A 576,716-nucleotide genomic window follows, 5' to 3' on the forward strand; every position below is an offset into this window, starting at 1 on the left:
CACAGATCCCAGCCCCCGAGCGACCCTCCGCGCCGCGGGGCGATCCCCGGCCGGGCGCTGCCGGACCCCGCCGAGGGGGGCGGGACGTTATTTCCAGCCTGACTCACCCCCGCTCCGCCCCCCGCCCCACTCCGCCGGGGGCGGGACAGAGCGAGGCCGCACCCCCGCCCAGCGCGCCCGGCCCCCCCTCACCCCCCCGCCCGCCCGGCACGGACCGCAATGATTTAGAAGTTCAGGAATCCCACGTGACGTCACGGAGGGTGATGTAATGCTTCTCTAAATAGAACGTATTGTAACCGTCCCTCAGTCCAACGTGGTTCCTCCGGCCGCGCTGCCGGTCCCGTCCCCGCCGCGCCGCGCCGGGCGGTAAGTTCCTAAAAATACGGGGCTGCCCCGGGAAGGCGCCCGGCGCGCAGCGCACCCCGCGCCCCGCCGCACGGTTCTGCACGGCACGGCACGGCTCGGCTCGGAGCGGGGCAGCAGCGCCCGGGTGAGCGGCTGGGGAAGGGGCAGCCTGTGGGCGCAGGGGCTCTTCCCTCCGCCACCGCATCTGCTCCGGAGGCGGGAGCGCCAGTCCCTGCCGCGCCGCTGCCGGGCTCAGAGATCCTGCCGTCCCCGCGGTGCCCTGCCGAGGCGGTGAAGGGAGAGGGGGCGTGAGCGACCCTCGCGTCCCTTGGAGGATCAGGCAGGGTAGGGCGGCGGGGTCCCGGGGCGCAGGGCCGCCGAGCTGCGGGGCAGCCGGGCTCCCCGCCCGCATCTCAGGGAGTTTGGGAAATCTCTGCGCGCCGCTTCCCGGGATGGGATGGGATGGGATGTGATGGGATGGGATGGGATGTGATGGGATGGGATGGGATGGGATGGGGCGGCTGTCGCGGGGCGCAGGCAGCACCCCGCTACGCTCTACCCCGAGCGGGGCAAGCAGGCGGGCAGCTGCCGGCAGAGGGGTCGCCGTCTCCCCGCACCCCACGGCCGGCTGGACGGCTCCTCGCCTCTGCCTGCCCCAGCGGCACCCGGCAGTGACAGCTCGGCGGCGCGCTGCCTCGTCGCCCCATCTCTCCGCCGCCCCTAAACTTCTGCACAAGTTTGGCGGCGGCGCCTGGGCGCCCCACCGAACCGGGTCCCGCCGGCGGTGGCCGCGGAGCGGTGCGCTGCCGCCTTCCCCCGTGAGACACCCCGGGTGCCGGGCTGCTCCCGGCCCTTACGTCATGCTGCGGGCCGGTGCGGGGCTGATGCTCCGCTTGTGATGCCATCGGGTCCGGGGTGTGGGGGGCAGTGTTGGCAAGCAGGTCCCCGCTCTGCAGTCCCGCTCTCCCTTTTCAGCCCAGCTGCTCCGCTCATCGGCCCCCTCCCCAGCTCCGCGCACCCCGCCACTGTCCTCTCTTACAGGGGTCTCTCCCCAGCGAAGTTTTCAGGACGCTAAGAGCTTCAGGAGTGTAAGGGGAATACTTGCTAAACTCTGCCTCTTCTATTATTTATGTCCAAGCATGGTGAGTGATCCTTCATCTCCAGGACTTAATCTAAGCTTTACAATCGGAAAGAGAGAGGTCTTTCACAGATCGGGGTAGGAATAAAGGAAAATTAAATGTCCACATGTTTAAGTGGTTTTTGGTTTTTTTTTTTTTTTTTTTTTTTTTAATCCAGAACGATATTAGGAGTATTTTAAGCAGCAAGATTAGCAGATTTCCATATATTATCAGTAAGAAACAGTGCTTCGCTAGATAAAATTAAAGCTCGAATGGAAGCATAATAATTACTGTAAAGCATCTTATAATAATTACTGCAAAGCATCTTGCTTGGGCTTTCCTTGAGACCGTGCAGTTTTTGGAGAGATACTCACTCGCTGGCTTGCACCAGACTTTCCTCGTCTGGCCATTTGGACAAGCAGCAGTGCGTCAAGTAACAGTGGCTGAGGAAAACTTTCTTGTAAGAAACTGTCATGCAGAAATAATCCAGAAACCGGACTGAAAGAAAATTGAGAGGTGGTAGGTGAGAGCCGAATGCAAAAATGTAGCGTAATTTGTGGGGATTTTGCTGAAGGCGGTGCACTTTCATAAGGGTATGGTTTATATTCAATAGAAAAGTGTACAGTGTTGAAAGTCCCCGCTCGGTATTTTGTAACTTTCATGTGGTGAATGAGGTTGTTGGTCTCAAAAGCTGGAAATTCTTTATAAAAAATTGCTAAAATCCTTATTTGTGACTCCTTAATCCTAAAGGGAGCTGTACAGGTCGCAAAGCACTAGGGAAAAGTGTGATTAATGATCAGTGATTAGTGATAAGTGATTAGTGGTTTTATTCAAACTGTTACCTCTGACCAGAAGCACACATCAGAGGATTAACAGGCTCTTTAGATAAATGCTCATTAGTGGAAGGGGGAAAGCAAAGATAATAGGCATGCACACAGGGACAACTTTCTAGGAAAATCATTCCTGTCTCTGGCATAATAAGCTCTATTAGCAGAAAGGCTCTTTAATTTAAAAGTTGCTTTTATCTTGTAAATCAAAGGTAGATGTAGAAGTTCGCTGAGCTATTATAGCCTAAATTTTCCCATATCCACGAGATGTGGATTATCTCAGTAGTGATATTTTATTTTATTTTATTATTTATTTATTTATTTATTTATTTTAAACCAGCCTCACAATTGAATCTTTAAGACACGGCACATTCCCAAGTGCTCAAGCCCTGCATCCCGAGGCATCGGCTCCCAGCAGGCAGAGCTGCCTGCTGGCAGCTGGACTAGATGGCGCAGTCTTGCTCCTTGTGAGCGTTCGGTCCTTGGGTGATGATGAACTTAGCAAGTAGCAGCTTGCTAGGTGTCCTTCAACACTTACAACAAAGTTGATTCTGTGCTGGGTTGGAGGCTAGACGGTGCTACGAGTTCGTAGTCACATTTTCCACGTCAGTTAATCTCGCGAGTTAAAGGCTACTGGAAAAATTAGCCTCATTTACTGAAAGAAACGGTGAGTGAGAGAAAGACGGAGAGAACGAGAGAAAGACAAATATCTTCAACCTGAGACGTAACTCTTCATTGAACTGTTCTGTACTGCTTTAATAAAGTACAGTTCTGACGGCCTTAATTACCGAAGCTTAAAAGCTCTTGGGAGTTTTCCCCTCAGCTATCGCTGGCAAAGTCAGGTGTTTTTTGGTGGTGTTTTGTGTGTGTCCTTTTTGGGTTTTTTTTTGGGTTTTTTTAAGTCACTAAAAATAAAGAATCATTGGTGTGGTGGTTGAACAAAACAACTTGATCCTGAATGTACTCTACAGAAAATGGTAAGGAGTCTGGTTTTGTGACAACTAGCCAGGGATTTCTGATTACTCCCTATCACGCGCAGATTGCGAAGAACTGGTACCTACTGCTGCCCACACACTTAAGGATTTTTCTGCTGTGCCGTTAGCTTATATGGGATTTATGTTTGTTTGCATCTGTGAAGATAATAAAAGTTTCAAAACTTTAAAGGAAAAACTTGAGTGAAGCAGGAAATAGAAATAATGAGTTTATGGCATGAGAAAGCAACTGCTGCAGTCTCCTATTGTTACATCTTTAATTGGAGACTGTTAGGAGTCGTCAGATTAATGCTTAAAATCAAAAAGTTTTGTAATAGCATATGAAAAAGGCAATAAGGTTTTTCTGGCACTCTTGAATATTGGATGGCATTCTTCCAGAAGTTAAAATTGAAGTATTTAAAAAACTTTACACTTCTAGAACAATCAGAACCCTTTCCCCCTCACCAAAATATCCATTAATAGTTCAGCTTCAATTTATCAAACTCTACCTCTGCTAATTTAAACCCAGGAATGTGAAGGGAAGCAAACCATGTATATAGATTAAAAGAAAAGATAGAAGTGAGACTGTACATGTCATTTTATTTACAGCACCATGTATCAAAAAGACTTTCACAGATAAAGTGTAATATTTGCTTTTTAATTTGATATTCACTTCCTCACTTTGAGAATCTAAAATACACCGCAATGGCTTACATTTATCCTGTGCGCTGCAGAGGAGTCTTCTGTAAAAGGTTGTTTCAGTGAGAGCCAGAGTTCACTCTGTAGTTGATAAGACAGAGGCAATCTGACAGTGCCTTCCAAAGGCAGCTTTTATGTACTAAACCTTCTAGCTTTGTGTGGGCAGAATCTCTGTGAGCTCAGTGAGTCTTGCAGAATGGTTTGAAACTTGGTTATTAACTTGTCTGCTTGTGGTCCTATTTAAAAATCTGTCTCTGTGCCCCTGATCAAGGCATGAGGATCTTAAATATTAGAAGAGTTCTTGCAAGGTTGTTGCTTTTGAAACAATTTATTTAATCAAAGACTTTTCCTCTAATCTTTGTCATCTGGTGTCTCTGATTCCTGCTGTTAGTTAACTTTCTGGATTTTCTATAAACCTGTTGCTTTGCGGACTTATACCCATGTTTATGTATTATTAACTGTCTTTCAGGCTTAATTTTAATTCCAGGGACCATCTTTACCATAAACCCTTTGTTATGAGAAAATTATTTCTGGACAAGATTTTGCAATAAAGGCAGAGCAAAACTGTTTCTACTTAAAGCTTTCTTTTTTTTTTTTTTTTTTTTTTTTTTAATTATTAAGGACCGTATGATTTATTATTGGAACAAAATGGTCATTTTTCTCAAGGCCTGCAAATACTGATTTTCATATAACTCGTTACAGGAAAACTCTACTCAGTAGATGCAGTTGCTGAAAACACGGATACATGTATAAAGCAACAGGTCCTTCAGTTCTGCTTCATAGGTCCAGGCGATTCTTTTGCTTTGATTTGGTTTTGGTTATCGCATACTAAACAAATTAATAGGAAGACACACATAATTAAGGTGACATATTTGGCTTAATCTTTCCTCTATAAACTTTCCTTGCACCTAATATGTATGAGTCCTAGTGGAAATATTTAAAATGCTTTGAGACTCTGCCAGTCACAATTACTAGTAGCTGGGCCGATCAAACAGCTCGGTAGGTCATTGCCATTTTGCAATATCTCAAAACAATTTCTGTTGATTTGTCCTCTCCCTCTCTCCATGCTGCATCCTATTTATCCCCTGAAAAAAAGCCTGATTTCTAGGTAAATTATATATTCTGCTCTGTAAATTACAATGCTCTAGGGCTTTTAGGGCTCTAGCCCTAAAATAGTACTTTTAGGACTTCTGCATTTTTCTGCCTTGAGAGATTATTGATGTTGATTGCAATTTAAAGCAACAGTTTCAAATAGGAACTATGAAAACACATTTCCCTCTTACCAAAACTTATATTACTAAGCTAATTTACAATTTTTCAGGTGTAGTTTTCTCTGACACAGGCAAAACAATGATCTCAGACAGTATCTTATCATGCTGTATTTGAACATAAGCCATATTACGGCAGTAAGTACAGAAATTAGTCTTCGTAGACTTGACAGTGAAAAAAAAATGGTGTTATGGAAATATTTGGTTGTTTTTTGTTTACATATAATCAAAGAAATGATCTAAATTAGCTCAGGTGTACATAACAAATACCACATACATAAAATAATTATTTTGGTGATGCGGTGAAAATACTTGTTGAAGCAGATAAGCTGTTATGTCTTGTTACATCCAAGGAGCTGTTCTGTTGGTTTGTGCACTGATCATTTGCTCCTATTAAAGCTCAGGTTGAAGGGGCAACCCCCACACTTTAAAATAATAGCAGGTCTACTATTTTTCAGTAAGGTGTTATTTTACTCTGTAATTAAAAATACTGAGAAACAGCATTTTTTTCCCATCACATGGGAAATGCAGCTGTTATTTGCCCTTAGAGAGTTTAGAAAGGGTTGGTTGCATTGGTTTGTAGTTTCTAGATGGCGATATCAAATGCTATTTTACAAACACAAAGAGATTTTCCAAGGATTTTGCTGAAGGCTGTAGGATTTTCAAAGTAAAACATCGAAAGCTTATGACAATTTCCTTAGCTTAAGAGATGTTTTGCTTTTGGTTCTTGTTTCCGTCTCATGCTTTTTTCGAGAATTTGTTCAAGACGTCAGTCCTGCACACAACTTCAAAATAAATGTCTCAAAACATTGTCATCAGCGGTGTTTGTCTAGGTGTGCAGTTTTAATAATCTCGTTCTTTGAGACAGCTCATGTTGCTGCTGTGACACTATTCCACGTGCGGGGATTTGAAGGTGCAGGGGGTGCAGCCCCACTTGGCCAGAGAGCTCCACTCAGCAGGTGATGAAAACAGCAACGTCTTTAGAAGAAGCTAGGAGGAATGAGATTTGCCTTTAATTGGGGGAAAATACTACAAATCCTCTATTACCTTTGCCAGTATCAGGAGGTGATTCTGCTTTTCTTTGACTTGGACTGTTTTCATTACTCGTACCGGGGTACCGAGACCGCCGTTAGCTCAGGATCTCGGCATGGTTCAATCTCACCCTCGGCTCTCTGCCCCACATAAACTCTACATAGTTTCTATCGCCTTTTTGTCCTTTGCAGTATTTTCTCAAATGGCTTTCTTTGCTCTCATCTCAGTTTCTTTCCTTCCTAAGGGCCACCACACAGTGAACATTTCAATACGGTTCAAGTGCTTGGTCCCAGTCTCACTGTACTTGTGTATTTTGAAATTTTTGGTCCAGGCATGTACTGAGCTTAAACTGGTCATCCTCAAGCACAGTGCCTAAAATTAATACAAGGGTTATCAGAGAAATTTAAATTTAATTAGGCTGATCTTCTTTTCATTTAGAGGAAGAAGTTGTATTTTTACCTATTTCCTTTCTGGGCTCATGCCTTCAGTTGCTCTTTCATTGCATGCAAGACAGTGTTGTTCATAGCCAGCTTTTTTCTGAGCTGTTTGCAACTACTCAGAAATTAATTTGCCTCATGTGGGAAATTAACCCGGACCAGTGATTCCTGGATTTAACATCTGAGTTCTTTTCTTCTGGCCAAATGTAAGTAATGCTGGTTAATATGTAATGCTCAACACAGGGGGCTCTGTAGCACAATAACTGGGATATGAGGTTGGGTGTAGGATGTGTTGTGTGGAGCGGCTACAACAGTAAGCACTAAGTAGAGATGTTACCATATTGTACTCTCTCTCTATTTTTAATTTCACCCCCCCACTCCTTTATTGTGCTTTAAATCTTTCCATGCTGGAGTCCTGAGTTAGCATGGTAATTATCTGTAGAATTACCTGTATTCTGTCTAAGTAAGCAATGAGGAGCTCCAAGATATGGATGATGATACTATTAATACTAGGTCACTCGGTTGCGCATTGATGCTGCAAACCACCTGCCAGTAATTTGGTTCTGTGTGAACTAGTTTACCGTTATTCCCAATCCAAATATACCTCTCACTTAACTTTTTAAAAAAACTTATATTCAACAGGAATAGTCGCTTGCTAGGTGAGGAGCTTCAAACTGTGCATAGTAAATTATAATTCCACGGATACTACTCGGAATTAGTTTTAGCTGGTTGGTTAAATCTATGCCTGCTTTTGGTTCGGGTCAGGTCAGTGAATGAGTTTGTCACTAAATATTTTTAGGAGACCAGCAGGAACTCCAAAGGTGACTGCAGTGTGTGATGGCAAAGAGTAGAATTGTGCTTGTCCAGAAACGAGGACTGTCTGTATTCGAAATCTGAGGAAGCCAATACCTCACTTATAGGAAACTTAATTTCTCAGAATAGTAGTAAAATGCAACCTGAAGAAACTAAAAGCTGAGCAATAGAGTAGGAAAAATATAATAAATTGCTTTGTTCAGGATTATCTTTTACTACCTACTGCTTAACTTCATTACTGAGTGAACATTTTAGGAATAAGATTTCTTAGTTAAGGGTTTGTGAGGATTTCAATTACCACATCGACTTCCTTTTTGGTGACTTAAAAAAAAAAACGAAACCAAAATGAAACCAAAACAAAACCAAAGCACAACTCCTTTTGCTAGTGGTGGGCAAGTAGAGGGTGGACATTTGCAGGTGGTTTTTTTTTGAGATTGAAAAGATTGGGATCAACATCTGCAGAGGTTTCCATAATTTCCCAGAGTGTGCACAATATGAGGGAAGACATTCTGTAGTTAAAACCAAGTTCCTTCTTTCTCTTCTTACTCTGGAGTGTATCTGTGTTGCACTGAAAGATTGTCTTACACCTGTTATTAAATAAGGTCAGTGTAAGTTTCTTTTACTGGTTGTGCAATGGAAAAGTATTTTTAAAAGACAGTGGGGGAAAAATTAATTATGTCAAAACTAAACTGCTTTCTGCAATTACTGTATTGCTCTTTCGTTCTTTATCGCTAATAAGGCAGCACATGGATTCAAGCATGACAATAGGTTAAATTCAAGTAATTGCTGGTTTATCACAAAAAGTGAGAGAAAGCAGTAATTTAACTATTTTGATGTGAATCTTTAAAAGACAAGTTTTTCTATATAACTTTCTATGAAAGCAGAAAGGATCAAAAGAGCCATGGGTTTTACGACTGGGTAAGGAGAATTACATTCTTGTGGATTTAAAAAATATCATAGTAGAGCCTAATTCTCCACTCACCCTGATACAAATCTGGAGCAACTCTATTGAAATCTGTAGAGTTACCGACTGCAGTAACACTCATTGAGAAGAAAATTAGATTCACGGGGTCTATTCTGAATGTAGCCTACCAGTTGTGCGCTGTGCAAATCCCATTATTAAAGTAATAGCCTGACATGTCACGTTAAGGACGGCTGTTTCCCCAAGATGAACACGTTTGTAGCTCTCCTCATCTTGTGACTACTTTTTCAGGGGGCAGGGGGATATTGAGAATACTTATTTTGTGCTCAATTAATATTCCTTCCGTGCACTCTCCTTCCTCTCACGCGCTTTATGTGTGGGTGCGCAGTCTGCACTCTCCATCATCTATCTGTCTGTGTCTCTTTGGCTGTGACAGTCACCGCTCTGGCCTCGGGCTTGCGTGACGGAGACGAAAAGCCCACCAAGATTTTCAGTTAAACAAGGCAGGATATAATTCTGCTCCTAAATATGATGTGCATTTTTACGCTTAACAATGCTGTTGTGAATTGGGAATAATGCCTTAGATTTCAGTCATGTTTTATTTGTGGGGGTTTTTTGTTTGTTTGTTTGTTTGTTTGTTTGTTTTAAAAAGAGATGGAAGGAGAAAGAAGCAAGAAGGCAGTGTAACCCTGCAGTTTTAATAAACTGAAGTATTTGCAGTGGAAAGCAAGGCCCAGGCCACTCGAGCATCTTGCACAGTTTCCAGGCTGACCTGCAAGTGAGAGCAGACAAAGTCTTTCAGAAATTGTGAAAAATCTCGTCACTGCCTGAACTACTCTGATTTTTTTAAGCAGCAATTATAATGGAATTTTGAATAGCAAAAACATCATAAAGAGTGATAAATAGACAGTGTCCGGTGTACAACCCCCGCCTCCCCCAGCCCTAATCATCTGCACTTGCTTCCAATTTTCTTCACTTGACCCAGGATATGTGGGGTCAGCTCTGTAGCTTTTGAAATTGGTATGAATCCATTGACTTCTCTAAAACTGTGTGGAGTGAGGGTATGGCTCACAGTTTTTTATTAATGGCACACAATGGGCAACTTCTTCATATAATCTTTTGTGGAAGGATGTAACAAAAAGTTTTAGGCCTGGTAACCACTCTGGTGTGGAAAGGTTCTCCACACCCTTAACAATCCAGAGGTTAATTTATTAAAAAAAAAAGAAAAAAGAAACAAACCCACAACTATTATTTCATTGCCAAACATTTTAAAAAAGCACTATTTATGTAGGCCCTATATAAGCACACATTGTCTTATGTTCCTTCTGCTGGCCTTCTATTTGACTAAACCATTATTCTCAGAGTGCTGCTGTGCTGAGATCATCAGTGATGATGGTGTGAAAACAAACAAGTTTTAGCATGAGAAGTCACTATATAATTTGACAGGGGGGTTGTCAGCATCAAAACATCCACATTAATTTAATCTCTGCTAAAAGCAAATTAAAAATCAGGCAGCTGGTGGGGAAAAACACGTTTCTGGGAGGAGGGAAAGGGGATTGGATCTAATTCTGCAAGGTGCTGTGTCAACTAAAAGGAGGACCTGTTTCAGTCCCCATTGGAGTCAAGGGGTGTTGAGGACACTCAGGAGCTAGTGGTATTGTGTCCTTTTTCTCTGAAGTTTAGTTAAACTGCTGAGATGAAACTTAATTCCTCATAAATTTAAACTCCTAGTAAGTTCTTGGGTGAAAAGCCAAGATCGAGATAGCCTCCATCGCTTCAATAGAGAGCTAAAAAAGTATGTGCTCTAATTCTGTAGCCTTCAAGGAGCCCTTCAACATAATGAGCAAAAACAAGAGCTGATATTCTGCACATACCTCAACGGTACAAAAATTCTTCTTCAGAGAAAAATGTTTCTGGCCTGTGTTACATTACATAAAATATACAGCTTCCTATTTTATTCTATTGAAAGTGATCTTTAATGCTATCAAGAATGTTTTTATATTGCCCAGTGTTAAATTAAAAAGCTTTGGGACTAATGGATGTAGGTACATAGAGTCAAATAGGCACTGTGAAAAATAAGCTATGAAATGATGTGCCTGCCGCCTGCCCTCCCTTTTTTTGTTGCTCGCTGAAAAATTACCATGGGTTCTTTTTAACACAGTTAAAGTCAATGAATCCCAGGTGAGCTAATCAACCTAAAAATACCTTAAAATGTAGGGGTTCCAGCTAGTTTATTTTACTGCTGTACTGTGACCTGACACTTGTACCTTTTACTGGATTAACTAAATTGAGTGGAGCTTGCGGGCTAAACAAGGAAACTTTTTGAAAACATTGTTCCCTCTATAGCAGTTCAGATGCTACATCTTGTATTTTCTCTCTTGCGTGATGTCTGATTCTATACAATTTTTCTTGCCAAAAAGCTGGCATTCCAAAATATTAGGACAGCCTATTTCTAGGCTGTCAGTCTTCCAGTTTTAATTTCGGAGTTTTCAGTCAGTGCACTGTCAGCCAAATGCTTTTCAGCAGACTGAAAGTTTTCAGGGACAGAATAAGCATAGGAAAAATATTTTCAGCATTGTAATTAATGCTAAATTAATTTATAATGAGGACAATAAGAGCTGTGATGCTGACTGTCTTATCAAGCTAGACATGGAAATAGATTTTTTTTTTTTTTTAAATTTGAATTTGCTATGTTGGTTTCAGGTAGATCAAATGTCCTGAGGATGCCTTGCAGCAAGGTGTTGGTTTGGCATGCTGCGTAAGATGAGGTCCTTGCTGTACCATTATTTTGAGGAAACATCCTTTAAACAGAGGAAGACATGGTGCTGGGAGGGCTGCTGGGCCCCATGGCCACGTTGCGTGGTGTGTGAGCACACACTGCACGGTGGGTGCTGATGTGTCTGTGGAAGCCACCTTATGCTTTTCTCCACTAATAAAATTGACAGCCACCAGGCTTCAAGTGCCTTCAGAAAGCCTGAGAAAGATTTCAAGCAAATCTCTTCCTTGGCTCCAGTGCTTGGAAAATAACTGATCTATGACAGGAAAATGCCCATGTGTGCATTTACAGAGGTTTTAGTGCTGTGTAGTACCTGAAATGTGCAGGTATTATGTGGATAATGCATTTTGTAAAATACTGAGTGTTTGTAGTTCTGACACTGCAGAGTTTTAAGGGAAAAAACCAAAACTGTATTCAGGAAAATTGGTTTGTATGTAGATACTCTTATGTACATAGTAAACGATACACGACAATAAACAGTGTAGCTTACCGCTGGGGGAGAAAAAAAGCAAAAAAAAGTGCTGAGTGCTATGGAAATAACATATCTTTGTTAAAGGCTGGTTGTGAGAGAGTGAAATGCAAACACAAAAACCAGTACTTTTTTAGCCTTTTGTAATTCTGTGGATAACATTTTGCTCATATACCCAGTGCCTCCCTAATAGCCATCTTCAAAATATATGCTAAAAAAGTGTCATCCTTTTGGTGCCCACATTAAAATGCTGGTTATTTCTCCGTGCAATGGCCAGCTTGGCTTAGAGCTGTTTGTGGCCTCAAGTATGGTGGATGTGGGGTGGCCTCTACAGCGACAAGGTCCTGATAAAGCCTCTTCTCTCTTGCCAAGCCCCATATTTAGCACAGAGGGGATTTCCTTGCCGTTGTGCAGAGAAGACAGTTGGGCCACGGGGTTTCTCTGCAGCCCCATCTGATCCTGAGTTAAATCATGTAGCAGTTGCCAGGGGTAAGGTGGGCATCCTGCGAGCAGCAGCTTTGGAGGGGAGTTCATCTGTCCTGTGCAGATAGGCTGGTGACATTTTTGGAGGAAAAAAAATATTCACCGAAGGCTTTCGCACAAAGAAATTCACTGGAAAATACAGCGGCCTGAAAGTGTTCACAGTTACAGATCAAATTTTGTGACTAGCTTCAGCCAAAATGAAAGGGGAGGAAAATATGTGAAAAAGTCAAAATACTCATTTTCAACATTTTTTCAAACTGAGATACATCTCCTTTGAAAATTGACTTATATTAAGGCAGACACAAGGCACTAACTCTTTCAGAGTTGGATTTTTTGTTTGTTTTTTAGTGCTGAATAAAGCCTTTCAGGTTGATGCAAACGCTTTAATGTTTATCTATCTTTATCTGTCTATTCTCAGTAGTTCAGGGGGCTTGGGTCTCTTTACCTTTCTTGGCTGCACAATATAACGTTGTGCATGTAAGAGAGGGGCAAGCTCCTGGAAAGCTGTGTTGGTTGAGAACTTCGAATGACTGGATAGAGGCCTTTTGTTGGCCAGATCTCCTGAATATTTTCTAAGACTTATTCGAATCTGGTTTGATGTGACTAGGAGAGAGAAGATGACTGCCTTCCCTGGAGGGCAGTGCAAAATCGGCTTCATCAACTGATGTGATCTGAAAAAAAATGGCTCAAAGAAACCAAGTCTTTGTATGGCAACTTTGCTTAGAATAAATTTGATGGAAGATGTCATAAGAATGTGGTCAGAAATACCTTGGATTTTTTTTTTTTTTTTCAGTTAAAGAATTGCATAATTGTTGAATTCAGAAATTAGAGCAAATGGAGAAATAGTCCTTGGTTATGCTACTGGCTTATGCTTTTAGGGTCTTTTAAAATTTATTTCTTCTTTAGGGGAAATGTGGATGTCTTAAATGGAAACCTATTATTAGAAATTGTCTGGTGAAAGTTCTGATAAAAGGTTAGATTAATTAGAATATTCAAGGATGGATTAAAAGGGAGTTGAAGGAACAATTAATGTCTTATAGGTATAGATTTCAGATTTTTTGTTTGCCTTTGAGCAAATGAGTTTCTCAGTTTTTAACGTGAGACTTACTGGGTTTTGGGGAGGAAGAAATTCTTGCTTATTCTAGTTAAGTGTGGAATTGCATTTCTTGCAGCTTTTCTTAAATCATGTGGAGTATTTAATCTCCATGTGATGGCTCTTTAACTTGTCTTTTCAAGTGTGTTTTTTGGTGGCTTGATGGTATGTAGAACATTTCCTTCCTGTACTTCAGCATTTCTAACCAAAATCTGAGTATGTTTGAAACCTTAGCTTATTCACACTTCCTAATCATAATCCCCTTGGTTTCCCTGTCAGCACCTTTTTGTGGTATTTCTCTGGACACCTCTATCTAATATCTCCAGAGGTTATTCTACAGAGTAACCTTTGACAAGATCTATTACTTACTACTTACTGCTTTTAACAAGGTGAAAGGAGGTCAGGCTCTGTAAAAGGCAGGCTTTATTAGAAGACTGCTGTGGAGTCTCTTGGTGGCTTGTCCATCTCTTCTGGCAGCACCGTCTGTGAATCGGTTCAGATGCCTCCTCTACACCGCAAAGAAAATTACATTTATGACTGGATATGATCATAGGTCCTTGGGAAGTGGTTGCCACGTGTGTTATGGAGCTCCAGGTTGTTTCTCAGTCAAGGTCATAGCCAACTGATGCACCAGCTGGAATCTGTGAGATTTTTGCTGTCAGATTCAAGTGTAACAGAATTTCAGGCTGTCAGGTTTTGTGTGATCCATTTAATCGAGCTTCATGACCAATGCTAATGACTTTTTCTGCTTCAGAAATTGAATTGGTAATTTGGTTACCCCTCCTGTCAGACTTCAGGATCTTCTAGATTAGAGTCGGTGTTGCCTGTTTCTTTAACCAAATCAAGATGCAAAAGCTACCTCTTTCTGATTGGAAAAAACAGATTGCAAAATCTTACTTTGTCAAAAGAGTAACTACAAGGTCCTTTTGGCTAACATCCAAAATCTTAGAAATGAGACAAAACATATTTTCTCCCAAATTAATTAAAAAGCTGAGAAATTGTGCAGGAGACAGATCCCAGAGGTATCTAAAATGCAATTAAAAAAAAAAGATGTCTAGTAACTTTATCTGTATGCATCCTCTAAAAATGAATGAAAAATCTTTCTATGGAGCTTTGAGATTTCTCAGTCTGGAATTTTGTCAATGAAGAGAAATTATTTTTTAGTCTGTTTCTATCAGTTACTTACTAATACTGCTCCTTTGTGATTTCTGTACAGGTAGAACCTACAAAAACTGCTGGTATACCTTTCAGATGCAAATAAATACAGGGGAAAAAACCCACTATGTGAGGCTTAACAGTATATCATAAGGACTTTTCCTCTCATCCCTAAGCGTTGAAAAACAGGCTAACTTGTTGCTAACATAGCTTTCACTTTCTGTCCAGAGTCTATCTATTAGCCACATGCAACGAGTGACTGAAATGCTCTCTCTTGGGATATATTTTTAATTTGATTTACCTAATGGGAACAGATTGCCACATGACTACCGTGAATGTATGGCATGGGCAGATGGGGCTAATCCCTTCACAGAGATTAAGCATGATAACTGCGTGTGGAGAATATCTAAAGGTATATAGGGAGACCAGGGTGTGAATGTGAAATATATATTATTATACCTCTTTTGCTCCAAACAAGAAAATGAATAGAAGTAATGCTTTTCTTTCAGTATGATCACATAGACATTAAAATATATATTGCTAAGGCAAAACAACTTTCTGCAAGATGAAAAAGAGATTTCTTTGGTGTGTGATGATTCCCAATGTTCTGTCTGTTTCCTGTGTCTGCAACCTCCCAAAAATTAATTCACTAAGAATTTACAAGTCTTGACATATTCCTTTATGTCCAACTCACTCTTTATTTTTCAGCACGCAGATAACTCATTTTCTGATTTTTATTGGGTGTTTTAAATTTTATTTTCAGTTTTATTTTTTAACCACATCTCCACCTTTGTTTCAAACTCTTTGTAGCTGGATATTTAGTAGTTTACCAAGTGAATTGGCCTTCAGCTTAAGTTAAAATTAAAAGCTGTATGCTGTGGGCAAAGTAAAGGCTCTGTCCTTTCTCAGATGACCAAGTGTTCGCAAAATGTTTCTTTGAGACTGAACCCTAGAGAACAAGACCAGAAGGGTGTAAGGCAACCAGATGCACCAACATGGCAGAGCAGGAGAGGGATAAACAAAACCTTACAAATAGAGAGGTGGAAGAGCTGGGAGTCAGTTTTCTGGTCTGTTTTTGAAGTGAGAAAGATGAAGACTATCTAGTGGTAGCTTCAGAAGTGGGAGGTGGGGTAGAGCCAGGGTCAGGCTAGCCAAAAGCAGGGTGAAATCTGCTTCTTTCTCAAAGCCTTGGGGTTCTGTGGAAGCTCTGAAAAAAGCCACAGAGTCAGCCTCCGTAGGTGGAATCCGTCCCTGCTAGATACTGTTGATCTTTTACAGTAAAACTAAGTCTTGATACAAGTTCAGTACAACAATTCTAGTATTAGGATTTGTGCATTTAAAATTCCAGCAAAGTAAGGTACTACCAGAATAGAAAGGAATTACTTTCCTCTCTCTACTCTGTTTTGACTATGATATGATAACTCACAGTTGATGAATAACATCTGATCCACATTCTGTCAGAGAAGCTTGCATGTGTGCTTCTTTGTTTGTTTTACTTTTCCCCCAAACCAGCCACAAAAGCCCTGCTGCTCATTGGTGTAAAACCTTGCATTGACTTACAGGGGAATTCCGCCGACAATCACCAAAAAAAAAAGACGCAGAGCCTGTAGTAGGGGAGAAAAAAAGGTGATGCTGTCCCTTCTTGCATCTGCTTTCATGCTTCCTTTCACTCAAGATTTTCATATATTAGAAGTGTTAGAAACAGTGTATGTCCCATTCTTGCGGCACAAATGCTTTACAGTCTGCCTCGGACAAGACAGAAGACTCTCCACGGTGCACAAACTTTAAACCAAACCCCTGCTTGGCAGTTGTCGTAGTGAAGTTCTAGGTGGCACTCAGCTTTGTGTCCAGCCTCCAGTCTGATGGCTGGAAAGTCTCTCCACTGAGCTACCAAATCCCTTATGAAGTGTAGAAGACTGTGAAGCTGTAAATACAGAAAGAATGGGTGCTTGGAGTGTTAGGTAAAGGTCAAACAAGTTTAGAGGACTTAAAAAAACAAACCAAAACAACAAAACAGAAAAAAAAGAAAAAAAGGAACCAATGAAACCTTGTGGGTATGGTGATGATGAATTCCCTTGATTGTTAACTTTTGTTTGTGCATAGCCTGGTTGGGAGAACTCAGTTCAATTTAAATGCATTTTAGATTTTCTATAAAGTACCTGTGTGATGGTCAACTTCATGCGGATGAAACTACAGCTACAAACCTGTTAGCAGTTGAGAAACTCACAGCTCACCACCTCCCCTCCTCACCTACCTATGATGAGACCAAAACAAACAAAAAAAGCAGCTACAGGGCTTTGTGTCCAGTGTAAGTTTTGCTTCAAACTTGGAAATGAGAGGCCTGCTTGGCCTAACCAGGAGCTTGCTTGTCACCCTGGGTATGTTTTTTTTCAAGTGGTGGTTGACCACGTGCTCCCTTTGCATCCCTGGGAGCAGAAAACTAGGACCTGCTGGGAGCTGGGGCTCTTGGTTTTGAGTTTGGTCTGTGTGAGCTCTTGCCATGCATCTGTCCTCCCTTCATGGGTATCTGCTGGACAGGAGGAAGACAAGTCCCCTGACCTGCATTTTCCTTCAATATTTTCGGAAAGTGGTCTGCCGGGGCTCCCTGCCTGAACACAAGTTGTAGCATATATCAGGGAATTCCCCAAAACCTAGCTATGTGTTAATGTGGTGTGCAACAGTGTTTCGAATGGGAAGCACCAGTGTAGCAGAGCAGAACGGGTGTAAGCAGGTTTCTGGACATAGTCAGTGGTGGTAAGAGTTGTGGTAGGTAGGTGAATGCTCCTCGCCCATGAGCTGGACTCAGTTTGGAAGAAGGGATTTTGATTTCTGGCAAGCCATGCTGACAAGAAGGGAAACTGTGCTCCCAGAGCAGTGTCTTCTGGTGGCCTCCTGTGATGAGCCTCTTAAGGCTGCTGAAAAAAAAAAAACAATTGAGGAAACCGCCCCAGGTGAATTGGAAGAGGAATGCAAGTGTGGAAATGTGATATTTCCCAATCGTTAATGTTCTCAGCCCCTCCCACAACTCCAGGATAAAGTTCATTTTCCATAAGATAAGGTATGTTTTCTTATCATTAACAGAAGACTCCAAAACAATGTTGGCTTTCATTTCAAAGCAAAGGGGAAATGCTAGTTCAGAAGAATCTGTAAGTCAGTGGAGGTACTTTGTGTCAAAAGACAAGTTCTTTTCTGTCTATAAACACTGTTACACTATTTGCAATATAATACTGTTGTTTATACTTTGACTTTTTGTGTATTAGAACAAATTTACTTTCAAGATTATTAAATGCTCTTAATTTTTTAATGTTCTTTTTTACCCGGTTGTGTAGTGATTATGATTTCTTATGAGCCAAATGATCCAGGTTAGGTGTTTTTCCTGTGCCAGCTGGATAAAAAATCTTGTGGTAAATTGGTATGGTATTAAATCAGATTGCTGCTGTTTCTGCTGTTGTGCTGGGACTCTGCTCTAAGATGCTTGTAATTTCTGCATTTCCAAAGGCTTGGAAAAGTAGTCTCATGAAAAACTAAACATAGTGGGTAATGAAGGCTAAAATTGTTTGTACTAATCACATCAATTGGAAAATGATCTTCACTCAGCAACTCTTTTACCAGCAAATTAAGACAGCAAGTGAGTTATGCTGGTGTTAGGGATTGGTTTTACTTTCCAGCAACTTGTAGTGGGTTCTTGCTCTGTATTCTGCCTCCAGAATCTTATCTTCCTCTGTGTGAGAGCCTTCCTTCTCAGTTCTGTGGTTTGTGTAAAAAAAGTTAGTATGTATATGCTGTAATGTGTTGCAATCTGCCCAGTAAAAGTCCAGGTTTGTCGTCTTTGCTGTCTCAGACTTTTTAAAGCAATGGATGCAGGCCGTGCCCATCTGCCCACGGACGCAAAGATGCTCAGCCACGGTTCGCTTAGCCCGACTCAGCATTGAACGTTTGCTACAATTGCCGGTCCATGGTGAGCTCAGCCTTTCTCCCGTGTTCGGGCTGTCGGGCTGGGCCGTCTCTCTGCATCCACTCACCACCAGAGGCTGCTGGCGACACGGCCCGGCTGGAAGTGCAGCTCTTCAGCATTAAAACCACTGTGTACGTTAACATTTTTGTGATTGTACACTACTCTTAAAGAAAAAGCACAGCATCATAGGTGTCAGTGATTATTTTGTATAGACAAATGACAGCTCTGTTGTGGTTTTTTTGTTTGTTTTGGTGTGTGTGTGTGGTATTTTTTTCCTCCCCCCGCCCGGGGTGCATGGGCTTTAATCAGCAAGACTCGGATCTGTAGATCTGGGGATTGTTCTCTCAGCATAGTAGTAAATCATTGCTAAATCTTAAGGAGATGCTCCACAAATTCTGCTGACTATCAGTGTAAGAGCTTCACATCCAACAACATTGATTTATTTAAGTATAGGTCTTGTGCTTTTTGAGACCATACCATCTGCTTAAATTGTTTACTGAATGGAAGAAGTCAGTGTTTCACTGGTGAATTATATTATTATTAATAATAAATGTTATTACTTTGAAACTGATTCTTGCATTCTTTGAATGAATAGTTTTAGTTAATATCACGTTACTAATTTACTGAATAGCTACTCACTCTAATGCAACAATAATAACTGGTAATTACTCGCTGCAAGTTACTTCAGTCTGCTTGCAGGGTTCAGCTTTGGAGGAGAGGAATGGAGAAATACATGGGATAGAGAGGAGGTCATATTCTTCAGCGGTGTGAAGTCATGTTATTAATTCATGTCAACACATTGTAGTTTGTAAATTCACCACCCACTTGCTAGGTGCTGGAAGCCTTTCTCCGAAGGAGCTGCGGTGGGGGACAGTCCATAAAGAAGGCTTGCTGGAGTCAGCCCACAACTGCAGTTCTGCTGTTTGCATAATTGCTGTTCTGAAGTGTGTAACATCTACAGTTTAGTCTAATTACAATCCTAACAGCTGGCCCATGTTGAAAATGATTAGAAATTTTTTCTGGTGAGACAAGGGGAGTTTAATTTTTTTGGTGAAGTAGTTCCGCATGTCTTAATGCTATGCCCAGTCTGAACATGAAATACATATCTGACACACCAGCAGACTATGTATATATGTGTATGTACTTTTGCTAATGTTGTTTACCTAGTGTACATGGAAATTTGTTAACTCTGAATGTGAGAATTCAAAGTGCAGCCAGGCACATGATTGAAAATTGAAAGTACTTTTTTGGGTGTACACTGCTCTCCCTATGGTCAGCTGGAGCCACCAGTGCACTGTCGGTGAAAGGTATTTGCTTTGGACCTATGTACTGCTGCAGGCCAGATTTCTGTTGATGAAAAGCTTTATGCAATTATAGTGAGTGGTTTTATTGGTGAATATTTAGTTGCTCTGCATAGTTTTCTTTTCACAGCATGTACTACCGTATACACCAGTAACATAAGCATTGCAGAGTGATATCTCCCAGTTTAGTGCAGGACCCCTAAATTAACCAATATAAGAAACTTTATGTTCTAGCAGTGGACAAGAAAAGATATGATTAGTCACTTTACTATAGGAAATAGATTTGTTCCCATACAAAGTATTTAAACAAATGTTTGCCAACAAGTACAGTATGTAAATAAGCATGTAGAGTACAGTACATGCAGGAAAGTAACGACTGCAGTATTTCTCATTTTTCCAGGTGCTAGTAGGTCTGTGATGGTATCTGTGAGAAAAAAACTTCTGTTTTATAGCTCCCCCATTCTATACAAAACACACTACTGGGAAACAGAAAAGAGATTCCTGCTGTGAAGGGGCAGTGGGCACTACAGAGCATGTGGGTATTTCATGTACGGTATTCTGGGCATTACCATGAGTGGACACCATGTTACTAAGAGAAGCTACTCTCCATGAGATAACTATCGACATGAGTACTGCAGCTTTGACTGTCGTTAAATCCAGGTGCACGTAAACTGTGTTCATGAGTTGTAGTCACCTGGGTGATCTCACAAGTGGGCACCAGTGGGTTTGGGTTGTTTATTTTTTTTTGTTTAACTGGGTGATGCTGGGTTGTTGCTCAGTTCTGATTGATGACCAAGTGCCTATTCGTGGCTTAGGAGTGAACTGCTGGGATTGTTGTAGTTGTCTTAGCCAGCAGATCCTTCTCAATTTGACATACTCTTTTTTTAGTTTTAAATGTGTCTGCTGGGCATTACTAACACAAGTCTGTGGGTGGTTAGCTTTGTTCCTGGGCTTCCCTCTTCATGTTTTTGCTTTGGCTGCGCCTCATGCTTGTAGTGCCTTAGAGCTGGCATCTCCCAGCCGCCTTTGCCTGTTGTCACTATCTGGGCTTTGACTTCCAGGCTCCCCACTGCTCCCATCCCCCTGTGCATTGCTGGGTATTAACTGAATAGAAGCATCACATCGCTGATGCATGTCAAATCTGGAACGATGGTCAAACACTCTACCCACTTGTGTCTGGGTGTTTCTTGAAGGTTTTGGATTTCTTAGGATTTAGCTTTGAGTCCCCGTGTCTGAAGCAGGAAGTCATATTGCTTTTCCATTTCAGCTTACTGGTTTTCAGCCTCCTACTTCATTTGTGTTTAGGAATAAGGGAAATCAGTTCTTACAGTCCCGAAATGCCTCTTCCTTGACATCTTCTTCTACAGTGAGAGCAACATTAAGACATGAGTTTCTTCTCACATCTGGTCCAATTTACAGTAGGCAAGGATGGTGTCCTTGGTGTTTATATTTGGTAGCCAGTAGATGTGGCAATGTGCCAGACCTACTTTTATCACCATAAACAAAGATGCCCTGGATATATCTTGATAGTATTGCCTCAGCTGGTTTTTTTTTTGGCCTCCTTGCTGTGCCTTTTTTTCTTTGCTTTTTTTGAGCTAGTTTACCTCCTCTGATTTTTCCCCCCTCTGTTTTGCTAAGGCCGCTTATCTAGTCTTTACTAGTTTCTACAGGTAGAATGCCTTTTTGCAGGGTTGCTGGATTCAACAATTCTCCTAAAGCATGAAAAACTCTTCATTTTGGCTTGTTTTTGCTTGGCTCTAACTTATTTTCTAGGTGTTCTTGTCTTTGAAACTCAAGCTGCGTGTTCAGTCAGGACACTGCGTGACCCACAGTGACTGTTCATCCTCAGGGTATAAGATGAAGGAGTTGTGGTGTTGTATTGCATTCAAATCAGTGTCTCGCTCTGCCCCGTTGCCCAGCGGTGGGTGGTGCTCCTGTGAGTCATCTACTATAAATGCCAAATGATAGCATCTTTCACTTCACGATGTTCCTATTGGCAGCGTCGTGCATCACCAGCACTTGGTCACATTTCTCCCGTCTAATATTGCTGCTCATCACAACTGCAGTGATCGTGTTGCAGCCAGCTCCACAACCCAGCTGGAACCTAGCTAGTTGTTTGATCCGGTGGCACAGTTGCAGATATAGCTGACAGTTTTCTTGCACAGTATTTGTACGTAGGCAGTCTTTGCTGAAGTTACATTCCAGATATTCTCCTCCTATAGGAAATGTTTCTGTCCTCAATCACTGCTTGCACAACTACATGACCTACTCACTTACCTCCCTCCCTGGGATTACTGCAGCACTAGTATATAAAGTAGTTCTTTTTCCCACAGTTGGCCATAGTCTACACATTTTTTTTTCTTTCAGTCTTTCCTGATGCTTTCCAGATCCTGTGGACAGCCTCAGGATGCCAGCAATCTCAGTTAGTCTGTCTTTGTTTTGCCCTCTAAATTCTTTAAATGTACCTCTATGTACTTAATCTTCACTAGAACTTATCATTGTTTTGATCCTTTCCCTGTGTAATTCAGCTGCCTGTGTTGTTTGCAGATATTTACCTTGGGTTAAATTTGTTTCCTTCCATTGATCGTTCTACAAATGCTCTTGCCCTAAATAATGATTTTTGTCTCTCTAAACTTGAAGCGGATGGCCGCATTCTTAATTATCTAATGCAAGCATCCGTTCGTTCTTAATGTCTCATGGTATCAGTTGAATTTTTTTTTGCAGTATAATTTTATTTGAGGTCACTGAACTCACTGTATGCAATTTATCACTTTTCCCAATATTTCTAGCATTTTAAAGATAATTTTCTCATTTACTATTTGTCCGTTTCTTCCCTATACTCTTCACTAGTATGCTGGGGGAATGATGGAAGAGTAAAGTAGTAAGGCTCTTAGAAATTTATACAAGTTCAGGTCTTGCTCCTATGACTGCCTTTTGTCTGAAAATCTAACTTTTCTGTTAGTTTGGATCCCTCCATGCTGCCAGTACTTTGTTTCTAAAAGCTATGTGTGTCTTTGTTTTTAACTCTTTCCCTTGCAGTCTCTCCTACTTGCCTGGTTGCTGCCTTGCTTTTAATGTGCTGCGTGCTGGTTATTAGCGCTAGACGATTCGGTTTCATGAGTAAAACTTTTTAAAAATAGAAAATAGCCTGCTACTCTTGTCAAGGAAAAATGCTGCATAATACCTTTTTAATTTTCTAAAGCTGTGGGCAGTTTTAGTAAAGACAAAGGCAATCAACTGCTTGTCATCTCCTGGCCTACTGATGTGCAGGGAAGCCCTGCATACCCAGCACACCCTGAACGGGCTGGTGCATGGTCCCTGTTGTGATTTAAGGCAGGGCAATCCAGGTCTACACGACCCACGGGGAACAACACTGATGCAGACCTGGCTGCTTCAGAGCCACTCAGGTGTCTTTGGACTATGTTTGCTAGTGCTCTAAGTCCTACCAAGGTAAATGTGATATGGTGCAAACCAGTCTGCATTGGTTTTGTGATAATAGCTCAAGCAGAAGGGTGGTGTTTAAACCATCAGCCTGAACTCACAGCCCTGCCAGAGCCTCATGGGCTTTGTGTAGCACCAGGTCCAGTGTTTCTCCATCTGTAGCACAGTTAATCCACTGAATCTGGTTAAGCCACCCATGGGTAATTGAGAGTTGAGAGTGCTTGTGTGTCCTGAAATTCAAGCATGCAATTGAGTGCTTTGATGAATTGGGTACTGATGATTACTCAAGGTGCAAACCAGTGAGGAATTGGAACCAGGATTCCTGGAACTTCAGTGGGAATGTGAAGAAAACAAAGCAAGTGACAGTCTTTAAAGCTGATTTACAGAAGCAGGTGTGCTAATCCTGCAACCCACTTACTCATGGAGTTAGCTTGGGAAGACCAAAAAGAATACTCCTGTCTGTTTCGCAAACCTCTCTCTCCTTAAATTTTTAACATTGAACCCTGTATCATTTTCATGTGTTCTGAATGCAAGACTTCATGGCCAATCATCTCTTGTTTTCATTTGTTCTCATTCTGATGCCATCTCTCAGCTGAAGTCCCTTTGCTCATGAGCCCTGTCAGTAGAACAGAGATAATAACACCTCCATACCTTCTGATGTTGAAAGTTGATGTATGCTAAGCTCTTTGCAACTGACAAGTGCCTACTATTATTACAGCATTATTCTACTGTGGATCTCCTAAAAGTTTTTAACTTTTACAAATTCTTTCCACATTTGCATTTCTCCTGAATTTGCCAAATCTTCAGATTCATTCCAAATTCAGAGCCAATAACATTATCGCTGTTAGTCAGAACTTGCTTGGAAAGGGGGTTTCTTCCATATTGGCCCACACTCCATCATGGCATCGAACACTTGGAAGGTCTTGGCCCCTTTTCCCCTTTTCCGAGCACCATTTCAGATTCATTCATGCCAAAGGAGGAAAAGTAATTGTCTAAAAACAAGTGATCATAGTATCTTTTTTTAAAAGTCATTATGTTAATTTTCCTCGAGGGACTTCTCTTTGGATTGTTCTGTAACTTAATTAAAAAAATAAATAAACAGTAATCTTGGTTCCAAAGCACTTGGAGTTGGTACTTCACTTATAATGAATTGTATTTCCGGGGAGAAACCAGGCCAGGAGTCGTTTTCAAACTTCTAAATCTGTTTTATGTGGTGTATAAGAGATTGCTGTCATCACCCAGATGCAGGAAATACCAGTGCTGGGCTTAAGGGGGACAAACTGAACTCGACAATGGTCTGAAAAGAAAAATAAACAATCAACCAACCATTTTTATAGCTTGTTTTTTCTCTTACTTTAACAGTAACATTCACCTTCATTTACCACAGTTCTGTGAAACATCTGTATCAAGCCTTAAACTTGCATGACCTTAGTTTAGGTTCAAGGTTCAATATATTCCATGTGCATAGATGATTTTATAAATCCACGAGAGCTCTGACTCTATGCAAACCTTTTTCCCTGTCCCAGATTTGGCCTCCTTCACGCTAAATAAATCCAAGGACAACTTTCTCTCTCTGTCTTTCTTTCTCTGAAGATTGCTGCAGGGGTGCCCTTGAGGCTTGCAGGGTGTTACAGAGCTTAGGAATAAAGAAGGGAAGTTGCCTCAGAGGATGAAGTCAACCTACTGAAACAGCTGCCCCGGACGGAGTCTTTTATAACTTGAAGAATCAAATTTAAAGGCTTCATTTTGCTAAATCTTCCAAAACAAATGGTTCAGCATTTGTATAATTTTAAAATCTGTGCTTCTTATCTCATTTGTAAAATTGGGACAGATCTCTAAATGGCTCTGAGCAAGCCTCGGAGCTGAACAATTTCTCTGCTCCAGCTGCCTAGCTATATTTCTTCTCAGGGCTCCTGTGGGTTACTTTAAAACTACGTAACAGATAGATGCATGTATAGAGTTCAAAATTTGGGTCCTACAAAACCTGGTGGCAGACTGGAAACAGAAACCGTTGCAATTATTTTTCAGCTTCCCAACACAAGTTATATCGATAACATTATGATTTAAATACATTTAAAAGTAACTTCTGTATGCAGTAGCATATAAACTCAATATCTAAAGTGATGTCTTTTACAGTTATTATCTGAACACAGATGGAGTTTGGGAAAAGAAGGATGGGAAAACACACCCTTTCTCAGTAAATTAGGCAGTTTCTGTGCTCGACTGTCCCCTTAGCATGAGATACCCCACACAGCTCAGGGTCCCGCATCGCGGCTGATTTCGCCCTAAGGAAGGTCTGCACGTACTCAACTGGAGATTCTTATGTGATCAGGCAGGTCACCGTGCACAGGGAGAAGAACTCCTTTTCCCTGGGACGGTGCAAGATATTTCCTTTTGCTAATTCCAGCTGGTCCAGAGAGCGGGAGATGCCACGTGAATGGAAGTGCTGAGATTGGAGCCAGATTTCAGCTCTGGTGGCAGCAAAACACGATCTGGTTGCAAAAAAAGCCCAAACAGTGATGTATCTTGGAAACTTTCTTAACCTGTTGCTTTCTCTCTACTTTCTGCCTTAAGAATATGAATAGCAACAGTGTCATACTTTTTTTTCAGGGTGTTGCCATCCATAGGTTTAAAGGCACTGTACAGACAGGCAGCCAGCATTATTCTGGTTCAGACAGCTGTGGTAACTTCAGGTGTGGAGGAATGGGTGTTTCTGACCACATACAGGCACCTACGTAGTGTTTGAGATAATCCTCCAGGCTTCTTTCAGAGTCAGTAGACAGAAACTGTCAATTTTAGCTCATGATTCCTGATATGGATGTCTGTGTCAAGTGGATAGTCTTCGTGTGCCTATTGTCTTTCCACTGATTATAGAGGAAGTCCAGGATGATAGACTGAGATGGAGATGCTGAGGATGCTTAAAGTCAAGTTGATTATATGTGTGTCATAAAAACAGAAGCCTCTCAGATTAGCATGGGTGGGCAGATTTCTGTCTGTAAGGGATCAGCAGCAGAGTTTTGTGTGTGGATTAGTCAGCCCCACTGAAAGACACAGCTGATTAGCTCAAGAGCAACATTGTGCTGATATTACTTCAGTGATGTGAGCTGGTTATCTTTGCCCAGCTCTGCATCCTGCATGGAAACCAGCACATTGTCTCATAATCAGCTTGGGTATTTTGTGTGGCACAGCAGGATTGTACCATTAGCCCAGGCAGTTAGAAGTTAGTTTGTGATTTTACATACCTATAACCATGTTGTTAAACTGAAGGCTTTGCTATCCAGAGGGCAGGAGTTCTGTTGAAGAAGCACGTAAGGCACTGGCATTTGTTGTTCTTATCCTCGAGTGGAGAATGCCTCCTTGCAGGCTTGCAGGAGACAATTCTCCTTCTGTAATTATTTTGATGTCATGAGATGCAGGTCTTATTTATCAACACACTGCTGGGGAAACCCTCCCTTTCATCCCCCCACAATCAGTTCCATTTTTGCCTTGAAGTAAGTAAACTTTTAAAACAACTAGGGTTTATGGAAGGGGGTTCATGAAGCTGTGATAAAGCACTTCAGGCTGTAACTTACACTTGTTTCTGAGGCTTCACTTTTATTGCTTTAGAAAATTCTCATATGATCTCATTTTAGAATTGGGTACTTCAAAGGTTGTTCAGTCCATGTTCCTTCGAGGCTGCTTATGCAGTCCTATAACTTTTTTCCCATGTTCTGTTCTCCTTTTTTTTTTTTTTTTTTTTTAATTTTCTTTCATCCTTCTAAACTGGAAAACACCAAAGGGATTTTCACACACCAAAAAGAGTAGTCTTGCAACATTCTAGCCATGCTTCTTTAAAATAGTCGTAAAATCACAGTCCATGGTGGATATGCATTTTCACGTTCATGCTCTATCAGCAAGTGCCTGAACTAGTTGTGTTATTGGAGATCTGCAGGCAGAACTGTTCTGGTAAAGCTCTCCAAAAGGGACTTGATTTAAATAGGAGAGAATTGTTTTACCAGCTATGATTTATCACACAATTAAAACCTTCCATCAAAAAGCACAGCTCTACAGGATTTATGAAAAGCGATGGAGACAAGACGGGATCTTTGCCAGCATATGTGTAGTCTGATTTGCTTTCTTCCTCCTCCCCGTCCCCCAAATATAGAGACATATCCAGTAGTGAAATGGGCTTGACCTCTCTAACAGATCTTGAAACTGGGATCTTCACCACTATGAGGTTTCACTGTTTGAGTTGCAGGGCTGTGTTCTCTGGAAGTTGTGATGGGTTTACCAACGTTGCCCCGTCAACTCCTGTAAAATGGATTTCGTAGTCAGTTGTGTCGTGCATAAACAGATCTGATCTGGAATGAAAAAACTCCCTAGAGACTCCATTGAGGCTGAAACCCAAATATTTCCACAATTCTGCCCCAAACTCTGTCACAGGAACACCCTCCTCAAAATGTTTTTTTCACTGTGGTTTCAGTTTCTTTTCCCTTTTCTTTTGCAGTAGGAAAATAGGAGAAGAGGAATGAGGTTGTCAGCGAAGGCCATTGAGAAAAGAAGATAGAGAGAACTTGCTTGAAAAAATGATGTACATTCCTAAAGTTTCTTGTTAGTGTGAAGGACCACAATGGCTGAAATTCTTTTTCTTTTCCTTTGCTCTGATACTTACCTACCAAAATGCTTCAGTTGATTCCTTGGACACCTAAGGTTGGAATCTGTAAAGAAAAATGCAGAGTCTACTTAAAGAGCTAAGCACTGGTGCTAGAAACAAGACAAACTGCAAATGCTTCTCACAAACAATTAATTGAAATGAGATACATTCTCAATGTATTTATCTCTGCTCTACTATGTTTGTTACAGCCTAGGTAATGCTCAGTAATTTTTTTCTGGGTTACCTTCAAATAGAGATGTAGCCTGTATCTCACCATATGTTTTTTGTTATTCGTGAAGTGTCACCAGGAGAAATCCTTGTATTTTACATAGATCAGTTAGTTAGCCCAGATGTTCTCTCATGAGTAGGGATATTTCGCTGCTTCTTTTGTTACCACTGCCCACATGAAGGACCCAACTTCTTAGGTCTACAGCCCAGCCAAGATGATACCAGAGGTGTCAGTGTAGTAATAAAGTGTCTCAAAGAAGAACCTCATTTTTTTTAAACACCCTAACAATGAAGAGTTCATAAGAAGTGTACTACAGCCACATGCATACTATGAAATAATACAAAAATGCATAAAATAAAGTGTCACAATAGTCCCATTTGTTCTTTGTGCTCTCCAAACATTTTCATTTAGAACCAATTTATAATTGTTGATAACTGTCTTGGAAGAAAATCAGGTGGTATTAATATTCAAAAAACTATTTGTGGCATTGATAAATGCAAAAGCACTAGTCAGTATCCCAAAGCGTTCATATAAATAGCTTTCTCTGTGAAGAAAACCTAGCCTTACCTATAAAAATATTGGATGATCTGTCATGCAGAATTATGACAGCTAGGGTATATAGACCTAATGGCCTTCATATTGCTAACATATACTTGGAAAGAAGTATCCTGCAGTAATACGGCTTTCTGGGAAGAACTCCCTACCCTCCTCAGGTCCCTGATTGGAGGCAGACGGTGCGTCGAGAGCATCTGTCAAGCACTTAGGATGAAAGTGTCTTTCAAAAAGTGCTCTGCAGCTCCAGACAATGAAGCCCGCATTTGAAATCTCCTTATCAGATGCAGTCACTCATGTTACTAACCTGTAAACTCTGCATGAATTCTGCCACCTCAATTATGCCTTTATTATCTATACTATTAGGGAATGTTAATGCTTACATTCTGATTACTTTCAAAATAAGGGCATTTTTTCACTGTTCTGGTAAAAATCTCCGTGATCTTCTGTTCCTGCAAGGGGAAGTACAATGGAATTATGTATTCATATGCTTGCTAGACCACCAAAACAGCCTATATATGAAATCTTCTTTTTAGAAACTGAGGCAATTATATGTTGAGATAGCTTTTTAGTTTTTTTAAGATTCTATTTTAACTTCTCATACCAAGAATTCGTTATTCATAACTCTCCGCACCCTAGTTAAAAATCAGATAAATTATGTTAATTAAAAATGCAAAAAGCCAGATCAGTCTATCCAGTCAAATCCCAAAATAATGATCTTGTAGTTAATCAGTACACTGTAACTATAAATACTTATATATATATTTATTTCCTGGCTTTGCCACCAACTTTGCATGACTTGGGATAAATTGTGTAAGCTTTTTCAAATGAATGTATAGATATAATATACTTAAAGATCCTTGCTGTTTATTATGATTTTGGGCATCTTTAAGCTCTGTTGAAAAAACAAAACAAAACAAAACAGTCTTTGAATGTAGTGTTCTTTAGCCTATTGTCTATAATTTTGGCACAGTATTACATCTTCATGTCAGAGAGATTACTGAGAGAAGAATGAACAAAATAATGTGTATGTGTCTGACCTTTCCTTATTTGCTTACTTTCTAAGATAAATATTCCCTAAAGGAATATGATTTGAAGAGGGTGTGTGCAGCATGAGTTGAAAATGAAGCCTTTTAAAGTATTTCTGATTGGACACCTAAAAACTGGAGGTGCTTGATATCACCACTTGCTCTTGAAAATCTCAGCCAAGAGTTTTTCATTTTTCCCAGAAGAGCTATGGCCAGAAAGGCTGAGGCTTGAAAGCTGTGTATTTACATAAGCACAAGTTACAAATCTGTGGTTTTTAGAGATGTTTGAATTTCACCGCTTTACACTCGCAGCATGTTAAAAGTTGCTGTAAGTTGTTCGCAGATTGTGAATGTACAGTCTACGGAGAATTACTCCATACTTTGCCTCCTTTTTTTTAGGAAAAGTAATATTTTTTTCATATGTGTTGGTTTTTAATATTCTTGTTTGTCGTTATGAATTGGTCACTGCCAGAAATTTGTGGCCAGTCACTGGCTGGGAATTGTTTCATTTTGATGTACTGCTTCCTTAACAGAGGCAACAATTCATCAGCCAGAAAGGCTGATTTTTTTAAATGTGATACAGTGGTCTTCTGGGAAGAGTTCTGGAGACTTTTGTGTTGCTGAGAGGTACTTGCAGCCCTTTTGGAGACAAAGAAATGTCCCTTTGCACACTCCCACCTGCCCCACAGATGTGCACACATGTGCACGCACGCTCCCTCCTGCCCTACAGAGCTCTCCTCAGCGCCTGCCCAGCAGATCTCCCTGTGTCTATCTGCTCCTGGGAGGCTTTCACATAGTTTGCATGTGCCTTTGCCTAATGATGGGTGCTGTTTTATTTGATTCTGGAAAGCAGACTCATCTCCCTGCTCATCCACTGGTAGCAGTTTGCTTAGTGGCAGCTGTACTAGTTGAGAGCAGAGTGACAACCTGCCTCAGATGTACCCTGCTTCTGCATCCCAAGTCTCTAATTCATTGAGGTAGTGCTTGAGATCAGTTTAGATGGAAGTACACAAGCTGTACCTGTCTATGTTGGCTGCAGAGCCCCGGGTCCAGCCCTACACTGCTTTGGCCTGGGAGTGCTCCCAAGGGACCAGCAGCTGAGCAGCCTCCCAACAAGTGCCTCGGGCTGTTTAACCCTCCAGCAGAGCCCACCAGGAAAGCTAGATGTCAGGCACTGGAGGGGCTGGGACCGCAAAGGGCTCCTGGGGGCTTCAGGGCAGGACCCAGCCAGGGAGCAGGGCAGCCACAGCCCCAACCCTGGGCATTGGCAACTCCCTGCCTGTCCTGTGGCTCCTCTCTGATGCTGAGATTTGAGATGAGTTGCTGTTCTGGGGTATGGAGTGAGAGGCAGACTTTTGTTTGTCTGTCGTGTGCATCAGACCTATTTGCAGGGTCTTATTAGCACTGGGGGCTGGAGAGGTGGCTCAGGCCCTCAGGAATATCTCTGGAGCACTCCCGCTTGCACTTGGGTTGCGGGTAAGATGGGGATCACCACTTTTGTGCTCAAAGCAGGCATATATTTGCACGAAAGTCTTTGAAGACCCATGTTGGATTCTCATCAAAGTTAGTCCCTCTCTTGGGTCCAGCCCTTTAATGGTCAAGGAACTTGATCCAAGGGTTGCAGATACATCCAGAGCAGAGGGGGTATTGGACCCAAGCTGGGGGGTCAGCGGGAGGCAGCACAATTTTTTTGTTTGTTTGTTTTGGATGCCTGCCAAGCAGTCTGTGGGATGTCCCGTGCTCTTTCCAAGTCAGATACCTGAACTGTCAGGGCAGATGGCCCTCAGCCTTCGCTCTGGCGCTAGCTGGAAGGAGGTCTTCAGTGGTGTGGGGGACTCTGTGCTGCTGGCCTGTGTCCTGGGGGGAGAGGAGGGGTCCATGGCCTGAGCCTGACTGCCCTGAGCATTTCTTGCCTCTCCTGGCTCCAGGCCGTGGTAGTGGCTCCTGATTTCTGAGCCCTGAGGAGGGCACTGCCTGCAGTGGGGTTGATGATACTTGCACTGGACATGTCCTGTGATAACTGATGTTGCTTCACGTACTCCAGGAGACTGAGGGTCAAATACCTTCCAGCTGCCAAAGGCTTTCATTAACTTTTGTGAATTGTTCTTCTGGTCCATAGTTTTAACCATTTTGATAAGATGAAAGACTCTAGTCTGACAAAAAAACTCCAGAAGGAACTGGTTGTAATGTGGAAATGGGCCACCAAAATACAGAAACTCATGTTTTAATGTCTGTAGCATCTCTGAGTGTATATATATATATATATATATATTTTTTTTTTTTTTTCTTTGGAGTTACTAGTTCAAGGAAATTCTTGCTTACTGCTTTACTTGCCTACTGCCCTTTTGAAGTCCAGTTGTGTTGTACTAGTTCCAATGCAACTGGGAAGGATGATTTGGAAACATCTTTTTAACCTGGTTCCAAAATGCAAAACTTCCTATTTCAGTGAATATGTTTTAACAGTATGATGAATATATCTTTATATTCCTAAAAACACACGGATAAGCCTAAATCCAAATGAAACTTACTCAAAATAGTTTGTTATGCTGCTGTTACTAAAACTCATTATATGACAGTGAGAAACTAAGTGTCTGAAGAGAAGGTGTCTGTATTGGAGACTGCTGGTAGATATATATACACAAAGTTTAAAGTGCTACAAATCAGCCTGCCCTTGATTTGTCAGGGCTGAAAAAAACCATTTTTAGTTGTTAATGTCTAAGACTGCCTAGTGCTGAGTATTGCCCGAGGGGCTGTATGGGCTGCCAGTGTTCTCAGCAGAGATTTGTTACCCCAGCGGATTTTATCTTACACCAAGAACAGCGAATGTTGGAGGTTTGATTCAGGATTTTTTTGGTCATTTTGAAGAGAGAGAAGTTCCCAATGAAAAAAAAAATCTCTAAAAAACTGTAATTAAAAATTGGTGAAATTTAATAATTAATGGTTTGTAGCTGATTTATTAATAACCTAATTTTTCTATGTAATGAAATTCTTTAACTGTCTCGTGTGTTAACTATAGAGCCAAAGAAAAGTAAAAAGTGAGCTTAGCCTTATTTTAAAATTATTTTAAATATACAGAATTGCAGAGTTTTATCCGTAAAGTGTATAAAGTTGGTTTGCAGACTTCTGGTTTAGGAGTTATTTTATATAAAAAACCAGAAGGAGAATTTGGTCTGGCAGAATTTTCAAAGCTTGTGTTGAAGCCCCTAATTGCTTCTGCTATGAAAGTCAACTAAGCAGCCTTGTGTTGTTGTTTCCCCTAGGATATCTTTTATGCTTTCTTTTTTTTCTTCTGTCCCTTTGGAAATCCAAGTGTTTATTTGCATGCAAGGTAGGTGAATTCTTTTATCTATTTGTGTATCATAAACCAACACAATTAGCATACTGCAGTTACAGTACACTTAAAAAACCAGATCAACCCTTCGAAATCTTCAGTCAATATTATTCCTGGAGGGAAAACTTTTAATTAAATTGTATGCAAACTACAACAACAGGCAAAGTTGTTTGTCATTTAGTAATAACTGTTGGGGGTGGGGTGAATAGTGAAAAAAGTAAGTGTAGCAGAGAGCTTTGCATGCCATTAACCCAAGTATAGAAATGAGGTCAGCCTTTAAAGGGATGGACAACACGCTTATCTGCCAACATTGGAAAGTCCCAAAAGCTTAGCTTCTTTGCCAGATGTTACTGAGAGTTCATCATTGACATCCTCTGCCTCACGGGCTTCATCTTTTACCACAGTTGCAGTTGCCTTTTCTGCCCTTCGCAGGCTTCCTGGAGATCTCCTCCAGTGCATAACACTCGAATTTTTCCTTGAAGTAGGGCGTGGTAGTTGGTTTGTTTGTTTGTTTGGTTGGTTGGTTGCTTTTTTGTTTGTTTGTTTGTTTGTTTTTTATTTGGGTTGGTTTTGTTTTGTTTCGCAGCAGTAGGCATGATGAACCATCTTAACTTGTGGAAATGATCTGAACACTCTTTGTTTTGCTTTCATACACCCATGATAATGCTCTTGGCACAGGAACCACGGATATGAAGCACAGCGACTACTCCAGCTCTGCGAACATGGCTGTGTTTGTGAAGGGGTTTGTAGAAGACAGAAGACCCACCTCACTTAATGCTATTAATCTTGGGGAGAGTGAAAATTAGGGCAGACTGTCTGGCAGACTGAGCAACTTCTGTTCTTTTTCATCCCTTTGCTTGGAAAATAGCTGTAGGTACAATTTCAAGCAGACTGTTTTTATGTTATTAGCAAGTTGGTGGGGCATCAAATATTGCACTGTAGTGCTGCTAAGCATGTAACCCACTAAAAATTAGTAGTGAGAGAGGGTGGTTGCTGTCGAATTCATGTTAATAATGACTACAAGGGCCTGGAATGGCGTTCTCTGCATGTATCTTCTCCTTTAAATATTTCAAGAGTTTGGTGGTGAATATTGATTTCAGCTGATGGTGGTTTTAACTTCTGTTTGTGCATTCTATGCCCCAAGGGACTGTGTCCCAAACAGGGAGAAGCCAAGACTTGCTCGTAAAGAACAGAGCAAATATGTTTTTTCTTGAAGATACTAGCTGCTAGTTGTTGTCTCTTGAAGCAAGATTACTGTCACTTGTGTTACTGCAGTTGCTTTGCAGCTCCCTCGTCTCTGGTTGAGCAGAACAATTTGGGAAATTGACAGTGACGTAAGCAAGGGCAGATATTACCACCAAGTACGTGCATCCGATCAAAGTCTGACTGTTGAAGCTTTTGAGATAGTGGAGAGTCCTTTTGTAGCAGATGATGTAAAGCATCTGTTTGAATCCTGCTTTAACATTGTCTTCCACTTCCATTGAATATCCCTACACCCTCAAGTATAACTTAGCATTCTAACGTGAGCACTGAAGTTGAATACCTGATGGTACAGAGCAAGAATATTTCTCCATGTTGAGATAAACATGAAGTTCTGATGCTGTTTGTCTCCCCATGGACGTTTGACATTCCCCCTAACATATAACAGGTTAGGTCCATAGACCCAGATACTGATTTTACTTCAATAGGTCTGGGTTAGCAGGTGAATTTCCAACACTGAAAAGCTAGCAGCAAAACTGCAAGTAGGGAAAATGGATATGTGATACAGGTGTTGTTTCTGTCTGCTGCTGTCTGAAATGTTAATTGTCAAATAGTGCCTTTTCCTTGCGTTGCTTGGCTTTGTGGCTATATTGGTACAACCTGTGCTGCTGCATGTTCTGTTAAGGAAACTTCTGTGCTGTCAGCGAGGTTACAGCCTGGTCTCTTGTGTCATTTCAGATTTGTAACTTGGGAGAGCAGGTATTAGAGTTGTTCTGTAAATGCCATCAATGGGGGACAGTTGCAGAGCTACAAGCTTGGGATGCTTCCAGGTCATGCTGGCCCCGCTTGGCCAATAGCAGAGTGCAAAATAACCACATTATTCCTTGAAGTGTTTTTCCAGAGTTGAAGTAATAGCCATCTTTCCCTACAAAGATCTGATTTCTCCTATAGAATGTGCTGAGATAACTTTCATGAACTGTTTTCAGAAGTGGTATGTTGTGGGTTTTTTGTTTGTTTGTTTTTTTTTAATTCACTTTCTACCTCTGTTCTTGTATTTCCTCTTTTTTTTGTCTGCTTTTGTCTGTGCTTAATAACCCCATGGTTGCTCCTGTAAACCAGCAAATCCTTTTGCTCTATACCAAGTAAATCCGTGGTGGCTTTCCTATACTGAAATGGGGAGCCCAAGGAATGTAGAGTAATAACTTAAACTTGTGCATTTTTACTGGTATTCAGATACAGCTTATCCAGCGTAGAGGACAAATTGTGCCTTCTACCAAATACTCTTATCTTGCATGGATGGCACAGAGTGTTGGGCTTTCACACTGCAGTTATGTGGGAAGGCAGTAGGTCATCTGCTTTCTATTTTGAGTTTCTTTTCCAGAGGTATCCTTTTACTTCTTTCCTGGTCCTCAGTGGTTTTCAGTCCTCACCTCCATTTTCTTTCTCTTTTCCATTTCCACCCGTGTCTCGTTGCCCTAGCCCATTTAGGGTTCTTCTGCCCCTTATTTTCCCCCTCTTTAATTCCTGAGTATTTCAAACTTCATTCTTGTTCCCTTTTGAGATTTCCGATCTTTGGCCCTTCTTTTTTTTAGTTATCCCTGGTTTTACTCTTTCTTTCTTTAGAAGAAAGCAGCTCTGTGTAAGCAGAAGAAAGGCAGGAGACAGCTATTTGGTTTTCCTTGATAATAGAAACTGGTTTTTAGTGGCCAAGTGCTGAGTGGGGGAGCAAAAAACTCTTCTCCCTCAGCTGATTTGGAGGCAAATGGGTGTACCTGGAAGAGAGAGATGAGACAAAACCTTAGAACTCCTGGATTTTGTTCAGACAGGCACTAAGCGAACCGAGTGGCCATTTAGAACAAATTGGAGTGTTTGGCAGCATGAAACATGCAACATTTGGTACTCCATTTGCAAATAATCCTGAAGCAAGCCAGTGGCCAGCAGCTTCACAGGTAGCCAGGGGCTAGCTACTAGTGAGGCAGAGTGCCCCCTACCCCCTGTGCCACACAGGGGGTGCGTGCTATGGAGCGGCTGTGCTGCCAACCCCAGCAAAAGGACCAAAGGCTGCTTGCTGTAGAGGCAATTCACACATCAACCACTGTTTGAGAGCACTCGGCTCTGGCTCAAGATTTATGGGGCTCTCTTCTTTTAAAACAAATGAATAAAGGCCCAAGCTGAGTGTTTTTCCACATATAAATGTCATAAATGCAATCACAAAAACTTCACTGGAGTACGAGCGAGGGCTCGAGCCCCAGCTCAAATGTGCATCACATTAAAGTCCTTCTTGGGGACTCCAGACACAAATTGCTTTCCAGCATCCAGGACCATTTGGAAATGCTTTAATCCTGAAACGAGGGGCTTTCTAATAGAAATGCTGACAGACCCTTCGTTGTAGCAGCTGAAGCAGGCAGGGCTGTGATAATGAGCCCTGTATGGGTGCATGTGGAAAGCACAACGCTAGTTTCAGAAAATAAGCGCTTCCACTCAGCAGCCCAGGCCAACAAAAAAAACCATGCACCATTTCAGCACAACGGTACTTAAAATTGGCTTTGCTCATGCAAGGACATATCAGGAACAACCGTAGGCATTAACCCTGCATGTACTACACTTCCAAAACCAACAAGTCTTAATAGTATTTGTAATAACACTAATTATCTGTAAATAGTGCTGTACTGCATAGCCATGACTAGCAGTTTAAAGCGCTGCATATATGGATGGGGTTTCTTTAATATTCACAAGTGCACCATAACCATGTCTCCTCTCACTTTTTATACATTGTGGCCATGACCCTAAAAAATAGGTGATGCTTCATTTATTGCTCATGTCTCTGCATACTGCTGCTAACACTAGCGACTGTGTATTTTGTACTTGTATTTGGAAATCTCAGTGACCTTGGTCACACCAGCCTGAAGAAACCTGTCTTGCAAGCATGTGCCCAGGTGATTAATTTCAACAAACAGGTTGCATATAAGAGTGTAATTACTCACTTGTGCAAATGGCAGGATGGGTGCACTGACCTGTATTAGACACATTGTAGTATACACCTCCCCATCGATTCTTTTTCACTGTTAATCAGGGGACTGAAAACCTTGCAACATTTAGACAGCTTGAGGTTGAAGGCTGAAATGTCACTTTTAAAAGAGGGTTAAAAAGGTCACACAGCTGCAAATAATAATAGCCCAATGAAAATCAGATTCTTACTGCAGCCCACTTCAAGAATAACATTGAAACAGGAAACAAGCCTGCTTGATGTTTTTACCAGTAAGGCAATAAGATTACTGCTGACTTTAAAAATGGGGAGAGTGAGACAAAAAGGAGCATGTTTTCTGGGTGTTAGATGTTAGAACTATTTTTCTGATTCAAAAAGGGTGATTATGGGGCTCTGCAAAATCTCCTTGAGGAGCCCGGGAGTGCAGGGTATTTTGCTCTGCATGCTGCTGAGAGGGAATGTAGTTTGTTGCTCTGTTCTGAGGCTGGGTTTATTTCTTTTGTTTGCTTTTTATTTCTTAGTAACGTTCTTGCATTGCTCGCTGTGGTCTTCAGATTTATTAATTATAAAAAAAATGTTTAGAGATATCTTATGCAGAAATCAAGGAATACAAGAATATCTTGGCTTGCTGCAGAACTTAGTTGGTTTTCTTTCATGAGACATGGCTTGGAGGAGTCTTTCTATGTTTCTTCTGTATTTTTGTTTATTTATTTTCCTAATTACAGTACCTTCACTTCTCCTAAGCAGAGTGATATTTCAGGAGAATGGCAGGCTACAACAGTGTTGCAGATTTCCTCACTTTTATATTCTGCCAATAAGGCTCTTTACATGGTCACAATAGGGCAATAAATGCTGACAGATGTTGTTAACACATCTATTAAAATTCAGCCCCCTTTTCTGTTCCATAATGCACTCATGCCTATTGTTAATAATATCAGAACCAATGCTGACATATAAATATTAGTGCTTGCTCATATTTGTAATCCTTGTTTGTGTTGCCATAAATTAAGGTATTGATAACAGAAGTAAAAAATTCAGGCCTGAGCAATTTTTAAACTTTTCAGTCACTATAGATTTGCCTGATATTCTTCATGCTTGCTACTCATATGTAGTACTATGAAAGGTGCACGAGTGTAACTTGAATTTTTAAGATCCCAAAGGTTAATAAGCACCTTAATTTAGATGGAAAGGTTGCTGTGATTTATTTTTATTAGGTGAAGTTGCTGTTGGTCATGTTATTTCCTTCATGTCTGCTCAACCACCTGCACACACAGTGGAAAAAGGAGACTTGGGTTGTGTGGCCAGTGACGAATGTGAGCTGTGCAAAGTGAACTGTGTGCCAGAGGCTGCATACAACCAAAGGATGGGAGATGAGTCCCTGCATCTTGACAAGGATGCCGTGCAAACTGCTGTGCACAACTGAAACACCCCTGTTGCTGAGGGCTCCCAGGCTGTTGTAAACCTGGGGTGAGATCCTGCACTGCTTGTGTATCTGCAGCTCTCGCGGAGTTCAGCAGGAATGGGGGGCACGGGAGGTTCACGCTCACAGGTTTTCAGCTACTTGTTTCTGGTCAACGTTCAGGTGTAAAGCTTGAATTACTGATGTGAGGTAGCCAAGCACAGGATACCCTCTCAGAAACTGTAGGCAGTAGGCAACCTTTTTCACTCATTTAATATTGCAAGAAAGTCAATAGTACTTCAGTCTCAGCTGTGGTGATAGCATCGCTTGTAAATACGAATTCTGCATGGTGCAATTTGGCTTGAGGGCATTGTACCATCTGGTAACATTGTATGGGTCAAGCTATGCTAGACAATATCCTGGAGGGCACACATGGATTATTACTTTCTTTTTTTTTTTAAGTTTAGTGTCTGTGAATAGTCTGCAAAGAGTGATTCTCATGGGAACTAGCAGTTGCTTGTACCTTTGTGGTAAATGACTAGATGTTGAATCTGACACCTTTTCAAAGTACTGAGAACAAAACCCGAGTCCGTGTTTTCCTGGAGTTGATCCCTACGCTCAGGATTCTGGTCCTGATTGAGTATGTTATTTTGGTGCTTAGTCCGTGCTTATCTATCTAGATAACCTTGAGAATCATTTAATTGTTGTCGGAGCATGCACTGATGGATTTAGGGACTATAGCTCAAGCTCAGGGTGGGGAGGGAATTCTTAGACTTGCAATATTCAATAAGAAAACAAACTCCAAATAATTCCTGGTAATGTTTCAAAATTCATTTGCACACTTGGGACCAGAATTGTTACTCTCTTGTTTTCTTTAACTGAGTCTCATCCATTGTTCTGCTATTGAAAATGCAGTTGTCACTCTCCCCTGAGGAGGGGGGAAACGGGTAACGGGTAACAGAAACTTTTGGCAGTGCTTGAGTTGCAGGAGTAATTAAGATATCAGATAAAGCCTTTCATTAGCCACAGGTAGCTTTTTTTTTTTTTTCTCTGTCTATGAAAAGGTCTTTAGGAAAGACAACATCCTGGGACCACATCCCATAAATAGAGGTGGATTTAAAAATCAAACTTAGCTGGAGGTTCTGTTTTTGTTTTTGCAAGGGTTTGTTTGTTTTGTCCGTTATCCCTCTGCTGTGTGTTTCTTTCAGACAGGATAGCGTAATTCAGAGCATTTTTATTGCTTCAACCCTGAAGAGCCTGTCTATGCACCGTCTGGAAATGAAATAACTGAAATTAGAAGTAATTTAACACCTTTAGGTATTTTAGTATAAGCCTTTATGCGAACGTACTCTTTCATTTCTGATTATGAGTATCTTATTTCAGCTTAACATAGGTGTAAGTTAAGTCAAAACAGGATATGAATAATCTTAAAGGAGTAAATTAGGTACAATTTTAGTTATTTCAGTTCTACCCTAGTGTAGAGAGATAGGTTAGTCCTGAGTTAGGGTCTTTCTTGACATCTGATTGTATTTTGTATTTGGTGCAATAAATCACTTATCTCAGGCCAGATGTTGGTAGAGATGTCCGCATCAAGAAAAACATTTGGTGCTAATTATCACCTTTAGGGGATAGTGTCCTTGTGAAGGTTAAAAGGCCAATAAAAAGAGAAATTCTTAACTTCTGGGTGCTGTTTCTGGGAGTCAGAGGAGTCAGGTAAAGGGTGCTCTGCTGCTTCTTTTATTCTTTTTAGGTCACAAATATGAAAATACCCTGTCAGGCTAATGATGTCTGCAAGAATGAATTTTGATTACAAAGAAAAAAATATAATCTAAAGGCTTTTTTTTTGAGTGAGAGAGCTTATGGCACTGAAAATAATTGCCCTAAGTACAGGTCCTGTTGATGTTCAGGTTGTGCATTTATTGTTTGCAGGGGATGGTAGCAATTCTTCTGAAAATAAAGCTTTTCTAACAAATGTGAGTGTGGTAAAGATATTTCTGATAATAGGAAGCAAGTAATTTAAAAAATGACAACAGGGTTAATTTCAGTACTTGTCCTTCTGTAGGTTTTTGTAGACTTGAAATCAAGTCCTGCTTCTCCACCAAGATATTTCTCTTTGTTTTATGAAAAAATTACACAAACACAACTCGGGTATGTGTCTAAGGCTGATTTTTAAGGGATTTGAGTAATAATGTAAGCAGAAGTCATATATTGCTCTTTAAAGCAGGTCAGCTCCTATATGCCAGCTTGTAATGCCAATTGTACAAACAGCCTCAAAACATTTCCAATAGAAGTATCTTATTTATTTTACATCCTAAAATGTTACTTAAATATTATATTTTTTCTCTTTTTTTTTTTTTTTTTTTTTTGCTGGTCAGGGGTGCTGCTGTAATATTGACCTAAATTCAGCTGCATTGCTGCGTTCTGAGGGTGAATGTTTCCTCCTTTGGATTTATTTGAGGCTTGGGAGCTCTCTCTCAGGCTTTAGCTCAAAGTTACAGGACTGGAACTACTGTTGGGGAGCTGCAGCTTTAGGCAAAACTTCACTTCTCAAGATTCTGAGAGTCTAGTTGACCTTTTAAGGGATGGGGATGCATGATTGTCTTGTGTGTAAAGAGAGCATGTATGTAATGTATTTAAGTTATTAATATTGAATGGTATGGATGAAGAACTTCAAAAAGTGGGTTCTTTCTCAGAAGTAACCTAGACGTCTGGTTTTAATGTTGTTCAGCAGGAACTGAAGAAGGAGAGGTAAAAACTCTTAATTAGAGATATTTCTGAGCAGACACGGTCTTATCTAATAACAACACTGAACATATGCTTTTTTTCTGAGGCAGATTTCTGCTGTGAAAGCTTAATGGTTATTTTTTTTTTCTTTCTTCAAAGTAAATATGTGCTCAGGAAGGAGCAATAAGAACTTAGACTGTAGGGAGCCTGCCGAATATTAGCAAATTTAGTACTCTGAGGATGTAAACTTTGTTCTGGGAGTTTGAAATAAAAGCAGAAACCATGACGATTGTATATTGCATGTATGTATGAAGTTTAGAACGTATATATTCATAGGTTCCCTTTCTTTCCCCCTCTCCCTTTTAACATGTAGATTTATGAGGAATCAAAGATGAACTTGGAGCAGGAGAGGCCTTTTGTCTGCAGTGCCCCAGGCTGCTCACAGGTGAGTGGAGTCAGCGGTGATATTAATTGAGTCCTCAGCACTAGCTCTGGCTTGTATAATGCCTCCTGATATATTAACACGTCTAATAATATTGTGTGTTGTCTTTTTATTTTTTTTAAGTCCTTCACCTCCCCCTCATTTCTCTCCTTACCCTACAATGTACTATTACAAAATATTTAAAGCAACTATAACAGCTAGTTAAAAGTGAGTTGGTGGAAGTGCTTCTCAGGCTGCTTCTGTTCCTACCTTTGACCCTAAACCTAATGTTTCAAGCCAGATATGGCAAATTCCTTTAATGGCTAGCAAGAATACACACTAGGCAGGACACACCTGTCTTTCTTCTGCTTGTAAGTATGACGAAATACATTAAGTGTCCTAGTGGATGTGGTGACCCTCCAGATTTTTTTGTTAATACTTAAATACAGTGCTATCTTACTAGCTTTTGAAAAAAACAAGACACACAAAAATATTTGAGACATCTTCCTACTAAATATTCTCTTCTGAAAATGCATCTATAGATAAATTCTGCCCCAGGATGTACATTTGAGATTCCTGTTAACTGGTGGTCTGCCTTGTGCCTCTGAAGGTATAATCTGACCTGCAGCATTAGATGTTTAATGATCTTAAAACAACTGAAGTGACAAGGATTTTACCCGCTGAGATTTTGAATTGGCATTTACAGGTTTCTTCTGCAAAGTCACTGATTTTGCAGTGGTGAGCGAAGTCCCACATGTGGCACTTCTGACCCTAGTTTGGCTTAATGACAAGAATCTGCAAGTAAAATCTTCAGGCAAGGGCATCTTTTGTGCTTTTGCCACAGGCTTCCTGTAGGAATCTCTTTAAAGTGATTTATATTACCCATTTCCCAGGGTTCTCCTCTCTTAATGAGGGTAATATTTTCCTGCTTTAACTGTATGTTGTGAGTTTGCAGCTGGCTAATATTTTTACAACCCTTTAGGTTTCTCTGGTGGAACGATGGGTGACTATTACCGGAGTGTAGATGTTGATTTTGCCGAGATCTGAAATAGGGAAAGAGAGCAGCCTGAGGTCCAGTTAACAACTGGCTGAGCAGCTTTGCTGTTCCGCTAAGTGAGAACCTTACTACCTTTTGGATTGTGCCTCTGATTGAGGATTTGTCACTTCAGATGTCCATGTGCAGAATTAAGCTTTCATCAGTGTGTCACAGAAGTAGGATAAAAGTATCTGAGTTTTACAGTCAAGTTTTATTTACCTTTTTGTTTAATCTTAAAACTGACTTCCACTCAGATTGGTGGACTTGAGTCTTTTCATGTCAGCTATTAATTAGTTTCCTCAGTGGAGGAGAAGCTGAGTCAAACAAGCTCGTTTAGGTGTTCAGAGAGCAGGTTTGGTTGTATGCTGTCACCATTTGAGAAGAATGTACATGTGACTTCTTCTTAAAAAAAAAACATTTAATTTCTCATTTCAAGATGTGACCTTTGTTTATTGTAAATGAGGACTTGACAGAAGAATATAGTGTAGTGCTGCTACCCAGCTAAGCTGTCTGGGGACTTGCTTCTCCATCAGCTGGTGTGGATGTGTATTGAGGGCTGAGGGAGTTGACCTGCTTTAGGAAGAAAGTAGACTTACAGAAAAGACAAAGAAGTCTGGACTGGAGGAATAGTTTCTCCTCAGCCCATGCCCTCTTTAAGCTGGCAGATTTCACCCTGAAGACAGAGTGTGGCATCTCTGAAGGAAAATCAATTTCCTTGAGAACAAAACGTGGTGTGGTGTTGTTTTGTGTTCTTTTTGTTTTGTTTTTCCTCCCCCTCACAATTTCATTGGGCAAGGTCTTTCACATATTCCCTTTGTTCTTAACATAAATTTCTAGTGCTGCATTTCTTCCAGATGAGTAAGCAACGAACCAGGATTTCAGTGAGGAAAAGGTCTTTGGGATTGTTTTTTTCCCCAGATAATTCTTTTCCATTATTTATGCTGCTTTGTCTATGGGTTTAGAGAGATTCTCCGAAAGTGTAACATACTGCAACTATTTACACTATAACCACAAGCAAAGTCACTTAGCCAAGAATATACAGTGTTCAAAGCTTTAAGTCACTTTAACTCTGTTGTTGCCAGTTTTTTACAGTCTCCTATGTATCTATTACTTTAAAAAGCTTTGCTTTTTTTTTTTTTTTCTTTTCCCTCAAGCCCTAGTGATACAACTTTTTGCCTTTGCTAGTCCTGAAATAACCCTGTTGAAACTGTTACAGTAGGTTGTGTCAAGGGTCTGTGTATATACCTTCTGGTGAAGTAAACCTAACAGAACCAGTGTGGTCTTAGAGCTCAAGTGTGCAAGTGCTCCAACATTTATTCAAGCTTGTCTCCTCTTTGTCTTGTTCTAAAGAAGCTATTTGTTGTAGAAGTCTACTATCAGACTGTAAAACAAACTTAGCACACTGATTAGTTTCTTACAAAGCGCATCTCTCCACCTTCTCTGCTTGACAAAAGACAATAATTTAATTTGGTAAAATAAAGAGTCATAAATAGTTGTTATTTACTGAGCACCATTGCATTGTCACTTTGAATCAAGTAAAAATGTCAGAGGTTTCCAAAACTAAAGATGCATTTTGCCTGAATGCTTTTGGGTAGGGAAAAGCTGGCTTATTTGATTTTTCTTTTTAATTGCTGTTCAGCAGATATGGGTTGCAGAAAGACACAAAGCAGAAAAATCCAGGAAAGTGATTTAAGATACACTGCATTATTTTGTGTTTGCCGTGGGCTAAGAGCATACATGACAGCAGTTATCACGGATCCTCAGGCACGTGGTGACTTGTGAGGCTGTGGTAGCTGGAGCTGGTGTCTGAGACCCTTAGAATTCAAAACTTGTTGTGAAACTTTTTCAAGCAAATATGTTACACCTTGTGGTTTGCAAAGCCAGAGAGAACTGCAGCGAATACATTTCTAAGTAGAGCACAGCTGTTTGTTACTCATATTTACTTGAATTTTCAAATATTTTGTTTCCTGTGCCATTTGGACACATTTCTAGCTGGATACATTTCTGTCTCTCTCTCATTTTTGAAATTCTGTCTAATGCCAAAAGTTTATTAGAGATTTAAATTTTTTTCTCTCTTTTTTTTTTTTTTTTTTTTTTTTTGTTCCCTCTTCCTCTCTCTCTTTTTGTGTTTGCCTGACAGCGTTTTCCAACAGAGGATCATCTGATGATTCACAGGCACAAACATGAAATGACTTTGAAGTTTCCTTCAATAAAAACAGATAATATGTTATCAGGTAAGAAGACATGAATTCAAGAGTCAAGATAACTATTCAGATGATGATGAAAGCATGACTCCTACTGGAAAGCTACTGGCAAAATACCTCCAAGATTGGTTTTTAAAAGCCCCAGCTGCAATCAAATTACAAGTAGCTATGGAATAAACTAGAATGCATATCTTTGGACAAAAAGCTGCCATACTTATGCCTTCCCATGGGTTTGGCATGAGAGGGGGAAGAAAATTGTTGAACCTTGTCCATGCCGGCAGCTCTGTTGCTGGCTCTCGTGTCAACATGCCAGTGAAATATAGGCACTTAAGCATGTGTCACCTGGGAGCCCAGCGGTGAGCGTGTTAATGAAGTGCATTTGCCCGTTCCTCTAAGACTCGCTATTTTAAGTTTGACAGACTCACTTCAGCAGCTGTATGAGGCCACATTGTATGAGCCACCTTTAAGGTGGCTCAAGATCTGCCCACTATAAATAACCATAACCAGAAAGATAAGCCAGTGGGTAATATATTCACTACTTTTTCCCCTAAAGATAACCATATCTCTCTGTACTTCCCCTGTCGTACACATAGGTTATTTAGTATTATGTACAGTTACATCCTTTAGTTTCTTACGTAATTTTTACATGCTCTTGTCTAAGTAACCGTGCATTGGTGGCTTGCTGGCATTCAGAAAGTGCTGGGTAAGGTCAAGCTAGCTATAATCTTACCCCTTCTCTCCTATTCTCTTTCCTGTTGTGTATTTCTTGGGCTATAGAAATGGATTATTAAGACAAATATCACTAGGGTTTTTCAGGCTTCAAAGTAATTGTGGGGAAAAAACTATGATGCAAATGTGTGTGTGTATGTTAGCCAGTGTCTGATATTTATATTTTGAAATGGGTGTTTTCAAGTTAAATTATGCAATTTTAGGTGCAAATATGACCTCCAGCAGACTAACTCTTTAATGGATAAACCATTTCCATTTTTTATGAAAATCATAATTGGGCAGCAATTGCTTGCAAATATTTGATTTAGGCTTTTTTGGGGGGGACTTTAGGCACCAGTGAGAAATCATACAGACCTCGTTGTAAATAGAATTTATTTTCCTTTTACACTTGAAAGTGCCATAGCGGACTAAGCTTAGAAAGGAACAGTACACAGCACATTGAAGAGTAGGTCTTGTAAAGTGCCCACATGCCAGCTATGGCCACAGAATCCTGTGTTTGCAAGCACAAATGAGAAAATGCTGCTCTTGCACTTGGCCATGTCCTCTGATAGGGAAACTGCTGGAAGACATCTGTGCTGTGGGCACAGTCATCCTCTGAAAGTGCTGGCTTTTGTTAGGACTTTCTCTTTGGCAAGACTTTTCCTCGAGGGCAGTTTCTAAGGAGTATATTCTGTCATCAGGAGTCCCCTGAGTAGCTCTTTTTATGTTTGGTAACTTCTACGATTTAGCTGTCCTGCTCCTTTCAATGGTTTGCTTCCCCAGGCAGAAAGCTTTGACTGGCTTCCACCACTGCCACCAGTAGTGGGGCCCCTAGACCTGCAGTTAGCCAGTTAAGTGTGTAGAAATGCAGAATTTCATGGCCAGAAAGGCTCCCAGATTGCTTCTGAGGGATTTATTCCTTGTGGTTTGTGTATAACGATCCTCTGTAGTAATGAAAGAGTAAAAAGCTGCATGTGTTCTGAAGTACTGTGGCAAATGTGTCTGACTGTACTGGCCCAGCAACCTGGTGCTGCTGTGTATTGATTTTTCTTTTTGTGTTCATTTTGGTGGATTTGTTTGGCATTTTGCAATCCTTAGTTTGGAAGCATCATAGATCATCTACTCTCTGCAGGGAGACATTGAAAAATAGTTGTTTCATTACCCACTTAAACCCTGGGGTAATCTAAATACCTTTAAGTTTAAGATGTTTTATTCTTAGATTTCATAATGAAAAATTAATGATATATGGGGAAAAGAGACAGACTTTTCTTTTAGACATTTGTCTTCATGTCTTCCTTCTTGGATTTTTGCATTTTTGCTATTTTTGGCCTTTTTTGTTTTTAAATTTTTATTGTTTCTGTTGTCAGTTGGTTCAAAGAATTGCAGTAGCAATTGCCTTGCAATAAGCCAGGTGCAGTGTTAGTGTGTGGTGGGTTTTTTTGCCTCTTTTTGTTAATCTGCCTAGAAGTCAGACTTTATCCTTTTTTTCCTGTATGTTGTAAACTATCATCTTTTAATGTATTGTATTTGATCCGTTCATTATTAGTGATTACTCATGCAAAATAATGGGCTGTATGCTTTCAGGTACCTGTTAGAATTATCTACTCTGTTTCCAGAGACAGCTAATTCCCAGTCCAGGGTCAGTATAGTATCAGTAATATTTAACACACACTAAGCATGTCTTATATTAACTGTTATTGGAGGTAGGTGCTAGAACTGAAGCGCTGTTGGTCTCGTACCAATATAACATCTTAGAAACTAAGGAAAAAAAATGACTTGGGAAGTAGGAACTTGTTTCTTTTGTGAAGTAGGCTGAGGTCTGAAATATCAATTTGTAAGTGAAAGGTAAAGTTACGTTATATGTTCTTATGTAGGTGAGTTCAGTCTTTAATAAACAAGGTTCTGTGACCTGACTGAAACTGTTGGTGCTATGCTAGTTTATCAGGTATGTCAGCCAGAAGCTTCCTTCTTATCAACTAGTTCCACTATATTTTCTTCCATTTTTTTCATACTGGATGAAGAAGAACAAGTTTTATTAAATCTGGTGGTTCTTGAACTAATTCAGCAACTCCAGATACATACATACACTAAATAGCTTTCTGTTCTCTGACTGTATGAATGAAAGTCTGCTAGAGGCATTTAATTAAAATATAAGTGATTCTTTGGTTGGATAATTTGACATTGCAATATTTTTTTCTGTCTTTTAAAATTAATATTATTCGTTCCTTTTTTTGTGTGTGTATGTATTTCATTTTTGTTTTTTAAGAAGTCTTGTTATGAGCATGGGTAGAAAGTCATCAAAGGTTTCCATTTCCATCTTTCTTAGATGAGAAAGAGCTACTTGAGATAAAACACAATATCTTGTGGAAGTTTTGCATGCTAGTCATCATTGCAGGAAACTTTGTAGTTAGGCTGACTGAAATAGAGGTAATCTCTCTGCTGTTGTGCTAACTGAACATTGCACTGTTTTGAGACTCTACTTTGTTGTGTGTCAAAGCTTTTTTAACACTGAAATGTTAATGTCTATGGGACAGATTGTTCCCTCCATCTAAGTACTAAAAGCCAAGTGGAACTGAAGTTTGGGAGCTGGGGACATTGAAATTCCTGTGGAATAAAATTTGGGAAGAGGAGCGATGCCTTGCAATCGTTGGAGGGGGTGGAAGTCCTTCTAAAAGTGCTGCTGGCAGATGCAGGAGAGGCCAGGATTATCTATATAGAAATCTTGTTTCTTTTTGATTCTCTTTATTGATATCCAATAGTCTAGATTTTTGGGGCTAAAGCTCACTGTGGAGATAGAAAAGGTTTTCTCTACACAAAAAAGTGTATGTGCTAAAGGTAGTGCAAATCTATTATTTTTTCTCAGGTAATGCCTGTGTCAACGAGGTAACTTCTGTCATCCTTGGTTGGGTTACATTTCTTTGCCTTGTTGTTTACACAAGAAGGTTTATCTAGGCTTGAATTTTGTGGAGTGCAAAATGATTTAATACAACAACAAAAAAAAATTGTTTGATTTCTGTGCACCTTTGTGTCCCTTGCTTTATCAAAAAATGAAATGAAAAGCCTTCTAAAATTCAACTGGTCAGGATCTGAGTGACCAAAAGATGTTAAAGATGTGTTGTACCCAATATGTGTACCCCCACAGAAAGTCAAACGAGTGCTTTAAACAGTGCTTCTTTAAGCAGTAAAGTTCTTGGGAGCCTTCAGCTGTGAGCCCCAGGGTGAGCGCAGTTCTACCAGGTATGACAATGTGCACCTCTGCTTCCTCTACTCTTCCATCACCTGCATGGGGTATTGTGATCCTGAGCTTCTTGGTGCGCTTGGGAATCAACCTGCCAAATTGATGAAGGAAACTTCTCAAATTTCTCAGGACATTCCTCTTTCCTTCTGGCTGCTTGATGGGCAGCCCTTCAAATTTCAGTTCTAGCCCAATTCCTCTGACTTTGTTATCATTGTGTGAAAGTATAACAAGGGTAAGTATACAACTTCAACAGAGCCCACAGCTGAACAAGCCAAATGCCTATTATTACTGCACATCAGACTAAACTTTTTTTTTTTTTTTTTTTTTTTAAGAAGGACAAAGAATCAAGTTACACACTTTGGAGTTGTGCTGTTAGATATCTTTTACTGAATATATATATATATATATATATATATCTTTTTCCCAAAATGAAAGCTTACTTCACATAACTGTCCTTTGGTTCTCCATTTTTTTCTTAACTGATATCAATCTTTAAAGTTTTCATTCACGCTTTGAGGGATGAAACTCTAGGATCCAAGGTAGTTTTACAAAACACATTCAAATAAAGTCTTTATATAGCATGCCAATGTTGCATTTCCTGGGCTGCTGTTTTGAAAGCAATATATTGAGCCCTGAACGCAGTGGGTGCAGTCAATGTACAGTGTGACTACTATACTATGTAAAGTCTCAACATTTTAAAGTCTGAATCTCTATCAGTTCTGCTTTCATACAAACATGAAGGTTTCATGGACTTGTGGTTTCTGTGAATGTTGAAGGATACAGTATTATAAGGTAGAAAGACAGCTCTTATTTTATATCTGGCTTAACTGGCTTACAGCAGGTCTGTGGATGAAGTTTAGGCGGGGTGGTTGGTGGTATTCCCGCCCTGACTGGGAGAAGAGGGGGTCTGTCTGTTTTAACCACCTTGTTACCCATGAAGTTGCTGCTGACATAATGTAAGCCTGTTGTAGTAATGCCTGATTTCTGGATCAGCTGTGTGTCTTGGTGAAAAATAACAAGGTCTTATCTATGTTAGTGTACTCTCTTCTGCCTTACCGGCCCAAATTAAAGGCTCAAGCAACTCTGAAAAAAAAAACAACAGGATTTTTGATTTTTAATGAAAGTAGTGCCATCAACTTCTTTATGAAACCCTAGTTTTTAATCTTGATGACGAAATTGATACCTTGTTTATTTGATATGGATATACCACTTCTGAAAATAAAATATTTCCTGTATTTGCCTTGCATTCAAATACTAACATGCTCTTCATGTTCAGGAAGGCTTGGCTTTGTTTTTCTGCAAAGCAATCATGTTGCTCACTAAAGTAATTTTTAATCCTTTTTGGAGATAAAATCTCTTTCTCCTGCTTTTTAGTGCACTTCGTTTCCAGTAAAAATTCCAGTCCAAGGGTCAAAGACAACCTGGGTGTAAATCTACTGAGTTCAGTGAGGTTACCCTACAGATTAGTTTGGTATTACTTATGTAAGATACAGATCTGTTAAGTGCTGAGTGTCCTCAGTTCCCATCAATGTCAGCACCTTGTTGACTTGGTTGCTTGTGCTGAGTTCTTGAAAGATCATTGGAAAGTCTTATGTTTCTGACTCTGATAATACAGTAGTTAGCTGTGAAAGCTAATGGGTAAATCTGTGTGCGTTCCCAAACACTTGAGTTTTGTTTCCTCTAAGCTCACAAGTAAGATGCTCAAGCCAAAAGAAATAAAACAGAATTTTAACATTAAAGATTTGCTTTTTATGTTTCATCAATATGTTCCATCAGAAATATAAATGCAAATGAGTGTGTCTGCCCTTGGATTACCTGAGAAGGGAAAACCTGTAGGACCACACTTGCTACAGGTGGAAACTGGCTTCAGCTGGCTTTCTAATGGAGAAGGCTGATCCTCCCCCTTAGTTTCTCAGGGAAAACTGCATTTCCTTTGGCATGCTTTGCTTTTGTGCTGCCTTTTATTTAGGGGTCACAGTGTGTTTTTATGCTGATCGTGTAAAATTCATTGAGTCTGGTAACTGCTCCCTGTAAGGGGCAAAATATCAGAACTTGACCCAGCTTAGTTACATGTGAGAAACCAAATTTTTCTTCCAGAGCTCACTGAGCGAGTCTACAGCTAAACTGAGGGAGTGTGGTCTGGATGACCAAGTAGTGAGGTAGACTGCAAACTGGCTGAAGCGAAGAAGCCAGAGAGTCGTGGTCAATGGGACGGAGTCTAGTTGGAGGCCTGTATCCAGTGGAGTGCCTCAGGGATCAGCACTGGGGCCTGTATTATTCAATGTATTCATCAACGATTTGGACGAGGGATTAGAGTGTACTATCAGCAAGTTTACTGATGACACCAAGCTGGGAGGAGTGGCTGACACGCCAGAAGGCTGTGCTGCCATCCAGCGAGACCTGGACAGGCTGGAGAGTTGGGCGGGGAAAAATTTAATGAAATATAACAAGGGAAAGTGTAGAGTATTGCATCTGGGTAGGAACAATGCCAGGTTCCAGTATAAGTTGGGGAATGACCTATTAGAGAGCAGCGTAGGGGAAAGGGACCTGGGGGTCCTGGTGGACAGCAGGATGGCCATGAGCCAGCACTGTGCCCTTGTGGCCAGGAAAGCCAATGGCATCCTGGGGTGTATTAGAAGGGGGGTGGTTAGTAGGTTGAGAGAGGTTCTCCTTCCCCTCTATTCTGCTCTGGTGAGACCACATCTGAAATATTGTGTCCAGTTCTCGTCCCCTCAGTTCAAGAAGGACAGGGAACTGCTGGAGAGATTCCAGCGCAGGGCAACAAAGATGATTAAGGGAGTGGAGCATCTCCCGTATGAGGAAAGGCTGAGGGAGCTGGGGCTCTTTAGCTTGGAGAAGAGGAGACTGAGGGGTGACCTTATGAATGTTTACAAATATATAAAGGGTGAGTGTCATGAGGATGGAGCCAGGCTCTCCTCGGTGACAACCAATGGTAAGATAAGGGGTAATGGGCTCAAATTGGAACATGAGAGGTTCCACTTTAACTTGAGAAGAAACTTCTTCTCAGTGAGGGTGATAGAACACTGGAATAGGCTGCCCAGGGGGGTTGTGGAGTCTCCTTCTCTGGAGACATTCAAAACCCACATGGACACAGTCCTGTGTAACCTCATCTAGGTGTTCCTGCTCCGGCAGGGGGGTTGGACTGGATGATCTTTTGAGGTCCCTTCCAATCCCTAACATTCTGTGATTCTGTGAAGTGGGAAGCTTTTTTTCTGAGATCAGAATTAGCCCAATATGGGTAACTGGGATTAGTTTGACAGAGTTTTCATCCCTTAAACAATGAATTTCAAACAATAGGGTGATTGTCAATGACTATGCAGAAGATTATTTTTGAAGAGAGTGAGTCCAGTCTCTCCATATAATTAAGTACAAAACATCTTGAGCTGTAATAGGGGCTTGGGAAGAAGAAACTGATGTGCAATAGAGTTTTTTGTTTTTTAATGTGTGTAAATCTGATGGGACCATTTGGACTCTCCCCTGCTTTTACTAATATGGTTCTGTATTTTAATTTTGAGGGTGAGATGGGGAAGCTGAGGTGATATAGTCAAGAACTCACTTTGGAATGAATGGAGGTGCCCCAGAGCCGACCTTTGCGGAGTTCTCGGTTCCCAAGTTTGGGCTTGATTTTTCACTTCCTGAAGAAAGACCAGCCAAGGTCATCACTGAAGCTGCAGTCCTCAGGGCAATTTAGCTCACATGTCTTGCAGGTTTTTTGAAAGGCAGCTGAAAACCTTGTACCTTCTTGAGTCCCACTTGCCTGTGACATTAAATAGCATTCTATCCTCCTCTGATTTATTTCTGAGAAGGCAAACACTTCATAGAGAGGAAGGCATGCATTAAAAAAAAAAAAAAAAAAAAAAAAAAAAAAAAGTTTTGGCTCAAAATCTCCTGGCTTATCTGTATTTAGGTGTATTTTAGGTATAGAACACATAAGAACACTTCTTTGTGGTCAAAATTTAACATGTGATAGCTTTTCTAAATGTTGTTTCACTCGTTTTTCAAATATTTTGTTAGAAGAATAACTTCTCACTGTGGCTAACTTCATGTGTTTTGCAAATTATGTGTATGTTTGAGGTGGTTTTCAAGCACCCGAAGGCACTAACTAGTGCATATCTGCAGCACTTATCTGCATGCTGCGGTGTAAATGTGCATTACCATTTGCATTGTTTTGCCATGCACCTCTTATTGGATGTTTATAGGCAGTTATAATGAGAATATGCACAGGTTAAGGATGTGCACTTGTGTTACGTGCCCTGTGAAAATCTGGCTGGTTGTCTTTCTGATTGAATGATGACTGCTGCCTGTTTTTGGACACTGTTAGCAAGAACTGCCTGCCTGTAGCACATAGTGTTGAAATTCAGCGCTGTGAGGTTTGTTTTTAGTGACGGTGTGGTAGGGGTGGGAAGGCATGGAAAGGGTAGCTAGAACCTCTGTTTTCCTGGAAGACTAATTAGCTGTCTCCCTCTCCTTTTAATATTAAATACCGGTGGTTATTTCTTGTCATATTCTCAGATCAGACTCCTACTCCAACACGCTTTCTGAAGAACTGTGAGGAAGTGGGCCTCTTCAACGACATTGACTGCTCCCTCGAGCACGAGTTTAGGAAGGCACAAGAAGAAGAGAACAACAAAAGGGTGAGTGTGAGCACACCAAACACTTCCATCCCATTTTGTTCCTTAAAATATTAAAAGATAGTCTGTGAAAGCAGACAGTACCTGGTAGTAACCTTTTGGTTAGAAACTAGGTGGCACTGTAAGTTGTGACATGCTCTTTGAAGTATTGAAACAGTTGACCAAGAAACCTCACCCACAACAACCCAGAAAAAGTCAAACAAAACCAACAACAAAAAGACTCCACCACAAAACAACAAAAAAACAGCATTAATTTTCCAAAAGTGTGTAACTTTGTTTGCCAGGGTTTGATTCCAAGCCTCTGCTTTTAAGTAAACTATAACACAAACCACACACCTCTTTAGGGAGAGGCTTGGGAAAAGTATATCATCTTTGAAGTAAGGATTGCAAAGTTGCTCAAATACATTACAGGGGAATATGGATTATAAGGAGACATTTACTTTACATACACACACACACAGAGGTTTTGTTCTTTTCTCTGCAACACAATGGTGTATATTTGCCATCATTACCAGCTTTATCATGTTTCTGCATTTCTCATAAAGTATTCATAATGAAAGGGGAAACTTTAACTTGTAATACCTAGTAGATAATACATCCCATTTCCAATTAGTGTTCTTTTAGTCTCAGTATTTGTAAGTTAATGTTGAATTATACAGGCCACTTTGTATGGTGCTAAGCGTACTCCTGTACCCAAAGATTGTTAGTGTTTTGAGGGATCCTAAAGTGCTATTAATATTTTCAAGGAATTGTAAAAGAGCTTAATGCACTACGGAGGCCAGCAAGAGGTAATGTGTGAAATTTTAACTTTTCAAATAAGCATCCAAAGTTCTGATTTCTTTTGAGAACTAAAACACCTGAGTAATGTGGGGCTTCCTACAGGAGCGTATTGCTCCCTACTGTGCTCCAACAACCTGCCCAGTGCCTATCCATCACAATGTTCCCTTTTGTGCCTCTGTTTTCCCCTCTCCCATTTCTCCAGCTCTTGGAAATTCTTAGGTAATGCATCCCTTGCCGTAGGAATTCCCCAATTATTGAACACTGTGTTATTTAGCTTAGTTCTCACGGTAGTCTCTATTTGTCTTATTTGAACATTAACCAGGACCATAGAGTAAAAGTAGGAAAAGGCGATCATGCAGCAGCCACAGTGCTAAAGCCAGAGGATACCTCTCCTTAGCTAGCCTCAACATTATTTTGCCTTTCAGAGTGTCTGTGTCTCCAATTGCAAGTGCTTCCCCAATAGGTACCATTTCTTATAGCTGCTGTGTAGTGTCATTTGCTTTGCCTGTCTGTAATCACTCTCCAACTCAGAATTCATACATGTGAGGCATAAGTGTGCTGCTGGGTCTGGTGAAATCTGGATATAGCAGCACTTGGAGATCTTGAGTTCTGCAAAGTAAAGGGCCAAGGAGGTTTTTCCAAAAGGAGAGATAAAGCTGATTGCTGAGGGAGACAATGGGAGACAAGGCTTCTAGAAAGAAGATGAGAAGGGAGTCTACAAGTGGATTGGTTTTGGCTTATAGGGAAGGGAGTCAAGGGATGGCTTATTTGTGGCTCATACAGAAAGAGCCTGAGACAGCTAGAGGAGGAGAGAGGCTGCAGTGTGGTATGCTGAGCAAGGAAAAAGAGTGTCCAAATGTGAGAGAGTCCAAGTTTTGGTCAAGGATTGGGAAAATAGCCCAGACTGACCCTCAAAGCTCTGTGTGCAGGACAAAGGCTAGGAAACAGCTATGTAACGAGATGAATGTGTCTAATTTTAGACTTCATTTGTTAATACTATGTTTCTTGTCTGCTGCAGAGGGGAGACTAGGCCAAAATCAAGGAGAACATTTCTGCACATTCCTACTTCTCTGTGAATTAGAGGATTCTGAAGCAGTTCTTTCTGCACGGTGTTTCTTTTGCAGGAGAAGGAGATGAGGAGATATCTGCTGATGCGGAGTGCTGTGCAGTTAGCCACAGATTGACACGCTTAATGTTGCAGAGTCCGTTTCAGCTCACAAAGGATAGCTGCACAATCTGATTAAAACATAGACAAGGGCATCAGGTTACCTGATAATACCAGTTGTTAAACAGCCTCTGGAAGTCTTATTCTGCCCTTTTTCTACCAACCCCTGCAGCTGCCATTGGTGATCTCCAGGGAGCAGTGGTGGGGGGGTGAGGGGGAGGAGGAAATCAGTAAAGAAATAAAGGGGGGAGAAAAATGAAAAGCAAAAGTCCCACTGGCTAGCTAACCTGTAACATTTGCTCTGTGTTTCCAATTAGTCTGCTGTATGATCGTTCTTACATTACCGACTGACTGTCAGATAGGAATCTGAAGTGGGCCCCAGCAGGGCTTTACACAAATGCAGGAGACAAAGGCCATGACAGAAAGGGACTCCTCTGGCTGGAGCTATCACCAAATAAATGCTTCTAACAGCCTCTCCCTGGAATATGAGTGCAATGTAGTGTTGTCCTAATGGACCTACCAACACTTGGAGACTAATACTAGCAGCATGGAAATCTTACTCATGGCTCAGAAAAGCCTTCCAAAATATTTTTTGGTTGTGTTAGTTTCTCTGTACTCTGGAAGAAATAGTTGTGTTTATTTTGGTATATCACTGTGGCTTAGCACACAGCTTGACACTGAAATCTTGTAAGAGAAAAACACTTTTTTTTCTTTTTTGTCCTTGAAAGTCATCATTTGAAATCTCAAAGAATAAAGTCCAATTAGCTGCATTCTTTCATTTTTTTTCCCCTCTTTCTCTTCCGAGTGGGAGCCCATGGATAATCCATGAGAATTGTTTGTGATTAAGCTGGTTACGTGGGCTGGTGACATTCCGTATTAGCTATGAAATGCTGAGTGTACAGTTCTAGGGATACCATGTGTACCTTTTTTGTAAAGGCAGTATTGAGGGGAAAACACTTGCATTAATATCCCAGCTGGTTATTCATGAACAAATCACTTAGCATCTTTCTGCCATAGTTGCTCATGCGTAAAGTGGAAGTGGTGTCTCTGCCTCCTATACTTGATACGTCTTATGACTGTAACCTCATCTGTCAAGGACCATCTCTTAATAATGGATTAATCTTTGCTTGGGGACTGAGTGGACTCAAGTAATAAAAATGATGATGACCTCTAGGATGTGAAATGAAATTAGAAAAGTAAAGTTTTAAATGGAAGTGACGTCAGTTTGTTTTGGCTCCTCTGTTGCTTATACCATGAAATATTAGTTGGAAGTCTTTGCTTGAGAAAGGCCTAGTCCCTAAATGTAAATGCAAAGGATGCTATAGATCAGCAAGTGATAAGCAAATCAGAAAAAGGCTTTTTGCGTCTTCTTGATGGCACTCTTCCTGACACAAGCATGCTACCTGACAAATTTGCCATCAAAATTAGTACAAGTAAATGCATATCTATACTGTATTTCTGCTCACAGAAGTGTAAATATTAAAGGCCTTAGGAGCTTGAGGTAGGCAGTGATTTACAGTTCTGCCCCAACAGAATTTGTAGCCCAAGTCAACAGGGCAGGTAGTGCTGGCAGATCAGATGACCATGCTAGTCTACTATCTGCAGGTTTTAGGTTTGCACTGGTCAGAGCATCAGCTATCCAAAATATTTGTAATGGGTTATACGTGCAAACATGTGACCTTTGCTGCTGCTGGATAGGCCCTGTTGTTGCATCTTGTTGAGTATTAAGGTTGGGTGTCAGTGAAAAATGTCAAAGGTGGGATAAGTTGGAATCTGTTTCTGAACAACTAATTGGACTTGCTTCATTAAAAGGCATCTTGCCTGACCTCTCTGCATGAAATGAGAAAGAGTGAAAATATGCTTAGTCTAGCATGTAGAGTACTACATTGAGTAGTATTTAGAAATAGTGAGTTGACTATTTTCAACATGAGGGAATTTTTAAAATCACGTTCTCCCTATACTAGAGTTTAGATGTGTCAGTTCCTAAGGCTTATCCTGCCATTTTGAAATCTTCTAACCAGTGCTCAAGTGCAAGATAATATGTGAACTATGCAAATGAGGCAGGGAAATGGCTTGGTTTTAATGTGTGTTGTTTAGTGTCAGTTCAGGAAGCTCATAGCCAGCAAGTTCTCTACATGACTTAATATTCCTGTTCTAAGTATGCGATCCCACTGCAGGCGCATCACTGCTAGAAAAGCATCAGCAACTTGAAGTAGGCTGAAGTGAAGGGAAACAAGGAACAACAACCAAAAAACAAAAATGTAAACCAAGTGCAGGGCATTTGGTGGTTGAATAGGCTCAGTCTACAGAATGACTAAGAAGTATGACTATCCAGTTCATTTGTGTTAAGCAAGGGACAGTCTGATGCGTATTTGAAATATATAAATTTGCTTTGTACCTTCTATGCTCTCCTTCTACCTTGTATGTATCAGGGTAGATTGATGTCTACCAGCATAAGAAGGTAGATAAAATGGCATGTGTCAAATTTATACCACCTCACCATCTCCTGTCACTCAGTGACTCTCAGACCTCCAGAAGAAAATTATTGCAAATATTTGCTGAATGTCATAGCTCTGCTCTGTAGCCTGTGAGTGTGAGGAGGATAATCTAATTCAAGGGAAGCTGGAAATTATAGAATTTTTCTGTTGAGCAGGTGTAATTTGGTGGAAATATTCACTTCACTTAAACAAGGTGTAGAAATTTAATGCAATGTGTATCTGACCTGCAGATTTTCCTCTCTTGTGGAAAGCTTGCAGACAGAAGAAAGCATGATGGGTTTTGCTTGACTTAAGTATTTTTCTTTCTTAAGGAAACCTCTTACATTGCAACAAGGAGATAAAAAATAAATACCAAATTAATAGCCTTAAATTTGGCTAAATAAGAATGTCCAATAAGCATTGCTTGTATTGTAGAGACTTGGTGGGGTTTGCTGCTGCTTTTTTTTTTCAGAGACTTATTTTAAGTGAAGGACAAAACCAACTGAAAAAGGGTCCAATCCTGTTTGCTGATGTGGATGGTGGGAGAAGCAGGCCCCGGGAAACATGCTGCTCATCTGCAGCAAATGCCGTTTTGAAGTCCTCTTACTTTCTCAGTAGGAGAAGCTGCAGGAGCCATGTTAATTTGATATAAGAAAGTATTTCATATCTTATTTCAGTCTGGTCCATCATTCCATCCAAGCAGAAAGTTTACTCCTACATTTAATCATTGACAGAACAGTAGCTGAAATTAACAGCAGAGTAAATGGCACACCTTAGACAGGAAAGGGTGATATTAAAATAATATGGCACCCATGTATGACAAGAAAAAAATACCCGTATGTTAATATAGCATATACTATAGGTATTTGGGTTTTGGAGGCCTATATTGATGCATATAGTAATGTTGGAAATACACTGTGTTGGTGAAAGAAGTGAAAAGAGATGAAGGGTTCATTACAGTGGTTGGCTTGGCTGATGGACTACAAAATCAACACTGGCCATTTATGGAAAAACAAATGCTCTCACTCACCTGACTCTTTCCCCTTCACATGATTTTTATGTGCAGCACAGAACTGTGGTTCAATAATAGGCACTTTTTTTTTGTCTAGTTTTCTGGTAAGGCAAGACAGGAGATCTGCAGATTCATTTCCTTTTTAGTGTAGTCTTGTGGGAGGTGGTATCAATGCTGCAGTGTGCTGGTGGAGAACAGTATGACTTCAGTATGACTCCTGAATGTGTGTGCCCTACCTCTACAGCATCATTGATCTTCCCTTGTGAATATTCTGAAACCGCAGTGGGGTTGTAGAGAAGAAACAGAATAGTGTGCTGGTAGACATTTCAGAGGCAAGTGCTCTGAAACAGCTGAATTTCCCCTTCAATTAATACAAACAAACTCATAAGCCTGTTCATGGAGAGCTTTTGATTGTCATTGACTGACAGTCTGTACAGTGAAGAAAGTGAAGACCTATGTTTAAATGCTTACTATTTTAATTATTTTTCTTAAATTATGCAGTCATAAATACACATACCTGCATTTGTCTAAACATGGTGTCGGAATGGTAATTCTTGTTTTCAAGCCAAAGGTCCCTCTGAATTCTTACTGTCTGAGGTGGAGTATCCTATATGGTGTGTATGTTATAGCAGATGGAAAATAGGACAAGGAATGATTTATGTTAATGTAGTGCTTAAAGGCCAGGGTACTGTTGTTGTAGGTATTGTATAATAATAACTTCAAGCTGTTACTTTTTCAATCAGTTAAGCTGGTGTCAAGGCGATAGCTCAAAACTCTTAAGTTCAAAGTCCAAAAAATCACCCCATATTCAAAGATTTTGGTATAATAGTTCCTACACTCTAAATATGACATTTGTATGCGTGAAGATGTGAGCATCTGCACAGCATAGCATTTCTTCTGCGTACTGTAAAGATACATTTAACTCTCTATCAGACTTTTTCCAATGCATTATTTTGCTTTTTCATACGCAGTAATTGTATCAGGTTATTAATTTGCTTTATGCAATCACTGTTGGTTTATAAAACTCTCTGTTTCTTAATTATTAACTTTTGCAGCATTCTTATGGAGAAGGGAGGCGCTTTGTCTCTTGTTTTCCAAGGAAAAACAGATTCCAGAAGATGTCATTTTCCAAAGCTCTGTTATAGTGAGACACCAAGATATTGAAGGAATCACAGATGTGGAGTGAGAGTTGCAGGGGAGCTGGGTCCTCTCCACTGTTCTGCCAAGCAAGTGGCTTTCTGTCTCTTTTGGTTCCTAAGTATCTTTATTTAGCATTGTGGCCCCAGAAGATTGGTAGACATCTTCAAAGGCATTTTGTTGCCTTGCTCTCACTGAAATAAAGCAGGAGTGAATCAGTGAGCTACCATAAAGGATCTGGGCCCAAGTGATGTGCTAAAAATTGCACAGGAAGTCTGTGGCAGGCCCTCGGATTGATTCCATATCTCCTCAGGCTCAGCACAGGGCATCCCACAAACCATGTGTGTTAAAGATTTATCAGCTGTTGTTCAGTGTTGCTAAAGACAGGAAGAATGCTCTCCTCCTCTCTCCAGATGGGTAGGCTTGCTGAATTTTAACTGCTTTTCTTGACTTGTAGTGCTTTCGTGGCAGATAAGGGGCAGTATGTCATATTTTAGATGGCAATTCTGCAGCTGACACTTTAGTCCCCTTACTTTGGTGAGTCCTGTTTTGAGTGTATAGCTGTGTCTGGGCACTTAACTACTACACTGAACTGTGTTACCAAAGGGACACTTTGTAGAAAATGGTGTGGAAAAGAACATAACAACAGAGTTCATAACATGACCCTGCAAAAATATTCTGAGGAATGGGCTTCAACTTAGGCTCATTGGTGCCTTTACAACATCTGCTGGCAAGCAGGTCTGTCTTATCTTCTTCTGTAGCAATGGACTGTGTTTGAATGGTTTTAGGGATTTAGATTCTCACAGTCTGAGAGAAGACCTGAATGTTTTTCCAGCAGTAAGTGCCTATATCATGTGGAAAGGCAATTCTTGAGGGCATACGTTTTTGATTGAGCTAAACCTCCCTAACCATAATCCTTCCATGTTCTTCTGAATTCCAGCTGATGAATCACCCTGCAGAGCTCAGTCAGGACAGTTCACTTTCCTTCTGCTTCTTATTGTCTCTGTTCCCAAAGAAGTTGAGTCACCCTCTTGTAATGTTTGGGTTTTTGTTGTGTTTTGTATATTTTGGCTATCCCCAAAAAAAGGAGGCCTGCCTGATTTCATTCTGACATTTCTTCCACAACAACATCGCATAGTTGTGCGTTTTGCGTTGCTCTTCCTATGAATGTTTTTAATGGCCCAGCTTTCTTGTTACCAGTTCAGATTTCAGCAGCATGGGCCGTATTGCACATGATGAAGGGATAAACCTTTCCTGTAGTGGCATTTTTATAAGTCTATCTCTTAGGTAAAGCCCCTAAATCTTGGCAGTCTCTTTAGAGCATACGCTCTGCTATTAAACACAAGCTCTTTGCTCCCCAGAGTGGACTGCAACCTATATGGTTGGGTAGGTAATAAGATACTGCTGATACATTTCAGAGCAAGGTGCACTTTTACTTTATTTATGAAGATAGACATGCTGGTTGAGGGCTTAATCACAGCTGATAAATCATTTTAAGAAAGCCTATTAGAACCATATGCTGATTCTTTGTATTATAATAATGTGGTGTGTCTGTTTCTAGTCTAATAAGGCAGGGTCTCTTCCCCCTCTTCCTTTCCCCTGCCTGGTGTGTGAACTATTTATCTATTTAAGTGATATCTCTTGCTTGGAGGCACTTCCCTCTTTAAGAGGTATCATTAATAAAGCAAGGTGAACAGAGGAGGCAAGTGAAGCCGCATGTTTTCGGTCACCTTCATCAAGATGGAATTGCAGAGCAAAGGTCCAGAAGCAGGGCCGAGGAAACCTGTGGGTTAAAGACTGGAGAACCACGACATGGCCTTCCCACAGCATAAGGTTGTCATTTTGGCCCAGGTGGTTATAATCCCAGAGCCCGAGAGCTGCAAGGGGTGGGTACGCTGACATTTCGGTTACCTCACCTTTCCCTCATTCAGAGAGGGCTGCTGTGGGAACAGGTTCCATGGCCATCTAATGAGATCCACATTGGTGAAGCCATTCCGTGCCAAGTCCTATTTATCATTAATTGGTGGGTCTACTTGCAGATCTTTCCTATTATTTGCTGATTATACCCCTACAGATTTTTTTTATCTTGCCAAAATTCAAATGCTAATAATTTCTTGATTTATTGTTTGTTTATAATTCCGTCTACTGCTTAAATGGATGTAGTTAGAAGATTTCAAAACAGCAACAGCTCTTATGCTGACTGGGTTTCTTTCACGTTTTGCACATGCAGTCATCTATTTATAAACCTCTGTAGGGACTCCTAAACCTTTACAGTTGGGTTCCTCCCACCACTTCAGCCTTTTTTCTCCCTTGCTCCCCCACTGCAAGTCTTGTGTTTTTGGCATAAAGACAATGATGGTGATTGTTATGTGGAGAAAATGTCCACAAGCTATGAACTGTGGGTAAGGATTTTTAATTTGTACCTCTAACAAAATAAATTGGAAACTGGAGACATCCAAGAGAGTAGAGGTATTTTCACCATAAGGTAGGAGATGTGATCTGAATTACTGGATTTCTTTAGTCTTACAAAACATGAAACTGAAAAACTTAAATCTCACTTTGTGCCAGTTGGGTGCACTTTGTAGTATGACCTGTTTCCAGTACTGTATGAAATTACTGTGTTTCTAAAAGCCCCCAAACTTGACTGTTAAATCTGAAGTACTTCGGTGTAACAAAAGGAATAGTGGAGAAAAGAAAGAAATCAGAACAACTGAGCACGTGCCATAGCAGTTAATGGATGCTGAAGTTGCATGTGTAGCCTTATACATCTCTGGGGTGGTTCAACTGACTTTAATGGAATTTAAAATTTTAGCCTATTGCAACTAGGCAAAGATCTGAAGGGAGAAAAGCCTTTGCACAGAGACTAGAAAGCAAAACAACTCTAGCCTTGAAATGATGTGAAATATCTGGATATTTGTTGATGTCCTGATAACATGTAAAAATAGGGCCTTTTAAAAACCATACTGGGGAGTAAAAAAAAAAAAAAAAGTACATTTGATTTTTTTTCTTATTCTAGTGTCTTTCTCACATGCTTTTCTACAGAAGCTGTCAAGCCCACTTTTATCAAATAAATACCAGCTTTCTTTTTCCCTTGAAATGCGGATAAACTGTGTGTGGCTCAGACTGGATCCTGTGAAGGACCGGACATGGGTTCACCATCTGAACGTACATGTCAAAGTGCAGCTCTGAGAGCCAGTCTGGGGCTGGGTGGGGAGAATGAACTCAGTGTTACAAACTGTCTCTTTTGAATTTCTACAACCTATTAGTCACAGCAAGCTGCCCTTATTGATTTTGGTAAGAGAGGTCACTTTTAATCCTCTAAAGTGGAGAGAGCCGCATGCACTCTCCATAGCATGACATTAAAATTGACACAGCTCTGCATCAGTTCTATGAAAATGCCCTAAACCTAGATGGATTATTGCCTTGCCTTTCAGCGGATACAAGCTGCTAACCAGAGTATGCTAGCATAGATTAGGTGTAAAAGCTTCAAAATACTTGATAAGGAAAGCACAGCCTAAAAAACCCTGAAAAATATGTGAGCACTCTAAAAAAGCTGCCCCTGCAGAAAGAGGCCATTAGTCTTAAGAAACTTTTTGATTTTTAAAAAAGGAGAAAATAAACTCAGCACAGAGGAGTTGAGATTATCATATAAAAGAACAAACAAAAACTGACCTTTCTCTACGATTATGAGGAAAGCTTTATTCTGGCTGACAGCCCTTACTAGTTTTGTTTATGTTCTTTAGAGAACTAAATCTTTGAATACAATTAGAATAGTCTAACTTGAATCTTAAGTGTGCTTCAAAATAAACAGCAGAGGTGAACTCTCAGCAGTTTTCTTTTCATCTTTGTTATCCCTGCCCTGACCCGTTTTTCCTGCCTAATGATCATTTGTGGCATACTATTATTAAGAGAAATCTTCTTGATGGAAAAACGTGTTTAATGGGGATAGGAAAGTTGTTGTGAGCCTGGAGAAGTTGTGGTTTTTGGTTTTGTTTTTTTCTTCTTTGGAATTTCAGAAAATGGCTAAAATGACTACTGTTCCTTCTGATTTTGTGCTAGATTTTCTAGATTTTATTTGGAAATTTGTTTTTGTATCACTGATAATTTTTTCCTCCTTTTCATTAATTGTAGCTCATTCTAGTATTTATTACAGGTTAGAAATACCCTTCCTAAATAAAAGACATGTGCAAAAGGAACTGTAGTAAAAAAACATCAAGGTACAACACTAAACACCAAACTGCGTAGCCTGTGCGTGTAATTTGTGCGATGATGGAGGTGTTTGACTTCCATGCCATGGAACCTTTCAATAAGCTGAAAGTACCCTACAATTTTTTGAGTAGGTTTCAGCTTCTTCTCAACAGCTATTAAGCGTATGCGTGTGTCTGTGTGGACAGTGTGGTTTCCCCTCCTACATGAAAAGATACTTGCTCTTCTTCCTTCCTCACCTGAGGTGCAGGATGGTGTTTTCTCCCTCTTTGTGGACTTATCAAGACACAGGGAAATGCAAAGGAGGCACAGAAAAGTGAGATGGCTTTTGGCTTCATCACTATCACTGAGAAATGGCACCTGGCAGAAAAGGTAGAAGCTGCTCCATCTGCAGGTTGTCTGGTCTTCTGTCTGGCAGCTTATTTTTACTCCAGTCCTACCTTTTCTTTTCCTATCAAAGGAGAAAAAAAAATGAGGTGTATTGCCAGTCTTTCCTCCTTTGTGTTGGAAGAGTCCTCCCTGATGTCCTAAAGCTATGTGGGACAGGGGGTAGAGAAAGGAGGAAGATGGGAAAATAAGGGTTGATTAAGGGGAGAAGGGAATGAAAGGAAGAAAAGTACCCTTTATTTTTACTTATATAAAGGACTTATTCCTATCCCAGGTCAGACTTGGTGAGGAAAAATGGAAAGGAAAATTCATATAGAAGAAGAGGAAAAGCAGTATTACTCAGACAGAAAGAAAGCTGAGGGGGGCTACCATGAGGCTGTAGAAGTGAAAGAAAGGAAGAAAGGAAGAAAGAAAAAGTGAAGAGCACTCACATGAGGCCAACACGAAAAAGACAGTTCTTTGCTTTCTGAGAAGTGGGATATTAAAACATTCCTGTGATATACCTGTTAGCAGAATTAGATAAGTTGAGATAGAGGAGTGTGAAAAGTATAACTTCCTTTTCTCCCCAACACCCCTATTCCCCAACCCCAGGAAACTGAGTCACTTTCTGTACTTAATCTTGAGTTGAGATGTTGAAGGAAGCAGCTGTACAAGAGAAGAGATGGAATCATGGAATCATTTTGGTTGGAAGAGACCCTCAAGACCATCGAATCCAACCAAAACCTAACTCTGGAATTAAACCATGTCCCTAACAACCTGATCTATCCGTCTTTTAAACACGACCAGTTTTGGTGACTCAACCACTTTCCTGGGCAGCCTGCTTCAGTGCTTCACAACTCTTCCCATGAAGAAATTTTTCCTAATATCCAATCTAAACCTTCCCTGGCACAACTTGAGGCCATTTCCTCTCATCATATCCGTTGCTACTTGGGAGAAGAGACCAACACCCTCCATGCTACAGCCTCCTTTCAGGTAGTTGTAGACAGCAATAAGGTCTCCTCTGAGGCTCTTTTTCTCCTGGCTGAACAGCTCCATTTCCCTCAGCTGCTCCTCATCTGACTTGGGCTCCAGACCCTTCACCAACTTAATTGCCCATCTCTGAACTCACTGTAGCACATCAGTGTCTTTCTTGTAGTGAGGGGCCCAAAACTGATTCAAGGTGAAGCCTCATCAATGCTAAATACAGGACAATCACTTCCCTAGTCCTGCTGACTACACTATTGCTGATACAAGCCAGGATACTGTTGGCCTTTTTGGCCACCTGGGCACACTGCTGGCTCATATCCAGGTGGCTGTTGACCAAAATCTCTAGGTCCTTCTCCACCAGGCAGCTTTCCAGCCACTCTTCCCGGAGCCTGTAGAGCTGCCGGGGGTTGTCGTGAGCCAAGTGCAGGACCCAACACTTGGCCTTGTTGAACCTCATACAATTGGCCTCATCCCATCAACCCAGCCAGTCCAGATCCCTCTGAATGGCCTTCCTATCCTCCAGCAGATCAACACTCCCACCCAACTTGGTGTCATCTGCAAACTTATTAAGGGTACACTCGATCCCCTCATCCAGGTCATTGATAAAGATATTAAACAGAACTGGCCCCAACACTGAGCCCTTGGGAAGGAGCACTCATGATCAGCTGCCAACTGGATTTGCCCCTGTTCACCACAACTATTTGGGCCCTGCCCTCCAGCCAGTTCTTTATCCATCACAGAGTACATGTATCCAGGCCATGAGCTGCCAGCTTCTTCAGGAGAATGCTGTGAGAAACAGTGTCAAAGGCTTTACTGTAGTCTAGGTACACACCATCCACAGCCTTTCTCACATCCACTAAGTTGGTCACCTTGTCATAGAAGGAGATCCCGCTGGTCAAGCTGGACCTGCCTTTCATAAGCTCGTGCTGACTGGGCCTGATCACTTGGTTGTCTTGTACGGGCTGCGTGATGGCACTCAGGATGGTCTGTTTGGTGACCTTCCCTGGCACTGAGATGGAGGTACTCAGTTGATGTTGGGTTTTCCCAATACTTTTCCCCTGAAAGAAAAGAAGGGAGATCCAGCCTAGATGCTATTGTTTTTGATTTCACTGATCTTTATAAAATATTCTTTCTTTCATCATGCTCCTGTCTTATGTCTGAGATCTATGTGTATATCCCTTGGGGTTTATACATCTATGTAAGGCCTGTTTCTCTAATGAGAAGTTGTTACCATAGTTCCCTCCAATTTATGCTATTTTTCTGTTCCTATGCAGTAAACTCATGCAAGTATAAATGTCGATGTATATGTTTCAGGAAAGCTATTAAGTGTATTACACCTCTGGACATAAGTTCTTATTTTGTGGATTATTGTTTGGCTGGAATATTTTTCAGGTACAATTCTCTTATCCCAATTTCTTTGCTTCATCCATCTCAGCCAGTTAAATGCGTATATAACTGATTTTCTGAAATGGGGCCAAAGTCCATGTACTTCAATCGCTCTTAAACATGTGGTTAACTTCAAGCATGTGTGTAGGGGTTTGCTGAATAGAGATAGTTTGCTGAATCAGGACTTCTCAACACTAGGATTATAAATTGCAAACAATCCTCTATTTTAATGTATTTTAAATACTGCCTCCTGTGGACCATAGGTAACTATTGTTACTTGAATCCTGCAGGTGAAGAAAGTGGTAGCTGGTTGAACAGTAATTGAAGGGTAAAAAAAAAAATCTTTCTGATGCCCTGCTGTGACAACTATTTTTCTACTTCCTCCCAATAAATAACTTAATTATGTTATATGAGCAAGAATAATGATTGGAATTTCATGTTATGATTAAAACCTTTTTTTTTTTTCTGTAGGAATAAAAAAGATCTGCTACTTAGAGAAAAACTTCAAAAAATTACTTGTTTTTCTTTTATTTTTTAAAATGAGATTTCAGTATTTACTAACAAAATGTGGTACTAAGATGATAGTATATGTATGCCATTATTGACCAAATAAACATGTGGCACCTATCCAGTTTTCTGGATACATAAATGTGTTGCTTCTTGAGAAAATACTTTTAAAGAACAATAAAAGTGTTTATTTATCTATATGTACAAAACCTAAAACCCCCCTCACCTCAAAACAGACAAACAAACGCTAAGCCTCCCCCCACCAAAAAATAAAAAAAAAAATGAAAAAGAAAAAAGCCACAGCAAAAAGCCAGTTGCCTTTCTCATTCACTTGCATCCTTCCTTGTGCAGGGATAAATGGGACAGGACTGTCTGCCCTGTGTTGTTTTGATTTTCTCCATCCTGGATCCCAGGTAGGGTGGGATGGAAAGCAGGTTCCATAAAGCAAATGCATCTGTTGGAAGGTGCAGGCATGGGGAAAGAGTCAGTGAGGGAAATGTTCCTTTCAAAATACTTCTTCATATGCTGCTAGTGACAGAATGCTCAAATTGCCATCTTGCTGGCAGTTGGGGAAGGAAAAAAACATATTTTATTGTTGTAGTTGATACACTTGATACAGTGTTTTAAAGCAAAGTGCTCTTCCTTTCTTTTTATGCCAGGTAGTAAGATTTGAAAGTATAATTGGGCTTTCCCCTTCTTTTCTTACTACTTTTCAATATTTGTTTCCTCACATTCCATCCTCAAAACAGCTAATGTGTGTTCCCTTCTTCTTCAATAGCATTATCTTGACAACAGAGCAGTGAAAAGAGCTGAGACTGCGGGACTTCTAACAATACCAGAGGGCCCCAGGAATAGGAATGCCCTGAAAAAAATGTGCTCCCATCCAGCTGCCCTTCATATTGTTGTCTCCCTATCCAATTTACTAGAGAATTTCCCACTGGCTCTTGGCTTGTTCCCAAATGAGAATGTAATCTTTTAAAGATTACACTGCATAATGGAGGGACAAGGAGCTCTTTATTAACTGGCATGAGGAGTCACTTGCTATTAGGCAGGGGAGAGGGATGGGCTGTGGTCGTGTTTTGTGAGCTTTGCTTTCTGTCCCTTCTCGTCTCCTCAGCCATCGGACAGCAGGTTGGGAGTGGGAAACCACTACAGCTGCACTGTAGCAGAAGAAATAATTGAATGTAGGTTATGATTATGGCAATTACTTTTATAACGTGAGGGATTATACCATAACTGTTACATTGCCAACAAGATTAAATTACTAACCTAATACCACAGCATGTTTTCCAAGAAAATAAAAAAATCTCTGCTTTTTCTGGAGTTGATGTTTTCAAAGGGTATTAATACAGTGTGAAAGAGCTGAGCAACTAAGGAACCTCACGTGCTGTCTGTACAAATACTGGCTGGATCAGATCTGTGTCACTTTGACTTCCATGAGCTGTGCCAGCTAAACACCCTCACCCCTTTTGGGATGTAAAGCAATGTGGTGCTCTGGTAATTTTAAATGCTCCTTCTCTCTCCTGTCAAGCAGATAAGCTTCTGCCAGTAATAGTTAATAAAGAGATAACCAGAAGCTATACTTGCAATGAGGAAATTTAAAATCTTCACAAAGGGAGAAGATGATTTGCTCATGCAAATCCACTGAACTGATTGGAAAGCTTCATCCTCAAAATACTTTCATGCTGTGCTCTCCTTTTACTACACATTTTGAAAATGTTTAATACAGAGGATATATGTATGTAAAATTAGATAATCTTAGGTCACTTCTAGAATGAGGCCATTCTTACTGAAGTTTTGTGGAGTCTGCAGTGTAATTTTTTTTTTTTCTGTATGCAGAGCAAGGTAATATTTGCGACTTTATCACATATATAGTACAGAAATAGTCTTGTATAGGCTGTTCATGATAGGAGTATAAGCTAAGTTAATTACATAGTTTCCTTTTGTTCATCAGCTAGAAAATGAGTAGAAAATTAAATTTTGGAGACTTCAGAAATATATCAAGTGTTGATCATTACCAGCAAATTAACTGGCTTCATGGAAGAGCCAATGTTCTGATTCTAAAGATAAATGTAGGTGAACAATATAACTCTATAAATGTTTTTAATTAATTTTTAATATGCTATGTGCTGAATGATATCTTAAGCAGATGATTTCATTTTGTTGTATGGACATTTAAGTTTTCTTACACTGCTGTGCCATATGAAAATACCTTTTATCACACAAAGCTGTTTGATACATTCGGGAAGACCAAACACATATTTGTAAATCAAGCTTTTATTCCTCCTTTTATTTTCTAGGGAAGAACTGGAGTTATGGATAACAAATTGAAGTCAAATAAGAATACTGTTGTTTTTGGCAGGACATGAAACCAGGGAATGGCAGGCTGTACCATATTTTATTATTTTCTTTTTTTTTTTTTTTTTTGTCCTTTCTACTTTCCTTTCCCTATACAGAAAAAGAAGCAAATCTGATTTCATTGTGCTCTTATGCTGAATCTTTGCAGATCTGACCAGTGTCACATATGAACTTTTTGCCTCCATGACACATACTCTTTGCTTTTTGACCTTGCTATTCATCTGAGCTTGAAAGAGCCACCTCAGGTAAAAGGTGTACTCAGTTACCTTCTGGAATTGAGAGTACTGGGTTCTGTTAAGAATTTAGTATTGAAGGTTGGTTTCATAGCTTCCTCGTGGTGTCTAACCAGGCTGATAAGGTTATACATCTATTTGCTAATTGCAAAGAGTCTTTTTGTCAGGTGAGGCTATCTTTCCATTCCCTCCCTTGGCTTTTATCACTTTCAGACACAGTCTCTATGTTCCAAGTGAAACACCCAGTATTAATCTCCTCCGGGGTCTGTTTAGGTTTGTCCTTGGTGCATTAGATCCTCACTGGTAGGAACAGTTGCACAAGGATGAACTTGATTTTTTATGTCTCCTAAGCCATGGCATGTTATTAAGTCTATGGTTGCTGCTTGCTTTTAGAAAGAAGGTCAGGATGGGTTTACTGCACACCTGCCAGCATGCTGCAAAAAATGCCAGATCCTCATGGCAACATATGTGCCCACCAGGCAAGCGTTACCTGTCACAGACCGTACACAGGGAATCATAAACTATGGAAAAGGGCTGATCAGACACCTGAGGGCCATACCTCGATCTGTCACAGAAGTTTCACCAGTTCTTGCTGTTCATTAGCTTTCCTGACCTCTATGTACCATGTGCTTGAGAACCTTCTTAAAAGTCAGACTGTTGCTTGGGGCATTAACTGCAGGCTGTAGTGCAATGTGGGCTGCTGGAAACTCTAAAGTCAGTGAAATGGATTTGTGCGCACTTCTGTGTGTGCCCTCTCGCTGTTAATAGGTAATAAAACAATAACATTTCAATGTGACAGGTTTTGGTTTTTTTTTAGTGTGACCCTGTATTTAACTGCCATAAAGACATAGGTGTAAAAATTTTGAAGTTATATGAGAAGTATTGTAATACCACCCAGAGACACCGGTATGTTCAGAAGCTCTTGCAATAAAGTTTGTGTGGTTTTATTGATTATGTTGATCCTAGATCATAAACTGGATTGAGTATTTTTTTTTCTGTCTTTCTTTTCTACAAACAGCCCAGTGGAATTATTTTTAGAGCCAATGGGAAATGTCTGTAAGACCTTCTTGTAAGCCACATTTTTGGATTTTTCCTGTTTTCCTGCTGACCTGTAACTTTGCTAACTGTCTTGTTAACACTTTGAAAACTTTCTGCATTTTTAGGTCAGTTTCTATGTCAGTTAGTGTTGAAATCAGTTTCAAAACCACAAATGGAACTTATATTTACTAAAGTATTAGCTTTCAGTTTAGCCTGGCCCTAGACCAAACACACCTGAATTAAAGTAGCCTAACAAGGTAGCTTCTTTTTATCTCCTCTGACATGTGACTAGCTATGCAAATACTCTTAGCTTGCCCTAAATATTATAGAGGGAGACAAGCATGCAAAGGTCATTACTGTGGTTTACTTGATGGACAGTAATTTATTATAAACTGCAGTGACTCAATTGTTTTTGATTTCTGCTTATCATATCTCAACTGAAAGATGTTAGGGAATCTTCTGATCTTTCAAACAGTTCTTAGAGCCACAGGTTTTTTTTTTTTCATCATACAACATGAACTGTCAACTGCTTGCACGAAGCCTGCTATGTGCTACATGTCTGTGGAAGACCAAAGTTTTGTTCCCATGTAGTGCACATAACTCCTAAATCATGAGACTTATTTTGCAATGAATCTTTTCAGCTGGATGATTTTTTGTTGCTTTAAAACAATACATATTTTTGTAATACCTGAGTATAACATAGAAAACGTAACGCCGTTCATTTAGACAATTTTTGTTGCTTGATACAGTGTCATGGCACTAGTGTCTAGCAAGGGAATACATTCCTGTGGTGTTTTCAAAAGCATATGAGAAACCATATGTTTTCATAGGAAAACAGCTGTTGCCAAGCATATGCTTGCTTAGATAGAGTGATGGTTATTAAAAGGGTAAGGTAGGACCAAGGCTTGCCTTCTAAGTTGAATAAAGCTGGCAGTAACTTTCACTTTGAATGTGCAGTGGTGCTGTGTGTAGATATTGCCATGTAGAGTTGTAACTGGAAGGAGAGTGGGAGATTAACGTCCGTAGTCTGGAGCTTGGAAGAGACAATATAAATCTCTGTCCTGCTTTGAGCTGTGAATGCCTCTGTAGGAGTTATAGTAACAGACAAATTAGCATAATGTAATTGGCTGGCAAGGTCAGCCCCTCTCCAGGAGCATTAGCAATGTTTACTGTAAGAAGAGACAGACTAAGTATTGTAGGGTAGTACGTTGTCTGTTCTTTTTGAAGGAAGAATAATCATTTTGGACTCCCTACATCACAGACTCTTTATCTTACTAAAATTCAGACTATCATATTTCTGCCTTAAAGCAAATAATCTAAAAGAACAACAAAGAATATTCTCTACTATCACATGAATCTTTATTAATTTTTTTTTTTATTTTGCTTTGAACCTCCTGGAGTTTACATCTCTTTTTTTTCTTTCTCTGTTGAATAGCTTTTCTCTGAATGATAAACTTACATATGCTTCCCTGCCAATACCTGATAAAACTTGTTGAGTGGATTAAAATTCCGGGTCTTACTACATGGGACACAATGAGTGAATCCAGACAAACTTATCAACTTTCTTGTTTGGATCTTTTGAAAGTGTGAAACTCTGGGCAAAATTCTGGGCCAGCTCTTGCAATCCAGAGTCGCTGGATTCAGCTTTGCAAACCCCTTCACAGCTGTCTGCCAGAAACGTGAGATGGTGCCCCATCTTTTGAAGGAGACCTTGCGCTGATTTACAAATGACACTGGCTTTTTAGGCTTTGATCTCAAATCTGACAATTTATGCCAAGTATTTTAAATGAGTTCAAGCATTCAGTTATGAGATATTTGGGAAATGGCTTTCACAATATCACATGGTAGTCACAATGCCTTTTCCCACATACTAATCACCAGGAATGCTGAAGGTTATTCTATTTAGCATCTATCATCTTCAGCTGAAGTCTTCAAAATACTGTCTGTGACCAGAAGTTGCCACTGTAAGTTTCCCAGAGAATTGTCAAACAGGCTAAACCATGCACAGAATCACCTCCAGAGTGCTGTCTTACTGGAAAACATATTTCCTTGTATTTAGACAGTGTGATCAAATGGATTTCCAAAGCACAGTCCTTTCCGTGGTATTCTGATGATGAATTAAAACCAGACAGAAATTGCTGGACTCCACAGCAGGTGTTTTTTGAGTCTCATGTAGCAATAACTTCCAACCTAACTGTAAGTTAAATGGGTTTAAAATGAGCAGTGTTGTTACTGTGTTCAAAGGTAATGTGCTCTTCTTATTGCAGATACCCTATTAGCCTGCCGCTTTGCAGAACAGGGTTGTGGTGCTACTCGTGCCAGGCCAGCATTCCTGGCCCTCTCCTCTGTCCCCCAACTTTCAAGTATCAAGCGGCTTTGGTTGTAAACATCCCACTGACATCCACTTTGTAGACAAAAGCTGCTGTGCGGAGAAAGGCCCTCAGTGAGAGTAACAACTAGGTTGCTCCTCAAGGATGCATTCCTGCCCTGTTTCTTTCATGGCTCAGCTGAAACTTCTGCTTTTCACTGCCTGAATTATGTTTGGCCTCCCTGTATGAAGTTGTCTATCTGGCTGGATCACCCCACTACAGGAAGACCAATTGTTTATTACTTATGGAAATGCACATTGTGGCTCCTCAGGTGGAGTAAGGTCTTGCCATGGCATTTCAGAAGTGTGTGGTACTCTGAAGGAACAGTATGTAATTTCCCCAGGATGGCTCCACACCACATTTAATTAGTGTAACTGGAAGCGTGTGCATCTGGATGATTGTCTGGTAACATTATCAAATATAGTGCAGCTTGTTTGTTGTTCTCTCCATTTACTCTACTCAGGAAAGAAGCTGAGCCAAACCTGTTCTGCTTTTACAGTTGTGAATTCACCCCTTCTACTACCACTGCAATATAACTGCAGTAAGATTTTTAGCCCGACTTCTAAAATGGCTTGTGATTTTTAGTGCCCAGATTTGGATGTACAGTCAGGAATGCTTTAATTGTGTCCAATTTTCTAGAGATTATGATCTCCCCTTCTCTGAAGAACAGACCCTGCAATTCTCTCTGGACTTGAACACATGCTCATTCTTTGCTTTTACTAATTTACATGTCCTTCTATGTTCTCCTGTTTCTAGTCACCAAAGAACTGTTCTTTTGTCCTGCTGTTCTTCTAGTGGTGTTCATCATGTGACTCTTTTCTGTATTAGTTAAAGCATCTTGGTTGTGATCTCTTGTAATTTCTGTGAAGCTGAAAGTCAAATGCATACTACTCTTAAGTCCTGTGGAGTTGTCCTCTTACTAAAAAAAACCCTTCTGCTCTGTCACTGTTACATTATATCGCCTTCCTAGGTATACTGTGTTGTTTCTAAAAGGTCACTTGTCACTTCCAAGCACTTTGCATTTGTTGAAAGCACTTGTCCTGTTTTAGGTGTAAAGCAGAAGAATATGAAGTCATGTGCACAAAGTAGTGCAGTAAATCTGTTACAGAGTGAGGAGAAGGACAGCTATGCAGTTCCCAGTGTACCTGACCTGCAGAACACCTTCGGAGTCCAAGGAGTTATATTTCTGATCTTCTCTGCTTTCCTAGTCCTGGGAAGCTCTATGTCCCAACTCCGCACCAGCTTACTTACTTGGTTTATTTCCTCTTAACAGTAGCTCTTCTTTCAGCAATCACCAGCAAGCTGGGCTTTAAGACCAAAGTCACATGCCTTCATCAATGGATGGTCAACTCTTTTTTGCAGGAGGGCCACTATTGGTTTCTCTTCCATGCACATTTGTTCTAGTCTTGTTAGTATTTTACCCTGCCTCTCTGCCACTGCAGAAGGTAACTGCTGAAACCAAGGCAGAGATGGACAAAGGCAGATTATTTCTCCTTAACCAGACTGCAGAATGTCAGAAACATCTTGGAGGATTCAGAGAACACTTTACTGTAATAGCTGTTTGTCTGTAGCCCTTGCTGTACTCCCTGGAAGTGAACTTTTCTTATCTAGAGATATATTTAACTTTTTTGCATTCTATGTGGACAGGCTGATTGCCTTTCTAAACCCTAATATTTTAAACTTTTATGGCTACAGAGATTATTTATTTTGTCTGAGTGCTTCCAAATGATGAACATGATTCTCTAAGTTATTTTAGTCCAAGATCTAGACTAAACTAGATCTCCTCTCGCAAAACATCAATGTAAAATTGACAGAAAAAATCATGGATGTTGCAAAACTGCATGCTTGCCTTTGTCATTACTTCCCAGGAGGTCTGGTGAATTTACTTGATCCCAGCTTGACCATTTAGTGATCCTTGTATGATTTTCAGTGATCAAAACTATTTTCCTACCAGTTTTCTTGTCAACCCACTCCATCAGTTAGACCTCTGATCCCTTGCATGTAGCAAATGGTCTGTCTGGGTCCTTTTTGAGACCACCCTTGCCCTTGGCTCTTGGACCTTTCCCAGCAGTTTGTTTCAATCCTCATGTAGTACTAGCCAACCTTGGCCCTACATCTTTGCCACAGTGGGTTGGGGTTAAAAGAATATTTAGGAGATGCATTTTATTTCCAGGGTAGCAGCATTTCCACTTGACTTCTCAGCAGAAAAGTTAAGCCTGCTGGTTTTCTGCTTGAAACTGCCTGAATGGAAAATGACTGGATGTTTTGTTGTTACCATCCTTGCTCCCCTTTACCAACTGCTCTGTCTAAAAAATGTTCTGGTCATTGAATGCAGTCAAGCAGCCATTGCTGTAACTCATGCATGATGCCAATAACTTATGCCAGTGAAATCAATGATGAGAATTTCAAAGAAGCTTTAAATAAAATATAACACATTTAAATGCCAAAGTGCTGTCTCTGTGAATTTGCTATTAACAGATTATAAATGGTTTGCATAATGTTGAAAAGCCTAGTGCCTTCAGTTAGCAGTATCAAAGGCTTGTTTAAAGCAATTCCTGGAGGATTGCTGCCCTCCCCACCCCCCCCCAGCTTTCTTTTTCATGATGGATAAAAACAAAACTTCTTACAATATAGAAAGGAAAGCCAGGTTTTCAACTACTCTCTGACTGGCCTCCAGATCTGGCAGCTGCTTTTGGATGTCTAATTGCTTGTCCTGCAAAAGTTGACATGCACCTACTTTGAGAAGGTTATCTGAGTACCCACTTTGTATGTGTATTCTGTCTGATTTACAGAAATGAAACGATAGTGCTGGAAAAAACTCAGAGTAGAGCTTATGAAATGGTTTTTCATTTAATTTTTTTAAAGATTCCTGATTTTCTGAATTCATATGTAAGTATCAGGTGCAGAGAAACAGTGCAAAAAATAGTAGATAAGACACTGGACTTAGAAAAAAGACCACTTCCATTGAGTCCTGATTTTTGGCTACACAAATCACTTTCTTTCTTTCTTTCTTCCATCCTCTTTCCTTGCTTTGTCTCTGGACTCTAAGGCTTTTGGGCAAGTGTAGTCCATCAATGTGTCTATACAGATTTGAGCACAATAAGGCCTTGATTTCCACTGAGACCTCTGGGAATTACACCTAGTAAGTATACTGGCAAATCTCTTTTCTTCCTTTTCAAGTTTCTTACTAGCGCTTCTCCATTTGAAATTCATGGCAAGCTCCCTTGTTTACAGCAATCTAATGGGACCATAATTGGGTCCCCAAGATAACATTATAGATGTAAGCCAGTTTTTCCTTAGACAAAGTTCTATGGAGAATGTACTTTCTTATAAACATACATTTTATAAAAGGGTTTGTTGTTTTGTGTTTATTGGTGTTCCATCTGCTCTAGAGAATACATTTGAGAAAAACTAGCTCCAGCATGGCATATAATGTTTCATTAGCAGGCATAACCTTGTTTATTTGCTTTTTAAAATTGTATTTAGAAAAGGAAATCAGTTTGCACCATTGACATGCTGCCAGGTTCCTGTTTATAAATGTCACAATAGGCAACTTGGAAGAAATGAAATAGTCAGTTTATGGCTTTTGCATGAAGTATGACAGAACTGGGTAGAGCCGGGCAGCCAGTTGTGTTTCCCCTGTTTTGCAGCCTCCCAATTAGTGGGATGTAGTGTGGTGTTTGCAGTGCAAAACACCCTGGGTGACCCGAGCTGGGCTGTGCACACATAGTGTTACTGACTTTTATTTGAACAGAAGCAGCTCTTTGTGCTATGTTGCTTAAATGGCTATCTTGGGCAAGTAATTGTGTATGAAACAAGCATGCCTGAGGAAAATGGGAGATATCTGTAGGAAACTTCAAGACATAAGCATGCATTCTGATGTCATCTTTTCCCATAGAGAAGCTATTTCCTTTCAAACTCTGGTGAGACCAGTCTTCCAAAATTTCCTTCTCCTTTAAAATATATTCATTGCATTTCCTTTATATCACTTTTTTTCCTTTCCTCTAGTAAATGGTTTATCGTGGGTACATCTGGTATGCACCATGTGTTACTTACTGTGTATGTAAAGAAGGCTTCTTATGTCAAAAGTATAGTCTGAACAGACGTGCTGAAAAGGGCACGAGGAGGGTAGTGGGGGAAGAGGGGAGGGAATTGTGGAAGACAAGGGTCATCTTTCAGTATTCATTTCTACTGGTAATTAGAGGGCACCACTGAATGTCTGTAATTAGATCATGTCACAAAAATTAAGATAAAAGACCAAAAATTCTGAACCTCCTGCATTTTGTTCTGAATATCAGAGGAGTCAGAGCATTTTGTTAAACCAGCAGCCAAAGTGGAGGACAGGCAGAGAGGCTTAATGTGCTCCTGGAAGAAGTTCATGTGCCTTTACTCCAGAAGGTACAAGGAAGAGACCAGAGGAGCTGAATGTGCTGCTGGTACCCAAGGGGCAGAGACCAAGTGGAAAGGCACATCTGAGGGTGGCCCCCAGCATAAGATCTGTTGTGGAGATTTTGTGCAGGGCTGTCACCCTTCAGGCAATGTCCTTAAGAGGATTAGTAGTGCTTACATGGGCCCTTTGGACTTTGAGTCATGGTGGTGACTGCTGCAACCTTGAGATGGCTTATACCTGGCTTAGCACTTCACAGGCCTGTCCTCTGTCTTGGGCTGTGCTTCATAGCAGCACCATCTAGTTTGCTGGAGATTAAGAGACTTGAGGTTTTGTTTGCAGTGTATCTGAAAGTCTTTCTGATAACATAATAACAGTTATTGAAAGAAAACAAGATAAAAAGCAGGATAAAAAGGAAAAAAAAGAGTTTGCAAAGTGGTGAGGTGTTTTTTTGTTGTTGTTGGTTGGTTGGTTGGTTGGTTTTAGGGGTTTGTTTATGTTTGGTTTGTTTTTTTGTGTGTGCACCTCTTTAGTAGCAGCCAACACGTCTACATTTAAGAATAATAACTTAGAACAAAAAGGAAGTTAACCTGCATTTTCCAGCATAGATATTTAGGATAAAATTTTGCAAAGCTCCTGCCAGCCCAAATACACAAATCTGATCTATTAATTAACAGTAATAGTCCACTAAGGCTCCAAAAGACTGAAGACATTTTTGAAAAAGGACTTGGGCTACTTAAATCCATAGATGCCTTTAGAAATATTATCTTTATTGTGAAGAAATTCTAGTCACGGTGCTCTGAAGCAGTATTTGAGTGGTGGTTAAACTCTGGTCTGTGAACTGCTGGTGGTCGCAAAGCTGTGGTAAGTCATCTGCAGCTGGTCTGTGGAACCATCTTGCCTTAATTACATGATTTATGATAAGAGCATAGAGTGCTCTGTGAGAAATTCAGAGGGTTGACAGAGGTCTGTGATCCAAAAAATTGGAAACCAGTGGCCGAGACTGATAAGTACAGATTCAAAGCTCTATGATTTTGTTTAGAGCAACGTTTCCCTTCTTCTCCCATCTGCCTATCATTACTTGTCATTTTTTGAGTAAGGAGTTTCATTTTTCTTTACATTTTTACCCCTAAGGAGATCAGGTTGATAACATTTGACTGAGTGGTGGTGGTGCCTGGGGTTCAAGAAGTCAGATAGAGTCATACTGCTCCTGGCCCTGGAGTCTCCAGCATCGTGTGGACAGCTGGATGTGTCCATTTCAGGGGGAGATGCTGGACAGGACCTGGAGGCTGGGAAGGGTCCTTCTGCATTCTGGGATATATCAGGCCTGCTGAGGTTTTTATGTGCCATTTTTATCAGGTAGCTGTTAAGTGAGCATTTGCCTTTCTGAAATGTTTTGAGGCATAGATCTTTTGGCATCAGTTCTATGTTTTCATGTGTCAGCCTCGTTCAGTGACTTCATACCTCTCGCTAAGTAAGGGAGTTAAATGGATTTTAGCAGTCTGCAACAAGATCTTCTAAGTGCTTTGTGCCTGTGCTTCATGTTACTACACAGCATTTTCCAGCAGTTTTTTTGGGCTCTTTTTCTTGCCTTAGTGCATCTTCTTGTTCAAGCTATACAGATGTTACAGTTTAAAAGAAAAGTATTTAATTTCAGTCTCCACCAAGTTTATGCTCTCGCATCTCTTATATAATGGACTTTTTTTTTCTTTTTTCCTTTTTCTCCTTTTATTTACCTTTCTTTTTTTCTTTTTTTTTTTCTTTTTTCCTTTTCCTTTTTCCTTTTTCCTTTTTCCTTTTTTTCTTTTTTCCTTTTTTCTTTTTTCTTTTTTTATTTTTTAATTTTTCTTTCTTTTTTCTTTTTTCTGTTTTCTCTTTCTCTTTCCTCTTTCCTGTTCTCTTTTATCTTTTCCTTTTCCTTTCTTATATCTCCTTTTCCTTTTCCCATTCCTAATTCCCTTTTCCTTTCCAATTTTCCTTTTTCCTTTATTTTTTCTGATTTAAATCTTTGTAAGAGACACTTTTGCCTGTGATCCTTCAATTGCATTAGTATTCTGATTCATTTTTTATCAGTTTTCTTCCCTAGTTCCTCTGCTATATTGCTGGCATTGTGTGGGCAGCAGCTTAGTTCTGTGCTTACGGCAGTTTAGATGCTGCACAGTAGTAAGAGATGAAAGAGTTGGGATGGGCAGGTGTGAGGGTGTTTTTGTTACACATTGATCTGAATAATGAGAAAATAAATGTGATGGTGCTGTTTCTCAGGGGGTTTACTAACTTCGGATTTGAGATGATCTTACTCTTTTGTCGGGAGAGGCTTAGTAATTTTGATGGAGATTGTATATGATTAAAATAATTTTGAAGCCTTTATTATTTGCCACATTTAGTCTATATTTTTAATTACAACAGTGTCTTCCAAGTTTTTAAGTTGTGGTTTTGAGGTTTTTTGGCTTGTGTGGGCAGCACGTGCAATGAAGGAGTGTGTCACTGGTGGCTTCCAATCATGCGTGTGTTATATTAATTCATATTGTTGAGTTATGATCTCCATAATGAGGCAAGATGCTATGGTACACATCTTAAAAAGTGCAAAGGTAGCTGCCATTTAAATGTGTACTTTGGTTGCCCTGAGCACTGTGTGTTTGTAGAGCCTTCTAGAAGACTAGGTTAAAAATACCTGTTTTCTTTCCCCATAAACTGTAAAATGCCTTAAAGTGGGACAAATTAGAATATTTATCCTTGTTAAAACTAATTCAATTTCTCCTAGCTGAAATTAATCAAGAGGCCAGGCTGTAGAAATTCTAAAATATTGCTGTGTATTTGATTTCTATTTATTTTTTAAGTTGATGCTTTTTCTCTTGAGGTATTTGGAAAATATTTAAAGCTGCTGCTTGTGAAAACACAGGTAAATGATTTTTTTCAGAAAATGGGATGTTTGGATGGATTGGATTTTTATCTCCTCTTTTCATGTCAACTACCTTCTGACTTTAGAATTTATATAATACTCTGCAAAATATATTTACCTACAATTGGTTATAGGTGACAGCTCTGTTGATCTAAAAACTCACTCAGAACAGTCCTGAATGAATCTTCAGTTTATATAAAACTTAGATTTGCAGTTTTCATTTAACCTCACAGCTCAAAAAGGGTAGTAGGAAAATATAAGCTGGCTTTGGTTCAGAAACTAGCTCTGATAGCTTAAAACCACAAACAAATTTGGTCTGAAACTCAGAATATAATAATGGATTGTAAAGGACGGGTCCACCTTCTTCATGCTTTGCCTTCAGTAGGTGGGGATGTGTGATACAGGTGGTGCCGTGTGACATGGATGGGTGTTTCTTTGGAAGAACCATGGTTTAGTGGAAATGGTGACTGCCTGGAGCCATGGGGTGTATTTCGCCCGTGTCTGCAGAGCCGTCACTGCTCTGCTGTGCTTGCCAACAGGGTGTGTGTTCTTGTGGAGTGATGTGTAATCCTCTCCACCAGAATATGGAAGCATGACTTCAAGAAGTTTTTAGCTTTTAGAAAAAAAAGAAGCGTGTTGCCTATCTGAAATTAAATGGTTGCATGTGGGAGAAAAATGCTCAAATGTTTTCTTGAAAGTCTGAAGCTAAAAAGGGGAATACAGTGTAACTGGGGAGAAGTCAAGCTGATGATGATCTATTCCCTTTCCTCTTGCAGCTGGAAAGGTTGAGAACGAGCACGTTGATTTAAAAGCAGTTTGTGGATATGGCTTGTTTTTTCTTTTATTTATTTGAATGTTAAATACTGCTGCAGAGTGCAGTATGAACACAGGGGTGAGGGGAGCATTTCTATAAAAGTTCTTCAGTGTTTTTTGCTTCAGTGGGAACGACTGGGAACTTTGGTGAAGATGAAACTTAGTCCCAGAGGAAATAAATTTCTCTTAATTTATTGGATCTTAATTAAGATCGATTAAATTAATCTTAAGGACAGGGGATGTATTTCATGTCTCTAAAACTCCTGGCATGTGCGTGTCCTGTTCCCCGTGTAAGCATTTTGGCTCAGTTTACTAAAATGAATAATAAGATTATATGCCCTCTTCTAATGCTGAAGGACAGTTATGAAGATCTCTCAGAAAACTCTGTGTGTGTGTCATACTCTCTCCGAGTATGGACAGGTTTGGGGAGTGTTAGAAGCAGAGGGAGAGCTCTGTCCCTGTCATGTCTCCTGTCAACTCCTTTCCTGAGATGCTGTGCTAGGAGGTCCCAGCACACATAGCAATTAATCTTAACCATTGGCTTAAGAGCTGAAGAGGAATGGAAAGAAGAGTCAAAATGAGATGTTCTTCATGGATCCCTGGTGAGAGAGCAAGCAGAATTCCTTAGAAGCAGAGCTGGAAGCAGCCTGGCCAAGTAACCATTCAACTATGAAGCGGAGGTCCTGCTTTCTGCCAATGTTGCTGAATTTGTCCTGTTTCCATAAAGGCCCAAAGTTGATTCTGAAGGAGCTCATTAATATCCTGCCCAGTTCCATTCAGAATCAGGGGCAGAGCTCAACACAGCAAGGCCATTTTGGGAATTATGAAGACTGTCTGCATCACACATGCAATGAGTCTAGTCTTGATTTGCTGGTGTTATAGAGTAATTCTGTATGTCATGATGCATATGACTAGATCAGATAGGCTTAGTGTCAGATATATTTTCCTGCCATCTTTCAAAGCATAGGCATTGTCATTTAAGTATGAACTTGCTTGAACTTCTCTGTAAATTCACAAGCATCTCACTGATGTAAATTATCCTGAGATTGCCAAATCCTTTTCTTATGAATGTGAGAGTCATGCTGAGTTTGACATTTTCTTGGGAAATCTTAGGCTTTCTCTTGGCAGTGTAGTATAAAGCTATAGTTCCTGCTCAACAACAGCTCTTGCATTACTGAGGAGAATGGACATCTGGATGCATTGACAGGTTTTAATTCTGGTTTTGCTTTCCACGCATCACATATTCAGCCTGCTTTCTGGAAAGATACAGTTTACTGGAAAGGGTTAAAATTTCGTAACAGCATTACAATTTTATGAATGTAAGCTAGCAATTATTATGTCTTATGTACAAACAAAATTTTTCATACCCATCGTAACTCATACCATTTGTACCATAGGGAGGTCTTGAATTATAGGAGAATCAATCACAGAATGTTAGGGATTGGAAGGGACCTTGAAAGATCATTTAGTCCAATCCCCCCACCAGAGCAGAAATGAAAGAGAAGGAAATGGCAATACTAAATCTAGAAGCAGAGGAATCTGATATTGAATCTTAAATTCTGCCCTGCTGTGTTACAACAAAATCCAGTCAAAATGTGGGCAAGTGCTCTGGGGTACCACTTGTCTAAATCTCACGACGAATTTACATTCTGTCCCTTCTCAGGCCTCATGGACTCATGACATTATCCACGTTTCCTTTGAAGATCATCCCATGTAGCAGATCAGTGTTCTGTAGCTCTTGGAAATCTGTATACCTCTCTTGTAATTTAATGTTTTCTCTCATAAACATAGAACTGAAAGCAAAGAGGCAAACCAGAAATATTTGGAAGGATTCAGAAACTGTGGAGGCAGTGTAAAGGAGAAATTAAATGAGGGTGGATTTTGAAAGAAGTCAGCATCACGTATTGAGAGGTTGTAATTGAAACACGTGCATTCAATGTAAAGAGGAAGTTTTAGGAAGTGATAGTTCTGAAAGACTTTCTTGCAGATCAACAGAATATGTGACCTTCTTCTGCAAAATCTGATAATATTTAAAAAATTCATTGTGGTTTAGAATCCTGAACTAGATTTGGCTATATATATGTATATATATATTTTTGGTTTGTTTTGTTTTTAGCAGAGCAGGTTTTCATCAGAGAATGCTAATCCATACAATAAGTGAACTTTTTATAGGAATGTGGTAGGTGAGGGAGAACTTCTTTTGGAAAATATTCCATATATCTATGATTATTATCTCTTTTTGCTTGATGATCATGACATACTACTGGACTATGAAAAATTACCATTCAATTCCTTGATCTGGCTTCCTCTTGCAGTCCATGATACTAAGTGAATATTGGCTGTTCTGCTGCTTGATCTGATTCATACTGTGTAAATTATTTAGTGCAACAGGAACTCAGAGCTGGATCTTCTTCAGAGTCGGTGAGTTGTCCAACCATGTGTCTGCAGGAAGAATCTCTGCCTCTTTATATGTTTATGAAGACTGGAACAACTCCTATAATAAAAACAAACAAACAAACAAAGCAACAAACCAAAAAGCAAAAATCAGAGAGATCCTTATGCCCACAGCAGCCTGGGAAATCACCTGAAATATATAAGAATAGGGAGATAGGGGGAATGACAGCTGAGGCCTTTAATGTTGGTTCCTAATTGTTGGTTCCTTTTCCATGAGGAATGACATCTAAATAGTTAATTCTCATTTTGATTCAGAACACAATCTTTCTTTTATTAATAATTCTGGGATTCAAGATGTTGTCAGCCTCTCTCATCTTCCGCATTTCAGCAGAGCTCTGAGTTCCCTTTCTCACCAGCTATATCTATCATTGTCTTGCATTGTTTTATGTGTTTCCTAGACAAATTGGCTGAGAAATTGGAATTCTGAATGAAATTCAGCTTTAAATCCCAAGTATTGCAGTGGTCAAGAAGATGCTTTGCATGAGTCTTGGTGTCACAGTGTATGTGTAAAGGTAGTTTTTTTCTCCCTTTTCCTCAGCCTACCATGAAGTAACGAGGGAAAGTGTTTTCCTCTTACTGCTAACAATCCACATGTTGCTGCCTGATAGGAAAAATAATGCTCTCAAGGTTACCATATTTTTCATATGTATACACTGTGGGTTATCTCTGGCTTGAGAGTTTTGTTTGTTTTTGAATGTGAGCCAAATCAAACCCTGCGGTTTAGCAGCAATGTCTATTGTGTGTGTAGGGATAATAGGAGAGAAGTTTTATTCCAAGCTTCCTTCCTCAGTACCCTGTTCACTTGTGGCTTTCTTACTCTGTGGATACGAGTTATCTGTGAACTACTGGTTTGTTTTTTTTTTAAGAACTTTTTAAGTGCTCCACCTTACCTGAAGCTGAGGTTGTATATGTGCAAATACATTGCTATTATTCTAAGCCTCTGGGATATTATTGCTCTACAAAATATATGGAGGCTAATAGAAAAGGCTGTTTTGTGACAGACCATGTGCTGTTTGTTACTTTGGGACTATAAAACTTGATTTGCTTGTCAGTCTAAGCAGACCTAGTACACAATAAACAAGCCATGCAGTAAGTCAAGGTGCCATGCATTCACCACATAGGTCATTTCCAAACAAAATACACATCATGTTCAGTTAGGAGAATATGTGTTTAAGTATAACCATTGTAAATCCTGAGTCAGAATTACAGAAGAGTGATTAGTCAAGTTGTGGCTATTTTTCCATTTACATTGCCCTGTAAAAGTAAATAGTTATTTTTCATTTATTTATTGTTGTTGGTTACAACAAGATCTATGGACTTGGGATTTACCAAGCCGGTAAATTTTCTTATTGTTGATAGTTTCAGATTTCTAATTGTATTCCTGTAGAACAGAAAACCAATATAAGACATTTATGTCTTCTTCATTTTTCTCCACCATCCCACATTTCCCTTATTTTCACAGAATATATCCATGCATAACACAGTTGGAGGAGCAATGGCAGGACCTGGATCTCACCAGCTGACAAATACAAGGATGCCAAACCATGACACCAGCGTTGTGATTCAACAAGCCATGCCGTCTCCACAGTCCAGTTCGGTCATCACGCAAGCACCTTCCACAAATCGACAGATTGGGTAAATCCATTTCCGTTTTCTCATTTCTCCAGTTTTCTGGCTCCAGCAGCTGCGTGTAGGACCAGATGTTGTCCTCATGGTTCTTAAGGTTCGGCTGTATGCGGGACCAGATGTTGTCCTTGTGGTTCTTGAGGTTATGGAGCTCACACTTGATCCTGCCATCATGCAGCAATGACCACCGCAACATGTGTTGCAGTCTGTGGGAAGATGGCCAGGATAATACATTTATCCAGATCTGGCACTTCAGTTCAAAAGAGGCAAAGTGCTGTACTTTCAGGGAAGTCCTGCTTGCTTCTTCCAGTTTTTTTGTTTTATCTGCTTACACTCAAAGTTCACATTGTTTCTATAACTGCACTGGGAAGAAAGAGTATTTCTGAAGCTGATCCTTTCACTTCCTTCAACAGGAATTTTGGGTGCTCAGTGGAATTAGGCTGTTTCCTTCGTACTCTGTTTAATTGAGGAATGCTAAAAGACAAAATAGAAAGACCATCAAGATAAATGGAGCTTGGCACAGCCACATCTCTGAGTAGTTGCTCAATTTGTGATGATGGATCGATATTTATTCCCATAGATTGAGAATACGGACGCTTATTGTATTGGCTTGAATGCCAATTCTGTGCTCATGTTTGGAGAACTGCATGTACAAAAACACACGTGTCTTGTACACTCAGTTACTTTCAGCAAATGTGAGGTCCTTGTAAGTCACAATATCCTGTTTTTAATTATACAGAAAGTGCCCAGATGGTTTGAGGATACATTTTTTTTAGTCACACAACTCTGACAATTTGGGGGGTTCTATGCATGAAAACATACTGATAAAAAGATAAATCAGTGGACTGAGAATGAAGCAGCAGTCTACATTTGTTATCTGTCATTTGTAATTTGGTCATATCCATTATATGATAAATGCAAAAGCAGTCTCTGTCCCCAGTCATTGTCTAAATAATTAATAAGCAACTTGCAGTCTTGTCAGAGTAAAACCTAAAAGTGAAATCCTGGTATTGAAAACTGAAAATCCAGTTGTTTTTGAGTTTTCTTTCCATACTCCTGCTGGCTGGGGCGTCCCAGGTGCCATGGTGGCAGGGATGGCCCATGGCACTGACCCGCCTGTAAGAGTTACCCAGCCACACACAGGACATAGATTCCATCCACTGCCCCTGTTCTGTGCTCCTGACAAAGCTTCTCTACTTTCCTTTTTACTACTATTGCAGGATTTGGTTCTTAATATAGAAATCTGATAGTATGGGTAAGGTAAAACATATTTTATAGAGGTGCCTTTGTATATGTTACGTATTGACAAACACGGTGGTCACTGAGATTTCATGTGCAATACCATTTGCTTGTGAATCCAAGAAAGTTGTCTTTTATATGTCCCATTCTATTCAAAGATGGGGCTGGGAGAGCAGGAGGGAGGAAGAAACAGTTTATTTTTCAGTTTTAGGAAGGAAAATAGTTAATGCCATTATTTGGGTTAAGAATGATTGAGGTCCTGTTCAAATTGTGACTTAATAGGTAGAGTGGTTATTGTGATCCTAATTAAAAACAAACAAAAAATCCTAACAAACAATTTTAATACTCACTGGTGAAGTGTTTTATATGGCACTGTACTTGGCTCCCAAAAAATTGGGTCTATATAATGAGAAAAAAACCTGCATGTCGTTTTGCAAGACCCTGTCAGTCAGGTTTTAGGTTTGTGTTGGTTCAGGGCCACAGTGATTAGAATCTCCAGAGTTGAAGGGGCTGAGGATAAAAAGGCCTATTTCCTAGTCAGTGGTGAGCATCTCGTTTGGGAAACTTTGTCATGACATATCCTAATTCTCCCCTGACTGAATCGCAAAAATGTTTCCTGAGTCCGAGTCTAAAACTGTTCTATTGGGAGGCAATTGTCAGCTTTTAGTCTCTGTGTGAGCTGGTGTGTGAATGAGACTTATGGTGTCACCTCCAGCATATTCTGTTCCCCATTCTTTCCTCTTCCTAGGAGGTTTTGTTTTTTGTTCATGGTGTGTCCTAGGAGATAATTGCTGCATTTTGGACTTCGTCTACTTGCCAAAGTGTTGAGCCTTCTTGTTTGTCTTCTCTTCCTTCAGTCTTTTCCCTATGGTGTCTGTTTTATTTATTCAAAGAACATATCTTGTCATTTCCATTTATCTTCATCTTATCCTTCTAAAAGTGCTAAGAATTATATCCAAGACTCATTCACAAGGAATACAGACTGGACAATAGTTTTGGTATTAGGCAACTGAAGAAAAATCCAGATGGATTCAGAAAATGTTTGAGTTCTGCGAAGTTTGGTCATTTTGGTTTGGCCTTATAAAGTTGAGATGATTCAGCTTTTTAACAAGTCCACGTTCTGAGGAGCTCAAATAAGTGGTTTTGAGTTGGGTTCCCCCTTTTTTTAAAAACATCTGAAGCTGCCCCAAAGGGTAGATGAGTCCTTACTATGGAGAGCTGTGCCAGGGAATATGCCTTTTAATGAGCAATAAAACCAGCAGAGAGCAACTGGCTAAAACCCTATTGAGCTAGTTCTCTAAGAGCAGAATCAAGTCCTAAAGGTTATATAGAACCATCTTGTAGCAATATTCTGATTTTTATCACAACCACAAATATTTTAGTGTCAGGCTATGGCCAAGCCACCTGCAAATGTTTGTGATGGCCTTACTCCAATGAAAACAGGGAACAGCAATGAAAGTCTTCATTTAGACCCTGCTCACAGGCTGTGCTCCAGTAACAGAGAATGGGACCCACCTGTGCCCTCACACAGCTTGTTTCATGGTGGGGAGTGGGGGGTGAATTCACAGCAGCTATCGTACCCGAGGGATGTAATTTTTCCCTACTTTCTTCTCTTTTACTTCCCTTTCCCTCCATCCCTTCCCTCCCTCTCTGATGCTCTCTTTTTTCCTATCCCCTCCTCTGGCTCTGGGGGCTTAAATATAAAACACGTTATTAACACAAGGCATGGGAAAACATGACAGAATGAGCGTTGTTGGGCAAGCCTTACTGGCACAGTGTATATACGCACATTGTTTCAGGTATTAAGCTTCAGCAACTACTGAACAGGCATCCAGCCAGATTAATCAAGAAAAGGGAAGAGCATGAAGGTTAATAGCTTAAAAAATGAGACGGGGTGCAGTCCCACTTTCCTCTCACCATGTACCTGCTTGCGAACAAACAGCAACAAAATCATTACAGCAAATGGGCAGGTTGGTGTAAAGGTCCCAGATGGTATTTATGTGGCGAGGCAGTCTCTAACCTCCTTGCCATCCTTCCTCCTTTCCCCTGCGAGCCTGTAGCATGTGAGAGGAATGCTGTAACTAGTAACTACTTGTGCTGATGAAAAATCAGTTGAGGAACACTTAGCAGTGAAGGGTGTCTTTGACTGATTAATAGCACACCGTTTGGAGATAAGATACATGGAGGAAAAGCCGTAAGGCGTATGGAGGAAGGGGAGAAAAAAATGATAGAAGACATACATTTGTCAAAGGCATAGAAAGGCAGATAAGCTGAATCAGCTCAAGATACGGGACTCTGAACTAGGCTGTACAATAGCAGTGTTTGTCCCTTTTTTTTTTTAAATAAGTCCATTATTTCAGAGACTGAGTATTCAGCAATGTATGTGAAAACTATCAGACAAATTGGTGACAACACAGAACACTGGTTGTTTTATCTGGGCATGTCTTATAGTGTTGTCTTCAGGCCAGGAAAGGTGTTTGCAGCCTAATGGGTCAGCGTTACTGGAGAAAGTAACATGCTGCTGTTTTTCAAGCTAATAGCAGACACAACTAGTAATTACTCCAGCTTGAAGATCACTAGTTCAGCTCTGTAGCTGAAAGGGAACACAGGAGGACCCAGGGTTGTCACAGATCCAGCAAGCTGTTAACACTGTATGAGATGGAGAGAGAGACGTGAATTCAGATTCAGTGAACTCACCAAACTGGACATAGAGCATTAACCATGTGATATAGATAATCTGTTTTCAAAGTGTTGTAGAGCATTTTAATCAAGATAAGATGGACTTCTGGCACAGCATCAAAAGGGCAAAATTGCAACCACATTTGATGAAATGCAAGCAGGTAAGAGAAAGCAACAAGAGGGATTTGGAAGACGCCTCTGATGACTTTATGTACCGAAGAATCATGGTACCAGTGGGAGGACAGCCTTTCAGTCCACACATGCAGCATTCATTTTAACACCTTATGCATTTTCTTCTTGTTCCTTTCTCTTTCCTCTTGTGATTCCACACAACTCACTCTCTGTTTCTAGTTTATCAACTTTTCCTGGGGTTGAATGGCTTCCAAAGAGAGGGTAATGGAAAATGGAGGGGTCATGAAAATGACATGTAATGGGATTAATAGAGATTCGGTGACACAGTGAAGAACAGACTCATTGTGACTGGCCTTGGGGATTTGGAAAATGAAAGAAACTTCTCAGTTGTAGTCTTAAGCTGAAGGACCTGAGGTGGCAGAAGGACAGGGCTCCTCCCTGCCAAGCACAGGAATTTTACCATAGCAGCAAGCTACCTGAGACTGCAATTGTGGGTTGAGTTCTCAGAGTATCCTGCTATCATCCTTTATAGCTTGAGGAAACAGAAAAGACTCCTGTAAAAGATGTTCTTGGGTAGAAATTCTTCTATAATGCAGGTAGCTCTGGAAGGCACTCAAAATAGGCTAGTAACTTAGAAGGGTCTTTGTACGTACCAGAGAAAGTATCTCTTTAATCCCCTAGTAAGATGGAGGAGCGTGTGGCATCAAAGAGGCCATGGAATGATGTGCTTTTATGAAATTCAAAGACCAGTTCCCTTTCCAGAAAATCTGGGATAAAAGCCTCTGTTCCAGCTCACACATTTGAACTGAAGCACCACGACATATTGTGAGATAAGAAGAAATGTGCAGTGAGAGATGAAGGATCAAATGATCTCTTGGTTATTTGATGAGGTCCATTCCGTAGCCTTGGTTGTGCAGGATGTAAGAACATCAGTTAGATCACTGGAAGAGGAGGAAAAGGGAGAGGTGGGAAGAAAGAGCATCTGACAGTGTTGTTCTGTCCACTTTTTTTTTCTGTCTTTGTACTCAAAATTGACCTTTATTCCCTGTTTAATTCTCCTGCTTCTTCTATTTATCCCAAGACGTTTTCTGTAGTCCCTTCTACTACACTGACCTCAGCCAACCTTAACATGGAATCCCATCAAGCCACATGTGCACAGAAGCCACAAATCTCTGGGAAACACAGGTGAATTACTTAGGAAATTATTACAAGTGAGCCATTCACAGAAATGAGCTGTCTCATAGCTCATGGCTAGTAGACAGGGTGATGTGGGAGAAAACAGAATCTGACAGATGCATCCTTTCAAGCCATTTCATCCCTTTTAGCTACCCACTGCCCAGGTCCACACGTTGTCCTGCAGACCAAACTGCAAGTGATGTTTGGAAGCTGTGTCTGCTCCCCAGCCTCCCCTGTTGTTGTTTGCAATGACATGTTCAGTAGCTGCTGACTCAATCTCTCCTGACACAGCTGAGTCAGCAAGAAAAAGAACAAATTGCACCAGTCTGTGTGTCAGACACAGCACAAAGGGGTAATTGTTCACAACATCTCGTTTCTATCCCCAGCCACAGACTCCTGTGCCTTCTCAAAAACTCTGTCTTGCTATAAGGTCTAGGAAAGGGTTGGAAAGTACTGACATATATCAAGATGACTTTCAGGGGACTGAAAGGAAGATCATTAGCCAGGTAATGAATAGCCTGTCAACCAGGAATGGAGATGGTTTACTCTGTTTCTTATCTGACTTAAAGTCAACGGTTAATCCTGAAAGTTATGTGCTTGTTATACATGTTGGTTTAATTTATTAATGGATGCAGTATCTTATGCCTCATACTTTTTTCTTGACAAAAGTCCCAAGCTTATTGAAAATGTTGTTTGTTCACTGCAACAACACACAAAAAAAAAAAGCATCAGGGATATTGTGTAACTTGCTGGACTCTGACTTTGCTTAAGATTGTTGTCTTTTGTTATGAAGAGAAATCAGCCCTTTCCCTCTCCTGATGGTTGTTTCAGATAGGTAGCAAAACCATACTCAAGCCAATTCTTAGATAAGTGGTTTCTAAGAAAAGGATCATGATGTTTCCATTCTGGGAAGCTCATCCCACCCAAGAACTGTAGGAAAGCAAGGTCAGAGTAGCGTACTGCACCCATAACCATATCCGAACAGAAACAGTGAGCTTTCATAGCCGTAGGTTGGCTCTCACATCAGAGTAAGTCATAAATAGAATTTAAGTATGATATACAGAACCTGAAGAATACAGCATTGATTGCTTAATTTTATTGGTTGGTATCTCTTGTATGCCTCTCGTTTATATATGATACACAATGTATAAATCTTCTTTAAAGGTGTCATCAAAATTTATCATCAGAGCTTCTGATTTATATGACTCTCTGAACTAAAACAGATGTAAAATCATTTTTGGATGGAAGAGAAACTCAGAGTTGCAGTGGGTTTGATTCAACAGATCAGGTTTTCCTAGACCAGAAATGATCATTAGAGCTCTGCACAGCTGAATCACGTAGCTCTGCTCTTCATCACAGGTTTGCACTTAACACGCCCTGATGCATGATTCCAGTATGTGTTTTATCCAAGTGTCAGCCTGTTTGACAGGTAACTAAGCCGCAGTAAAACACTAACTCAAACAATATAGACTTTGTTTGGTGTAAGGCTTTTTAAAATTTTGTTTTTTTTCTTTTTATTTAAGAGAGTAATTTGCAGGTTCCAGGGAAAAAGCAAGCTTAGGGATGCTGCCTTACACTATCAGAGAAGGGCTTAAATATTTGCTGAGGGTGGCACAATGGCTGTAACAAGTAAAAAGTGAAGAACTTCATGTGCAAAGAACTTCAATAAAAATTAAGTTGCTTACTAAGAAATCATGTTTGTATCTATTTCGATAAGGCAATTGGCATTGACGTGGTGAAAAGAAACCACTTGATTTTACATGGTTTGTCTTGCCAGTGTATTTTTTGAACCCTTTCGAAGGGATGTAAAAATGTACTATAAGTTAGTAAACTACTACAAGTTATTATTATTTTTTTTTTCTTTAAGCTGGTACCTGGCTGAAAACCAATGACAGTAGCTCAGAGAAAAAAGCCTAGGAGAAGACACAGACTATGCATAAATTGTGTGGATTGTATTTTGCCACCTGTAAAAGTAGGCCTCCCTATTAATTGATGTGTTGAGTTTTAGAAATCAGTGGTACATTATGGTTCCATGTAAGGCATCTATATGGTTTTGTTTATGCTTATGGACAGGCCAAATACTCATTTAAAAAAACCCAAACCACACAAACAAAAAACCCCAAACCAAACAAAATCCCAATGTAATTTCAATCAAAAGCACAGATAAATCTGACAGCATCCCTAAAATGATTTCTTTTAAACAAATGAAATTATGCTTGATTTAGAGTGAAAAAATAAACAAATCTGTCATTTTGGAGATCTTCTACCAAAATTCCACACGGTAAATAATAATTTTAAATTCTCTTAACAATGTTTAGTAACAAATTGCAAGGATCTGGTGACTAGACAGAACCTGAAGGTATATTGAGTTTATTTTGAGGAGTGGAGGAAGAATGTTTCTTGGAAGAAGGAACAAATTAGAGAGTGTGTTTTAGAAACATTTGCTGCTATGAGCATCTGTATTCTGCCAACAGAGACCTTCATTCTGAGCTCACATAAATGAAGTGGAATTTTGCCAGTAAAAGAAGGGGTTGTGTTACTTCAGTTGTAGGATCCAGGTCCTAATTGGTTTATGAAATGAAGGGGGCAATCTTTGAGCTATTACCAGCTTCCTCTGCTGCAAGTGAAGTGAATCACAGCTGTTCTGACAGGGGCCATAAAAACTTGGTGAGGTAATAAAATGTTTTCAGTGGACAATTCTCCAAATGAGTGAAATCCAAACCCCTAGCTTATTTGACAGTCTTTAGAGAACTGTTTGTATGTCCTGGGGAATTCTGATTTACATTATATTACTTTTATCTAGTTCTTTAACCAGCGCATCCAGGCTGACCAGTGCTGTAAATGCAAGGGCTCAAAGTAACATTCTTACTTCTTTTTAACTCTACAAATACAGTGTGTGTACGTATCAAACATTTGACATAAGAAAAAAGCGGTGCCTGTTGTTCATTTTCTACCATTTCTTGCTTGTGTCTTAATACTTTCCTGTCCCCTTCATCTCTTGCTCTTTTGTTTTGTGAGATTTAAAAAAATGGCATGGTTAGCATCAAGTAGTCCTAGACAGAAATTCCTCCGGTGCTTCCAATCCCAGGATTTCTTCAACGAAAATAGTAGCTTTTGGCCTTTGTATGTTATCTTCAAACAACTTAAAACTTTCTAGACATGGTTAGAAGTCAGATATGTTAATCCTGTCTTCCTAGCAGAGCAGTTGTTCTGAATCATTTGTTCAGTTCATGGTGTTTTTGAGAGTGTTATGTACATCTAATAGTCCCCAAAGATCCCTAGCATGGGTTCAAGTACAACCTGACATTTTTGATACTGTATATGTTGAGGAAATCACAATTTTCTGTGAAGACTGTTCAGTGTTTGTTTAGCATTCTATTCTTCTTGTCTGTGTTCCTGGCATTAAGCATTTTTGTTTAGTGCCTTGATGTCTTTAAATATATCTTTTTCACACAGAATCACAGAATGTTAGGGATTGGAAGGGACCTCGAAAGATCATCTAGTCCAATTCCCCTGCCAGAGCAGGAACACCTAGATGAGGTTGCACAGCATTGTGTCCAGGTGGGTTTTGAATGTCTCCAGATGAGGAGACTCCACAACCTCCCTGGGCAGCTCGTTCAAGTGTTCTGTCACCCTCACCATGAAGAAGTTTCTTCTCAACTTCTTCATCTTCTTTTCTCCCTTCAGAGAATTGTCTGTGATTTCCCAATCAAAGCCAGGATGATCCCATCTTTGAAAGTAAGATGACTTAAAAAGGACACAAAAAGAGAACATAATGAAAAGTGTCTTAAAGAGTAATGTATTGGGTTTCCAGGTTGTTTAAATCTCAGCTGACTGGGGCATGAACATCAAACTGCTTTGAGCATCCATTTTCACACCTGTAGCTGGGCATTTATACAACATATCATCAAACTTTCCCCTTTGTATTAGTCCTTTAATAGTGGATGTTGCTTGTCATATCTTGGATAGGCTGCTGCTTCTGGTGTCGAGAGAGTGACCATGGCCATGAACTTCAGGTGAAAGGTGCTGTCTGGGCAGCCTCTGATCTTAAAGGGGTGCAACTAGGAAGCAAATGCTAGCTTATAAGAAAAGGAAGGCTATAGCTGTACATATAGCCTTCCTTCTCCTGACAACTGGCTTATCACACTGCATGTCCCTGGCCTATAACATGCAGTAGGCTTGTCCCATCTATGGCATAGGAAGCTTCTCAAGAGATGCACAGAGCTGAAAGGTAATGCTCTCCTGGAGCATCTGGGCAGAGTTGCGTGCAGGAAGCTTCCCTGACATACTCATGGGTAAAGCAAGTATTGCTTTGGCAAGTATTTGCTTGGCAAGTATTTTTGTACTGTTACTGGAAACTGCCTCTGGAGAGGTGAACTGCTGACTTAATGTGCCGAAGGAATCTCTCTTTGGACGTGCTGGACTTCATGAATGCATTATTGCTGTGAGTTGTTGATGTAACTTTTTGGGGCAAGACATGAAAGTATGCAAAAGGCAGCAATAGATTTTAGATATTCCATCAAACAAGAAGGTCTGTCAAACTCAACAGGCAACTGTTAATAGATGGGTTATCCTGGCTGAAATACTGCTACATTTGAAGAAATGAACTGGAACTGGTAAACAAAAGAGGCCAAATTTGCACTAATTTCCTATTTTTCTTTCAATTTGTGCCTGTTTTGAGTGTTTTCATTTGTTTTGAAGTTACACTAAGCCCATACTGAAGATACATGGTCAATGTATTATAAAATCAAAGCTGGTTAATATGTACACCAAATGGAAGAGCTGTGTGGAAAACTTTCTCTCCTTACAATTAATTTCTTTTTTAGCCTATTTTAATTTCTTCTTTCTCTGCAGTCCCTTTCAGGCCTGCATTGGAAACAGATTTAGAGTGTCCTTAAATTGTTTCTTATCTGTGGGGAAATAAAATAGGAAGCAGAATAATATTTCTACTGTGAAGTAGCAAAGAAAGCTGGAAGAAAGCAACTAGTGAGTTCCCTTTATGCCATACTAAATGGATGTGGAGAAATATATGGATTCTGGGCTCCACAACAGGGGAGAAAATCCATACTTGCTTCCAAATTTTCCCCTGGCCTCTATATAGTTCTATTGTTCCAATAAAAAAATTGTGACTCAAAGGATTTATTCAAAATCTATATAAAACATAATAGGCAATGTTCATTCCAGAAGTCATCAAGTGAAACTATATTTCTCTGTGGGGAAAGTTGGGGTCCCTTCCAGTCTGGTCTTTTTCTGTACACAGCCTAGTAGCATGGAGCTTTTTGTTGCATGTTAGTGCAACATCAAGGGTTGTGGGGCCCTAACTCCTATAAAGCAAATGCTAGAAAGAATATTGGACACAAGCAGAACCCATAAATGCAGAGGGAAGCAAAACCCCATATATACATAAAAACAGGGTTTGAGAACAAAAGCAAAAAGCACATTTCAAACCTCAAAGGAAAAAAAAAAAACACAACAGTTTTTGTTTTGGAGGGAATGTCTTTGGAAATGTTCAGTATTCCTTATGACCAAGTTGGGAAGCTGTAGGATGTGTCCTTGAAGATGGTGTAAGTAACTTAAAGCCAAAAAAACCTATTCCATGGTGACAATAAAAAGCCACCACTGAGGGATACATTTCATTCTTACTCCTCCTGCTTGCCTATTGTATGATCAGGAAAATAGAGACAGCCCTGCCATGTTTACAGGCCATGCCTTGTTATTTGTATGATGGACAGAGAACTAAAAACTGTATTGCCAGCACTACTTATTGGAAAAACCTGGAACTAATTAAGGGACCTCATTTGTTAGTGCTCATATGTTCACCGGTGGAAATTACTTGGAAGAACGGTTCTACCAGTAAAGAACAGTGCTCTGTAACAGAACTGTATATAAATGACAAAGGCAACAACAGCTTTAGGGGTACAGGATGAAAAATATTAACCTAAAAGATATTTACTACATTGGCTTTGAAAGTCTTTTTTTTTTGTCTTCCAGTGGAGAAAAGAGAATGTAATTTGCCTGAACTAGGTGATGATTTGTAATGTTTCTACTTGTTAATAATTTACTTACTTGAATGAAAATTACGAATTGCAATAGAAGTTTTAGTTGAGTAATTTTTAAGATTGGGTTATGGTATTTTGTTGTTCGGTCTGCTGAGCATTCCTTTCTACAATATCTTCTTCCAAGAGCTACTGAGCACCATTAATCTTTTTCACAGAATCACAGAATGTTAGGAACTGGAAGGGACCTCGAAAGATCATCTAGTCCAGTCCCCCTGTTGGAGCAGGAACACCTAGATGAGGCTACACAGGAATGTGTCCAGGCAGGTTTTGAATGTCTCCAGAGAGGGAGACTCCACAACCCCCCTGGGCAGCCTGTTCCAATGTTCTGTTACCCTCACTGAGAAGAAGTTTCTTCTCATATTTAAGTGGAACCTCTTGTGTTCCAGTTTGCACCCATTACCCCTTGTCTTACCATTTGTTGTCACAGAGAAGAGCCTGGCTCCATCCTCATGACACTCACCCTTTACATAGTTATAAACATTAATGAGGTCACCCCTCAGTCTTCTCTTCTCCAAGCTAAAGAGACTCAGCTCCCTCAGCCTTTCCTCATAAGGGAGATGCTCCACTCCCTTAATCATCTTTGTTGCCCTGCACTGGACTCTCTCCAGCAGTTCCCTGTCCTTCTTGAACTGAGGGGCCAAGAACTGGACACAATATTCCAGGTGTGGTCTCACCAGGGCGGAGTAGAGGGGAAGGAGAACTTCTCTTGACCTACTAACCTACCCCCTTCTAATACACCCCAGGATGCCATTGGCCCTCTTGGCCACAGGGGCACAGTGCTGGCTCTTTCATGGTATTTTTTTCAACATCGATGATGTGCATTCCAAAACCAAGAAAACAAGCCACCCGGGCAAAGGGACTTTTAGTATTGCAGCACGCTGCTCCCTCTCTCCCTACATTTCTGAATTCCCTATCTGGCCCCGCAAGCTGATACAGGTCTCTGCTTTCAAGTCAGGTAACAGGATATGAGGTGGGTATACCTGTTATATAGTGCTGCATTTGTTGCTGCTGAGATGGGATGTGCTTTTCTGGATGTGAAGCAGCAGTACTGTTGTTTCACCCCAGTAAGGCGTATGGCCCAACATGGTGCAACAGAAAGGGGAGCTCATGAGTCAATGATGAGTCATTGTCATTAAGGCAACAGAGTGTATTGTTCAAAGGAAAAAAAAATACAATTCAAAATCAGTTGAAGATAACCTTTGAAGATTTCAGGCTTTGTTGTAATTTCTGTTTGCAGTTACTTCTGTATTATGCAGTGTGTGTTGGCTGCATTCCCTGTTTTGACATTTGCTGTGACAGTGTAAGGGATACATACGTACACATTCTCCTGTAGGTTTTTTTAGGCTACGCGATCACTTATAGTTGCACCTAGATGCTCTCTTTCTCCCTAGTTCTCTAGTTTTGCAGAGCAGCAAGGAGACATGGTCTTTTACTACAAGTTGTGACGTTTCCATTCCCAGTTCAGTGGTGGCTCCAGGGTTCAAACTTTCTGCCTAAAAATGAACTAGGCTAAGGGGCCATTAACGTCAAGAATAAAGTCATGTACTGTAACTGAGCATAATCAGTTTGGATCACATTTGCAGATTCTTTATATTAGCTTTATCAGGTCGGGCCATCAGAGAGCAGATAGACAGGTAAGACTGAAAGACCTCTGAACCCAATTAAAGTTGTACCACAAAGAAATCAAATTCATGTGGTTTACATTTCAGAAAGTTACATTTGGTGGGCTGTACTTACTTTTATTCTGTAACCTAATGCAGACCATGTGAACATTTGAAACGTTTTTAACAGTTAAACCAGCTCAAATAACACAGAACCAGAGCAGCAATAAAGAGTGAATTAAGACTGATTGCAACTACAGCCAATTTTTTTCCTCTTAAAGAAACATAAATGAGGGATATATTTTAAAACTACCACATATATAGTAATTTTGTCTTCAGCTTTTAGCACTACAATAGCCATTCTCTTATCTTTTAAAATAAATGTTTAGTTTAAAAAGCAATCCTAAATCCCCAGGCTTCTGCTTGCTGTGTTTCAGGGTGAGTTTGGATGTGCTGTGGAACCACTGATATTCCCATTGATGCACATAGTTTGGGGATTGGTCATACAGCTCTGAGATAATCCTGAGGAGCTGACATTTAAAATACTTGTCACAATAAGAGCACCAGTACGTGAGGATAAAAAAATAGGTGTTTTATTTGCAATCCTCTTTTTTAAAACAAATAAATGCGTGTGCAGCTTTTTCTTCACAAACACTCCTTGTTTGCTCTTGTTAGGTAGGCCTTATGTGTGGAGCAAATAGAAGTTCAATTGGTGCAGACTGGTATGTGTTCAGTCTCTCTATTTGCTAAACAAAGAGATTGAATGAAAGTTCTGAAGCCCCCAGAAGATGTCTGGAGGTGGGCAGTGCTGAATGTGTCTATGTCCTGCATCTAACTTCAGGGAAGTGATGCAGTTTACATTCAGAGGGAACAAAATGACCGGCTTAGCTAGCACCAGGATGATTCAGTGGATCAGTATCCTCATTTTTGCGCTGTGACAACCATTTTCCAGGACTTTGGGAGGTCTTTCAAGCCTTGGGAAAAGAGATCAGGCCCACAGCTCTTGTCTGTACAACATTGAAGGAAGAACTTCATAGGCCCCCAACCCATTTCTTGTATCTGCAAGACACGTAAATGTAAACCTTGTGCCATTTTGCTTTATGGCACAGAGCCACCTGGCCATGAGCAACCGAGCCCAGCTTCATGGCTCCAGAGAACAATGCTGGTCTGAGTTGGATAGATCTTGTTTCCCCCAACAGCTGTCCTGATGTGTCCATATGTATGGCAGCTTTCCTCACGGCTCCTCCTGTAGAACTGACCACTCTGCTGTCTTTGTCCCTGCCCCCCCTTTTCCCATAAGCTTTTTGGGCTGATGTGGCAAAGAGCGTGTTCAGGCACAGGGCTGTCAATTTGGCGTGACTGAAACCTAGGGTGGTGTATCACAGAGACTACTTTGTGACTGCTCTTCTTTCCACGGGCCACAGACAGCAATTTAGAAGCTCTCCTCCTCTCCCTGGGGTGAACAGCTTGAAGATCTGCTTTCATGCTTGTTTTCCAGAAGCAGACAATTAGAGAGGAAAGATATGTGTTGATTTATTATTTTCTTTTCTTTTAACTCAGTTGAAAATGTAGCAAAACACTTGTTTTCTGTAAAAGGTTGTCCCTTATATCACCATTTGCAAGCATTGGCTGATGTACTACTCATGAAATGCGAGCTGTTCCTAAGTGTTAATGCAAGGAGCTGGGGCTGCCATTGCTTACTGGTGACCAACAACAGAACCTGAGGGAATGGCAGGAAGATGTGCCAGGGTAGGTTTAGGTTGGACATTAGGAAAAGGCTCTTCACCCAGAGGGTGGTGGAGCACTGGAACAGGCTTCCCAGGGAGGCAGTCACAGCCCCAAGCCTGTCAATATTCAAGAAGCTAGACAATGCCCTCAGACATACGGTGTGAATCTTGAGGTTGTCCTATGCAGGGATAGGAGTTGGACTCGATGATACTTGTGGGTCCCTTCTAACTCAGGACAATCTATGATTTTATGAATTCCAAGAAGTGGTGTGACTGGAAGAAAATCTGCATCTACACCAATACATATAGACTGTTCTACTGTGTGGGAACCAGAACTGGTGGAGTGGAAGGGGATACATTCTCTGTTCTCTCTCACTTTTGTTGTATACTAGGCTTGGCAGGGTGGTTCAGGGTGGGAAGGATAAAATGGGATAAATGGCTGGTTCTTCTGATACTTCCCTCTATCACTCAGAGATAAAGAAAAGCAAAGGACTTTGCCAGGTTCTTTGTAGAACAGACATGGTAAGTGTGGAAAACACTCAGATTCCGATTATAAGAACAACAACAAATCCAGCAAATCAAATCAAATAAATGTTTGATGATGGACAGAAAGCAACATCAGAAATTGTTAAAGTGCTAGCTTGGACCTAGGAGAGCTCACTTTGGTTTCTTGTTCACCACTGATTTCTTTACGATCTTTGGCAAATTTCTCAGCCTCTAAGCCTCAGTTCACCAACTGTAAAATAAGGAAAGAAATAGTTCTTCACTTTACAGGAATGTTAAAAGGAATTGAGGTATTATAGGAGCAGAAAGTAAGTTCCTCTGATACAACATCAACATTTGATGTAACTAAACATCAGAAAATTTTCTGTATATGTACTTCTTTGCCACAGAAATAAGGAATTATAATATTACGTAATCATGTCTAAAATAAATTTGTTAATGTCCAGTTGAATCAGACATTCACAAATTCTGCAAACACAGATTTTTCTTTTGAAAAAAATGTATTATGCTTTAGTTATTTTTTCTTTTCTTATTCTGGTTAATTTATTATAGTAGCCCCCCAAGACTCTAAAACAGACTATTTTTTTTGCAAAATACTAAAAAAATGAGTTTTATATCAAGAGAAGGCTACAGTCCTCTCCCTTGTCTTCAATCTCTCTATTGCCTGCTCTCTTCTCTACCTTTTCAGAAGGTATCCATAATTCATCATATTTTGTGTGTGTGTGTTTTCCTTGTTTTCCCTAGACTGGACTACACAAACTCAGTGCAGACAGACTCTGAGGAAGCTTTCCTTTTCCATCTTAATTAACGAAAGTCATGAAGTACTGCCAGCGTGTATACTGCCTGCATAGCAGAAGTAAAATGAAAGCAATACACTTCCATAACCCTCCTCCTTCCCTGGGGAGAGTCAGACATGCAAGAGATAAAAGTGATGCTATGACAGCAAATATTACAGGCATATCCATGCAGACTATTTAAATCAGACAAAGGGTTTTAGAAAGGAAGAGAATCAAGTTTCCCCATACATCCACAAGAACTCTTTTTGCTCCCACTCAGTGGAAAGAGCCTGCTGAACTCCATGAGAGTTCATGGCCTTCAATGGCCTCAAAAGGCAGCTGGAAAGGTGATTAGAGACTATAGATAGGAAAGTGCTGCATGTGCTCTCATAACAGCAAATGAGCTTCTCATTAGGGTATGAGAATACAAAGCTAAAGGTGTAGGGAGGAAATCCATTATGCCATACCCTGAAAATATCCAGCTTCTATGAGCACGGACACACCAAACACAAACACTAGACTGTCCAGCAGCTTTTCAAAGTAAAAACCTTTCTAAAATAACTTCCACCTGGTGCACTTTCAAGGCTCTTAAAACAGATTGCTCCAAGAACACTTCATGTCTTCTTTATTTATTTTTTTTTTTTCAACAAGCTATTAACAACAGATGAAGAATAACACCCTCCAAACAAACAATTAATGCAGCCCGGGGCTTAACCAGAAAATCATTATTTCCAAAAAGTCCTATTGACAGAACTGCTGCAGCAACCTTTCAAAGCTGCACCCACATCCGACGACAACAACAATAAAACATTGTGCTATTTTTCTTACCTCATAAAGTTGTCATCTCAGCATAGCTAAACATCTTAGTTGCCACCCAGCCCATAAACATCCTTATGTGGGAGAGGTTATCAAACAGGTCATTGAGAAGCAGCTCTCAAATTATCTAGAGTATTATCTAGAGCCCTCAGATTTCCTGGAGCCCTTTCAATCTGGTTTAATACATGGTTATGTTAAAAAGACACAGCTATTTCTTGGCCATTGCTAGTCTTCCTGATTTATTAGTTTCTGCTAATGGATAAAGACTAAGTGCTCAATCTAATCTGACCTTTCAGACATGCTGGCTGTCAAAATGTCTTTGCAGGTCACCCTGTCTATTTTACTCATGTCCCTCTAGGAAAGTGTAGCAGTCTAGGAAGGAGAGTACATTCCCTTTGGGTTACCAGCTTTATTTCTGTGCCCTTCACAACTTCTAGTATTAAATGTGGAATACCATGCTGCTGCTTCTGGGAACAGGACCAAGCACTTCACTGTCCTAATCCCCTTCTAGCAGACACCCTTTCAAAGATGCCCTTAGTGAGACAGATAACAGCCTCTATGACATTTACATCAGTTTGGGAACTTTCTCTAGCCTGCTGGCTGCCAGTACCTCCCTTCTCTGCTTTCTTCAGGACTACTAAAACAAGGAGACTGCACTGTCCTCTTCTGCAGATTCACTTTTAGAGGCTCTATAATCAAGTTTTGGTGACATTAAAACTAAGATTACATAAAATACAGATGCCTTGATGTATTAAAAAATGAAGTGGTGAGGGACACTATCTATAAAGATCAGCTTTCCCCATTTAAAAGGAGTGTATTCCCAGATTCTGGGTCCCCTTAAAGGCTTTTCTCTCTGCACAGCCAAGCGCCTGCACCTCATCAGCAAACAATGGAAAAGAATCACGTAGCAGGATCCTGCCCAGTTCACATTTATTTAACCCTTTGTCACCACTATATTCTGTTCACCAGGCATCCTCTTTCTGCCTAAAACAGATGCTGAGATTGCTGGTGCCAGAGAGTTAATCTTATTAATACTTTCTGTGTTTATTGTCAGAGGGACTTGGTTGCACTCTCCTCTCTAGGCCAGCAGGTCAATGGTTCATGTTCCCCACTGAGGCTTGGAGTGAATTTCGGTGCTGACTGTGCACGTTGGCCTGGGAGAAGGGGAATATGCTGCACTGGTACAGACCTTGAATTTCCAGTAACACATTAAAGTGACATATCTCCTATCTTTTTCAAAAACACTCCAGGTAGAAACTACTGAACCACTTGCACATTAGGGTATTTGGGGGCTTTTTTTGTACCACAGGATATAGACATGGTTCCCTGTGGAGCCTTTTCTCCATCCCCCAGGGATGCTAAACACCCATATCTGCCTGTCTGTGAGTGGTGCACATTGTATGACACCACAGATTACAGAGTGATGTGATGTTGCTGTCCAGCACCTTGCTTTGTTAAGCACACTTTTTTTCTCTAAAATTGGGAGAGAAAGCAATGCAAAAAAAAAAAAAAGAAACTGAAGGACAAAAAGAGAAAGGTTCAGGTGACCTGACTGCTTTGTTTGGGCTGTGTGAGCTCATCACCTCTGTAGTAAGACAAATGTATTGAGTATAAAAGCCAAATGTTGGCAGCTGCACTTCACTCCTACACAGTGGAAGGATGTGAGTTTGTATAGCCCACACCAAGCACCAGCTCTGGAGAAGAGAGGGCAGCGAGGATAACTCACCATGCTGTCACCCAGCAGTGAAGTCTCCTCTTCCCTTATGTCCCTGAGGAGGGATGGTGGAAAGGTGAAGTTTTAAGTGTCAGGGAGGTGAGCCCATGCACTTAAAGTACAGGGGACTGACACACTCACTTCAGACTAGCGGTAAGTGAACAGCTTTATGTCAGGAGCAAGAAAGAATGATAAGTCCAAACTGCTTTTCCCAGGATGGAGTGATAATTAAGCTAAAAAAAAAAAAGGGGGGGGGGTGCTGTGGAGAGAAAAGAAAGGAAAGAAAGGAAAGGAAAGGAAAGGAAAGGAAAGGAAAGGAAAGGAAAGGAAAGGAAAGGAAAGGAAAGGAAAGGAAAGGAAAGGAAAGGAAAGGAAAGGAAAGGAAAGGAAAGGAAAAAAGCTGAGCAGGATGTTTTCTTTGGGCTTTCCCTGGAACTGTCCCTTTGTCTACACTAAGTGGAAACTTCAGGAGTTCATCTCAGCCTTTCAGCCACCACTCCTCTGTGCTGGGAGAGAGCAGCAGAGAGGGTAAGAATGGAAAAGTGCTCGTGCTCAAGTGTTTCCAAATGTTTCACAGCCACATGCATTTATCGGTTCTCACCCTCCACCCTCTCACCACTCCCTCCACATAAAATCAGACACTGAGCTCAGGCATCCAGGCAAGAAGGAAGCCTCCTGTTCCTTTTGTAGAAACCTGTGTGTCCCGTTGCAATGTTTCCAATGCACTAGGACTCAGCTAGGACAACTTGCCAGAAAGCAATGTCAGAGAGGTGCTGAAAGAAATGCAGTTCAAAGATTTCCTGGAGAGCCAGGTCATTCAGCGTGGGAAGCAGGCAATAGTCCTTTCTGGCATCATGGACACAGGGACCTTCAGCTAGGCTGAAATGAAGGATTAGCAAAACTATTCTCCCACCGTACCCCCTGCCTTCGCTACAAAAACAGCAGTTACTTTCCACTCCACTTTGTGTGCAAAACAAGGCTGAAATACGATACTTAAATTATTCCCAAGGATGCATCTGCTGAAAAGGAAGGCACGAGCCAGATCCTCCCTCGTGCTTATTCTTTGTCACAGTCTTGAATTTTGGATCATTATAAAAAGGGAGAGAACACATTAATTCCTAACACTGCTAGAGTTTCAATGAGCACTGCTATCAATCATTTAGGTTCTCACTCTTATTATATTTGGAGAAGTAAAATTGCCAATAGTGCAACAAAATCAGCCAAAAATCGGCCCACAGAAAAACAAAACAAAACAAAACAAAAAACCAAAATAACAATAGGATTGAATGTGCTCCATTGTCTATTTCTGTACGGTACAGAAATAGTAAACCAGCATGAGTGGATGAGAAGAGCTCGTGCTTAGAAGGAGCCATGGCACAAGGGATGCGGAGCTTAGAAATACAGCCTGCAATACTGCAGTAGCACTTTGCTGATGGCTGGTTGTGTGGCCTGGTCGTGTCAATGCTCTGGGCCTCAATCCGGCCTCTCTGCTGCTGTTCTGTCTGCTTTATATAGAATCTGCAAAGACTTGGTTCTTTATAGATCAATGCAAGCATAAAACAGACTTTAGAAAATTTCTCTCATTGTTATTTTGAGAAGGAAAATAAGTGCCACAAACTGCTCTATGAAGCATGTATTTTCTTATTTCAAAGTAAGCCTATTGCTGTTCCTAATATTACCAATACAGAGATCAATATTAGAATAACTATTAAATTTTAATTTGCAAGATCTCAAAAAAAAAAAAAAAAAAAGAGAATGTAGGGGCTCTGAAAGACACTACAGCTGAGTGCCCAAACCATTGGCACTCTTACTCACAACATTCTCCACTACTCATTTCCTTGCACATCTTGCAATTTGGGGTTCATTTAGTTAAGTCCCAGCTTTCGCATTTTTTTGTTTTTTTCCCATTTTCAAGATATTTCAAATCCTTGCAACTGGAGAGAAATCTTGAAAACATGACCCAACAATTTTCTAAGAAGAGCAAAATATGTTTGCTTGTTTTTAATCTTTTTGTCTCTAATCAAGGGTAAGGCACAAACATTAATAAAGTTGATAATAAACAAGGTGTTCCTTTTGTTTGACATCTGTTTTTTCACCCTGTGAGGGTATGTTGAGACATGCTTTCAAGTCATACTTCGAAGGTTTTCTCTGGGTCCATGAGGGCTAGTAATGTACGTTTTCTTTTAAATGGAGCATTAAATTCTTCTAGAACTGGTATTTTAAGAAAAAAAAAAAAAAGAAAGACATGGTGAGGTTCATGGTAATAATACTAATATTCAAACTGAAGAGACATTAAAGGAAGGTCAGAAGAGTTCTCTCATCTCTTGGTGGTACTCAGTTACCTGTTTTCTCCACATCTGTCTCAATACTGTGGTTACTTTCTAGCTCTACTTGTGTGTAACTTTTCACATCTTTTAAGCAAGTGGCAGAACCAAATGAACTATTACAGGTGAATGACAGAGGAAAATATATTGGATGGCTTGACCTAACTCTGGGATTTCACAATGCCACTCTATAGTTCCGGCATGGACCTTCAGGTGAATTTTCTGGGTTCATTTTCTTGGTGGTGGCAGCCATCTCCACTAAGTGGAGCCTGTGTCTGGGAGAAGGCTGCTTCCTGGATGTGTCTGCTTTCACCTGCAATTATTTACACATGAAGAAAATAACAGAGGTTTTTGCTTGTGTTACAAATACTGATGCCTCTTAACTCCTGATATTTGTATGTAGTGCAGGATGTGTACATATTTTCTTCGCATTTAACAGTGGTAAATTACAGTTGTGGAGAGGGAGAAGTGTAAATGATATTAGCTACTGTCAGGGTCTTTGGCACGCTCCTGGAAGCCTTTCTGCTGCCCTCATCAGCGTGAAAGGTAGCTCACATTGAAACTGGGTGCTTGCTTTTTGTTGTTGCTGTTGCCTACCCCAGTTAAGGAGCTTTCCACCCACAGGAGATGACAGAATGGAAAAGATGGTAACCCTGCTTTTTTTTCAAAGAAAAAGAAAAAAACACACACAAAAAGCTGGTAAATAATCCTTGCCCTGATGCAGGGATGGCTGGTGTGCTGCAGTCGAGTGCAGCCCGGCCCTTTGGGCAGGGAGGGACACGGTCTGGCTGACACGCTGGCACTGGTAACCTGCTGAGGGACCCATGTCCAACCTCCCTTGGCTGGAGGGGAATTGACTGGGAGAGTCATCAGGTCTTTGGGGATGGGTGGGAAGGAGGGGAGGAGGGAGGAACAGCCTGCTAGAGGATGCGTGGTAAAAGGCTTCCACCTCCCAGCTTTGGAAAAGCCTTGAAAAGCAAAGTCCCATGTGTGTGGTGTTCATATAGTAATGCAATAAGAAAGTAAAAGTTTGGCTGCCAAATGAATTAATATATATATATTTTTAAATGAACCTATGTGTTAGTCAAACTTGCGTGGAGACTTTAAAGGGTAACTAATGTAGAAATTATTTGGAAGTTAACTTCTTCAGCTGGTTCTTAGTCCCAGCAAAGCTCTTGGCAAAACTTTTATTAGTTCCAGTGTAGCTAAGACTTCTCTGTTACATACTACAGCCTTTTTTGTTGAGCAAGTTGCCACAACCGAATTCACCAAGACTATCTGTTTTTGTGAGACCTGAGCGCAGGCACGAGCATTTCAAAAGGCAGTGCACCTAGAAAGAGCATTTTGTGCTGAATAAATGAATTTTAATTTGGCAGCTTGGTTTAGAAGAGTTACCACAATAATTTTTTTCAAACCAGTCTCATTCCGGTCTTTTTTTCAGAATGTGCTCTGTGAAACACAAAACAGCACAGGACACAGGATTTTCTGGGCTATATCACTGGTCAAGAGAACTGTTTATCAGTTCTGACACAGGGGCATAGATATTTTCTTGTATTTCTTCATCTTGTCCTAGGCAGATTTCCCTGAACCCCCTCTGCTTTTCTTCTCCATTCATGACTGCCCTTCCTCTTTAGCTGGAATCGGGATGTGGATTTCTTCCCAGTGCCTTTAACATGCTTTCTTTCCTTTGTTTTGTTCTTGTTGCTTCTCAAAAGGTTGATAAGTTTGAAGGATAGAAGTGGCAAAAATGGGAGAATTAAACCACGTTATCCTGAGCATAATGAAGATAAATTATGGGGTTAATTTTTGAGAAATGGAAGATGCGTTCAAGAAAATTTATTAAATGGTGACTTTGATAAATGCTGACAGGTTTGGGAACAAAAATAGAAATATATTTTAAAGAATCAAAGTTCATCTAAAGAATTACTTCTGAACTGTGACTGAGTTTGCCATAGCTGACTTCTTCCTCTCAAATTGTGCTTCAGACCTACCCTTTCGCTTCCTCAAACTCAAATCAAGGACTGCTTGATGAGTGGTGCCTATTGTGGCTTTGGGACCTATGTCTGAAGATTGAGATGAAGCCAGTACAGCACTTTATTCTCCCCTGTTCACCACCAATGCTCATTTAACACCATTTCTCTAACCTTAACTGTGCCCATTTTTTTTGCCTTGAAATCTCTAACTGGACACTTTATTTTTTTTTTTCTCTGTGTGTGTGTTGCTTCTCAAAAACTTAGTGAAGGTTTTGAAAGAATTTTGTCATGGGCTGAAACTTGTCAGAAAAAGGGAAGCAAGTGTAAAATGATGTAAGATTTAAGTCAAAACTGTTTTTGAGGCTGTAGCACATTTATGTTTCACAGGGGCTTTTTCTCTCTAGACTTTCCCAGAGGTAGGTCCACGTCCAGGTCCAATGTAGCTGAAATTGGCTGTTTTCAGTTTCAGGACATCCTGCCAGGATACTGTAAATACTTTGGGATGTGCAAACTTCACACGTTCTGCTGACTTTGCAGCATTGCTTACCTGCTTGCAGTGAAGCCCAAATTGAAATAACTTACTGCCTCAGAGCTATATCCTACTGTTTTGCAAGAACCTGAGATGTACAAACTTACTTGTGAGTAGTCTCACTGCCTGAGGTCTTTCAAAACACTGATCTGAAGGATATTCTTGAAACATTTGACAATACTTTAAAGAAGTTTTTTATTAAAATTAATTGATTATATTTCTAAATAACTTCTGAAAATGAATTTACTTATGCCTACTGAGCCATAACCCTAATTCTGCATTTACCTAATTTGATGTTTATGTAGTCACACCTTCTTCCACATGAACAAACTTAATGCAGTGGAAATCACCGTGGTTAGAGAACTGAATTTAAATGTCAGCTGCGTAACTACCATCCTTAAGCAGGGTATCCACAGTAAAGGTGGAAACAAAATCTTCTGCCTCCCTTTGCAAGGAAACTCCCTCTGATGTGTCAGTGGGATTGGTACTTCAGCGTCCATGATGACAGCCAGCTGCTGCAGAACACATTGCCTTGTGCCAGTGATGCTTTCCTCCCTCTCTGCTGTCCTTGCTTTTGTGATAGCAAAGGCAGGCTATCACCATGCAACATGCCTTATCGCACCCTATCAGTGCCAGCTCCATAGTGCTCTTTGACCTTTTCCAGTCCTGATGTTTCTGAGCTGACAGCAGCTTAGGTCTAGCTTGTGCCAAGCTGTTTTTTTTTTTGTTCTGTGATGACGGACAAAACATGATGTAGCTCAGCCTAGCTCTCTGCTTCTCTGATCTGCACAGTGAATGACACTGAACTTGTCAGAGGTCTAAGAGTGTTGAATTGATTTGTAAAGAATGGGAACAGTTATTAATAGCAATTAAATACTTTCTTCCCTGAAGTTCTGTCACCTTTTTTTTTTTTTCCTCTGCTTAAAATCAGAGACTCTTAAGCAAGTAAAACTGCAGGTTTCTGCAACATCTTTTTGGTAAAAGAAAAATCCAGTAACTTAATTTAACTATCTTTAATGGCTTATTTGTTGTATGTGATATTCCACTTAATGGTATCTGTTGAATTTATTGAAACAGAACCTGTGCTAAAATGAGACTTTTCTCCACTTGCTCTACCATCTGTCAGGAGCCAGACTGTGAAGCACCAGTAGTGGTTTAGTCTTCTGCAGGCAGCTGTTCCTGCTGCAGTGTACCCTCCCATACATACTGGCCCCAGCCTACAGCCACTGTGTGCCCCAGGCTGGTGTTGGGGAGTTAAAACTCGTGGGGTGGGTGCTGGGGTGGGTGCTGGGCAGGGAAGAGCAGACTGGCGAGGGGACGCCACTACCAGTTGCAGAAGAGCTCCGTCATACAGCAGGAATCTCTACCCTGGGTGACGGACAGTGCTGATTAGAAAAAGGCTAAATGTCAACATTGTTCTGAACTGGTAATTGGAAATTTTCCAAGAGTATTTTAGACACGAGACTTTGGAGGTTTTCTCCTCCCAGGCTGCTTTCCCTCCTCCTCCTCCTTCCCCCACTAACTGCTGTAACTCATTCTGTCAAGTACTGAGTGCTGTCCCTTCAGACCTTCAGATAAATCCTTTACAGCAACAATTTTAAAAGCTGCCGTAGTGTCTCTTTCTGCCTGTCTGTCTTTCCGTCTTGCCTTCCTCCTTACTAATTTATATGGTGGTGAGGGGAAGGTGGCCATGCGTGGAAGGTGGGGGTGGCACAGAGCAGAGGGGTGAAAGCCGTGTTTTGACACATGTGGCTTTCCATTTTTGCAGAGGTCGTTAACACTCTGCTTAGTGACCGCAAGTTGATTACAAACACCGCTTTGCCAAAACGCTTGGAGAGGAGACCTGTGTTTCTGTTCCCCTTGTCTGATTAGTTTTAAAATATATTATTACCAGCAAGATTTAAAGAAAAATTTATTGCTTGCAAAGAGGGACCCAAATCCCCAGGGCAGAATAAATAAAATAAAAACATGAGAAGTGCATTTATAGTCCTCCTGAAAATAAGAGTGCAGTCTTAAAAAGGTTTCCTTAAAATGAAAAATGGATGACTGAGTCGCCAACTGCTACTAATCTAAAAGTTAGTGCTTTTGATAGTGATGGCTGTGCTGCTAACTCTTCGTTAGCAAGGGTATTTAGTTGTAGGATAAGAGGGCTTTATAGAACATTTGCTCCCCTGTGGTTTAGAAATTAGCCTGTATATGGAATAAGTGAGCAAAGATGGATCGTATTTTCCATTGCCTTAGTTATTCCTGTGCATGTGTGTATGTGCTGGTGTGCTTTTGCATGTGTGTGTGCAGGCACTAATAGCTTTGCGGTGATGATGGAGATGATCAAGATGATACAGAATGGAAATATTGTGTGATTTTCTGGAGTCAGCCTTTAAAGACTCTCTTTAAATGGGAAAGGCAACGAATTCTGGAAAGCAGGTTTGCCAGCAGGCTGCTATTGAGATCCTCGCGAAACATACATTACTGTGATGTGTTTGAATCTGGAAATAATTTTTCCCACAAGGGAGAAAACACCTTGTCATAAAATATGCTGCATTTTACTTGTTTATTCAGTGTTATGTCTTTCTAATAAATTGTGGACTTAGCTTTGTTTGCATTTATGTTAGTGGAACATTTTTGCTTGAGTTCAACCTAGTAAAATCGACTGTATCTAGCTCTGATGCCCAGTGTGAGATTTGTCTTACAAAGCTCATACTGACATTTCTGAGAGCCAGAAGCTTCAGCTGATCCTCAGGTGATCAGCAGCCTTGCAAGTCCCAGCAGCAAACCTGTAAAAACTCTTTCTCTAATACTAGTTGCTGCTTTTTCAGTCTGTATCATACTTTGCCTGAGGACTATATCCACTCTCCAGGGGTCTCAGGGCAGCAGGAGCAGAGACACTGAATTATGATTACACCAGAGTTTTCTTGCAAGTCTTGTAGAGGAGCGATGCACACTGCTCAGGGCAAGAGCTGGGAGAACCACATGGGCAGGACTTTACAGTTCAGCTGCCAGTTCGTTTTTTTAGGAGTGGCTGGCAATGGGGTAATGAAGTGTTCAAAGTGATGAGAGTCTTACTTGTGGTGTAGAAAATACGACTCTTTTCTTCTAACTATGCTCTGCTGAAGGGAGTATTGTTTTCTTTTCTTCTCTGGGAGAAGATCCAGGAGAAATCCCTATTTTCCATGTTATTTGTTGAGCTGTCCTCTCTTCAGGTGAAGCCAAGTTCTTAATTGTGCTGCTATACACTTAAATCCCCTCACCATCTTTTTGTCAATGGGTTCCACAGGGTAGAACCAATGAATGGCTTGTGCCCCAGGGCCGCTTCTTAATACCGCTAATAATAATCCTTTGTGTAAAGTCCATATTTTTAAAATCGAAAGTGCTGACAGCAATTAAGCAAACCTCTCACTGGGAACTGCAGTGGCATAAAGGCTTGGGACCAACAGAAGGACTCTTGGAGAGACTGTACATACAGTATCATGCCGGCACCATTTGCTGATTTCAGTTATTTCGTCTCAGAGTTACGCTGGACATCCTTGGCAGAGTGACAGCACAAGCCTTGTTTGTTGAAACCCTTCCCAGCTCTGCGGCCACAAGAACACCCCAAGTATTTTAAGTTAGCTACGTAGGTCCTATTCTTAACTTTTCATCTCATCAGATACTTTTCTTATTAGAACTTGAGAGCCTTCCCTCTAAGGTAATGATGAGGTACATTAAACCTCCGTGATCAAGTCCTAGCTTGTGCGTTTCTCGTGTGTTATGACTGTGATCTGTGCAATAGCTGTGCTCCAGCCTCGCTGGGCCATGTGACATAATGGTGTTTTTAATTTCCTCCTTCGAGTCCCATCGCCTGTTTGCATGTAGGAAATTACTTTGTTTTTCATGTTAATTGATTGCACGACCTGTTTCAGCAATTCACCATCTCAAAGGTATGTCTGAGATCTACAAATGACTCACTGACATAAATGCAGACGAGCTAAAGCCACTTGTGTTACAGAAGGGCTGAAAGCCAAGGCAGAGTATCTTGATATCCCAAATAGCCTTTTAGCCCGTAGGACCGTGAGCCCATGGCCCACTTTGGTAATGACTGCATTGAAGTCTCGTGGCAAGTGGTAGGTTGTGAGAGGCGGCCTGCAGGAATAGTCGTGTTAAATTCATGGTCTCTAGCTCACTTGATCAATTGCAAGCTGGTAGACATTTATTTAAAATTTATACCACATGAATGTCTGAGGTAATAGGTGAATACTGTAAAGGGTTTATTTAAAAAAAAAAAATTGACCAGTAGGGTCTTTGGAGATCAAATATTTCATTTTCAAGGGTGCCCTGAGTATTCAAAGAGGAGGAGGGAGAAGTAAAGAGGGATTTAGGTAATGTGAAATACCACAGAAAGCAAGATTTTCCAAGGAAAACACCAGGAAGCTTGGTATGAGCATTTAATGTATGCTGCAGTTTTTAAAAGGAAACATTAATGGTGAAACATGCCCTCGAAGGACAAGCCAGCAATAAATTTTGTGTCACAAAATTACCTGTCAGTGAGATTATGTTTAAATAACATAGAATTGTTCCTGCTTCTTGAGGGGTTGGGAGAAACTTCACGGGAGAGTGTTCAAAGTATTCAGAATTATATGCACAAATCCCATTAACAATAATGGGATTTGTGTGTTCAACCCTGCTCAAATGGCATTGAAAAATGCAGCTGTTGGTTGTTCTTCCCCAAAGCACAGACATAGCAAGGGAGCAATGAAATCCAAAATATTTTCTCTCAAGATTTTTTTTTATTACCTTCCCAACACCGAGTGTCTCACTAGCTGCCTGTGTGCACTGCATCATGATTAAAGCCTACAGGCAATTCTCCTTTTCCCTTGGTCAGGGGTGGGGTGGGAAATCACAGCAACAACAAAAAATCCCACCAAACACATTTGACACGTTAGTGTTCCCATTATCTGTGACAACGGGGAAAATTATTACATAAAAATTGAGCAGGACAGTGAGCATTTTGAATGAGTGGACTCAAGTAAAAGGGTGTCAGTGTGTTGTGTTTTTTTTTTTTTTCTAATGTCCTTGCATAAAAATTCAAGGTCTGTGTTTTGATGAATTGTAGATGGGACTGAGTCTTTGTAAAGGAGAACAGTACCGGGCAGAGAATGCTCTAAAGGTGGAAGGCAGAGGAAGAAAGGGGGAAAACATACAATTAAGACTTAAATATGACTGAACATGTTGCCATGGGATTTGATCTTATCCTATTTACAAGAGAAAACTTATGACTCATTGGTGCTACATGATCGAGCCATTACTCATTTATGGAATAAAAAAAATGGATACCTTTTATGGGATTTTTATAAATAATGGTTACTTCCCCATATTTGTGAATACTGAGCAAAGACATGCTGCAGTCATAAAGCTCACTGCATGCTCAGCTTCTGTGATGACTTTTTGAGAAGTATTTGGTGTTAACTGATTGTTTCTCTCTTCAGAGTTTTGTTTTCCACAGTGTTCTGCTCATTGCCCGTGCTGAGTTGTAACCCTTATTTCACAAAAACACAGAGGGAAAGGAGGGTAGGCTTAGCCAAAATCCAGATAGACAGCACCTAAAGACCCTGTAGTGCAGTTCAAGATGGACATGTAAAAGGTATGTTTTTCGACTGTCTTCTTCCCATCTGAGGCTGGGAGGACTCTGCAGGATTTCAGCACTGCTGGTTGCCAGTGCTCTGCTGTGGCGGCCATGATCTGCTCAGAATGTACTATTCCCTAAGTGAAGACCTTTCAGCTCTGCCTGAGGAGCTTTAAAGACGTTATCCTGGCCCTGCACCCCTTCAGGCCACTCTTGACTTGTGGGTTATCACCCTGTGGCTATCTGGTCCCGCTTTGGTGCTGTTTTCTTCTGCTGCTCAGTGTTAGATACAGTTAATGTGCTTTTTTAATTACTACCACTGCCCTCACTCACAGGGTTACTAAAGGGTAAAAATATAATCTGGTTTTGAACTCTGGCTTTTTGCCCTGGGAGGGATCCTTGCTTTTATCATGGTGTATGTAAAGTGTCAACCTTTTGTAATGCTGACCTTCCTATACGGGTTTGAAGAAGTGCATGTAACCACTAATAGGAAAAAGTTATCTGCATATCAAATTAGAATCTGTTTAAGAGCTTGGATAATGTAGACAGTCTCAGGAAAAAACTAATCTTTTAAAAAGTTTTGTTGTATGACATCTGGGTAGACATATTAAAAAGATGGATTTTTTTGAGTGGAGCGATTGTATTTTTTAATTTTATTGCTTGACGCACAGCCCATGCAGTAACATTTCTTCTTGGGTGGGTTGTAACTTTATGATGGCCCACAACTGGCTTCTGTCTGAGTTAAAGATCAAGAGTGTTCAGCATCCTAGAGGTCAAGCCCAATCCTAACCATTCTGTGGTTCTGTGATCTGAAGTTATGCATGTTTTCCTGGGGGACTGTGTGTGAAGAGGAGAAGATGTGGGAGCAGTGAATGCTACATTCAAATCTTGGATTACAGTCTACCTATAATATCTTTCCAGTTGTAGTTGCATATCCATTTTCTTCATATCCATGAAAATATCTTTGAAAATCAGACAGACATTTTACAAAGAATTAATGGATGTGAATTCTTGAAGCAGCTGGCCATAGTGTGGAGATAAGTTTCCAAGGCTTTGCTTTATCCTCTGAAGAGAAGAAACAATTGGAAGAGATGTATATAATCTGTATGCTCATACAACAAAGACGTCCCATGGATATAGCCATGAGAAAATCCTTGATCACATTAATTCCCACCACCTGCCTAGTTGTACAGAGATCCACGGAGTGTATTTTTGGGTAAATTGACACTGGGTTCCAGAAGAAAGCAGCCTTTACTTTGTTGTTAATTCTGTTTCTGTGCCAAACTGTGTGTTTGGGAGATTATAGCTTTTAATGTACTGGTCAATAAAACCTAGTATTTGACTTGGTATGATTCTAGCTGGCCCATGACATCTTAAGTGTCACAATAAGCGTTCACACGTTTTACTGGTTGCTCCAACTCCTACAAATGGTCAAGGAGAGTTACATGCTACCCTTGACACAGTGAAATTATTCCAGCTAAAAATGAGAATAAGGAGTTTATATTTTCCTCTGTTTTCTGTATATATACCTGAATCATTTAATTGCAAACTGTAGAGAATCCTTTGAAGTAAATGGAAATTACTACTTATGTGAAACAATGTACAAAATACAATACACTTTTGAAGAAAAAGAGGGAGAATACTTGCAGTCTGTCTTGAATAGAAGACATACAAAACATTCACACAGACTTTGCTGTGATTTTACTCTCAGAAGCCTGTCAACATCGCATTTTCTTACATGGCATGTATCTATTATCTCTGTGACTTTTGCCATGCTAGGCCAGAAAATGGCCACTGCTCAACCGGACTGTGTCACACTTAACGCTTGTAGCGCTTACACAGTATACTGTCCTTACACACGTCGGTGCTGCTGGTCATTCCCTCTCAGAGGTGTCATCCTGTTCTGTCACCCTGATGGGTTTAATCCGTTTATCTTCTGTGCACCAGAGAGGTGCATGTTGCCTTTCTGAACACAGGAGTCTGGGGGAGCTACAGAGTCTGGGTCAGCAGGTGGGTGGCAGGAACATGTGGGATAGTTTTTAGGAAGCAATTTGGGAATCAGTTGCAGTGATTATATCAGGACAGAAAACACTGAGGGAGGCCCTTGTTTGTTGTTGTCAGAACATCATTATATTCATCTTGCATGTAGATCAGAGGTGCTAAGAAATTATTCCTTAGCAAATGCTTTTTTGCTCCAGTATTCTTTTGTTGGCACAACCCAGCAAAGAGTCTTTTTGTAAGGAAAAGAAGCATTAAAACTTCACTCGTGCTTTGACTTGAGGTCACGGAGAGAATTCTGGATGGCCACGTTGTTCCTGTAAGCAAAGCCAACAAACTATTATCTAAACCTTTCTTCTGCTTTGGTGTCATACAAGGAAATTAGCCAAACTACTTGACTTATCTGGCCTGTATTGGGTGTCATATATGAACAAAATCTTAATGCCAGCTACCCAATTCACATCTTGTATCTGCTCTCAACAACTTAGATCAGGAAAGCTGGTTTTGTTTTGTTTTGTTTTGTTTTGAATGATTCTGCTCCGTGCAAGTTAACTAATATTAATTGCTTTCTGGATGGCTGTTGGACATCACAGCTGTAACAACAAAAAGTAAGATTTTTCTTTTTAAGATCATACTTCAAAAGTTAAATTAAAAATTCTCTTGCAAAAATAAGTCTGTAATAAGTAGACTATGCATCAATAAATGTACAAAGGAAGGACAATCTGCACCTGATATAATAAATGTATTTCTCACAAAACCTCTGTTCAAAGATCATACCATTTAATCATGATTGGTGACTTCTCTACAGAATTTTAGAATTCATATATGGGATGGAATTTCAGCTATATTAGTGTCCCATTTGCACCATTTTGGCTTCATAAAAGATACTTAAATATATATGAAAATCTGGGCTATAGAACTTCCCGTGTTCTGAGAAGAATTCTTTGTTAAATGTTATATGTTGGCACAGTTTTCGGTTCCCTTTCTGTAGAACTTAGGAGTTTTAATAATTGTTAGTGTAAATATGGTAGGCACCTGTTGCTTTAATTCACAATGAAACGTTCAACACTTCCTGTTGTATAATTACACTTAAATTTATGCTTAATTTATGCTTACAACAGTACAGAAAGATGTTAAATTATCCTTCAAACACCTGGCAGCATATTAAACCAAAATCCTACTGGCCTGTCTAACAGAGGTGATTCTTCTGGCAAACTTATTTTGGGTTGTACATACTTAACATGCAGTAAAATCACTGCCTGATTGAGAACCGCACTTGAGAGGAAGGTATCTGACCTTGCACCAAGTTGGTGTTTTAAGCTAGCTTTTGCTTTATCTCTCTCTTTTGATCCTTCTTTGTGGTTTTCTAAATACTTGTATATAGCTCCTCAACTACAGACACTAATATTTCAGTTTTGGTCTTTGAAAAACACTCTGGATTTAAACTTACAGGTCATATATATGAACAACTGACTATGTTGCATAAAGCTTCCAATACCCTTATTTATTGAGAATTTACATTTTTATTGTAAGTGAACACATTAAGTTATATTAAAGATAGTAATATGTCAATTACTGTGCCACAGCCTGCTGTGAACAAACCACAAATATTTGTGTTACGTGATTTGAAAAAGATCTTTGTGGAGTTAACGCGGTGTTTTGGATTTTGAAAGTACACATGATTCTGCAAACTGAAACAGAATGGTCTAGCACCTTTTAATCAAGAGTTGCAGAGCAGTCACATGCAATAATCACTCTTTCCTAGTAATTATCAGGTGTACTATGTTGTGTCCTATAACAGTAATGAATACCATACGATGGTAAACAAAGATACAGTTTTGTTGTGTTGTAGAAACAAAATATGCCTTGATAACAGAAATTACTACTCAAGTGTCGTGAGATTTGCGTTCCACTTATTAAACTAGCAGAACTGAACAACTATTGCCTCTTAATACTGACAGTGCCTGGGTAAGCGGTAAAAATGGAAATGCCTGATATTTGCTGCTTGTACTGGAACAATTGCTACAGAGAAGGTGTAAAAGGGTGTGAGGTTCTGCAAGCATGAACCAGGTTATACACCTTCTGCCAACCTCTTTGTGTGTTTGAAATCCTGCTTACACACATTACTGCTTATTTTGAACAGGTACTATTTAAGACAGGAGAGGCAAATCTTTCAAAGTCTAACAGCTAAGAAATGAAGTAAAGGATAACGAGGAGCCATAGTCTGGTGTCAAAATTGGAGACTGACACTCCTGCATCTCACATGGTTTCTGCCTCATACATGCACCTCTGTGCTTGTTATATCCCAGCTCCTGCCGCAGCATCACTTTCATTTATCCCTGCATCTTCAGCTCTAACTGAATTTGAAGAACTTTAAATTTATTAGTCAATATTCATATTTCTATTTTTTTTTCTACTATGGCTGCATTTTCACTACAGAAGAGCAAGATATTGCTCTGAAGGTGTTGGTTTTCCTCTCCTCACTTACAGATTTCTCTGTCCTTTCTCCCTCTCCTCTGTGTCCCCAAATTATTACGCTGAGTAAATTTGTCTCTTCTGTCTAAAGAGATAGCCTTTAATTCAGGATAAGGTTTACTTCATAGCCTAAAAATGGCTCTTACTCCTTGATCTGACTCACTGCATTACAGTACAGTCACTTATAGATCAATTTATTTTTAGAAGCTCAAAGAAACAGATTATATGGGAAGCATTTGTTTCTGATCAAAAGATGGCTCCAAACTGAAATATGCTGCTGGAGGGAATCTTCTTTCAACTTGACCCTTAATATAGGGACACTCTGACAGCTGTTCCATGCCTTTTGAATGTCTGTTGCACTCTTCTGCAATTTTTTTGTGATCAGTTCAAACAAAAGATGGACAAATGTAGGCAATCACTTGTCCTGGGAGACAAATGAGTTTTCCTGCTTTTCTTCCTATACACGAGGTAATTTCATTGAGGGTAGAAGGTTTTTCTCCTGTCTGCTCTCTGTATTTTTTTTTTCTAAGAGGAGAGATAGTTGTGTGGGGAAAGAATTTGGATCAAAACCCACATTGTCATTGAATTGTCACTCAGTGTTCAACAGTTTTGAAGATATTTTTGTTTTATTTTTCCATTCAAAAGTGGAGGAGTTGGGAGCACTGTGGCGCACTCAGTGCTCACAGAGTCCTACCTGTCAAAAGTGGTAAATTAATACTTCTTTGCACATTACCTGACATTTCTTGTTTTTTGGAGGTAGAGTAAATACTGCAGAGAGTTTGCATTAATGTATCATCACTACTAACTGGCATTTTAACTCTGTACTCTTAATATTATTATCTTTTGCATTTTTAAATAAGCTAGTAATGCGAAAATGCTAGCATGTATGGTAAAGTAACAGGATCGTATAACTGTTCAAAATGGAGTGAAGCGCTGGACCTACATAATGCAGAGCTCCAACATTCAGCCAGACCCCATTAAGATGCTGATACACGATCAGAGATTTCTGTCCTCTGGATCCCAAACAGCCAATGAAACTACCATGTTGTGCAATAGATCCACAGGGGAGAAAAGATGTGTACATATCTATTAAAAAAAACCCAACCAAATCCTAATGCTGAGTACAGCTATGTGGCATTTTATTTTAGGTGAGGGTGTTGTGCTGTTGCAGAGTGTGAGGTTGCTCTAACAGTATTTAGCATTACTGTACTTTAGGAAGGGCATCTGTTGTGCTTGCTGCAGGTGGTGATGTTATCCTGGGCTGTAGTAATAACAATGAAAGTTACTACAAAAGTAAAATGTAAGGATAGCTTCTTGTATCCTAGTGGCATATCTAATTATTATTCTCACAAGTTAATATTAGATTTTAAAAGTTATTATTGATATGCTAAGAGGATAACAGCAAGACAATCTAATTTTACCCCTTCTTGTGGGACTTTTTGCTTCAGCCTTGACCAGTAAACACTTTTTTTAATCAGAGAGACACTAAAGAATCAGCAGCCTGAGCTTGCTGTAACTGATGAATAATTTTTTTTTAAAGGAACAAAAAAGGATGACAGTTTGGCTTTTCTTTTTTGAAAAACAAAACAGAAAGGGAAGGAAAAGAAGGAAACAAAACCAGCTATGCCTTTTCTTCATGAACAGAAGTGCAGAGATGCATTTGACTGATAAATACAATTTTTGAAAGCAATTATTTTCCTTAGAAAAGAAAGGGAACAAACCACCTGAAAGTTCACTTTCAGAATTTCCTTTAAGTGTGCACAGGAGAGCACATACGGATTTGCATTCTTGTATACTAGATTTTTGCAGCCGCTCTGTCTCTCACAGAAACTATAGTCTTCTAGTTGTCCTGGTATTAAGTGCCTGAATATTTGGACTGAGGACCATGTTGGGGGCTGCCACATGCTGACAAGCCGTTGATGAGGTCAGAACAAGGCACTTGGGCATCACGCAACACGTGCTCCACAGATAACCCAGGAGGAATTTTGGCTGAGTTAGGGTTGCCCTTAGGCTATCCCTATAGCTTACTCCCTATGCTCTTTTCAGCTAATTGTAAGAGATAATGTTCTCTCCAGGCTTTTAGTATTTTTATGTATCCCCACAAGAGAATCTAATTAATGCCTATTATAGCATTGCTTCTCTGACAAGTCATTTGAATGAGGCTATCAATCTGCTGTCCAGCTGTTACTGATAGAAGCCAAATTTGAATTGACAGGAAAGTCTGAGAGGAGCTGTTTATTCCTTTACCAGTTTCTGATGCATCACTTTAAAAGTGTGTGTGACGATACATAGGGTTCCCAAATCTATATTTAGGTACTTGATTTCCAAAGGAGGTGAGTACCTGCAGCTTGCATTGAGTTGTGTTGAAATTGCAGAGGATGCTTCTGCAGATCAGGCCCACTAGAATTCTTGAAAGGGGATTTCAGATGTTTGCTCCCTGGGCAACTACATCCAGGGATCCTTCTTGATCACCATTGTATCACATGTGAGCTTACCACAACCATCTCCTTCCCTCCACACAATTAAAAACGGGAAGTGAGATCCCTCAACAAGCAATTCATCTTCCCCTTCAGATGACTAAAGCTTCATTGATGCAACAGTTGCCACTCATAGAGTAGTGTGGCCACCTTCCTTCCTGCCCACACTTCATTGAAGCCTCCTGTCACATACTGCAGTAATTTTTGAGTTGTAAGGAAAATGACACAGGTTTAGGGAGATGGAGGCTATAAGTCAGCAACTGTAGTCAGCTTAACTCTAAGCAAGGGTAATGGAAAGGAGATTCACTAGGATGTGAGAAACAGCTGGACAATGGAAACCATTTTGAAGTTTGAAACAAATTAATGTATTTACAAGGTTGCCTATATTCTGGGCTGTAGGCAGTGGGAGATGGGTATGGAGGAGATGGAAAGAAGCTCATGAGTTCTTTAAAGATTTGTTCTTTGCTAGACTCTGGCATTTTTCAATGGTCAAAATTCAGTTACCACCACTGTGCTAGTGCTTCGAGCATATGGCCTTTATCCTTATCTTTTGCAGTGATCCATTTAATAATATTTGTGATCCTTCTCTGCCTGTGATGTACTTCTAGAGTATTGCTAATAAGCTTTGGGACTTGCTGAGGAAGAAAACCCTTTAACATCTTCAAATTATGGGCAGCTTTTGAGGTGGTGGTTGTAGTTGAGTCTTGTTGCTCTGACTGTGACCTAAAGCCTGTTGAAGTGAATGGGAGTCTTTCCTCTGACTTCAACAAACTTTAGATCTGTATCCTTCCCTATAAGTTGAGTTAAGTCTAAAACACTGAGTGTTTGGAAGAAGACAGGAGCGCAGCTTACATTTCCTGGCTCTGGAGTTTCCTTTATGTTGTCCTCAGGTCAAAACTTGTCTTCAAATTCTGTCTCTGTAATGCTTATTCCCACAAAAGGAGATAAAGGTCTTTGTTCCTCTAGAAGTCCCTAGATGACTAGATTGAACAAACAGAGCAGTAATGTTCTTACTGTTTTCCATCACCTACTAAAGTGCAGAACCTTCTCCCTCCCCCAGAGTTTCCATTTCCTCTGTTTCCTGTCTTTGCAGATTGGGTAACAAATGCTGAATATTTCCTGAAGTTGACTAATGACAGGACATCGATGTCTGCAGCTGAGTAGTCTGGCTAGTGCTGGGTTGAATTCTTGACTGAAAGGAGGTGCTACAGCTTGTGTTTATGGAGCAACCCCCCTCCCTGTATGCTTCTGTCTTTTTAATACCTTTAGGATATTGTAGCTGCCTAGTTTAAGCACCCTGTGGCAAGTATGCTTCAAATAACTTCTAGTTTATTGCAGCATTATTATTACTGTAACAAAAATAAGATTATCATAGACCAAACTGAGATACAGTACTGTGATTATATGTCATTTTTCACATGTTCTGCCCAACCATTAACGATTGGAGAAATCCATTATTTCAAATTGATAGCTTTTCAAAGCAAAAGGAAAAGGAAGTAAGATCTTCCACAGGTGGAAATTAGTTTGGGCTTGGTTTACACAAAGTTGGGTTATGCACCTCAAAATTAAGAACGGTTAGAATGGAATTTCTTATGACTACTTCTGAGGCATGTTTTTGCTTGCTATGGCCATACGTTCTTTTTCAAATTGAATAATATCTTTGCTTTTAAATAATGTAAATTTCTATATGTTGAATATTGCAAAATGAGGAAAAATGGGAAGTTCAATTAAAAACAAAACACACACCACTAAATACACAATTATTTTTTTCCTTTTCTTTATCTCTGTTATTATTTTTTCCTGCACTGTGTTCTGATTCTCCAGTGTGAAGACTTTCAAATGAAAGTTAACAGATGCTATTGCACATAATCTGACTGCTCTTGAGGGGAGCTTGTTCCCACCAGACGTTTTACAACATCTGTTTGAAGCTGACTTTGTGCTCCTTCTGTTCCATCTCAAATTGGAAGCCCCGATGAGAAGAGATGAGAAGGTACATGTACCGAGGCAGGGCTTTGATCCGCGATGCCACACACTGACTGACATTTCCACTTACATTGAAACATGCTGCTCTCAGATACATGGTAATAAACAGGACTGTTCAGCTGGCTAACAGAGATGCTGTTGAGACAGCAGCGGAAAAAAAATAACCTTTCTTCATAGACTTTTTTTTTTTTAATCTAAAACTCAGAAATACACTACATTGTTTATATAGTCTGTTTAATCTTTCATATTTTATTCACCTACAGCATGAAAAGTCATGATTTTATTGATATGCTAGCACTATTTTCCTGTGGGGCTTACTGGAGTTCCTAGGCAGAGCTTCAGGATTTTTCCCTATACCAAAGTTTATCACTTCAAATTTATGCTGTTATAATGTGAAAATATAAAATTTTCTTCATTAGAGCAAGGCAAACCTTTCTGTTCATACTGAGCTTTGTCATCTCAACAATTCTCTTTCTGTTCTTAGTTAAAAAATCTTCCCTTTGAAATAATACCATTCAGTACTGTCTCTTTAAAAAAATAGGGACACAAAGATACGCATTTTTCAGAGGGGAGAGGATATTGCAAACTTGTTTTCACAAATGTTCAATACATCTGAAAATATAACATTTCAGAAACAAAGAAAGTATTTAATTGCAGTGACATAATACGAACAGATCTAAAGTTAACTCATAACTTTATCTCCTAATACTGATGAACAGAGTTCTCTCTCTTTTTTAACATGTTATCTTTTGAATGCTGATCTGGGAGAATAAAGACATTTTATACAACATTTAAGAAGCTTTTATAAGGTGTAACTTATTTTCCTTCTTTGAAAACTGTATGTTTTATTATGTTAACCTATTAGGCTGTATGCTGTAGAAAAATAGTGAAAATGTTAATTTATTTTGGGCATTTTAAGTAAAGGTGCTGAAGGTACAGAAAAGTTTATATACTTTGAATATCTATAGGAATTTTACCCCTAGACTTCTCCTTACACAGTGATCATGTCACCTCTCATTCTGTTCTGGCTCCTCAAGGCCTCATAAGCTGATGAATCTCTGTTCCTCTGAGATACGAGTTTAGGAATAAATTGGGACATCTTTCAAAGTAGTAGTGTTGACCAAGTAATAATTTTGTTAAGATTTCTGTAATCCTTAATGATACTATCTATATCTATACTGAGAATATAGCTCCCTTTCTGATTTGGTTTGTAATGCTCGAGATAAGATGGCTGTGCTCTGCATAACAAGTAATTGGGTGGAGGAAAGAACAAGAGTGTTTTCTTGTCAGAATCCAAGGCCAAGCTTCTGAGAGACTCAATTAAGTGTCATAACCAGATCAAATATCTTATTTTTTTTAAATGCTCTGAAAGGGAAACGACCAGAGATTTTTCCTTCCTTACTGAACTTGAAATATCTCATTGGGATATAATTTGGAGTTTTCAGTAAACATAAAAAAAATATTCATTTACTACAATGGTATATTCTAGTCCTTCTTTTCTAAGATCAGTCATCTTCTTCACTTATTATCTGCTTCATTATGTTGTGTTTGTGGATGCTGGAAATAGGGCATAGTCAATGAAACAGCAACTCTACCGTGCCTGCAAGAGTCACAATACTTTGCAGACTCAGAATTTCAATTTCTTCTATTTGAAACACCTCCTTTAAATTGTGTCCCCAAAGGTTTGAAAATGTCCTCAAGTCTTCCCAGCTGCTTATATACCATATTGCATGCATCACATAACCGTGACTGAGTATTTACTTAAAGACCATCACTCGATCTCACTATGATGAACACTGAGGGACACAGGACATCCAGTGAACTCTTACTTTGTTTGTCCACAAACTCTCTTACTTTGTTTGGCACAGTGGTATCTCACAAGCTCAGTTGTGCCAAATCAGTGAGCCAGGCAGGGGAGGTTGCTCCCACATGTGAGAACCTGGTACAAGAGTTTCTAGGATTTTTGGCTGTTTGCATTCACTTTCTGTCTCTTGGGAGAAAGTCTGAAGTTGGGATTTGAAAGCACCTTAGTGGAAGTGTCTGACACGGTTATAGTGAATTTCCCCATCTTCTTCCAGACCTTTTGTGAATTACTGTATTATGGGAGAGAGAAAGTGTGGTATTATCTTCTCTTTGAGACTCAGTGTCCAAATCTGTAGCTCCTTCACTTCCTAGATGGTTGACTCCAAGAAAGACTGGAGGTTTAGGCAGTCTGGTCACATCACATCAGATTCATGGTGGTAGGTCTAGCATCAGTGACATGGATGAATGACTTCAATAAAGAAGTACAGTAGAATAGCATCTTCCACAAACCTATTTGTACCATATGTTATACCCCCAAATGCTGTTTTAGTAGAACACCCAACCTTGGGGGCTTCTGTTTGTTATTAGTAACATTTGCTTTCAGTTCTGCACCATTTTTTTTTGCTGGGGGAGGGGGAGGAAACACAGAATATCTGAAAACAATAACTCTCGTTCATTGACACAAACCGGCTGTCAGTTCCTTGTGGGACCCGGGCTGATAAAAACCAGGGAAAAACTATTTTATTTGCAATGTAAGGAATTTTAGCCTGTGGAGATTTTTAGTTCAACAGCAGTAAAGGTAGGGACAGCAACTGGCGAGGCTGTTAAAGGTTACATTCTCTCCCACCCTCTCTTTTTCCCAGTCCCTTGAGTCACAATTAAAACTCCAGAAAGTGAGAAGCTGTTACTAATGCTAACATACAGTTTGGCACAACAGAATCATGCATTTACTGACTTGTGTTTTTTATTTAATTTCATTTTTTATAGGTCAAGCTGAAATTTTACTTTACTATTTGGTTTACAAAGGGCTTTTCTGAATCTGAAACTTCTAATTTGATTTGAGAGTTTCCCAGGTATAACAATTATGGAAACAAACACCTTCTTCAGCAGCCTGACAATAATAATCTCCTAATGGAACAACTGGGCACTTTAATCAGATGTGAATTTAGTGCTCTCAGCTTGAAAATGCAGAAGATGGCCTATTGTGCTTTGTACTGCTTAGGATTTCTCACAAGAGAATAGCTGGACACAGACGTGAGCTAATTACCCTTCATATCTCATTAAGAGCTCTCCAGATTTGAAGGAGCAGTTACATAATAATCACATTTATATACCATCTTTCCCAGGAATGAAACACTATACCAGATTACCTAGAAGACCCCTACTCAGAAAAGGTTTCAGTGAATATGGTGGATAAAAATGGAGAAGTTTAGGATTTTGTAATACTGCCATCAGCCATGTCCTTAATGCTTAAAAATGTTTTGTGACTCATTTGTAAGAAGGACCCTTTGTCAACACAGGGCTCCTTTGAGTTGGGGAGGTTCATTTACCAGCCTTTATATCCAGTTGTGTCTTAAGTAACTACTCACAGGAAAGACATTCTTCATCAAAAGGTGATTATTTTTTAAGACAAATTGAGGTGGAAGGGTATTGCTCAGACCTGTAACTCTAGTCTATGAGCTTATACGTCCCCTGTACCAATACCAGCGAGGCAATTTAAACTGGACGGAGACATCCTTGGAAAATTTCTCAGTGAAGGAGAAAGAATTATTGGCACCTGTTGGATCACCATTGCCATTTCTTAAAATACATAGCCCCTTTTAAGGTCATCTGTTATACTACTGGCCACCTCTGACCTTGCAGTCTAACGTGATTTCAGCCCAAGATAATATGAACTGGTAGATGAAAAAAAGTCTCCCTCCTGCTGCAGATACATTCCAGTGCTTAACAGCCGTTTGTGTTGTCTTTTTCCCCTCACCTTTCTTGTCTATGGGGTAAGCTGCATTTGGCCTCAGAAAACTTGAAAACCTTGGACCTAAGTTCTCCTGAGGGTGTACTGTTCACAATGGATCTCAATTTTTCTTGCATATCGAGATCACAGTATGCAAGTTTAGATCAGTCATTCCATGTTTCCTGGTTTGATGCTGCTGTGTAGGACATGGCTTACTGCAAGGTAAGGGTTTTCTTGGACTTACTGCAAGACTTCTCACCTGCCCAAGCACCCAGACATGTAGACAGAAAAGAACAACATCTCTTGAACTGCAGCTATAATCCTTGGACAGTACTTCTTCAGCTGCCATCCTCACCATATTTCTTAATGTTGCTGTCTCTCCAGTACAACACCAGAACTGTGAATTATGCAGAAAGCTTGCCTTGTTTTCTTTCAAAGGATAGCATATGAGGGCTAAGCCTTCTCCATAAATTGCAAGTAACCAAAGACTATTAGATCAAGCAGCTTACAGAGAACAAGATGTTGCAAATTGTGAAATCTAAGAGTACTTCCCCTCTAGTTTTCTAGATAACATACCAAAGTGTATCTGTTGCCATATTTAATAAGGTAGAACTGAAATTTTGCATTCAATTATAAGATAGAAGCATAAATATAAGTGCTTTTTATTAGCTTAGCCACTAAGATTGGAAAAGAGAATAGAATTACTTGAGATTTACCTGTGCTGTTGCTTCTTGGAAAACTATTTTCTTGTCCTCATTTTCTACAAATATCCATTCATCCATTTTTAATAAGAGTGAAACGCAGACCAGGATATGAACTTCCAGATGAATTTTTGCTATCCTGGGGAATGTTTATTTTCATCTGGAAACAAAGTGAACTTTACTATCACAGAATATTTTAAATTCAAACAAAATATCTCAAATGGTGTACTGACATGGTGCACTTTTTTATAAACCTCAGAAGAAGTCAGAAAGTACACATACTGAGTAAACAGATTATTTACTTTTAAAGTAATTTTAGCTTCTGCTGCTGCTCCCAGTTTGATCTCTGGCTTCTTGATTATTGAATCCTGAGGTTAGGGTCAGAGAGCCAGATGTTCTTTCTCTTGCTTTAGGTCAGGGGTTGGGAGTACTCCTTTCATGTCTCCATGGTTTGTGACCTATAGGCACGACCATAACATGAGTAATAATAAATACACTGATGTGCGCCTGGTGGAACTCCTCTGAAGCCCATGGGGTTATGTTAGTATAAGGTAAAAATTAGGCTGATAATTTGCCCTAGAGGCATCCTACACTTTTATATACCTGTAAATACTATTTACAATTAGTATCTGAGTAGTAGTCACAGCTATGGTGCAGCTATGGTCCTATGGTGCAGCTGCATGAGCTTTTTCTAATAATTGTCATCTTTTTCCTTGTCAAAATGGTATTTAAATATATGCCATCATGGAGGATTGTTACTGCATCTCTGATATTGCTGAGCACCTTCTTATTTTGTAACGCAGCAGCATTATACAAGGCAGTCTCTAATACCATTTGCAGTTGTACATCCCAAGCTCCCAGGACTGTTCATCTACGTGCCATAAGGGGAGATGGTGCTTGGATTGACATTCTAACACCTTTCTTGCCCATACAGTGAAGCTCCAGCATTGCCAGCTGACACTTTCTTTTCACACTGGAATTTAGTAGTTATAACTCAGTCTGTTTGCACATCTCAGCTTCTATTTTTAAGCACCACTAATCCACAGCTAAGGACTGGCCTCCATCTGGCCTTACAAGGGTGCATGGTGGCAAGGGAGGTGTAAGGTGCCTTCCCAGACCTTGTGAGGTTCTCCTGAGAGCCAGGCACAATTGGTGCCTTAAAAAGAGGCCAAGCAAGATGTTCTTGTCTCGTCTCCCCCTTAAACTCAGACACAGCAGTGGCTGGAGTAGCTGTGCCCCCCCTGTCCCCTGTGCACCAGAAGGAGAATGTTCCCCCTCTGAAGGACACTCTTCAAACAGCAATGTGAATCTAGCACTCCCTTGTACCACGAGAACTGTCTGAAGTTTACAGCTGGAATTCGAGGTGGCCAGATAAGTGGTTTTTTTTAAAACTGTGAAGGCCCTCACATTGTGTGCTTTTCCTCAGATTAACAGTTGTCAGTTCGTTCAAGGAAATTAGGGCCGTAGTCTGTGCAGACCTAGTCTTGCATTCGTTACGTTTCCCTAAACAACAGGAAAGTAGAGATAATGGAGTGGACGTTATGGTGGAAGCTGAGCAAGCAGCCTGTGTGCTGCTGAAATGGGTAAGGAGTCTTCTCCTGGTCAGAAGGATATTGTTTCTGCTGGAAAACTCTTGGGAAGGAGTCAGGGCACCAAGATGGGGGCACTTAAACAAACAAAGAATTGTTCTCTTGATAGGACCCTAGTCTTGTTTTTCTCTTATGTGGTTTTGCAATCCATTTCCTCCACCGGCTCAGCAACAGTCCTGCCACAGACTCCTCTGACTGCCCAGCTGCTGTTGCATCAAATAGATTATGGAGACTGGAGGGCTGCTTTTATAGTCTTGAAATAGCTGCCTCATTGAAGAAAGGCAGGGTCAAGCCTGCTCTCTTGTTGCTCCTGGGAATGTTGAAGACTCTACAGATAGGGAATTATGTTACACTTTCCAAAGAAAAGATGGCTAATAAGTGCTATTGCTTCCTGGTGAAGGCTCTTCTTTGTTAAGTAGCCAGCAGAAACTGCTAAAGCTTGAAGAAGACGTGGTTTCAGTATGCTTTTACAATAAAGGTAGCTCAGAATTATGTGGTCTTTTGGAGTTTTTATTTACCTTCCATTTACTTGGTCTCTTTTAGTCAGGCATTGGAATCTGTTTCCTGTTATGTGTTAAGCGGGCCATCTAGGTCTGGAACAGTGTTATTTTAGCAGAGCAAGGCCTTTGGCTAATAGCATTTGGGAGAAGGATGCTGGTTTGGAGGACACACATAACGAAGATCTAATCAGTAGTGATATCAAAGGATGTCAGCCACGCTGGTCTTGTAGGAGGTATAGCGACTACCAGACACCACACTTATTGTGCTGAAGAGGGACAACTGCTATGCCTCTAGGTTTTAAAGTGTCTTTTGTGATAAAGCACATTCAATTAACTTTTTCTTTCAAGTTAGGATTTGCAACTAAATATTTCTTCATCTCCCTGTCTATTTGTATATTTTAGGGCCCACTTTCCATCTTGTGCCTGGATCCCCAATATCTGTTAAAGCCACCTGGGGAAGTCTGCCACAATGCAAACTCATCTGCCACGCATTATGTGCAAAGCCTGAGAAACAGGGGCAGTACGTTCTGTGCAAGTTAAATAAGTTTATTTTGCAATAAATATCTTTTCACATGTGCCAAACAGAGACTCCCATTTCTCCGTTACTCACCTGCACTGATACTTAGTGGGATGGCAAAGGTTGTGGTTCTTGTTGTGCACTTGTGTTGATATTGTTTTGCTTTATGCACTAACTTCAGTTATGATATTTCCTTGAGTAATGTTAAGCTTGTATGGCATTGTTCAAGTTTGGACCTGAATGAAACATGTTTGTTGGTATCTGCATCAAATCACATTCAGCGGTGAGTAGCACACAGTGTTCTGAAAGCACCAAGTTTTGAAACTATTTTTTCACTTTTACCAGTAGAAAGGAGAAGAGGAAATAATTGGCACTCTGTGTATGAAGAAGCTATTAACAATTTTTGTTGTTTATTATTTTATTATTAGAGAAACAAAATATACTATAAATTTTGTTTCGCATGAAATTATATAGGCAGTAAAAGTTTGTGAACAAAGACACACATTTTACACTAATTCCACAGCACTTCTATTTCATTTTATGATATTTTTTATTTCACTTTTGAGAGTACTTCTACTGCATTCAGGGAACAGTAGGAAAACCTCCCACTGGCTAATTTAACCTGTAAAAATTGTCTTTCTGTAAGTGGAAAAAAAAAAAAATAGCCTGCTGACTATTTTATATATCTCATTTATATATCTCATTTCTGTTTCCAAGATTATTCATTCATATCCTGTTGAACTTTGATTTTGTTTTGGTTTTGCTATTAATTTTGTAATAGATTTCTGCTACTACTCTAAACTAGGAAAATAAGAGCAAAATTATTTATGTGCTTAGAAAATCAATCACAATTTTTCAAAAAAGATGAGCTATTCCTCCAGATGTGGAATCTATTAAAAAAAAGTAAGGAAAAAGGCCAGCTTTTTACTAGTCAAATGAAATAAGACAAAACCAGGCTGGAAGGGCTGGGATCCTATAAACCAAAGCATTCTAAAATAAAGGCATGTAAGCGTTTAACCCTATTTTTATATAGTCGGTCTCAATGTTTACATAGTTAGCCTTTATTTACATGCCTGCTTATCTAGGTAAAACATCTTTATATGCCTTAATTCCCCTTTTAGCAGTTGTCTTTATACTCCCACCTGACACATTTTTGATCTTCTGTTATAATTCTGTTTGATGCTTATCTGAAAGCATTTCTTCTCACTTAGAAAGCCTAATAGGAAGGTGACTGCAATCTTTTCTTTTACTTCACAATTATTTTATTCAAATGTTCAGGTTACCTCTTCAGAGCAGACTTTTCTTGTAGCTGTTTTCTTCATTCAGTCACTGCAGATGATGCTAATCAGATAATCACAGCTATGGAACAGCGGAGTGAAGGGATATCCTGTTTGAAACCAGAAGAGAATAAGGATTTGAGTTCTGCATTTAGCTGACATGTTTACTCATCCCTTTTCTATGACTATACTTTAGTCTGTGATTCCTTTTTATTTATCATAAGAAAAAAAAACCAACTTCCTTATTCTGTTCCTCCCTTCACATTATTTATGACCTGAAGAAAACATGCTTATTCAGAAAGTTATGTGAGTTAGACACCAAATGCTGTTCAGTATCCAAAAAATAAGCAATGGAAACAAAAACATTTTTATTTAAGATGGAATGTATTTGACAGGATATTTTACTGAATTAAAGAAAAATTCTTATTGTTGGGTTGAATTAAAATTAAAAAAAAGTTTGCAACTGCATGCAGAAGAAATGTATGGGAAAATGCACAAGTAATTTGCACATGCAATTAACCCTGCCTATGGGCCCTGTCTGTGCTGGCATTGAAATGGGGATTTAGGGACCCTGCATGATTAGTGCATGTGCAACAGGTGGAGGTTTGACCCAATCAATTACACATGTGATATCAATACAAGTTGGGCTCTGCATTGAACTCCTTACAGAAGTAGGAGATTCGTATTTCTGACAAAGGTATATTTTAGGGTGAATTATGGCATGATTCCAGCCTAGGTTTTATTCTTTGCCTTTACTATGTGTCAGACTTGTTCCTTTTGCACTCCAGGACAGCCGTGTAGCTGGCCTTGCTACTTTGCCTGTTCTTTCTTTCAACCTCGCAGGTAAAAATTGATGGGTTTTTGATGGCTGAGCATTTAGCCTGTGGCACGAGGCTGAAAGGAATGGAATTTCTCCTTCTTTGCAACACTCTGCCCTGGGTTTGGGTCAAAGTAAGCTTAGCTTAATAGCAAAGGAGCCTTGCAGAAAAGCACTCTGCTGTTTTGGTGTTCAGACACCACAGAGCAGTGGGAGGTTTCATGTGTAAATTTTGGGTATCCACACCATCTGATGTGCAGAACTTAAATTGCTCCCCACCCCTCACCTTCAGTCCTTCCAATTATTTAGTATTATATAGCGCAAGCCTTGTGTGACTACTCTGTGGCACAGCAGATGATAGGCCAGTCAACATCAACAGTTTAAAATCTGGGATTAAGGGAAATATTGCACCTAATTTATCTACAGAATGATTCTGTGAGGAAAAAAAAAGTTATCTGTTATCTGATGTGGTACTTAACATTGAGAATAAAGTGCTAATCGTTAATCTTATGAAAAATGATGGTAGAAGAGCATAATTGCCACTCTAGGTGACGTGGACTTCAAATGTGATTTTGCAGAGCCCTGCCAAAGAGCTCCTAATACCAATACAAGGATTTGACTTGTAGTCAATTGACATTCAGCCAGTTTTGACTCAGAGGGTAGAGTGCTACTGACTGAATTGTTAACACTGAGTGGCTGGGTTTTCCTAGGAGGCCACTAAGCCAAAAATGTGATCTTGCATAGCAATGCAGTACCTAATAAAACATGATGTAATAATAATTTCATATGCTGAGATTTCCTTGAGGCTGATAATTGTTAGGACTTAGTTGGCCATCAGATCTGGGCTAATTAACTAGACGTCCTAGGCTGTGAGTTGTAATGACTACAAGATTTGCTTTTCCACTGTTTGCATCTGTTGTCCAACTATGACTGTTATCTGTGGGCTGGGAACATCCATTTGGTTGTTCATGTTGCTTTCAACAGGCTGGCTGAGCTCCCGTGCTGCATGAAGGTCGAGCAAGTAGTCCATACTAACTTTGTTACTGACATGACTGTGTCGCTTACAGGGTCTGACCTACACAGCATCAAACTGACTTGGCGTACTCTGTGAGCTATAGTCAGTGCATTAGATGCTTAATCCAAGAGTATGGTGAGGACTGCTTGGATCAATCCCAAAGGAATCCAAGTCTGGCATCAGTGTAGTTTTTCCTTCAAATGTTTACTTTTAAAACCAAGTTCTTTGCCATGTCTAAACTATTTCTTTACTGTTGTTTTGTGATGTAGCTTTTCAGCTATCAACACGCATGAAGCTCTTGTTTTTGTTTTGTGTACTGACTTATATTCAATGTATCTGTCTTTATAAGGATTTCCCATCATTGCAGTGCAACCTGTTTGGCAGCTTAGGCTTTTTTCCGTACCCTGCAGAATAAATGACTAGTACGAAGGACCAGTGGAACACTGATCTTCAAATACAGCTTGCCAGATTAATACATAAATTATCTGAAATAGAGCCTCAATTCATACCTCCTACTATTTTACCCTTAGCATCCAGAGGTCTGGTTTGGACTGTGCATCTGTGTCATGTTAAGGTGATGGTGGGATAGTTCCCTGCCATTTGAGGCTCTGAATTTTTGCTTGAATAATGAATTTTGCTACATTCTAGCTGGCCAGTCTCTTGTGTAATATAGTGGAACCAATCAGCCATCTTAAACTGGCTGGTTAAATATACACTGGCATAGCTATTAGCACAGTCATACGCTCATTCACTGAAATATTCTGGGAGATGTTTTTATTGCTTTATTATGTTTGTAAATCTCTTTGTGCACCCTAAACACTGAGCAGAACGGCCAACTGTTAGTTATAATTTCTGGGCCATTTACTGAGCAGGCATAATATCCTGGCTTATGACTCTCTTGTGCTTTTAAATCAGCTACTGCTGACATTGTTCACCCTGCCACCTATCACCTCTTTAATGAATAGGTACAAAATAAGGTACGTGGACAGGACCGTATCATGTGCTGCTTGAGCACTGCCCATAGTTACTGCTAATACACCATGATGCCAGTTTTCTGGCTCACCACCACCTCTGTAGGCAGTTGTCCAACCATATGTTTCCTTGTGTTGAGATATATTGATTATCTTTGTACTAGGAGTCCAGATGTAAGCCAAATTTCAAAGACTGCATCAGAACATTTTGCAGCCACAGATAACAGTGGCTGCCAATATCTGTACATAATGCTTTTGGAAATACTTCTCAAATGTGCCCCCTTGTCAAGCCTGGCCCCTGATTGCTTTTTCCACTGCACCTTTTGCATGTACATGCATGTGTATCTTTTCGTATATCTTTTCTTTTTTACCCACTCTATATCTTCTTTATAATAGATTGTTCAGATCTCACAGCTGTGCTGGAGGGCTCTGGCATGCACCAAAAAGAGCACGTCTGCACTGATTCACACAGAAATGTAGAAGACGGTATCAGATAGACAGCTAGATGAGATCTAACACATTGGCCCACAAGCAGCCTATAGTGCTCCCACGAGGACTTAGGCTGGGTTTCTCAGGCTCCAAGCTGATTAAAACAAGAGGTAATGTTAAGGCCATATCAAGTCTCAATTCTGAGGTTAGGGGAAGAAGCTGACAGCTGTCTTGCAACTGGAAGTAAAAGGGGCACAGATAGCAGACACAAGTATGGGAAAATCAGCTTTAGGGAAAGATAGTTAAATTAAATTCTAGTATGCCCGTGTTTTTCTTCAGGGTATGCATATATTCACAAAATAGTCATTATATTTCTGAGTAGACTTAGAAGGTCAAAATTAGGCAGTAGAGTGCTGTGTTTACTGTCTCTTAAAACAGGACAGTTGCAGTAAGCAAATTTTAAGTATAAATGATACTAATGTACTGAACACCAGGAGCACTTACTGTTGTAGAAGACATAAGATATAGACAGCCCCTGTCCTAAAGACCCTTTGACATAACAAGAGTCTGACACAAACCAGACAGAACTTATTGGGAATAACTAGAACACATATATACTTATGTGTGACAGTGCTTATGTACTTTGTCATTGTGATTAGGATTGTCACAGGAGATCCTTTTGTAAAAAAGTAATTGGCATGGTTTGTTCTTGGGCATCATGTAAAAGTACCTCTTCTTTCTGAGGGGTATGGGTAAAAAGAGGCAATGTGTTAGCGAGTGGAAAGGAGGTACTGGTTTGATGAATTACGGAGATGCTCATTGAGAGGATAGGTTTGGATATCGGTGCTATTGCCCATATCATAAAACTGGAGATAACTGTCACTGTAGGAATGCAGGTGTAACATCAAAATAAAATCTAGTTCTCATTCATCCCTTAAGTTTGCAAAATTCATATTTGAGATTTGTTGAGGTCTTTTTGCCTTAAAAACATGCAAGTAATAGAAAACTCAAATCTGAAAATTTATTGAGTGTGACACAGGGGTTTTGTAAGTGCATTTCTTCCCTACAACTCTTCTCCTAAAATGTCATTGTTACATTGCAAAGTGCCTGATAGCAATTATCAAAGCTCTGGGCAGGATTTTAAAGCTAGTACTGAGGCCTGTTGAAAATTTATGCTCAGTTTAGCTCACATTAAGGACTGTAAGGTGAGAATTTGTAATGCTGAATCTAAGGAATGTATGAAGTTCAGAAGACTCTCAGAAAGCATTTTAATTCTATGATGCCTAGGATGAGAACCTACCAAAGCCTATTTCTCAAACTTCACAGTTATATACTTTATAAAAGTCTCTACGAGTGACTTTAGCCAACAGGACTTACACAGAAAGTAAAGCATCTCTGAATTTGATCCCTTGTTTTTTTGTTTCTTAAAAAGTTGTGCTTAACATATTCCCTCATGATGGACTATATGACAGAGCTCCTCCAAAAAGTGCAATAAATTAAATGTAGTTATAAATAGACAACTTGCCAAAGACTTACTCGTTTTCTGAAAGTATACTTTCCTAACTGATTTGCCAGTGTCCTTTAAATTTTCTGCTCTGAAGACTGTTTTTATAGGTAAATTCAAGATTATGTGGCTTCAGTGAGATCATTGTACAGTTTGCAGTTAAGGACGGGATGAAGCCACTTGGGCTGTATTCCTGGGCTTAACTCATCACCCATATAGTCCAGTTTTAATTGCCAGAAAATTAAGAAATCCATTGCATACCATATCATCTCCTTAATTATCTTACCTGGTCCTTTAGCTGACTACATAATGGAAAAGAGGAAGAATATTGGCTGTCACCTCTTTCCACTAACCTCTTGCTCTTTGGCTACTTATTCTTTATAAAATGAAATGCCTTGAGTTGCTGAAAATTAACACAACAGCTTGAATGTCTTTTGTACAAGAAGAGTAGTTGCTCTGTCAGGTTATAGGGACTTAGAAAGGTCCATAAAGTACTTCCTTCTCCATTCTACAGTTAACTAAAATCATAGCAAACCCTAGAATTTAAATACTTGGGCAAGTTTCATGTCAGGTTTTTTAAAAATAAATGTATTTTACATAAAAAATCCATAATCAAACCATTGAATCTAAAAATTAGTAGTAGCAATCTACATACTCCTGATGCAATTAATTGTTGATATTAAAAGAAAAAAAATATTTTGTCTGATCTGACTGCAAATTTCTACTGTACTTTCCATGTACTTCTATTACATACTTCAGGTTCCAAAACACTTTTCAAACTGCAGCTGAGCTTTCTATGCTTAATTTAAGATCCCTTTGAAATTGAAATATGAGCAATTTTGTGCTGCAAACCCTGTAATAAGATCACTATTAGCATCACGAATGCTCCAAAGTAGCATACATGACAGGTAACAGTTTACTGCTCTAATAACTATTAGAAAGTTTAGAAGAACTTATGCCAGAGGGTGTAGTTTCCTGAGCTGGATCAGAACTATGGTATCAAACAAGCTGTCTCAGCGGAGTGGTGTAACCATGGGGGCCATTTCTAAGAAAAAAATAACCATCTTTTTTAGGAGTAAAATAAAGCCAAAAATTTCAGTGGGGAATATCCAGCTTCTCAATCAACACCCAATAGAACAGCAGTTTTCTTCTGGGCTGGGGACATAAATCAGGATGTTTTCATGGAAAGCCAACTTTTTCTGTGAAAACGAAAAACTATGAAAGTTCTAGTTTTTCAAAGGTCTCTCTCTCTCTCAAAATTTTGTAAAATATTTTTAACCATCCCTTCCTCACTCTGTTATTAATATTGACATGGGTTCTTTGGAGATCAGAGATAGATGCTGTGGTGTCTAGTAGGCAATGAGGCTGACAAGCTTTTTTTCTAGCTTAGTATCTTTCCTGATAACTTAGTATCTTTTCTGATACTGTGCTCAGAAAGCACAACAAATGTTTTTGCCTAGTCTATGCATGTATGAGGCTGATTGATGTGGCTGGGATTTCTCTCAGCAGCAGATGTGAGGAATGGAAAACACTGCTGATGAGAATTGTTGCCCGTAGGGATGGGATATACATATTCTGGGGATAAAGGAGTGGCTAATTTGCTTCCTTAAAAGGGAAAATGTATCCTAAAGTGATTTTTACAAGCTGTCATTCTGAAAGGAGTCATGCCTCATTTAGGAAATAGATCTTTAAAAGCAAGGAACGTGGGGGAAAGAATACAACTATACAACTTGGACTTCACAGAGTATTAAAGAAGTTGAAGCAGGGCTGGGAAACTGAACGTTGCTTTGAAGTGCTTGGGAGTTATTGTCATTGGTGGAACTTTTCTGGAGGCTGAAATAAATCCTTCTCCTATGAAAATGTGGGGTGCTGCAAATGTGGTGTTATTTACTTAGCAAATCTTTGAGAATAAGGAAGACCTTTCTCTTTTCCAAATTGCACATTGATGTGGTGTAAGTTTGGGAGAAAGTAATTACAGTCATATTATGCTCTGGGTGTAACTTCACTGCAGAGTGCAATGGGAAAGGGCGGTACATATTTCTTGAAAACCCGGCAAGTACAAGAACATTGGAGTTTTAAACAAACAAACAAACTTGTTTTAACTGAAACATCATATATTGAAGTGTGGAAGCATGGTCATTGTTTTGTCAGTATACAGTTGGTTTTGTACATCTGTGTTAGCCTTTTCATACATGTGCAAACAATTCCAGCATGCTGCCCCATTTGCTTTTGAAGAAGGAGCAGGCAGTGGTGTTCCCATATGTGGACTCCATCACTGCCTGCACAAGTCACTGTCCACAAAGCCACAGGAGCACCAGGGGCATGCATGCTTCCCTGACTGCCTTGGTGTCTTTAAAAACAGGTCTGCAGAAGATTTAGTCTGACTTTCTACAAGCCAGTTCCCAAAGTACATGTTCTAGTATTCTTCCTGCTTGTTTTGAGGATTTTTCTCCCTGCCACTAGCAGGTAAAAGCTATTCTGCAGGACAAATTGCATATATGTTGGGAGGGAGGAAATTAGTTCAAGGGCTCATAAGCAACAGAATATTACTGCAGTGAGTTTGAGTTTAAAACAAGAAGCAAGAATTCACCTTGCACTTTTCCAGTGATTTTGTCTATATTAATAGCCAACTAACCGATTTATATTTCTGCTGACATTTTATGCTGACTAGACTCTATTTTTCTCTAGCATGGCAGCACAGGTCATATTTTTCTGTTGTCATTTTTGAATTGCTACCCATTTTATGTTACAAGCTTTCCAAAACACATTGTAAGATAAGCCTTTTATATTAAAACCAAAGCAAGAATCCTACATGCCTATACTTGCATATAAAATACAGTGAGAAAAGGAAAGTTATGAGCAAATGATAGTTGCCCCTGAAACAACAGGCAAAGCAGCCAGCTGTGAAGGAAACTACCACGATGTACTAAAGCAGAAAATGGGGAAATGCGGTTCTTTGTTCAGATCCGTTTCTTATTAACACTTGTAATGTTATGCTTCTGCATGCCATCCCCTGAGGACCACTTGGTCAGCCTTAAATGAATAACAGTGGAATATGTAAAAAACTGCTAGATGCATAAAACTTCTGTGCACCCCTAGTCTGCTGCGTGGATGTGTTCCTTTTAAAGGAAACCTGAGCTATTTATGGCATGGAAGTTTGAGTTAAAATGCTGTTGTGTTGCCAGGGGCCAACCACTAGCAGAGATTTTAAAAGGTGAGAGCAGAGTAAGATTAGGGCAATTTGAGCGTGATACTTAAGGTTCCTCTGGTTATTAGTGAAGGATAAAACTTTCTAGTGTCAAAGGAGGGGAAAAACACTTTGTAATGCCACATGGCTGGGCTGACAGCAGCGAGATGGGCTTCTGCGAGGGGCCGCAAATCCGATGCTCTGTCGAAGTAATCTGTTTCTTTGCTCTGTATGTCACTGAAGCAGATGATGGTCAGGTGTATGATGGACGTTCATGGGGAAGGTTGCTGTGAAGCACTCTTTCATGCTGCTTTGAAGCTGAGGTGGAAGATTTAAAATAACAGTCCATATGTCAGATCTTACATCCTTTGCCTGATTTGGGAATAGCTGTTGAAAGCAGAGCAGCAAACATTTATGAAAAGGTGTTCAGTTGAGGGAGTGTAGGCATGGGCACAAAAAGAAGATAATGTAGATAAATGGAGGAAGAGCTGTTTTATTAACTACTTTAGGTGCAGAACTTCCCCTTGGTATGAAGAGGTCATCATTTCAGGTATTTAAGCATCTAGCATATGTTAGAAAATTAACACTGCATAATAATTCTAAAAGAAGCTGAATGTAACAACTAAACTATCATTGACACAAGAGCTGCCATTTATATTCTGGAAAAGTACCTGAGTTTGTTGACTGATACATGGGTTGCAGCACTGAGAGGTTGTTTGTCTGGCTGTGGACTGTTTCCTAAGCCCATTTGGGCTCTATAGGAGTGACCTGCTCAGGACATCACCAATGCTGCTAGATCCAGAGCTGTGGTTTTCCCTGAAAAGCTCTCTGATCAGCACAAGAGGATATAATACCCATGGTCTGGATACAAATTGTTATTAAAAGGAGAGGGTTGTTCTGTGTTAGACAGATGTATGGCTTACTTAAAAGAACAATGGCCTTGCTCCTAGAGAAAAAATAAATCTATAATATATTCAAATAATAAAAACTCATTTCGTAGTTCAGTCCTATCCTAAAAAGGGAGGGAGCTGGGAGAAGAAGCTAGCTATTAAAAATAAATCAACAAGCCCTTTAAAGTGTAACAAAATTGGGATCTCAGTGTCTATAAGGGCAAAAGAAGCGCACTTTGTGTCTCAGCTTGTTAGCCACCTTATTTATATCCCTCCCAAAAGCACAGCTTCAATATGGTTGTAATTAAGCAGAACTACTCCCTTAAAACTCTCTTACCACAAGACATTCTCTCAATGTCTCCCTGTGCAATATTTCTGAACACTCATCATGTCCAATTTCTCCACCCTGAGGTCTGACTAGCTGAGACTGATGAAGTCTGAACACAGACTTCGAGGGATTTCTAATGGGATAATCAGGAGGTGGGTGTTGAGCTTCAGAACATAAGTCATTTTCAGGCTTCAGTGTTTGCTTTAAATCCTAAAGGGCACCTTAGGATTCCTAAAAGATTAACGAACAGGGCCTCCCAAATCTGTGCTAATGCTCTTTTTTTGAGAAAATTGACAGTACAGTCAAGAACGTGTCAGGTAAGGGAGATAAATACAATGGAAGAGCAAACAGTGGGAGAAAAGAGAACTTCTGTGATAACATATTCTCCCTGGATGTCATAGACCATGTGCAAATAATGAGCACACTGAAAGAAAGGCAGAACCTGGTTAAGTATTGTGTCAGGAGAGCCTGTGATCTCAGGCTATTAAATACTCCAGCGCTCTTTCAGAGCATCATAATTCAAAAGGAAGGTGACAGTGTGGTAACCGTGAGCTGCCGCCTCGCGTCGGGCTGGAAGGGAGGGAGGGGGCCAAGATCAGAGCAGGCTTTGGGATGAAAGGAGGTTATCTCATTTTCATAAGGAAGATAGCTCAAATACCTGCTTTGACCTCTTGTGTCAGAGCATGAATTTCAATGAAGGGATAAATGGTGACATCTCACCCGTTAGCCACTTTTTCAGGGTTGAGTTGTGTTATATTAAATCGTGCTTGGAAATCTCTGGTTAATACATTTAGAGAAACAGCTCTCAAGAACATCTACCTCCCTTCCTTCCTCCTTAAAGCAGTAATGAATCCAAATTGCTAATAAAATATAAGAGCTCAAAGATGTTGTACACAGACCATGTTTCTGGGCTGGGTATTTTTTTAATGTCAGTTTTCCCACAGCTGTTAAAATGTTACAGTCATTAAGGTATCAAAACTGTCTAGCCAAGAAGAGAGACCTTTCTTTCTTTAGGCTCTTGAATTGTTTGAATATTTTGTTTAGAAGGGCTCTATTCTTTGTTTCTGTAGAGAAAGTAAAGCTTGTAATCTGTCTGTACTGTAAATCTCAGTTAAGAGCCATTCATTGAAGAATAAACTCTGCCATCTCCTGTGAGGCTATTTTTCTAACAAATCTGATTATGTGCCTGCAAACTAACAAAGGCAATTAGCAGATACATGTCCTATCTACATTTTGAAAGTGTTTTCCTAAGTCATAGGGAAAGTGCATTTTAAGGTTTATAAGAAATTTAATTTACTGACATTCATGATTTTTTTTTCTGCTTTGACACAGGTTGCCAAGCAAAACCTGAGGGGCTTTATTGTAGTTCTGAATTAGTAAATGAATTGTTGAAGGGATCAGGAGTATTTCAGTGTATTTGTATCTACTGCAGGAAATGAAGTCCTTTTCTCATGAGCATGGGGAGCAAAGGACCAAGGATGGCTTCCCCTCTGTAGCCACTAACCCCTGTACTCAGCATCCTGACCCAAAAGCACACTTTTTCTCAGGGCCACATGCCAGTACTGCTCAGGCTGTGTTAAACCTTTCTTCTTATTATGTTTATATGCTTCCTGTTAATCTCTCTCTGACGTGGAAATGATCTACCCACATGGCCTTCCCCAAAAAATAACTCGGCAAAGATCTCTTCTGAATCACTGAGTAGCTCTGTACTTTTTTGCCTATATTCAAAAAATAAAACCATAATAGGGAAAGGGAAGGAAGTTTCAGGGGTGTATTAGCTGGACTTTAGCAATATATTCTCTGGGACTCTGTTCATCGTTAGATTTATAATGCAGGGTGCAAGAGGCCCTATCAGCTAAAAGTGGAATCAGTTAATACCAGCACTGTAACTTTTGCTCCAGAGGGGAGACCCAAACTACCCTGAACTCAGCAGCTCACCAGGTACCCAACTGATGAAGAAGCCTCCAGGAAAAGTTGGTGTTTTTGTGGAGGTCATACTTATGCTTCAGGGAGTGTCTTTCTTTTCCCCTTTGCCCCTATTTTGCCTCTTCTTTAAATAAAAAGTGATCTGACAGTTCTCCAAGCATTAGTAGATTCTTCATCATTCATGGCATTGCTTGTTGACTCAGATGTGAAACTCAGCTCTTCTCTAGGACTTTTCAAGGAAAGAACAGTGTATAGCTCTGATTTTGTCTATATAAAAGAAGAGCAAGATCATAAGATTAATTTTGCTTAAAATTTTTAAGAATGTGTAATTTTCGCTGTCATCCCCCTAAAGTCATGGCACAGTTTTTTAAGGCTGTCAAATGTGATGAGATTTAAGCTTTTTATTTTTTTTTGGTGGGGTGGAATTATTATTACTTTAAACTTAATGTAAATAGGAAGAAATCTGTAATGCCGAAGCTATAAATCTTTTGCTTTCATAAAAATTATGGAATCATTGAGCTATGTGGCTGGAGGGGACTTCAAGTGTTCATCCAATCCTGTGCCCAAAGTAGGATTAAGTAACATCTACATCATTTCTGACAGAAATATCTCTAATGTGTTTTTGACAACCTCCAGAAATGCAGAGCACACATCCTATTGCTGTGCTTAGCTGTATTTGCTTTGAGACAAGTTTGCTTTCAGTCTAACCTGAACCCTTCTACTCAATATAGATAGGAATAAAGGTTATTTCTTCTTTCTGTCTTCAGCAGCCTCTTGTGTATTTGAAAATATATTATGTCCGATCCCTGTCTTGTCTTTTGTAGCTCAATCAACCTGCTCAGTCTGTCCTTAGTCCTCTTTTCTAGACTTCAAAAGTTTCTCAAGCTGTCCAGAGAGCTCTCTCTGGCTGGCCCACCTTTAGCTAGGAACAGTGCCTAGGAGTGGATGTGATACTTCAAAAGAGACCTTCTGATGCTGAGATGGAAGAAAGGATTTGCACACCTGTGTTTAAAAATGTGGGTAGGAGATAACAAATTCACTTTGTACTTGTGAGGACCAAAAAGCTCAGCAACACTTACAGGTGGTTCCCATTTGAAACAAAATCTTTGCAACTGGAAAAGCTAGAAATAAATTCTTTGAACTTCCCTGAACTAAAGGATCTCTGCAGAGAGGGGACTGCTCAGCAGCAATGACTTCTTTGTTTTTAATTGCAGAATCCATAGCATTGCTAATAAATCATGACAGTGTGACAAATGACCAGTCTCGGCTGAGGTCTCCTGCCTGAAATCCCATTTGGTTAATTGTGTTGCACCTACCAGTTTCCCTTGGAGGGGTTGGTTCAGTCCTGGCTCCAGGGGAAGCGTGCCACCTACTGAATCACCAGCTCTGCTTCCTGAAGCACCCTGGGATTTCCTTGGAGGGCTCCCAAATGCATTTGGCCAAGACCAGCCCTGTTTAGCTCATGAGAGCAGACCAGATCACAGCCTGAGGCTGTTATGGCTGCTGGCCATATTACTCATTGGGGATGTTTAGTCATGTATCTCTATGAAGGGAGACCATATTGCATTAAATGTCCCAAGTTAGTCCTGCATATATTGTTTGTAAATTGCTTTGTGACCCTTTCTGAGTGGAAAGAACTGCATATATATAAAATATAAAGACTTAAGTGAGTGTATATAACATGTATGGATACTCTCAGGTAATTTTTGTAATAAACTTCCATGTTATAGCTATATGATTGAAGATGTAGTAGAACAGACTGGGAAGGCAGCCTTTTTTAAGTTCTGCACTTTCAGTACTGAATTATTCTGATTTCACTGTTGAAAATCTGTTCTTGATACTTAAAGGTTAGTAGATATTCACCAACATGGTTGTTTATATCTAACGTTAGTGAGGACTAGGATCAACATTATTCAGCTAACATTAACTGCAGTGTATTTCCACTTGTCTGCAATAAGTCCTGACTGCTATTTTATTATTAATACATCTACAAAAGGTAGATAGATTTGCACAGAACACCTCATTTTCTCATTCTACGGAAGACCCCCAATAGGTGGCTTACAGCAGTATGGTGTAAGTCTCCCAATATTAGGAGGGGCTGTAAACTGAAGAAAGTTATTATTGTTATACTGCATAAGGTATTTACTCTTTCATTTTTGTAGGTGATAAGATCTAGCCAAAAGAGACACTGTAGCTGAGTATCCTCACTATAGGCTGGACTACTATAGTTGGTCTGGTTTCAAAAGTATGAATAAATCCTAGAACACCACAAACTGGCATACTTTATACCTCTGTACAAATTACTAAACCTGACCTTAATCCTTTTATTTTTTTTTTTCTTCTTCTTCTTTTTTTTCTAGTTTATGTGGTTCTTGTTCTATATGAACGGTCTCTGATCCTGGCATTAATACCCCTTATGACTTCCCTGTCTGAAGTCTTTGCCTCTTTGTACCCCTGCTTTGAGTGTATACAGCAGGAATTGAAAATAAAAAAAGCATTAAAGAACTGCTGTCACCTTGTGGTAAATGTTTGAAAAAACATTTTTAGCAACAGTTTACACTGTAAAACATGCGAATTCTGAATTTTCTCAGTCGTTGAGACTATTCTGATGAGAAAAACGGTCCTTATTATTTTATTCTGTTTATATCCCTTCTTTGACCCTTCAGTTCACTTTCTACCTGCAGCCTACAGTGTTACCTGGCACATGCTAAACCCACATTTTTTAAAGCAGTTTGTAAAGGTACAGTGGGCCTGGCTGTTTCCAAACAATGAGACAATTTTGCTTGCAAGGCTACTGAGAGGCAAGACTGCAGAGCAAGAGCAGATTCTTTTGCAGGAAAGAAAGCTTAGCTCAATGAAAATACGTTTAGGTGGAAAAAAGAATTCTGATGGTTCCTTGTGCTGGTTTTGCCACTTATTAGCTCAAGGCAGATAGGCAGTATGAAGGACATGAGTTGGGTGGGATTTGAAAAAAAGAGCAGTGGTTTAGTGAACTAAGTTGGGAGTTCTTCCTCAGGAAAAAGAAGAATGAGGCTTCAAGATGCTGGTATTTTTAATTGCAGGGGAAGAGATGGGGTGGAAGGGAGCAGAAGGGCTAGGGAGGCCACAGATGTAGCCTGGAGTAGGCTGAGTAAGTGAGAACAGGAAGAATAAAATTGGTATCGTAGACTAGGAGAGCCAACAGATTAGATCAAATGTATGTGTGAAGAAGACAAAACAGAAAGCTCTTATATGAAAACATTTCTTGTGAATGAGCTGAGCAGAGTTCCAGACGGTATATCAGTCTGTCTCTCATCTGTGCTTCTTTCTAAACTCACTAGCACTCTGCACTTTACAGACCTTTTTCTTAGTCCCTATAAATTTTTTATGGAAACCAGGTTAGCTGAAATGAAAAATAGAGTTGTATTTCTTAGGTGCATGATTTAAAACTCAGTGAGAAAAGTCGTAGAAAACATAATTGGGCTAAACATAACAGAACTTTGAAGCGCTTCAACAAAAATCCCCTAATTTTTATCAATGCTCTCTAAAGCATTTTTTTAGTGGACTGTTCTCATGGCAAAGTTCAAATTTCAGTTCCCAGGGTTTCTGACTGAACAACTCTTTACACTTTTCACTGTCCGCATAAAAGACAGACAAAATCATTTAAGGAAATGTTTTTTAAAATATTCATTATCTGGCAAAGACCAGGCCTGCAGTATTTCAGCCTAAAAAGGGAAAGTTTTGGAAGGTTTTAAAAGTATCTAAAAAAGGGAGATAGAATGAAAATGAAGATGCAACTGTAAACATAAGTTCTAATGTCATTCATCCTGCAATTTTCTTTTAAGTCAGCCTTATCTTTTTACATAGTCACATTTATTATATATGTATAATGCGTTCTATATGATAATATCTGTTATCTAGGTGTGTGTTTGTGAGATATATGTTCCTACATATGCATATTACAAGCACAGCAGCAAGGCAGGTGAAATCACACCAGTCACATCCTGAAATTAATTCTCATTTTGCTTTGTGTTTACCTGGTCAGCTCTCATTTTACTAAATCCCTGAAGCTGCTTTTGGGCACCTCCAGATTCCATTTCTTTTAACAGTACTTGCAGTTATTTAATACCTTTTTTTTGAGCACCCTGGAAATGGTGACCACCTAAGGAATCAGATGAAACTGCATAGAGATTTCATGATTTGGCCTCCAAAATATAAAGAAACAAGAATTGTATGAGCCATCCTGGGTAAGAGTTAGATGATGACTGTTATGAATGCCCATACTTATGTCTCCTTAGGCTGGATACACAGAATAGCCAACATGGACATCCAAAGCAAAATTAAACCACAGCAAACTGAAAACATATTAACAGACCAATAAAAATAATAACATTCATGATAATCAAGCAACCCGACTGTAGCTTGTGCTCTGAACCTTGCCAAATTTGAGGCTGCTGGCAGGCCACCAAGAATAGCAAATAGAACAGACAAGGGCCCCTCATCTGAGAAAGCCTTGCTGCAGTCCCCGGAGAGCTTTGCCCTACGAACCGACGGCAAGAGCATCCCTGCCGCTCTGAACAGACAGCGTGGCATTGCAGCACGAGGTTGCTGTGGAGGGGGATTAAGCTAAATGTAAGCGTTTTGTGTGAATTGATATTAAATTAAGGGACTCGGTTGTTATTTAGTAAAAACAGTTCCCTAGGTTACCTTGGAATCTTTATAACTGTGTTGGTATGATGTAATCAGCTGGTTTAACATTTAGAGCTGGTAAAACATGTGCGTATGAATTTTTTTTAAAAAATGATGTGCCTAATCACTTTCATTTCGCACTCACTTAGCTCAATATTAATAGTTTGCATTGGCTGAGGATTTACAAACAGGCTTAGGAGTGTAATGGTCTAGATTTCTACATCTCATGGCCTGAAAGTTAGAGGGAGCGAGGAGTTTTGTCAGACTCCTAGATCTTTCCTCCCACACATGCTGGCCACCAGATAAATCATGTGTATGAGTTTATAGTGGAGTCGGTGCTGGATGTTAAGCAACACCCAGAAGTGAAGTTCTTGAAATAATTTCCTGTGAAAGCAACAGTAGACAGATTTGTAATCATAGATCACAGCATTAATCAAGTAAACAAACCATCCATTTTTTGCTGTGGCATTCCTGAAATCCCTTTTAGGAACACTGAAAATTCTACATAATGATACTGCCTAGTAATGAGTGTAAGAGGAGCAGAATAGCACGCAGCGACATGGGGGGCTTCTCGAGTCTGTGGGGCACAGACACAAAAATCCTCTGACAAAAGTGCTGAGAGGCAGCAGACATCTGAATTGTCACTTAAATATTTCAGTAGTATTAATCCTACTTATCTCCATCGTAATTAAAACATTTATTATCTTCAAAACTTTCCAAAAGGTTGCTTATCCCACATTGTCAGCTAAGAGAAATTTCAGGCAGGGCTGGGAGTGAATTGGTAAATAAGGGTAAACTTTGTCCTGCACTGTTATTCGCACTGACAAATTCCCACTTGGTAAAAGCTGCTGACAGCTGCAGGCTGCTCAGCAGCTACAGCTAATGTGGGGGAATCTGCTCTAGGAAATAGGGCAGGTAGGTTTCATTCAGCATGCTTAAAAATGGGGCTTGCTGGAGGGGAAAGAACTGGGTGGTGTTGGTAAGTGTCAGGTTGGAGGAGGCTGCTCATGGAGCTACACAATGTTCAGTGCAGTCTTGATTTTGTTTAGCATTTTCATTAATGACGGTAATGCAAGTATAACAAGTACTGCTGGTGACGCGGGATTTGGAGACATTGGCAATACAGAGAAGGACCTGGATATCATACCAAAAAAAAAAGAATAAACCAGCCTAAAAATCCTGGATGAGCTTTGAGTATTGAGGTAATGGCAATGGAATGAAATTCAATATTAAAAAATGCAAGGCTGTGCCTGGGGGGACTAATAAAAATTTCTAGAAGAAGCACAAGAAGCTGGGAGCTCATCATCCAGAAATGGCTATGTAGGAGGAGGGCTCATGGATAGGGCTAAGCTGTTGTGGAATGGCAACAAGTTTCTGTGGTGGGCTGCTCATTTTCTAGGCACCAGCACTTTTAAAGAATGATGCATCTGGAAGATGGCTTTCCAGAGGCATTGGGAGGTATTAGGCTGGCATGGTGGCCTGATCTGGAGCTGACTTTCAATACTGATGAAAACATGCTAGGGAAGGTGGAGCAAAGTGGGTTACCAAGGGTCTTGAAACTGAAAGAAAGTAACTTCAGGAGGAAAGACTGAACTGATTAAGGGATTACATTGGCATGTTCAACACAAAGGGTTGGGAAAAGATCTTTGCAGCAGGAGTCTGGCCAGATATGAAAGAGGTAAAATTGCATTGGTAAAAGCCAGAGAAAATGATGTTGCAACTATTGACGTCCAGGGTGGTGAGACATATGTTCCAGTTATGAAGCAATTACAAGAATATATAAGCCCTGAAGTGGTTTCAAGCTGAATTCAGCTTGGCATCTCCATGCAGAATAATTAACACACAAAAGCTTGAACATGAAAGACAATGACAGTAGAAAATTTCTAAATCCTAAGAAATTAAATTCAAGCTACTTGGAAGGAGGAAAAAAAAAGGAAAGTTTTGGGGAGACAGGAGAAAAACAGTAAAGGCTTGGGTATTGCAGATTAAAACCTGGAGGGACATATCCCAGTTAAGTGGGGAAACTGGTTTTGGTGCTGCTTCTTTTACATCAAAACTATTCAGCAATATTCACAGAAGTGTCCTCTTATGTTAGAGGGAATCTTGGGCTGTAAGTGAACTCTGCAGGTTCTCAGATGAGTTAGTCACTGTTGTTTTAATCTGTTTATCCTGTTTCCATAATAATTTTTTTCTCCATCTAAACAACTTAAAAGTCGAGTTTGTTGGGGTTTTTAAAATTGAGCTGACTGTGGTTCATTTTTCAACAGAAAAATAATCTTCTGTCCTTATGTGAAAAGTCACCAGGGATGCCAACATGCCAGTGCAATTTTTCCAACACAGAATTTGCAGAAACGTCTCATTGATGTGGGCTGCAATCACTAAGGACAAGCATCACCATTTGGTCTTGTACAGTGGCAGGAACAGACTAGTGTTAGAAGAAATCCAAGTAGACAACTGCTCCATGTGTAAATCTAGTAGACATGGTTTGTGTGAATATGTACTTACTGGGTATTTCAGTGCACATGCATGTTTTGTAGCTAGATTTTTTTTTTTTTTTATTCTGAAGGGGTTTTTTTTGGCTTTTAGGCAAGAGTAGAAAAGCTGTATGTTTTCCTTCATAGAAACTGATGTTAAAAGTAAAGCAGCATCCTGCCCCACTGAATGTGGAAGTGAAGTTAGAAATAATTTCTCTTTCATTTATCATTACAATTAAACTGGTGGTGTAACTCTGATGTCAGTAAAATGCAGATGTTTTCCTTTCAGAGTCCTGAAATGATTTGTGTAAGTGTCTGTGAGAGATCTGTTAGGTTTTAATATGTTTAGATGTAATAGATAGCCACACGTTTCCAGAAGAAAAGCATTGGAGGACTAAACATAGTATGTACATCCTAAAAACATAAGTGGGTACAGATGGACCTCACCTGATTTCAGAAAGGTTTTCTCAGATAATGAATCTGTGACTGGAGAAGTTACTATGAAGGAAAATGAACTAGGATTTCCTGTTTAACTCCCATTACCAATTAAAAACAAAAAACAAAACCAAAAACCCCAAGACAATAGGTTTTCCCTTTTAAAATAAGGTGTCTAATCATTTAACAACTTTATGTTATCAACTAGAGAGTTTTAATTCTTATGGCTGAGTTGTTATGCTGGAAACTTTACATAACGTTATGTTTCAAGGGAAGTCACTGCAAACAGAGAATTGCAGGCTGGCCCTTGTGGCCACAATCTCAGTCTCTGTGCAGCAGACTTCTTTGTTTTTTAAGAAACATTGAAAATTTCTAGTATGTACTAAAAGAGGCTGGAGTTTAGGTGTCGAGACACTGGATGTAAATGACATTCAGATCTTTGGACAGAGCCAAGTTCAAAATGGTACCACTTCAATCATGAATTCTCATTGTGTGTATAGTGATTGAATGGTGTAAATGTGCTTGAGTATGAGACAGGACCATCAGAATAATTTGGCTACCTATAATTCATGGAACTTCAGACCTTAAGTCAGTTTGTCCAGTAAGGGTCCAGCAAACATTTCCTAGTGGTCAGTTCTAGCTGTTTATCTTCATAGAGGAAATATTGTACTACCAGCTGGATTACTAGAAAAAGAGGACGTATCTTTACAAGGTATCTTGTGTATGTTTTTATCAGATAACACTGCAAATCTATAATCTGTAACAATGGTGACCTGAGTCCCAGCACTCTCCTTTTCCAGTTGGAACTGAGTTCCAGATCTTTGCCTGTTTCATTTTTTTAAAAGTTTCATAGAATATTAATTATTGTTCTCATGCTGAAAAACAAAGATGAGGGCTAACAAAAATGCATGAAGAAGACACTTAATGGAAAGACAAAAATTTGGTTTAGACCTAATCTGTACTATTATTCAGTGTTTACCATACTGTGCTTCATAGCACATATTTAATTAGAGCATATGAGTTTGTTCTTTTAATCCAGATTTTGCAATTTGAGCCTACCTTTCTGTCTATTAGAAGTACAGAGGGGAAATAACATCAAAACTATATCCTTTTCCTCTTATAAGATTTCAGCTGTGACTGTATGTAATGCGAGTTTGAAACTGGGTCCAAGACAAAGCCTGTAGAGTTTCACACTAAAAATTAAGACATCTGAGATCTGGGATCAAAATATTTAGGGTACATGGATGGCAAGGCACCTTCAAGCAACTCTAAAAATAGCAGTGCCTCCATTTATCAACCACCATATTCTAATTATCCATTAGAGTAATGAGAATCACAGTGGGGGAAGGGAACCCCCTGTTCATTATGTATGAATATTAAAGATTACACAGCATTTTAAAAATAATTGCAGTAGTTTACTTCTGTCCTTAGTCAACATCTCCCCTCTGCACTCCTGCACTGTTTTCTGGCTGGCTGCCATATCCCACATCAAGGGTGATTGCACTGCATGCCTTTTTATGGCTGGCCTTCAAGGTGCTTTGGGATCTTTCAGGGTGAAAGGTTCTAGCAAAATGTAAAGCATTATTTATTATTTTGCATAAATTACTGCATTATTCGTCTTAGGTATTTGTGGTTTACAGCTGTAATAAAATAGCTGGCTGCTCGGAGTGGATGACTCAGTGATATGTAATTGGATACAGAGCTCTTCACTTCCAGGTCAGCCGCTCATCACTGGCCCGCAGCTATTTGGCAAGTGTATAATAAGTAGGCAATTCCATTTCCCAGTGGTTGTGTGTCCCCAGCAAAAAAATCCCAAACCAAACCAACTAAACAAACAAAAACCAAAAGAACAAAACCAAAACCATTATGCCAACGGGCATTAACCTGCTTAGGACTGTCACTGGGGAAAGGCTTCTTATCTCGAGATTGTTCTAAAAGATTTGGGTTAAGGTGTATTGCAAAAATGCCGTGGGGAGGTCTCTCAGCCATCATGCCCATTGCACATCTCCATGGATTGTCACAGAGCACCTGTGTCCAGAGCTGTTGGACTCAAACCCTTGCTAGTTCTTCTTGCTGAAATATTTTCAGTAGTGTGTTTCTAACTTAGCAGTATGTTTGGGCAACTGAGTGAGAAAGGAAGAACTTTGTTCCAGGATTCTTTTAGACTTAGTCGAATCCAGTTTCTTACAGTGTTTATGCACAAGAAATCTGGGGCAGTTCTCACAAAGGTTATTTCCAGATATTCTATTTCATAAGAATTTGGAGAGCTGATAGAAAAGCCTGCTCTACCTCTGGTACAGCTCAATGCTGAGCACTCTGATCTGAGTCTACTTAAAGAAGAATGGCTTTTTCTGAAGCACTCAAGTGACCTGGGAATATGTGTCCCACTATATCAGTAACAATTTGAAAAAAAACAGTCTTAACCCTGCCTTACTTAAGTTCTGCTGAAACTGGTGGACCTATACATTCTTGTATCCTTGCTAGTGACAGCTAGCCTGCTCAGACCTCACAGTCTCCATGTGTAGGCACTTCTGCAGACAGTCCCTCTGTCCACTACATAAACATGGGACACCCAAGTTGAACTGAACACTGAGTAACACCACATGGGTTTGCAGTGGTCTGTAACTGAAAAGGTTCACTGGAAGCAATTTGCAAAGAAATCCTTAGGAAACCACCTGGATGGTTATTTTAAATTAAAAAAGGAAGAGATGCCACTTTAAAAAAATAATTTTTAATACTAGGTTTAAGGTTCCATACATGTGATAGTCATTAGAGCTTATTTAACCTTGAAATTGTCTGGCCTCTTTAATTCCACAGGGACTGTAAGGCTCTTGGGTTAGAAATGAAAAATAATGTCAGAATAAAATGAGACTTTCCTGAGTGTAGGACCATTATTACAGAATATTTTCTTAATCAAGCCTCTTTGAGAGCCAAGCAACGGAGAAAAAAATAATCAGGCTATACTGCTTTCGTCCACAGATAGGGTCTTAGCTGATGCTTTGGGCCAGTGATAAAATAGGCACAAGTCAGTCCCAAAGGCTGGATGTGATACACTCACCTAAAATGCATGTAGAACTGATGATTTGTCCATCCACAATCTCAACTGTAGTACACCCAGTTCCCTGTTACAATACGCTTTTGAGATAATCCCAGTGTGATAATCCATTTGGGCTCTTGAAATTCAGAGCTTTCTGCTTGTTCAGACTGGAAACTTTCAGCAGGAGCAGTGATTTTTGTTGAGTTTCTGTTACACCAAACATCTGTGGTGTGCCCCACCACCCTTTCCCCAAGGATGAAACATGCTGCAGGGAGGGTGTTGCAAGCATTCCTGAACTAGACAGCTAAGCTGGAGTCATAACTGTGCTGGCCAGGACGCTGCTTTGAAGAAGGCTCCCATCAGAATTAAAACATCTCACAACTCTCATCACAACAGCCCTATTCTTGAGCACGGCCGAGCATGGAAATTTAAGGATGGGGGCGGAGTGGGGGAGAAAGAAAAAACAGACAAGTAAACAGATAAAGAAGGAGCTCTTGCATGCAAGTGGAATTTCCTCTGAGCACAGGACACTCTTTATCATTAACTGGTCTGTCACAGGAAGGAAAATGGGAAAACAGTGTTTCCTGTTAGGGGGAAGAAAAAATCAATAGGCCTTGGAAATACCTGACTGGAAAGAACCTTTTGTGTTCCCATCAGCAAGCACAACTAAGTTTTTAACTCCTTTCGAGCAGGAGTTCAGTTCTAAAGCAGTTTGCTTCTTAAATTGGGACTTCAGTGTAAGCACATAATTAAAAAATGGTCAGCAATTCAGGCTGCTTAGTTCTTTCTTGTTCATTTAAGAAAATGCTTTAACTTCTGGTAATATCTTGTATTAGACAAAGGCTATTTTCAAGGCAGTTTAATTGTTCTGACTTGTGTCTATGCAGGTAATAATAATTGAAAGGGCCATTTGCCATACAAATGCAGTCACTCCTGTAATATTTTGATGAAGATGCTCACAGATGGACAATGGGTCTGCTCTTGTTTCTAGTGAACAAAGTTTTCTCTTGGAGAGAGCGCAGCTGCCAGGCAAGTGCTTGAAGCCTCAGGAGGACAGTGAACTGCACTGCAGCTCCTGCATCATCTTTTTGGTTGCATTTTGCTCCAAATAGAGCAGGGTGGTGGAAGTATGGGTCTTTCAGAAGGGTGAGAAGAGGCTGGTTCACTGACAAAGGCTGCAGGAATGGGTGTGTATGCACAAGCAGCCTCAGGTAACTTGGGTTCCTCAGGGTAATAGTTTCTCTCTTTGGTGACAGCTTCCTTCCTTCCCTCTGTGCCTCGGTTGTAGCCACATTCCCCCTCAGTTTAAAGCTGTTCAGACACAGGGATCTGTCCTGAGCCCATGACAAAGTTGATAGTGATGGCAGTGGCATAACTGGATAAGCATAAACTATGTAATCCAGCAGTGTAAATGTAAGAGGACCAAATGAAAAGGAGGAGGGAAGGAAAATGACCTCTTAGACATGCACAGAAAAAGGTTTGGAAGTCACATTTTTTAAAAATAGGGAGGGAGGAGTGGGCTGAGCTTAAAATGAAACTATCAGCAAGGCTGGAATTAAAAGAAAGCTTTCGGAATGATCTAACTTTTATTTTATTACATTACAGAAGACAAAAAATCAATAGCTGGTAATTCAGACATAAATGAGTTATACAGGCCATTGACACAATGGACCAAACTTTATAACAACCACATCTGATGCTGTCAAGCCACAGGCTTCAGTGGCGCCAGCAATAATTATGTCCGATCACCTCTAATTCAGAGCTGCCTTGCTTGATAAAGGTGTCACTCTGAGTGGCTGCAGCATCAATATCAATTGAGGATGTCATCCAGCAGGTCAGCCTGCTGCAGAGAACTGTATTTTTTTTAATTGAATGGGGTAAACATTTGTTTTTTCTCCTCATTCTGTCTGTAAAAAATCATGTATACCTCAAACAAAAATTGTTTGAATTTATGGCTGAAACTACTCGAATTCAAGACTGATCCATGACTGAAGCTAATGGTGTTGAGCCATAGAAATATATTCTAAAGATAATTTATAACCATAAGAGCATCCTCAGGAGGAGACTTTGGCACTTTACAATAATCTCTGTTGCATCTGTGCTTTGATCAAGTAATGAATCCTCCCCGCCGCAAAAAAAAACACCTCTTTCTCTAAAATGCTGCTAGGCAATACAAATTGCTTTTCCATAAACTCACAACATTATAAGGAAGTAAATAAAACACATTGGCTTTGATGTTTTCCTATTGTTTTCTGAATTTTGAAGGCTATATGTATCCATTGTCTGTCAGAAAACTGAATATCACACTGCAACACAGAGTGACTTTGTAAAATGTGCAGAAGTTCCTGGTTTATAAAGAAAGAAGTCACTTTTAAATACCTTTGCAGTGTTTCAGATGCTTACGTCTCTGCAGTTTGACATTGAAACTATTAGTCTTTGGATTGCTGAGGAATGATAGGTCTGCTTAAACATTTTCTATTATTATTATTATTATTATTTCTACTACTTAGGCTTTGTATTCTTTTGTGGAGCAACTGTTTTGTACTGTGTTGACTACAACTAATTGTGAATGATGAACAGTGAAAAAAACCTCTGTGGGGGAGGACACGGGAGGTATTTCAGCCACAGTAACTGTAGCATAGATCAGGAGGACTTCGAAAATGCAATCCAGTGAAGCAGAGCGCTTCACACCACAATAGCTTATGCTTGTACACATTAAAAGCTTCTTCTATTTTGAAAAATTATTATTAGTTCCACATAGAAAGTTTATCTAGCCTCAAAAAAATAATGAATATCAGACTTGGAAGATAAACACCAGGAGGGAACTGTTTTAAATGCAGGGTTAGCAATAGCAGCAGCACTACAGTGAGTTAGTTCATAAGCTTGCAGTGCTCTACGGCTCGGGACTTTTCTGGTGCTTTTTAAATAGCAGAGAAAAAAAGTGTCTTGCACCTGTATGTTTGCAGGCACACCAAGAAACAGCCCTGTAGTTATCCTACAAAAACAGAGGGCTCGGTTCAAGCCCTGCGCAGCAAAGGCAGAGAAATCCTAGTCAAACACATACGCTGTAAAAAGCAGCGTATTTGTTCTCCCCAGACCCGCACAAACAGGCTGCATCCGCTTCACGGCTTCTCCGCTGCCCTCCTGGTCTCCAGCTCCATCTCCTCCTTTCCCAACTGCTGGATCTTCTGGACGCTGGGACCACGCGGGCATTCGGGAATGAGCGTGTTTGTGTGCAATATCTTCTGATCAGCCCCCCCGTCAATCATGTCAGCCCCGTCCACGGGTTTTCCTGTGCTGGGGCAGGCAGCTGCACAGGCCATTCAGAGGCGGCACTGTTTCTTTCTCTGTTTACTCGTTTCCAATGGCAATTGCACCACGGAGTCTCAGTAAGTCTGGAACTTGGCCTGGGGCTGTTTTGGTTACATTGAAGTTTTTGCTTCAGCTCTGCCAGATTTAAATGGTGACTTCACCAGCACTGAGCTAAAAAGGAGAAAAGGGGAGGAGGGAGGTAGTGTAGCGAGGAGCGGAGCGAGGGAGGGAGAGGGCCAGGGCATTACATCATCACTTGGACAGGAATCAAATGGGAAGGATATGACTCACTCGGGCTAGTTAAGCTTTGGCTCAAGTTCTACATACACTCATTCCAGGGCTCTCATGTTCTGCACCTCAGCAGGGAATTCAGGCTCAGTGATGTCCATGAGGTTTGTTTTTAATTTTCTTTTCCTTTTCTGATTTCTATATACTTTTTTACCCCCGTTGCCTTCCTCCTCCTCTCCTCCTCCCCTCCCTAGTCCCCCTTTCCCACTCTCTTTTCCACTTCAACAGAGTTTGTTTTCTGGTGCGTGTAAACTCAACTCTCAGCAGCAGAAGCTGTTTTTTTGACCAAACCAAACCCAAACAAGGAGCACAGCAAACTTGAGAGAAGTTTGGTACTTTGTTGTGCTGTTGTTTTTTTGCTGTTTGTTTGTTTTGTTTTTCCCCATCATTGTGTTGCTACTAATCGGAGGAGACACGGAGAGAGTTAAAATGCAGGAACCAATCGCTTGGACGGTGATGTAATGCTGGAACTGCAGGGTTGTTAAGTAATGTGAGAGGAAGGGGGTCAGGGTTGCAAAGCATTTACCTGCTGTCAAGGGTCTTTAAGTTTATTATCAATTGCAGTGACTGTAACTGGCTTCAGACTGCAGTCTCTAATTATTCACAGACTCCCCTTTTTTTATCTTTTATTATTAAAAGAAAAAATTATATTACGGTATTTAAAAAAATGTGATATTATCACAGCTGTAAATTATTTTCCACCAGGGTTTTTTGATATTTTTAAACGGCTTGAAACTTGGTGTCTCTTTCATGAAAAGCCTGGAGAGAGCAAAAAGAAAAGAGAAAGGCAAAGGAAAAAAAGGGTGGTTCTTAGAGTATAACTGGAGAATTTGAAACTGTAGGAAGAGAGCGATTCAGCCTCTGCCTGGCAGAGTGAGAAAAAGCTCCCACTGTTGGAAATCTGCTGTAGAAAATAAAACATTTAAGAGAGGCAGTTTACAGAGCTCATCCCGAGGAGCCTCAGCATTTCATTCCTAACACTTGTCAGCAGCGTTCTGATCCTTAGCTAACCCCGGGCTCATCGCTTATTTGATGGGCTGCTCTTTTGCTGTTGCTGGGACCGCTGAGGTCCCCATACTGCACGGCAGGTCCTGTCCCTGTCATGGCTCTGCTCTCCAGAACTACCTGAGAGTTGCGGCATCTGCCCACGTGGGTTTCCTCTGCGGGACAGCACTGTACTTGTCTTATTAAACCTGTCTGTCCCTCTACTGACCTTTAAGCCTTTTTTTCCATGTAACTAACAGCCTCTAGGTCTAGGGGGGAGGGAGTAAAGGTACCTCTTCCCCAAGTTCACCGAGAGTACATTACCCTTAGGGTAGGCCATGCAGAGTTTAACACCGACTAAACTCCTGCTCGGGCACTGCTTGTGTTTAAATGTGGGATGAATGCGAAATACCAGGTGTGCATTGGTGTCCTCAGGATACCCGTTCTGCTTGGAGGAGCTCTGCATCAGGTTTCTGTGTCAAGAGCTGTCTGGTCCTAAGATGCTGCTCTTGGAAGTGCCTCCTTCAGGGAATTTCTCTCTTGGAGGAAAGCACTGTATTCACGTCCACTGGATCAGCAGTGGATCAGAGATTTGCTTGGCTTTCTAATGATAGCCTTAAACATACTCCTGAGGGTTTGGTGATTATTATTATTTTATTTTTTTTTACAATCTGTATTGGGGCTTGATTGAGCAAAATACAAAATTGTGTTGTTCTGTGGTGGTGGCAAAACCTCCCCATCTCCATCTGAACAAGGCAAGAGCCCCTGACCAGCTCCTGCCTTCCTTTCCCTCTGGTAGCCCTCTGCAAATGCATCTTGTGTCTACCTGTTATGTCCCTGCACTTTACTCACAGGTTTTCCTAAATGCCCTGATTTACAAGCTCCTCAGTCAACTGCTGAAGCACAAACAATTGCTCATGTGCCAAACTTTTATCATTTGAGAGTCTATCGTAAGGCCGCACCCGGCTCCGGCCAACGTCGCAGTGCAGCTATACCATATGGGTTAGATTGTGCAGTGCTCTGTTGAGGATGTGTGGGTTGCAGAGGGAGCTGTGCTGCTGCAGGAGTTCCCGTAGGATTTCTGACTCATATTTTCTCCTAGAAATGTTGGGAAGTGCCGCTTCACAGACCATCAGAGTAAAGCAGAGTAGATTCTTCCCTTTGCCTGCCCACTTCGGGTGCTGGGGTGGACTTGTCTTCACTCTTTCCCTTCCTGCCTTTTCTGGCTAGAGACTTTGTGTGCGAAAAGTCCATCAGTGTTGTTCTAGGATAGTGTTAGCTATGTTGTCAAGATACTGGACAGAGGATGACAGACTTTGTCACATTCCCTCTTTGCCTACACAGAAATGCATTCTTGCACTTTCTCTTATAAAATCACATATAAAATATGCTATGCAGCAAGGTCTGGAAGTCTTTGGGCATCAGGTTTCCCCTGGGGACTGGAGTCTCCCTTGTCTGGTACAAGCTCTCAGCATGTCCCCTGGCTGGGAGGGCAGCAAAGGAGCGCATCTTGGTGCTTCAGTCAGTTTGGACTGACTGATGACCCTGCCTTGTTCTCATGACTTTCATGAAGAAACTTCATCTTCTCCACCCTGCTGATTCGTGCTTGACAAAGTTAGGTAGAGGGTGTAAAGATGTAAATACTTCTTCACTTCCCGAAGTGCATTACAACTCTAAGCTACAATTTATTTCTGCTACTTAACTGATTTCAGCACAGCACCACAGAAAAAACAGTTTTAAACGCTTCTTTCGAAAAGTTGTAGTTGTAAATTCCATATGCATACATATGTATGTGTGTGTATGCATATCTCCTGTTGAAGCAACAAAATATATAATTAATGAGATATAACTGTCCTGATGAAAGGCAGACATTTCCAGTTGTAGCTGACAGGTGCTTTTCAAATGCACATTCATCTTGGACAACAAAAAAATGAAAGTAGCTTCCCATTTTAAATTATTCCAGTGCTAGCTGTCCATCATGCACTACCTTGGATTCAATGTGCAGGTTATGGCTGTGGACTTACAGCTCCATGGTCAGAGGTCAACAACTCTGACAGTCAGCCCCAACATGTTTGAAGCCAGACCTTCTGGCAAGAGGATTTTCTTATTGAAGGATGATATCTTCAGGGACTTCATTTTTAAACAGCAGCCAAGAGAAACTAACAGCACTCTGAAAATGAGCATCAGAAGGTATATTCAGAAGCACATGTAACCTGTCAAACAAACCAGACGCCAAACACAGCAGAGCTAGGAAGCGATGTTTGCGCTGGAGAGCCAACTGTCCGCAGCCGGCCTGTGAAGAGAGGCAATCCGCTTAGAGCAGAGCCCGGCTGGAAGAGTCCCGGTAAATCTTCCCCACCAAGATCCCAAGTAACATTTCCACCTTCATCATTGAGTGTCTGCATTGGCAGGATACCTGCTCCGTGATTTTAAGCCATAATTTGGTGCTCCTTAGTTGGTCTCTGCATGCACAAAAGAATTACTGGCTCTGCAGGTTGCAGTACAAAAGCAAGACGTAAAATATCATGGAGCTTGTTTTTATTTCACTGAATTTGATCCCTCTGTCCCTGTATTCCTCAATTTTCCTGTCTCTGTTGTAAGACTATTTCCCTGAAACATTTTTTGAAGACTTGGCTGATATTTGTGAAGCCCAATGAAGTTTTCAGAGTTGGCGTGGTGAGTGCTTCAATCAGAGTAGGCCAGATGTTGGGCAGAGGTGATTGCAACGCTGGCCTCATGTTGTGTTTTGGACATGGAGATCATGAAGACCAAGTTGTTTCTGGCACTTGGTTGAGGTGCTGGGGCAGGACTGGGCCTCCTCTGCACTTGCCCATCTCTCTCTCTTCACCTTCCCACCATTCTTTTGTTCATCCTGCACATGCCCGGGCCATGTTCAGCCCAAAATGTTGAGATCAGCTTTGCCGAAAATTACACTTCAGATCAAAATATGAGTTAGGTTCCTCCAGTGTGAAATGAATGCTGGGTCTTTCTCTGCAGCTATAGATAAACCAGATATGAAGGTAATTACATCTCATTCCTATCTGACTCTCTTATTTGCCATAATCTCTTTTAATCCCTTTGATACTCATCATAATAATGTTAATCTTAATGAGCTCATTTGGTATTAATGCGGATGTGATTTGTAAGTTCAGAGCAGGCTTGCCATCCTTGTTTAGTGTTCATTAATATCCACTTAACTGTGTTTATGCTCTCTTTCTCCTGCAAATGGACTTGCATGTCTCTGTCTTCCACCTAGCTGATGTGACAATTCCTGTAGTGGAACTCTTCTTTACACACTCATGGTTGTATTTCCTTTCTCTTCCTCTTTCTACTTATATGATCCCACAGAAAAGAGCTGAAGGACACACTGCATCTATCTGCTAGTGACTTTCTGTACCCCAACATTTACTCATTTCTTCCACTTTTGACATCAATATTGAAGGAACCTTTATCCTCTTGCTCCTCATTCATGTGGCATTCCTTCTTAGATTGCCTCATAGAGATTACCATACTATAGCCCTCGTTTTATTGTCTCAGAGGGTGAACGAGTAGGAGACACAACCCCTAATCTTGGCAAAGAGACAAACTATTTGTTGCTTACTACCATACTCTCCCCAAGCGCTCTGTTTATGGGTGGGGTACCTTGCCCAGACAGTTTCCGACGTGACCAGCCAATTCTAGTGAGGGAGGACTACGTTTGGATGTTGAACCTGATCCAATGCTTATTGCAGTGAATGGGAGTGCTGCTTTGACAGGCTCTGGTTGAAGTCTGTAAAACTATCCTCTTTCCATTCCTTTGAGCACCCACGTATTTTTCAACATCTCTGAATTCAGGATGTGCCCTCCTGAAAAACTACTTGTTCAGCCACAGTGATTGCAGAGGCTGATGAGCCTTGGATCCTTATTAACGGGCCATTTCCTCTCTACGTGGGTGCTTGTGTTTGTTTTTAAACGTGGCATGGAATTTCTGTGTTGTGGTGCTTGCCATCTTCCCTCCCCGCTTCCTCCAAACACATTTTTAAGGCCTCGATTGTCAAATAATATGAATTATTTTTCAGCCCCAGTGACACACATTTTGCTTTTTAGGGCTTTTGGATCCTGACAGAGCCAGGAAAGTATCATTTACTGAGCAGAACACTGTTTATTCCATCCCCACTTCCATTCTTTATTTTATGTCCTGATGTTTCCTTGTAGCATCAGCTTCTTATGTTAAAATGAATAACTGTACTGAGAACATCTAACTTAAAATTTACTAAAGGATTTCTGCACGTTATAATAAAATCCGATATTGTCTCAGTAAACTCACTAGTCGAGAGTGAGAGTTGCAATCTCTCAGATCAGCACAACCTGTATTTGTGTGGTGATCTTTATTTTAACAAAATGTCCTTCATTCAGGAGCATCACAGGATGTTTTCCAAATTGCAGCCATTAGTCAAACATATTAAGTCAAACACATTAAAGCTCTTTATTAGTATGAATACAAGATGTATTCGTATAAATAATAAGGTAAAGGGTTTTACTGCAGATATCTACAGCTTCTCTGCTGCTCCTTGACCATAAAGAATATGGGCCAATGTGGTTCAAATAGGCACTGTTTCCTAGAGATCAATAAATCTGTGTCCATTAGCAGCAGCAAAACAATAATAAAATTTCATTACATTCTCTCTAAATGTCAGCTAGTTATCACGAGCCCTGTCAAAAATAATACCAGCAGAATGTTTTGCCACACTGGAAAAGCCCATGAACACCAGTAATTTTATATGTCAGTTTTAACATGAGGTAGTTTTTTCCAAACTGAGTCTTAAAAAACAGAAGAGAAAAAAATATTACTTTACTGGACCAGGTCCTCTCTTGACCTCAGTTTGAGGGCATGGGGTATCACATTATAAAAGTTCCAATGTTGTGTTCTTTGTTGTCATTTGTTTTCTGGATTGAAGTGAACTTTTCTTTCACCGCAGCCAAGGGTGTGAGCCGTACTTCTCTTGCAGCGTCACTCACAGGACTTCAGAAATTCTCATTGCTCTGAACACTTTTTAGTTTTGTTTTGTAAATTCACCTAGGAAAAAAAAAAAAAAAAAACACAAAAACCAAAAAACCAACCAACCAACCAAACCACTAAACAAAGGCTGAGTTTACAGATTTCCTGAACCAACAGATACCTTACCATTGGAATCCAGTGTTGACAAATATCTCCTGTGGCCATTTGCACGAAGCAAGGATGTGGTGCACAAAGTGCAGTTTAGTACAGAATTCCTTGTATGCATGGATCTGTATATGTATACAGTCAGCCTACACTCTCAAATATATTTGAGGCTGCAAGGCAAATGTGACTTCTGTTGTTCCTAAGGAATGCTATCAGAAAGAATTTATCACATAAGATTCCAACTTGTATGACTTAAGGCGCTGTTGTAGGTATATACATTTGATATATACATTGATTCTTTCGTTTTGAAACTGAAACCATATTAGCACCCCTCAGCTCTACCTCCCGTTTCAAGGTTTTTCAGAATGTAAAACCAAATCTTGGGCAAAAGTTTGAACAACAGCTAAATGGGGACGTTGTTGTGCATCAATAAGTGTTTTGTTCAATTTTTCACTTGCTAATCTTGTGCAGTATAGAACTTTTTCCATTCAGAGCAAAACGTGATGCAGCTCTTGCAATTCAGTGGATATTGTAAGATGTCGAATGAGAAAACAAAATGTAGCTAATTTCCTTCTAGTAGTTAATTTAGCCTTTTATTTTACCTTACAGTATTTTGACAAGATTTTGTGAAAGAGCTGCAGCATACACCAGGAAAAGTACAGAACCTTACCAGCAACATTTATAAAAATATAATGAGAAAATAGATGAATATTACAGAAAAAAACAAAAAACAAAAAACAAACAAACAAACAAAAAAACAACAAAAAACCAACTAAGTATAGAGTTAGCTGGAAAATCACAGATTTGTGAAGATCTATTTAGAAAAGTGAAATGCATTTAATTGAAAAGTTTCCAACAAGGTTCAATAATTGTTAAAATTTGGGCTTTTGACAAATACCAGTTGTTTCAGGGGAAATTGGGAATTGTTTCAAGAGAAAATGCTTTCAATTCCAAATTGGTAGTTGTTTTTGCTAAGAATTTTTTGTTGTTCTTATTTAAAAATGTGTTGAAAGAGAATAAGTTTCTCACTTGCCATACGCTGAAAGATTAGTAAGCTTTGTACATTTTCTTTTCTGTTTGATGGCCAGTGTCTCTTCTAAATTTTTCTGTTACTTCTGATTTGTTTCTGTGGGTAAATGCCCAGAAAGCGTGAAGAGTAGCAAATGATAAACCAAACAACAATACTCTGGCAATCACATGTGTTACATTCCAGAGTTTTATACTTCAGTCTCACCTGGTGTGCGAGACAAGTTCTTGGCTGATAGATAGCACAGCCAGCAGCAACGCTATCTAATGTCTCCTTTTTTGTTTTTCCTTAAAAGATAGTTCTTTATCTCAGGGAGACTTGTTTTAAAGAAGCAGTGCTCCAAGAAGAGGGCTTTTTGGAGTGTAGGTTGGATTGGGCTGAATGTAGGAAGAGTATGAGTCTGCAGCTTCCCCATGCAGCATTGAGCACAGGGGCGCTGGATTTCGGCAGCACATCTGCGTTGGTATGTGTCTCCTGTGCATAGTAACTATCAAACAGGACAAACATTAGGTATAATAATTAAATGATTGGCTCAGGGTCAGATATTTGGGCTCACCCAAACAACCCCCAAAAGACTTAAAAAGATCTCTGTTGTGGGGAGAATAAAAAAATCTCTGCACCCAGCCAAAACCTTGGGCGTTTTAAGGTAAAATCTGTTTGGATTGTTGAATAGCTCTGAGCAAATGGGCACCCAAAAAACTGTGTATATGTTCCTGGGTGAGCCTGTGAAGACTTATGGCACTGTAGCAGAGGAAGGTGGGTAAGTTGCACAGAGCACTGATACTATGACAGACATCATCCCTAGACTGAAGGGAGCGAGCATCAGGAGAATTGGAGAGCAGAGGAACTCCATTTGTTTAGCTTGGGGAAAAGACAGTTAATAGGTAATCTAACTGCAGCCTTCAGCTACTTACAGGGTAGTTAGAGAGGAGACGGGGTCTGCCCCATTTTGCAGCATGAAGACAAAAGACAACAGTCACAAGTTTCAGCAAGAGAAGTTCCCGTGGGACCTAACGAAAGAAAGTTTCTTGCAGGAGGAGCATGGCAAGGCACAGCAGCGGGCTGCAGAGAGGAGGTGTGGTCACAGTTGCTGGAGATTTTCACACGTTTTGTCTAGAAAAGGCCTCCAGCAGCCTGCTCTGATACAGCACTTAGCTCTGCTTGGTGCAGGAGGTTGGACAAGGTGACCTTCAGAGGTGCCTTCCGACTGAAATCGTTCTCTGGTCCTGCACTGGGCAATGATGGCAGCACTGGCTTTCTGTACAGGGTGGGGAAGCAGGAAGAATTTTGATGAGGAAAAAGCAATAAAAAAAGCAAATGGTGAGATAAGAATATAATGTCATCTAAAGCATGTCCTGTGCCTGCTTATGCCCACCTTGTTTTGAGAAGTAAAGAACGTACATGTCATGTTAAGAGGTGTAACTGTGGACTCTGAATTGCTGCTACTGAGGAGAGAATTAATTGTTCTTCAAGATACTTTCTATCTTTCCCACCAGGCTGTAAGTGATGATCACCTAAGTTTTAGGAGATGTTTGATAAATACATGAAGAACCACTGATAACCAGCCATTTTTGGCTGAAATATTAGCCAAAATGAAGCCTAATATATTTTCCAGTTATAGATAGCTAAATGAATTCTTGTTCCCTGCTCGAATAAGCATCTGAATTTTCTGCTTATAGTCAAGAACTACAACAGAACTATAAAATGCTATGAGAAAAGCATCTCTCAGGTATTTCCAAACCAGTCAGCTGTTTAAAGTACCACTCTTTTTTTTTTTTTCCCTGTTTACAAAAATAGGGGAATTAAATCATAACAAACCAAACTTCTGGATCTTTGTGGTAAATTTCAGCATATTTTGCAAAACTGGGAGACAAGCGTTGTCCATCACCATGTGAGGGATCCATTTGCTAGTATCCCTGTAAGTTAAAAGGTATGTTTTACAGGAACTTAGCTAGCAAAAGCTGTTCCCACTGTAAAAGTAATGGCACATTAATGCCTTTTTGCAATGAACTCCCTATATACCTTATCTTCTGCTTGTATTTGTCCATTAACTAATGACTATCCAATATGCTGTCACTAATATCACATATAAAATCATGCCTTGCCCTTCTGCATGCTCAGTTATTTTATTATTACCAAATTAATAATTTATTATGGAATATAACATAAAACCTGAGGAACAGTCACTGAACATGACTTTTCACTGACAAAAGCCTGTGCAATGACACTGACTCAATCTTACATTCAGCTTGAGCTAAAAGGCTTAGAGAAAAATACTGTTCATATTTATGAAGTTTCCAGAAGTGCAGTCCTAGAGCACACAGCCCGGCTCTCACTATGCCGCTGGCACGTTCTTTATTGCAATGCATTCACCTTGTTTGCATCCTCTTTTCTTGTAATCAAGACAAGCTTTGTCCTTTTAAAGTGCTGCGCCTGACGCTTTGGTAAATGTCAAAGATGATTTTGCACCACTGTCGGACAGAGAGCAAATCACTAAATCTCGACGCGTAGTAAAACTTCCTGGCTGGAAGAGCTAATCCCCTCGGAAAACAAAACAAAAAGTCCAATACTTTCCTGCAGAATATATTATTTTTCCCTTTGCCCTGAAAACAGCATTCCTACCTGATTAATTTATGAATGAACCTAACCAATCTTTAAGTAAGATAGCTTTGAAAATATCGGTGTTAGTTCTGTTTTTCATTAATACGTTGATAGTGATATTCAGCTTTTTAACTAGCTGTTAAAATCGATTAGAAAAAATCTGGGAGAGAAGACATAAAAGAGAGGAGTGAGTTGGAATGTTAGGTTGTTTTTAACAGAAGAGGAAATGAAGAAAAACTGACAGATTTAAGGTTTCTTTTGTGTCATTGGTGTGCTTGTGGCAGGTGAGCTGTAACAGTAACTAGTTCTACGTGAAAAACAAACTTGTTGATTTAGTGACTGACATTAACAATAATAATTGAGGTTAATTCAATAGGACTTAATTTCTTAATTATGCTTTGAAAAAAAAAGGAGAAAAAAATTTTCACATTTACAAGAAAATTAACTGTTTAAAGTGAGCTGGGTAAATTTCCAAATTAATATGTCATTTCAAACTGAAACGTTTAGAAATGTTAAAAAGCTATGCTTTTCCAAATATCCGTTCTTCTTCACTTGTAAGGTTTATTCAATGTAATTTATTAGTGAATTTAATAATTCTGGTCAACCTGAAAGTGCTACTTTTGGTAAATTTCTTATTTGACTGGGGGGAAAAAAGTCCAGCTCTAACTTTTGAGTTTGGCTGCACTTTTCTGTGTAAATCACATGTTATAATGCAAGTGAATTCACTGTGATAGACTATGTTTAACTCACACATAATCTAGATAATTGAAGTCTCTATCCTCATATAACTTTGGAGTTTGAATTGATACTGGGAGCCTCCAGAAAAAGCTTTTTGGCATTTCTAACGCAAGCACAGGATCATTCACGCTGCAAAAGGTAAAGGGATTGGTGCAGAAAAAGCTTTTGCAACTTAATTTTTTCCAGTGTATCTTTGTCCTCACTCGGTGTGGGTTTGCAGGGCCAGCAATTCACCGTGCTATAATTTCATCATCTCTGCCATCAGTAGAACTAGCTACGCGTTACAGTGGCTGAAGAAATCTTGCAAGGTTTGTAAAACTCAAGAATATTAAAGGAGGGCATGTAAATTCATGTAGCTAGATGCTTGCAGGATTGGAGACTAGATGTCCATAGAAGATGATTGAAAAAACTGGTTTTCCTGCCAGCGACAGGTTAAAAATAACTCTCCTCTTTAAGCTGCCTGTAATACCGTTCCCAATCATGCAAGACCTCTGGGAAAGAGCATTTTTGCTTCAGTGGGAATCTTGTGCATGGTGACCTAAAGAGTTAAATCTTCTGTTCGGTGCCTGTATTCCCTGGAGTTTCAGTGACTTATCATTTTGTCTGTCTGGGTTTTTTAATAATTTGAAATACCAAAGGGAGCTATAGGGGGTTTCATTTGCACATAGTCCTGAGAACTAGTGGTCAGTATGGCAGGTATGACTGGAGGCCCAAAATGTTCCTTGTGTTTGAAAATCATGTTTCTGTTCAGATGAGAAAATTCTCAGTTGTTTTTTCTTCTATTTTGTTCAAGGAAGAGTCAGAAGTTAATGAGGAAGCCCATAAAACTCCATTTTAAAGTTGCATTCTTTAAGTCATAAAATGAAGGTACTTTGGGTGAGACAAAAAGTATTAAATATTAAACGCAACATTCAGGATTTTTTTTTTTTAAAGTTTTTTTAAGTTTCCTCAGAAAATAAAACAAGTAAAAAATATGTAATCCTAAGTCTAAGAGAAAATCTGCCAAAACCTGCCAAATTTGCAGGGGGGGGTTGTGTTTCATGAATAGCAAGGTTCTGGCTGTAATACATTTTCAGCTGGTGTAATTTTTATTCAACAATGTGAGGTTCTCATTTAGTTAGTTCACTTTGTGTTGATCCTTGGTACATTGCTTAAAAAGAAGTCTGAGCAGTTGAACCATATGTTTATATCATAGCTCCTAATGTCAAAATTTTAATTGATTTTCCCATATTCGGGGTTAGGAGCGGGCTGTATCATGTTCCACGACGTCATAAAAACAAAAAATCTAAAATATGTTTCAAATAAAATGAGGGGGGAGAAGAAAAAAATGCTTAACTTAGAAAAGATGTGGGATTCATTAACAAAGGAAAATACTGGCCACGGACCAACGGCAAGCCAAATGTTTTGCCAGCAGTTTGCAGTTCACAGTCATCATTGCATGTCACTCTGCCTCCTGCACCAGCCCCTCCAACCATATATGCCTTCCTTTTAAAGAGAAACGTGTCTGGTTTGAGTTGAATAAATTAATTTGAGTTTACTTAGTTTAAAAACAAAAATATAGTGAGCCCAATTTTATTTCATTATGCCCGTGGGTAAAGCAGTCCAAGGTAATTACAACCACAGTGCTGGTTGCTCTATCTTAATTAAAGAGGGTTCTTTTTGCACATAGGTTTTTGCACAACATAATAAAATAGTTTGTGGTCTGGCTAGCCTCAGTGTCACAAGAGTGTACTCACTTGAGAAATTGTCCAGCTTTTCTAAAAGCTGAGGCCCTTCCGTGTGAGAGGAAGCGTGGAGTTGCTCAGCGGAGCACAGGTAGTTTATAGTCCTTCCTGCGTGGTGTAAGGGCACCATCGTAAATCACGCAGCAAACAACCTTTCATACAATCTTGTACACCAAGTGGCATGCTTGTCAGCAGCAATGAATGTGGGCTTCAGTGAGTCTTTAAGCAATAATGCGCTCTAGAAATGTGCAACACTGGTTACACACCTGTGACTGAACCTCTTATTTTTCTGAACTTTCCTAGAAATGTTTTAGGTTGTTTAGGATTTATTTTTTTTGGGTCACTTTTGCAAATAAATATGATTTATTGCTAAGCAAATCCTTTTAAAGAAAAGGCATCAAAGACATTTAAATAATGTACTTGGGATGATGATTAAACAAACCCCAAACTCAAATCCCAACAAGCATGGCTGAGGTGGCCTGTTATTAGAAAAGTCAAAAGAGGCATGTTTGCTAGCTGAATAAATCAAGTAGTGTTGTAAAAACACTGTCTCAGGGATGATTAAGGGTAAGTGATTTTCATTACTACATTAAGTTCTCCTTTCTGTTGTGGTGCTTTTTATAACACATCAAGCTTAGCTATTTACTTATGCTGCTTTAAAAAGCCCCAGCACCTCGATTACTTAAATCATGACCCAGTGCATTGATTCAGAAAGACAGCAACACAAGCTGGCTTTACTTAATGCTCAGGAACCTGATTGACAGGGGCCCTTTATTTCAGTGCTCTATCTCATGCAGTTGGTAATACTGACTGAACTCAGTTTTGAAAATACCAGTCTGGTATTTTCACCAGCCTGGGTGGCTCAAGTCAGTAAAATTTCACTGCCTTCCAACAAGTTCCACTCCCGATCCGGCGCAAGTACTTGCCTTCAAGTTGCACAACTTTCCCTTCTCTTACATTTGTATTCCTAGATAATTAGGGCCACTGATTGTCCTTGACCCAAATCATAGTTGTGCTGCCTTACTCATTTGCAAGGGCAAGGTTCACAAAGATTTCTGACCCTTGAAAGAAGGGTCTCAGGGTTGGAATAAGGAACATCCAAAGGGTCCTAGATGCTCTACTCAGTGACCAGTAGTGGATTTTGTTTCTCTCTGTTGGCAATCGAGATTCTCCTGTGGAAGCGCAAGCAAATTTACCTGCAACTGCTTGGACTAAGCTCACCTGATCTTGTATTTATGGAGGAAAAAGTGCCAAGAGGCTGTGCATTGTACCCCAAGCCAGGACTCCAGCAGGGCAGCCCTCAGCTGTATTTGGGCTGCTCTGAAGCACCTCTAGCTGTGGCTGCCTGTGGGACAAGGGTTGCTGGAAACTATGCTGCTTGATGAAGCTGAAGTCTGTTCCAGCCTCCCTAGGCACAGCCCAGGTCCTTGGCAGTACTGGCTGCATAGGGCTGTGAGTATGACTATAGACGTCTGGGCTTCCTAGAGGTCTTCATGCCTAAAATCAGGCATGTGTAAATAGGGAGATTTAGCCTAGAGATGGACCAGAGAGACTCCACCCCCACACACTTAAGTGCAGAACATGAAAATACTAATTTACTTCCCACTCTGTTATGATACTGAAGCAACAACATCCAAATATGCCTCTAGGATGCAGCTGCCAAAGAAGCGTTTCACAATGAACACGGAGGGGCATCCCTGTGGCAGCCTCAGCTAAGGTGCTAATGATTTCATAACCAGTTCTTGTATTATGCAAGCTATAAAACCTGCTGAGACAGTTCTGCACAGGGGTGCCGGCTGCCGGGGCAGGAGCCAGGGCGTGATGGTGGATCAATTATGGTTTTCCATGTGGAACAGATCTGCACTGTGTGTTTTACATACATGGCTTTGAAACTACAAGAAAACAGCCACTTTCTGTTTCCATTTGCGTTAGGGCCTTCTCATGAATATATTTGAAATAGACATTTATTGTGACCATAACCCTACCACAAATTAAAATCAGATCCCAAGTCCCCTGTGAAAAGAACCTCATTATAATGTATGGAGATGTCAGAATTGATACTAAATGACACTTAACTTCAAACCCTAAATACTACGCTTATCCATGGTTTAGGATTAAATCTACAATGGAAATAAGACCAGGAGCTAAGCAAGTTTTACAGGGGTGGGGGATGTCCCAATAGATGTATAGCCACAAGCTAAAGAACAAACAGCTGGTTGTATATGTCTGCCAAATGCTATGTGCCTTGCATATTCACTGCTTCAATTTCTTCTCTTAAGCCACAGATTACCTTTGTTACATATCCTACATAGACCAGGTCAGATTAATAAGAGGTGTAAAGTTGATTCAGACATTTTGTTGCTAGAGAGAAAGAAAGGCAGGTTTCCATGTTGGTCTAAAAGGTACACATTTGAACCATTGTTCCTAAACACTCAGTTTTTCATCAAATTCTGTGCATAAGCCATTTTAATGACTTGTTTTCTGGTCGGCTAACACCAGGGCTAAATCCAGGCTCCAAAAGACAGAGAGACTGGAAAAAAACCAAGCATGCTGACCTGCAATCTGACTTTGCCACTATTCTTTGCAGTCTTCATATTTGACTTTCCTATCTGAAAAAAAAAAAAAAAAAAGAAACAGAACAACAACAGAAAACATGGAGCAGAGCGAGTAAGTGCCGACCTCTGGAACTCAGCCATACTCACTGCTGTGCAAATTCCTGCTGCTCTCTGAGCTGAGATCATACTGTTGGAGATGGCAAGTGTGTAGAGCACAGATCTGTATCTTTCTTCCATTGCTAAATATTAACAGTAAAAAATAAATGCAGGTGATGCAACAGGCTTTGACTGGGCCTATTTATGTGACTGTTGAGATATTTTAACCAGATCAGTCAAGTGTCTGGCTCCCTGTGGGCCAAATCAAATAGATCTGATGTTATTGTAAACTGAGTGGAGCCGCCACTTCATTGTTTAGGCAGAGTTAACATTTTTTTATACGTTCACTTGCCCTATATCAGCGTGTCGCAGGGTATGTGTGTGACAAACACTCTGATTATTTTATAGGGGACATCTAGAAAAGACCATGTCTTTTCCTTTCCATTCACCGTCTTCTTTCTCATCCCCTTCCTAAGCTGACAGCCCTTTTCCTCCGCCCTCCTAATAGCTCCAAGCAAACAGCTTAAAAAAAAAAAAAAAAGAAGAAAGAAAAAAACCCCATCAGCTAATGTTTCTTGCATGTCAGCATGCTCTGACTTTGTCAGGCCAGCAGGAGAAACAAATTACATTGTCAGAGGCCTTCCACTGACAACTCCAGGGTACCAGTTCCCACAGTTTAAATCTGGAAATGCTTAATTCAAATGCTGCAGTTGATTCCAATGGCTATAGTGGCACCTCAGTGAAAAGCTGTGCTTTGGAGTTTGGTGTCACAGCATTGGGAAGTCGGTGCGAATTGAAACGACACTTGTGTTCCTGGAAGGGCTGTTTTCAGAGCTGCATGTCTACAGGAGACTTGGGCCGTGTCTAGACGGGTGGCATTACTTCAACCATGCAAATGCAGCTAGAAAGGTCCTTCTAGCCCGGTTAGCCTGGTCTTTTCAAACTATTTTATGCAAAGATGGTTCCTCCTTGCCGAACTGTAATGCTGAAAACTGTGAGGTGCAAAACTTAAGGTTATCCAGTACCCTCAGAGTTTCAAAACTCACCAGATTCAGTCTTTGACTCTGCTGCTCATACTGCTGCTATATTACTACCCCTGACATGGCAGTTTTATAGCTAAAGCACAGTTTCAGTGAGGTTCTCAAAGGGACAGTGGAGCAAAAAAGAAACAGTGCAAACAGTATGCATGAACACTTACAGTTCGTGTTTAAAGACATATTAAATAAATAAGCAGAAAAAAAATAAGTGTGTTAATTCATACTACAGACTCTTTGAAGTTGACAGGATGACCTGAATTTTTGCATGACTGCCTAATTACCTTTAAGCCCTTTACTCTAAATTGGTGCAGTGGATGTTGTCTTAAACTTCAGCAAAAAGTTCTGGTTTGGGAGAATGTTTCCTCTTTAAGACACCATGTCTCTCAAGGCAAAAAAACAACAACAAACAAAACCCACCACCACCACCACCCAACCAACCAACCAACCAAAAAAACACAATGAAAAAACAGCTGTAAAACAGTAAAGGGGAAACATAAATAGAAATGTAAGGTAAAGATGCAAAATAAAGCTATTTTATTAGTGTAACGTAGTGTATCATTAACACTCACAAGTCAGTATTTCAGGGTATAATTTAGGAAGATATCTTCATAGGTGTTATGCATTCTTATTGGCCTGATTTTGTTCTAAATTACTGTATTAGCGGCACCCCTGTGGACTTCAATGGCAAGAGCATCATGTGCTAAAGGACACCTGCTACAGTAGGATCAACCTCTCCTTGTCTTTCTCAACTGTACTGTACATGCTGTACAAGGCAAATAATGATAAATGCAAAGAATAGTGGAAAGCTGGACTGCAGATCAGCATATTGGCTTCAGTGATGGTATCAAGAAGAGAAGCAAGGGTAGAATTTGGCCAGTGCTTTCAGGAGAAATGCTGAGTATTATGGTGATCCTCCTGCTTCACTTCATAAGCTAATCACCACCAGGGGTCAGGAGAAATTACTGGGTAGTAGTCCACAGATGTCAAGCTGTAGGGTGGGGATTTTTGTTTTCTTTTGAAGCATAAGACTGATCACCGTCAACGCTTGTTTTACAATTACATGTAATGTATGTTATATACTGTATGTTTATGGAGTGTGTGTGCATATGATATGTGCATATGAGTGAGATTCCCATTGGTTTAAATCCATTGTCTTTGTCAAAGCTGCATGCTGTCTGCCATTGTGAACTAGCTCTATTGCTGTTGACATGTTCATGCTTTTCTTATTGTTTTCTCAAATTACGGTGTTAACTGAGTTACACCTTGTGAGCTGTCTTTATTTTTCAGGTTTGTATTTCCTCAGTGATGCTTTGCTCATAAACAAGCACATTTTGAAGCTCACCAGGTAGACTAATGTGCAAAGCTCTTTATGAGAAAAGTTTTGAATATGCTTCTGATTCCTTCATTCCAAAAAACAATGCAAAAGAGAACAGCAAATTCCCAGAAAAAAAAAATTCCTAGAGATATTTGCCTATTCATATTCTATCCTGTTTCTACTCCCTCCTACTTAAAACATTTTAAGTAAGTATCCTTTCTGCTTTAAGCTGGAGAGTCTTAAAGTTGTGCTTGGTATTTGACATTACCGATCACTTACACTTGCTGCTTTTTATTATAAGTACTGGCTGGATTGTATGCATATTTTTAAAACTGAGATTTAAGATTTACATGTTATCTGTAACTTGATCTATAACTTGAAAGGCTACTGTAGCCACAATAGAATGAAAATAACCCTGAACTGTTGAAAATTCAACTCGGAGCACCCAAAGTGGTAATGACTGCAATAGTAGTTTTGTCGATATTTATAAATCAATGCAAACCAGAAACTGGATGTTTTAATTTACTACAGTTTCAATGTAACTGATACCCTCAAGTATAGAGCTTTAAGCTTTGTGAAGTGCAATGTTATTGCAGGGCATGCATCCAATTTTTAAAACATTATATAGATTGGAGACAGATGAGCTTTTCAGAATTATTTTAGGCCTATTTTGATTGAATGCCTGAGATGCATTTTCCAGTGGAAATTAATTGCATTGATGTGAAAACAAATGAACTCCAACCTCAAAATTAGCTGCAGGTTCATGCTTGAATCAGTACTTAAAAGGGGGGGAGTGGGCACAGATAGCGACTGGAAATTACGATGACAGTATACACTTCGTTGCAAGATTAAAACAGTATTTTTTCAATGCCTGCCCTTTTTTGCTGTCTCTCTTAGCATGCATACATGCATAGGGAATGAAATTTTCTTGTGCATCTATGGTTTCACATGAGTGGACATGACTTTTACTAGCTGTCACTTCTTGCCCTTGCATGCTGCTGTAAACCTTTGCTGGCTTATGTCAGCATCTAAGTGTCAGTGAAATCTGCAGCAGATGCTACCTGTACAACTTCTGTCGTTGCACAGGGCATTTCTGGAGCACGTTGTTCAGTAATAGATGCTGTTCTGGGGTACTTTGTTAGGAAATAGCAGCTACTGTGGTTTCTACTCTCCAGTGAAATTTGCTGTAGCTGTGTAAAAATGCTGTAGATGAGTTTGGGATTCCTGTTTGCCCGACTGATGCTCTCAGTCGGTGGTGACTCCTCTTGACATATAGGCAGAGAAGGCAACATGAGCTCTTTAAGTAACAAGAGCAGTCAGCACTGCTCAGAACTGATCTCTGCTGAAGTACAGCTGCAGCAGTTCTCCACGACTTCATTCTTTTTGCCTCAAAATTCACCTCTTTCCCATGGTTCTCATAATCTGTACTAATACTGCTGTCAGTTGGGATTTTTAGCATGTTTAAGAGATGAAGCAGTGCAAAGGTTCCTTCTGGGAAATGGCATATATTCATTTTGATATTTATGAAAGTTTCAAGGAAATCAGTGAAGTGAGCTGGGGGTGGGAAGAGGGTCACTGAAGACATATAGCTATTTGGCAGCTCTAAGATATTTTTACACCTGGAGGTGACTTGCTAAACAGATAATTGGGAGCACACCCTAATGTATGTGCTCCTTTCCCTCCTCCCCCACTGCCACCCACTGCAACAATGAGCAGCTTTGAGAAACGGAGCATGTTTAGGGCTGTGACCATGGTGGGCCATGCACAAGTGCTGATTTCTCTCTGAGCTGTGCAGAGAGCATGTGCTGATGGCAGAAGTGCTAGGGAAGCAACGAACATTAAAAACACAGAGTACGTCTATTGTGTTCTTGTTAAAGGATGGGATTAAGAGCTGGATTTTGGTCTGCCACTGATCTGCTATCTCATCTGAGACTTTTCCAAGCTTCTAATTTTCTATTTTACTCGTTTGGTCTTTTGTTTAAGAAATCATGTTTGCATTTCCTTAAATATTTTTTTTTAGATTTCTACAGCATATGTTACTTTTACAGTATTTTTGATGTTGAGGGCAGAATTTAGATCTCAGTAATAAAAAGTCAGTAAATAAATCATCTCACGTGTGTATACCTACTTGTTTTCCTCACTAGTGACTGTGGGCAAACTCTACTTTCCATAGTTCATGCAGCACTGTTGTGTCTTCTCAGCTTTAGACAGTCTAAATCTTCCAGTGGCAGATGCTGGAGTGTTTTTCTCTCACCAGGACTGTTTTCACTAGTCAGTCTTTTTCTGGCAAAATTGTGACCAAATTGATGCTATAGGTCCAACCATAGCATTATGGTTACGTGTTCTGTGAGTGGTATTGTCACGTGGTCTTGGGACCCAGCAACATTTGGAGCCACTGCCTTTGGCTTTGTACAAACTGTAGACTGATTAATATGAATGAGAAACTGATGGACAAAGTTTCATTCAGTTTCATGGATATGGAGCTGAAATGCAAAGATTCTGATTCATCCCATTTTTTGATTGAAAAATTGCTGGAAGCGCCTTTTCGGGGTGTATTTCTGTTGACTACCCACAGCAACCCTGTTTCTGTGGGTACTTCAGTTAGGTACCTGAAGTGAATTGACCATGATCAGAAACCAGCCTGGGATTTAAGGTCTGCCACTGGGATAGCCACCCGGTGTTTTAATTCAGGATGCTTTTTTCAACCTCCTTGGGCACAACAACCTTCCTGCTCTAACTTTTACAACACTGGGGATGGGGGCAGATGAGGGGACATTGAGGAAGGGAAATTCAAGAGATGTTAAGCCTCTGAAAGCATAAGGTCTCCATAGCAGTCCTGTCTGGCTGTAGGCATATGAAAAGAGTGGCAAATACATCTTTCTTAGACATGCAGGCAGGCAAACATCTTTGAAACACAGGGGCATGAAACTGCTGCCGTGGCATCCATCATCCTTTGGAGGACAGTGAAAACATGTGCTGTCATCTTTGACATTTTAATTGAAAAGAAAGCTTACACAGATTTCAACCTTAAGCAGTGTGTTTATACAAGTGTATACAGAGAAATAATCTGTCAGTTCAGAGCAGGCTCACTGCTATAGGAGTTGGTTTAGTAACTGAACAATCCAACATTAGCTCACACACCTTGCCTTGTTCCATGCCTCAATAATTTTTAGTAGAAATACTTTGCCTAGAGGCATGCAGTTATTAAAAAAGAGGCTCAGCTTGCTTAAAGTCTGGAATTATTAGCTCATGGTAACAAGCCTGCACTGGAGAAACTGTTGGTTCTTTGTTTTCATGACTTTGCTGTAATTCACCGTCTTATTTTCAGAGACAAACTTTGGCTTTGTTTGGGAAGTTAAAAAAAATGTACAAAAAAAAGGAAAAATAAATCACTTCAAAAAGAGTTTTTCATTTTTATTACAAAGTAGGGTTTACAAAGCTCTTTTATCTTAATATTTCTATTAAATTTCACTGATCCAAATAATAAAGGTGAATAGAAAATGAATTTAAATTGAGTTTTACCATATTTCCATTATAGGGAACTGTTGGTAGTCAGCACTCATCCAGGGCTCTCCAGATACCCTCTCAGCCCTTTAAGAGTAAAAGGGGCTTTTTCTCCATCCTATTTACACCTACTGTTCTTTTCAGATGCAAAGTCGTGAAAGTAAAATAAAAGCCATTTGCAGTGCTGCAATGTGCAAATGAGGGCTCCAGCACTTTTAGGTAGCACAAACCTGTCAGAAGAGTTACTTGGTGTTCAGTTGTCCTGTTTGTCTGGATGCTGGGGTTAGGTTTCTTTCTGACTGTTTAACCTGTTGAGATTTTTCCTCAATGAGCCTTAAAATTTCAAGTTTTCTTGCAATCGCTTGCCAGGCTAGAGCCTTAAGCCTGGCCCTTAGATAGAATGGACATGTTAGAAAGTGTTTGTGTAAGCTTTATTGCGGTTATTATTCCTGGTTTTAAGTCAGCTGCCATTTGGCATGTTTACTGCCACCTTTTTTCTTCAACTAAAACTGTTAAACCTTTATTTGTGGTCATGCAAAATAACTTATTTTACTGAAGAATTAAGCTTTTGGTCCTGCTTGAACTGGGAGATCCATGATGACAGTCAAATCAGTTTGATATCGTTGCTTGCTTTTGTAATCAAATAATGATTATGTTTCAGGTTTTTATCCCATATTTTTTTAATTACAAGAATATGTTTTTATATGAGCTGGTTCTTTATAATCCCTTGAACCTGCCTTTCTCAGTGTTTCCTTGTTTTGTTTTAACTATGCCGTTATCCTCCACGTATCATTTGTGAGTTCCAGCTGTGTGCATAACACTGTGCAGAACATAAACTTCTCTGAGGAGGTTGTAGTCTAAGAAACCATTTGAGCTTTTCCTATTTTTCTTGTAATGGGTCAGGCAGTAAGACCCAGTGAAATATTTAGAGGGAAGGGAAGATTGAAACCAGCAGTTTCTAAGACCTGTAAGAGCCAAAAGGCAAATGTTAATGGGTTCTGTGAGGCTTCCAAGGACCTGCTGGTCTTTGTACTTATGCTGAATTTACAGAGGTTCCTTAAACATGTGTTCAGGAAATATAGGTGGCATTAGCACAATTGGAGTTTCTAAAAGCAAGATTTATCATTGACTAAATGGCCCACTAAATACATTACAGTGGCAGGGCTGCTGGTTTGTGGGGTGTTTTTTCCTACAAGCTTAGGTGAAAAGTACAGAATTCTGAACAAATTTTGGAGGCATTTTTCCACAGGTTTCTAGTATTTTACTGTACACATATCCATTCCCCGTCCTTTCTTTTTGATTTATACCTTCCTTCCAGTTAGATGTTCTGTCCCTGCAAATTAAAGCGAGTAAGAATGCATTTCTTTGCTATGTTCCTGGTGAACAGCTTCTGACGTGACATCAAGTGAATTGCAAAGTAACATCTCTTTTGCCCATATCCTTTCATATCTGCCTGCTGCATCTTGCTCCTTTTGTGATGCTTGTTGCTGAATTCCTCCCACCTCTGTGCCAATGTATAGCTTGTTATCTTAATTGTGCCAGCTCTCTTCAAACACTTATATTGGCTTTTCCTTCACTTCTGAATCAAGCTTCTTGTCTTTAAGACTTTTCACAGCTTAGCCTTATCTTATCTCAGTCCTCCAGTTTCCCATTACAGTGTCAAGCATCACTTTCACTTTGCCAGTGTCTTTACCATCAGCTAGTTTCTCTTTCCCAGCCTGTAATCTCTTCTTGTCCAACACTAGGAAGAAACCTTAAAGTAACACATATATGAAAACATATGCTTGTTCTGCTTAAGAATCTCTACAGAAAGCAGAGTTTTGTCTGGATGCTTCCCAAATCCTCTAAGTTGAGCCACAGTTTTCCCTCTCTAGAGTATTGCCCTTCCTGTGTCTCAGTCTTAGTTACTCCCTTCCTCCTTAAAACTTTCTTGGTCCTCTCATTTCTGAGCATATGATTTAAATAAAAAACATAAAAAGAAATGAAAAAACAACCAGAGGGGTGCCGCTAAACTGTCTCTGATTCTTTAACATATTTATTTGCTTCTGTGTACTATCTCCATCTACTTTTCGTCTGTTTTGTGTCTCTAGATTGTAAACACACTGTGTAAGAATTGTCTCTTATCTATGTTTGTACAGTGCCAGGCTCAATGGGGTCCTGGTCCCAACGGGAACCTTTGGGCACCACCACAGTATAAATGTCTGCTACTGATAATAATAATCTACCCACATCATGCAGATATCCGAATAGTTTGAGAAATACAAACAAGGATCTTTACTAGTTTGGCAGAGAGTCATTAATTTTAGATGCCAGTTTTCTTTTCCCGTGAATATGGTTTGGCTCTCTGAAAAACCTGGTGACACAAACCTCCCACTTCTTGGAAAGCTTGGCTCTTTGGTGTTGCTGTAATTAAAACATCATTAAACATGGGATACGGCAGGTCAGGTGAGGTCCCTGCAACTATGCGAGGAATTCCAAGTCCTTCTCTGATGCTTTATTGTTGCTTTCCTTTGTGTTTGTTTTTTTCTTTCCTCCTCTGAATGACAAATGAATACATTGAGACTGGACAGAACTGCCCTACTTTTGAAGGGGAGGGAGCACCTTGAATAATGGGCCACAAATGAGGAAAGCTGTATTTGGATTGATAGGCTTAAATAATGTCATTGTGGATCAAACAACAGAAGACCAGCAGTAAGTGAGGCAACCCCTCCAGTCAGTACACTTTTCTTGGCTAAAACATCCCCTCCACACCTTTGCCCTCTTGACTGAATTTTTCAAATATTGAAGGCCAAAGGCAGCACTTGGATCAGGTATTCTGGCCTCAGAAGCTGCTGTGGAAACAGTTTGCAGCTGTTCTGTAAAACCACATGCTCCAGTGAATTTTTTGGCAATGAAAAGTTTAACTGTGATGATACCTGGTTGTCCATGAGACATTCAGAGGGTAGACTGTAGCCAACTGCTCATTCTCAACATGGTAGTCTACTTAGATGCTTCAGCCTGAAAGCCACCCAAACCACATGTATGTACTGATGTACCTGGAAAAGGTCTAGGCTGCTGGTATGCAGTGGTCAGTCCTGATTACATTATTCATAATGGTACCATTGCTTCCTTATTTACCCATGTCTTCCTGTTGCTTCTGCTCACTCTCCCTCATTTTGTCCTTGGTCTATCTGCTTTTTGGGGCAGGACCTCACCCACAGTTTTAAATTAAAGCTTCTAGGCACTGTTGTAATAAATAAATATGAATGTACATACATATATATAAAGAAGATGAAAGTCTGGGCAAGTCGATGTTGCGCAAATAGAGCATGATGCAGGAATCCCTGAGCCAGGGGTGACCCAACATGGCAAATTGCCACAGCACAACCAGCCACCTGTGGGCTGCTCCTGGGTGAGCTGTCTGGGTCTGGAGGCCATAGAAAGTCAAGAGATGAGTTCCTTTGCTCCAGTGCAACTCCATGTACTTACAGTTTTACTTTTTTCCATACTACATCTAACTAAAGTAGAATGAACTGGGTTGTAGTGTGAGGTATTCACGCTGACCTTGCATAAGTACTACATGCAGGGGAGTAAGGAGCAGGAGAGAGGTCATGGGAAGACCCACTGACCCAGAGTGCTTTACCATAATAGAAAGCATACTGCAGTGGTACTTTAAATAGCATTAGTTCTCCTGCATGTAGCCCTGAGTGGTCTAGGTCAGTATGAACCTAATCTCATGAGACCTCAGCAGAAAACTGTCATCTGCAGAAACTGTACTTGAAGACTACAAGTTAAGGGAAGCCTAGTCTTTTAATAGACAAAAGTAGTGTTTAGTCATCAGACAATCTAGAAAACTGGGTCAAATAGGTGTTGCATCATAGCAGACAGAATATTTGGTATTAATCAAGAAGGCACATAGTGAAGTATATATCATAGTTATTTGATTACATTGGTGGAGTTATCTTTAATCGTTGGGTAGAGTCATGTGATGGAACATGATCGAGTCACCATGGCTTAGCAGGGTACCGCCCATCTGTTTAAATGTTAGTAAGGATGACTCACGGTGTTAGCATGATGGTGCAGAGGGAGGGGAGCCAACGTGGTCAGTTACAGCAGCTTTGCTAACATGTGGTATTTTACTAAGCCACTGTAATGCTATCCATCCAGGCCACGTACACCCAATGAGACAGAGTACAAAAGCTGACTGGGACCCCATTGCGTCCAACAGCAGGCTTCTTCTGGAACATGATGAAAATGCTTAAAATTGGGAAAAAACCCATGGATGGCCAGATTTTCGGTGAGGTTGAGCACTTGACAGTTCACTATCTTATCTGTCCTCTATTTGTGGGCTTTTTGCCCAACAGCCCTGTTTATTTAGCAACACAGGTGCCAAGGAATTAAAATCCCTCAGTCAGCAATATTGACTGACAGGCTACAGCCAGCACTTCCTCAGCAAAGAGAGGAGAGCAGAGTCAACGTGTCCAACATTAAAAATAACAATTATAAACTCTCACTGACTTTCTTTGCTGCAGGATAGAAAGTAACAACAAAAGAGATCATGTTGTCCTTGGAAGGAGAAGAAATATCTTAGACAAATGGAATATCTCAGCCTGTGCAGTTCTGTGCCATATACATTCCCTGAGCTCTGTGCGAGTTAAATGTGCACAAGCACATACTAATCGATGACCTGTATTCAGTGTGGAAGCCATAGAAGTATCCATGAGTACTGGCCAATGTCAGGCTTCCCCGATGGGGAATGGTATCTGGTATGTATTATGTAGCACTTTTATTGGTGGCAGGAGCCGGGCAGACTTTTCGACAAACAGGGTCAACCTTGAAGCACAAGGTTTCTCTCACTGCTCTGCACCTCTTTGCAAAAACATACTTGGGCACAGACTAGCAGGAGTGTAGCAAGAAAAAGTACCTGAAGTATTGAGGATTTTTTTCGCTCTAGTTAAGCATATGCAGACCCGCAAAGCAGCATTAAAGGTGAAACTGGGGACAGCAAGGAAGCTTCTTTGCCATTTTAATAAATACCAATAATTCCCTGTTGCCCACGTCCCATATTCCCAAACTCATTAAAGCAATTTTGGAAATTTTTTTGGCTCTGGAACATATAAGCAAAACTCAAACTGTGCAGTCCCTTGGGAATCACTTGCGCAAATTGCATAGGTCAGGCCAAAATAAGTTTCTGTCAAATAGCCTAACACCTAAGCTTATTATGAAACTGCTGAATTGTACAAAGGGTCTATATGTGGGACAGTCTCAGAATGACGCAGTGGGGTGGGGGCTGTTGTCATGGTACTTGTTTTACTTTGGTCCCACTGAAAACTTGAGTGATATTTCTATCGAACGCATTGCTCCTGTTAGCCAGCACAGTTCCTGTAGGCTGTGTCTGAGCTGGTGGATCCAGAGGGCTCCAGAGCTCCAGCAGGTGGTTGGGTGCACACCTCAGTCTTGTCCCAGAACAGGCATGAGATCACACCAGGGCTTTCTCCTTTCCTTCCCTTCCCACTTGTCTCAGCCCACACTCCTGGGAGGGGACTGAGCCAGGGTGTGTCCCCAAGAAGGGCTGCAGAACTCTATGTTCTGCTCCTCAGCAGCCCCACCATGGGGGTCTCAGCCCTTCTGTCTGATGGCTCTCACGTGGACTTTAAGGCAGGAGATAGAGAAGACCTGTTTGAGCTTCTCTGCAGGGCTGTAGTCATGGTGAGGATGGGCAGGCAGGAAGTGAGGTCTGCTCGTGGGGTCAGCGCAGCCTCTGGAAACCAAACTGAGATAATTCTCCTCCTCACATTCAGCCTGGCATCTCCTCACTTTTTTCAAAGGATCACTGAATCTGCTTTTCATGCTATTTTGACCCTGTCCTAATAATTTGTCAGTTCTCTTGTGTGAATGAGTGCTGGTACATGGAGAAGTGTGTTTTGAGCAGAGAGTAGGATGGGTCAGGGGCTGTGTACTTTAAATACATTTTCTGCGTTCATTTTTCCTGCACTACAGCTATTCCACTCACACCACCTCCACAGTTCCCCAAGATTAGCTTTCTGCTGAGCTGACTGTAGAGTGTAGAGTACCTTATCCCAGAAGCTGATTCATGTTCCCTAACAGCACTTCTTGCATCCTCTCACAGGGTTATACAGCGTATTTGTGAGGCATTGTCTTGAGTTTCTTTGGGGGATATGTAAATATAGAGTACATCATATTACTCCATCTGCAGAATACCAAAGAGGCATGGGAAAAGCTTCTTGTTTGTATCTCAGATACATTTGTTGTTGTGGTTTGGTTTTTTTCTCCTCTTTTTTCTTTTTTTTCAATCCCTTCTGAATAAGAACTGTATGTGTCTGGGAGGATTTTTAAAAGATTCTTCAAAACACAGGCTTTTTCTCTGTGTGAAGAACCAAGACAAAGGGATGGGTTCAGTCATGTGCAGCTGCTGAAGAGAGGGCAGCTGAGGGCAGAGGGGTGGGAGGAGCGGGAGTGTTTGGGTACAAGGGAGTGGGCAGGGCAAGGGCTTTGAGGTGGCATTTGTTGGGACAGAAGTGTTTCAGGGGGGAATGGGCTTGAAGAGAGAAGGATTGAAGGACTGAAAGTCCAAGAATGGGAAATACAATGGAGTTTTAGGAAAGAGGGGATTAGGTGGTTTGAGCTGTGGGCAGAAGAGGATGAAACTTGTAGGTCAGAAGAAGTTCATTTGCTGTGAGACTGGCACCTCTGCTTCGGGAGCCCGGATGTGATGTCCTCCATACGGGATGTCTGTGAATCCTGTTGCTCACAGCTGTTGGCCTCTTTGCCTGTTATTAGATAAATGAAAGTGACAGCTACAGTTTATGTATTCATGATTGCCAGTATCACTTACAACTGGAGGGGCAAGAAGTAAAGCCCCATCATTTGGTGTGACACGGTTCAGACCAAGCAGGAGAAGAGACTGGCTTCGCTTCGCAGCTCTGAGGTTATGGCTGTGGTTCCCTGACCAGCCCAGGGTGATTTTGAGGCTTACAATGGCTAGCTGTGGACCTGTCACAGAAGCAAAGAATGCTTTTGCCAAGGCTGAAAATTAACCCTGGTGTTTAGAGGCTCCAAACATCTTTAGACTCTTTCCATGCTCCCCTCTGCAAAGGCTCTTCAGCCTTCTGGACTATGCTCCCTCCACTCGGGTCCTTCTTGTACCTTTAGGGGTATCTCTCCTGGCTAATAAACAGTGTAAAGTGTGTGCTATACTGCAGAGCATCCTGCTCTGTGAGAATTTAACTAACTTGTACTGGCAATGTTTGTTGAGGCACTGTATGTGAAAGCTTTCTTAATTTCATGCTTTTTGAAAAGATACCAAGTTATATTTACCCCAAACTTCAAGCAATTCATGCCTTCTTCAAAACTAAAAATGAACAAACAAACCAAAACTAAACTAAAAAGAAAGGGTGATGAATTCAACTAATTCCCAAGACCACATTCTTAAAGGCTATTTTCAAAGAGTAGTCTCAGCTTTGTTTAATCCATTATTTTTATGATTCTTCTCCTCTGTGAGTGGGCCTGCTTTCTCACATGTAGTCTTTTCCCTGTGCTGTACTTAGAAAAATCCTTCTAAATCTTTTGAATTGCTTTTGCCAGAATAACTCACTGTGCCTTTTTATAGTCCATACTTTTTGCCTTTACAATCTGCTTAATCTGAATGTAATTTTGCTTTTTTTTTTTTTTTTTTTCATTTTCTTTCCTCTGGTGACATGCTAACTGGTAAAATCAAGAATGTCATTTTTGAACAAAGGCTAGGGAGAATTTCACAGGAGAGTATATCAAGAATGAGATTAAATACTCATTTTAGAGTAGTTTATTTACAGGTGATAAAATTTCAAAATTAATTTAAGAGTGTTTAATTTTCTGTCATAATCTTCAAAACTATCATCCAGATATCTTTGTTTCTGAGGGTTAAATTTACAGCAATGCACTGACATGGCATGCCAGGACATTTTCCTGCTTTGTCTGTAGAAATCTTTTGCTGGCCACTGTAAGATGCAGAGGTGCATAGACAGACCAGTTGTTACGTTTGCATTCATGTTCTGTCAGATGAACTATACTAGCGCTCTAACCAATAAATACCAGAGAGAAAGTGACTAATCTGTTTCTTGAAAACTTTCTGTTCTACTGATTTATGCAGAAGAGGACAAGTGCTGGATTGGCTTATCTGCGGCTGCTTGTCTGGAGTTGCATGTGCCTATGAATGACTGGCACAGTAAGGCTTATTTTGCTCTCCGTAGCCCATGACAGCTTTTTTTCCTTTTCTCCTAGGCCTGTCCCAGGTTCTCTGTCGTCACTACTGCACCTACACAACCGACAAAGACAGCCCATGCCTGCCTCTATGCCTGGCACCCTGCCCAACCCTACCATGCCTGGATCTTCTGCTGTACTCATGCCTGTAAGTTTTTTGGTTTGTTTTTCTGTGGGGGAGGAAGATTGGTTTTTTGCTTGATTCAATCTTTGCAGAGCTGAGAGCCTGCTGGATTTTCTAAAAAATCAAAGTGTTAAGGAAAAAATCAAAGGGTTAAGGAAGCCGGACCTTTTTCTCTGCTTCATCTCACACAAGAGATGCAGTTAATGGCATGTTAATTAGTGTGAGAGTGATTAGAAACAGTCTACATGAGACTTTAATTTCTCACACTTGGTCATGTAGGTGAGATCAGTATGTCTGTGCTGGAACAAAAAGATTTTTCTGAAGTCAGACAAAACTGGAAAAGCCCTGTGCATAAGTTATGCCGGTGAACTCTAACTAATGTTCTCGTTTGTGAGAGATAACCAGCAAACAAGAAAGAAATGTGACTTTTCTGTCCTGGTGACTTGCACTTAATTAGAATTTGGTCATGACTGCTGCTCGTTTTCCACTCATTTCTGCAGAGATGAGAATATTTTCCATTTTCCAGGAGACAAAGGGGTGCTTTGCAATTGTACCTTCAAATTCTTAATGATTTTAACAACCCTTTCAATATGAGACATTTGGGCAGATTAGGGATGGAGGTGAATAAGGATGGCATGGGGAAGAGCGAGTTGGGAAAGGAGAAGTTTCTCTTTCATTCCACAACTTTCATTTTGGAAGACAACCTGGGAGCATGGGAGGGAAGAAAGCTCTGCTTGTTCTGGCTCTGCTGGAGCAATGAGGACATTCCACAGGGCTTGAGCAGTCAATAACAATGACTAACCTATTACTAACTCATCAATAATGCTGTCCTCGAATATCAACCAGGAAGTTCAACCTAAAAAATATAAGACATGTCACTGTGGGCAGGTTTTTTTTTCTAGCGTGATTCCTAAAGAGCCTGAAATGGAGCAAACATCCTGCTTCAGTGTAAGGTCAGGGGCTTTGGTTTGCTGCTGGGGAGTCCATTGGGTCTTGCAGAGGATCAGGTGTGCTCTGGCTGAGAGCCTTGGGGACATGAGCATGGAAGTGAGACAGACCCTGTCAGTTCTGTCTGCCCAGGCCACAGCTCCTGCCCCACAGCCCTCCTGAAAGGGCTGCAGAGGAGATGGCAGCCGCAGCTGCTCCTGCCCCTTGGAGAGGGTGAGGGGCCCTGGCGGAGGCACCTTCTCCCCACCAGCAGGCAGTAGGGTATTGTCCTCTCCTCCAGGCCCAGCACCTCTTCTTGCTGGGATCATGGAAGGTGGGAGTCACTGCCTCACTGCAGGGCACAAAAAATTGCTCCCCTGCTTGGAAGAGCTCAGGAGGACTGTCCTGAAGAAAGGCAGGATGATCAGCTCTGGGTGAAAGCAGAACCATAACCCTTCTTATAGCCCCTGCCAAGGACTAGCACCGTAACAGCACTTGCCCCTTTTTGGGGAAGACACTCCAGGAAATTATTTTGTCCAGGCCTTTCTGCCAATAGGTGTTACTTGAAAATTATAGTCTTCCCTCCCAGCCTAGTGAGATTAGCTTGCAGAAAGTGGCCAGAATAGCCAGGAGGTGTTCTGCTTTGTTTTTTTTGCTATCTCAGCAGTACATGAAAGCTTCCCTTACAAGACATACGGAAAACTCTTCCTAAGTGAGCAGTCCAAGCGGAGGAAAAAGAACCAACTCATTTTCCATATACTCAAGATTGTAGATTTTTATTTATGTTTTTAACAAGCTAAGTTGGGCTGCACTGACAGGGGAAGCCACAACTTTATACAGTGATGCTTTTAAAACCACTTAACTCCGAGTGTTGTTATACTGCAAGGGAGAAAATCATTACAAAAAAAGCACAAACCTGGGTGGCTGCTACATTTGTTTAGTAAAGAAGTCTTTTATTTCTAATTGGCTGTGAGTTTTCAGGGCTGATTCTGATGAAACACACGCCTGCGTGCATACACACATGCAGTTCACAGCACAGATTGTTATTTTTCCAGTCATGACTTGAAGAAATAAAGCTGAGTCCATTTAAATAGAAACTGAGCATAAATTCTTGCAAAAGTCTCCAGATGTTTTGAAACCTTTTTTCTTTCTTCTTTTTCTTTTAAAAGATGGAGCGACAAATGTCAATGAACTCCAACATCATGGGGATGCAGGGGCCGAACCTCAATAATCCGTGTGCTTCACCTCAAGTCCCCCCAATGCATTCGGAAGCCAAAATGGTAAAAAGAAGAAACATTAAAACAACAAATTCCTTTTCTTATGTTGCTCTTGCATACTGGTTACCCAGACAGTGGGGGATGTAGCCAGACACTGCTTACTTCATTCTTAGTCATATGTTATACTCTTTTTTAATATGCTGCAGTAAATTGCCTTTGTGTCAGTTCAGTCTATGAACTTTCAAGATGTTCCTGGTCCTAGCTGAACTCTCGGTGAGAGGTAACTGAAGTGTAGGGTTGGCTATCTGTTCCGTGCTGTGTTAAATAGGGTTTTTGGTGCAGGCTGGCAGAATTTAAGTTAATGGTCTGGCTGGTTCTCTGATGGCGTCTGTGTTCCACAACCTGACTTAAAGAAAATTGTGTGTTTATAAAGAGTGAAGTAAAAAGTGTCAGATATGGAGGGAATGTACATGGTATTTGTTTTTTCCGGATAGGTGCATGGTGTGTCAGGGTAATGACAATATTAGGAAAACAGACCGAATGATGTATATAAAACTCTTCTGCTATCAAAAAGAAAAGTCAGAATTTGGACAAAAATTATTTACTTATACACATCAAATATCATAGTGGTTTAAAATGTTGTTGTATGTCTCACAAGGTAAAGCCTTGTCAGGCGTATGTACTAGTACAGGATTGATGTAAGTAAACTAAACTTCAAGTGGGCATTTTTAAGTTTTTTTCAGCTTTATATGCATTCTCATAGATGGATTCAGCTCTAAGACCCTGGAACTGAGTTAATCAATGGAGAAACACTTAGATTTTTTCAGTTTCAGAACTGCCATTTGCTGGATGGTGGAAATACAAGGACAGAGGTTTGCAGTTTAACTATGTAGAGTTTTTATCCTCTCAAGATATCTCATCATAGTGGAAAACAGGAGTAACTCCATTGAACTTGTTTCAGTGGCATTTCGCCAACATAAAATTGTCATAAGTGAGAGAATGAAATCAAGCCGACAAAGATTAAGCAACCACATGTTTTTATATATTTCTATTTTGCATGACCGGTACAGCTTTTAAAGTTGTTGTCATCTATCCTGAGGCAAAGAAAAATATCTTCTTGTCTATAGGTATGGTGCATGCAAGAGACTCTTGGTTAAGAGCAACGACATATACGAGCTTATTCTATCGCTGTTTTCTTAGATTGGATAGGTCATGCCTTTGCCTCCGTGTTGGTCTGGGTTAGGCTGTTAACCCAACCCCTGTTAACACCCCGTCTAAAACCACACTCCGTAAACATGCAGCCAGTTGGCCAGAAGGACAGTGATGGCCAAAAACACTGGCTGCCCCAGCCAAGGAAAACCTGTGGTCAAGAGTTTTCTCCCTGCTGTACCACACAGTGACCGTGACATGCCAAATGGCAACAGCATCTGCAGCAGAGCTTGTTAAAAACTTTTTGGAATAGGCAAGTGTTTTTTTAACTCAAGCATAGCTGAGCCAAGCTAAATACTCCTTGGCTGAATAAATCTAAAACTGGCATCTGTTTTGGGGACTAAAGGTTCTGTAGTTTACTCTCCCCTCCCACCCCCTGCCTTTTTTTTTTTTTACTGGAAGCATGAGACTATTCAAGAAAATATTAAATTATTGGTGCATATGGTGAGAATTCTGTGCTTTAATAGCTGAAACTCTACATTAATACAAATTACTTTTTAATCTGGATAAGCAGGTTTTGTCCCTAAACCTAAACGTATGAAGGCATGGTTCTTTCAGACAGAAATTGCTATCATTTTCAAAACACAGTATAGTGAACAAGCAGCCCCTTTGCTTCTCAGGGGCTTTCTAACACTCTTCCAGAGTTGGAAAAAATCCATATGCATTAACTCTCAAGAGTAAGAGGCAGAATTTAGAGCTTCAGGACCTTTCTTCTTTTTTAAATGCAGGGGGTTTTAAAATATATCCTATATTCTAGTTTTTTACTGCATTTCTATTGGAGCATACGAGTAAAATAAAAAGCATCTTTCTTTAGCCACTGCTTTGAAAAATACAAATCTATACAAATACAAACAATACTCTGGATGAATACAAAGTGGAAAAAATGTGGGAAATATTCAGGGTAAAATTATTTCTTACATGTTAAGGTCATGAATTTTTAAATCCGAGTCATCTATACTACAGGCCTGTTTGTTCTTATTATTAACTATTTCACTTTGCTTTGTGTGTAAAGCACGAGACTTTGCATCTGGCAACTTTTTTTAAAAAATGGAAAATGAGGGTGCTTAGTACCTTACTGTGTTGTGTCCTACATTAGGGAAGAATTTCAGATTTCCTCAGATTCTGCTAATGCTATTAATGCTGGTGCATCCAGTGCTGCATATGTTCTCTTTGGCTGGCCCCACTTTCCAAAGCATATACACATTGAACAGTCATCTAAGCTGCTTGCCACTAATGGCTGCAGTATCTGGAGAAGTCTGGGGGACTTTGGGCCTGATTTGTCAGCCATCAAAATCTGTGGCAGATAGATAAGCATTTTTTTGTGCCTACACAAGAAAATGTGGGACAGGTTCCTCTACATGTGAGACCCAGATGTGAGACCAAATCCTTCTGGCCTCAAGCACATGAAAGTACATACCTGAGCAATGCAAGCATGACTTGGTACTGTCACAGTTTAGCCCCAACCAGCAACTAAGCACCACGCAGCCGCTCACTCATTCCTGACCCCCAGTGGGATGGGAGAGAGAATCAGAAGAGTAAAAGTAAGAAAACTTGTGGGTAGAGATAAAGACAGTTTGATAGGTAAAGCAAAAGCTGCACATGCAAGCAAAGCAGAGCAAGGAATTCATTCACCACTTCCCATGAGGCAGGTGTCCCACCACCTCCAGGACAGCCAGGCTCCATCACACATGACGGTCACTTGGGAAGACAAACACCATCACTCCAAACATTCCCCCCTTCCTCCTTCTCCCCCCAGCTTTATATGCTGAGCATGACACCATATGGTATGGAATATCCTGCTGGTCAGTTGTGGTCAGCTGTCCAGCTGTGTCTTCTCCCAACTTCTGCACCTGGCATGGTGTAAGAAGCTGAAAAGTCCTTGACTACTTAGCAACAACTAAAACATCGGTGTATTAGCAACATTATTCTCATTCTAAATTCAAACTCCAGCACTATACCAGCTACTAGGAAGAAAATTAACTCTATCCCAGCCAAAACAAGGACAGGTATGCAGCAGTCGTAACACTATTTGGGGATTCGAGTGATTTAATTTGCTTCTGTAAAATAAATATGAATAAGTAGTATAAGTTTGGATGCTGTGTGATGCCCTTTTTTTTTAGAGAAAGCAGATACATTGCAAAAGACTTATACCCTCAGTTGGTCCCTAATCAGTTTGCAGTACCAAATGGAAGTCAGTCTAATAAATACATACACATATGAGCACATACGTAGCCACATATGGAATGTGTGTTGCATTAATGTTTCTATAATATGAAATTTATTAATCTATTCATATTTTAATCAGCTTGTGTTACCTGGCATTTACAGAAACCCATAAGTGCCACCCAAGATGCTTGTTTCCTGGTTTAATTTTTTCAGGAGAATGTTACTTCAAATATTAAAGTATTGTAGATGACATCCCAGAACTGATTTAATTTATCACAACAATTTCAGTTTCCCTCACAGTGTGCCTCTCAATTAGGTTATCACCTAATGCTTTAAAACTGTCCTAGTAAATGAATGAGTGAACATCTAAATCAATACCGCTTTCGTCTTAGATTCAGAGCTGAGTGGATAAAACCTTTATGCTGGCCACCAAAAACACACATTGATTTTGTATTAAAATATATTGCATTGGAAAGTGGAAGAAACATGTAGCTGTAAGTGCGCACGTTAAAAATATGCAGAATAGCATATGTAGCATATTAACATGTGGTTCAGTAGGCAGAGAATATTATGAACCCAGAATTGCTGGTGGTGCCTTTGCCTTAATATACTGCTTACGTATAGTTTGGTTTGCAGTTTCAGAGCATTCAAGGTTTTATAACTCAGAAGTGCAATATCGTGTGGATTACCAGAGTGAAAGATAAATAGTGTGCACTGAACTGCTGGAAGGCTGTATGAGGGCAAGTCTTTCCGGTGAAGCCGATGCCGCTCTATCTGAATTTTGCAAGGCATTGATCTTTACCTGTAGAGATTTATGAGCTCTAAAGGGAGGTATAAAAAGCAGACCAGCAATGAAAATAATCTGACTTAAAAATACGGTTTTCAATTTGACCTAGTAATTTTTAATTTTACCTTCTCCTTTTGCCCCTTGCTAAATACATAGTTTTATAAAATGTAAATAAAATATAATATGTGTGGCTTGGCTGTGCCTGTCTTCCTGACAGAGTCTGTATGGTTCTTTTTAACAAAAGAAGTGGTTTCCATATCAGAAGTGTATAGGGTTGCGTGCTGTTGTTTTTACCTTGTATGCATTACTATGTTGAACAGTAATAGCAAGAAAATGAATTTGAAAGGGTCTGTCAGGTGTAAGAGTGAAAGCATACCAGAAAAGAAAAACAATGGACCAGTAATGAGCATGTTCCTATTTATAATGGTAAAATATCCATATTAACTGAGCCTCATAATTTACTGAAGAGTGTTGGATAACTTTGGCAGAGGAGGAGGAAAGAAGCAAAAGAAATTGTGGTTAGCCAGTTGTCATCAGCACTAATTTTTATTCTATTTAATGAGAGTTAAGGGTCCAGATCCTACTGGTGGCTTTGAAAACCCCTGTCCAAGTGTTCCTCGGCTCTCCATCCCAGCAGAAAGGCAGGGACTGTTTCCTATGGCTGTCAGACAGGCACTGCTCACTTTCTCCAGAAACACGGCGCCACAGCCAAGCAGGAAAGGCTTGGCCACAAAGATGGCCAGCTTCCCTGGGATGCAGATTGGGGTCTGTGTTTGGATGGAGTTTCCTGCTGCTTCTTGTTTTACAAATAACATGCATTTCCATGCCCGTGAGCTGTGGGTGGTGCAACTGTTGCAAAGGGAGATGTTACTGGAGTAAAGCTCTTATCCCTGGCCCTGGTTTGGCCTTTGCCCCAGCTGTTGTAGCAGTCATTGGATGCAGAAGCAAAAGCATGGCTCTAACAGCAGTGGCATCCTGGGGCAGCTGGTGGCCCTGGGAAGGACGTCCCCCTGGGTACCAGCTCTGGGCCCAGGCCTGTGAGGTGTCCATGCTGATCTGAGGCTGAAGGCTGGCACAGGCAGCCCAGGCAGGATCAGAGCCACTGAAGCTCTGGGTTTAGCTGCTTAATACTTAATGACTGAAGATATTTTGTTAAATACAATAAGTGGTTTGAAGTCCGTGTTTCCTATCAAGCTGACTGGGAAAGGAGTCACTTTAATAGAGCAACACGGATTGCTTCAGGGCCTGAAGGCTTTTTCTTTGCACAGATTCTGGGCTGCTGAGCAGAAAGAAAAATGTCGCATCTCTGCAGAGCTTTCAACAGCAATTGCTCATTTTGTCCTTCACCATAAAGCAATGAAAGCAACATCAGAAAAAAAATGTTCCAAGTGAAGGCTTCCAACTTAAAATAAAAAAACAAAAAACAAAAAAACAAATAGTTGTGACAAAATTTCCTGTATTGGTAACTGAGAAATGTTTTCAAGGAAGGGACTGTTAAATAGTTAAAAAACACGGTGCTTCTCCAACTGTTGACAAAACTCACTGTTCTGAAATTGTATCTTCTGTTACATTTGCTCTTATGTTTTGAAGTCCCCAAAGCCAGCCTTTCAGTGTGCTCCTGCTCTACACTTTCAAATCCTCCCCGGGCAGAAGCTTTGCCTGCAGACATTATGCCTTGCTGTGGATTAAGGTATTAACGTGATGGGGGAAGCTAGTAATATTTTCTTTTGTTTACTGAAACAGGACCTTGTATCCGTCAGGCCTAAATGCTGGATTATGAACTAGACTGGGTAGGAACTAATTCTTCTTAAGCTGCCAGTGGCTCAATAAGTGCAATAGTGAGGTGGTTCAGTTCCTCATAGCTGCTGCAAATACGCGTTGAATATTTGATCTGGCTTCTCCCGAGTCCATACAAATTGCGTTGCTTGCTGCAGACTCAAGTTGTAACAATTCCTTGCATATTTCTTCCTTAGTGTCACTTTGTCCTGCGGTGATCTTATCAGCACTGTTTCCCTAGAAGAACTCAGATTTTTATTATTTTGTTTGCCTTGATGCAGCTGGGTGTTAAAATGACCTCGCTTTCTCCCCCACCCACCAGCCCTCAGCCTTTCTCTTTCCCTCTGTTTCTCCACCACCCTCTCTTTCCTCAGAGGATTTACTGTCTTTGTAGATTTGTTTCTCTTTCTCCTTTTCCCTCCAGTGTCCACCCTGATTTTGTAACCATAGCAATAATTGAAATACAATCCTAATATTTGCTTGCTGAAGCTATCATCTAGCCCAACATATGAACTGCTGGCTTTTGTGTGTGGTCAGGTTTTGAAACTTAAGTCAGATGCATCTGTATACGTGAGGATGATTTGTTTGGTGCTGAGCTATCCCTTCCAGAAAGGGTTTTGTTTGTGTGAAGTTGTGTGTCAGTGGGAGCTGGTACAAGTAAAGCCAAGCCCTCATGCTAGTGAAGCCAGGGAAAAAGGAAATTATAAAAAATAAAAACAAGGCTGTGTTACAGGGAAGTTCTGCTTCACATAGATACGTTTCAGTCTTTTGCTTGGAATTTGTACAGCTTTCACTTTCCCAAATTTCCAAGATGAATAATGGAAGTTGTTTTGCACTTCAGGCTGCTGCACATTAAGCCCAGTGTTTGCTTGGGATGTTCAAGAGCATCTCACGACAAGCAATGGGCTTTGGGGCGGAGGGAATGGTGTTATATGCTTTACCAGCTCTGTATTTTAACCACCGAAGACACAAGTGCTGGAAGCAAAATTATCATGGCAATAAATCTCTTCTTTATGGACAGGCTTAAAAAGCATTTTCTAAAACCTATACAGTAGCTAATGAAGCAGTTTATTAATTATGATAGCGTTCCTGTGAGATAAGTAATTTTAGACTGTTGAACTGAGAGAGAAAAGTGAAGTGACTCACTGGAGGCCACACAATTTGTCAGTGGAAGAGCTGAAACAAGCACAGAAGAATTTCTGGCTGCCACTTCCAGAAAACACAACTTCTGTCTGAGTAAGATTTATGTGTATATATTTTTTTCAAGTAATATTAATTATTAACATTGTTAATATCAATATAATTGTTGAAACACAGTGTTTTTTCAGGACTAGTGAAAGAAGGGGGAGACTTTGAACTCTTCAAGCTTACAGGGGGTGCAGACTCAAAATTAGGATTCAAATCCAAATGAAGGTGATGGTTTGTGTTTGGATTTAATGCCCCCTGAAATTTCCTGAACTTTACTAATGAGATTTTGGCTCAGAATGACAAAAATTAACTGATCTTCTGAGACTTCTGTCATCCGAGATGATGGAAGCCTTGTGAGATCAGCTTCCCTGCCATCGTGGCTTTCACTGAAATCTCAGGAGAGCACTTACTTTCACATATAATGTCAACCATATCCAAACCAGGACTAACAAATACCCCTGTAGAGCTCCTTCTAAGATCACAGGCATATTTGAAATACTGCTACAAGCTGTGTTCAGTCTGAGGAAATGCTCACAGCATTTGTTGTTTCTTCTGTCAGATACGGCTGGTGACACTTTTCAGTGGTGGGAGGGTTATATACTGTCTTCCAGATGTTCGTTAGTGCAACTTCTCTTATTTATGTTCAGAGATTTATCAAGGAGGTAATTTAAGAACTGGGACAGGCTGGGTCTCCCACCCTGGAAACACTTACGCAGCAAACTTTGCTCCACTTGCGGTTTTTACTAGCAAGTCGCTGGCCAGTAATGTGTAGCTGAGATTTTGGTGTATGAAATGCTATGAATAATCTTCCCAAATGTGCTCCGTAGTCAGACTGGATGCGATGCAGTGTAGTTTGTTCTGTCCTCTGCACTCTGTATCCTCCTTATAGTACAATGACTGTGTAGCCCACCACACCGGACCCCCCAGGGGACCAGAGCAGGTTTTACTCACAGCTTGTTGCTCATGTGCTTGAGCACTGAATTCAATTTCTCTGGCAATGTAGGCACCTCCTAGTTACCCCGCTTTAGATAGTTTACTCCATTTCAGATTACTTACATTACAAAGAAGACAGCAAAATACTTGATATAACTGGAATCATTTCCCAGTAGCATTGTAGAGGCAGGGGGAACATGGACTTTGACCAGCTAAAAATTAACTTTAAGGATCTGACTAAAAGATCGCCAATCTTTAAGGAACAGAATTTAATTTACGCAAAACCTTCCTCTTCTCATCATCAGTGTGCTATTTTTTTTCTCCCATTTTGTATACTAAAGTCACACTGAAAACAAGTTATTACCATATTGAAAAATGTTCTAAAAATCTTATTTTAAGACTGTATCAGATTCTTTATTTAGTGACAATATCAGTGTGGAAGCACTTTAATTTAGGATTGTTACCTTCATTATCTTACAGATTCATTCATGAAAGCTTGGTCTTAAAATCATGTTGCAAAATAAAGCTTTCGTAAAATAGAAAAACAGCAGCCAGGATTCCTGTAGCTTTGTTTTTTAGTCTACTGGAAATTATTTAAAATTAAATAGCCACCTTTTCACTGCAGCTCAGTTGTCTCTCTTCTCCATCTCAGTTTTCCAGAATAGGTGTTCAGGAAGGAAACAAGCCCCATAAGCGGCTTAAGATAGAATTTCAAACTCCTGTAGCTTAAAAAAGTCAGAGGCAACATTTTTAGTAGAGTCAAAGATTACTTTTAAAATTTAGCCCTAATCCTCAGCTGCTGTAAACCTGTATAAATTAATTTACTTCAAAGGAACTGTGTGGCGTTTGCATCAGCTGAGGATCTAGTTTATACGTCTGAATCTCAAAATTTTCCTTTGGGCAAGCTCTGGCCCTTCCACAGTTTGATACTGCCAGGTAAGAATTTTGTTGGTTTTGGCTTTGGGGTTTAGTGTTATTCTTTTCTTTAGAATACAGTACATATTTGCTGCTTCTTTTTGCAGACTGGTGTTTTGCTGACTCTTCATCTTACATGAACTTTGTCCGACTTAATTTTTCAACTCTGCTTCCTATAGGTGTTCACTAGGTAATATTTAAAGATAAATTGTTTTCTCTAAGTCCTGATTAATATCAGGAGATTTTTATAATTGATTCATCATACTGAGCAATCGGCGGGAGTTTTTGACTCTTCTGTGTCAGTCAGTGACAGATATTGGTACCTGTCCCTAGTGATTCATAATGAAAAGTTGCCAGATATGTCTTTGAAACTGATGGATGATTCATATTGTTATATTTAGGCCACATTATTCTGGAATGTTTAAATTAGACAAAAAGCCACCTCTGAGTATACATGTGCAAACATAGAGTACATTTTTAGTTTCCCGTCTAGATATATATATATATAAAGTCCAGGGCTGTTTTCAAGTTGCAAGAAATATTGTTATATTTTTATTATGGTATTTCAGTTCACACTCCTACTAATATGAAAAGTTCAGTAATGGCATATCCTCAATACTGCCCTCAAATGCCAAGGTTACACATGAAGTCCAATGGGATCTAGCAAATGTTTAAACTTTTATTAAAGCCTAAAGCCCAAAATAGACTTTACTAGACGTGTACAAATTATTTTAAATTATGTAAATATTTTTCATATGTCTGGCTTCTGACAGAACACCACTATACACCAAAGTATGACATTTGCCTTACTGTGCCAAATTTTTGCCTTTTTTTTTTTTTTCTTCCCAAAATACCTAGCATCATTACTGGATTTGACTAGAGGCTGCTTTATGTGCTGCTTGTGGTTCACGAGAAATATATGTAAAGAGGAGGGATTGTGTTCCCTGACTGTTAACAGAGGCTCTTTAGCATGAGGTGAAGCGTGAACTGCCAACATCACAGGCAGGAGATACCCAGGATAAGGGTGGGTGAAGTCCTGCTCTGCATTCCATCTGACAGACATGTGCAGCTGCTGTGAAGGCTGGTGGTGGTGTGCAGTGTGTGTGTGTGAGAGAGAGAAAAATATGTATTTGGGGTTTTGCAACAGATATTGCTCTAACTTCATCTTCTAGGAATCCTCTTAAATTAAAAAAATCCTGCCAAAACATTAATATCTGGATGTGTACAGAATCTGAGTACTTCATTTGAACGAGAGGCACCAGTAGGTGACAGTAACAGTGAACAAGCTGAAAGACTCCAGCTTTGTTTGTCAAATATTTGCAGGTGTGTGTGTTTGTGCACATGTGCATGTGTGTAATTTTTTTTCTTTCCTGTGGTTTTGGCATTTTTTTTTCCTCCTTCATTCCATGCACTTTTATTGTGCAAGCATAATCTTATCTATGCGTATTTGGCTAACTTTGTCCATTTGTTTTTTTGCACATTACCTTATCTTTTGTTAAGAAAACACTTTTCCTGAAATACTTTCGAATGTTGAAGAACAATAAATAACTGAAAATCCATGTGTATTATCCAAAAACCACTGACTAACATTTAGGGTGACTACCATTTGCATGAATAATGAGAGATTTGTTCTGCTACATCAATTTACAGAGAGTTGTCAGTCTTCTAAATGATGTTAGTGGTAGATTAGTTAGACTGGAAACTTGATGCAAGCAGTGTTTGAATTAGTTGGATAAAGAATTCCCAGAGGTAATCTAGAGTTTGTGCTAAAACTGGTATATAACTGTATCACTGCTGAAAATTAAAATAGGTACGAATTGCCCTTGCTGAAATTTGTGGTTTCTGGGATTGTCCAACGATACCCAAATCTTTTACTTCAGAAAACAAGGTAGCTTGATCCCACTTCAAATAGTTTAGAAAGTAAAACTTCGCTTTCTACTATACCTAAAACTCAAAATGAGTTTATGCTAGTCTTAGTGAAACTGGTATATAGGAAACTAGTTTAACACTGCCCACAAAAATACAGATAACATAGCTGTAACTTGTAGTCCCCATGCAGCATGTGCTCTCCTCCTAGGCTAGACCCAGGGCTCTTGATCACCGCAACCTGGACAATGATCAGCTAGATGAACTAGCTCTAGAGTTCCTCAGTTTACTATTTCCCTTCTTTGGCTTGTCACCTTCACAGTGAAAACAACATAGGCCATGAATATGAATTTTACTGGAACATGCAAGATATTTCTGCAGAGATTTTTAAGGTCTCAAGCAGAAGTGAAGCTCTGATGAGTTGGATATGTGAAGGGGTTGATAAGATTAAGTCCTGGATATCTTTAATCAGAGATGCTGCAGGTCATGCTGAGGGCTACACTTCTCAAAGCACCTTTCTTTCAGAAACACACTGCCAGCTTCCTGGCTGTGACGGGACAGGAGAAATCATGATGCGCACATGGTTGGGAAATGGCATTTTCCTGAAGTTGTGAACTACCTGCAGGTTGATCTCCGTCCTTTTTTCTCTCAGTGCGATGTTAGCACCAGGAGTGACAGACCGATGTCCACACAAGGGTAATGGTGACAGCATGTGCTCCAGGAGCCTCTCTGCAGGAGTGTTGACAAGGAGAGGAGCCCAACAGGCTCCATCCAGGCTCCAGGTGCTCCCAATGTCAATACTGGGCAGCAACATCCAGTGAGGAGAGAGGGTCTGTGGTCCTGGTGCTCCTGAAGTGAAGGAGCATTCATAATTTCTCTGTGGGGTGTAGAGCAGTACCCCTTCCACACAGTGTTTGTAAAACACTGTGAGAGCCCAGTTCCCACCAGCAGGTACCTCCTGCCCCTTCCCCAGCCTTGGAAGCTGGCACTGCATCTGTGTCTGTGCAGCAGCATCTCTCCTCCTCACTTACACACCCAGTAGGTAATGTTAGCATGGTATCAGGGAATACTAGACCTGTCCACCTGAATCTCCATGTAGCATTTGATGTATTTCCCATAATAAATTATGTACTTCAAGGAGCAATAACAATAACTGAGATTCTTGAGACGAGAAGGGTCACGTTACCAGGAGTACCAAAAAGGCTGATTAAAATTAAATCGTAGCAGACAACAGTTGTGTTACAAAGGAGGGCTCGATTACAGCCAAGTCACTTTCTTTGCTAACCTCTGACTTATTTATTTCTCCTGCATGCTGCAGTCTGCATCTCTTTCTGGTTGTAATGAGCATTAATTGATTAGCTGGATCTATTAAGAGCTTGAGCACTCATAAGTACTATCCCAGTGGGTACACAACTAAATAGTTTATGAGGTAATTAGTATTTTAATGCCTTTTCTAATGAGCCTTTTCAGTAATGAAATCTCATGAGAACATTATTGTTCATGTATATTTCTTCAGACACAACAGAAGGTAAGCTAATGCTATTAAGAGATTTTAAAGCTAGTTTATAAAATGGGTTTTAGTAACTTATTTTTGAATACTTACCTTGGATCATTTCATTAAAAAAAAAAACAACCAATCTTAATTTTTCCCATTGCTCTGTCTCTTGCACTCCTCTCTCCTGACAGAATTCTTACACTATACTGCAATTTCAAATAATTGGGATAATTTCTGAGGCTGCTACCCGATCTCGTAAGCTCAGCTGTAAGTAAATAATACCATACTGTCTGATCGTGTTGTTTCAGATGTGTTCTCATGCTGGAAAAAAAAATAACTCTGTGCCTGGCTGCACTGTGCCTTGGATTTATGACTGTGTCAAGTTTTGAGAGAATGACCAACCTCTACAAAGCTTTTCAATGTTAAGCTGAGTTCTTTTTCTGGAGGCTCGAAGGCAGCACAGAGCTTGCAACAATACAGACAGTCTTACTTCCCCTCCTTCTTCAGGACTTGATGATCTTCAGGGTCTCTTCCAAACAAAATGATTCTATGATTCTGTGATTCAGGTCCATTGGATGTACCTCGTTTTACCAAGGTTTAACCCATAGTGAGAAGGACAAGCCCTGTGCCTTGCATTTTATTTCTCTGGTACCTAAAAGAAGATGGCTTCAGATAGCTTTGCTGGGAGGGTTTCTTTTGGTGTGTGAATGGCTCACTTTATCATTGGCCATGGGGACAACACTTGCTTTTTGTTCTCTGGAGGTCACAAGGTATCAGCAGCTTTTTATGTTCTCATCTCTTGGGGCTCACTTCTTCCAGCTGGGAAGTGCAGTCTTGTCCTGAGTGGGACTACAGCTGCAATTTGACAGCAGATAGTGATGCCGTGAAACAGCTCAGGCCGAAGACTGAAGTGTGTATGTTTTTGAAACCTGTTTCATAAATTAGTTTTACATAGTCTAGGTGATGTATGCCTTAAAATATTTTGGAAACTTCATTTTAAGGTAGGGATGTACAACTCCTATTTAACATTAGAAGCTGTAGCAGTCAAACTGTAAGAAATTCCCCTATACAGATCCCATTATGTAATGTAAGATGTAATGAGTTTTATTCATCCTTAGGGTGTCTTTAATGGTGTCAGTGCAGTTTTGCGAAGGATGGATTTGGCCTAGGGACACCACTGCTATAAAACCTTATTGTCTTCCACTGGTATTTCTCTCTCTGTCTCCAAAGCTTTACTGAGACATGTCACTGTGATATATTAATAGGCTCATACTTTTTGACGACTCTAAGTTATTAGTAGTATGTGTATTGTTTTCTTCAAATGAATATGAAAAGCCACATTTTCAGTTAGAGTAACTGTAAAAGCCCCCTCCAAAACATATAGAAACAGTGTCCTTTGACTTGATGTATTTGACCTTGCCTGCAATACCATGCCTTAGCAATGCTTCGGAGATGAAGAACGCCCAATGCTGACTGCTGCTTTCCATGTTGCCTGCCATCTCCACACCCATTTGCAACATGAGACCTAACAGCACAGGAGAGTCTGATGCCTCCTGTGTCATCCCCTAACAGCACTCACAGAGTTTCCAGTGTTCACTCACACGGCACTGTGGACCCCTCTCTTTAATAGTCAGACATGCTCTTAGGATGGAAGCTGAGAAGTCTAATCTGTTCACTCAGCTGAGATGTGGTAGCTTCTTATGTCTGTGTTCATGGTCTGTTTAAAATGCAAAATAAATCAGATGTGCCGGGATTGCCTTCAGAGGTGAGCCAACCACCCTGGCTGCTCTGAGACCCTCTGCAGGGTCAGCAACCCAACAGGCTGAGCCCATGCCAGTGCCCAGAGAAGAAAGTCCAAGTAAGAAGGTGCACATCAGGTTACCAGCCCAAGAGTAGAGGAAAAATATCCTCAGAGAAATATTTTGGTTTCCATTCTGGAAATTTCATAGAGCGTGTTTCTGCTCTGTATTCAGAAGCTTCCTTAGGGGAGAACTGATCCCTAAGCTGTCTGAGGGTAGGAGCTCTGAACTGTCTGTCTTTAGTGGCCTTTGCTGAAGCCATCTCTGAACACTAATGGAGCAGAGTCAGAATTAAACTGGGGTGGTGGGGAGACCAGTTGCCAAACGTTGCTTTTGATTTTGGTAATATTTCTTTTAGACTTGAAGTGGGCTGGAGTTGTTTTGCTTACTTTTTTGGAGACTCTCTGTTTTTGTTTGTACTTCCTGAGTCACCACCTGTCTTTGCCAAGACTTACTACATCCAACAAAAGGTATATTATTGATGCACTGTGCCATGCACAACGCATTTCCATGAACTTTACTGGACTTGTGGTCCTCCCAAATTTGTTTTGCTCCCTGTCTCTGCCCCCCAGCAGTCCATGGTCCATGCACTTCTCTGACAGCATGTAAACACTGAGCAGGCTTTGACACCTCATGAGCTTAAAAGCTCAGCTTTCTCGATTTCTGATGCATTTAGATCAGTCCTCTCACCTTTCATTGTATAATAACATGTGTATGTACATATATATATATATATATAGTCTTTGGTGATTGCTAGAAGAACAGTAGAGAAGTAGGCACTGAAGAAATGTCTCGCCTCTGTTAGAAATACTTGGAAAGAGCAAAAGGCACTTAAAGGATAAGTTTGCCACTTTCTATTTCTTTCTGCTCCTTCTGTGCGCCATGAGGTCATGATTAATGGCTTTGGTGACATTTGGAGGGCAGAAATGATCTGTATGTTCAATTCACGAAGACCTCTGAATCGGTGGGGCCCAGGGGAACTGGCAGCTTTGGGTCTGGAAGGACCTGTGATGTCATTTCATGTGGCCCCGGGGGATACGGCTATTACTTCTTTAGGCATTATTCTTGGATAGCACTAAGGTGTGTGGGTTTTTTTGGCCTCCCAAACACATTAATTCTTCCCTGAGCAATGGAAAGATTCCTCACCCTTGGGGGAGGCTGTTTAGGGTGGGGGGAGTCTTAATGTGCAGGGGCAGGGTGCTGCTGGGGGTACATGTGCAGTAGGACAACCAGAGAGGACTCTAGACTTCACAGATACACTTCTAGTGATGCAAAAAGAGTTCAAAGGAATGGGAACCTGTAAATGAGGTTTACTTGAAATAAAGCTACTCTAAGATAGAGAAACATACACAGTAGACAAAGAGGATATTTTGACATTTATTCATGGCTTTCCTGGAGTGTCTTGGACTGTATAAACTCACTGCTATTATGTTAGTGAAACATTAGATTCCCTGAGGCCATAACTCTGAATGGAATTTAACTTCTTTTGCTTTGAAGAAAGAAGAGAAAAAGTAGATTTATTACACTAGTTCAACTCCTGTCAATTCTGCACATAAAGGAATTATGAACAAACACATAATTTAAGAAGTTATGGACAAACTCATAATTTCCTGACAATTCCCTTCCAAATGATGTACCTTTTGAGATTATATGTTTTCTATATATTACAGAAGGAGGAATGGAGTTGAATGCCTTCTTTTTCTTCAGTCCTTCTGTTTCAGTAAAAGAAGATGCTATGCAACACATGTTGGGTAGTCTGTCTGGTGTTGTTGATGAGCTCTGCAAGAGATATGCTATCTCTGTTTTGCTTTTAAGCTAAATTAATAAATTCAAAATGCGTGAATAGTTTAAGTGTCATATTCTCAAGGTATCTTATTTTCTTGCAATCTACTAAACTTTAATTCAGAATAATTGTGTGTTGTGTTTACAGCTGAATTTAGATAATGTTTACTTATGTTTACATATTGTGCCTGGCTGATAAATGGCAGATATAGAGTAAAATTAAAACATAGAGAAACCAGACAATAAACATCCCAGTTCACAGTCAGACTATGAGTCTTTGTGCTTCTTCATGGTGTGATTTCAGCATCTAATTGAGCAGATGCTCAAGTCGTTTGGGGAATCAAGCCTTAAATTGCTTGATTAAATTACTTTTCCCTATCAGCATTTCAGTGTTAAAAGATAAATTTACAACAAGGAACAAACATTTAAGGTGAAAAGTATGACATAAATTAAACCACCTCAAAAAGCCAGGAAAAAAGTGTTAGTTAATAACGAAAGTGCAAATTGGAAATGTAGGAATGTACTGTATGTCTTACTGCAGGGTTGTCTGTTTCAAAAAAGATAGAGCAAAGGGTATGCCTGAATTTCATCAGTTTTCAATTGTTTTCTGGGAATGTGCTACTATTTCACATTTCAGTGTTATTCTCATTACTAAGTTGAAACATTTTCTTTCCCCCCCGCATCAGTCCCATTCTGATAAAAAAATTGTCCCAGTGCATTTTTGGGGGTAGGGAACATCTAATGGCATATAATTTGAACTAAGTAAGATGACTATCTGAGTTTATGGATAAGTATTATAAAAATCAGGGTAGGTCTTACGTGGTATGCTTCTTTACAAATACCACGGCTTCAATTCACTAGCAATTTTGCTTCTGAGCAAAGAAAAGAAAGATTTCTGGATTCGTAGATGAAGCTGAAACCATGGGGTTCGCAGTATGAGGGCCACCCTGAGTACAATGTCCGCATTAATCTTTGCTCCTTGCACAGGAGGCTGGAGCTGCCTGCCAGAGCTAATGAATGGATTCTGACTCCACCACATTAGGCTATTACCACATACAAAGGCTGGTTACAAATTATAATTTGTCTGATGGCTTCAGGTATACACATTAGAGAAACATTTGCTTAAAAGTTATAATTAGCCAGCGATAGAGGTAAATTTTACAGATTGCTTTGGAGCACTGAGGCAAATGTGACTTTCTGTGGGAAAAGGCCTGTTGCCTCTCTAGCAATTCATAAAAAGCAAAGAAAAAGTGCTTTAGTTACATCCCTTCTAAAGGTGAGACCAAACCACAACATTTCTCTAAAACCCAAATAACCTCAGTCTTTACTGCAAACACAGTAGTGCTTTAGGAGCACTACTTTTCCTCAATTAAACAAACAAAAAAAAATTTTATTGAGAGAGGTTCCTGGCTTGGATTAGGATCATGTGTGCCTAGATAGAGTGTTTCACTGAGTGGATTCTTTTCAGCTTAAACCTTAACAGTTAAATTAGAAAAAACCTCACAACTGGCGCAGAGGAGACCAGCAAATCACCAGGCAGCCTGGGCTGCTGAGATGCTTTCATTCTTTAGCTGTGAACTCATACCTTGGGCTTTTGTATTCTCGGGGAGAAGAACCCATAGTTCAGAGAACTGCTAGAAACAGGATGGTTAAATGAAGCCCAACAGTAAGCAATTCGTGTTACTGAAGCATGTCATTGAAACTTGGCACAAGTGCTTGCTCTGAGCTTGTGCTGAGGAATGGTTTTAAGTACTTGTCATCCCATAGATACCGCTGCAAATGTTCTGTACTGTCTCCCCTTTCCTGCACTGTCTGGGATAGTGAGTACAAGAATAAGGCTATGCATTTTCATTTGTTTGACTTTGAGTTTTCTGTGCTTCGGTTTCAGTAGCGTGGCTATCAGATGAATGATACTGTACTGTATCCATGCCATGGGAGATGCAAAACAGCCCATTACTTCATTGTGTGGTTGGTTTGCTTGTTTGTTTTAAAAGTTTGCATGTACTAGTGAATGTGAGGGGATGATAGCATCTAATAATTGTAGTGCTGGCAGGAGCGATGCAAGCTCACCCACACAGCCTGCCAAGGTACCTCTAGTCTGGCTTGCAACACCTTTTTTTTTTCCCCCAGTGATTGTCCTGCTGCTGTAGCACAGAACCAGAGACCAACTTTAAAGTGCTCACAACTGGTATATGCAGTGAGACCACCAAATTAATTTTCCTTTTTGATATGATTAGTTTTTGACTGCTATGTGGGCATCTCTTGTGCCAAGGTACTTAACATGGGCGTTCCTGCTGTGGAAGTCCTTGTTTCCACTTTTGTGCTGCTGTAACCAAAGGGATATTATTCCCTTCCCAAGCTGATTGTTTTGTGAAATATTTTGAGAGGGATCTTCCAAGAGCAGAAAGTACAAATAGATTAACAAATGCTGGTAATGCCTGCATTGCAGAAAGATGGGGCTGATTGCTTTATATTTGCAGACTTGTGTCAATAGCACAGAGAAACATAAGAATATCCTAAAAAGCTGGCAAGTGTTTCACTGCACATAGTTTGCTTCAGTAACTGTCATTCTACAGTTCCAAGCGTTAACTAAAGGTGTCATGATGAGGGCTTTATCCAGCGCCTGTATCCTCTTGGCATGGACTCAGGCATGGTAAGGACTTCACTGGGGCAGCCAGCTACCATGACTTCTGTCATCTGGAGCAACAGACTATGGTTGGTCATTAAAGAATCAATTTTTTAAGGATGTCTTTACTAATGCTAATTAAAATGCCTGCAATGACTAAATTATCTCCTTAGTTAAGATAATCCTCTGGATTATTTTCTGTTTACTGGGTTGCTAGGTGTACCTAATACATCAATATGTGTAGAAGTGTTCAATGAGATTGCCAGATTTTTTGAAAGAGAAATAGTTTTACATGCTTCAGAAGTAGACTCCAATTGGCTAAGGAATTGGCCAAGGACTAAAAATGTGACATCATTCTTGGCAAGTGATAAAGATATATTTTTGTTAACATATACTATATAAAAAGTGCACTATACGAGTTCTAAGCAAAAATCTGTGTCTAAGAATAATGAAATGTCTTTTAGTTGAAATTTTTTTAAAGGAAATACAATTTAGCGACCAGTCCTGTATATAAGTCTGCTTAATGTGATATATTTGTTTTTCTATATCCTTTTTAAATTTAAATACAGTTAATACACATAACGTATTATTATTTTAAAATCAATATCCTTATTTACCTGATAAATATAATTATTGCCTATTAATTCTTACATCAAATCCATGTTTGTGTAATAGACATACTGTAATTGTCTTCGTGAGTCAAATCACATACTTCAACTTCCAGCAATTATATTTTAACTTAATTCCAATGACTGATTAAAACCATGTGTATTCAGGTTTAGATAGATGTGCTTACTATGGGATTGTTAAACCTGCAGAAAATATGGTTTTAATAATCCATTAGTATTTAATTAGCATGCAATAACTGTCTTATTAAATCTAAATTAAAACCTTATTTGAGGCATGTAATTGAAAGTGCCACTGGGTAAAATCTAATCTCTCATGGATAAATTTACATAGAGTAACAACACCAAATTTTTCTTTTCTGCAGCTTTCAGGGTCTTCCCAAACCTTTGCTTAATCATCACAGTGGAATCTTGCAACAATCAGTTTTCTGCAAGTGCAGCATTTGAAATGGTTTTTGGGTCAGAGTTGTCATCTTTTGAGAGTTCATCTTGATTTGAAAGATGATTCTCTGGATGGAAGATGAGGAATTCGTAAACCTTTACCAGATGCCAAAATGTGTGTAGACACCCAGTGACTGTTTCCCACTAGCCAGTGAAGAAGGAGAGCTGGTTTGCAGTGCACACCACATGGTTAGGTGTCCCTCAGCACCTCGGCATATCCTGACAAACATGAAAGGAAGAAGAGTTTTTTGTGACTCTGTCTCTTCATAACAGAAGAGTTATTATCATGTGTTGCTACGTACAAGCGGTCATACAACACAGCTGGTGGGAGTAAATTGCAGGGGCTATTTAAAGCAGTTGTAACACTTTTCACTACTCTGGAATAAGAGTGATCCAGAATCCACCCAGAAATGTGAATTCATAAATGCTACTGGTGAATTTGCTTCTGCAAGACAGCTGAAGGAGTGTGTGTGAATTATCATACCAAATTGCTTGTAAAATTCTAAACATCATTGGTTTGAGATTAATAGCTACATGGATCCCTGTAAAGATGTGTTTAATTAACTGTCTAGCAAATTTATAGGAAAAATCTACTCTCAGATCTGCTTTGCAGAGTCCGAGTCTGCTGTTCCCCTTTCTCATCATAACCCCATCCCTCCTTGACAGTAAGTGGGAAAACTGTAAATGTAGGAACAGCAAGACATAAGAGCTGCAACTTACTAGGTGAATCACAGGAGATAATTTTCCCAGGATACTTTGTATTTTTGCTTACCCCTTGTCAGCATCAGTCTGAGTTGGGTGCTAGTCTCCATGGACATTGAGGTCCCATTTGGGAGCTGACCATTATCTTGGTCATATCATTACTGTTATTTTGATATGGGCAATATCTTCATGAACCTGAGGTGGTTCGTCAGATTGGGATTTGGCTGCAAAGGATGGAGGAGATTCCAGATGTTGATGGGGCTGTCTGGGGATGCAAGACTGTGGTTAGGAGGGGAGTGAAAGATTACCAGAGATGGAGAGCAGGGAGGAGCGGCAAAATATTTTGCGGATTCCCTAGCCAGTGTTGGCCAGCAACGCTTAAATTATTGACAGATCTCAGTTCCCAAGTTGTGGTGGACAGTCTGACTACAAGGGGGATCAGTTCTGTCCCTTCCCAAACTGCTCACGGGACAGAAATTCAACTTACTCCTCTATTTTTATTAGCAAGCTGGGGAGGATGAAAGTAAAAGACCATCGAGGAAGGGTGTGAAACAAAGAAACTTTCAAAGGGAAAGGAAGAAACTTGAAAGCAATCTCAGATACAGGTGGAAATGTGACCTTTGAAGGAGAATGAGAATTTGCAAAGTGCAACAAGGTGAGGTGAACACAGAAAGGCATCAGGGCTCACTTGAAGAGAGCCAAAGAAAATTATGTATCCATGATGGGAACAAACCCTGGGACTACCCAAGTCAAATTAAATTGTTCCTTTTACTCGTAATATGTTTATGATTAGGCCACACATGAATAGCTTTCATGGTGAATGCACTGTGTATGTAAATTGTGATGTGTTTATTTGAACTTAGACTCTTAAGTGTTACTGGACACCCATGCAAACTGAAGTGCTCTTACCCTACAGCAGTGAAAGGTGTCACAATTTCTGTAAATTGTCCTATTTTGCTGCAATTTTCTCCCATCAGCTGTGTTGTGTGACTGTTTATACAGAGCAATATGTGACAGAAACTCTCTTATTTGAGAGATACAGTAAAAACCATGGTCAGCAGAATTCTGTAAGACCACCTAAGCCCTGTAGTAGTAACCACCCACGTACATGAGATATAGGCAACATAAATTACAATACCCCATAGAGTTGTTCAGAATCAACACTGAGAATCAACACTGAGAGGCTGACATGGCAGGGAGGGAACTATGGCTGAGAAACTGCCGAGCAGAGGAAATCGGGTGCAAAATTATTTAATTACTCATCTCCATTTGAAATTGGTGGTTTGACAGGTCTAGCTATGGCAACTATCCAGTGTTTATTTACATACCAATTTGAGACACATGTCCAAATCAGGAGCCAGTGTGCCTAACAGAGTTAATAGAGCACTTAGGTTAAGAGCTAATTACAGTCTAACATTAGGTTCTCTGAATGGCTCTCTGGTGGCACCGTGAGACTGGGGGCAGCCAAGGCTCCCCAGCCAGGTACCTGATGCAAGTGGTGTGAGAAAGCACCCATCCTTCAAGCTTCAGAAAGTTCAACAGTGGAATATTCAGTGTTTGTCACTATGCTTATGTGTGATTAAACACTCTGCGAGTCACACAGAGGGACATGGTAACTACTTAGTGAAATAGCTTGTGTGTTACTAGCAGGTTAGGGTTAGGTCTTCAGCAAGGAATAAATCTAGTATCCATGGAGCTATGTTGACTTCAGTTACACCATTTTACACTTGCTAAGAATCAGGGTTGGATTTTCTAACCAATCTTTTATCTTCTCCTGGTGCAAGTTTGCGTATGCCCTCCGTCTCTCACTAATATTTTTAAGCAAAAGAAGATGCTATGGGATCACTGAGGACAAAGATACTACCACGGTTATCACAGAAATTACCATGTGTGGTTCATTATTGTGATTATAAATGCTGGCATGTAAAATCAGGATTACTGAAAAAAATACAAAGTCTCTCCCAGATTGCAAAAAAAGTAGAAATATTCCGCTTTCATTTCTAATCAAACAGGCTAAATATTCATGTTTATGTGCCTAAATGAAACTTTTGTATGCAGTCTTCCACCCCATCTGCATGAATAGTAGCATTGTAACAGGATGAGGTCACTGCAGAAGGGAAAGTGAGGTAAGAACACAGCTGAATCTACAGCCTCTCTTCTACATGGTGCACCAGCTTGTGCTTAAAGGAATACAGCGCTTTTGCCCGAGCCAGATCCGCCACGGGCACTGCCTGCAGAGCTGAATGCCTCTCGCAGGGCTCTAGATGCATTCCTGGCTCTGCTGCATGGTCTGATGCACAGTGTATGGTTTCCTCTGCTTTTACAGACCGCTCTTCAGAGACCTCTTTACACATCTAATATAAGTGAAAATCCATATGGTTTATTTTAAAGTCTTCATTTAGAGAAAAATAAACAGTTATCAGGCCTCATTCTGCTCTGACTTATGTGGCGTAAATCCTGAGCAGTCCCTTTGTAATACTCGCTGGTGTTCAGGATTTATGCCAGCATCGGGGGAGCAGTGTTTGGCCCATCAAAGGGTTTTTCTCCCCTCATTCTTTTCAGAAGAAATGACTCAACTTTATAAAGACTGATGGCTTCCTATGAGTGTCACCTTTGTACTTAGTGGGAACTCTTGCAAATATTCAGTATGGCATATCCCAGGGTGCATGTCTGAGTGCCAGGCAGTGGAAGGGCGACATAGCAGAGCAGCGTTCGAAGGAGCGCGAGATTGGCTAAATTCGTATGTCAGTTCATATTTTACCTATTCCTTGTATTAACTTCAAAGGCCATATAAACAGGTTGCCAAGGGTATACTGGCAAATTGCCTCTCTTCACCCACCATCATAATTAGAGCTCTGAGAACTTGGAAAAACCTGCCCAGTGAGCAAGCCCTTCTCGCCCTTTTTCCACAAGACTCTCCAAGCTCACAAACCTGGGTAGACTTGGAGCAGCTGCTATTTCAAACAAAACTGTCCATCCCAGCCTTACCACCCAGTGCAGGAGCCAAAGGGGTTCTGTTTTCATCCCATGCTGCCACTTGCAGATTCAGCTTCCAGTGCAGCTCCATGAGTTCCCAACAAATTTGTCCAAAGTAGAAATACCATCTTGCTCATTATCTCTTTTGTCGCTTTGCATGACAGTGAACACACCACTCTTCTTGACTCGGACTTATAGGAGCAGCCTGTTTCCCTCTCACCTGTCAAACTCGTCCCCTTGGACAGCCACCGACAACCTTGAGGTCAGACCAATATGCCATCTGCTGTGTCCAAGAGCAGGACATTCAGTATTGTGTTCCTACTGCAGAAGGCTTCAGATCAAGCAAACACCAGGATTTATTCATTCCTTTTGACTCCTTTTTTTTTCTTTTTTCTTTTTTTTAGATTTTTCCTCACATCACAGGCAGGGGGTTGAGCCATAAGTGTTATCAAAGCAAAATCATAAAAGTTTTAAGAAGACTTTGTGTCTCACTCAGTACCCTCATCTTTGCCCAGCACAGGAAAACCAGGTAGGAGCTGGTCAAGCAGACAGAGGAGTATGAAGAGCCTTTTCCCTGGGGAAATTTGCCATTTTGGTTACCTAAGCCAAGACCTTGTTCAGCCTGGGGTGCAAGGCAGGACAGCACATGTGTCCCCTGTAGCAACAGGAGCTCAGAGGTTCTTTCTATCTCTGCTCCACTCATCCCCCAAACACCAAAACCATTTCTGCTTTTCCTGCCCTCACAATGTCCAACTTAAGCATTGGAGCCCTCTCTTATGTAAGCCTTCTCTTACATGTAGTTTCAGATCCACATGGAGTCAGAAAATCCAACTGTGAGGCAGCTGCAAATGGCTGGCTGTGAGCTGCTCGGCTTAACCACTGCTAAAAAGCTACTGCTGGCCTGCCCTGGTCTGACTGGACTAACATTTGGGCTTCTTCTCATTCTCTCAGCCTCAGCTGAGAGTTTGGCATTGTGGCAGCATGAGGAGAAAAAAAGGGAGAGACAGGAGCCCAGGTGATAGTGAGTAAATGAGAGAGCGATGGAGGGGTGAAGAATAACATAGATATGGGGGAATAAAGGAATCAGAAACAGGAAAAAACAAAACAAAACAAAACACCACAATTGTATAAAGACCTTGCAAAAGGAAAAGGATGTCCAGAGAGATGTGGGCAAAAAAAAAGTATCCAGATAGCACATCGAATAGTGACATTCAGTCTCTGGGAGCTGGACATGCCACACAAGTTGCTTTTATTGGGAGAACACAATAAATGCAACACAAAAGAGTAAATGCTTGTGCTTCTTTCCAGTTCTGTCTTTTGGTGTAAATTGCATCTGACTCTGTTCTAGGAAAGGAAAGGTTATGGGGCAGAAGCAAGAGGAAACTCCTAGGACTGACGGAAGGAGCAGGCACTCTGCTTCCCCTCCCTCTCCTTCCTCCTCCTGCCCTTGGCCACCTGTCAGCATCCCCTTGCCTCCCCCATTATCGTCACTCCCGCCAAAACCCTGCTTTGTCTTAATGTGCATTTTAAAGCCTGGTCTTTTTATGCTTTAATTATATTTTCTGGTGGCCGTTGCTTCATTCCCAAATGTCTCTGTCCTCTTTTTGTCTGACTTTGGAAAGGCTGGGAGTCAGAAAGCGAAGGGGGAGGAATTGGGGCTCTTGCAGCCTGTGCATAAATGGGCCTTTTGCTTCCAGGTCAGTAGTTCAAATCCAGCCCACAGAAGTCGAGCTGGAAAGTGATAGCTGCCTTGGAGCCTGCGTGTAAAGCAATAGTTGGTGGTCTCATGTTGGTTCAGAGCAGACAGGTGTCCGAATCACTGCCGGCCCTAATTGGCATCTTTGCTGGCAGCTCAGAAGCGGGGCCAAAGACTGTGTGGGCATCGAGCCCGCGATACCCTCGCCTGGGTGGTCTGCCTAAGCTGGCATTAAAGCAAGCTGGCAAGGTAGCCAGAGGAGGGCTCAGACTGCTGTTGTCTATGTTGTACTCGCTCTGTAAATAAACAGGGAAATTCAGCTTTGAGTGCTGTTCCTGCAGCTTTCATTTCACTTTTAAGAAGGTTCTTTTTTTCTTCTTTGTGCTCCTGTTCTTTTGTTTTTTTTTTTTTTTAATTCCCCTTGAAATAATTAAACTTTGAGGAAACTAATGGATTAGGAGCATAAAACTAAATACAAAGAGGCAGTTCAGGGAGAAGCCCCATTTTTTTGGGAGGGGAGGCTGTTGAAGACGGATAAACTGATATTACTGGTAACAAGCACCATCTAGAGCAATTGAAATTATTTTTGTCTACCAAACAATCCCAGCCAAGCTACCTGCCTGTCCTCAGTGGAATCACCCTTGTGCTAGTACAGGATCAGTGACTGTAATTTGGAGCAGGATTATGTCTTGGTCCATGATGTTCCTGCACCATTTATCTGTTTCCACCTGCATGATAGCAGCTTCCAAAAAAAAAAAAAAAGTTCTGTAGGATTTTTGCATACATCTCTGGAAGCCTCAGGGAGTCTTATTTTAAATATATGTACTCCTATCCTTCAGCCTCCCCCTTTTTATTTGCTTTTGTATTTATGCAGACATCTCAAGACCCTGGAAGTTGGGTGCATGAGACTGTGTTACGCTCGTCTGTAATGAGAGCAGGCATGTGGGTGCAGAGTTGTGTGATGGCATCCTCCAAACACACTGATCCTGTGCTGGGAGAGGGTACTACTAGGCTGTTGCTGAGGAATACGATGTCTTCTAGTGGTGCCTGTTTGCTGCATAACCTCCCTGTCCCTCTCCTGCTCTGATGCCCTGCATGGTCAGCAGGTCAGGTTGCTGCTGTAAGTGAGAATTCAGTGGTGCCCGGATGAAATTCCCTGAGCCCTGGTGCCCCCAGACAGTGGAGCAGGAGGTGAAGCTGAAAGATTTGAGGCACAGAGGAATTGGAGATGCTCACAGAGCAGAGCAGGGTCCTGGCCCAAATGTACAGACCTCCCTTATCTAGCCCACCTCTAGGTGATGAGGGCAAGCTGTATATGGATCCAAGTGAACCCCTCATCCCCAGCTCGTTGTGGGGGTGTCTGGAGAACTATCATGTTGTTCCATCCATGTTTCCTGCAGCTTTGCCTGTTGCAGCTTCGAGCCCTGCTAGGGAGGGACACGGTTGAGCAGCCTGTGGTCTGGGAAGAGCCGTGTACGAGTTTTACAGAAATGGGGAGCACTCAGAAAAGTCACACGTGATACATTCAGCATCTTCAGCCACTCTTGCAAATCAGACGTGCATATATATTCCCAAGGCAAGTGTAAATTGTCACTGTTCAGTTGACTTCAGTGTGCTTTCATCGACTCACTCCAGGTGTGGTTCTGCCCCATAATCTTTAAAATAGTACAAACAAACTCAAAAAATGTTCCGTGCCTTTGCTCTGCTGTTGTGAAGCTGTTAATCCAAATTCTGCCTGGGCCTCATTGGGTCCAGCTGCTGCTGTTGGATTATTTAACTCTTACAGTGGTGCTGTATTTGCAGGATACTGTAAAACTTGCTTTTTGCCTTAGTCCAGTTGTTGCTAATTGTACGTTTTCATCTACAAGTGCCAAGTGCCTGCTTAAAAAAAGTAAAAACATAACCCCTCAACCATATGCTAAATTCCTAGCTGTGTAGTAAAGATTGATTACATGTGTTTATGTGTAATTTTAAAATGGTTCTTTCAGGAAGTGTATGGTCTCTTAGAGGCAAGTTTAAAAACCTTCAATTTTACATAAGTTTATTTATATTAGGGAACAGGGCCTGGAGAACCCATGATATATAGGGTTCAACCTGAGAATTCTCAGAACTATTTTATGTATTTTTATTCTATCAATATGCTCTTTCACAGCTACTAATTAGTTTTGTTAGTTGACTTACAGAAAAGTGTATATAAAATGAGAAGTAATTCCACAGCACTAATAGTATTAATGAAAAGCACGAAATCTGGAGGCAATTGTAAAAACACTAGTTCAACCAAAAAGTAATTCTCATTTGAATTAGCATGATTAATTACATAGCTTTTCCTTGTCACAGTACACTGAAATCGAAACAGCCAGAATGTTTTAAAGCTTTTAGTGTATAATTCTAGTATATGTTAGGAAAAAATGTATATAGACACTGTATACATATGCATAAAATAAAGCTATAAATAAACAAGAAACACAGTGGACATTAATTCTACTTTTAGCTTTAAAAAAACCAAAACAAAACAAGAACAAACACTTTAAAGACTTTCATTTAATTACATAGGAAAGCAAATTGGTGTTACTGGCTCCTATGTCGTGCAGGGGGGTGTTCAAATACCGTGGCTTTTGCACTTCGTGCCTAATTGGTTTACATGCCATGTGCGTTCGTGCGGCTTGAGCTATTTAGCCTGGAGGGGTGAAAGAGGAATCACCCTGTTTGTTTCTTTTGCATTCTAACGATAGTATTTGCTTACTAAATACTTTGACCATAAACCCCGTGCTGTTTGCTGTTGCTGAAGGTGAGCTGAAGTTGTGCTTGCGGGTGCATACAGGGGATGGAAGCGGGTGTCATCTCTCCTTGCCGGGGCATGTGTAGCCCCAGTGTGCAAACTGTTCTGCTCTCAAATACCTCGCGTCCTTGCAGGGCTCCTGACATGCCCAGGTTCCCGTAGGCCTGCGGTATGCCATGGGTGTTTATTATGTGGAAAAAAAGGAAATCCTGCCAATCCACATCACTAATGCAAGTTTGTCAAATGACATCAGCAGCAGAGGAGAACTTAGTTCCTAACCACATGCAAATAGGTCCCAGACTGTTGGTTGTGCCATGATGTCAGCTCTGATTCCTCATCCATTATTTGATGGGCTTCAATGCGTAAATGGCAGATATGTTTCCCCTCCCTTTTCCTCTCCTCCCACGCAAAACTTCTGGGTTTGTTTTGATTTTATTTGCAGAAAATGTGTTTTGAACAACAAACATACCTCCTCAGGAGAAGTTTATTTCAAGGGTGATTTCCTACACAAGCTTTCCTAGTTATTGTTTTCCTTTTGCATTATGGTGAGCCATTAATTATTAAAACAGTTCAGATATTTTCTCAAGGGATCCAACTAAGTATGGGTAATAGTTCTAACATTCTTTGTCATGAATTGGCATTAACTTTGTTAATAAAAGCTACTGTATCCTTTTGGCCACATAAAACATTGGAGCATGTAAGACAGCAGGTACGCTAAGGCACAGAAGCAAAGCAGGTCATGTCGTGCAGGCTAACGTCAGGTTAGATTTTATAGGACGTATGTCTGCTTAAAATGGCACAGGCCTCTAGACTGTGCAATTTGGGGTACTGGGACATGTAACTCATCACTGCTGGGTCTAACAGTCAAAGATAGGTGAGCTATTAATGGTGTGTCTCTTATTGCCCAGCATTAACCTGGACTAAACTCCTCCTGTAACCTCTAATCACTTCTAGGGCATAATTCATCCCTGAGACTTGGGATGGTTTGCCATGTGCAGAAATAATCTAGATATGTATTTTAGATTACTGATCCTAATTTTAGATTAATTCTAGCTTCTATGAGCAGAACACCTAACTGGTGTTCACTGCCATTTAAAAACTATTTAATTCTGGTTTCCTTTTTAAAAGTTTCTTTCCCAGAGGCTCAAGGAGGGCCTTGGCACCTTCTGAGCATGGGCTTCATCCCTCTGCCTGTCACTGCATTAATTGTTCTTTCAGTAAAGAGATAGAGATTCATACTTGGGAGTTGTTCATGACTTTGGGATTCAGCCCATGTCAGGCTTTTTCAGAGGAGAGTTAGACAAGGAAACGGGGAAACTTATGCAGATGTCACCAGCAGTTTAATTTGGTTTTCAAGCAGAGGTCTCTGGGTCTCTTAATTTCACACAGTTCTGTATCCATCAGTTCAAACTGTTCCCTTATAAGGCATTATGCAAATAATATTTCCAACACAAAGGAGCTTAAGTCTATTTGCAAAGCTACTAAATAAATATACAATACTAGCACAGAAATCAAATTGTGGGGCCGATGTCTTTCTAATGATGCTTAATGGAGGTATTGCAGGCAAGTGAAAGATCCCCCCGAATCACACAGATGTAATTAATTAATGTCTACATTGCCAATAAAGGAAAGTATTTTGACAACGGTTATTTGGAACAATTATGAATTGTTCTTTCTTACAGCCCCAAAAGGCAAAAGCAGGAATGTAACTACAATACATTGCCCTTTTTTCCCCTATTTTTTTTTTTTTTTTTGATCAAATCATAGAGCTCACATATTGAGTAACTGGGAGGGAAGCCAAAAACATTCCCTTTACAAGTGACTTTAAACTATGCATGAGGTGTGTTTTTTCCTTTTGTTTCATAGAAACATCTCTGTTGTTGGCGAAATGTTTAAGTTGGTCTATAATGCTGCGTTGCCAAGGTTTCAAGACCAGGCCTAGATGCTCCATAAAACGATTTCCTCTTAAGCAAGAGTTCTGCCTTATTAAAAACAGAGACTGTGGTCGTCCCTTGCCTTCCCTGATCACTAACTCTCCCTTTGGGGGAATGCACAGATGGCGGGATGTTCGGCAGACCTGCATCTCGCTGGAGCTCCGGGACATCTCTGAGGTTCATGCTGGGCGCTGGTTCGAGGGCAGTGATGGGGCGGTGCGGAGGTGGAGATGGGCGTTCCTGTCCCTGGGATCCCACTAGTGTTTTGGAGATACTTAGAGAGGTCTTGAAGCAGCGGGCGTCTCCTGTGTCTGCTGTTGTGCGGTCATGATGGAGACTGTGCCAAGGGCAGTGTGCTTTTGGGGAGGGAACTGCTAAAAGGGCCGGCAGGGGACAAATCTGTTGCAGCCCTTCCCTTCAAATCTGCTCAGGCAGGAGTGTTCGTACACAAGGCTTCCCCTGGGGGAGAAGTTTCGAGGGGGACTCAAATGAGGGAGACAAAAGTCTGCAAGTAATGGGGCGTCAGCGGAGCGGGACTTGGCTTCTGGCTCCAGTTAGCAGGTCCCTGAAATCATATTCTGAGAACTGACTGCAAGCCCTGGCTGGAGCGTGGCTGGCTCCTCACCGCCTGACAGACAGCAGTGCCCTGACTCACAGCCAGCCCAGGGGCAGTTGGCACCCGCCTTGCTGCCTCTGCACTGCTCGGTGGAGGCGCAGGTTTGGGAAATCCTGGTAAAGCTGCTCAGGTTGAGCTATCCCTCAGCAGAGCAGTCAGTGCTCTACAGCCTAAGTCCCTACCAGGTGTTTGACCTCTGCTTTCCTTTGCAATCCTGAATTTCCCTTGGAACTGAGAGGAGAGCCCTGGTATCTGTTTACATATCAAACCCCCCTTTCTTTTCCCCAAACTTCTTTGCAAAATGATAAGTAATTGCCAGAGCTAAATAAACCTCTGCAGGTGATTGGTTTAACTAATTCAACCTAAACAATCTGTGTGATTAAATGAAGAGGGCTTTGTTTATATAACAGCCAGAACAGTAAATGGGGGGTTTGAGTGTTGTTTTTGCAAACTTTGTGTGGTATAGATACAGATTGCTGGAGGCTAATCCAGGAGAATGCAATTAACACAGGAAAGGAATTCAATTTAAGAATTACTCTTGTGTCTGTTTCAAAACTATCTGGAAGAGCTTGTTGGGCACTTTCATTGGAAGCAACCTTCTCATGGTTATTTATTCTGATTGTGACAGATGATTGACTCAGTGGCACATGGGTTATAGGCTGAAGTTGCTGAGTGCATTTGTGAGACAGCTTCATCTTGTATTTTAGCTTCTCAGGTATACAGAAGTTGATTACATCCCCACTTGCATTGCAGAGACAAAATTTGGTCTCACTCTGATTTTACGTGCTTGCAGCCTTGCTGCAATTCTTCTGGATTTGTTCTACCATTCAACCAAATTCAGATTGTGAATATGATTGTGATATGAACTGAAATGAAAATACCACTGCTTGCTTTATTTTCAGGGGGAGGAGGGGAGAGGCTGATGCATATCAGGCTCTGTCCAGACTGAAACCAAATTATGTTATTCCTCTTTAATGTATGTGAAAGAAATAAAACAAAACAAAACAAAACATGTATGTTACTATCTTCTTATAAAAAATATACATTTCCCTTTACTTTCAATTTTTCAGCTTCAGGAGAAATTTTGGTACTGACAAGAGCAGAAAAAATGAATCAGGCTAGATGACAATGCAGAAGGACTGTACAAACTTGTGTGCTTGTGAACACAGGCAGATTATAACTGACCAAAGTAGTTGCCAGCTCCTCCTCCTTCATCCTCTCTGCTTTAGAGCTGGGCACACCTTGTCACTTGCTTCATTTGAAGTGCAGATGCCCCAAGCATGATGGGATGAAGGAAATGTCAGAAACAGGTGGAATTAATCACTCTCTGGAAATGCCTGTCCCTTGCATAGGCTGTAAAGGGTGCTTAGATGATGGGGTTAGACAAATTTTCTCATCGAGGAAATCACATAAGATAATTATACTTTTATGGGACTGCAGCTGAATAAAGTGGGCCAAACTGGCACATTTTACACCTGTGCAACCTGACTATTAGAATGGAAGATGTCTGTGCAGGAGATGATTCCTGACTAAGTCCGTTTTAGGGGTATGGTGTGATTGCACATTAATTTTCATTGAAGTTCTAGGTGTTCATCTGTCTCTGAGTTTAGAGAGGGTGAATGCTGTATGCTTATATTAATTTTTTTACCTGCTTTTCTGTTTGTCTATATATGCACATACATGCGGTACAGTATACCTCCTTAAGAGTCACTTTCTCTGTTGAGAGTCTTAGCAGTAATTCTGCTATTACTTCTCAGCACCTCAGAAAGGCTGTGTTAAAGAGGATTGGTAGATACATGCTTAGACTAATTTGTTTCGTGTGTTATTTAACTTATTCCATTCCCATGAAGGCTGGAAGCAAAATTCGAGCTGATGTCAATGGGAACAAAGTCAAGTTTATTATGTGGAGTTCAGACCCAGATGCCACTTCCTGCTAATATGACAGGAAGTTCAAAGCAGTAGATTATAAAGTCTTTACCTACCACATTACTCGCTATTTTCTCTGATGCTTTTGTCATTTCATAAAAAAAAATCTTTCATACTTTACCTAGAGTAATTGGAGACTGGAGATCTATAACGCTCCTGCTATTTCCACATTTCAGTTGTCACCTAGGAATTTATATCTATACTTAGGATAATGAGATTTAGTGGGGTCATTTACAGTCAGTGAGAATTATATAAATCACCACTACCCACTTTTGTATCATGCGGCTTTTACCTTTTCTTTCATAGATAAATATTTTATATTGTATGTTACCATTCATATTCTCTTTATAAAATTCAGCATATACTATTCATTTAGACAATGGCAACAACATGAGATAATGTCAGGTTTTGGCTATTTCAGTGTTACTCATTGGAGTGCTGTTTGGAGTTGTTAAATCAAAAAGAGCTGAAAGCACAGGTTGCCTTTCAGTGCTCTATTCATTGTTTTCAGATGTTAAAAGGCCTCTTGCTATAATACAAGCAATGGTTATAAGCACTTGCTATCACTAGAGACAGTTAAAGCAGTTGCATTGTTAAAATTATATTTTAAGAATCAAAACAATATAAGTTGCGATATGTGTGGTCATTCCCTGAATGTCTTTGTTTAATATCCGTTGCAATGTACTTGATTATGTTCTTCCATTTTAATTTCTTTTTTTTTTTCCTTCAAATGTAAGCGATGGAAATCTCTTCTACTCTTTTATAATATACATAAATGAATTCAGAAAGTCCCTTTTAAGCTGTTTACCATCTGTTTGCTTGGGCTGAGAAAGGAGCATCACCCTTGACTCTGTGTGTTTTGTCATTTGTTGGTGATCAGGTGTGGTTTGAGCCGGGTTCTTGCTCTTACTTTGCCACCTAGTTTGCGGTAAGAAATAAAGAGAGAGAATTGGACAAAAAGACGTGCACTGACAGACATTCAAGGGATCCAAAACTCCTGCTTGCATTGTATTTTGACAATAGTCTTATTAAATGTGAATCATTCCTTGTATTATTCTTATTACTCATTCACCTCATATAACAGGCTTGGTCCAAGCACTGCTCGAGTCTTTCCACTGACTTTACTGGGAGTGGGATCAGGTCCACCATGCCAGATTAACTGGGTACTTTCATGACCAGTTGTAAAGCCGTTGTTCCACACAGCCTAGAGCGAAAATACTGAAAACTCATCCCTTAATATTAGCTAGGTTCTTTTTACCCTCTTTAGCTTGACTTTTTGGACCAATGGAGATAGATTAATATTACTAATAACAGAGAAATGTATCCTCATAATGATCTAATTGTGTAAGTATTATAAAATACAAAAATACTCTAATGACATTCAGAAGGGAAATGGGTACTTTGTGTCTTTAGCATGTCCTGTTTTGACCTCTGTAGCCAAAAATCAAAAAGACTCTGGGTGAACTCTCTCTGACTTTGAAAAGAGCTATACTGGAACAAGTCTATTGAGATTGTGTATTTGGAAATACTGAAAAACAGTTGCTGTTAAGTTGAAATGGTGCAAGTTTCTACACAATAAAGATATCACATCCAAGAATTAAACCATATAAATGAAAATTGCTGTACACTTGAGCAATATCTCTCTGAGACATCTCTGCATGTAGTATCCTTCCCTGAATATCTGTTTTTCTTTTTTACAAAATAGGGCCAATGAATTGTGGCCATTAAATGCTAAATTTACTAGCTGGTGTTTGCTGAATCTGGCCCTTATTAAATGTCCAGACAAGCTTGTTGTAGTTTATTTTGTAGGACGTCTGGTTAGAACATTAAATACATCAAGGAAAAATAAACTTGAAAGTAAAATGGTTCAACTCTTGCCCTACTGGGAATTTTATTCCTTGATTGGATGGAAGCAGAAACAGGTCACTGTTTCCAAATGAATTAGCCCAAATTTAAAAATTGGATCAAATAATTTTTGCAAGGGTAAACGCTAGAATTATTTTTTTGTGGTTCAGGTTCATATAGAGTTGTTAGATTAACATATTACCTCTAATTTTAATCTTAGTTGCTATGAAAGGGAAGATTTCGCTATAACCAACAAAATTTGCCAATAAAAAGATTTTTTAAATAACCTTGCAGTATCACTCAGTAAAAGTTCTGCTTCTATTCATTTTCTTATGTTATGATCAATGCTTTTCACCCAGCTGGCACTCTAGCTGTAGTTCTTTTTAAAAGCTGAAGTGAAAATTGTAGCCCCTAAAAGACAGTATTGCACATGAGAGTGTGCTGGCCCACGACAGACTGTGCATGGACCACTGTGGGGCAAAAAAACCCAAAAAAGCTGTTTCTTTTTTTTCCCCCTCTTTTTCTCATAGTTTGGTGTCCTCAGCAAATTTTTAACTTATCATCAGTCAGCAGTGCTAGCAAGGAGCTTCTTTATTTCTTAAGCAGTCTAGCAGAAATTTCCACATTAATTTTAATTACTCACAGATTTTTAACAATCTGAGATCACTGAAAGTCAGTATTTTCCCCTGTTACTACACAGCAGTAGTGATAACATCATTATAATTCCCAGGCTTAGCATTTTTCCATGTTAGAATGAAGAGGACTGGGTTGTCTTAGGTGCCCTGGCATATTAAATAAGTAGTTTATTGATAACACGTCTGTAATACAAGCCTGTAGTAAAATTTTTTGAGAACTCATCAGGAATAGGAGTCACTATAAACTTCATATGTACTAGCATGCTCAGCAAGCTGTGATGTTTTCAATAATGAGGCTCTGGTACATTGTGTGCTAAGATTTGCTATATCCCAAAGCAAAAGCTGTCAGAGCATTCATGGGGAGGGGTTGCCCGCTCTGTCACCCCCTCCCCTTCCCAGTTTGGAGTCTGATCCTCAGGACATGTTTGGTTTTGGTTGTTTTGAAGTGGCAGGTTTTGTTAACTTACTGCTCCATCCGGTCCTAATAAACATCAGCTGTCAGCCACCATCCTGCCAGGCTGTTCCCATCTTCCCCTTGCTAATCTTCATGATTTTTTTTTAATGCTTTGCTTACAGTTGCAAACACTTTCACATGATGTTGAGCAAATTGGGTGAAATGTAGCTGTTTCCTGGTTTTGATTAGGCAAAAACAAAATTGAAGACTCCTTTCCATCAAGAAGTGGGCTTCTGAGTCACGCTCTGCTGAAAACGAAGTGTTTCTTACTTTGATGGAAATGAAAATGTATGTGGTGGTAACAGTACTGAGCTCTTCTGTACACGCATCTCCTGCGCACCACCAGGACCAAAGTAGCATCCTCAGTTGGTTACAGTCTAGCTCTCTTGGTAGAGCTCAAATCTCCTGCTGCCCCAGCTGAGGAGCTGCTGGAGAAGGCAGGGCGGGTATGCAAATTTATAGTCATTTAATTATTATGTATCAGTATTGTCATAGTGCCTGAAGAGCCCAATATATTGTTCAGAGAACCTGTGGGTGGATGCTGAAGTAATAGGAAATTACAGTGACTGTGGGTGGTAGAACAGAAACCCAGAGGTGCAAATCCCATAAAATGAGAGGTGTTCATACTGGCAGGATGAACCGGGAACACAAACTTTTACTGAAGCGTGCCCCAAATGTTTCTGTAGGGCAGTGATTCTTCACATTTTTAACCTGGAAGGGCAACTCACTGTTACGAACAAACCCCATAGATGATGTTGCATCCTGCTGTTGTTTATCTGTTGGGCAGGTAAGGCAGTGGTGGCAGTGGTGTGATAAATAAGATATGCAGCATTTATTATGAACTAAGTATTATTTTGTGAAATTACGTTTTTGCTTCTCTAATTACAAACGTGTTATTTAGACACTAACATGAATCAGGAACTGACTCCCAGCTAGAGCTCTACCTATAGAGACCGACCTCCCAGCTGCACAGGAACATATATATGTTTCCAGGCATTTCAAGGACCACCTTCTGATGTCTTGTAGACCACCAGTTGAGTAGCACTGCTCCAGGATATACTGGTTCTCATTCTACAGGCACCTGGTGTTGACTTTTTACATTTAGGTAAAATGCAGTCTTCATTGCTCAGATGGATGTTGCATTTTATATGGGTCCAAATGACTATACAAGGTGCAAAGAGAGTTAGATGTGTTGTATCTCGTGCCAAAGCCTTTAACAAACTTGAATGACTTTTTAATACTAAAACCCTTTGAGGTGAAATATTGTAGCTTCTTAGAGAGATAATCAAATCCACTCAGTATCTTAAAACAGGAAAGGGGAACATGAGTTTTGAATTTGCAGGCATAATTTTGAGGAGGTAAAATACAAATCAGGTTAGATTTTCACCTGGATATGTCTTTTCATGTGACTCCTCTAGGTAAATTCTTATGGTTCTTCCATAAATATAAGTGACCCAGGCTTCAGTTTGAAATAAGAAATGAAAAAGTGCTTTCTGCGATTGAATTCCGACCCCTCACCCACCACTCAATGCTAGGTGACTGGTTTTTGCTAAAAAAGAAAGCAGCATGCCAGCTGGATATCTTCCTGCGATAGCTAGGTTTTCCTTGGAGGTTTCCCATCTCTATACTAACTAGGCTTGACTATGCTTGGCTTATGAGCTTTTGCAAATGTCCTTGCCAAGGTGGGATGACTGTAGGCAAAATGAGTGCAGCAGGGAGACAGAGGCAAACAAGTAGGAGTGATCAAAGTCTAGAGATTTGCTGGCAGACGTGTCTCCTTCCTACGCTCTGCAGCCAGTGGGTCCAGTGCTTTCCCCTTCTCCTACGTATGAATCAACACATCCCAGTGAGTGGTGCCAAGGCAGGGGGTGGGCAGGAGACAGCCTTAGCACTGTACAACAGCTGTTGTTTTGCCAATATACTCAATAGCAGATTCAGAACAAAACTCGCCTTTTGGACCACAAATCTCATTACAGTTCACCAATGGCACTGGAAAAGAGAGAACTTAAAAGGTTTGCTGCCTTCTTTTTCTTTTGAATGCTGTTACAGTAGAAGACGCTATGTAGATGTTATGAAAGGCTAGCTTTAAGGTTTGGTGAAGTTGTCTGCCGCCAGTCCTAGTGAGACACTAGAGGTGGTAAAAAAGTGAATTTGCCAGCAAGAAACATTTATTACTGCATGGCAGAAAGTGCTTCCTGTTGAAATGACAGATTGGCAGAAATGTCGAACCTAATTCCCTTTAGTTTCTTCACCGGGGTTTTATAGGAAGGTAACAAACAGTGGGAGCTGATAAATGGTAGGGTAGCATTGCTGCTGTCTCAGAGTTTCTCAGTTCTAGTTCTCTGGTCCTAAGTTCATTTGCATGTACATTTATTTTTAAGGGTTTTCTTTTGTGGCAAAGACCTTAAAAAACAAAGTTAACCCAAAAATATATAAGGAAGCCTGTAGCTGGCACTGCATGTGATGTTACAGTGCCAGCTGCCAATTTGCTGGGCGGTTAGTGTTTGATTTATATTTTCGCATATGTGTTTGAGTGGGTGGGTCACAGTTTTTGGTGTCTTATTTTCCTTATTTTGCAACTTTAGTTAATCATTTCACTCAGTGCAGTCACTGTGTCCAACGGCAGTGTCCTTCCCTTGATGGTCGGCATGTTCATAACTCTTCAAATGCTGAGCTCCTCCCCAGCACTAGACCCCCTCCTTCTTCCCCCCACCCCGTTCCTGTAATGTCTTTTCCTTGCTAGGCTGGAGGAGGAGGAGATCCTGTGCCAACTCTTTGAGCTCTCACTCAGCTGCTGCCTTCACAACAACTATAAACGTTACCAAGCGCCCCCGTTGTTTTCACGCTCCATCCGTATACTCTATACTCGCTTGGAAGTGAACCTTACGGAAATTTCGGGCTTGTGAAGAACCTCGCAGTTATTTCCACTTGGACTGCCATGGCAGCAATAACACACTGTGCTTGCAGCCTGCTGTTCACTAGTGACCTTGAACTTCTTTGCAGCAGCTACAGAATGAGTGAGATGCTGAGATGGCAGGAGCCCTGCCCAGGGACCCGCAAAGAGCTGAAGGAAGGTAAACAGGAGGGTTTTACAGGCATGGTAGTCACAGGAGGTACAATGAAAAAGGCACACACATGTGTGCACAAAGGTACAATCTTGAGCTCAGTCAACAAAAGCATGAAGGGAAAGACGGAGAGATGCAGTACAACTACTGTCAGACACAGATGCAGCAATCTCTGTAATCTCCATGCATGATCACTGACAATATGAATCACCCATTCTCCTTCAATGTCTTAAATGCAGCAATCTTCATTTGCAACCTAATATAGTATCTCATTGTCCTTCCAACACTAATGCAATAGCACATCAGAGCAATGTGCAAGGTGACCTTCAAAATGCGTACAAACTCTGTGCCACACCATAAGTACGAAAAGTGGAATTTCTGGGATGCTTGCTGGCACTTTAGGCTAAGTTTAGGCTTGCATGGGATGTCAGTATTAAGAGAACCATAACCTAGCTGAAAAAGTTGGTTTTGATGGGAATGATGCACACAGATGCATACTTAATTCTGTTCATTTTGCTGCACCTCTTGAATATGGTCTATACAATTCAGCGTGGATGTACATAGACATAGCTTCTGTGAAATAAGCACAATCATGCTCAAATTCAGTGGACTACGTAAAGCCTATTACCCAGATTGCTCATGTTATCTAGTTCATTCCTGTTTCTTGGTCCAGGATACTGCTTTAGCACAGTATTTTGAGGAAGAAATTGAAATAGGGGAAGATAAAAGGTGTTCTGTGGTTTCTTTTTAATTGGAGACTGGAGGCAAAGTGCCTCCAGATAATTTCTCAAAGAAAAGTCATTGTCTTCTCCCACTCTTGTCATTAATCTCTAAAATTATTGCACAATTTCTGTTTAATGTGTTAAGATTTCTTCATATGTTAAGACAATGTGGAAAGACAAATTTGAACAGGAGGGAGCATGTTTCTTTGAATGCATAATTTTTAGATCTTTGTCTGAAGTCTTCATCCATCTTGCCAGTCCTTTTGCAGTTTAAAACTTAATCAAACTCAGTACGATTAAAAATATGTATTTTATAATGGAAATTCATCAAAAGAATTGGAAATTGGTACAAATATTGAGAGTGATGGTCATTCAGATTTTGCTGAAGCGTATATGGCTTATGCTGTAGCTATGTTCACCAACACTGAAATCAGGGTTTCCCAATATATGGCTCACAAGATCTTTGCAATTCCCTGATTTTTTTATGTGTTACAGAGGAGTCGATACATTCACAGTAGCAAAAATGGCAATATACTGTAGCACAACACCTGCTTAAATGTAATACCAAACCTAAATGTATCACAGTGCATGTATGTTTTGCTACATTGCACAATAGCCATCCTATTGTTTCCACAAGCAAAATTAGGGTACCCTTGGTCTAAACATTATCTGATTCTATGATTTTGTTTTTAGTTGCATTAGTGTAGCCCTTTTTCACCAAGAAGAGTCAACAAACCTAAGTTTGAAGTATGATGTGGATCTGTGGAGTCCTCATACCAGCTATTTGCTTGATTGTATTAATGAAGCTTAAAAGGAAGAATAGAAATGAAAGTGAGGTATGAAAAGCCTACAAACCCATCAAGTGAATCTGGAAAATTACTCAAGCCACTCTTTGATATTTTCCAGGGATTTATTTTGTATTTACCCTGACTTCAGATTATTTCCTTTAGATGGTTGATGTCTATAACGGAGTTTCCTTCTTTACTAGCGAAGGCTTTGGTCCACTCTGTATGTGCTTCATGCATTACAGTCACCAGGCAGAGCTGCTGATCCTGGTTTCTGGCCATGTTTTGACCTTCATGTTAGCATAGTATAGCTCAGTCGAGTAGTCTCAGTGAGGGACTCCCAAATTTCCAGTAAGATGGTCACCAGCAAGCTGTTATTTTCCATTCTGGTGTCACAGCCCAAGCAGACTTCTGTTTTTTTGCCAGCACATCACTTTGAAGTTTAGTAAGACTGTGCAAGTATCTGTGTTGACGATCTGCTGTTGAACACCACAACAGAAACACCAGCTATTTGAACGTGACGGTGGCATTATTTGCAAAAGCAGTTACTGTGGATTTTTTTTTTCCCCAGATCACTCTCTCATTCCCCAGGTTGTTCTATATCCAGCTCAGAAGGACATATTTATAAGACTTGTTATTCTGACTCACTTAGCCGAACAGTATTACACAACTATTTTTCTGTCAATCATAGGATAATATTGCCAAAACCTCCCTGTATCTTTTCTTGTGCATTTTCTGGTTTTGATGGATATTCTACTACTCAGCAAGGTGGGAAGTATTGAACAGGTATGAAAACACGGCCCCTGCTGCTGCAGGAGTTTACTCAAGCAACACTCTATAATTTAGGTGCTTGGTAATTGGTAATCAACTCCGGGCATTGCAACAGTTTGAGTTGTTTTTGTTAATAGAGATGAAATTATGGGTGTAACTAGCTGGCAGTCTTCAAACAGACTTTTGCAAGCTGTTTACTCAGCTGTCTCAGAGCAACAACTGCATACGTGAAGTGAATTCTTCCAATATCTCTGCTGTGGTGTATTTAATTTATCCCATTTTGCCACAGCGTGAGAGAAACAAATCTTGAAGAAAGGATTCATGTCAGATGCTACACTGTGGATAGGCTGTGACATTAGCTGCGTAGTTTGGCATCATAGGTGAAGATTTTGTTACTTCAAAGTTTATTATTGCTTATTTTCCTGTAATTTAAACCTCCAGAATCAAAAGGAAGAAAAGAAAATAAAAATATGTCTAGTATATGGACAAATGTGCATTTAATTTTTAAATCAACACGGCTAATACGAATAACCTCTGGAAGCAGCTTCTGCAATTTGTCTAGATCTAGCTTAAGTTTGTATACGTCTAGTTTAAGGGATATATTTTGGTCCACCCAAGCCAATACCAGTTTACAAAACAGTTTTTAAAACATCATAATTATTTCTTTTGTAGGCAAATCCTATCAGATACATGTTGCTCTTAATAACATGACTTCTTACTCAAAATTATAGCGATTTTAAGGTCAAAAAGACACATTAATCTCTCTCTTAGTGATTTTCAGTCAAAACAGTAAAATGGAAAAAATAGCTTCTTGGAAGTATGGACTTTGAAGACTAGTTAAATTATTCTGAACCGTCCTTAAAAAAAAACAAAGATGTTAAACAAGTGAGTGAGGTCGTCTCTCAATCTTGCTAAAATATTTGAGAATGCTACTGTAATGGGGAAAAGATGCCAATAAAATTAAGAGGAAGGAATTAGGGAAAATTTTGAACAACATGCAGTTTTGGCTGTCACTGAATCTTGTTACATTTTGCACTCCATCTCAAAATATAATGCGAGATAAAGTACTAATGCAGTTCTTAAAGCAACAACAACAGAAAAGGGCTTGAGATAGGAAATAATATTACAGTCTGATTCAGAGCTATGCAGGGCAAAACCGGCTGTAATATTTAAATACGGAGTGAGCATAAAGCCTGTTTGCTGTCCTGGGAAGCTCTTTGTTAAAATCGCGTATATGACTTGATGGATGTTGTGATCTGAGCTGTTTCTGGGGCAGGGAGGGAGGAGGCAGAAGGGAGAAGGTGAAGCAGTTATAGGGAGTGAGCCCAATCGATCACTCCTATCAGCTGCACAGAAAATTAACTACTTTACAATTCACTGGTGTATATAATATGTCATATTCCTCAGCTCTAGAATAAAATGGTGTAGCACTGCTGCAGTTAGGGTTGAGAGTAGCTTACTGTCTTTGGCTCATGATCAAGTTCATTTGAGCATGTGGAGCTGTTGCTGAATTTAAAAAAAAATAGTTCAGAAAAGCTTTAGTGGTCTGATTTCCATGTTGTTTTTTAAAAGTTGGTAATGTCTAGACTGTTTTCTTACATTGCAAAACACACTGAGTGTCCCTTTTGCTGCAAAACGTTCCTTGTGATTCATAGGTCCTGGACACTCTCTTTAAGAACCGAAGCACTCGAGCTATAGATTTTCACTGTCATAAAGGTGATAAAATGTATTAACCTAAACAAAAATGTCTCTGGCCAGCTTCTGAGAACTCAAACACAACCAGATGTGTTGCTAGTGGGCAGCACTGGTGTGGACTTGGATGGACAGGGACAGTTTCTCAGCTGGCAGGTTTCAGCCCAGCTCCTCTGTAGTCCCCAGGCAGCCACCCTGCAGCTGGGAGGCTGCCTGCCTGTCCCTCTGCCTGCCTGTCTGTCAAAACAAAACCAAAACCAAACCAAACCAAACAAAAAATCCCAGCAAAAAACCCCAAGCAAACAAATAAATAAGCAGCAGCAATAGATGCAGCTCCTTGCTTAGTTTTACTTTTCTTTGATAACGATTTATGACCTGCTTTTTGACCACTAGACAGTTGTTTATAAACCAGGGAGAGATGAGAGACAAACAAAATGATAAGGAAAAAAAATCAAATAGTCAGACACTCAAATTCAGAAGAACTCTCACCTGCCGGGTGTTGACAGAGTTGCTTCAGATTTTCTCTTTGAGGATGTGTAGCTTGATGTACTGGCCAGCGAAGGAGTAAATTTATTAGCTGCTGGGAGAGCAGGGGCACCTCATTTAGAAGAGATAAGCTGGCAATCAGATGGAAAGGTTTTGAGAGAGTTTTTCTGTCCTGAAAAAAGAAGCTCCTTATCAAGACCATTTTAGTCAGAGCTCTGGGGAAGCACAGCTGCTGACCCAAGAAGGAAAGGATAGCAAAGAGAAATTCGTTCTTGAATGGTAGAGCAAAGTACATCTCTACTTACATCCCCATGGTCCGATCTACATCCCTGTGTACATGATCTACTTATATGAGTAATTTGTTTACATCTGTGATGCTTTATATGAGAAGAATTATGCATTCACTGATTTGTTAGATTAATTGTATCTTAGGTTTTTCTTTGCATGACATTAACTGCCCAGAGCAACCACATAGTTAAAGCTAAAATATATATAGATTTTCCATTGTCTGTTCATAAACATAAGTGGAGTTGTTGCTTCTAATAACACACAAGAAGGCAGATCTTTATTGTGTCCTGGAGACTCGCAATACCATCGGGAAGAAAGTGTTAAAGGGAGCAGGACTGTTCCCTATTAGTAAGCAAGTCAGCTCTTGGACTGTATTTCTGGCTCTGCCACTAAGGATTTCTATGATATTGGGACAATTTCAGAGTTGTAGTTCACTGATCTGATAACTGGCTATCCCACCACATTTAGTGATATTGGGTTCAACTTTAAAGCAACATGAGGTGCGGCAGCTTGGACCCATGCAAAGCGGCTGGGCAACTTCTGCAGTTGGGTCCGATGTATACAAAATGCTTTGGGATTCCTGGAAAGTGTGAAGGCTTGGTGTTCGCTCACAGCAGATTGTGTCACCGATTGATTTCCAGGCCAGTTTCCTCATAGAGCTGAATTAACCAACCAAGCACTCAGAATATAAAGTATTTTGAGTAACATGAATTTGTGCCTGCTATTGGGGAAAGCTGATAAACCTTCCAGCAGAGCCAGACTCTGTGACTGCCGGAAGGTTCCTTTCTGCCTGCTCCTGACTGAAGATTACCACCACCACCTTCCTCATCTTAAGTTTGGTCTTTGCTAGATGGCTGTTTACTTTTCTTTGGTAACTACCTGATGTTTGAGTGAACAATATGATTACATGTGAACTTATTGAAAACACAGGTTGCTGCCGTACTAAATAAAACTAATGCAGACCCAGAATTATCCAGGGCAGCTTTGCATTTAATTTATAGTAGTTTAATTTCACAATATGCTGCTACACTCACCAGATTTTCTGCAACATGACAGTAAATACTTGTTTCTCTTATTTTTCTGCTGTTGGCAATGCAATACCTGTAAAGTTACTGTTTCTTCTTTGTGGTCATTGCTTATATTTATGATGGCAAAGAGTAAAACATATTCAAACAGCCATGGTTACAATATTTATAGATTCAGAATGCATATTAAATTAGAAGCAAAGGAGAAACAGAATTACATTTGTTTTGTAACACTGTACAGTTAAGGCCAGAACCATTCCTGCCAACGCATCTGCAAATGTTTTTAGCTCGTAGCTGAGAATCAGAGCAACATTGCTAAACATGGGTGGATGGTGTAGTACGGCCCAAGTGTCACCCACTGAATGAAGAACCCCACAGAGAATCTGGCTAGAGTAATTAATGAATCCATTTGGAAAAGTCAGTGCCCTTCAATTAGCCTGAATGTAGTGAAGCAGATGGGATCCCATCCTCCAGGGAGAAAATTGAAAAAGATCCTAAGAAATACTGCATTGGACTGATTTATCTGGGTAATTATAAGCCTCATTTGCACAAAACTGTTCAATATGGCTGCAGTGAGAAAATTAAGAATTTATAAAATGTTGATATGTGGCCTAAACTTTTGGTGGTAGTGGAATCATCTGTCAAGCAGGATCTGGATTCAGAATATTAAACTAATCATCAGCCAGGAGAGACTGAAAGGCAAACTTGGCCATGGAGCTGGGGGGGTGGAGGCAATGTGTTTCTAGCGAATCTTTTGTTAAAGGCTCCTGTGAGCTCACCTGCAGTGGAAACATTCGCTGCCATCCTAATTTGGTATGGTGTCCTGCTTTGAAACATCCTGCAAGATTTCAGAAGGTGAAAGAATGCCTCTAAGAAACTTAGAAAAGAAAAAAAAATATGCAAATTTTCTTTAAGCATCCGGTGGTGTAGGAACAGAATGAGAAGAAAGATCATAGCAGCATTTGAGAGCATGTGCGACCTAGTCTTATCCCAAGGAGACCTCTCTATCCTTGTCAACAGCCTCATTTTTAAGTCAAAGGATCGCAGGACTTATGTGTATGAATGGGAAGCTGCATGGTGTGTTTTAAGGACTAAACTGGAAGCCACTACATCTGTATTTTAACTGTGTCTATATGTGACAGAAAAGGAAGCTGGATGCTTTACAGAAGCAGCAAAAGAAAAACAAACACTGTTTTCGGCAGGATTGACATTACATAGAAATTATTGCAGGGAAGTTATGGTCTGCACTTTCTGGAGCTGAGAGGGTTTTTTGGCTATAGGGAAATTGTGCTCCATCGTCATGGATTTTTTACATACCTTGTGTGGTTAGAAACACCTTGGCTTGGTTGTCTCCAAGCAGCATTTTGCACAATGTTTTCTGAATTCAGAACTTCAGCAGAAGCCTTAGACATTTTGATGAATGGGAAAGAAACCTGGAAATCCTAGATAGGCAGCCCTGTAAAGAAAAGAAGTGAGCCATGGCTGGAGCCAGGCAAACTGAGGACGAGTCAGGGGAAAGTTGTGACAATAACTGGCACTGGCTAAAACCAAAGCAGCCTTAACCTTGCCTGCAGTTAGAGAGCAGGGAGGCCTTGCTGCAGCCTCACCACTGTTCCAGCCTCCAAAATGTTTTCCTAGTTCAGGACACTTCCGTGCCATTCTAAAGACGGCCTTTTTGTTGCCCCTCTGTTTTCTACCTCCCTCACAAATGTCCCTTTTTCAAAGATGGCGAATGTTGATGGGTACCTGGACAGAAGCCTTCTTGCCCTCTCCTACCCCCTCTGAAGCACAGTGCTGCATTGCTGTGTTGGTCTGAACACTATCCCCATTGAACTCGTAATTCAGAGTGTATTCATCCATCCTAATGAATTAAAAGATCAGTTCTGGGCAGAATATCAGACATAACAAATACTTTTAGGGCACTGAACTGGTGGCAGCAAAGCTGTGCAGCTCTGGCTGTAAGCCTACCTTGCACATTCATTGATGTGCATCATGTATGCTATTAAATTTTGTTGGGTTTTTTTTATCTTTTCATCCCTCAGGAGACCTGAGATAGTGCAGTGACGAGGGCACTGCCTGGAGAAGCCAGGCTGGGATGTTCCCATTTCTGGTCATCCTCTCAGCCTGACAGCAGGCAGTCTGAGACTGGCAGAGTTTGGCCTGTGACTGCACCTTCTCAACCTCCACTGATAAATAAGCAGGCTAATTGAATTAATAAACAGATAGCTCTTTTCCCTGCCAGCTGGAGCACCATCAAAATGTGTGATAAATTATCTGCCAATGCTTTAACCGCAGGGAAAAAATGAAAAAATTAGCTGCCTCAACCTTTCCTCTCCAGCTTTTCCCCCCCCCTTTCTTCTCCCCCCATCTACCCAAGCCCCCAATTTGGTTTGCCTCCACCCTCCTCTCCCCTTTTCTTTTTGGCAGATCTCCAAAGTAGCCGTGAGAGAGTAACTCATTTGGCAAGGCTGCTAATGGGTTATTAAGGCTGCAGGCGATGGTAGGATGCTGGCATTCCCTGGGAAAGTGTGATGGAGGCTGCGGGAGTGTGGGGCACTTGTTTGGGGTGAGACTGCCCATGCCCCAGCTGCCAGGGTACAGCAGTCTCTTAATTGCCCTTAAGTTGTGAGCTCCTGTGGCCAAGACAGAAGCCACACATGAGGGGCAACAAGTGATGCGACAGAACAGGAGGAAACAAGGCGTGATGAAGCCTTACACCGTCTTGCTGGTGTGACAGCTGAAAGGGACAACTTTATCACAGTCCTAGTCCTGAATGTCACAGAGGCTGGTAGTACACAAGGCTTTTTAGTTTGAAATGAGAATAAAACAATGAGACAGAGGACTCAGCAATTTCCGTAATACAGTCAGGATGCCCCTGCCATAACCTCTCAAAGTGCTGTTCCCTTTTGGAAATAACACATATCTATGTAGAGTGCCTCAACAGCCTCAAGTAACAGGAGACAAGAAAGATTTTGCTGTTTCACACTGTAGGTAAGCGGCAAATAGCTGAAGTTTCTATTGCATTGCCTGGATTTCCAACATAATTGTGTGTTTGTGTTTCTTTGCTGGGTTCCCTCACACCTCTCCTCTATAAGCTGGAAAGTCTTCCTGGTCCCTCTCTTTCTAAAGCAACAAGAAATGGGAGGTGCTGTGGAGTCATTGACAAGTCTGGGATGGGAATGAGATCACAGCATTGTGATCTTGTTCAGAACACGACATTTTTTTCTGGTGCATGTGTCAAATGAATCAGACAATGGTGGTGTCAGGAAGATGGATAATGCTGTCAGCAAGGCTGAGAGAAGAGACAGGAAGATGTGTTAAGCACCAAAACAAGATGGTATTTATGCCTTTCTCCCACACTCAGTAGAAGTGCACAAGAAATATTAACAAGAAGGAAGGTAGGGTAATAGCAGGAGTAGCTGGATCCCTGATGTTCTTTTCAGAAGACACTGTGGGAACGTGTCTGGGTGTAGCATCACCCGTCCCTCTGAGGGATGCTTACCCAACACACGACCTGTTCTGCCTCCCTCAGGGTGCAGGGTGCTGTGGGGACCCTCTGCCTGCCTGTCCCCAGGCAGAGCATCTCTGCCAAGAATTTGCCCTTATGTGGTTATTTCTTCCTTCTTTGCCTTGGGCAGGAGAGACAGGGAAGAGTCCACAATCAAGTGAGGCAGGGTACTCTGTACCTGTCACTCAATACTGGAAAGGAAATCCTGCTTGTGTGACAACCACTGCAACTGTGGGTCTATCCAGGCCTCCTGACCTGTGCAGGTTTGTTTGCATCCTGTGGTACATGCTGTAGGAAAGCCAAATCCAGCTGTCCAGAAGCGGCAGGATGAGTCAATGACTTACCAAGCAGGAAACATCCTTCCCTTCCCTGGAGATGGTTGTTTTTTGATTTGCTGTGACACATTTCTCTAAAAAGCAGTATTGCCAAAGAGTAAGGATACAATCTAGAAGAGAGTAAGCAGATGAAATATTGCATTTTAGTAAGCCATTGCTTGTCAGCCCATCCATGGGATGTGTGGGGATGCTCTCCTAGCCCCTTCAAACACAAAGTAAAGCCTATTAGTATAAATTACAGTCATGCTTTCTTCTTTCCACTGGAAAAAAAATATTTTGAGGTTTGATTTTTCTAATGTCTTGTTTCACACTGTAGCTATCCTAAAGTGTATTAAAAAACCTTGTGGAACTGATAGAGTAGCTAACTGGTATCTCGTAGATGGGTTGAGCTTTTACTGCTCCTAGAGCCTCAAGTGGCTTTGAAATTCAACACGCCTGACCCAAGATACTGCTGTTTAAAAGCGGTTGATACACACGGGGTAGTGGAAAACAAGGCAGCAACTTGAGCTGTGTGGGAATGGAGGGGATGGCGCTGCAGGTGAAGAACAAAGGGGACACGGTGGAGGGCAGCAGCTCGAGGATTGTAGTCAGTGGAAGAATATGGGGAAAGGCTGGAGGGCATAAGAGACCTTGCATGAGGGTGTAAAAGGACAGTACATATCAACACTGATATGTTGAGTGCTGAATATTTGTTATATCCATGCGGACAACACTCAACATAGGTTACATTTATTTTGTAACAGGGGTATCTGATGCAAAATGAACCTGTTCACACTCCTTATGGTTAGTACCTATGTACTACATGCCATACATGAGTGCATCCATTTAAAAGGTTAATAGTCACTAGGTTTTAACGGGCAGATAATTGAAAGTTGTCTGCCAAAATAGATTTTTTTTTAATTTTTGAGGGTCAAATGGTGGAATTCAGCTTTAAAAAAAAAAAAAAAAAAAGTTGAAATAGCCTGTAAGAACATTATCATTTTTATATGTTCCTGTATTGTACTTAAAACTGTAGTTACTTCTTCAGAAAAAAAAACAATCCATGAATACTTTAAAAATGTTTCAGGAATCACTTAATTTTAGAAATGAAGGAGAAAAATAACTTTATGTGAAAGTGCATGGTAATGAGACAATGTCTAATTACCTGCACTGAATTCTCCAGTCGGACCAATAGGCTAATGAACATCAATACTCTCACAAAGAGCCCTGGGATCCCTAATGGCTGTAAGTGGTCAGGACTTTGGTTTTATGTTTCAGAGTCTGGTTGGTATAGTCTTGAAACAAAATCTACAGATCAGACCGTATCCTCTACACAGTCAGTGTGTGTGTGTGTGTGTGTGTATGTGTATACACCCTTAAGCACTGCACATCTGGGATGAAATTGAAGTGCTTTTAAGTGCACATGTATCTCATTTCTGGCTTGCTAGTAGCCCTTTAAATGTGCTGGGTTTAATCCAGGAAAAACGAGTATTAAAAATCACACCAGTAAAGGAAAAAACCCAAAACACTAAAATTTTATATACTTGGATGGCATTTTTCTTTGAATAAGAATGACTTAATCATAATGAACCTTAGCGAGAGGTGGGCAATGAAAGTTCAGAAATCTTCCGACAGAGAAAGACTTTGAACCTGCCTTTCTCATGTTCTTGGTGTGTATATTCTGCTCATGAGAGGGAAAAAGAAAGCAACAAGCTTGCATCCTCAGCAAGAAATTGAGATCACTCTATAAGGGGTCTTGAGGCTCCAGAGCAGTCTTCTGCAGAGATAGATTTTTGTGGTGCTAATTTTGTCTGATCTTTGATTCTAGATTAAAATATTAAAACCCACAGTGTTCTTTCCAGAGTGCTCTGATCTGAGGATTTGCTCCATATCTGGCTTGCATAGGAAATTCCCCAAATTTCCTCTGAAATTGATTCCCACTTTGCCTATTAAATACATTCATAAATGCTCATTGCGGGCTCAGGCTAGATATATATATATATATATACCAATGCAACTGTTGAACAAGTACTTGCCACTTGCATTGTACTAGATGGTGGGGGCATTTGTCATGGCATTTGCTTGTGGGAGTGAGGAAGAGCTGAGCTCCGGCCCCTTTGCCAGAGTGTTTTATGTCCAATGTGAAGAACGCCTGTGGTTTCTTCGTGTAGGAATAAGTTCTAATACAGGAGTTAGAGAACAGATGTGTCATACAGACAGTACAGACTCAGGTCCCCATGAGTCCAAGTTTTCCCACTTCCTTGCAGGGTGCTGTTAACATTGAGTGATTTTATTGACGCCTCCATTTTTTGTGTTTTCCGAAGTGATAACCTAGCATGCATGGGAATATCCCATAGATGAATCTGACAGAGTAATTAAGCAAAAACTGTCTATTTAGAGAATTAGGACGGCAATTAGATATGTGCCTGCCTACTGACAGCAAGCACAGGCACTTAATTCCCCAAATGTCAAACATTTTGCTGTCAGAAACCTGCCCCTCCAGGGGTAGGTAGCAGCTAAGTAGCAAGTTTGCTTTTGGACTCTGGCACACAGAGGGGAAATTAGACAGAAGTTGCTTGTATTTTTTGGATCCTTCCATTGGTATTGTATGTTGAAATTATATAACACCATTTGCCAGTAATAAATCACTTTGCTGTCTGTTGTGTGATTACATAATTAAATATCCCTTGTCATGGATACACATGCAGGGATTGACTTAGACTTGATGGGAATTAGGGATCTGATTTTTTTAACTTTACATTTCCTGACTCCTGTGCAAATCAAATCCAGTTATTTAACACTGCATAGAGAAATGATTCATGCAAGAAATAGTATACATTGAGAAGTACAAACTATAATTTTACTGTATTTTCTGCCTTGATTATAATTGACTTGTTCATTAAAAATATGTGTAGAATAGGAATGGAGAACTTAATATTTTTCTATTTCTAATCCTCAAGAAGGTGGTGCATTGACAAGGACAATGACACTTGTCTCCTTCACAAGGTGCTTGAAATAAACAGACGGAAATTACAGGGTGGCGATGAGATGTAAACTCCATCGTGTTTTCTGTTGTCCCTGGATCTGTGGCCTTTCTCAATGAAATGCTGTCACCAGAAGACGGCAATTCTGGCCGAGTACCCTTGGGCCACCCTGGCTGCGACCTGCATTGTGTTACCTAAAGCTGGCAGTCTTCCGGCGAGGTGTCACTCAGACTGATGTCACCGCCAAGCGTGGCTGTGCTGCTTGGAGCTCCTGCGTGCCCCGAGTTCAGGGACACTGGAGCAGCTTTTGCAGCTGACCCGTCCTTGAGCAGCATGGTGTCTATTAGTTTTATTGCTGCTTTGATTGTTTGCAGTTGATTCTCGCTGCTTTCTGCTGAAGTTTAATTCAGTTTGCGTTTGGAAGGACAAGGGAGCAAATTTGTTGTTTTTATTAGAGGCTAAGCAGAGCTGAAGGCTGGATGGCGATCCATTGTTTGTGTTGTTACAAAATCCGTCTAAGTAGGGAAGAAAGCACAAAGGAAGGGAAAAGTATAATTCAGATTTGCCAAACAGCCTGAGAATAATTAGAAGATTAGCAGTTTGGCGCTGTTTATTGGCGAGCTGTGAATTAAATACATCCCCCTTTTCTCTTTACATTAGTGTAATGTGTCACTTCAGTTCTGGATTTCATGTCCTTCACACACGTCTCACTCCTCCTTCAGTCCATACACAGAACTGTATTTTACTGCACAAGAAACGTAGAGACAAGTATTTAATGTGGCATCAGAGGCTTTCTAATTGCCAGTCTCTGAAATGTGCTCGTAAGTATCTGCTGTTCGCTTACTGGGTGGAGATGAATCGCCTCCAATTTGCTTTTATGAATGTGAGTGGAACATTTGCGAAGAGTGGTTTCTGTTATTTACACTGTAAAATGCTTGTAAGCAGTCAACTATAAAAGACCAGAATAACATTTATGCTTAAGTTCTCTCATCGCACTTGTAGCTGGAGGAAAGGATAAAAATTCAGTGTGACGCTCTGAAATACGCTGGCTGAAGTTCTGTTCTCAGCTTTAGTTGCCATCAGATTAACTCCGTGTATTCACCGTGGATATGATGCTTAAAAAAGCACAAGTGAAAAAGAGAACTTGACGATTGCAGATGAGAAAATATTAGTGCCACCGAACTCAATGGTGTGCTTGCCACGAAGTTCGGCTAATCAAGGTTTTTACCCTGAGATTGCTACCTAATTGCAGATGAGTGGGGATGCTTGATGTCTGGGTTTTTTTTTCTGATTTCCCACCCCTCTCTAGCCTCTTCTCTCCTCTGTGGGGAACTTATTACACCCCTGTGCAATAGGGACTAGAATCACAGTCACTAGTGCAAGAAAATATCTGTGAGATCATATTCCTTCTGCCTAGAGGAGTCTGAAATAATCTCCTGATAAGAATATAGTAGACATTAACCTGATACTACAGCTGGTCCTGTCTCTTCTCCAATTTAGAGGGATTTAGAGGCATGCAGACCAGAAAGGGAAGAGGTTTTTCTGAGTGCAACAATGCACTCAGAACAATTTTTCAGTTATTCAGAACAATTCAGTCCTATTCAAAACCAGGACTCCCATAACTGTCCCAATCTAAAATTCATCTGGATGACATAATAGCTTATTGTTTGATGCAAACACAGACCATTCAGGTAACTACATCTGTAAAACTGGAGGGTTTTTTGTCATTTCTATACTGAGAAATAAATAAGAGAAAGTTGCAGTTAATAGTCATATATGGATTATGGCATATAATATAAAATGTACAGCCTGTTGTGCTATAAATACAACATGCTATAGATATTATAAATATTTATACACATATGGAAACCCTAAAATTATTTGAGTTTTTAGTTGTGGGAAAAGCAACCTCCAAATTTACAGTTTTATCTTTCATTTTTTACTTCCTAAGAAACTGAAAAAAGTGCTGGCTATTTTTCAATAGCAATTTTGGAGAAAGAAAAGGGGAGCAAAAAACAAGGTATCCTTGGAATACATGTCATGATAGAGAAAAATGAGAAAACAGCAAGATCCTGAACTGCAGAGGTGTTGGGGAAGCTGATATTTTTCATCCGTGATCCCAAATGCTTGCAGCCCATTTTTGGCAGACTTAGGGTTTACCCAAAGATGTTCAGTGAATAAATTATCATCTATGTTGATATAAAGAAACATCAAGCATTTCACTGCACCATGATGCCAGGTTTTAGATAGAGGAAACACTGTGAAAACTGTCTGTTTCAAAAACAAACGAACCCCCCCCCAAATTTCCAGGTACAATGACAATTTCTTGGAGTTGTTAACTTCATATTATGTTTGGTGTGGTGGCTTCAGAGTACGTGTGTCAGGGGCATTGCCATGAGCAATAGCAGAGTGAACACAATGCTCACACCTGTGGAGCACTAATATCCACTGTTTCTATTTCCTCCTAAGCATCAAAGGTAGGAGTTTATGTGCTTCTGGTTTCCTGCAGGGTCAAAAGGGAATTTTCTTTATTCACTCTATCAGAGGCAAAGCAGGCTGTTCTCTGAAATGATTTCTCGTGTATGTGTCAGTGACAGCCATTAATGGAAGTGTCATAATCAAGTGGAAATCAGCTGTAACTGCTGTTGGTCACTATGTTACTTTGATGAAATAATAAAAGTAATCAGTAAGGGCCAAAAGCCAGGTAAGGTGAGCACCTGCATTTCCTCTTGGCTTGAGGTTAGTGGTTGTTGTTGTTGTTTTTTTTTTTTTTTTAAATTGGATTTTTTTTTTTCAATTAAGAGGAATTGTGCCCTAAAAGACCACTGCCACTGAAGTCAGCAGAAATTTCAGCTTTTGGTGAGAGCCCTCTGTTCCAGCCCCAGTTTGCAAACTGCCAGGTACCTGCAGGCTCTGCTGAAGTCAGTCACACAGTTCCTGAAAGTCTGAATGGCCGCAGGATCGGGTCCTGGCTTATCGTTTCATTCTAGATGTGATTTGCTAACATGGTCAGTCCAGCTAGCTCAATTTTGATGCCATCAGATTTTATTTGATGCTAAACTAAAACAGCTGTTTGCAATTAGCACACGTAAAAAGAACGATAACAAAAATGCAGCCTGCCCTCCCAGCTCTACACATACTCAATGCAAATAGTTCACCACATTCTGGTAATTGCCCCTCCTTCCCTGTGCTCTAACTAAAACACCCAAAACAACTGATCTCACTGAAGACCAAATAAAAATAAAATAAAATAAAATAAAATAAAATAAAATAAAATAAAATAAAATAAAATAAAATAAAATAAAATAAAACACCAAAAAAACCCCAAAAAACAAACAAGTTTATAATTCCCCAAATGTTTCTGGTGGGCAGCAGTGAAAGTTAATGAAAGATCAATGTGAAGGCAGATCCAAGCACGGAGCTAAAGGGTGGCGAGGGCTGGGCGATGGCTGTGGCCATGCTGGGACAGGATGAGGTAGAGCTGGTTTCTTACCAGGACTGGGATCCAGGGCAGCTGGCCCACCCTCCCTTTGGGAACAGTGAACAAGGAGCTTGTAAAATACACAGACCAAATGGAAATGACCCCTATTGACTGAAACCAGCTGCACATCAGACCTTTCACTGTCTCTCTTGATTTGCTATCTCAAATAAATGGATGTAGTAGAAGGGGCTATGGAAAGAAAACAAAATAATTTATTCTCCTTGAAGTCTTGCCATGCTAATAAGCCGCAGTTTTTACAGCTGAAAAAAAATAATGTTTATTCACAGATTCAGTTTTTCCCTCTTTTTTTTTTTCTTTTTGACTTTGAAAGTCTGCAGTTTAGAATAAGACGTGCTGTAGTTCAGTTTCAGATCTCTTTGACAAATATAGCGTTGGTATATTTTGTTGAGTATTCATCACTTATAAAACTGCTGGCTAATAAGAGTTTGGGGTTTTTTGCATTTTGATTCAAACTTGTGACAGCTTTTGTTGGTGCTTTGGCTTAGACCTGCATGATGGCTCAGCCCCTCAAAAAAGGTCTTAGAGAGTTTTGAAGAATGACGTGCCGAACCACTTGACTTTTTCACGTGTTGTTTTCCCTATTTTTCCTAATACACTCCTGCGTAACACCAGTAATTCTGAGCATTGTGAAGAGCTACTTGAGCAACCAGGGTGGCACTTAAAGTCAGAAAAGTTAGGGACAGCAGCTGCTCAAATCCTCTGTTTTATACCTAGGATGGGTTACTGCTACTGATATTAGATTGAGCTCCGTTCTGACCTTAGAGGTAGGGAAGGAGGCATTTAACCTCGCTGCCATACTTGCCTCAGTCTTTTTGAGAAGCTCATCAGGTTGTGATACATGCTGTAGTGCAGTCGTGGTTTGATAGGCTTTCTTAAAGAAACTTCTTAAAAGTCATCAGTCTAGTTTTCCTTCAGGCAAATTGAGGCTTTTATGTGTTTTGCAAATGTGTCGTTAAAAAAAAAAATAAGTCTTGTTCAGCCATTTGATCATTAGTGAACTAAGCCATCGAATTTGGAATAATGGATCTGTTAGTGTGCCTCAGTGGAATGACCTTCTTGAAGTCTGCAATAACTTGTGGGATACAAAAATTTGAGTATGGTACTTTGAATTGAGCCTGTTATTTTTTTTTGCCTTCCACAACTTTGCCTTTTTTGTTGTTGGTGGTGGTTTTGTTGTGTTTGGTGTTTTTTTGGTCTCCTTAAGAACTACTTTTGTCCTCACTCCCCAGTGCACAAACACAACGAAGTAGCAGCTTTGAACATAGGAGCCTTTACCTGTGGCCTTGCGCAGACAGATGTTATTTCAATACAAAGTATATTGAAATTGCAGTGTATAGGTTCCCAGCGTCCTGGCAGTCACTCTCTTTGCTTTAAAGACAAAACTCTGCTGGTGGATTTTAGCCACGTTGGCTTGTAGGATCTTCTGACTGTCATCTGTGACCCACAGATACTGCTATGGGGAAAGGCAGACCTCTGCTCCTCCTACCACTGCTGTTTCTTGCTGGCTGTCCTATAGGTGGCATCTCTTACTGATGAGCTATCTGCTATTCATTATATCCTCTGGCTGGATAATTAATTATGAGCTAGTTGATGGGTTATTCAGATCATGCTAGTCTGGCATCAAGTGATACTGTGGACCTCCTTTCTTCCATTTTCTGCTAATTACTTGCATTATTGAGAGTACACCAAGCTTACGTCGACTTCTTCAGAAATATAAAGAGGTGAAGAGGTCTTGGGTGGCTTCCTGTAAAGAATGTTGTACACTGAGCAAGGCGCAGAACCCATGGTTGCAAAGGAGGTTTCTGTGGGTTTGGAAGGAGCTCTTCTCCTAGCTGACATCTGTCAGGCTCTACCTTTGGTGGTGTTCAGGTAAAAGTGAACAAATGCCATTAATATTAAAGGGAGTTTTGCCCTTGACAGGACACCAGGGCCCAATCTAGTGACAGTACAAAACATGAGGAGAACAAAACAGAGGGATTATCATGTGATAACAACGCAGCAGACATTTGTACTTCCAGCAAAGAAAGAGGGTCAGTTTGAGATCACCTTCATTATTTTCCCATCTTTCTGATGAAAGAACAGGTTGGGTGCTAGTGCAACTGTAACATATTTTCAAGCCTGAATTTGGAAAACATAACAATGCAATATATTTATCAAAAAGTCTTTTAAATAATATCTGTAGTAAAAACAAGAAAGAAACTTTGTTTCATGTTTATTTTAATCAGACATTCATTTTTAAAAGTTGCAAGAATACAAGCTTGATGAAGCTAACACTACTGAGCTGGCCAAACCGAAAAGGATGAGTGCCAGTTATTTTTCCTCAGCAGCAGAGTAGGAAATATGTAACTGTTAAATTTCAGTTCACATGTTTATATCTTTACATACTTACAGTGGAAAACTAGATTAGAGCCCAAGAATATGTTCTTTCTCAAACTGAAATAAGATGTCTTTTATCAAGGGAACAGCAAGCAAAAACTAAATAAATCTCAAAACACAGGACAAGGCACCATTTCTACAACAGCAGAAATCTTATTCTGATTGCTGAGATCATCATGTATGAATGTTGAATTTTCTGCCTTGTTCTGTTCCAGAGACTGAAGGCAGCGCTGACTCATCATCCTGCCGCCATGTCGAACGGGAACATGAACACCATGGGCCACATGATGGAAATGATGAGCTCACGGCAGGACCAGGCGCCACACCACCACATGCACTCACATCCTCATCAGCACCAGACGCTGCCACCTCATCACTCGTACCCACATCAGCACCAGCATCCAGCGCACCATCCTCATCCTCAGCCTCACCACCAGCAGAATCATCCCCACCACCACTCCCACTCGCACCTCCACACGCACCCGGCACATCACCAGACCTCGCCGCACCCCCCGCTGCACTCTGGCGGACAAGCACAGGTAGACCTCTGTGCCATGCTGCATCACTGAATTTTGCTGTTACATAGAGTTAAAGCCTGATCCCTGTATTGTTTCTTCTTGCATGCATGTCTTGTTAAGTACAAGCCCCTTAGGCCACTCATAAATGTCTGCTACCAGTGGTGGAGAAACACAAACTTATTCAGAAAACAGAGTGAAGCAACAACTTGTTTTGTTGCTTAATTTGCCAGACATTTGTAATATCTTACTTTGTAAGGAGCTCCAAGGTTTTTCAGTGCTCTGAGCTCTGCAAATTGCCACGTATACTTTTATGGATGAGGTATATTATGGAGATTAGCATATTATATATGTTGCTTAATGTGCTTTAACCTAAACTTCTCAGGCCAAGAGTTGAAGAGCTGTATGTGTTCTACCTGCAGAAATACATAGTATAATCTTTAGTGAAGTAAAATGGCACTTCATGTGCATACTCAAAGCAAGAACTGTGTGTGTATAAGTAACTAACCTCACAGAACCTAATGAGCTATTTATTTCCTGCCAAGACTGGAGGTAGTAGAGGTTGGTTTAAGGTCAGATATACTGGCTTAGAGGACAAGAAGAAGGGATCCAGACCCTGTGGAGGAGATAGAAGCCCCCAGCTACAGAGTATGAGAGAAAGCCAAGATTAGCTGAGAGCACAGGCAATAGTAGGTAGATGTTGTGTCAGGAGAAACAGATGGTGAAGCCAGTCCAAGGAGAGAGATTTAAACCTGGAAAGCAATTTAAAATTGGATTCAAGTGATGCGAACTCAGTGATGGTCTCCACTGAATGAGATGGAGGTCTCAGTTTTTGGACCGGGTATTGGCTTCAGCAATTTGGATAATTCAATACCTGAACTGAATGTTTCTTGAACTAGTGAACACAGACATTAGCAGAGTCATTTTTAAGTGGAATTCTATTAATGTGTTAAGATTATAGGCTTCTGAATCAGGATCACACAAGAATAATAAAGCTCTGGGGGACATGACTATAACATGTCAGGTCAGGGGAACAAATTTAAGGAGGGCAAGTGGGCAGTGAATAGAATGAGGACAAAGAGGAGTGCCAGCCATAAGAAGTTCAATCTGTGAAAAGTATTGTGTTGCTTGCAAATACCTTTCAGACAAGCTCTTAGAAAACATTAAAGAAAACGAGAGGATTTGGCTGACATCCTAGTGTTCCACAACATTAACTATTTACTAACATTTAGCTTTATTATTGCAGAGGCTGCAAGCACATGGGATTTCCCTAAAGCATTTGCTAATGTAAAATGAATTGTCAGCTTTAACGAAACAGTGTAAATAAGAGAGCAGCAGACTCCCCTGTGAGAAGATGTCCAGAGCTTTCCTAAGTTTAGTTCAGTTTTTACTTTGTGAATTCAATTATTTTCCCATCTGTTAATGAGTTATTTTCCTCAGAGTTGTTTAAAACTCCAATAAAAAAGACATTATCTCATAACAGAGAAACCTAAAGTAACCTGATGGCTGTCTTGGATATCCATGAGAGAGTAAAGATGAAGTTGTGCTTAGCAGACTGAGGACCCCATGGATGGGATAGAGGAAGTCATTTAACCTCTCTGAGGCTTTTAAAACAAGGGTTATAGTACTGACACCTCAACAAGGGGTAGAGAGGATAAACATGTTAATGCAGGTAAGGGAGTCAGATATCACATATGGAGAACTGCTTAAAACATCCATATTAACACTTTTAACAGGTGAGGAGAAAACACGGCTACAAGACAAAACAAACCTCCCAGTTTTAAGGATCAGATCAATGAGCCAGTATGCTGCAGCTGCTCCTTCCTCTTAACTTATGTGCTGCTTAAGCTGGTGTTGAGTCATAGAATCATTGAATGCATTGGGTCAGAAGGGAACTTAAAGATCATCTAGTTCCAACCCCTCTGCCATGAACAATAGACGCCTTCCTCTGTACCAGGTTGTTCAAAGCCTCATCCTGGCTGGCCTTGAGCACTTCCAGTGATGAGGCATCCACAGCTTCTCTGGGCAGCCTGTTCTGGTGTCTAACCACCCTCACCATAAAGAATTTCTTCCCAATATCTAATCTAAATCTACCCTTCTTCAGTTTAAAACCATTGCTCCTCATGCTGTCACTACACTCCCTGATAAAGAGTCCCTCCCCATCTTTTCTGTAGGACCCCTTTAAGTACTGGAAGGCTGCTATAAGGTGTCCCTGGAGCCAGTGCTTTCTCTTGGCTAAACAACCCCAACTCTCTCAGTCTGTCCTTATACAGGAGGTTCTTCAGTCCCCTGATCATCTTCATGGCCCTCCTGTGGGCCCACTCAAGGAGTTCCCTGCCTTTCTTATGCTCACTCCAGTTAGGACAGCCTAGAGTTCTTGCGCTTTGTATTGCTTGCTAGCTAGGCTTCCCAAAAGCCTTGCAAGCAGGCAAGAAGAGGTATGGGCACCAAGGTAGGTGGGCTGACGGGCAGCCATGAAGATATATGTCAGATTCACCCTGTGTCCCAGCACCACAGAGTCTCTGGAGCTGGGCCTGTGCAGGCAGATGAGCTTTGCCATGCACAGTGTGTCACTGGAGACAATGGCCCCCATCAGGGATCAAGGACGTCCTTAGCTTTCCATAGGTGTGTCACCAAGAGGTTAGGAATGGAAGGTGATGGCTGATGAGTCAAACTAGGACTCCTAGGGTCAGCAGCTTCCCCGGGACAGCACAGCTCTTGCATCTGCTCCCATGGTGCGAAGGCAATAGTGACTTCTGAATTGGTGCCTTAATTGGGGAAAGATAAGGTATTAGTGAGTAGTAACCAAATGGTTATTACTTTCTAAGCTTATCCACGGTCCCCATGGTAATGGCCTCTTTGGAGGTTAGGTTGCTCCAGCAGACATTAATTTTATGGCGCATTTTACTAATTATTAACCTCCTTATTCATTAGTCTACACCACACCCTTCTCTAACATCAGAATTCTTTTCATGCTTTTCGGCTGCCATTTTGATACATGGGAGCATAGGGACTTACACTTTCATTGAATGAATGAACAGGTATTAGTTTTGTGGTAAGTTGCAAAGAACAGAGAGATATATCGGATCAAGGGTAAAAACAGAAATCACCTTCTGATAGGTATCTTTCTGAGAAAGAGATATTTTATCAAGTTATAGCTGTGTTGCCTGAACTACTACAAAAAAGATACTGTTATTCTTGTGTTGGTCCCATGAAGGTTTATTCATATTGAACTTGACAGAGTGATAGGTTAAACAGAGTAGAGGTGTAGATGTTGTTTTTTCATTATGTTAGCTGTCCTACATTTGTCTTGATTATGGATATGTGATTAGCATCCTCTAAAACAACAAACCCCCCACTCAGTTTTAATATATGCACATGTGTCCATAGGCAGAGCAAGAAAATACTGCTAGAGAATGATGTTTAGACATTTACTAAGAGCCTAAAAGATTTCAGGGTTAAGAGCTATCTAGTAAGAGCCAGTTAATTATCCCACGTGACATTATTAGTGATGTAATGGCAACCTTTATAATTAATATCTGCCAAAGATGGAGAGAAGATTTTGTTGTTCTGAAAATGCACTCTGGCTGCCCAAAGACTGAGCGGTACATTCTGAAACCAAAATAATTCACTAGTTATTAAGGAGAAAATGACCATATGGGGGCAAAGGAGAAAAAAAAAAAAAAAAGAAAGATATAGTTACCTTTTTCTGCCTGTGTAGCAAATTCCACTGAAAGAGTTAAGCATTTTTAAAGCTAAATGAAAAAGGAGAGAAATGGCATAAGGAAAGTGTTTGGTGCCCAGAAACATAAATAACAGTTATCTGAAGTCCTGAAAGGTGTTCTATGTGAGAAAAAGAAATGCCTTTGGTGAGATGTTGACGTTAAAAGGGATCTCTGAGGCCTCTGCACTTAGACATATTGCTAAAGAGGTGGCGTGCCCAGCCTCGGTAGACAGGGAGCAGCTGGCATCCCTCGGCAGTGATCTCCAGCAGCAGCCCGGGGATGCTGGTGGGGACAAGGACAGAGGCCACTGGTCCTGCCCAGTGCTGGTGGCTGCAGCCACTGCAGCTGCCATAGCCCTGGGGCTCCAATCCCCGATGTGGACAGAGGACTGGAGATTTTATCAGTGAGCATACAGACTGAATACAAGCTGAAATTTCAAAACATCATCAGGACGTGCAGGGAGGCTTATTTCTTTTTAGATTTCTTTTTTTTAAATAAACTTCTGCTCCTGCAAGAGCGATTCCCTGACTGGGAATAAATTCAGCTTTCTGCAAAAAGTGCTATCAGATGCACAGAATAATTACACATAAAATTGCCACTTTAATTGACACAAGTCAGCTGGGGAAGGGTGCGAACTCTTCACAGTTTGTGGCAAGATTCTAGACAGAAAAGCGACCTTGCAAGACGATAGTATCATTTTAATTGAGACAGACAGAGGTGTTAGGCAAACACATGTTAATTACTGCAATTGAAATTCAGGGCTCAGTCTGACAAAGCGCTGAGCACGTCCACTCCCTGGAGTCAAAAGGAAGCACCTTGGAGGTTTGGGCCTTTGCCAGAACAAGAGGGTTAATTTTGAGTCAACAATTCAGGTTTCCAGACTGTTCCAGATGGTGCCAGGGCAGCTGCAGCATGAGGAGCGGCAGCGACGGGATCAGCGCCAGCGGCTCCTGTGGGGCGCCAGCATGGGACCCCTGGGCTGGGCTCCAGAGCCCCCAGTGCAATCCAGACCCCATGGCCCAGGTTCCATGGAGAGGCAGCAAAGCAATCCAAAAGCTGGCTGTTCTCAGGCAGCTGGATTTAAAGTCTGATGCTGGTTCCTGACAGGGACATGGGCATGTGTTTCATCTTCCCAGAAGCTGGAGCACGGACTATGTAGGGCTGCCCCCACCACGCGCCTTTTCTGTAATGGCGTGGGCCAGTTACTCTCAGGAGGAGGATCAATACTCTCCTGCACTTGAAAAAGCATAATACATATTTTTCCATAGTTTTGTAGCATCAGGGCTGGATGTGGCGTGCCTTTACTGTCAAAGCCAGGCTGCTGAGTAAAAAGAAGTATAGCATACAGGGTTCAAATGGAAACGCATGATAAGGGGAATGTCCCTTCTCCATGCAGTGCAGGGATACAAAAATGTAAATTTGAGTTCAGGTACTAAAACCCTTTCTTTTGCCCCCAGCTGAGGGGCCTTGAGGTCTGCTAGCCTTGCATGATCCCAGCCTGCGACTTCCCAGTTCCACTCAGGTGCAAAGAGCGCTGCTGCTTCCATCTCCAGAGGTGCTAAAGTGTGCAATGGAGATGGGGAGCCTGTGAAATAGAAATGTCCTAAAATTTTGGTGGAAATTGGAACCGATGTAAGGCCACTACAGTCCTCTGCTTTGATTGAAACTTGCTGAGAGAAACTTGAAATTTCAGGTTTAAAATAGATGGTGGCAGAGAAAGTACCTAAGTGAGTGTTGTTAATAACTAACTGTAAGGGGAAAAATATTTTCCCTACTAATTTTCAGGGGATCATTTAAAAAAAGTCTCCCCTTTGACCAATGTTAAGGATTTGCCAGCAGCTAATTTCAGTGGCATCTGGCACAGCCTTTCAATGTGAGCCTGTTGCAAACCTCGCTGGGGAGCAGGACGAGCGTGTGAGATTTCCCTTCCCCTTTCAGCATCACCCTCCATAACTTCACCCCCTTCAGCACCCCATGCCAAACCTCTTCTCCCCCAGCAGGTTTCACCGGCGGCGCAGCAGATGCAGCCCACGCAGACAATACAGCCGCCGCAGCCGACCGGAGGTCGCCGGAGGAGGGTGGTGGACGAAGACCCGGATGAGAGGAGGCGGAAATTTCTGGAAAGGAACCGAGCCGCCGCCACACGCTGCAGACAGAAGAGGAAGGTCTGGGTGATGTCATTGGAAAAGAAAGCAGAAGAGCTCACCCAGACAAACATGCAGCTTCAGGTGCGAGCCACTGTCTGCGCCCCCGAGGACACAGAGGGGCTCTTTGTGCTCGAAAGGGCTGGCGGTGCCGAAGGGTCCTTGCCGCCTTTGGGGCTCCCCGGCACAGCCGGCTCCTAGTGGCACCGTGGGCATAATCAAAGTCAATTCGTCAAGATGTGTGTGCTTCAATTAGAGAAATAATTGCATTTTAGCAGGATAAGCCAGGAAAAAGCTGTCTTGGGATTTAGAAGCCTTCGCTAGATGGGGTTGTATTTATTTTCTTTTCTTGTCACTGCTTTTTTGGTTTTGTTTGGGTTTTTTTTGGAAGTGCCATTAACCTGGCTGGAAAAGACTTCTGCAGAGCAGGGCATGTAGCTAAACCCTCATTCAAAGCCAGTGAGATAGGAGTGTAAATAGATCAGCTGGCCAGTAAGGAAAAGAATGAAGTGGACGGATGAAAGTACCCTGAATTAATATAATGAAAAACCTTCTTGTGGTGGTGCCCTTCTTAGGATAGACACAGTACTTCTGCCCCATCCACAGGTGTGCCTTTGTGCTGCCAAGAGCAGAAAGACTATTGGCATAATGACACTCCCCCCAGAAATACTCCTTCGAAACACAGAGGTATGAGCAGCCCCCAGGCACTGGCCACAGCAGAGACATAATGAAACCATAAAATTTTAGGTATCAGTAGGTGGCACACTGTAGGTGACAGCAGCCCTGCCACCACGCTGCCCAGCATGTCACGCTACTATTTCCCCCCCGCAGGTCTGGTCCCCCTGTCCCAGTGCAGAGAGCCAGAATATTTCCAAAAGCGGGTTAAAACACTGCTTGAAGTATCTCTGGTGATGTGAAGGGTTAGTTCACTTGTCGGTTTATGCCATCAAATTTGGAAGCCAAATTGCCTTCAGAAGAAGTTGTAATGTCACAGTCAAATGTTAATACAAACCCAACACAAGAGCACTGAGTGCCATTTTTGCCATTCTTCTGAATTTGTGGAGCAGGGTCTGTCTTGGGTTTAAACTTTGTGGAAGAGCATGGTTTAAGCTTTGTGGCAAACCAAACCCTCTCTTTCTTTTCTAGAATGAGGTTTCCATGCTGAAAAATGAGGTAGCACAGCTGAAACAGTTATTGTTAACGCATAAAGACTGTCCGATAACAGCTATGCAGAAAGAATCGCAAGGATATCTAAGTAAGTAGCTGGTATGTTTGCAGCCTCTACACTCCTCACACGAAAGCAAAGTTTCCAGTTCTTCCCTCCAGAACCCCTTCTGTGTCATATTCTCACTTGAACCTGTCTTCTCAAACATCATCCAAGCCATCCGATCTCCTGCCCTTATTTATCCAGCCCTGCTGAAAATCGAAAAAAGCCCAGGTTTGCATCCCACACAGCAGAGCTGTGTCAGAGCTTCCCCCGCTCTCACTACAGCCAGGAGAGGCACACGGATGAATGCTCACCCCCCTGTGGAGGATCCTGCTTGAACTCACAGCTCCAAACCTGCAAGAGTCCTCCTGGGTGCAGTGCTGCCAGCACCTTAAAATAACTCTCTAAAGGAAAGTTATAAAGGAAAACATTACAGTCCTCTCCGGCAAAAATGGTACTGCTCTGACAGTGGTGCAGACCAGGCGTGGTGCAGGTTTTCAAGGTTTGTCAACTCTTTTTTAACATTTATCTTTAATTTTTTTTTCAAAAAATCTCATCTAATGGAGACATCAAATCGATTCTGTCTAGTTGATGCATTTTATGAGTGTGGTAATTTAGGGACAAATTCTTTGCTTGGTTCTACAGCAGCGCAGAAGAGCCTCAGGGTTAATATTTGCTAGATTGCAGCATTCTCCTAAAATAGAGCCCTTTTCTGTCTTCTCTGCATCACTATGCATCTGGCTCTTTAACTGTACTCAAAGAAAAAATACATAATTGCGTTATATGCCTATCAACTGTTGCTTGAATTAGATTTTCCGTGCTGCAGTGCACCGCACTCTAATTTTGATTCCTGCTGGAGCAAATAAAGCATTTAAGCATCTGAACTGATTTTATAGACCTTTAGATATCAGGCTTTTTATCCTGACATTGGTTTCATACACATTAAGGTCTTGGACTTCTTTCAAGGTCCCAGTCAGGTTGATGTCAAAGAAGCTTCCTGAAAAGAAAAAAAAAAAAAAAAAGGTGAAAAACAAAACAAAACAAAACAAAACTGGAAAAGATCGGAAGACAAAGAGCACTGGATATCTGTGTATTTTGAAATCCTGGGACTTGGTGCATGCCTCAGGTTGTTAGTATTGCTGCCATACTAGTACATCTCTTTTCCAGGAGCGTCACCCAACCTGGGCTCGTTACTCGGATGGATAATTGAATGTGTGTTGTCTCTGTGCCCTCACCCCTTTCCCAGGTCCCGAGAGCAGTCCTCCCGCCAGCCCGGTCCCAGCTTGCTCCCAGCAGCAAGTCATCCAGCACAACACCATCACGACCTCCTCCTCCGTCAGCGACGTCGTGGGAAGCTCCACTCTCACCCAGCTCGCCAGCCACAGAACAGACATCAACCCCATCCTTTAAAAGTGGTTGCTCAGAAACTGCGAGGGGGGTGTGGTAGCGTATCAAAGCGTCCTCTGTGCTAAGGACATTTGCAACTGTTAACTCAAGCCTGGAAGATTCCTCAGTTCTTGAAAGACTCTGGCTTTCATTTTTATAGTTATTAAAATGTCTTTTATACTTAGTTACATAAAAGGGAGTTATGCAATTAATATGCTATCAGCTTGAGAAATGCTTTGGTGCTTTCTCCAGTTTTTTTGGTACCAGTTACTTGTTTATAAATCTAACTGTTTCTGTACATAGTCATGTTTCCTTCTCACCAATCTAGCCTGAAGCCTCAGAAATATGGAGTTGTGTTAAACTGCAGCTTGTTAGCCAACGTGAGGCATGAAAAGTATTAAACAGAGTCATATGTAGGTAACTAGGAGTAATTAGGCTATAAATATATAGAGAGGGCATCTGCTGACAGCACAATAAAAAATGAGTTAGCATTGTGCTATCAGCAGACCCTGTCTTGCATTCAGAGCCTCTTTCAAAGCGGTTATATAGGATGTGGCTATCAGGACAAAATCAAGCCCAAATAACATGCTCTTTTGTCTAGCCCTCCCCCTTCTCCTCTCTTTCCTAGCCTGCCCTTTTTCTTCTCCACTTATTCTTACATCTTCCTTTTCCCTTCCCAAACCCTTTTTGTCCTTCAGCTAATTTTTACCTGCTTTTTTTTTTTTTTTTTTTCATTCCAAGGCTTTCTCGCTTCCCTCTCTTTTTCTCAAAGAATGGTGATGAACAAACAAAATCTTCAAGCCCACCTCAAAGCTGTCGGCGCGGCTGTAGCTTTCGCTAGCTCTTCACCAACAGCTGCACTGTGCTGAGCGTTCGGCTTTTAAAAAACTAGAAATGCTCCTGATTTAGTGTTTTTAATAAACAGCAAAAGGCGAAAGCAGCGCAGTCCCAGGTGAAGCAGGAGTGAGAGCCAGCTGTGTTGATGCTAGCACCCCTGTAAGCTTCTGTGGAGTGATACAGGCATAGCGAGCAACACCTGAGAATCACAGCAATTCTTTTGCACTGCCAGTCATTAACATAGAAAAAAAAAAAATCCATGTAGCATATAATAATTCAGAAGAGTTCTGTTTCCTAACCCAGTTACGTCGTTCTATCACCAAAAGCTGACAACCTCAGGTTTCACAGCTCTAAATGAGAAGTAAATCAGCATAACGGTTTTGACCAGTTGGAAAAATGCCATTTTTAATTCCCAGGGAAAGACCTGCTCGCTGCAGGCATTCCTTTAAGCATCCACAGACCCATCCTGAGCTGGCAGACAGCAGCGTAGCTTCACTGACCTTGATGGCACTTAACGCCCGTTTACCGCGGGAAAGGAACTGTCTCATTAGGACGCTAAATAATTTTTAGGACGCATGCAGCTGCTAAAAAGTGCTGCAAGAATGGCAAATCCCACTGCACTCTGGATAAAATTCAGTCATACAAAGAGGGTCTGGAAAAAAAGCCTTATGCCACAATTCAGGTTTTTGTTTCGACTCTGGGCCTGCCTCTAAGCGCAACTGATTTGCATCCCTGAGTGGTACCGCTTGATTAATGGGAAAATCAGATGGAGATGATGCCAGTTAATTACACTGCCTTGCTGTATACTGAGACCTGATTTTGCTCTCAAATCTGTCAGCGACAAAACCTCCTGCTGCTGACCCGGGAAGCAGGCTCTGAGCTGGGGGTAAACGTTCGAGCATTTTGAGCTGCAGCTTTAATAGCAAAAGCTAATTCATGTTATTCCTGGCAAATCCTCTGGCCCTGAGCGGACTTTGTTCTGAAGTAAAGTTCTCCTCAAAGGCTGTGTCTTTGGGTTTTAGAGGAGTTGCGAAGTTTAACCGGGCAGCTCTTCTCTGTGCAGAAGGGAAAGTGAAACGACTGGCACCAAAGGAGGCACCAAAAGCAGCAGGTCCCGCCTGGAAGGAAAAGCAAAATTCTGAGGATCACTCATTTCCAAATTAGTTCCTATCTTGGTAACTAACTTTTTATCAGTATTCTTTAACAGTTTGCTTTCCATTTATGCAAATACATTAAAAAAAAAGAAGATTTTTAATGTACAGTGTAAATCTTGACTTGATTATATAGTCTAAGAACCAAAAAAAATTATGAAAAAATACAAATGTAAAGGATTTTCTATTATATTTTAGACAAACATATACTTTTAAAGTGTTTTAAATACTGAATCTGTAATTTTTTTTAACCTCCAGTTGTAATAGCCAAGTGGTTTTGCTTCATCACAGCTCCCAAGGGAACTTTTTTCAAATATGCAGTCGAGCAAAATGGTCCAGCTGAGTATCCACTATGTAAAAAAACCCAAATAAGCATTTCCCCTGTGTCTGAATTTCATCATTCACCATGAAAAAGAAAATGCCATCGCAGGGTTAATTAAAAAAATAACAAAACAACAACCTTCCCTTTATATGGGTAGCACTTAAATGAATTAAAAAATAAAAAATCAAAGTTGTCGGTAATATTAGAATACCTATTTGAGCTAAACTGCACTAGAATTATGGTTTAGCTTCATTTTATTCAGTCTCCTCAATTAAAATATTTAGCTGTTAAACTGAAGGCCTCTACCTTAGAAAGAAAAAAAAAAAGCAAAAAAAAATACAAAAACCTTGCCTAAGTTTTGTTAAATTCAGCAACTTGACAGTTTGACTGATCTGTATTATATATAGCTCAATTCTTTCTTTTTTTAATGCTAACTAGGCAAGCCAACCACACATGTTGGCCTAAATGTGTAATTACAATGAAACGTCTCCTCTCTATACTATTGGCTTTTAGATATAATCCTTGCTAGTGATGTGGAAATAAGTAAAGGATGAAAAGCTATTTGCTATTGCTTCTTGTAACTCTGTCGCAGATTCACAGGCCAAGACAACACGCAGCATTTTTATGTCAGCTATATCATCGGTAAAAGGACCAACCGTACCAGGCACCTTATATTATTATTCATCAGATTTGCTTCCACGTTAAAATGCTCTTGTTTTTCAGGGCAGGGATCCCGCAGCCCTTCCTCAAACTGCCGGGCGCTGGTGGCTGCCTGAGCCTAGGCTGCGGGAGAAGCCCCTGTCCCTCTATCCCCAGGATGTCCTGCCGCACCATCTGTGGCAGCAGCATCTTCCCAAGCATGTCACTCTAAACACACTTCCCGGGATCTTTCCATCAAGGAACAATCCTGCTTTTTCACAAGCTGCTGCTGGAGACCGCCCCACTTTCCTCCTGCCCCGCAAATCCAGCCTGTGCCCCGTCCTTCTGCCTGCAGATGTTCAGGACTGTATCCCTCGCCTGCTCCCCCAGGAGCTGTTAAACACAGCAGCGAGCCCCAGCAGGCTCCTTGCTTGGAGGAGACGTTTCTATGGACGGCATCTCTCATCACACGACATCGGAAGCACGTTGGAAATCTCAGCCACGGACAACTACAATACTTTGATGGGAAAGAAACGCTGTGATCTGGCTCCTTCACCCCCTTCCCCAAGTCGATGTGTGCAAGCCATATTCGTAACGCTGCCTGTGGGAGACAAGTAGTTTGTGTGCTGTCATGGTGTGTTTTATAAGGACAACGATGATGATGATTTATGGAGAATTTCACGCTGTTGGGAGTTAATTCCTGCTACAAAGCTAAATGTCTGCTGCCCATCTTCTGAATAGTGGAAAGTCAATGGTTCAGTGCCTCAGTGCGTGTGGATTCAGTGTGTTAACTGACTCTGTCCTATTCACTAACAAGCCAGCTATAACTGTTGCTAAATCCCCAACTTTTGAGGATTCATATTTTTTTAAGCAACAATATTTAGTGTTGAAAGCTAGCCTTTTAGTTTAGGCAAAATGTGCTTTTTAGCAGCTAATACCTTTTTTTTTAAAAAAAAAAAGCGTATAGAGTGAATTTATTAAAATTCATGAGGACCAAAGCAATTTTAAAACAGGAATCTATTAATTTAGTATTCACATAGAATTTTATAAAGTATTTATTAATAAATGTTATTTTAACACATTCCATTTTAACAGTATTCTTGTACAGAATCTGTTTGGGTTTTTTAAGTTACAATATTAGTTTTGCAATAAACTACTCTAGGTGTGTGTGCATCTTAATCTTTCAGGGTCTCAGGCAGAAGTTATCCATCTAAGATGGAAAAGCTTGCTGAGGTCACTTGTACAGAAATTCCTAGAATTAAATGTTTTCCTTAAAGCAGCATCTGCTTTTTTTTTTTGCTTTTTTTTTTTTTTTGGTGTGTGTGTGTGTGTGTTTTTTTTATTTCTTTTTGTAACAACAAAACAAGTTATGAACCTTCAGTTGTTCCCTTTGTATTGGAAAACTTGCTCTCTCTTTTTAGAAAGCATGGGTCAACTTATAACTGGAAAGCCTGTCTTTTATTTTTCTCTTTTTTTTTTTTCAAGGCTGATTTTATACATCACCATGGAAGATCTAACCCCATCCTTACTTCTTTCCTAATATCACATAGTGAGTTGCACTATACTGCCTTATCATTGCCTCTTCTGTCCTCTTACTAAGCAGTGTTCCTAGGATTTAGACCATTGAAACTCCATTATAGATCAGAGAAAATTACTGGAGGGGGAAGAAGAGACAAAGATTGATTTGTAGACATAAAAACTAAACTGTGCCTATAAAACAAGACCAGTTACAACTAATTAGTATCTTATTTCTACGTTTCAATTATTTATATTATTTTAAAATTGCACTTTAGCTCTCACTCTCTTTCTTGCTCTCCCTTGTTGAATCATTTATAAATACTCTTGTAAAACGTTTGCACCAGACACATTTATATGCTTTCACTGGTGGCATATCTACAACTTGTCTCTCACACCTGCCTGAACAGAGAAGCTGAGAACAGCCAGTGCGCAGTGTGACTTAGACTTTACATCCTCTTCATGACAGCATATAAATGTTTTATTATGCAAAGTGTGTGAGGCAGCATTTAAGCTACATTTATAATCTCTCATCCCGAGAACCAAAGTGTCCTGTATATCGTCAGGTCAGGAGACTGGCTCTGTTGTGCATTGTCGTGCACTTTGACTGTTGTCCAACCCACGGTAGCTGCGAAGCTGCAGTGATAACAGTGGCCATACTATGTGTTAGAGTTCTGAATCAATAAAATATGTTGCCTTATAACTTGACTAGGGACAGCACCTTTAAAAAAAAAAAAGTCACAAGAAAAGAGACTAAAAACTTCTAAGGACAAACAAAAGCAATAAAATCTCAAGTGATCTGAACACCAAAAAAAAAAAGTTCAATTTTTGCATCATCTGAAATAATCATCTTACTGCAAAGACAAAAGAGACTGTTTACATCCATAACCTCTTTTTTTTTTTCCCCCAGAGCTTACAGTTATCTCAGTTTTATCAGTGGCTTTATACTTAAGAGCTAAATTGCTTACCATTATTGGTTTTCCATAGCTTTCAAAATTACTTTATAGCAAATCCTAAACTGCATGAGGCCAAAAATGTCAGTGTTCACACACACTCACAGACAAGATTGATTCTCTAAGTGGAAATCCGATCTTTTCCCAGGCTCTCCTTGGACTGAAATCAATAATTGCAACTCGCTATATTTAGATCAATACCTGGGATTCAGGATCTCCAGTTCTGTATTTATGCAAATTAAATGTTAGTTATGGTGAATTTCGCCTGGTGGAACTGTTCCCAAAGACCACATAGAAGCATGACACCTGATGCCGTGAGACTTAGACACCAATCTCTCTTTCAAATAAAAATCTGTGCAACAGCCTTCTGAATAAAGAATGAAAGCTCCTTCTGGCTTTGCAGAAAATGCAGCAGCGTTGGGAAGTGAGGGAGGGGGTAAGGCTGATAGGGCATTTCAAGAGAAATGTTTTTCTTGCTGGAATTTAGGAATTTCCAGATAATTTTTTTCCCCACTCCTCAGAGCTGCAATTGCAAAGAGATCCCTGTCAGAGACAACCTTTACCATGCTTCCACAAGACAAACTATTTTGCCACTGAGAATTTTGCCAAGGACTTTGTCGCTGGGACCCAAGTGTTTCCCAGCCCATGGCCATGAGCTCTGCACCCCTCTCTGTAGCAGCTCCATTCAAACACCGGGTAGCACTCATCGATAAACATTGCTTCTTCGGACTATTGCCCTTGTCCTGGTTTTAAGGAACTTTTAGCACTGCTTGGAGTAAGCCTAAACTATCGAAGTTTATATATAAATATATATATTATATTAAAAAAAAAGGTGCTGTCACAGTAAGTTTTGGGCTTGAGGTTGTTTTTATTGTATGCAAAGGTTTTGTGTTTGTTTGTCTGTTTGTTTTATTCTGTAAAGCAACCACCTTCCTTACTGGAGGGAGATAATTTTTTTTTTTTGGGGGGTACATAAGTGTAAATACTTGCTGCAGCATTTAATATGTTTACTTTTATGTTAAGCTTTTTGTTGCATTGTGAATCCATTATTGTTACAAATGGACAATGAGTTCATTGAGACTGTTCAACTAGGTCAGATTTTTACATCTCTTTCTAGCTAGAAGAGACGGGAATTTTGTGCATTTGTACAAATGTTAATAATATCACCGCAATTCCAATATAATAAAGCACTCAAATACAAATACTTCCAGTAGTCTGGCTGTGTCTATACCCCAGACATTTTACAGTATGGGTAACTCCTGCAATTAAACCAAGTTATTCTTCAGTGATTTCTATCCTGATCTGCATCCCTCATCTCCCCTGAAATTGGAGGGGGACCACAGTGCTGGGCACACTCCTATCTGGCGGTGGGAGCAGGGGCCGTGCAGACCTTTTAGCCCACCCTTGCCCTCTGGCAGCCACGGTGACTTTGCAAGAACAAGTTCCCTGAACCTTTTCCAAGCAGGGAGACTGCAAAGCCTCAAACAAAAAGACTTACGTGGTGGAGCCTGACGTGAGGCCTCCACATAAGGATGAGACAAGCTGTTATTTTACTTTTCCTTGCAGCTGGAGTGTGCTTATATCAAAATACACTCTATACTTGTTATCCCGCCAACCTTGCTTCTTGCCAAAAGCTGCCTGAAAATGGATTTCCTGCTGAGCTAATTAGCTCTAATTGTGATGCCCCTGTTATCTTGCCAACCTCATTTCTCACTATAAATTGGTCCAATACAGACCTTGGCACAATGAGGCATAAACTGTAATCTAAAGTTAGTCAGGATGAACCCAACTCCTCAGTGGGAAAGCCAGCTTTGGATCAATGCAACTTGATGACCTTGCTGACAGTCCCAGAGCAATGGGCTCACCCGATGGGGTCTGAGACCTGAGAGGTGCAGCCTCAGCTACAGGGACTAGCCTGCCTGCAAGAACTTGGTCCCCGTGTCACGCTGCAGGAGACGTGCCCCATGCGACACGGCCATGCTCCTCCCTTGGAGGCCCTGGCACAGACACAGGTCCTGCTGCTCTCCCCCTGGTTTTCAAAAGGCTAAATCTGGCCAAGAGCATTCACCCTCCTAAAATGGGTAGGAAAAAGGCAGAGCCATGCCCCTATTCCCATTCTCCCCTTGTAAAAGCTGGAAGATGGCGCAGTGGGTGTACATGGTTCCTCTTTTAACAGGTTACAGCAGCTGTTTTCCTCAAACATCAAGGCCTGGCATTGGCTGGAGCCCTTTCTGAGGCCATATGCTTCTGCATTGCCTTTAAAGCAGGACTGACATACCACAGCTTAACCTGTAATTATACAGCAAGACTATTGCTCTGGTACCAAATACTGAAAGGGGATCATCATATCTGTAAAAATAGATGCCTCTCATGAAGGCATATCACAGGACTGTTTTATTCTCCACAGTTATATTTACATCTGACAGTATGAGCTAAGCAAGATGTATTCAAGCTGAGGTAACGCTGCCCTTTAGAGCTGATTCATGGTTTCCCAAACCTGATCACAGTATTTGTTCCCCTTCCAGGCAGTCCACTATTACTATTGCTCTCTCCGGGCTGCTTTGGGCACCGTAACAAACTTGTTATTATTAGGAAAAAAAATGAATCAATGTGAGCGCACACTTCTTCCCTTCTCTTTTGCAAGGATGCAGCCAGAACTAGACTGTGCTGAGGATGCTCTGAATCAGCAAGAGTGTTGCTCCAGTTTACATCAGTATGACCAGCGGTGTAGAGAGACTTCCCCCAAGGGCTGGCCCCTTGTGCTTTGGCTGGACCCGTTTTGCAGCTCACCGTTCCCCCAGCTTTCTGCTGGACGAAGGCTGCAGCCTCAGCTACATGTTGTAAGGGCACTCAAGAGTAATGGCAATGCAGCAGAGTTTGTGTAAGGATGATCAGTGAGTATAGAGGGCATCATATGTCCCCAGAGGCATTGACCCAAGGCAGGCAGCATAACAGATGGGCAACAACTGTTTGGAGAAAGCAGGCACTTCCCAAAATAGGGCTGTGGGGCTGAGGGGGCAGACACAAACCCAAAGGACCCCAGAAGTAAATAGAGGAAAGAGTTGAGATACTGGAAATGGTCTTGTGTTAAACAAGCCTTTCAGCAGGGGGACAGAGAAGCAAGAAGATGAGTGCATTTTTGTTATTTTTTGGGTGATTTTTAAAAAATACTGGGATAGAGGGAACACTGAACATACAAGAATGCAAAGTTCTCTGATATCACACTGATCCTCTGCATAAAAGATCCAAAGCGAGTCTGACCCCCTCCTGGGAGAAAATATCTCTGCAAAAGGGTCACTTGTTTCAGTGGCTCTAAGCAGGGCATTTGTGTTTGCCCTTAGCTTAAAACCCTCTTTCTGCAGCACTCTTGAGCACCATTTTTCCTCCAGTCTGCTCCATCCTCCAGTACAACACAATGTCATGGTATGAGAATGACCCCACAGAGCTGATAAAATATTTAAGACGTGTGTTCTGATTGTGTTAGGTAAGCAAATACCACATGAGTCTGACCATTAGTGAACCTGATCAGCCTATTCCCGCAGGACTTGCCAGAAGAGCAAGCCAGCACAGCCTGAACTGGAAGCACTGGAGCACCTGCCTTTCCCAAATGACAGGGGACCTTGAAGGTGTATTTTGCAGAAGCTTGAGGAATTTGCAACCTGTGTGCCCCACTCTAACAGCAGATTATAGATATAGATTTAGATATAGATAAGCAGATACAGATAGGCAGACCTATAGATACATACAGATGCAGATGGTATAGATGTGTGTATATGTGTCTACAGCAGGTGTTTTCACAGGGCATTGCATTCAGCTGACAGCAATTCAAGTTAAAAGAAAGAAAAATACTTGACATAACTGGCCAGTCAGTGTAGGAAATTGAGTAAAAAAAATAAATAAAGGCAGAAACAGATTAGTTTAAATCTGGGGCCCTCTGGATCACAATGGATCACGCAGGAAGGCAGGAGGCTTTGTATGGAAGGACTCTATATCCTCCTTGCACTTTTGTTTCACTAATCATTTTCATTCTGTGTTGTAGCTAAGCCTATTCCAGCTTAGTAAAAGTTTTTCTTAGCTTCAAGAAGCTGTGCTGCAAAGACAACATGTAGCCCTGGATGAGAAACAGGAACCGTCCACAGTGGGACACAGCGACGGACTCGGGGTATGCAGGATTGTGTTTGGTATCACAACACAGGCTGTTCTTTTGGCTTTGTTTTTTTTGTTGTTGGTGTTCTGCTGTAGCTATTCCCTGCTCTTTGATCTAAAAGTTAAATTGTTAGAATTAAAGCCAGGCAGTTTTCACAAGCTGAATGGGGAGGACAGGGAAGCAATAGCTTCGCTTTTGTCATGCCACAAGGGTGGCTTGCCCTTAGAGGCGAGGTTTTTATCATTTAGCTGGAGTAGCTACAAACTGCACCAACAGCTCCTTTGCCCCTAATTCAAATAGTTCTCCTAAGGCCATCCCCTAAACCAGATGAGGGACTATCAGCCCTCTGTGAAGGTGTTTCTACCTCCATGGGATGAGGTGGAGGACCTGCAGGGACACTCAAAACCCGACTGTTTCTGCAGCAACACAATGCAATACTAAAGTACCCTGGCCTTGCTGACAGCAAGATTTGCAGGGATCCCAGTGGGCTGACCCACTCAGCTCCAGCACTGCAGGTGGCTTCTGCCACCACACCACAAGGGCCGAGCTAAACCAAAGTGGATCCGTTGTCTGACTGACTAAAATCGGGGAAAAATGCAACAGAAGCTATTTCTCACATTGCCAGATTTGTAAACTGTCATGGCTAACCAAGCAGCTTGCTGCATGCAGAGCCACAGGAGAGCAAGTGTGGGTCACAGGTGGGTGGGCAAGGAGCAGCAGAGCACAGGAAGGTGGTGGGCTGGAGATGGCCAAGGTGTTTATGAGTTGCTGCATGATGAATCTGTACCCTTGGGCTGTATTCAATGCACCAAATGGAAACCTGAGAGAGACGTCCACAGTTTGTGCCATCAGCAGTGTGGTTCCACCCTGCTGCCCCTGCAGGGTTTATGCACCCGACAGCACTTCTGGTGCTGACACACCGGCAAGAGTTGTACTGCCCCTCCAAAGCCCACAAAGCCAAAAGTAGATTTAAAACATTACCTGCTCTCTGCCTTCAAAGAGTCAGCAAACCGCACTTTGCAGACAGAGGGAAAAGCAAGCTGCTGATTAAAACAAAGTATTTTTTTCTTCTTTTTACTGTTGCTTCCTGGAACAGGACCCGCATTTTTAATTGCTTAGGATGATCTTCAGGTGTATCTCATGAGGGCAATTTCCTCTGCCATGTTATGCCACATGCTACTCAAGGAGAATTGTACCAAGTCCCTTTTGCTCTCACAGAAGCCCTTGCTCCTCTCACAAAAACGTTTCTCCTTCCCTTGCAAGCCCCAGAGGAGTGCAAGAGGAAGCATGACACCCAGCAAGACCCTGGCACTCACAGCTCCTTTCTGGGATGAGATGAGAAAGGCCCATTTTTCCCGGTCGGAAATGAAGCCTCCTTGGTTTGCCGAAGTCATGGAAGATGTCAGGAACAAGGCAGCCTCTTTTCCAGGAAAGCTCTGCTGCTAAGGGGGTATGGGAGCAGCAGGATCCTGCCAGCGCCGCAAAGCGGAGCTCCGGCAGCCGCTGCCGGGCTAATCGGAGCCAGCAGCCGGGAGAGAAAGCCAAGGACAGCTTTTAAATGCACGCGGTGGAGAGAGGAATGAAAAATATTAATTTTAAATGGATCGGCGCTGGCCTTGGAACTAGGCAGGCAAACATCCAGGCCTGTCGGGAGGGAGTAATGAGGGCTTTTAAATTAGATATGATCACCTATCTGTGGCTCTACAGAGTATTTGCTGTGTATCCTCCATACCTTAGGGAGAACCCCAGACACATAAGGTTATGAACATGCTGTCTGTGCATGGGCTTTTTTATCAGAGAGTTTGAAGTGCTTCTCAAGCTTTGGGTTTAGTGCCTTAATAACCCAGGGATCTAGGTAAATACAATTGTCTTCATTTTTTCCCAGCAGCACACAGAGAGGAACAGACTGACAGAGAAACCATAAAACATGAGCATGGTCCCCACTTTCCTACCCCCCTTTGCTGCTCTTGCCAACAGCTCATACATCAGGGCCTGGCCAGGAGACTTCAGGCATGTGAAGATTTACCTGCTGAAGCCATATCTGTGCAGTCCTCTCTAGAAATCGTAATCCTTGCCCTCCAGGAGAAATGAGCTGTTTTGCTTTCCATTTGTCTTCTTCAAAGCTCTGGCCAAGCTTGTCCTCATTAGGAAGTCATTAAAACACCAATGTTCTTTGCATTACTATTTCCTCTTGGATTAGATGGGAAGATTTTTATAAGCTGTAAAAAGATGCTTTGGTTCTGACATCTCTTTTTTTTTATTTGTCCAGACCAAAAGCTTGCAAGGAACAGGAATGGTAAACCATATCGGCATTCAAATAAAATGCCACAATCATCCACAGAGGCGAGGGGAAAGCCCTGTAGTCTCATTAGCCAAACTTGCACATGGTTATAATCAAACGGGTGGGAGGGAGACATTCCCTTGGCCACAGATACCATCGATTTTTTCCTTAGGTTCTAATTCTGTAACTCTTATTCATCTGAAGATAAACGGGCTTTTCAGGCAGGGAAAGAGGGCTTTGGGACCGCGCTCTAAGGTTTTTCATGTATTCAGTTGTCACTTGCCTTTTACATTCAAATTCTGATGGGTCAGACTTCCTAGACGGTGTCTTTCAACACCTAATAACTCACCCAGCAAGCTCCAGTGCTAACACAGATGTCTTCTTATCAAGCTTGGAACAGGGGTTTTTTGAGGGATTATTTTAAAGACACTTTTTGGTTCTCTCTCCCTCTACGTTTATACTGAGCCCTTCACAAGGATTATTTATGTGGCGTTTCTTTCCCATTACTCAGTTGAAAACATCACCTGTTTTAGCAGGAGATTTCTGGGGTGAGTGCAGAAATATTTTGAGGAATTTGGTCATCACCATTTGCTAATGGAAAATCTAGTAACTGAAGCAAGTTTTTTTTAAAAAAAAACACAATAAATTTTATATTTGTTACTGCTGGATTCCCATTAAATGCATTAATTACAAGAATGTTTAATGAAGCAAGTAAAAAAAAAAATCCATTATGCATAGAGCACTGTGAAAAACAAGGTATTCAGCAGAGTGTGCTCTTATATGCTCTTAATAAAAGAGCTTACCTTAAGGTAAAAACCCAATAAAATATACCATAATGTGCTATGGGACCCACTGTTGATTTACAATGCATTACTCCTTCAGCAGTAAGCAAATTTTGCACAATACACAGCAAGCTTTTATATATTTATATATAAGACCTTTTTTCTTCTAACAAAGATTTATTGAATTTCCCCAGAGCATGTTCATTTTCTAAAAAGATCTTTGTTTGGCTCTACTGTATTAGTTGTAATGAAGGCAACAATCTGCTTCCTGATTGACACTTGTGATATTAAAATTACAATATGAGAGTCAATATCACAATACTTTATATAGAAACTTTACTCTGTGCATTCCATAAGACTAAATGCAAACAGAGCTTTGCTAATATCTACTCTTTCACAAAACCATAGCACATTGGGCGAGGTCTAGAAATACATGGGGAAATTATTGTAAAGTCCCAGTTTCTAATTCCTCCAAGGAATTATAAATTAGTAACTTTTAAAATGAGTTCATACACCTTCTGTTCCCCCAAATTTAAATTACAAACATATAAAACCCACACCAGTGAGTTCAACCTAACTGCAGAGAAGGTTAAATTATGCATAACATGATGAACATGGGTTGAAACCCTTGAAGAAATGAAGGAGGATTCCTTGAAATGCACTTGCCAGTCCTTTGCATGTCATCAAATACTGTTTTTTCAAGCACGAGGTAATGTCTCATGATATAATGGAACAGTTCTCGGTGTTCCCTATTAGTCACGCTGATTATTATAGTTGGCACGGGGTCCTTTCTACATTCATTCCTTAGAGGTGTGTTTGCTCTCTGATTCCCATTCACTCCACTATAAAATCCCCTGGTTTTAAAAAGGCCCCGTTCTGCCTCAGCTTCACCTGTAATGACGGGGGTGGAATGTGCAAGACCCCCATCCTGCAAATGCATGTACACACATGCAGAGGGACTGTCCCACTGAAGTCCTCAGTGGTTTACCTCCATATGCATGTACATATACACAGAACTGTGGCCTACAAGTAAAATAAGTGCAAGAAATTCTGAGGGAAGAAATGCCTCTCTGCGTGCTTTGGTCACCTGAGAAAGGTCTGCTTCGCAGACAGCAAGTGTCCTCCACATTCACACACCTTTGTGGCAGCAGAGTGAGGAGGAGACATCTCTTCTGACTGTAGACACCAAGTGTGGCCAAGTTATTGGGATACACATATGTGAGGGGCTGGTGAGGGCATGGTAGCGTGTAAGAAAACCATGCCATCACCTGCACCATAGTGACTGGATTTCTGCATTTTAGTTTATGTCAGTGCCTTCTGGGGTGTGAAAAAGCAACTGCTCCTCCTGCAACTGGCCAAATGCACTTTGCTTGCGTGAAGATCATGGGGGTCCATACACAAAATCAGGTTTACATGAATGATTACCAGAGCTTTTCATCAACTACAGCAACATGAAACAAGACAACTTCTCATCTATACAGGGGAAGGGAAGGGAAGGGAAGGGAAGGGAAGGGAAGGGAAGGGAAGGGAAGGGAAGGGAAGGGAAGGGAAGGGAAGGGAAGGGAAGGGAAGGGAAGGGAAGGGAAGGGAAGGGAAGGGAAGGGAAGGGAAGGGAAGGGAAAAGAAAGGTCTGCCTTCCATACTTCTTCCAGTTTCTCCATGGACACTGCAAAAGGTTTTGCCATCCACTCCCAAACCTTCAGGCTGACAATGAGTGTGAGCATTACAAAGCCCTGCTAGCTTACTCCCTCACCTGCTGCTATCTCCAGCCCCGGTGGGCACAAGCCGAACTCCCACCACAGCCAAACAGGCAGGTGGCTGAGGACAAACCCCGCAGAGATCCCAAGTTTTGCAAGGCCTCCGGCAGCTGCCTTTGCTCTGCCAGGCAGCCCAGGCACCACCGTACCGGCCAAGCCGCAGGCGAGGTCGGGCTGCGGCGTTACCGATGGAGCATCTCCCCGGGCATGAACAGGGACCAGGCGCGGCACGGCGGGGAGAGAGTCGCTTGGGCATAAGTGAACACGGTAGCAGGACGGCTCGGCACTGCTCGGCTCTGCTTGGCAGGGCTCGGCTGGGCGGAGTTCGGCCCAGTTCGGCCCGGCAGGACTCGGCGCGGCTCAGCTAGGCAGAGCTCGGCTCGGTAGGGCTCGGCTTGGTAGGGCCCGGCAGGGCTCGACTTGGTACAGCTCGGCGCGGTTCAGCTCGGCAGGGCTCGGCTCGGCGCGGGTCGGTGCGGGCGGTGCGTTCCCAGTCCGGCCGTGCCCCCCTGTGGCACGCCCGGGAAGCTCAGGTGGCCGCCGCCGCTTGGTCCCGGGCAGCCCGGCTGCGGTGCTGGCTCTGGGGTCGGGGGCCTGGTTTGTTCGGCTGGGTGACCCACTACGAACGTGGGGCTACGGCCGGTGCCGGTGTCAGCCCTCTGTGCGGGTCTCTATCAAAAACGGTGTTGCTGTTTTTCCTTCCTGCTCTGACACAGGTGAGTATGGGGCAAACCGTCTCCGTGAGCTGACCTGATTGAAAATTCACTCATCAAACCCCAGCAAGATCAAAATTACCACCAAAAGGTCTGAATTGTTTCCTGCCCCAGTCAGACAGTGCTGTGGTTGCGCAGGCACTAGGTCTCTCACAAGGAAGAAGCAGTGCAATACTACTTTTATTTGTTTCCAGGAGTAGGGAACAGTGCTCATCAGCTTGGTGGCAACCCCACAGTGCAGCAGGTTAACAGCTATGGGAAAATGCTGTCCCGATTCATGCAATGGATGTCCATTCTCAGGGTCTCTCTTTAATCTGCAGGAGGGCACTGGAAAACACCATGGGTTCAACGGGCTGGCATCTTGCTCTTCCTGCAATACCAGCCAAAGGGGAAAGGGATTGCAATGCTCGTTTCCTTCCTTTTCTATTTCATAGCTGACAATTTTCACTGTCCTCTCATGTAACTTACTACACACCTGAAATTGCAGTCTACTTCTATTTTTCAGCAAGAAACCAACTATAGAGATGCAGCTGTAGGGATGTGATTTAAGAATTCCAGACAAAGAATGAAAACATGGGAACTAAAAGAGTTGTTGTCATTAATAGGATCCTTACTCTTTATATATAATATATATATATATCTCTCAACTGCTTTCTCTGTGGACTGTGCTACTTCTGTTACCAACTTCAGCTGTTGTAGAAATAACCAAGTGAAAATTTGACAAGAACATACTCAGTTGGAGTAAAGCTCCAGAGCTTATAAAGAATGCACAAAGCCATGTGCTGTGAATAATGCATCTCTCTCTTCTGTACAGCAAGGGCAGTCCTCAGCTTTCTGAAGCTTTTCCTGTTAAAATGCTAGCCCTGAAAGAACTTAATGAGAAGCATGGAGCTCTCTACAGAGGTGACAGCACAGCCTGCAGAGGTACCCTGTGCTTTGGGCATAAGTGGCAGGGGTTTGGTAGTGGCAGGGGATGACTGGTGTGGAAAGAGGCCATGAAGAGTCAGGTGCCAACCATTGCCATCTCTGAAACAGGTGGAAACACCCCATTACCTGCCAAAATTTCTGCCCATTTGAGGAATACATGGTGCCCTGACTCAGACATTTTTAAAGAAGCAAGTAGCAGCTCTCAGGGAAAAGCGATGCTCTTGGAGACATGAGGCTAGAGATGCTGTGGAGGAGGCAGCTGGAGAGAAAGGGCCTCTTGGCTGGAGGCTCTCCTGTCATAGAGGGAGATAGACACCTCTGAGGGACCATGGCCTGTTGGCAACCCGCGCTGCGGCACAGACAGCCCTGAGGGACTACAGCCAAGGGTGACCCAAGTAAAGGGCAAAGAACAGCAGAGACAAATCAGCAAAAAGCATGTGGGAGCCGAAAGAAAACAATACACCCAGCATGGCAGACAGAAACCAAATCGAGAATATTTTGTGCGTGACACCCTGAGCACCTTATGTTGGCTGACATGAATAAGGAGGCCTTCACCCCTTGTTACCATTCACACTGTAAATCCAACCCAGTACAAAATAGTCTGCACTCACCACCTTGAAAACTACATTATTCATTGCAAAAGTTACTCATACATTTCCAATGGTATAATTCATCTTTGTAACTATATCTTATGGGAATCTGGCAAATTATCATTTAGGTTATTGATGCCTGAGGTATCAATGGGAGGAGCAGAAACTGAGAAGAAATCCAAATCTTTTGGTCACATGGGACTTCTCAAAGAAGCCAGTTAGGTTTTGTATAAAGTATTTGTAAGTTTTCAGGCCATGTGCGAAGATTTCAGTCCAAAGGAGTGCTTGTGCATTTTAGGTAAAATCATTAAAACAAGGGGTTTAGAATGTAAGAGAAATCTCAAATATCTGAAAAAAATTCTGAGTTGCACACTTCTTAAAGCATTGTAAATAAATAGGAGAGAAAAATATTGTTATTCATCAGTAAATTATTTTGCTCCATTTTGTCGTGTGTTCCAGCATCTCCCTTTTATTGAAGGGATCCTTAACAACATGGCACAGCTATCCTTCCTAATGCTCATGTTTAGAATGAACGTCAGAAGCGAACAACCCAAGCAAACAAAGCAGCCCTTTGAATCATGCTACAGAAAGTGGGTTTTGCTGGAAACCACTTCTAAAAAACAGTCACTAGGTTAAAACCAAAGCTGAAACCCTCCCTCTTCATAACTGGTCCTCCAATATGGTACAAAAGCTACCTGTGCATGTGCTGATTTTTGTGCCTGTGCCTAACTTTTAGTGCCATGAGACTATTTGTAGTAGTGCAGATAAGCACAAGCATGAGTGTTCGCAGAAACTGAGCTTATCTCCAGCCTGTATTAGCAGGATTCAGGGTACTCAAGCAGACATACACTGCTTTCTCTCAGGAGCCACGGGGTGAATAGCCTCCAAGTTTCAGATCTCCTTTTCCTCTCTAACTCTGAAGTTAAAACTTCAAAAGTCTGCAGTAAGAACCTTCGGGGATTAATGTAATTCATTCTTTCCTGTCCAAGTTTTACATTGTGAGGTTATTACGCTGCTCACCACAACTGTAAGCTCTTGGCCAGAGACAACTGTTTCAGTTTATTTTAACAGGGTGTTTACCTTATTAAAGTAATAACAAAGACGGATGATTGCATTAATTACTACATCAAACTAGCTGCCATGGCATTCCCCTGCCAACCCTCAAATCAATTAGTTACATCTGTAAGTCAATTGATTGAAGGGTTTTTTATTATTATTCCTTTTCTCCTCCTTTTTTTTTTTTTTAATCCATTTTGCCATTAATAGTGTCTCTTCAAGTGAAAGCAATGGTTCTTCACTGAGAGGATGGGAAGATTTAGATGGTCTCCTTACATGGAGTAAGAGGTTCAAGTCTTGATTCATGGTTACTCAGAACCTTCTGAAATGATATATATCCCACAAAGTGATTTTAAAATGCTACTCTGTTCAAGTGATAGCAATTTAAACTTGCTTTCCCCTGGTGTAATTCATTACAGGGGTGTAAAAAAAGGGTAAAGCTTTGGGGTTGTCATGCCTCTGTGAACAAGTGGCATTACTGGTGTGACACTAATGTAAATCCAGCATTATGAACATAACAAAAATTAGCTGCATTTCTTGTTTTTGTTTTTAGATCTAGTTTTCTAAGGAAGGTATGGTTATGCCCTGTATGCAGGGGAGTGAACATACATCTTTATGTCCCTGCTAATAACTTTTGTAACCACTGGACAATTTCAAAAAGGCAGATGGGCAGCTGTCAAAGAGCCCAAATCAGTTTCAGGAAAGGAAAGGGCTAGATAAAGGAGAGAGAGAACTCTTGCCCCATCATCAAGGGAGAAGGCAAAGATGCGAGCATAGTCCTTCCCATCCAGATGCGAGGCACAAAGCCAGGGTTCCACCAGCCCCCAGGTAGCAAGGACTGAGCATGTAGTCTGTGGGTTTGGAGACACCCACTGTTTGCTCCCTCCCTGGATCATTGCAGATGAGCATCCAGAGTGTTTCTTTGTCCCTGAGACTGAAGGAATATGTGCAATCAGGATTTTTTAGGAGCAGGAGTTAATTTTTACATCAGAGAGGGAGGGAACACGTCTTTATTGGAAACTGCCTGGAGACAGCAGCAGGCATAGCACAGCCTCCTGTGTCACTGAGAAGGATAAGCAGCAAGTCCCTGGGCATTTTTAGCAGTACCCTGCAGCTGCCACTTGCAGCTATGAGGTAGAAGGATGACAATGGAGCTGACTGCTACTTCCCAGTTCTAATTTTATCTAAACAAGTTCATGAGGAGTTTTTAGTTTGTTTTGGTTTGGATTTTTTTTTAAAAAAAAAGCAGATTTGGGGCTGCTCTAAGTTAAACCAGCTGTTTATCAAGAGCTTGCAAAGGCAGGGGACAGCAATACTGCTCTTGTCATTTGTCTTCAGCGTTCTGCCAGCCACCAGCTGCAGAAGCCACTGGGGCTAAAGATTTCCCAATAACAGGATAAATTGCATGATGGGAAGATCAATCTCATTCTGGTCCTATTGTTCTAGCAGTACAAAATGTCTCAGTGCAGCAGAAAATCTGGCTCTTCACATATCTCCCAGCTTCTAATAGGTTTCAGCAAGAGAATGTGTTGCTTGTCCCATTTTCTTGAGAGTACATAATCACAGTCTGAGATATTAAAATAAGGTTTTTTGGGGAAAGAAATGTGGCACATCACACATGTCAACATTGGTTGCTTGAAATGGCAACGGGGAAAAATGCAGGAGAGACCTATACCTGTGCTGCAGGGGAGATCTTCACAGCAAAATTACCAAGGCAGGGAACATCACTTTTTGATGTAAGTAACAACCTCAGTGTCACCATTGCAGACAATTAATAGGACTAGGAATTTCCCTGGTATCTCTGGGTCAAATTATGTTGGTGGGTGCTCCATTCAGCTTCCATTTCCCTCAGCTGGGCCTCACGTGTGCATCTAAGAGTAGCATTTGGCCCAGAAAGAGGAATCGGCACTTCTGTTATAAGCAGAAGCATTTAGTATGCCTCATGTGGGATTTCATTCCTGAGCAGAAAAATCTGGGAGATCAACAGGGTTCCTTTGTTGCCCAGTGATTTAAGGTGTGTTGATTTGCATGACTTCATCTTCTACCTTCCAACACTCATGAGGCTTTACTGAATTAACTGAAAGGAAAGAGAGGCAGCAGAGGAATGGGAGAATGGGACCATCCCACACGGATCGTTCATGTGTGCTGGTACTTGCAACATTAGAGAATTCTTGTGTTTAGCAAGAAAAAGAGCCCACCCACCATTGCTGCACCCTGGTGCTTACGGTATTACGCCATGCAAGTAATAGAGGGTATGTTTGTATTTAAAAGAGTGTTTCAAAGCCAAGTGTGGTAAAGAAAATACCTAGCATGATAATAAATCACTTAAGATGTTTGCGGTCTTACAAAACAGGGATTGTTGAGAATTTTCATGTTTCACTCCAAATTTTCTTTCAAAGAGATGGGAGGAGAGAAAGTTTCCAATATGTCTTACAGACATGCAGTTTTCATGTTCATGTTATGTCTTTAATTATGTCATTTAGAAGCACTCAGCAGAATTTGCTTCCATTGCAATACCTTCTGAAATGAAGAATTATATGCCATCCTAGTTGTAATGACAGGAAAATTTTCATCTTCATAAGAAAAAACGTGTGTGGCCAAGATATTTGACTGGGACTCATGGCACAGAAAGTACAACCCAAGTATCAAAGCACAGGCACTTAATGCAATAGATGCAAAGTAGCCTTTGATACCCTACAGTTCCCGGACACCTGCTCGAGGCTGGCAAATGTAACACAGGATTCTCCAGCACATCTGTGACTGCTAGAAAAGCAGGTGAAGGGCAGGCAGAGTGTCTAAAATGGCACTGGTTACCATGGCTTAGCCACTGAGATTGTTATGTACTATTGTCATTTATTCCTGCATAGGTTTGAAATTCTTCTGATTCTGGATTTAGTGGGAAACACAAGAGAGCATGCATCCCCATATTACTTATTATATCCTATTCTGTGCCTCACCATAAAGTAAGTTTTGGCATAGACTTTTGTAATACCATAATACTAAAAAGTAAGTATTACAGCAATGTAGAAGATATTCACCTACTCTGATGTTTTTATCCTGTAGCGCATGGTATATAACACTGATGACTAAATGACCAACAAATGTTTATTTAAAGTTGCAAGAACATAAGCCTTTAAAAGTATGGACGAATAGCAGACTGACCAAAGTAAAGGCTGAAATTGAGCTGTGATGTGTTTGATGACATTAACATACACTCTGAGAAGATTAACGTACTGAAGAGCTTATGAAAGAATATTGAGAACTGGAAAGACAGAGGCAACAGAAGCTGCTGGCAGGGCAGGCATTGGAGTGAGGGTGGTCAGAGAGATTACAAGTCAATATAAACTTGAAGAGGAAATAGCATCTCCGTGAAGAAGTAGATAGCAAGTAGACTGGATGGAATATGTTTATGTTGTAGTGACTTTAGAGTAGACACACATGAGAAGAGATGCATACAAATTATACCATAGTGTTTATTGGGTTTCTCCTTCTATCTTCCTGACAAGAGGAAGATCCTTCAGGAGTTAGCTGCAGGTGAGAAATCCAGAGCAGTCAGGGAAGCAAAGGATGATCGAAGGCACAAAGACAAATTCTGGAGCATTGGCTTCATCTAAGTTACCTTATGAAACCAGTATGTTCCTATTGACAAGATTCATTCACCTTCACTGCGATTTGAGGAAAAGTCTCTGCACTTTTCTACAGTTGAGCATTTAGTGAAATAGTTACTCCAGATCAAGTGTCCTTAGCACTAGTTACGCAAAGTGAACTGAGTTGAAATCAGAATTGTACAGAATAAGACTGTCTATCCATAGACTTACAGCAAAATAACAATTCTGTAATAGTTATCCTAGAGAAAACCAAGATTAATCAAACCTAGAGCCCTGAAAATAAAATAAAAATAACTTTAAACAAAATCTGTTGCTTCAAATGTTTCCCTTACCTTCTTTGTTTTTGGCTTAGAACTTACATTTTGACTAGATCTTTACTGCTTTTGGAAAGTTGCAAAGTTTTACAAAATCATGGAAACTAGAGCTCCTTTGGCAGCTCAGTGTGGTACTGTTCCCTGTGGTCTCATTTAGAGGAGAACTACCCAAAGGCCAAACTGTACCTGTGACTGGGAGCACACACCTCTTACTAGTGTCAATAGAAATTCCATACACAGACCTAGGTAATAAATGGTGCTGCATACTTCCTGTAAAAATTGGTGGAAAGGAGAAACATAGGAGATTTTTCAGGAGCTTGTGCTTTATGAGAATGATTGATGTCACTATGCATAAAGTATTGAATATTTAAATGGATTGGGGAATCTAATCTGCTGATTACTTTGTGTTAAAATATGTCATTTCAGAACTCAGAATACCCTTTCAAAGAATTTTCTAACTTCCTTACTCTCTCTGGAGTCATTAATTATACCGTTTTGGGAGTCAGTCAAGGGACATAGTTTTTTTTCTCCAATAGGCAGAGAAATGCAGTTCAAAGTATTCTACCTAGTCTCTCAGCAAATTAATAGGCTGGCATATGTGCCTCCTTGGCTAACACTTTTCACCTGTGACAACTGCAGGTAATTATTTTGCCCAAGTTAAACTGATTCTGGGCATTCTCAATGAGAAACCTTTTCTTTCCAGGTTCAATAAAATCTGGTATACGTTTCACTCTTGGAACTTAGATCTTTCATTAAAAAGTTGTATGGCAGTAAGAGCTGACTCTTTGCATTTGAATATCGGTCTCCAAAGAGACAGCAAGAGCAGGAGCAAGAGTGCCAATGTTATTCCTTAAAGATAAGTTCCATCCTGCCCAAACTTCAGAGATAAATGAGTTTGTGACAGTTATTTTTATTATAAGAGGGCTGCTTGCACTGGTTGAAAAAAAAGGTAGCTGCACCAAGAGATTTTTATTTTTTTTTTTAAGATGAAGTCTGGTAAAAAGTTGAGTAATTCTCCTATTTCAGGTAGAACTGGCTAAAAATTGTCCCTGAAATCTAAAGGCTAACAGACCTTTGACAAAACCCACTATTTTAAAACTACTGATTGTTTCCCAAATGTAAACGGGAATCCCATCAGAGCAACATCAAATGAAATACCATGTTTTTCATGTTAGACCTTTGTAAAAATGTGTTCACCTTTGAAAACATAATTTAAAAAAAAGACAAAGAGAAAGCCACAGATTAAAAACCGAAACCAAAGCAAGGGCTCTCTGTTCACTGTGGTCATAACCCACCCAGCAGACCACATTGGTAATGCCTCTCTTCCAGTGTCACCCTTCTCAGACTGGCACTACCACGTGTGTTCCCCTACCTGGTGCTGATGCTACACCTCATGTCCCAGTGAGTTTCCCTGTTTGGGTTCAGCTGTACTTCCTGAGCTGTATGGCTGTTTCGGCATCCTGCTGTAGACTAGTTCACGTACGCTCAAAGAAATGTTAGGTCCAGTGCAAAAGAGCAAAGAAACCATGGCTGCATGCAACTTTTGCTATGTCTTAAGCCTGTTGCCTGTTCACCTGAATGATCTGAGAAGAAATAAACAGCCCACTAAGAAAGCAACACAGAAAAACTAGTGCAGTCATGGTATTCAGAGGCTTGTTTGTAAAGCGCTTTCAAATATTCAAATGGAACATGGTGGAGGTTGGGTTATTGCTAGTAAAAATTCAAGCAACTTATTGAAGTATTCATGAGGTGAATGCAAGAGTTACATCATTAGTCTTCTTAAAACTTTTCATAATTGAATTCTACAAATCAGCAAACAATGAAATTACTCCATTGGTTATTGGGTGTGGTAATATTTATTTCACCACTACATGTTCCTTTTATTGGGCATTGTTACATCAGCTAATTATTAGCAGGTCTGCCCTTAGGAAATTTTGTTTAGCAAACCAAAAATATATCTCTATTTAATGTGAAACAGTTGACACAAAGGATTATGGATATTAGATGAGGGTTTGGATTTCGAAAGGGGGAGCTGGAATGTGAGAGGCCCCAAAGTACGTATATTCCTGAGCCATCTGTTGTGCCAGCTACACAAAAGCCAAAGAGGGCCAGAAACTGCTTAAGCTTGGGTATGTTGCCATGAATACCATGAGAAGAAGGACCCGCAGACAAGATCCTGACAGACACAGACTTCAGGGCAGGAAGGAAAGAGGACCATTTCCAGAAAACTGAGGATCCAATCTGCAGCCACTTTGCTTTTCAGACTTCAGCACTCCTACCACCCACTCGCTAGAAGTAGTTGCAGCCTTTAAAGTGATGAGTACTTCAGAAACCTTTCAGGCCAGTGTTGGAATTTGCATGATGGGAAGTGCTCAGTAAATTCATTTGCCCATCTTTTGTTGAGAACCTCTCCTATTTTTTTTTTTGAACCGCCAGCCTCTCTCTGTCTCCTCTGGAAAAAATTCTGATACCGATGTAGACTGAGAAGCTATTAAAAAACAAAACAAAAAATGCCACCAAGAAATAGAAAAAAGCTCTACTTCTGCATCCCACATAGAGAAGAAATCAACCCACTTTCCATAGCTTTGTCAGAAACACCAATAATTGCAATAATTGCAATAACCCCTGGACTTTATGCTCAGTTGTTTTAAAATTATTTAAGAGTTGGATTCTATCATAAGCTTTTGAAAAGCAAATATTAACTTCTTGAAAGGTCAAAAAGTACTATAGGATTGATGGAATGTTAAAATGTAACAAAACAGATATGCAAAATAAATTAAAAAGCATAGAAGCACTTGATGAAAACTTCTGCTACAGCAGAAATATGCAGTATTTGCATCCCAGTAAGTGGAAACACATAGGAAGTGGTTTCTTCAAAACCCGCTTTCCTTCACAAGACCCAAACACTTCTGAATGTCACTGTAATTGCTCACAGGAGTAAGCAGAAATTTATACGGAGTTTTCAGGATGGGAGTCCCTGGGTCAGAAGCTTCTTTGACATGGACTCAGCCCTTTACCAAATGCAGGAAGACTGCACTCATCATTATAGAAAAAAATGGTGCAAACTCTGCTAACCAAGTACTTGCTGCTTTTTCTTTTTTCTTTTGCGGGGTAGAGGGGAGGCGGGCACAGAAATTTAATAAATTTTAATAACCACCCTAAAATATAAAGTTTGTTAATCCCTATGAGAGTTTCTGTCTAGAAAATAATAAGAAGATGCTGTCCCACCAAAGTGCCTTTAGTGATGCCGATGGCTCTGTCCACTTCCGCCCTGAGACATCCCTACCAGCTCCACATGAGAGTTCACATCGTAATATACTGCAAGCAAGAAAAGGAGTGCAACACATCTCATCTGGATTCATTGCACATGAATATAGAGGACTAAGTACAATGCTGGGTAAATGTAAATCACCCACAAAGTCCAGGAAGCAAAAAGACTTGTTCAGTCTTCCTGCCCACCACATGATGCCTCTCTACAGGTCCATGGAAAGATACCTAATGAGGTTGTGGTCCTCTGGGATGTAAACATCACATCATTCATAACAGAAGAAAAAGACCACTGAGTTGTTTAAACCACTCAAAAGAGGTAACAATTTTCAATCACTGCTTAACTGAGATTTGGTCTTTAATTCTATTTGTGGGAAAAAAACGTTTACCTTCCTCAGCCATACTGTGACTGACTTGCAGGTTTTGGATTTTCAGGCTGGCACATATAGCTCTGGAGAGTTTTTCACTGTTATTGTTACCTTTGACTGACCCAAAAGCCGTGAAAGTGAAATGCACCATGCCAAGGAGCTATCAGTTATCAACCTCCTCTTTTCCACATACTCTCCATCTGGTATAGAGAGGCACAAAAACAGAGTCTTCTATTTCAAATTTGGATAATGAAGATTTTATTTCTCACTTTAGTGGAGAGTGATTATTTATTTACCAAAAAAACACTTGTTTGTTTTTGTGTATATTTACCATCATGTCACTAATGCCTCCCTTTCACAGACATGCCACCATAGCTCCCCTCTATTACCAGCACCATATCCCAAATTTACTCCCTGGAACAGCTTGTGGTTGCAGCTCAGCTGGGCACCCAGACTTTCTGGGGTTGTTGTCTTGATACAAATGATTTACAGCAACAATCACCTTGCAGATGGAATAGGTGGATTCAAAGGGAGTATTTTTCCCTTCCCTGTACGGTTAAGGAGGTAGCAGTCAGCTGCTGCTGCCAGCGTGGATATAGTTCATCTACCCACATGGAAATCAGTGGATGGTAACACCACAAAGGAAAGACAACTGGGCTGTCATGGTGTCCACTGCAGCATCGTCATTGGTTGTGAGGTCATCACATACCTTCTACATGAGCCAAGTACATTGCATGATACCTCCGCTCCCTGTGGACAATTTGTTGCGTATGTTTCTGATTGCTGAAAAACTACTTGATTTGCTTTCATTTGGCAAGCAAAGGAGGTGAAATTTTCAAAATAAATTCCCCATGGCAGTCAAATAACAGAAGTCAGAAAAGGAAAAAAATACCAACCTGCAACAGTCCTATTAGGAGAGTAAGAAAAGTAAGAGCTAAGGGGCTTCCACAATTTTATTTTGTTAACTTGTTGTTCAGGGAAGTTGGATAATGTGTCTAGATAAGATAATGCTCCATATGGCATCACAGAAATTTCACTATAAACGTCTTCAGTTTTACTGAAACACACTTTATTTACCCTCATTTGTGTATATAACACAAATAATTTAATTGCTTTCCATTAAGCAAAAGTTAGATAAATATTAGTGAAACACAACCTGAATTTTAGAGCTTTTATTTACACTATCTTGACAGCAAAGCACTCTTATAAACTAATGTTCCTCAGCACAGAGGCTGGACATCTGAAGGTGTGTTTGATCGTGAAGCTTCAAAGGCAACACAGGGAACAGAAATTCAGAAACATCTTTCACACTCAAAGAAACCACAGAGTATGGTCTAACAATTCAGATCACATCAAACCCTGACCAGATGCTCACCAGATCTCACCTGTGGTTTGGCATTAAGAGGCTGGCTGCAGTTTTACTCTAAGAAATGCTCAAGAAATCTCAAGACAAGACACCTATTATCCCAGTGGTATATTTGTAATCAAGCCAGAAGAGATGGTTTTGAATACATCAAATGTATACTAGATGTGTGGAAATGAAGTATTTCAATGAGACTTTGCAAGCGTATAAACCATGTTAATCCTAATGTGGACACAATTCCTTGCTATTTATTTGAAGAGTAACAGTGGGATCCAACCAAAACTATCAGCAAATGATAACACAGCCCCCTCATGGTCCATCCAAACCATCTCACAGTTCCTGAAAAGACTGCTATCACAGAATTTATGAAGTTTTCTACATTTCAAAGAGCTCCTCAGTTTTAGAATTACCTACACCCTGGTGAATTCCATTTGCGAAATTCAAATGTTGTGAAATAAGATGTTCCAAAATGAAATACTGTCATACTTGAAGAAAGTTAAAAAGAAAAGCTTTATTTGGTGGCCCAAGTTTTGGAGTGGTTCCTGTGGAGAGAAACAATAACTTCCCAAAACAACACTTGGCATGTTCAACTGACATTTGGGGGATTCTGCTAAAGAATTTATCAAAAAGGGCAAAATTACCTTTTTATGATGCTTTAGTAGATACCTATACTATTCCTCACCTCACCATTCCTCAGTAGGGGTTCAACTCATAAGGATCTTCTGTTGGCCTCACTGAGGCTTTCAAGAAAGCCCAACGATAAATTTATTGAGAGGCCATGGTTAAAATAAGAGCTTTGTTTAGCAAATAGAAACAGGCTTTTCAAAGAGGCTTCTGATTCTGCATGCACCATGCCGGCCTACTTTTCAAAAATGCTCAGCACCTGCAGTTCCCCCTGCAAAGGCTGGAGAATGAGACATTCCACTCTTCAATTAGCATACTGAAGGCACAAAAGCGTTAATTAACATAAAATATGATGCAGTGATTTATGCAGATTAACCTTATTTCCAGGTGTTTTTCTGTCCTTCCTCCAAATTTAAGTGTTTTAATTCTGCACCTAAGCAATCAAGTTAAAACAGAAATGAATAAATACACAGCTCTGCTTTTGCCATTCTCACTTCACAAAGATCATTAAATCACAGAAGACTGGACATTGTCATAACAAGAAAGAATGCCTTATAACAAAAGAGAAAATAATTATGAGCAATCCTACATGTGTAAGAGTGCCTCCTAAGAGAGACTGAATACTAGGTGAATCCTTGCAGTCCTTGCAGTAAAGCTTCATGTATTGTACCTTCACTCTTGATTGTCAGCATTATGCCTTGCCAATTCATAATTAAGTTCTGCTGTAGCTAAAGAACCCAATGCCAGATGAGAACCGCAAAGCTCCTTTTAAAGTGTTGCACCACAAACTCAAAGACCGATTTTCCAGTGAGGGGGAGAGAGGTTCAGGACATGCTCTACAGTTATTCACTTGGAAGTCATGTGTGGCATTATTTAGCTGTGTTCTTTCTATAGTTATCTGAAAAGTAGGGATACAAAGGCAGCCGTGAGAAGACACCAGAGCATCACGCTGTGTCACCATCACCTCAGTGGCCTCACTTTGAGCCTTCATCTTCATCTGGCACCTTCAATCAGAGAGGTTGTTTTGCCTGTGTGTTACCCAGTGGAAAGGCTTCAACTCCGTTTGGCCTATTTGACCATTCAGAAAGGATTTTGTTAGAATCACCTGCCAATATTTTTAGATGGTGTCATGTAAACCCAAGAAACAGATGTAAGAAAATAACCTGGAGACCTTGAGTCAAAAATATCCTCATATCCAGTAAATGGGGGAAGTGAATTTAAGGGTGACAAGAACCAGAGCCTCCTCTAAAATTAAAATTCACTGTGGTATCAGCAAGCAAAGCTGTGTGTGTGCATACAAAATTAACACTGTCTGTGAAAATAAATAGCCTTGGCAGCAACACTCCAGAGCTAGAGCATAATTGGTCTGCATTTTATTCCCTTCTTTTTCCTTGTAATTTCTTTGTGCTGTGTTTCTTTGTGTAAAGAAACCCTTATTCAAGGGATTTATAGCCTTTCAGGGAGGAAATTAAGGATTCAGTGTCTCTCCATCACTCACAGAGATATTTGATTTTTTAAAATAAATTATTGTTATTATTTGTGAACACAGTTGTCTTCAGACAACTCCAGCTGTTCTTGCATGGGAGTTTGAAATACAGCAACTTATGAGTGTGATGGGATGGAGGTTAAAATAGGAAGCCTTTTTCTCTTCCCCCCAAAGCATATTCAGAGTATGAAGTTCATCTGAACAACAAGGAGAGAGCCCATATTTGTACCTTCCCCACCACACTTGCGTGGATCAGCTTGATGAAGAGACCAGATTTAGGTTCATAGCATTCCTTCCCCCACTCCTCCCAACACTTGATAAAAATAAAACTCAGGCAACCGATTATGGATTTCCCTCCCTGCCCCCTCCAGACATCACACTGAAACTTCAGAAAAAGCGTATTTCTAAAGGGGGCCTTAAAGAGCAGGATGAGAGGTTATTCATTACCTCCTGCAAACCGGACTGTGTTAAGTGCCTGGTCCTCAAATAGATCTGATCCTGCAAGAGGGGGAGGAAGGCCTGGGTCCCACAATGGCCTCAGTGTGGCAGCCCCCCTCGCCCACACAGAATCCCATTGACAGCCCTCAAACAATCTCACCCGCTGACGGACATTTAGAGGTCTACACTGGCCATGCCACAAGGTTCTTTTTTTTTTTCTTTTTTTTCCCAAGAATAGCTATGGTTATTCATCCTAAATGGCCCAGAAAGTTTGGAGACAGCTCACATATTTTTGTTGAACATTATGCACGCAAACATGAACTCAAAAGGGCTAGCTGCAGACTTGAGAAGGGAAAGACGTTAAGTGCCTAGGTTTGTTCTACCCATTTAGATCCGTTTTCTCGGAAAAGTGTGAGAATTAGTCTGGCGATATATAACCGTAGTCCCTTCTCTGAAGATTGCAGCAAATGGAAACAATGAAAAGTGCTAAAGCTAAATCCGACCCCTGGGTAAATGACATAATGCTCCCCAGTGCCAAAACGTTGTCTGAGGAATTCCTTGGTTTTACGCTAACCTGCTCTAATTCTTTTAGATGTCCCTTAGGTCTCATACCCCTCCCACAGGCACGTGAAACATGGCCATTTTACTGGGCTCAAGTGCTCAGACTGCACAGACAGCAAAAAATAATTTCATAGGGAAATGGCGCAGGTATGTTATGAAACCAAACCAGGACAATTTTTCAGTATAAATAGCTTAAAGGATGTCACCACCTCTTTGTTTTACAAACCTCACGCAGAATGAAAATAGCTGCTCTCTTGACCTTGTTGACTGTGGCCAAATTTCACTCCCAGTTAATTTTGCCTTATTATTCTGGGAGAGCCATCCAGTATTTCACCAACAGGCTTTTATATTTTCATTCAAAAAAATCTAATTAGCAGAAAAAGCTCTCTTTGGTTTAAACTCAACTATAGACCAATCTGCTTAGAACTGCCTTAGACTTTCACACTCTTTGGGCATATTTATCTGCTTCATATAGAAATATCCAAAATGCTACAAAAATAAAGACTAGTAATAGGACACTTACAAGTTGAATCCAAAGGCAGTTTTCCTGAAGATACTCTGTAGAAGACCTGAGCAAGACTCTAAAGTACAGAATAATGCCCTGGCCAAGAGAGAAAGGCAACTCATTGTTTCTCCTAAAGGAGAAGGAGAAACCTGACTCTCCTGACTAACAGTTGTACAGAGTAGATCCACAACATATTGCATAAAGTGTCAATTTTTGGACATGAAATTTATGGAGAAAAATCTACAGGCACCATCTTGGGTCCAGGCAACCCTGGAGAATGAACATTTACAGGCTGGGAGGGTTTGTCAGGGAAGCATCACTACATATTTTCCTCTCTTAAAACTCTCCCCCAGGCATCTACTGTTGATCAGTGTCAGAGACTAGTAGACTTGGCTTCTATATGTGAATTAAAACAAAAAAGCCTCATGCACTAGAGTTGCAGGACTTAATGCTGCGAGAGATCACCTTAGAAGACAATAAGAGACATTGAAACAGGATATAAAATAATGTGCTATTCACAAAACAGAGGTCAGAGAGAAGTTCCTAATCTGCTTCATAACATGACCTTAAGGAAGCATTCAATTCAAGTGTTGACAAAACTCTGAGCTGGCTGAAGAAAACACCTTTCTGCATGGGGTGCAAACAGGCTTCAGCATTCACCACAATGGGAAGCTGTTGAGGCCATGAGCTTAGCAAGAGTCAAAAATGAACCAAAGATTCATATGGATAAATCATTGTTAATGATGATAACTTTGGACAGGACATTAAAATTCACACTTCTGAGGTTAAGCCTATCCTTAGAGGCTAACTCTAATGAGGGAGGCAAGTCACCCAATGCATGCTGATGCAGGATTCTCACACCTTCCCTTCTAGTCAGGCAGGACACAGGCGTACATGACCTCTTGGATCAAATCACAAGCCCTACAATGGGAACATATCTGTATATTTTTCTGGTTTTGTACCAGTTGTAGTTTCACAACTGATTTATTATGTGCTCCTACCTCTTTTTAATAAGAATTAGTAAGCATATTTATGATGCCTTTATGTCCTTTCTATTCTTTGAGGAAACTAAGAATGGGAGAGGTGTGAAGGCTCCAGATGTATTGTCCATGAACATTTGCTTTGGCCAGGAACTTGGTTTATTAGTCGTGTCACCACATCCTCGGTAACCACCGTAATAACCAACCTGTGAGGAAGGGATAGAAATGCCCAGCCATATTAAAAAAAAAAAAAAAAAAAAAACAACACAGAAAAAACAGATGAAAGTAATAAAGCATGGAGATATTACCCAAAGCCCACAAAGCAAGTACAGAGATTGTACTCATAGCAAGGACTGTAACTGTAATGGCTCCAGATGAATCCATCCAATTAACAAAGAAAACATTAAAAGAAAGACTAAAAAAGACATCATAATTACCTTATTGAGTCTGTAATTTATTAATATAAGCACAAGCCTGAATTATGATTCCCAGGCAATCAATGAACAAGCCCCCTCCCCTCAAGAATGTTTCACCATGCTGGGAATGGTGAGAATTACTTTAAAGGAAAACTAACAGGAAAACTAAAAAGAAAAGTAATTTACCCACAAACTGTTTAGTTTCATAAAATCGAAGCCAGTATAAACCCATACCCTACAGAATTGTTTCCAAATTAGAAATTAAAACAAAATGGATCTCTCCAGAAAGCAGTGCATGAAAAGTCTTTTGTGTCCCAGCAACACTGTATCGTTCTGTGAGATGAACTGGAAAAGGAGTCTAAATGAATCCAATTAACATATTTGTGTGTGTAAACAACGGAAAAAACAGAATACAGTAAACTTAAGCAATAAAAAAAGTTTTCATATTTTAAAGTGTTTCAACAACCACTGTTACTGGTAACCACAGGCATAACTCACATCTTTTTCCCCACACACACACATTTACAACTACTAATTTAGTTAATGACGTGACCTGTTGACCCAAAGCTATCATATTTCATTATCCGCAAATTAGAGACAGTTTGAGTCTGGCAGGAGACACCTGCATGACCCACTGCCACCAGGCAGCCACCACCAAGAGCAGGGCTGGGAGAGTGAGCAAGCAGATGTGGGAGGTGAAAGGAGAAGGACATGGGTAACCCGGACAGGACACAGCAGAAGCAGGGAGGTGGCTTCCAGGAAGGACTGTGGAAAGACACTTCTGGAGTAATAAAATTCAGTCCTGGTCCTTTTTCTCCACCCTTTCCCAAATTATCGCACCTATTAACTTCATAAAGGTGGTAGGAGGCTCCACTAACATCTGTGAAGTCCCTTAAAATTATGTCATGTTATTAAATGTGTGTTGCACATGCCAAACGGGCTCAAATCCTGCATCTCTGGCTTGCCCAAATGGTTCAGCTAAAGCCACTGGGAATAATAATATCTGTGTGAGCAGGAAAATATTCTATTAAGGAAAAACAGGAATCAAACCCCAGGCCATTTATTGTGCGAAGAAGAATGCTTATTTTATGCATTTTATGACAACTATTGCACAAAGCTGCCCTCACTTGCGTACCCCCAAGGGGCTATACCCTTTGCAGTGATAGCAGCCCTGGCTATTTGCATCAGCCATTTTAGTCCCAAACTCTGTTCTCATCCAACTTAGAAGTTTTACAGGGGCCTCCCACAGCAGCCTCCCTAGCCTGGCTGTCGTTGTTGACATTTAGTGCAATCAATCTTATTCCATCATTGAAGTGAGGAACTGGGTAATCTTCTGTGCACATAGTTACCAAAATAAGCATTTATAAATGAATATACAAAGGACTTATTTAAAAGCAACACAAAGAGTACTTGAGAGGGTACTGGACTTTATGACCCCAGTACACAGTTAAAATGGATGGAAAAGGGGTGGGGGGAGACATGAAAGAGTTAAAGAGTTGTAAGGATGGAGTTTTGAGAAGTTTTCTGGCATGGGAATTAACATGAAAGGAAGACTTGAAAGATTTCTTTGCTGCTTCATTATTAGGTGAAAACCATTACTATGCAGAATGACAAAATGAAAACTCATCCTGTGCATGTTTTAAGGCAGGGTTGTGATTCAGTATCTGCCTTAGTCTGTCCTGCTGCAGGAAGATGTTTCCCTCTCGCATCCCTCTCCACTTGCCCTCACCACCTCTCTCGTGCCAATGTGTCTCTGTGGAATTGATCCAGCTGAAAGCAACCGCTCACATTTTTTCTTGGTTTACTCATCAACCAGCTCAGTTCCCAGACCTGCCTTCCTCCATAGATATCGGTGGCCCAAGGTGGTGCAGGCGAGGAAGGAGCTAAACCACAAGTAAACAAGAAAGGGACAGAAAGGGGGAAGGACTGATCTACGGTAACAACTGAACTGATTTAATAGGAATTGTAAGAGAGATCTCTTCAAAAAAAGTCCCCAAATATTAAAATTATGAAATTTCCCAACCTCCCTGACTTGCTGGCCTTGACAGCAATTTGTTACACAGCTTGTAATGTACGTATTGCTCCAAATGGAGCAGCATACAAAACATGCAGAGACTCAGGAGTTCCCACATTCTTAGTTCCCACCTGTTTAAAGGCTGAACAGGATAACTCCACCTGGATTTATACTACAGTACTAGGACCAAATCACCTACAAAAGTAAAAAGAAAGTAAATTCTAAGCATGCCTAACTGTCTGTTTAAGCTGTTTCTGGTGGGAATATGCTGCATGAAGTCTGCTGTAAAACTTCGAGCTCCCATGTGGCCAGCCCCTGAAATATCAGCCCAAGCTCTGAAATGAGCATCTCTTAACTGTAGCACAAAAGTGTGAATTCATGAGAAAATCCAAAGATTATTGCCATCCTTAGGGGAGTCAATAGATTTTGGTACATTCAAAGGAATAGGGTAATGTTAATTGCATACTTAATATAAACATAAAATATAATCTAAAGAATACAAGAATTTCAACTAAACCGTTTTATAAGGTTCAGTTTTGGGCCCCTCACTACAAGAGAGACACTGAGGTGCTGGAGAGAGTTCAGAGAGGGCAACAAGGTTGGTAAAGGATCTAGTGCACAAGTCTGATGAGGAGCAGCTGAGGGAACTGGGGCTGTTTAGCCTGGAGAAAAAGAGGCTCAGGGGAGACCTTATCGCTGTCTACAACTACCTGAAAGGAGGTTGTAGCATGGAGGGTGTTGGTCTCTTCTCCTGAGTAGCAAGTCATAGGATGAGAGGAAATGGCCTCAAGCTGCACCAGGGAAGGTTCAGATTGAATATTAGGAAACATTTCTCACAGAAAGGGTTGTCAGGCACTGGAACAGGCTGCCCAGGGAAGTGGTAGAGTCACCAGCCCTGGAGTTGTTTAAAAAATGTGTGGATGAGGCTGTTTGGGACATGGTTTAGTGCTAGATCTAGGTTATGGTTGGACTCGATGACCTTAAGCGTGTCTTCCAAACAAAACGATTCTATGATACTTGAGGTGCCTTCCAACCTGGTATAATATAAAAAACCCAGTAGTTTACAGATATCTTTTTTTCTGTTACACTGGATGAATTTCTCCTTCTTCTCAACTTGGTTGTTTTTTGGGGTGGTAGGTTTTGTTGTCATTGTTGTTTTGTTTGGTTGGTTTTTGTTTGGGTGGGTTTTTTGTTGTTTGGTTTGTTTGGTTTTTAATTTGTCAAACTAGAAAGTTAAATTCAGCACCACGGATCATGTTAAAATATTGCAGGACCAGGCCTGATATTTAAATTTGGACTAGAAGCCTAATGAAAACAGTGTCTTCCAGAACTGTACATGTCAGCACACAGCCCTAGCGATAGGTTTGGGGCATGAATGAGTTCTGATATTTAAAAAAAATAAAAAATCATAAAGCTGCTGAAAGTTACAGATGGAAAAGCCCTATTAGATCATCTAATCCACCACACTACTGCACACAAAGATCTCAAGTGTATTCTCTAGCACCCTCCAGACTCTACATCTTAAGCTCAAGTCTCAAACATTTTCAATTGTAATGAAGGCCTTGCTGAAATCATTTTAGTTGACTGTTTTTGTATGTGACTAAAAAGATTCTAGACTCTGCAAAATTAAGGTATAAAAGGGGAGAAAAGCCACTATGTTCAGTATTTTTCACTATCTACAGTACTTTTCCCTTTTGGTTTATCTTTGTTTCTGGTTTCATTTTCACAATTCACACACACTAACTAATCATACAATTAATACACTAGGATGACAGGGTATTTTTTTAATTTTTGCTGTTTTTTTTTTTTTTCAGAGTTTCATGAAAACTGCTGGTTGGATCCAAGATTTTATTTTCACAATCTATATAGGAATTGAATAATTATACTTCTAAAACATGCTTTTTGCTCTGGCACATAAAAAAAAAATAAAAAGAAAAGGAGAAATAAATTCAGACTTGAAGGCTTCCTGCAAACAATACAGAATTAAGCTCTGTGAATCTAATATCAACAGAATAACAGAGTTAATTATAGTGTGGCAACTAGAACATATGTTCAAGTCACATCTTTTTCCATTCTTGCACTGTTGAACAATCATTTTCTCCATTCTTTATAACTCCATGGCAAACAAAAAAAAAAAAAAAAACCAACAAACCAAACAAGAACAAACCAACCAAACAACCAAACAAAAAACAAGCAAAAAACCAAACCAACCAAAACAAACCCCAAACACAAAAAAACACAACACCACAACATCCCCCCCCAACAAAACAAAACAAAACAACATTAAGAGGGTTTTACAGCATGTGAACAATCTTTGAAACCTTGTTATAGCCTTCTATACATTAAATAACGTTTTCATTTCCCATTTACAAAGAAGCTGTGATCACTGACAGCATTACAACTTTTTTGAAGCTGCCCAAAATTTGCAGGTATCCAAACACTTGTAGTTTGCAAGTGAGTATACACATTATTGTGCAGAAGAGTTGGCAGAACCAGAGTAAATCATCCTGGAACACCTGAAACATAAGCAATTCATTGGCATCCAAAGGAGGAAATGCCACATATTTTTGTGACCCTCTACTTCTATCTTGCTTCCAGCCCTGGAAAGGACATTTCATATCAGCAAACGTAGACTTCTTTATAGATATTATTGGCCTCGTTTATCGCTGCTTCTTCCACTACGAAGAAAAACAGGGCATTTTTACGAAATATAAGCCAAATGAGAGGGAAACTTGTAATAACACCCAGCACCACTGGGTGGTACTGGCTGCCTTCGGGTGCGAAGCGGAGCTGCGGCAGGAGCAGAGTCCGCAGCGCGGCCGCCCGGAGCCACCAGCGCTTCCCATCCCCTACAAACCACACGGGTTTTACGGAACCCACAATTTACTGCCCCCGGTAGCTGTTTGAAAAGGCTATGGATGTCCTGCAGATGCTCTCTTACCGTCTGCATAAGCTTTAGTCCCTTTTGAGGGGGCCAAGTGTGGCAATGCACAGGTTCTGCTGCTTTCGCACACACACATGGTGCTTCCAGCACACCTGAGACACTTCTTTTACCAGTTAAAAAGAAAGATTTGCTAGACACAAATACCACCTGGAATCCCATGAATGAAAATGTTCTTGCATGGTAGTTCCTGTGAAAGATGCAGCAAAGTATGTAGATACAAATGCATTCACATTTTTGCAGTCACAGTATCATCACATATATAATATGCACTGCTCTTCAATCCCAAATAAATTCTTTTTTTTTTTTTTTTAGGAAGCGCATCTCTTCCGAGCCAGAGAGCAATATCATAGAATCATAAAATAGTTTGAATTGGAATGGACCTTCAAAGCTCATCTATTCCAACCCCCAGCAATGAGCAGGGACATCTTCAACTAGATCAGGTTGCTCAGAACCCCGTCCAGCCTGACCTTAAATGTCTCCAGGGATGGAGCACCTACCTTCTCTCTGGGTAGCCTGTGCCAGTGTTTCACCACCCTCGTTGTAAAAAATTTACTCCACATGTCTAGCCATCCACTGATGAGTCTGGACAGACAGTGCACTAACACTTATAAGCAGTTTTATGTTCATAAACAAATACTGAGTAAGCTATGCTTGGCCCCAGTAGTGTCAACAGGTTTCCGCAAGTATCCTTCAGCTTGCAGAAATCTTACCACTGGTGACAGATAAACTGGAAAAGCACAACTTCCACCTCAAACTCAGATGGAGTGTGGGACCAAAAGTTACCAAAGGCATCTTTCTACTTCTAAACCGAAGAAATAGCTTATAGAATGATTGAGAAAGCTAAACATGAAAATGAAGTATCTCTTTTCAAGCCCTCTAAAACAGGCCAATGATGTGCCGTGTGTTGTTAGTTCTTACCAAAGTAAGTGATTTTAAAATCTTAACAGACTGAGGACATTTGTCTCAAAATCACATATAATTCTTTCACACTACTGGAGTGGCAAGTTATTTCTATAAGCTTGACCACACTGTGGCTCAAGTGAGGAGCCTTTTTTTTTTTCTGTCAGAAGCAACACGCTGTTGGAAAAAAGTGAACTATATAAGAAGTAGTTTGTTTAGCACCAGGGAGATGCTGGATTAGTAGCCAGTGAACTGCTGTAATGATCCATCCCAGCAGCTCTGTGTCCTCGCTATCTTGATATGTTAACTGCACCAAAATTTCAGCATCCTCTCCAGCGTGGGTCAAATAGCTGCTGCTTAAAGCACCATCTAATCCTCCTGTGCAGGCTTATGCTTCAGGGCTGAAATTCTGCATTACAGCCAAAGATAACCTGTTCAGGCTTTGGAAGTCTACATGCTTTTGTCCTACAGTGAAGAATGCATTTATTTGACTGTAAACCAAGTCAGAAGAAGCACAGAAGCCCTCTGACCATCTCACCAATTTTGGCTTCCCCTTCATCTCTGGACATTGAGACTGAGCTGCACTTAAGGGAAGCTGATTATCTGAAAGCCAAGTTGTCTCATACAGGCCCAGCTTGCAAATCAAGCTTGGCCCAAAGACTTTTTTTCAGTTCTTTCCCGTGAAGTGCCAAGGGTCAGCAGCAGGACTTTCCCACTTGAGCTGCTATTAGAGCTGGAGTTGGTGGAGTTCCAGTACATGTACTTAAAATGAATTTGTGATTTGGCTTCCGTGCGATTTCCCCCTAACACACACACACTCTGCAAAATGGGCTGTAATTAATGGTACTCAGTGCACTGTGGATATCTTTATTTAATTAGCAATGCTAAATTACATGGCAAAAAGCAATTCTTCCTCTCCTTTCATGTGCATAAAGGGTCTCACAGACAGCAGAACCAGTGTCTTCTTGGGAACCAATCTTTTATGACGTGAGACAGGAATTTTACATTCCTTAACGCACCACAGATGGTCTCCACAGACCCTGTGTGTGACTAGAGACAGAAGCAAGAGCCTGAAGAGCACTAAACTGCAGTTCCTCTTAGAGCAAGGTCTTGTACACTGTTGATTTCTTTCAGCCCTGTTGCTGGATCGCTACTGTCTTGAACAAGGATTACTTTTTGCCCTATTTCTTTCCTCACTAGATTTATTTCCAAATCTTAAATTTGGATAGTGTGCAGAGGAGTCATTGTCAAGTCTCCAATTAGCATGAAAACAGGAGACCTATCCTTCAAAATGATGAGTAGAAAATAACTTTTGGGCACATTTTAAGATTCCATGATCTGAAAATATAGTATCACTAACGCAATCGACTTTCCAGGAATGCAGATTTCAATACTGCATCAATGTTGCCAGCTTGCTTTGTACCTGAATAAAATAACTTTCCAGCAGGCATTTAACTACTGAAGCTGGATGTTTTATTACCTTTGTTTCCTCTACATCAAATTGATGTTCTTTAAGAGCTATATATCATCTCCTGGTTTAAAAGTACTGGTTCTGCTCCAACACATCAAGACATTTTATTCTGTAACACAATTGTACAATGCAAGGAAATGAGAGGGGGGGCTTCTCCATCTGGCAGAAGATCCTCAGAAGTGGAAAAGAAGATGTGCAGGCTTATGCTATTAAACTTTTTGAGTTCAAATGGAATCCAGCTGTTTGGGATCCACAACATTCTTGCAGTTTAACTGCTCACAGTATGTATACTTTCAATCCCTTTATTTTTGTTTTCTTTAATTATTGGGGCCTGAGATCATAAACGCCTCAGTCTTTCAAATGTGAAGTGCAGCTCTTGGTAATTTGTTCTAATCAACTGCAGTAAGAAATGTCTGCTCCATAACCTTGAATGCTTTTTCTCTCCCCTGACAACAGAATAGACTTCTTGCAAAAAATAAACATCTGGTTTGAATTGAACATCAAATTGCAGTTACTTTAAGTGCCAACTATTAAATTACCTCAAATGTTTTATGTTTGAACATGATTTTTCAAGACAGCCAAATTTTTTAACTGTAGCACAAATGTACATGTAAAATTACTTTAGAAGGTTAATTCCCTTGAACACACTTTTTAAAAATCATGTATAGCTGTTTCACTTTTTTTTGCTCTCTGTTTACAGAAATTGTTATTCACAAAGTTTTTGAAATAACCAAATATGCCTCATCAGATGGTAAGAGGAAGAAAATCTCTACCTAGAACTGAGGGACTTGATTCTGAACTCTACAACATTTGAAGGGATTGTCAAAACGGTCTAGAACCCATTAAATCAAGCCACAAAACTCACATGGACTGGGATTTTGATCAGGAAGCTAAACATTAACATTCATATCTTAGACTTCCCTCATTTGAAAAAACAACCCCCTTTCTCTTTGTCTAGCACTATTTTCCGGTGATGAGTCTTACAGTCTGATTTGCATGACAGCATTTCAAATTTACATGTTTACATAAATGTTGCTATTTTCCTTCATTTATCCAGCTCTTGATCCACCACATTTTTGTAAGAGAGATTTTTTTTTTCTTTACTTAAAAGTATGTTTCCAGATCTTTCAGTCACAGGGATTTTTTTTAAGATAGAAAACAGTACATTTCGAACTGTTGAAAGCAAATTAAAATGAACACCAAATCCACTGTTTTGCTAATGCTTGCAATTTCTCTGTGACTGGAATTGACAGTGTTGCTGAGGCTTCTTTATGCAACTCCAGAGAAAAATAAATAAATAAAATAAGTTAATATTCTATTCATTATGAGAGGGTTCTAAAAGAGCATGGGGAAAGCGTAAATGAAAACCACTCTTGTATTCCCTTCAGTATTTCTGCAAAATCCTTCTCCAAAACAAAACAGAATATCTGCATGTGCAGACCAATGCTACAATTGTTTACTTCTTCACCCCAGAAACTGATCAAAGTGAAACTACAAGGAGAACTGACATACACACACAAAAATAAATAAATTAAAAGCGCAGATGACTGCAGCTGGGTAAATTGCTGCCAATTACTCTGGTGACTTCTAAATTGGACATGACCCAGTGTCAGTGCCTGTATTTTCACTAAAGGTGATTATAGTTGTTGTGATGATATGATTACTCCAAGGAGGAAGTAGTATATTACAAAGGTGGGGCCACCTGATCAGAAGTTTCCATGTTATTTAGCTGGCTATTTATAATACTGACTGTGGTTTTATCTACATTATTTGAATACTAAAACACAGATCAACTCCCAAAGTCACTGAGAAACAAGATTAAAGATTGATCATAGCAAAAATCTACTGAATTGTTGTGGGTACAGCACAGGAAAAACAGTGAATGTTTATGGACAGTAGACAGATAGGAAGAATTACTTAATTTAGCACATGTTGTTTGCTGAAAGTGATTTGAACAGGCTTAAGGGTCACAAAGCTAAAATCGGACTACAAAGATGGCATTTTCATCCTGGGAAAAACAAAAACACACACACAAAACAAACAAACAAACAAACAAAATGAAACAACAAAAAAAACCAAAACACACACACACACAAAAACCCAAACAAACAAACAAAAAATGACAACAACAACAACAACAAAACAAAACCAACACAAACAAACCCCACAACTCCTGGCTAACCAACCCCACCACCACTAGATGTTTGAAGTGTCTAGACACAGAATGGTATTTGATTTTCACCCAATGAACTTCAGCAGTGCATATACTTCAGTGCATGTGATTAGGGGGAAAAAACCCTACATATCTTCAACTAGCAGTTCTGCTTGTACCTTGGGTGAAAATAGCTTCCATTACTGCTTAAATAATGCAAATGGATAAGGCTGAAATTAAGACAGAATCACAGAAGGTGAAAAGGTGAGGCTGGAAGAGATCTCTGAGGTCATCTGGTCTAACCCTTCTGCTCAAGCAGGTCCCCATAGAAACGGTTACCTGAGACCCTGTCTAGACAGTTCTGATCACGTCTAAATGGTTTGTGAAGTCAACTCGTCACTAATTCTATTATTTAACTTCTTTAGTTTGACAAAGTAACTTCGGTTTGTCTTACTTACTAGCAAAACTTTGCTGATAGAAAACATCGTGAAAACTATTTGGTTTCTTTAAGTACCTTGGAAGAGGTGATGCTGTTATTTAGGTTCTAGAGAAAAACTGGATCAGGAAGCAACAGGAAGTAACATGAAAATTATTACCACGGAAACAATACAATTGCGAGGAAAATGTGGAGTGGGGAGGTAACTCCCAGAGGCCATGCCCCTTCTCACCCAAAAGGCCGACAGGGTTTTCAACCTAAGCTAGGAGATGAAGAAGCGTTCTGGGGCCAGACGTGCTGACTGTTATGTGGGTACTCAGACATGCAGTCAATACTGTTTGCATCTTCATATCCTAACAAGTAGATGTATTCCCAAATACCTATTCAACTACATGAACCAGTTTTAAAAACAGTATTAATTTTCAAAGTAATTGCTTTGAAATTGGGTCCATCTTTTTGAAACACCCTGTACTTTTCATTCACTTTTCCCCAGAAATTCATCTGCCTGGTTCATGTTAACAGTAAAAAAAGAAAGGAAGAACCAACAACCTTAAACTGGTTTTCAGCTGTAATGTGTTACTATTTATTGAAAACTGTGCTGAAGTAAGCCCCAGCTTCCTCAAACAGCATCCTTTCAACATATCCCATGAGGGCAGGCAGGCCCTAAGGATCTGACACATGTTAACATGTTAAAATGTTTTCCCGTTGAACTAACTTGTGGAAATCTATTCCAGTTGAAGTTATGACATAATTATGGGATAGCATTCAATATCCAAGCAGGATTATTTCATGAGTTTGCCACACAGGAGTCTATAGTCTTTAAAGCAAATATTGTCTACTGAACTGAATATGACTCAAGCAACGAGAAGGTTGAAACCTAATAAAGCAACCTTTTTTTTCTATGTCTATGAAGGTGGTTGGAGACCGAAAGTTACTAATTTCAGAATAAATATACTTCCAAATTTTATGAAGGAGACGTATAAACTCATTCACTAAGTCAAACAAGGATGTTTGGACAAGTGAGAGAAAGAGATAAGTGTGCTTTTGTATTGTGAAAGGGGATCCAAGTAAAACAGGGAGAAAGGGGTCAAAGAAAACTAACTGCCCTAGAAATGCTCCCCAGTTTCAGGAGGAACCATGCACAGGGAGAAAAGGCCTGCAGGCATGCATGTTGCAGACTGCTAGGGCAACTCAGACAGAGAATACATATGCCAAGATTTTTTTGTGTCATCCAGCTTTGTTTATATATTATTGAATTAATGACTAGTTCATTTATAATTCTAATATAGCAATTCTTCAATTATGTGCAACAACATCAAAATCCTGACGAGGTAAATTTCACATCCCCAAAGATTAACTTGTGAGGACACATGCTTGAACCACGAATTTTCAAGGGACTTAAATAAGTTGATTTGTAAGCCTCACATTTTTTATGAAGGGAGAAGAGAGAAACTGTGCTCAGGCAATGGGTCAAAGTTACCGTGAAAAAATCTGTCAGTAGAGATGCTGGGAATCTTCAAAACATAATTAATCTGTTTTTTTTTTCTGCAATACAACATAAAAGATTAATGAACACTCAGCCAGAAAGAACACTGTGAGGGCTCTAACAGAGCTGTGAGAGCAGGGAGTTAGAGAAAAAGTAGAAGGAAAATTCAGAAAAATGGGTGAACATAAAAAATGAAGGAAAAAGACAAGAAAAAAAAAAAAAGATACTAAGAAAAAGATAGCCTAAGGGTTGCACTTCAAGAAATGTGTATGAGTTTGTGCTTCCTCACTCACCCACCTCCCTGCCTTCTCTCTATCCTTAGTTGCAAAACTTCCAAAAATTCAGCTACTATTTGCTAAAAATTACCCTGCAACATCCAGCCAACACTACCATTACCCTGATGGGGGCTTAAACATCCACCTCATTCAGCAGTCCAAAGCTCCTGTGACTTTCAGCAACTTTTAAAGAAATTACTTTTATTTCCAAGAAATGTGATATTTGCCATTACTTGTGATTGAACAGCATCAATCTACAGAAATTACTTTTATTTCCAAGAAATGTGATATTTGCCATTACTTGTGATTGAACAGCATCAATCTACAGCCAGAAGACTCATGCCAGGTGCCTGGCAGAGTGAGTGTGATATACTACAACACATGCAGGGAGAAATGGAGAAGCAGCAAAGCTATGTAGCAAAGGTGGAACTTGGCTGTGGTGCCTTTCCTTCCAGCTGCCCAGAGCCAGGAAGAGTCTGTGATCCTACTGAAAGTGCTTTTAGACCTTCTTACCGCTAAACAATGAGACTTTGCCAAGGATGGACCACTTTTTTGTCAAGAAAAATTGTCACCTGCTATCTCTGACTCCTTAGTGTACAGATGGACAAGAATGGGAAGGGTGTTCAAACACTCACATTCCTTTATTCTGAAAGAAAAAAACCCAACAAGTAAACACTGACCTCTCTCTCCTGGATGTTCGACAGGGTTGTAAAAGTAGAACAATGCAGCAAGGCCAAAACAACCCTATGAACACTTCTGGCCTTGAACTGTCATAACCCAGTCAAAGTTTCTGCATGCTGCAAACTTTTCTCCTCACCAAGCCCTTGTTTGGCCATCATCCTTGTCATTGTTTCAGTTTTATCTCCAGGCAAAGTCTCCCTCTCTTTTTTTTTCCCCATCCTCACCTAGTGGCTAGATACGGAGTCTTGAATTTTGTCCTCTGGGCTTCTTCCCTGCATGGCTGTGGTGGAAACCTTTGTGTCCTTATGTCTTCCCACTCTCCCTGCAGCTTCTCCCCTCTGGAAGGTAGATGGAGGCTGTCCTTTGCATCCCATCCAGTTAGGAGAAGCCTGGAAAAGTTGAATGCTTGCAGACAGGGAAGGACTCCAAGACTGGAGCACGTGCAACTGCTGTGGATGGGAAGCAGAAGCAGCAAGGAGCAAGGCAGGCTGGAGCCAGGCTGCAACATTTAGAGAATTACTTGTGATACTGAACAACTGGTTTGAGGAAACCAAACTGAACTATTCCTAATACACTGAAGGTCTAAAGTTGAACCTCCTTAGGAAGGGCCCTGGTGTCTAGACCTACTGCATAATAATCCAAATCATCATCACAGTTAAACATTTGCATTTATCCTCTCTTCTCTAACGACTGCTTTATCTGTTCACCTTTTAGAGCGGGATGTCATTTCATTATATATCTGTCATTTGCATAGTAGAGGTGACTATTCCTATTATTCATGCACCGTCATTCACAGAGTGGGAGAAAAGAGACAATAAGAAAAGTGGGAAGCAAAACAAGATGATGATGGAACATAGACAACTGGGGCAAAACTGATACTACCAAAGAAATATGTAACTGCTGTGATTAGGTGGTTTCATGACAAAAGTCATGGAGGAGCAGAGGCGTAGCCAACCAGGTACAGAGAGTGTGGACAGCACCGGGTGTTTACACTGCCACAAAAAGAATCACCAGGAGTTGCCCAACCAGCCAAAAGTTCTCAAATCCAAAACCAAACCCAGAGTTAGGAGGACAACCACGGGCCTATTTTCCATTTTGGCAATTGCAAATAGATTATGTAGAAATGCTGGCTACAAATGGATAAAAACATTTGTTAGTAACAGTAGGTCAGCTATGAGGGTGGGTAGATGCCTTCTCAACAAGAACAGATACAGGAGGAGTAATAAAAGCCTTACTGAAAGAAATTATACCCAAATATGGGGTTCCAGAGTCAACTGAGTCAGACAGGGGTACCCATTTTGCAGTAAGCATAATCAAACAGCAGTATAAAGCACTGAAAATAGAGAAGAATCTGCATACTCCAAATCATCCGCACTCTTCAGAACAAGTAGAAAGAATGAACAAGATATTAAAAGAAAAAGTAGCTTGATTGAAGTGGCCAGAAGCACTGAACTTAGCTCTATGGGATGTTTGAAACACACCATGGCAACCCATAGGACTAACCCCAGCACAAATTCTCTTTGGGAAATATTTAGCTATAACAGGAATTTATATCCCTGCCTATTAGATGGAGATGAACAGTTAACCAAATGCATACTGTATATGAAAGAAGGGTTCAAAATGAACAGATAATATGCCCAGTGGGATCAGTTAGTGATCTCGCCAACAAGTGCCAAGGAGCAGCAGTATGTCCTACCAGCAGTGTTGGATGGACAGATGGAAGGGATGAGCACCCACCAGTAAACACGACTATTATTTTAACAGCATTCTGGCTTGTGCTAGCTTAACCTCACCAGGAAACTACAGTTTGTTTCCCTCCCGCAGCTTTGTTCAGCGCACCAACAAACAAGGGAATCACAGATTTACACAAGCACAGGGAACCTTGAAATCCACAGAGTGTTTTAAAGAAACATGTGAAAAAAATTATTCCAAACCAGTGTGTGTTAACATGCAAACAGAACACTGATATCGAAACTTCAGTCCACTGGGGATATTTTTCTGCTAAGGCACAGCTTTTGAAAGAAAACCTTTTCCCACATAATGTTTTCTAGCCCTTTGTTTTTCTTCATCCCCTCCTGGTTTATTGCTCCTTGAGATAGCCCCTGTCAGGAGAATCTAGACAGGCTTCAAGAGGTGCCAAATTACAGAAAGCTCAGGTTTTTCACAGCTAGTTGTTCCTTTCACTGCTGGACTCTTCTAAAGCAAATGAGATTGAATGAATATGTTTTTACTGTATCTGTTCCTCTGCTCTGCTTTTTCCCATGGCCCAGCAGAGGAAGTCTGATTGCCAAGTGTTTTCTCATTTTGTTTAATCTGATACAAAAGGTCACCTCAAGTATCCTTTTGGTATTTGCTCTAGAGCTGAATATAATAGGTGGCAGCCCCAAGAAGAATGCATGTTGCTAAACTTCAGTAATGTTTGGGTTTTCAGATGCAAACAGATGTTTCCTTTTGGTAGCTTCATTTTCCATGTGATATTCCAAGAAGTATAACAGACATAGCTGAATCACAGATGAACATTTTCCAGAAATTAATTTGTTTCACACACTGTGTCACAGATTATGAGTATATAACTTTGCAGTTACATTAAAGAGATCAATAATTGATTTTTTTAAAATCAGATTTCTGTTTAAATAGATGACCAATTCTTCTTAATATCCACAGCTAATTTTTGCAGAGGAAGCAGGAAAGCAGAAAGACTGGCTCACATTCAGGTCTGATGTAGATCCACTGAAATTAGCAAAAAATTGGCTTCCTTGGGATCCATTGTGTTGCACCATTTTGCCATAATGTATTTACACAGATAAATAATTATAGGAATAATAATTTAATCTGGAGGATTAGTAAACAACTGTGGGTTTATGCTGTAATTCTGTAGTCCAAATCTGTTAGTAATATATAATAAATATAGTTTTAACTACACCCCTGCTGTTTTCCAGAACAATCCCTTTTGCAAAGTGGTATTTAACTTTATATAATTTCAAGTGGATGGTAAATAAAGTCTTCCTGGATATATTGAGAGGGCTTCTCTCCCCTCAGGAAAATACATGCTATTCTGACCTTTTCAGATGCAAAGTATTTGCTCTTTGGAAGTTTATATTTATGGGTCAGACATAATGACTTCACATGGAAAAGATGGGTCAGAAAAGCTTCACTTACTTATTTAGAAGAGTAAATTGAGAATCTGAGGACACAAAAAGGGCAGAGCATTTGTGACACAAAGATTGTTTAAAATGTTTCAGCATTACAAAGCATGGATTCTAACTCCTGCCTGAAAAATGCACAGAGGTCATTATATCAGTTTCGGCAGCTCTGTTGTAATGGCCCAGTTGCTGTAATCCTGACATTTAAAAACTTGGTAAGGCAAAGAAGAGGAGACATGGATAGGGCCTATTATACAGCAGGAAACAAACAAAACAAGAAACAAAAAATGCCTCCAAAGGCTTCTGAGAAACGCAGGCTAATCCCAGCAGCGCACAGAGGGATAGCACAGGAGAGAGGGACCGCTCTGCAGGGCAGCTCCCTTGGTGGCCAGAAAGAGAAGGCTGCCCAAAATGAGATTAGTGCCTTTAGGAAAAATTGTTCCTGGTTCAGAATTCCTCTGTGTAATGTGTGAAATGCTCTTGGTCTGATTATTCAGATGCATGAATAAAAATTTGGTTTATGACCATTCCTGTCTGATTCTGACACTTTAGGTCCAAAGGGCAGAGTCCGAGAAACAGGCAGCTACACAAACTCTTTGATGTGAAAACACACACAGGTGATAAAAGCTCTTCTGCTGCCCCATATGTCAGGAGTTTACCTCCTTCTGTAAAGAAACTTCAGAAACTAGTTTCATCCAAACCGGAAAGTTCACAAACGCAGAATGGAAGAAGGTTGACAGCTTTTCCCCTCTCAGGAGAGAGGCAGCAGTCTTCCTGAAGAATCAGACCAAATTATAGATCGCTGGGGCTGTCTGCCTGAATTATTGTCAGTAGAATGCCAAAGCTTTAGGCAAGAAACACATTTTCTAAATCCATAATCTTTTTCCTCTTGTACTCTGTTGATACTACATAAAACCAATACACAATACATGCTCTGGCTGCTCTGGAGAGGAATGCAATGAGTGGCTACAGTAACCAGGGCCAGGTCAAAACACAATGTAAGAGGTACAAAACTTGACACCTCATTGCAGATCATGAAGAGAAACAAAAGGAAGCTAACCATGATAACAGGATAAACAGGGATGATAATAGCTGAATTTAGACAGCTATCTGTGTACTGGCCACAATGTTGAACTTGAGTGCCTCTGGAATTTCACACATTTTCTAAGGCATCATATTTTCTAGGCACCAGCAGCTTCTCAGACACACTGGATACTCAGCATTTTTAAACACATATTCCAGTCACTTTTGCCACGCTAATCCAAAGCCCTCTGGCCAAACAGAGAAGGAGGCAACAGAATGGGATAGAAGACAGAACATTTTGAGGAAAACAAAATAAAATGAAACAACACAATAACATAACTAGTAAACCCTAAAGATCTAAAATCAGTTCTAGTGATGTTTTGTGTATGGCCAAATTTTGTAGAGTTCCCAATCCGAACAGCCAAATTATTATTCCAGTGTATACATATCTGGGTCCTGCCACCACTGTTACTACTGGCAAACTTTCTCAACAGTAGGATATTTGCAAGCTCTAATCTATCATTTAACACAGAAAATGAAAAAAGAAAACCAACAACAATAACCAAACTAACTAATCAAAACCAACCAACCAACCAACCAAAAAAACAACACCCGAACCTGTTCTGGTTGTTAGAGTCTGGCAGTCTTCAGAAGGCTGGGAAAACTGTCCATTCTGCTGTTACATAAGCAATTGCACATCTCAAGGCCTAAGAGTTCATAGATTAAGATGATTTGCTACCATAGTATAAGTGAAAAGGCTAAAAAAAAAAAAAGCTGTAAGTGAGAACAGCAGCAGTTTTTAAGGTACAGTTGTGCTAATTGGAATGGCAGGTGATTTTAGCAGGTTGAATAAAAACATATGATGAGACTGAAGTTCAGGGAAGTCTCAGGTGCACTTGCAAGTGCAAATTTAAACAACAAATGACTCCAAAATCTAAGTAGGTCAGTATAGTTACAACCTAACTGTTTGGAATTAATTAGTATTTTCTGCCTGGGACATATTCTAAATACCTCTAAATAAAATATATGAGATACTATTTTAACTGGATAAAGTTTACCCAGTCACACATTACAGGCACCTCAAAGAGCTGTTAACTCCTTCACCAAACTGTCAGATATTTCGGTCTGTGCTGACTTCAGGTTTAGAGAGGAAAAGTAAGGAGGTGTTGTCTCCAAAAATGACAGGTTTTTGATGCTGGCTTTAGTACGAAACATATTTATAACTCTCTAGTTACAAAATTAGCTTAGGTCAATATACATGTTATAGAATAAATAAAGTTCTTAGCCATTCCATCAAAAAAGCTGCTGACCCTGAATCTCTTTTCCATTTGAACGACAGAAATGGAAGGAAGGAATGTCTTTAGTTCCCACTGGATCTGTGCAGTCTCAGGTTCTTGGGGATACATTCTGGCAGGAAAACCAGAAGTCTCTGAACTTCCCTTTGTGCCAGCAGAATTGTATCAGTAGGATCTCAGTGAATCATTCCAATCACAAATTGTTTCTGGATAAGATAACTTCCGTTTAAGCAATATTTGTTTAAAATTAATGTACTCCTTCCTCCTCTTTTTTAAGAGCAGACTCTTTTAAATGGCTGTTGTCTGTCTTTCAAACCAGATAAAACAAAAGCAAACACCCACTATATAGAATTTTTAAAATAAGGAAAACCAAATAACTGAATGGATACAAGGCTGAACAGAATGTCCCTAATCTGTTGGAGGAAACCCTGTGCCAATGAGTAAGATATAAGAAAGTACAGCAAGGATCGCAGCACCTGCACCAAGCTTATGGGAACTACTGTCGAGTTCCAGATTGGGTGGCACATTTACTACTTGATTAATTTTCCTGTTGAACTCAGTGAGTACAGTTATCTCTGAGTTACTTCTGCCCATCTTGCATTATAAAGCTGCAACAGGTTGCAGAGTTTTATACTGTTGACATCTAATGCAGGAGTGCTGTTGGGAGAAAGAAAAACAGAAGGTTTTGATAAAATATTTTAAATTATAAGTAGATTTTTTTTAGGCAACAAGAGGAAGTGGAGGAGTGTGGTTTTGGGGAAAATGAGCTAACTAGGCCCTTATGGTAATGTTGTCAACAATGAAAATATTGGTGTTTGGTTTGACTTCTTTAGGTTTGTGAGTTAGCAACTAACTACAGTGATCATGAAAGATTCCACCTCTTCAGTAGTAATCAGCTGAGAAAGACATTTCCATGCCAGTTAACACTCAGGTTCTTCCCTCCAAACTGATCAGATCCAAGACTCAAATATTTTTTTTCTTTTTTAAGATGAACACTGAATCTTAAGAGCACAGTTCTGCAATACAATTAATTCCATTGGCACAGATCTATTACCAATGGGAACTTACATTAAGTCTTGAAATCTTTTCCATCTACCAGAGCAAAACCAGAAGAAGGATCAAGCTGCTGCTGCTGCAAAAAATGGCATGCTAAAACATCTGCTATGTGTACTGAGCAACACTCCAAATTGTCTCATAAGTCTAACATATGAGCCTTGTCTTGTACTAGTACACTCATTCAAGATTTAGATCATGACATAGTAATGGCAAATAAACCCTGTTATCCTGCTGTTATAACAGTTATAAACAAAACTTCTTTTTCTTTTTCTTTTTTTTTCTCCTGAAAGCATGTTTTTCCTGAGTGTATTTGTCTACAGTAAAATTATTTCTGACCTTTCATCTGATAAAGGTATCAACAAGGAGTATTCTCCCTAATTTCAAATCATTTTATAGTAGTTAGATAGGGGCTGCTAACCGTGCTAAGTAATGTCAGCATTTAAACTGAATTTAAACTTCAATATTTAAATATTAAGCAAGATGGGAAGAAAATTAATATCAATGGTACACTGATACATACATCAATGGTACAACGACAGATGAAGTTCATGACTGTACTAAAACACAGATTTGGACATATCTTTCTCTGCTATCAGGATGAGGCACAAAAGTGTAACAGTGGACCTCTTAGTTTAAAAGTCACAGCACAGACATCATTTCAGTGAACTTTTCTGGATCCAGAAAGGACACATGCATATCCCCATGTAATATTATTTGTTAATATAATGCAAATATTTTCTCTTATTGGCAAGGTATTAAATGTAATTACCTACAACCTTCCTATCTTCTTCTTGTTCCAAGAGAAGAGAATACCTTTCTTGTCTTATAACTGGCATTCAGGTTTGTTTTAAAGACAACATCCCTGAAATACTTGCCCCTTATGAAGTAAATCAAGTCTCTCTATGAGAAAATTTGTCTCATTATTTTGTTATGTATGATTTGTATCTATTATATATATCCAGGCTTTCAAATGGCTTCTAAACATTTACTACAACTAAACAAACATACAGTAAACTAATGACAATGACACAAACTGCACGTCTGAGAAGTTAGTTAAACGAACTAGGCAAGAGTCTGGCTAGCAGGATTTTTGTCAAAGGGCTTCTATAAAAAGCTTATCCACTCTATTTCCTTGAAATTCAGGTCTCATAATCAAGTTTTTTGTGGTTTTTTAGTTTTTGTTCTTTTATTTTGCTATTCTCACATGGCAAAACGACCTAAACTAGACGAGACTAATGCGTAAGATGCTGTATTACTTCAATATATTTGCCATAGCTAGAGGGCACAGTTATGGCCCTGTGTGAACGTTTTGTTAGTCATTGATTCTCACAAGATTATAAAAAACAATACCCTCACTTCACAACCTCTGAGCACTTGCTACATTGTGAAGTAGTATACATATGCTGAATGACAGATTGCTCCAATGTTTGTTCAGATTCTCTCCTGGTACAGGTTCCACATGGATGGATGGATCTCAACAGAGCAGTGAGGTATCTTGAAATACAGAATACAGAAAAAATTGAAATATTCGGAAAAAAAAGCTAATGTGATTTAAGAATATGTTTTTCTGAACATTAAATAAAACCTCGGTAAAGTAAGGAATAGGATTACATCTATTTGAAGTCAAGAGACACCATTTAATATATTAGCTAAGGACTGCTCTGTCTGCCAGCAACTTCAAATACACTTTAAGATGAAAAAACAGGTAATACTTCAGTAATAATTAATACCTCTAACAATGCCTCGATTTTGTTTGTAGGACTCAGTACTTTTTAATATTTATATATGTGGGGCCTCTCCATCCCTGACTAATAGCTTATTTCTATGACATAAAATTATTAAGCATATATTATACAATTAAAAATAAATGTACCTTTAAAAATCCAAAAATAAATTACATATGTGTCACACGAAAAATACTCTTAAATTATCTTTAAAGTGTCAGATTCTTCTTCATTAGTAAATATGGCTGTTATGTTTTTAGGCAGTTTTCTTCCAGCTATTTATTCATACTGTATTATTCATTTTTATTCTTATGGTCTTCTTTGTGAAAACAAATGAGATATAGATTTATTTATAAAAAGTAGATAAAAGAGCATCTATATAAATAAATTCATGTACAATGATACTAAGATAAATATTTATGTTGAAATACAATTGACTGATTTGTCTATGGGAATTTAATTTCTGTGGGAATTAAAGCACGCTCTTGAGAAAACTCAGCTTTTTATGGAGAAAAACACAACAGCAGTAGTTGGACAGGCAGCCAAAACTACACTATATTTAGCATGGACCAAAAAGAACAAATCCAATGTCCAGCACACACACCATTTCCTTACATTAATTCCCCATTTCTACTTAACAAATATCAGATTACAGATCAACATTTATATACCAACTACTCTCAAAGGAGTTCCCCACATGAAAAATCAGGTACATCACTGTGTACACATAATCTGGCTGATTTGATTTTAAAAATCATTTTTTAAACCGAAGCTTCACTTATGGACCTCACACAACATATGCACACCCTTGGTGGCCACAGAAACGTGAGTTAGTGTAAGCAGCCAGGTTTTTGGAAATGAAGTAGTGTGTGTCTCTTGCTCACGGAAGGGGTTTTCTGCAAATACATATACTGTCATGAGGACAAATGATTTTTTGTGGACTCACACACTACAGTCTAAATGCAGGTTTACTATTTAAATAAATATCTTGAGGGAACTGGAGCAGACTCTTCTTTGTTCTCCCAATTCCTCACTTTCCAAAGGCACAAGAGACATAAAATATACCAGGTTCCTTCTTGTAAGGCTAATAACATGGTTTAAATGATGATGGTATTTTAAAGAGTGGCATTCACAATGCATTGTGAAACCTAAATATAGCACTGCATAAAGAAATAAATATTTTTATAAATCCAACTGGGTTAACACAGGCTCTGATAGTCAAGTAGTGCTTTTCAACAAGGGTTTTCATGCACATGTTGACCTTCACTGACACCATTAAAGCCCTGATCTCTTCAGATTATTTCTCTCCAGCCCTGTGCTGTAACATCACAGTTTCTAGGGTCTCATGGAGAAGCTGTAATTGTTTTCAGTTTTCCAGGTCATTAACGATTTTCTGGTGCAGGTATATTATCTACACAGGACTTTTTTTTTGTATTGTGAATATTCTAGATTTTCTTCGGCTGTAGACAGAATGGGTGTCAAGGCTACTTGAGTTTGTTTTAAGCAACTTCCCATCTTTGACTGTTTTTTCTTGCCCCTGCACTGCACCTCCACATTTTGCTTCTTCCAATACTTTTGCAAGTTGAACAGAATCAAAGAAACAGAGCTGGCTGAAAAACAGAGGTGCGGGAAGGTACTAGGAAAGGTTGTTTTCCAGGAGGATCAATTTTGCAGTTCACCTTCCAGCTGCACAAACAACCCTGCCAGCTGACTGCAGGGAAGGGTGGGGGACTTGGAGGGAGAAGGAGGCGGGCAGAGGCTGCTGAACCAAGCAGTGCTGCCACCAGGGAAATGCCAGTACCTTGTGGGGACCCCCCAGCAGCCACCCACTTAATCTGAAGGGACAATATTTGGGTGATTTTCAATCCATGATAGATAACATGCTCGGTAGTTGCTTAGCAAGAGAACAGCACCCAGTTCAGTCTTCCCCAAGGTGCGTGGGTTCTGGGAGGGTACAGGGCAGTAAAACTCTCTTTCTGCTGGAAGGAGAAACATTTTAAGCACAAATTGATGGCAGATTAATCCATTTAGAAAGGGCTGTTTTTACAGTCATTCTGTAGAAAGGATCTTACTTTAAAAACGACACAAATATCTATAAATATTTTACTACTGGTAAAAATAGAGTCATGTAATACAGGCTGTTTAAAAAAGATGGACCCAATTTCAAAGCAGTGTATTTCACAATGGCAACCTGTTACAATTACACAAAAATTTACAAGCAGTTTAATGAGTTGTCTGGTTTAGTAACCTCTTTATATAAAAATGCTGCATGTTCCCTCCACCTGCCGTATGGACACCATCAAGACAATAGTTGAATTCAACTCAAATGCCTCTCAAAGTGTCTTCTTCCACTGAGGTCACTGCTGCCATGATCCTGTTTTTGAGGTCACCTGGACCATTTGAAACTCTGTGCCCTGCCCTTTCAAGTGGTAAGAGTTTCATTCTTGGGCAGTTTGTGGCTGCAGAAACACAGCGATTTCAAATTGGGCCCATCTTTTAGAAACACCCTGTATTTACATCATTCAGTCATCAAATGTCACTGACATTTATTTCCTCACACACCTACCAGTTCAGCTCCCCCCCCACAAAAGAGCTGTACACAAAGCACAAGTAATCCTAGAGTTACAGTATGTGTGACTTTTAAGAAGTCACCAACTTCATTCTGCTACCCATCTTTTTGTTGTTATTGTTGTTGTATTGATCTATTACTTCTCCCAGGCTGGAGCAGAGAGATATTTCATTCAAGCAATTCTCCAGTCATTTGTATAAATTGTAAAAGAAGCAGTGAATTCTTAATTAGAACAACATGTATATGCTGAATGTGACAACATATTTATATCATTAGTCTGATATTACTGAAAAACCCTCAGAACTGTAATTTGCCATGAGTACAAAAAAAATATGTAATCCCAAACAATAATTTCTTATTTAGCTTAGAAAGAATCATTAGTTCATTCATGTAACAGGAGCTTATTACTCTACGTGGGGACGGTGATCTACTTATTTCAAAACTGACCATTTAAATTATTTCAAGTGTTTGCACCATCCAAACATATTGCAACTAAAATGGAAAACATCATGTATGGTGAGAAGACATGAGGGAATGAATGATGAGGCATTTTCGGCAGTCCCAAGAAACAGCAGTCTCAGTAATATGAAAAAGTTACAGCCGGTCTATAATTGAAGAGCGATGCATTATGAGATACAATCTAAGACATCAATTTTCTTTCAGCAAATGGATTTATTGACATAATTGATTATAACCATGTACAGCATCTATGCATCTCCCATTGGAAGAATATCCGGTGATAGAGCTAACATTAGTGTGATACACAGCTATACTCAGTAATCCCCACTGTATTTCTAACAGCAAACAGTGGGGTATTCCACAATCAGTCATAAATGGCCGAAAGCACCCAGGTGTCCACAAGACCAGAAATTTGAGATTCTTCACAAAAATAAAACCTGATCCTGGATTCTTTCAGTTTTAATTCCATTCAACACTGTATCTATAAGAGTTATTTATTTTAATCTATACACTGACAATTGAGTTTGGCCCTTGATATTCATGAAAACTGCTGTCTGTCAAAATGAAATCCCAAAGGACTTCTTGCCACTGACTCAAGAATCGAGGCTTAAATCTTATTTTTTTCCCTCAATTTAAAAAACAAAGATTAAGACAATCAGTTTCTCCACTCTCTCCTTTCCTCCTATTTGAATTTAAAGGTTTAACAAAATTCCCTCAGAACATAAAGTCTTGTTCTCTCCATTCAGTCCCTGAACTCCAATTGAAGGTACCAGTTACTATGGTGTCTTTTGTAAACGCTCGTTCATCTGAAAAAAAAAAAAAAAAACCTGAAAAAAAAAATGCTTACTTGCAATTATGGTAATAAACGACTTGTAGTCATGAATACCTCAGGTCAGCAATGAATGGAGGATACTGAGATGAATCTCTCCATAGTCCACTAACATGTCCTTCAAGCCATTCAGTTCCACAGGAGTTCATCTGAGGTTGCACATTAAATTCAAAGGAGCAGAAGTAGTACCAATGGTCTCAACAATTTACCCAAATCCATCTAAAACATTTGCATTTCAAGTGTAACCACAGTTTGGACCTTTTTAATTAGCTCACTTCTAGACCACACAGAGAGAATTATTAATGTAAACAAAACCACCATATTTCATAGTAACAGAACCACATTCTGTAAATATTTAGGAAAGTAAAAGTCTGAGAAAGTAGAGAGCAACTGATCATAAAATGATTAGCATTGCTCTAAAACCAAAAGCAAATTCTAATTAAAAAAAAAAAAAAACAAACAAACCAACTCAAACATCATATACTACTGCATAAGGGTTTAACTTTTAACTTTAGCATTACTCACTCAGCTACACAAAACACGGAATCTAGATTAATATACAAAAATGTTTATTTCACAGTGAGGTACATGAAGCTTATAACTTTAGTAGGTTAAGGCTAAGAGAGAATTGCCTGTTAGGTTAAAGACCGTTTCACATTCCTGACACATTCTCACTTATTATTGTTTGTGGAGAAAGGCACCAGTATTATTTATTCATCAACAGTTCACCTCTGCATCCACCCATTTAGAAATGAAGATGGATTATGTGAGGGTCAGTGACCTACTGACCATCACGGACCCAGACAACTACAGCACACAATAATGTGTACAAGTACCAAGCAGTATTTATCCAAAAACAATTTAAAAATAGCTCATTTGTAAACATATTACAAAACTCTGTTAGTTATTCCTAGTGGTGTCAGCAATATATTCCTGTAAAACCAGCTGCATTATTGTTTCCCCGTTTACAAAGAAGTATGAAAACACACTCGTGCACATCAAATCGCCTCACATTCGTTTTTGAGTTAAAACGGCACAGCCTTCGAACTGTCCGGCACCAAACAGACATTTCCAGCCCTCCAGCCAACTCGCAGACAGCACAGTTCAACGAAGATGACCCTCAGTCCAAATTTTTAATTAGGAAGGGTCGATGCCTCGAAAAGGTCTGTTCAAAGTGTTCTCATGCAGCGCCGGGCCACTCTGACACTGTCGTTCCCAACTGCAGCATGATGAAAAAAAAACAAACCACCTGTAGAATACTACACTTATTAAGGCTGAGCTCACGTGAGGGAGGCACCAGCTGCTCTTTGCAGTCGCTCCCGCCGTTTTGCTCTCCTCATGACGAGGAACAGTTCCCACCACAGCCAGCGCTTCTGCTTGGGTTAGCGATGACTTCGAGGAAACGCTGACCTCCCAGCAGACGTGACCCGAGGAGGCCGGTGTTCCAGCCCCGGCCTGCGGCAAGGGCTCTGCAGCGCTGCCCCTCGGAGGCCGCGACACGCCTGTCCCGGCTCCATCCCCCGCCGCACGGACTACAGCTCCCGGCGGACCTCTCCGCACGGCGGCGCCCGCCCCCCGCGCGGGGCCTGCCGGGAGCGGTAGTTCGGCGGGCTCAGTCGGCGAACCGCTGCAGCAGGTGGTCGTCGGCGTGGCGGCCGCCGCTGTCCATGAAGCGCTCGCAGGGAAACTCGATGAGGTCGGCCTCGCTGAGGGCGCAGGCGGCACCGCGGGGCGGCCGGTGGGACTGGAAGCCTGAGAAGTCAGCGGAGACGCCGGTGCCCATGGAGCGGAGGGGCCGTCGAGTGGAGTACAGCTGCCGGACGTGAACGGGGGCCGCCTTCCGCCGCCGCCGCCCCAGAACCTTCTTCCGCAGCAGGCGGGAGGCCCAGGCCGCCAGCGCCGCGAAGAGCAGCAGCGCGTTCACCGCCAGCAGCACCAGCGTGAGCAGCTGCTGGTCGGGGCCGCGGGGCCCGCCCGTCGCCGCGCCGCCCTCGGGCAGGGTGACCAGCCCGGCGCAGTGGTCCCGCGGCGCCACCGGGCACACGCGGCCGCCGAGGACGCCCTCGACGCAGACGAGGTAGGGGGTGTCCGGGCGGAGCTCCCGCAGGGTGGCGGCCGGCTCCCCGCGCTCCGGCAGGTAGACGAAGCGCTGGAACTTGACGGCGGTGCCGAAGCGGTCGAAGAGGAGGCGGAACCGCACCGGCCCCAGCAGGCGTGGGCTGCGGTGCGGCCGCACGGCCCAGCGCACCGTCACCGAGCTGGAGCCCACCGCCTCCACCGACAGGTTGCAGAGGAAGAGCTTGTTGAAGTCGCACGGGTCGGACACCAGCGGCGGGATCCCGGCGGCCGGCACCGAGCGGGGCTTGCCGGCCCGCCGAGGCCAGGCCGCGCTGGGCGGCGCCGGGCGGACGGGCAGCGGCGGCGTGGGGCTGGCGGCCTCCGCCGCGGCTCTCGGCGGTGCCGCCCCCAGCAGGCGGGCGGTGGAGGCGGACGGCGGCGGCCCCGGCGGCCCGCGGGGCAGCCCCGCGCCGCTGCTGTTGCTACCGAGGCGCTCGGCGGCTGGCGGCGGCTGGCGTTGCTCCTCCGGTGCCGGCGGGGGGGACGTGGAGGAGCGAGAGGCGCCGTCGGGACAGGGGTCGCCGCCTTGCGGTGGCGGCAGCTGGGCGTCCTGCAGGTAGTCGAGGTACTTGCCGGCCAGGGCGGGTGGCTGGCGGCACTGCACGAAGACGGTGAGCAGGCGGCCCTGGGAGTGCCAGGCCCCCAGCCAGTGCTTGAGGCCACGGAGACGGCAGTCGCAGCTCCAGGCGTTCCCCTCCAACTCCAGACGGTAGAGAGCTGGGCTAGAGGCAAAGAGCTCCCCAGGGAGGGTGGCCAGCGCGTTGTCTCGCAGGCTGAGCTCCCGCAAGTGGCCAAGGTGGCCGAAGGTCGCCGGGTGTAGGGTGGTCAGCACATTGCGGCTCAGATCCAGCGCCTCCAGGCTGCTCAGCGGCTCCAGCAGGGCAGCAGGCAGGTGGCTCAGCAGGTTTCCCTCCAGGCGCAGCTCCTTCAGTGATCCCAGCCCTGTGAAGGCATCTGGGGCCAGGTGAGCTAGTTGGTTGCCACTGAGAGAGAGCTTCGCCAAGCCAGGCAGGTGCTGGAAGAGGCCCCCTGTCAGCTGCTGCAGGTTGTTGCTGGCCAGCAGCAGGGTGTGGAGGGAGCGCAGTGGCCCGAAGATGTCTGGGTGGCGAAGGGAGCTCTGCTGGTTCCCTGAGAGGTCGAGGAAGCGCAGCTTAGCCAGGCCAGTGAAGGCACCGCGGCTCAGCCAGCGGATGCGGTTGGACTCCAGGTGCAGGTAGAGTAAGTTTGGCAGCCCTGAGAAAGTGGAGTCACCCAGTGAGCCCAGCTCATTGCCATCCAGGCGCAGCTTGACAAGGCTGCCAAGGCCAGAGAAGGAAGCCGCGCTCAGGCGGCCGATTTCATTAGCATTCACATAGAGGATGCGCAGCTTGGCAAGGGCACTGAGGGTGCCGGGGACCAGTGCTGGCAGCAGGTTGTTGCCCAGGTAGAGCTCCTCCAGCTGACCTAGGCGCTCAAAGGCCTTGGGATGCAGTGAGCGGATCCGGTTGTACTGAAGGTCCAGGCGCTGGAGCCCTGCCAGGCGGTGGAAGTCGAAGGCGGAGATGTTGGCGATGAAGTTGCCCCCGAGGCTGTAGGTGAGGACATCCTGGGGCTCGGCAGCCTTGGGCACTGAGCGCAGGCCTCGGTTGGTGCAGAGGAGGTGCTGGTGCTGCTGGCAGTCGCACGGCTCGGGGCAGATGGGCTCGGCCGCAGGCAGCAGCAGGAGGAAGAAGGGGACGGAGCCCCAAAGCACCCGCGGCAGCACCATCAGGCGGACCCGGCGTGGCGCCTCCATCCCGGGACGAGCCGTGGGCTGCTTCCACCGCCGGCTTTGTGTCTCTTCGGCATCCCCCTGCTCCTCCTCCGCGGCTGCTAATCGGCCCCTCCTCTCCTCCGCGCCGGGCTGAGCTCCGCGCCGGGCAGGCAGGCGCGGCGGCGGCTGCAGGTCGCGGTGCCCGGCACCATGGGCTCGCCCGAGCCGGCCGGGGGCGCGGAGTGGCCGGGAGGGCTGCAGGCTGCCGCCGCCCGGGCTCCGCCGCCCGTCGCGGCCCGCAGGCTGCGGTTCGGCGGTGACGGGGCCGGTGCTGCCGCGGGGGGCGGGCGGGGGTGCCGGAGCGGAGCAGCGCGGCTGCCCGCTGCTCCGCCGGCTCTCCCAGGGGCGGAGGGGGCGGGCGGAGCGGAGAGAGGGAGGTGGCAGGCGGAGCGGGGAGCTGGAGAAAGACGAGCTCCGAATCTCGCCGAGAAAACTCAGCGGAAATTCGTACTTCCCACACTGTGCCCTGGGGGACCGGAGGATCGGATGGAGCGGGGGAGAGGGAGGACGGCGCGGCGGGGAGGAGGGGGGAAGCGGCGGCCGGTCCTGGCTCGACTCAGCCCCGGCAGCGAGGAGGGGCGCAAAGTGGGAAAGTAGGAATTGGAACCGGCTGTGGCTGCCTCCCAGCCACATGGGCTGCAGATAGAGCCGCGCATCGGGGAGGGGGAAGGGAACAGAAGTAAACAGAAGTCGTCGCCCACCCACCCTTTTTTTTTTTTTTTTTCCTGTATTTAGAAACCTGCCAAAAGCAATAGTTTCAGTTTAGCACTGATTAAAGTCTTTGCTTTGTTTTAATAAATGGCGATCAGAGGACTAAGCCGTCTATAGTACATCAAAGAATGAATATTCATTCTCTGTGCTATCCTGCCCAGTGGGTTCCTGACAGTGCTCCCAGTGAAGATACAGTTGAACATAGCTCCGGCTCCACGGAGAGTGTTCAAGATACTCTTTAAAATTAATTTCCTTTTAAAATAATCATCTCAACATCATACAAATTGAGACTGAAAGGAATGTGTTTGAAAGCCTACTGAAAACAAAATAGATTGTGTACCCATCCATTCAATGACTTCTCTTTTTTTCCTGTTAGCCTTTTTTTGTTTTCCTAAAATGTTGCCAATGGGGTGAATAAGTGTCTAAGGACAAGAGGAAGTGCCTGGATAAGAAACCTGTATAGGGCTGTCAAGGATGACAGAGAAGATAGTGTCCAAAACACTGTGTTGCAAATTAAATAAATACATTGGAAGCTGTGTCATCAGGTGAAGTTGTAGTCAACTGAACACAGTTTGCACACACTTTTGGACTAAAGAAGTGTACAAGCCATGCCCCTTTCTCACCAGAAGGTAGAATTTCAATAGCTTTCAAGGAAGCTTTGGTTTGAGTGGTGGTGTCAGTATGATCAGGCAGCATGGTGTGGTGGTTTGTACAGAGTCCCTGTTGTCTGATTTCATGGAGAGGTGTTACTTTGAGCTAACTGTTTTGGTTCTGCTTTTTAGCAGATGGAGAATATGAAGTGTGCTCCAAGTGTGCTCTGGAGTGTGAAGCACAGTATTGTATGTGGAGGTGGTCAGCAGATTTGCCTCAGAAGCACACTGGCAAATCTGAAGAAACCTTGAGAAGGGATAAGGCATAGCTCGATCAAAGGAACATCACTGTGAGCATCTTAGTTCTTGTAGTTAGCTGAGGCTGGACGTTAAGAAGAAGAATCTTTTTGTAGTGGGAGCTGCATAGTGCTGATGTGGGAAATCACATTTGGGGCAAGAGGGTGATATTTTAGATAATCTGGGTGAATTTTGCAAATATCTTCTAAAATCAAGTGAGAAGCTCTGAATTATAACTGGCTCATTGGGAAAACCTGATGTGAACAATAATGTGCTGGAATGTGCTTATGGCAGGATGGCTAAAGGCAGTTGTGAAATTTAAAGCTAAAGGGTTTTTTTGGTGAGAATTGGCATTTGCATAGGCAGTCTTGATAACTTAAAAGAGTAACTGAAAGATTAGGTACTTATACCCAAAAACCTATTTATAGAGGAAGACATCACAGTATATTGCATGAAAAATTATCAATGGTGCAAATTTGAGTTGTCAGATTCCAGAACTTGCTGACTTCTGCACATATGCACTATCATGTCATCAAATAAGCATGTTCTTTGCTTAACTTGGTTTAAAATTGTGTCCTAAATTGTCACTTTTTGTAGAAGCACCATAGATCTTTTGCTAGTCATGTGTCATTGCAAATACTAAAGGTGTAAGTCAAATTATGTCCTGTGTATTGCTTTTGATTTATGCTTTCTGACAGCCAATACTATTGTTTTTGCTGGGTCTGGGGAATTATAAGTGACAGGAATTTAATAAATATTTTTCACTAATGATTCTTAAGAAGAGAATTCATCACATTTTCTCTCACACTGGAGATATTTTATACCAGAAACAAAACCAACAAATATAATGAAGGTTTTCCTGATTTTTAATATTTTTTTTTAATTGTAGTAGGAAGTTATTTTTCTAAATACGTTAGGAAAACATCTCTTCACGTAAAAGATGCTACATTTGTTTTCCTACTTTGAAATAAGAACTTCCTAGCTGCAGGAGTTCTTAGTTCCTTATGCAAGCACAGAATAAAATTTTTAATGCATGATTGAGGAACAGTGAACTTCTTTAGTTCAAGCTGAAAGAGCGTAAATCTGACTATGAAAAACTGAGTGGGACTAATTAAAATGTAGCCTATTTTTAAAAGCTTTAAAGCTTATCTTAAAATACACCTTCATAATGAAGATTTGAAGTATGAGGACTTTTAAAGACCCAAGAACAAATAGCAAACCCAGAAATACTGTCTTTTCACTGATACATATGTATTCCTGTGATGATTATGAATGAACCGACTTTAAATCAGGTTTTGTTTCATGGCTAAATAGTATCTATAGTATCCTTCTTTGATTTTTTTTCTTCTTTGCTGGTTTTTTTTTTGAGAGATATTATCTAGGCACTGATCAGAGGACGGATGGTTGAAATTGGTGAACACATATTTGTAGGAAGAATGCAAAATAGAGTGAATGAAGTAGTGTGCTCAGTGTAGCCTGTCCCAGCGAATACTGGGACTGTGGCAATATCCCCATGAGAAACTTCCATTAAACAGAATTACTCTTTTTTTGGTTCCAGAATAAGAGACCTAGTGCTGAACTGGTAAGTTTAAGGGCTGATATCTCATAGCTTTGTGCACCTATCAGGAATGGTAGCTAGTTATGTGGAACTGGAGCTTTAAAAAAAGAGGAAATTTTCATTGTCTGTACAACTCTTCTGCCCGCTGTACATCAAAAGTGTTTTCATCTCAATTTGTGCAAAATGTTTCTAGAAGTGTTAGCTTTAAACGGTGTTTCTGACTGAGCCAGCTGGCTTCATAGAAACTTTAAATTATTCAACTTTAGTGTCAGAATTCCCATTGAAAACAAGACAAAAAGCTTCTGTAAATAGATAGATCAATTTGTTTAGGTGGTTACAATATAAAAACTTAATTTGGAGTTCACTTGCGCTGTCATTGGAAATTGTGGCAAACGTCATTATTTCATGAGTCGTGCTATGTTACCCTCAAGTAAACATAAAGAAAACCAGAAAGATACTACACCATTCCTGTTTTCTAGCTGATAAAGTGTCACTGTACAAATTTATACTTTTGTGTGTATCTTTGCTTTTTGAAGATCTACAAATATTGTGGAGCACAGCAAAGTATTAACAAAACAGTTCATATACCATCAGTGTCTTTGTTAGCAGCTCCTGCAGTTTGTGGATTAAAGCATCTTTGAAGTGGTCACCATTTTCAGTGCTATTCTATATGTCAGTGCCAATAATGCAAACACTGTAGTGTAGGAAAACATGAGAATTTTTGTGCAAAACATGCTGTTTTTTTCCTTTGAAATTGCACAAACAGTTCACCTATGTTGCATGATTTATGTTCGTGGCACTTTTTGTAATGCTAACATTTTAAATAAAACTTTTTCCTAATATGATGGTTTGTGTTCGTTTGTAATGAATTGTCGCTTGCTACCTTCAGTTCTGCAGAAATAAAGCACAGCTCCCAGGCCAGCAGTTAATGTGAAATGTCTGTTCTGCTCCATGGAACGAAAGGTACCAGGTGCCTAATAGATATCTGGTCTCATCACCCATGGAGGCCTCTGGCCTACAAGGCTTGGCCAGTTGTGCATATCTTTACATCTTTTCAGAATTAAACATCGAGCAAAGCATTTGTAGGGTTTTGACATATTATGCTAGTCTAGATGTGCCCTTGCCATTGTTTGCATGCACTGTTAAGCAATCAAACCCATGGAATTTCCCATGGTGTAGGATGTACCTCTCAGACTTCCTCTGGACAGGCAGTTCCAGGAGCTGATGTTGACTATAGCAATTGATCCCTTTGGGCCTATTAGTTTGCTACCCAAGGAATTTCAACTCTGTTTTTTTTGGGGTTTCCCTGGTAGACTGTGCTAAACAAATTATAGCTGTATCCACAGGTAACAATGTATTCACAGGTTCTGTCTGTAAGTGAAAATCGGCTAGCTCCATCTGTACAATTAAATGCAAATCAAGTAATGGATAGTTATTGCTATAATATTAGTATTTCATAACAATAAATGGAGAGGTGGCTATCAGTTGTTGTGTGCAGTGATCTCTGCCAGTATGGATCACTTACAGATTAGCTTTTATCAGTTAGATTGGCTGAATCATACTTGGAAACTTCGGTTATTTAGCTGATATATTTTTGCTTTATCCAACACTTATTTCCTGAGGGAGAAACTCTTTAATGGAAATACATACTTTTTGTATAGCTTAACATCTGTGATGGTAAGAAAGGAGAGAACCCTACTTGTGTCATGTTAACAGTGCTGCAATTTATGTAAAACAAACGCTTCTGTAGCTTATGTGGGGCAAATTAGCTATTGCAGTGTCTGCAATTCTTTTGCATGAATATCTGTTTATACACTGAATCTTTTCAGTATTGTTAGATGGATTTTTCCTTAATGGGGTAACAGATCAGGCAAGTGTTCTTGTGAACAGTTTCTTCTCTTTCTCCATAAAAGGATATGTGTACTTATGGCAATCTCTTTCATAATGGATAGTGCTCTCTTGCCGTGTTTTCAGTGTGATAGATGCTCTTTTCTATTCCTGTCATCCTGTAATGTGGAGAGTCTGTAGAAGAAAAACCCTAAAATGAAGTACCACTTGGACCAGGACTTCTATTACTAATTGGTAAAACATGTTGTGATAGATGCACATAAAATATAAAAAGTCACTGTTTGATGCGGTTGACCTGTATCAGGTTAGAAGGAATTGCTTGGTGTCATCTAGTCCAGCTTCCCGACTAGGTATGGTTGCTCAGGGCTCTGTCAGCTCTCTGAGGATGGAGGCATTACAATGCCTCCCGTTAGCTGATTGAAGACAGCAGAGCTGTCTTATGGCTAAACAAATCCTTTTCCTTCTGTTGTTCCTCATATATCGACTTGCTTCAGCCTCATGGTCGTCTGTGGCCCTCCGCTGGGCTTGCTTCAATGTGTCAGTGCTGTTCTTGTACTGAGGCAGCTAAAACCCCAGGGCCACTAAGATGATGAAAGGATCAGAGCATCTCTCCCGTGAGGAAAGGCTGAGAGAGCAGGGGCAGTTTAGCCCAGAGAAGGCTCAGAGGGGACCTCTTCAATTTATATTAATACCTGAGGGAAGGGTGCAAAGAGAACAGAACCAGGCCGTTCGCAGTGGTGCCCAGTGACAGGACTAGGGGCAGTAGGTACAAACTGAAACACAGGAGGGGAGGTTCTGTCTGAACATCAGGAAATGCTTTTCACCATGAGGGTGACCAGGCATAGTTTGCCTAATTATGTTGTGGAGTCTCCATCCTTGGAGATATTCAAAAGCTGCCTGAACGTGGTACTGGACAGCTTGCTTCAGGTGACCCTGCTTGAGCAGAGGCTTGGACCACATGATTTCTGGAGGTCTCTTCCAAATACAACCATTCCGGGATTCTAAAGCTGGACACAGTACTTCCATGTGCTCACAAGTGCTTAATAAAGGTGAGTGACCACTTTGGCTTACTGGCTACCCCCTTGCTAATCCAGCCCAGTACGCAGTTGACCTTTGCTGGAAGTGCACACTGCTAACTCATGTTCATCATGTTGTCTGTGAGGTGTCCCATGTCATTTACAGCAAAGCTGCCTTATAGTCATCTTAGATTGTAGTGCTGCATGGTGGTTATACTGTCACATGTGCAGCACTTTGCATTTGCCTTTGTTCAGTTTCAGAAGGTTTCAAGTATCTCTTTTCTCTAGCCGTTTGAGGTCCCTCTGAAGATCAGTCTTGCCCTTCAGCATATCAGGTGCTTCTCCATGTGTTATCATCTATGAAGCTGCAGAGCGTACACTCTGTCCCATTGTGGTGCTTGTTAATAAAGGTGTTAAAGTGCATTAAACAATGCTAAAGAGTGGGTAAAGACCCACTTCTGTTACTTGGAGGGTGCCCATTGTGACTGGCTGCCACTTTGACTTAGTGTTTCTGATCAGAATCCAATGCGTCCGAGAGTCCAACTGATTTTCCATCCACTTTATCCACTTAGTTAGCCTATGTCTCACGAACTTTGCTACAGTGATACTACAGGATACTGTTGAAAGCTTTGCTGAAATCAAAGTAAACATCATATTTTACTCTCCTTATGTCCACTGAGCCAGTCATGTTATCACCTAAGGCATTTAGGTTGGTTAGACCCAGTTTGTCCTTGATGAATCCACACTGGATGTTTTCAGTCACTGTTTTGATGTGCTCAGAAATAACAAGCCAGAGGACTTGCTCTGTAACCCTCCTGGGACCCAAGGCAATGTTGAGTGGCCTGTTGCGGTCTGGATCCTCATTGCTCTCCTTAAAGATCGTCTTTTCCCAGTCATTTGGGACCTCTCACAATTCCTATGATCTTTTGAAGATAATCGAGAGCAGCTTTGCAATTAAATTGGCTAACTCAGATGCAGCCTGTCTGGGCCTATGGACTTGTCTATGTACAAGTAGCTTTAGTGGTTCCTGATTTGGTCATCGTTCATTGTGGGTAATGCTGCACTCCCATAGACTAAGATGAAGGAGCTGGGACACCTAAGAAAAAACTTCACCAATAAAAACAGAGGCACAAAGACATTTAATATCTCAGACTTTTTTCTTTATCACTAGGTCCCCTAACCTGTTAAGGAGTGGTCCCACCTCTTCTTTATTCTTCTCTCTTTCTGCTGGCATTAAAGCCTTCCTTATTTTTGCTTTTCATATCTCTAGTTAGTTTGGGCTTCATCTGAACTTTGGCTCTCATGTCTGCATCCCAGCATGATCAAGCCATATCTCCCTTTTTCCACTTCTGTGTCCATCTTTGGTCTTCTGTCACACTTGCTTCTTTTCTTGAGTGTCAGAAAGGACCATTCTTGTGCTTTGATAAGGTTGTTCTTGAAAATCAGCCCACTCTTCTGGGCTCCATTGTCATTTATGGCAGTATCCCATGGGTTCTGCCGAGCAGATCCCTGAACAAGGCAAGATTTGCTTTCTTGAAGGCCAGGATTGCAAATTTTTTAAGTTATCTTGCTCACTTGACTCAGGATTTTAAACTCCATAATGTTGTGGTCATTGCAGCTAAGGTTCCCCTCAGCTTTCATAACCCCAACTGCTTCTTGATTGTTTGTGGAAATAGGTCCAACAGAGCACCTACTTAGTTTGTCAGTCACCTGTATCAAAAAATGGTCATCAACACACTTCATCAACATGCGCTTCTAACTTCTATTGCATAATTAGTATACATTAATCTTAAATAATTGAACACTACAAGCTAGACCCTGAAATGAAATGACTCAGCATATCTTGAACATTAATGAGCTGTGTGCTCATGTGCTTTCACCCAAAGATCTGGTCTCAAGTTCAAGATGGTTTTTAAGAAACCATTTAAGCACATGACAAAGTTTTGATTAGAAAGACTCACTGCATCATCAGGTTTAGTCATCTGCCATCCAAGCATATCATATGAGTCCATTCATGTCCTTCTGAGAAGTTATTTCATGTTTTTTTTTCTCCTTTTGCTGCTACTGGAAGCATCTGTGACAACATTCTGGCTGTAGTAGGCAACCTTCCAGTTTCTGATATAATTTCTTTCTGTTTAGTATGTGTTTCTTCTTGGGGGTTTAAATTATCCTTTAATGTAAAAAAAACCTAGTTATCTTTTGGCATTTAGTGTTCTGATATTTACGGAGAGCCCAGTCCTATGCCTTTCAGGCAGTTTTGCTGTGATAAACAATCCAAGCTGGTTTAAGCTGCCACAGACAGACTCTTGATTCTCCTGTAGATGCTAATGTGTCTCGTCTTCATTTTAATTACTCTTTCTTGGATATGAGTGATAGAAATCTACACCCAGCCAGATAAAGCATCTTCAGTGCCTGAAGAGCATTTCATATGCTTAAAATTATGCTCAGTTTGAAATCACTTAAGGCTGTTTCATTCAACCCACTTCACTAACTTGTATATTTGTGCTGTCAACAGTGACACCTCTAGGTTTTATTGAAAAATATGTAGAATTTTGTCACTGCTTCTTAACACCACTTTTTTGCTATATATGGTCATATGTGGTACTAAGAGTCATAATTTTTAGCAAAAATGGGCAGTAAGGCAGCATTATATAATCCTTCAGTCTTAAGCATCGAGATTTCTGTATAAATTGACCTGTGGATATATGTGTAGTTAGGGGGGCAGACATAAACATGCTTTCTCTTAACACTGCAGTGAGCCTTTGAAGCAGATACATACATAGTTTTAATCTTGTATTGGGAATTTCTCTGTGCAGCCACTTCATTTGTATAAGTACTTTGATAAAGTGTTTTTAGAGTTTTTCAAAACATTTACTAATTAAAATGAGAGGACCTAGAAAAATGAAGTAGAAGCAAAAGCATTGTACTCATTGCATTCTTCTATTTTTATAAATATTTGCATTTTTATTGCACTGTACTTAATACCATATGATGAAATGTGGTATTGGATCAAAGCTGTTGCTCATGCTGGAGCTGAGACTTGTTTAAAATGGCTGATTTATTGGTAATATTCCATTATATGTCATAGTATTTGGTTACAAATTACTTTAGCTGAATATGTTCCACTTAGCTCCAAAGAAGAGTAGATGATACTGTCCAGCATTGTGGACAAAAGAGAGGCTTGCTATGACACATAGCTTAATGTATAGAGCTGGTGAGGAAAGAGTTTTAAGAACACTTAACATAAATAATAAGTTCCTCTGATATTCTCAGGGTCCAAGAACATGTAGGCTAGATAATAATAGTGTAAGGTGGCAGTAAAAGTGTCTGGAAAACTTGTGCCTGACCTGCATTGGTAATTACTCCAAAACTTGTCAGGTTTATCAGCTTTGGTTCTGAAAGGATTTGTCCTGTGTCTGCTGCGCGTTGTTATCTGTCGTTAAAAATTTGGATGATGGAATACAATATGTTCTTTTGTTTGCTGGCAAGGCTACACAGGGGAGGAACTGCAGATATTGGAGGGTTGCGTGCAAGTTCAAAATTAACTTGACAATTAAATGGTCTGAGGAAAAAAGTAGTTCATAATCCCAAAAAGGATATGGTAAAGGGAAGAATGTAGGCAGAGAGGGAAGCAAGGATGATGTTATAGCAGTTTTGGTAGTAGGAGGGGGTATATAGGCTGGTGTAATGTGCATGTCTGTTATTTTCAACATTGTAACCAAGTCTTATCTTATAAACATGCTGGCAAGACAATGAAATATTACCTTTTTGGCAGGGTGGTTAACTGAGGAACAGAGCTCAATAATTTTTGAGTGTCTAATTTGAGAGGCTCATCACCTGTTTTATAGTCATTAGATTTATGTAATATTAAAATATTTAGAGTATAGCTTTTCCTAACTAAACTTATACCTTTAATTTAAAGGCCACTTCTTTTGAAAATCAGACTTCCCAGATGTTTCAAATTACACAGCCATGAAATAAAGGACTCCAAAGTTGTGGGGGTTGTGGGTTTTTTAGTGATACAGACAAAGATAGAATCTACTTCTCTGTGGCAGCATTTAAGTGTTTGGACTAAAGAAATGCTTTTTCTCCTTAACCCTTCCTGTTCTTGTGTCCTGTACAGTTACACACTCATCTCCTGCTGGTGACAACCGCCTCAAGCCTTTGAGCTTCCATGACACTACCCCAAGATCCCTGCTGATTCATAAAGAACTCTGCAATAATTCATATTAGAATGTATGTTAATATATACGTACATAAATGCTGACATGGTTTGATTGCAACCTAAATTCTGGAATTTCTTAACTTTTAGAATCATAGTATATTTTAATGTGATTTTTATGTATTTTTGACTTAATAAATTAACTTTTGAAGTACTCTAATACTCTTGTGAACTATGGTGGTACTGTGTTTTTCTTCATACATTATAAAAGAAAATATCTAAATATTAACTATTTTTGTTTTCCATATCAGATCGTGAAGAACAATCCTCACCTGCTCCCAGGTATCACCATGATAACTGATGGTCCTGCTTGAACATCACAATCTTCTGGGAAGTCTGAAGTTACTTGGACAGTGGATGCTGAGTTATGTTCTAAGCTCAGCATTTTCTTTGGTTAAGAACTCTCATCTACTTCTCATGTAGCACACTGAATTTAGAATATAGATTTGTATAATCACATACAATACATTTAGTTTTTGTTTCTGTAGCCTTGTATAATATGAATAGAATAACATGTCCTAGAGTCTTGAGAGGGCTTGTGTCTAGTCTTGTTGAATTAGTCATTATAAAATTAAGTGTCAAAAAGAAACCATTTCAGATTAATGTGATTAAAGCTGGTTATTTACATAGCTATATCAGCATTGTCCTGTCACTGTTGTTATAATTTGCTCTTATTTTTTCCCCCTTCTCACCTCCATTTGTTTGACATGATGGGCAGTGTTTTTGCACAAAAGTAGGAAAATAAGCCTGTACCAAATTTAACATCGTGAAAGTAATAGAACTTAATGGAAGCCACATTTGTGGTGGACTGCTTGTTAACAGCAATCTAAAGGATCAGTGCAAATGTATTGTGTTACAGATATCTCATTCTTAATCAGTGTAGGTTCAGAAGGTTGATTTCAGAGGCAGAGGAAGGGAATAGGGGCAGAAGAGAAAACTGCAGACATAGGGGAAGAATCTCGTTGATTTATATTTTTATGGTATTTTCAGGTTACTTATTGAAGAGTTCAGTCATTCTGATCTGTTGTTACTGTAAATGGCTTATTTGATTGTCCTTATTCTTTCATAAGTAATTTTATATTGCAGTGACTAGCTACCTACTAGTTTACTGTACAGTCCATGTGAGAAAAGGGTGGGTTGTAGGTACCTCCTCAGCTTTCATTATTATATGCATACAAGCTAAACTCTTGGGTTTTTTAATTTATTATTAAGTAATGAAACAAGTATAAATAATGCAAATACCAAAAGAAAAAAAAAACAAAAACACACACACACAAAAAAAAAACAACCAACCAAAAAAACCCACTAATGCCACCAGGATACTTGCTTAGCACAAACCAGTGCTATCTGCTATCTAGTCTGAAAGTATGGAGACCAGTCTTTAACAAAATGCTCATTTAACTGGAATCTCTAATGAAACAATATACTTACCGGCAGATTAAACACAGAACGGGTTGCTTGAAAGGAAGGTTAAAGTGCAGGTGGGAGTCTCTTCCCTCAGCTTTCGGGATCTCAAGTAGGAAATGCCATGGGCAGTGGGGTCAGTCCACCCATTTTACTTAGTAAAAGTGGGAGAGATTCTGGTCTTGCTCCTGTTTTAAAGGTGTGCTTCTGGCAGGAAAAAAGAATCCTCAGTAGGCTAGAAAATAAAATACACAGTGCTACGTTTGTGTTTAAAATAGATCTGTTTTTGAAAGTGGAATAAAAATACTCAGACTTTAGTCAATTGACCAGCATGACAATAATGACCAAGTTTCTGAAAGAAAGAAAATGCAAGGAATAAGATTGTAATTGTGCACAAAAAACTTCAGGTCCTAATTTCGGTTGAAATAAGTTATTAAATGTATAACATTTTAAAAACTGTACTTAGATAGAGAAATATGGGACTGAAGACTTCTGCTGTGTGCTAATCTGGCCTGAATTGTCCTCACACGTGACAGTGGTGCCAGAATATAAGAAGAGAATGGTTTCTGAGGCAAATCCAAGGCTTTGTGCACAGTGTTGTGGAGTAGGGCTGATGCTTTGCTCTCCAGCTTGCCTGACAGTGGAGACAGAGGAGAATCTATTGTGTGAAAATATTGAGGTCATGATGACAAACTAAAAAATCGCAGAGGAAGATGTAGAATAAACTGCCCTACTATATCCATGAATGTCTCCTTTTATTCACAAACTTATGTCTTTTTTTTATTTTTCTCCTTTTCCTTTTCCTTTTCCTTCTTGTTCTTTTTCTTCCTTTTCCTTTTCCTTTTCCTTTTCCTTTTCCTTTTCCTTTTCCTTTTCCTTTTCCTTTTCCTTTTCCCCTTTCCTTTTCCCCTTTCCTTTTCCCCTTTCCTTTTTCCCCTTTCCTTTTTCCCCTTTCCTTTTTCCCCTTTCCTTTTTCCCCTTTCCTTTTTCTTCCTCTTCTTTTTCTTCCTCTTCTTTTTCTTCTTCCTTTTGTCCTTCCTTTTCCTCTTATTTTTATTTATTTTTAATATGATTTAGAGTTATCCATAAAATTGTCAGATACTCTTATTTTTTACACAATTCTTAATGCTTCCTTTTGATTTAGCTAGAAATATCTGTTTTCTGGAAATCAAACTTGCTTCTGTGGTAAAGGAAGTTTAAAACTTCTTTATGTATCGCTACTTGCAGTTCGCTATGAAATTGCTGTCGTGCAGCCTGATCAGCTATTTCTGTTGGCACACAACAGAGCTGGAGTTTTGCCTAGAGTAGCACAATCTTTTTATTTGCTGGAGAAACAGCCAGTCACCACCTCAGCTATACGATACTCTGCCTACTGCTGTGCAGGGACACAGTTACTCACTGTTTGTGCTAGTGCCCGCACCTCTAAACCTCTGTCATGTCCACACGTTATCATTTCTTTCCCCAGCACTTCTCCATATTCCTGGATTTTATGTTTCTCTTGTGTTATTTCGGCTTCTTACTCTCAGTCAGTGCCTGACTTGACTACTTACTTACAGTTGTCATGCCAACTCTTAAGCCTGGAAACTCAAGTAGAAAAAGGATTTATCTTTTTTTTCCCCCCTTTTTGTGTCAAGTACTCACTTCACAGTTACCAGGCTGCATGAACTGAATGCGTAAGTATGGCAAACAGCTCTGTGACTTTGGTCTGACACATTTCTAAATACCCATTTCTGGTTCCTGAAGACTTTCTTCAACCCTTCCTTAATCCTTGCTGCTTGTCTGCATACTGAAAATCAAGAAAATTAGAAATATATCAGTCAAGTGGGGAAGGGATTTTATAAGCTAGTCATTGCATTTTTCTTACTTAAACAGAACTGCAAACATATTTCAAATGCCCTACATAGAAGTAGTTTTTTAAAAAATCCATTAGTCTGTTCACCCTTTCTGAAAGGTAGATATTGAATTTGATTAACTTTTTATGCCAAGTCAATCAATATTTATGTGTATCAGCTTTCCAAATAACCAAGTGAAAAATACAAGAGAGGTACAGGAAATTAAAAATGCAAACTTTTAGCTCCCTGTACCTAGGTTGTATGTAATCATTAGGCCTTGTTAGGAATGTATATAACAAAGATGTCATTCTGTGAAATAACTGCTATCCAAAATAAACAGTAGTTTTAATAGGTTCGCTGTAACTTTACAGCTACATTTGCAGGTGAATCTTGTTGGAAAAGGTAATGTGTTTAAGAGGAATTGGTTTACAGAGGAAGAAACATGGACATTTCATCTCAGACAATATTGCTCTTTGGAGATTCCTATTGGTAAGTTGGTTCTAAGTTTCACAGAAACCACCTGTGTGACCTGTGTAATGTTGCATCTAACAGGTGTTTTACTTCTTTCAAGTTTAAAACTTGTGATTTGTCATTGAAGATATTTGATTTATAAGTATGTACTGTAATTCATTACAATTCTTATTTGAAGTTGAACTTTCCTGGCTGCAAACTTTTATTGAGAACATGCATTTATTTTGCATGAAGGACTTTAGAGAATCAAATAAACTGGCTCAGCCTTTTCACAGTTGGTTAATAGCAATTTCCTTTTCTTCTACTGTATCAGACAAGCATGTTTGCTTTAACTGAGCCCATTCTGAAGTGTAAGGCTTTTATATATCGTTGAAAAAGGCAAGAAACCTCAGATACCTAAAGAAGCTTTAGTCTAGCAGGCTGCGGTTGTGGATCAGGGTTCCAGAGCTACTTTACATGTTATCCTACACTTGGGCACCTTGTAATAATCTCAGATAATTTTACTCCAAATACAGGAGACTCTGCTATTTATCTAAAGCATTGACTTTTTCTTCCAGCTGCAGCCCTCTAACAATCTATGACTTGTGTTGGTCCTTTATAAGGACAGAGGAATAGAAGTAATTGCATTGGACAACAACTCCAGGTCTTAGTGTTTGTAGATAACTGTGCAATAGGTGTTTAATCATAAAGGGTGTAAAGACCTTTGGTACCTCTTAACCACCACACACTCTACAAGCCTATAAAAAAGGCCAAGAGTTATAAACTGCTGTGAGAAGAAAGATGAAGCATTGTGAATGCCTTGGGATCCCGTAGTAACACCACCTTTGGTCAGTAGTTTCTGTGTGATCTTTAGAAGTATATATACATATATATATGTATAGTGTCTATAAACATGCTACAGGCAAAAAAAAACCCAGCAGGACGTGTCTCTCTGATCTTAATTCTGGTGACTTTTTTAAGTGTATGTGTGCACAAGGTGAAGCAGGCTGTCCTGGAGAAGTTTTAATACTTTGAGGAGAATCAACACAGCCCAACTTGTTTATTTCTTCTTGTGCTTTCCATCCTAATACTTGCTAATGATAAGACAGGATATAAGCCACATAAAAACAGATGATCAAGCTGCAAAATGACCAAGAAAGATTGTTTACATTCTACATCTGCCAAGAGGAAATAAACTCTTGGTCTTCTATGCTAGGAATGTAGCTTGAAAAGCAGTGTTACTTTCACATCATCTCCTTGTTACTTCCTTGGTACTGCATTTTATGTAACTTTTCCTAACCAGATTTATTGTGAGAAGATCCTGGGATGCGAGGAGACACAGCCAATTAGAAGAGCTCATCAGCTGGAATGCTGAGAACCATTGCTTTGGAGGCCTCCCATCCATGCAACACCATCAAATGCACTTTGCTGAGGAAAGGACAACTTGTTTGTTTTGGCCATGGCTCATATGAGCAGAGATAGTGAAAAGCCAGGGAATCCAACTGGATAAAGAACATCTGCAAATGATGTTCTGTTAATGCACATTATATCCAAAGAAGCTTCAATGCTTGATCTCCACTCTGGTCTTGGCCACACATGTTGCTTCATCAAGTTCATTCACAATCAGCTTTTGTTTGCTGAGAATAAAGGGGATGCAGACTCTCTTTCATGCTATTCCACAATAACAGTGTAAACTATTTAGCAAAAAAAAAAAAAAAAAAAAGAGTTATATATATGGAAATTCATTGTTGAACTAACTTAAACATCTAACTGTGGATTTAGAAGCTTAGTCAACTGTTTTGCCTATCTTTCTCTATTTTCTTTTACTTTTGTAACCGAAGAAGATGGACTGATTTCACAGTCCATCAGCAGGATAGCATGAGAAATAAGTTGCCTGATCATCCAGATGATCCATGTGATTTAGAAGCCAAAAAGTTAAATATAAAATTTTGAAGAACACATTAGGTAACTTTAGAGAGGAAATTGGGTCATATTACTGCAGGGGGGTCTGTTTAGTGTTCTTTGTAAACTACAATTTTGATCTAGACAGCTAGGAGGACTGATTTAGGTTGCACTTTTCACCCATCTTGTTTTCGTGGATAGTTGCAGGGCAAAGACACCTAATTCAGTATTGATTATCAGTTATGTGAAGTAAGTTTCATTGTAGGACCCAGTAATTGGTCCTTCAGCCTAATAATCTTTTTCTGAAGAAGAAACATCTCTTTAATTATTCACTTCCTTGGTCCTAATGTATTACTAATAATGAATAACTGGTTATTACAGTTGTGTGAGTTCTTCATTCAGCAGAAGTGTTCATTCTGTTCACTTTATTTCTAGCAAGGTGAGATGAGCACATCTTGAAATTGCTTCCAGGGAGAAGAATGTATAGAATTTTTAGAACATAAGGTTGGAGAAAATTTTCACTTGGAACAAAACCACACTTAGTTCAATTGCTTGAAACCATGGGCTGAATTTCATGTCCTGCACAGATGCTTTTCATGGGCTCACTGGAATTGATAGGTGATATCCAAGGAGGTATTGTTGCAATACCTTTTAAGAATCTTCTGTCTCAAGGATTCATCCCTTGATTTAGGTTATCTTCTCTGCAGCCTTTTTCTAGTGAAAATAAAAAAGAGATTCATCATAGAATGACCTATGACACTTCAATTTTTATGGTGTAGTCTCCAACAAAGTAAGCAGTAAGTTGATGACCAGTGTTTCACTGTCCAACAACTGCAAATATTTGTATCTAGTGTCCCCTTGTAGGAATTTGGATTGTTTGGTGAATTAAGATAATATTAAATTAATAACCTTTATTTATTTTACTACAAATTAATTTTCTCTTTAAGCTACTTAGCATTTATACAGTTGTTTCAAGCTTAATTTTGCAAAGTAAAAAATTTTAATATGAATTATTACTTGCGCGATAAACCAAAATAAACCGATCAATTAAGCTTTCTTAATTGACTTTCTCAACTGACCACTGTTGGGTTAATGCAAACATTTTTTCTCTCTTTTTTTGGTTGCTTTTATATTCTGTGTAATGGATCAGTGTGACTTGGCTGACAGTGTTTCTTGTTTCTTTCTTGTCTCATCTGAAGTGCTTTGATCCTCTACTTTTATTAAACTGATTCTGCTAAACTGACTGGGAAAGAACACACATGCTCTGTCTTGGCACTCAGCTGCTGTTTACTAGACTATGGTGCCATGTTTCTGGATTATGAAGAATGTATAAGAAGACAGTGAGATTTTCAATACCTTTTAATCTTTATGTGTAATTCCTGTTATCCTCTCTGCTTTTTAAATATTAACATTATATTTAGATAATAACAGGTTGTCTTCTTTCTTCATGACTACTATCAGACTGACTTGTCAGCAGCTTGGACACTTTGGGGAAAAAAAAAAAAAACTTAAAAAAAAGAAGCTTAAAATTGAAGAAATTTAGCTCTTTCTCCATGTGTCACTCATCTATGAAAATTTCATTTTGTAACAAGAAAATCAGCCTGTCAAAATTGTCAGATATCGTAAGGAGTAGCAGAATGGGACCAACTGCCCGTTCTGTCAGCTGGGAGCTCCAGTTGACCTAGGAAACATTTTAGCTGAATATACCAGGCTGCTTTCCACTTGAGAAATGCGAAGAATTTGGAAGGCAGTGCAGAATGGACCTCATTCCACAATGGGAGACCAAATGAAATAGTTCCTGGTGAGATACACAGCCTCTTCCCTCATCATGAGAGCTACTTCAGCCTATGAGGATCTTGGGGAGTTTGTGAATTCATGCAGAAGCTTTGCCAGTCTCACTAACTCAATATTCCTAAATGGTAGCCTGAAAATTTGCTGCTATGTAGACAGAATAAGAATATTTCTTTAGAGCATTTATATTAATATATTAAATAATGAGTCATAACAAGTCAGTTTATTGTAAACTTCATCTTCCCGACTAAGAGCCGAAGTCCTAATTCTAGAACTAACTACATTACTTTTTAAAAATAATCCATGCTTGATACCACGAAACTGCAGGAATTAGGGCTCTTCTGCATATATGTAATGTTTATTAGTTTTTGTAAACTCTTCTGTATCTTTTGATTCACTTTTTTTCAGATTTAAGCTTTGTGTCATAAGTCTAGGCAACTTCAGAAAGTGAGGTACAGACATTGTTCTCCCTGGCATTTCATCAAACTATAATTTTCATCAAAGAATAAAGAAAAAAAAAAGGACTCTTCCATCTACTTAATTACTGTCATTCTCAATTTAATGATATTTCCACATGACAGTGTTCTCTCTAAAGTTCAGTCATAATTTCTTTGAAACACTTGGAAGGGCAGCTGATTAATACTGTCTTTTTAATCTTCATTGTACTATCCTCTTCCAGGCCAAATCTGTCCATCAGTCAAGTGTTCTTTCAGGCTAGTTGGGGTAGTGCATGTCTTGAACAAGTACTTTTGAGATGGTGGGGGATTGATTAACACTAATTCTTTATCATCAAAAGGTACCTTTTCAAGTTTAATTACCAGTTTTAAGAATATAAAGTTTGGGTAGTTGGATGATTTGATGCTAAATAGTGACTCAGGGTTAATAATTTGTAAACACACCCAGTTTTATTACAAGTGCAGTTTGCTGTACCCCAGAACATTAGGATCAAGAAGTGGAAAACTGCAACTGATAGTCTTTGATGCGTTGCAGTGCGGACAAGGGTTAGACTTCAGTTCAGGTCACTATGTAAGGCTTGGGAAAGTTATGATTTTGTCAGTAATCTTGCATTTGAAAAGAGCTTTTTGAGCTAGAGCTTGGCCTGTTGCTGGTTGACTTCCTATAGATAGCACCTTCATTTCAGCTAGACAGGTTTAGTTTAAAGGGTAAAATATTTTTAAGGGCTAGAAGTCAGCCTGACGTGTGGTGGGTGAGTTCACATTACTGTGGTATTTAAAAGGGGATACTGGGATATTTTAAGTGTTTTTTAAACAGGACTAGTAAGCCTTGCTTGGCTTTTGGTGTAGCTGGGGTTGCTGGTGAAGAGTAAGAAGCTGGTTTATGGAAAGGCCCTGTGAGGGCAAGGTGAAAGATTAGGTGATAAGAATCACTGAGTCAGTGTTGCTGCCCAGATCTAGGTGTTAATTAGTGTGCATTTTCATGTTGTCACCAAAAGGAGCCATGGAACAGTGATTAGTTCAGAGTTTGACAGGGGTTGCTAATTTGGGTGTAGCTTTAATTTCAGGATTAGTGTTCATGTTAGGGTTCAGGATGGTGTCAGCAGGAAAGACTCTGTAGCCTTTTGGTCTAATCAGATCAGTGAGGTTGGATTTGTGTTTTTGATGGTAAAAGCAAACACTGGTCCTAAATGTAACAAACGGCCCTTTCCTTAGACAGAGCTCTATAACAAACCCGAGAACCCTGAGTTGTAGCCTCATCCTTTCTGGCCCGTTTTACCTGAGGGCAACTCACTGACAGTACTCCATAGGATACCCCTGCCACATAAAGACGTAAATAGAGATAAATGTTCCTATCTACAAATGGGGTGCAAAGTATTTGTTGCTGCTCTTAACAGCTAGCTCTTTTATTAACCTTCCAGGCTGAAGCTCAGGAAGAGACAGCTGTTTCTCTCAAGCATCACAGCTGAAGCATGGGTAGGTGATTTCTAAAACTCTTGATGTTAGCTCAGAGAAGTTCCCATGCTCAGAGTTCCCGTTAGGATTTCAGCTCACATTCAAAAATGGTGCTGACCCCAATCCTAAAATAAAAGCGGCGACTCCTATCCAGTCCAGAAGTACTTGCAGCTACATTGCCCTGGTCCTCAGCACCTTTGTATAGACTCAGCAAGAAACCAAGTTTCTCTGGCAACCCTGATCCTTTCATTAATCTTTAAGTCTTCCTAAAACTCTGCTGTATTAAGAGGACAGTGGATTAGCGTCAGTATTAATCAATACACTAGGCAGACACTTTTCCAGGGTCTGCAACAGCTTGGGTTTGCAAGCCAGTATCCCCTGACTACCTAGGCCTATTTCAAGGCAACCTGCAGACAACTGTCCACCTGCTCTGAGCTAAGTTGCCTCTCTCCAGCTGCAGGGATTGCAGCTCACCAGTTTTATCAGCACAAATTCTAGTGCTGCACCCTCTCTGATATTTATTTTTCAGCATAAAATCTCTTCTAAAAGACGCAGTTAAGTGCAATCAGATGGCTGTAGCAACTCCTTGATGGCCCCATCTTTGATAATCCAAACTCTGCCATCCGTCTTGGTGTGAAATCCGGTCCTCTCCGGCAACCTCTTTGCTCAGGAGAATAGTCACAAATCTTTCACTGTGTCTGAGAGGTGTTAGTAAGTCATTCAGTGCCTCCTCACATCATGCAGAGACACTTCTTCAGTGCTAATCGGGGGCAGAATCATTCTGATTCAATAGGTAATTCTTCCTGCTGAGCTGCTTCTTCATGCATAGTGCTGAGTATGTCTTTTGCAACCTAGTGAAGTACAGAGCCAATTTTGCTTACCTCCAAAATGCTGTACACCTTAAAAAGGGTACGGGTTGAAGTTCCTGAATTTCTTTGATTGGTTAGCAGAGGATTTTGAAGTGGCAATTATGGAGAATGGTTTTGAATGCCTCTAACCAATATAAAGACTAACACTCCCCCCCACCCACACTTTTTTTTAATGAGTGATTTATGCTCTCCATCCAACTTGCTTTTGAGAATAGGAAATTAGCACCTTTTGAAAATTTCTCCTCATATTGTTAAGATACATTTTTTTCAAACCTACACTTTAGCAAATAGACATTTGCAGATTAATTATCCCTGTAGCATTTGCTCTAGTAAAATTTTTGAATGGATTAATCATGTCAAAAAATGAATACAGTTAACTCAGTACGTATTAGATTGCATACAGCTCCAGCACAACTAGATGCATCCAGTATCAAACGACATCTGAATGATTCTTCCAACTATATATAAGCATGAGCAAGGAGGTCTGTTAGCTAATCTTTATTGTTTAAAGAAAAGCCCACTAAATTAAAATAAGAGAAAATCTGATTTATATTCCAGAATGATAGCTTTTCTTTAACCTTTCTGCTACATTTTTGTCCAACAGCATGTAAGCTAACCCCCCTATCATTTATGTTTTGTTGTATTTTGGCATAAAATACTCTAATCCAGAGTATTACTTTTGACTCATAAAGTTCACCTTTAAAAAAAAAAAAAACAAAACCAAACCCAAAAAACTTCTATCCAACTCATTTTACCTGTTTAATTAAATTCTGAGAAGAAAATTTCTGTATCTGACTTTCTAAAGTATGATATTCTCTTTTCTGGAGACATGTTTAAAATGTATAATTATTCCCATGGGAAGATTAGTAGCTTTATTAAAAAATCTCCAGGTTCCAGGATTTCTGACATGCACACCAAATAAGAAAATGCAGGAGGAGAAACATCACTGTGTTACTCTGTCCCTTCACCTTGACACTGAGTAGGAAAACTTGGACTTCAAAGGGTGAGAGAAAGTTCAGGCTTCACACTAAATCAGTTTTGGGCCTTGCTCCCAGGATTTGCCAGCTATGCCGATTTTGTTAGGACATATAAGCTGTAATATGATGTTAACGGAAAGAAAACCACAGCCACCACACTCATTTTCCTTTGGCTTGGGGGATCAATTTAAATTCCCAGAGCGCCTGGTGCTGTATCCTTCCAGACAGCGCTCTCTCCCCTAATCCAATCACCACCATGACCAGAAGCTGCTAGCTGAGCTGTAGATTTCCAGATTTCTGTCTTAATTGCTGGCCTGCAGGAGCTTCAGGCACAAGACAATAGCTGGCTCAGTCAGACGGGTGAACATCTGCAGCCCCCCTGCTCCAGGCTCTGCTGCAAAGCACTGCCAGGAGAGGGTCCCCTCGCTGACCCCTCATGTTTCAGCTGCAATTGGCATCCTCCCGAGAAACAAGGGCAGCAGTGGGATGTGGTGTCCCTGCTTACCTTGGCTGTGGCCCAAGCTTCCTCTTTGACCTCCGTGTTGCTGGGAAGAAGGGCACTGGCTGTAGGATCATAGAATCATAGATTAGTTTGCGTTGGAAGGGACCATCAAAGCTCATCTAGTCCAACTCCCCTGCAATGAGCAGGGACATCTTCAACTGGATCGGGTTGCTCAGAGCCCCGTCCAGCCTGGCCTGGAATGTCTCCAGGGATGGGGCATCTACCACCTCTCTGGGCAACCTGTTCCAGTGTTTCACCACCCTCGTTGTAAATAAATTGTTCCTCATGTCCAGCCTGAATCTCCCCTCCTTTGGTTTAAAACCATTACCCCAGGTGCTGCTAAAAAGTCTGTCCCTATCTTTCTTATAGACCCCCTGTATGTACTTATGTACTGCAAGGCTGCAGTATGGTCTCCCTGGAGCCTTCTTCAGACTGAACAACCCCAACTCTCTCAGCCTGTTGATGTAGTTACCCTGCATGACTGGGCACAATCAGAAGTTTAAATAAGATCAACAAATATCAAGTTGGTTGAATCACATCATTGTGGTGTGTCTCAGAGGTTCTACTCCTGTTATGTATAGTTCAGTTAAAATAGTATAGTCTTCAGTCTCTGTTTTTAGTTTTATTATGACTCGCAGGAGAGATTGCATGCTCTCTTGCATGCAGAAATCCATACATATCTCAGGCAGGGCAAACTGCAGATAGAAATTTTTGCCTTCCCCACGTGTGTCAGGTTTACCATGTCCAAGGACAGACAACAGTTTCAATATTGTCAGCCTCTCTAGGATGGGAATGACAGCAGCTAGCTGGCCTGGTGCCATGATAGTTCCCACAGGCCAGTGACATGTTGAGCAGGGCAATGTTTCTTTCCAGCTTGTATTTATTTACTTTACTTTTACTTTAAGCCACTTTTTCCTCTTTTATAAATAACACAATTTCAAAGGAAAAAGGCTTTATTTTCCTGTAACCTGCTTTTTCCAGTAGCTGAACTAAGTGCCTCCAGATAATCCTCTTCATATCCATTCCTCTATCCCTTCCTTCCCCCCCAGTACTTGTGATAACTATTATCTGCTGGCTGAATCTTTCCAGTAGTAGTTGTGATCAACACTGCTCTACTGAAGAGTGGTCAGGTCTCCACAACATACCTCCTGCAGAGAACCCAAGATCATTATGGACACAAATACTGCTGTTATTTACTGTGCTCAGCTATGGACTGAATCCTAACAGCTGTCTCTGGTGGCTTGCTGTCAGGAAGGCTTTGGAAAGTCCTCGGGACACTTCTGCAGCACTGCACATGAAACAGCTGGAGGGAAAGTATTCTCTGCACTGGACTTTTCCAACACAGAGCAGCATTGTCCCATAGCTTAGATGAGCAACAAAGTCAACATCCCCCAAGTGATGACTTCTAAATTTTAACCTAATTTGTTAAATGGTTAAGCCTATTGTTTAGAGTAAGTACTAAAACAATCAGTGGAAGTAGACAGTCTCCCTAAAGGATATTATTAGAGAAATAATGGATTATTAAAGGGGAAGTATGTTTGTTTTGGGTCTCACCAAAACAAGCTCTCACTGGAATCCTTCCTTTTCTCCAAAAAGAAGTCATTGCTAAGGACAAATCAGAGATTCAAAGTGAAGGCTGCAGCCTTAAAGCTAAAAAAAAAAAACAAACCTCATGTGTGTAATTAGCAACATCTGCAAAGAGCAAATTTATATTACATTTATTTTCATGACATAGAAACAAAGATTATTTTACATTTATTTTTGTTAAAATGCTGATATTTCTTTGTCTTTCTTTTCTCCTTTCTTCATTAGCTGACTTTATACAAGTGGTTCCTTGTGGTTTGTCTGGGATATCGGTAAGCATGTACAATTAAGCCAGTGAGAGAAGTACTGTGAAACAGATGTGGGCAGACCCCAGCATAACTGGGGGGGTGAACTGCTGGAAGCGCTGAGCGGAGAAGCCTGAGCGTGTTCTTGTTTTCTGATCTCTGGCAGGGGAATGGAGTTGGCTGATTGTGGGTGTTTTGAACAGCCCTGTGGCTTTGTGGTTATACAGTGCAATATCATTTGGGAGAGCATCTGGATTCCTGATGTGGGATTATTGTTCCCTGGCTGAGATGTGCTGTGGAAGCAGCGAGCTCTGCTCCAAAATTCACAGGGCGACCTGCCTTGCAGAGGGAAAACTGGAGAGCAAACTCTGATACAGCTTCACTCCTCATGCAGTGGTCCAGCAACTGCGGGAAACAGAGTCTCAATGTGAAGTGAAAGATGACAAAGAGCTGTGGGGTGGATGAGGATCCAGGAGCCTCAGATTGGTTTTGGAATAGTTCTGATTGAGTAGAATGGGTGTCTTGGCTAATAGTCTCATCTGCAGTTACCAGTAGCTATAGAAAACTAGACTGGAGTACTGAATTAATAAACATTGATATCACATAATTCATATGTTAAGATTTTTGCAACTAGATTTTGTGCAGATTTGAAACATTATTTGCGTGCTGAAACAATGAAAAATTTTGTATTTAAAAAAAAAACTGCATGAAACATTCCAGGATAATGTTCAAGTTTTCTTCAATTTAAACTTTAAATTAAATGTAACTACTGCAATTAATTGCTTTCTTCTTAATAATATACCCTGGATCTTCTACAATGTGTTCACAGTAATAAAGACAGTGAGAATTTAATGTGAACTGACTCACATACCCAACAGGAAAAGATGAAACAGCATCCTGAACAGCCAAACAACGTTGTAAAATCCAAACAAATTGTACAGTTTAAAATAACAAGTCCAATTTTTTTATGAACCAAACAAGTGTGTTTCCTTTGTTGGCTCCCTGCACCAGCACTGGAAAAGGACCATTTGTTGTCCTTTGCTTCTTTACTTTTTTCAAGAGTTAGTGCAATGCAAGAGGATCCTGCGGTCTCTAGGGAAGAGCGTGCCAGAGAGATTCACTCCTCTCTCCACAGCACACCCCAGATAAGTCACCACTGACTCATAGTCCATGCTTCAAGGGCAATATCTACTCTGTGTCAGCTGCAGACACTGGGCCATATAAAGACCCATTCTATTTGCTGCCACATCTTACTATGAAAAAGAAAATTGTGCTATTAAAAGCCCCTTTTTTCTCCTCCAGTACAAATGAAAGTGTCTTCTCAGCTATTTTCTGTACGACAGTGGCTTGTGCCTGTCTAGTTTGACCCTCACCAGCTGAAAAGAATGCAGCAGTTCTTCACTCTGCACATACTAATGGCAGCACATGCCGTGTTCTGAATGTGCCACAGAAGCTGCTCATTGTGGCCACCCTTGTGTTGTATGTGTCGGCTTCACCACTCAGTCTTGTTCCAAGACAGTGGAATCCCTGGTGATTCAGCAACTAAATGGGGGAATTTGAAGCTTCAAAATAAAACTGATGTCACCGAGAACTTCTTTGAAGTTAGTTAAAGCCATCGACTTTAAATAAAAGCAGGAAAAGTCTTGGAGGGAGATCTGAGAGGAGGAGTTGCTTGCTTTATGAAGAAGGCTCTATCAATGAACTAGACTGGAGTCAATCCTAATTTTTTTAATGGGAATATCATTCAGAACTAGATAATTTTATCATAAAATATTATTTTACAGTAATGCCTATGAAATGTCTAGTTAAAACTACAGTTGTCTTGTGTTTCAAACTTAGAGGTGTATTTCTTTGGAGTCCAAGGCAGATTCTCGGGCTTAATTTTCTGTCCAATCTAGATGACTTCTTGCAGGTCACTTCCATACAGTATGGTGGTATGGTGAGAGGATAATTAGTCCTCTTTTCAGAATATTTTCAACACTTGCTACCTGGTTACTTGCACATCTACCTCAGCCAGAAACTACTATTTTTCTTGGTATCTGTGAGTAACCTCATTGCTTAGTTGCGTCTGTGTAAGTAGCTGAAGTGTGATGTTCACATCCGCTTCACTAGGTGAAAGAAGGAGTGAGAAATGGTCAGAAAAAAATTGTAATTTTTGTATTTTTATTCCATAAAGGTAAAAGTTAACTTCCAAGTTGCACTTCAAAGTATTAACCATGCAGTCATTTGTGTTACTCAGGCTGCTTTTGGAAGCCTCAGCTGCTGCTGTAGGAGTACTAGAAACACAGCAGGAATCCAAGACAAGGCTCAGTTACCACGTGTGGCCCTGCAGGCATATAATCCCAATTTCATGAGCAACAGTTCAGGTGGAAAGCTACAAATCATTTGGCATGTTAATCTTTTCCGTGGCTGGACAAGAAGAGTTTATTTAACACGTTAGGATTGCAAAAGCTGTGAAAATAAGCAGGGTCACAATAAAAAATAAAACACACATTTTGACAGAATGGACAAACACTAAAAATATTTTAAGATATAAATTTAAAAGGTGATATGGTCAACAACAATAAGCTACTGTTCTGCCACTTCCTAATTTGTGGAATCGTTTCCTATTTAAAATCACTGCTATCTTGAGAATGCAAAAGATGGGTTAATTTCTATTGTATTTGGCTGCCCAACCAAAATCCTAGTGTAGTTAAGCTTCTCTGAACACGGCCTGTGGTACACATGATTGAGTTTTTCAGTAGTGGAGTTGTGAAATGAACATATACTGAGGAACTTTTTTTCTAGGGAAAAAAAGGAGAATCTGATTATTATAAAATATGTACCCATCCATTTTTTCGGTCTGCATGCGCATGTACCCATGAAGAACTAGTATAAAATACTCAGAGTGCCTATGCTGCCTATGTGCCATATTCAAACTATCTGCTAAGTTTTCTTTTCTAAGAGCTGTTCCTAAACAGCAAATGTGAGTCCAGTTCCATGCTTTGCAGAGCCGGCATCTGCATTTTTAATTTAACAATGACCACAATAAAATCAAGGTTTTCTTCCTGAGAAAGAGCTGCTCCAGCAATAATTATCCCAAATCTATTTAGCAGCTTGCAGATTGGCTAATATGATGTAATGCAATGGGGAAAAGCAGAAATATTTGATTAACATTTGCCAGTGTGCTACCTGTATATTTTGTCTTGCTTAGAAAGTTGTTAAGCATTGTTTTTATTTATTCAATTGCCTTGGTTAAAATTCTGCACTACTTTCTCTCAGGTCATTACATACAGTAACATCTAGGCTTTAAAAACTATGCTGCAAGCATTAAGGTTTGATGAATAACACATTTGCTTCATTGAAATTAAAGCAAAGAGATTTGGATTTGTTTGGGGGAGTTTTGGTTTTGTTTTGCTGCCAGGCAAATATATCTAGACTGGTTCTGGTTTGGTTTAATAAACTAGCACTTGGAAGATTAATCAAAATTCAATATTCAATGTACAAGTGCAGCAGCCTATTAGTAAAATATGCTTTAACGTGACTTTACTACAAGTGTTTTGACATTCCAGTATGTCCATCTTTGCAATGTGTAATCATTCTATACAGGTTTTTTCTTATTTTACCAAGGTATTGGCATGTGACAACTTTGCACCTATTTTCTGTTTCTGTCATGTATTGACACAAAGTTTCAACACTGCATGAGGTTATCCTTCTACCCCCACTCCCTCCTCCACTTGAAAGGGATAAAGTATAACTGGAAAAGGTGCAGAGCAGGGCAGGAAGAACAAGGAAAAGAACAGAGCAGCTTCCGCTTAAGGAATGGGTGAGCAACCCGGGTCTCCTCAGTCTGAAAGAGGACAGTTGTTATAAGATATATATCTATTCAATCACGAGATGCGTGAAGAGGGTGGATAGAAACCAGTTGTTCACTATTCTCAATGCAAGCACTACAGACTAGTTAATAAAGCTAGGAAAAATTTTTTAAAAAAGGAGGTGGTTCTTTATCAAACTCACAGGCAGGCAATGAATCTCTCTCACATTACTGTGAATACTGGAAACTGATAGGAAATCAAAGGGACACTATGCAGGGATTTCATAGATGACACTTTTGGTTCAGACAGTCCCTGAGCAATCAATGGCTGCAGGCTGGGTTAGCCTGTGCTCAGCTCTCATAATATTCCCTGGGAATCTGCTTTTGGCCAAAGTCAGAGGCAGAACATCAGGCTAGACTGACTTTTAGTTTTACCCAGTTCCTAAAATGTCAGTTGATGTACGAACTGATAAGTTTTTCACCAAAAGGGTTGTCAGGCACTGGAACAGGCTGCACAGGGAAGTGGTTGAGTCACCATCCCTGAAGACATTTAAAAGATGTATAGATGTGGCACTCAGGGATATCGTTTGGTGGTGGACTAGGCAGTATTAGTTTATGGTTGGACTGATCTTTTCCAAACTAAATGATTCTGTGACTCTAATTCATCAGATGTGCTAAGATTCATATAATTGTCAGTACTAGCAACTGCAGACGTGATTGTAGCATGTCCTTAAATCTTCATGTTCTCCTTTCCTTGGCCTCATCTATACAAGAGGATTGTAACAGGTAAAATACATTGTAAAGTGAGTCAGCCAGTTGTGCAAGCTCCAAAAACATACCTACACTTAACTGTGTTAAACTTTTCTCAATCCATCTTAAGCTGGTAATATGTTAGCTTTCATTCACTTGAATAAGGAGCTTGCACTGCATTGAAGATCAAAACTTAACTGTACCCAGTTACTTGGACTTGTTTCTTTGCTCTTAATTTTCTGGGGTTTTTTTTAAAGATAACATATTCACCCTTCTCTTTAACACACTGAACATAGACAGTAAACATCTATCATACTGTACTTTGTTTTAAAGTTAAGAGCCAAGGAGTTTGGCAGAAAAAGTTTTCATTTTGGTCAACACAAGCATATGCTTCTGTTTTATGTAACTAATGCTAAAATGAAAGTCCATAGCAATTACAGCCCATTTTTCCATTACCACACGCTTACCATTTGTAAAATCTCTACAGATCCAAGTTTCGTGGAGAATGCTTTTTTGTTACTGCTCGACAATCGTATTTGATTTTTGAGCAGTGAGAAGACAGGATCTCTGCCAAAATTTTTAAATCACCTATATAAAAATGCAAAGGCCTGGATACAGAATTAAACACTTTTTACTTATCGCAAACACATGTAAGTCTCTTTTTTCCCCTTTCTGAATGTTACGAAATGTTAGAATCTCTTCTCAACATATGAGTAGAGGCAGTGTGGTCTGTTGGATAAATCACTAGGCTCAGACTTCTAAGACCCAGATATTCTACCCTTGACTTTGTTACAGGCACCAGGGAAAATCGTATAACTTCTTTCTGGAGAAGCTTTTCACCAGAAAGATGCAATGATAATATAGCCAGCTATAGGGTATTTATTTATTATTATGTGATTTACTTTATGGAAAGAATTAATTGCACCCTGTAATTTGGCAGTAGTTTCTGATAAGGCTTTCAATGAACTAATTTTGCTTGTCTTTTCCCATACCTGCAATTGGCTTATTCTGGTTTGAATTGGATCCACTTCCAGGCTGCTAAGTACTCCAAGAGCACCAGTTGTCACAAAACCAGGCAGAAATGTGGGAGAGTGCATACACAGAAAGAAAATACAGAAGAAAACCTGAGGGTTTCCTAAGAGCTTGTTTTTGAAAGGGAAGCTTGTGCCTAGCATTTTTGTCCTACCTACCATATATCTCTAGACACGAAACAGAAAACAACTTTAAGATATATGGTTTACACTCTCTGTAGTAGATTAAACTCCAGGATGGCTTAGTTATGTTTCACTCTAAAGTACACAGCAATAGGGGACACTCCAGCAGGCTAAACCTTCCAGCTAATCCTCCAGATGCTGACCCACAGCAAATCCACAGCCCTTCAAAGAATCACTGGTGTGACTGTGGAGACTCTTGGGGCCAGCTTTAGCAGAGAAACAGAGCAACCTTGAAGGATGCCCTGGGGCAGTGTGGCACATGAGGATGGACATGCTTGAACCACAGCAGAACACGCATATTTGTGCATGCAGGTCCCTCCTCTCCCCCTGTGACGCTCTCCTGGGGCAGGAGCAGGGGCAGGAGCGTCTCTGGCCGAGGAGTGATGCAGTGTGGCAATGCAGGGCAGCTGCTCAGTGCGCTCTGTGCAATGAGCTGCTCAACAAATCTTTGTCCCTGGACAGGGTCTGTCATCAAACAAAACATCCAGAAAGCATTTCTGTGACTTTCCAGAGGCAGGGAGCTGCACGGGCTTCAGCCAAGGGCTGCGCTTTCTCCAGGTGGCAAATTGAATGGGAGAAGAAAGATGTGTGGGTGGAGGCCAGAGGGGGCAAAAGAGGGAGCAGAGGCACACGGGAAGCCCGGAAGAGCAGAGCAGGACAGAAAGTTATGGACCTGTTCTCAAAAGAGATTACTTCAATTTGCACAATAAAAAATGTGGGTGCAGACTAAATTCAACCCAAAGCACTTAGAAATACATAGGATGTCTGTGCTCTCCAGGGGCACCATTTTTATGGCTCTGGATCCTGAAGGTTGCAGACAAAATTATTCTCGGCTTTAGCTATAGGATCAGTGTGTACTCTGGCTCTTTTTTTCTTAACAACTTTGTGTGTAAGTGGAAGGGAGTCAAATCAAACTTATTTTTTAACACATTTTAATTTTCTCATTATAACCAAGAAGCAACTACAGACTATTTAAAGCATATAGTAGCAAGACAGAGTTCTGGAAGAATACTCTGAAGAAAAACAAAACAATGCTTTGAGGTGCTATTTAAGAAAATAGGTGTATTTTCTTCCATTATGACACACTTGAACTCATCCTTATCACATCCCTATATATACTTTGGTGCTTTTAGAAGAGGTCAATAAAGAGATCAAAGAAGCTCTCAGTCATGATATGAATCTCCATATGTTGCCAGCCCCCTCCAAGAGTTTGTCCTCCATATTTAAAGACATTTAGTGGAGCATTTTGCGAGCTTCTTAGTATGACCATAAGAGGCCTAGACTCTCTGCTTTTATAGCTATATTCCAAAATTAGAATGTTCTCATGAACTGGCTAGTTTCCAGTTTCTGAAAAAAAAGCATGGCAAAATGCAGCACCGTGAGCTGTTAGCACTTGTCCCCAACATCCAGTCTCCAAGCACCTCTACTGGTGTTCTCCAGCTACCCACAAAAGCTATCTGCACTGTGATAAAGAAATTGCTTACAGTTAGAATTTTAATTCAGTTAACAGTAAATTTAACAAGGGCCACAAATAGGTCATGTTTAAGAAGAAAAATATCACAGGAACCTTATAAATATGCTTCAAACTTGTAAAGAACCTGGATTCTTTGATACTTATATTTCCATTGTTAATTCTGTGATAATTTGGGTGAAGATGCAGTGAAGAATTTAAAGAAACTAGTGCTGATCTCCACATTAAACACTTTTTCAAGTAGGGCCCAAGCCTTTGTTTTGATTTTGAGCAAGAGAACAGTCATAGTGAGGAAATGTCTTGAGCCTCCAAATCTCTTGCTGAAGGCAGGGACAGGCTGCAGTGGGGTTGTGGCCACAGCTGTGGGTTGTCTTCTGCCCCCTGCCCTCTGCCAGCCCTGTGTTAGTTAACAACTCTCAGCAATGATTTATCTCCTGAGACTGCACAGACCCACTGCCAGCTGTCCTGATTTGCTTTCATTTTCAAGCAGAACGTTTCTGAAGCCAGGTGGCTTCATTGCATGCATTTTGTTTTTTGAGGGAGTGTTCTGTGTTTTTCAGAGTTGTCGGGAAGCCACTTATCAGAAAACCGCCTTAAAGAGGATCATAGAGGACCAGTGGATTAAACTCCTCATCCCAAAACACAGCTATTAATACAAAAGGGCACAAAACCAAGATGCAAAGTTGGACTGATGTCAGTCATCTGTCCTAGCTCTCACTCAGTGGTACCTGTGGCAGCTTGAATCCTAAGGGATTCCTTGGCTATAGCCCTTTCCAGGTTGCACTCTTTCCAGTTTTGTATCATCAGCAAACGTGCGATCTTCCCCATCATCCAGGTCTTTAATGAAGATCTTGAACAGTACTGGAGCCAGTGGGGATCCCGGGGAACATCACCAGTTCCTTCTTGATTAGTTTGTGAGATTACTTTGCCTTTCTCCTTCTTCACCAGGGCTTCTGCAAGCCATCAGTTCACAGCCCCGCTCCTCTCTCTTAAGCAGGTTATCACTAGCTGGTGATCACTAGTTCATTTGTAGAGAGTGTGCTAGAACAAAGTTGCTGTCAGAAAGATCTAAAAATCCAAATATTACAAGGCATGTTTGACTCCAACATTCTCCATAGACTTCTAAGAACTTTCAGAGTCTGAATAAAAGCATCACTTTTTGAGAAGTTTCAGTGGGATTTTATCTGGCTATTCATTTTCCTGGGTAGTGTACATGCATTTCATATTTCAATGACAAAGGAGGAATTCACAAAGGTTCACTTCAATGGGGAGGCGTGTCAACGATAGGGAGTTTTGGGGGGGGTGATTTAGAGCAGGAGCTTAACTTCAGACACTCTAAATCGTAGCTCTGAAGGAGCCCCTTTCTTCCCAGAGCCTGTAGAGGAAGTGCGGAGAGATTAGTCTCCATCAACACTTCTCTAAATGTCAATGCAGAAGATTGTATATGACGGCAGTTCGGAAATCAGATAGTTTAATGCAGCCATTAATTAAACAAAAACATTACGGCAGTCTCACCATACATTTTCATAACTGTAATTGAACTAGAATTTCAGTGTTTGAAAAGATTTTTGTAATTAATTGCATCTGTAGAAGAAACCAAATACTAACAATGTCTGAAAAATTACCCCTTGATGCCCTTAGCATATTTAAGTGAGCAAAAACGCTACCCTGTCTTTTCCTAAGTGCACTTATGGTACAAAAATAAACGGTTTGAAGAACTGTCATTCAAAACATGGTACATAACTGTTGCAGCATATAAATAAAGCAGGGTGAAAACTTTGATAAAATATTTACACACACTGTAAGATTTAATGTTTCCTCAAAAACACCGTTTACAAAAGTGGTTGATATAGTAAAAAATGCACTTAACTCCTGGACTGTGTTTCTGAGCATCTCCTGGTATAGGTTCATGATGGCAGCATGAGGAACTGTAAATCCACAGAAGACACTGCAGTAAGTGTGCAAATCAGATATTCTTGAGCTCCATCATGGGTGGACTCCATCAGGTTAGGAGGAAAGAGTCTGGTGCTTTTCGCTCTCCATTAGCCAGGGAGTAGGACTAAAGAAAAAACTGTACCTGTATGCTGAAGGGACACATCACTTTAGAGGAGATGTATTATCAATAGTCAAAAAAATAATACATTGGGTAATATTACTTTAAAATTCCAGGCTGAATTAGTATTTACATTTTGTATCAATCAGGAGCCTCCAGCAATTTGGTAGGATTTAAACCAAGATAAAGATCATTTTGTGTGTAGAGTAAGATCTTTTCTATATGATCTGCCAAAAATCTCAAGACAAGCACAAAAGGTTTTTTGAAAAGGTTCATCCCAACCAGATGAATGGATACTTGCAATGTTTATATATATGAGTGATGTTGAGAGGTCTGGATTTCTCATAACTTTAAGAGAATTTTCTGCTGTTGCCCTATTTACCAGCATAGACACCATTATATCTGTGGCAAATACCACATTATGGGTGAGAACGTAGAAAATTACTATATACCCAAGATTATGCATTTTAACTGTGATATTATTTTGTAAAGTATTCTTTCTGAAATGTTAACAAGCACTCAGATTACATTCATTGTTGGCATTAATTTCTTCTATTGTTTGTTACTGCTAAATGTATGTGGCTTTATCTACTTAGAAAATGCAATAAGATGTATTCCAGCATAACACAAATATGGGACTACAATACAGTTCAGCTAGAAACCATAGCTTTTCTTCATAATTTTCTCCATTAGTAATTGTTGTAATAGGAGCTTATTTGATACAGAAGAAGGAATTGCTAATTTCATTATTTTTACTGAAAAGAACAAGACCTCTAACATTCAAGAAAACTCAGCAGGTTTGTATGTGTTAAGCAGATTATTAAAATAATACAAAATGAGAAGGTGAACTAGACCATTCCTTCCAGTGCATATAAAACATTTTCTCATTAATGCTATTTTATTCAGAAGCAGCCAGAGACTTATTAAATGCACTATCAGTTTACTAGGATTTCCTTTATTTTTGGTAGACATCATTTCTCTCTCAACCAGCTCTGTCTTTCTCCTCCTAAAGCCCTAGGATCACTCAGTGGTAATTATTAATATGCCACCAGTATTTTGGCCCCTCTTATATAAACGTGTGTTAGATATGCAGGTACTGAGCCAAGCAAATACCATTAATTTTCAGATGAGGAATTCACGGGGACATATTCATGGCAGCTAAGTTATGGCAGATTCGGTATTAGGACTGGGCTCTGAGCCAACCTTACGCTCCTTCCGACATTACCAGCCATGAAGGGCACATGGTCGCTGGTGGAGATGTCAGCTTGGGGCTCTATAAGAAAGCTGAGACCCCAGGAAAGCCAACCGTATATAAGGCAGGTCTGAGGCAGCTTGGCAGCAAGTCAGCTTCTAAGTAGTGATGCTTGTATTAAAGATATTCGGCCTTCCACGCTTAACAGTAATAAAGTTTGATTGAAGACATGTTCAAATTGCACTCTGTCTGGTGCCAGGTATTTAATATTAAGCAGTTTGGGGAGTTTTGCTATCTGAAGCAAAAAGGATTTAGATTTATTCCAGACTTTCACAGTAGAAACTTGCTCTATGGCCCAGAGCCACTGAGCCAGAGGGAAAAAAAAAGGCTACCGGAGGTCTTGTCATCTTCCTTTTGGCAGAAAACCTCATGTTTCTTTGCATGCTTTTCAAAATTGTTCCACTGTAGGGGGAGTTACCCTTTGCTGCAATACCAGGAAATCCCCATTTTGCCTTGAAACTGCTGCAGGGTCCAATATAATGATATTTTATTCTGAAAGTACAGAGCTCAGGACTTATGTGAAAACGAACTCTCATTTCCCTCCCTCCCTCACAGAGACACTTTCTAGCCACTGTGTTTGCAAAGTTAAGTTTGCTGCAAACAGGAGGCTCAAAATTCAGAGAAGCAAATTAAAAGAGCCAGAAGTTAAAAATTGCCTGCTTGTTTTGTTATTTATTTAGAAAGTGTTCCAATCCTATCGCAATCCAATTATATTTGAAGCCTGGTTTGTGATTTTTGAATGCTCAATGGCACGTCAGATATCCTTGAGGATCCAGAGCAGCTCCTGACTGTTCCATAAAACCTGTATTAAGTTTATACACGGTTCTCCATTTACAAGACAGAGAGCGGGACAGCCTTGCCAGTGCAAATTCTTCATTTACTTTTAGGTGATAGGAAATAGAGTGTCTGTATTTGAAGCATTTGAAGCTCTGATTAAAGAATTTATTAGCTCAACATTTCATATCACTAGCTAACAGCACACATGCAAACACCTGTTATATTCATTTAGATTTGCATTTGCATGCATGATGTTACCGAGAATGCAGCCATAGACGTTTAGAGGATAAGAACTGTCAATAAAGTAATCTGTATTTTGAAGGAGATAAAGCCCTACCTGGAGCATAAACAAATAACTTGAAATTCAGAACCATTGGCATAAGCAGTTTTGAAATCTGTTTACAGAATAAGGGTCCTTTTGAAGCAAAGTGCAGGTAGCAAGAGGAAATTAGGAGACATCCTTCCACACTGAGCCATAGCCTGGAAAAGCAGGTGAGGGGCCAAAGCGTGCAAACAAGTCACATCCTCCTGGACACACTTAGCTACACCCTTACAGTAACAGCTGGAGGTTGTTTCAGGCTCTCTGCTTGATGCAAAGGAAGTTTTATTCTTCCATCTCCACTCCTTTTGAGTTTTTAAACTATTTTCTCTGTTACATCTAGGCCTATTTCTATGAGAAGTTCATATTTTGTGGACAAACCTATGTGCCTTTCCTAATGACCCAGTGGCCTTAATCTCTAACACTTTGTGGTTTCCTGCATGGGGAAGCTCTGGAGCAGCAACCTCTGCTCTCTTCAGCAGATTGATCCCAGCTGAGGGGGATGCATCTGCATTTTGTCCGCTCTTCTATTCACTGACCAGAACAAGCCAATAGCCAGGACAACAGTAAACATCTGCAAGGAAGATAACATATTTCTTCCTTCTACCGCTGGAGATTCCTGGCTAATTTGAGAACGCTTTCGGCTACAGCAACACAATAGTTTCAGCTTTGTGCTGTTTCATGTCTTGTGTGTTTTTCCCTTGCTGCAGGGGAGGAGGGAGGAGAAGGAGTTTCCCTGGTGCAATTCCTTGTGGCAGGTAAACTCTCCATAAATCTGTTCTTGAGGAATTCAGTTCATTAAAGCCTGATTAGACACCAATGGCTGGATTTACCTCATTAAGGCTAATTTAAAGTAGCAGAAACAGAAAACTGCTGTTAAGGATTTATAGCTAGAGTTTTAGCAGACTATGAGCAGACAAGTATCAAGGCAAAGACAGTTCCTTTTACTGTATTTTTCACTCATTTATTTGAGCATTAATATATATTAAAAGAACATTTACTAAACTCTGAACATGTAACAAGGAAGACATTACCCAATACAGTAATTTACCTGCAATTCTGTTTTAGTTTGTTTATTTAAAACATAACTATCTTTTTATTTGAGCTATACTAGGTGAAAAGACTAAGCAAAAAGAGTCTGGATAAAGATTTTCCTTTCAGATAAAACTTGTAATCAAAGAAAAGAAAGTTTCTACAGAATTAGCATTTGCTTGCATTGCATCTACCAGCATGGCAAGGACAAGTTTATTCAGCTTCTGAAACAATTACATTTGCAAGTGTCTGTGCATGCCTGAAGGAGAAGGGTATGGATATTATTAAATACTCTACAATTTCAAGAACTTTTTGGAACAATCATTCTGGATAAAAATGACCCAGGCAGCACACCCAGCACTTCCTGAGGCCCAGGTCCCTGTGAGTGTGAACTTTGGTTATTTTCCTCACCAAGCTGAAAACATTATTTGATGCTTCAGACAGCCATATCCCAGAAATGGCTGCATGAGTACATCAGGAGAGCATCTGCACACATTTATGTGGATAAGCCTATTTACTTGGATTCGTAAGCTCAACTTACATTCCCAGAGGCCTAAAAGCAATCAAAAAGTTTGATATCTAAGCTATACTGCTCATCCAGGCTCCCTCTAAGGCTAACAGAGATGCAAGAAGACCTCTATACGTCCTCTGCAAGAGCTGTACAGCAGTCAGCTTGTCTTTATTGCCAGATTTCAAGCTATACAGCTGGGTTTGCTGAGGTTACATTGCTTTAAGAAGGTAGAAGTTAGGTAAGGTCCAGAGTTTTGGGGGTTTTCTTAATCAATTCTCAATCAACCATGGTATTGTGCAATATTTCAGAGGGTTTACTAGAGGCAAAATTTGAAGATTTTGAGTAGCCATATCATACACCAGACTCTAAAAGCTGCACTAGACTGCAATATGGGTATAAATGTGTGTGTATGTGTATACACACACGTGTGATACTTCATTTGACAGACAAAGGAAGGCTCACTTCATTCTCTGATTTATGCAAAATGCTCTTCACTAAAAGGAGATAATCTTAGGAATTATTTCAACCCAAAATTTATATTCACCTATCTAATGTTCAGTGTACTTTAGATAAAACTATTCAGATAAATCACTGCCATCAGTTTGTGCTTTTTCAGCCAAAGACATTTAAAGGCTGACGGACAGGTCACATAACTCAAGTGTTTGAGCATTTGGATTTAAAGTTTATCACTGAAGTTCATAATAAAGCTGTACAACAGAAAAATGGCAAGTTTGAATGACATTTTTCTTTTGTACTACAGACATTACAAAGATGTGATCTACCAAGAATAGTTTCAGCTTAAAATATTAGTTCTTTTCAGTTAAACACTTAGGCAAGCTACAGAGTTGGAGTTCATCAAATCCATTGAGCTATATCAAACAAACCAAAAGAGATGGGTATGCATTCAACAGTCACAAACAAATGCAATCATTAAAATAGAAATATTTATCCATCTCAAACGGAAAGCTATTTCTGATATTCTGAAAATAAGCTAAACCATTAATAGCAAGAGAAGATAAAAGATAACTGCAACCTCAAGGTCGTCAAAAGTTCTGTTAAGTACTGTTATAGTCGCGTCTCTTAGTAACAAAGAGAGAAATAATAACCTTTGACTTTTGGAAATTCATCTTCAAAATGTCCACAGTTGCCATAGCGCTCTGTTCCCATCGCTCCCTCTGACCCCGCTCAGAGAGACTGACTAAAAATGAGATGCTGAGAAAAGACAATCTCCCAGATCTGGAAGCTTCTTCATAATTTTTTTAACTTTCCTTCTCTGATTTTGCTACCAGTCACTGCTAAAAAATGCCTATTTCTTCTGTGCTAAAGCTCACTATCATTTTGAAAACCATGTTAAAATCTATTTGTTAAGATGCACTTAGTCTGGAAAAGTTTTCTCTGGTCAAGTTTATGGAAGAAATTTGGAGATCACTTTACATAGAAAACCTGAAACCTGTCATAGTAATTCAAGTTACTTGCAGCCAGTTCTCTCAGTTAAACTGAATTCCCACTTTTCCCACTGAAATTTTAGTATCTGAAAAATTGGAGATGCTAGCTAAGGGGAGTTTTTAAAGGGAGTTGTGCAGAACAGCCTTCCTCCAGCACTGCCTGGGCTGTAATTGAGTCTGCATTTACCCCAAACTTAAAGTCAACAGTTGAACTCTTAAAAACTCCTAATACTGTGGTCTGGTGAGCAGCTGAGCTGGTCTAAGAGTCTACTGTTGCCAGAAGGCAACATCTTCAGCTCCCTGTTCCTCCTCCTCCCGCAGCCCCGGCATCTCCCCCACAGGTTCACCCCCTCTGCCACGCCGCAGCCCCCCATGCAAAAGAGCTGCAGCCTGAACAAGAAGTGAAAACACAGGTCAAGAAACTGAAGGGCCACCACGAAATCGCCCAGTCAGCCAGCAGAAAAGAGCAGACCAAAATTCTGATATTTTCAGTTGCCAGCCCCTGACAGTGCACTGCGCTGCGCCTTGTCTGAACAACCACAGATAGGCCAGCACGGCCTAAAAGTGGCCAAATCAAAGGATCTGATTTTCCGCTTATGTTTTGAGGAAGGCATATATAGATCATGTTTCTGTTTGACAAGTAATACCAAATAATAGCCAGTTTGTGCAAGTCACAAAGGAGTGCAACAGTGTGATTTTCAACCTGATTTCCAAAGGATCTGGGGCTCCTGCAGCATTGATGTCCATCTGTCTCTCCCCACCTTACCCAACCACTTTGGAACCTATTGGCTCACTTCAATCCAATGTTCATGTAAAACCATGTCTAAACAGAGGAGAAAGAAACCTGAAGTAACACTCTACCAAAACCAAGGCTGCAGTCTTGGGTCACTCAGGAGGCAGAGGGGAGAGACAACAGTACTGTGGGAGGATTTAAGGAGACATCAAAGTAGCTTAATGATATTGCATCAGGAGGAATTGAGAGGTGCTGAGTCTGTGACTGTAAGGATTGTAAGGAACAACGCCATGGGAATTGAGGCTGGTTAGTTCTGCTGTTTCCTTCATGGATGAAAAAATATCTTCATGGGGTTTTTAAAACAACACAAGGTGTTTGAATCTTTCAATTCAAAATATTTTCTTCTGAGTGATCACCTGCTTTCAAAGAGGCAGGAGGAGCCTACATGTTTGACTCTTTCGTGGAGTCTTTTCCTACACGAAAAATAGATGATCAGTGCATTTTTATAAATTTGAATCTTAGATATCCAGAGTTTTCCAGAAGAAAAATAAACACACAGCCTGCAACAACATCTGTATTTATTTTTGCCTTTTCAAAGTGAAGTTCTACATTTTTTTACCAGTGTGTTCCTAATTGCTTAAGTAAATGCAAAATTAGATCCAAAATATGAAACGAGACACCATAGTGCCTGACCTAATTAGGAAGAGAGACGGTTCTGCTAATTGCTTTCCAATGAGTTGGAGACAATGCAATAACACTCCTGAGCAGTGGGATGAGTTCAGAATAAAGTGTACGGCCACAGGCAGTTGCACATCATGAATTTTGTCCTTTGGAAATTAATGAGCAAGGTAACCACGAAACAGTGTTAACATTTTCAAGTTCATTCAGAAATAATGATGACAAATATTCCTGCATGATTCAGGTCCAGGAAAGTTAAAGTAAAGGAAGACCAGCATTTAAGTAAAAGTTACTGTGCTCCAGAGCTGTCACTTTCAATAATTATTAAAGGCTGTGAGTGGCACGTGTAGCCCCAGGAGCCTGGCACAGGCTTTGCTGATGACTTTCCAAGCCCTGGGGGACCAGCATGTTGAGCAGCACAGCTTCCCTCTGCAGAGGGTTTCACAACGCAAAGCGTGAAGCCCAAAAGAGCAGAGGAATTCCCAGTTTGACCTCAGTCTGCCACCCTGACTGGTAGGACATCAGGGGTTAAACAAATCTGTCTGTGGGAGAGCCACCACTTTTGAATTCTCCGCATTGTCTAATAGCTACAGTATTGGTAACAGAGGCATTTCAGCAAGATCAAGCAGTACTGGCTTTGAAAAGAGTAATAGCATGAGCATGCTTTAGTGTATCAAACAGACTACACCAAGAATATCCAACCCAGAGTGCTCAACTGTCCTGTCCCCTTCGTAACAGCCAACAAGAACAACAACAAAAAAGGGTCTGAGGGAATACTTCTGGCCTCCAGCACTTGATATATTAATGCAAATTAATAACCGATCTGTGATGAACTGTAAAATCAGGGCTGACCGTTTGTATTTCTGTGTGGAGGTGTGCGGGGCAGCAGGGAAGGCAAAGAGACTCTGAGAGAGCTGTCAACCAAACAGCCATGCGAAGCCCTTGCAGGCTTTCCCGGGGAGCTTGGAACGCTGCCTCATTTATTCCAGATGTAAACTGTAAGACTCATTTGTTCTGATGATGGCTAGATAGCAATATTTCATATATAGGTCTCAAATGGTAAGTGAATAGTGGTTAAAAATAGCAGTCGCACGAGTGCTGCTCACATCAGCAAGCAGGAGAGCTGGGATCACGCTTTACAAGACCGTTTTTTGTTCTAGGTCCATAAAGGCTGAGAACGTGACACCAAGAGTGGCACGAGATGACTCTGCTTGGTCACCACATGAACTTTAGCACCAGCTCATTGACATTTTTCTCTCTAATTTGCCCAATGCTGACCTCTCAGGCTCTTGGTTTTTTTCATCTATAAAATAAAGAGATTCCATACGTCACCCAAGTTCTGCAAGATCTGATTTGTTAGTATTTATAAACTTGCTCTGGTATGGAAAATATACGCCTCATGAGACAGTATCAGGGCTCCAGAGTTTCTGAATAGGAAAAACTGTGATGAGATCCTCTTGGAGAAATTAACACTTATTATCTAGACATCAGTATTTAGCTTTAGAAGATTCATGGGCAGTCTTGCAGAACTCTATTGCCACTTTCTACACATAAAAGGGTAGCTTTGTAAAAATTAAATGCATGCTGTATTACAGCCTAGAGAAATCTCATGTATGGTAGATTTTTAGATTAACTGCCTTTTTTTTTAACTTTATGAGTTTTCTCCCTTGAGGATTGATCTTTATCACTTTCAAAAATACACAGTGTCTGAAAAGACAGCCCATAGGTAAGTGCAATATAATTAACAGAATCAATCTAGGTTAGCAAATGTAGCAAAACCTAGTAAAACCTGAAGCAATACCTAATGTATTAGCAGGTTTACTCAATTCCAGCTCCTCATAGAAAATCACACAGTGAGAACGTATCTCAAACAGGAGGTCTAACTACAAATTTAATTTATTTACCAAGTTGGTTAATTTGAAAAGACACTTTGAATCTTGCATATTGAGGTGGAATAATGATGATGAAAATGTTAAAAAAGCAGAAGTTTTATGCAAAAAGGTAAGAATTTTAAATTCATTTCAGTGGTCTAAATGCAAATTATAATGGAATTATTCCCATTGCTACAAAAATTCTTAAACTTGCACAGCGAATATGTATACTACTTACAGGTTTGTGGTTTTTTGTTTGGTTGGGGTTATTCTGCTTTGGTTTTGTTTTGTTTTTTGACCAAAAAAAAAGGCTTCTGTCAACTGAAATGGGTAGTTTGGGAAGAGTAAGAAAAAAAGCTATATTTGCCTCATTATCCTATATGCGCGACTGGAAGTGATCAGTTTCTTTAAATGCAAAACAAAAATCAGTCATTCAAGCAAGGATAATAATAAGCTGCGTGTTTTCTCCACCTTCAAAAGCCCATTCTGGAGGAAAAAGCACTCTATCACAGCGCTAACTAATGGGTTGTTCCTTAAGTACACTCACATGAAATTACGAGTGAGTCTAAGTCACAACTTTTGTTTCAATTTGTCATGATAAAAAATATTCAGTTTTGTCAAAAGCATCTGAGAATTACATGCTATCTATATTTCAAACACAAGATATGATGTATTCCAGCACACTTTTTAAGTTGGACATTGGCAGCAGAACTTTTTGGATGTGAAAATATACTTTGAATGTTCTAATGAAAAGTAAAGGTGTGTTATTTATAGCAAATAACCACTCAGATGTTTTTTTCTTTTGATTCTTTGATTGTCAAGGAGACATGACTCTTCCTAGCAAATCATATGATGACAAAATGCAATAGGTAATTTATAGATAATTCTTCAGAGAGTTATTCATGGGAATGAACAGAAGAAACAAAAGAAATACAATAAACAATACATGAAAAAGAAACTTTCAGGCATGAACTGGAGTATCTTGCCCTAAAACATATGATTTCCTCTGCATTTCCAGTCACTTCTGGGAATAAGCATTTACCTCTTGAAAGACCGAGCTAAAGGATTCACTAATCAGGGGGCAATTTTTACTTTTCTGAACAAGTTTAACCTCTGCATTCCATTGTTTTCTGTACAAGAAGTGAGTAAAATAAGGAAACTAATTTGGATTTTAGGGTTTCAGTGTGCTAATTAGGCACAGAAACATTAGGACCTGGATACTAGAGGGAAACTGCAATTAGCTGAGATTTAATGAGCTGTGTAATGATAAGTGACAGGGCTATGTAACTTTACAGTCATAATTTCCTGACTAGATGAACTCTTAAACACTGCAACCCTCCGTCCTACCCCAAGGCACATTGACCTTTCTAGCTGCCCAGAGGAGAAACAACTGCCTGCAAAGTTTTTAGGATAATATTTTAGCATCAGGAAATTCCTATAGTTTCAGGGCAAGTTCTCACTCTGATCAGAGCAAGCACCATTTTCTGTGCTAGTCTAAACATTTTTTTCTGCTCCTTATAATTTAGTTTATGTGGCTAGAAGAGTTTATCTAATGACAAGAAGATCCTCTGAAGTAGCCACAGTCAGATAGGATATCAAGGGCATCCAATATGTGCAGCCACATCAAATACGGTTTGGGTGATGGAAAGGATGCACAAAGAAAGCCTGTAATAAAACACCTCATAAAAGAGGACCAGAAAAGCAATCCTAGAAAGAAAGCAAAACCCAACACTATAAAAACTCTGTAACATTTACAAACACCAAGGAGAAAATCTGCTGGATAAAACATGGGGCTGTGAATCAAGTGATTGCAATCATTAATTGTTTCTGACTGTCCATGGCTTCCAACATGTCAAATTCTCACTGCCAATCTTAACATGGGAAATGTGACAGACAAAAAGTTATTTGAAACACATTAAAAAGTTATTTGAAGATGATGAAGTCCTCAGTTTCCCTATGGGAGACACTAACATATCACTAATGCTTTCAAAAGCCAAAAAAAGCAAATATTTTCTTTATATCTTAATCTTTCTAGAACAGATAAACTGTAACGTGTGCCATACCTGTGTGATCACTCAAAAATTTTTCTCTTTCCTTCCTTTTTCTCCTTTAGCACAGAGCACACATTTGCTGTGACCAATAAGCACTCCATGGAGTAGGGCCTGAATTTTACCCCTATTCTTCTTTTAAGCCAGCATCCCCTGTTTTGGCTTTCCATTTTAACAGAATTTATGGAGAACAAGACTGCGAGACAATGCCATGAAAGAACACCTGGAAAACTCCAAAATATCTAGAGTCTGCCTATACTGAGAGTTTGGCAGAATCTAAGTATCTGGGTCAAAGAGAATGATAAAAATCCCATTCTCCTGCAACAAATGTCCTTAGAGGTACTCAAGACCTTGCTAAACCCCAGTACCACCTGCCTGTGCACACAGCAAGAGGCTGGGCTGAACAGCAAGCTCCTGCTCATGCTCAAGCGCAATCTAGGATTTCTGCATAGGTCATGGAGGCACCAGACACCCAGGGTTTGACAAAAAGCCCAGCAGCATGGTCATATCCATAGAAAACGTACATTAACCAGATAGATATATCTCTATATCTCTATATCTCTATATCTCTATATCTCTATATCTCTATATCTCTATATCTATATATCTATATATCTATATAGAGATACAGAGATACAGAGATATACACACACACACACCATGCATGGCACTGCTCGGGACTTCAAAACAAAACTCATCTTTCAAAAGTGCGTGGCAAGGGAGGAAGTAATGAAGAAAACAGATTGAACACGGCTTTCCCCAAACACCCCCATCTGTTATCTCTGCTGTTATGTATGTGTTATGACGGGTGTATAAAGCTAGCAATATAATACCAACTGCATGCTTATCAAAAATCCCAAGGAGATAATACTTGTTCTGATATGCAGTTCAGAAGTTCTGAGGCTGTGAAACATGTGATGACATGGAAATCCTCAGCAATGTTACCAGGCTGTGGTATCTCCCTGCCTTTCTCCACAGACTGGTACTCTCTGCTTCCTCAGTGCTTTGACACGCATGATATTTTTTTTTTGAGGCTGACAGCAAAATGCAGAGTTTTTTTACTTTGCTGCCTTTTTTAATGCTGTTTCCCAATCTGGTGTCCAGCCTGACTGACAAGTAGTCACATTTGCCCAGCAGAGAAGGCACAGATGATGTGACAAGGGAGCAGGAGTACATTAAGCCAATTTTGCTACAAGAAGAGTAATGTGTAATGAGATTGTGTGAGAACCGTGGCCTTATCTAGCTGTGAAAGGAGTCAAATACAATTGCAACTCAGTTAACATCCTTAGGAATTAATTACCAAATACCTTTTGTGCTGGAAAGCTGGCCTAGCCACAGACGAATATTACTAATGCTTCATTTGCACTGTCACCAACACCCATGACTATTCAAATCTGCCACACACTCTTCACGATTTAATTAATTAGGCAAGGAGGAACATGATTATGCAAGATAGACCTTTGCATTTAAAGACTGTAAGTGCTTCGCTATGGAATTCTCCTATAATAAAGTTTCTTCTGTCTTATCCTGTCAATGGCATGGGAAGCCCGGAGGCTGCAGGCAGGGCTCCAGGACACAGCTACCTTGTACCAAGATCATTCTTGGGGACATGCCTCTCTTTAGCTAAAAATGGGCAAAGGCAAATAGCAGGAGTGGAGAAGGATGTGGATTTAGTTGCAGTCTTGGGGGCCATGCTGCACAACAGTGAGCTGTATGGGGGAATACATCTGGGGTAGGGGTAGATGTAGAGCCATCATCTACCTACCTTTGGAGACATCCAACCCATTTTTTCTTCAGAAAGGAACTGTTTTGTAGAGGAATGCCCTTTCCATCAGCCTGGTGCATTGTGCTCTGAGGAAGGGTAAGAGCAGAAAAAGGAAGGAACAAGAGGTCTGAGATGTCTCATTACTACTGCCTTTGACCCTGGCATGTCTATCTGCCTGCTCCCAATGCAACTTCATGGGGAAGCTGCATTTTCACAAAATCAGAGTTAATGGACTGCTGAGAAGGCTTGCTTTTTTTTATTTCCTCACTTATCTAACAGACCACTTGCTTGCACACTTCTCAGGTTCTGCAAAACAACTTTCAGAGATGGGTGGATAGTATCCAACTATGACAAAAGCTTTCAACAGTCATCTAATGTCCCAACTGAATAGCTCAATCTGGAACAGAAAGACCATAGAATGAAGTGCCAACAATAATTATATCCAACCTTTCCCAAATAACTGCCACAACATGTGCAATTATCCCTTGCCAACTAAGACAACAGTGAAAAATGATGTACCACAAGTCTTTGGGAGATAAGTAGAAGAGCCACACAATTCATGCTGGCAGGCCATCATAACACAGACCATCCAACCAACCATGCCTTGCTCCTCATAGTACTTGGATTTTGTACCGTTCTCATATACCAGTGGCACAGCACAACCATGGGTTCGTGGAAAATAGGACAGTGTGTTACCATTTAGGACAACAGGACCAATGTTACCAATAGGACAGCTGTGTTACCATTTTTTTACACATCTCTTTCTCAGCCAGTCATGGGGTTTGAAGAATACAGTCTACCATCCATTCACCTTTTTTTTTTTTTTTTTCAATTCAAATAACAGCAGCCAAACACTTAATGCAAGAAGATTAAAGATATGTGAATTAATTCCTGAGGTCTTTTTCCAATTTCAGTATGAACAATACAGCCAAAGTTGTGGGAGAGCCTTGAAATATGGCCAGTTTTCTTGTGTGCCATATTTTAATTACTGCCTAAACCTGTTGGTATAACATTTCCTTGAAAGTGATGATATAAAACATCTTCTTGAAAAGCTTGATAAAAATCTGTAAACAATGCAATGAAATTCTTAAACAGCTGAGAGAGAGAAAGGTACCAAATTCTTTTTACTTTAGAGGCAACTTGATACAATCGTATGTTTAAATAATGAAGAAAAAACACAGCCTAACCTCCAAACTATAGCACAGAAAAATAGCCCAAGGTAAGAAATCCCGGTCCTATGTCCAAGCAGTGAAAACGTTTTCATAAGGTTTTTGCACATTTTATCTCCAGTGGAATAATACAAATTAATTAAAACCCCTTTGGAAACATACTGGAACCTAACGTGATTTGAGAGGATAAAGCAGCAAGTTCACCAGGTTTTTGATCCCTCCAGAGGACTGAGTCTGATTTAGTCATCTATTCTGCAAGAGTATCCAGCCAAAAGTCCACCTAATGCAGAAACTCCCTCATAATTGTAATTTATCAAATAGATAAACTGATGGAAATTATCCACCCCCTCATTCCAGTGTGAGTGGTGCATGACCATAAGCAACCATTTGGAAACAATCACCTTGCCTCTGTTTCCTCCAATTTCACCCAGTAATTCCAGCAGTCCTCTTAAACTGATTTTTATAACAAAAAAAAAGGTTTCCCACAAACTTTTTAGCCCAGTAATGCTATTGCATTGTTATGTAGTAAAGAGTTACGTATACTGATAATCCTCTACCAACAAGACCTCTTGCCTCTGATTTTCAAAACCAACTTGTTACCACTAGCCACAAAAGCAGCTTTCATATTAATTCCACCTGGTTTTGCTGCCACACAGTGAATACTATCCTATGACCGGGGCAACATGGAGCTTGAATCCCAACTAGCATATTGAAAGTATTGAAGATGTTTTTTGCCTGCATGCTCCAAGGCAAATGCAAAAGTTGTCCAGCTGTGTACTGTTGTATCTATTTTGTCTGTCTTGAAGTTTAATCTTAGTCTGGATTTCCTAAGGACATAATGGTTATTCTCATTATAATTATCTTAAATGACTGATTTATACATGATGTCAACTGCAGTTCAATACCACTTTCAAATAAAAGGACTTCCTTGTGTTTTTTAAAATGAAAGATTTTATACATATAATCTAAATTTTATAAGTCAAAGAAAAAGCTTTTAGTACAATAGTTGTTTGAAGATATGTACCATGAGAAAACACTAACTTCTGCAAAGTGGTGGGATGGGTTTTCTAGTTCTGGCTGCTTTTTGGTGCTTTAGAGCAGTATGGAACAGTGAGTACTCAGCCATTGGGCTATTGGTGATTTCTAGAATCACCTGGCCAGGTGGGGAAAGGCAAGCATTGAGGTTCACAGGCCTTGGAATCAGTGAAGACAACAAACTTCAGAAGCTGCAGGAGGCTTGGTGGTGAATTTTGGGCAGGCAGATGGTGGGGAGATTGTTGACAGCTGCATCAAACAAAAACTGCAGTAAGGGCCAAAATCACCAAGTCCAGGGCAATTACAATCAAGACTGAGATGTGACTGAGGCTGGAGAACAGATATTTCCCTCCTTCCCTTTCATTAGGACAGGGCAGTTTGGGGGCAGTCATCCAGTTTTGAGAAGAAAGCACTAATAGGTGTAGGGAACAGGTTGCCCAGAGAGGTGCTAAATGCCCTATCCCTGGGCCCCATCTCTCAAGGCCAGGCTGGATGGGGCTCTGAGCAACCTGGTCTAGTTGATGATGTCCCTACTCATTGTAGAGGGTTTGGACTAGATGACTTTTGAAGGTCCATTCCAACCCAAACTATTCTGTGATACAAGATGAGCTAGCATGCTTTCCCTCAGGGATATTGAATAGCCTCTGGCCTCTTTAGTTCAGTAATATCAATGCTAGCTATTGAGTTTAAGAAGTACATAAAGAGGTAATTTCACATGGGATGAAGAAATAAAGTCTGCTGCATGGGAAGTGAAGCCTGTGAAAGGGTAGCTTCATCTCAGTGAGAAATGAGAAAACACAACTATTATACATTCCCTAGAGGCAACTAATGCTTGAGATTTCACTGATTTTTAACTAAATTGGATGTTTAAAGGTCTACATTATTATTCAGATCAAAAGGTTTTCGGTAAATAAGATTACTTTCCATTAAAGAGATTTATTTCTTTTCATTTAATTTTTACCCCAAATAACCATGAAATCCAACCATATACTAAAGTTTTCTCTGTAAATTTGGAGCAAATATGCAATATCATTTGTGCTTAACAAAATGCTTGAAAGTGAAATTGGGTCTATAGATGAGGAAAAGGGGAGAGAAGTAGCTGAATTACTTCTTAGCGGATAATTTACTCAGAGAAAAAGAAACTCACACTCAGCAGCTGGAAAGCATGACAATGGCTGAAAATTAATTCAGGCACATGGAAAATAAAGCATATTGCACAGGGCTTAAGCTAATTGTAATCACTAAGTTAAAACCCCTTCTGGCTTTTGGACGAGCCTGGACCAGTTGCTTTGCTTTGTATTTGCATTCTGCACAGATAAGCTGAGCGATACCTGCCTCAGCAAGTATTCAGTCAGGATTTGTGCCCTCAGTTCGGTCCCATACTTCCAGCTTGTGGCATGCAAGATGTATTTTATGACAAGGATTATGCTCCATTTTGGAGGACAAAGCATATATCATTCATCAGCACAGAAGCTGTGCCGCTAAGAACCTTTGTAATTAAGAACCCTCACAATTGTGTTCCATAATTTATTCATAGTATCAATTACAGAATTCCTGGTAGAGGAAGTCAAACTAATTATATTTTTTAAAATTTAAATTAGTTTCTTCTGTTCAATTAGGGGAAGCCAGAAACTCTTCAGAGTACCCACACTGCCAATGGCAAAGTGTAATAGCTTTGCAGGAAGATGGTCAGCTGGAGCAGCTGCTGGAAGAACACTCTTTGCAAAACAAAAGCTCCAGTAAAACTGCGTTTGCCAGTTCAGTCTTGGAGAGTGACTGCTTAGCTTGCTGATTACATAAAACACTACTGCTTTTTTTATGTGATTGTAATTCTGCAACTTTTAAAAACAGCAACAATGACCAACATGTTCAAGAACCGCGGTCTGTCTTTCAGGATGATGAATAGCCTCTCTCTGTCCAGACACATAAATGCAGATAATTGCTTGTGAGGTGTGTGTTTGGGACACACTCATCCGAGACTAAGATCACCTTCTGGGGTGTGACTGGTCCTCCTCATCACTGAATGAGGAGTGAACAGCCACTTTCCTAGGGCAGGCCCCTCAGATGTGTGAACTGAGGGGATGGATTTGGTCCTGCGTTCCCAGAACATAGCCAAGTTGTGTGCCTATGTTACCCAAATACAGTGGAGGTCCTGCTGTGTCCTCCATGCCAGCACTGATGGTTCAGGGGACTGAATTCAATAGAGCTCCCACCTCTCCACTGCTGCATCGCTGCCCTCTCCCCACCTTCATTTCACTGGGCCAAGGACATCCTTACAGCTTCTTTTCTTTGTTTTTCTTTTTTTTTTTTTTTGCAAGAAAGTTTAGGCTTCCACTTGCAAACAAAACTACACTATTTGTATTAGATCCTCTGAAGAAAAACATCATGACTTGAAAGGAAAGTGGTGCTACAAGCAGTTTCTGGAGAAAATGCTATACGCGTTTTCTGATGTAATTTCAAGTACCAAACAAAAAAGCGCTGGGCATGTACTTCATCCACAAGTGCTTATGCCCTGATAAAAGAGCAGAGGGCCCCAGGACCCATCACGGCAGTTATTACAGGACATTCCTTCACTTATCCCACGCAGTGAGTTACAGCAAGCCGTATTATAAATCCAGCTGTATTTTTAGGTGCGTTAGTGGTCGCTTGACTACAGCTGAGTCTGGTCAGAGTTCAGATGTTTGGTGGATTTTTTTTTATTCCCCTCTTTCCTCCTAAGAACTACAAACTTATTTTCCAGATATTTCACTCAAAAACCTTAGGGCTGAAACTTCCATCTACTGATTTAGGGGGTTGTGATTTCTTTCAGGAAATTTTCCAGAAGGATTAATATTCTACCTAGTAGTTTTTCCTAATTATGAAAAGAGCACATTAAAAGACCTAGCAAAACCAACACCTTATCTGTGATTCATTTCTTATGATACACCAGGAACCTTTGGCAGAACCCTCCCAATGTCTGGATCAATGATTTGTGGATGGGCAGGAGATAGGATATAGACAGTGTATAAGCAGCAGAGAAAACTTCTTCCTGCACAGAAACAAGACCAGAGACTAAGTGGTTAAAAGCTCTTGTACGCATTAATGCAGCTAAGAAGGCTTTATTTTCCTCATCATATTTCACTTAAAAACTATGCAACTACAGTCCTGTTGTAGAAAACGCAGTTTCTCACGTGGGTGAATTTATTCACTTCTGGGAACAATGAAAAGTTTTGAAAATCCTCCCAGTCTTCAGTCACTTTTTGTAAAGGAAATTTGCTGGGAAAGTTGCTGTAAACAGAATAAAAGTACCCCAAACAACACAGTCAGCTCCTATTTCCGACAGCATGATGCAGAAATTCAATGGAATATTATGAAAATGACTACACTAATAAAGAAAACCTCTCCTGATTTTTGAAACCTCTCTTTAGCACTTCAAAGTCCTAAATCATTTGATGCATTTCACTGTGTCAGAAGAGGGGAAAACAACAACAGCAAAGTAAACCAGACACCACCCATGATCCAGAGGATGACACGTTTTCTAATGGTAGGTAAGGTGGAAGATTTTCTTTGCAAACCAGTCCTGCTTCAGATACCATAGCCATAATCCCACTTTCTCCCAAGAGAAAATGTCACAGGGAAGCAAAGGTGTCACACGTAGTCTGTCTTCACCCCCCTCTCTGTGAGAGAGGGAATGAGTAGCTACTTAAATTTACATTCTATGCATGCCAGGCAATGAACTGAATCTAATTGCATCAAACCCACTCTCAGCAGTATTTTAGCGTATTCCTGGTCAGCTGAACTCCATGCTCACAAGGTCAGATATAAGGCTTTGCTTTTGGACTGCATGATAGGACACAAATTGTATTTTATACAGAAGAGATGAACCACTTGAGCCTAAAATTTAAATGTTAGTCTTTTAAATAACTCTTTGTAGCAAAACATACAGGGTTTGAGGTGCATTTGTATCTTCAATAAGTCATTTATAAAAAAAGCTGCTATCAGTCATGTCAAATATCTGATCTCCTCCCAGATGCAGCATGTACAACTAAGACTTTTTTAAGAATTTCTTTTCCCCTTTTTAGATAATTTCATAGAGTGTAAACATCTTCTGACTGACTTAAATGTATGAATAATCAACAAATGACACCTATAATATCAGTAACAAGCAAAGAAGTCTCTTAACCAAGTATTCTCATGGGCCCCAAACATCCAGTTATGACATATTCTTATCAAACATTTTGGCTCATTATTGTGAGAATTCAGGAAGATCCTGGCTCTAGAAGGGATTATAACAGTTATGGGGAGCATCATCAGATACATCATTTCAGCTTCTAATTTCATATCCAAGTGCCAAAAAAACTGAGCAGCAATTTTCAGCAGTTTGACTTCAGTCACCAAGATCAGACCATAATCCATATAATTGAAACTTTTTCACTGTGTTTGTAAGTCCACTGCAATGTTCAAATAACCCCAACCATAAGGGGAAGTGCCTTGACAAAAAAGTGAAGTGGAGACCATGACTATGCAATTAAGCTGTTCTGTTCCTGATCTGTGTGGAAAGGAATTCCTCTCCAGCTAGAGACAAAGCTCTAATATAAAACATGATCAGGCTTGAATGTAAGAGCTGTTGAGAAGCTCATTAATGTCTCAAAATGTCCTTACTAAATGTGTCTTATAGTCTAGGCTTTAACCTAAATGAGAGTATAAGGCAAATATTATATGTATGAGCTGCTCTTACACTTGGATCGACATACTGTGAAATGCACAAGTAGATGGCAAGGATAAACTAGACTTTACATTAGCTGCATTTATGCTATTTCCTAGTGCTGGTATAAGAATAAGAAATTTATTTACATTAAACTATTGGGTTTTGCTTGTACACCAACCGGGTGGCATTGCAAGGTCTTTTGTTTGAATTATACTGAGAGCTTGCCTGGCAATAAAATAAATTATATAACTTAATATATTCTGTAACATTCTTAGGGAGTGAAGGAAGATGGTTTTCACTATTACATAGCCAACCTGATAATATCTGGAGAAACAATCACTGTAAACCAAGATGTATGTCTGTATTTAAAACATAAATTCTATAATCAAAAGTGTCGTCTTCTTGAATTTGTTTTTTAGGTCATTTTCTGATGAAGTTTATATTTGAATCTCATTCTGGGTGTTAATATTAAATAACTGTTTACATTCCTTATATCAAACCCCCAGTGAGAGAAGAGAATACTTTCATGTTATTGTATAAAATGCTCCCTCACACCTGGAAGGAATTGTATTACTATTTAATTTAAGCAGTTTCAATTTTACATCCTAGATCTATTGTAGAGAAGAGTCAAAGGTTATCTGTTCTCCATGGAAGATCTTTTAGGACCATTTATACAGTGTAAGATAGGTCTGTTAATATTTGTAACTAGTTGCATTTACTCAAAGTCATTAAACTTTCTTTTTTTCCATTTTCTATCAGGGACTGAGATGCAATCAACCATAGAGAAAACGCAGTCTGAACTGAAATATTGTGATCTTCCATGAATAATGGGGCTTCACTTTCTTTTTTTCCCTCCTAAACACTAGATTCTGTATAGTTTCTGCATACAATTCAGTTTGAAATATTGAGGTCTTTAGGACTTCTCAATATTTTTTAGCCTCCATCCAATAATCCTTGAATTCATGCCCAGTTCAAGGTGTTGTCAGAGAAATGTTCCAGTTTGGATTTTAGTTCAAAAGACCTGAGGCCTAATGCTTTTTAAAGGCATCTCCGCTTTGCTTCCACCCCTAAAAAGAGGGCTAAGAGAAGGCTTATACATGCATATGAATAACACGTCCCTGCAGGACTGACAGAGGACTATCCTCGCCTGTGTTACCATTGCAGTTAAAAATACTCATTAGGAGACAGATCCCATTATGCCAGGCACAGTGCAAATGGAGAGAAAAAATGCAGCTTTTTCAACTACTTTATAGGTAGTTTCAGCTATTATTTTATAAGTCCCTATGGTAACCGTGCATTGTATTATAAGAAAAGTTCAACTGCATGGGGTATTGGCTAATTATCACAAAAATTCTCATTGAAAGTAACTGTAATGCAATTTATTTTCTTTAACGGTAGCCAGTAAGTGCTGAATTATCATTTGCCCTAAGGTTCTACCATAAAAGAGGAGTGATCCCTAGGTTTGAACTTGTCTCATAAAATGGCCTGGCATGTATTTCTGTGAAGACTTTCACATCACTTCAATATAATCTTAAGCAATTATCTGAAATTTAAGCAGAGTGATAGTGCAATTTATTCCACTGTTTTACTGGAGGTCCTATCAGGTACATTAAACCTCTTACAAAATTTTTCATCTTTTTACCTTGGCTCCCACAGAAGGCCTTTCATTTCTAAACACCAAAGCTTGTGGTCATATGAGAAAGCACTGAATCGGATTTAGAATTGGACTGGAACATCTTGTATTGCTCTGTGACATTTCTGTCACAAATTAGTTCACTTAAGATGGCAGCCACCAACAGTAGGCTCAGAATAGATAGATTAATGATAACTTCATAGCTACTGAACTTCTGGCCTGAACAAATACCCCTTTTCTAACATACTGTGATAGCTTTTATTACTCACACCGATGTAATATGCGAAAGAATCTCTAGAATATACTAAATCAGAGACACAAAATTCTCGCTTACATATAAGGGTTGACACATTACTTCATTTTTACTGAGACGAAGATTAATGGAACAGATAGTGTAAATTGGCTTTGTAGTCCAATAATTTTTTTATTGCAAGGTTATGAAAGCCACCTTCAAACATTTGTTTTCTTTCTACTTGACACCCTGTTATTCAAAACATTTATTTTTCATGTGTGTTGTGACATTAAGTTAAAGTCCATTAATGTCTCAGTCCCTTTATGTTATTCAGAACCCAACAGGACAAGGTCTTTCTGCTCAAGTCATAGAATAGTGTCCTTCTCTAAATATCTACCATATTTTAGGATTTTATCCTAAGATCCTTGTTTACTGTGTTTTGGTAAAGAAGTTATTGGGCTGGAGAATAAATACAGGCTTTGGTGTTCCCAAAGCGTCTTAACGCCTGGTTTCAGATTAATTTCTTTTCTTTGTTTGGGCTCAAACACTATCCCATGATGGAACACAGAAGCAGATGGCAATGTTTTATTTTGGATATGTTGAGAACTACATCAGGCCCTACTTAAGCGGGCATTTATGAGTTTTGCCACTTTGCTTTGCCATTTGCCTTAAATTTAGTGCTCCAAATTCAATCCAGTCTCTGGAATATTCTAACTGGCAACTTTATGACAGTGCTAGTTTGAAGCAAAGGAAAGCAAGATCTGTTGGGAAAGGTAAAGTTCTTTACTTGAAAAGCTTGACATTGGTTTTCTGTAGGTAAAGATACAAACAAACAAAAATGTAGGCCTTGGGAGAACATTGTCTGTCACAGTTTCCAAGTTGAATATCCCAAAGTTTAGCTCCCTAACAGGAGTCAAATTTTATCTCCAGCCATATGAATATCTCATCACTGGAGGTAAACAAGTGGCAGATGTTATCTTTGCAGAAGTGATTTGCTAGTCAAATGTGGATGCAGATATACAAGCATTTACCTGACCTTGTTCCTACAGGTTTGGAATACCACATAGTCTCTAAAGAATTTACCTTCATAGCATCCTTACAAGATGAAACGCTCAGCTTTGCCAACTTTACAGCAGGGACACTGGGACATGGGGCCCCATGGCCTCATTGCAAGCTTTTAAAGGCATTGAGGTAATTGGAAACAGCCAGCTAAGGACTAAGAGGGAATTCAGGTCAGGTGGATCTGTGCCTTGCCTGAGAGACTTTACAGGTTTTGAAACACAGGGACAATACAGCAACAAAATATTTGTGTGTATGCAGCCGTATCAGCAAAATGTGTGCCTTATGCATATGGTCCCTCAAAAGCCAAACAGGACAGGGTAATACAAGCTGGTAGATGCGTCTGGCCCATATGCAGTTTTGCTGGGCTATTTTCTTCACCTCCTAACCAACCAGCAGAGTTATATCAACATCTCATTGTCCTCAGGCCAACTGTCCCAGGGTTATGGACAGGCTGCTCTGGGGCCAGCTTGTGCTGAAGGAGGATGCCCAGTCCTGGCACCATGCTGCTGGGCCAGCAGAAGGTACTCTGAGCAGAGCCTTCATGTTTTGGCCCAAATCGAACATGATATTTCCAAGGACTCGGAGGAAGGTGTCCAGCTCTCAGCAAGCACGTCAATCGAAACTTTTTACCACGCTGAATGTGTTTCAGGCTCCAGCCTTATCAAACTAGCTAAGCATTCCTCTCCAAAATGAGTACTGCACTGCCAGACCTCTTGGAAGACTTCTAATAGTGCTTCACTTTTTCTAAAAAAGTGTATCTTCTGTCTTAGTCTGTTGCTTTTTTTGCAACATGTTAATGTTGCAAAATGTTAATGAGGGAAGTTGTCCTGATTTTGCTACATAATTAAACACGTAGTGGCCCACTACAAGGGATGGGCAATACTTACACATATGATGTGCAAATATTTATCAAAAAAGCAGAGTTACACATTAGACATATAAATTATAAGATTATTAAAGTAGAACTTTCTGTAACGTATTCCTTTGTGCTTAGAAAGTATCTGTACCGTAACCCTCTTGGCCACTACAATGTGATATCCATCAGAGAGCGCAAGGCTTCCTCGCAGTCCCTGCTCATCTGTGCCCTAAAACAGGGCCGCAACTCCTCAATGTGAAACTTATAAACCATGTGGTCATGTCCACATCAACTCTCTAGACTGCATTTCTTCTGATTTCCATGGGATAAGTCAAACCTTCAGGGCTCACGGACATTTAAAGAAATTAAAACAGCGCATGAAAGACAGGATTGTATAAACAGAGTCCGAAGGCGCTCTGTTTGAAATTAGGCCAAAGCAAACGCCACGGCCAGCTCTTCCTCTCCCCTTGCTTGCCTCTCCCCCCTCGGCGCCACTACGAGGGACACCTTTGCCAGACAGCTTCTGACCTCTCCTGTGCCCCTTTCTGACCCCCGGCCGCCCAGCTGGTTTTAATTGCAGAAGGCCAGCGCCAGGTCCTTCAGCATGTATGTTAGTGGCATCCCTCCATTTCTTCTGCTGGAGGTATTTAAGGGCCTGTTCAGGCTGCTGGACATGCTCCCTCTGCCTCCTGCCCCATCAGCCTGTCGGGAAGGGAACTCCACAGCCATCGCCTTTCAGACAGACATACAAGATCTGAAACTCGTTCCTGGGGAAAGCCTATTTTACTTCTGAAAGATAATTTTTGTTTGCTTTTAGTTACCTCTAACAAAAAACCGAACATGTCAGAACACATTTTATATTTGACAACAAAACAAATAACAGTTCAGCACATTTGATTTTTTTTTAACAGCCACTAGCTGTTTAAAGCTATTAGAAAACAATCTGCAAAATGGCTTTTTTTTCAAGTAGGAAAAATAAGTCTTCCTAATTGCAAAGAAGAGAATAGAGAAACAAAGAAAAAGTAAAGCTCCTATGATCCACACCCATAAGCAATTCCTTTGAAGCTGGGAGCTGGGGTTATAGGTGTGAATACAGTACTCAATAGTAGGGGCAAATTTCCCATTTTAAGGTTGAGGGGACCACTAGGGTGATTGATTCAATGAGATTCAATATGAGATTACAGTGGTCTGTTGTGTGTTAGGGCTGGAGGATTTATCTGTTAAACTGCCCAACAATATTTTTTAAATTCAGCTTTAATATGGTGACTATAGATTTCTGGTCTTTTTATTTTCCACTTCTTTGCAGTGTTCACCTAATCAATTCCTAATGAGAAAAAATTATACTTAAGATCATAACCTAAGGGACTCAAGATTCTGTGGGCAAAAACTATCAAATCAACTGAAGGATTTGAATAACAAAATCTCATTACTTACAATGGAAACTGAGCAGTCCAACTACATAGAAATCTGATCCTTTAAAAGTATTTTTTGCTGAATGATTTTATGTCATTATCCAGGAACATGGAAGCGTGACATACCAGCTTTGTTTTCAAGTTCCTAGTTCACCGCACACAATATTATTTTACCAGGGTCTATAATGGTTGTGGCTGCAAAGAAAAAGGCCAATGTCTGAGCAGAATAACAGGTGCAGAGCACCTGGAACAGCAGCTCTAGGACCAGTCAAGTGCCCTATTCATCCCAGTGAGCCCAAGGTGTAGTTTTACGACACAGCTGAGCCACTCTACATGCAAACTGCTCACAAACTGGCCTTGCTCTCCTTCTCTGCCATTTCCTTTGAGCCAGCTCTGCTGCCTGCTTGAACATGGAGTAAGGCAGATCAGCGAAATGGTACAGAATAAAACTTGCCTTCCAACTCACCTCTATCCTCTAAAAGAAGGCAAGAAGAAAGAAAAGACTCTTTTCCATTAACTGAGAGGATGACGAAAAATGGCTTTGAAATCCGCAGCCTGCAAATGTCAGAATCTGGCAAGTCATTCTTCTCCTTAGGTAAGGCTCAGTATATGATTAAAAACCTTCGAGCTGTAAATACTAGGTACCTTGTTAAAGATCCCTGAGCAAGCTCTGATGGTGCTAACATACCTATGCTGCAGTGGACCAGGTCCCAGAAGCATGTTAGCCATGGTGGCATTTGGCTGCTCCCAGCCCTGAGAGCTTGACCCCAGAGAGCAGCCTTGGACAGAGGGGAAGTGGGATGTAGCTGCCAGCAGGACCACATTGACATGCATTTGGGACTTCACTTCCTCCTGGGCTGGCATGAGGGTCACTATGCTGCAAGGGTGTTTTGAGGGTGACATGCTGTACAGTGTAGTTCACTGTGAGTCTTAGGCCTCCTCCTCCCCAGGTGAGGGTGCCAACCACTCTCTTGGGGAAGTACTCATTCTCATTCCCATATTCACCCAGCCAGGAGGTGCATGAGACTGGGGAAAGAATGGGGCAGGACTGGACTAGATGGTATTTGATAGCTCTTTTTGGAACCCTTTGATGTGCTTATGCCGATGAGAAATTTCTAATGTGTGCAGGCATGCATTCATGGCACAGCTATACCACCAACTCTTTGTAGAGTTGACTGGCCCATTTACTGACAACCAATCAGCTTCCAATGTGGTGGCCTATGTTGCTGTCATTTAGGAGACTGATTCTCCCTGTTTGCTCAAGAGTCAAGGTCAACAGGCCAACAGGGCACCTGGACCAGAGTCCTGTGAGAGTAGGGTGTGCACATCTACTGCACATCTCATTTCAGAGTCTCACATGGGCAGAAAATGTGAGGGGTCGACTATTTCTTCCCCAGCTTATTCTTTGGGCTATCTGATAGGAAAGTTAAGCGTATTTGTAATAGAGTGAGACTTACTTGTCTCTATCATAGAATTTCCTATTTCTTCTAGTGACTCCACCACAGCATCTTCAAGAAATCAAATGCTGAATGAGAAGCAGCTGGCACAAGCTGAATCTGGCAGGAACGCAGTGGTTCTGGTCAAGACTAAAAAAGATAAATGCTACAAAGAGTAAATGGCACATAAACATCATCTTCCCTTGCCTGTGTCTCTGCTCATGTCCGCACATAGGTCCTAAGTCATGCTAATCCCATCATCAAGTTTAGAAAATCCCTACAGCATTGGCAAAATATGCCTTTGGCTTTCCTTGTGAACAAAGATTCAATCTCAAACTGTTTCATCAGTGTTGATGCTAGAAAAGTGGGGGCAGTGTGAAGAGTCTCATTCCAGCAGAAAAATGCAGGCTACCTGTGCTGGCAGCTGCAGATGTTCCTGCTGTTCAGTCATCTCCTCGTCTTCCAAACACTGCTGGTCAAATTTCAAAATTTAATCTTCACATTCCACCATCACCTCAAAATCCACCTATCTCATTTCCCAGACTAATTATATAGGACCTAAAGAAAGTATTTTTCTTATCAAGAGTAGCTTAGTTCTTGCAAGCAGAGACCGTGGAGTAAAGTTTTAGTAGTTAAAATTGAATTAATTTACCCTTAAAGCATTCCTTATCATTTCCTTTTGGACAAAGATTTTTTTCCTTTAATATTATGTGCATATTTTCATTACCATAACTCCGCTTTTGCCCAGGGCAGGAAGAGAAGAAATTTCCTGAAGCACAAACAAAAAAATAAGTTCAAGCATGATTCCCCTAAGGGAAAGGCAAAGAACAGTGAACTTGAGCTTATTTACTCTCATAAATCTGTAGAAAGCCACATAAATTCAATACCATAAAAATCCAGGTATCCTATAATATTTCCTATGAACAAAAAATACGAAGATATCACATTTTGCTCTGAAGGTGGACAGTGCTTGGCAGGAACGTGAGACCAGAATTCTGCTTCAGGAAATGGGAGACCAAATTTCCACTAAGTTGAAGTTACAAGATGGGCTCTGGTGGTAGATAAGCTGAATGACAGCATAACTTAGCTCCTTTACAGGAAATAGTGTGCATTTTACTTCTTTTTGAAAAGAAGCAGCATTACTGTTTTATATGTCTTTTCTGGCCTATGCTGTATGAACCAAGCAATTTCTGTGAAAACAGGCTGACCTCATTTCCAGAAATGCAAAGCATAATGAAAGGAACCCATGCCAGGTGCTAGTGTAAGACACTGCCTAAGCCAGGCTAACTTTTTAAACAAAAATAACAGTTATCAGGGGGTTTTGTGCTTTTTCTGTTGCCTCTTACTACTGAAGCAGCAGCTTTCCTAATGAAGAAATCAAACTGGAATCTGACATTTCAGAGCCAGGGTAGCTGCAGAGAACAAAACTATAATGAAAACAATACCCTTCAACCAGAATTTCACATGTGTTAGCGGTTACGGTCGCCGCCTTTCTCAGTGCTGCCTATCTACATAATCACGGTCTGCAAAGCAAGTTCAAAGGGCTTTTCGTCACAGGAACATGCGCTGCTTTGGTGACAGCACAGCACATCCTTGCATGGACACCCAGCATTTTAAAGCTGAACAGAAGACCCCAGCTTGCTTCCGTCCTACAGAAAAGCAAAACCTGTCTAGTGCCCACAGAAAAACAGACCAACACTCTTCTATTGGCTTAGCCATTTAAATGTTCTGACAAATCACTGTTAAATATTACATCTGATTCAAGAACTCTCTGGGCCCCAGGTGGCTTGTTCTGCTGTTACTTTCTTTTGCAGTTGTTGCTATTGCTCTGCTGCCACAGCCAGCATCATGGGCTGAGCAGCCTGTAGCTCTGATATTGTGTAATTCTTACAGTCACTTGTTGATACAACTCTGTATTTAGAGACCAGGGATGAACACTTGGCTCTGATCCCATAAATTATACTTTCCCATTAATTGCAGGTGGTCTAGGATTTCACACCAGATCTTTAAAACAAAATAGTGCTAAGTGGGAATAAGCTCCATTTAAATGTATATATATATCTATTCTAGACAAGAATGTTAAATAAAACAGCAGACCAGCCCTATCCTTTAAAAATCACGACTGCCAAATCAGTTCTGACCCAAACTATACTATATGAAAGAAAATACCCTAGATGCTTCACTGAAAAGTTTAGTGAAGCAGACAGAGAAACTACCATTCTGTTTCTTCTGAAAGTCCCCTGAAATCTATTGTGCCATTACTGAAAAGCCAATGTCTTGTGCTCCCTCAGCTGGTTAATTTATGAACATTTCCCAGGGCTATGCTACTACTGATGGCTGAATTTTGTGTAGCTCCCTAATATCTTTACGTGTGCAAAGATTTGTCCCTATAAAGAGCTTACAGTAGTGATAACAGTACAGTATGGAGAAGGAAAAAGACTGACGTTTAGGGCCCTGCATATTATCTTGAGTTGTCTGACTGCAGTATCAAAAGATACCACATGAAATCGAACATTGACTCTTCCTTCTCATCTCCACACACTTAATTAGACTTTACCCTGACAAAACCCCATGCTTTAAACAAACAACATGAGCCTATAATTCTGTGCTCTTGTATAGCACTTCATATGACATTGTAATTAATTCAGGAAAATAGTGTTTTCCACTGCAGAATTCCCTAAAGCATATTGTAACTGTTATTTTCAATGGATTTTTATCTTTTAAGCATTGTCCTCTCAGTGAAAAGCATGCAGGTCTGACCACATGCTCTCAAATATCTCAAAAATAGCCTGTGGAATCCATTCACTGTAATAACCCCGTGTAGGTTTAGGTAGACAAGTAGCAGCTTCTCATCCAGCCAGCTGTGGTTTGTTTGAGGTTTTACTTGGGATACCAGGAAATTTAGTTTTGTCTCTGAACTTTTTTTTTTTTTTTAATATTTATTTACCAAGGAAAATAATTTTCCATTATCTTTTATTCGATTATTTCCTACACTTATTACTCTCTCTTCCTTTCCTTCCTTTTTAGGCAAATCTAATTGAAATGTGGTAGGCATACTTTCTCTTATTAAGTTACTGTAAAAATAAAATGCAGCTTCAGTATGTTTAGTGAAAGTATGTTAGGAAGTGTCAGCAAAGGAAATGTAATAATTCTTTTTAATTTACACCTTTTGGGTAGATTAAATTGTTATATGCTTTCAATGTAAGTGGAGGTTTCCTTTAGATCCCAAGGAGAAAAAATAGGGCTTCTAGGAACTAAATTTCTCCAGTGAACAATTCTTCCATTATTTGTGTTTCTTTATAAATAGTGAGAGTGTCTTTCATGAAGAGCTCTGTTGGATTGTTCGGTCCTTTTTTTTTTCAGTAGGGGCCTGATATTTATTTTCCTGTACTAGACAGGCAAGTTGAAGTAAAATCATAGGAATCTAGTTATTCTATTTATGAAAAACAGGCACTGGCAAGTGCTTCTACAAGAGCAGCTTGTTCATATTACACCAACCTGGAAAAAGTAAGCACCTTTTAATTTTTTTTGATATCTGAAATACAGGTAATATTCCACAGAAATAACTTGTTTTGCTTATAAGTGATATCAGTACAGGACTGCGAAAGCAAATTAAGAAAATGCTGCAGATGCAGTTGAATTCAGAGGAATGTCACCTGCCAGAGACCGCTATGGAGGCTGATTATTGATTTTACTTAATTCCAAAGTAATCTCTAAATTCATGAGTAAAGAATTGAAAAGCCTTCAGAATCTTTTCAGTTTTCTGCAATGCCTTGAATCAAGAAAATGGCTAATTTGGTATGGTAGAATACAATGTCAAAGTGAACTGAGTGCAAGCTGATAAAGGAGATAAAGTAGCAGCTCTGGCAAATGAAGAATGTGTTTTTTCCCTGTGTCTTTTGAGGCAGTGGTGATACCAGACCATGGTCAGATGGTGTGTATCAGCTTTTGCCTGAAGCTCCTTGAGGAGCTTGAGCAGGAGACTTCAGCTTTTAGCCCACTCTGCAACGTGAGCCAAGGTGACGCTCAAGGTGCAGACTGTGGTGGTTCATGGGGTGAAAGCCACAAAAAAGCTAATCTTCAGCTTTTCACCTAGATTTCTGTTAGCATTTTTAAGGTCCAACAGTTGAATAAAACACCTGCACATCTCTAGGGCACCCCTACATATACATCATAGCATTTCTCTAATGAGAGAAAAAAAGACCAGTAGAAGTCTCCAAGAATAAACCTTCCCTATGGAGTGGATGGTGGAAAATAAAAATGTTTCAACTGGTAGAAAAAATTGTTTAGAGGAAATGGTTTCCAAAGATAATGTCTAGAAGTACGTTCTAGCAAGCTCCCAGATGAATGCCAGGACTTGTTACAGGGCACTTAACTGATTTCCAAACATTGTTGGGAGCCTAGCTTTAGAAATCCAAGTTTCAGAATCCAAGCTTGTCTAACAACAGGAGCTGCTGCCTGTTCTGCCAAAGTGGAAACCTGATGAAAATTTGATTATATTGTAAAAGGTCCAATGACAGTTTCATGGACTTACTATAACAATGCATCCCATGAAGGAGCTAAAATGAAAAAGAAAACCCACCATTTTAGGTAGGTCTCTCATTTTTAAGCATAAATCCAGTGAGTAACAAAACTGTAAATAAAAGGTTTATCTAGAATGTATCTGTAATAAGTTTGGGGAAATTGGTTAATAATCTGTCTTTACTTTAAAAGTAATGGTAGCATCCACTGATAGACCACTTCTCTGAAGTAACTTTCTGAAGGAACTGGAGAGGAATGTGTATGAACAAGAAAGATATATGTAACTATTCTCCCTGTGAGATATATAGTAAATTTACATCCATCCTTTTGTCAGATGATCTTTTGCTAATCCTGTAGCAAAAACTGAAATATGCCAATAGAAATCTTAAGAAGCAGACTCTGATGCAGAGAATTACATTGCATTTCAAATGCTTCATATTAATCTGAGAAGGAATACAGGATTTACAACAGAAAATTGTTCCTACTCCTCTTTACCATAGGAAGATCCTAAATCTTCCCTTTCATCATTTTGTTCACTGGTCTCTGTCACTGTGCGTAAGGAAATGAAGATTTATTTTTCCAACACCCAGGTAATTATAAAGTAAGATAGTTTCCAGGGACTGGGAGAAGTGTTATCCAAAGTCATTTCTCCAGTACCATAGAAATGTTTTTTTGTAGCACAGAAATCACTAGAAAAACTGGGTAAATGTGCTGGACTCTAAATAAAAATATACATCAGGCTTATATAGGAAATGTTCATCTACTTCAAGCGACACATCTTAACGTACATTTACTTGAAATACACAGGAGGATTCCATATAGATTTTGCAGGACATGATAGTCTTATCATTAGAAAACTCATTTTACTAGGTTTACGGCATTTTAAAAGATACAACTGTCTCTTTACTTGGTGTTGAATGCATAACTCCAGTCTGAGCAGTCATCTCATCCAGAATTCACATAGTTTCTGGGAAATGCAGCCAACACTAAAGGACATCACAGGTCACAACATTTCTAAATTGACCTTTGGAGACAGCATTTTATTTTTTTTTGCAACAAGATGATATTTAGAATTTCCTGGCTCATTTGAAGGAAATTTGCATGGTGTCCATGCAAGCATTAAAGCTGAACTAAGTTTTGTTTTCTTAATCCTGTATCCAGCCAATAGATATCAGTCGGTCTAAGTGGAAATGGGGTATGACAGTTTTCATCTGGTGAAGCTATAAACAGTATTGTCAATGGAAACAGACATGTCCTTTTGAAAAGACCAAGAGTAGGGAGTGTAGCTGGCTTTGGTTTAAGCTCTGGCCATAAAGAGGGCTCTTTTCTCTCTGAGGTGCTATATGTGCCTCCCTGGTGACAAGTAAGCAGTAAACAAGTTTAAGGTTGGAGAGAGCAGTCCTGGGGTTATGAACGAAGTTTCTTAGTTTTGGAGGCAACCATCAGCGATGACTGAGTATTTAAGTGAAGGAAAGGAGGGCATAAAGCTAAAAAATGGTCCACCAGCCCTTAATTTCCTGTAGCTAGATGTGCCTTTCTGGAAATTTTAAACTTGCCTTTGCTTTCCTCTCACTTGTAGAGAATGGGACTGTGTTAGGGAGGGGGGTCAGATGCCTGAAAAAATGTGAAACCTATAAAGAGACAGCTGAAATCAGTTTTCTGCACTACCCTTTGATTAGCTGTTCTCCAGCCTTAAACCCCTGAAGCTAAAAGAACTGAAAAACACAGCCATAAACAATGGATGCTTTGAATTAGCTTCTCTTCATATGTCATGCAAGAGGAGAGGAGTGACATGCTCTCAGTCAATAGCCACACAGAAGGTCAGCTGAAATCGGCAGCAAGATCCAAGGGTGGAAACTAATAGCTAAAAGCATCTTCAGGACTTAAGAAAAGATGCATCAAAATCAAAGCTCCTGTTAATTAAGCAAGTAAAACATTTGTTAACAGAGGAGAACAGCCACAATGTAAACATACCTGAATATGTGGTGGTGCTGGGGGCTCCAGACTCTGTCCCCATGCAGCCCAGCACTCCTGACCTATTTCGTTCAGTGTTCAGCCTCCCATACGATCGCGTCTTGCTGCTCAGGGATGCAAGGAGACAACATATCAGGAGGAAATTAAGCATATCTAATACAGGAAGAAGATTTTGTTCCTCAGAACACCAGTAAAGCCTCAAAACAGCGGGTGATTCTCTTTTTCAACTAGGAATTAAGAAAAGAAAAAAAAAATCTTACTGGCTAATAACAGGCTATCCATTCTGAAGAAACCATTAACACTCCTAGTCCTGTTCTGAAAGCCATTCAAACAGGCTTGTAAAGACTCAAGCTTCAAGTCCACAAGCAGACTTCTCACACAGTGTGTTTATTTAAACAAAAAGATCAAGGCAGATGCTTGTAAGCAAGATTGTGGAGAAATACTTTTTTGAGAAAAAAGGAAGCATTTACACCAAGACGGTAGAAGAAGAGCTTAAAGACACAAATCAGATAAATCTTATGATTTTTTTTTGCTAGAGATAACCTGTTCCAAGTCTCTTTTGTGGGGATCAGGTACTATGAGGGTGAATGCTGAGGCAAGTGATTTTCTTTTTTCACTATTTTGAATTATTATTTAAATATCTACCATTATTTTCCCCTTAAGTTTTCTATTTCTGATTTTCTTTCAGTTAAAAATTTGTATTATAGGTATTAATGACAATTTGGTGCTCCAGAGAGATTTCTTAACACCAGCAATTATCACTAAAAGCAGTAACTTCTTCATAGCCTGTTTTTACATAAATTTCTTTAAAATGTAAAGGAGAAAAATATGAACTGAAAAGATTTTAGAAGTTGCCCAGGAGATGTTAGCAGTACCAACTTCTGGGAGCCCAGAGGGCAAACGTTTAAAAAAGAGAAATAATATAACCAAGGAAGCAGCATTTGCCTTTAAAAACCCCTTCCCGCATCATCTTCATTTACTGCACATCCTGTTGCATTATCATAACTAAAGTTAATCCCAACCTAACAATAAAAGAAAATCTAGGATACATGAAAAAGAAAAGCCTGCTTCTAGCTCTTTATCACTAACAAAACTTGTAGGGTTTTGCCCACTTTTCCTTTTACCGTCTAGGAAAATAACATCATGTTCCTTCTTGAAATTAAAATAAATAAATTACACTTGGGCCCACTAAATTTCATATAGCCAAGATACACTTGCATTTTTTCTCATTTGGTATTCCAAATACATCCAAGAATAAGGAATCCATGTTCTGTTTTATCAACTCTTTTTCGGAAATCAGAAGGAAAAACCCAAAATGCTTGGGGTCACCTGTGAATTTCTGTGTACTCCTCAGCCATTATGTTCACCACACTCCAGGAACGAAGAGTCTTCCAAGAGAGGCTGAAGACTTGCATAGCCCAGGTTGAACATTTTTGTTGCTGTTTTTATCGTTTCCTCTAGTGAGAAATAAAATGTATGTTAAAGTGAAGTTGCTCACTTAGCCAGAAAGGTGCTCAAAAATGGGTGAATGGTTATAAATCGATGTATACTTTCATAGATGCAAATGCATATGCAGCTGCCATTTTAGTTGTTCATGCACATGGCTCAGGAAGCTCTCATCTCCAAGGCTATTTTGTATCTTAAGAACCTATTGCTAAAAGGTAGTTGGCAAGTATAGACCATTTACTTTCAGATATGGAGGGGAAAATATGTACTCAGTGCTTGCACTTACAAGATTATCAACAGAAAGCATGGAAAACCTGGATGTACAAGGAGACCTGCTTATTCACTGCTAACAGATTTTTTTTTTCAGTCCTGAGTCTTTTTTAATAAATGCATTTTTCTAGAACAATTCAGTAGATATTTACTGCAGTCCCCAAAATCTAGATGTTTCCCTGTTTTCCTTCACATGTGCTACTAATTCCAGTGGCACATGTCAGAAATAGCTATAATATCAGTGTCATAAAATTAGTATGGCCATGGAAAATGTGCACAAGAGACACAGCAGCTACTGTATTTTCCCAGTATGTTCTGTATTATAAGTGCTGGACCCTTTCCACTGTAAGACCTGTTTCCAGTTGCCCAATTTCAGTCGCGTTAAATTGAAATTTTCCATGCAAGTGTTCTGACCCGAGAGAGTTTAGAGGAGAATATTTTCAGCTCTGCTCATTCAAACATTTCCAAGAGTTATCTGAAAGCATCCTGGTGATTTTCCCTTTAAACATGCCCTGTGTTTCTGGACTTTGAAGCAAGTACTTTGGCAGGATAATTACTCCGTCCACAATGTGCCAGGGGAGATGAAGCTGACACAGAAAGGAGTGAGAATGGGAGAAGATGGGTTGATGGACAAAGAAGGTAAAATGATAATACACATGTGGCTGGGGTGAGGATGGTGGAAGCAGTCCTTCTTCCCACTAAGGCTGGATTTGGAAGTGTCTTGGGATGTAGAACACTAAAACTGGATGAAAAACTGCAGGAGGGACAACTTGGGAAGGAGATAGAAAGTGGAAAGGGAGAAAGATCCAACGAGGAACCATGTTGCAGGGGAAAGTGGAGATGGTAAAACAAAGTGCCTGAGGGAAGATCAGGAGCCCAGAGCATGCCAATATGAGATGGCAGGTGTGGAAGGATTGACTGGGTAAGGAAAATTATACTCAAGGCTGGGAAAATGGGGAGGAAAATATTAACATAAGGCCAGGGAAGAGACAGGCCTGGCACAGTAATGGATGAGAGGGGAAAGACAGATCAGAAGGTCAGACTTGGAGCTGAAAAGAAGTGTCAGAAGAACCTATTCCTCACTGGAATACAACAACAACCTGCCTTTTGAAATAATGTTATTGTCAAATAAAGGACTCAAAAGCTAAAATATTTCAGATTAAAGCTGCCTGTGTAACCCTAGCTCAGTCTTCCTTGGGGTATTTTACTCACAACTCTCACCCATGCTTTCACGGCTCCTCTTCAGTTGTGTTTAATCATTGCAAGGAAATCAAAAAGATGCTGAACAATCTATAATCTATTTTGGCAGAAGAACAACTAGACAAAATAAGATATCTGAATTTCTTTCAGCTTTAGTTAGTCTCCTGTACAATGGTACCTGTTTCAAAATACATCCAGCAACAGCTGTTTCAGAAGATAAATGTTAGTTTTCATGAGACCTCACCAAAGGCTATGAAACATTATGATTACACGTGTGCAGCAAAGAAAACACAAAGAGGAGATTATGTTGGTGAAAACATTTCTTCAAAATATAAAAGTAACAGAGAAACAACCATTATAGTGTTCATTGCAAAGAAAACACTACAGTACACTCTAGGTAATCCATCCATAACATCTTTTCCTGAAAATTATATACTAGGAAACAACCTGTATCAAACAACAAACAAGCAAACAGTGAACTGAAAGACAGGCAGAAGCATATTGCAGGGACTCCTATTTGAGGGCAAAATGTAACTGTGATTTATATTGGAGATCAGCAAAAAAATAGGTATTGCAGAGTTAAAAGTCTAACAAGCTACAGGAAAGTGCAGAAAAAATATTTAAAAGCATTATAAATGTTTAAGCTTTGCCTCAATGGTTTATGTATTGGGACCGTTAGGATGTGGGGCACAGTACAATCAGAAGAAACATTAAGTCAAGAGATCCCAATATAAAACAGCAAGGCTAGAAGTTATAGGGAGTATGGGGTAGTACTAACAGTGAAGATTCAGGAGAAGAAAGTGTAGGGTAAATTTAGTTCAGTTGTTCCAAGTCAAATTCTCTATAACTACACTTACAGTGCAGCAAAGAAATGTGGATGCTACCATCAGAGCTGTTTTCTCCCTTACAAGTGCAACAAAACTCTTCATATAAGATTCTGCCCAGATAATAATGCCCTTTAATATTTGAAGGCAGCCTGCATTGATATAGAGAAAACACAGGAATTTCTGAAATAGTCTGCCTTATTTCCCAGAAACTTTAAAAGCCTTCTAAATCCTATTGTCAACAGTGACTGAAGTATTTAGAATTTCCATCTCCCATGGCCCTCTCTGCGAGTATCTTCTGATAACAAGACTTCAGGGGATGAATGTGTTTTAAAATCCACTTTCTTTATCAAGCAACCAGAAGACCCAGAAAAGAAGCAGTGAAATGTCATCCTCTCTTTTAATAAAGCGTGTTCTTCAACTTTTTTAATTTAATGGTAAAATAATTCACTTAAGTGTTGCTATTGATAAAGAGAGTAAGAAAACGATGTTCAGTGTCCACTGAATTCTTCCGATGCCCCCTGCAGGCCATGCAGGATAAGGAGCCCAAATCCTTGTAGGAAAAATAAAAGAGAAAAAGGGAAAAAGAAAAAAGAAAAAAGAAAAAAAATAAAAAAATAAAGAAAAACATTAGAGAGAGAGAAGCAAAACAAAACAAAACAAAAAACCCCAAACACCTGTAGGTTGTATTAAAATCAAAATACCTATTTTGTTAAGAAGCAGCTGCTTCCATTTAAGCTTGTCTCATGAACTTACTGATACGCAATCCTTCCTGTTCCAACATGTACAACCAAAATGTGAAACAGTTCTAGATTCCTTCTCGCTGACCTAATTAGGCAGAATAAAGAAGGCTGATGGAGCAACACAGCACAGAGATGTGTAACGCCAAATATGGGGGTAAAGTTGGAGGTGCCTGCGGTACGTGAGGCTCAGAGGAGTCTGTTCCATCCCTGTGGGGACATGCAGCTTTGCTGTTTCTAACCTAAAGATACCAGCTTGTTGTCAAATGCTTTTGCCTCCATGTGATAGTGACTCATACAGATGAGCAAATTTCTGAAATTAGTCAATGGCAGCATTAATGCAGAATCAGGCCCCTTCAAGAAGCTGTGGGATTTGTGGTGAGGTGGCTTCTCCCTACTAAATGCCCTCCAAGACTTTGCAATACCTGCCTGAGAGTCAGTCATTGCTGGGCTCTCTTCTCCAACTTGGTGCAGAGTATCAGGGTCCTTGGGGACAAATGTGACAAAATTGCACTAGCTGGCTATTTTTCATTATTTTTCTTTTTTAACCTTGGTGACTGTGCAGATTATACATTTCTCATAAGGGATCTATTTTGCTAGCAGTTTGGAAAAGGCTGGCTTTCTGAGATGAAATATTCTACTTCAGTACTCAGGAGAAAAGCTGTAATCACACATCATTAAATGAATCACCCCACTACCCTAGCCGGATGTAACAAGATACAGTGTGCTGTGGAAACCTGCTTTATAAGGTTAAAATTACTCTTTCTTCGAAAAAACAGGATCAATCACCCCTAATTTTTTGGAGAAAAGATACATAAGGCCTGGAAAGAATGAGGCAGATATGGTGGGATAATTCCCAGCTAAAGAATATAAAGGGGATGGATAAAAGGAGAAACAGAAGGCAGATATTTCTAAAGGATGTTTGTGAGATGAGTTGGAGGCAAGGGAATTGTACTGAGGGTAATTCGCAGGGGGAAATTAGTACAAAGGAGTCTAAGGTTCTGATAACCTTTTTGCTCCTTCTGTCATCTGTTTTTTTAGAAAAACAAAAAGCCCTCTGAGCCAGGTCACCAAAGTTTGACGGACGCACACAAGCTGATCTGGGATCACTCTGGGCTCTTACAACAACCTGCAGCAGTTTGGAGCCAACATGCAGCTGGCGAGAATGTGGTCGGCAGGAGAGAAAGGACACAAGGTGCAAGTGAGCCCCTCCAGAGGAATCACTGCTCTTATCTGGTCTCCATGACACAGATGTTAACTCCGAGCTATTCTGTATGCTTGTTCCATAGCTAGTGTCTAAGGTATAGTGCTTTTCTTCTGAAATGTCATCTTCCTATTGTGAACAGTGAAAGAACTGCCATGCTGAGGTTTGGGGGTGGGTTATTTTTGTTTTGTAGGGTTTATCTCTGCCAGCCTCTTGCATGATAACTCTGCTTTGGCAGAGAGGACTCAGAAGAGATTGCTGCTTCAAGTCTTGCTCATTTTAGGGAAACTGGAATAACTTTTCATGCGTATTCCTTGGAGGGGACCAACCAAACTTAATTTCCTTCCCAAAGAATAAGAGGAAATTAAAACAAGTGTTTAAAAGCAGTGGAGTATATGCTCAAAACATTTGTTAGAAAGTTAGTTTTAGTTAACCCAATACACACACTATTTTGATAAGTTTTCCAGGCATTTTACTCATACACTGAAAATTCAATATATTTACAGTCCAAAGCATGTCTTTGTATGCAACGTTTTTCACCTCAATACTTGTTCTGTTTTATTCTGCTAACCAAGGTGACAGTGCTGATTCAGACTTCACACCACAAAAAAGGTGGCTGGGTGAGGAAAAGCCCTGGTTTCAGCAGACAGAAATGGGTCATTGTCCAGCTGCACAGGGTCCCAATGGACAGACACAGGCCATTCAGTTTAACGGGTCTGTCACTACAAGGCTGATGAACAGAGATTTCTTTCCTGTGATGAATGGAAGGAGAAGAAGAAGAAGGGGATAGTCCAATATCACGCATCCCATTGCCCAAGCAAAAATTACCATTTAGGCATTCACACTCAAAGAAGCTGTTCCTCTCTTTACACGCTGTAAAGAAATGGAGAATAAGGGACAATCCACACCATCAGCTTCCTAATTTAGGATAAATGCCACAAAGAATTCGGTTTCTGCTGCAGCTTGTGGGATGCCCAGCCCAGTGTACAGCATAAGAGTTACTGAGTGAGCCTCTGGGATCCAGACAAAACCTCCCCTGGGGACAGCATGATCCAGGAAAGGTCTTGTCCCCCTTGCCCAGCCCAGCTCCGACTGAGCACACATGAGGTGAGGTCCAGAAGGGAAATAGAAGTGATTCTCCCTTAAAACAGAGCATGTGAAATGCAGGGGTGGGATGGTGAAGGACAAAGGTAATTTAGCCTGCTAATTATCTTCTTTCTTATTTTATGAGGCATTTCACTTCAGATAGTTTTATAGGATCATGGATTTTTCTAGATATTTAGTAGTAATTCGGAAAATGTGAGCACTTTGTAACTTGTTATTAGGGAGGATGGAAAAAAAAACCTCTTTGGTTAATGCAAATTGCAACTCTTGTGATTTAGTTTTCAAATTTTCAGAAAGTTTTCAGACCAGAGGTCTCAATTTTCCAATAATTCCTTTAAAAATTAGAAGCTCAGCAGTGCATTCAGTAATATTTCAAGCACCGGCACAGTTAATGAGCTCCACTGTTGCCACCTGAGCTGTACATTAAGCTATATCATTTAATCTCTTGCTTTGATTCTTAACTCTTCGAGCTTCAGAAAGTGGCAGTGGCAGGGGCCTCCAGATCCCTAGTGAAGGCTGGGCAAGGAGTCCATAAAGTTGTTTTCACTGTGTTGGCATTTTCAAAAGAAGGCGTAAGCAAGAGCAGCTGCCCTGGATCTTCTCTTGATGGTTTGAAGTCCTTGATCTCTTTGAAGATAGACCACTGCTGACTTCTAATGTCCCACACCAGCTCAGCAAAGCCAGCAGAGCTGTTGCCTTAGACCCTGCCATTTAATCATCTGAGGCAGGAAAAGGTATCACAGGTCTGAGACATGAAAGGACTTTGCTGCTGTGCTTACTTTGCTTTGCTTAATGACCTATCATGTCATTCCATTTTAACCCCATCTTAACATGCCATGAAGAATCCTCTAAGCACCCTTTATCTAATATCTCCTGTGGAATGAACTGCTTTCACTTCCTTAAGTTGTTCTCACTTTCACAGTAATACAGCAGAGGAAAAGAAAGTTTCTGATGACTTATGGCAGGAAGCAGATAACGTGCCCTCCTGGCACCACTGAAGGAGAAGCGGAAAGCTTTCATAAACACATTTTTAAAAGGCAGGATCAGCAGTACATTGCGACTTCAGAAAGGCTCCAGCTACAGATTTTGCATTCATGTCCTGAACCTCTCGCGCATTGGGATTGTTCAGCTCTCAGATACAGATCTAAGGCTGCTTTGCCAGGGTATTACAAGCTAATTCTGGATTTTAAAAACAGCACTTCTAAAATGTTTTATATGTTGATGTCACAATGAAGAAAAAAAAAGCTGCAAAGACTAGGAAGGGTTCAAGCTATTCTGGACAGAGGTCTTTTTCTTCTGTGTATGCAATGCCCTACAAACCTCTGCTCAGGACCTTGAGATTGTGGGAAGAATACTGAAGGAACATTTTAGCTAGAAAAAATCTCCCAGGAAAAATTCCATGGACTTGGTAACATCAAAACATTTTTCAAACGTATGTTGGTTTCAAATAAATATTCACCTAGTACAGCAAAATAAGCTTCATCATTTTGACATTATCAAAATAAAGGAAAAAAAGAAAGTTTAAACACAGTTTGATCTAAACCTGAAACAGTTTTTCAGGCTGTTGAGGAACTTCCAGCAAATGAAAGAAAGTGTGTATTTTGTGGAGTTTGGCCTCAGATGTTATTCCAATAAAGAACAGAAAATAGCTCTTCCTTGAGGCCTTCTGACATTAGATTTTACAGAAGAAAAGATGGAGGGCTTTTTCCTCAGTTTGTTTATATTCTTAAAAGGATTTTAACGGTACAAAACCAGTTACCAGTTCCTGTAGAAGGTCCAAGATTTTCACAGGGGAAGGTAGTCTGCAGGTGAATGTAGTTCCACAACCACATGTGCACAAAGCTGGCAATAAAAAAGAGAACCTGCTATTCATTTGAAGACAGGATCTGTGGTGAGATAAAACACTGCAAAATAAACTAGCTAACCAGCATCACTAGTTTGCAACCATGCCTTAAGATGTCCGTTCAAGGCTTTAATTGCATTTGTAACAGAGATCACAAAATATGCTAGAGGAGGTGTGGAACAAACACCAGCTTCTGTGACTGAGAGAAAACAGGCATATGTGTGCTAATTCAAAGGACCAAGAAAACTGTATGACATTGGAGAGTATGGGAAGGAAGGTGGCAACAGCCTGAAAATAGTATTAATATGGCTCTGTAAATAACTGATAGTCTTCTGGAGATTGTCTGAATCATGGGGAAAAAGAGAAGGAAAAGGTATTTTTATTGCTGAAATGAAAGTCTGAAAGAACTATTTGGTCACTTGGTGGTTTTGGACACAGGATAGTTCATTCAGCTTCAATTCTTTTGGATCTGAATCAAGAGAAACAATCTGAAGAAAGGGCTGGAGCCACACTGTTGCTGGTGCTCTTTAAATGACTCATTAGCTAAAACTCTAAGCCAGCAGAAGCGAGTGCCAGATTTTACTGATTCTCTCACTTCCAGAGGTAGAAATCAGTATTGCTTGTTCCCCAGGAGAGATCTATTCTGATTTTCTTGCCCATACGAAAGGGCTACAACAGGAAGCACTGAATGCTCCACGTCCTAAAATAGTTTACAAGCAAGTATTTAAGTGAGAAAACAAAATTCAAGGTTGCCTTTCTTAACTCCTTGGAGCAAAGAGACATCCCAGGGAAAATAACGAAATAGAATAATTTCTTCACTCATCTACAACTCTCATTTACTGAAAATCTTCACAATTTTACAAAATATTACAGATGGAACCTCATTCATACAAAGGCTCAACTGTATTACAAGCAAAGATGTTTCCCTCATGCTATTCTTAAACCATAGGCCTGGACAGGTTAGATAAAGGCCTTGGTTAATCATTGGATTAATTTGGGTTCAGCAGCTATGCTGGAGCAGAGCTGTTTCATGTTTCAGTATCTATTGCAGTATACATTTGGACTGCGAAGTCTGTAGCAAAATTAACTTGGTGGTTAAACCTACAGATATTTCGCAACCATAAGAAAGGGATGAGTTTAAACTGTTCCCTTGATCTGCATTTCAGTTTTTAACCATAAAGAAAAATATTGCAGGAAAGAAATAGTTGAACTGCAACATTGCTAAAATCTGAGAAAAAAACCTGCAATTTGCTCCTGTATCTGGATTAGTGGCAGTGACTCATTTGAACATGATACTGTTTGATAAGCATTTTTCACTCCCTGACTTCTTACAAGGCAGAAATCAATGTGGAGTGCTCCATTCACCAGGAACAAGTCATTACAATATAACTTGCATGCATATTCTGATTTCCCGACATGGCCATTGTACGGACTGCTCTAAAAAGATACTACATGCAAGTCAGCCATGCCCTTTCCCATTGGGTTAGTGCTAATTGCACTGTGCTGACCATGGGAAGAAGACACTTGAGAGAGCAAATCCTTGTGCTAGGACTTCTTGCAGCAGAGCAGAAAGAAAGTAAGGCTGGGAGTCAGTATCCTGGGATTTCAGTCATACATGAAAGCTTGAAAAAAATCCACTTTCTGACCAAGCTTCTTACAGTACTTACATTGATTTTGCTAACCCACTGTTGCCACAGAAGCCTGCTTTTGAAAATTAATGCCCATTGGATAATTAACTGATATTAAAGGAATTTGACAGCAAAAGCAACCTGCTGAGTTCCTCTTGACTGGGGTTCAAAGATAAACTGCTCTGGTTAGTGTGATTAGTAAGACATCATTAGCCTACAGTTTTACTGCAGAACCACATTGTTGCCTCTCTCCTGGAGCAGACGCATGCAGGTGATATGGATGAATGCTATTGGTTAATATCAGTTATTATGGTCTCATAACAACATCATACATGGCAGGGTTTTTTTCGAACAAAATCACTTACTTTCACATCATCAGAGAAAGCTAATAATGTTACATCCGAAGGGAAGGTATAAGTCACACCTTTTTTTGCAAAAAAGAGTTCCTAGAATTCTTAGCAAATTAATATATTTTGAGATGCTCAAGCAAGTTCAAGTGTGCAGTAAAAAGACTGGGTTTTTTTCTGATAAATCCATGTAAAAACAGACTGAATATGATGGATCCAAACACTTAGTATTGCAGGCCAGATTCTTCAAATAATAGCAGCTACTTGCTACTCTGCTGCTGGCATAATTTATCAAGCATTCTCAATCTGACAAATGAAGGACAAAAGCATTGTAGTAATGGTCTTCCTATCTACTTCTAGAGCCCGCAAAGGGGCTCTGAGGACTGTCACTCTCATCACACCCCAGAGGCAGACATACAGCTCCCCCTCCCTGGGCTCATTGCAGTTGTGTGTGCAGGATGGTCTGGGAAATCTGTGCTTGCTCTCGGCTGTAGCATGCTCTGAGAGCTGTATGATGCATTGCTCAGCTACTCATCAAGACCATAGAATCAGAGAATCATTTTGGTTGGAAGATACCTTCAAGATCATCGAGTCCAACCATTAACCTAACTCAGGTATTAAACCACATCTCAGCTATGCATCTTTTAAACACCTCCAGGGATGGTGACTCAATCGCTTCCCTGGGCAGACTGTTCTGCTGCCCAACAACCCTTTCCATGATGAAATATTTCCTAATATCCAATCTGAACCTTTCCTGGTGCAACTTGAGGCCATTTCCTCTCATCCTATGACTTGCTACTTGGGAGAAGAGACCAACACCCTCCATGCTACGGCCTCCTTTCAGGTAGTTGTAGACATAAATAAGATCTCCCCCTCAGCCTCCTTTTCTCCAGGCTAAATAGCCCCAGTTCCCTCAGCTGCTCCTCATCAGACTTGTGCTCCAGACCCCTCAGCAGCTTCGTCGCCCTTCTCTGGACTCTCTCCAGCACCTCAATGTCTTTCTTGCAGTGAAGCACCCAAAACTGGACACAGGATTCCAGGTGCAGCCTCACCAGTGCCGAGTACAGGATCCAGCTATTGCTTTCTGTTTTGACTTGTCTCTCAGAAAGACCAAACTGCCAATGTGACTTTCCTGCTCCAGCAATGCTAAAATTCATTTATCATGCTGATTTCATTTCGGGTGTTAGTCACTCTGCCAGGACAGTTGCCAACCCTCAGACATTCTTCCTGTATAAGTTTCCCAAAGGCTGACTTTTAAATCATGCGTATATGGATCAAGCAGGTTTTTTTGTACTTCTAAGCATTTTTAAAATTCCTCCGCAGTTCATCAGTGATACCTGATGAAAAGCAAGTGAGCAGAGGCTGTTTAAATGCCCCTTTCCCAGCCATTCAGCAAGGCCATGCTGCTTGTAGTCTGCAAGTAAAGGACATGGAACAGAAAATAATGCTAAACTGTCCTTTTGCAAAAGCGTGTTCTGCTCGTACAAAACCAGTTGACCTTCAGTGAACTTGCTGCCTGTCACTGGGAGTTTTTCAACGGATTTAAAGAAGGAGACAGCAGGAAGGCTGAGACTTGAAAACACAGATTAGCGACTAGACAATGAGGACGGCCCTGGGCTGCTTCTGATATAAAATACCAGTGAGTCACTTCTTCAGAATTCTCAATTTAATCTCGTGTGTGGCAACACAGTCACCTCGGGTGTTTCAGTCATCACTCTGCGATGTCTTAGACTCAGCACTCTGAAAAGCCTGGGATGGTTTTGCTTCATGGTATTTGCTTTTTGGAGGCTGGGTTGACTGGGAGGATCACATGTGGGACTCCGACATCCACACCTGTGGAAGGACTCACTGAAAACACAGGAGCACATAGACTAATGAATGAATGCAAACCAGAAATCAGGTTCAAAGTTAGGGATACAAGTGGAATTCACATTAAAATGGGAGCCCTTGGTTCAGCAGCCTGGCTGAAGACAAGCTTTCTGACATGTGTAAAATGTGCATCTAATATGTCAGTTAGATATTTTGACAGCATGCTGTTTGTGTGTTGCTTGTATTTTAACCATCTGGTAAGCACATTCATTCCTCCAGAGAAGGGAGAGACAGCAACAAGCACAGCAGAGATTTATGCAGTTTACATGACGGCTTTACACCCGACCGTGAGGTCACAGCACTGCACCCCTGGAGCAGAGTTTGGCAGCGAACACCACCACGTCAGAGGAGACCAGACACAACCCTTGCACTTGAAGGGACCGCATTTCTCTCTCTCTTGGCAGCTGAAATACATCTGTGAGAAGCACAAATAAGAGGAAAATAACCCTGAGCAGACCGTTTCTGGGAGGCGCCATCAAGGTTCTTGGAAGTGCGACCACCACACACAAAGATGCGCCAGTCTGGTTCAATTGCTGTTTTCACAATGTAACAGGAGCAAGTCACAGGAGGTTGTGTGAAAGGAGGAGCAGCACTGAGAGGACACCGAAAACAACTTGAACACTAGTTAGGGGAAACCAACACAAATAAAAGCTGGCAGGCTGTAACCAGCAGGGTGGAAGATCTCCTTCCAGAAAATAGGCAGGAAAGGTGTGAGGGACCATAACTTCCTTTCATAATTGTCCGTTCTCCTACCTTGGCACAAAAAGAAAGCATGTAGATCTTATACTCTGTCTGACTCCAGATCACTGTGACAAAACATTTCCTTTAATTTTAAATACAACAGCTAAACAAAATTCTGCTGCTCCTACAAGAGGTGCTGGTAGGTGAGCTTTCCCCTCCACAGCTTTGAGATGCTCACAGAGGAATGCATCAGTCAACATGGCTCAGGACAATACAGTCTCAACCTCAACAAATATTTCTGTCCTCCTCTGTTAACCTCATTTAAGCTCTTGCATGAGACAGAAGGGTCAGCCACCAAACTAATCCCCTTCTTGCCATTCCTCTTCCATACAGGTAAGACATTTTTGCAGCCTACAGTTGCTTATCAGGTCAAAGAGGTTCAGGTGTAAATGAGGGTTCATCTGAAATCCTTGACTATGGTTTGACATCACTCCCAATTAAGGTAATTTTGGGGTTTGGCAGTGTTACTTTAAGCCATGAAAAACTTCACCCCATCTCAGTAAAAGCAGCCTTTTTTTTTTTTATAAGACACACCAAGATGACTAAATGGTTGATATGCAGATTTCCACATCTCAGAGTGCAGATGCCAGGAGCCAGATGGGTATTACAGAATGATAAATTAAGTGACTTTCAGAAAAAAAATGTTTGAGTCTTTCCCATTGCCATTAAGTGACATGTCAATGCTCTGAAGCTTCGGTGGACAGCAAGCTACAGCTTAGAAAAATGATAAAATTCCTCTAGCAAACCAAGATACTGTTAAGATAGTAGGTAACAGACATTGGACATAGTCAGACCATAAGTGATCACCCAAGTCTTTGTATTGCCCAAACTTTCCACTTAAAGACAGTTATTTTCACTATTGTTTTTGTGTGACTATACAAAGGGGAAGGAAAGCCAATCCTGAGTGACATGTTTCATGAGCACTTCTGCAAAAGTGAAAAGGGTAAGAATTTGGCATCCCAAACTGTTCTAACTTTAAAGCATATCTCAAGATAAGGGCAAGCCAAGACACTTCTTATTTATGTCAAAGTTGTTTCTCAGGAAATAACTAAAAGCAGAGGACTTGCAAGAAGCTGGTTTAAGGAACATCATGTTTTCTAAATCTTTCACCTACAAATAACAAGCTCATAGAGAAGCCCTTAGTTTTCCATACGAATGACAGACTATTAACTTTTAAAATTAAGCATCTGTCAGAGTGGATGTGGCACAGTGGAAAGTGGGTAGGCACACTGCTGGCAGCTCACAAATCTGACATAAATGCATTTCCATCCACCTCCATCCACAGTCCTGAATAATACCAAGAATCCACCTTACAGAAACTGAATTTGTATATAGTTAAATCCACACCCATGGAGTTTGATACTGCATTCAAAACCAATATATTTCCTTTGGGAAAAAAAGCCGAGTATAACATTTCATCATATATGTTTGTCCCTGCAGAAGTACTACTATAATTAAGGAAGGATCTTGTGGTTAAGACGTGTGACTAAATGGCAGGAGTACTAGGGGCTTTTTGCAGCTGCACTGCATCTTACAGATGTAGAGGATTGAGTCTGCAGAATGAGGATAATCTAGTCATAACATAAGGTAGGCAAGATAATGTGCATTAAAATCCATCTGCAGAAATCATTCATAACTGTGCATTGTACCATATGCAAACACAGAGCAATAAGCCACATTTTATTTCATTGAAAATACATTATATATATGTTAATGAATACTAAAAGTATCAAGAAGTTCAAGGCACTGCACTGGCACTTAATTTGAAAACTTTCCTCTAATATTGGAAGTTGATTTGGAAGGTGTTTTGTTATGGTGTAAGCTGGAGAAGTTTATAGTACTGCTGATAGAAACTAAGACATTCAGATTGTGGAAACTTTTTGCTTCAATCTGTGCTCGACAATCAGAAATTCAACATAATCTCTGAACATGTTTCAACTGCCATATAATAATTTATTGGTTTTTAGGAGAACAAAGCTGAAATACAAGATTTGGTTGTAAATTCAAGCCTACATGGTGGACAGAAAGTGATCACAGATTAACCACAATTCAAGGAGGAGGGTGTGGGAAGGCAGCTAATTCTCTCCTGCATAATATATTTGGCTTGTAGGCTTCTCCTTTGAACAGTTTTAGCCAGAAGAATTCCATATTACTCACATGCATATCAGGAATTGAACCAACACTTGCAAATTAGAATTTCATTAGCCATAAAAAGTTAAGAAAGTAATCTTTCAGTGTAATACTTCAGCATAATTACTGTTCCATATTATCTGACAGGATCCCTTTAGGAAAGACTGAAATACTTCACTCTTAGTGGCCACTATGAACACATGTGGCAAATTGACCTTGACCAAGGATGTCACAGTGGACAAAAAATCATTGACAAACACAATCGCACAGCTTTGTGTCCTCAGAATAGACCTTAAAGCCTTAAACAATGAAATTATTGTATATTTACACCCCCAAATTCCGTGACTAGTTTTGAATTAAGGTCCAACAACCAAATAGCTCGCCCCTTGAGGACAACTCATGATATTTGGTTTTACCTGTTAATCTGTTTGAAAAAAAAACCCTGTATTTAAAAGCTCAGAAAAGTACACAGACTACTGCTTGCAGGGGCTGGAGTTACCGGTGTGGTGTTTGTTATCAGCTTGCAAAACATAGCTGATATTATATTGAGAGCTTCAGAGAAAATAGCTAAGCAATGACTAAATCAAGTGCTTACAAGATGCCAATACTGTTGTTGATTCCTAGAGCATAGGGGTGGCTTTCACACCTGTGCAAAGCTCTTACTCTCTACCCTGAGCTTGTACCCAAGGCTTATCAGCCAGTTGGTTATCTTAAAACTGCCAACTCTCTACTAAGTGCCAGGATTCATCTCTGAAAGGTGTCCTGAGACAGTGATGTTAAGACCATCACAGGGCAATTGCCTGAAACAAAATGCAGGATTAGTAAAGAGAACAGATTGGCATAGTAAAACAAATCCCTCATTCTAACCCTTGTAAATCAAGAGGACAAAAAGCAATAAACCAGATCTTATCTCTCTGGGCTAAAAAAGATGGAGTTTAGTAAGATGGAAGATTTAGAGGAACATCCAATTGTTTTGAAGCTCTTAGTAGGACTCAGATCTTGACGGGATTCAGTTTCAGCAGAGGAGAATCAGCTTCTCTCTCTAAAACAGATGCCTATTACCTGGGCAGCTAGATGGCTCTTTAAGGTCCATTGGTGCGATTGACAAAATCTTGACTGACTATAACAGACCTAAGTCACTAAAGCATCTAGGTGCCCAAATGTAGTTCTCCTGATATTGTGGATCCCACTCACTACGGGGTGACTTGAATGGATCATAGCAAGTCTTCTCAGTCAGAATCTCACAAACAAGAGCACCTAAGGACCTAGAAGGTATGTTGAATTCCAGTTAAGCCTGAAAGACATTCAGAAATGAATACTAAAAGTATCATCAGAAGCAAAAATCAGGAGCAAAAATAAATTTCACTACTCTTCATATCTGTTTAGCCTAAACTATAGTTTTGATTTTCCAGCATGTTTTGAGAAAAAACTGAAAGCAAATCTGAAAAGTACAACTAGATATCAAACAGATTGCATCTTGTTTTAAGGTCATAAATACAGACATGCACAATAATGACTCCCTGCATCATGGCAATATTAAATTGCAACTCAAATTTGTGTCAGTGAAAATTCGTTTAGTACTTTTCACTTACAGGTCTCACAGGAAAATGAGTTAAGCCAGTCTTGATACAAGCTGTGACAGAAACATTTGTCTTTCAATGCTAGTAAATAAGAAAAAAAAAAAAAAAAAAAGGAAATAAGGAAATAAACACTTGTTGATAAAAATTTTGGCTGGATAAGAGTTTATCAATTTATTAGTGTGAAGCAACAGCTACTCACAGAGGCATATTGAGTTTAGAATAAAATCCAAATTCCTGTAGCTTCGGACAGTTAACAACAGTCTTGAGAAAAAAAGAATGAAGTCTAAATAGTTTATGAATTGCAGTGAAAAACTACTGTTCATGTTACTAAACACTAGAATAAATAATAGCAAAAAACCCCTGATTCTGGATTTTGGTACATTTATTTCTTGTTATACAATTCCTTCTCTGATAGTTAGATTATCAGTTTTTCTCCGATTATACCGGCTTGATTCCTGGGTCAGGTAACTTCACTGACTCCTGTTTCTTGATTCTATCTATGGCGTAGGTACAAGTCCTGGTTTCTTGACTTTTCTTAGCTGTAGCTTGAAGTTGAGCTCACACAGGTTTTACCCAACAGAGTTCTGTCAAATTTTCCGAGTGCGTCTCTACAACAAGAGGTTTCTAATATTGCAGAACCTCCCAGTCTCTCAAGTTGTAGACGTTCACCCATCTCGCACCACTTCTGGGACAAGTTGGCAGATGTTATTGACACACTATTCCTCTTCCATTTGCAGATGCAGCTGCATCTCTAGTTCTGTCCTATGAAGTTATAATGCTTAATCATTTTCTGCCACTGAGTGATCCACAGGGGATGCAGTTTCTAAGAAGATGGTCCAATCTGTTTGATGTCATCAGCCTTCAGGGAACTGCATTTATGACTGAGTTGAATGTTGATGTTCAGCATTCCATATTCTAAAAATGTCAAAAGGTCTACAAAATAATCTCTGTAGCTATTTCTTTGATGCAATGTCAAGGATAAATATTAATAGGTCTGCTATAAAGATAAGCATTTGTCCTACAAAAAACACTTCAAAGAGTATAAAATCCATCTCAGCATTTTACATATACCACATCATGCACAATAATGACTCCCTGTATAATGAGAGTGTTAAATTGCATCTCAAATTTGTGTCAGTGAAAATTCGTTTAATACTTTTCACTTACAGGCATCACAGGAAAATGAGTTAAGACAGTCTTGATACAAGCTGTGACAGAAATATTTGTCTTCCAATGCTAGTAATTAAGGAAAAAAAAAAGGAAATAAACACTTATTGATAAAAATTTTTACTGGATAAGAGTTTATCAATTTATTAGTGTGAAGCAACTGCTACTCACAGATCTAGTCTGTATAATGCACCACACTGGGAAAAAAGGTTTTCCATCCAGCATGAGGATGAAATAAATAGCTGCAAAGCCATACCAAATCTGGTACGTAAGTTCTGACTGAGACTTTTGACAACTAGTTTCTGATTCCAGAAGAAGTAAGCTAAGGTCTTTTATTAAGAAGCAAAATAATTTAAGATTCATTAGGTGACTAATGTTCTCTATTTCTAATACCATGAGAACAACAGTATGTGAGCTAATTTTAACATGTGGAAAGAACATTTAATTTTATCAGAAGGAAACAATGAAGAATCTAATTTATTCTCCACATGTGTGTATAACTCCCATTGATATTAATAAGAGTTAAGCAGCCTATGGAGAGGAAAATAGGCCCCCAGATGTGGCAAAATGTTTGAAGAAAATTATCTGCAGCCTTCTAATGACCACAGAAATTATTTCTTTTTCTATACCAGTGGAGAGAGAAAAAGGGCCTCATATTCAGACAGTCATGTAATGTTTCTGGCTTTACCAAGGCTATATGTATGTGAGCAGTGGTACATACATGCTCATAGATGTGTAGGTGGGTGACATCTCACAGACTCACACAAGCACGTCCTTCTCAGTCATTGCCTCTTTCTAACCAGGCTGATCCATGGCATGAGGCTGTCTGAAATTCAGCTCATCTTTCCAGCTAGGCATAAAAGAAGATAAATTTTGCTTAACTCATGTATGTTTTGAATCTGAGTGTTTAATAAGCTGACAGAGGTAGCTAACAGGACAAAAAAAGGCTAGCAAACAACCTTATTTGCCCTGTGCCACGTTTTGCCTGAATTCTACTAACTTTGGTGAGTGTGAAGAATTATTCATTGGCAAGTTTCCTCAGCTGCCAAGTGGCACTCCCACAGAGGGATGTGCTGTGGCTTCATACTTAACATTTGCAACAGTCATTTCCGTTTTCTTTTCTGGACAAACTTTGATATAAGTTCTTGGTTATTAGCAGGTCACTTGACCTAATTCTCCACTCTTCTGAGGCATTTTCTCCTGAAGACATACACTCTGCTGTTTGTTTCTGTGGCGGAGCTCTTTCCCTTTGTTTTCTTAACTTTTTGAGAGCACAGTGCTCCTAATGCTCTTGGGCAAAACCATCATTGCTAAATGGGACTTCTGCAGAGCCTGAAAAGGTCATCTTTTTATTGGTGTTCACAGCAGGAGTTTAACTGAATGACAGCCAACATTCTTTTCCCTTGCAATCTTGAACCAAATCATCCTCAACAGATTTACATCCCCCAATCTGCCCAGCTAAACTCATGATGTATTAATGCTATTTACACACAGATACTTATTTATTACTCTTTTACATACATTTCATCTAATTTGATCTTTAGTTTAATGTGCAATTTTAGAATCATATCATTTGAGGCACTCGCCTCTGATAAAATTCACTAGAATTTGCATTTGACTCAATGTTTTTGCATGTTTCAAAATGTCAGCATTATAATAAGAGCAGTACTTCTGATGTTTTGTTTTCTTTTTGTGGAATGAAAGGCAGGTTGGGCATGGGCACTGCTGTTTACTTTTCTTTTGAGTCATAGACAATAGGATCTTCAGTCACTGATGAAAGCTCATTTGTACTCTGAGTGTTTTCCTGCCCACTTAAACTGATTTTATGTAACATGCAAAATGAGTATTCAATATCCAGTTAATTAAGCACCAAATGGAGTAAGCCAAAGAATTGGCTTAATCAAGCATCGTTTTTTTGTAAAAAAAAAAAATTAAAAAGGCTATGACAGGTATTGCAGATAGGCTCTTGCGCTCCTGGCTTGACTATCAGGAGACATTCATTCCCTTCCTGGTATTGTTGTTTACCTCTGGCACTGATTTTAAACTGAAGACTTCACTTTGCTTTGGCTCACTTTGTCAGCTTTTTCCATTGCCAATCTCAGATACTTACTTAGCAAGGTTATATTTATTATATAGACCATGTATATATACATACTTATAGCAAACGGGTTATGGTAGACATATTTGTTACTACCTTTCCATTAAAACGTTCCCTCAGTTGTGCTTTTATGCTTGCATGCCAAATATGCCCCCCAAAACGACAAATAACAGGTTTAGACATAGAGATTTCACCCAAGTATTACTGTGAATTTCACAGGGGGAGGTTTTGATGATAGTGAATTTGATGCAGGTTTGGCTTTAACAGTGATGGGCCAAGGCCTGGCCTTCCCTTCAGGGTCAGGGCCCTCACATATTTAGAACGGACCTGACTTAGGAAATTAAAAGAGGCCAACAGCCCAAATCATAAGAGTTCCTGTCCCTATTGCTCGGTGTTTCTCTGGATCTCTGCTCCTCACTGTCTGCTTACAAGATAACTTTATCCAGTTCTGCATGTGAGACAAAGGTTATCTTCTTTTCTTGAGCATTTAGACAAGAATTGGTTGCAGGATACAGGCACTTTTATTTTTAACTTTTTGGTAGAACTCCATAGTATCATCCTTTATATATTTTGGACTGGATGCTTTAAACTACATTTCAGGCAGAAGATACATATAAAAACTGAACTAAATAAGCAAGGTAATCCATGATGCCATATCTTATAATAAAGTTGAACTGAAGTTCCCAGGATCATGCTTCAGTACCTAAGATATACAGAACATCTTTGATACTGGCCCATTTTTCACAAACTCATTAGTGCTCAAAATCATATTTCTAACCTTCTTTGTGCATGAGAAATAATAAGAACAGATTTGCTGCTAAAGCTGTGCTTACCTGACAGCTGCCCTTGGTGGAATGGTACTAAGCAGGTATATGGGGGTTTCATTGCTTGAAAGGATGTGTTTTCATTCATAAATACAACAAAAACTCTTGAGCTTTGTGAATAGGAACATTTGTCTCTCCTGGTTTATTTCCTCCCTCCTCTACTACATAAAAATATATATCGACATTGCCTTGTGGCATTACAATTTTTACTGTGGTGTGTTATAGTTCCCAAAGCATATATCTTTTTATGATACATGGTAGCTTAAAGGGAAAAGCAGTATCCAGTAGGGAAATGAAGGGTGAAACACTAGCCTCTTTGAAGTCAGTGAGAATAACTATTACTGCCTTCAGCAGAGGCAAGGTTCCAGTCCAAGCATTAAGGGACAAATGTGGAGCTGTATATTGATTTTATCTCTTCAGTAAAACTGTGGAGAAGAGAAATGCCTTCATTTGGAACCTAGGATGCCTAATATCAGTAGGTCTTTAGGAAATCGTATTACATAGGTGAATGGTATGTTGGTCCAATGAAACATCCAAAATCTCTACATATGACCTCTGATTTTATAAATTAAGAAAACAGAACCCAACTGCAAAACCATTATAGCCTGTAGGCTTTCTGTTTGCATATGTAATACAGAGCATCCATATCTGCACATATTTAAGAATAAAACAGCCAAGCCTGAGGCTACCCTAGTCTATATTAGTAAATTACAAAGTACACAAAATTATGTTTAGACAGAATTTTATAAATGGGCAGAAAATGCTTATAAATAAAACACACATTAAGATGAGAATTCTCCTCTAGCAGCTGCCCCTCTATCATTTAAAATATTTGTAGCTGATTAAGAGAATTTGGGATCACAGTTAAATAGGAGAAATATTGAGATAAATAATTCATTAACATCTGAAGTAAATAACTTCTAAATAGATGTTTTGACTAATTTACTTTTGACAAATACATGAGCAAAGCTTTGTTTTTGCAAGAGTCTGATGAATGCGATTTTCAGTTCTGTAGCTGAAACAAATTTATTTTGGACAACTGCCGATTTTGCTTCAAAAGGCTTATAACACATAACTTAGATAACAGATCATTCAGCTCCAACACAATTCATTAATTTTGAGTATCCAAATACACTTTTGTATTGAACAGTTGTCAAACAAACCTATTAGCTAAAATTTGTCAGTACGAAGAAATGTACTGAGGATGCTGAAATTGCAAATAAATTAATTAATTAAATCTTCATACATTTGCATACAATTCAAATACAAGGAAAAAAAAATGACAGAAGAGTTAAAGTAGCTCTGCTCTGAGCTCTGCTCTTTCTTCCACCTTAATGAAAGAGTAAAGCTGAGGCTTTGATATCTCTGCATTGTCATGGTAATTGGGAAGCTGTGAATTCAACATGATGACTTTACTGCAGGTTCAAGAAAGAGGAAATGTTCAACTATGAGGAAAAGAATTCATTGAAATGTCAGTCTAGATAAAAAGCCAAAGTTTAATAAAAGTGGTGCACTGTACGTCATTGAGTTTTGTTTTAAGGATGCTCTGCTTGGAACATTTATATAAGAAAATCTCAGTTTAGTAACAATAGGCCAATATCTTATGTTCAGGTTTTTAGTATGCAGTAACGTGAGAATCAGAATACTAGCGAAAAAAGACTGATTGTTGTTAAGTTCTTCAAAACTGTTTCTATTCTTCTTTCTCCACCTCTTCACCTGCATTAAATTATATGGTAATGTTATTGTTTCAAATAATTATAGAAGAGAGGTTGAGAGTAGCTTAGATACAAACATGACCTTCACACTTAAATGTGACCCATTCTGTTCAGAGAAAGGTGCTACAAAAACATGGACAAAAATTCTCTTGTCCTATATATTTTGTACTTGTTTATTACTTATTGCCTGGACCAACAAAAGGCTTCATGGTCCAAAATTATGAGTGTTTATCATTTGGTAAAAAAGAATAGATATCTGCTTAAATACTTAGCAGACTTGGGTTCCTTCTCTGGAAAAAAAAATAGCAAAATGCTATCATGTACCAAAGGGAGAGTTTGATAATGATGTGAAGGAGAACTATACTACAAATAGTTTGGACTTTCAAATTCTGTACTCTAAGGCAAGGGATCTGAAAGTTGTTGCTTATTATTAACAAAGGAAAAAAAACCACTAAAGTTCAATTTCACTATAAATTTTTCTGTACAATTATTTATTTTAATCAGGTAGATGGCAGTTATATAGCTGACTCTAGTGACTTCAAAATCTTTATCACCTTCCAATTACAGATTAGAGCTCCACTGTATAAAAAAAAACTTTGAAAACAACATAACAAGGAAATTCTCTGCCTCAGTGAACTCTCAATCTGAGATTTAATTAAAATAGGATGTATGAGACAGGAAGAAAGATGAAAGGACAAATAGGATGAACATTCATAAATTAGTCATAGCAGCAGGTTTAGCACTCACCAGTGACAAACAGCCTGTTTGCTGCATGTTTTTTGCAGAGTGAATAAAATTCAGTAGATACCTCTAGTTTGTTCATCAATGAAAGGTGCAGAGCTAAAAATTGCACCAGGTCTTAGAGGACTCAAACCTTCCCCTTTGGAGTATGAGGAAAAAAAGTGAGAAGTCACAGAGAGTCTTGAACTACACCACCACCTGCTGTTGCAGCCATAATGGCTCACATAATTTATTAATATCCAAATACAGTGTGCATCTGCTATTTATTGATGTTTTGGTTTATATTTTTTATTATTGCTTGTGCTTATATTGAGTAAAATTTCCAAGTACTGTGAAGAGTACATAAATATGGCTTATATATTGCTTATAAAGGCCTTTCCCTTTCATAACATCAAAGAATGAATAATGCATTTCCTCCCTTTCCAGCTAAGCGATATAAACATCAAAGGAAGGATTAGCATTTTAGTTATTTGACAACACTAAATCTTTGTGTCATATGTCTTGCTGTCTTGTGCAGAACATTTATATTTCTATAGCTATTACATAATCAAAGCAGTGGGCCAAATGTCTTTACTTTCCTCTAATTTGCATAATTAATTAAAACCCAACATTTTTGCCAAGCTATCTAAACCCACCAATAATAAACACAAATTTTCATCTTGAAATAAATTCATTAACTAGGTTTCAAACTCCTGTCCTCCTCACCAGGTTTATGGTGCAAAGTAGGTCGTTGTCACTCTGGTGTTATTAACTCTGCAGTCAGATATAGCAGTTTATGCCAGATTCCACAAACATAATCTGAGATACCATGACTGCAAATCCAGAAGGGCCTTACGGATGGCACCGCAGCCACCCACAGAGGCTTGGCTGCTAGAGCTGAACATGAAGCTTGGCTTCATTGTTGGAAGGGGAGGCCTTATGGCTAAGGGCACTCATGGCACACTAATTTTGGGCGAGATTCTTTCTGGAGGTCTCTTAGGAAATGGCTCCTGTATAAGGGAGACTTCAACAGGTGGAACTGATAACTATCAGTTCAACAGTCTCTTTGAGATAACCTATAGAAGTTTGAGATAAATTGTATTTGAGACAAGCTGCAGCTCCCATCAACTGCAGCAATGGGAGTTTTGTATATACAGCATTAACTGTTCTCTCAAAGGTTCTGAAATATGGAATTAGGAAGCCGCTCCTGGGTAAAAATAGAAACGAAGATTTATGAAAAGATATAGGTTTCATGTCAACATGATTAAGACATTAGTAGCTGTGCTTTTTTTAATCTCTGTAATAGAGTGGAAACAACAGAGAAGGTTAGAAACTCTATAAACAAGTGAAGGAGAAAATAATGAAAAATAATCTGTGATCCTGTGTGATAATTGAAAGTAATGATTTCTTAAATGAAAGTCATGGTGATAGAAAGATTGGGAACATTGTCATCTCCAGTCTTTTAAAGTAACAACTGGCTTCTATCATTCCTAGTACCTCTCTGATAATATTGTAGCATTCCTTTGCCTACTCATGCAGATAATTTAGCTCAACAGCCTGGCTCTTTCTCTTCGCTCTTACCTGGAGTTACTCTTAGATATTATATTAAGAAAATCTTAAGGGAAGACAGAGATATAAATGATTGTCTGCCTTAGGTTAATGTCTTTCAGGCTGAGTAAGCCAGGCTGATGCCAGGATTTATGTTGCTACAGGCCCCGTCTAGTGACCTATGTTTTTCCTTTTTCTAATCTATATTTGTGTTTCAGATCTCTTTTTTTCTGCAGCAGAAAGCATTCTGCCAAATCAGGAAAATGAAAGAAATTACAAGCAGAGGTCTTTGCCTCCACAGTGGAAGTGCCTACTATGTCTTAAGTTGAATGAAAGGAAACCAGTATATTAAATATGTGTCCATATTTTGACATGCAATAAGCAATTTGGTCAAAAAGGGAAAACCCGCCTTCTTGAAGGAAACCAGCACAGTTCTGTTCACTTGCCTTTATTTGTTATTTCTAGGTTTTCCTCCTGCTGTCCAGGGGGAGGGTGACTTTGGACTAGCTTTTATTGCATGGGAATATAAAAACCTATTTATCAGCTACGATTTGCCTTACCTTCACAAAGTCATTACAAGTTAGCTATGACACTGATGTCTGTGCAGAAGGCAGCTGGCCTGTCTGCTCCGCAGAGCCTTTGTTTTGAAATAAGGACACAAACCAGCACAGCCCAGTTGTCTGGGGAACCAAGGCCACTCCATAGCAGAAAAGCAGCATAGACATGTCCACAGCTGTCAAAATCACAATGGTTTGCACCAATGGCTCTCCAAATGCAGGTCTTCATCCTGCTCACACCTGTAATTTTACCAAAATATGTTGTTCCACTAGACTTAATGTGACAATTTAATTGTGCATGGACCTGCACATCAACATGTTCAGGACTACACTGTGAAAGGGTCCCTGCCAAATGTAAAGTCACTTAGTCTTCTGCTGGGTTCAATAGGCCTTGAGCTGTAAGACTTATTATTTGCCATAATTAGATGGTATTTACTCATTTTTGGTTATTTGAGAACCAAATGTGTGTAAGCTCTAGCTTAAATAGGAATCCTACCACGTGGAAGTGTAAGAGTGGGTAATTAAAGTCAGGCACAGAAATAACCAGATACACTGGAAATCTGGAGAAACTTTTCAGATCTTTTCATAGATATATTTGGAAATGAGCAGCAATGCTTTTGGGCTCCTTTAATCTTACAGCCATTACTTTGGGCTTCCCATATCTATTAGCTTTTGCAATAAAACAGTCTCTTCTGTGGCAAGTTTAATGTAATTTCAAGTATTGTGTTGCTAGCTGGGTGTTAGCTTGAGGCAGGCAGTCACTTATTTGTCATTTAGTTATACACTGAGAAATGGTTTGTTAAACCCTTGTTCTTTGACAAACTCCCCAATGTCTTCATTAAAAAAAAAAATCAAAACAACAACAACCAAACAGACAAAAAAAACAACACACAGAACCACACAACTGAAAATCCATCAGTAAAAATTGCATTTAACCAATCTAGAGGCAACGAAACTTTCCAGGAATCTTCCCCGGGAATGAAAAAAGGAAAGCTTTCAGATATTTCTCATGAAACATACAGTTTGATATTTTTCCTTTGCAGGTCACTGTTAATGTCAATGGTAGTGTCCAACCATGGGGAGTTTCTAAGGTCATATATACAGGGAAATGTGATTTTTCTGAGTTCCTCAAAACTTTTGAAACCTGGGACTTCTCATAAAAGTGCAGATATCATGCAAGCAAGAACTACATTTAGATCCATAGGGAGTGTAAAGTGCAAGATTTTTATCAGGCTTATATGAAGCACATACATGTGGAAAGCTCAGGAATAGTCTACATCAGAGACAGTATTTAGTTTACAATTTAAAGTGTATTCTAGTTATCTGAGTATTTCTTCTATTAGTAATGAGTAAATCTGGGCTCTGCACAAATTAGACTAAGACAGAATCTGTTCACAGTTTCTATAAAATGGAAGTGAGATTTGATTGCATTGTCTTCACTTTGCACCTTCTACACATAACAAGGCTACTTTTGTTTCTTTTAAATTTGCTTCCCCTTTGATCTAGTAATTTCCCCTCTAATTTCATGGCTTTTATGTTCTTTGCTACTAACAAGAAAAAAGCCATCCTGTCTTGAAATGTGAAAAAGTTACTTTTAATCTACAGTACATTTCATTTTATTAATTTACCTTTCAATGTTGTAGAAATTGAGACTACCTGACCTCATACCTATTATTATTACAAAGATTATCAACAGTTGCCTGTCCTTTAAAGGCACACACATTCATAACCAGATATGTCCAGCCGCACTGACTTCGGACAGAATATACTTTGTTTGCAATTATTGGAATACATGGAGTAGCCATACACTGAAGAAATTCCTCTCTTGCTTTATCCAGATCTATAGCTGGAAAGATAATTTAAAATTAACTATGAAAATACTTTTCTGTCTGCAAAGTCTCAGCAGAGTTGAGGGGTTTTCTCTCTTTCCCTGCAGATTCTTCTAGTGTTTTTAACACCACTTTATTTCACTCCTCATACAACACAGTTTTCCAACAGTTGCTGAACAGACAAGAGGGCAAGACAGTGCTAGATTATGGAGGGAAAATGAAGACATATAACAGACTACGGGGAGACAAATACTAGAAAGAAAGATATAGCAGGAGAAAGAGAAAAAAACAAACATGTAGGAGACAAGCAAATATGACTTCAATACGATATACTCTGCAAATGAAAAATTTACTATTACAATCTTGATGTTTACCATATTACTACAGTATTTTCCTACATCCCAGCTATCACCCTGGTTTTATGACCTAATCCAGCAGATAAAATAACTTTCTACCTTACTCATTTTGCTCTCAGCATTCAATCTTTAAAATGCGTGACACAAAAGATTTGGCCAAAGCCCAAAAAGCAGTGACACGCCTGTCCTGTTTTAAGTATGTCACAGGGCAATTTACAGATTAATAAAACTTAGTGCTAAATCTTGGTTTAAAGCCTGTTCCTTCGCGTATAGAGCAAGCCGTCATTACAAAATAAAACCTGGAAAAGCAAGTTGGCCTCAGCCGCGTCCCCGGAGCTACTGGCAGGAATCCCGCGGAGGGTGCGGGACGCGGCGGTCCCGCTCACCGCGGCTGCGGAATCGCTGCTACCGGTGCCTCTGCCGCTAGAGGGGGTCTCGGTACCTGTTTTCCCGAGTTAAAAATGGGAGCCGACTGCAGGGCTTGGGCAGCCCTGGTTCTATTTCGGCTCTGGGAAAAAGGGAAGGGGCTGGGTGCGGGTTACAGAGAGGCCAGGCGGCTTGCACGCTCGTTTGAGCCACTGTGTAGCTGGGCGGGTAGGGCTTCGTTTGCCAAAGAAACCTTAATGGACTTCCTCGCTGATACAGAAGTAACTTTGTGTTACAGACTCTCTGTTACGAAACATGGAAGTCTTTCATAAATCATCATCAAGGTAAATGGGTTGTAGACTTGGTACAGATCCTGTGCCAGCAAGACTTGCCATGCCACTTGGCTGTTAAGAACCATAGGGCAGCCGACCACCTTCCTGCAGTCTTCTTGCCCTTGTTATATAAAACGAGATGGAAGCTTTGGCTGGTAACAAACCACTGTGAAGGAAACATGAAGGGCAGTCAACAAGAGGAAGGCTACAAGTAATGCTTTCTTGGATCTTCCTCTTTCCCACTTGCCCATTAGGACACAGGGCAAGCAGCCCAGGCTGGTCTGCCTTAGACCCACCGTGCCCCCTTTGTGTGTCTGGCAGCCGGCCCAGTGGGTGACTCCCGTGTTTCACCAAAACTGGAGTGCTTCGGGGTGGCAGGCCCCAACTGTGGCTGGGCTGGGGTCCCGCAGAACAGGGAGACCACAGTGTTGGTGCTAGCCCATTCCTTTATTTATTTATTTATTTTAAGAAAACGTATGCCAGGAGGAATTAAATATATATATATATATATATAAAAGAAAAGTGAAGGGGGGGAGCGTGAAGGGGGAGGAGGAGAGCCGCGGGAACAGAGGGCAACCTGAGGAGGAAGGGGGCGGACAAAGGGTGGCGGGGGCGAAGCCCTGCCCCAGGTGCGCAGCCCCGTTCCAGCGCTGGTCTCCGGCGGCTCCGGGGGGGCGACCGCAGGCAGGGCTAGGAGGTGGCGGGGCGCCGCGCCCGCGGGAGCGCAGCCGAGCGGGGAGCCCACACTGCGGCACCGCCGAGGGGGGAGCCGAGGCGCTCAACAGGCGCTGCCGCCCCGGCGGGCCAGGCGGGACGGGCGCCCGCACATGGCAGAAGCCGCGCTCGCCGCCAGCCCCGTGCCAGGCGGCGGCGGCCGGAAAGGGGCTTGGCCGTCGCTCGGCGGGGCTGCCGCTCCGCCGGGGCTCGCCCGCCCGGGACCCACCCTGCCCGCTCAGCCGGGGCCGGCAGCCCGGCCGGCAGCGCCGCCGCTTCCTTTGTGTGCGTGAGGGGAGCTGCGGCGGCGGGTCTCCCCGGCGGGCTGTCAGCGCTGCCCGCGAGGAGGCGGGGAAGGGAAGGGACGGCCAGGGAAGGGAAGGGAGGAGGCGAGGGAAGGCGCTGGCAGGGCGGCTCTCCCGTTCCCGTCACAAGGTAAGCCCTGCTCCCCAAGCGGAGAGAGGGCACTGGAAGCGCCGCGGGGCCTTTTACCTGACCTGCCGAGCGGCTTCGCCCAGCCTCGGAGAGCGGCCGCAGGGCCTCGGCGGGGGCACGGCCGCCTCCCGCTCCCCGGCGGCGCGGGGAGCCCAGCGCGGGCTGCAGCGGCGGCGCGGCGCGGCCCCGGCACTTTGCGATGGGCTGGCGGCAGCGGCGGCCGGACAGCAGCGGGGGCCGACGCGGGGCTCGTAGCTAAGGGGCGAGGAGGAGGGACCATGGCCACATCCAGTAACTCCAGTTTGTCCGGCTCGTCGGTTTCCTCTGGTAAGTTTCTCCGGCGAACGCCGCATTTCTCCCCTCCCTCCATTTTAGCAGGGAACTACCTGTCTGCGGAGCGCCTCGCCGTCCCGCCCGCCCCGAGCGCTCTCGGCCCCGCCGGCAGCCGCCGCGGTGGCTCCCGAGCCCCGCGCGGGCTCTTCCCCGGCGGGGCGGCGATGCCCCTGCCCGCGGCCGGTTGTCCCTGAAGTGGCGCCGACGGGGGGAGCGGGACGGGGGAGGCGCAGCGGGGTGCGGCTCGCCTCCCCGCCGTGCCTTTGTGTGGGGCGGGGGAAGCCCCGAGCCGGGCTACCTCGCCGATGGAGCTGCATCCTTCCCCACTCGGGAAGGGGCGCGTCCGCGACCCCCTGCGTTTCTACGGCTGGCGCGTTAACGGGAGCTCCCGCCTCGGGGTTTGTGTGGCCCGGGGTGCTCAGAGACCACGTCGCCCTGCCGACGGGCGTCCTCTGCCGTGGTCCCCGCGGGGCAGGAGCGGCCCCGCATCGCATCTCGGCGCGGGGTGCTGCGCGGGTGTGCCGCGCCGGCCGGAGACTGCCAAACGTGCCCCTCGGTGGGCGTCGTGGCACCCCGGGCGTTTTGAGTACTTCTACAGTACTAGGAACGATTAAACTCCCGATCCGGATAAAAGAAAAATGCTCCAGGTGAAAAACACACCCGGGGTTTCTGCCGCGGGGGCTGTGCGCGGTTTGAGGAGCTTGTGTGTGCGTTGAGTTTTGCGGTGCTGGGGTGGAAGGTGGTGCTTCCCCGTGACGGGGAGGGCTCCCTGCCTGCAGGAAGCCAAGAAAAGTTACGGTGCATTTGTGAACGAGGCAGCCTGAAATTGAAAGCAGCGTTACAGTAGTGTCACCGCCGGCTTCTTAGGTCACTGGGCAGTTTATTTTAATGTTGAAGTTACGAGAAATTGGCAGAGAGTTGTTACTCTGGCATGTTATTGGGATGAAGGGATAAATAGGGTGAACAACTTCAGGGTTCAAGGGATTTATGACCCAGTGTTTTATTTGAGGTGCCAGACTGAGAATTTGTAAGAGTACTTCTTAAACATAGCAATATGTGCTGTGAAAAGCAGACAAGCTACCTCAACTGTGAATACAACTGTAGAAAAATATAAGTAAATTTAAAAGGCAATGAGCACCTATAGATTTTTTTTTGTGTGTGTGTGTGTGTAACCTAAGTTGTTCTATCCCTGCTCCAGAATGCAAGTTACAGCCAGATCCAAAGAAAAAGCTAGGTACTTAAAATAAATATTTATCCCAACTCTTTTAATAAAAAAATGCGAACAATATGAGCTCTGATTGCCTTAACTATAAAGCACCTGGAAGAAGTAAGCACGAGAAATTGTGCCTTGTGTTTGTGTTCACAATGCAAAAGTTGCAAGACCAAAATGAAAACAAGCAAGAACCAACCTAGCTCAATAGCTTGTTAGTTAAGGTACTCTTTTGGGCAGTGTGATATTTATTTTATGGATCATTTGTAAAATTTTACATCTAAATTTTGTGATAAAACCAGAAACAACTGTAAGAGCCTAGGCTAGAACCTGCAACTTTACTCTTTGGTGCTCTAAGCATGAAGCCGCAGAAGCACGTATGTCCCTGTGTGCGAAGCTTCCGTGCTCCACAAATCTCAACGTCTTGCTTCCATGATGTTCTGGCTTGTGAGATACACACCTCTGAATCCCCACTGGCTTTACTGATTTGAGGCTACAGGATCTGTCTGCTGAACTGACAGATGTGTCTCCCTTGAAGTCTTAGTTCAAATGCCTGAACTGCAGGGAAGAGTGGGACTTCAGGCACATCCTTGGTCGGAGCAGTTGGTGTCAGCTTACTCCAGGTTGGTCCCAGCTTAGCAGGTGAATCTAGCACCAAACTTAACATCTAACCAAGGAACTGAGCTCTGGGCTTTAGAGGCACATACTTAAAAGTCAGGGGCTTTGGCATTTTACAGTACCCTGCTTTATTTGAAGCCCTTAGCTCCAGCCTACAGCAGTTTATGGTTTATCTTTTGTTTTGTATTTTTGCAAGGATGAGCACAGCTGAGCCTTGGCCCATGCTTGGGGCTCTTGGATGCCACAGTAGTACAACTAATAAATATTGTCAAGTATCTCATAAAATAACTGAGTGCCCTTGGCTTTCATAACTTACAACCTTGGAGAGTTTTTTGGTTTTGTTCCAGTGCATTCAGTTTGTATTTCTTCTATGCACAATACCAATCAGAAGTGAAATTTGCTGCAGCATGATAAAGTTTCCAGTATTAGCAGAAACACCATATCTGACTGTGTGCAGCTGTATTTTGGCTGTCTGTGGTTTCAGTTCTCAGAACTCAGCAAGTCTTAGAGCATATTGTTTACACAATCTAACCAAACAGTCTTGCTTTTAAATTTAATTTGGTAGAATTTGTATGTATGTTTAACTTAACAATATGAATACTTCCAAATAGTATAATTACTTCTGTTCCGTAGAAGAGGAAAGGTTATAGTATCACAATACATTTTACTGATGGAAGAAGGAAGTAAGGTTTGTGTTTGATAGCAGAATACCATGGTGCAGGACTCAGCTCTGCTATTGACTTGATGCTTGGCCTTGATGAAGCTGCTTAATGTCTTGCTGGATCTTTCGAACATCTTTAAGAGCAGTTTACTGTTTTTCCATCTCATAGGGAACTTCTAAAGCCAAATTAAAGCATTGTGTTTGTAATGCTTTTAGATCTTGAAATAATCTAGGAACAATTGCCATATTTGCAAATGCATTTTTAGCTTCAGCAAAACATGTCTTTTTGTTGTGTTGTGTTTTTTTTTTTTTAATATGCTTATATACAAACATTCTGAGAAGATATAAAACTATTCATCTTGAGACGATCTAAATAGTTCCAGTTTTAGATGACTGTCAGGGTTTGCTGTTATTTTGAAGTAACATCAGAAGATCTGCCTCACTTCTGTGCTTAAATTAGTGTCTGTAACATCCAAATATGTGGTTAGGTTTGAGCACTGGGAGATGATACTGCAGAAATTACAGGTGACTTGTTTAAGAACTTCTGGGGGTAATAGCTGACCTGCATATGCATGAGTACAAGTTGGACTGGTTGAAAGCCAGATTCTGGTGTATCTGAACACAAAGTGGTGCTGAGCACCTCCAGCTTTTGTTCTCATTGGGATTTTGTTTAGCCTCTAGTGCCTGTATGGGAAGGCAAGGGTTAGCTAGAATCTCTTTTACAAGGAGTAAAAAGGTTTATTGACCGAGTGATAATAGTGGAAATTAGAGTTTCAGTGTCAGATGGGAATTCTCATTCACTTTTTTAAAGGGGTGATTTCTTCTGTCTTTTACCCACCTTTCTTAAGATATGGATGTTTCTCCTTCCTTAGACAGTGTCCATTTCTACTCTTCTTTTGTAAAATCATGTATTCATTATACAGGTGAGCACATGTGTGTTGTAGGAACAAAACAGTCACATTAGGCCCAGGGGCAGAAGATGTCTGCCCATGAATGCTGATTGCTGAAGCCTGAGAATTTGTTACTGCAAGTGACCATTTGCAGTGTAGCATTTCTGTTTTGTTCCTGCCAATTCATGTCAATGAGAAAAAATGTTGAACAGTTCAAATATATTTAATGTGAGGAAGCTGCTCGAGAACTTTGTGGTGTAGATACTGTGCCTGCCCATTTATGTTTCTGCAAAAGTGCAAGTGGGATTATAGTCTTCACTTGAATTTGTGTCTACATTAAAGATCAGAATTTGGTTCTGTGCTGGGGCTGTCATTTATGGAAGGGTTGTTAGCTGTAGCATTTGTAGAAATGGGGAGCTAACATACATGCAGAGCTATAACTTAAGCTATAAAGTAATAGTAAAGCAAGTATTTGTACTCAGAAATCAGTTGCTCCTTTGCTTTCACAGCTAGAAAACCTGTCCCTCCTTCAGAGCTTGTGTCTGTGGTCTGTGTACTTGTCTCAACAGCCACTGTGAGGCTGCTAATTATAGGTTCAATAATTTGAGGTACTTGTCATGGGCCCCATCTACCAGGAGCCTCTGAAGGATTTTATTTTCAGTAAGCTAGCACTGACTGGTGACAAATCTAGAGAGGGCTGTGGGTATTTGTATTGTATTTCTTCATATATAGCTCTCTGCTTTTGGTGGCACAACTTAAGCTGCGCTTTGACCACTAGCAGTTGTGTTTGAAGGGGGCGTACTGTGCTGGGGGAAGAAGGTAGGCCTCATAAGCTGTTAAGTAGTATTCCATGGAACTTGGGTAAATCTGCACAGCATATAAAGTGCTGAAATTATAATTACTGTCACTGGGAATTTGACTTTCCTGTAATCTCTTCTATAGCACATGCTGAGGTGATCTATTAGCTGCATTCCTTGTAAACCCCTAAATTTTGTTGTTCTCCCCAGCTGAAGTGCACAAGCAGTATCTTTTCTTTCTCTCATGTCCTCTAAAGAGGACTGTACATGTTTCTGTACTTTAATGCTGCTTTCTCCTTAAAATAGCATGTTCCTTTGCCACTCCCCATCTGACTACTGAACCTTATTCTCACTCATTCTGTTTTTTCTTTTTTTAAACTTTGTTGTTGTTGAAACTTTTCAGCTTTTCTCCTGGCAAACAATTTACCTCTCCCACTTTGTCACCAGCTGCCTCCAGTTTCCTCCACCCAGTAGCCAAATACTGATTGTACATGACCGACGAACTTGAGGCTCTGCTTGCTGGAATGTAAATATGAGCTTGAGTGAAGAGACCTTAGTAGCTGTGCCTGCTCTGCTTGCCCGAGGAGCAGAAAATCCAGCAAGCTTCTCAGCTAGGCTCCATGCAGCGGCTTTCTGAGGTGACATCTCTGCCTTTGCACGGTTGTGCCATCCAAAGCTGGTGTGAAGTGACTGTAAATCCCAGCTACTTTCAAGGCTTTGAGCTCTACTTGAAAAGTCTTCTGCCAGATAACCCCCTGGTAATGAGGGGCTAGGTTAGATAGCTCAGGCTGTCTGTCAGGTGAGGGTCCACACAGAAGGTAAATGCAAACACAAGTCTGCAAAATGATAGTGTGTAATCAGGCTTTCTCCTTCAGCAGGGCTCTGACTGTGACAAAACCTTTCCCTGAGCCTGAGCCTAACCTGCAAGAGTGGTGACAGTGGGAGAGTTTGGCTTGAAGACCCAAGGGAAATGTGTACATGTTTGTGCTGGTGTACCCAGAATTTTGTCTTTTCTACGTGCTGCAAAGATAAATTTGCAGGTGTTAGGCTGAACGGATAGGTCTGCACCTTTCTGCTTCCAATTTGAATTGATGCTTCTTCAAGTGCTGTGTGCTTTTCAAATAAATACCTGTTGTTAGACCAGGTGATGGAGTTGAAACACCTAGGTGAGCTTTCTGCCACAGGTCAGGGTGTTTTTACTTTTCCGCTGTGTCTGCTGCTCTAGTAAAAGATACTGCTGCTCCCCACAAACTCCTTGCTTTTGTGAACTTGGATACCTGTGTAGAAGAAGAACACTATAAATTCTTTTAAAATAGCCAATTATTGATTTTTTTAAAAATTGAAAATGAAAAATTGTTTTTCTGTCCTGAAGCTCAGGGGAAAAGGGCTTTAAGTATCATTTAAGCAGTGATCCTCATTTAATTGATAATGAAGTTTATGGTTCATAAACTAACTCTTGTAATAAATTGAAATGCAGTATTTTTTAAATAAACGAACAGAGATATGTTGTTTAAAGGCAGCATATTTCATTTCTCAACTACATGTTTTCACACATACTGTGTGTTTCAAGAAGGATGAAAAACTGCTTACTGAGGGAAGAAGAAAAATCTTTGATGGTTCCAGTAACTTAACAAGGTCAAAATAAAATATTAAAGGCTCATGACTCTCTGGGGGTCATGAAGGTGCTATGATGTGAAATAGGCAGATATATTGTAAAAATGAAAGTCAACATAGTCTGATTTTAATTAAGATGCAAGCAAATGAGAAGAAATGAAATTGCTATTGTACACAGATTCAGAGAGATTCTAATTGGGAAAAAGATTAGTAAATGAAAAGAGATGTTTATTCTCAGTGATGTAATAGAAATAGTGTTGTGAAAATGGCACATGAAAGCTATTTAAATAATGCTGTCATTATGCTGATAAGGTGCTACTTTTGATTTTTACAAGGGCAATGAGAGTTCCTTTTATTTCTCTTCCTCATGCCAAGCTTCTGCTGGCCAGGGTGTTCTTGCCCTAAATTACAGCTGTAGTCTTTTGTATTTGGTGATTATAAAGAACTCACCATTCTTATTAAAAATAATAAAAATTCAAAGGGGAAGAATGCCAAAGTACCCCATTCTCATACAGTGATTGATTCAACAGTTAGTTACTGAATGTGTGGGCTGTGATTACTGAGAAGAAAATAGCCTGGAAAGTGGTACAATGCATATCTGCCTCACAATTTAGCTTATATTGGGACTCTGTAAAACAAAAGTCTTATTATTCTTACGGATCTGCTTGTCTCAAAGACATATGTAGAGGATCAGACCAACAGTCTTACATGCTGGCATGATGATGACCTTTTTGGATACCAGTTCAATGGATGAGTTCTTGCCTTCTGTTTGGTAGTTCTAAGGAGGTTTGGGTATGCCAAATGCTGAGGGATTGTAGGCAGGAGTATTTTACATTAGTGAATGTTATACTCTTGTATGTCCATGCCCACAATGTTTTATGTGTTTTGGATGATAATAATTTGGTTATTATGGTGCATAAGTAAGCCTTAAACGTGGTGGTTTTGACAAATAAATGTGTTGGGTTTTTTTTAAAACAAACCCTTGCTTTGTTTATTTACATACCTTTGGCTAAAGGACAACAGTGGCTGGATTTGCAACATGAGTGCTGGCAGAAGGTGTTCCCATGCTGGGGAGCCAGTCTGTTGTCACTTGTTCTTCTCCTCTAGAAAAGGAGGAGTTACTTAGGAGATTAAATATTTGGATAACAGTGCGTTAAGGAATGGCACATTAATATTGCATGAAAAAGCTTTTGTTGCAGGGAAATGTAGCAGAATTTATACAAGAAGCTATAAATCTGTAATTCTGTGTATATCACATTCTTTACAGGTGTAGTCGCCATTCATCTAAGAATTATGTACAGTACCTGGTGTAAACGTGTAGTTTTAACTGCTATGAATAATGACCCATTCTTGCTGTCTTTTTCTGACCTTTGATTATGAGAATGTAAATTTGAATTTTACATTTGGAGGTGATTATTACAAATTATGAATCATGCGCAATTCAGCAATAACAGTTTCATCACCTTGTTTTACTCAACAGTAACCCAAATCCTGGGGCTGGAAAGTGAGTGTATTCTTGGCAGGAGGAAACTGATGTTGCAGTAGCGTCCTTGTAACATTAGTGTGCTTTAAAGTTTGCCAGTGAACATGGGCTGGTGCGTTTGGTGAGGCAAGAAGGGGTTAAAGGGTTTTTAAAATTCAGAAGAATGTGTTGGTGTCGCTCACCTTGCTTCTGGTAGTATTGATCAAGGTCATCACAAAATAATTAGTTCAGTAAATAAGACATCTGTTCCGAGGATATCTTTATCAGGCAGTCCAATTCCCCAGAGACGAGGTGTCTCCAGCACGGTATTATTACTGACAGCATAGAAAGTACTAGGTGGGCCCTTTCTGATCATCAGTAAATCACGTGTCACCTGCTGTGACCTGTGTGTCAAGTCACATTTCTCAATTTCTTTTTACAAGCTTGTCATGTAGCTGTTCCTCTCCTTCCTTCTCACCTTCTTGTTGACTGCTTAAACATTGCTCATAGCTTTTAAAAGGCAAGATGTTATGAAGTGCGTGTGTGGTGTTATGCTTTTTGTTTTATCAGTGCAAAAAGCTGAATGTTAGAAGAGATGGAGACCTCAGTTCATAAATGAGGTTCAGCTTGTTGAGCAGACGTTTAATTGCTAGAAATTTGTCTGATCTTGATGGACCGACTGGTTAAATGTTTAGCTTTGTGTTATGGCAAGGCAGAACAATAGTAAGCACACATAACGAATAGGCATCCTGGCCCAGCCAGGGTGAAGGCAGGCAGAAGTTCCCAGGAGAAGGTGATTTTTCTGCTCCCACAATGCGCAGCGTGCTGTGTTTAAAAGCAAAAGAAGTCCCACAGCATTAACTCTGCTGTCTGAAGACATGGAGTATATGTTGTAATATTCTTCTGTGGCATGAAGCTGCTCTGATAATGCCTTAATTCCCCCATAAAATAGATCAGAGTGCCCCAAAGGAAAGAGGAGAGGATGGAGGACATCATGAGAGACCCAGACAGATCCTCTGTTTACAGCTTTTCCAAGGCTGTGGTTGCAGTGGTTATTATTATTATTTTGGTTGGTTTGGTTGGTTTGGTTTTGGGGTTTTGTTCGTGTTTGTTTTGTTTTGTTTGTTTGTTTTTTGTGGGGTTGAACACTACTTTTGTGTGCATGTAGCTCTGTACTGTTTCTGCATATTGGACAGTGCTGTGGCCCCACAGCGCTAGTGACCTGTATCCTATCCCAGTTAGTTCAGGGTTAGGTACTTCCTAACACAAAGGCATGTATAAACTGTGGGCCTCTTTGGCATGGAAAATTAGGGGTGCTAGTGGCTGATGTGGGCTTTTAGCAAGTTTAGATAACTTTACAGGAGAAAAGAGCCGTCGACTGCTTTTAAACATGACAGTATCACCTCTGTCTAAAGTCCCTGAGCTATAGGCAGGCTGGGCAACTGGTGAAATATATAGGCTATGTGCCTGCTATATCCTTTTACGCTTCTATAGGTATCCACTGATTGTCACTGTGGGAGATAATACCTATCTGACCTGTTGTTGCTGTTCTTATTTATATCTAGCCGGGAGAGATACTGCTGATTCAGCATGCTGTGACTTCTAGGTCCTGTTTTCTACAGACAAGAGCCCTAAAAGAGAGGAAAAATTTGGGGTGGGTTTGAAATATGGGATGTCGACATTCTGTGTTGCAGGTTAAGAACAAAAACAAACCCCACACTTGCGTTGCAAGGAGACCTGATAGGGAAATCTTAATAGTGTGCTGTATAGAACAGTATATAGATTTGTCTCAAAACCTCTTTCTTCCTTTGATTGGAAATCTTATTCCTTCTTCTCCTTTGCTTTATGAACATATGACCCTGCTGGATTTATGATCCAGCTACAGCTGGATCACATTTCATTCTTTTTTATTCCAATATTAAGGCTAGCAATTAATAAACTTCTAAGAGCTAGAGCAGAGTTTTTCATATAAGGTTCCTCAAAGTTCCAAGATTTAGGGCTTTACAAAAAAAATCTGAATGTTGCAGTCAAATTTCTGTAGTGCACAGAAGTATCATAAAGTTGAATTAATTATTTGTAGAAGATTTTGTTTTTTAAACTAAAAACCCTTTATGAGGTAGTACAAGGTACTAAGTCCTGACCCTTCAAGCTGCTTGGTAGCTTTTGTTCCTACTGCATTGAGGTAGTAAATCAACAGCTTGCAGGACAGGGTGATTGCCTATCTGAGTATTTTTATGCTCTTTCCATTAAATCAGCATCTGCTGTACTGATGGGGCAAATTATTGAAGGCTACATAGTAAACCTCCCCTCCTCCAAGTACTCGTGCATAATATATTTAATATTCAGTGCATTTACATCATATATATGTATAGAACATGTCAATTCATTGGTGATGAATTTCCAAGGATTATGTACAAGACTTAAATTATACATAATTTGTATAAATACCTGCTTCTTGAGAGAGCGTACTCTCCATAACTCCTGATCTCCTGCCAGGCAAGCCAAGATGATGGACAGCTTTTAGCATCATGCTGTGATAGCTCTCTATTTGTTTTATTTTGCGATCTGAAGCATGTAGTTAGATTTTGTGTGTGTGTGTTAACGAACTTATTTAATGAAAGATTATTGAACCCTTTGATGTCTTAACACAAATGGAATGACAAATTTCAATTCTAAGTTTCCTCATGCTCGTTTGTGTCTAACATGTTGGTTTATGTTGGAAATTTTGCTTCAGTTTAGAGAATAACAGTAAATAATCACTTAAATAGGACTGGCTGTCATGGATAAAACTTCAGAGCTCCTGAGTGATCTGGGAGAGAAATTAAAGCTATGGAAATCATGACTGACAGGCATGTTTTTTTCTGTTCCTCCATTGTGACACTAAAACAACATTAAATTGGTAAACCATTGAGAAATACAATGGATGAACTGGAGGTAAGAGGTAAGTAGAAATCAGATTAGTGAGAATTTATGAAATTATGTAGACAAGAAAAAGAAATGTTTTTTTCTTAGGTTGCATAGACAGGATCCTGAACTTGTACCAAAGTGAGTTGGTGTATCAGTTCATATTTTGACTTTTATGGAACTCTTCAAGAGCTGCATTTCTATCAGCACTGTACCTGGAGTGACCACTGTGGTGGCTTTCCATATTGCAGTTTTGAGTGGTTTCTCCTGCAATCTGAAAAAGTCTCATGAACACAAAAGGAAGAGGTTTTCTGGGCATGCTGTTGGGTATTGCACATTGCTAAACAGTTGTTTTATTTCCTTTCAGAAGTGATGAATTAGTTCATTCAATAAGCTCCAAGATAGAAAGAGCAAGAGATTCTCCTACCAAATCCATTAAATTGCCTTTTACCATCGATTTTAAACATAAACCTGAAAAAATGAAGTTTAAGTGCGAAGCTGAAGAGTTAAATATATTATTTTTAATTATTAATGTAACAGTAAATCTTTATGCACTGGCAACTTGAGAAATCAACACACATAGTGATTTCTTCTAGAACTACAAAATTTGGAAGATGTGTACAGGCCATACACGAGCTTGTTTGCACATAAAAATTATTTTTAAAAAAGTCTTAAGAGCTATAGTGAAAAAAATGTTCAGGCATGGAAATATTATGGAACAGTTATTCTGGAACAGCTGTTCCTGAACACCATTCAGTTAAGTTAAAGTAACGTAGGTCATTGTCTTGAAAGGCGTAGAACTATAGCATTATACTCATTTGTCAAGTAATGCTAAGCTGCTTTGTTTTCTGTTTCCTTTCTGTTTGATGTATTCTGGAAAGCTCATTGCTCCCTTTTTTCAGAGACATCATGCATTCTTGACTTCAGAAACTTAAACCTGAACCTGCCATTTCTGAGAGTTTTTTCTTCTTTAGTTTGGTGTTGTTTAGCACAGGAACAGATCACATCATGATTAAGCTCTAAAAGGATAAAACAACATTAAGATAAAGGTGATTTATTTCAGAGTAAAACTTCGCTAAGCAGAACAGGTCATTATTAGTTGAAAGCATTCGTATCGTGCACTTAAGAGGTGCAGTCAGAATTGGAGGTCTACTTGGCTGAATGCTGTTGAACAAGATATAATTACTGTTGTTTCATTTATGCTGACATATATTTATATAGAGATCGCGTGAAAAGGCCAAAGGGAGGTTGGTAGCTGTATAAATATAGAATAAATTACTTGAAGTATGCTGGAAGCACGAGGGTAGTGGGTGTAAACCACAGTCAAAATGGTGAGGAATTGCTACACATGTATCGAAATGTGTGTGAATGTTTAAGAAAACAACAGGAAGGAGAATGTTTAGGAAAATAGCAGGAATTTGCCCCTTTCCCCCCATGAGCCATTTCTTCTTTAATTCTCAGAAGGCTTTGGCTCATGGAAGCCTTTTCTCTCTTGTATTTGTTTCAGATCCTTGGATCTCTTTTGGTTTGATGAGTACGTGTCATCACTTGGTATTGCAATTGCTTCTTCTTGCTCAGATATGACAGTAATAAATATATTCACTGAAGAGTGTAATTTAAAATTTACATTATTCACAGTTATTGGCAAGTAATGTAGCCTAAATGGTGAAAATGAGGGGGAGTCTGGTTCAAGTTGATTTTTTTTTTTTCAAATAATTGATCCGTCTTATCAATATGCATAATAAGCTTATCAAAACAAACTTCTCAAAAATTAAAGAAGCAAAAACTCAATATAAAATGATTGTAAGCGTAATTGAGTAGTGTAATTTACTCTGACTTTACAGGAAAAGGCTTTCAGCTTCACCTCTTAAGCAGCTTTAGAAAAGTGCACACTGACTCCTGGCAGTAGTGTATTGATTGCAAGCATCCAGAGTGTCTAGAAAACATAAGAGTACGCAAATTTGTCTGAAAGGAATGTGCTTTATAGAAATAATCCCCGTCACTGTCTAGGGTTTGTCAGAAGTGTGTTAACTTCAGAAATACTGGATATACTATAATATATAATAAAGAGCTTAATAATATCAGGATTTTCTAAAAAATAAGGGTGTTTTTTTTTCATTTTCTGTAAATACTTAACGAATCTTCACAGCACTTAACTAATCTCAGAGGAAATTAGGCAGAGAAATGGAACTACTCGGGTACTACCAAAAAACTCAAAATGGAGTAAAACTAGATTTTCTAGAAAACATTCTCAATTAATTAGAAAATGAATTGAGGTGTCCCCTTGGACGTCACTTGGAGCTTTGGCCTGTATAAGGGACATATTTAGGACTTTTTTCCCCCTTAGTATAGTTTACCTTATTTTTTGTTTTATATAATACTGTGTCAAAAATTCATCTTTTACAATTTTGGTTCTCATTAAAAAAATAAATTTAGGACATGCTTTGTCTCAGTAAAATTTAGATTGATTTGGTTTTGTCTTTCCCTTCTTTCTCTTATGTACTCCCTCCCTCCAAACATAAAGCTTAACTAGGCTTAGTCTTGGGATTAGGTAGACTTAATGCTTAAACCAGTTAAGTAACTGCAAGTAACATTAATGATGTGAACAGTGTTAACCTGGATTTCTGTTCTGACAGTTACTTAGTCTGATACTGACTTTGCCCATGCTTGGTGATCAGACTGTTCCTAGTAAACATTTCAGAACAGATTTATTCACTGTTACATACTTAAAGAAGTTGATGCTGTTCATTTCTGGGGCTGTTCAGCACCATTTGGAATAGCAGCTGCTGAGGTAACAATTTGGATGTGTCCCCTACCACCCTTGAAAGGAGAGACATCGTGGGCGCACAGAACCTTTCCCAAGTATCAACGACATGCAAGCCTGAAAGCATTTGCATATTTTATTTTAACATATTTTTTTTTTCCCACCATGAATATATTTATCTTTCATGCAGATACTGAGTCTGGCTGTGTGATGTCAAGCAGGAATGACATCAGAATTTTTTGTGTATCTAAGGCTCCCATATGCGCATGAGCAGGGGCATTTTCTCTCTAATTACGTGCCAGGTTGTGACAAACTTAAAGAAATACGATAGTATGGGTAAGACTTGGTGGTCAGCTTGGTTTGCTGCACCCTGTGATTTATGCAATGGGAGATGCCAACTCTCAGTTGAGAGAGCTCTAAGAAAGAATGAGAATCTCGCCTTCAGGCCTGGACCAGCTTTTTGAAATACTGAGAAAAAAAGAGTTTTGAAGTGAGTTTATTGCTTGAAACCAAACCAAATTTTGGCCCAGTCTAGCATCATCTCATTCCCACTGCTCCTCCCAAAACAGCCAAACCTCCACCCTCTGCCTTGTAAACACACCAATCTTTATAATCTGTGAACCTAAGGAACCAAACCTTGGGGAAATTCAGCTGAGTTGCACCATTGAAGAGTCTGGCTTCAAGTTTTCTATGAGAAGTTCTAGGACTAGCTGACCTGTCAGAGCAGTGTGAAGTTCCCATCAGTGCAAATGGGAATCAAAGCAGACGTGCTACTAAATGTCTGAATATGCGTTATTACTGTTTGGTTTATATCATCAGGGATAATTTTTCTTTGAACAGCCTTTGTAAGAGGAAATTATAATGGTAGAAGTATGAGGAGACCACCTCCAACCTTAGCGTCACTTTCTCAAAATGCCTCACTCATGCTGGTCCTTGCTTTCCCTGCCTTTCGAAATAGTAGAATAAATGCAGCAGAAGGTAGGTGAGCTGAAAACGTATGAAGGGGGACAAACAATATTCCTGTAAGATGACTTTGTGGCCATTATATTTTCCCTGTTCTCACTCATGTTGAAAGATATTTGCCCATGCTGGGCAGCTGGCTAAACACAGTGACCAGAACAATAGGTAAAGCGTCTTTGTGTAGGAAGAGCTGTGCAGTGTTGGCCACAGGCTCAGCTACAGCCCTGTGTCATCTTCTCACCTGCAGCCACCAGCAAATAATGAGGAGAGGGTGTAAGAATAGGATGAACATGCAGAGCAAATTTCTGCAGATATTCTGTCGGCATCCAGAAATCTGTGGCTTGGGAACTTCCTGACACAAAGAGCTGGATTCTTAAGTTTAATAGATTTACTTTATTCTTATATTTTATTTCATGAATTTGGTTTGTTGTTCTGTGGACCCATGTAAACTTGGAACATTATGTCTCAAAGATCTCTGCAGTTTGAATGTGTTATGCAAAAAGATACCTTTTTCCCTTGCTTTTGAACTTGTCATCAGCTAGTTTCATTTCATACACCTGACCTCTTATTGGAAGAAACAGTGAAAATTCATTTTTTATAATGTGTGAAATCTTAAATGGCGTAGAGTCCTTTATCATAGTGCCACAGTCAACTCTTTTTCCACAGAGTGCTTGGCCAATCCTTGTATGGGATAGCCTACATATCTTTGGTCATCCACATTGTCTTCTGTTACTCTTTTCTAGTGCTCATGTAATCTTATAAAAATGGACCAAAAATGAAAACAGTCATCAAGGGATGGATGCATCTTATAGTTATTGCAGTTGAATTAGGGTGTTCTCATTTTGTTCTCTGTTCCTTAATATTTGCTTTTCTTTTTCATTCGTATTTTCAAGCTTTTATGAGAGCTGTGTTGACTTACCTAATATAACATATTGTCATGTGTCTGCTAGTATTGTTCTTTTTAATAGTTTCTACCAATTTGCCCAGTGCATATGTCAGACCACTTGTATCTTTTTGGCTTTCCCATGGGGCCCTTTATAAAAATGGCATGATGTTAGCCATTTTGCAGTCTTCTGATACTGAAGCAGTTTTAAAAGAAAGAGTCATATTGCTGTTTTGTCAATGAGTTCCTTAAGAACGCTTTCATAAGTGTCATCTGATCTGTACAAATTGTTATTGTTCATATCTTCATTCTCTTCATTCATGCTCTGACAGGGGGATTGGACTAGATGATCTTTTGAGGTTCCTTCCAATCCCTAACATTCTGTGATTCTGTGAAACAGATGATTCAGCCAGTCCTCATAAAGAAATTTTCTGATGTGGCAGCTTCTCACAGCTCTGGGTTCTCTATAGGCAGAGCTCAAAATACTTGTTTTTTTTCTGCTCTAAGTACTGCTTTTATCCCTTGCTCATCTATTGGCCAGACTGGCAGGTTTTGCATTCAGACGTGAACAATGGGTGGTTGTTAATTCTTATGTTTTCTGCTAGTCATTTCTCAGGCTGTCTTTTGGCTTGCCCTATTGTGGTTTGAGTTTGCTTTGGATTTTTTTTTTTTTTTTTAAGTATTTTTATTTTCCCATTTAACCTGCAATAGCTCGTGAGTCTTCTTTTTTCCCTTCATTTGGACACAACTCTAGCTTTCAGAAGGATGTTTTCTTGCTTATGATAACCTCTCATACCCTGCTGTTGAGCTACACTGTCTTCCTTTTCCACTTTCTCAAATATTTTTGCTATGTGGCATGTATTTGCTCTCAGCCTGCTGTGTGGTATCTGTGTTTACCATACTGCCTGGGAAGGTTTAACTCGCTTAGCTTCCCCATTTAGCTAGCTTCCTTTTAGCAACATTTAATGTATCCTCAAGGGTGACTTAAAAATCAGATTTCCAAGGTTTTATCAGTCCTGTCAAGATTTCCTAGTATGTGTATCAACACTACCTACAGTTACAAACCCATTAAAAATGTCCAAACTGTAAAAACTATGTGTGAATGTGTAAGCACATGTGTCTGTTCATCGTAGATAGGGAACAGATAATCATACTTGACAGGAAGGATAATGCTAGATGTAGAATCTAGGCAGTCGAAGCTGCTTTTTGTTTGTTTTCATCAGGCTTTAAACTAGCAAAAACTGTCCCTTCAGATGTAACGCTGCTGTCTCCAGCACCTGGGGCTGCTTGAGGACCAGCCAAGCTACTCTTGCACCCAAGGACCCTGGGAAGTGAGGTCTCCATTTTGGGCTACTGAGGTTTGGAATTTGGATTGAGATCGTTTAGCAAGACAACTCGTACAATTAGAGTTATTTTCTGGAGCGAAAGTAGGCAACATTTATTCCTGGAAAAATCTGGAGCGCTCCCCTAAAATTACATGACTTCGTCAGAGCTGACTGGTAGATCCAGCCAAGAGGTCAATAAGCATTAATGAAGGGCCTTATTACGTGTGGACTGATGTGGTCTAAACAAGCTTAGTAAAGTCCTGTCACTTGGCTGTGGTATTGTTTTTAATGAAAATGCTTTTTAGAGAGTCAGGAAACCTGAGGGTAATTGGATTTCATCATAAGACATCAGTGACACTGCTGCTTAAAGGAAAGAAAAACTGAGCAGGATTAGTCATTTTAAATATTGTAATAGAATAAGGTAAAACAATTTCAGAAAAGATGAAACAGAGAGTAGGCATTCTTTCTTTAAACTAGAAGATGCATTTTGATTAAATTTAATAGTAGAGTCAGTATACATATAAATGTATTCAGAAGCTGTCACATTACTCAGCCATTAATCATGATCTGACCTGTTCCAGGCAAGAAACACACACTCTGTGAACTTTCTTCTTTAAACTTCAACCATGAGCTCTCTTTATGATCATGTAATATTTTGCACTCTGTCTTTCTGAACGTTTTTCTGTGTTTCTGAATTTTGCAACATTGAGCTTTATCTGAAAGCAGCTTTATTCTTAAAGCTTGTAAGAGAACAGTTCAGCTGCATGAGTAAGATGCAGAGACTGAACAGCTTGGAAATGCCCCCTCTAAGAAGCACCTCTGCTTGGTGGGTCACACCTTGATTTCTGTTTGCCCATGACATGAACATCTTACAGAGCATGTGCCAAAGTCCTTGTTTGATTTCTAATTGTTTATTTATAGTTTATTAATATTTTTTGTATCATTTCAAGATGCGTGGCTCTATGTTATTTCATAGAATCATAAAATAGTTCGGGTTGGAAGGGACCGTTAAAGCTCATCTAGTCCAACCCCCTGCAATGAGCAGGGACATCTTCAACTAGATCAGGTTGCTCAGAGCCCCGTCCAGCCTGGCCTTGAATGTCTCCAGGGATGGGGCACCTACCACCTCTCTGGGCAACCTGGGCCAGTGTTTCACCACCCTCATTGTAAACATTTCTTCCTCATGTCTAGCCTGAATCTCCCTTCCTTTAGTTTAAAATCATTGCCCCTTGTCCTGTCACAACAGGTCCTGCTAAAAAATCTGTTCCCATCTTTCTTACGGGCCCCTTTTAATTACTGAAAGGCCACACTAAGGTCTTCCCAGAGCCTTCTCTTCTCTAGGCTGAACAACCCCATCTCACAGCCTATCCTCACAGCAGAGGTGTTCCAGCCCTCTGATAATTTCTGTGGCCTCCTCTGGCCCCTCTCCAACAGGTCCATGTCTTTCCTGTACTGCCAGCTCCAGAGCTGGATGCAGGACTCCCGGTGGGGTCTCACCAGAGCAGAGGGACAGAATCACCCCCAACAACCTGCTAGCCAATTCAGTAAGGAAAAGCTTATACTGAGATATGCTCCTGTTAATGGCCGGGGGGGTCTATTCCAGAAGCAGCAGAAGCAACACCCTGGAGGCTCTCATCCGACTGAGCTGATGTATTACAGAATCACAGAATGGTTAGGGTTGGACGAGACCTCTGGAGATCATCTAGTCCAACTCACCTGCTAAAGCAGGGCATCTCCCTGGTGATTATATTCCTCCTGGGTGCATCTGCCCTGCTCTGTGTGTCTCCCCTCTGCCTTAGCATGCCCAGCACCCATGCTCACCATTTCCACTTTGCTCATAGTAACCCCCAGCACTAGAGAAGATGTGTAGGAAAACAGAGGGAGCGTTTATTAAGCCTGATTTAGAGCGGTGTCTCAGGGTGAAGATCCAGGAGGCAGCTGGAACAGACTGAACAGCTTGTTGCTGCCTGAGAGAGGGGGTGTCCCCACCTGCTGCCCACTCCCCGCTCTTGCAGGGCTCTGGCACTCGTCTCATCCTTCTGTGAGCTGGCAGCCAGCGCCGTTTGAGGAACAGGGCAGTAAAAATTGGAAATCTCATTCTAACATTTGCTTAGCAAGGTTCTTTTCCCCTTATCCCAGTGTATATCACCCCAAGTCTGATTTTTTTCCTGCTCTTCAGGTATATGGCATGCTGATCACTTCTTACAGCTTTGCTGTTCAGAAGCTTTTCAAAGTGCTTTTCTCTTCAGTTCCTCCTCTTGCCCCCACTTCGTTTGTAGCTGTAAAATCTTTCAGTGCCTGTGTCATTCCTTCCATGTAAGAACCACTATTAATTGCATTGATTGTACATGGATTTTGCTAATTCCTTAGGATCTGAGCCATTCTTACGTTTCAATAGAGCTTCTTTAAATTTTATTTTATTTTTTTAAATTCCACACAGCTGACCACACTGGGAGCTTTCTGAGGGAAAAACAATTACAATATTCTGTGTTACAAACAGAGCAAAAATGGTGCTAAGGAGAGCCTGTTACCAAGTGATGAGAAGTCATAAAACTCTGAAGTTGAGAGTCTAGGTGCACATTTTCATGGGCTGCTGTCGACATAAATATTAAAATGTAATTGTCAACTACATAATGAAACATTACGTTTCAGAAGATAAAATATAACATACAGTTTGTGCTTACCATGTTAGCAAATCTCTGAAACACTGTGTTTTATTAGGTGTGTGAGCTGGAACTCAAGAAAACTATTCAGATCAAATACGTTTGTTAAACAGAGAGGGCAACACCCCTGTAAAGCCAAAGGATTAAAAGAAAAAGGGAAGGACGGAAAAGTGTACATGGACATTTTAGAGTCCTGTGTTGCTGTCTACACGAAAAGACTTGCTTTTTTTCTTTTAAGGATGCAGTCTTCATTCTATTTTTTTTTCCCTGTTGCTTTGAAACAGTGGATGAGAAACAGCGATCTTCTGTGACCTATTGTATTAACTTGGGCTAGTGCCAAGAAAACTTACCTGCCTGGAGAAATCGTTCCAATTTTCAGATTCAATATTTCATACTACCAGCGTTATAAAAATATTGTGAATTTCTGTGCAGCTGACAATTTATCTTTCCAATTCAATAAAGCCATTACTAGCAACTGGTTAATTATTAATGCTTGGATTCAAAGTTTCCTGTTTGCTTTGCTTTCTTCTTTTTAAATTAAACTGTCCTCTTGAGCAGCTCAAGATAAATAACATCTACAAGGGAGTATATTTTACCATGAGAGTTTTTAAACTTCAGCTTTCAAATGCTGAATGAATAACTTCTTTAATATATGAAATAGTTTACAACCAAGACTAAGGTAACTGAAAAAGCAGAGAGATTATCAGAGTGATGTCATTTTAGGAAGCAGGTTCCTCTAACTTTAACATATTCTACAAACATTTTATTTAATCTGTCAATAACTTGGTAAGTTTAAATTTTCAGATGCATTATGATCTTAAATGACATGTTAATAAAATAAGGAACAAAAAATATTTATTTACATGAAATGGTTTCATCCCATTGAATCTTGGGAAACAACTCATTATATGTCAAATAGCCATGTAGGGAATTTCAGAGATGACACAGTTGTTAATTTAAACTTTTTGGAAAATAGGTTGAAAAATAAAGTTTTAAAACTTTTCAGTAGGGAGTAAATGCTCCTTATATTTAAATCTCTGGAACCTCTTTGATGGAACAGTAGAAATACTTTGGAGAGCAGTAAAAGTGGAATTGGCTCCATGGTTCAGAATATTAGATCCCTGCAAATGCTCAAAAACAGATAATGAGGACAAGTGAGAAATCCAACCAGGAGTGTAAAGAGAGGCTCATTCTTGCAATGAGCTCCATATGGATAGACATTTCTGCCTTTGCAAACATTACTTTTATCAGCAGGTCCCCACATAGTACATGGATCAACTGTGTAGAGCTGATTGCATCATCAAAATGAAGTGACAGTATGTCTCAATTGGTCGGCTAAATGAAGTGTGACATTCTTGATCATGAGGATAAAGCCTGTGATTATTTTGTCTCCATTAGCTGTTTCAATTGTGTGTTTCATCCAGCTGTTCTTACAGTTTTTATTTACTGTCTGGGATAACACAGGCACAGGCTTTGATTTGGATTGAATTCTGTGAGTAGAGGGGCATCTTAACCCTCTTTATCCTGAGTCCTCTAAATGACCTGCTGCCATGACACCGGGTCCCGGTTACATCCTATGTGACACCCTGGCTGTAACGCTCCCCATCTGCCTTCCCCTCACACGTGCTCCTATTTTCCCCTCTATTCGACTCCCTGCAGCCCTTCCTGGTTTCTTCCACCTCCTCCCAAATCTGTAAGCTCCCTGTTGCAGAACCCTCTATATTTTTGGCTTTGGTTGGCCGGAAGCCACCCTTTCTTTTTATTATTCTCTCATTATACATGTACTTACTGGTCAGGAAATGTGTGTTTACCCATCAGGGAGCAGAAGGGCTGTCTGTCTGTCTGCAGAATGATGTCCCAAGTGGGGTTCTTCCCTATAACACTATTGGTGGTGTCAAAGCTTTTAAGTTCTCCCTGCCTTTTGCGGAGTCTCTGTCCAGGTGTGGAATTTCACTAAACCTCCAGGAACTTCATGTCTTTGAGATCTTTAACTCTCTGTTAAATTGAGAGGTAATTGGGCAACAAGTTACAGGAAGTCTGGTTTGCCTGTGAGAAAAGCAAGTACTGTCATTTTGGAACTGATACTAAGTTGAAATTCGACTTTCTATTGATGTGAAAGCTGTTCTGTTGTGTCTGTATGAGTGACTGAATGTGATCTCTTTCAGCCTGATTAGTGACATACTTTAAAAAAAAGGGTAAAAAAAGTATTAATTACAATTTGAAATATGTCTGTGGATGAAACAATATCAGTATTAGCAAACTTTGTGATTAGTTAAAACACTGTGAAACTTCAGCTTCTTGTGACTTTAAGTCAGAATTTTTCCCTTTCATCTTGAGTCTTACCCTAGCAATAATAAAGTATCTATATTTTAAATAGACCTAAATTAAAGTACCTATAATTTAAAGTATCTTTACATTGTATGTACTTAGTAAAGCAATTGGTTGTTTAACCTGTCCATTCATTTCCAAGAGTGTGCCAGTTTTGGGGCCAGGTCAGACTACCAACTGGTTTGATTGATGATGCTGATACCTTATATTCATATAAGGCATTTAATCAGTCTGGAAATTAAGGCATTTCATGTGCTTGAATACACTAGAAGAAGAATCTGGGGGTTAACTGCTGCCACAGCCTTGCAGCACAGCACAAGGTCAACAGGTTGACGGAGGAAATTAGGAAGCATCTGCTGCAAGAAAACAGTTTGTAGGTGAGTGAGCTGCGAGCACACCGAGGGGAACTTGGCACCCTTACAGAAGTCATTGCTGCCTCTGGTGTAAAACAAGTCATTAAATGAACCATCTAGTGTGCTGGTTTATGGCTCTCTCCAAAAACTGCCACTACAGATGACAAACACGTGGACTTTGCACGCTGTGCTGGGAGATCAGGTCAGCACAGATACAGAGGGCGACGTTATCGTCACCTTCAAACCAAAGACACAGACGGGCTTCTGACTTGACACTTCCCTCTCCAGATGTTTTGTGAGCAGCTGTGATTATCATCAGAGTCTGTCACATGGTACCTACATTTCGAGACCTGAAAATGCATTGACTTAAATGGCAGAGGTAGAATCCGCCACATTTGTCTGTCTAGACGTGCTTTTAGATGCTGCGTCTTGAAATAACAGAACATAGATTTGGAAAAATTGAAATACAGCTGATAGTGTCTTGATATCATGGTGGGAAGGGACTGTATAACTATTTGATCATTATGGGGACAACTGAAAACAGAACTTGGTGGCTAATGCTAATGCATGGTCTGATGCCTTCTTCCCCCAGAGCAAACCTGTGCTTTTGCTTCTGGCTTGTAACATATATTTGAATGATAAATATGGGCACTGAAGCTCCCGGTTACTGTTTTTACATACATTTCTGATCTCTTAATACTTTGCAAATACACTTAAAGCATGATGTAATATGTTCCAGAGAGGTATTATTTATTCTGAAAAGAACTAGGCATATATTAGTTAGGATTTTTTCCTCCTTTTTTTTTTTTTTTTTTTTTAGTTTCTGTAAAGCACTCTGGAAGTTTTCACTAACAACTTCTGTCTTCTTAACTGACATATGGAGGAGCCACGATGTTGGCATGAAGTTCTCTCCCTGTAATAGTGCCAGAAGAGTGTTATTTTGCAGCATTGTTCAATACAGGAAGCTGCGTTTTGTCTGTAATTTCAGCTTTTATGAATGTGTGTTTTCGGATTCGTAATGTTAATATTGACAGTTTCTTTTGCATTTTGAAATGTCTAATAAAAAGGGATAATGATAACATGAAATATTTCTTGATCTTGTGGTTTTTTTAATTCCATCTTCTTTAGGTGTTTTTAACAAGTTCTCTGTGGCAGATAATGAATAATAGCTATTCTAGGAAAAATCGCAATATAGAAATGCCAGCTTTTTGTGTCTGAAAGTCTTTGAGTTCTATGTGCATTTTTCATAGTGAGTTCTTTGCAGTTTTCTGCTGGTGCTAAGGTTAAAATCTTAGGTGTGTAACAATTAACTGGGTGCTTCTCTGCTAAAACAGAAAGCAAAACTGTCAGTTTGGGTCAAATCCTGATTCTTTGCTCATGGCAGCGACAGGCAAGGCAGGAAGAATGGAGTAGGATTTTCACATCCCTGCTTGTTTCCTGACTTAGAAATTGAGCAAATTTGGTTTGAGAAGTAACTAAGAATAAAGGCTTCAATGTTCTTTTAATTAATAGCAGCCAACACTTTTATAGCAAATTGTAGGTAAAATCCTGATGCTGTTGAAGTCAGCATTAGAAGTCCCACTGGCTTCAGCTGAGCCAGGATTTCACACGCGGAGTTCGAAGCACTGTCAGGAGCTGGGTCAATTCTCTGTGGCCCACTCGAACATGTGGGGTAGGTATTGTTGCTTTGATTTTGCAGACCAAGGCAGCGAGATGAAATAACTGGGTCCTTCCTTCGTAGAGAGTTGGTTAGCACTAGGACAGTAATTTTGGATTTCCTTGGTCTCAGTGATCAGTTCATGCCTGCCACTATATTTTACAGAGCATTTTTGCATGGTATCCCTTGCATCTTAATTTGATATTCCATTCTTTGGCTGTGTTTTCATTTGCCCATCTTTTTGGTAAGAGCTTAATTTATTGTGTACTTCTCAAGCATTTTTTTTTCCCTACTTAACTTACGGTGATTCTATTTCTGGCCATCAGATTTCCTCTCCTCCTTTTATGGCCATAACAGAGCATACTTGTAAATCATCCTTCAGACTGCATGCACTGGCTGCCTTCTTGCTGCAAAATGTGAGCAGCTCTACCCTGTCACTATTATACATAGACGTTTAGCAGATGTATTGCCATTGTTTCAGAAGTATTATTTTCTTAACAGCCTTAAACGTTTTAAAATAATTTTACTAGCTTTCAGTGTCTCTTCATAAAATTAATAGACGTATTCTAATATGTGTAAATATTTGTTGAAGTATTTTCCTTCATTTGGAAATAATCTGTACAAGGTTAATTTTTATGTTACCACCAGTTGCAGACAATTCAGTGGGGTGATGTGAAATTCATTTATCTATCCTGGTTGTGTATTGTATTCTACACAAAAACTTAAATTACTTTCATAACAAAGACATCATCTGAACAATTGTGGACATGCCTGTGCTGTGCTTCTGGAAACAAATAATATGCTATCTTTTTAAATTTCCTATTCATTTCCCCAGTCTGTTCCTTGTTGTACTTGTTCTCAGTTTAGTGCTGGCTTCTTTCTTTTGTCAAATGAGATCTTTTGGAGTACCTTGGCATGTGTTGTGATTTAGTAGTCATTAACTGGGTTTTCTCTACGGACAAAGAAAGGCTGGCACAGCCAAAACTCCCGGGGTCCCTCTCTCCTTTCTCCTCTCCCCTTGAGCCTCGAGCTCTGGCTTTTTAACATCTGGGGTCCTATCTGTGTACCCTGGTATTTGATGTGAGGGTTCATCTCTCCGTAAAAGATGGTATTCATTTCTTCAAGAGCTGCATTCAGTGATTTTGTAACAGCGTCAGGTGGTTCAGGGTAAGTGATTTCAGTTAGAGTTTGAACACAAATTTTCTTAGATAAAGCACTCCTCCTATGGTTGGTAGTCCTTACCATTTTGTTTTTCACATGTACAGGAAAATTATGCTGAAATTTGCAAGTTCAATTCTTTGTAACAAAACGTTAAAATGTGGCAGCTTGGTAAGTGCATTGTCACTTGCTTTCTGCTTAGCATTATAATGAGTTTTGGACCCAAATTGGAACCTTGTTCCCAACTACTCCTCCATTTTGATCTGGGGCAAATCCGAAATCTGTGGAGTATCTGTCTCTTGATTCTGGTTGGGAAGGCATCAGGCTTTGCCAAAAGCAGTGATTTTGACCAGATGTCAATGCAAGAGGTGACAAAGTTTTTGGAACAGATAATTCCGTGAGATTTCTGCTAATGCGGTAGCAGCTGTTTTTCAGAGTTACCGCCTTTGCTCGCACCTTGGGTTACTCTTGCTGCCAAAGGAGTGGCTTGATCCGTACTTACACTTTAGTGTAAAACTTGCTAAAGTCTGTATCCAAACTAGTGCTTCTCAGTGTACCTTTGCCTGTGTTATCACATCACTATAGATCTCATATCTTTCCAAAGTGGAGGGGAGGGAAAGACAAGAGGAGGAACCACCATCTGTGTGACCAGCTTAATTCAGTATATGCCCAGTAATGCACTCTGTGGCTGTAGTGGGCTATTCATTTTAAATGGTATTATCGCTGTTCATGGAGGCATAGCTGAAATACTAGCTTGAGCATTGGATCATGTATATTTAAATGCTAATAGTTGTAAAAAATTGTAAGCGCTTATTAGCTGTATGGATTTACTGGAAGGATCACATGGATTGGTATTATTTCCTTACGTGTTTGAATAATCTATAGGTTGCTTCGACTAAGAAGTAGGAATATACATTTGTAACCTAGGGGAATGCCAGTCATGTATTCCATAAATTTTGGAAAAGCATCCAGATAGATACAAACTCTAATATTCAGTGATTATTCAGGTCCCTGAAATATTGACTGATGTGTAACAGGAGATGATAGTAGGGTTCATTCAAAAATTTTGAGTATTCATTTAAATCTAAGAGTGCTTGATTCTGTGAGCAATTATTGAAATCCACGTGTACGTGCTTTTTATGGAGGAATTCAGTATTACTAGAAAACCATTTACATCAGCTCTCTCTCTCTTCCTGCATTGTGCCTGCATTGTGAACAGGCCAGATGGTGCTTTGCTGCATGTGAGCACAGCAATAATTGCAGTTCTCAAAGTGAATGACTACGTTTTGCAGCATGACACCAATTTTAGATGAAAATGAGGCCCGGTGTATTGACAGACACAAGCGGAGTGAAGCCATGGCCCACAGAGTGGGAGTGGACTTGCTTTCTGGCTATTCCCTCCTATTATTCCTTATGTATATTAACAAATGTCTATGTAAATTAGGGCCATTTGAAGAGATGTTTGCCTGGGGTGAAGTTTCAAAATTTAATCCCCATCCTCCCCAAGGCTGTATCTTCCAGGATCCCGACAACTTTCTTAACAGTATTATGAAAAAGTATTAGGCATAGTAGACATTAGTCTGTGTTTTGAAATAAAAGCTTTGACTGGTAGAGCTGGAGATCATTTTCTTGCCATATATCCTTTATCACCTAGTCCAAAACTTTTTTTTTTTCTTCATAGCTCTACACCAGGTTGTTTCCAGTCTCCAAATAATTTGACCAACTTCACTGTTAAGTGCATTTTTGCTCCCCTGTTCTGCCAGAAATTAATCCATCCTTGCCTCCCTTTCCCACTCTGCTGTTTTCATGTTATCCCTCTTGCAAGGATATCTTTTTTCTTCTCTCTTTGAAGTCACAGTGTTAGCTACATGGTCCGTCTGCCTCTACTGCTCTCTTTTGGGGTCCCAGACTCACCTGGCCTTTTTAGATGGGTGGGGAGGAAGTGTTGGGGGCAGGTTTTCAGTTTCAGCAGGTCTTAATAGGAGAGGGATGGGGAATTGGGGAGGGGAAGGGGGCTGGGGTGGGAGAAGGTTGCTAGGGATTAGGTTTCCATCTGCCACTCTCTCATCTGTCTTTACACTGGTCCAGGGCTGCCAGTGCTCCCCTCCTTTTCTGCTGTTGAAAAGAAGGAAGAAAGCATGGGCTTTTGTTTGTTTAAAAGCATAAAAGAAAGAGGGAATTAAGCTCATTAGTCCCTCCTTATTAGTCCCCATTGACTGTAGGGAGTAAGCTTGAGTAAATGGAAGCTTGCAAAACAGCATAAAATAATTCAACAGCAGTTAAAGGGAAGCTGAAAGTCCATTTTTATTTTCTGCAAATCCAAAAAATACTGAGAGTATATGATTTTACATCAGAGTATCAAAACTAAATCTGACATATGGACAATTAATTGTGTCACTAGTTGCTTGTTTCCCTCTTGCTGACTGCGAGAAGAATTTAAACACTTAAGAAAAAACAATTCTGATTAGTGGTGGGTTGGCTCTACAGTACGCATTGTAGACTTGGATTGTGTACTGCTGTATGACTTTCAAGAGCAAATTTTTTACTTTAAATGAGTGCTCTGAAATAATATATATAAATACATATATCTGAAGTACATAGACATTCTCAAATAACTATTTGTGCTTAGTAGGATATTGTTTTGTTTGGGAGACAAGATTCTGCTTTCCTGCTCTTAGCTTTGTCTTTGATCAGTGCTGTGCTAGAAAATAGACCTGATTCTGTGTTATCTGCTCTGATAAAAAAAGGGATTTATTGATTTTAATCATAGAAGAAGAATTCTTGTTGACAAGTTATGGGGTTCACCATACTTAGAAATTGTCGGGGTGCTGAGGGTATTTAGCTAACATAATCTTAATGATACAGAATGTCTAAATGCAGAAGGTAAGTCATTTGTTAGCACATTTGGATGCACCAAATAGGCAGCATTTGACAGTGAAACAGTACAAGTTTTCAAGTAAATGAAGAAAACAGGTGTAGGGAGTATAGAAGTTCACAAGTAAACTTCTGATACCTGTTACTGCTGCTACTGTTTTGATGGCTGCTGCTACTAGTAACTGCTGTGCAAACTGAAGGTATTAACAGGAAAAATTATCTTGGGAAAGCAGTAATTGGTACATTCCTATCACATTTACTTGTTTGATGAATACAAGTGGTGTAGTAACTGGAGTGATGTATTACTAGTAATACTAGTAGCTTGGTACTGTTCTCCCCTCTGTCCCTCACCATGTCCTCATACACGGGGTTAACGTGGGGTGGTGGTGGCAGGTGGAGGTGGTCGTTGTAAGTAGGACATGTATAAAAGGAAAATGGGCACAAGATTTCATCCTGCAGACAGCATTACAGTGTTCCTCTTGTTTTCTTTTGAAAGTAGTCACTTTTAAAGATTTAGTATAAATGAGGTAATTGGTCCTGACATTCTTTACATTAAAAGCACGAGTGTGGATCGCTAGTATGTCTCTTTGAGCCTTATGGTATTTTTACATTATTTGCCTGCTCTTTAAGGAACGAGTTTCAGTGAAGACATTTTCACACAGGGCTTTAAGACAGATAAGAGAAAACAGACAGTTGTTTACAATACTCGTAACAACACCTTTGTTGATATGTCTAATTTTTTATTATCCTTTAATCTACATGTCTAAAATTAAATTAAGTCTCCATTACTAAAATAAGGCAGAAGAGTCATTGGATTAGAAATGCTTTCTTTCTGATCTTTAACTGAATGAAAGGAGCTTCTTTTGATAAAACTATAATAGAATTAAATGCTCTGCATCTCATCTCCTGAAATCTTATGGCTGTGGTATTAACTTTATTATATCCACCAGACTAAAAACACCTTAAAAGGTGGGACAGAATTTTCTGAATAGGGAAATAAGGTTTATATGAATAAGACAGATTAGTCATTCAGCCCCAGTATTACCCTCACATACTGGATTTTTGTTCAAGGTGGCCTTTCCTCTCCACCTTACACAGACAGAACTCCTATTCTATTCAATGCAAGCTTTGCTTGTTTGAAGCAACATGCTCACCATAAACTTCAGTGGAATGCGCTGGTACTTAATGCAAAGCTTGTGCATGAGTATTTTTGCTAATTGGGACCATAGCATTCAGCGTCATGGAGCTCTGGCATTTTAAAGGCTTCAGGATTAAACCTGCTTCTTGGTACTACTACACAATAGATGTGTTTTGTATGATTAAGTATTTCTATGTTTCTAAAATGGTTTTGTTTCTACTCCAGAAATCATCCATAGCTGAATTCCAGCCAGGTTCTTTTCTGCTGAGGTCTCTAGCTCAGAAACACTGACTGAATCCTCAGTGGAAATGGTGTAGGGGAAGATCAACAATCCCAAAAGTATCTATGCCTTTAACAGGTCTGAGCTGGAGGATTGAAAGGAAACATCAGAAAATAGTATCTAAACTTTACATTTTGCAGTAAGATATGTCCTGTTAGCTGGCAAGCAATTATTCTGGTATTAAAAACCAATTGCATTTTCTTAGAACCACAATAAATGATGAAGCTCTCCCGTGATCTAAAAATTTTAAGACCAAACGCTTTCAGGGTGGTGTAGTGTAGCTTGCTCTTAGGAATATGTGAGTCCTTCAAGGTTGTTGCTGACTGTGGATTCATTTGGTGTGAAATAGAGTCTCTGTAAGACCTTCCACATGCTACTGGAGGCCCTGGATAATGGCCTTGAGCCACAGATTGAAAAGTGATCTTTTTTTCGAGCACTTTGACTATGCCAGTCCCACACTGAGGTTATTGGGAGGTTGGGATGGTGCAGCAGGATGTAGGATGGGAAAGAGTTCTCTTTGGAGACAGTTTAGTTCCTTACCTATGGGCAATGGCATGGCAATGGCACGGCAATGGCCAGAGTTGCATCTGGACAAGGTATGTTCAAGAGGTGCCTGAGTTCTCCCTGTTTTTTTTTTCACAAACAGAGTACTGCTGTGGAGTGCCAACTCTCATTTCTAAAGTATTCGTAGAAAGAGCTAGGGCTCAATTTAAGAGAACTACACTTTTGTGTAGATACACCCATTATGTAGCCATATCTGCAAAACTTTCCATGTACACTAACAAATTCAAAAATTAAAAGTAAAGAGAATAAAAAGTCACGTCATTGACACCATTTCAGTTGTTGAGTGTTTGTTAGGGTGTGAAGTTTATATGTCTTTGAATTTCTCTACGGATTTGTCTTTGAGATATATAATCAGCATTTGCGGTTCTTCTCACAAACTAAGAGGCATAGGAGGGAAAGCTGGTGTTTAAATTTCTTTCCTATAACTGGGTCATTTCTCGGTGAAGAAATTTTTTGACTGCACAGAGGTTATTTTAGCATGATGCAATGTATTCTGTAATGTGAGCAAGTCTCTTTCATGTCTGATGTGTCATTTTTAGAAACAGAACTGTAGAGGAATATCTTTGAAAAATGCTAAGATGATATTTGCAGTTTTTGTGACCTTCTTTTATTAGTGTCTATTCAAGCTGATATATCTTTTATGTCAGCAATTCTCAAACTTACCTACTTTAGACATTTTCCTGCCTTCGAGCCGTGAAGTGCAGTTTCCAGCTGCAAGTTGCAGTGCTGTTCTGGAGTTACCACTTTCCTTGTAACCCTGAGTTCTGGGATCCCACCTGAGCTTGTGGACCTGCATTCAGACCTAATGCTTTGCGCAGCAGTGTTAAAGCCTGGCTGGCCTTGCTTTAAGCTGGCCTTCACAAAAAGTGACATATGTGACATTTATCCATCATAAGAAGGTCCAGGTCTGTGTGAAGATGGCAATTTGTTGTCATTCAGATAAACAACAGTCTTCTACTAGGAAGACAGAGGACCTTTAAGGAAAGGTTCACAGGAAGATGCTGACTGTGTAATAGTGTCAGTCTCCTATGGAAGAAGCCCAGAAGAGAGCAAGGTGTGGGAGTTTTGGGATAAAGGCCTCATCTGCAGTGGGATAGATGAACTGTGGATCAGAAGCTAATAAGGCTGTAGAAGTCGTGCTTCACAGATTATATAAAGGAAGTCTTTAGAAGGGTTGGTAAGAACACACTTGTTGTGGAAAATGTATTTAATATGAAAAGCAAGCAGAGCAAGATAGTGTAGTACTCAGGCTATGTAGGTAGAATGTAGTATTAGACTGAGTCTATCTTATTCTAATTTTACATTTGGTAAAATTTACCTAGAAAATTTACCTAGAAATAAGCTAGGTTATGGCTTAAATCTTAGTCAAGCTGCTAAGTACGGAAAGTAAAGTTGCTCCTGTCACCTCCTTTTAGGTTGAAAGAGGCTTGAAGTGGTAAAGGCAAGTCAAGTTCACAGAGGGGCAGGATGTGACTGGAGACATTTCCTTGTGCGCAGTGAAGCACTAATCCGAAGAGGAAGTGTTTGAAGGGTGGATAAATGTCTGCGTGTATATTTAGCCAAAACCTCCGTGACAAAGGGAAGCATGGGCTGCAAGCCTTGCCAGGAGCTTGGCACGCAGCAGTGGTGGTGGAGGAGCCAGCTACCTGGAACAGGCAACACCCTGCCTTCTGTCCAGGATAGATGCTGGCTACAGAGTCTGACCTCAAAACATTTCTCTGATGTGCCCGGTGTCATTTCAACGTCAACAGAAATTAACAATTTAAATAGTACTATTTTTTGCATATACTTCAGTGAAAACTATCAAAGCTTTTGCGAATACAGCATTTTAACTGACCTGCGTAATCCATGAGGTCTGTACCAATGTACCTGCTTTACAGATAAAGTTACTGAGGGATGTATATATAGTGTTGTGATCACTTTTTGAAGGAAATGAGCGTTGGAATTACAGGAGAAAGTAAACATCTGAACTCAGGTATATAAATAGGGTTTCCCAAGATAAAGCGCCTGAAAAGGTAGCATGTGAATTAGAAACTCTGTTTGCAGATATCATGTTCTGTTTATTATAGACATCACAGTATCACAGTATCAGAGTATGTTTGGGATTGGAAGGGAACCTCAAAAGATCATCTAGTCCAATGCCCCTGCTGGAGCAGGAACGCCTAGGTGAGGTCGCACAGGAACATGTCCAGGTGGGTTTTGAATGTCTGCAGAGAAGGAGACTCCACAACCTCCCTGGGCAGCCTGTTCCAGTGCTCTGGCACCCTCACTGAGAAGTTTCTTCTCAAATTTAAGTGGAACCTCTTGTGTTCCAGCTTGATCCCATTACCCCTTGTCCTATTATTGTTTGCCACCGAGAAGAGCCTGGCTCCATCCTCATGGCACTCACCCTTTATATATTTATAAACATTAATAAGGTTCCCCCCTCAGTCTCCTCTTCTCCAAGCTAAAGAGACCCAGCTCCCTCAGCCTTTCCTCATAAGGGAGGTGCTCCACTCCCTTAATCATCTTCGTTGCCCTGCGCTGGACCCTCTCCAGCAGTTCCCTGTCCTTCTTGAACTGAGGGGCCCAGAACTGGACACAATATTCTAGATGGGGTCTCACCAGGGCAGAGTAGAGGGGAAGGAGGACGTCTCTCGATCTACTAACCACCCCCCTTCTAATACACCCGAGGATGCCATTGGCTTTCCTGGCCACAAGGGCACAGTGCTGGCTCATGGTCATCCTGCTGTCCACCAGGACCCCCAGGTCACTTTCCCCTGCACTGCTCTCTAATGTGTAATTTCCCAACCTATACTGGAACCTGGGGTTGTTCCTGCCCAGATGCAAGACTCTACACTTGCCCTTGTTAAATTTCATTAGGTTATATGATATGTGATATATATTTTTTAAAAACGCTTTTTGACTTGTGGATTTTTTATTTGAGGGAAACAAACCTGACTTTTTAGAAAATGTAGTGTTTTCTGGAATGCTTGGTTCAGCATATATAAAACTATTTTTCAAGAAATGTACTCTACTGAACTCCATTAAAAGAAATTTGAGCATCTGGTGGTGTAACAGTAAAATCTATAGTGCATTTCTCTTCAAAATGCAGCTGAACGCCGTCTTACCCCTGATATTTCTGGTGAGTATGTGATAGCTATATCAGCTATTTCTACATGACTCATTTGACAGATCACCTTTTTGATGGGAATCTTCCATGGAATGACTCTTTTTGTAAACATACTTAATAAATTAGAAGTTGGCTAACAGGCAGTGATGATTAAATTATAATATAGGAAATGCTAATATGACAAGAATTCATGTATTTTAAGTATGATTTAAGTTCGTGGTCTGTTTGCATTTGTTGCTATTAGCAGCAAACCAGCCAAGGAACAAACAGTGCATCCACTCAATGTATTTTTGCCAGCTTACAGAGTAAGTAATGTCAAGTGAAGAACTGCACACTTGTGTTTTCTAAAAGCAGCTTTGCCCTCCATAGCAAACAAATATTTTTAAAAACCCCTCATTTAATGTAATTGACATATCATAAAAAAAAATTGTATCCATCAGTACTTCGGCTAGTTCTTGTTTTTAATCATTTGTTGTCTTTCAGGTATCATTTTCCCCATATATAGATCCTTTCTCCTCTTAGAGCCCAAAGAACATGCATATGCTGAAGGCAATATTTGTCATATAAAAATTCATCTAAGGGTAAAAAACTTTTTAAAAGAAACCAGGACTCAGAAATGCTAAGGAATGATAAGATGTCGCACTGCTCTGCAAAGATCAAAGTGATTAGTGGTTTTTTAGTAACGAGCATATGTCAGACAAGGCTTTTTTCCTGTTAAACCGCATAGTAGGATTATCAGGAGAGGTAGGTGCTATTTGAACAATCTAATTACAGAACACATGAAGTTTATTCCTTTTTCTTTCTTGCTAGGACTTCTCAGTTGATTAGTAATAAATCACTTTTAAGCCAGGGCACAGGGGACTGTGGCACAGAAGAAAATGCAAGGATGACAGGCTCATTTACTGGCTTAGCACACCAACATGTTTGGCGTATTGCCATTATCCATCTTGAGTTTGGAGTTCAGTTCAAAGAGATGCTTGTCAATGCATTTCCAAAAGGATGCGTTATTCATTTCCATAACGATGCTGGTGGTGACTGCACATTCAGTAGAAGCTATAGAGAAACTGGAACTTCCTCTTTGTTCTTGCTTTGACACGGGAAATATGGTTTCTACAAACTAGGTTCTATTAAAATTAATGAATAATTGTACGTTGTTTTCTGGCTAGAAGAAAGTTGAAAGCATACTTTTCAAAACACTCAGCTTTGCCTGGGCCCAGTTGGGTACATTACTGAGGAGAACATGTCCTGATTTGTTGGGTGGATCATCCTCATCTGAATGGCCTTTCTGAGGCCACAGAATAAACTGGGAAAACTGGGATGCTGAGGAGGTGCTGGGCCCTTGTAGATGGCACAGGCCCTGCCACATCAGTCTATCATCCTTAGTGCTCTCTTGTGCTATCTTCAGTCTTGGCCAGGAGGAGGAATAGCTGTAGCTTTCACAGGTGAGCGTATCAGCATGCAGATAACTGCTGGGGTTTGTCTCCTGAGCTGTGCATGGGCTACCCAGGAAACAAAGGTTTCCTACACATTTCAAAAAGTAAAAGGGTTGATGGTCATTCCTGTCTTTTGTCAGAGCGAGGTGGCCAGAAGGTGTCATTCTCACTGTCCAGGACTTCCTATTTTGGTTGAGATTAGTGGAAACATATTTGTAATGAGAGTCAAGCTATGGGTGAATTCAAGAAAGCCTTTACAAATGTTGACATAAGTCCTAGAGGGAGCCCAGGGTTAAGTGAAGAGAGGTTCTAGAAAGATTTCTGCAGTGTGTGTAAAATACATGCTGTATACAAAAATCTGAAAAGCCACAATATGGGTTTCATCCTGTCCCACCAGGAGAAAATGTTCTAGCTCCTTTTCTGTCCTGCTTGCTAGCATGAGGTGTTCATCCTGCAGGAGAGTGATAAATCTCCCTCTTAAAGAGCTATTATGGTCAGTGGCAGGAAGTGGTGATGCCATCAGAAAGCATTTAGTACATGCTCTTTCAGAAAAAGCACAACTTTAATTTCTCAGAAGAAAGATTGCTTGCCAAGGGAGAGGAAGGAGTGGCTATAGACTGAATAGATGAGGAGGAAGAATCCTGATAAAGTCCTCCCTGTGTTTTGTTAAAGGACATTTTAACAGGTCTGATTCAGCAGCTTCTCAGTGGCCATAAGAGTCATCTGAAGTTTAGCCTGGAGGCCCTAAGTGCTGCCATGAGTTAGAACTGAACAAGCCTGTATGTGCACTTTGCCTGACCTGTGTACCATAGAGTATACTTTAACAGTTTTATTTTACTTGCAAAAAAAGATCTTGCTAAATGAAATGAACTTACTAATACTTTTTCAAATGTGTAAAATTAACTCTGTCAAAACTGAACTATTTTTATGTAAAATTCTAGGTCTAAGAAGTCTTTTTTTCCAAAGGGTTTGAAAATCAGATAAAATTCTCTCTTCTCCTAATCTCTGTATATAACACTTTGTATTTAGCACATTGTATATTAGTTTATTTGTTTTGACATCAACATTTTGCTACCACTGAGCCCTCAAGCATTTGTAACTTTCCTAACAAAATTAATTTCTCTATGAATGAAAAACTTCTTGTTTCCCTATAGAAGTACATAATCAAAAATTGATTATACCAAACCAACTAAAAATTTCCACGGGATCTCGAATCTGAAGAATTCCCAATACAGAGAATAGAAATCGTGTGCAGTTAGATCAATGTGATTCCTGTTCAGAGTTATTTATACAAGTAACAGGAACTAGGGTATGCTAATAAGCAAGTCAGCCTTTGAAGTACAAAGCATATGCAAACGTGTTAGCCAAAATTTGGAGTTTGGAATGTAATTAAGTGAACAGAAGAAATACTGAGGATGCAGAAAAGTTACAGGAGTATGGCCCACTTTCCAAGTGGAACATACTGAATTTTTCTAAATCTGTCTTCATGTCTCAGATCTTTTTCATTCTTCTTATTGTATTTTTAGTTGATAAGCAATATTGTAAACTATTGCAGTTCATGGATAGATGTTTTGCATGATAATGTTCATACATTCTTCCTGCTGTCTATGTTAATAAGGGACTTTTGCATTTACCTTTGCATTACTTAGATCTTAACAAGCACAGCATTTTTAGGAATGCTCAAACTCAGGTAATTTTGCTCCTTAATTTCTTTTAGCTACTTTCCCGCAGCAGCATTGAGCCAGCATGCTCACCAGCTTTAAAGAGAATTTAAAGGGAAAGTCTGGTGCAGAACTAGGGGCATGGAAAAGTGAAAAGACAAGCACATGGAGTTGGAATGTTATGAAAATGAAAAAATGTACTTGTGAATGTACTTGTAAAAGAAAAAGGCAATAGAGAGAGTATAGAAAAAGGAAAAATAGCAGAGCAAGAAGGAAAATTTTGACATTTGAGTAGTAGCAGAAATGAGTAAATGAAATTAAAGGAGAAACCTATCATTTTAGTGGTAGGAAGCTGGTATGTACTTTCAAAACATCCCAAGACCATGCTGGCTTTTCCTGTTTGAGGTCTTTCAACATTTTAGCTTTCCTTGAAAATCAACAAGTACATTAGCTGAATTTTGTATGTGCTTTCTAGTGCCCAATTCTTAAGTTTTTTAGGGAATGTACTTCAAGAGGTAGTTCCAGGTTGGCCCTGCTCTCATGAATAATGTAAGTTAATGACTGAAGGTGATTACTCTGTAATGTGGGTTAGAGTTCACTGTTCACTATCTGGAAGATGAAAGAAGTTATTCTGGAAAAACAATGTTTGTAATGTGCGGTCCCACTGAGGGTATTGTTTGATGAGCAGCTGTTGCAGCGTTAGACTGTATACACATAAAATCTAAAGGATTGGGTTTGAAGTAGCATTATGAGTGGTACCAGACTGAGTCAGAGTAAGTGCTTGGATGCTGACCCGTATACCACTAGTAGAGGTTAGTGACAGATTTTGAAGGTAGCACCTGACTGTAGTGAAGGGGATGGCTGGGGGCACTATGCTGTTGGTACATTAGTCATCTTCGTTGATTGTTGATGACAAAATGCTGGTGGTTTGGTTTATGCTATAATGTTTCTTAGAACACAGATGGAACTAACAACAACAACAACAACAAAAAACACATTATCCAGGAGGAAAAAGCCACAAAGCTACATAACATACCTTGGCACTTCCCCGTGTTTGCTCGTTCTTCATCTTCTTTTCTTGATAAAAAAAAATAAAGATTTCAAAATAAATTTGAAGCATGGAGTAGGATGTGTGCCCCATGTACATCTCTTACTTGTTTAGTAGGAGAATATATAATTGTAGTAGTAGTATATATAGTAGTAATTGTACAATGCAAATTACCGATTAAATTTCTAAAGGGGAAATCCTCCATAATGGTAAGAAATTTAATTATCAGATTAAAATCTTTTTAACCTCCAGAGGAGTCAAATATTCCAACTTCATAATTTTTGGAATGAGTTCAACAAATATAGAAAACACATAGAACTAGAAATCCCATGTAGGAGAAAAGCATAAATGTTTAATATTATTGAGGGCAACTTACAAAATATTTTAGTATAAGATCAGTATGTTTGTTTTCATATTTATTATTAAAAATCTGCTTGGAATTCTGCGTAGTGGAACACTTCTTAGCATTTCCTACTCCTGATTCTTGCTTAGCGCGGGTCACAGAAGCAGCTGGTGAAGCCTGACAGGAAATGATCATGAGCAGCCCCACGCGCTTTCACTCCCCTTATAAACTCTGTTTACATCCTGCTTTTTAAACAAGTAATGATTAAGTGTCTCGCAGAAAAACAGAAGTTGGAAGGTGTGGTATTTCAGCTTTGCTTAAAAGTATTTTAACGTGCACACCTCTTTTCTGGGACTGGCAAAGGTTCTGACTAGTTGTGTCTTTTATTGTCTGTTTTGTTGCTGTACTGACCATAATGTTCAAGGTAGGACTGGGAACCTCGTGAGATAATCACTGCACAAACAACCACTTACCACTTCAGAAAGTCTTATTCATTCTTTGTCTGTGTCCTGTGTAGTACAGAACACTTTTGTTGGCAGAAGTGAATGTCAGACTTTAGGATCTGAAAAGGCCATATTTAGAGATTACCCTTTTTGTGCAATTTCTTGTTTCCATTTGCTCTCTGCCCAGCAAAACCACCTGGGTGTGAACTGTACAGTGTGGTTTCAGTCAGTCATAATTCTTCTGCTGAGGAAAGAGATTATTTATCAAATGCTTTGTGTTTTTCAACAATGAAACCGAAGAATATGTTGAGATTTCTGGTCATGTGCACACGATGAGTATCATTTCCCCATGGAAAACATGATTTGTGTGTGTTAAGATGCTATCTAGAAGTGGCTTCTGTGTTGCCTGTGCTTCAGGAGTGACTGTGGATGACAGCAGGAGGTTTGGGAATTCAGGGAATACACATGAGAACCGTTCTGCACAGATCTCATTGCAAACAAAGTCCGTGAAAGATCCAATCAGATCTCCACTGACAGAAAGTGCTGAAGGTCTGTGGAAAGCTGCAGTCATCCTTGGCGTCCTCAGAATTAGAATGAGGTTGGAGATCTGCTGGCTTAGGCAAGCTGTCTAGTCCACATGGATGGTATTTAGGTTTTGGCCTTATCATTTTTTGGCAAATTCAGCCTTGGGAAAAATGTTAGTTGGGCTTAATGTTACTGGTCATTTCATGTATAAAAAAACCCACAGTGATTTCTGAGAACATTTATCCAATAGCAAGTTTAAATGCTGTTAGAGGACAAAAGGCCAAGATAAGTTTTTAGAATTGTGCAGTCAGAAGTTGTTAGAGCATTGGAGACCCCAGGACACTCCAGAAATCTTTGTGCTGACGCAGCCAGCCTTTCTATGATTTGGGTAGACCTACAGTTCTTGAATGGATCAGGAATATAGATGGGAGCTGGTGGGATGTGAAGAACAGTTTTTATCTTGCTTTGGAAAAGAGATGATCTGAGAGATGTTGTGAAGAAGTAGCACTGCATGAACGCTGCTTGGACAGGGGAAGAAACAGAAAGTGCCTCCAGCTTTCTGAACTTAAGTGGTAGGGTAATGGGTGACACTGGGAAATGGCAAAAGGTGTAGAGCAGAGAGAGCTTTATGGAAAAGGAGTTTTACATTTCAAACCTGAAAAGACATTTCTGAACATTGTCTTTTAGGACCTGTTAGAACTGGGTGTGTTAAAGACTGTATGTTTCTTTTAATGAAATAAGACCTGAATGTTTTATACAATAACATACATTTGCATGCTGTGGAAAGTGATTTTTATGTTACATGTATTTATTCCATAAGTTCAGACAAATGCCTCAAGGAACAAGACTGGTATAATCAACTTCAATATTAACAGAATTTTCAGCAGGGAGGGGCTGTTAATGCAACCTTAAAATGACAGTTTAGAACTTTTTAGTAAGAATTCAGAATTCATCACATAAATCATACTGTAAATGTTGCTAGAAAGATACTTCACTGTATACTGCCGTTCTTAAACACTGGGCAGAAAGAAATCAGTGGTTGCCCATCTCTGAGCAGACACCTCAGCACCACTCCCAGCTTGATCAAGCATTCCAGATTCAATAACCCAACTCAGAACAGTTTGGCCCAGCCTCAGGGATGATTTACTTATGGACTTGCTCACTATTTTGGGGTATTTGAAGCCATAACAGTATAACTACCATGGGCCTCTTGCACAAGGTGCCAAGACCATGACAAATCCCCAGCTGCTATTAAGTAATTTTCTTTCTCGGACATGAGAAGTGGAAACACATGCTTCATTCTTGGTTTAAAATTTAAAATCTGAGTAATCTATATTATAATGATTTACCAAAACTGAGTCACACAAATTCTGTTTTACCACTTCGTATGGTGTAACTGCAGGATTGAAATTTTTGTTTCCTACCCTACTTGCAATGCAGTCAGGAGAACACTTTTTATAATAGATTGACTTCTAGTTCCATGTCCCTGTGCATCTATAATTTGTTCTCTAATGTCTATTATAAAGAAGCAAGACTTGACTATATGACTTTGAGAAATCAAAAGTGTAAAGTACTGTGAAATAATCAACCCGGAGCTATTAATTACATTTCTTTATATTATATTTCCTGTGTTTTTTATTTATGCTATGCATGAGGATTTTTAATAGGAAGCTTGATTCTGAAAGCAGTGTAGCATATCAACAATGAAATAATTGGTTTAGGAGACACTGTAAAGGCTCAGAGTCCCAAATTTTACCTACATGTTTTTAGTTTACTTTATGGGCTTGATGCTTGTCTAGACCTGCCTCTAATGCTTCTAGCTTCAAAGCTGCTTAGGTACAAGAGGAGCCTCCCTTTGCCTTTTTTTCCTCCAGCAGTGTGGTTGTTTGAAGCCGCTCTTTGTTTTCAGTTTGTAACATCATAATGTTAGTCTGCATATAACACAGACATTCAAGTTCTTTCAGCTTGTGTAGTAATCACATTTATGAGAATGTTGTTAAGGTTGTAGACAAAATGTTCATTGATAGTGTAAGAGAACATTGTTACCTTACCTGTAACTTTCAGATCATCTCTTTTCAAGAGCCCTGAATGGCAGAGAGCATCCCCAATAATTCAAAAGGGCTGAAATGCGACGTTGAAAGCCAAACACAGAATACATCCTGAAAACTGTAATTGATTATACTTTGATAGTGGGGACCATCCAAGGTGAGGCAGTTTGGGCAAGCCTGCCACGATTCTGTTGCATAGGTATTTCAAATAACCGAGCAAGTGAACTTTTAGGGACATCAGCTCGCAATACAGTTCTTCAGTGCTAGGCACTCAATGTATATGGACATTTTTATTTGAGAAAAAGGAGATGAAAATTTGAGACAAAGCAGTGACTTCAATAACAACTGTTGAAATGTATCTTCATTTTAGGTGACCAGCTTGCTGCTCTGAGAGCAGCTGATTGGAAGTTTCTAAAGCTGAAAAGCTAGGCCTCAGGATCTTTTCTTTTGAAAACATGGCCAAAGTACCAGCTAACCTCAAATTTACAGTGCTAGGTCCTTAGTGTTTGAGAAGTATGAACAGTTAGCATTGTGCTGATGGGAAGACAGAGCTTGGAGAAAAAACAGCCTCATTTTTAATACTTGATATCCAAACACAGTTATTTACATGTATTTTGCTAAGTAAATAGTTGTTCTTTATAATACAAGGTTTTGGTGAAAGATTTGCATGTCACCATTCCTTTTATTTTGTACCAAGTTTTAATTAGTTCTTAAATGTCTTTGAGTACCTAATTCAGATAAGCTGTTCTGTCATAGGATGTTGACTTTGTATCTGAGTGTGATAAGGGTCACTTGCTCTTAATAATCAGGTGTAGGCTAGAGAATATATAGAGTACTCTTTAAATGTATATGTATTTACCATATCTTCGTTGCCAAAACAAAAATAAATAAATAATAGGAACCTGGCAATTTCTAACCATGAGTAATGTGGCTGGCAGGTTAATTGCAGGCTTAGGCATGAATATGCACAGGTGGAGATGATTCACAATTGCAGGAATAAAAGGACAATGAATGAAGTCTTTGGCTAGGTGTAGAGTTATGCCAGTAAGGCCTGGCACTGGAGAGGATGAATATAATACTTCCTTGATTGGGCAATCACGATCAAGGACAAGTTGTTCCATGAGCAGAACTGCAATGAAGACCTGGTTTCCTGTGGGTTTGTAACATACCTGCTGTGCTGTGTGACTTCACCTCCTCACCATGTGCTGCACCACAGTAGGTGCATCTACCATGGTTTTCAGTGCTCCCTTGCCTCAAAGCAACCTCCTGTGTTCTTCCCCCAATGGTATTTCCTCCTCCCCTCCTGGTCCCTTAACTGCCTGCTGGGCAGGAGGCAGCATTTGTTGCTCTTAGATATAACAAATCAAACTCTTAAATCACTGCGGTGGCCTTTCTCACATAGGTAAGTCACGAATTTTATCTTCGTTCTTGAGAACGCAGCAATATGTAGGGGTAACATTAAGACACCATTTAGTTGAAAAAAAAAAAAATGAGATGTTCAAAGTCTGAATTCAGACTGCAATTTTGCAGCTTGAAATCATATTTTGTAGCTAGTGGAATGTAGGGTCTTGGTGGCTTTTAAAAGACTTTAGTCCCTAAGATCCAGAGAGGCCCTTGACTAACTCCTGGTTAACTCTCACCAACTTATGAGGAAAGTGAAGAATTATCCTGTCAATCGTACATTTATTGTTAGGCATTTAAGTTTTACCACTTATTTGCAACTTGTTTCCTCTGCTACATAATGGGATTAGGAAAGTTCTTTTAATATGCCCGTATTGGATGATAGGAGGGGTGCACTCTTGTAGTTTTGTGACCATAAGAATTTGGAAAATGCTAATTTGCCAGGTGACACAGAGTACTAAGATGAATCTGGACATTCTTCCCGCACAGTGTTTTAAGCTGTAGTAGCACTTCACAGTAAATCTGTTATGAAAGTTGTGGCAGTGGCTATATTTGCTGTTGTTTCAGTGTGCTACAGATGTGTTTCTCTTTCTCCGTGATTTTGCTATATGCTCCGCAACAGCTGAGTCACTTGGTGAGTGTTGATTAGCTCAGCTTTTTCTTTCTTTTTTGTGGCTTTTCAGATAGCCTGAGTGATGAAAAGAGCTGGAGTGAAATGGGACATTGGCCCTAGTTTTGCGTCTTTGCTGATTTCCTTCAATTTTTTTCAATGTAATTTCCATATGAAACAGATTATAGTGTGGTGATCTGAATAGGTTTGAAAAGTAATATGACATTTACCACAAAATTCTTGTTTGTAAGGAATAAAGATTGAACTGGGTTTATGGCTCTTTGGGTTGTAGATTAACAAAGCTTTGATCAATAATCTTGAAGCACGCAAAATTGCTGCTGACGTCTTTAGTGGATGTGCATAATGAAGAAGACAAGGTAGTCATATGGAACAGTATGGTTGTCTGGACAGGCTGAGCCAATCAAAAAAAAACCCTGAAGTAGTTTCTGCTTTAAAGGGTGATCTCTGATTGACTGTGTCAGAATGGGGTTACAGTGTCCCAGCAAGCAGTGACTGGTATATTTTGAAGGATGATAGTGAAAATGCACCTCAAGAGGAGCTTTGACAAAACGAACTCATAAACTTGTGAGTACACATAAGTAGGGCAGTAACCCTCAGGAACAGGACCGGTGGCTTTACAGTGTGCGTGTCACTGATGGAACTGGTGCTGGAGTACTGAGTCAGTCCTCGTCCCCTTCGAAAAGGAAGTTGTAAAAGGTAACAGCACATGAGACAGACACCAGAGTGATATGGGGCCTGAGTAATGCATCTTATACAATAAACATTAAAAAATCAGGCTTGTTTTAGCAGAAACGAGTTTGAAGAAGAGCTTGATTACAGTGTACAAATTCCTCTACAGACATGATATAGGGAGTGCTACAGGCTTTTATTAATTTAGTGGAAAATGAGTAATAGAAACAGAAACCAGATAAAGTCAAAGCAGAAGTGAGACACTCTTTTCAACCTGAGAAGGGATGAACGAACGATGGAGACTGTACCATCTCTATCCCTTGATTTCCTCCAGTCAGCACTGAATGCTTTTCAAAAAACTATTTTTTCATTCAAACATTAGTAAAAATAAGGGTGTGATGTATAGCACAGTGCACAGTCTCAGGCCTCGTGTCCTGTGAAACAGATGATTTTGGCTGCAGACACTAATCCACCAGAAGCTTCTGTGTAAGTACAGTTAAGGTGCCTGTTTTACATGCTGACCTTTATCACTGCTGGTTAAGCTCATGGTGAGAATTAGTCACAAACTCATTACAGTGTAACAATTTCTGTTTGTCTTTTAAACCTCTTACCACCTCACAAGACTTTATTTGTAGTGCAGCGTTACTAATTAGTATACAAATGGTACTGAAAACACTGGTAGACAAACAGTGCTGAAGAGCCAAGAGAGGAAGGGTAAAATACTGTTTTATTTGCAATCCACAATAATTATTTGCTTTTCTTAAAAGGAATGAAGGGTCAGTGTCCTTGTGGATGCAGAGCAAAGTGTGTGATGCAATTTTTCTAAAAGTTTATGGCTTTAGGAGTACCTCAGAATTGGAGAAGGGGAAGCAGGAGGGAGATGCGCTTTTCAAAAGCATTAGACAAAAACATTTCAAAAGGTATGTTAGGGCTAGATGATGACAGAATTAATACTAATGATTGTTGGAGCGACTGCAAGAGCTTTTTAAATTGTTGCTTTTTATTCTGAGTTCATTTTCTTCTGAAGGAGGCTTTCAGGAAAGATTATAAGACTTTGGGGTGTAAATTGATAAAAGTTACTGTACTGTTTTTAGGAGCGAGGAAGCTTCTTTGGTAGCAGTGCAGAGGTCAGAGTGTGTTTTTTTTTAAATATCATTTAACTTTTCATTAGTGGTAGACATTTTTTTTTGCTTAGTTGTATGGCCTTTTCCTTACTTTAAAAGGAGTTGCTGGGAGAGGTCAATTGAGAGAAGACAGGCGATCCCTGCTGGGAGGGGGACATAGCTTGGCACAAAAAATACCTTGTCATTAGGACCCTCCCCAGAAGGATCTGAGTGCTGTAGTTAAAAGCTGTGTTATGTATTTTTGTATGCAGCTTCAGTTCTGATAAGTGCTGAGTCCCCTCAATTTTAACCATATTCAGGTCTGAAAATAATCAGTCGTGGGAGCAGTTCATGGTCTTACATGTACTGGAACCTTTACCGTGTCAGGCTTTTAATGACATCTACTCTGTGTCTTGACCTCTAACCCTTGCACACTGATCTGTACAAAAAGGATGAAAAGATTGTTCTATTTAGTAGAAAGGACATAGCAAGAAACACTAGATGGCTCTGAAAGAAAAGAGCTGTCAGTAATAAATGGGATTTGCTTCAAGATCAGGTACAGGGCTCTAGTATCTTATTTTTTTGGTTTCTTTCTTGCTCCAGGTGTTGTGCTGTGTTAAGTGCCAAGTGAAGCAGCATGTCATTGTTCTTATTTTTGCCATCCTAACCATTTAAAGCCAAGTTTGGGTTAGGAATGAGAATAATCTTCTGTTTCCTTCCCTGTCATTAGTGGGGCTTCGAGTGCTGAGTGCCTTTTCAGGAGAGTTACGCATTTCCTTTTCTTTTCCTCCTTGATGAGTGGAATAAACTACATTTCACTACTATTTCATTGAAACATTTCTCTTGAAAAATAAAATCTAAGCTATGCCATAAATCCAGCCCCAAATACCCAGTCTGGGGAAAAGATAATGTTTGATAATGCTCTTATTGGGTGTGATGTGTGGCAGTTTCCATTCTCTAGAGCCATCTTTGTGATGGTAGCCTGACCTTCTGCAGACCTGGGAATGGAGAGAATATATTCAGGCAATGGGTATCACATGAGAGGGAAAAAGAAAACTTCATTTTTGTCACTATTCTGTTCATTTGAGGAAAAAACATGTTCTGGTATCAAAATTGGGGTTGCTAGTTGTCATTTAGTGCCACCCTTTTAAATTTTCTTTGTTGAAGCATGTGCTCACTAAAAAATGAACAAATGTTCCTCGTAAGGGAACTTCTTAAACTCAGGATTTAGAAACTAAAACAGTGATTTCCTGTCTCTCTGTCAAAAGAAATAATTTGGATTATTTACAATTCTGTTACCATTTCCTACCTTTGTTTTAAAGATGGTTGAAAGAATTCTTAGTTGAAATAAGCACAAGTACAGATACTTTTTGAGCAGAGCTACACAACAGCCAACATCTAATTTATAAAACATAGACAGTGGGGCTGAGTTGCAGAAGGCTTGTGGGGCTTTTCTTTATGTTTAGTACTCAACATTTTAAGATTAATTTCCTTTGGCAGGAAATGGTGGTACAATGCTTCATGTTTTGTAGGGCTCCTGATGGTATTAGTAGGAACTTTGACTATGTGGTAACAGAAAAATATATAGCCAAAAAAAATCTGTATTGTGGATTAGGAATTAATATTCCTGTGGTGATTTCACATAAATTAGAACTCTTAAGGGGAAAATTTTGCACTCTGCTGAAATCAGTTTGATGTGTGTGTGTTCATCCAAAGATTGAAATTGATCCCAGGAGATCTTTTCTCTCTCAGCATTCTCTTGATTCATATAGGCATCAGTATTTCAGTTTTAGACAATTTCAAGACCAAGCTTGCTTTGAGCTATATAGATAAATCTGTGCATACACATATGTATGTTGTGCATCTCCTTTGTGCATCTCCAGATACGGTCAGGACCTCTTCATATCCTTGGGTGAGAAATTCTTGAGGTCAGAATAATTGCCCTTCCAAAAGTGAAAAATTTAGTTAAGCAATGTTTTTACCTAGTGTTTCTCTTCTTTTTTTTTAGCTTCCAGCACACAGTCACAGAGCAGATTCTGTGCTGTAGAGACAGAGATAAAAATCCTCTCAAAACCTCCCCCATGATGGACCGCTTGTCATATTGTTCTGAAATGAGTTCTATCCTATGGTAGGAGTGGAGAGACGTAGCTGCCTTGGTGGGAGGGGAAGGGAGCAGATGGGAGGGTTTATTCATCCATCTCACACAGGACTCCAGCACAACTGGGACCATCTCTCTAGACTGATAGTTAAAGTAACCCGAATGACTAGCTGAGGCTAGATACACAATTTATAGATGTCTCTTCATTGAGACAAATCCCTAGAAACGTTTCATTATGTTCCCTCTGCCCAGGCTTAGTTTTTGGACGGTCTGAGGCCTGACGGAGGGACCAAACCATCTTGTCTCAGCAGCTTTCTGGTAACTAGTGGGTTTGTATCCAGATGTCCCAATGCACAGGTGTGTCTTCAGTGTGGTAGAGATTGGATCAGATGAATATAATCTGTTTTAAATAAGTATAAATAACATGCCAGTCTGACCTATCATTGCTTTGGGAGATTCAGGCAGAAGAAGATAATGTTGATTTTTATTTTCTTTGGAAAGAATATACCAAACACTGCATCGCATAGTATCCCTGACTTATTTTTTGTGGCTTTTGACAGACTTCCAGCCACTGGATTTTCTCTGCCAGTGCCACACCATCAGAAGCTATTAGCTAAAGTTTAGACTGTTCTTAGCTCTTCATCCACCATCGTGACACCATTGTATTAGATTTGCACTCTGTATACCTATGTGCATTGGGTCTTGACTGATCAGCTAATTGGATCTTGTTAATCAGCTTCTAAACTGCTTTTTTTATGTACTTGTGGCTGAAATGTTAAGGCTGTGTTCAGCATGGCTGGCGTTTCTGATTGGATGTAGTGTGATAAATTTTGAACTCCAGATCTGATGAGTTTCACTGTTTGAGAATGTAATACATGGCAGCGAGCTGGACCTGCCTGTTTGGTTGGAAATCAGGAACAACAAAAAAAGAAGAGGACAAGGCATGAAACTTACTGCAGCCATTGGTAGAGCCAGTGCCGGGAGGTGAGCAAGGTATAGAGTTCTTTGTGTGCTGGGAGAAGCCAAGAAGCATGCAGGTACTGACAGCAGCTATTGCCAACATTGAAACATGTTGCAGCTTTTTTTTCCAGCCCATCCTCAATTGCTTATCCTGGCTGTCTTGCTGGAAGTAGCTCTTTTCTCAGATCTTCCCACAGATATGGTTGTTTAAGATGTTTTCTGACCTTGTTCCATCCAAAACAAGCTTGGCTACTTTACGCAGCCTAAAAAACATGGCTTTGTTTAACCCCACCTGCTGCACTTCTGGGAACTGGGATATCTGGTAGGAGGACTATGTGGGGAAGCTGGGCAATAATCTTCTAACTGAATCATAGAAAAGTTCATTGGAAAGGACCTTGGGAAGTCTTGAATCAAAACCATTACCTGATGATCCGTGGCTTTGTCCAGCTTAGTCTTGAAAACCTCCAAGAACAGAGATTGCATCATATCTCTGGGCAGCCTGTTTCATCGCTGTTTTGCTATTGATTTTTGTTTAATCACGTTTGTCCATCTGAACCATCCAAGTTGTACTTTGTGATGTTTGCAACTTGTTGCACTGTCTGCTACTACTGAGGCAAGTTTGAGTCTATCATTCCAGCTGCTCTTTAAACAACTGTAGGCTGCTCTTAGATTGCCTCTTAGCCACACTAACAAAGCCCAACTGCTTTAACCTCCCATTGTGGGTAGCGTGGCTTCTGTATGGTGTTTGTATTACTCATGAAGAAAGCAGGCTGTTAGTTCATATTCAGTTTGGAAGGCACTGTGACTCCCGGGTCATTTCAGCAAGGCTGCTAGACAGCCCATCGGTTCCCAACCTACAGTGGTGCCTCAGACACCAAACTTTGCACCTTTGTTGAATGTGATGAAGTTTCCGTTGTCCCAGTCCTCCATTTATCAAGGTCCTTCTGAACTGAATTTCTCAGGAGGGAGATTAAGCTAAATGGTAATGTACTGTTGTCCACAAAGCTGCTGGCGGGCCTGTCGTATCACTCAAGTAGTTGATGAAGATATTGAATAATACCAGACTACTGTTGATATTGGGGTACTCTGCTCATTACCAGCTGCAAAGCGGTTGTAAAGCTATTAATTATCACCTTTCAGGTCTGGCAGTCCAACCAACCAATTTTCAACTGACCTAAGAGTCTCCCGGCCCTTATTTCATCAGCTCCCAAATCTGTTTGGGGGGGTCACAGTGTCGAAAACCTTGATAAGTCAATGTATATTGCACCTACCTCTCTCTCCTCATCCACATAGCAGGTCATTTTGTAATAGAAAGCAGTCAGCTCAGTCAAGCATGGTCTGTTTGTGTTGACTGTTTTTGTTTGCTGTCTTGTCCTTCATGTGTCTGGAAGCAATCTCCAAGGAACTTGTTCCCTGTCTTGTCTAGGGACTGAGGTGAGGCTGACTGGTCTGTGGTTCTCTTGGACCTACTTCTTTCTGAAAATGAGTGTAGTATCAGCATTTTTCTGGCTGTTGGGGACCTACCCTGGTCATGTGCATTTTTTTCATACATAATGGCCACACAATCACGTCAGCTAACTCTTTTGGCACCCTTAGATGAATCTCATCCAGCCCCAGGTATTTGAATAAATAAATCTAGTTTTGCTGATGAGTCCCTAACTAGTTACTTCCCCACTGTCAGCTACCCATCCCTTTCCCAAACTGCCGTGATAGGTGCAGAGGTCTGGAAGCAGGCTTTTCTATATTGCTTGTCAGTAGATTCCATTCATCTCCATTCATCTCTGGATCTCCATTTTCCTTGACCTTCCTTTTGCTGTTGGTGTTGCTTGTAAAAGCTCTTCTTGTTTCCCTTTGCATAACTGGCTAATTCAGCTGTAGCTGGCCTTTGACCTTCCTGATGTTAACCCTTAGTGATCGAGCAATGTGTTTATACTCCTTGTCCATTGTCTTTTTAACCAGCAGAACTGCTTCTTAGAGAGGATGTGTATCTCTGCAGCCTGGGTGTTCATTAAACCGCGGGGAAGCTGGAAGTGCACAGGCGATGTTGTCAACTCTCTCCCTCCAGGGCAGAGGCGTGCCTGCTAAAGATACCATCTTAATATTTACATCATTTCAGTCACTTGCTTTGTACACATGTAGCAGGTCATGAGAAGCTATGATTTTCTATAGCCCTGATGGCTATTTACAGTATGACTAATTTATCACACTGGGCCCTCTGTTACAAATATTATTTTATTAGGATACTAGTGTAAATGGCCATGTTCTTCAGAAGAATTGCTCTAGTTCAACATAATACTTTTACAGTTATACTACAGTGTTACTGCTCTTGAATTCAATGCAGTTAAAGTGTCATAAAATTGAAATATAGGAAGTGAACCTGTCTACAGTTTGTATTTTTTTTTTTTTTTAATATCAGAGACCAAATAATGGCAACTGGCTACATTCTGTATTTTAAATTTAAGATAAAGCAATGCATACATAAAACTCCCATGGTTATTCAGTGTGGGTACTGATGTATCCTGTGGGATACACCAGCACTCCAGGGTGAGTGACTATGATGTAGCTCTGATGCTGTCATTGGGAAGGAACCTCCATTGGTTCAGTTGCCCAGCTCTCATACTCTTCCCCTGAGCAGTTGTTGTTGGCCATTGTTGGAAATGGTGTCTTGGGTTAGAGAGGCATTTGGTCTTCCCCTGGTGTTGCCACTTCTTTGTTATTATGACTTTTTATAGCTTGATAGTTTTAACTTTCTCTTGTACATATTTAGTTCAAGTGAATGTGTTTACTAGTACATTTTATTAGTAACTAGAATTTTGCAATAGGATGGATAAATAAATAATGTTATAAAAGCTTTTTCAAGTCAAACTTCCAGCACATCTATTTGTTTCATAATGCATTAATGACAGTATAAATGTCCATTACATTAATAGTATTCCTTATTCAAGCTGAAACAGCTTATTCCTGGGTTAGTTTCTAGTACCAGAGAGTAACAAAATAGCAGTTGACTTTGACCTTAATTGAGTTTACTCAGCGAGACATCAGTGTGCAAGGTCTGCTGCACAATTGTATTTCAGAATTATGTTTCTTTTAAGAAGACATCTCAAAAGTCACAAGAGACACTTCTCGAAAGATTTTCAATAACAGCTCATTTGCAGGATGAAATTCCAAATCAGTAAATGAATAATGAATAGAGCTGGAATTGGATATATAACAATAACTTTTAGAAATGGATAAGGTAGACATGTCTGTGTCCAATTTGAGCAGGAAAAAAGCGTACACAACTTTAAATCAGAAGAGACACCAAAACTGTACAGCTGTTGGAGATTTTTTTTCCTGGAAATTTTTCTGTCTCGCCATATTTGGATTTTTCTTTTTTAATTTGCTGGTAAGTTTTGTCTCAGTACTTCAGTTACTTCCTGTAGTTATTTGCTCCTTCATGGAGTTAGGGAGTACTTTGTTATTCATGAGGATCTAAATCAGTCATCACTTTCTCATGTCATCTTGCATTGCATCAGCTTCCTTTTTCAGATTAAATGAATGGGTGTAGCTCTCTATGGAGTGTAGCACTGCTGTTTGCTGGCTTGTTTTTTGGTGGTGGTTGCTCAACAGTACCTTAAGCATTTATAACATTGCAGTTAATTTATGTTTATCCATGCCAGTACAAGGTTTGGAGTTTAAGCACCATTGAGGTAAATGGGCATTTTTACTGCTGTGATGTTTTACCATTATCCCTACAGTCATAATTGTAAAGATTTGCATTTTCAGTGAAACTGGATAAGGATTAAGAGCATAAGCAGGAGAGAGGTGGGTTGTAGAGATATAACTAAGAAGCATAATTTGTCCTGCTAACATCATATAATTGCTAATGATGCCTTAGAAGAAGTAAAAGAACTTAAGATGTTCGTTAGCAAGATTGCCTATTCATGTGTTTACTTGGGGTTGAGGGAATATTTTACTGAGTTTGAGAGCTGCCATGTAGGAGAAAATACCTTGTCATTTCAAGTTTACTTTTCAGTCTGGAGCTGCATTCAGGTTTGAGTAGAATTGAAATATGTTGAAACGGGAAAACAGAGATTTTCTCCTGCTGTATGGTTTGCTCCACTCTCATTTAGTTCCCCGATAGTATAAGATTCTGCTACCTAAGTTAATACATTAATATTCATTGGGTAGATCAATATTGCACTGTTGGAGCCAATAAATTTTGGTTTAGTTTAAAATCAGAGATGATATTTTATACATTATGTTAGCATACAATTTTTATTAGCATATCAGACTCTGAAAGAGTGATGCATTGCAGTAAAAAGCCAAGTATTTCAAGTTAATTGCTATTCCATTAAGTAGAAGTAGTGGTTTCAGCTTAAAAGAGTGTAGAGGAATGTTTGGCTAATGAAAAGAGCGCTCAGTGTGATAATAACTGTTTGATGTAGTGAAGATGCCGGCTGAAAATACTCACCTCAGCGGTCAGAACTGAAGGCCCTGAGAAGAATGTGGGACTAATCCAGCCTGCAGAAGCACTTAAGGGATGAGCCTGAGAGTCAGTGGTGCCCACTGAGTCCCCATCAGACTACTAAAAATAAAGAAAGAAATGAACAGCTGCCAAGATAAACATCCAACAGCAGGTTTGTCTGACCTGGCTTGCTCTTTTTGTCTGGAAGAAGTGGTGCTGGAGAGCAGAAACCACACTAAAGCACTTGGTTAGAGGGCAGCTGGCAGGAGCAGATGTGATCCAGCAGATTCTTACACAGGCGAGTGGCTCCTCTCACCAGGGACATGGCAAGGGCAAATGATCAAGGATGTTTTTTCTTATCTGCTTTCCTTCTCTCCTGCTCTGCCTCCTGTGATGCTTTTGGCAGGTATGGAACCATCACTTTTTGGGATGTGCCACCAGGTGCAAGTGCAGCCACTAAAGCTCCTTCTTGCTTTCCTTCCACATCCACACCCTACAGGTTCTTACTTTCTCCACCGTGGAACTGGAGGGGATGCAGGCTGAAATCAGAAATGAGCGGGGGAATTCAGCCTCTGCTGCCTGCTACAGAGATCTCCATTTGGAAATATTGAAGGCAAGCTTCTGAGACTCATTTCCACTCATAATGCCAGAGAAGTTTTCTTCCCTGCACCCCTCTTTGATGATGCTCTCAACAGCTGCCATTGATTGTCATGCCCCGGGTAGAGCATTGCAGCAGTACAGGGCTATTTTTGTTGTATTAGAAATATTTACTCCTCTGAACTTTGCACTGAAGACTGAATTTCTTTACTTCTGTCTCCCTCTCATTCTGCCCTGCCTCTGCTTCGTGCCAGTGCAGAGAGACACTTGTTTTGGAAATGTGCTGTATCATTTGAGGTAGCCTGAAGAAGAGAAAGCTCCAAGGAGACCTTATTGTGGCCTTTCAGTACGTAAAAGCGGCCTATAGGAAAGATGGGAAGAGACTTTTTAGCAGGGCCTGTTGCGATAGGATAAGAGATAATGGTTTTAAACTAAAGGAGGGGAGATACAAGTTAGACATGAGGAAGCAATTTTTTACAATGAGGGTGGTGAAACACTGGCACAGGTTGCCCAGAGAGGTGGTTGATGCCCCATCCTTGGAGACATTCAAGGCCAGGCTGAATGTGGCTCTGAGCAACCTGATCTAATTGAAGATGTCCCTGCTCATTGCAGGTGGATTGGGCTAGATAACCTTTGAAGGTCCCTTCCAACCCAAACTATTCTGTGATTCTATGGTAAGTATTTTTGGCTCATTTTATGGTGGTGCCTAAAAGCCAGATTCAAAGTGGGACTCTGCTGCTACACAAGGCTCAGGGCAAGGTGCCTCCATTCCCAGGAAAGCTCAGAGAGGCTGGGAGAAAGATTGTGCTGGTTTTATCTCTCTTACGTGGATGATAACACAGAGCATATTTGAAAGAGTTAGAAATCAACTCAATATCTGAAGTTTCTGTACTGTCCTTTAATTGCAAACCCATTCTTTCTCCTTCCTAAATATCAGGGTGCTTCCTTCTGATGCATCCCTGAGCTGTGTTGCTGACTGGTCTTTTTTGTAGCTGGACCTGTGAAACTCCGAATAAAAAATTGGTAAAAACACAGAATTTATTTTAGAAGTCAGTGCAAAGAGGGAAGAAAACTTACTGATCATTCCTTATGCTCTTTTGTGAAAACTCCACTGAAACCTGGTGATCATGAGAGTTGTAGTGAGAGTGTAAGATGAAGTACACAACCACACTTGTAGAAATAAAGACTGAATCCTAATGAGTATATAAGGTAGAGAAATCTTCATCTATATATGCTGGTAAATTTCTATAAGCATATTCAGAAAAAAAGATGGACCTTAATGAACTTTTCCAGCTATATTAGGCTGTAGCCACTGGAAGTTATCCCTTTTTAAATCTGACTCTGTAATAATACTGTTTGGTCAGGACTGTTGTGCTTTACTTTTGTTATAGGCAAAGATTCAGGTTTCAGTTCTGAAATAAGTTCATCTTCACAATATATATGGATGAAGGAATTGGACTTAAACTGGATTTGAATTAAAACCTTTGATACTGCTTGTAGCCTGGGATTTTGGTAGTTTTTTAGCTTAGCTTTTAAAGAGGTTTTTAATAGGTTTTTTTTTTTTCATCAGGTTAGATGCTGATTTTGATGATCAGCAGGATCTGTGTTCATGCAGTGAACGGATTGAGGAGCATACTTCTGTAGTGCTGTAGGACATTTTAATCTTTTCTACTTTAGCAGTTCATGTAAATTCTGTTATAGGAGAATATTTTCTGTAGATCTGGGCATGGGTGCAAAAATCAAGTGCCCTTGCAGTGGCAAGAGTTCTAGATGGTGAGGGATAAATCAGAGAGTTGTCAGCTCTGGCTTCTATTATATAGTGCATGAATAAAATCATTATAATTGATAAACGTAAGTTCTTGATCATTGTGAATTAGTCACATTGCAGTCACTGGTACTGATCTTACCAAGAGGAGCGTGAGAACCATCTGCTGTTAACACCACGGCCACTGGGATTTCTGAGCTCATAATACTTTATATAAATTCTGGACAGCTCTTTGGCTGGAATAAATCACTCCCACCCTCTGAAATCAATGGAGCAACTGCAAGTTTTAGAAAGCAAAGTTTGGCACTCTCTGATATAAAAATTTTTATTGAGTTGGAATGTCATGGGGATCCCAATCAGTTATAGGCTGCATTCAGGGCTCCATTCATTTTTTACCTCCTAGGAGATGTACCTTTAGCATTGATTATCCTACTTTATTCCCATTTGCATTCACTTTTTGATAAATGTAAAGCTAAAATGTATTTTGTAGCACTTTTTAAGTAAACCATGTGAGTATTTGTCAATTATTGTTCAGAAAACAATAAAGCTAGTAATTTAGATGCAGAATAAGTTGTGTAGGAATTTAGTGCAGAAGGCTAGGATATGCAAAAAGTATCGTGCCTTCTAGGCTAACACTGCTGTACAGGAGCAGGGCACAGCTCTGAAATCCCAGTTGGAACTGGTGCAAAAAGTTGCCTGTACTTTGAAGGACATTGCAACTGTTGAATCTGTTGAATCAAGTTGAATCTGTTTTAAGAGAAATCATAAGAGCTGCACAGGCTTTCGTCAGAGCTGGCATCAAACCACTTTGGCACCTAATCAGTCATCTCTTCCATTGTTGTAAAAGCATCAGAGCATTTTCAAATGAGTATTTTGAGATTAGCGTTTGTGTAAGGTTCTCCCGCTATATTAAAAGTGCCTGCCATGCATTTCTTGAGAGGTGTGATTTTTCAGCTAATGATCACAAAGCACCATCTCAGGTTAATTTTTTTGTTTGGTTGGTTTTTTTGTTTGGGTTTTTTCGTGGTTTTTTTAGTGCTTTTGGGCATGACCACTGGGTCATTAGATGGATGCTCACATTTCATGGCTCCTTTTAGCCAAAGGTTATGTCATTGTAAATTGTCTGCAGCAGAACTTGGCGTTCTCCTGAATTTCACTCTCTAATGGCACAAATCATGTGCCTCATGGACCTCATCAGATATACATGACTGCTCTCAAATCTGTCTTCTTCACTCTGGTGAGGACTGAGTTTTGGACTCTAATGAGTGAGAAACTGGGAGGAAGTGTGGTTATTCTAGACAACAAATTAGTTTCAGAAAAGAAGCATTTCTCTATTGAAAATGTTTACCATTTGGGGACTCTGGGCCAGACTTTGCACAGCGGCAGCATAAGTAAATTGGCTGGCATCAGACAAAATGATGTACTGAAATCAAACTGCCAAGCAACAGGGTGTAGGCATGTCTTTGAAACACAGTGAAGTCAGGTGCTGTTCTCTGGTGGACCTTAATCAGGGAAGGATATGCTCAGGGTGAGCTGCAGATTGCTTTTGAATAATTCACTCTTCAGTAGAAATAAGTTATTACAAAACCTTGAACCAGAATAATATTATTATTTACGTGATGTGTCACTTCAATATAAATGTAACATAAATGTATCGAGGTTGTTTTTGCTCATGTTCTCAGAAGGAACTAAATCTCCACCATTTTTCTAACGTTTATATGCAAAGCTTCCTAGTGTAATAATAAATCAGCTGAAATTATCCCTGGTGTGTTTGTGTGATGCTCCATCCTTTTTTTTGTTTGTTTGTTTTTAACGCCATCTTCTTAAGTTTTCTATTTATCTTTGAGTTGCATTGAGAGGAAGATATTCTCTTAATAGTTAAGGGAGGGTGCTGTGACTGGTACTTATGACTCTGACACAGATAGCCCTCCTGTTACCCTTTTGCTTTTCCACCCCTTTTCCTTTTATCTGTTGGATGCTTGCTGCACACTATAATCACAAGCACTTTTAGGTCAGCAACTGCTGTGTTTTATTTTTAAACTGTACTTGTTAGCAGTTGGACATAACACCAAACCTGATTTTGCGTTCCAAATGCTGCCATAGTGGGAATATTTAATGATAATAAAATGCTCTGCCTCTGTCTCATTTGAAGTTCCACCTAATCTGACAAAGCAATCAGCAGTTGATAGGCAGATCTAAATGAAATATTATTCCTCTATAAAACGGTTTAAATTTGAATAGCTTTTTATTTAAGATGCATAAGCATTTTTCCAACATTCGATCTGTTAGGCAAAGTATACGTTGTAAAAGAAGCATTTACTGCTGGCTTGTGAAAATAAATATATATTGGTGAGTTAGTTGGAAGCCTGTAGATATTCTAAAAAGATGACAGGGTAAGATAAGCAGTAGAGCTAAGCTGAAATTGCTCTGGAGGTCTTTCTGAATAGCTGTCAGTTTTATGTTCTCCTAACACAATAATGGGCACTCCCAGGAGGTGGGAGTCTCATGGGATAATTACTCTTCTGAGGTTTAGATTGGTTTTGCTCTGCCTTTTCCACAGATGGGTAAGACTGCCTTATAATTATTCTCCTCCTCTTTCAGCAGATTTTTCTAATGTAGAAATTAATAGAATTAATTTTGTATACATGCACTGTACTTAGGTTACCAAGCATATTAATGAATTTCAAGCAATATTGAATGCTATCAGATGGCAATAGTAAGTGGTCTGGTTAGCTTTTATCTTACAAATTGGATTTAAGTCTCACTGTGCTTGCCTGTTGAGATGTGTTTAATATTCAGGTCTATTTTCTGCTGTCATAAGCAGACATATTTACTCTCTCAGCCTGGTTTACCTTTATCCTTGAAAATAACAAGCACAAGAAGTAAAAGTTTAAAATAAATGTAGATTTTATAATTGCGGAATATTTTTATAGTTCCTGGTGCATGAAGCTGACATAATTGCTCACTATCTTTCTGAGAATATCAAACAATGTTGATGAAATGAAGCAAAAACTTGGCAAAAACTTACTTTCATTTGGGGCGGCTCTTAGGGCACCACACTGTCTCAGTCTTTAGTTACAAACCATTGGTTTTGCAAATAAATCTGTGGACAAATAGCAACCTCAGCCTCTGGATTCTCAAGCAAATCTGTGTTTTAGGAGATCTAGCTACTAGGATGATCTAACAAGCTCTGACAGGCTTTCCTGTAAGATATTACAAACATCTAAGAAAAACAGAAAAAAAATTTAAAATAATAATAATTTAAAAAGTGTTTCACATGGATTTGTGTCTTTACAAGATGAAATATCCAGCCTAGCCCTGGTGGTGTCAGAGTTGAGAGCATTAGGTCATCTTTTTACCCAGCTTCCCTGTCTCCCAAGGTGGGAGCAGAACTCCAGAGTGGTGGTTGCTACTAAGACTTGCAGTTCTTGGTCAGCACCAGCCCTTCCCCTTCACTTAAAAAAAATTGCATCATATCACTTAGGAGATTTGCCAGATCTTCCCAAAGGAAAGACTTCAATTTGTTTTGTTCTCCCCACTCTGTTCTCCAGGGTAACATTAGCCAGTTCTGAGTCTCTGAGCGTGTAGACACACGTTCATTCTTCAGGAGGGAAAACAATAGTTGAATGCAAACCTTGTTTTGTTAGATGAAGACTGGTACGTTATCAGAGGGACAAAACTCTCCTCAGTTGCATTGCTAGGAAGCAGTTGATGGAAAGCATCTTTTTGGTGTCCTCAGCTATTGATCTGGTACCTCCATATGTGCCCTGGGAGCTCTGACACGGGGATGAAATGGCTCCTGTAATTCTGCAGTAGGTTTAGCCGCGTTTCATCCTCAAGGCTGTGATTATGTCACGGCATTGAAAGAAATTCTGACTCATTTTGTATTTAAAGGAGGGGCTGTGATGGGTCATAAAGATCAGCTGTTGAGCTTGGCCCAGGAAAAGAAAAAAAGGATATTTGACATCTGAACTTTATCAGTTGGAGTATAAATCCCAGTAGAAAGCGTACTTGATTACTGATGTTGTATTGAATATTGGTTAGTGTTTAACTGCTGTAAGCCTATAGCAAGTGTTATTTGCTAAGCTTTTGATGAATATTTCTTCTTTTCCCTGTGCCTCTGCCATGAAATACGTTAAATATTATTGTGCTAAAACCATAGCCTTATTCATAATTAATTGACCTTACACAAACTGTTTTAGTGGGATGAGTTAGAGGGTTTGTTTAAAATTGTGGCACCTGTGTGTATCTTTAAAAATAGCTCCAAGGAAGAGGATATTTTTTTTTCTTGCTGTTCTGATTTTATGATCAAAGATGTGATGGATTAACTTGTAAATAACTGGCTTGACTCTCCTCTGAGTTTATATGCAAGATAAGTGGGGTATAGTGGGGTAAGAAACAGATTTTCTGTGTGATTTCTACAAGGGTGAAAAACAATTCCAGAAAAGTTACTGAGAATAATTGTGTTTTCTCCTTCCTTTGTAATTTATTTGTGTAAAAATAACTGGCCTACGTCTAATGATACAGAAGTCAAATCTGTTTTTACACTGGGAATTACTGCTTTTACTGTATATGATATACTTATATGAAGAAGCTTAATGTGTTCTAAGACACTTAAACAAAGTATTCTTATGTTATATACATCTTTAAAATTTGAAAAGTAGGAAATCAAGATATTAGCCAGACTGTAGCCGCATTTTCCTTTATATATCACAGGTAGCTAAATTCTGTCCTCCCACTCAGCACCACCGGAGGCACTCCTACACATCTCCTTTGAGCACTGGTTTGGATGTGTTTTAATTTGACGATTAAAATGCTACAGAGACATGGGATTTGCCTCATATGGTAGGCCATTAACCACAGTGTTTTGGGAAAATGCAGCCAAAGTTGCAAGTTGCAAAGCTGCAAAGCAAAATCCTCACCCATGCCCAGGTATTTTGCACAGCCCTGTTGGTTAGTTTGATAAAACTTGTGGAAGACCTGAGTGTATTTTAAATTTTATAGTGTTTCATACAAGGTATTTTGGAACTGTAGGATACTGTAAGAACTCATTACCAACTTTAGAAGTGCCAGGCTGTAGTAAAAAGCTCCTGGAAGAACTACAGACTTCCAGAAGGCAATAAAAATTCCTCCGGAGTAGGGAAACAATATATAAACCATATTTGTCTGAGGGAGAATAGTCCATGATAGTTTTTTAGCAATTTTAAATATTGTTAGTAACTCTTTTATTGCTAAGATTGCATGGAGAAAAGTGTAGTTACATAGACCTTTCTAAGATATTAAAATTTTGTCAACATAGACATATTATTATGGAACCTAATTTTAAGAAGATAAACATTTATCTATTATTTAGATTAATAACTGTAGGAAGAGCAGTACCAGGAGAGCAGTTGAATGGTGGGTGGCAATATAATAGAAAAGACTTATGAAATATTTGTCCATTTGTACAATGCATTTGAAAAGAAGGTGGATCCCTCAGTAATAGTTGATGTTGATGAATCAAAACTATTTTTTTAAAAAAAAAAGAGAATTTGAAGATCCAGAAACTAACTTTGCATAAAATAATAGTTCAATTGACTTTGAATGTAATTGACACGCTTAGATCCATGAATGACAGCAATTAAAAGTCCGCCAGAAGACTGTAATTAAAGTAAAAATGTCATGGTTTTGTAATAAGGGAAGTACACAGGTAAAGCATTGCCTCTTATCCTAGGAGCCCTTATTATTCAGAGTTTTATCAGAGAGCTGTGGGAATGATTAATATGCTTTGCAGGTGGGTGGTGTTTTTCCTGTTTTTGATGTTTTAATGTGGAGAAATAAATTTTGCAGCAAATACTACAGGACCTGTAAAGGAAACTAAAGAAAGGTCTAATTATTTGCTAACGTTTTATTCTTCTGAAGGTCATTATGCATGCTCTGGATGGCAGAGTAATTCTCATCTCTAATGTCTGAGCCTTTGAACTGTGTTTAGGCTGCAGCATTCAGCAAGGTCCCTAGAATATGAGTATATATACTGTGCCCAGTACAACGTATTTTGTGATTTCTTTTTTTTGGTAAGTTGTCAGTGTAAATTCCCTGAATCACGTGGCTTTGCCAAGTGAGATGAACTACTGGGTTTCCCTATGATTCCGAGTCTGCAGTTTCGTCCTTTAAAAATACTTAAATTTCTGTATCCAGAGAAGGGTGAATGTGGTGCTGAATGGGGAAGATGGATATGACCTCTGAAAAGCTGTTGGATCCACCTTCACAGTCAACTGCAGGGCTAGGACCTTTGAACAGTCAAAAGCTAACGCACCCTTGCGTAGAGAGATTATAAAGTGACACATGTCATAAATAACAGAGTTACCAAAAGCATTTGCTTGGATTTTGCTAAAGGTTAATAAGTTTTCAGGGAATGTGCTGGCTCCTTTAACAAGCCAGAGAAACGGGCATCCTGTCAATGTATGAGTGCATTTCTGGAGCAGGGAATGTGATGACACTACTTCAACATAAATGCTCTAATTGAAATAGTTCACAGTGACCCTTTTAATGCCATTTTTTTGCATTATTGCGGTTATTTCGGTCACGTTTTTTCATACAATGCCTGGACCACTTTGCTGAGTCCAGGGATCATTGGCTGGAGGGCTGGGTTGGTTTTTTTTTAGGTTGCAATAAGTAAATGACTGGAAACGCATTGCCACATTCTGCACAGTGATAAAATTACTTCAGCAGAGCCATTCTCATATATGCCAACTGATTATCTGGTCTTGATTTTTAGCCAGGAACTAACTGGTCGTTAGTTAGAAGCTAAAGTGTATCTGTGCAAGATAGGAGGTCTGCTAATGGGATGTGATTTAACTTATGTCATGTGTTTATTCCTACCAAAGAAATGTCAGCCTCTCAGTCAGGCAGAGCCCTGATTGTGCCATTTTGATGTCTTGATACCTCTGGTTAATAAATTAAAAACATGAAAATGCAAAAATAACCATGTTACATTTTAATTACACTGACATTAATGTTAAAATAGAGACTGGTAACAAGCGTTGCGGCATAATTTTTAGAGACCAGATTAAATTTAATTGCAGCCATTAACTCAAACAGATTTTTTACAATCAAGCATGAAAGAACTATTCTGTGACTCTTTTTTTTCATTGTCTACCTTGCTAGTTTTTAGATACAAGCCTTTAATGATTTGCATGAGGAAACTTCATTGTTACTGTGTGAACAAAATGCTTCAAAGCACCTAAACCGTAGAGGCTCCAAAATGCGATCCAAGGTCAAATAGATTATGTGTGATTCAGCGTTAAAAAGGATGTACCTGCCTAAGATCAGGCAGTGTGAATAGCCCTCTTCACTATTACATCTTACAGTTTTCCCAGGAAATATTTAAAGCGTTGTCAGTATTTACATCAGCTCACTTAGACCCAAATCCTGGATTTGCTTTCTGGAAGAGCCTGTTTAGTTCTGTTTCTTGGGCAACACACAGTAGTCCTAAGCAAGCCTATTGTCCTGAAGAGACTTCTGAAAATAGAATTGTACAACTACCCTTCATTTTGACACTTCTTCTCTTGCTGTTGAGGATCTTGCTTATTCCCTTTCTCCATTTCCAAATTATGAATGATACTTTCAATGCTTTTAATTATCTTTAAATCTGTGCAGAATAGAAAGGCAGTTTTTTAATTAAATGAGCTATTGCTACAACTGGATGGTCATAGCTGGCTGAACACCACTCACCAACTGTAGAATGTGGCTCCTTAGGCTTAGGTTCTACAAGCTCAGCTGGAGATACAGATAATTCGAATCTCCTCTGATCTGTTGGAGTAGGTCTCTAATAATTCACTTATTTCGCAGTTGTGTTTTATGTGATACTTGATAACTCTTCTACATTATTAAATTTACGTATTTGCACCTTTCATCTGCATTTCAGCAAAACAGACAGGTGTGTTAAAGAAAATTATCCATGGACTGACCACCTGTCTGTTAGTGGAAAGGTACTGTTTTGAAATCTGAAGCAAAAGCAGGAGGGAGCACAATTTGGAAAGACTCTGACTTGTAGAATGAATTACATGAGCTACACTTAGAGCAGTGGCTTCTAATAGCACGTTCGTGGTGGGCAAAAGCAAAAGATACAAAATAGCTGTCAATTTATATTGCGATTATGAAAAAGTTTACTGTTTCAGTCTCATTGTTGTTCAAGTGAGAACTCCACCCCTTTTGTGAGGATTTTTGGCATTTTAAATAACACGCTAACACTGATTTTTTTAAATAAAAAAGGAATAGCACAGTGGGAAGCACCCATCATCTGAATTAATACACCAATTATAAACTCTTGCAAATAAACAATTTGATCATTTCTGTTTCTGTGCCCTACACTGGGAGTTTAAGTGTCTCATTAAAAGAAAAGCTGAAGTCTCGTTCCATATTTTAGCTGTCCGTGTACTGATGATGAGAAAGTTCAGTGATAAAGCTGGCAACTGCTTGCTCCTCCATAGGCAAATGTGCGTTCTGAATGAAACATTAAATGGAGCTTTTGACACGCTGAAATGTTTCAACAGCTACATTGCTAATTATTAACTGCAAGAGAATTAATTTTGCTCTTCAAAGGAACAGTGACTTTTTAGAAGTTAAAGAGAGTCGCTCATTTGACAGTATTATTTGCAACTTAAAAAATAAGAATGTTCTTTCTCAAAGTGTAGTCAGACATGCCTGCAAGGGCAGTTACTGGATGTAACAGAAGTAATCATAATACCTAAAGGTATATGCCAAATGATAATCAAACATAGAAGAAAGTGCCTATTTAAAATAGTTTGCAAAACTACTGCAGTGTGAGATAGTTGTATACACATATATATTAATTGGTGAGAGTGTAAAACAAATGAAGAATAGCCCTTCACCATCCACAAGCTTAGCCATTAGGGGTTCAGATAAGATGAAAATGAGCTTCTATAATTCCTAAGTTTTAAGGACAGAATCAAAATTAAATAATACAATTATGTTTTACATGTTAAAAAAGAACTGACCTTATCAAAGAAGCCCCCTTATTACTCTTACTCTTAAATCTCCATCCACGAATATATGCTGAGGACTACCTGGCTAGAAAACAGGTTGGCAGAAAAGCACCTGGGGGTCCTGGTGGACACCAAGTTGAAAATCAGCCAGCAATGTGCCCTTCCCTCAAAGAAGGCTGATGGTATCCTGGGCTGCATTAGGAGAAGTATTGCCAGCAGGTCGAAGGAGAGGATCTTTCCCCTCTACTCAACACTGATGAAGCCACACCCAGGGGTACTGTGACCAGTTCTGGGCTCCCCAGTACAACAAAAACATGAACATGCTGGAGAGAGTCCTACAAAGGGCCGCTAAGGTGATGCAGGGATTCAACCATCTCTCCTATAAGGAAAGGCTGGGAGAGCTGGGACTGTTCGGCTTGGAGAAGAGAAGGTTCAGGGGGACCTTATCAAAGCATATAAATATCTAAAGGCAGGAGGGTGAAAGATGACGGAGCCAGGTTCTTTTCAGTGGTGGCCAGTAACAGGACCAGATGCACTGGCGCAGGTTGCCCAGGAAGGTGGTGAAGTCGCCATCATTGCAGATATTTAGGAGCCATCTGGATATGGTCCTGGTCAGCTGGCTATAGGTGGCTCTGCTTGAGTAGGGGATGTGGACCAGATGACCTGCAGAGGTGCCTTCCAACCTCAACCATTCTGTGACTCTGTGATGACCATCCCCATTATAGTCAATTGTACAATAGAATTCTGTCGGTATGAAGAAAAAATGTATGTGCCTAAAGAGTGCAAACACTGTTCATCTTTCACATAGCCTTTTACTCAACAGTTATATGTTATTGTTATATATATAATTACATATATAAAAGTAAGAAAAAAGTGTTTAATAACATACGCTAACTTAATGTTTTAGAAACAAAGCTATAAATGTGAAAGCGTATATGGTGAAACTGAAAAATCTCTTTAAAGGAAATACACAAGAGGCATTAAAATACTAATAATTACAAGTCTTGGTCCTGAAAAGAACAATAGAAGATGAAAAAATTAGTAACTAGACTTGTTTATCCAGTGAATCATTTATCTGCACCCTGCCAGTAAGGCAGTAGCTTCCAAATTGGCTCTTCCTCACACACAAGTGTCTTTCCTTGCACATGCAGGTCATAGCTTTAAAATTAGTTGTTACTGGAAAGGAAGTCTGAACTTCAGACAATGGTGGCAGAAAAAGCCAGGTTCAGGCAGTTCTTCCAAGGTAAACTGCTGTATATTTTTTATAATCCTATCATAAGGACAACAGGAAAAGGGGAAAAAAAAAAAAAGGTATTCTCTTTCATAGTGGTCATGAAGAAATTGGTTGAGAATAATGGTCACCCGTTGGTAGCTGTCTTGCTCCTAATCTGGATAACTCTATTACCACAGGAATCATTAGTACATTTTAGAATATCTAGAACTAGGCATGGTGTGTAGCTACAGTATGGATATTTGTTACTGTTCCTCTTATAATTAGAAATGCCACTTGTAAGTCAGAAGTATTTGATGCGATGTAATTTGTGATCTTTTCTGTAAAACAGTTTCCCATTACCAGTCTTGTAGTCAGAAGAATCAAAGTTTTAGCTTAATCGGTATCTTATTAGAACTGCTTTAGTTAGGTCAGTCCCAGTTCTGGGAGCACAAAACCACAAGCATTTGCATTACGTCATCATCTTAACGAAGTACAAGGAAGTAGAAAAAACCAATTGTGTCATTCCAGTGTCTTTCATAACTACATCCAGAAAGGTGCCACCTTTGGTACAGAGCCAGGCACAGTCAAGAACAAAGTTTGAAGTCCATGGATAACTTTACTTACTATATAATTAATGTAAGCCCATTTCTCAGAAATTGCTTAAGAGTGGATCTAAGTAATGCGTTAACCATTTACCACCCATGATTTACAGAAATAGTCTTCATGTTAAAAAACCAAAACTAAACAAAAATGTAGTTTTTATGTCTGCTTAAAGCTTTGCCAACTTCTTCAAGCTCCCTTTACTGCAGTATTTTTACAGTTACTCAGCTTTACAGTGCTCCATCAGCTTTATGAAAATATTTTATTCCTAAGATGCTTTTCATTCTCTCCATACTGTGAAGAGTAAAACAAATTAAGAACTAACCTGCTTTTCCTTACTTCTGCTTTCCAGTTCCACAGTATCATTTTTGATTTGACAATTTCCTCCAGTATCTTTTAGTTTCAATTATGCATGTAGTGAGAAACCTTCTGGTAGCTCTAATAGTCCCCAAGAGTCAGCATTCGCCATTCCTTCTGCCTTTCTATTTAGCATACCGCTAACTTCTAGTTACTTTTTTAGGTCTAATAAATATTAATTTTCTCAACTGGTATGTTTCAAACCTTTTAGTTAGCAGTATTGCATGTTATGTTATTTGTGGAAATCTCTCACGCTCTTTTGCTTGTCTAGTCTTTCCAGTAAGTACTCCTTAGCTTTTCTGGTTTTGCTAAAGTCATTTCTGATACAGTATTGGTAAGACTTGAAATAATTAAAAAAGACCTGAACTAGGCATTCTGTAGTTCTTTTATAGCGAGTCTCTCTAGATTCAGAAAGGTGTATCATAGCTGGTCGTGTGGCATTTTGTTGAGTATTTCAGAACTGATATGCATCTTGTGCTCTGAGTTGTTCCTGTGACAACTGCTTTCAACATCAGCTGGCTCGGTTTCTGAATTTAGACAAGAAGTCACTGTTGAGAGTGTGAAGCCTTCAAGAAAACAGCAATAGGAGAGATCCTGTCTTGTCACTTAAGAATATGTCAGTGAATCCTTTTTCCCATGCTGCCAGTAACAGTTGTGATAGACATTATGATCAAAGTTCTCTTAGGAATATCATTTAATGAGGGCTCCATGTGGGGCATTTATCATTTGTGCTAAGTCTGATTGATTGATTTTTGCTAAGTGACAATAATCCACTCTACTTGGCTAGTATTTGTCTCATTTGACCTCTGACTTAAGAAGGGCTGAAGTGTAGTCTAATATAGTCATTGAGGATGGGAGTCCTAAGACTATATCGTACAAGGAGGAGAGTCAATGTATTTCTCTGGTGATTGAGACGTGGTGATTGCTGTCCTAAGGCTAATTTCCATGCCAACAGCCATGTAGAATGGGATCTTTGGCCGTACATGACCCACATCTAGACAGGGGCCTAGTGGCCTCCTTCCACAGAGGGAGCAAGAGGTCTATATCTGGGCTCCATTAAACATCTCCTTGATCCTTACGCATGATCTCTGTCTCCAAGTTGTATTTAAACTGATTGTTCTTCCTTACAAATGGATGCCATCAATTGTCATGCGTGATAGCTTGACAATAAATAGTATTAATGCTATCACCTCTGTAGAGTTTTGTTCCCTGTGATTTAGGGCTGTGTTATCAGCTGAAGGGATCAGAGAAGACATTGTGGTGCCTCTTAAGGGTGAATGTGGAGCCACTGACCCGTGGTTTTCCTCCAAGTGTGCTGCCCTTAAGAGTTATTTTAGCTATTGAGGATGGTTCTGTCTGCTCTTTCGTGGGCTGACAGATTCATAACTGTGACAAATCTAACATAATCATGAGGAGTTCTGTTTTATGACTATCTCCTGAATGTTTGTTCTCCACCTTGGATGCAGTGTTTCCACACCATCAGTCTGTCTCAGGCTAATGAAGCACTTTATGGCCACTTGTAGATCAGCTTTCACTGTTTGGTTTGTTGTGCTTTTTCTAATTAATTTGGAAGACTAAAGCAACAACTGATACGTGTTGGTTTTCCATTGTTTCTCCTGCTATTATTTCCTTTTCTGAAGTCACAAGTATAGATAACCTGATATTTGCATTATCTTAATTTTTCTCTTACTGGAAAAACACATTAAGTGCACAAGCAAATTCAGAAATTCTCTTGCAGTAGTGCAGAAGTATGACAGAGGAATTTAATACACAATATTATGGTGTTATGGTAAACTATATGTGGAGCAACCGATGTATAGAAAAAAAAAGTAATATATTACCATTATAATGTGAGAGGAGAAAAAATTAGTCAGCTCTTGCATGAATAAATTTCACTGGTCTCATGAATAGCTTCATAAAATTTAAAATAATCTTTCTGTATAATGAACTAGCAAGCTAATTACTCTTGGATTGCCACAGCACAGTGTAACTCTGTCAGGCTGGGAGCATTTTAAATTTTGCCAAAGTTGTGAAGTGGATACAGTTGAAAATGGACATGAATGGGTTTCCTGATCAATAAATCCGCAAATTGTCACAGGGTATTATTCCAGTCAGTAACTGCGATCATTGCTAGATGTATCATTTTTTAAACAATAGAGCTAAAAGTGGCAGATGGTAGTTAATGATTAACATTCCTAGTAAACAAACTTCTGCAGGGATATATTTAAAGTGGTTGTGTGTATATAAATAGACAGGGAGCATGAGCTATGCAACTATAATTGAATTATATTAGCATAACTTAAGTAGAAGTTTAGTAAATACCAAACACCTTTGTTAACTGGCACAGTATTAGGAGGTTAATGACATACTCCCTGTAAATGACTCTTCAAAGTGTTCGGCAGCCTGGCAGTTTAGAGCCAAACTGGTACCCAGTTCGCCACCCTTTGCAGCAGGTAACTTACTTAACTCCTGCTGCTCAAGCTTGGCCTCTGCTGGGTTTTTTGGAGCTGAAGCATCAGCCTTTTTTGCAGAGAGCTGGAAACTCCCCTGTAGAGTGGGACCCTATGCTGGCCCTCCAGTCACACCAGTTTGCCTCCCAGCCTGGAGAGCCTTTGGCTCACTGAGCCCTTAAAACACAGGTGGTTTTTTTAGCTCAGCCTCTACCAACTTACGCTATTAAACATAGAAACTCTGCTCTCCCTGCCAAAAATTCACCCAGCAGCATTGTATAACTCTTGCACTAAGAGAAGATACGAGCTCTTTTTGTGCCCCTTCAGTCAATAAGGGCAATAATTGTCTGTTTCCAGTTGCAGGTTTTGCAGTCATTCCTATTTCTTCCTTTTTATTATGATTTTTGCTGATGTAGTTTCTGGAAAATACACAAATTATGTATTCTAATGGGTTCAAGAAGTGTAATTGAATCTTGTTGTTGGAACTGTCAGGTCTGTGCATCAGAATCCAGCCTGAGCTGTGCATCTTTTTAGCTAAAGCATGTGTTGATGCTCATTCTGAAATCTTAATAGTGGGGCTAGAAGCCTGACTGAAAACCTGTAGTGATTTGTCCTCTTATCATGCCAAGTGAAATAAATAAGTAATGTAGTTACCGATCTAGTCAATTATTTTAAAAATACTGGTGAGTCGGGAAACTATATGCAAATCGGTAAGAAATTAATTCCTGTTACATTTGAATAATTTGGAAAAAACACATTGGTGCCACAAGTGGTTGAAATTTATATTCTTCTCTCACGTAGGAAACTGTACTGTAAATGAGCTAGCATGTCTCTTGGGAAATAATTGTGCATTTTGCTGACAAGCTGAGGTCTCTCAGCAGAAAAATGCATGCTGACAGTTTGACCCAGTGGCCAATTGACTGATTTCTTTCCCTCTTTTTACTTCTATTTTAGATGCTGAAGAATACCAACCTCCAATATGGAAATCATACTGTGAGTATACCAGAGATTTGAATAATCTTAGTACCTTACCAGGTTGTCACTGTTAGGTCTTTTCCCTTTCTTTGTTTAGAAAAAAGACATAAATGTACTTAGGTGCTTGTAGAAATTACTGGTTGGGACAGAAGTGAAACCTGAACTTTCCTGTTTCTCTGTGGAGCAAGTGCAGCAGGGTTATGAGTGCCAGACACTCTGGGTTGCATTACAAGTGTGCAAATCCTGCGTTTCATGGTTTATCTGCTGAGATTTTCAGGAAGGATTCCAGAGGTAGAGGTTAATGCTTCATGTGTTTACTAAAGGTCAGGCTTGAGTATACTTGTCTTTTTATATGTGTCACCAAATCACTTTAAGATAATAATATTTTTGATCCTTAGCAGTAAAAGGTTATTTTTGAAGTGGTGGTTTAGAAGTTGGAGACACCATTATCAGTTCTTTGAACCTTCCTGTCTGCCTTTAGAAAAATCTTTTACATGGAGTACAGTGCAGAAGTGTATATTTTATCCTCTCTTTTTTGCCTCATTCCATTTGTAGTTTCTAATATAGCAGCACAGATCCAAGACAAAATATTGGCTTTTTAAACTGTTATTAAAAGTGGCCTTTAAATTGGACCTGTTTTTTAAAAACCCTTATTGGAACTTTAGTGCAACTGTAGCTTTGAGTGTGGATTTTTTTTTTTCTGTTTTCAGATACAGAGCCATCCTAAGCAAAAGTCATTCCTTTAATTGTGGCAACTTAAAATTTAGTACAGTGCCATTACCAGAAAGGCACTACGAAAAGACAAGGATCACACTAGTTACATGCATGTGCGTGTATAATTTTAAGGACTTGAATAAACTTGTTGACTTCACTTATATGCAGATTAAACTACCTTGCTGACTTCAAAGACATCAGCTCTATGTTACCTGAGAATGACATTCTGCCTCATAATGGACTGGGATTTTTGCAACCAAAACTTCATATGCCAATAAGTTACAAAAAATTGCTTCTCAGAACACTGTTTTCTAGATAACTTTAAAAAAAAAAACAAAAAAAAACAAAAAAAAACCACTTTTCTAGATACTTTCTAGATCCTCTAGAAACTTTTGCTGGTATTTGAAGTATTTTGAATGTGTAACAAAAACCTCCTCAAAAGTCAACAAGAGTGCATTGATTTGAGTTAGACCATTACAGTGTGCTTTGCTGGGTACTTGGAAATAGGTAGACGCTTGATAAGATTTTCTCAGAAGAGAAATCTGTCTGGCTCCAGATCAGTGGAAAAGCTCCCATTAGCTCCCACGAGACCAGGATTTGAAATGAGACCAGGATTTGAAATGGCAGATGTTTCCTTTTTTTGCACTGAGGAAGCACATGCAAAGCTTTACTTACCTTCTCTTAGTTGCCCCACTGGTGCAGACAGATCAGGGCATGCAGTGAGAAGGTTTGGCTACTTCTGCCTGATAACTTAAATGTAGTCCAAGGAAACTTTTTTAAAAATTGAAAAAACACAGAATGAACAAATAAATTATGAATATATAATTTCCTATTCAAATATACATAGGATGCCAGTATTGTGGTAACGGCAAAGTCATGGCCTCAGCATCTGAACCCCATGAATGAGTGATCTTGGAAAATGTTACACGGGTCCAAAATGCAGATAATAGGTTAAGATTACAGAGATTTGCTGCTGAGACTGCTTAGCCACAGACATACGTTTTTCATTGCAATGTTCAGTGAAGTATGCTGCATTACTCTGCTAGAAAAATCTCAAGCTGGTAAATTAATTACAGATTTTATGTCCAATGGTCGCATTAATCTATGATGCAATCTACTGCCATGTCTCATCATAGTTTTAAACTAGTGTATGTATTTCACTCTTAGCAGTTTGTGTTTATTGCCTAATTAACAGTTATTTTCAGTGTATTTTAGCAAGTTAACTTTTTAAAATGTTTATTAACATTAAGATACTTTACATACAGTTTTGATTTCTTTTTGAAGTTGTGGATAAATTTAGGTGCACTATGTTGCCTTTTATTGACTTAACGACTAAGGCTTCAATCCTTCTAACTTCTCAACAAAGGCAGATTTTCCTGTTTATACAGGCAAAGTACTCAAATAAACAGTGTTGCACATATCCATGGGTAAATGCCAGTCAAAGTGGAACAGCTTTCAGAATCCAAACCTTACTCTTTGGCACTATGTACAAGCTTGTTTCAGCTATATTTGGAAACGATGAACACTTCTAACGTGGGAGATCCTCACTTGCTTATGAAGAATTGTTAGAAGGTACATAGGTTTCACAGATTACAAGGTTTTTCAGACTTTTTCCAACAGCCCTGGGACACAGGGAATAAAAGAAATGACAAAAATAATTTTGTATTACCACGAAGGGAATTGGGGAAAAAATTTGGAAAGTTAGTAGCAGCCAGTAATCTCTTGGCAGTGGATTTGATTGCATTTATACCTAAATAACAGATCCACAAATAAATACCCAATAACAGATTTCTTTTTGTAGTACCATGTTAAGAGTATTGTACAAAATGGCATTTTGCCTTTTTACCATCACTGAGGTAGGAAAGAAAGGAAGATAAGGATCACAGACGTGGGTTGGCAGGGACTTGTGGGCTGAGCTGTTCGGTCTTCCCACTCGAAGCACAACTAGTTGGCTCTTGACTATTGTCGTCTCTCAATTGGTGCAGACATGGCTTTGTCTAACCGAGTCCTGAAAATCTTCAGGGATGGAGCCTTTGCCACCTTTGTGGGTAACCTCCTCCAGTGCTGCACTGCCCTCTTCCAGCAGAATTAATCATCTGAACCTGCTTCATGTGACGAGGCAATTTGTTTGACTGCTGAAACAGCACATTCATTTTTTACTTCCAGCTACAGAGCATATGTGCTGGGGTTTTCAAGAGATACAAAACCACTCTCTTCCTCCTTTTGCCACTGTTGAGATTGGCATGTGCTAAGCAAGTCTAATGTCAATGCCACTTTAATGTTTATTTGCATTATTTAAGGTCAGTACGCTGGTATGAAGCAATGTGGCGAGGTGCAGAGCATCAGCTGATGCCATGCTTCAGCTCCTTACAAAGTTTCCCTGCCTTCTGCCCTTCAGCAAATAATAAGCACAGTGTCTGAGACTCAGTTTTGTTAGAAATTAAGGCTTTATTTCAACCAGACACTTAGGTTCCTAATTAACAATGTGAGTAATCCTGCAGAAATAGGACAGCTCATATTGTTCAAGCTCAGCACATGGATAAATGCCCGACTGAGATGAGGCCGAGGAGGCAAAACTAAGGAACGTTGTGAAACGTTGTCAGAGGGAAGGCAGTGTGTGTCTTTGCTGCTTTATAAAAGTCATGATAGGAATTCTTCCTCTCTGCTGGAGCAGTCATAGGTGAGTTAAAGGAGAAAGCTTAAGTTCCTGACATGCTTCAGAATGAAAAAGTATGAAGAAATTGGTGGTAATCCTTCTTCCCTGGCAGGAGAGGAGTAAGTGCTGATTTTTGCATGTCACCTCTTTTGTTACTTACACAGATCGGATTTTGGAATTAGACAGTTCTTTCTAAAAGATTTTGTAGAATTTCTTTACTCATCCCATGGGACAAGACTTGTCCTCTAGCAGGAACAAAAGAGAGAGATATATTCTAACTAGTCACTTTACATCTCAAAGAAATGATCCCCTAGAAATGGAATAATAAATTTAATTTTTTTAACTTTATAAGTTCCCAGGTGATTGTGATGCTATGAATGCTTGCAAACTATCTGAATTATGAAACTGATAAAGATGCTTAAGGGCCAGTTAAAAGCTACTGGATTTTTCTATTGCAGTGATGCATTTTGGTTTAATATTTGGTGTGTATTATTACTGTGCATTTAATTTGCTTCTGATGCTGAACAAAAGCTACTCCCAGTCTGATGCTGTTGTCTAAGCAGTAATAATACCTTTTCTTTTTGCACGCAGTTGACTTTTTGTAAGGTTCATTTTCCTGGGGCTAAAATAATCATCATTATGTTTGAGTGTCATCTTTTTTATGGTCACAGTGGGTTTGTCTCTAACCTGCCTGACAGTTCTAAGACTTGGTTAGATGTCAATCACTGCTTACCACTGTATTAAACAAGTGTGGTTTTCTATTCTTTTGGTTAACTGTATCCTTACACATTGGATTTCGGTTTAAGATTTTCAGAGGTAAAGGGGAGAAAATGAGACACAAAGGCAAGGCTTGTTTGTCATTCCAGCAAGTAAGTGAGGGCCATGTGCTTTCCGAACTCCTGACCATCCCCTGGACACTGCTGAGGTCTCAGCAATGTCAGCCAGAGTGTGAGTGCCCAGCACTTTGGGAAAAGTATATAATGAAATCGGGCAGAGCTGTAGGATGTTCAGTGCTTCTGAAAATGAGGTCACTTAATGAGGTGTCTGCGCTCATTGGAACTTAGCTGTAGGGCACGTTTTTCTCAAGTCACCTTACCCATAATATTGCACTTGTATTCATAGCCCATTAGCGGGCTTTCGTATAGCATTCATTTGAAGCAGAAACAGGGGAGAACCTTTCCAGGGAAGAACACAGCTTTTAGTAGGGTCACACTTGCTTTGCTCCTTAATACCTCAGTCTGTGAGATACTGCCTTTTCCTTGTTTTTCACTTACCTGGCCTTTCACTGTTTTACCTCCTGCACCCTTGCCTTGCTGCATGTCTTTTCTGGCTATCCTTGGCTGCTGTGTTCCTGTCTGGCTATTCTGGCGTTTCTCTCCTGTTGAGCTGTTTGGCTTCCCTTATCACAATGCCAGGTGGTGCTTCTCTGTCCTTTCTTTCTGTTCCTCATCTGTCTTCTCTCCCTCTGTGTAATGGTTCTGCACCTCTCTCCAGTAGTTCCACTGGGCTGTCCTTCTGTCAGTTTAATGTCATTCAATTTAAAGCTCATACGGCCCAATCTCAATTCTTTCTCTTTTCCAATTAGCCATTTCCCATTCATGACGTTTTCTCTGATTACCACCATTCACAAGCTCAATCATGTTTGTTATTTGGGCCATTTTCTAATCCTGCATACTGAAGACAGAATATAATTTATTCTTATTATTTATTTGAATATTTAAAATCTTACTACATTTTCCTCCAATATATTTCTAAATCAGATATTTTCGCAGTTCAGATAACTACACAGATTAAGTACCCGTGTCTCTCTGAGAATGACAACAACCTTTTCCAGTCTATTCCAAACAGAATCATAGAACGTTAGGGATTGGAAGGGACCTCAAAAGATCATCTAGTCCAATCCCCCTGCCGGAGCAGGAACACCTAGATGAGGCTACACAGGAAGGCGTCCAGGTGGGTTTTTAATGTCTCCAGAGTAGGAGACTCTACAACCCCCCTGGGCAGCATATTCCAGTGTTCTGTTACCCTTACTGAGAAGAACTTTCTTCTCAAATTTAAGTGGAACCTCTTGTGTTCCAGTTTGAACCCATTACTCCTTGTCCTACCATTGGTTGTCACCAAGAAAAGCCTGGCTCCATCCTCTTGACACTCACCTTTTATATATTTGTAAACACTAATGAGGTCACCCCTCAGTCTCCTCCAATCTAAAGAGCCCCAGCTCCCTCAGCCTTTCCTCATACGGGAGATGCTCCACTCCCTTAATCATCTTTGTTGCCCTGCGCTGGACTCTCTCCAGCAGTTCCCTGTCCTTCTGGAACTGAGGGGCCCAGAACTGGACACAATATTCCAGATGTGGTCTCACCAGAGCAGAGTAGAGGGGAAGGAGAACCTCTCTGGACCTACTAACCACCTCCCTTCTAATACAGCCCAGGATGCCATTGGACTTCCTGGCCACAAGGGCACAGTGCTGGTTTATGGTCATTCTGTTGTCCACCAGGACCCCCAGGTTCCTTTCAACTACGCTTCTCTCTAATAGGTCATTCCCCAACTTATACTGGAACCTGGGGTTGTTCCTACCCAGATGCAATACTCTACACTTTCCCGTGTTATATTTCATTAAATTTTTCCCCGCCCAACTCTCCAGCCTGTCCAGGTCTCGCTGGATGGCAGCACAGCCTTCTGGCGTGTCAGCCACTCCTCCCAGCTTGGTGTCATCAGCAAACTTGCTGATAGTACACTCTATTCCCTCGTCCAAATCGTTGAAGAATATATTGAATAATACAGGCCCCAGTACTGATCCCTGAGGCACTCCACTGGATACAGGCCTCCAACTGGACTCTGCCCCGTTGACCACGACTCTCTGGCTTCTTCCCTTCAGCCAGTTTGCAGTCCTCCTCACTACCCAATCATCCAGACTGCGCTCCCTTAGTTCAGCTGTAAGGATGCTGTGGGAGACTGTGTCAAATGCCTTACTGAAGTCAAGGTAGACCACATCCACCACCCTGCCATCGTCCATCCACCTCGTTATGTCCTCATAAAAGTCAATGAGGTTGGTCAAGCACGACTTCCCCTTGGTGAAGCCATGTTGACTGCCCCTAATGATCCTCTTATCCTTGATATGCCTTGAAATGGCACCGAGGATAAGTCGTTCCATCAGTTTCCCAGGGATGGAGGTGAGGCTGACCGGTCTATAATTACCCGGGTCCTGACATTTGCTTTCCTCCAGTCCTCAGGCACCTCTCCTGTTTCCCAAGACTTGGCAAAGATGATGGAGAGTGGTCCAGCAATGACCTCAGTCAGCTCCCTCAACACCTGTGGGTGCATCCCGTCCGGACCCATGGATTTATGGATGTCCTGATTGCCTAATTGCTCCCTAACCCAGTCCTCATCAACCGAGGCAAACTCCTCCATTTTCCTGACTTCCTCTGGGGCCTCAGCAGTACGGGGCTTGTTAACAGAGTTGTTAAGCTGATTTGTCTTCCTTGCATTCATCATGAATCCCTGCACTGACTCATCCCACTACCTCCTATCAGCATCCAGTTTTTTGTGTTTGCTTTTAAAGTCTTTCCTATATCTGCCCTCTCCCATTAGTCATTCCTTCGTTTTGTGAAATGCTGACTCTTCTCCCCACCCTTGCTTTTCCAGTGATATCAGCTTCAGAGATCATTTTGGTCATTTCAGAGAGCTCTTTGCTTTTCTTATTTCTTATAAATGCAGTACATTACAAGATAGGCTTCATATATATTCTTCAGATCAACTTGTTTTGCACTAGAGCTATCCAGGTTATCTTAGAAACAGCTTCACTAGCTTGATTTGCTATGTCAGTTAATATTTAATTAGCTTGATTATTGAAAAATAGGATTTTTATGAAGTAGGATTTTTTTTCAATTAAAATTTAAATGAATAAGTAGGGGAAATAGATCTTTTAAATAGGAAGCAATTATATTATTGCAATATTTTGAATCCGTAGTGTTCCTTCTCTCTACTGGAAATGTATGAGGGAAGAAAAAAGTTAGTTTTCCTCTCAAATATGTTTATTATTAAGCATCAGTAACCTGCTGAATCAGTGGTTATGCTGATTTCAGACATTCAGAAATTAAATCTAAAATCCTGATATTGGACTCCAGCATAATCAAAGCGTTAAAAAATGGTCTCTGATTTTTGAAGCAAAATTTTTATGCTTTGCTTGGCAAGTCTTTAGGATACGCAAGTAATTTGATCAGAATAGAGTAAAAGGAAGGCTTTTAATCTTGCTTAGTCACACAGCTGAAAGAAGTAAGAAATACCACCAGTTGTGATGAATCTTGTGCAAAAGTAGTGGGAGTTCTGGTGGTCTTGAATGAAGCAGGTTAAATCCAAAGCCTTAGTGCAAGTTCAGAGCTGGATCACATCCATATGCATTACCACTGATAGGGAATTTAAGAAATGAACGCTCTTTCTGTGCCCCTCCAAGGAGCCATGGATGAAGGCTGGGTTGGGAAAAGGAGAGGTTATGGTTTCTTCTGCTTTGACATGAGTGGAGCACATGGTCCCCAAAGCTTCCACATCCCCTGAGTGACAAACTTGGGTGCAAGCCAAGGACTTCTCTGCTCCTCAGCCTTCATCACTCCTAGCCCCATTTACAGAGAAGGTGGTGAAGAGTAGCACCTACCATTTCAATTCGCTTTCTGCAACAAGGCTCCTGTGCTTATCAAATCTACAGGTGTTTATATTCCTCATGTCATCTAACACCTTTTGGGGCATAATTCCAAGCTTCACAAGCATTGCAAAGAGCCCCATACTAAAAACTTGGTCTTTTAAAAAAATTCATAGCCACGACATGATCTTTCCAAACACAAGAAGGTCAGCACGAAGAAGGCCTTTCTCAAGGGAGGCAATCCAAACCTCTGGGATTTTTACTGGAGTTACAGAGAGACAGTCTGTCTGTGCTGGAATTGATTACTGTCATTGCATGTCAGCTTCCTCTCACGACTCGGGTGGAAAGGAAGGAGAGGATCTCATTAAATACTTGCAGCAGAGAGGCTGGGGGGTAGGGTTCAGCAGCTACCCCCAGCCTCAGGTCTCTCTCCTCCAGCCCTCAGAAGATTCACAAAATTGATCCAGGGCCATTTGAATAGGGTGTAATTGCTCTGAAAGGGATATTTGCCTCCTCATCAGTAATTTCCAGCAAATCTTGAAAGAAATCATGAGATTGTGGTGAACCCTTTCAAACATGCTGAACTTTTTCGTGGCCTATCCATAAAAGCGCTGGTGTTGCTGGTAGGTATCCTGGTTTGAGTTGTTACAGCACGGTATACACAAAAGTGAGATTTTATCCTGAGATACTCCTAATAAATCTTTCTAGCTTCTCTTCCCTGGTATAGAAATGTAGTAACAAGTACAAAAGGAGATAATACTTCTTAAAGTCAAAACAGTGATCACTTTAGCTAGTTTGCAGGTCAACAGCCAATTTTCATATAAGTGACTTAGATTCACTGAAATACCTCCATTTGCTCTCCTTTTCTTTACATTTGCATTTTTCTCTGCAGCCTCTGGCTAAAAAGACTCCTCTGAATAAAAGTTTGTGTATGTTGCTGTCTTCTAATTATCTGTACATTTTTGTGTTTGACAGTGTATCAGCTGCAGCAAGAGGCACCACGTCCCAAGAGAATCATCTGTCCTCGGGAGGTCAGTTCTTTTGCTATACCTTGTTAAATCTGATGACTTGTCAGCAGCGTATGATTACCAAAACTCTTTTGTACAGTCTGTGGGTAGTATTCACTTTAATTTTCCCAAGCCGTTGTTTTTTATAGTAATTTTTTCCGAAGGTTGGTTAATTAAAGGAGATTAATATTTGCTAATTAGGCATGGGGGCCTCATTCTACCACTGGAAGTCCCTTCATTAGGCAAATACCCATTAACCATTGCTTACTGTGCTTTTTTGTATACCACCTAAAGTTTTGTGTTTTCTTGTCAAAATGAAGGTATATTTTCTTCCTGCATCTGCAGGATACTCCAGTTTGTTGAATGCATTCTGCCAAGGATTATATTCAAGTTAAAATAGTGAACTGATAGCCTTAGATCTCAATTCTGTCACAGAAACTTTGAAGATGATAGGATATTAAGCAATCTCTAGGCCTGGAGTTTTGGCTGAGTCATGTTGTCTCCTTGTTTTCTTTTTCTATATTTCTCCATTTCTACTTAGTTAAATATGTTAGTTCCTCAATCTGCATGGCATAATCGTAATGGAAAACATAGGTAGATGTCTCTGCTCAATCAATAAAACTGTGATAGCTTTATCTTCTATAATGTCAGGGACAAATTTTGTGCAAATAGACATGTAATACTAGTAATAAACGCATGAAGTGATTACACGAGGTATAAAAGATGATGTGAAAGAAGACAGAAACTGCAGTTCATCGGCGTGATGTATAGCCCTGTTCTCAGACATCATCCAGGGCCCCGACCTGCTTCCCACACCGTGCACCCTCTGCAGCAGAGCCCCAGCACAGCGGCTGTCAAATATCAACAGTCTCAGAACAGCTTTGTGTGGGGCACAAGGCTTTGTGTCAAGGCACAGGCAGATTAAATAATTTGCCTGGGGTCATGAAGAAGATCCATTGCGAAGCCAGGAATTGCATCCAGTATTCCTGAGTCCACCAGGCACCTTAACTCAAAGGCAGTTGCATTTGTTTTTTTTCACATGTCTGGGGAGAGCAGAGTCTTGGCCTCACATGGGCAGTCGTCAAGCCCTGTTGGTTGGGGATGGTCCCAGGGTGTACCCGCAGGATGCTAAGAAGGGCAAGTAAAACACTGGGGTGGGTGAGCCCTCATGTCATCCTTTCTCTCTGTCAAAGTCAAGGCTCAGGAAGAAGGAGGATGCTGTAACCCCCTGGGACTCCAGTGCATGTGTGCTGGAGGGTTTTAACAAGACCTTCCTCCCCAGAATTCTCATACACAACAAATTATACCAGTCTTCTTGGCTGGTATTCTCAAAACGAGAGGACATTCAGGTTTTTTTTACTAAACGAACATCAGGTAACAGGTATTAAACTAGTAGTGCTATAGCTCAAAATAGTTAAGGTAAACAATTTATTTACTTCCAGTGCAGCGTTAGAGGAGTTTCTCACTTTTCTCACTCTAGTTATTTATTTTATTTTATTTTATTTTATTTTATTTTATTTTATTTTATTTATCTTTTTCATTCTGGAACTACTTTGAGAAAGAACTTGTCTTGAGAAAATCTGCATTGAATACTTAGGAACCCTTGCCTACAGTTTGAAACTCACCTTTGTGGGGATACAAATGACTTAGTCTGAATCAGTTTAATCCAAAATTTATAATACTAACTCAAAGCATTTTTTAGCTTGCGTCCATGAGTGAAAATTTGGGTCAAGTTAATACGATTGTATTAATGTTTTAGAAATAAGATTATATACACAAGTGGAGTAAATGTGCAATTGCAAACTCTTTGTGACTGCTATATTGAACTTGTTTTCTTAGACTCTTGAACATGTTATATACAACTGAAATTATCCTTTACTCTCTTTTTCGGTGTTTAAAGACCACGCATATTTAATTCCTATTCAGGTTGTTTCCAAAGTTTTGCAGAAAGAAACTAAGGTCATGTTATATTAAGCATATGAGCATGTTATTGGCAAAGCATCACATAACAAAATAAGTAAAAAGAAAAATCCTATTTATATAATTAGGGTTTGGTTCTGACTGATGAACCATTTTTAGCAGCTCACTTCACAGACTGAAGAGAATCCTATTTTGATTTGGTTTGGGTTTTTTTTTTTTTTAATTAACTTAGACATCTGAAGAGACTTTATTCAGGTAGGAATATGAAGCAAAAAGAATTCCCACAAATGTGATCTTTGGTTGACTTCTTGTAACTTGGATTTTGAGTCTTTGTGTAGATCAACTATATGTGTTCACAACCTGGTTGCTAGAAATACAGATTCTCTGACTTCTCTGACATAAGTGTCAAAAACTAATCACACTACTACACTGATGATGTGCTCTATTTTTACAGCTTTATTTTTAGACATAATTGAAGAGGGTGTCTTGATCCCTAGATTGTTCCTTGTGGTTCATATTGTTGGTTTTATATAAAGTAGAACTATATATTGGTTTTATAGAGAATCACAAATTATTTTAGAGAGAAAATTTGGCACTGTATTCTTATGCCACCCATTAGCTTTACCTTAACACACAGATTGTAAGACAGGTGGGTTGTTGTTGTTTTTCTTGATTCTAGTTTGATTTCAGTGTAATCTGATGATTGTATAGTCTTTCTTCACTAAAGGTGGTCTCTTATTAATTCTAAATTTCTGTCAGTTACATAGAAAAATCTCAAAATCTAATTTTGTGTTATGTATGTGAAAATATGTTACTCTGCAATATGATTGTTATTTAGTATGCAACATGATGCTCATCCAGCAGCCGGAGAGCAGATGTCAGCAGGATGTGTGAATGGCAGTGGAAAGATTTATCTGTCCATGTACATATCATAGGAACTAGACTTTGTTGAGGTTGTTTTCTTGTATAATGTAGGAGTCAAACTGTTTCAGACAAATGTAAAAATTGCAAATAATTTTAAATCCTTCATGCTTATGGGAAGATGTCTTTTATTCATAACTACCAAATTCTGCACTGTTTACAAGGAAATTCAAGCATCTGCTGCAAACAAAATTTGTAACAGCAACAGATAAACTTTTGAAAGGTTGGATCTTTGTTTTGTTTGTTTGGAGGTTGTTTGGGTTTTTTGTTGTTGTTTGGGGTTTTTGTTTGTTGGGGCGGTGGGGTTCGTTGTTGGTGGTGGTCTCTTGACACTTGGCGTTTTCACAATTCCTCCATCTTTTCCATTGCTGTCTTCCACGTTTTCCACATTCATTTGCTCTTCCATTACCTTTCTGTTACTCCATAGTCACAAGAGTTGTAGCCTCAAATCTTTGCAGTTCTACCATCTGATTTGTCTGGGTTTCTTGTTTAACTACACTATGGAGACGGAAATTGCCTCTCCTGATACGCAAACCACCCAACTAAAAGCTGGGACTGTAAATAAAACATGAACGTTTAAATCTTTGTGTCTTTGAACTTTGCTATCATGATTCTCCTTTTATTTATTTTTTTTCCTGCATAAATATCTTGTCAGCAAAAGCAGGTAATTCCTGCAATGGGAATCATATTGAGTGAGCTGTTAGGGCTTCAGGTACCTAACGGGTTTTAATTAATCACCACTGACAGCACGACTGGTGTGAATATCCTACCTTCCCAATAACATTGGATTTCTGCCAATACCCTCATTTGTAACCATATTGCTTCCAGCAATGTTTTAATGATTTCTTTTTTAAATAGGAAAAGTTTCATTTAAAAGTGCCATTCAGGTGGAGGAGTAGCTTTTAAATATTGTGCAAGTGTGATCATAGGCACCAAACAATCATATTTGTGCGAAAGTCATATTATAAAGCATCTTTTAGGTTTTATTCTACAGAAATGCTGATAAAAAATTACACTCTCAGAAAACCATTCAGGCGTTCAACTTCATGGTTTTATTTTAAAGTATCATTTTAAAGAATTCTTAATTTTAAGAAGTACTTCAGTAGTAGACTACTCAAAATATCTTTTAAAGAAATGGAGTTGTTACTAATCTGAAAGGATCAAGGAAGGATGGTGGTATTATTTGGGAACATTTTTGATTAAACAATAGGCTTGTTACAAATTTCCATTGAAGAAGGAGTGAGTGACCCATGACTCTTGGATTACTTGAGTAGAGTCATTCAGATATTCATACCTGTGAGTGCTATTCCTGTTCTGTTCCAAGAAAGCCTTAATTGCTGACTATAATTTTTGAGGCTGTGTGTTTGTCTGCATTAGACCTCACATATTCTTAACAGTGTCTTGGCCAAGTCAGTGTCAGCAACACTGAGAAACTTGTCTAAATTTCCCTAGTGTAGACAAAGCCTTAGAGCCTTAACTTATATTATTATGTAGAAAAATGTCAGTTAATTGCCTTCACCGTCATTCTGAATTCTGAATATTGTGTCAGAAACAGTAGAAATTATTGTCTGTGCCTTTAAAGCATCAAAATTATGGTTCCTTGATTAAAAAGCAAATACGATTTCAAAAGGGGGACTTTTATTTGGAAAAAAAAATGCTTTTTCTTTGCTTAAGTGATTGTAAGAGACTAAAATAATGATGGTGATGGCAGACTGTACTGCTGAGAGTCTTTCACTCTAACCATCCGAAGGGTCAGGAACTGTTTTGGCCCTCTGGGTATCCATTACCCAGATTTATCAAAACAAGTGTATAGTTAGTGGCATTTCATAGAGCATAACTGTTGAAATGGTCACTAGCAGGTTTATAATGGTACTGCCATCTTGTGCACTACTAGCAGAGAATATACAGCATCCTTACATATCTCCAAAAGTGAATGACTGCAAATTATTCTTTATTCAGTTATCCTCAGAGTTTCTTCTGAAGCATGGGATTCAAGCTGAGAACAATACAATTAGTAGACTATCATTTAAACAATGGCAATATTGAAAAGTGTTTTTAAAATGCTGGTTACTTTTGTCAGTCCTACTTTCAGGTACAAAAATGTTTTATATTTGTACATAAGGAAAAGCTTTTGATAGGTCACTTCCAGAAGATGTTTGTAGAGTATATCTGACTGCATAATAAGAATTTAATCATTGCAATAAGTCTTCCATGAATTCCATTATTATGCTCATTTAGTGGCTTTTACAAGCTGAGTATTTTCTCTTTCCCTCTGCCCTCATCTTTCTAGTAACAATGTCTATGCACTGGTAAAGAACTAGGGAGTTATAACAGGCATTGAAATTGGCCATGATGTTGGTGGTAGATAATGAGGGTAAATAGCAATTTTCATGGCACTTGTTGAGATCACTCTACTGCAAAAAGTCAAACACTATCATGAGAAGGTGTCTCTTGTTGTCAGTCCTGAGAGCTTGTCTAAGATAATTCAGAATATTATATTATATTATCTTTCCTCAGAAAGAAGCCTCAGAACACACACAGTGACACACCAAGAGACCCCATTTGCCAGCAATTAAGTGAAAATGAGCAGAATTGTGAAACCTATTTTCATTAATGAAAATGTTTGTACATCTAAAACTTAATGGAGCCTATATCTTCAAATTCTTATAATATTGCTGCTGCTTTAATTGTGTTTTTATAATCCTGTCTTTATGATAGAAACAAAAAGAAACAAGGAGGACACAGCAGTAGTCTGTGGGTTGCAAATGAAGCAAAGAGCAGTTTTGAACAGACCTCGACACAAGGAGGCAAGTTCTTCAGCTGAAATCCATGGTGAAAGTAGAAATCCTGGCTGGATGGGAGGGAGGTTGGAAACAGTTGAAGGCCCAAAGAGTCTTTGGTTAAATTTGAACAGAGGAGCTGTGGAATGTCAAAATGTATTGTATCCAGCGTCCCTCCAAATTTGCCACGTACAGGTTTTCCTGTTAGGTTTAAAATGTGGGTTTACACCCAATGCCGTTTTCCTGTGGTATCTCCTGAGTGAATTTTGTCCCACAGAATGCCTGTGATTTGCAGCAGCACATGAACAAAAGACGGGAGGCTGGAATATTGCTTGCCCAAAATTCCTGTGCAGTCATGACAGCAGAGAAGGTTGCCAGTGTTTTCTCCAAGGCACTTTAAGGATTGACAGGAAATCCCACCTCTCCCAGGCTCTGTCAAGTCTCACCCCACTGCAGTAGTAGGGTGGTGGAGCACTCAGATGAAGCCACATCAACTTCATTTTAACAGTCCATTGACTACTGAACAGAGGAGAAATCGCTCTAGTCATTCTGTAGACACAAGAGTAAATGTTTCATTTAAATAGTTACAGCTAAAGAAAACTAGACGAGGCATGTCTGTTCCACTTGAATTTCATCAAGCTTGGTTTACTAGTGGTCTAGGTTATGATTTGCAAATCGGACTGGTGGTCATCTTTGACAAAGAAATGTGATGTGGACCAGTTGGTGCATTTATTGATCTCTACAAAATGCAGAAGTGTCGAGGGTTTAGATTGCGGGGTGACAATAAAACCCTGGCAGATGTATTGTTAACCTCCTCTCCCCCCTCCTTCCCCCTTTTTGCCCCTCCCTCTCCCCCCTTCCCACTAAGGACAGGCGATCGGGAGGAAAAGGAGGACAGAGAGAAGAGAGTTGGAAAAATTAAAAATGTTTTACTCATGCTACTAATAAGAATAGAGAAAATAATACAAAATATGCAAAACCAATCTTGAAAGTCTCAGCAACTGCAGAGCCGGCACCTGAAGTCCTGGATTGGACTCTGCAGCCAACCGGAGCTGGATTCAGTCTCTCACTAGGCCTCAGTTCACAGGGACGACTAGCAAGGTCCTCTCCTAATGTCAGCCATAAGCAGAAGGGAAAAGAAGGAAAAGGGACGAGATCCTCGTGATCTCCCACTTTTATATGAAGTATTCACGTGAATGGAATGTTATACACCGTTGGTCAGTTTCTTGGTCACTTGTTTCTCGTCCCTCTCGGGAGATGTGAATCTGTCCTTATCAATAAGTTAGCATTCCATTGCTATGTTTACCAAAGCATGTATCTGCTTCTCCAGGAAAATGCAGCTAATATGAAGGCTTTAGCTGACAGGCAAATTCACTAAAAGAGAAACTTGTTTTTTAACAAAACCAGGACAAGAAGTTAAAGCCATCTTTTTGGAAGACAAGATGGCAGCTTGTGACTAGCAAGCCCAAACTGTATGGAGCTGTCATTATGGACTGATGAAGTTGCTATTTATCCCTTAGGTTTTGCTTGAAAGCTGCTTTGGGAAGGTTCACCCTCCCCTCCATTTTTCCTTGGAAGTGGGTGACGTGTCTGTATTTGCGATTTTGCTATTCTCATTTTTTATTTCCTTTGATCTTTGTTACATATCAGTCTTTTCACCTAGTTAATTTTATTGTGACATGATGTCAAATGTAAATAGTTTTCAAGGCAAAATAAATGAAAACCTGAGTCATATCTTGACCTAGATAAAGTTTGTCAATAAGTCTATGTGTAGGTGAAAATGCTGTGTGCTTGTATACATTTACATATCTGTTCCAATTTAGGCCAGTATTTCTTGTGTTTGGTTAAAGTAATATGTAGAAGGAGGTCTCCTATGTTTGCTCTGTGACTGATACTTTGTGAGGTGTTCAAGATAAGAATAGAGCATTGAGCAGCTGATCAATTTGTCTTTCCTAATATGAATAAATAGAGAAACTCTGTACATCTATCTTGCTTCCTATACTTCCTGTATGTGTATGTATAAACATACACACAGAGAATGGTCAAATCAGCCAGTTACACAGGTCTTTTTGGAACACTGAAGAGACGTAAGAATGAACATGGTGGAGTTTGCATGGTTTTCAAACAGGGTCTCCTGAATTTCAGGCCTCTGAATGAAAATTCAGGCGATTCACAATGTATGTTCCTGTTTTTCCTTTGTTTCTAAAATATGTGCATATCCGTTTGAAATACCATCATGACTAACTAATATGTACTGACACATTATAACTGCCCTGTACGGATTATTAAGAGAAGAGAGTAATAGATGTTTTTGTGAAGAGTATATCTCATAAATTGGCATAAAAATATTTGGCTTTGTTGAAATGAAAGCATCTGTAAATTAACAGATAGTTCATAATTTTGGAAACAGATATTCTTTTACCTAGTATTTTGTAGAGGAGTTCATAGGATCTACACCTTTTCCAAACTCAGAAAAAGTACCTACCCCTATCTAAGCTCCTTTATTCCTGTTTAGAGTTTGCAGACAACCTGACTTGAGAGAAACTTCTGCACTTCCCAAGTACAGAGCAAAAGTATTCATAAAATCAATGACAAGAGATAAACAGGGTTAATATTATTCCTCCCTGGATTTCTGCTTTTATCCTTTCCTTGTCCCCATGCATAGGTGTTCTCCCAGTGTAATGAACGGGCAGTCTCACATCTCAGGATGCTGCTCAGTGGCCTGTCTAGGGCCTCTAGGGCCTCCCTCCTCCTCTTCATTTTCCACCTACCAGTTCCAATGGCTTGTTTCCTGATTTTCCTTCTATGCCTTCAGCCCATACTCAGGTTTCTACCTAGTCTCCTATGTCGAATAGCAGCAGTGACCTGGTTAGACAGCATGGCTTTTGGGGATGCTTTTGGGTAGGTGACAGAACACCAATAGCTTTGTGCAGAGGTACTGTGGGCTGTTGTGGCATGTGTCATAGGAATGTTTTAGTGTTTCTCCTGGTTGCAGAATTGCAAGGAGCGTTTAGAGCATTGATATGGCTTACTGCATTTATTTGCTGCTGCTGGGGATGTTTTTCCTCCCACTTAAATGACTCAACACATCATTCTTGAAAGAAGGGAGTACAGTTTAAATGCTATCTTCAGATTTTTCATCTTGCATTCAAGGTAACATTGATATTCCTTCTTACATTTGATAATCCCCTTACTGTGTGATGGGAAGCTGCGTAACAAAATAGAGGACTCCTGCTTTTGCTGCTGAAGTTCTTTGAACCCTGCCTCCCTTGACTATTTACCAGCAGCCTCCTTGATTAAGATTTATTTCAATTTATTTTAGCTCGTGCTCAGGAGCACATTATTTTCAGAAATACTTGCTTTTTCTTGTTCAATCTTCCTCTTTTCTGTTAGAGCTGAATATATACTGAAATATATTCTGGTTTAGTAGCAATAGTAGATGGCTGTGTTGGGGGAGATTTTTGTTACCTGCTGGAGTTTATAGTGTTTTGTCAGGTATATTGATTATTTGCTGCTGGACACTTTGCTGAAGGTCGTAGACAGGAAACACCCAAGTTAAAAATACTCTCATAAAGGATGCCTTAGAGCAGCTTTTTTACAAGTTTGGTACAAGCACGTAAGCTAACAAACCAACCCAATTCTTTTAAAATACTTTGTCATGAAAAGCATTAGAAATAACCTGGATAGAGTGGAAATTGGCCTGCAGTAGGTCTCACGGCAGCAGTCAGAGCTGCTGAGCTTCTTGCGTTTCTTTGCAATTTGTTATCCTCCTGCAAAAGGGTCATAACGCATCCTACCTTCTCAGTAGGTTACAGCATGCCATCAGAGCAGAGAAGGTGAGCAGCTTTGGGCAGCAGTTAATAAAAGCATTCCTTGTGTTCTTTACTTTTGTCTTTCCTTTATATTCTTCCTAGTAATGAAGAACTCCACTCCAACCTTCTCCCTAGTGCTGTAAATTTTTACCACAGAATATTTTTTTTAGAAGATATCAAACACAATTTAGCACTTTGCTAGGCTGATATTAATAGATTTAAGCTAAGGGTTTTTTTGTTTAGATAGGCAGTGGCCAGTTTATCCCTTGAAGGTTTGGCTTCCTCCTCTAGAACAGCTCATTCTCCCTGCTGCCTTCTGTCTTGAGACCCTCGCAGAGGTAGGCGCAGACATGGTATTATTGTGATTTATAAAATCTATTAGTTCTGCTCCCAGCTAATCCCTATCTCCTGAGAGCAGTCCAGGCAGAAGTGAGGAATAGGCTGGATCATGGTCTCTCGGGGCTGGAAGAAACTGAAGAGGTTGTCATTCCTGCGTCAAAAAGAGGTGTTTGCATATCCTCTTCTTAAAGCCTTTAGAAGTTGAAGATTTCATTACCACCTCTGCTTATTTACTTAGTGTTTAATTAGTTTAACACTTTCCTAACGTGTAAACTCTATCTTCTTTTTTGCAGTTTACGCCTGTTACTTCTTCTCATGTCTAGTAAGCACACAGAGAACAAATTATTTTATTTCCTCTTGAAAGCCACCTTTTTCCTACCTGTCTGCCACTGCCTCTCTCTGTCTTCTCTTCTTTAGGCCAATCTCTTTTCATGTCTTTCACCAATTATTTGTTTCAGTCTTTCTTGAGATGTGGTGCCCAAGCCCACGCTCCATATTCCAGCCAGAGGCTTTCTGAACGGACATTGCAAGGAGAGGATTTTTCTGAGGTGTCTTGTTGGCCGCTCTTGTGTTTTTACACCCCAGTGTGGCATTCTGGTTTTGGCACTTTTTGCAACAGACAGCATCAGAGATTATTCTTCATTTTCTGATCTGTAACGATGCCAGGATCCTTTTCTGTGGAGACCTGTCTAGTCGTTGCCCCTCTGGTATTTTGAATCGTTTTGACATGTTGCTCCCAGCTACTTTCTTGTCCTGGAGGCATCACAGTCCCTCTCTGTCACGTCGCTGAATGTGTATCCATCGAGTGGCCATAGCGGTGGCATCCCCGTGGCTCTGTGACTGAATGACAAAAGGAGCTGCAGACTTCCAAAACTATTCGTGTCACCCTTCTCTCTGGAGAGCCTCTGAAACAGCAGGTGGAATATGTTCTGGGGGCCTGTGCATTGCTGGTTTCTTTCTGAGGAAGGTCTTCGCTCCTCCCTCATACAACCAAAATACGTGAACATACTTGTAAAGTTACGTGGCCTGGATGGGTTTGTCACATGAAGCCTGTCCCGTCAGTTGTGTTGAATGCCATTGACTGAAAATCCTGGGGGAAAAGACCATATTTTCATTATGTATGTGCAGAGTGACTGTTTCTAATGGGCCTGTCCCTGGCCAGGGAGTACGGATGTTACATTGCTGCTACGTCTACTAACAAAATTAGCAACAGGCTTTACGACTTCTTGCAAAACCAAGAGTTAGTTGCTCCTCTTTGAAAACATTGGGGACAGAGAGCATGATAAAGTAGTGGTAAGAAAGTGGTTAAAAGGTAGTAAAAAAGATAGATAAATAAATTGCTTAAGAGTCATTGATGAGAAATAATTTTGTCTTATTTGGAGGGAAAGTTAGACACACTAGTTGATCTAAGTAGAAATTTCTTTAAGAAAAATTTGGAGGCAAAAATACTCTGTTATAGAAGTAATGAAATACAACATTCTTTTACTTCATTCTATTTAATGGGGACTTAAAATCTTCCGTAATCCTTTTCTGTTGTAGATAATAAGGCTAAAGATTGCAGTTGGCTCATTACAATCCTGCTGAAAGCTGAACAATTTGGACAATAAACTCTTTTCTCTATACAGTCTGTTTTTACTGGGCTTGTCTTGAAAGCTTCTTTTCCAACTCTTCTATTTCACTTGATGTCAAACTGAGCTGAAAAGTGTATTTATGTCTAGTCAACTAGAGTTACTGAAAAATGATTAGGATTGTTCCAAACAGAAAATATATTGGATTAAACTTCCTTTGGGAAAACGGCTCACTGTCTGCACTGAGTGAACACACCAACATTATTAACTCTTGGATCTTGTTTCTGTGCTCTTCCTGTGCATTGTGGAGAAGAGAGAGACAGGTGCAGCTGCCCACCTTGTTGTTTCCCTTCCCCTTTTATATTCTCTTCATGGATGTATAAAGACAGCAGTTTAAGTATGTAGATATACAATGTTATGCTATGCTGGCTGTTGTGAATTACAGAGAGATTACTGCTCTAGAGAGATTTCTAAATTTTCATTCCAACATTTCTAGATTTCAGCTTTGACTACTGGATAAAGAAATAAGTCTTGTGCAATGAAGCTGAAGAGAAATGAAATTTTTCTGAAATTAGGGTTATCTTATTTCAGTGGTAGTACTTATGCAGAAAGAATTCTTCAGGGTATCTTCAAATCTTTAGCGCAGTGTGGCTCGGATGTCAACGCTTGCAATGAAAATCTATCACATTAGGGGAGGCTCACCTCCTGCCAGCATGATTCCCAGTAGTTTTGTGATGAGTTATCTTGCAGAGCAGTGTAGGATTTTAACACAATAAACTGTACATTAGCAGGAGTATGTCATGCCAGGGCTAAACCATCCTGGCCAAATGAGGAGCCACAAATCCCAAGGCATTAAAATTCAGTAAACTTTGAACTTAGGTAAAAGTAATATGTTGAATTAGCTTAGATAGCTAGTGTAGTTTTTTCAAGAAGGCTTATTGCATTCTCAGTGTTGGCTTCAAACCCCAGTACAACTGACTCCACACCTGGAAGATTTTCTGTAACATTGGCAAAAAACAAACACTTTAAAATACTAGACTAAGTGTAGAAGTTGTTTTTTGGGGGGTTTGGGGAGGGACAATCAGGTCTGGCAGGCTGGGAATCAAGGCTGAAGTATGCAAAGTCTCTCAAACATGAGCCTCCAAAGGCTTTTGGAGGGAGTCAGGAGAGCTGTGCTGGGCTTCATTTCTCTTTGTGCATGCTCCAAGATTAGATGTTGAATGTTGCTGGCTTTTAAAGGATAGTGATTAGTAGTGATTTAGGCTGTTTCACCCTATTTCTTATTTCCTGATCAACTGGACTGTAGTTTTAAACAATTTTGTCACTCACTGATGATTCATAATTCGTACAACTATGAATTTCAGTAGTAATTTTCAGTGTTTTCCAGCTGGTTTCTGGAACAATGGCCAGATATGCCTGCTCTGCAACAACCTTTTTGGTTAAAAGTTGTCAAGAATACCTTTTTCTAAGCCAGGAAATCACCATCCCACATTTCATTTGAAAGTTGCCACTTTTAGTAGCGAAAGAGGATCCATTTTATTTGTCCTCTGTATAGGGGTAGTAAAAGTAAGATGTGGAGTTCGTTAGGCAAAATATATTTTAATTAGTGAAGACCTGTTATCTGCCTTACATAATTGTATTCCGTTTTGTACATTGTTTTTGTCTATTAGCATAGAGATCTAAATGATTCAACCACTCTGATCTCTTCCCTTGCTCAATGTCTAGGGAGATGGGCCAGAGTGGTGGATAAAACCACCTGGTCACCTACATGTGCTTCATAGCCATTATCTATGAAAAAAAACTTAAGTGTATGTGTCCTCAGAGTAAGGTTGATTGTTCTGGGCTCCTGCCACCAGCAAACAGTCACTTTTCTACCTGCATTTTTCCTGTCCTTTCCATGACAAAGAATTCTCTTAAGTGCATCTGCCTGACTTTGTGTGCACAAGCCCATTTAGAACAGGAGAGGTAAAGCTTAACGCCAACTGAATCTCAGTCACCTTTGCCTTCTGAGATACATAGAATTTCCCTTGAAGTTTGTACAGAGTCGGCGTTTGGTGCAAAACAGACCTACTGGCTCCTTTGATACTTTTAAGCCTCTGCTCCATCAATTGTGCAGGCTTTTGGTTTATTTCTAAGTTCAGTCCGACATTCTGGTTTTGATGTAGAGACCCTGATGTTATTTTGATCTTTTATCTTGCTTTGTTTCCTTGTGTTTGTTCCTAGCAGTGAAGTAGGTTAGCAGCAAAACTATTATTTCAGGTAAAGGTGGCAGTGAGCTTAGGAGAGGATTTTTAGATTCTGGGGCATGTAGATGGTCTGGCACATCTGGAGCTTCAGTTCAGGGAAAACTACGGTATCTTTCTTGCCTAAAGCCAAGTGCTGAAGTTGTGACCATTTTACACACATGGATGCTAAAAAATGTTGGAGTGAAAGTTTCTGTTTAATGGAGGAGGGGGGAGAATAAAGGATTTGGTGGGTTTTGTGTGGATTCTCAGAAGAACAAATCTTTTACCTCAGGAACACCATGGAAAATGGAAATCATGGTGTCCAGGACAGTGCAATTGGTTGCTAGTTAAATTATAAAGATTTCACAGATAAATTTATATTTTTGCATAAATGGTGGCGTGAGAGCAATACAACGTGTGCCTTCATTTGCTCAAGGAGTTTTTTCCACATTGATTTTATACTTTATACATATAGTCATTTATATATATATATACACATATATATATATTTGTGGGGGAACTTGTGCTTACAGGTAATTTTGAGGTGAGTGCTAGTACCATTGACTTTTATCTTTCTGAGATATACTGAAACTGTTGGGGTTTATTCTGTGTGTACATACAGTCAATGCAAATCTATATTTTTAAAAAGAAGCAGACTGAATCCTAGATTAAAGTCATGCTTTACCTTCTGTGGTGTCAAGGTTTTATTTGGCTTTCTGTGGGAATGAAACTTTATCTGTTTGTTCCTTGTCACCATTTTCAGGTACTGAGTGGCCTTTGTTTCCATGAAAGAGAAGATTTCATGTGGTGCCCTCACCTAACCCAGCTTCTGATAGCCATTTTTTAATTAAGTTCCCAGCTAACTATATGTTTTGGGGGTCATCAGGGTCTGTAAGGATGACAGGAAGGCAGCACAGTTCCAAGATAATAAACTCATGTAGCGTTACTAAAGATGAACGTATGAAAAACCTCCTTTCTGAGATAATATGGCTTTTTCTTGATTTTTTTTCTTATAAAAATATAAAGTTAAAAAAAATTAACTCATACACTTTCTTCTCTGAGTTGCCATATATGCACATATTAATAGAAACACAGCACCTGCGCTTGGCAATTTTTCTGATGTTGCTCTCTCTTTCACTTGTGCATTTGCGTTTTCCTCTTATTCCTGCCCCTCAGATCTCAGAACTGTTTGCATCAAGGTTATTCCTAGGCAGGAGTTCCAAGGGTCTGATACTGCTATTGTTAGTGCCATGCTAGAAAAGAAACACTGAGCTAGGAAAGAAGCGCAATAAGGACTTGATTGAAGTCCCATAGGCCTTCCATTGAAGATTCTCATTATCCTGCACAGACTTTTGTTCGCCTTGTGCTGAATTGTAGCCTCAGTGTCTGCAGGGCGGAAAGTCGGCTGCTTCGGTTTAGTGTGTGGATTACTGAATCAAAAGTGTCACATTTGGTAACCAGAAATTAAAAACCTTCATAGATGAAAAGTTTTTTATGGTGAAATAATGAGATATAATCAAAACAAGAGCGAGGGTCTGTGTTTCCAGTCAGATGAATTGGTGAAAATTCATCGGTTTCATCCTAAAGGATCAAAGTCTTGAAACCACGATTTTTCTACCTGTGTGTTGCTACATATGAAGCAGTAATTCCATTGATATGGGCATTGATATGCACTTATCAATTCCATTGATAAGTGCATACTCAGGTATGCACTTGCTTGGGTATTTTTTTTTAATAAACAAGGTATTTTATGTACATCTTGCATTAAGTTCTGTCATGCTCACACATAGATGTGGGGGCTGGACCTGTAGCCTGGTGACACTATTGATCAGTGCCATAGCTGGAGACCGAGCATCCTTTAATAAAACCACTTAAATGAACGCATACATATATATATATATACATATATATATATACACATATATATATATTAATACATCTGGGGAAAAAAAAATCTGAAAATTAATTTGTCGTAGCCAGCCGTGTAACGATCGCGCGGGGTGAGGCCGCGGGGCAGCTGCGCCCCCTGCCGGCGCCACCCGGCATCGCGGCCGGAGCCCGCCCGGCCCGAGGAAGACAAAGGCTGGTGGAGAATGAAGTCAGGAGTTGGCGAGGTGGCTTGTTCTGCGAACTTTCCAGAAAGATTGGGGGCTGAGAAACGAGTCGAAGCGTCAGACGCATCCAGAGTTTCTGGCTCAGAACGTGGCGTTGCTAAAATTTGGTTCACAGCTCTTTAAAATAACTGGGAGTCCTTCCAGCGACTTTTCAGTGGACTTTGGATCAGGTCCGAGAGTTCGAGGAATTTAAGACTAGGTCTAAATCCAGAAACCTTGTTTTTCCCAAGAATGTTAAACTTTTTATCTTCAGTTAGTTGCTGTATATAGGCCAAAAAAATGTTTTTTAGAAGCTAAAGGGTGTATAACAAAAATAGTGTTACTTTATATAATGAAAAGTAGATTGGCAAACCAGCAGTAAACTATTCTTTATCCATTTGAGCAGATTTTATAGAATGATGTGCAGTTCTATTTTTTCCACTATCAATACATGTTATTCTCCCAGAAATTCATCAATAACACCACCCTTTCAGTTTCCATGTTTCTGTTCTTCTGTGTAGTCATGTTCCAGTCACAGTTCTGAATCTGCAGAATATTGTCACGTAGATAGGTGCAGTATGGTCCTTATTAATAAAGCATATTTTTTTTAATGTAGTTTATTTAAAATTGAGACTATTTCTAATATCTTTTCCTTTCTTTCAAAATTTAGGTGGAGAACAGACCAAAGTATTATGGAAGAGAGTAAGTATTTTTCTCTTCTAAGTATTTTATGACTTTATCCAAAAGTTGTTGTTCTAGAACTGAATAAAATATTTTATTTTACCTTTTACTTCAACTAGGAGCTAAATATATTGAAAGCCTAATAATTAAGCTATGTTACAGTCCAGTACTGCTGCTCACAATCCATGGACTGTGATGCTCTGCAAACCTGCATGTCTATTTTGATTATCTTGGGACAGTTAGGGAAAAAATATTGTCTGGAGTAGTTCTTCCTTTTATTTTCATTGTCATTTTTAACCTCTCAGTTTTCCTGCAATGGCCTGGGGAGGAGAGAAGCAGCTTGCCTTTGCCACAGCCTTTTTGTGTATGTTCCTATACTTTCTCCAGCCTACATGGCTGTGGAACTATGCATGTATACTATTGCAGGTGTAAATGCTGTTCTCCCTGCTAAAGTTACAAGGACTGAAATACCAAAAGAACAGGTGTCATTTTGTTGGACCACTAGAGTATAATTCCTTTGTACTCAGCAGTCTTCCTGCCAGTAAATAGATTTAAAGGGCCTGGATTCTGCATTGGCATGGAGATTTGGGCAGATGAAGGGCAAAGCCCCTGCAGCAACCACCCAGATCTGGCATTTGGCCTTTGCTGAAGTAATCTGCTAAGGCCCCAGCCCTTGTCTCTAGTTGAATTACTTAGATCCCATTTTCTATTTTTTCTTCCATCCCAGACACATCATCTGTGTTTAATAATCCTCTTTTACTATCAAAAACCTCAAGAGCCAGTAGCTTTGCCACCAATTACTGAAGTTTCATTTTTAAAATACTGTCTTTGACAACAGGGGATACAGATCTCACCATTAGAGTACAACAGAGCTGAAGACAGTACCCACCTGAGTAACCCATCATGCTTCCTACAGCAGGACTTGTAAAACCATTACCACAATCTCTTATCCAGGAACCTGTCTGGCTGTTTGACATTGTCTGGGTTTGTGGAGCAGCAGGGCTGGCAGGGACTGCAAGAAATCAGCTGGGTGAGCCCGCCCAGGCAAGATCACGTTAGTTATTATCATTTGAAAAGATTTCAGGACCACTGGGGACAGTCCTATGAAAGCAATTCACTCAGTGCTCAGTAGTGCTTGGAAACAGAATCAAGGTTTTCTAGGGAAAGAAACAGACCAAAAAAAAATCATAATTATATTACTGTTTAAATATATGATGCGGCTGCATTTTAAATAGTGCACATAGTTCTGGTCTGTCTCTATCCCTTCCTCCTTCCTCCTTTTCAGAAAGGTTACGGAAGAAATGAAAGGTACAGCAAAGTGCAACAATGGAGGAGGAAAGGGATGCAGCTCCTACCACAGGAGGAAAATGATCAGGTCTTCCTCAGTGGGTGTCCAAATGAGGGACATGCACAGTGTCCCTCTCAAGTTCATTGCCACAGGGTGCTGCGGAGGCCAAAAGCATAAAGATATTAAAGGGTTTACAAGTGAAGTTCTCAGATTCATGAAGGTTAAGGTCACAGCTGATGGGACACTTCTGGCTAAACCAGTGATGGATAGACAGGGATGTGAAGTGAAAGAAATATGTCACTGCTTCCTGTTCTCTTTCCATAAGCATTTCTTGTTGGCTGGTGTCAGAGGCAGGCGTCTGAGTTCAGGGGAGCTTGTAGCATGTACAAGCTGGTTTTATCCCCTTACCACCCACAGTTAATGAAATTTCACAGGTGCCCCAAGTATCCTGTCCCAGTGATTTCTTAAATTGATCACCAGGAGAGTTTTCTTCCTAATATCTAACCTAAAGCCTATAATGAGCTTGTGGTGGCAAATAGCTTATGCTTATTATTTTTAACTAGAGTTATGAGCTGCCATGAGTTTACTGTAAAGACACGCTTAAATATGTCATCTAGGGGATGCTCGTGTTAATTTGGATGTGGGAGTAAATGAGTGTGTCCCTATCAGTACAGACAGCAAGTATGAATCAATTTGCATCATTTTGAATAGAAAGCCACTCAGGAAAGGTCACTTAAATCTAATATTTCCAACATGCATTAGTTGTGAAAAGACAGTGTAAAGAGAACAGAACAACAATTGCATTTATATCCAACATGTTTTTCTTCTCTTTCACTACCAAGCCAGAGGCAGTGTTAGAAATATGCCACTTCATATGTATTGTTAGAAAGGAGAAAATGCTGAAGGCTAATACATTTTAGTGCCTTTTATTTCAGACAGCAGCAAAAATAGAAACTTTCAAAACCTCTGATGAGACCCTTGGAGACTTACCAACTAGCAAATGTGTGTATGAGTTAAGACTCAAACTGCTGTAAAGACTGCATTTGTACTTATAGAAAGATCGCTGCTAAATGTTGATTATTGTAAGGTTAATTGTGCATCATAGGGCCTCTTTCTTTCTTAAAATATCACTGGCAAAAGAATCAAAAAAATATTGCTTTTTTTGAACACTGCATGAGGAACTCATTGAAGAAAACTGTTTTTCTCAAGGCTACTCTGTATTTTCTTCTACTTTAATATATACAGAATAGAAATCTGAATAATCATTGCCATTTTTTTGTCTCCATTTCCCTTACAAATTTGGGGAAGCAATGTTAATATAAAAATAAAGCAAACTGTTAATACAGATGACCTCTCATTTTAATTTTAAGTCATCTTCATTTAAAAAAATAATTCCTTTGTACCTAGTTTTCAATTCTGTCATAAGACCTCTAGAAGGGCAACAAAGAAGAGGGGCATAGACTCGTAGGAGAGAAAAGTTGTGAAAAGATGGGGCATTTACAGAACAAAATCTCTGGGTGAGGATGAAATGTCATACTGGCTTGTGCTGCCTGAAATTGCATATACAGTGTCATTTTGTTTTGCCTCTATGCTGGATTTGCCCATGCTGGATGACTGTGCTGCCACTTTTAGGTGCTTGGAAGCTTTCCTGATAGCTTAGACCAAGTGATTTGCAGTGCAGAAGTTTCCCAATGGTTTCTGGGGTGGGGGAGGAGGTGTTTCTGGTTGGATTGTTCTGTTAGTCGCTGAAATGTCTTCCCTTAGGTTTCATGGGATCATTTCTCGGGAGCAAGCAGATGAAATACTTGCTGGCGTAGAAGGAGCGTATATTCTTAGAGAAAGCCAGCGGCAACCCGGCTGCTACACTCTTGCTCTCAGGTAAATGCTGTTTTCATAGAGCCTTATAGTGCAAATGTAAATGCGTTTAATGGAGGGGGTTATATCAGTCCCTTTTGAGTGAATTCTATGTCTGCTGTTACTTAATTCACGTCATGGTGTCAGAGGGATTTTACACCCTCTTGTCAGCAGTTTGACCATCACAGTACTGCAGCAATTCAGTCACTCCTTGGCTAAGAAGTGCCTTAGCAGAAGCAGACTGCACCTGTTTTCAAAAATTTTGCTACCTAGAGCTGAGCGTTGTAAAGATTGAGCTTCTGCTTGAAAACTCTGTATAAGATGTGAGTACAGAACAGGAGAGTGTCCCAGCAGAGGACACAGCCATGTTGTCCTCTGAGCTGAGTGATGTGTTCAACACAAACATCAGCAAATGTCAGGGATAATAACCCTGGAAAACCATGAAGTCCAGTGGCTGACCAGCTGTCAAAAGCAGCATATCAGACGTCAGTTTTCTTCCCTAACTGGAATTCAAGCTTGCTGTAGAAATACAGTGTGAAGGATGCGATGTTGCTGCTGCATAAAGAAGTAAGAGTCTGCTATTCAGCCCAGTGAAAAAATTCAGTGGGAGCCCAAGCTACAACATCGCTGCCCCTCACAGGTGCCTTTCCTTGAAAATACGGCTGCTCCTGGGTTAGCTGTGCCATTCAAAACCTGCCCACACAGCAGTCTTAAAGCTGATCTGGGTTAGTGGCAAGGCAAGGTATTCGTTTGGGTTTTGACGAAACAAACTCCTTGGCAATATTTTACAATGTTTATAGCATTATTACTTCTGTGGGATGTAGACAAAATAAAAGTCTGAATTTCTACCATTCTGCTAGTAAGCTAGAAGGAAAAATCCTATAAGGAGTTATCCCAAGTGGCTGTGATAGTGTGCTGAAATCATCCTTAGAATTCAGATCAATGTGCAGATGGTAGAGCTGGAAAAGCTCGTGAGTCATGCCAGCTAAAAAGTGGTATAAATTAAAAGCAACTTTTGTCAGCTGAAAAAGAACAAGCATAATTTTTTTAGCGTTTTGAAGAGAGATTTCAAAATAAAGAATAAAAAGAACTACCAAAGGATGGGGATTATGGCAAAGTGCCTATTGTTTTGACATAACGGCATGATTTCTAAATCCGTCTGAATAATTATTTGCAGAATCATAAACTGAATTCAATTGTAAATTGGGAATTCATATGAAAAATGTGGGGAAGAAAATAAGAAGCTTAAAAAGTTTGGTTTGAATGCCCAACAAATTATGCAGACATGCAAATCTGATGCAATATAAGGACCATTTAACCCAATGTCGTATCTTTGAATCCTTTAATCAAGAATGAGATTCCAACCATGGTGTTACAAACTGAATGTGCTACTAAAGCACTTTGCTTTTTAAAAACTCTTTAAAAAACCTCATGGATTACACCTGCCATACATAGCTGTATAGGGCCAGAGTTATCCCACAGAACTCTGGGTGCTCAATTGGGCCCCTGAATTAGAAGCTGGGTCCCTCTGGCTTCCTGCCAGAGGGTGGTTCAGACCTTTAGGATTTGAATTACTTGCCAGAGATGCACATCTCTCTTCATTGACTGTAAATATGCTCATGGTGATTAAGCATCCAGTTTCTGCACCTCGGAAACATTTTGGGATGGAAAAGACCTTACCACAATTACACATTCTGGTATATGGTCTTGTCAATGCAAACGTGCCTTTCCATCACTGCCCTAGCCCCTTTAGGATTTAGATTTAAGCCGCTTACGTCTGGGTCACGTGGCTTGTTACAAAGAATTGGCCTCGGTTCTGTAGCCCATTCCACATGATAACGGACAGGTTTGGGTTTGAACTGGAGTTGGTGTCTCCACAGAGATCCAGTTGCACCCATGTGCATTTTCTATATGTAATCCAGATACATGGACTTGTCAGCAAAATTACCTCTTGAGTGTTTTGTCAGTATGATTTCTCTCTCTCACTCTTCCCTTTCTCTTTTTTCCCTCTCCTTTTTTTTTTCTTTCTGGTATTTGCAGATTTGGTAATCAGACCTTAAACTACAGGTTGTTCTATGATGGGAAGCACTTTGTTGGGGAGAAAAGATTTGAATCAATCCATGATCTAGTTACAGATGGCTTGATAACATTGTATATAGAAACAAAGGCTTCGGAGTATATTTCCAAAATGACAACAAACCCCATCTATGAACACATTGGATACGCTACTTTGCTTAGAGAAAAAGTGTCCCGGAGGCTGAGCAGAACTAAAAACGAATCAAGGAAAGCAAGTGTAACAAGTGAAGAAAATACCCCAGTTGAAAAGGTAAGTATTCAGTTTAAAATCTTGGGAAGTAATACTAGTCTTTCTATCAAATTTGAGAGAAAAAAGAGTTTTGTCTAAAAGCCTGTGTCTGTTTTCCTGTACTTCATTAAGTATTACTATCCCACTGAAAAGTTTATATCCTGTTAATGTGATCCTGGCTCCAAACTAATATTTGACTGGAGCTTATGATGAATGCTTTCTAATAAGTACTAAATGCAACTGTTTTCACTGTGTAAATATATATATATATATATATACACACACACACTGATTAACTTAGGAGCTGCATCTGTAATTGTTCACAAGTTATATTTCTTTGTCCACATATACTTAAGCATATTTTGCATAGGATTATGAAACATTTTCCCACAGACCCTTCACCACAGCTCAAGTTTGTTATCTTTCCATTCACAGTTCAAAGGTCCTCTTTTCTGCCAAGTCTTTGGTGGATGGGTCTCAAACTGGGATATTGTGTGTTTTCTTCCCTTTCTTCTCGTGATTCTGAAATTGGGATATTATGGGTTTGCCTCCCTTTCTTCTTGCTCTTCTCATTTGAAGTGGGCTTTCCTTGAACTCCTTCTCTGCACCTGTATCCCATAGCATTGTATGGACTAGGACTTATTTACATGATAATAAATTGAGAATTTTGTGCAGTTAGCAGCCATCTGAAGATGTAAAATTAGAAATCATTTTACATAGGAGGAACAGTCTTGTAAGCAGTGACATGTGGATAATGTTGTTTCCCAGGTGGCAAAGCTGTCAAAAACATCTTTTTTTTTAATCCAATGTTTATTCTGAATTGACTTACTGACATTTGTAAGCAGACTTCTGAAGTGTGACTGAGGCTTTTAGTGTTCAGTGTGCTGACTGACTAGATGGGAACTAGGGCCAGTTTGTATTTGGGACACAGAGAATGAATTTGCCATCATGTAGTAATATCAAGCATGAAAAATATCAGCTTTTTTATACATATCCTCATCGCTCTAGGATATTTCTAGCATAGTTTTTGTCTGTTGGGTTAACATATCTGCATTGGCTGATTGTATATTGGTTTGGATTTGTTAGTAGTAGCAATTGCTCAAATTACTGACCTGGCCTGTAAACCTATTCATCCTCTGGAACAAATTTATTCAATTTACAAGGACATTTTTTAGGGAAGGCATAATACCACAGGGAAGTGCTTTGGAGAGTGGCACAGCAACAAGTCCTTCATTCAAGTTTTGTTTCAAAATGTATCCACTGACGACAATAGTTTTTGTTTCAATGAGGTGGTATTGTCATATGCAAGAGGAGTGGATGCCATGGAGACTGGTTTTGTGCTCATTCAGTTATTTCCTGTGATTGGACCCTGGTTGGTTATGAGTGCTGTAACAGGCACAAGAAAGTTCATTTTTACTTGATTTGAGGCGCACTCAGGAATAAATATAGTGCAGTGTGATGGACTTCTTTGTGTAGGTTGGGAAAAGGTCCAAAGGATGCTCTGAACAAGTTTCTTTTATGTTGGGAAAATACTGGACCATCATTGGGATGACTGTGAATATTATTATATGACTAGTGTAATAAAGGAATCATGACGGTTGAAAATGATGCTGCATTCTCAAGGAAATCAAGAGAATATTTTTTTGTACAAGGAAAAACACGGTTTCGAAATGGTGTTCAGTTTTACTTACGGTTCTTGCAGTGAGAAGCAGTGGTCCTTTGTATCTCTCAAAGTTTTCTCAAAGACTCCAGGAAGGATTGTTCTAGTACTTCTAACAGATTGTGTTTTCTGTTGTGCTTGGGGTTGGATGTCATTTTCCAGGCTAGGCAGTTTTAAGTACTGTAAAAACTCTTTTAAACCAACATAATGCAAACTGTTGCTGAAGGGGCCCCTGCCCTGTCTCCTTCACCCTTTTGCTGACATACAGTTTTATGCAGCTATGAAGTAGGTAACACCAGAAAATGGCTCCAGATTAAAACTAACGCAGCCAGAAGAAAAAACATGTGAATTTTTCAGCCAGATCTGCTACCTGATCCACCTCATAGGGGTGGAAATGCAGCACGAAGGAAAGGGCAAGACTTTCTTCTGATGACAGCTCAAAAAATGAAGATGTTGGCTTAAAGTGAGTAGAGAGCTGCATCCTTAGTTCCAGGTAACTGTGCTAGAAAATGTTTGGACTTGACTTAACTTGCTGTCGATAGCAAAAATACACCTCTGGACCACATTAGTGATTGGATTAGGTCTTCTTTTGTATTGCAGCTGAATGAAATTAAAGTATTCAGAGCATTATTTACCTCAGAGGTAGTTCATGATATACATACCCTAAAAGGATTGGCGCTCATCTAGATTTCCATACATGCAGGCACTAGCAGCCTGCAAGACTGGACAGCGTGGCTGCGCTGTCATGTAAAAATAGCTGGCTTCAGCTAAGCCATTTCATTGTTGGCAGCCCTCTCTGCCTTCCTCCCACCAAGGGAAAGCAGCAGAAGGAGGAACAGCAGCTGTTTCTGACATATTTTTCTTGCCAGGAGGAGTAGGAGTAGTCACAGCTACAACAGGAGTGGGGCTGAATAGGCAAAGTGGTCTGCTTGCAGGCTGAAGACCTGCCATAGACATGATTAGGACTCCCAGTGGGCTTCTCTATGGGTACCAGCCTTATATGTTCCTGGGAGAAGCTCATGAGAGGTTTGGGTAGCAGACAAGGACTCAGGGGTCATCATTCCCATTTCTTCCTCACAGTAACCTCAAATAAAGAATGGACTGGGCTTTGGAATAAACCAATGAAAAACTGAGCATTTGTCAGTAACAGCATAGAGGGACAAAGGAGGATAAAGATAATTTAATGTTATTTTTTATATAAACTTTAGAAGGCCTCTAAATTGTAAAAGTAAAATGGGGAATTGGTAGTTCAGTGGGAGTTGTATCAGATGTTTTGCTTGAGGTTGTCATGTGTTGTACAGCATTTTAGACAAAGGCCATGGTTTGCCCACAAATCAAAACCTTTACCCCCTTCAATTACTACAATAAATTTCAGACCCCTAGAAAGAAGTGAATGAATATTAGTATGACATTTTTCTGTGAAGTAAATTCTTTGCTGCATGTGTGAAAAATCATAGAGTTTTTCGTAAGGTGTATTTTCTCTGGCCAATTGAACAAGTAAATTTATTTATTTTTTTTTATAACTGAGCTGGTTTATTTGAAAGTGCTGCCTGGTCTATTTTGAATGTTTCAGAAATGATGGAGTGGAGGGGAAAGCTGTATATGCAGGACAGAAACTTCCATTATTTCTCAAGAAGAACGTGAGAATTCAGCGCTCTAAGGTTAAGCATTCGTACTTCTCTTATAGATTAGGCATTTTACAAGTGAGATTTTGCTTTATACTGAAACCAATCCCAGAGTGTGAAAGTGCAGCTGAAGGCATTTGTCTCCTTAGTGGGTTTGTTAACACCATCCAGGGAATCGTCTCGTTCTGTCACCTCCCACACTGCCAGCGGAGATTATTCAATGTCTCAGTCACTCTGGCACTGCTGCTCCCCTGGGGTAGGTGGATGGAAGGGGCCACCAAGGCACAGGCTGGCGGGAGGAGCCAGCATTCGGACGAAATGTCTCGGTACTGCCTGGGGTACCTGTCTGTTCCCATAATGATAATTTCTTCGAGGTTGTAATTAGTGGAGTTATGCCCATCCCAGAAGGGAGGTGTGATGTATGGGTTGGATTAAGCTGTTGTTGTTCATGCCTTTTTATCCAACATTTTTTGTAACAGGCCTAAGGAAATGTACATGATTTAAGATACTTAATAGCAATATTTCATCTGAAAGTTATTTCTGTCTTACTTAGAAGAGGTCTAACAGATTTTTAATCTGAAAGGAGCCACAATGATTTTTTAGAAATGAAGTGTTGTGGGAGAACAGCATGCTGCAAATACTTTCTTAGCAGTGTAGGCAATTGTCATTTTAATAGGATCCAGCTTCAAAAAGGATTCTGGATAGAGAAATAGTTTTTTGTGCAAAGAACGTTTGAAGATTGTATGTTATCTGCTTGTGATTTAAGCTTGGGCAATTTAATGTTGTGATTTAAGCTTGGGCAAGTTGCGATCGCCAGGTTTGTATTTGCTCTGCTTATGGATGCTGTACTTGGGGCAAATGAACATATTCTTGAAGATGTAGGGCAGATAAGTACCTGGTACTGGTATGCACTGTAACTGATTACCAGTAGTTCATGTTACCGGTGAATGTGGGAGAAGTGTAACTTGCTGCAAGCAATTAATCTTCACACGTAGGAGTGAAAAAATTGCAGTAGTCTGTCAGTAAAATATGTAGTTCTGAAACACTTATCGCTATCACATATCACATTATCCTGCAACTGCTACCCATGCTGTGTCAGCAATCTTTGTGTCCCAGACAAAGAGAAAAAAATCTTCCTTTCTAATCCTAGCCCAGCAAGTGTAATTTGGGAAAATATAATCAAAGAATTGGAATGTTGAAAATAAATGCATGCTGGAGTTTCATGAGTGGTCTGATCAAGTAAAAGCTCTCACAGCTGCTGGTCAGAAACCATGCTGGTTCCTTGCTCTGGCACTTTCATTCCCACTCCTGTGACCTGCCCTGCGCAGCACTGCAGCCACCCTGTGCCTTGGGTGGACCTGGACACTGTGACACAGTGCCCAGTGTCAGGCACAGGCTATTCCCCAAGTGTTGTTTCTTTGTTATGCTGGTCTTACGCAGGAGCAGTTCCTCAGTTTGGGTTGCCTTCTAGCTCCTTCTTCACGTTAGCATGGGGGATGCGATGAGGGTGGCAGGCTGAAGTTAAAGAAAAGCTTTGGCAGCGGTTGAGCTTAAAGCATTTGCAAAAAGAATGATCTTAACCTATGTGACAGAGGACAAACTGTTGGTAAACGCGGTAAAGATTAAGGAAGGTTTTGTCAGTGCCAGGTCTCTGCCTGCTTGGATCCTGGCAAAGCTCCCATCAACTTCTCTCCAAATAGGATTTGGCTTAGTCAGTTCAAACATACCAGTTGCACATGAAATATGAGTTTGCTTGGAGCCTGGGCTGAAGGGCTTCTTCTGCTCTCTGGTTGCAAGTACGTGCCAGGAGCAGCAAAAGGCATTTAACAATGATAGTCTGTAAAGAGCAGTGTAGCAGTTTGAGCTAAACCAAGAGCAAGCTGTATGTGGAGTCTTCACTTAGCAGCAGGACAGTTCGGAAAACTCTCTATTGCTGCTTGACATGGTAACCTGTCTATCTGTTTTGCTGGAACTCATTACCAGGCATTTAAGTGCAAATGACAGAGCCCATAGTTAATACTGCAGCTAGAACTAAAAAGCTGTAAAGATAAGCATATTATAGAGTCTGAAAGGTTGTAGATTTCCTCGGCAGAAAATCCCACACAAATAATAGACAGATAAGAAAGCTATTCCTATTAAGGCAAAGGTGACAGAAAAGGGAAAATAACTTTGCTGGAAGTAGGAGCTGGTATTACTGTCCTCATTAGTCATGCTGCTCACACACAGTTTCCCACAGAACAAAATGCTTCCAGGAAAGGCTGTTTTCTAACATCCCTTAATTGTAGATGTAATCTAGTTATAGAACTAATTTTTTAAGGGCATTGCAGTTTTCCTTACATCAAAATGGCATGGGAGACAGCCAATTTTAAGAGAACCTCTTTTTTGGTACAATTTTTGCAAGTATTTACACTCCTGCATTGTTACTCACACCACGTTCCTTTCTGAAGGCCTTTTAGCCTCATCTTGCCACTCCATTTTTGTGTCTACATGGAATTTTCCACAGGTTCTGCTGTTAGCCAACGATAAAGAAATCTTTTCAGTCTTTCATTTATTCATTATTCTTCCCATTCTGCAGCTCCTCTACACCTCTAATGATCTTATTACAATTTGCTAGCTGGTGTTCAGCTCTCTTCTGGGATGTCTATCCAGATGTTGAGCATGTCCTTGCAGACGAGGGCTGCAGGGCACTGTGCTGTCCTAGCTGTGGATCACAGGGTTAAGAGGATAGTGAGCAGAAACATCTGTTCCTGCAGGCTCTGGGCTGGAACCGCACTCATAATTTGACACTGTGTCTCATACATCACCTTCAGCTCCCTAGTTTCTGCAACATGCTTGGTCAGAACAAATTAAAATGTGTTCTACTAGGACATCAACAACCCCACCTTTTATTGGGTTTCACATTTTCAGTCCCATATACACGTCCACAGAGTACACAAGGGTCTTCTCTCCAGCTGATCTTTCCTGGAAGATGCTCAGACACCACACTGATAAGCAGCAACATAAATCCTGCACATGAAGGTGGCCTTTATCTGCAGATTTCAGTAATACATGCAGTGATAAAAGGTGTGTGGCATTTTTGCTGCTAGAAGCAACAACCTTATAAATTGCTTTGGGAGTAATTAATTCCTTTCATCAGTCACTCCTGCTTGTCCTGCAAGAGTAGTAGTTTACACACAGGTTACCACATGTACCTACTTAATTGAAGCATGCCCTGACATGAGTACTTAACTACACTGTCTTCTTTAAATAACTGTTAACAATTTAGTACTGGTTTCATCCAGAATACTCTTTGGTATTATAACACAGTGAGAGGAGTTTATATGAATACAGTAGGTCTGCTAATATATGTATTTTAGTGAGCAGTTTTATATTTTGAGTGACAAATACCATCTTACTGAAAGTGTAGCTGCCTAATCATTTTCTTTTGCTTTTCAGTGTTGGCATTCTTTTGTATTTTCCAGCTCTGTCTCTTTACAGCTTCTTTTTTATTTAGAGCATCATAAATATGAAATAGGTAATATATAAGAAATAAAAATAAGAAAGCTTCTGAAGTAAAATAATTGAAAGAATCTTTTTTCAATTCCTTTCCTCTGGCTGTCTGTGATTATGCACAGAAAAAGGTGTGCTGTTTGTAGCTGTGGCATTCCTAACTAAAACCTAATGTTTTGCCTGATTAGGCAAGGATTTTTGAGAGGAATAATTTGGGCTCACTTTAACAGTAATGGTAGTGGAGGGAATCAGGAGAAAGAGAGGTCCTATTGCAAAGTATTTGCTTCAGTTGCTTCCCTGAGCTGTTAACATCTCTCCAGGTTCCTGGTTTATGTTATGCTATTACCATCAGCTTAGGATTCATGACTTTTGCCTGAAGCAGAATAAATGATATGATTATGCCTCAAGAGAGCTTGTAAGTTGGAGATAACATGGATTTACACATATGACATGATGGAACGGGTGTGATCTGGTCCAAATGCTGCTGAAATGAAGGGGAAGACCCGTGAAGTTTTCAAAGGGTCTTGGGGCAGTTCAGGGCACTGCTAAACATACGGAGCAAAGGTAAATATCAAGTTTATTACCACCAAGGTGTTTCCCAATCCAGTGTTTTAGAAGGGTAGTCACATGGAAGCAATGTGAAAACTTCATACATGAATACCACAACCATAGATTAAGATTTTCTCAAATGAGAATGTCAGATTAGTACTAAAAGTGATACACCAGAAGTACTTATGGTAACCATAAGGCAAACACCACTTGGCTCTTCAAGTACAGTACCGTATCTGCAGCTAGGATCAGCTGAATAGATAAATTATTTTTTCCTTTTGCGTATTTTCTTACCATGAGCATATTAATCACTCCAATAAAGCTAAATGTTTGTTGCATAAAAACCATGCTTAGTTTGATGTATTAAAAATAAAAGCCTTATGTGAGGAGGTTTTTTTTGTCTTGGCTTTTATACTCTTTACATAGTTTGATGGTATTAAATTAGTATAAACAAACTTCCATAAGGATTAGGATGGAGCCTTCAGCATAAACATTTCATTTGTCTAGTCCCTGGAAAGTGGAAAATCTATACTTGGTTATCTCACATGAATCTTGAGACTCTGTGTGGGAATAGGCACTAAACTTTTACAAGCGCCTCTAAACTGCTGTGTTTTCATCTTGAAAGACAACTGTTCAACTTCTGAAGAATAAGAGAGAGATTGATTTCTGTTTGTGGTGGATTTGGAATTAGTGTCAAAAGGAAAGTGTTTGAACAGTTACTAATATTTATCCTTTATGTTTTGTTTCAAAAATTTGTAACTTTAGTGATGTGCTTGTTTAGGCCATACATTTGCTAGGCTAATTACATGGAAAAAAAACAACCTGTCCTCTGTGTTCATGCAAGACATGACAAGAGATGATAGGCCTGAAACACAGTGATGAACATTGCAGGTTAGCTCTTAAGGGAGAAAGAAAAAAAGGAAGAACAGTGAAACACTGGGATGGAGCGCCTGAGGGGATCACAAAATCTCCCTCATCATAGAAATACGTTAGAAAACATCTGGGAGGAATGGCACAGGTAGCACTGATACCTGAGGCAAGCAGGAGGAAAATCTCCTTAAGTATCTTCTAGTCTGATTTCTCCATGGTTTTCTGTGCCTGAAAAACTATTATTTAGGCTCTAATGCATCCTGTCTACTTGAAGACATCTAACCAGCGTAGCTAAGGAGCAGTTACTTGATTCCTCACCATGGGAGGAGAGTATGTTCCAACCTAGAGAAGACACAGCTTTAGTAAGACCTAATAGCAGCCTCCCGGTACTTAAAGAGGGCCTGCAGAAAAGATGAGGAGTGTTCAAGGCCAGGTTCAATGGGGCTTTGAGCAACATGGTCTAGTGGAAGGTGTCCCTGTCCATGGCAGGAGCATTGGATTTAAGGTCTTTTCCAACTCAAACCATTCTATGATTCAATTCTGAATCATCACTAATGAGAAATTAACTGCAGCTTTATAGCTGCAAGTGTCAAAGGCTTCCATGAAATGCTTAATGCTAGGCAAGATACACTAAGTTCTTCCTCTTCTGTGCCCTGTGCACTCTGCAGACCTTCTGGCAAGGAACATCTTGGCCAGCTTTCTGTGTCCCTACAATGCTGACTGGCACTTGTCCCATCACACTCTAGGTACTGTCCTTTCTGAGCATGAAATGTGTACGCTGTGTCCACTGAGCATCTTTTTCCATACCCATGCTGCAGTAGGCCTCACCCCTGAGGCATGTGGGTACTCAGGTGCAGTCAGGTGCAGAACCCAAGCAAATGCCTCTGATCTGGGGCCCTTGCCATGGAGAGCCAGCTCAGCAGCCCACACCATCACCTTGCCGCTGGGATACTGGGAAACCAGGTGTGGGGATCTCCCTGATCACCTGTGGGCTGGGTCTGCAGCTCTCAGTCAGCCGCAGGGCCGGAGCCACCAGGAGGGAGAAGGCAGCAGCCTGGGCAGGGTAACAACTAGTAATGACCACATGCTGTTGACAGTGTTCTCAGCTAAGGCTTGACTACAAAGGTCAGGAACCAGTGCTTTTTATAACCGCTAGTATTTGGAAAGGAGAGCGCTGTGGTGTGAAAAGTACTGATCATAACAATGGGCTCTTTCTTGTAATGTATTCTCAGCCCTGGAGAACAGTGGGACTGCACATGGTCGTCAGCATCGGTTATACAGGATGAATACTGCCAGTTAGACTTGATTGCCTTTTTTGATAGATTTACAAAAGTACTGAATGAAATGAATGCAGCAGATGCAGAATAATTGGATTTTTAGCAAAGTAGTACAATGTCTCGTGAAATCATACTCTTGACATTAATTCAAATTGGTTGGCACATGAACACGGTCACATAGACAAAAAATAGGTAGAGGAATTTTGAGCAAAGAATAAAGATAGGCAGCAGCCTGTTAAGCTGGGGATGATGAAGTGCTACAGGGATGGGAGTTTTATTTAAGATTTTTATTGATCTGGAAGAAGTACAAACAAGACATTACTGAAAACTCAGGATGGTTTGTGCTCTCATGTGAGTCAGTACAGGAATTTAATCCCTGGAAACATAATGAGTGTCCATGACAGAAACATCAAGAGAATCTCAATTAGAAAATGTGAGGAGACAATTTGGCATGTTCTAAGCCCATGAAAAGGGGCCAAGCCATGTACATAGCTGGAGTATCTCTTCTGTCAAGAGTGAGAGGGTTGCTTGCCTTTAAGTCAGGTGTGCCATTATTAAGTGAGGGCTAGAGGCAAGGAAGGAGAACATTCACATAGCCTCAGGAGGAATTATGTCTATGCTGTTTGTCAAGATAAATAATTGTTGTTACATTTCGAAAGCCTCTCTCCCTGATTTTCTGTTAGTTCATCCATCCATCTAAACAATACTCATTGCTGTGATAACTTGTTGTCCCCTTTTGGCAAGTTGTAAACTGGGAGTAGTGCTTCTGCTTCTCCAAATGATTGTTGCAAGTACCTGCAGGCAGGGCGATGTGGAAAGCCCTGCTTCCTTCACTCTGTGCCCATCTGCTGGACCAGCTGTCATTTTGCTGGTGGTACAAGGCAGCTTTTCTGAAGTCCATTGAACTTGTTTGGGATGTTTACAGCAAGGGCGACTGCCCAGGGTCAGTTCTCAGTGCCTTCTGAATTGCTTGTGGCAGTCTGAGTTGTGGGCTCCTCAAATGAGAAAGATGGACTGGGAGTGTAGCTTGGCCATTTGGCAGAGTCCATCTGGAGCTAAACAGTCCCTGGGGAGGAAGATGCTTCTTCAATGAGAAAGCTGTAGGGTATTTTTTTTGGGAGAGGGAGAGGGCAAAGGTGAAGGAGGCATCTCCAGATACTTCTGCCAGACTCTATACCACCTAGACTTGCAGGGAAAAGCTTGGGGGGAATTGGTTGAGATGATTTATGAATGAAATTGTCCCAATTAAACACTAGGTGGCATATTTACTTAAGAGTTTCCAGGGTCTGTGTTAGGGCATCTTACACTGCTGACACCCCTTTGTGCTTGTGCGATGATTCATCTTGTTCTTAAAAAAACATGACACAAAGACATCATTGCTTACTTCAGCTATAAGAGTTATTCTTTAGCTTCTATATTAATACACAGATTATTAAATGCTGTGTGGAAAGGAATAGGTGTACATGGCAATGGTCCTACAGAAGGTCTAGTTGCAGAGGAATTGTGTAAGTAGTAAGAGGTGTTAATATCCAAGAGTATGGTATGCTATACTTATTTTATTTGTCTGAAAGGCTGAATGTTGAAATATGTAGCACATTTTAGAAGTCAGATGAAGGAAATCTAGTGTTTCTCCTTATCTGAATGCAAAGCACAGCTTTTGATTTCAGAGCTGGTATTTTAAGGTAATAGCAACCAGTGGTTTGGGCAAAATATTCAAAGGCAGAAAATATGCCTTTATTCTGTGTCTTTGTGACCTGTTAAGTCAGCCAGGCTGCAGTTTTCCATATGCTGCTGCTTCTCCAGCAGTGAAAGAATAAATACACATAGCTTATAGAAATGACTTTTCACACGCTACATCCTTGAGAAAATGTAGAATTGCAACCGTCACTGAGGCAGAGCATCTAGCCCCTACCAAAAAAAAATACCATGTTTAGTAGGTTTGCTCTAAAAATTCTTAATTCTTATGGATATTTTAAGAAGACAAGTAGATACTTTAGACTAATTGCAGATACTGTGAAGATAAACTTCCTAAGTGCAGGAGTTATCCGGAGTGCTGGTTACACATGGTGTGTCAGCTCTCCCTGTAACGAGGTTGTAGGTCACTGACCCACATCCACCACCAGCCAGGTTTCTGGGATGAATCCGGTCGTCCGTCAGTCTGCCCTGCTGTAACTCAGGTATAGACCTCTCAGCCAACAGAACTGGTTATAGCTGTTCAGTGTGAGCTCTTACAAACAAAGCAGATGTATAAAAAGGGAGCTAAATTTGTAGGTCTGAACTAGGGTGTGCTCATTATGCCAGTGCTGAGGCACGTGGAATATAGACCTTACTATGAGAACAGGATTATGGGGGTAAATCCGTTCCTTGCTGGGTGCTGGCTGTCCCCCAGACATGCCTCTCCTCTTCAAGGGGAAAAGAAAGTCCCATTCCCCTCACGTGTTCCCTCACCCATAAGAAGCAGTCTGTCTCTACTGCATTATCCAGTGTCAGGGGATGTAGTGGGGCAAAAGTTGAACAACTTACAGTTAGCCTTAGGACATCAAAATGTGTCCAAAGCATCTGTGCTTCAGCATCACGAGAATCTGGTCAGGTTCGTACCACAGAGATGAATTTATGCCTATTTTCATTTTCAGTAGTATCTTTTGATGCCTATATTCTGTAAGGCTTTTTATGTCTGTTATTTTCACAGCTCTCAGGAAAATACTAGTAGACCAGCGTGTAATTTGGACAACAAACGGTGTGCTGCCCTGCAGACGGTGGCTGGATCCCCAGCCACTGCTGGGCTGCATCCACAAGGCTGTGTTTTACAGTATAAGTACATAGACACACACCCTGGAAACTCTTTCAAATGAATTAGTTCTAGTTATTTATTTATTTTAGGAAGTAGAGGAAGAAATAATTTCCTTTTATTTCCCTCTTCCTCTCCCTTTAATATAATTAATCCAATCAGTCCAGTTCCCTAAATCCATCTGGTCTATAATGCATTGCCGAATGTCAGGCCAAGTGAGTTTGCAGCCAAAGATTAAGGCACTTCCAGAATGGCTGAAAATGAAGTATACTGGCAGAGACTGAACAAAAAAAGAGTGTATTTTCAAGGACATTGTTCACATTATTTGGCTTCTTGTAGACCTCAAAGTACTAGGAATTAAGGGAAAAGGCTGGATTGTGGTTTCTTCGTGCACTGGCAGAACCCCAATTGAATAAAGTCAAGTAATCATTTGATAAAACTTGCTTCTTATGAGATGTTGCGTGCAATGCAGCATTCATATAACTTCCACATGATGCTTGGTAGGGAATTTTTCCATGTGTGGGTTTTTAGTAAACCCTCAGTTCAGTGGCTTATCTTTCCTTCTCTACATGTGATCAGTGTACAAGCTCTGTATAGTCCAGCTGTAGACAATTAATTTCTTGAGAAAATACAAAACCTTCTGTAATTTCCTTTGTTCTGTTTCTCACAAAATTTTCTGTTGCAAAAAAAAAAAAAAGAAAAAAAAAAAGTAAGAAGTTAGGGTACACATAGAATTTTCTTCCTTTGCAGGTCATAGCATATGCTCTACCACGAATGTGTGATACTGCCCCAGTTGAACTGGGGGCGAGCCTGCATAGCCACGAGTTGAGGCATGTACATGTCCCATTATTGCTGCCTGGAACTAGAAATGTGGACAAGTATGTTCTGATACACATCTACAGAGTCCCGTGTCTTAAGGCTGTGGTGAGCCAACCTATGGAACAGGTACAGCGTAGGCAGTTCGTACGGTTCTTTCAGGGGTCTCATTCAATACATCAGCTCCAGCGCAGTTCGTGGAGTGCATGGACCAGAGATCCAACCAGGTTACCTGGAGATCTTGGTACAAGCATCTTACTGGATGACAGTAATGGGGAGAGTAAAGCACCACACATTAGAAAATGGATGGAGTTCAGACATCTACCTGCTCGATGTCTTTTAATTAGAATTTTGTAAGGGGAATAAATCAGTCCATTTAGTTCCATTTAATATCTAGACTTTCTACTTCACAAGCAGAACATCTCGCAGCAAAATTCAAGATCGGACTTGGGAAAAGAGTACTGTATCGGCTAGTCACTAAGCTGTCTATAGAATAATAAATATTTGTATCTTCTCTAACTCAGAAAAACCCTCCTTGGTGCAAACAGATGGGGATGGTGAATTCGATTATTCTGCAAATTATATTTGCGGTAGGAGACTGCAAACAAAAGGACAGTGGCTGAACTGTTAATGCTTTCCCATTGTATAGCCTGCCTATTTTCCTTTTAAAACATGAGTTCAAATTCTTGAATAAAGGTAGGAATCATGACATTAATAAGAAAGAGGAGATTAACAATTTCAGCCATCAGCAACCTTTCTGATTGTATGTAGATTGGATTAACAGTTGTGGAGATTTGCCCTCTAACACCACCACCTATTTTTATCTTGCCAGGTATTGCTAAGAATAATTTAGTATTTTGAATAGTAATACTTTTATAGACATGTGCAAGAAACCAAGAAAAGTCCTTGAATATTTAGCATTCTAATAATCATATGGAAAAAAAAAAAAGTTAATTCAGTATTTGATAGCACTTCCAATCCAATGTAACATACAGAGAACTAATTGAGAAAATGGTCTATTCCTATAGACTTTCAATATTTTTTCTTTCTGTTAAAATGTAGCAGCTGAATTTGTGCATAGAAAATAGGTCACCATATTCCCACCTTTGCACAATTTTTAAAAACGCAAGTGCTCAAGTTCTGCATCATCTTCAGAACTGTTTTTCTGAAGTTACAGTAGAATTCAGTGACAGTATTACAAGAGTATTTGTGGCAACAGGGGAGATGATGTATTGTTTCACAAGACTTCAAATATCAAAATTATACTAAAAATGGGGGGGGGGGGGGGGGGGACACTTCTCCCTGCAAAACAGAAGCTGTCAAATAGGAAACAGTTCTATAACAACCCGTGTGGGACTGTGGAGCACTTTGGATTAGCTATACACCACAGGTAATCCTAGTTTATCTTTTTATTATTGTTGTTGTTCTGTTCACAGTTCAGTGTATTTTAAGATGCTATCCATGGCCTTTTGGGGTATAATTACATTTTTCGTTTGATCTGTAATTTAGTAGCTGGAACAAGAAGACAAAAGGTTGTTTGGAATCAGACCTGACAGCCAGGACACTGAAGTGCTGACATTAGTCTGCCGTCTGACAGCCTTATGCCTCATGATTCGTCTGTGCGTGTGTCTGTGATTTATTTAAAAATCAAGAAAGCAAAAAGGATTCTCAGCCCACACATAGGTGCAGGCAAAATGCACAATAATGAGCTTTAAACTGTCTGTTTTATTTTCAGTGGGATGGCTTTTTTTTTTTTGCTTGCTTTCACTGAACCTAATGAAAATAGTTGTCACACAGAGCATCAGGGGATGCCTTTTTTTTCTTCTGGAAAGCATGTCATTGCTCTTTGTCCATTTTGGTTTTCCTTCCGTTAGCGGTGCATATTCATTTGAACTCGAATCCATGTTGCTGAGCTGGTTTTCTGCCTCACCGTTTTTACACAGCGCAGTTGGTCCATCAGTGGTTGTGGTGCCTGGTATAGTGCAAACCTGTTGTGTTTGGCATTTGCTAGCCAAAATAACTGGAAATGCTTCAATTTCTGCCGTTCACCACTGTAGGGTTGTAGGCTGAATTAACGTTTGTGTCTCAGCAATTGGTGAAGTTCCTTCTCCTGACATCCACCTACTCGTTATCTTCTCTGGCATTGCACAAATGTCTTTATGCAGGGATACTTTCTTCTTTCAGCTCACAGATAGGAAGGCAGAGATGCAAAAACGGGGAATCTAGGACGCAAATGCGGGTCTGTCTCATTCAAGAATGGTGTGTCAGTGGGGTGGCTGTGGTAATTAGGGTTGTTTTCTAAACACATTATCATGATGGTCTACTTGGAAAAGCAATGCTGATGCACAACGTGTTTTCTACAGCTTACTGCCCCTAGCAGTCACCTTTTAAAGGAGGGCGTGTGGCGGTGGGATGTTAAAGGGGCGTATTTGTGCTGGTGGAACTGTCACTGAATGTCAGGGTTGTACCTGAGTGTGTGTCCGTGACAAGATGAGGCCTAGTTTGGCATTGTAGTCAAGGCCTGGGAGGTGGTGCAGCCAGAGCCCAGGATAAATTCCAAACAGAAAAGTACAACCTCCAGCAAATTTTCTTTGAATGAACATCTCTCTATTGATCTCAGTGGCAAATCGAGAAAGACAGCTTTTGTGAAGAAAGTACAGAGTCGGAAGAGGCAGGAACAATAGGAAAAACAGCATAAAAAGCATTAAAAACCCCCTGTTTATTCTTCTGTCATCAGCGTTTTTCATTGAACATTCTTCAGTAGCATAATATAAAAAATGAAACATTTTGCCTTAACCACACTTTTATAGAAGAAGTCTTGATAATCAAGAGTATAGGATCTAAAAATTGTAAAATTCTTAATAATCTATATAACTAATATTAAAAGGAATACAGAGAAGACAGTGCTAGAAATTTCATCAGACTTAGTCTCCAAAGCCTGAATTTTCAAATACCCCTAACTGTAATGAATCTTCTCTCAGATGAGTAGATAAGCATATGATTTGCACCTAAACATAGCAACATAGGCATACGATGAGCCATTAAGTATACTGACTGTGGACAGTGAGACGGGGCAAAGCCCAGGTTTGAATATAGCAGCTTTTAACTCTTGGTTCATCCCTTGTTTCAGCAGGTCCCACTACCTCAGCTTTACAGCTGTAAGTAAGATTTCACAGTGTGTGCTTAGGAGAGACTTAGTAAGTAGGTTGTCTTTTCCTTGTTAAACACTTTGCAGCTTTCTCATCTATGACTTTGCTAACCCCTCATGGGTACATCTCTGGTAATGGTTCTTCAAGCTTTACCTTCCTTAGCTTTGGGCCCTTCCATTCAGTCTAATTTTTTTTTGCTTTTACAGGGCTTTACTTTTTCCTCTCAAAATCAAGCTTGAGAACTTTTGGTGGTGTAATAAAGGAGTCCAGGGAACTTGTTCTGGCAAAGGAGACTGTCCAAGTCAGATACTGAAAAATGAGGTTTTGAAATAGAGCCTCCAAAAATATATATATGTATATTAATGTGGTTAGATTCCACATCTTCTGAAGCAGACACTTCAAAACAAGGAAGTATTGCTGAATCTGACTGCATGGTCTATATAAGAAAATATATGCCCCACCCCTGTAATAAATTTTTTCTGTTTTAAATATGTGTGACTGACTCCCTAAAAATGCAGGTGCTGTGCTGTCACTTCAGGAGAGGTTCTGTTGCCCTGTTCAAAAGGAGCAGCAATAAAATTTAATATTGTCTTTCACTACTGCAGTCACCTCCAACTACTCTTCAGCCTCTTCCACCAGGCAAGAGGGAAAGGAGAGGCAGTGATATGTAACTAGCCTGTCTGTACTCTAGAGCTGGTGAGCAACAGGAATATGCAACCAACAGGTGTTTCTAAAGCCCCATGTATTAACTGCTACACAGAATCACCGCCAGTTTGCTCCAGGGTAAGAGACATTGAGCTACTGCCATTGCCTCCCTTCAAAGGAGGGGAAACTCCAGGAACAGGCCATTGGTGATAACTAGAAGAAGAAACTCAGGTGCCTGGACCTTGGGAGGAGGCAACACCAACCTCTGTCCTGCTGTCCCATTCTTTGCTTATCCATGGGATGACCCAACTTGATAAAATTAATAGCTGCGTTGTGATGTCTATCCTAATTCCAGAGAAGGAAGAGAGTGTAGCACCAGCTCTTATTTATCTCTCTTCCTGTCAGATACTTGCAAGTCTTTCCTACTGTTTGGTTACCACCTGAAAGGCAGGAGGTTGGCCTCAGTCCCTATTCTGCACCGCAGGATGAAGCAATAAATAAGTGTGGCAAGAATAGGTTTATCCAGATTTATGTTGCAAAGAGAAGCACATGATAAGAAATGTGGCTTCCTATTGCTGCTACTAATGAACAGAGCATTGATAATTTCTTCTGAGAAGTGACATCACTCCAGAGAAGCAATAAGGGAAGAAGTAAACATCAAAAATATGAAATAAAGATCTGTCCATTGGCAGATCTTAGTTCCATTGACTTCTCTTTTCATTTAAAGACTGTAGACACATTTCTAAGCAACCTATCAACGATCAAACCTGTGAATTATTGAGGGATTTACAGAAATTGCCTTCTTATTTGTCTTTAGTCTTAAATGACATTGAAGGCATAGCAAGTGGGAAGAAGTCTTTCAAATTCACAACAAAATGGCCATATCTTACAGATCTATACATAATACATTATAAAGGGTTGGACACAGCTAGTATCTAATACTAACCTACAGTGTTCATTTTCAGGAACAGCCCTTTTAAAATATCTGAGAATCATAATAAGTGCTGTGCTTATTTGAAGGAAAAGGTTATGGAGAAATCAAACTAATTATTTTTGGCCCCAAATGTATAACATAACTTATATGAATATTACTAATATGTGAATATGAAAATTACATGAAACAAAAGAAGTTCTGGATTAAAAAAAACTGTTGGATCTCATTCTCCAATAGCTTGCATCAGCTTGAACTGGTGTTAAGATCTGCCAAAAACGGGCATTACAGAATTGGAAGCATTATTTTTATGATTCTGGTAAATATATATATTTTTAAATTTTTTTTTCTTATTACAACAATTTTTAAGGATTTCTGTATCCATAACATTTATCTTTTTTCTAGAAAAACAATCCAACTTTTAATGTGTATTCATGTACACAGATATTCAGGAAAAAAAAAAAAGCATTGGCGCTGTCATCATTGTCCCACTTGTTATTTTTTTAAACTTCCCCATGCTGGTTGTGCAAAGCCCTTATTGGGGAGTATTTTTTTGTTACATGATGTGTGCTGCAATCTCAGCTTTTCCCTTATTAGCAAATGGAACTATCGGCATCACACCGTGTTGGCCATAGGAAGATTAATCAGAGCAACATCACAACAGTTCCTACAGGGTTGCTCAGTCCTTGTAGGTCAGCCCTTGCTACCTTTTTTTAAAAGTCAAAGTGGAAATGGGGGCTTTCCTGAGAATCTGGAGAGAAGAATGCCCAGGGAGGGTATAAGTGAGGCTGTTTTTGCCCAGTATATTCTTTAGTTTCCTTCCCTGAAGCTGAGGCTCACAAGGAGTTAATGTCCAGCTGTCTCCATGCTCTTCTACTTGTAGCTTTGTTGGAAGAGGAGCATGGAAGGGAGAGGAGGGGGACTGGTGACAGCAGAGATCCAGAGAGAAAAGGCAATTCAGAGCTGCTCCATGAAAAAAAAAAAAAGATAAACACACCTGTTCTCTGGGAGCCTAAAAGGCTGGCATGGCTTGGGACACAGAGTGCTTTATGTTTTTCCTCAGCCCTCCTCATTCACTGGCAGCAACCAAAGATGTTGAGCCCCAACATTTCAAGTCTCATAGGCAGAGTCCTACATAGGGATTTTTCCTGCCAAGTTCTTAGGTGTTGCTCTGAGAAATCTTGGAGCAAATTACATTGAAGACAACTTTTGCCCCAGTCTTCTGTGAGAAAGTGCAGCAAAGGTTGCAGATTAAATTACCAAATAAATTGTTGTCTCTCAAAAGCATCCCCCAGTACAGATTTTGCCTTGACACTCCAAGAATTTAAAAAGAAGGATCTTCTTGGGTAAAAGTATCCCTGAGAAATCAACAGACTCCAACCTGATGCACTGGAATATCTCCTGCTCACCCCATGGTTTTCCTTTAATTTTTTTTTTCTTTATGTTATCATCCTAGAAACAACTCTACAGCACCTATCATTTTTCCTCATTTTTTCCCCTCTTGCCTTCCCAGGACAAGAAAAAGTCTTTCTTTTGGCTTTTTCCCACTTTATGCTTCAGAAACCCCAACACAGATACCCTGGTTTCTACCTATGGAGCACCGGCAAAGCAAAGGAAAACAGTCACGTTCTGCCGCAGCACAGAAGATGCAAGAAGAACCAGCAGCAAAGGGGTTAAAGGGAGTCCCATAGCAAAGATATGTAATGCCTTGAAATTTTAAGCACTAAAAATCTATAAAAACATAATAAATCTTTGCAATTCCAGATATTTCTGGTTGACACAAAACACTTGAAACCAGTTATATAGGGGCTTTTTCTGGGAACACCAGAATTGCTGATGCCTGGTTCCCTATGGATTTGTGCTCTGTCTTTCTGCACACTTTAATCCTCTTTCAGTAAGCCCAGCCATCCCTCCAGACCTTTCACACATTCCTTCCTCGCCCCCATCCCTCCTACCTTGTTTTCCTCTTGACAAATTCTATTCAGTACCTGCGAAGGAGGCGGCAGACATTGTAGCTCTGTGCTGGGCTGCCCAGGAGAAAGCACAGGAGCTCACATCTCAAGCTACATCTCTTGCCTCGGTCCAGCTACCAGATTTGATGAAACCCAGATATCTCTTGCTCCACCAACCACAGCTAGAATTAGCCAGCTGGTTGAAAAAATAGCCTTGGCAAGTGGTGAGACGTTGACACATACTGCAGTCATGTTTCTGTAGGCAACCATGCTAATTTAAGGCAAATATTGCCTTTTATTTTAATAATTTCTAAACTCTATCAGTACAGTTTCCAGGCATGTTTTTTACCTCCTTGGAATTGTAAATGTAATTATAAGATCCACCTCCTTTCTCTTTTCCCCCTGTGTTTGCAAACATACCTCTTCTGCAAAATACCTGGCTGTAGGGGATCCACTGGTTTCCACCAGTACCACACAGACTGCTTCTGGATGTTTTGCAGAAAGCTAGCCAGGTGCCTTGCAACTTGCCAACTTATTATATCCCTCATATTGGCTTCAGGTGGCCTTAAAAAAAAAAAAAAAAGTCTGGTTTTTGCCTTTGCCTGAGTTCCACAGCTATCTGCAATTTCCACTTCTTGGTGGCTGCTGGGAGAAGATGTGGCTGTGGGTGAGTTGATGCACCTCACCAACAGCATCTGAAACCTGCTTATTTGAAACTGTGAGGTGGGTGACTCCTGCTGCTCTAGAAAGTGGGTGGTGTTTTTGTATGGGATGGAGGAAAAAAAGGGTTTTGCTGTAGGTGTTCTTTGTGCTCTTGAGTAATATGTGGCTCCCAGCCTTCTCCTCCCTTCTCAGGTGGACTGAAGGGAGGAGAACAATTGCTGCTGTCTTTGGAAGTGGCAAAGTGCCCTTATCTCTGCCTACAGAGGATAAAATGGAGGGAAGCTCTTACCTCGTTCTCTCCTACCAGAAATCTCTGAGAAAGTGCACATTTTTACCTCAGTCTCTCAAAATGGGGGCTTTGGGGAGCGGATAAGGGCATCGACCTTCTGCAATGCAGTTAGGTCCCTGGGTGCGGAGCAGACACGATGTCCTTGCTGCAATGGCAAGAAGGTACTCCAGGCCCGGGTGTTGTCTTTGTACCTGAGTAGACAGTGTATCAGTCAGGACAATCTGTTTTGACCGCGCTTGTAACATCCAGTTCCCCTGACTGTGCTTGGAGTTGTGTGTGCCCAGCAATACTAAAAAATTATCTCACAGAAACAGGCGTCAGACTGTCTCCTCTGGTTTGGTTTGGTTTAAATCTCCAAGTAAACTTCTAAGACATTTTTTCTGTTTTTCTAACTGCTCAGTTCCAAAAGAGATTGAGTTTCCTTTGTTTTGTTTTGTTTTGTTTTTTTTTTAATGAGACTGTTCCCAGTGAGTTACTGTCTTGGTTCTGCAGGACTATAAATGCCTGATTTTCTCCATTTAAAAAAGGCCAAAAAAAATGTTTCTGCTCTGCCTCAGCCTTTTGGCTGGGAGGTTTCCACATCATGTGTTGAGCTGGCTCTTCTCCTCTGACTGTAGAAAACTGCTCAGATGAAGCTGAGGGGAAGCACAAGGTTTTGTCAGCATGTGGAAGATTCCAGCTAATTGAGTTCATTGGGAATTTTTCTACTCAGCATTTTTTCTGATAAAAAATGCGGACTCCTTGTGGAGGACGGTCAGCTACAACAAATGACTCACTTTAATGGAGACAGCCTGCAGGAGCCTAAGGTAGAAGAAGCCAAGCTCAGGCTGGTGCCTGACAGGGTGATGTTTGTACCCCACGACTTAAAACTTCCGTGTCTGAGGTCTCATCATTGACCTGCTGTCCGCAAACAATTGTGAAAGTCCATTGCCATCTCACGCTCTTCCCACGACTGACTCATCCAAAAAGTCATTGCCTGCTCTTTGCTGACACTTGCTGTGCTGGCTCATGCTACAGATTTCTGTCCTTGGGTTTTTAAGCTTTGGTCCAGGCTGGGCAATTAACCACGTTGTGGTCATTGGGGTTCCCCAGGCCAGATTTCGAGTCTGGGAAAGGGGTTCACATTGCTGCAGGAGTCTAAAGGAGTCAGAGAAAAGAGTCAACATTAAAAGAGCTTTGAGGGCACAAAGTTAAGCATTTGGAAGCTGGGGAACACCAAACAGAGGGTCACCAGTACAACCCCAGTTCTATGTTCACATGATGGTACTGGTTTTAGTTACAGGATCCTGTTTCTTTCCTGTGGGGCTCATGCTTCCCTCAATGCACTGGAGAAACTTTGCTGAGCTGAAGCAGCATGGTTATGTCGTTAAACATGCTGTTGTCCACAGGTTTGATCCAAGTGGTTTAGAAACAAAAAGAATTTCCAAATTTTGCCTTTCACTGAAAGCCACAGCTGTAGCTGACTACAGTTCCTACAGTTTCCACTTCTTGATGATTGTGAATTCATGGCTGTGGGTGAGTGGGTGGCTGTGGGCAAGCAGCTTTGCCTTGCTATTTATGGAGGTGAAAGGCGTGTGACGGAAAGGAAATAAAAAGTCTACTGCAGTGATGAAACTGGTTGAAAGTTGCACAATGCGCTGGATGACATCCCGGCCCAGAGACCTCATTTAATATTGGCAAGTAGCTCAAATATGTTCAGAGCCTAATGAGGCTACTTCTGCTACTTAGTGCACAAATTAGATTCTGCAGGAGTATTGAGTAAATGCAGGTGAAACTAATAGGATCTGTTATCTGAATATAGAAAATAATACACCCTATTAAATGTTATTTAAAAAATGCAAGCTGCGGCTCCAATTAGGTGCCAAAAAGGAGAAAAGATTCATATAACGAGTTAGCCTCCTGTCGATGAAATGGGAATAATACCAGCCTTTTGATGGAAATTGTTGTGCAGCATCCAGACTGCACAGCTTCCCGATTGCCCAGTGAGCTGGGAGTGAGGGATGGACATTAACATTCAGGATTGAGAAGAGAGTTTAAGAGGAATGTGCGTGATGTGAACTGGCTTGGAGAAAACTAGTCTGTGCTCATGTAAACAACATCACAAGACTTCAATGGTCAGAGCTTAACTTGAATTAAGACAGATCTCTCTTCTTTAATATTCAATGTTGGGAGGATGAAAGAAGTATTGCCCTAGAAAAATCGGGTTTAAAATTCTGCTGGATGCTGGGAATTCATTTTAGAAGTAAATAGGGATGTTCTTTTCTTTTCTTTGCACTTCAAAGATTTACATGTGTGACAGTGAGTAATCAGCTGTTTGCTGAGTGCAAGTCAGCCTGATGGAAAAATAGCCACTGGTTTGTTCCATAAAGTCATGGGAAGGAACAAATAAAACAAATGACACAGGGACTGTTTGATTTTTTTTTTTTTTTTTTTTTTTAAAGGGCATAATATGGCTGAATAGAGCATTTCTTACCACTAAGGGTAAGGCAGTGGTCTGCCGGCATTGCAGCTGTTACAAGCAGAATTTTTAGTCACAATGTTGTAATAAAAAGAAAGGAAAATGAATCAGACAGCTTTTTTAGAAAACACATCAGAGGCTTTCTCCCTAGAACACACTCACTCCCTCAAGTTGTCACTTGCTTTCTGTCACCCAGAAGCAAGTATCTGCTCATCACACAGATACCCTGAGGATTACTATTAATATTTTATCTTCTTTTTACCATCTATTTTCTACAAAAGCACTAATGTGTAGCGGGCACTTTACAGACAAATAAGGAAGCGAGTTACTTTTCCTAGAAACTTGCAATCAATAGGGTGTTTGCCTGAAGCAGCATAAAATGAATCTCTCTGGGCTGTACTTATTTATCTATTACTTGTAACGATTTATCTTGCATGCCTAGCTGTGACAGCTCTTGTTTTACAAAAGCTAGAAATGTGGTAGGTGATCCACAGCAGAATCTATGACCTGTATTGGAATGATATTTTAAGGGGAAAAAAAAAAAAGGGTTCACAGTTCAGTCTTGCCTGGTTCTTTTTCTTCCCATTCACCTTCCAAAATCTAGTCACCTCAGAAACTCTGCCAAGTAGATGATTTTGTAGCCTGCCAAGTTCATACGTCGGAAGGAAATGGGAGAAGCGAAATTCCCAGTGCTGATGGAGAACCACTAGGGAGAAGGGAATGGCAGGGAGCTCAGCACAGGTGCTGGGTGCTTGGACCATCCCATCCCATCCCATCCCATCCCTGTCAGGGAGGCTGGTGGCTACCACCTGTGTCATGCAGAACCTCTGGTGGGTGCCCCAGGTTTGATCCTAAACAAATGGCCTGGAAGTACCTTTGCCCTGAAGGTGGTGAAGCAAGGAATTCTCTTGCAAAATCTACATGAGAGAAAAAAACATTCACATCATCATTGGTATTTTAAAAGATGTAAGGCACTACTCTTCCCTGATGACTGAGAAGGGATGCTAGCTCTAATAAATTCTGTTAATTACTGGTATCATTTTAGGGAAAGATGATTTATCTTCCTTCAGTAGACAGCTCAGGTTCTTATTTACCAAACACTGACAGTAAATGTACACAGCTGCTCCAGACAGAAAGCTATTTTAAGGTATACTTCTTAGCACAATATTTTCTTCAACAATAATATTTGAAAGGTATGCAGGAAGAAGGACAGGTGACACGTTTTGCCTAGAATAAAAGCTTTCTTACTTTGGTTTGTATGTGAACTTATATCCGTATGAAAAAATTTGTTCAATATTTGTAACTGATTTAATTTTTCCCTATATCTCCAATACTACAAAATACAGTTGTATGGAACTGTAATATCCAAAATCATTATTCCAAAAGTCTAAATATTTCCCTATTTCTGACTAAACATTCTGATAATTATACTTAATCTGTACACAATTTAGCACAGTAATGCCTGGTTTAGAGACAGACTTGAGGCATGTGAGGGTGGTGTTTACTGTGCATGGCTCCAGTTGACATGCAGAGTCTTTCTTTTGTCTATAATCCATTTTTCAAACATGGCAAACTAATTAAATTTAGATATAGAGATGCTTCTATATTGATATGCATTTTATATACATACACATTTTAAGTGCATAGCATATCAAAAGATATATACATATGCAGATGTACTGAAGACAAATAGTGTAATGTTATATTACATGAGTATAATAGATTCATAAATATAAAATACTCCTACTGTTCTTTGGTTTCCATGCAGATTTATGGTCTGTCAAATGGATTAAAGCCTGTGGCTGCTGCATAGCAAAGTAGGCAGCTGCTCAGTATTTATTTTTATCTTCATTGCTGAAAAGGTAGAACCACTGCTCATTAAATTAGTTCTGGTTCTACCAGTAAACACAGTCTATCTCCTTTGGCAGGAGTCCAGGTTAGAGATGCTTGGAACTTTTTCAGCAACACCTAGTTTTTTTATTTTTTTATTTTTCAGATAATATGTTTGAGCCTAAAATGTTTCATTCAAAAGAAAAAAATATATTTTACAGAATCCAAGTCACCATATGTATTCACACACCACACCTCCATCCTCCACTCACACCTCGCCATTTCCTTGGATTTCTTTGGCTGTCGTCAGCCTTGGTGTAATCTGCTTGATAGATTGGCTAATTATCTTGGAAGTTAATGATCCCCAGCCCTTAGGCAGCCTGCCTTTAAGCTAAGAACCTGAAACACAGTCCCCTGGCTGGCTGGCAGGTCTTCCCTGGACACAGCACACCTGAAACAGGGTCATTTTTGCCAGGAAACTCCTTTCACCAGATGCCCACCGTTTCCCCTGGGCTTTAAATTTTTGGAACAAAGACAATGATTTTTACACAGAACAAACCCCTTGCTTTGCAGCCAAGTCTACTCCACTCACACTCTTTGATAAATCATCATGTTAATCCACAACAAATTTATCTCAATATTTGCCTCCTTCCTATTATGTCCATGGAATGACAGAGTCTATGAATACTTATCTATGTGTGTATATATATCTATCTATATATATATACACAAAATTAGACGAAATATGTTGTCTGTAAGTAGGTAGATTCATGCTGTGTCCAAAAGGGCAGTGCTGGAATTCTTCAAATAGTTCCTAACTTGGGTATTTCTTGGCTCCTAGATGTTTTACTTTGCAGTCTATTTATAAACTTAGGAAGTTTTTTTTTGAAAGATGTATTTTAATGGAAAGTCTAAGAGAGGCTCGTGTTGAACTAAAATACTTGTAATTTTTCAGGAGATGTTCTAAAAATATTTTAGTGGTGTATGTGTTGTGGACTGCAGACTTTCAAGGGTTGGTTCTCAGGCAGATTGGGGTCTGTTAGGAATTACAAAATGGAATATTTGGTTGTAAAATAATCTGCATCCCATGATAATACTCTAGGAGAGCTCTAGATTATTATGAACCTTGAATTAATTGTCTGCCCTTCATTCTACACATTTCTCTCTTGACCATGTGCTGATTTATTCTTGGAAGACGTAAGGGATCTGGTTATTCTGGGCAAAACAGTGACAGCAAGGAGAAAAACTTGTGAATTGGAAGGAGGTTTCTACTTCCCTCTTCATTTGCATGTTAATCACCAATTCAGCATTTAACTAAAGGAGAGACAGGAGCTTTACTACCTGGGGTATAACATATAGCACACCTTTAATAAACTCCAGTAATCTGCTGTTGGGTACTTGCTCCAATATTTGCAAATTTTTCATCACAAGCTTAAAAATGAATGTCTGTCTTTGTCTGCTGTGGTTATGTTCCATTTCATATTTTTTCATATAAGAAAAAAAGTCCTTGTTATGAAGGTGGGACAGCTTTCTAGACTGTAAGCTCTTCAGGGCAGGGAATGGTCTCTTACTCCGTGTTTGTGCAGCATCACTGTTGGCTTGACCTGGTTGAAGGCTCAAGCTCCTGTGCACTATTGCAATGCAAATAATAAACACTGCTGAAAAATAAGGAGTCTGTTCGGTCAATTGGAGTCTTACCCAAGTATGAACAGAGGGAAACTAGATGTCAAAGTCAATGCTCTCCATTATGGGTTATTTAGCACATAGTAACAACTTGAAATAGTAATGAGTTTTTTAAATTAGCCATGCAGCTAGTTGATACTTTCCACACTTCAGAAGATTTGCTGATGATAAATATGATGACACTTCTTGTTAACAATAAATAGTGAGACTGTACAGATTTACCAAACAAAGGAAAATTCTTCTTACTCTGTGACCCTGCCATTTAAAAAACCCTTGCAACCTGAAGGGCTTCTGTAAATATAAATCACTGTAAACTGCAGAATTGCGAAAGCATACAGCGAAGTAGTGTAAATCTAGAGTGTCTCATCATTCAGTTCACTACATGAATCACCATACAGTTAACCATAGAGGAGATTACATTTTTTCTAAAAATAAAATAAAATAAAATTCTCTAAGCAATAAGTTAATGTGTATTAAGTGATTCCAGACATCTTGGAGAATAAAAATGAAACTTTACCAACAGAATTAGCTCAGTAAGTATTTTTCTCATTTGATGCTTCATGCGTGTATGGGAGCAGAGATAACTCAGCTGAGTATGTGCAGGAAATGATGGCAATATTGATAGTATGGATAGCATATGTAAAACGGCATTGAAAATAGCAGCCCACATGTGCTCAGTAGGATGGATGGCCCACTTCTGATCTGAGACAGGCAATTACACAAGGGCAGGAAGCAGAAGGTGGAAAACATACAGGGTAAAAGTCTGTTGTTATGAGGTGGCAGAGATCCCTCTTTAGTGCTTGTGCTGTACTATGGAAGAGGTGTGGCTGAAAATTCACTGAATTCTTCCTTTCAAGTGGAAATTTAATCATTAATAAGACATAAGAGTGGTGCAATTGTAAGTTGTCTTTGACGTTCTACTTTAGGAGCAGGAGTGCTTTAGGCAGATTGCTTGGGGTGCTCAGGACAACTTCCTGATTGCCCAGCTGATGTTTTTCTGGTAGGGAAAAGTCTGCCACAATTTCCACTGTTCTTTTTCATTTTTAAGATAAAGTTCCCGTGACATTGGTCTGTGTGAAACCATGGAGCTAATCTCCTTAACCCTGATTGATCTTCAAGGCCTTTCTGATCCCTTTTGGTGCTAAGCACTTGCTACGGATTTTAAGAAGTGATGCCTCCCCAACCTGTCCCAAAAGGTAACACCATGTGCCAAAACCTGGTGCCTGGCCCTTGCTGGATGGGTGTAGAGAGCTGGTACCTGGATGGTTCCTACCTCTTCCCCTTATCACCAAATACGTATGTTTTTCACGCCACTGAGACCATTATTGATCAGACTGTTCCAGTTCATCAGTGTGAACAGATGAGGGAAACAGCTATAATTGCTTTTCAGTGGCTTTGTCGTTAGCTGAGAGCCACCACACGTTCATTTCCAGGTGTTGGTTCTTTGTCCCAGGGGCACTCTGGGACACATGTTCCCCTTCTCCCCTTCCTTGCAGAGCCTGTGCAATTGTGGCGGTACAGAGGTGTAGGGCTTCATCTCGCCAACTCTGGGCTGATTTGCATCACGTGGATAGAGGCGGCGAGTTGGAAATCAGCAGCACACTCAAGCTTGAGGTAACTTCAACCTGAATCTGGGTGATGCCATGAAGGATCCTGGAAGCCTTTTGGGGTTTACAGCTGCTCCTTCAACTCCAGGAGTTTGCAGCTGTAGATATTGCTGTACCCTCCACTGTTCTTTGGCATTTAAATGAAATAATATGGCTGGGGTTTTTTTTAACCTGCATCTGCCTGGGGTTTGCAGTGGTTTCCTGAAGAAGCATTAATTACCACCACAATCTGTCCCATTGCTGCTACTGGGTACTTGTTCCTAAAAAAAACAGCCTAGAAGCCAGTGTTAGAGCAGCAGTGGCTCTTCATTGGCTCCTGCATTGTGAAGCAAATGGTAGAGGTGTTGTAAGGCACGTTTTTGCCTGTTTGCAAGCAAATTTAGGGTGTTGAGGTTTGGATTATAAAGCTTGAGGTAATTTGCGAACTGTTGCCTTTCTTTTCACAACATTTTGCTTCTGCTGAAGTTAATGAAGAAAATCAGTAAGAAAGCAAAAAGCCCCCCAGCTGGGAAGACCTCATCCTACATATGGGGAAAGTCTCCAGGTCTGGTGCCCTGCAAGTACCACGGAGGCTGTGAAACTGGGGTGTGAATGAAAGGTGAAGCACAGGGGAAATGGAAGCGACTGGCTTGCTTTCCATGCCAGTCCTGTACTTTCGTTAAATTACTGAGAACCCATGTGGGCAAGTTGCAAAAAATTGCTATAAATTAAAATAAAACAAGGGCAGCATGTAATCATGATGATGCTGATAGAAGATGGCAGGTCATTTAGTGAAATCTCCTTGTATTACAGCAATAGTAAACCAACTTGTTAAACTTCTGAAAGCAAATTAGATGGGTTTAAAATGAAGTGAAAATTCATTTAAGTGATAAATTAACTTACTTTATCTGAATGGGCAATACAAGTTGCAGCCTGTTTTTAAGAATGTAGAGCTGATGAGCTGTTATTTTTAATGTTGCAGTTAAAAAAATGTTTTGTCTAATTTGGAAATTAACTTAAGAGAAATTGAAGCAATTAGTGTGGTGTGAAAATGTACCGCTCAAAAGGACATGGTTTTCTTTCAAGGCAGTGAAGTCTGATTTTAGCTTTTGTCTTGCGCATCAGCAAGTCTTTGACTAGTTTGTCTAAACACGAGGTTTAAAATGCTGCATTGTCTGCTCCTGGCTGAGTAAATCCTTCATTAATGCCTTCTATATTAAGTATGTCTGTCTGAGGCTGAAGCGTGATACTTTACAAACAGCTGAGAGTTTTTCTCAGGCATCATTCCTCCGGGGGTGCTTCTCTTCGATCGGCCTCCGCAAAGGCATGACTGTGGTGTGGATTCTGCTTCCCGCACTAGCTAGATGAAGTGTGTCTTTCACTTCAAGTCCCAGGAGAGGAAAAATGAAAGCAGAAGATGGCTGTGATTCACATCAGCCTGCTAAGACACGAGGCTTTTGTCATTGCTCTCTTCAACTGGGAGAATGAGACTCCTTTCTGCTTGAAATTATGAAGTATGTAGAGATGTGCCTTTTGTTTTAGTTGCAGAAAAGGCATTCTCGGTGGGACTGAGGCTGTCACTGCAGATTAAAGGAGCCCTGGGGAACAACTGATTAGCAGAAATAAAACGAATGCAAACCCCGCGGGTCTCTGTATTAAGCTCGCACAGGGTAATACAACTTCGCTTGTCAGTTGTCAGTAGAGGATCGCCTTTGAAACCTAACGTTTTATCAAAGAACATAGTGGAGAGTTAAAGTAGTAATGACAAATTTCTGCACTTTTGTTTTTATTTTGTACTGAATTGTGATACAAGTAAAACACTCAGCTTTTCATGACCAAGCACTGAGGAAGCAGGATAAAAGGCAGAAAAAGATTTGAGTTAGGTTGGCTGAAACTGTTCCAACTATTTTTAATGTTTTATTAACTTTTTTTAACAAAGTATTTCAAGCTGGAAAGAGAAAATTGCTTTTTTAGATATTTCAAGCTTAAATGCTTCCACAGTTTAGAAAAAGAAGGAATTTGGGTCTTGGTCAGAACTTCCCTGTGCAAAGTTCCCGATCTGATGAGTCATGTATTCTGCAACAAAAGATGTTTCCCTGAAAAATCCCCCCCACCAAGTTCAATCATATTGACTGATATGCTGTTCTACTCTTCAGATTAGCGAAGTGAAGAATGATGGTACTCTATGAAGCAAATGAGTCCTCCCTCTTTTTTGTCATAATCTCTGGTCTAACGCCATGGTGTGCTGAATGCCTTCAGGTCTGACTTAGTCGCAGTGGAAGACGTGCAGCACTTTTATCAGCTTGAGCCCTTCTAGTATGTGCTGGTGCTGCCATCAGCATTGCTGAGACAGTAAAACTCAAGAGTGCATTTGATGGGAGCTGTTATGTCTCTTGTCTCATCAGCAACATGGTTTTCTGCGTTCCCATCCACTGGCCGCAGCTGTGCAAAGGCACTGAAAGCTGTGGGTTTGCTCCAGAAGTCTCCCAGATAGAGCTGGTTTGTACAGCTGTGCCCAAGGAGATAATTTGAACCTTACTCTTTGTGGTTAGATACAAGAAGAAAAAGGCTCAGCTTGGTTCTTTGGGCAAACCCACAAACAGACACTGATGTCTCCCGTGGACACTGATCTCTGTTCAGGCGTAAAACCATCCTCAGGTCTGATCCGGGTCCAGCTGGTGGGGCTGGGGCTGCAGTGGGGCACCTTTGGGTGGTGGGTCCCAAATCCAGCTCAGGCCATGTGGAAGAGAGGGTCTCTGCTGTTCCCAGTCACCCAAGGAAAGAAGAAATTACTTCATTTTTTTTCTCATTCAGGGGAAAAAAAAAAGAAAAAAAAAGCAAAAAAAACCCAAACAACAACAACAACTTGAAGGAGCTTTTTATTCCTTGTGGAATGGTGTCATCTTCATATGACAGCATTCCTGCGTGTCTAGTGCCTGTCAGTTGTTTCACAGGGAGGATGAAATGAAACAGTTTATAGAAATAATTTCTGGTCCTTTTGGCAATGTGTAGTAATGGTAACATGCAGAGGGTGGTAGCAGCTACGTGGCCCCTTTGACAGGTGTCTTCAATGAGACATTCCTATAAGCAGTAACATCACTTAAATGTAACAGTACACTTAACACAGTAGATCAAAATTAATATCAGCATGTTTGAGTTTTATTTTTTAAAAAATGTTTGCTGAATTTTACAAACTTTACCAAAATATTAATCTTTCTTATAAAATTGTACTTTTGTTGTATTATTCCCCCTACACCATAGTAGAGGGCTCACGAGTACTAGTTACTTCTTATAGAAGCCCCAGCATCATAGGCAGGCTTGTATTGTGTCAGTTCTACAGCTGGAAAATGGAGTCACAGAAAGGTTAATTATTTTATCCTAGTCTGTGTGGTCAACAGTGTTAAAAACAGCAGAAGTCAGTCATTCTGTTCTGATTGCTGATGACATAAGATATATCCATTACACTTCTTGTCTATACTGTGCCTTACGTATACTGCTAACTTTCTTTTTGGAGGTTAACAGTTTGGAAAGATCTCACTATTATTTCAACTTTGGAACTTCCATTGCATGGGTTTTGAGTGGTTTTGCTAGGTTGCAAAGCAATATCATGGTGCAAAGCAAAAAACTCTGCTCTGCAGAAAAATGGTGGTGAAGATGGCATCAAGTACCACACATATACAGAGGCCAGATTCCCCTGTCGTAAGTAGTAATTGCATAGTGTATGTAAGATAATATATGAATTCAGTTAAACACTAGATAAGTAAACTGCAGAAAATACTTTAGCTGGACAAGATCACTGCATACACAGTCCATTGAAGGTAATCATATTTCTCCAGAGAGTCTGTCCTGGAGTACCACAACAGCTGCCATCCTTCAGTGTCTGCTGATAGAAAGGGAAGAATTCAGAGTGGTTTCATAGATCTGGAGCTGAATTCAAGGCAGAAAAGTGACTACAAAGCTAACTACTTCCAGAACTGAAGTTTTGTGTGGTTTAGTTCTGTTGACTATAAGATACAGATTAAATCCTTTACCTTCAAAGTGTCTTAGCAGGATTAGTCCTAATGGTGAAGCTCATTTATTCTGTTTTGTGTTTTCCCCAACCATTCCTTATGAACTCCTTGTCACAAGCAAAACAAAATAAATGAGCTGTAAACCAAGTTACTGCAGCTGAACTATAGGCATGGTTAGAGGTAGGGTACAGTATCAGTCTTGCTTTTTGAGTACTTTAAAAGTGCTGCTGCTGATGGGATGCTGTCTATCGAGATTAGCTAAACAGCTGTAAACAAATATAAATATTGGAGTGATGGCAACTATATATTTCAATAGAAATATCTTCCATTCTGCAAAATACAAACTTTTTCCTTTCTATGAACAGAGTCAATTGCAGGTTGTGTTCATGCCGGTGGTAGCCCCATGGGTCCCATGAATTAAATCCTTGGCTGGTTAGTGATGTCATTCCCTCAGTTCTTTTTAAATCTCTTTTTTGTGTTGAGAGCAGCCATCTGTCCCCATCTAAACAATGGCGGGAGCAGCTGTGCGTGGTGTGCCAGCAGGAACAAAAGCCGCTGCTTCGTACCAAAGGGCAGTGGCCTGCAGGTCACAAGGAGTTATATGGATATCAGGGTCAAATGACACCTGATGCCACGCTGTACGGAAAAATAAAACTATGATTATACAGCCTTTATATGTTCATTCACTAGCGGAGAAGTGGGGTCAGTCTTTGTCCGAGTTTTCCTCTAATGGCCATGGGAACGCTTGGGTGTTTTCAAGGGGAGCCACGCTGCTACTTACCCACGGAGTGATGGAGTAACAAAACCAGCTTCGAGCAGAGGGCAAAGCAAACAAGACACAAGATAATTATTTTGAAGGGAAAGTAAAACAACTTGGATACATTCTGGTACTTCATACAGGTTCTAAGTGTGTGATCTCAAGTGGTTTGCGTATCCTATAACACACCCTTATAAGAGCTCAGTGAACCGTGCTTTTTGCGCGCGGTCTGCAGCACATGGTAGTTCCCTTCCTTCTTTGTGGGAAAAAGGAAGCTGAGCAAGGGCTGAGCGCTGCTCAGAAGCCGCATTCAGGAGAAAAATTTAGTTCTGCATTGAGCTACTTTTTCTGGGAGGTGAGCTGGAAGGAGCTGGAGGGAGGTACATACTCCACAGGATGACATTGCCCATTCCTGCAGGCAGCTTTCTACTTTTCAACAAGTGCTGCAAGTCTTATCCCAACTATTCTCTTTCTGCACTGTGTCCACAAGGAGAGCAGAAGCCAATACTTTAAGCTATAGGAACCTTTATTATATACCAAAGGTGAATTTAATACACAGGGTAGAATTCATGCGTATAATGAGATAGGTAAGCAATCACAGATGAGCGCAGTCTCCTGTCTTTTCTTTAACCCCAAATCACTTTTGTCTTCATGGATTCCTGTTTCTAAGCAGACACACATTTTGGAGCCATTAGTCAGAGATATACCAGGGGTCACAGTCTTACCACTTTTTGGATAACAGTCCGGGATTTGACCCTGCCTCTCATGAGCAAGGTGACATTCCTAAAGCTTGATGGGACAGAAGCACATATTTCACAAACGGGTAAGATGTAAACACCGAATGCTCCAGCCTCAGGGGAACACATCCTGGGACACGGAGGCATTCATGGATGCACAGCTGAGCTCAGATAAGCCATAAACAGCCATGTTTGGCCCTGCACCAAAACCAGTGGTCCCCTCCATGCCACAGTTCCACTTATACATGTGGAAAATGGTTCTCTATTGCCCTCTTTTCTTTTTGTCATGCATTTCATAAAGGATACTGAAATAGAACTTCACAGTCAGAAACGACAGCATTTTTGTAGGAGCTTGTTAAAATGTTTTCTTTCAACCTGAAAACATGTTGTGTTCTTATTTGCTAATTGCCTACTTTGTGTCCTAAACAGCATGAATAATTCCTTTCACTTTATATTGTCTACCTAGTTGATGGGGTTTTACAGGATGAAGTCATAAGATGCTGCAATAAAAGGGGACAGAAATACCACTAATGATGGAAAACACATGACTACATTTCTAGGTCCTTGTATTGTGTAGTTTACTGAAGGTATCATGACTGCTGAGCAGCAGTGAAACTGGTTGTGCTGTTTATAATTTTAAGACTGAAGCTTTAGAGTTCCTTCACACCACCCAGAAACCGCCAAAACTAGAGAAAAATCCTGTTTGCTGCTTAATGCTGATATTGGCACTGTCCTCTGTGCAAATTGATTATCATGCCCATCTCTCTGTGGGTGCTAAAGGAACAGAGCATCACACCATCGAGAATCCACTCCTGAGCTGTTACTGTTCAGGAACAACTTTATAGAATGCAAGTTTTTTAGACAAGATGATCACCGGTTCACGAATCACCAGTTCACAAATTATTTGTTTTCTTTCACTTACGTAAATTTTTCCTTTAAACCACATTAAAGTCTCTTGTTTTAAGCTGTCTTGAGCTCAGGCAAAACTTAGAGTGCTGCTGTTGGTTCCCGAGACTGCCACAGCATACTTTACATTCTGGTAGCTCTCTCGGCGTCACTTTACAGCCTCTCTGGAGATCAGCTGGCTCTGCTGAGCGGTTAGTGGCTCCAAACATAAATGCCATTGCTGTCTGACTCTGTCGTTTCTGGGAAACTTTCCTAAACCCTGTTTTCTTCCACATTTTGTCATAACCCTAGAGGGACTGGATTTTTGCATTTCTGTATGAACAGAAGCTCTGACTATGGTCCCTAAGATTCAGCATACGAAGCATATGCTGCAAGGCTGAGTTGGTCTTGCTCTGAGAAAAGTTTTTAATCCACCACCATATAGTATCAGAACGCGAAGTGAGAAACAGAAGAACTTTATGTATTTTTAAAATTTTATTTATTTTTATATGTTAATGTCCTGGATTTAACTGGGATAGAGTTAATTTTCTTCCTAGTAGCTGGCATAATATTGTGTTTCGTATTTAGAATGACACTAATGTTGCTAATACACTAATGTTTTAGTTGTTGAGAAGTAGTCAAGGACTTCTCAGCTTCTCACACTGTGCCAGGTGCATAAGAAGCTGGGAGGGGGCACAGCCAGGACAGCTGACCACAACTGACCAATGGGATATTCTGTACCATATGATGTCATGCTCGGTATATATTTTGAGGGCAGCTGGCTGGGGGACTGGAACTGTTCCTCCTGCTGCTCGGGAACTGGCAGGGTATCGGTTGATGGGTGGTACACAATTGTATTGTGCATCACTTGGTTTATATATTCTACTAGTAGTGGTGGTGATGGTAGTAGTTGCAGTGGTAGTAGTCTTTTTCTTTTCTGTCCCATTAAACTGTCTTTAATACATAAGGTTTACCTTTTTTCCCTGATTCTCTCCCCCATCCTACTGGATGGGAGAGGGCTGAGCGAACAGCTGTGTGTGGTGTTTAGCTGCCTGCCAGCTTAAACCACAAGTTCAGTTTTACTGGGAGCAAATAGCCAGTTACTGTGTTGGTTTGAGATAATACCTGTCTGTAGAGCATGGTAGTGTTTGAGACAGAGAAATGAGAATTATCCCAAAAGTGAGGATGTAGGTGTTTGTGTACTGTGCTATGTATGTGTCTGGGTGTGTAATGAGGCATATGGTCAAAATATGGTCAAACATCCAGGCCTTACACCCACAGTTCAAAACCTGGTCCTCAATTTAACCCTGTGACTGAGCATGGCAACCAGCTCTTTCAGTGCACCAGCAGCTATGGTTAATGATAGCCCCACACAAGCAAAGCAAAAGGGCCCCGAGGACAGGACTGCAAGTACTTATGGTGCCTCCCGCCCGGTTCCCATCCCTCCAAGGGCACTGCACCATGCTCACAGACGCCACCTTTCTCACAAGGGACATTCTTGCCTTCCTCTGTCACCCCAGACCGGGAAATAAGCGTGTTAACTTCTCCACTTCATTGTGGTAGCTCAGCAGGTTTGGCTCTAGTTCAAGATCTGCAGTCTCCTTGCAGGGCAATGACGGCTTTAATCAATGGCAAGCTGGTCTTTCCTAAACAAAGTGATGTTTCTTCAGAAAACAAGAATTTCGTAGCGAAAATGTAAAAAGGTGAATGGGTCATATACATGTAGAGCTTACATGGTGCTGAGCCAGCGTCCACCAAGAGTCTGGATAAAAAAGTTTAGGATGTTTTTTTCAATCTCTGTCTCTTGACTAATAGTCCCGTATCTTGCAGAGAGCATGAGTCACTTCCCTCTTAATTCAGAGAGGCTATTGTATATCATATTAAGTTCATTATGTTGCTAGGCTATTTCCTCTGTGAGTGAAATGTCAAAATACTGCCTACATATATAGTCAGCATCAGAAATTTATATTAAATACAGACTGACTCCTCTATAGTTGTACTTCTTGTAAAAGTTCATCCAATGAGCCAAGATAAGCCTATAAAGGTACATGTAGCTGTGTAACAAATGATACGGTAAACTGGGAATTCCATGTTTCCAGAGCATGAGTCTTAGCCAGCTTGAAAGTATGGAAAGTATCGATAACCAAAACAAAGTACAGCTATTATTCTAGAATTACTTGTAGATATGGTTGCGGCTGATAAAACAAATGGTTCCTTATTAAATTTATTCTAAAATTGAATAGATAATAGAAAAATAGAAAAATGGAAATATAAAAGAGTTCAGAGAGAGATTAATCTTATCTAAATTTGAGTATCTTAAAATAAGCTATCTGTTTCTACCTGAGTCATCTAATTTCCTTATATGATCCATAAATGAGCTGCAAGAAGGCAAGTCAAGCTCACTCATTTTAAACTTGGTCTCTCTTAGAAGAGGATAAAACCCTGTTTGGAGGCTTCTGGTTTTATCTTTTGGCTATAAAGAGAGACCAGATTACTCATTTAGATTAGACACCTGTCATCCATCCATTTCATCCTTAAATGTTCATTTGTTAGAAAAATACTCTGTTAGTTTTGTTGTCAACAAAAACATCATTGACAGAATAATAGGATCACTGCAGATTTTCTACAAAGATAAGGATAAATATTATGTTTGAATTTTGATTTGACTACAGACCAGGTGTTATCACAGATTATTTATAGGTGTGATAACAATACTCATTCACTTACATTGCAGTCAGTCAAATTCAGTCACGTGTGTTGTATCAACACAGACAACGAGGAGTAATTCAGAAATTAATTCAGTGCAGTTTCCCTGAGGAAGCCCTATTTGCAAATGAAGGGGTTCATGCCAGCCCCAACATAGGGGACCTGGTGCTCCTCCTCCTATGTGGTGACAGCAAGGGCAGCAGTGTCCGGCTCTGCTCTCATCTGTCCTGCTTTGCCCATCCTTCTGCTACTGTTTTGGTCATGAATATTAAGCACAGAGGAGAGGATCATGAACTTGGCCAGGAAAATATTAATAATCTTGACAAGTATGGAGATGGATTGGGAAGGATAAAGGAGAGAGTGGGAGAAAAGGAAGTCGAGGCAATAAATAGGCTGGACCTGCTGTTACCATGTTAATCTCTACAGGGTATGCGGGGGAATTGCTGAATTAGTTTATCCTCTACCTAGATCCTTTCCTTATTTCTGGACTTATTTTATTTTAATGATAGTTTTTCTAGGGCTTTCCTTAATCTACAGCATTTCACCTTCGGCTGTTGTATTGTTTATTTCACTGCGTTGTTTTGGGAAGAATAATCTTGATGTGTATGGAAAAATGTGTTTGAGAAGGATTTAGAAAGGGCATCTGGAGTTTAAGGGAGATTATATTTCTATTTGCTGTAGGTGAATTATGTCTTTTATCTGCAGGGCGAGGAACCAAATACCCTGTTAGAAAGAATTGCATATAAATGACAACTGTTTACTCTGATGCTAATGAACAATCAATCACATTAATTTAGGAGAGGTGTAAAGATTAAAATTTTCATAATTTTAATGTCAAAGCATTTACTGCAGGAGTCCTCCTAAATGAGCAGTTCCTTTTGCTCAGCAGTGGGTTATCCTCAAAAGATAGGTGGGTTTGGTGGTGATGGAAGTGCACCCAGGCTCTCCAGGAGCCCAGTGTAGGTAATCTGCTGCTGTAAACACTTATGTGTATTGTTGACAGCACTTCAGGCTCATGATTTGCAGGGGGACTGGTGGTTATTAAAAAACAGAAAGTTGAAACCCCGATGAATAAAAAGCAGAACTATCAATATATCTTAATCCTTTAAAAAAAAAACCAAAAAACTAAGGTGCTTTGTTTTTTCGCTGGCAATGTTCAGTTTATTGAGCTTCAGTTCACCTGAAAGGAAGTTTTGTGCTGAAAAGGAGAGACTATTGGTTTTTCAGTGGACACCACTTGTGAACTCCCTTGAGGAGCTCAGCCAGACCTGCCTTCGGGTGAGGCTGTTGGTGATGGCAGTTGGAGCTCTGTTGAACAGAGGAGGTTGACAACCAATTAGTGCTAATTATTTTTGTCTATGTTTGATTCCTTGGAAGCAAGCAGATTGTGTTTCCCTCAAAAGCAAACCAGAGAGCAGCAGCAGATGGGTTTCTGTGCAGCCAGACTCTTTCCCTAACCCCAAGCTTTGTGTCATGGAGCCTCCTGGCCCTGCTCAGCTCTGCAGTCTCTCTGTTCACCTAACTGAGGTTGAGAGCCTCCTGCCAGAGGGAGGGTTTCTTAGGAAAGTGGGGTTTGCAAGATGGGCTTGGCAAACATCAGTCTGCAGGCTGTGCTCTGCTTTGTATTCAGGACGTTTTCTGCTTGGAGCCTGTGTCTTCCCAGAGTTCAAGCAGCACAGGAGCCTTTTAGTGGCAGCTCCCAGTGCCATGGCTGGTGGCACTGTAGGATGGCCAAGGCCTGTGGCTGACTGGCCTCCGCCTCCACTTCCCTGCAGTGACCTGCATTTTGCTAAGAGCCGGCTTCTTTAGTGTTGTCTCCTAAGCACATCGTGGGAAGGGCTTTGTGGGAGAAAAACCAGGAAAAACCCAATAGCTGTGAGATTCCTGCACCATGTGTCATCTCCACAGCGTGTTTGCAATTGAGCAAACGTAATCTGTCTGGCAGATTCCCGGCTATGCCGTGCCTGCGAGGAAACAGGCCTCTCTTTGACCTGTGACTGTATCCATGTGCGGTGTTAAGTGTATTTAGTTAGAGATCAGTCATGGATTTGTCACAATTCCTCATCATGGAGCAATCTCCTTTTTGCTTGTCCAAGGAGATGTGCCTGTGCCACTCCTCTGCCTGCTGTGGTTGTGCCCATTGACAGGCCGAGCAGCAAGCCAAGGATGTGCCACTCCATGCCCTGTCCCTGCCAGCCACAGGCAGGCACAGCGGTGGTCGGGGGACAGGAGCCGTCGCTCCCACAGTGTCTCCTCCAGCCACGCTGGGGCTGGCATGAAGGAGCCAGTCGGCATGTGGGGTGCCCCCGCCGCCTGCTCGCAGTGAGTCCTCAGCGCTGCCCACACTGTTACAACAGGAATCGTGCAACATGTACAAAACCAAAAGCTTTTCATACTGAAATTTGTTCTTTCCTCCCCCTGAGGCCTTTGTGAGCAAACAAGACGCCAGTGTTTGAGGGGAGAGACAATGGTGTGGTTCAGCGCACGCTGCGAAGGCATCCTGGAAATGGTGCAACAGCTGAGTCTGCCCTCTCCCCCCCCCACCTTTAAGTTTATTATTCTGGTTCAGTGACATTTATTTTGCTGTAAATGCCTAATTCACTATACAGTCCATGTGTTTTGCAGAGACACTAGTAAACTAAAATCATAGTTATGCAGAAATCCTTTGGTCTGAAAATGCAGACAACCTGTATTTGCCTTTCAGCCTTCTCTACCTTAGACATTCAGTGACAACCAGCAATAATATTTTTAGCTGTTGGCATTCTTAGCTGCAGGCTAACTTGCTAACTTGATCAGGAGATGCTCTTTAAATGACTTGACACCATATCGAGTAAATATTGTATTAACAAAAAAAGAAGTGGATAAAAGAGAACACTGGGGTTGGCCTACAGTATCTTCACGTTGGAACTGGTTGATGCTGAGAATTTGTGATTGCTGCCATTTGCTTTATATTTAGAGAGGGAAGGAGTTGCATATGTGGTCCAGCTCATCTCAGTTTTACAGTGCCATTTTAGTCACCAGACCTGGTAGGACTTTGTATGATTAAGCTTCTTAAGAGGATGCACTCACTGTTGGCCTTCTGTACACATCCTGTGTTTGCAAAGGATCCCATTAAACAACTGTCTAAGCAGGGCCCAAGCAAGGCAGAAAAAGCAACCTAGGGAATAAATACCATTTCATATACGATAAACAGTAAATACTGATCTGCCTTAGTCATATGAACTGGTTTGCCTTAGTTGTCCTCCAACTTTAATGCTTCTGTGGGAACACTCAGAGTTTCCATTAAATATAGTACTGTGTGTCTGATCACTGGACGACACTCTGATAATTCTAAAAATAGTTTAATAAATAGACATTCCAAGATGTATCATCATAAGCCTGTAGCTTGAATATCAAATCTGCCATGTTATGTAAAAAATATTGGTTATATAATGGGATTTTTATCAGTCTAGTGACATAAATACAAATATTAGAGCATTACTAGGAAACTGACCTCTCTCTGACTTTGGATCTGTTATGCTGGAAGTCAGAGTGAAAGTAGCTTATGTATATATGGGGATTTAGATGCTCTAGCTTCAGAGGTGTATGACAACTCAGAGCTAGTTTGGGGGGTTTGTTCCAGATAAATGTAAACACATTTAAAACGGTACTGAGGAGAGAAACCAGAGTGTGATAAAAACTTCAAGCTGCTCCTGTTTCCTTCATGATGGCCCAAACTGAAGCCATTATGGCTGATGCGGTCAGAGATGTCCCTAAAAACAGTGCGCCTTACCTCTTGAATACATTGAGAGAGACCTTTCGAGGTGTAGTTTCTCTTTATCTGTTGGAAAGCAGATAAAGTCCTGAGCTGGCAGAAATCAGGACTTAGCAGCGGGAGGACACATGGAAGAGCAGCAGGGATTTCCTCCAGGCAGAGCAGCATTCATACATGAATCACAGCCAGTTGTCACCGCTGGTCAGGTAACGGTGCTGAGCCCTGGGGAAAGGCAGGGCAGGCAGCAACTGCTCAGGGAGATATGGGGTTGTGTGGAAATCCTCCCTGCCGAGGAGCAGAAGCTTTGGAGAATGGGAACATGTAAAAAGAGGTGCTGTGAGTTACCAGAAAAAGAAAGGAATTAAGTGTGTTACACATAGAAACAGGTTCATCATTTTATAACTCAGAAGCTGGTTTTGCAGGTTGCATGACTTCTTGAAAACATGAAGTAGGGCACTATTTGAAATTGCACAGCCTGATGTGACTGACGGCTGACCATCTGTCCCCACGGGCTTTCCAATCAGGAGAGCATTGCTTTTACTGAGAGCAGGCGGTGTACATGGTGGAGGTTTTAGTAAGTGAATTAGATGAACCTTCTGACTTTTCAGCCTGAGGTAAAAGCAGACTGAATAAAAAAATGAGGCAAGTTAATGTGAGTGGATTAAAAATCCTTTAATTTCACATGTTTTCTGTGTAAGCTGAAGTGAGGCCAACTGTAAAAGGCTGGTGTGGTCTTTAGTGTCCCTAGTTGAGAGACGCGGTGTTCCCTGTAGCGCTGGTAACCTCCCGGTTTGCTCTGTCACGGCATCTCAAGTTTTAGACACACCGTAGAGAATAAAATCTCACAGCTAACTCCTGTCATCCTCTTACAGGTGGAGCACTAAGGGAGGAGGAGGGGGGAGCCAGAGGCAGGGAAGTTGGTGGGGAGCGGGCGCTGAACATGCTTCCCAGGGGATGCTCGGTGTCACACATCTCCATCGTGAGACAGGGGACTACCTGCCTTTAAAGAAATGAATCAAGTGCCCAAAATGACGCTGCAAGCTGTCAGTGATGCACAAACTGGTCAGGCTCCAGATCCCTCCTGTCCCTCGGCTTTAGCTAGAAATCACTTCCCCCCCACAAATCTATAGATGCATGCCCTCAAATCTATAGATGCATATAACCAGAGCAAAGGGCAACTGCTGTTGAAACCTTGCAGACCCTGTTCTGCAAACAATGCTGTGCACATGGGCTTCCTACCTCTGTGTGAAGCTCCCGTGCCTTCACTTGAGCCCTGCACGGGGCTCGGGGGCATCCTGGCCTCCCTTCTCCCAGCTGGGCTTTCAGCTTTCCCTGACAGTGAGCTAGCTCTGTGCTGCCAAGTGCATGTGGACAAAATGCTCTGGTTCGAAACATGGCATAAAAGTGCTAGTGATGCTTGGACTGCTGCTGGATTTTTTCCCTTTGTATAGGATATGGGGGAAAAAAAAAAAAAAAAGGAGAGATTTTTAGCCCTGTAAGATTAGACAGTCATCATGGTTTTAAGGTCTTAATCTGCTAGCATGCAGACTGCTAGCTGATAAGTCTCCGAGTCTGAGTGTAATTGGATGCAGCATCAGATTCAGTTGTGTGGGCTTTCCTGGGGCTTTTTGTTTGTTTGTTTGTTTGTTTTTAACCTGCTGCAGAATTGAAGCGATCTGGCCCTGGAAATGCTGTAACGCTGCTTGTTTCACCCAGCCGGTATTTTGGCAGCACCTAGCTGGAGACCACCACTCAGAGAGGGAGGGGGGGAGGTTGGTGAGTGTATGAATTCGGGCTATTGTTTGAGGCACACATCTGCCTTAAGAAATTGCACGGCACAGGCCGTTACTTATTCAGATGCAGAAGCTCCTTCCGTCCCACAAGCCGGCCCATTCAAGTCACATGCCAGAGGTCTCGGCAGAATGGGCTGCAGCTGCTTCAAATCTGCTGTCTAACATCAGAAGCAGTTGGACAAACTGTGCCGTGCTGACGACAGTCAGGCTCCCAGGCGCCGAGGAAGACAGGGAAAAGATTTGGGATCCCAGCGCTATGTTCTCGGAGGATCTGTGGCTGGAAAATGAGAAAACCTGTGCCGTTGTTCACAAGTCGAAGCGAGGAAGGAAGCGCCAAGAGCTCCTGGCCGTGGCCCTGGGGGTGAAGGTGGGAGTCAAGGGGGCACTTTTGTGGCAACCTCTGAAACTCTTTGCCTATTCACAGATCACCTCCTTGGTCAGAAGAGCAGCCTTAACTCAAAACGACAACCATTTCAACTATGAAAAAGCACACAATTTTAAGGTAAGCACAACTTCCTATTATTTTCAGCTAAAAAATTCTTGGTTTAATGACTTGCATTTTATTTTTTGCTGTGATGGAGTTTTCATGCGCCCACCTATACCAGCTCTGAGAAAAGAGTTGGAAAAAACCTTTTTCTTTCTACTGACTGCATTCTTAATACTCTTTTACATAGGCTAGTAATCCAAATAACAGTTTTGTTACTAACTACACTACCTGACTGGCATTTTACCTTTCTTTTTCCCTCAGATTCAGTTTCTTTTTTGTTCAGAAAAAAAAGTACTTCGTATTGATTGTCTTTATCTTAAAGTGCATCTGGTTTTAAATGAGAAAAAGGGCCCTTTTCAGAATCTAGCTACTGTCAGAAGTCAGTGGCATTTTACCAGCAAACATTTTGGACCATTTCTGTTTGCAGAAGATGTTGAGGGAGCCGGGGTGCTCCCTAACAATAAAGCGGAGCACAGCAGTGGTATTGTCTCCCAGCTTTTTTTCCACCACCATATGCTAAGGAAATGCCCTCAGAGTCCCACTGAGCTGTGGGGTCTGAGCTTGTGTTTGCTGGTCATACTAAACCAAATAGCTGGACAAACACAGGGATGTTTAAATGGATGATCTTTTTCCTGTCTTATACACTAAAAATCAGATTCTTAGGTGCTTTTTTTCCCCAAGTGCTGTGTCTGGCATGCTGCAGCAGGGAAGTGACTCAGCTTTGGAAATGGACCTTCCAGGCAGCTTGTACTAAGATGTTTTGCCAGAAGAACTGTGCTGGTTTCAGACTATGCCAGCCAGTTACCGTATCTAATGCTGTCAAATTGCGGTTTGATGGTTATCAGGATGGATATAGAGGCAATAAGAGGCAGTAACAAGACAAGAAAGGAATGCATCTCAGTTTTGAAACCTCAGTTTACTTAATTCTCCGTGAGGATGCTGATCTGGGTCACTGTCAGAATAGTTCAACTCATTAGCAGAAGGAGAATTTCCTGATATTCATCTCAGACCTGTCAAAAAAGGAAAAGCGCTGATTAAAATGATTTCACTGATTTCCGGGTTTAGCAAAAAAAGCTTCACTTCTTATTTTTCTGTATATTCTGTCATGCAGACATTGCTCTCCTCTGTACTGTTTCTGCTGTACTTGGTAAATCAATAATTAAATATTAGTGAGCAAAGCAAATAACAGCATTGCTTTTATCATTCTCCTTCCTTGACCCAGACTACAGAAAAGTCAGTATTTATCTCGCTGATCAGCACTGAAGGAAATAGGGGAAATACTTCGCGTTTTCTTGCTTGATTAAACCCGCTTTCATTCTTTCTGGGTTTTGCCCTCATTATCATTTTAATATCAAAACTATTTTAGTTTAAATAGAAAATATTTTCTCATGACTGAGACTTTTTTCCACTTTGACCCATGCATTCTTTCCTCTTCAAAATTCCCCTTGTTTTGGCTTTGATTTATAATTGGACATGTGCCCAGTTAACTTTGTGTTTGCACAATCTAGCTGTTGTACAGTCTCTGTTCCTTTCTGTTTCAAAAGAGTCATAGTTTAACTGGAAAATCACATGATTGAAATATATACGTATTCAAAAGCTTGACAGGAGAAAATTATTGTTTTATCCTAGTCAAGGCAATAAAAAACTCAAGGAAGAAACATTTAAAAAAAAAAAAATACTGTCCAGAAAGGCCAGTCGAAAGTGTTACATTTACTTAATGAACAGATATGCTCACTATGCAAATACAGTTTCTTTTCCGAAGGAATATATTAGAACATGTCTAGCTGTTGAACAAAAAGTGTGGATAGAATGCTTAGAGTAAAATATTTTGATTTAAAAGACAGCTAAATTCAGATCTAGTATCTTTAATATATTCCATATTCATTACATAAAAGGATTAAGAAATTATTTAAGAGAGAAAGGATGGCTTTATGGGTCTTGGGGCAAAATTCTTAATGGCTTTTGACAGCACTCAGGCTGTGATGATATGGGGTTAATCTGAAGGAGAATGCTCTTTTGCAGACGTTCCAAGAGTTGTCTTCCCCTTTTCTAGATTAATACTGACGTGTATTGTAGCATTCTGCTCAGTTCACAGGGACAAAGGTTACATGTCACAGTGTCCATCATAATCTTGTCATAGGCAATTCTCCATGAACAAACAGACACTCTTTAGCTCTTGTCCTTTAGCCACGAAGAATCTTAAAAATGAAGGGTACATTTTTAGTGAAGCTGATGAGATTTTTGTAGATCTTAAAGATCTTATGTCCTGGAAGAGCAAAGGCAACTGCCTTTACTCCACTAGGTCTCTTCCCATAAGAAAAAATAGACTCAAGGCATGAATTGAGAGCAAGGATGGCTCTCCCTCCATCCTTTCCAAGCTAATGCAAAAATTAAAGAGGAGCATTGGAGTTTGGAGCATGAGGGCACCAGGTTATGCCTTTCTGAGAATCCGTGCTTTGTCTTTCACCTTCTCTTCCAAATGTCAAGGCACTCAAGGCAAATGAACAAAAAAAAGATTTAGTATCCAGACTGATTTGTTAAGCTGGGTTCATCCTGAGCACGCAACACAGTCACATGGATTTAGGTTTGGAGCTGGCGTCTGTCTGGCAGGACAACTTTGCATAAGCCAGTGTAGACATACCGTAAGTCAGGAAAGAGAATAAATCTCTGAAGCCCTGTTTAGAAAAACACAGAGGTATTTCTGTAACTATGTGGGCGTCAGCCTAACTGGATCGGAAAGTCCTCTTGCATCTCACTAGGGTTAGGATTCAGCAGGCTCTTTGGGATGTGCTTTACCTGCCAACTTGAGTGGGGGCCCAGCTGGTGGTGAGGTCACCTCGTGCCTGAGGGCGGCAGCATGGACTTCGGGGATGCTCCATGTGTTTTGTTCTAGGCCGGGAATTCATGAGAGGGCCTCTGTGCTGCTTTCAGTGAGCAAATACAGCTGAATAACGTGCATTTACCACAATATTGTCCCTATTTGCTGCTATGGCATGGCAGATCCCCTTTGCAGGCAGGCTAGGGGAGTCAGGGCAACTGAGTACTGACAAGTCAGAAGATCTGCTGGGAGAAAGGAGGCTCTGGGATAAATTTCACGTTGTGTTCATCACTGCAGACAAACACTGCTTCTGGGAGACAAAGGGTTTGTGGGAGGCATTTTTTACAGACATCATGAAGTTTATGTGTATGTATTTAAACAAAAATAACAGCAGAGTCAGCTTTTCTTCCCCACAAAGAGCTCAGGTTCAGCAGGAGTCCACAGGGGAGTATAAATGTGCATGTATTCAGGGTGAAAGTCTGAAAAACCTCTTATTTTCTTTGGAGGCAAATAATAAAGTCTTCAAACCCAGTCAGACAAACAAAGTTACCTCAGAAACAGCACCATATAATGCCAGTAGAAAACACACATTTCCATTCAAGGCAATTTTTAGTTTGTTTCTGTAATATTGTTTAAGAGGGTTTTCTTGCCACTGTATTGGCACTTCTTAACTTTGGTGTTAGTTCTCCTCTCTGCAAACATGGCTCAGACACAGATTAAAACTGAATGGGATAGTGCCCGCAGGGAGAATTCTGAAATTTGGAAGCAAGGGCACCAGAGGGCTGAAAGGCAAAGGTGGGAGAGAGCACAGGGAGGCAATAAGAAGAGACACACAGTCTAATACTGGGTGAGATTGTCCAGCAAAGAAAAGATGATTTTAAGGAACATTTCATTGACAGAGCTGGAAAATAGAGTGAAGAAGTTAATAGTTAAACATTGTAGAAAGAAGGTGAAAGACTGAAGAGTAGTATATAGTCTGAAACATCATGGGTTTGGCTTATATGAAGAAATGCTTCCCTGTAAACTCTTCTTAGGAGCTGGAATTATGTGTTGACTGTTGCCCAAGAAGCCAAAACCTATGCTGTGTGTACACAGAGAGCTTTCTTGAGACTGCAGGATGGGGTAGGGACCAATAATAAATAGATGTTGATCGTGTTTCCAAAAATCTAAGCTCAGACCATTTGTAATGACGTAGTTACAAAGAATGGGCAAAAACCTGAAAACCCGTCTCAAAAACCTAAGACCTGATGTTACCTCTCCTTGTTTAGAATAGAGATGAGATCAATCTTGCAGGCAAAATTCACATTTATGATTCAAAAGTGCTGCGTGCGAGCTTCAGGCTGCGTTCGAGTGTGTTTGTAAGAACAGGCTTCATTAATTCTTTGAAATTAATAGTGAGCCATAAGAGACTTAGTTCAAAACTGCATCTTAAAGAGATTTTTTGCACCTTCATCTAGAAACTTTTAGAAGTCTCCCTTTTTCAGCTAGAGATAGTGAATATTTCCCCGTTTCAGCTTGACCAGAAACCACCGAGACTAGCTTTTCACAAGGCATTTCAGTTGGGAACTTGCCATTTGAGCAGACCCGTGAAAAATTGAAGTGAATGAATAAAGAGAGCTAAACCTTTGAGGACCACCGAGCTGCAGGGCACAGGGGAAGGGTGGGCACTCGGCGCTTCTCAGACGGAGCCTCAGTCAGCGTTGATGGCTGGTTCCCCTTGATGACAGCAGAGATGAAGGAATAATCAGCTACCATTTTCTAAATATGCCGCAGCTGAAATAAGCTTTATGTAAAGTGAGCCAGTAGGCCCCAAATATCCTAGCAACTGTGATGGCCTTCAAATGTGAAATGGTGCGGTTTTAAAAATCCCGAATGAGCTTTTACAGCCACTTTTCATGAGGTTAGCTTTTCTAAAGCTCTGCAAATCAGAAGACATAGTTAGCTATCTTCCCACAGCAGATGATTTTCATCCACAATTAAATGCAGGTGCAGACCTACTAATTATGTGGTTATCGGTCTAAAAATGGTGAAGATGCAGGCATAATTAATTGTATCTGTAGCTTTGTATCCACTGAAGGTCACATAGAGCATGTGCCTGAAACTCAGTTCACCAGCTAATCCTAGGTATGACCATTTACCCCCACCAAAAGCCATGTCTGAAAGTCACGCTACCCACCCTGCAAAATAAAATAAGATGTAATAAGAAAGAAGTATGTGTCTAAATCTATCTATCTATCTCAAACTTTATTGCAAAGTGTTGTTTTCCAGAGATACACATTCTTCTGAGAGGTAAAATACCATTTCAAAAAATAAATATGACCATTCAGACATTCCAGTTTTGACCTTTACTAGCAAAGTGGGGGAAGAATTACTACTGCTTTAAGCTTATTCACAGAATTATTGACTGTGGGTAGTTGGTTAGGAGTCATTTGTGGTCAAGCTCACAATTTTATCACTAAATCAGAAAGAGCGGTCTGTATTAAAATCACAATACTTAATTTTCCGAGGGAATGGACTCAAGAGTACAGGCTTGTTTGGGTGTGTTCCTGCAGACAAAGGGGGTGAAAACATTAGCAAGAAAAATGCTTGCCTTAAAACTTCACCAACTTTGTTTGAAAAGGGCAATGACCATTTTGTTTTTACTTTATGAAAAGTAAAGAGCAGCTTTTCCCATCCCAAGTGATGGAAGTGGCCTTTCAGCCATCCACCTGATGGGTAAACGAGCAGAGAGAAGGAAAAGGAAGCATTAGCAGTTGGAGTGTGTATGATTTATGTTTTGCTAAGCTCAATTAAGTCTCTGGCCAGATCTAGCTCCTACTATGTCCACTCACACGGGTGTAGACCACACTATTTACTCTTCTTTTCAATTAAAATGAAATACTTACTCTAGCAGAACATACTTCTTAAATAGAAGGGTTTTCTGCCATAGCTTTTGGAAAAGCAGCAGAGGAAGCAATGGTGGTGTGCAAAACCTGGCGGGTGAGCCATGAGCTCTTGTCAGTATGCAGGTTATTTTATTCCTCCTTATTTACTGATGTGTGGACTGTAGCAAAATGAAGTTTGCTCTACTGAAAAAGATCCTACCAATCTCTTTTCCCGATGTGAGTTCAGTTTACTTACTACAGTGGCAGAGGGTGTCATTTGCTTTCATCACTAATGGATTCTAGTATGCAAAATCAGATCATTACCCAGCCACTGCCTGGAGTGGCTGCACAAAGCATTTGTTATCATCCCTGATACAGATTTACAGCAATTGCCTTGAGTTTGGTTCAGTGTTGAAAGGCGTATAAATACACATGTAACACTATAGTCCTAGCGTGCTCGAACCTGCCCGCTGCTTTTGTAACACGGGCCTTGCACCAGATTTGTGGTCACACGGGTTTATGGGGAACCCAAACGTGGTGCATTCAAAGGGAGTTTCTGTCACTTCATTTCCCCTACTTTAGAGTGATCTGTTGAAGAGCATTTGAATCATTCCTGTTTTGTTTGAACTAGTCAAATACAAGCACCGACTACAGTTTCTTGGATTATTAGTTTTACTTTTTTCTCCTTTGACTAGTGAACCTGGTTTCTCGCCCTCCCCTATAGCTAAAATGTCAGCTAGCAAAATCCGTGTGTTTTTGGTACCATGTACAGCCCAGGCCTCTGTTATGTTAAGCCTATTGAAAGATAAACTTCAAGATCAAAGCAAATTTCTGTTCCCATGGTTTATTTCATCTAGACTTTGGAAAGATGTGAGCACTGCGTGCTGAAGATTTACTCCTACTGAGTCTTCTGTTGTTTATCCATTTCAGTTGTTCCATCTGTCAGACCGTCTGCCTCTTAATGACCCCATTTCTTTCCCCCCCCACCCTCATTTGTATTACAGGTCCATACATTTCGAGGTCCACACTGGTGTGAATACTGTGCCAACTTCATGTGGGGTCTCATTGCTCAGGGAGTGAGGTGTTCAGGTAACCCTTCTATATTTTCTCTTTCTCTTGAAATGCTCAGGTGTCCCTCCCACCCTCACCCTGCACCCCCTGCGGGTGGAGGGATAGGGATTACCTTACAGAACAAGGCAAGAATTCCTCCCACACAAGTTAGAATGATGTTGTTTTCCCCATTAGCTGGTTTAGAAATGAAGCCACCAGCCCTTGGTCGCTGAGAGTGACATCCTTTCAGTAGTGCCTTGGTGTATATATTAAGAATTCTTCTTTATGGTGCCATTAAGTTATACCTGAATGTTTTTACATCTTAAGAAAAAAGCTCTGGAAATGGCAGAGCCAGCCAGCAACTAGGCTTCATAACTCAGCTTTTTGCCACCAATGGCTGAGAAGTGACTATGTCTGCAAAAAACTGTCACCGTGCGTTGCTGCAAGCCTTGAGTAGCCCACCTTACGGGAAGGCAAGAAATACAACCTTCGTTTTCCCAGAAGGATTAGTTTTCTGGTGCCTCTGTAATTGTATCAGCATTTTAATAGCATTTTAATTACTTTAAATTTGCTTGTTCTTTTGTGAAAAATAATCCATCTTGCAAAAGATGCAATAATCATCACATCACGAGCCTTTGGACTCAGGAGGTGAAATGGTATTTGGCGCATTTCAAATGGGATTTCATAGCTTCTTTCTACAGACCGTCAATCCCTTCCATGTCTCAACTGAATATCCTTCTGCCATACCTCTCCCTGCCCTGACCTCCAGCGTTCCTGGTCTCAGACTGGCACCAAACACATCTGCCCCCAACTTCTGCCCTGCATGGACAGAGGAGTTGTTACCTAAAATTTAGACAGCCATTTGAAGGGTCAAAATACCTTTCATAAATGCAAAGTTTTAATAAGCACAGTCTCAGTTAGTGCTGCATCTTGTCTGCCTGTAGATAAATAATGGTAACACAAAGAATATGAGGACATTAAAAAGAGGAAAATTAATAGTAATTTGCTTTTCAGGCCATTTGAACTGAAACACAAGTATGCAAAATCTGACCTCACTAATGCATAGAACTGTATTTTTTCACATATATCAAATAATAAACTTACTAAAAGGCTTATTTATTTAGTATGAAACATAATACTCTCCCTCATTAAATCACCAGCATTTAACTCCAAGTAGAGAGATGCATTTGGATTTAACTACACATGTTTGGAGAACAGCACTGAAAACAATACAGCGAGATTCCTAACTGCAGCTGCTCACATTTGTATAGAATTCAGAAAACAGTCATGTATTATGCAGTAATAAGTGTAAGGAGAAACACACCAATTCCATGAAAAGTGTAGGTATGTTTGTAGATAGGATTTTGCTGGATTAATATTTTATAGAGAATAATACTGAAATGTGCTGCAAGTAATAGAAGTTTACATTTTGCGTAGCTTGGGCAGAAAATCAACATGAAAAAACACTAACTTATTAGTGATGATACTGGACAAGTTAAATTAGCCCAAAAGGTACTGTCAGGGATGGACATGACTGGGAAGGCATTAAAACAGGAATCAGAGTTACGCAAGATAATGTGACTTGCATGGTGGTGTTCACTTTACTGAGGCTTAAAAATTCATTTGGCTAAATATTTGAATCTATGAGAAATTCTATTTGTGGAGATCAAGCGATGATCTCTAAGTTCATAAAAACCCACCTGTGCAACCAAGAGTAGGATTTGACTCTGGAGTAAGACACCAAGAACCATTTGTAAAATGAATCACTTTTTTACATCATGTCTTTCACAGCATTTTATATGCCTATGCTGACCTACAGACTAAACTCAGGAGACACTTTAGTTAACAGTGAAGTGATGAGACGGGGATGGGGAGGCTGCTGATGTAGCAGAGACAAAATGTGACACTGCAGGAATGTGGAATGGAAAGGGAGACCCACTAGTTCAAAGCACTGTCACAATTTGAATGCTCAGGTGAATCTTAGGTTCTTCGCCTGCCAGCAGTGCTAAGCCACAAGCTGGCGAGCAGAAGACGATCATTACTGTGCTAATTTTATAAAAGATTAGACTGAAATACTCAGAAGTTAAGTCCCATGTCCTTTCCAACACAACACCTAGGGCTACATGTCTGGCAGTGAACTGCCCCAGACTGCAGCAGTGGTCACCTCCAGCTCAGTGGTGTGTGAAGGACCTTCAGAGCTTCTATAGCTTTTGTAACAGCTAAGCCGGAGCTCATTTTGCCCACCATAAGCTTTTTGCAGGACATTTCTATGATCCTCTTTCTCATCTCCATCTTATTTATTCTAGCTTTTCTGAGTGACGGGGAAGTCATGCCCCTTGCTTGATGTGGCCCAAGGAAATAAATGGTTAGACAAGACCTATTGGCATTAGTATTAATTAATTAACCTGACTAACTTTGTTTACAGACTGTGGGTTGAACGTACATAAGCAGTGCTCCAAATACGTGCCCAACGACTGCCAGCCAGACCTCAAGAGGATAAAGCGAGTCTACTGCTGCGATCTCACCACACTGGTGAAAGCCCACAATACCCAGAGGCCAATGGTTGTGGATTCCTGCATTCGAGAGATTGAAGCGAGAGGTTTGTGCACTTTGGAAAGTAACAGACACAATTAAACAGAGATTAATTAAGTGCTGAGCTAGGACAGGGTAGTATGCCCATACACACTGAATAGAGGATGAGAGAAGGGGTTTTTTAGTGTAGGTGATACATTGCTTTGCCTTAGCTAGGAAAATTAAGTTATGACATTTCATAATGCAATTTCCTGAAATGTTTTCTGAAAACGTGTCAAAACATATATTACGTTACACTTTTGAAAGGGGTGAACTTTAAAGTGAACTTTAAGTTCATGTTTATGTGTCTTTTTTCATTATTTTATTTTAACATACCTAGGGACACTTCCCATTTCAGAGTAATCAGTTTAAATCAAATCCCTTATTAATAACCTTTCTGGACATTATGGGCAAGAGAACACAAGTCACTAGAAGTAATTCAGACAAGTGAGGTCCCAGACTGTGGTGGTTTGTGGTATGTCACAAACTGTGCAGGGTTTCACATGATGCTCAGCTACTGACTGATGGATGCCGTGGCTCAGGTGGCAATGTCACAGCCAAAACTCCAGCTTGTGACAGGTTTTTGCTACGCAGTAGCATGCCAGATTGAAGAAATACCATATACCCTCCAGCACAACACAGTAATGATCAGGTATTTTTGCTTTGGATAGCAAACGTGTATGTCATGCTGCCCAATAAGCCAAATTTCCTTGTTAGTCATAGCTTCAGCACGGAAATCTCATAATGTTGAATTCCTGGCATCACAGTAATCTGCATGGCAACACACTGGTACTAGCCAGAGGGATTTCAAAGCCACGCATCATCTACTGAAATGAATCAAAGATTTACAAGTAAATCCCCTGCACTGCTCCATAAAGCTCTACCAGGATTATTTCATCATTGCAGGGATAAATAGAAAGAATAGTTTAGACAAAGAGAGAAGAGCTTTACTCCAGTGATGTAGCAGGAAGCTGCATTGCATTTGAGATCTAATCACTTACTTGTACATTTATTGATTAAGATAAAATCTGCTGCCTGCCCTCTGTTTTTTCAACATCTTTAAATTTCTTTATTTAATTGCCGTAGAACTATCTAAGATAACTGATTTTGTTCTTAAGAAAACAGAGTGCATGGGATCTTTTAGGTAGGTTAGTGCTCTGCATAGTCACAATAAGGAGCTCTGGGATGATAGTATATAAGGTGTATAACTGTGCTTGTCTAGCTCTGCCTGCTCTGCTGGGCTGCCCTGCACATTTCATGTTGGTGTGGAGCAACGTGGGGAGAGTTGTACAAGTGAGCAGGTCTCTTGTGGTGCAAGAACTGTAGAAGGGATGTACCTAGGTGGAGAATAACGGTTTCCACCGCATCTATCAGCTGTGTAAAAGTAAAAGCTGTGAACAAATGTGCTCGTAGGGAAAGGCAGTCTCTTACTTGCATTGCTATTTGTCATTAAGCAACTGGTAAAAGGAAAGGAGACCTCTAAAGCTTTATTAATTATAGCCAAATCCAGGAAAATCTCCCACATAAAATTAATAAATCATGATAACATCACATGCCCCACCATTAGCAAATTGCAATATTTTCCTCTAACATCATCAAATGTGTACCTAACAAATTATCTAGATCCTTCCTTAAATGCCCTGAAGTTTCACATTACAATTAATATTTTGCTACACTTACTAGATCTGTTGTTCTTGCTTTATTGTTTTTAAGCCTGAATATTTGTTGGTTACTGAAGCAAACTTAACCAAGAACTTTTTTGTTTCAGGTTTAAAGTCAGAGGGCCTCTATAGAGTCTCAGGCTTCACTGAGCACATTGAAGATGTGAAAATGGCCTTTGATCGAGGTATACCTTTTTTAACCTTGCACAATTTTAACCTAAGGTTTCAGTTCTAGGACTTTTCAGTTCTTCTTTTGTTTACATCAGTACCGTGGTAATGAAACTGGCATATAAGCAGAAGTACAGAAAGCAACCTGTCTTTTCTGACTTTTTAAATTAATCTGTAGTGCTTTTCATAAGAATAAATCATATTTCAGAGTTGGAAGGAATAGCTAAACAGTAAGTAATGGCAGGCAGAAGGCCAAGTGCTCGGGGAACTGGATGATTGCTCAGCCAAGCAGTACAGCCTAGGCTCCTAGTTCAAGTACAAGCCTAGATAGTACAAGGGAAAGTTCTTAGTCCTGTCTTTAGTAGACTCAGTGGTTTACAATACAATAATCTGTTTATGTGTTTAAGAACCAGGAAGTTCAACTGGGAAGTCATTCTGCATGTAGCCTCGTAGAAAGCAGCATACCACGGTGCACGTGATTGCATCTGCACAACAGATGAGAGGAGCATTGGGGAGATTGGTTGTACAGCATCTTGAAAAAAAACAATAATTAAAACTCTGCCTGTTAATCCTTTAGACCTTCTAAACAGATTTAGCTGATTACCTTGTTTCTGGTTGTGCACACAGTCTTGGCACACAGGACTAATTTTAAGTATATATATATCAGTGAGTGCAGAATAGGGCCTTCATCAACAGAAAACACATTTTCAAGTACATTTAAGAAGTTACACAAATATTCTTCTCCTTTCCTGTAATGAGTGTTCTCCTTCCTACTTCATTTTTTCAGGAGGTCAAGTCAGAAAGTCAGCCTGTGGGTCAGGGTACTAATCAGAGGGGTGCAGAGCCAGGAACAGGCATGGCCAATGCTGCACCTGGAGACAGCTCTCATGTCACTCAGGCAGGGACTGGGGGCTCTGGGGACCCATGGCAGAAGGTTTGGGGGATCCCAGGGAGCCTGGGCAGGGCCAGCAAGGGCTATGGGTGGCACGGCTTACACTTACTGTGTCTGAATACATTTTTGTTTGGACAGTTTGTTATGCAGATGTCACTGGCAAAGGAAGTCCAAGTAGGAACTGCCAAAGTGACTGTTTCCATGCTATACCAAAATATCCTTCAAAAAATAATATGTTTTAAAACGTGTTGGATGCTGCAGCTATGAACAAATGCATATACACGTATAGGTCAGCCATGATTTAGGCAAAAGAGCTGCACAGTGCTCTGACTGCTATCATAGGAAGAGACATGTTGCAGATGTGCCACATGAAGCGTCGTTACTGAGAGGGTCACAGTCCCTGTAGGTAACACTCTGCTCCCTGCAGGTAGATCTGGCCTGGTGAACCCTTTTGTTCTGCATGTTAATTCTCTGCTGAGTGTACCAACCTGAATGCAACCCAGAAGGAGAAAGACAGGCTGAAGAGGGAAGAGTTTGAAGAGAGCAGATGGAAATTTATGTCTGAGCATGGTTTGAACAATGCCTTAGCTGTAGTTCCTCTGCATATGCTTCAAACTATTGGAGCCATTTCAGTTTTACAGACAGCATATTTTATAATTGCCTATGCTCATGGCATAATCTGGTGGCAATACCCACTTGAGTTAGACACGCAGAAAGGAAGAAAGCGTGATTTAATGGCAAAGAAGGCAGCAACTAGAAACAGGAAGGGTAAGGTCACTAGCAGTATTGGATTTCATAAGGAAAAAACATGGATAAACACGGAAGCAGAGAAAGTAAGGACTGAGTTTGCATACATCTGCTGTGGGGAAAACTGGCATAAGTTGATAAAAAGCAGTGTCTTTATTTTCTTTTAACAATCTCGTGAGGGAAAAGGGATAAGAAAGGAAAGAGAGTGTTGCCATTGAATAAGACTAAAAGCAGTGGAACAGTGAACATATTATGAGAACTGTATGACTGGAGTATTATTGAGACCTGAAGCTGAGAACTTTCCAGTTTTGAAAATGTTTTCTCCATGAACTGAGATGGAAAAGCAGGAGTTTTTGGGGTTTTGCATGAAAGGATTTAAAGAAAACCAAAATAGATTGTTTGTTGTGACTTGTGGGCTGTGCAGCTAGAAGGTGTTTGTCAGCTGCCAGAAGGTTGAATTGGCAAGACACTTCCAACCTGACAGCTCAGGGCTTGCTTCCCTGTCAGATCCAAGTTTACAGAGACAGAAGATCCCAGCCTCTCCTGCATCCCAGCCCTGCAGGTAGGAACATCACTTTTCTGCTGCCCAGTTACCCCTCCTTAGCCCTAGAAGCCAGAGCAGTGGGGAGGGGACTATGCTAAGGATGCAGAATATCCCAGATATCAGTCCCAGCTGAGAGAGAAGGGAGCTGAGAGCCGGGTGGCAGGTCTTAGCTCCAGCAATGCCAGGGAGGTTTTTGTTCAAATTTCATTTTCTGCCCAGAAAGTGAGGTTTGTGGGAGTTTTACAGAACTGTTGTTTTCATGTTCACTACAGTAAATTAGTATATTTTTTGCAAAAGTAAAAAAAAAAAAAAAAGGAAGGGGGTGGCATTTGTGTCCGAAATACAAAGTGGAAAATTCCTAATAAGTTCTGGTTAATAGGTAGGTGTTGCAGCAGAAGCAGCCGTATATGTGGCCACATCACTATCTCTGGAGTATGTTGCATAGGAGGAGGTAAATGTGGTTTAGAAGAGCTTGGAGAGTCAGCTGTCAAAGTAGAAGGTGAGAGCAGGTGTATGAACCAGAGAAGAGAACTGTTTAATCTGATCGATAGGCCTGGCGCAATACTAGAGGATATACATTGGCCAGGAATAAATATAGTTTGACAATTTAAAGACCATTTTTAACCACCTGAAAGCAAGGCTCTGAAACAACCTTCTAATAAGAACAGGGATAAAAACCTTAGCTAGTTTTAAAATGGAAGTTGAGGGGTTTACAAGAAGGGTTATATGGCATGGTGCCTGCAGAAGCAGAGGTCCCTCTCGGCCTGTCCTTTCCAAGCCAGTCCTCAGGCACCCAGCTAGAATGCCAGTACACTTTTCCATCTCTGGAAATACAGCTTTTAATAACATGGGTGTGAAAATAAACAAGCAAGGAGTCCTTCTGTTTAATGTGTGGGACGCATCCTTCAGATAATGCCATCAAGCTTTCTGGTTTCACAAGCCCCAGGAGCCAGAAGACGGGATGATCCAGGGATGGGGTGCAGGGATGCCTTGGCCATTGGGGACCTCTCCTGCTGATTTCACATGCAGCAGAAGGGCACGATAAAGAGAAGCCAACCCTCCCCCTGACTAATTCTGCCTTGCCAAAGGGACACTCACGTGTTGCTTCCAAACAATTACAGCAAGAACAGAAGAGCAAAGGCAGGTTTGAAAGTTGACAGTCCAGGAAGAGAATGACATCCCACAGAATACTTTCTGGGCCCCATGAGGCTGTCATAGTTGGTTTTAAAACAGGGAGAAGTTGGTCCTCGTCTGATTTAAACTATGGCTCCCTTCCTAAGCCAAAGCAGTGTAAATACCGCTACTGTAAATCAGCATTAGGCTCTCTGAGGCACTGACAATGTTCCATTTTAGTGATTTTTGTAATGAGAAGGAGGGGAATAATGTGGATTTATATAATCTGGTGAATGTTGGTGCTGTAGAATGACAGTTGCTCTCTGTCAGCATTGTTGAGCTGTGGCATTGTGGCATCCAGAAAACCCTCATTGTGTGCTTTATCCACAGACCTGCCATTGTCACCAGTGCATTCTGTCCCCCCACTTGTTTGTATGACTGGCTGGTACAATACACTTGCTAAAAATATTACACTGTTAAATATTACATTAGTACTTAAAGGCATCCTAACTCATACTTGTACTCTTTTGCCAGTGTAGCTGAAAACCTGACAAATGCCAAATCCAAGAAAAACCACAAAGAAGCGTGTTAGCATGGCAAAGGTTGTGCAATAAAAACAAAGCGCTGAGGAAAAAGGAACTTAACTAGAAATGTAATTCAGTATTTAGAGGGCATAGCTGAGGTTTTAAGAATGTAATACTTATTCCGTTTCATTCTCTAATAAACTATTGATATATTTCTGTGGTATCCAAAGTCAGCTGAAACCTCTAAGGAACAGAATAATGACATTCTTTGTCTTGAGATATTCAAACTTCAGCATAATGCAACAAAGTATGTTGAGAGTCAAAGTAACAAGGAAAAATAAATAATGGAGTTTGGGTAGGATTGGGTTTGTAAAGCTGAGATAAACTATATGTTTGTAATTCTAAATTTTTTAAAAATATTGTATTAACATATGGCAACTGCAATGATACTGAAAATACTAATTACAATCTGTGGATAGTTATTGTATTCAAGAGTTTAAAAAGTTATTGTGGTAATGCAGCAGGTGCCACATAAAATATAAGTAGTTCATACAGTATGCTACTGCAGAGGATCCTCTGTGGAATATGTCTCATGACTTTACTGGCAATTAATTAACTGTTATTTCTTAGTGCTTTGAATTTTAAGTGTGTTTAAATTAAACTATAAGTCCAGGAATTTGTTGAGGATAAGAAATAAATGCAGCCTGCCAAGGGCCTTCAACTGCTGAAACTGAAAGGGAAAAAAAAAGACAAACCAAAATCTACCAAAGGAAAATAAAAGTCCACCTTCCCTTACATACTCACTGCAGAAATGTGTAGGTACGTTATAACAGATGTATTGTTACGCTCACTTTAAAATAATCTTCACTGCCTTTCCAATGGATGTGCATTTGTCTCTGCAGTGAAGAGAAAAATCTTTGAGTTGGGAACTAATGTATTTTTCCTACAGTAAGCAAATACGTAAATAAGAGGTATGTTTGAAGTACATTGTAGTTGAAAGTACCTCTATCTGAAGCACCCCTTTAAGGAAGCTTGCTGGGCTGCTTTGTAAAAGTACTAAATAAATAACACTTCCATTTAGTGTACTGGTGACCTGGATAATAGACGCAACCTTCTGCTTTGCTATATCTGTTCTGATGCAGCTGCCGGCTCCTTGGTGGTATCTGTTTTCAGCGCTCAGTGTCCATCAATTAAATAGAGCTCTCCACACAAAGCTTTACAAGACTAATGCTACCGTGCCTGGAACGTGTGGATTAAACAAAAGATTGGAGCAGTGTAAACATCCTCCTAGGGCTTATTGATGCTGTATTAAATTAAATGCTGATGGATGTATTCAGACTGCTCAGCTGCATCAAGAAAGGCCGCTTGTTTTAAACACTTAAGCATATAATCTCCTCTTGATGAGACCATGTAGTGCTATTAGTCTTAATGAGAATTATGTGCATACATTGGACAGGACGTATCCCTTCAAGATTAATGCCATAGGTTTGTATAAAATGTCTACATCAATATAAACTCTTTTACTCTGCTGTGAAAGCCTTTATCACCATCTTAGATGCCATGCATCAAGCACACCCACTCATCTGTCTGTATCAGGGCATGTCTACAAGCACTAGTTATTGTGAGACAAGTGAGGCAATGGCTCTACAGCATGTCAGCACCTCAGTGGCAACAGCTCAAGCTTGTGCTTGCACCTCCTGGCAGATAGAAGCAAACTCCACCGTTCAAGCAAGCATAACTTCATATTGCCCCACTCACCACATGGTCCTGATCTTCACCACCTCCTGTAAGGAAAGCACTATTATCCTCACTTGAAAGGTGGGGAACAAGGACTACGGGATATAACTGATCTCAAATAAGCCTGAGGTAAAGCTGGGGATTAAATCCAGACAGCGTCAGCCCCTGCTTGACCAGTGTCCTACCCTGTCTTTCTACTGGAAGACCTCCAAGGACAGGCCTCGGGAGAGGACAGCAGAATTTCTTGGTCTGGAGAAAAATGTGGATATGAGGGTACCAGGTAGTACAGAACAGATGTAGTCATTTGAACTTGAAAAATAATAGTGATACAGGCTCGCTGCTAGTTCTTGTGATTTCACTCATTGCAAGCCATGTGTTGGTCAAGCGCTTACCAGCAGCACTTGTAGTTGTTAAGCTCATGTGATTATAAGTGCTCGGTAATGTAGTTCTAACTAATTGTTATAATATGTGGCAAACAAAATGTATGTCATTTCAATTGCATAATACATCTATTTAGCTGTTCATCCATTAGAAGTATCCATATTCATTTAACAACTTGCGATACACATTTCAAAATAAATTGTGTGGCTAAATGCCATAGCATGTCCATTTAAATTCAGATCTTTGCTATAAATAAACAAATCAAATATGAAGACATTAGAGGACATCCAGAAAATAAGGCAGCTTTATTACTAGCTAACCAATATAAGTAGACTGGTGCAGGACTTAAAAGATTTGGATGTTTACTGTGATTTTTCCTGCTTGTCCCCTGAAGATCGTTGGAAATCTGTGCCTCTGTTTCATTATTACTATTCATACACCTGTGCCTTGATCTGTGGATACAAATTACAACATCAGAACAAATTATTAATAGCTTATTTGCAGTGAATAAATAGGCCAAATTCAATAACATATTATTAACATGATTTTTCATCCAACTTTAAAACATTATGTGTGAGATGGTACACTGCAGATACTGTTGATGTAATCACCAGCCTCTCCAAAAGATGTAAGCAAATAAATCGATTACTAAAAGATAAAGAAACTGCCATTCCTCATTCGTATCCTGTAAAGTTGGCAGCAATATATTCTCATTTAAGCCTTCCAAATGCTTTCAGGTTGTTTTTTCTTGTCAGGTTGGACACAATAAATCTGAATTAGAAGCCTCTCCATGTTTCAGACAAAATTAGCCTGGTTTCAAAAAGATTTCTTCCTCCTCTTCTAGATGGTGACAAGGCTGATATTTCTGCCAGTATTTATCCAGACATAAACATCATTGCCGGAGCACTAAAGCTATACTTCAGAGACTTACCAATTCCCGTGATCACCTATGACACCTATTCCAAGTTCATAGAGGCAGCAAGTAAGTATTGCATGGTAATTTGTACTGATCTTTAATTACATTTCCCATCCATAAAGCTGTCCACATGAAAGAAGAAGAAAAGAGAGACAACAAACTGGAAGCAAGGGCGTTGTGTTCATTACTTCTCTGTCATGTCCTTCTTTCACATGAAGCTTTTGCCTGAATGTTATTGCAGATGGGACATCATGCAGGTACAGCCTCCCAGGGCTGGTGTCACAGCCGCAGACTCATGCAAAACTGAGTGATCCCTGACAGGTCAGGGATGAGTGACCAGTGTGAGCCTTGAGGCTGCTTCCCATTTCCCCACTGTTTTCCCCATCTCACGTATCATGGCCTCCTTTGGCAACAAACCTGCATCACTGACAAGCGTGTCCCCTCCTTCAGTTGATGAGGGGTCAGAGCTATGGGGCATGCCACAAACCACTCCTGCCCCACAGTTCAGGTGCATCCACTGTTCTTTAGGTCCTACAGCATCTAACTCATGTCTAGATGGCAGCTACCCCCTGCCCAGAGCCCGCAGGTCATGGGTGGACACTACCAGAGAGGGAGGAGGACAGCAGCACTCATTGCCATAATGTTGACAGACAGAGCTGAGATTTGCCTCAAATTTTGCCCTCCAGAGCACAGCCTTCCATGTAATGATAGTCACTCATGAAAACTCAGCCAGTGGATTGTATCAAAATCAGATTATTAGCAAAAAGTGTCAAAGACCTGACGGGTATAAGAAGTAGCTTGCTTGCTTCTTTAAAAAGTATCCTTAGTAATTTTGAATGGATAAGCAGCAGGAGTGGTGTGCCTGTGTGACTGTGCTGCTTCCCCTCAGCCTCACCCCACCTTGCATCCCAGTGCAACCACAGATACCCCTCTCCTGTGCTCTCCTCTTCCTCCTGGCAGAGAAATTATTCTTGCTCATCACTTGTCCTATAAAGAACATGCCCAGAGGAAGCAGTTCCTATCATCTCAATACACTAATATATTAAAAGCAGAACATAAAGATTCTTAATCTCCTAAAATTTTGAGCTCCTGGTCCCACTTCCATGGCAAGTAATGCAGCAAATATAACTCTGACTCAGTTCACATCTTAAGAATCCACACTTTTCATGTAACATATACGTAAATCCTGCTCAGATTTTTAGAGAGATTGCCAAATGAGCACTGATGCTCTCTGATCACTGGTACCTACGTATTTAAACCTGTTCAGAAATCTTTGTTTATGTAATTCTGTGTCATTTCAACCTCTAGCGAAGCTTACACATTCAAGCACAGTCTCTAACTGGTGTTGAAGGCTCCTGGAAGTAATCTTATGCAAGATTTTAAAGAGTCAGTTCCAGGCAAAGTATTAGGAAGCACTTAATGAAGCTCCGATACTGTACCTCTACAGGCCTGTAGACTGAGCTGCAGACCTTAGAGACGACTATTAGGTGGTCTTTGTTGCTCATTTCTTTTGTAAAGCCTTTTTTTTTTTTTTTTTTGAGGATGCAGAAGTTGCTGATAAGCTCTGTGTTTATGAGTTTAATATTTATCCCTCCAAGCACAGTCAATGGCTTGTAAATGACTCCATAGTAATAACTTAGCTTCCTGAATTATTGGTGTTTACAAATGGAAAGCCCTATTAACATTAATCCTGTTTGGTGTTTTTACAGAAATCTCCAATCCTGATGAAAGACTAGAAGCAATACATGAAGTGTTGATGTTACTCCCTGCTGCTCACTATGAGACACTTAGATACCTAATGATTCATCTCAAAAAGTGAGTTAATTGGCATGTAGGATAATCCTTGAAGAGCTTAACAATTTTCTGCTTTGAAAGAGAGATATTACAGAAAGTACTAATAAGGCTTCCATTAGGGCACTGCCACTAAAACAATAACGTTACAAATAACCAGGCAAGCTATGTTTGTATAAATGCATATAAGCTATGCACATATATAGCATAGATCCTTTTGCAAGCCTTTGAAGAGTTAATTGAGATTTGCCACGTTTCTCTGCGGCAGATAATATCTAAAAAATACCAGAATGGTAGGTACTTTAGAGATGTGCTCGATATGCTGCAGCAAGTCACTTGATCACACACTGCTTCTCCCTCCCCTTACCTCCTGATTTGTCTTCCTGAACAATAACCCTGAAAAGAAAGAGCTGTCTCTTATGAGTTGTTTGCTCACATCACAGTTAAGCAAACAATCAGGCAAGTCCTATTTTTATATTACTAATAAAAACAATACAGGCCCTTTCAGTCATTTCTTATCTCTTTTGCTTTTAAACACACTCTGCCTTATTTGCTTTCCAGAGCTTCTTTAGTCGTAAGACGTACAAAATTTTCAAAAGTGCCTAAATTTCATTTTTCATTTCTTCTCAGTTGTCCCACTACTTGCAGCACAGTTGCAAATTTGGAGTATTTTCTGGGTTTGATCTGCACTGTTCTGCAATATTAAAGCCAACATGAAAAGAAAGAGACCTCAACTCATGTAAAATTGCATCAGAGAGCTTTTGTGAAGCACATTTCATGCTCAATCAGGTTCTCACTATGTGGAAAATTCTCCTCATTTTGAGCCAGCTCAGATCATTGCAACTGAGTAATTTTACCTTTCAATGAGACATTACCTGGGTATGCAGGAGCTTCTTTGGGCTCTGCAGAAATGAGGTGAGCAAACACCCACCCTTGTCAGCATATATGCATGGACAACTCAGGATGAACCATGCTGGCTTTTCAGAAGGCCCATGGAGGCTGTAGACAAGCAACCCATATACAGAATCAGTACTTTCATGTCCCAGCAGCAAATTTTTAAAAGGTATTGACTTGCCTTCCTTCTTTTTCATGAACTGCAGTATGAGCTTTGGTTCAGCTGTGGAACTGAACTACTAATGAGACAAAAATGGTCCAAAGAGCTGATTAAGCTTTCTTTCTCAAATACCTGCAAGTCATGCAATGAGTTTCCTCCCCTTTCCCAAATCATAGCTTTCAGCATCTGTGCAGAAATCAAGTGCACATCAGTTCCTATGGATAATCCATGAGAGAGCTCTGAATGTGAAAGAAGGAAGGATCCTTTAGGTTCAGACTATGCTGTTCAGTAGATTAAACAGAGTCCCAACTCCAGCCCCACAGGGCTCTTCCTGCATGGAGAAAACATGCACTGCTGTCAGGGAGTCAGTTTATGTATAAACTGCAGGATCACTCTGCACCAGCACTGTTTCTCAACAGAGAAGAAACTGCACTGAGTTGCTGTTTAAAGCACTTTGTATGTCTTTATCAAATAGAAGGGACACTAAATTGACCTCAATCGAAGTTGAGTAAGTTTTGTATTGCTTTTGAAAAATTAGAGCTACCTTCCCTGAATCTGTTTATTGTCTTTATTGTCTTTCTTCCTTCTCAATTGAAAGAATAACTTAGTGTTGTCAGAAAAATCCAGCAAAGGACATATCAGCATTAAAAAATGAGCTGATCAGTCAATTAAATAATTATTTTCTTCAGTCAAATGCAACATTCTTTCTGATAACTTTTTTGCTCAAAATTGGAACACCATAGCATGAGCAGTCCCCCCTGTGGCGAAATACATACAACTCCAGGCTTTCTGATGTTGCAGTGAGGCTGTGCAGCCCAATCTTCTCTGTGTTCACCCCAGGCCACTCACCAAGCCCCACCCTCCTGCACAGAGGTGCTCATAAGATGTATGTGACATTGCATAGCTGTTCAGCATCTCCACTGCCTACAGCCACAGATGGAAAGCAGAGTGTTATGCATACAGTCGCACAGAGGTGGCTTGGGCTCGGCAGCCTTGCTTTCTCTTTTCTCCTTGCAAAGCCCAGCTAACCATGTCTGTGCTAAAAGATGAGGATCTATCTGTGGATAGGGGCACTAACAGACTTCTGTCCTGAAAGGAAAGAGGAACAGTGGTTTTCTGTCACAGAGCCACTCTTTGCAGAGAGCAAACAGTGGAAGAAAAACCTAGTCATATAAGGACCTTGCAAACAAGGGGAAGACCAGTTTACTTCTGGTTTCAGGCTCTTTGTGCTTCCCTGATGACATGAGTGAATCCACTGCTGCTCAGCTGGGAATTGCCATGGCCAGGGGCCGTCTCAGCTGTTACCAGGAGAGCTGGTTCCAAAACCAGATGTGCTCCACCCTGGCAGAGGAGCTGTTTGTGGAGGAAATGTGAAAGTTCATGTACTCTGCTCAGTAATGGGAAGTGTCTGGTCCATGAAGGACCGTGACCGATTAAGGGACCATGGCTGTCTCTGCACTGCAGTGCAGGAGCACTCTCAGGACTGAACTCAAATGCCAAAGGCTTGCTGGGACAAACACAGACATGATCCAGCTCTGTTACATGGAGGGAAATCCCAAGCACATCTTATATCTTTCAGCAGGCCTACGGGATGACTCCTCCACATCCTTGGCATCCCATGTTTGCTCCAGCCACATGTAGCCTACTTTTCTTGTATTTACATTGTACGACTTTCGTCAGGGAAGAAAACAGCCTGGGCTTCTTCCTAGAAGTGTCTCTGTTAAGGATAGATGGCATTTGTAGCAGTCTGACTTTCGCAAGCCACCTCCATGGATGGCTCCAGGATTCAGCATGTTCCTGAAGTATATGAAGAAAGCAGAGTCGCTCAGGTGCTAGTTGGCCTGAGGCAAGGCAGAAGTGTGTGAACAGGTGGGTTCCTGCAGGCTGGGAGTGTGGGGAGTCACTGGTAAGCAAAAGAAGATCTGGGTTCATGTTCAGGAAGCACATCCCCACCTCCAGTGTGATGCATACCAAGTACAACGTGCCAGAGAACCGTTGTTACCGTAGCATAGAGGACTGCTCCATACATCATCATTGAAATCATGATTATGCTTTGCAGAAAAGCAATTGCCACTTACACCCTAATGAACAGCCACATGGAAAAATCACTTAGGAGTCGCATGAGGGGAGTTTGAAGGCACTGAAAATCACAGCCCCACCATAGTTTCACCATACCTGCTCTGGGAACAGTTACTGTATTGAGTGAAAGTAAAAATTGTTACTGACAAATGTCATCTACCAATGCTTGATATGAAGCGGGACCACAGATTAGGGAGTGTATATTCTTCTGGGAAGGAAACAACTACTTACTTTGTTTTGTTTTGTTTTGTTTTTCTTCTATTTTAGGGTTACCTTGCATGAAAAGGAGAATTTTATGAATGCTGAAAATCTGGGGATAGTGTTCGGGCCTACTTTAATGAGACCTCCAGAGGACAGTACCCTTGCTACACTGAATGACATGCGGTACCAGAAGTTAATTGTGCAGATTTTAATAGAAAATGAAGATGTTCTCTTTTAGACAAAGAGAGGCATGTCTTCAAAGCCATTTGTTTGAAAATAATTAGTTTGAAGGAAAAACAACATTTCTTTAAATTTTTTTAAACATGAAGGAGAAGTTCCTTGACTGCACTTCAATTTCTGCAAAGTTGCAGACGGATGCCAAAATGTTTAGGGAAAGCCTATGTCTCATAGACATATGCCTCTTTGTAGAAGGGAAAAAAAAGGTCAGAAAAAATCCTCTTACCTTGTATCTTTTGCCTTGCCTCAGATGTATATTTGTTTTGAGAAGTTGCAAACAATTATATTGTTAACTTATTAAGAAACACAAAACATATTTTAATATGGCTAGAGAAGCAAAAAGGTACTTAATCAGTGTTTCTTGTATACGCCTATACATTTCCCTCTCCGTGAGACATAATTATATATGTCAGTTGTGAAACAGAACCTATATTATAAAGATATTTTTACTTTACCTAGCTGAAAGAATGGCATTTTATTTTAGCAAACTATAAATCAATGCGGTGCATTGATTATTTTCCATGTAATTCTCTCCTGCATTTTTGCTGTGATATATTGAAAACAGTTACCACTAATGCAGTATTATCCTGACATACCTCTCTCATTGCAAGTGTTTTTAAAGGAGAATTCTTCTCTTGTGTGTAGTCCAGCTTTCCTTAGGTTTCTTTACATTTAGGCACTAGCATCCTAAGATTGTACACTTTCAGTCATTTGATATTTCCCAAAATATATACTGTTTTCTCTTCTATTTTTTTGTTTTCCTCCCATGTAAAATATGGTATTTTCAAAAGTCCTGGTGGTAGTATCAGTTTCATATGCCACATATTTCTTGAATTACAGTAATATGTAAGTTAAGTGATGCTGGGACACTGGATATTTTCTGGCCTTGTTGGAAAGTTAGCACTTTTTTGGGTTACTTATGAAGGATTTGGTTTTTCTGTAAAAATCGAGTTATGTTTTGTCATGTTTCTGTATTTATAAACGTACAGTAAATCTGCTAAAAATGTAGGTATTTATCTTGAATGTGTTTCCTGATGGTTTGTTAAAAAACAAAAAAAAAAAAAAGAAAAAAAAAGAAAAAGAAAAAAAGAATGAATGTGTAGGAAATGTGGGAGTTGGTAAATGTAATTATTACCAAATTTTAATATTTTTCTCCCCTCACAAACATTGACCTACAGAGTACATATTCTAACTGCAACTTATTCCTAATGTTAAAACTGTTTCTCAGCATGAGAGCTTTCTGCAACCATAGAAAATCAACATACTTTACTACCAAACCCAATTTTCAATACAAAAATAATTACAATAATCCCTTATCTTGATCGTTTGTATCATATGCTTGGTAACTCAGTGATGCAGTTTTCTGAATTATTTCAGGGAGCACATGTTTCTATTCAAATTGAAAAAAAATGTGTAACTATGATAATGAAGGGAGGTGGAGGATATGACTGTAAATTTGTCGTCTTCTAGAGAAATAACTAAGGGCTAGATAGATTAACCCAGATCGCAGAGCAAATGCTAAATAGTCTGAGTTCCCAATACTTCCATAGATCCTCCTGCCTTGTACAGGACTATTTGTTGTAGGTTATGTACTTCTTAATACTGTCATAAAAATGATCTGGAAATGGTTTTATTTTGTGAAGTGAAATATGCTTTGTAATTTACGATAGTGTAAATGGAAGGAAAAATCCCATTAAATGTGTTAAAAGAGTTCTGGTGTCTGTCACTCTGACCACATGGCAAGCTGCCAAGTGAAAATCAATCGCTAATTACCATCCTGACATTGCTGGGAACTTTCCTACTTGGAAAACTTAGAAGAGTTTTACTGAATGTCAGCAGTTTCAGATTGGCACTTGGATGCCCATACTACCTACCACAGCCAAGCCTATGCACACATTTATTTTCCGCGACCACCCTGAACCACCTTTGTGTAAAACTTCATGC

General features: G+C 40.3%; 3 protein-coding genes and 2 long non-coding RNA genes across 13 annotated transcripts; 2 read left to right on the forward strand and 3 right to left on the reverse strand.

Annotated features, from left to right (window-relative positions):
- The first annotated feature begins 263 nt into the window (after positions 1-263).
- CREB5 (cAMP responsive element binding protein 5) lies at positions 264-256,037 on the forward strand. 8 transcript variants are annotated; one of them, XM_065051412.1, is made up of 11 exons: positions 264-366; positions 41,561-41,632; positions 44,785-44,878; positions 53,328-53,449; positions 85,483-85,655; positions 186,030-186,156; positions 188,229-188,339; positions 245,182-245,505; positions 251,204-251,434; positions 252,497-252,605; positions 253,804-256,037. In XM_065051412.1, the coding sequence occupies exons 2-11, from the start codon at positions 41,579-41,581 to the stop codon at positions 253,965-253,967; spliced, it is 1,509 nt and encodes a 502-aa protein (XP_064907484.1). In that variant the 5' UTR covers positions 264-366; positions 41,561-41,578; the 3' UTR covers positions 253,968-256,037. The 8 variants fall into 8 exon arrangements, with proteins under 8 accessions (XP_064907484.1, XP_064907487.1, XP_064907486.1 ...); XM_065051415.1 differs by having other exon boundaries at positions 251,207-251,434; XM_065051414.1 differs by having other exon boundaries at positions 337-490; positions 253,804-254,880.
- A 53,327-nt stretch (positions 256,038-309,364) lies between these two features.
- TRIL (TLR4 interactor with leucine rich repeats) lies at positions 309,365-314,505 on the reverse strand. Its single transcript, XM_065051417.1, has one exon. The coding sequence runs from the start codon at positions 313,890-313,892 to the stop codon at positions 311,613-311,615; it is 2,280 nt and encodes a 759-aa protein (XP_064907489.1). The 5' UTR covers positions 313,893-314,505; the 3' UTR covers positions 309,365-311,612.
- An 81,913-nt stretch (positions 314,506-396,418) lies between these two features.
- On the reverse strand, positions 396,419-408,358 carry LOC110360141 (uncharacterized). Its single transcript, XR_002415799.2, has 2 exons — positions 398,162-408,358; positions 396,419-397,188 (listed from the first exon to the last, which is right to left on the reverse strand). It is a non-coding gene; the product is annotated as an uncharacterized LOC110360141 (long non-coding RNA).
- A 168-nt stretch (positions 408,359-408,526) lies between these two features.
- Positions 408,527-576,483, forward strand: CHN2 (chimerin 2). Of its 2 annotated transcripts, none has more exons than XM_065051418.1 (13): positions 408,527-409,261; positions 477,216-477,254; positions 486,218-486,273; positions 502,578-502,609; positions 505,641-505,754; positions 507,771-508,056; positions 551,362-551,439; positions 558,111-558,195; positions 560,582-560,755; positions 562,496-562,573; positions 569,339-569,476; positions 571,120-571,225; positions 574,602-576,483. In XM_065051418.1, exons 1-13 carry the CDS (start codon positions 409,213-409,215, stop codon positions 574,771-574,773), a joined length of 1,407 nt encoding a protein of 468 aa, XP_064907490.1. In that variant the 5' UTR covers positions 408,527-409,212; the 3' UTR covers positions 574,774-576,483. The 2 variants fall into 2 exon arrangements, with proteins under 2 accessions (XP_064907490.1, XP_064907491.1); XM_065051419.1 differs by lacking the exon at positions 408,527-409,261 and adding an exon at positions 409,752-409,914.
- On the reverse strand, positions 518,628-527,963 carry LOC110360124 (uncharacterized). The gene is made up of 2 exons (XR_010470100.1): positions 527,790-527,963; positions 518,628-520,969 (listed from the first exon to the last, which is right to left on the reverse strand). It is a non-coding gene; the product is annotated as an uncharacterized LOC110360124 (long non-coding RNA).
- Positions 576,484-576,716: the final 233 nt, after the last annotated feature.

Source organism: Columba livia, chromosome 2, assembly GCF_036013475.1.
Source record: "Columba livia isolate bColLiv1 breed racing homer chromosome 2, bColLiv1.pat.W.v2, whole genome shotgun sequence".
In the NCBI taxonomy this organism is placed as follows: domain Eukaryota; kingdom Metazoa; phylum Chordata; class Aves; order Columbiformes; family Columbidae; genus Columba; species Columba livia.

What these genes read in the sequence shown, in the direction of transcription:
- CHN2 (XM_065051418.1), top strand. Translation starts at nt 409,213, where the DNA reads ATGGCCACATCCAGTAACTCCAGTTTGTCCGGCTCGTCGGTTTCCTCT. An exon ending in CCAAAGTATTATGGAAGAGA is followed by an intron (nt 502,610 to 505,640) that starts GTAAGTATTTTT and finishes GTCTTCCCTTAG; the next exon opens with GTTTCATGGGATCATTTCTC. An exon ending in AAAAAGCACACAATTTTAAG is followed by an intron (nt 551,440 to 558,110) that starts GTAAGCACAACT and finishes TTTGTATTACAG; the next exon opens with GTCCATACATTTCGAGGTCC.
- TRIL (XM_065051417.1), bottom strand. Translation starts at nt 313,892, where the DNA reads ATGGAGGCGCCACGCCGGGTCCGCCTGATGGTGCTGCCGCGGGTGCTT.
- CREB5 (XM_065051411.1), top strand. An exon ending in GTGCCCCAGGCTGCTCACAG is followed by an intron (nt 41,633 to 44,784) that starts GTGAGTGGAGTC and finishes TTTGCCTGACAG; the next exon opens with CGTTTTCCAACAGAGGATCA. An exon ending in ACTCTGGCGGACAAGCACAG is followed by an intron (nt 245,506 to 251,203) that starts GTAGACCTCTGT and finishes CTTCTCCCCCAG; the next exon opens with CAGGTTTCACCGGCGGCGCA.